The 571,256-nt window shown below is 42.1% G+C and overlaps 6 protein-coding genes and 1 pseudogene across 12 annotated transcripts in view; all 7 read right to left on the reverse strand.

Moving 5' to 3' along the window:
- Positions 1–2,912, reverse strand: part of REXO2 (RNA exonuclease 2) — a 9,912-nt gene extending 7,000 nt beyond the window's left edge. The window contains exons 1-2 of the mRNA XM_036744421.1: positions 2,692–2,912; positions 1,396–1,479 (exon numbers count right to left, since the gene is read on the reverse strand). Of these exons, the coding sequence (XP_036600316.1) occupies positions 1,396–1,479; positions 2,692–2,835 (228 nt within the window). The 5' untranslated portion in view covers positions 2,836–2,912. The remainder of the gene's footprint in view (positions 1–1,395; positions 1,480–2,691) is intronic.
- An 18,055-nt stretch (positions 2,913–20,967) lies between these two features.
- RBM7 (RNA binding motif protein 7) lies at positions 20,968–31,196 on the reverse strand. Of its 4 annotated transcripts, none has more exons than XM_036744750.1 (5): positions 30,996–31,196; positions 29,486–29,648; positions 28,165–28,267; positions 23,720–23,819; positions 20,968–22,487 (listed from the first exon to the last, which is right to left on the reverse strand). In XM_036744750.1, the coding sequence occupies exons 1-5, from the start codon at positions 31,089–31,091 to the stop codon at positions 22,119–22,121; spliced, it is 831 nt and encodes a 276-aa protein (XP_036600645.1). In that variant the 5' UTR covers positions 31,092–31,196; the 3' UTR covers positions 20,968–22,118. The 4 variants fall into 4 exon arrangements, with proteins under 4 accessions (XP_036600645.1, XP_036600646.1, XP_036600647.1 ...); XM_036744751.1 differs by lacking the exon at positions 30,996–31,196 and adding an exon at positions 30,477–30,610; XM_036744752.1 differs by lacking the exon at positions 30,996–31,196 and adding an exon at positions 29,965–29,998.
- A 77,458-nt stretch (positions 31,197–108,654) lies between these two features.
- On the reverse strand, positions 108,655–121,806 carry LOC118836750 (annotated as a pseudogene).
- Positions 121,807–130,908: 9,102 nt separating this feature from the next.
- On the reverse strand, positions 130,909–138,346 carry LOC118838397 (nicotinamide N-methyltransferase-like). 3 transcript variants are annotated; one of them, XM_036745682.1, is made up of 4 exons: positions 138,266–138,346; positions 136,098–136,364; positions 132,991–133,198; positions 130,909–131,548 (listed from the first exon to the last, which is right to left on the reverse strand). In XM_036745682.1, exons 2-4 carry the CDS (start codon positions 136,249–136,251, stop codon positions 131,104–131,106), a joined length of 807 nt encoding a protein of 268 aa, XP_036601577.1. In that variant the 5' UTR covers positions 136,252–136,364; positions 138,266–138,346; the 3' UTR covers positions 130,909–131,103. The 3 variants fall into 3 exon arrangements, with proteins under 3 accessions (XP_036601577.1, XP_036601579.1, XP_036601578.1); XM_036745684.1 differs by having other exon boundaries at positions 138,262–138,282; XM_036745683.1 differs by lacking the exon at positions 138,266–138,346 and adding an exon at positions 137,934–138,037.
- Positions 138,347–149,527: 11,181 nt separating this feature from the next.
- On the reverse strand, positions 149,528–155,438 carry LOC118840443 (nicotinamide N-methyltransferase-like). The gene is made up of 3 exons (XM_036747954.1): positions 155,282–155,438; positions 151,941–152,148; positions 149,528–149,982 (listed from the first exon to the last, which is right to left on the reverse strand). The coding sequence occupies exons 1-3, from the start codon at positions 155,436–155,438 to the stop codon at positions 149,544–149,546; spliced, it is 804 nt and encodes a 267-aa protein (XP_036603849.1). The 3' UTR covers positions 149,528–149,543.
- A 49,077-nt stretch (positions 155,439–204,515) lies between these two features.
- ZBTB16 (zinc finger and BTB domain containing 16) lies at positions 204,516–450,439 on the reverse strand. 2 transcript variants are annotated; one of them, XM_036743349.1, is made up of 7 exons: positions 450,188–450,439; positions 445,090–446,455; positions 333,637–333,734; positions 285,029–285,115; positions 223,059–223,229; positions 210,113–210,280; positions 204,516–205,824 (listed from the first exon to the last, which is right to left on the reverse strand). In XM_036743349.1, the coding sequence occupies exons 2-7, from the start codon at positions 446,358–446,360 to the stop codon at positions 205,595–205,597; spliced, it is 2,025 nt and encodes a 674-aa protein (XP_036599244.1). In that variant the 5' UTR covers positions 446,361–446,455; positions 450,188–450,439; the 3' UTR covers positions 204,516–205,594. The 2 variants fall into 2 exon arrangements, with proteins under 2 accessions (XP_036599244.1, XP_036599245.1); XM_036743350.1 differs by lacking the exon at positions 450,188–450,439 and adding an exon at positions 449,629–449,712.
- Positions 450,440–535,322: 84,883 nt separating this feature from the next.
- HTR3A (5-hydroxytryptamine receptor 3A) lies at positions 535,323–546,278 on the reverse strand. Its single transcript, XM_036746716.1, has 9 exons — positions 546,212–546,278; positions 543,094–543,260; positions 542,283–542,327; positions 540,656–540,765; positions 539,050–539,219; positions 537,877–538,037; positions 537,141–537,351; positions 536,776–537,012; positions 535,323–535,621 (listed from the first exon to the last, which is right to left on the reverse strand). The coding sequence occupies exons 1-9, from the start codon at positions 546,276–546,278 to the stop codon at positions 535,323–535,325; spliced, it is 1,467 nt and encodes a 488-aa protein (XP_036602611.1).
- Positions 546,279–571,256: the final 24,978 nt, after the last annotated feature.

The raw sequence follows: 571,256 nt of genomic DNA on the forward strand, positions 1-571,256 counted from the left end.
CTTGGATCAGTTCACAACTCCACCAACCATGCATTAGTGTCTCAGTTTTCCCAAATTCCCTCCAACAACTAACATTTTGCTTTTTGGTCATATTAAACTGTCAGTATCTACAAAGACAGTCCAAAGGAAGTTTTTCTTTAGCCAACATAAATAAATCCATAAAATAAGACCCAAAATAAAAGGTGATTAGATTATTCCTTAACTGTTTATTTCTGAAAAACTCTACATTACCATTTTGGAAATTATTAGAATGACAGATGAATAACCAAAACTCAAACAAATTTTTATGTTAAATGCAAGGACAGCCACGCTCTAGGTTTTATGGATAGAACTATGTCTCAAACTCTCAAGGTTCTTTCTTTTCTTTCAGTTTAAAAATAGGAAAGAATATACACTATTCACTGAACAGGTGGTAATATGTTATCTCTGTCATCCTTTTCCTCATCCTGGAGAAGCCAGTAACTACTCTTAAAAAACCTCAATTTGGAAATCTGGAATATAAATAGTTTAGTGAAAAGCAATGCCCTAAAAGTCAGAAGAGTCAAGTTCTTATGCCGGTTTTAAAGTTTTATCATTTTAAGACCACAGAACTATATTAATTAAGCCCACTTCTTTAGTGTTTCATATAAGACTCTCACTTCTTCCCTTTGCACATACGTACTTAATTCCTGTCCTAGAACTCTTCAAGATCAGGAAAGGTGCTGACATTATGAAAGTCAGATGAAGTTATTCAAGGTCAGGGAATTTTAACCACCTACGAATCACAGTGTCTTCTTATTAAGCGTTTCATGAGTAGCCGAAATGCAGTTAGCATGTTTTATTTGTTTTCTTTAATGTTCCAGTTAAGAGAAAGATTTGAAAACCCTAATTATATCAAATGTAATCCTACCTAGACACATACTAACTGTGTGACTATGGACAAGTCACTTCACCTTACTGAGCCTTAGTTCTTGATCTGTAAAATGGGCATGTAATACCTAATAGCTGTCATAGTTACTTCACAAGGTTGTTGTGAAGATCACATGAGATAATGTATATACAGCACTTTGCAAACCTTAAAGTACTATATAAGTTTTTTGGTTCTGGTGAAATTCTAAAACTTAGTAATTCAAGGGAGTAAGGGTGCAAAAATCTGAACTTCATCATGAGTGACCAAAACAAATGAAACAATTCAGTTGGATTATAGCAGGCTTTAAATATGGTATATGATGGAAAAAAATGAAGTAATGGAATTAGGTGATTTGGGTATCAAATCCAGGCTAAACAGTTCTGACACTTCAAATAAGTCTGAGTTTCATTGTCCTCCTCTATAAAATGAAAAGGCTGAACTAGCTGATCTCTTAGAGTTCCTTCCAGTTCTAAAGTTCTACAATATTAGGAAATGTCATCACCTACTTCAGCCAAAATGTTGAGGTCAGAGTCTGTTATGAGACAGGCCATCTCAATGATCTGGTCCTTCTCTATGTCCAATCCCGTCATCTGTAACAACAATATATACATATATACATATATATGTATGTGTGGAAAATTTGCCAAAGTATAAGTACATATGTAAAATATATGTAACAAGTTATACAAGACAGGCACATATCATATATACTACACCATCTAGGTCATACATCCAATATTTTATACAACTTGTCATATAAATATGTCGAGTATACTCAGTTGTGTGTGTGTACACACTTACCCATCCCTACACACATTCATGTTTTATACATGCATAATACTCTACCAAACAGAAACTGCTTTTTGTCTTGTTCTTTAACCTAAATTCATTTTATAGACCCTCAAAATCTATTTAATCTGTAGCCTACGACTAATTACTACTACATAGTAAGCTATACAACACATAAATATACGTTATATGCAGCACATCATCTAAGTTGTACCATATATGTTTTACAGAACTTATCGCATAAACACGCATGTATGTTTTATACTTGCATATTACCCTGCCAAACACAAACTACTTTTTGATCTGTTCTTTCACCTAAAATCATTCCACAAGACTCTCAAATCTGTTTAATTCGTAGCCTACAACTTATTATGACTCCATAACGTGTTATACAACACACGGGGATACACTACATAAACACCACATCACCTAGGGTTATATCACATACGATGTTTTATGTAACTTATCAGATAAATATTGTGTACACACACATATACACATTAATAAATACGCACAGGCATGTGTTTTATGTATGTATGTTACTCCACCAAATACAACCTGCTTTCGGGCCTGTTCTACCTAAATTCATTCCACAAAAGATCCTCAAATTTTTTAAATTTGTAGCCTACAAACGGGATTAGGCTGAAAACTCGCGTGGGAGACGTCCACGTGGAAGAGCTCAGACAGACCGCTAAAGGCCAGAATCGGGCAAGGAGCCAACACCCTCCACTCGCCAAGAAGTGACACCCCCTCCCCCCAACGCCCGCCTGCAAAGGCCTCGGGGAGGGGCCCACGCTCGGTGGCCGGCTCCCAGCCAGGCGGCCAGTCCGGCGGGACCCCACCCCACCGGGGAACAGACCTCGGCTCCCTCGGGCCACCCTTCCTCGGCCTCCGCCCCAGGCTGTCCTGCCGACCCCACCCCTCCCACCCTATCTGAGTTCCAGCCACAGCCCCACCCGAGACCCAGCCGCCACCCCGCGCGCGAACCCCGCCCTGCCCCGCGGCAGCCTCACCTCCAGGTCCACCCAGACCATCCTCTGCGCCATGCTCTCCCCCGCCGCCATGGCCGCTCCGTCTCGGAGGCCCCGCGCCCCGAGCCGCCCCCCGCTCCCAGCCAGATTTCGCAACAGCCCGAAGCTCAGGAAGCCACTTCGCATCAGCCGGCACTCAGCCACCACGGCCTCGGCTGCTGCCACCTCCTGCCGGCCGGCGCAGCCGTCGCGAAGCGTCGCAAAAGGGTGAGGAAGACGGCTGCGAGGTGAGGGAGGAAAAACCACAAGCCCCGGGATGCACTGCGCCCTTCTTGCGGCAGAACCCACGGGCTTGGTCTGAGGAGATGCTGGAACTTGTAGTCTCGCGAGGGCGGCGACGTCTCCCCCTCCAGCCACGTGTTTTCCTGAGGGAGTTGGACGTGGGTATTCCTCCTGGCCAAGTTATTCGCCTTCAAGTATGTTTCCTGTCCAAGTGCTGGCTAGATGCTGGTGTCCAAAAAGATGTCAAAAGAGCTTATTAGAGATCTGCTCTGCACTCGGGGCATCAAAGGGAACGCTAAATGCGTACATGAAAGTTTTCGGGTCTGACCAGCCCCTTTTCTTTTTTCCCCTCCAAATATACCACTGGTTTAGAGGATTATTTTCAAATATGTATGGGGCGGGGGTGGGGGGGAGGAGGGTGTTGTTCTGTTTCTAATGAGAAGGAAGCGGTATAGGGGATTTTGTGTTTTAGCCTTTGGTCAGTATACCTTGGACTAGTTAATAACTTCGGTTCTGAGTCTTTTTTGGAATTTACAAAGTACTTTCTTCAAAACATCTTGTCTCGTTATTACAAGTATTGTTACCATTTTACAGATAAGGAAAACGAGTGACAAAGAAGTGAAGTAATTGTCCCGATATCACACAGTTATTAAGTGTCTGAGCTGGGTTACTTTCAAGTCCATCAGCTGTTCTTTTATAGCCCAGCTGCCCTGGATTACAGCAGCTCAGGAGCTTCACAGGGCGGTTTGTTACTTCCCCAGATAAGAAAAGAATTTGAGGACACCCTCGTATAGTATTATTTTAAAGCTCTTCATCATCCTGCAAGCTCTTGTTCATAAATGCCTGTTACGTTCCTGGGGATACAAATGTAAAATGAACAAGTCTCTAAACTCAGGCAGTACATCCTACTTAGAGAATACAATATTTAAATTGATAATTAAGTTGCATTCACAACTAGGTGGAAGTCGAGCAGAAACTGGCTCCTAAAATGAAACTTGAAGCAAGTTAAGAATGAATTAGCAGTTCCTGTTTATCTAGGATAAGATGCTAAAAAGAAAGGAAAGGATCCTAGAGAGAGCTGAAAATGACCTTACAAATCCTCTAGTCCAATCGCCTGATTTTACCCGCAAGGAAACTTAAAAGTCTGTGGAGAGGTTCCTAAACTTTTTCCAACTTATCAACGGTCCTCCTAAAATGCAGAAACTAGAATGGAACACAATATTCCAGATGGTCTTTGCTTAAGGCAGAATACAGCCAAACTATCAACTCATTCCCCGTAGAGACTCTTTTAATGCAGGCTAAGAACTCATTGGAGTTATTTTTGTCTGCCCTATAACACTATTGGCTCATGCTGAGTCTGCAGTCCCCTAAAACCCTAATATCACCTCTGACAAATTTTTATCTAGCCATCTCACTCTCATCTTGTACATGTAAAGTTGATTTTTTAACCTAATTGTAAGGATTACATTTATTTCTATTAAATTTCATCTTATTACATTTGATCCAACACTCCATATAAGAATCTTTTTGGAGCCTGATTCTCAAGCCATCCATTCATTTACCCAAATTGTTGACCAAAATGTGATTGTGCAGGGCCAGAACAGAGACACTAGAAAACTTCCTCCAAGATGAAATCAGGTGAAACTTTAAAGACATATTAACCATTTCTCTCACGCGCTAAAATGGAAATACTGTCACCCTGTCTCCTGGCTCTTTCCCTACTGCCTACAAACATTCCCATGTTCCCCCATCTTCAAAAAAAAAAAAACAAAAAACCCTCATTCCATCCTTCCAGCCTCACTATCATCCTATATCTCTCCTGTCATTTGTGGCTAAACTCTTCACTTTCTCTCCTCTCACTCTCTTAACCCCTTACAATCTGGCTTCTGACCTCATTATTCCACTGAAACTGCTCTCTTAATTAAGTTACCAAACCCAGTGGCCTTTTCTCAGTCTCCATTCTCCTCAACCTCTCTGCAGCCTTTGACATTAATGATCATCCTTTCCTCTTTGATACTCTTTTTTTTTCTCTAGGTTTTTGGAATATCACTCTGTCCTTGTTCTCCTACCTCAGACCATTCCTCAGTTTCCTTTGCTAGATCTTGAGCTGGGTCACAACTTCTAACCATAGGTGTCCCACAGGATTCTGTCCTGAATCTTCTTGGAGCTTCATTTTTTGAAGCTATTATGAGGGCCTGTCAATTTCACCTTTGCAACATCTCTCCAATGATACTTTCTTCTCTCCTCTGACACTGCCACCACTCTGCTCATCGGTCCGTGCCTGGACTATTGTATCAGCATGCTGGTGGTCTGGCTGCCTCAAGTCTCTCCCCACTACATCATCCACTGAGCAGCCAGTGACTTTTCCTAAAGTGCAGGTCCAATTCCACTACTCAATAAACTTCAGTAACTCCCCATTGCCTCCAGGATCAAATTCAAAATACTCTAGTCTTCAAAGCCCTTTATAACCTAGCCTAACAGCATTCTTCAAATCCCAACTAAGATCCCATCTTCTATAGGGAGCTTTTCTCTACCCCTTTTATTTCTAGTGCCTTCCTTCTGTTGATTGTTTGTATATAGCTTGTTTCTACCTATTTGTTTGCTTGTCTCCCTCATTGGATTGTGAGCTCCTTGAGGTAGGCACTGTCTTTTGCCTCTTTTTGTATCTCTAGCACTTAATTACCTGGTACAAAGTAGACCTACAGATAAATCAACAAGCATTTATTAAGCACCTGCTAAGTACCAGGCACTGCAATAGGCACTGGGGATACAAAGAGTAAGTAAAACAAACCTTGATCTCAAGGAGCCTTTAAGTAACAAATTGATACACATTTGTTAATCATTTACTAGGTGCCAGGTACTATTCTAAGCCCCAGGGATACCAAGAAAATGGAAAAGTGGCCCTGCCTTTAAGGAATTTACATTGTAATGAAGGAGACAACATAGGTACACACATATTACATGTTATACATATATATGCATATATTATATGTGTTTATATTCACCTATATATGATTCAAAGTAGATTGCAAATAACCTTAGTGGGGAAGGCAACAGTGGCCCTATACACCAGATAACAACTCCTGCTGAAGAAGGTAAAACTTGAAATGAACTTAAAGGAAGTTAACAGTAATGTGGATTTCTGGCCTATGGGGGCCATTCCTTAGAAAATGTGCAGACATATCCTGCCTGTTCAAGGCTGCGTCATGGAAGCTTGGGTGGAACCACGTGTGGCCTTCTATGTCCTTGGGTACAGCTTTTTGACTGAGTCCAAGTTTTACAGAACAAATCCTTTTATTAATCCTTTTATTAATAACTAATTTTATTATTTTGTTCTATGAAGTTTGCATTCAGTCAAAGGGCTGTACTTGAGGACCCAGAGGGCCACATGTGGCCTCGAGGCTGCAGGTTCCCCAACCCTGGATTAGATAGTGTCCTGTTCCAAAGTAAAATGTGAAATGCATAGTGAGCAGCATTGTACAATTGCTATATGTTTTAACTGATCTCAAAAATATTAGCCTCCCAACTAATTGTAACTGTGTGTGGTCAAACAAGAGTTGGCAGACTTTTTCTGTAAAGGACCAGATAGTAAACATTTGAGGCTTTACAGTTGCAGAGGCATTTGAGGATATTATGTAGGTACTTATATAGAGAAACCAAATTTCCACAAATTTTTAACTGACAAAATTTTAAATATAACCATAATTAGTACAATTTTTTATAATACCGGTCTACTAATGAGAAGAATGAATTCTTTTGAGGGCGATAACATTTTATTTAGTTGGGGTTCAAAGTTAAGTGTTCCTTTTCATCAAAGTTAACAGCAAATGTTCATATGTTCATACTGATCTGTAATGAGATTTTACATATTTCATGTGTGAAAATGTCTTTTCACACAGATAGGTACTGCCAAATACAAATATCATAAGCACATGATTTTAACTAAACTGAAAAGCTAATAATCTTAAACAAGTTTTCTCTGGACACATTTACTTGACTGCTGCAATCAAACATGATTTAGTTAACTCACCACCACCTATGGCTTTCCTTGCTTGGCCAACAAATGAGACACTTAGAAACTTAGTTACAGCCTCATTTTCATTTTTTCTTTCCATCAAGAAATTTTGGTATGATGAGATATTCCAGTTTAAATTTTCTAATTTTTCCAACTGTTGTCCTGTGAATTAGGAAGATTGTAATGAGTGCTTAATCTAGTAACGTATATGAAACTTGTATTCTTTTAGCATAGCTGGAATGTCCTTCCATAATTAACACAATGCTTTGCCATCTAATTTGGTAACAAAATAATCTTCACTGTGCCTTAAAAGTGCAACATTCAAAGACTATTTTTCTCTTGTTTTGACGCAATAGGTATGCTGTAGTAATTTTTTTAAAAAATACATTCTACAGAAATACACATGGCACCAGCAACACAGAAGGCATGCACTTGAAAGGCTGTCACATTATAACTTCATCACTGCAGTTTGTAGTGTGCCAAGCAGCAGGGTGAACTGATGAGAGATATCTACATAAGGTCTATGTCACAACTTTTCAACTCTGCTGTTGTAGTGTGAAAGCAGTCTTAAATATGTGTAAACGAATGAGTGTGGATAGGTTCCAATACAACTTTATTTATGGACACAAATTTGAATTTCATATAACCTTCATTTGTCACAAAATATTATACTTCTTTTGATTTTTTTTTCTTCCAACCAATTTAAAATGTAAAAAAAAAAATTCTTAGTTCTCAGGTTGTACAAAAACAGAGGCAGATTTGGCTCATGGGGAGGTAGTTTACTGACCAATATTGTAGAAAAAAATGTGTTAACCCTAACCCCTCCTTCCATGCAGTATTCTTTTTCCTTAAAAGTCATTAAGACATTCTTCAGAACTTGGTTGGCTCAGGGCATTAAGGGTTCAGACTGTGAACATCACTTCCTCATCATTGCACTGCTAGGCAGCAGGGAAGTGCTGGAGGGTCTCCTTTTAGGCTGGAGGATCAGATAGGAGCTTCACTCAACTGAATGAACTCAAGGGATTATCAATAGCTGTCCTTATTGAATATTCTCTCCTCCTGCCAACTTCTCGGGTTAATGTAATCTTTTCTTAACTGTTGAATGACCTATGGGTGTGCCTCATTTTGTTTCAGGATTGAGCCTAAACTAAACTATGTTGTGTGCCTGAGTTGGACCCAGCACACTACACTATAGTTAGATGTTTCCTAGTGCTACTATAATTATGTTAATGTTCACTATGATTCTTCCTGTCTTTAGCATTTCTCTTTATAAGAATGAGTTACTGTCTCATAGGAGATCCATATTTGTACATTAGTTACCTTTTACTTGCCCTCTTTTAGGCAAGTAAACTTTTAAGCCATAACTTGGAAAGGGGTTGATTAACTGTAGGTGAGAGTCTAACCCTGGCACTTACCTCCCTGGCCTGTAAAACAATACATGTTTGCCTAAGGCAGAACTCCAGACAATGTGCTGTAACTTGCCCGTTTGGCTGGCTCACTGTTTCATAGGAAAAATTCCCAATATATAGTCTAATGATACTCTTCCCTTGACAATTGGTCCACTCTTTCAAGGCTGTTCTCATCCCCTGCACTAATCCATAAAGTTCAGACCCTTGCCTAGGAGGCTGAATTATGACTTATGAGCTTTTATAAACTTATTTTCCATATCCTCAGGTGTTAGTGGATCCTTCTAATTCAAATTCCTACAGAACAAGGGTTGTTAGCCAATAAGTGTGAGGATGGGGAGCCTAATCCTTTCATTAGAAATTAGGCAACGCCTAGAGAAGAGTCTGGTCCAAGACTGCATGTCTTCATGGGTACAGAACAGGGAGAGGTACAGATGGCTAGCCCCAGTACTCACAGCAGGGGTTCCTCTGTATTTGACATGAACTCTAAGAGGTGGAGGTGAGGAAGGAGAATATGAAGGACAGCCAAAACAAAAGTACAGAGGTGGAAGAGAGAGCATAGCTAATGAGGAACAGTAAGCAGGCAAATATGGAGAAGAGTGGTATGTAAGACTGTGAGAAAGATAGGAAGGGGCCAGGTTTTGAAGAGCTTTAAACATCAGAGACATTTATATGTGATCCTAGAGGGAATAGGGAGCCACTAAAATTTATCAAAGGGGATATATATGTGTGTGTGCATGTGTATACATACACATATGCACACACACAAAATGAATATAAGGTATACTTGTAAGGCAGTTAGGTGATAGAGTGCAGAGATTTCAAACACAAGACCTACCTGAACCAGATTAAATGCAATTTACCAAAATAAATTAAAACACAGACATTAATATATGGTTTCCTAAGTCAATATGCACCCACAGAAATCTGTAAGTATAGTTTTAGCCCTTATTTTTATTTGTGTTTTATGCTACTGGTCTAGTGGATGGAGTACTGGACCCGGAGTCAGCAAGACCCAAGTTCAAATTTGGCCTCAGACACTTATCCACTGTGACACTAGATAGACAAATTACTTAATCTGTCAGCCTCAGTTTTTTCATCTGTAAAATGGGGATAACGACAGCACCAACCTCACAAAGTTATTGCGAAGATAAAATGAGATAATATTTGTAAAATACTTTGCACAAATATTATCTCACTATAACAATTCTAGCTATTATAATTCTGAGAGCCAGAACCAGCAGCTGGGGTGGGAGGGATTAGGAAAGGTTTCTTGTAAAATGAGGCAGCTGAGCTGAGCTTTGAAAGGAAATACGGATGGCAATAGACAGATGGGAAAGGAAAGCATTTCAGGCATTGCAGAGGCGTGGAAAGAAATGGGACACATCCCTTGGAGAGAGAACCAGCAAGGAGGTCAGGAAGACTAGGATGTAGAGTTTGTGAAAGGGAGTAATATATGTGATGATTAGAAAGGTAAGATAAGACCAGACCGTGAAGAACTTTAAATGCCAGACAGAGGCATTTATATTTTATTCCAGTGGGGAATAGGAGCGACTGGTATTTATTGAGTGGGGGGGGGGGGCGGTGACATGGTGAGATCTGTGCTTAAGGAAAATTATTTTTTTGGAGGATGGATTATAGTGGGGGAGAGATTCGAGACAAGAAGACTAAATATGAGGCTACTGCAATAGTCTGGGCAGGTGGTGGTAACGACCTGAACAATGGCGGTGATTGGATGAGTAAAGGGGACATATGTGAGAAGTGTTGGGGGACAGAAAAATGACAAGATTAGGCAATTGGTTACGGGATGATGAATCCCAGTGACTACTAGTGCCTTCAACAATAATTGGGGAAGGTCAAAAGAGAGGGTAGGCTTGGGGTGGGGGTGGGGAGATAATTTCAATTTTGGACATTTTGAGTTTGAGATTTCCATGGGACATCCAGTTGGAAAAGTCCTCCCATAAGCTCAGGCAAGACTAAGAGTCATCTAGAGCTAGATATATAGATCTGGGAATCATTTGTATAGAGATGATAACTGAACCTGGAGCTAATGAGTACACTAAATGAGAGGGTATAGAGAGAAAAGAGAAGACAACCTAGACCACAGCCATGAGAGACACCCACAGTTAGTGGACATGGTATGGATGATGATCCACAAAGGAGACGGAAAGCTGGTCAGACAGACAGGAGAACCAGGAGAGTGTATGCAGAAAAAAAGGTCAGTGGTGTCAAAAAGAGGATTTAGAAGAAGCCATCAGATTTGATAATTAAGAAATCATTGGTAATATTGGAGAGAACAGTTTCAGTTGTCATAAGCTAGACTGCAGAGGGTATAGAAGACTGAGACAAAGTGGCAATAAATGAAATACAGGATGATATCTAGGTGGAAAATTGGATAAGACTTTGTGAGCGTTGTTTGGTTTTTTTTTTAAGGACTAAGGAAGCTTAAATGTGTTTGTAGGCAGTAAGAAAGAAAACAGTAGGTGAGGAGAGATTAAGGATTAAAGGAGGAGAGGTGAGAGTCGGAAAAGTCTGCTGGAGAAGACAGATCAAAGGTGATAATAGCTAACATTTATATAGCATTTTAAGGTTTACAAATCATGTTACATATATTATCTCATTTGACCCTCACAATAACCCTGAGGGTACCTATTGAGGGGTTGGCTTTGGTGAGAAAAAGGGTTTTCTTCAGCAGAGATAAAGAGGAAATGGTTGGGGATGATATCAAGGGGTGGTGAAATGTGGACGTAGGGTTCTGAGAAGAGGGAACAGGAAAGAACTCAGAGCCTTTGGCTTTCTTATATATAAAGTACACTTTTGAAAGGGTGGGAGGAGGGTTTGGAACAACCATTGTAATGAGATTAGGGAAAAGTAAAAAAGACTGCCTAGTGGCAAGGAGGGCCCAATTGAGATAAATTTATAGTGGACCCAGTCAGCTGGGCAGTGTACAAATTTAGTAGGAGCAAAGGAGGTAGAGAGAGTGAATAATCCAATGCTGGAGGCCACCAAGGCATGAGGGAATATACAAGGGACCAAAAGGATTTGAAGGTAGAAGAAATATGTGATGAAGAAGTCTAGAACTAAGGAAAGTTTATTATAAAGTAGGAATTCCAAAAGGCACACTGGAAGGGTGTGGGACAAGGAGTGGGACATTGTGGCATAGAATTGAAGTAGATGGGGATGCAAGGGCAGACTGCAAGGATCACAGAGGGGGTTTTGTTCCTTGCAGTCGGGAATTCAATATCACAGGGATTGGGCAGGCATTTGATAACCATTGGTGAATAAGTCCATATAAGAATTATAGGGGCTGGTAGGAAGTCACCTGAGACACGCAACTGAGTAGAATGTTCAAGGTCTCAGCATGGCTTTACAATTTTACTAAGCCAACTGCCTCCCTCTACATAGATTTAATACATATACACACACATATGTAACCCACAGCCAACAATTGTAGCTATGTACTCACATAGGCACAGTTCAGTCTTAAAAGGCTTATCAAGAACAAACACTTTCCAGGATTTGCAATGGGGAGGCATGTTCAACTATCGCCAATGAGGAACTTTGAAGAACAAAATAAATAAAAGACATCATCATCAAGGAATTACATTAGAGGAAAAGAAAATGAGATGATCATATGACAAGAGGGAGGGATGATCAGCGGGACAGCCAGAATGATCCTCTCAATGTCAGGAGAAAGCAAGGAAGGCCTCCAGGACATAGAGTGAAATCCCTGTAGTCAGCCAATGGAAAAGCATGGATGGGCTGCAATCTGCATCAGTGGAGGAAACACCCTAATCACTGAGAGATCATATCTAAGTACTGGGTGTAGTATCGTTTTGCCAGTTAGTAATATCTCAATTTAGTTTGCTTCCAGTGTATTCTGTTTGTGTCCCTAACAGCAAATGAGGCAACCAAAAATATTTTGAACATAAATATATTTATTATAAAATATACAATGACCCAAATCCATCAGAAAGGAACAACCTGACATTAATGAAGAAGTTCCTATCATGTGGATGAAGTTGATATTTCCTTGGTGAAAACCACATTAGTGTTGCTTTGGTGTGGTCCTCTGGCATTCCCTTGACAAGTCACTCAGCGTGTGTCCATTTTCCCCACACATCTCCATAGCCCCACCAGTGCCATAATCCCTGGGGAGCCTGCCTTAGCTCAGAAAACCTCAGGCATTTAGCCTCATACCCTGCTCCTACTCACCCTATCTCATAGATATTTCCCTCTAGCAGAGGCCATGACTTGCCTCCCTCTTCTTAGAAATCTTTGGGGAAAAGGAAGCTTCTCCAACTATTGCCACATCTGTGACAGCATTAAAATGTGCAGACTCCTTCTACCTCAGAGAAAATTATCTCAGTGAGAAGTCATCTTCTCTGCCAGATCTTGCTGGTGTGGGCAGAAATCATGCCCTCTGCCAATATACGGGGTAGTTATAAAATCCTTTAAATTTTAATAACTCGATGTGCACGTGACAGAATATTATACATGGTACATGAGAGATAGGTTCTTAAAAGTTTTTATGTATCAGTGTTGTTAATTTGGGGTTATTTCTTGTCACAAATCCAATTCATACGAGCAATTAAAGATCAGTTTGAAAAATATGTAACAAATTACAGCAGTTATAAAGGTCAAAAAACTATTGCTTTGAAATCTTATCATATAAACTTTTATATGCCATCTACAGTGTACTTCTTTTCCTGTGTATATCTGAAGTTATCAAAGTTTAAAGTTACAATAAGAACTTTATAACAACACTGCACATATATGTTTGCATGTCTGTGTCTATACAAACATATACACAATAAGGCTTCACTATAAAAACTGCACTCAAATACAATACCATTTACAAAAGAAAGAGAGAAAACTGCCCTCAAAGATCTCGCCATTTTGTTTTAAATTACCTGTTTGTTATTTTACAATAATTTTAGAAGATTTGCACATGCAATGTTTCCATACAACTGTGGAGGTCCCAGGACACACAGATCACCATTTTGAGGCAGTAAATTATGGTGTAATGTGTGTCCTGTTCTCCCTTTTCTCTTCCTTCCACATCTATTTATAGTCTCCATTTTTGCCTTGTACATAGCACTATAACATTCCATTGTATGAACATTTGACAATTTGTTCAGTCATTCCACCATCACTAGAAATCTGTTTCCAGTTCTCTAATATTACAAAGACACCACTGTACATATAATTATTTCATTTTAATAACATTTCGGGTAGGTGACACTAGATATTCTAGCGGATCCATAGTTAGATGAGTTCAAATGCTGCGTCAGACACTTACTAGCTGTATGACCCTGGGCAAGTTACTTAACCTCAGTCTGCTTCAGTTTCCTACTATGTAAAATGGCGATAATACCAACTTTGCAGGGTTGTTAGGAAGATCAACTGAGATACCGTAAATAAAGTGCTTTGCAAACATAAGTGTCATGTAAATGTTAGTGTCATTGCTAGTAAGTGTCTGAAGCAGGTCAATCATTTACCTGTCATTTATTTGTTGTTGCTGTTTAATCATTTTAGTTGTGTCCAACTCTTCATGACCCCATCTTGGGGTTTTCTTGACAAAAATACTGGATTAGTTTTCCATTTGCTTCTCCAGCTCATTTTACAGATGAAGAACTGAGGCAAACAGGGTTAAGTGACTGGCTCAGGGTCTAGAGAGGCTAGTACCTGTCTGAGGCTATATTTGAATTCATGAAGATGAATCTTCCTGCTTCCAAGCCCAGTGTTCTATCCACTGCCATTGTGCCATCTAGTGTCATTTATAGTCTTAGAAAACTGCCTGTGGTACTTGGAAAGATTAAGTATCATGCCCTTGGTCATACAACTAGCACTGGACTATGGCAGACTCTGAACTTTGGTCATCCTCACTTTTGACTAAGTCAGACCTTGGACCTCAGCATCCTTACTTCAAAGCCCACCTTCCGTTTGCTACTTCAGAATGCCTTGGAGAAACTATTTCATTGTTCCAAAAAAACAAACTTATTTCATTGTTTCTAATAAAAATTGGCCTTCTGTCAGTCAGGCTCCATTACTAATTGTCCTGCTTTGCTTCCTATAAAAAAAAAAGATAAGAGTACTTAACCTTGGAGAGCACTTCTCTTGATTATTAATCATCAGGGAATTAAGCCTAGAGATGTTTTTGACTTCCCTTACTCTAAGTCTCTGCTAGACCCAAAATAGCAATAAATGCAAATTCTAATAGGAAGATGATATGGAATAAAGCAATCAGACATAAACATATCAAGGAGTTTTTTCCTTAATGCTTTCCTTAGCCACATTTATGCTAAAGTAAAATGTTTCATAAGCACAAAAAAAGAGGTCCGACTTGGTACTCTCTTAACAAGTCATATAATTGCTTCTCCTGGAAGATTAGATAGACAGAAAGATAGATAAAGAAAGGTACAAAGAGACAGATACATATATAGATGGGCAGACAGGCAGAAGATAGAAAGGTAGTAGTCAGATTTGTTGTTTAGTCGTTTCTGTTGTGTCCAGCTCTTCATAACCCTATTTGGTGTGTTTTTGGCAAAGATACTAGAGTGATTTGCCATTTCCTTTTCCACCTCACTTTACAGATGAGGAAACTGGGGCAAACAAGGGTAAATGACTTGCCCAGAGTCACAAAACTAAGTGTCTTGAGGTTGGACTTGAACGAGGGTCTTCCCATCTCCAGGTCTGGTGTTCTATCCACTGCACCACTTAGATAGACCAACTTGCCCAAATGTTTCTGAACAGTTTCTGTTGTTTGATGAGCAGATTTTTTTTTTCTTTAGGGCTTCTTTTATTCATAGTTCTAATTTGTGAATTAGATGTGTTTGCTTAAAAGGTACCCCCGCCACCCCAGAGCCTCTCCACATCCAAGATAAGCTATAATCCAGCTTCTGCTTGAAGACCTCTTCTGATGAAGAATTCACATTCTGGGAAGGCAACCTATTCTTTGAGATAGCTATAACTAGGCAGTTCCCTCTGTAACTTGTGCCTATTGGTCCTAAATATTTGCCTTCTGGGGCCAAGTATAATTGGGCTATTTAGTCCCTCATCTACATGGAAACCTTGCAAATATTTGAGAACACTGACCTTCTCCCTCCTTTTTTTCTCCCGACTAAGACCCACTCCCCTCCAGTTCTTTCAGCTGAACTATGTATGGCTCACTTTCAGTTCTCTTACCTGTTACTTCTTTTCTCTTCCCCACAAAGCCTATATACATGCTACCACATAAATTGACCATGGTTACAAAATAAGCACCTGTGGCAGTATTCAAATTCAGATCTTATAACACCATAGGTTTGGAGCTGGAAGGGACCTGAGAGGTCATCAAGTGCAACTCCCTCATTTCACAGAGAAGGATACTGAGACTGAGAATTCAGCTGACTTGTGCTGTCCAAGGAGGTCTTCTTCTTAACTCCAAGTCCAACATTCTATCCCCTACACCATACTGCCTCTTAGATGCTGGATGATCTCTTGGATGGGAGAGATGAAAAGGAAAAAATCAAGAGAAGCTTACTACTGATGGGATTAGCTCAAATTAAAAGGAATTCAATGAAATGGCACTGTAATAAAAGTAACAATAAAACATTTCCCCCATAAAGTCATAGCCCTCTCCCACAAGGACCCACACCACCAGTGATAAGAGAGGACACCCGTAGGGAAATAACCTGACAGGACACACAGGTAGGGCACCCCTTGGGGCCCAGGCATGCCTGTGGAGGGGCACACACATAGAGAATTCATGACCAAGGCAAACGTGTGGTGATGTCATCTTGTTGCTCCCACTGGACCCGCTCCTCACCACAGCATGGTGTGTCATGGGTCAGGCAAACCTTTGGTGGACTCATCTCTGCTAGATAGATGCTTAGAAAGCTTCTTTCTGCAAGCAAGCTTCTAGGTTGCAGCTAGAGGCCTCAGATGATTCCCTAAAAGGAGTGGCCTCTGTCACCAGCTTTTTTGCCTGAGAGCATAGAGGTTTATTAGACTTTGGCTCTTTCAATGAGATAACCTGGTTGTGCTCATGCCAAACCGAATCACTCTAGCTCTGGGATTGGCCAACAATAGGTCCCAGACCAAGCCCCATCTGGTCACTGTTTGGGTTCAGATGACTCAGAGTGAATGTAAGTAGGAAGTTTCTAGTTTTGGCCAGAAACCCTGAGGGTGTTCCCCCCCACCCTCAGATTTTTTTTTTTTGACTAGGTAGAAGAGAGGCCATTCTTGTGTTTCATTTCTTACCTACCCTTAATCACTGAATGGGCATTGCCTCAGTCAAACAGAGACCAGGGAAAGACCTTATCATTAGAAATGCCAAGGTCTCCCACTGCATGTGGGGGCCATTTTCAGTCATCCTGATGTATTATCTTCCCAGTCACCAATGGAGTGGAACAAGGCTGTGTGCTTGCTCCCATGCTTTTAGCATGATGTTTTCAGTCATGTTGTCAAATGCTTTCAATGAGGGTGAACACAGCATCAAGGTCAGCTACCGTACTGATGGTAAATTCTTCAACTTGAAAAGGCTACAAGCCAAGACCAAAGTGGAGGGAGTGTTGGTGCATGACTATCTGTTTGCAAATGATTGTAATTCTCTGCTGCTTGTGCTAATTGTGGCTTAACAATTAACACCAAGAAAACACAGGTGCTCCATCGACCACCACCACACCATCCATACGTGGAACCAACAATTACAGCAAATGGAGAAGTTTTGAATGCTGTGGATAAGTTCGCTTACCTTGGTAGTGTACTTTCCAGGGATGTACATATTGATAATGAGTTTGATGCACACACTGCCAGAGCTAGCTCCTTGTTTGGGAGGCTCCAAAGGAAAGTATGAGAGAGAAGAGGTATTAGACTGATTACCAAATTGAAGGTCTGTAGAGCTACAGTGCTGACCTCATTGTTGTATGCCTGTGAAACCTGGACAGTGTACCAGTGCCATGCCAGGAAACTGAGTGGCTTCCATTTGAATCATCCTAGGAAGATTCTGAAGATCACCTGGCAGGATAAGGTACCAGACACTGAGGTCCTTACTCAAAATAAACTGCCAAGCATTCAAACTCTCCTTCAGAGAGCAAAACTCTGATGGGCTGGCCATGTTGTTCGAATGCAAAACACATGCTTGCCAAAGACTATTTTATGGAGAACTCACACAAGGCAAGCATTCACATGGTAGTCAGAAGAAGCAATACAAGGACACTCAAGGTCTCTTTCAAGAACTTTGGAATTGATTGTGTGACATGGGAGACATTGGCACAGGACTGCTCAGTATTCTGTTCCCACATCAGAGAAGTTGCTGCGCTCTATGAGTAAAGCAGAATTGAAACAGCTCAAAGGAAATGCAGGATGTGCAAGTTTAGAGTATCCACCCCAAATGTTCACACAGACTATTTGTGCCCGACCTGTGGTAGAGCATTCCAAGCTCATATCAGCCTGCTCAGCCAGACACACTGAATCTTGACTTAAGCATAGTGATGTCATTTTGGTCCTCTTTGAGAAAAAGCACAACCAACCAACCATATCTTGCCACTGGTCCCAGATGGCTCCAGAGGAGAAAGTAAGGCTGGTGACTTTGCCCAGCTCTCCCTCACTTAAATCCAATCCACTTGCAAAGCCATGGCATCACCTTCCTGATGCCATCGTCCTCTTCCAGAATGACAGACAAATAACAACAACCTCTAAGTATAGAAAAACCCAGTCATTTTATCCCTAGAAGGAAGGGAATCTGTCAGTTCCAAAGATTAGCTCTGTGTGGCTATTCTTTCTAGAAGCAAATTCTTACCTTCAGGGGCCAAGCTCTTTTGGAATACAGAACACCTAGTTAAGTAGAGTCCATGAACATTGCGTAGGTCTTCCTTCTTACTCATCTGAAGCAACTTATCTGCCTCAATTCTTTATCTGACATAGGGTTTTGAAGTCACCTTTTACTCCCATTGATTCCTGACAGCCAACATTCAACCCTTCAAAAATCACTTTAGGGGCACTTTCAAAAAACAGTCCAGGGATGCCTGAATCAGGGATCCTGTGGTTCTACCATTTAAATGAAAAAAAAAAAGAGGGAAAAACGAAAACCAAAAAATATAGAGCTACAGCAAGGCATCATCTTCCACATCAATTCTGGCTTCCCAATTTCTTCCCATATTATTAAGTATACATGACTGGCAACAAACCTAAGCTTGGAGTAGCTCTGTATTAGAGTATATAGCGATATTAGAAGTCCTAGTTCAACACATTTGAACCTCTACTATTACTTACTCCATGCAAAATGTTGGAAAGGAGCCTGGAGAAGGCTAGTGGCGGCAGTGATCAAACACCTATGGTACATGGAGTTCTATGCTAGATACTAAAAAAAGAGACCAAATTTTAAATACATACACTCCTTGCTTTCAGGAAGCTTAGCCTAGTAGATCCTCAAGAAGCTGTGATTTCAAAGATGTGAGAACAATCTCTCTCTAATACAGTAATGTCTCAGGGATTCATCCAAGGCTCAGAGAGGTTAGGTGACCTGCCCACAAGTCACATGTCAGAGCTGGATTTGAATCCAGGTCCAGCACTCCATACTCAGTGCTCTATCTACTATCATATAAAAAGCATCAGGCAAGTTGTAGGTGATAATACATTAAGAATTCCCTTTTTATATAGTGCTTTAACACATAATGTGCACTAGAAGTATATAAAATGAAGTCTGAAGGTCATTACTAACAGGAATGATCAAGGAACATTTCCATTTTACTTCCTTATTAGATGGAAAAAGATTGGGTGGTTCTGGTGTTCCTGTTAGAGAAGATAAAGAAGCTCAAAAATACTTTTTGATTATGAAAGGATTTGGTATTGAAAAAAAAATCTAAAGAGGCAGAGGAGAAAATCCTAAGCTGTAGACAGCTTCTGGCTTCCTGAATTTGTTCTCTGGTTCCCTCTGATTCCTTTCTTGTTCTACGGTAGCAGTTCCCAAAAGAAAGGAAGGGGAATAGAAAGGGGGGGCGGGGGAGAGGAGTGGCACAGCACACATTTCCAAGGACCAAAACTATTTTCAAAATAATACTAAACCATTTTAATTTATAATACAGTAAATATGGATAGATATAACCCATAGAAACAAAAACTCTTTGGGTGGTCCTCAATCACTTTTAAGAATATAAAGTGGCTTTAAAACCAAAGTTTGAAAACCACTACTGTATTGATGAGGGACTGTCTAGGGTGACTGGGGATTTCAGGAATAGGATGAGGGAAAGAGACCTTTGGTCCTGTGCTGTCTACATTTTTATCAATGACTTGGCATAGATGATACATACTTAGGGTACCTGCAGGGTTATGATCCAAAAGTATTTCAACAGGTTAAAACAGTATATGAATCTAAGATAAAATTCTATCAAGTTAAAGGTAAGATCTTACAATTGGTTTAAAAAAAATCAACTACCCAAATACGGAATAGTGTAGGATAGTGTAGAATGGTGGGTAAGCTCTATTTTTTGTGAGACTTACAGATTTTAGTGCACTACAGGATCAAAATGAGACATGATGTGGCAGTCAAAAAAAATTTTCATAGACTGCATAATTAAAGGCATAGACTACATAATTAAAGGCGTAAAATATTTATTAAGCACTACGTACCAGGCACTGTTTGATATGCTTAGGATACAAATACAAGCAAGCAAAGGTAGTCTTTGACCTCAAAGAGATTACATTTAATGGAGGAAGACAACTCATAAATGGAAGCTAGAAAGTAGAAAGGGTATGGGGGAGTGGAGAGGGTTGCTGAGAAGTAGCATGGAGGCCTGGTTCCTGGCAGGACAAAGGTGAAAACTCACCTGTCAGAGCTGGAAGACCCAGAGGCTAAATCCAACACTGCATTGGGAAGTGGGCAGCTGCTGAAGATGATGGCCAGGAAGTGGAATGGGGAGTGGCTCCAGGCCAAATAAAGCAAAAGCTCACCTATCAGAGCCATCAATTGGCATCGTGGAAAGAGCACTGGACTTGGAGTCAGGAGACCTGGGCTCAAATCCACACACCAAAAATTACTAGCTGTACCATTAGCAAGTCACTTAACTTCTGAGCCTTTCATCTGTAAAATGGGAATAATACCTATAGTTTTTATATACTATATACACATATATGTTTATACATATTGTTTATATGTGTATATGTGTGTGTGTGTATATATATATATATACACACCTACATGTATGTATATACACATTGTCCAAATTTTTCCATAATACAGATGACAATAGCTGACATACTAAGTTTACAAAGTGCTTTATATGATATGAAAATTTGGAAAAGTAAAATTACTTACACTTAAATTCCTAGTGTAGAAATGATCTTTTAATTAGTACACAGTGCTGGAATTATTAAGTAACATCTAAGTTTAAAAAAGTATGAGACATTTATTTCAGGGCATATCTGATAGACACTAAGTTAAAATTATTTTCTTTATAACTGCTATATGCAACTGAAATAAAGGGGCAGGCCTAATCCTTCATGTGCAACATCTTGAATTCAGTGGCAAGATGATGAAACTTTTTCCTGGCAAAGGTCTTATAACAAAAAACACATAGAAGAAATGGCTCAGTTCTTGTGTAAACAAAAATGGTCCAAACTTTTGGAGGAATCTGATTTTACAAAAAGTTTATTTTTTATATGTAAATAGAAACAACAGTATAATTCTGACACCTAAAAACTATTCATTGAACAAGATCTTAAAATATGATGAATTTTAAGACTACGCTCAAGTGCTTATCAAATAGACAAGCAAAGTACAGTTCCCATAACAAAAACAAAAAAACCTCTACATATCCACTGAGCACTTAAAAATATTTAAAATGAAAAAGTAGCAAAGTGACTCAGGCAGTGAAGACAGGGCTGAGAGACCCTTACCTCATATGAAAACTGTATTTCAATAAAATGTGTAACCACTTTGTCTCATGCACTGATAAAACTTTCTGGGGAAAAAAAGGAGGACATACATGAGTATCATTAGGGTCTTTTAAATGTTAAAAAACAAAACAAAATGAAATACCCTTGGAGAGTAATACTTCCTGAGTAATTTTTTAGCCATATCAAACATGATTTCATGAAAATTCTTAATTTTTAAAATAAATCTACTGATGTATGAATATAGTGTTAATTCAATGCAGGTAAACTCAAAGAAACTTTACAGAACTCATTTAAGTTCTATCAAAAGTTAAACCAATATGATTTATCCCTAAATTTTACAAGGATATTTGCTTGAATACTATTTTCAGTAAAATGGATCATTGAAAAGTAATATTTTCCAGTTTAATAACAAAATACAGATAGCCATTTTGGACTATCAACTTTGATGTATATTCTACCACACACACACCAAAATAGGATTTACTACCAAGACAACTGTGTTACACTACAAAAAGTTACAAATAATTAAAATATTTTCTTTATAATACAACCAAACTTTACAATCCACCCCTTTTCCTAAACTTACTACAATGATTAGGAGTTGTGGCACTTTGTTTTCTGCAAAAAATACCAAAAAAAAAAAAACCCAACCAAAAAACCTTTCCTCTTCATAAAACCCTGAGGTGAAAGGCTTTTAATATAATAAAACTGGAACCACTATTTTTTCTCTCCTGTATTATACTGCAGGTAAGTTAAAAAATTTTAAAAAGGAAATGTAACAACTTTCAGGGCTGTTTTCTACAGTTTTGCAAAGAAGTCATTTCCACGTCAACACAGCTAATAGGGTCTAATCTGACCCTTTTTTAAAAAGTTCATCTTAATACTCATTAGTGCCGAGATGGGCGCCATTTTCCATCCCTACTGTTTTCTCTTCTGCTATCATAGTCATGGCTCCAACCATCATGGATCCTATCTTCATAGTAGGAATCATCTCTGTTTGCTCTATAATGATGGTCAGATCCATGATCCCCATAACGCTGCTCACGGCTATAGAGCCTATCTGACTGATAGGGATGGGAGTTCTGTCTGGTTTTTCTCTGTGACATTGGTGTATCCTGGCACCACTGGGAGCTTGGAGAAAGGTTAAATGAATGACCATGCTGCTGCCCTGAGGGTGTAAAACCAGGCTGATCCAAGTGCTGAGGTACAAACTTCCCACTGAATGATCCCTGCTGCTGCCACAGAACGTTGTTCATCTGAGGGGACAAAAATTTTAAAAAGAGAAAAGATTAAATAAAAAAATTATATTAAAAGATCATATCACTCACCACAATGGAATAACAAAGCCTGCACAAAATATCTGCCAAAGTGGATTGTAGGTTATGGTCCTAATTGAAATAATCCATTTAATAACTGTCTGAGTGCCAGTTATGGTATTGACAAAAATAAAAGGATGACTAAGAAAGAACCTATCCAAAAAGACCTTATAAAGTCTCAAAGGGGAATTAAGACATGTATACCAGGGGGCAGCTAGGTGGCGCAGTGAGTAGAGCACCAGCCCTGGAGTCAGGAGGACCTGAGTTCAAATCCAGCCTCAGACACTTGACACATGTACTAGCTGTGTGACCTTGGGCAAGTCACTTAACCCCAATTGCCCTGCCAAAAAGCAAAAAAAAAAACAAACAAAAAAAGACACGTATACAAATATAATACAATACAAAATTGAGTAGTCTAAGTATAAAAAAATAGGTACAGAATAAAAAGATTACTTCTCATTGAGGACATCAAGGAAGTGGCATTGATTATATTTACATACATGTCTTAGACTGGGGACAGACCATAAAGGAGGCAATACCAAGACAAGGAGCTGAGACTATAAACTACAGGTAAAGAGACTATAAACTATGCTTTAATATGTCAATAATATGCAAGACGGATTGACTTTGTCATCAGTTATGATACTACTACAATATAGCAGGTGTAAGATAATAAAAGCCAAAATCAGAGGGTGGGAATGTAAAGGATGGAATGGATACAAGAACTATTTTGAAGGAAAAATTGACAGAATGTGATAAATGGTTAGATAAAGAAGGCAAGGCGCATGAAAGAAGAAAGGAGGAACCTAAGCTTTCAAACCTGGGTGACAGAGAATGGTTAATACTATTAAGAAAAATAGAAATATAAGAAGTGGTACAGAAGCCATAGTTACTATGAGTTATAGTTAATTATGTTAACAAATGGAAAATAAATGCAGTTCTGCTCTTGAACCCTAATATATGTGTATGTACATATGTATATCTATGCATGTGTATTGATGATTTGACTAAATGTCAAATGGAATTTTTGAAATCTAACTTAAAAAAGGCTTAAGAACTCTCCAACTTGAGAAAACACATGAATACAATAATTCATGCTACAACTTTTTGTGAACATTTAAACTACAACCAGTTTGTGGATTAACAAAATTCAGATTATAAAAATAGCTTACCACAGCCTGTCTTTGAAGGTTATCTGGAGATGAGAAAGACCTCTGTAGCATTTGTGCAGAATTATATCCAGATGTCAAGTTATCCATATTCCTTTCGTATCTACTCAAAAAAAGAATTCATCATTATATACAAAAGAACAATACACACAAGACTTTGATTCTTGAAGCCCTAACCCATTATTCCCAAGTTTCCTATATCAGGTGATCTGTGATCTCAATGTGATCTCCCACTAATGACACAGATTGTAATTTATCCATGCCTTTTCAGTTTGTGCAACTCCTATTTCTTCTCATAACAGGGAGAGAAGGGTATTGCCCACCATGCTTCAGGCCTTCCAGATTTCTTGACAGTGTGTTTACAACTGTATTATGGGCTGTCCACTGGTTGTCCCTCTTGCTACATGCAGTGTATAACTTAAATATATAAATTATCAATTCAAGAGCTAGGGTGGGTTAACAATTTAAACAGCTGATGTCACCAAACATATCAACCAACTTTCTAAAACATTCTTTTGAACCATCCAATAAAAATCAGAGGAAATAACTAAACTAGTGCATACTTACAAGGGTACATGGGACCTCTGACCTGCCAAGACCCCAATGTAGAGTGGAAACCGTTCATGTTATACTCATCTGCCATCACCAGCATGAATTATCCCAACCCACTGCTCCTCTGTTCAGTGTGAAACCCTATGGCTAACAAACTTTCACCATCTGTTACTTTCCCAATTGCCCACTGCCCAAAAGTAAACTATACCCCTACCCAATCCCCACCTCCCATTATCTAATTCCCAAACTCCCCAATCCTCACACCCATGGCCTAGTGCTGCTCAGCTCACTCCTTTCACTGTGCCCTCTAGAACTCCTGATCCAGAATTAGCAGACCTCTCTCCATTCTAGACCTCTTCCTTTCATGCTCTTCTGGAATTTGGAGATCTGGCTCCCTGTAGATGAACTACAACCCTATTCACCTTCTCTAGCAAATGGCTATACCTTCTTTCATATCACCTCTAGACATAGCTCTCTTAGGAGTCTGAATGTAACTTTGGTTCCTGCTGCCACTTCTAGACTATCCATTTGCCATCATCATTCAGCAACCTCTTTTCCTCTGAAGTTCACCCTACCCAATTCAGGTCCCAGTGGTTGTTCTCTGCAGAACCCTAAAGGTCATTCTCCCTCCTTACTTTAGGTTTAGTACCTGGCTCACAAATCTTCCTCTCTGTGCCAATTCTTACTTTTAAACTAAAGGAATTTCACATACATATTAATTTTCAATCAAATACCCTAACCTTCTAGTTCCTCAATGTCTTCAACTCCTCCCTTCCACCTCAAGTCTAATCCTTGTTCTCACCATTAGACCTACAAGTGTTTCACTTCAATATTAAAAAACTCTGAAATTCCTTTCTGATCACAACTGCCCACCTTCCTATCTCTCCCCATACCTTTTTACCCCTTCTGAACATATTCTGTGTCTTCACTAGGCTCTCTAATCCCTATGCCCTTCAATACTTTCTTTAGGCCACCATCCCTGATGACTTCACTTTACTCATTTGAAACACAGCCCCTTTGCCCCCTCTTGTCTAATCATCACTCATGCCTAGTCAACCCCAAACCTGAATTACTCCTGACACCTACCCTCTACCTTCCTACTCAGGAGCTGCCAAAATGAGCTCAAGGAAGTCAAGCAACCAAGCTTATCAGATCCACTACAAATTCATGTCACCTAATTTCAACTGGGCCCTCACTGCAGCAAGGCAATAGTTTCAATCCTCACTAACTGAATCTCTCTCATGCTCTTCTTAGAAGCTATTCTCTCTCTTCAGCATGGACTAGTAGAGATGGCATTGGACTTGGATCAGGAAGCTAAATCCCTCTTCAGACACTCACTAGCTGTAACCCTGCGACTTAACTGTTCTGTGACTCAATTTTCCCATCTATAAAATAAGGGTGGAGGTGGTGTGGTTTGGACTAGAAGCCCTGTCAGGTCCATCTCAGCTCTAAATTTAGCCTCTTCTTCCCCCAAAGCTCTCAGCAGAGGACCCTGCCTTATCCTCTGGTAGGCAGCTAGGTAGTACAGTGGATAGAGCGATGGACCATTGGTCCAGATCCCACTTCAATTACTAGCTGTGTGACACTGAGCAAGTCACTTGAGATCTGTCTGCTTCAGTTTCCTTGTCTATAAAATGAGCACCTACCACCCCAGGGTTGTTATGAAGATTAAGATGAGGTATCTGTAAAGCTTACACTGCTATATATACAATGCTAGAACATCACCACTATTAAGAATGGGCTTTCTCTACATCCCAAAATCCCTAGATCTGACTCCCCCCATTCTTATTTTTTATTCTGAATTTAAACACAAAAAAATAGCATTTTCATAAACAGAACACAAAATATTCTATAGAAAATGCTGAATCTCCATTTTGTACCAACTGCTTCCTTAAAAAAGTCTATCATTCCACACATTACTTTCAAAACAGTCCATCTGTTACTTCCTATGCACTTTTGGAAACATTTCGATATCCTTCTTTATCATTACAAATGTTACTCTCCCTCAATCTCCCAACCCCCATGTCCCCCAATAAAAACCTTTAAGAAAAAACCCTAATAATAAGCACAATCAAGCAAAACAAATAAGCATAGGCCAGCAAACCAATGATCTCTTAATTGCAAAATCTGAAGGTATGTTCTCAGTCCTTATACTTCAAACTCTGTAGCATTTAACACTGCTGACCCTCTCCTCTTTTAGATATTCTCTCTTCTCTGGATTTTTTGACACTGTTTTCCCTTGGTTTTCCTCCTGTCTGACCACTTCTTCTCCACCTCCTTTACTGGAACATCGTCCATCTCACACCTCTAAAATTCTGTCTTGGGCCCTTTTCTTTCTCTTCGCCCTCATACCTGGTATCCTCATCAGGTCCCATAGACTTATTATCTCTACACAGATGACTCCCAGATCCATAGATCAAGGCTTAGACTCCATATTGAACTTCAATCGCACACCACCAAATATCTATTGGATATTGCCAATTGGATATCTATAGGCACCTCAAACTCATCATGAATCATCATCTTTTTCCCCAAGCCTACCACCTCTTCCAAACTTCCCTATTTCTAGTAAGGAAAAACATTAATTAGTCTTCTAGTTCTAAGCTTTTTAGATATTTTTAACTTTGTAAAGTTACTTGATACAAGGAGTATAATTTGAGTTACTTGAAAAACTTTGTAACTTAAAAATAAATACCTGATTTGGTTTTATTATAGAATTAACCCAGGTTCACAATTTCAGCATTTTTCTTTATTCCTAACTCTACATATGCCATCAGCTGCCGAAACCTTGATTCTATTCCCCACCCTTCTCTCTATTCTTGTGAACCACTGTAGTTCAGATTCTTATCATCTCTTCTTGCATGGACCACTGTAATAGGCTATTTGGTCTCTCTACCTCAAACCTCTCCCTCCTCCAATTCATCCTCCACAGCTGTCACAATGATTTTTCTCAAATGTAGTTCAGAGGATGTCACTCACCCCTATGAGGTTTCCTATAGCCTCTAAAATAAAAGGTAAACTCCTTTTTTGGCAGTCATCATAACCTGGCCCCAACCTACATATCCTTAGTGTCCCTTCCTCTGCTTCATGCAGGAGCCAAACCTACTTCTTTGCTGTTCCTCCTACATAACCCTCTCTTTCTCTGGCCATGTGGGCTAACCATCTCCTGAATTCCTAGGCTGCCTTCATTCATTCTCTCCTTAGCTGTACCTCTTAAAATTTATTTTCATCCAGATTCAGCTTAAGTACCACCCTTCTACATGAAGCTTTTCCTGGTGCACCCCTAATTCCTAGGGTCTTCCCTCCCAAAGTTACCTCATATTTATATAAGCTTCTCAGAGACTTTCCCTTTTTTTCATATCCCCCACATAGTAGCTACATAACAAATGCTGGTTGACTGATACTTGTTGCAGTGTGATAATACACATAGAGTTTTGCAAACCTTAAGAAACTTTACAAATATAAGCTATTATTAGATTTTCAATCTTTATTACACTTACGCTTCAGTATAACACAATTTAATATAAAATTTAATTTGGCATAAAATATTTGATTCATATCATAGATGCCACCCAAGGATATTTAATTCCTTAAGTACCAAATAGATCTAATTATAAGGAAGCCTCACAGTATGGATTCCAAGAAAAATATTCTAATAAGTCCAATATTCCCTAAGATAAAACAATCATTTATTCCACAGACATTTACCTTCTATGTGTAAGAAACTATGCTAAGTAGTAAGGAAGATACTAAGATGAATAAGACCTAGCTACTACTATTACACTCTAACGTTAATCATGTGATGGCTACTGAAGAAGGTTCTTAAGGGGAAGGGGTGAAGGGCCAAAACAAAAAACAGAAAACCAATTTTATTAACCAGAACTGGTAGTTCTTACCTGCTAGAAGCTGAAGTGGACTGTGGTATGCTAGATGGACTTGCATTCCCAAGATTATGCTGGGAATATGATGAACTAACCTCCTGAGAAGCATGACTACTTCCTGAAGAAAACATATTTGAAATTTGTTTTTTTTTCAAGGTCATCCAACTTCAAAAAGTTAAGTTTGGTATAACCTTAATATCTCAGACACTAGAAATAACTTGCATTTCAATATTCTACTCTACTGTTTCATCAGAGTAAGAAATAGGTTAACCAAACAAAATGTTTACACATAACACTAATACCCAGTGGGTAAAGATGCAATCAAACTGCAACATTCCAATTGTCAAAGCAGACATAAGAGCAATTAGCTAAAAGTTATCCCTTACTAGCTCCAGCAATTATAATTTGTAAAAACAAGTTGCGGAAAGAAACAAAGCCCAGAAAGAGTAATTTCCTGAAGATGAGTCTTTCCTTACCAAAAAAAAAAAAAAAAAAGACATGCAACCACTTAAAAGTTAAGAGAACTTAAATAAAAATTCAGATTTCTTAATAAAAGAGGTATTCATGTTTTCCTACACCAGCTGGTAGAAAAAGTAGCATGCAAAATATCAACATGAGATCTGGGTGGCCTAAATGAGCAAATTACAAAGAAAAATGAACAACATGAAAAAGCAGTTCCAAGAGAAAAAGTTTAAAGCTTTGCATGGACTCAAGAATAAAAGGAAAAGAGTATACAAATCAATTTAGATATCATCGTCTTCACTGAAGCCATAGTCTAATGTCTTAGAATGGATTAGAAATGAACAAGGATAACTGAAAACTTTGCCATGAGTATGTTTCTTCATCCAAAAAAATGAGACTAGATGCTCTCTGATGCCCCTTCCAGTTCTAACTCTATGCAGAAATGATCTCAATGAGAGCTACAAAATGGAAAGGGTTCAAATAGAAGCAGGGAGCTATCTTATGTCTGGATTGAAGGAATTCTACATGCCTATATAATCTAAACTAGATGTGCAGAAGCTCATTATCACAGGATGGCCCCTCAAGACAAAACTATAGGGATGGATTATTAGAAATACCAGTCAAGGGTTGACTATTAAAGTCTTTTTGACACCACTTTGTTCATTTTCATTCTTAGCTTAAGAGAAATTCTACTCTTTAAGAACATTCTTAAAGAAAAGGACTAAACTGAGTTTTTAGGATTATAGATAATATTAATCATCTGTGATGTCACTGTCCCTCATTACTCAGGAATTCTAAACTTCACTACTGTAAAGTTGAGATGAATTTTTTTTAATTCTACCTAAAAATAGATTCTTTAAAATTCAACAGATACCTGATCTGAACTGAATTTTGATGGGCCTTCCAAAAAGTTTTATTCCATTAAGTAGATTCATTCCATAAGGAACAGATTCTTCATGTTTGAAATTCACAAATGCAAACTGCTTTGGTTTACCATCTTTATCCTTTGGAATTTTAACTTTTATTACAGGACCTGCCTGCAAATAAAAAAATAAAATAAAATAAAATAAAGTTAAAGTTAAATGAAGCAACTTCTGAAAAATGTTCTGTTTGTAAAGAACAAAAATAAAGCAAATTTTAAAAATGGAACAAATGCAAGTAATCACTTGTAGCAGGGCTTAAAAAATATATAGCACATGCATTTCAATTTAGGTGAGAACTCATGATTATTACTACAAAGAAACCTGTTTGGAGGGGCTCACAGAAGAGAACCAACAATGCATTATAGCTTACTCCATTGTGTTGCCAGTGGAAAATACAGTTTGCTTCGGGAGGAGTTTAAATATCCAGTACCTCAAAGCAGTATAGTGGAAAAACCGCTAGATTCGTAGTCAGAGGACCTGGATTCGAATCCCAGCTCTGCTGCTTACTACCTGTGTGACTTAACCTCTTACGTCACTTAACCTCTCCGGGCCTGTTTCCTCATCTGTAAAAATAAAGGTGTTGGCTTCTAAATACCTCCAATACCCCCTTCTTTAAGCTAAGGATCCTTGGAATGGAAAGCAAAATAATAAGTTTCCAGAGGAGGCAGTAAGTGATGTGATTTCAAAATAAAATTTCTACGCTTGTACCTCACAGTCCAAACACTATTAAAAGGCATCAGAACTGCCGAAGAGCATAGGCTGTGACTTCCCATCACTTTTTGTGGTTAAACCTGCATCTATGTGCCCTCCTTAAAACGGTGACAAAGCACCTTCCTCACAACCGCTCAGTTTTTTACCCCCATTTTACGGATGAGGAAACTAAGGTTAGGAGAACTGCCCACAATGGCAGGGCTTAATGAGCAACCGAGTTAAAATCCAAACCTAGGCCTCTCGGGACTTCACGTCCAGCGCTCTCTCCCCCACTCCACAACACGCCTCTTCCGAGGCGCAAGCTAACCAAGTGACAAGTGAAGCAGCTACCGAACGAGGAAACTTTTAACAAGTCGAATCTTTGTGGCTGACGGGCGGACAAAGATCAAAAAACCAGGGAGGGTAATGACCGGCAGGGGTGGACCTTTTCCGCCTGGATTAAAGTTCGTGATCCCTCCCTCTCGCTCCTTAAAACAGCGGCTCTCGGCCTAGCCTAGCCATGCCCCCGACACCTGGCACAATTTCCAGAAACTCCACTCTTCATCAGGAAGCAGCTCCCACCCCTTAGAAATCAAGCACGAGACTTCTTTTTCTGGCTCCAGGCCAAGACACCCCGACCCCCGGGTCAAAAGGCCTCCACTACGCACGCGCGAAGGCGGCGCCAGCCGAGACCGTAGAGCTGAGGCCTCCGCGGGCGAGGGGCGGGGTAAGCGAAAGAGCGGGGAAAGGGAGCTGATGCCAGCCCCTTACCTGGTGGAAAAGCTCGAAGAGCAGCTCCTCCGTCACTTTAATGTCGAGGTTGCCCACAAAGAGAGTCCGATCCGCTTCGGCGGTAGCGGCGCCCATCTCAGCAGCCGCAGGCCCCACTGCTAGGATAGAATCGCCGTCGCCGGATGGACTGCGCACGCCCGGAAAGTAGTTCCTCCGACTTTCCCCCTCCCGCTCCGACAAAGACCACACCCCCTGTCTGCGACTCACATCGACGTACGTCAGGATGCGAGTGCGCATGCTCCCTACTCGAACCTTTCCCTTACGGGAGATTCTCGAGGAACCGTCCCTTTTAACCATGGCAACGTGGTGGGTTACCTAGGCCAAGCGAAGCTGCCTGGAGCCGAGAGGCGGCGGGCGGCCGAGAGGGCGACGCAACGCGATCAAGCCCCCTTCCCGGGGAACACCGTGATTAGAAGATGGCCCTGCCCTTGCAGTTACAACCCCACAGCGCCCGAGGCGAAGGATGTGCGGCCAGCAATAAGTTCCACGGAGCCCCGGGACGAGGCGCGCGGCCTTCGGGGCAGGTGTCTGGGGATAACGTCCCCAGGCCCAGGCCCAAGAGGAACTGCCGCAAGGTCGACCCGCTGCGAGCTCCACGCGGGGGACGCAGAGTGGGCTCGGAGGGCAGCCCAGTGACCGAGCGCAGCCGAGCCCTACCCTTCCTTCAGAAAGGGAGCGGAGCTCAGGGAAAGGTGCCCGCCCAGCTCCTCAGGTTCGCACCTTACCCGCCTCGGTGGCCCTAATGTGAAGCAGCCGCTGCCCCCGCCACCGCCGCCGGAAGTGTGCTGCTGCTGCTGCAGCCGCAGCTGCCCGCGCGGCCCGGGGTCCCCTGCTGTCTGCCGCCCCGGGGCGCCCAGTGACGGGGTGTGAACAAGGCCTCCTCAAAAAGCTCTCTTGTGCAATGACTGCTTTGTTCTTAGGGCGATGCTTCGCTTGCTGCAAAAGAAACACAAATGAGCCCTCAAATTCCCAACATTAGGTTTTAGAACCCCCACCGGTGGGATCCACCCACTAACAGCAATAGCTTAGCTTTATGCTGCCCCCTAAGATTCGCCAAGTTCATCATCAGTTTGGTTCGCGTGATCAACCGATCGGCAAGCATCTATTAATCGTTTAGTGTTCAGTCAAATCAAGTAGATACTGATCAGAGGTCAGCAGCTATGCTTCATTTTGATAGGGAGATTTTTCAAAGGCGGGGAATGCCAGGGGAAAGCGAGTTCTTGAGGGTCCTACAAAGCAGGAAAGCCTTCAAATCCCCCTTGTGTGTGGACCTCGGGAAGTCCTTACTGATTCGGTTGCAATTTGTTTTATCTCAGCAACTAAGTGTAGGAGAGCTGGTGAAAGGTGTACCCATGTCAGCAAAGTCACAGATTCTCGATGTGGATAATTCACGTAAAGTATGTTTTGAGTGTTGAAGCAATGTGTCTGGGTTCAAATTCCAACCCTGCTACTTTTTGTCTTGGGGAAGTCACTTAAATTTTGGGTACCTTAGTTTCCTATCTGTAAATTGACATGGTTGACATAATTAGATTGAGGACTTTTAAAATCCCTTCTAGCTCTAAGATACTAAGAGCATAAAAAGAAGGGAATGGGATAAAAACCAAGATGAGTGAAGAAGGGAAGCAGAATGGGGGAAAAGATTTAGGTGAAAAGATTTTGGCAACACCGTGATAGAATCCAGTGCTTGGTTTGTTTTTTCCTCTCCCTCCACCTGCCACCAAGACTCAACTTCCTAGTTGTCTAGATCAAGAAAATAAATGGCAGAGCAAAAAGGAACCAACATCGAAAAAGTGCTAAAATATTCAAGTTTTCCTTTTGGAGGGCATTTGCCCTCCACATAAGCATAACAGGACATATATAAATAATGCTACTTGTACTCCTACTTTATTCTTCTCCCTCTTCTTGCCTTTCATCCAGACAGCTTAGTTTTCAAAAGAATATCTTGGATATTAGGAGTGCCTGTGGCCACATAGGATTGTAGGTCTTCAGTTGAATTCAACTCTCCATAAATGTAATGCAGATAATTCAGAATTCCATGAGACAAATCATGATTTAAAATACTATTTGAAAAAGAAAACTGAACCAATACTGAAAATAGTGCAAAATGACTTTGTAATGATTAGAGTGCAATGCTCATAGTGTATCTTAGCTTCAGTAAAACACATAGACAAAATCTCTTTGTACCCTATTTTTAGGTTATTTTCTTATAGACAAGATGGAGAAATGTGGACTGATTATTGTACAATTAGGTGGTTTTGTAGCATTTTTTAAAACCATAGGTTATTATTGATTGATGTCAGCACAGAAGGTCTTCACATATTACTATAGATCTGGCATGTTCTGTTCAATATTTGCATCAAACTTGGAGGAAGACAAAGTTTTAGGATCACAGTGTTGGAAAGTGACCTTAGAGGTAATCTAGTTCAATCTCCCACTCAGTGCAGGATATGTACGCCTGTATACAGACCTCTAATCCATATACTGATGGTGGACATCCATCCTTTGCTTGAACTTCCATAAGAGAGAACCCATTATCTCACTAATGAGCGCAATCAATTATTAAGACAGTTGTATTTGTTAGGAAATTCTTCATATTGAACTGAATCTATCTCCATATTATTTCTGTTACTTAACCCATTAATCCTAGTTTTGTCTTCTGAAGGATCAGACAATAACTTAAATCCCTCTTTAACATGGATACCTTTCTGATAACTGAAGACATTTATTCCCTCAATACATACACCAAGTTTTCTCTTTGCCAGGCTGAATATCCCCAATTCATTCAACATTTCCTCACAAGATATGGTTTTCATCTTCACCGTTTTAGGAATCCTCCGAAGGTGTTCCAGTTTGTTGACGTCTCTAAAATGAGGTTCCCAAAACAACAAAATGTTCCAGATACAATTTAACTAGTACAGACTACAATAGGAATATTACCCCTATTCTTCTGGATGCTCTGTTTCTATTATTCTCTTACAAGCTAAGATTATATTAGCTTTTTAGTAGCCACATCATACATTTGACACATGTTGATTCATCCCAAAGTTTTTTCATTTCCACTGCTATGTCTTCCCCATCTTGTACTTTAGCAACTGATTTTCAAACTCACGAAGTCACCTCATCAAAGAGGCAACAGGCTGTTAGGAGACTCATGCTCAAGCTTTCTAGTTGTAGCCCAGGCATTAGCTGCAGTCTTGGCAGGATCATCAGAATAATGGGGTTTAGACAGGACCCTAGTCTTCCCCAGACAGCTAGGCAGCACAGTGGATAGAGTGCTGGGCCTGCAGTCAGGAGGGCTAATCTTGAGTTCAAATCCAGCTTCAGATAGCTATTAAATGTGTGACCCTGGGCAAGTCATTTAACCCTCTTTGTCTCAGTTTCTTTATCTGTAAAATGAGCTAGACAAGGAAATGGCAAACCACCACAATATTATTTTTGCCAAGAAAACCCCAAATGGTTTCAGGAAGAGTCAGATGCCAAAAAGACAACTATCTTTACCAACCCCCTACAGGATACATATCTTCAAAATAACCTTAAATCCCACCTCGTCTGGGTTTGCCCTTCCCTCCAGCTATTTTCCCATTTGGATTACCTTCAACTACTATATATACCTACTTATTTACATGTAGCCTTCATTAAGGGCAGAACTTTTTTGCTTGTGTTTTTGTTCCCAACACTTAGCATGGTGCCTAGCACATATTAAATGCTTAATAAATAACATACAATTAGCTTCAGTAAGGCATTCAGGGTCTTCATGGTGTTACTTTGGTTTGAGCTCGGAGGAACACAATGAAACTGCTTGTAATCTATAGCTGAATTCAATATCATCTGCCATAAATGTCCTCTACACATTTCCTACAGCCTGAAGGTACAAAAATAATTTACATTTGAGTAGACAGTCCCACCCAATAAGTAGTTATTAAGCCCTGACTGTACAAGGCACTGTACTGTGTGCTAAGGGTATTGACAAGATAATTTAAGGAAGAAGAAAGTAAGAATACCTGAGTCTTCCAATAGACGATGACAGGAGCTGAGCTCAGGGGATTTGAAAAGGTGGAAGTCGGGAATATATTCCAGACATGGGGACCAGCCAGTTCAAAATCTTAGCTGTGGGACACAGAATGCTGAGTTCAGGGGCAAAGTAGGCCAACTTATTTGGAAAATAAGACTTTGTGAAGGGAAGTAATGTTCAGTGAGGTTGGAAAGGTAAGCCAGAATCAGGTTGTGAAGTGCGTTTAAACACCAAACAAGGGAAGCTGGAGGCAAAAGGCTCCTAGAAGGAATCAGAACATCCCTCATTTTCCACCTTCATTCAGTGTCCTCTAACCTATACACAGTGCCACCCCCCCACCAAACTGCTTATGTTGACAAAGTACTCTGTGCGCAACCTCATTTGATTCTCACAATAACTAACAGTCCTATATGGTGGGTAGCATAATTATTATCCCAGTTTTGTAAGTGAAGAAAGAGTGGGTAAAGTACTGGACTTAGGGTGAGGAAGACCTGAGTTGAAATCCTGTCTCAAACCCTAAGAAGCTGTGTGACCTTGGACAAGTCACTTAACCTTGGTAAACTGCTCTACAAATTAAGTATCTCGGAGAGTTACCTGGAATGAACAGTTACATATAACGGGAGAACTGAGAAGTTCATATACCTGGGCTAACAGTACACTCCAATTTGAGGAATGACTTTAAACCTTAAAAGATTCATTTGTGTGTTTCCACATAAAAGTAAATCTATTTTGGCTCCTTTCATGATCTGTTAGGACAGACTAGACTTTAATGTGTTTTTTTGTATGAGTCACCCTCTAAAACTTTTCTACCAAAGTAAAATTTGTGGTCATCTGACCCTGTGTTTTCAAGTCTCTTGTGCAGAAGATATGCATAGGGAAAACAGGAAATAGTTTTGATACTTTCTGAACCCACAAGTAACATTTCAATGGCTCTATATTTTCATATCATTGCTCAGTTATACCAACTTATAACACATTATTTTGAGGCCTTTGTTTCATAAAATGCACTTCATCCTTACACTGGTATCCATGGAGATGGATTCAAAAGATAATGTAAATCTCTTTAATCCTTCAGTCAGTTAATAAGGCTTCATAGTACAAACTGAGGACCTCATAATTAGGTGATGAATTTGGGAAACATATACAGCCAAACTGAGTTAGTTTTAGTGTCTACAAATCCTATTTGTTATCTGAGAAAACTTATATGAGAATTTTTGCCTGAGTTATCTGGCTGATTATACCTAGCCTTGAGTAGCATATCTCCCTCATAAATTATTATTCATAATCTCTTTCAAGATTGGCAAAGTGAACTGTGTTTTCACGTCTCCAGGAAAAGTTACGCTTTCTACATGGACACGTTGGATTATTTACAAAATAAGAGCATACTAGCAGTTTTGAAAATAGGATTGCTAGGATAAAACTATGAGTACACCTTTATTCTGTATATTATTCAGTTAGCTCCCTTTTCTATACTTCAGCTTTATTGTATGTCTTAAACGGTGGACCTCTGAGAGTTGGTTTGTGTTTGCACTGTTGCCCTTGATATGTTTGGTGGCAGTTCATCTAGCTTAAGCTGGCTCTTTTCTCAGTCTCAGCTCAAAGCAATAAGGCAGTTCTCTGATGTGGACACAGATTCTGTCCTGAAGCCATCCATTTTAATAAACCACAGGTCTGGCCCATTGAGCCCAGTTGTGAATGGCTGCCACAACGATCCCTCTGATTTTGGAACCATGGAGTTCATTTCCTTAATCACATGTGGGGGCCAAGACATGAAGCTACTTGGTATCTCTCAGAGTGCATACATTCTAATTTCAGAATTTAATAAAATGTAGCTGGCTTCCTGACAGAGTAAACAGAGCAGAATGCTGTATCTGGACTGGCTGCCAAGCCTGGTAGCCCAAGTTCACAATTCACTGCTTGGGTTATTGCTTTGCCAAATGCATGTCGGGTTCTTAGAGAAATAGTACTGGTTTGGGGATTTCACAATATTTGGAACCAAACCTCAGCACCCGTTAGTTTTTCTTCATGCTTGCGCAAGCACTCACGCGTGAACACACACACATACACACATCAGTTAAAGGGCAAAAGGTAGTTAACTGAATTAGTCTGCTTTCAACAAGAAAATATCTTCATGAGAATAACATTAATTGCACAAGGGATTGTGTCCTTACTCTCACCATTCCAGATAGTCTACAATGTGTTTTCTGAACAATACAAAACACCCAAGAAGCTCCACACAGCCCACTATTGCAGTTCTTTGGGGTTCTGATGATGAACCCAGACCTGAAATGTGAGTTAATTCTCATGACTCCCACCTACAGGACCTTCCATCCTATCCATCCTAACTCCTAAAGTTCCATTTTAACATGAAGATAATACTTGTAATATCTGCTGCATAGAACTGTTATGAAGAGAATAATACTCCCTGAAGCACTATGGACATGTAAGCAACTTGTTGATAACTAGGCTTCACACAGCAGTCAGAAAGCTTAGAATAAAAAGGCCAAGAGTCAGTGGGGAGATCTGCCCATTTCCCAGACTGTCTAAGAAAAAACAGAAATTCAAAACATCCATTATTGTTCATTCTCATTTTTCCTTTATTCTCTTGAAATTGTCTTTTAGCAATGTAATGTTGCAGAGGGGTTAGAGTTCTGAACTTGGAGTCAGAAAGATCAGAGTTTGAATCTTCTTCAGTTCCTGACTAGCTCTGTGGCTCTGAGCAAGTCGCAAGAGTTTCTAAACCTCAGTTTTCTCATCAGTAAAATGTAAATAATAGTACCTATCTCACAGGGTTGTTGTGAAGATCAAACAAGAATGTATATAAAGTGCTTTGCATTCCTCAAAGTGCTATTCAAATCTCAGCTAGTATTGACATTTTTCTCCATAGCTATCTTCAATGAGTTGAAAATGTTGACCTCATGAGTATTTCCATATCATTTATAGTGATCGTGATGTGATGGGGAGCTGGGCAATTAACAAGCCCTTGGAACCTGTGTAAATATTTCCTTCCTGATAGATTATACAGAACAACATGTATAATCTGTTGCCAATCCAACCCAGTGAAACTTTGGGAAAATGTTCTGGCAAAGGCTGCCTGAGGGGCTAGTGCTGTGTTTCAGAATCAGAAGAACTAATGATAGAGACTGAACTAAATATAAATACAACAGGATCAATTTCTTGATTCTTTTTGTGCTTTTCCTTCTGGGAGGTGAGCCTCTGGGTAGAGGAAGGGGCCCTACTCTTGCTGGCTGGGAATCAATAGTACCTGTGTTTCTTTGGTCTCCCATTTACTTATCTTAAGTGAATGAGTGTCTGGGACTTGCAGGGATGTGTTGGAGCCAGATCCAACTTTAAGAGCTGATTATTCAATTTTCATTGTGAGCTTAACTTGAGTGATTGTTCTGTTGATTGTCTAGAATTATGAAAGTGGTGGAAAAAATGTTGATAATGCAGATTAAATTTAAAAGTATATTTTGAGATCCATCAGAGATCCAGCAACTAGAGATGATGACAAAGTCTGCCGGTAGCCACAGTGGCTGAATCTGGTGAAGAGCCAGCCTTTGAGGAGTGACTTGCTTGACTTAATCCCACAGTGAACTTTGTGGGTGATGGGGTGATGGGACCTGGACCTCTAAAAGGAGAAGACCATGTCTTTAAAAGCAAACCAGCCCCTGAACTTTCCCATGCTGGTGGTTGGCCTGAGGCATCTGGCCAATCCCAGCCTACCTAGATACTCAATAATTCTTTTAATTGCCCTTTCACTGTGGTTCTCAAACCATTTAATTCCTTTCAATGCCAGCTAGACCCTTTCTTTGTTGCCCCTCGGCCACCCCAGGCTATTTGACCAAATCCTTATTCCCATTCATATTTTCTCACTGTCTCTTCTTGTATATAAATACAAACCTTACCCTGATTAAATTGCACAAATTCTTAGAATCTCACCCACTCTTATTGGCATCACAATAGGAGATTTACTAGGAATCTGCCCACCATGATGGTGTTACAATAAAACCTCCCGACTTTGACTGAAAGAAGGCTTGAATGGTTGAATTCTTTCAAGGCAGACTTATCCCATACCCTTACATTTTGGGGTTCCCAGCACCCCAAACCACAACAGTGGGGACTACTTTAAGAGAAAACTAAATCCTAGGGCCAATAGGCATCCACTCCACCACACATTCCCTACATGGGTGTTTCATTGCCTTCCCACTTCAGGTTTAAGCCCATTTCCCCCATGAACCAAGTATGTACAAAGAAAAGTGTGTTCCCCCAGGGTTGTTGTTTTTTGGTGGGGAGGGGAGTTGTGCTTCAGTCCTTTACTACCATCCCTTCTTAGTAAATATTCCTTTGTAAAATTTAATTTGTGCAATTCAATAGTGGGGAAAAGTTAAGTGGTTAATTGATATTGAGGGAAGTGTAGCAAATGGGGGCTTGTGTGATCAAACAGTATTAGAAACTTCAACCCTTCAAAGTTATCTCTATTACCACAAGGGGAAAAGTAGCTGCCTTCGAGTGACCCAGTCTTCCAGTTCAAATGAGAGTTTAGGACGGTGAGCTCAGAGGGAGTATTACAGTAATAAACATGAGGCTGAATGGAGTATCTATTAAATATGTTTTAGCATCATATAAATATTATCCAAATACTACAGTGAAGGATTAAATTCTAAGATAACAAGTAAATGTTTGGTAAGGAATTAAAAGGGACATGCATGGCTATCATGTTTCTCCAAAAGTCTTCTTAACCAGTCCTCATATGACATGGTCCATAGTCCTTTCGCTGTCCTAGTTGACATCCTCTGAGCAAACTCTAAGTTTTCAGTGTCCTTACAATGTGTCACCTTTCTTTCCCCTCCCCTTCCCTCTTCCCTCTCCTCCTTTTCCTTTCTCAGTCCATGCAGGGTATCATACCCTTACCTGTGGGTACTCTGCCCAAAGGAATGGAAATTTTGATCTCCAAAACCTCAAAAGATATCTTGTGGTTTACCAGCTAGATTACTTTCTTAAGGACCATGCCTTAAACCCAGTTCACTCTGCCTCTCTTTGGTTGGCCAACAATAAATAGGTCCCAGCCCAAGCCCCACTTAGTGGTTGCTGTTTGGGCCCTAATTGGCTCAGAGTAAGTGTAAATAGCAATTGTTTCTGTTTTGGCCAGAAATCCTAAGGGTCCTCCCCTCCCGGATTGATTTTTTTTTGACAGTCTCATTTCTTACCTAGCCTTAATCACTGAATGGGCTTTGCCTCAATCAAACTGAGACCTGGGAAAGACCTTAGCTTGAAAAGATCAAGGTCTTCCACTGCATCTAGGACCATCTCTAGTCATCCTGATTTATATATTGCCACTAGTCCCATATGGCTCTAGAGGAGAAAGTGAGCTGGTGACTTTGCATAGCCCCTCCTTCACTTAAACCCAATTCACTTTCAAGTCATAGCATTGTAGCAGCAATTTGGATTTGAAGATCTTTCCCACCCATTAATAGGCTATGTAAACTGCTTACGTCACAGGAAGCCTAAGGCACACGTGGCTGCTAATGACCGCCCTCGTGATGGTTAGAACTGAACAGGCTGACTTACCTTTACTGTGACTTTGTTTTGGGGAAGATCCCAGCACGGGGTCAGAGAGGTTTTGGGATGGAGAGGCTCCAGGCTGTTATATTGTGTGTGTGGAATGTTTTACTGCTGTGATAGTCTGGATAAATGGCTTGTGGGATATGGCTCTCTGGTGTCTGAATAAATGATTTACCTCTTCTACCTTCTATGTTGAGAGTCTCATATACTTTGCAATACATAACTACATAGGCATATTTACTATTATTATTGATGTTGTATTTGTTGCCTTACTAATACAGGCATCACCTTCCTAATGCCCTGGTCCTCTTCCTGAGCTAAGGATGAACAACAGCAATGTGTCCCCTGGAATTGAATATGGTCCTGTGGGTATGATCTGGCCAGCACAACACAGCACCTCCTTTTGGACAGTTTAGCCTAAAATTTCATTAGCTACTTTTGGTACCTAAATCTCACTATATATATTGGGTCTGCAGTCAGATAAAAACCTCTACTGGAAACTGGAGTAAACATTCTTTCTAATTAACTTGTTTTTAAAATATTTTAATATCTCAGTAAAATTGGGTTCCTTTGTAATCCTGTGTTATTTTATGCATTTAAAAACACTTTGAAATGAGGTCTGTAGTTTTCAGCGAAAGGATATGTGAAATTAAAAAAAATCCCCTGCTTTAAGCACAACTCATGCCCAAAGAGGGAAGCTACATGGCAAAGTGAATAGAACATTGAACCTGGAACTAGGAAGACTCATCTTCCTGAGTTTATATCTGACCTCAGACACTAGCTGTGTGACCCTGGGACAAGTCACTTAACCCTGTTTGCCTCAGTTCCTCATCTGTAAAATGAGCCGGAAGAGAAAATTGCAAATCTTTGCCAAGAAAACCCCAAATGGGTTCACAAGTAGTCAGATAGAATTGAACAACAGCAACATGGCCAATAAGGAACCATTTTGAACTTCCCATTTCCTAAAAACAAAGCCCCTAAACCCATCCATACTTTGACTTAGAACAGCTCAAAGCCAAGCTTGTATGAAAGTGAAAAACCAGAGAACCATTCGATATTTTTGGCTATATGGATGTACTTTTTTTTATTGACAGTAACTTCAAATTTGCAGCTAAGTTTCTTAAGTTACTATAGGTATAGTTTGGTAAATAACATAGACAAGTTGTAGTGAATTATCTCTGTTATAATTGTGTCAGCTGATGAGATTCAACTAAGTGAGACTCTCTCACTGCATCAAAGGAAAGAATAGGAGTACATATTCTTTATGTATCTTTATATTAACCGACATCACTGAATCATGAATCAGCAGGAACTTAGATTCTATCGTTGGTTCCACCCTTGGATGCTTTTCCCTACAAAACAAGCTGCACTGTATCATACATATTGTTTGCCCTTTTACAATTCTTAATAAGGCAGGAGCTACATCTGATTAGAAGTGACTCAATCAGAAGTTTTTCTTTCAGAAACAGACCAACTAGAAGTTGCCAGTTTGAAACAAGTTTTTATGAAATATTCAATAGGTTATTCATTTATTCTACAAATATTTGTTAAGCATATAGTGTATGCAAAGCACTGTGCTTGGGGCTAGAGGAGATACAAAATGATAAATCAGGAGGCGTTCCAATTCAATTCAAGATGGCTTAAAGAGATTATAATGTGGTAAATACATAAGAGGTATATAACAAAGTGCTATGAGAGTCTACCAGAATTTGGAGAGCTTACTTATGACAGAGAGGACTATTTTAGGGGACAGGTTACATTTGATCTGAGCCTCTTAGGATGGGTAAGATTTAGATGAGCATAATATGGCATATAGTGCAGGACAGCCTCCCAAGTTAAATCCCTTTGAAACTCTCTACCACAGCTCATGACCTATTTCTTTGGTCAAATGACTATACTTTGTCCTGGTCTATAGCCATATTCTTACGCAGATGCTTTTAGCTCCAAACTCTATCCTTTGCCTCTAACTAAGCCCCAGGTCACAACCTATTAACCCATTTTATTCAGGAGTTAAGAAGAAAGTTACACAAAGAATATGTAAGTACATAATTTTACATATACACGTATGTACATATGTGTACAGGTACTCATATTTTTATGTATTTGTAAGCATACATAAGATTGTCCATGAAGTAAAAAACAGGCTTAGTGTCTCATCAGGCTGCTATAAAGCTACACTGCTTTCCTTTGGCCTTCTTAGTCATTTCCTATTTTCTTATCAGGATCCCAAGCTCATGCCCTGGGTCTTATTCAAATGTCATTTCTCCCTTGCAAGTTGGTAATAGCTCCCTAGATTTAGAGTTTAGACCATTGCTCAGTTTGTACCAGTGCTTCACCCTCCTTCCAATTAGGAAGCCACTCTGAGAAAAACCTGAACCTAATGTTTCTCTATACCCACATGATCCTTAACTCAACCACTATTCTCAAATCCTTCCCTCATCCAGGGAATATCACTGAAAGAGGTTTACATAATTTAGTTTCTATAGATAAGAATAGCTTACCATCCAAATCACCTCCAAAGCCAGAAAAATGAGTATTCATATGATAGTGAGTAGACCGGTTTGACTTGAGTGTGGAATGAATAAGAATGTGTATGGAAGAGTAGGATGGAGGACTTGGGATTTTATAGTTTTGGAATATGGGAAAAACATAACCAGAGCTATGAATTAGGAAGTTCAGTCTGGCAGTCATTTTGTAGAATACACTGAAGGCAGAGATGGAAGGTGTAAGGACTTTTTATTTCTATAGTCCAGGACAGAAGAAATGAGACTTTGAGGCAGCACTGGGAATGGGAAGGAATGGATAGATGGGAGATATTAGAGATTCTGCCTGAACTTGATGACTAACTGTGTTAGAAAAAGAGAGGGAAGAATCAGAGGATTCATAGTCCGGGTGACTAAAAAAGTGATTGTGCCATTAAAAGAAAAGGATGAATTGCTTCCCAGTGTAATAGTGTCAAGGAACTCATTTGAAGGGACCCCTGGACATGACAAGAAGGAGAAATCTTGCTCATTAGGAAAGTCTGCTGGGTCTTCAGATTGAGGAGGTTGATTTAAAGATAGTTGGAAGCCTACAAAAAGGTATTAAGAAATTGGGGGAAAGGGATTATTGCTTCTAGAAGCAGGTAAAGGCTTGATAGATGATTGCTTATTTGCTATGAATTTGTATGTAGGTAGGAAGAGTTGTAGTTGAAAATTCAAGCACCAGATCTCAGTCAAAATTTAAGATCCCTGAAGAAAAATTTTGTAAGGATGTTTGTGTTGGATAACAATCTAGATGGTCAGATTAGGGGACAGATATGCCTCTTCCTAATGTTTGAGGGGAAGGAAGGGCACCCCCCCACACACATATGTATACAAATACCTTTACAAAATTTTTATATATATATATATATATATATATATATATATATATATATATATATACATACAACCTCTTGTAAACACCTTTCCAAATCCCTAGGATCTCCTCTCTGTAGCCTCGGTTCCCAGTTTTCACAGGGTCCAGTTCTTTTAGCCAATTCCTTTGCTAGGGAGGAATAAAATGGATCCTCCCACCCTGGGATATTCATCTCTTCCTCTGAAGTTCTTCTGCTTCTAAATAGAGATCTTATACCTAGCAATCCCATCCACGTCGTCGCCAGATGTATTAGGAAGGCAGAATTTATGATTTCAAAGAGAATCATATACATGTCTGAATGGTTCAGAACCACAGGATATAAGTAATTCCCTAAGTAGAAGGCAGAAGAATCAAAGCATTTATTCAAGTTCCAAAGTAGCAGACCCACGAACCAGCGTCCCCATTTTGATATCTTGGTCAAGGGCTTCCAGGCCCAATAAGTCCGCCTCACAAGAGTAGCCAGGAGGCCACAGAAAAACATGATGGCATTAAACCAAATCATGTTCATGCTTCCCCTCTCCGGTGAGAAGATTACCCACTGGCCTCAAGTCCTTGCTCAGCACTCCTCAGTCCACACGCGGGTCAGCTCTGCTACCGGCAGCTCCTGCTTCGGCTTTATCTTCAGCTTCAGCTGTAGCTGTCTCTGGCTCCAACAAAAAATCAATCTTCAAGCTGTCTTCTCTCCTCTTATAGAGTTTTGGATGTCATCAAGGGTCTTCTGCATAGGCTCTGGTGATTGGTTCTTGAGTTGGCCCCTCCCCTTAGGACCCTGGGAGGTTCACATCCATATAGATTAGGTTAACACCTAATGGGGCGTGGCTCTGGAGTTAGCACCTCCCCTTAGCCTGCCCCACCTTGGGCCCCACCACAGTTACCAATCCACACCCACATAGGTTCCACACCTAATGGGGGGTTTGGGCCTGGGGCTTAGCACCTAGTAAGGATTACTCAAAGAAAACAACCATTTTGCTTACCAATACACCTATATAGGTACTTATTGGTATAACATTGCTATGTCATACTTAATAGCAATCAGCTAATCAAAAAGCTTTATTAAGCACATGCTATATTAGACCCTGGTGCTAGACACTGGGGACAGAAAGATAAAGAAGTGCCTGTCCTGAAGGAATTTACATTTTAACTGGGGCTACATGCCTGTGTAGAAGTATAGAAAAGTGTATGCTAAACATCTGAAAATTTTTTAGGGGGAGACCCCCAGTATCTGGGGGTGGTGTTAGAAAAGACTTCCTGCAGAATGGGAATTCTTAATTTTTTTTTTGTCATGGATCCTACAACCCCTCTCAGAGAAAGGTTTTTAGATGCATAAGATAAAATACATAGATTACAAAGGAAATCAATTATACTGAGACATTTTTTAACTTCATGGAGCCCAAGTTAAGAACCCCTGCATAGAAAACAATGCTTGAATTGAAGAGACAGAGGTGAGAAGGGAACACATTTCAGGCATGGGGGACAGACCGCCTGTGCAAAGTCACAAAGCTAGGAGGAGGAATGCCATCTGGGAGAAATAACAAGAAGGCTGGGAAAATAGTTTGTGAAGGACTTTAAATGTCAAGCAGGAGCTTGTGTTTGATCCTAGAGATATTAGGGAGAGCAGGGGGGTGACATGGTAGCTGTGTGAAGGATGGATTAGAGTGGGGAGAAAGGTGAGGCAGAGAAGCCAATTAGGAGGTTATTGTAATAATCTGAGCAACAGGGAATGTGAGCATGAACTAGGGATGGTGGTTGTGTGAGCTGAGAGAAAGGGACAGATATCAGAGAAGTTATAAAGGTTGAGTTGACAGGACTTGGCAACTGATTGGAAATGTGAGGTGACAAGCTGAGAAAGACTGGGAGGTTGTAAACCTGGTTGACTGAAAAGATGGTTAAAGTCTCAAAAGAAAAAGTTCAGGGAGGAGCAGGTTCTGGGGGAAATATAATGAGTTCTGTTTCAGACATGAGGTTCATATGTTTGAGTTTGAGGTTCATATGGACCACCCAGGATAGTGTCCAGTAGGTAATTGATAACAGAGAATTGTAACTCAAGAGAGATGAGAGCTAGATCTATAAATCTGGGAGTCATTGGCACAGGGATCATAAATCTGTGGGAGCTGATGAGGACATCAAGAGAGGGTAGAAAGGGAAGAAAGGTAATCTTGGCCAGTGGAGCTTGAAACAGGACAATGAAGGCTCTAGAATAAAGACAAACTAAGGTCTTCCACTGAAACCCACTCTTTAGAGTTATAAGGTGTCACAATGGAGGCAAGTATCCTGGACCTGTGCATCCTCACCTTTTGTAGTAGGCTGATTAGAATCACGGTAGAACCTTCAGAAAAGCATGAAGAAGGCCAAGTTTGTGTCCAGCATTTGTGATACGGGGAATACCCTAGGAACTCAATGCCTATGTACCACCCAGAGCCCACACTGTGACACTCTGCCTGAGGTAATAATGCATTAATATGTTACCCCCTTTCATGAGCATTTGCCTTTTAAAAGATTGTTCGTGGAGACAGCAGTGAAGAAACATTTGATAAGGAGTGAGAATACCTGGGTTCTAGGCACAACTGTAAATATTCCCTTCTTCTACTTGAAGCTTTTCCCAATCCCTCTTAATTCTAGTGTCTTCCCTCTGTTGAATATTTCCTATTTATCTTGTATATAGCCTATACTTATGTAGTTGTTTGCATATTGTCTTTTCCATTAGATTATGAGCTCCTTGAGGTCAGGGATTGTCTTTTGCCTTTCTTTGTATCCCAGCACTTAGCACAGTTTCTGGCACTTAGTAGGTGCTTAATAAATGTTTATTGACTCTGTGACTGACTAGGACAAGTCACTTAACTTCTCTGGGCCTCACTTTCCTCATTGTAAAATGAGGGAATCGGTCTAAATCTGTACACTTTCTACCTCAATCCTCTTTTCCTATGAGCTCCAGTTTCTCCATCAATTAAATGAGAAGGTTGCATTTGATCTGCATGATTCTTTCTAGCTCAAAAAGTTTACAAGTAAAAATGAATCTCTGATAGTGAGAAATAGGGTAAGAGAAGTGGGGAGTGGTACTTTTTGCTAAATGGCCCCTGGAAATACCCCTAAAATCATAAGACCTACACAATTGTCTTCTCAATCTACTGGTCCTGGTCAAAGCAATAGTCTGTGTACACTTCAGGAGACACCCAGGGAAGCTTCATTCTTGTCCTGTCCTAATTATGTTACTGGGTACCCATCTGTACCAGGTAATTGCTTCCTAAAACATCTGTTTGCTGTCAGGTAGAGACAGTTAAATCTACTTACTACATTCTCAGGAATGTTGTGAAGATTTGTTAAATACTGTAATGTAATGGTGCAGTGAATTACTAGGAGAGAAACTCTATATAAATGCCTTATCTCCTTGTTGGAATATAGATGGTGTCTACGCTACACAGTGGAAAGTGAAGGTCTGACTGTTGCCTTTTTGAGGCAGTCAATGTCCTCAGTTCCAGCTGGATTGTTCTGACTCCAAATCTCCTTTGATACCCAATTCTTCATAACTGGCCATCCGTATTGATCATTCACTAGCTATGGCAATCATTTTCCTAGCCTTAAGGTGTTGGGAAAAACCCTGATTACAAATTAATTTTCATTGCACAAAAACTTAGGCCTGGAGTAGATTATGAGGAGTTATGGTGTATGCCAGTGGAATATCAGCCCTGCCCCCAACAGGTTTGGATCAGTCATACAATGTTCATGTACCTACCTCACAGGGCTGTTGTGAGGATCAAATGAAATCATATTTGTAAAGTGCCTAGCACACTGCCTGATGCATTGCCTTCCCCTCCCTTTCATGCAGAACCCCTCCCCCCAACCTTCTACCTCACCCCCATATACACACATAGAGAATTTCTGATTAGGGAACTAGCTATTGAAAAAAAAACATGTGTGCTACTGGTCTAAAGAGAGCCAGAAGGGATGTGATTAGGAAGTGGGCCAACATTTGATTTTTTATGATCCCCTTTATCAGGAGGCTTTCTTCTAGAAACAGACCAATCAAATTACCAGCTTGAAATTTTTTTTTAAGAAATATAAAATTGGAATATAAATGTTAATTCATTCAACAACAATTTATAAAGTGCCTACTGTTATGTGTAGCCTAAGGCAGTACCAGCATGGGCTGGTAATTAGAGAAGTCCCTGGTGTGGAGGCAGGATAGGGATGGAGTTGGCAATTTAAGCCTCAGTGGGGTACAAGAGACTGGGCTAGAGATGGGAGGAGACAAGAGAGCTTACATGAGTGAGATTTGAGGATTCTGAGAGCCTGACTGTTGTTTGTCAATTAGGCTAAGGAAGCTTGAAAAGATTAGGAGCCAAAATTCAGGGCATGAAGAGAAAAATTAATGCATCATAAGAAATGAAGATAATTCTCAGAAGCTTCGTACATTTTAGCATTGGCCTTAGAGTCAGGAAGACCTGAGTTCGAATTCTGTTGCACACACTGTATGACCATCAACAGGTCGTTTAATCTATCCTAGCCTCAATTTCATCATCTCTAAGATGGAGATAATGGTGTAGACTCACAAGGTTGTTGTTGGGATCAAAGAATATTATATATATATATATATATATATATATATATATATATGTACAAGTCCTGTGCAAACCTTAAAGTCCTATGCAGATGTTAATTATTCAAGAAGCATACAGACTCCTACCTGGATGATGGTTGTGCCCTAGTCCTCAGTGCAGCAGACGCCACTGCCTACTGAAGACTCAGTTCTATTGAGACTTCGATTAAACAGCCTGCTCATGACCACGCAGCTAATATGTGTCAGAGTGTGTGTATAGAAACATTAGAAAAAAGATATCCATATGCCATACACATACATACATAGATGTGTATAGGATTGGTATCTCTAATAGCTTCTAAAAGACAAATTTCATTATAAGGGTAGAAATGAAAAACACACTAATTCATTATCTCAAAGGTACAGCATTTATTTGGAAAAGGCATTTATAATAAGCATATGTAAACATATAGCAAGACATATATAATATATATACACCTCTATCTATATTAGACACATATACTTTAAATCCTAGATAAATGTCATATAGGTCTATATATATATATGTCCCTCTATAGATAAATGGAAGCCAGACATATAGAGGGACACATATACATGTATATATGTTGTTGTTGTTTGTTCTTCATTCTTGAAGAGGACCAATGACATCACAAGGTCTTGACTTGCCCCGAATTGGATTTAAGTGAGGCAGAGTGGCACGAAGTCGTCAGCCTCATTCTCCTTTCCGGAGTCACTGAAGTCCAGTGGCAGGACAAAAGTCAAGATATTTTGGAGATGGCCCGGGATGCAGCACACATATGTACGTGCATATATGACCCATCACAATCTATACATTTCTCTCCTTAGGCATTATTTGGTCATTCAGTCATATCTAACTCTTCATGACCCTATATAGAGTTTTCTTGGCAAAGACACTATAGTGGTTTTCCATTTCCTTCTCCAGTGGATTAAGGCAAACAGAGGTTAAGTGGCTTGCCCAGGGTCACACAGCTAGTGAATGTCTGAGGCCAGATTTCAACTCAGGTCTCCCTGACTCCAGGCCCAGCACTCTATCCACTGAGCCTTCTGACTGCCTCCTCTATAGACATATAGAGCTATATATACATATGACATTTATATAGGCTTTAAAGTTTGCAAACTACTCTATATACATTATCTCATTTGATCCTCACAACAACCCTGTGAAATAAGTACCATAGGTATTATTAGACCTATTTTACACATAAGAAAACTGAGATTCGAAACAATTAAGCCACTTGCCAAGAATCATACAGCCTTTGTGAGAGGTAGGATTTGAATCCAGGTCACCTTGACTGCAACACCCCTCCTCTATCCACTACATTGTGCTTCCTCATTTAATACACTATCTCACATTGGTCTCTAATCATTTCACTTGTTTGACTTATTTCTGAAACTCAATGAAGTGATCTGTAAGGGCATCTCTTACGCCTTAAATTTTTGTATCTTCCATAACACTTGGCACAGTGTCTGAGAACACACGAGGTGCTCAATAAATGTTAATTCACTCATTATTTTGGCTGCTGGCTGACCCTACAGTCTTGTAGACACAGAGACTTAGTGGTACTATAATTCTGCATTACCTACGACTAACTCTAATAGCTAGCATTTATGTAGTATTTTGCAAAGCCTTCTCTACTGCATGTGTTTTCTTATTTGGTCCCTGCAACAGTCGTGTGAGGGAGGTGCTATTATTAAATCCATTTTTTCAGATGAGGAAACAGATGACAGAGATCATGCGACTTGCCCAGGATCTCACAGCTAGTAAGTAGCTGAGGTAGGTTTGAAGTCAGGTCTTCCTGACTCCAGTTCCAGCTCTCTTACTGACTACACTACCCAGCTGCTAGTTTATATCCTGTCTATGTACTGGTGCCCTTGATCACTTGTTCAGGTGTTTTCTATTTGCTTTCTAGCAATGACTATTCCCCATGATCTCCATTCTCCATCTGCAGTGCTGCTTGGTTACAATTCCACTGAACGAACACTGAGCACCCTCTAGTGTCCTCTCCCCTCCCCTTTCCAGCTTTCTTTTGTGTGTGTTGTCCTCCCCATTAGATGCTAAGCTCCTTGAGGGCATGAATTGCCCTTTTCTTATTTGTATCCTAGTTTTTAGCATGTAGGGGGAGCTTAATAAATGCTTCTTGGATTGAATTGAATCTTCATGTTCCAAGTTTGCCAAACTGTACGTTTTATTCAGCTCCTTTCCTTCCTTCATCAGACCCTTTCAAAATGGTTTCTGAGGCCCACGACCAAAGCTTTATTCTTATCCTTTCCAACCCTTGTACCAGGTTCTCCCATGCTAGTTTCATTAATTGGAGGTTTGGCAGCACTTTTAAAAAAATCCTTTCAACCCACCAGTTCCTTATACTTAGAGGCAATTCTATCAAATGAATGAGAGCCCCAAGCATACTTGGTAAGCGAGGAACGAAACCACAACTATGCATTAGCTTTCTGAGGCAGTTCCTTGTACATGAAAAGGAAAGAGATAAGTATATGAGATTGACAAGGGAATGGAGCATTTCATTTTTTCATATCATTTTATAGCTGCAATATCCCATTTGATGGCCTCCAGTTTACCCAGGACCAACCTCCTGCAATGACACTAATGAAGAAATGTTGCCTTTTGTTCATTCTTTAACCAACTGTATTGTACTTTAATGGGACTGTAGCATTTCTTTCCTATTCATGCAGAGTTATGAGCAGTTGGGTCTCTAGGGTTCTTCTGATGTGTTCAGCACTCTTCAGAAATTGTTTCCCTTTAGGATTTGTCTGATTAGGTGGTAAGTACAGTTTCTGTCAAGAAATTCAATGTTCTGTATATTTCAAATTATGTGTAAAAACAGGAATTTTTTCCAGCTGGAAAAATGCCCAAGGGGAAGAACAAGAACTTTATTTTTTTATCACATTTCACAATTTTATAGAATATTCTGTTTTCATTTTAATTATTTCCTCATCATTCTCTTCAGTCGATTGCTTATTAAGGCAGCAAGAATTTATATCCATTTTGTTTAATCATTTGCGCATGGTTGAATTCTAAATAGCTTCTCATTCAAAAAGGAAGCAGTTCCACAGCTTGCCAGGCTGTCCACCGTGGCTTGATTTCCCCTGTGGCTCATTTAGTTTCTTCTACATTTTCTTCTCCGAGTCCCTTCAGATTTGCCCAGAAGTATGACATTTAATCCTGTGTAGGCTTTCTCCGACTCCACATTAAATGAGGGTTGGGTTTATGCTGCCAGAAATGGAAGGGCTGTGTGAGGTCCACAGTTTTCAATTCAGTCTGACCTCCCATCATGAAACACGACAGAGTCCTGGGCTTGGCCCAAACTGGCTGAGACATAACCTTAAATCACTAACAGATCAGGCCTGCTTCAGAATGGATGGGAGTGAGTGTCTGCTGGGGAATATCTCACCTTTGGGAAGCATTTTCTTTCTGAAGGGAAATAGACAGGTTTAGTTGTTAGCACACTTTAAATAAGTTCCCATTGCTCAGAAGTGTCAAATTAAAATAGAAATGGGTGTGGGTGTTTCAAATGAAGGTTTTCAAGTCATTTAAAATATACACAGCTACTCTAATGCAGAGGAAAGAAATACTAACCAAGTAGAGGATAATTTAATGAAATGCTTTATTTTGCAGAATAGTCCTGAAGCCATTGGGATCCTAATGCCTAAGCAGACTTACAGGCATTATAATTACCATAATTATTATTGCTATTACTATTATTATCTGTGAGTGATGGGTCGAATGAGGAGAATATCAAACAGCAGTTCAAAAATTGTGTAGATTCATTCCAATTCTCTGACCTATGGGTCTAGAATTGGGCTGTTATAAATCCTGTGAGCAAATCTATTTCTGTTCCATCTCTGTTCAAAAATCTTATTATGGTCTATCTAATTGTGGCCTTGGTTTGGGGGTTTGGGTTTTGCTTTTTTTTTTTGGAGTTTTGGGGACATTTGGGTGGGGAGGCAAGGAAAAGGCTTAACTTCTTAAGCAATTTGTGTCAGTGATCACCTGATAAAGCTGCAGGAAGCCTAGAGAGAAAGATTTCTTAATCTTATTGCATCTTGGACTCCTTTGTAGTCTGCTGAAACCAGTTGTCTATTTTCAGAATATTTTTTTTAAAATTAATATTTGAATGAAATGATAAATAAAGATGTCAATTTTTTCCTCATCCAAGTTCATAGATCCCCTGACTCCCTGGGGGTCCTTGGACCCAAAGTTAAGAAACCCTTCTAGAGAGATTAGTGAAGAAGTGTTATTACTGGATATGCTTAGGGTTCTCATTGAACAATGGAAAGGACACTGGTATGGGGATTAGAAGGTCTCTGTTCCAGTCCTGCCAGTGGCACTTACGACCTATATGACCTTGGACAAGTCACCCTACCTCTCTAGATGCCATTTCCTCAATTGTACAATGAGGAGGTTGATCTAGATGGTCTCTTAAGATTCCTTCTAGCTCTAACTCTATGATCCCACAATTGCTGCTAATATCAAGCCCCAGTCTCCAAAGATGAGGGACTGGGTATCAGGCTGAGCCTCTGACAAGAGAGGCCTTTAAGCAGTTGGCCTTCTCTCTGCTTTTCACCATCAGTTCCATATGGTTGTTCTCATTGACCTTCACCTGCAGGACTCAAGGTCATCATGACTGAGCATTCAGTCTTTTTCTAAACAAGAAGTATAGAAAAAAATCCTTGCCTGAGCCAAAGGTTGACAGTCCAATCCAGTAAACATTTATGAAGTGCCTACTATGTGCCAGGCACTATGCTAAACACTGGGGATACAATTAATACACAGAAAGACAGTCTGTGCCCTCAAGGAGCTTATAATCAAGTGAGGGGAGATAGTACACAAAAGAAGGCAGGAAAAGGGGGCAAGGGGGAGGAGAACAGGGAAGACCAGAAGCCAGCCTCCTGATCCCTGCTATACCTTTTTGACTTCTTCCTCAATTTCTAAAACTGTTGTTTGCTCTCACCCTTGACATCTCCTTTGAGCCTTCAGCCTTTCCTGAGTACCTGGTTCTGAACTGTCTCTGATCTTCATTACTTGCTCCCCTTTATTTCACCAGACACTCTAAGCTATTCTCTTGGTTCCTGATGCCTTTTTCTCATCTCCCCCCATCCCCCGTTCCCCCATGACCACCTGTCCTTACTCAGTGACATCAGCTTTAAGCTCAGGTATCTTATGCGTCCTCCATTCACATTCTATTGAAGCCTTTGTATCAGGTGTCAATGCCGAGTAGGACAAGTAGTAGGTAAAAGAAAATAATTCCCTCTTAATTCAAAAAGAATCACTCTAACAGTAACTAATATTTATATAGTGCTCACTGTGTGCCAGGCACTGTGATAAGCGCTTCACATTTGTAATCTCATTTGATCTTCACCACAGCCTGGAAGGTAGGTGTTGTTATGATTCCCGTTTAACAAAAGAGGAAACAAAAGCTAAATGACATGCCAGAGTTGTGTGGCTGAGAGTCTGAGGCCACATTTGAAGTCAAGTCTTCCTGACTCTGGGTTTGCACTCTATCCCCTGTACCACCTAGCTGTCTTTAAGGAACTGTCGATACAAAGGGCCATAACTAGGAAGTTTTGGCACCTGGGTCAAATTCAGTTGAGGGGTGGGAAGCAAGAAGGAAGTGTGGCAGAGCCCCTGAAACACCCTAAAACTGATGTGTGCTGCTAGAGCATCCCCCATACCACAACTACCTTGGCTAAGGGGAACAATTGGCATTTTGCCTCAGCTGGGTACAGTCATGCCAGTGCAGTACACCCAGGACTTGGCTATGGACCTTTTGGGAGGTAGCAGCCTGGGACTAGGGAAGGTTGGAGGAGACGGCCTGCATACTTCCTAGACACCCTTCTCTCCTGCCCCTCCGTATAGATAGGGGCATATCTAGGTGCTGATGTCGGACATCTGATAGGGCTCTCTTCTTGCCTATGACAGACTTTTGTGACCTTGCACCAACCACGCTGGTGTAACCACCCAGAAAAGCTGCATCCTCACATAGGCAGTCTGAGACAGAGCCTCAGTAAGATTCTGCTGATGTTGGTGGGTGTGGTGGTTTTAATCTCTCTACCAGCTTCCACCAGGGTCAGCTCTGCTCTTTCTAGTGCAAAGAGATGGACAGGTTAGAGAGAGTGTGCTAAACATCAATTAGATAAGTGAGAAGAGTAAAGGAGAAGCAAAAATCACCTGTGAGAGCTTTTCACTCCAAATTGCCCTGAAACATTAAAGCATCAGAGCCGGAATAAAGAACCATGCATCTTCTTCATCACCTTCTGGCTCTAAGAAAACATTCTGGTGAAGCTTATGTTCCATGTAGTTCCGAAAGATCGAAGAAACATTAGTTTGATAAAGGACAGTCAGTCACTCAGATGCTTGAAGACAGCTATCATGTTCACCCCCACCTTCCAAGGCTTCTTTTCTCCACACTCGACATCCCCAGTCACTTCATCCAATCTTAAGGCTCTATCATCCGGGTTGCCTGCCTCTGCCTATTCTCCAGCTAATCAATGTCCTTCCTAAAATTGCAGCTAGGTGGTACAATGGATAAAGCGCTGGGCTTTGACCTAGGAAGCTCTGAGTCCAGATTCTGTTTTGGACACATACTAACTGTTTGACCACAAGCAAGTAACTAAACCTCTTTCTGCCTTAGTTTCCTCAGTTGTAAAATGAAGAAAAAAAGAGCACCTGTCAGGGTTGTTTGAGGATCAAATGAGGTAACATTTGTAAAATGTTTTGTAAACCTTAAAGCACTGTATAAATGCTAGCTATTGCCACCATCATCTACTAAGGGCAGAACTCAATATTTCAGAAATAGTCCGACCAGAACAGATTATAATTGGGCTGCCACCTCGACAATCCCAGGCATTTTCATAACTCCTTAACCCACTCCTTTTATGAACTTTCCAGTTTCTATGAAAGTTCCACCATTCTTCCATTTATTCATTCAATAAACATTTATTAAGCACCTACTATGTGCCAGTCATTGTGCTAAGTGCTTGGGATAGAAAAAGAAGCAAAAGATAGTCCCTTCCCTCAAGGAGCTTACAGTCTACTGGGCCAGACAACTTGCAAACAAGTATATACAAAGCAAGCTATATACAGGATAGATAGGAAATAATTAACAAAAGAAAAGCACTGGAATTAAGAGAGGCTGTAAAAGATGAGATTTTAGTTGGGACTCAGAGAAAGCCAGGGAGTTGGTCATCTGAGTGGAGGAGGGAGAGCATTCCAGGGCAGCCAGAGAAAATTCCTAGAGCTGAGTGTAGAGTGTCTAGTTTGTGGCACAGCCAGGAGGCCAGTATCACTGGATCAAAGAGTACATGTTGGGGAGTAAGGTATTAGAAGACTAGAAAGGTAGGAAAGGACTAGGTTACAAAGGGCTTTGAATGCCAAACAGCATTGGATTTGTTCTTGGAGGCAATAGCAAGGCGCATACCACCTCGTTGTCATCCTTGATTCCTCAATCTCACTCATCAATTAGTTGATAAATCTTGTTTTTACCTCTCGGTCAATTATATCTGTCCCCTTCTCTCTACCTAAACAGCCTCCACTCTAGCCCCTGTTCCTTAGCCTGGAGAAGAGAAGGCCTACATTACCATTTGTTTGGTCTATGGCAGTAGTCTCCTAATTATACCCCCTTCCACACTTAGTTCTAGTCTCCACCCAGGTGCTAAAGGGATTTTCCTAAAAAGCACTTCTGACCATGCTGTTCCCCTACTGAATAAAACCTCATGGTTCCTTATTACCTCTAAGAATAAAATAAGCTGTACAATTAGACATTTAAAACCCTTCACAACCTAGCCCCAACCTGCATCTCTTCTCTCCATGTGCTTTAAGAGATAGTCACCCTGGACTTCTTACTGCTCCTTTTTCACTACTCCATTTCCCAATCTCCCATGCCTGGAATGCACTCCATCCTCACCTCTTTCTCCTAGAATCCCTTCCTTCAAGACTCAAAACTCATGTACTACCTTTGCAAAACATGAGTCTCTTACAGATCTCCTCCTCAACAACTAATGCCCTGCCACCTAAAATCATCTTGTAGCTATTTTATGTGTATCTTCTACACACACAAACACATAACAGACAGAGATTGTCCTTAAATTAATTCACCTAATAAAAAGGCTTTTTGTCTTCAACCTATCACTGACCTTTCCAAGGGGCTTTTCCCAGGATTCTACAAAAGACTCAAGAGAAAAATATTATTTTCTACAGAATATTTGGCTTTTAGAGAAACTAAAATAGAGACTTTATAAATATGCTTCCACAATATATACATATTTCTTCTGATAGGAAGGAAGCTCCTTGAAAATAGTTTTAGTTTTGTCTTTTTATCCCGTGTCCTAAACATAGTAGGTGCTTGATATACACTTACCGGTTGATTGACTTCTCTACCACACTGTTGGTCCATACTGAACACGTAGTCCTGTGAAATCCCAGATCTTTTTCAGAAGAACTATTGTCAGGCTATACTTTTCTGATCTTGTACTTTGGAAAGTTAAATTTTTGAACTTGTATAAAATTGTATATTTGTCCTTCTTGGAATTCATTTTATTAGATCCAATTCAACGTTCTAGCCTGTATAGGTCATTTTAAATAGTGATTCTCATCTAACATGTTAGCTATCCTGACCAGTTTTGTCTCCTCTACAAATATCCTAAGCATGTTATATGTTTCTTTAGATAAATCAATAATTAAAATGCTAATAGCCAAGCAAAGTTCCCTAGGATATCTCAGTGATTATTTCACCGGAGGCAGCTGAGTGGTACAGTGGATAGTGCTCTGGACCAGGAATCAGGAAGACTTAGAGACAAATTTACTGTGTGATCCTGGGTAAGTCACTTAACCTCTGTCTACCTTAGTTTCTGTAGAATAGGGACAATAATAACACCTACTTCCTAGAGCTGCTATAGAGAATAAAGTGAACTATTTTCAAAGAGCTTTGCAAACCTTAAAGCACCATATAAATGCTAGCTATCATTATGCTGCCTTCAAAGCTGACGTTGAACCCTTCATGACCACTCTTTGGGTCCAGTCATTTAGCTTGTTCCAGATCTGCTTAACTATTACTATTTTCCAGCCTATATCTCTTCATCTTTTCCATAAAATAGCATAACAGACTTCGTCAAGAGCTTTCCTAAAATCTAACTAAATTATATAGTTATAATTTGATAAACTCTAGATTTGGTTGCATATGTCTTTTGCTCAAAACCCCTCAAAAGTACCTAGTTTTAATCAAAGTAAAGTTCAGATTCCTTGATGTGGCATTTAGGGCCTTCTGCAATCTGACTTCTTCTTACCTTTTCAGCTCTACACTTTTCCTCTCCAAATATTCTACACTCTAGCTAAACAAGAATACCTATCATCCCCTGTATATGTCCAAGGCTTTCCTGTCTCTTCCATTCTCTATGGCTAAAATACCCTCTTTCCTTTATAGCTACCTGTTAAATCTATTTTCAGATCAACTCAAATACTACTTTCCCTCAGACATCCTCCCTTGATCCTTACATTCAGTAATTGTCTTTTCCCTTTACTTCGTATAACACTTTGCACCTGTCTTATGTACTTGTCACACTTTTTTTGTGTTGCAATTATTTGTGTACATGTCATACTATCGCACGGAATTTTAAGAGGCTCCACGAAGGAAAATATCAAAGATCATGTCTTAAATAAACCCTTTATATTCTCCTCCTTCCTCTTAGAGTACCTAGTCTAAAGCATTGCATACAACAGATGCTTAATAAATGCTTGTCGAATTTGTTCCACAAGGTCATAGGTGAGGACCACTAACTGACCTAGTAACAGCTTGCCAAAATCGCAGCTATGTAATATCTAGTAGAAAATCTACCGCCTCAGCCCTACACACTCTGGCCTTGCAAACCCAATCCTATGAAGTCATGGCAAACATCACACCTCCATCAGTTTTTGCAGTGGTGGAAAGGCACTTTCATTTTTCTTTGCCACCCACCGACTCCTCCCCTGGGGAGCAGAGTAGCTACAGAGAAAGTTTTGCATCCCCTCGGACACCTCTTCCCATGTGGAATTGGTCCCTAAGGACCCACTTTGACACTGTTCCCTTCAAACCACTCACTATAGCGTAGTAAATCTTTACTTGAACTGAACAGAGCTCAAAACAGATGCGACAAGAGAACAAAAAGAAGGTTTGGGGTTATTGTTTTTTCCTACCCCACTCTCCTGTAAAACATTGTACCTACAGTGCCAGCAAGGAGGAGATCCAGCCCATCAAATCCTTTGATAGACTTTATCAAGAGGGCAGATGAGGTTACCAGTAGTTTAGCAGTTCTGTCACTAATTAAAATTGAGTAGCACAAAGTTAGAAAGAGGTGAAATCTGGGCTACTTACATATGTGGCATTGAATCAACCATTTGGAGACAAATAATTTTCTTCATGGCCACAGGTTAACAAATCAATCAACCAAGAAGTAAATAGCATTTGGCTGTTAAGATAGATCAGCCATTCAGTGACCAATGGCCTGCTTGGCACTGGATCTTTATGACTGGAAATGAATTACATTAACTCAAAAGTTTATTTGGTTGAATTTACTTTTTGGTTTTACTTAGCCTGTAACTCAGAAGCCAAAGGCAAAAAAAAAATCTCCAGCATATAGGAGTTTTGGTGCAGTAATTGAGAGCCAGATATGTGAAAATCTATTTTATATCAACAATAAAAAAAATGTGAGATAACTGAAACCAACAGAAAATTCATTTGAGATTCTGCGTCTGATAGGAATTAAAATTAACCTCATTCCTTGACTATGAACCATAAAGTGGTTTGATTTTGATTGTCAAAATGTATCTATAGTTAGTCAATGTACAAAGGATTTTTATGGAAAAAAAGGATAGTTTCCATTTTTGTTTGGCTACATAAAGGGAAGATCTGGCCTTCATTTAACCTTAGTAGGCCATAGATATGTTGTCAGCCTATTCCTCATAGTAGAGAGGAGAGAAAAGACAACAAAACACAAGGAAACAAACACTGAGGTTCTGTAGATAGTGAGAGTGGTCCCATTTGTAATAACTACAAAGAGTATGACTCTTTCTACGCTAGTCTAGGGGATTCATTGCAAAACATTGAAGAACACACCTGAGCCAATGTAGAAAACACAACTTAAATATCAGAACGTGAACTTCACCTAGTTGGAGCAGTATTTCACAATCTGAGTTTTAGTACAGGGAGAGTCAGGGTTTGCTCCTGAGAGAAGCTGTTTGCTGTTTATTCCTAATGATAGTTAATGTATGAACAAATTGTCCTCCCAGGGCCATAACTGATATCATCAACGAATCTAGTACACAAACAAAGGCACTAATGAAGCACAGCAATGTGTCTCATTCCCTGGAAGAGCCTGCAGTGTGAGCAGAGAGGAGAGAGGAGGACATTGTGGCTAAATGAAGCTATTTCTAAGAGAGTAGATAAGATGAAAGGGCCCAAAAAAGAAACTGTTGAAAGCAACTACAATTTAAAATTAAATATGCCAGCAGGGAAATTTTCCCTTATTTCAGTGTCTACCCTGACAAAATCCACTAACTTGGGAATCTACTGCCTCTCTGATTTCAAGGGAAAAACATAAGAAAAGCTTACCAGGGTCCCCCCTGCCCCTAGTGATTGGCAAGTAATAAATTCAGTGAACCTGCTTGCTGTTTCTTTTTTTTCCTGTGAAGCCTCTGTTCACAGTGCTGATCCCACATGTCAGCTGGGTAAGTCATACTGTCCAACTGCCCCCATTTGGGTCATGGGAGGCTACTTTCTCAACAGTTCGTTTTGCCCAAAGACCATTCACCTTTTTAGAACTGCAGAAATAGAACTGCGCTGATTTTGTTTTTTGTTTTGTTTTTTTTTTAGTGTTCAGAACTAGATCTGTTCTACCATACCATGAGAAAATGACTGCCTGTGTTTACACAGAATGACAGAGAGAGCTGTTGACTGAAATCACAACAGATTACCTAAGGAGTCCCATTCTTTTAGTCTAGGGACACCGTAGCTAATTCACTAACAGCATCTAACAGCATACCTTTTCAATATATGAGATCTTCTTTACCTTGGCTGAATGCTTGTGTGCTGATTGACATCTATCTGTGTACTGAGGCAAAAAGAGAAGAAGGATGCCTTCTTTTCTTTCTCTTGAACCTTCTCCAACTGCCTTTGCCTATAGTGCCAAATTTATTTAACTAATGGCATTCATGAGTCTGGGATGAGGAAGGCAGAAAAGAAGGCTAAGAGCTAGAAAATGGTGGATTAAGAATATAAATGGCGGCTGTGTATACATGGCAATAAAGAAAATGCTAAAAAAAATTTTTTTAAAAAAAAATAACCAACCATGGGGTGGCTGAATAAGTTGATTCACTGACTGTCTTTAATAAGATTTTTTGATTTTGGTCAGAACCTAGGTTTGAATCCAGCTTCTTCTTATCACCCATGTACACTTGGATGTCATTTCATTTTTCTAAGCCCCAGCTTGCTTGTCTGTAACATGGGTTTATATTAGAAGGCCTCTAAGTCCCTTCCAGCTCTAAATCTATCTGTCATTCCTCCTGGTCCCACCTCTTCATTTTACATACAAAAAAAAACGGAGGCCCAGCGGGGAAATGACTTGTCCAGGGTAGTGCTGCTACAGAAATCAGTGCCAAGATCATAACTCAAGTGTCCCTCCTCAGTTCTCCCTCCTGATTTCTCCCTCTCCCTTCAAGTCACTCTCAAGTGCCACCTTCTTCAAGGAGCCTTACCGTACCGCTCCCCCCCCCAAAAAAAAGGAAAAGAAGACTTTCTTAGTCCTCCTTAATCTTAATGCCTTCCCTCTAAGACTACTTCCACTTTATCAAATATATATATGTGTGTGTGTATGCATACACACACATATGTCTTATTTGTACACAATTGTTCATTTATCCAGTATAGTTCTAGACAAAATGACGAAGAAGCTGCTGTTTGTTCTATTTGTGAGCCTTTTGTAAGCAATTTTGTTTTTGGATTTGTGTGTGTGTGTGTGTGTGTGTGTGTGTGTGCTTGTGTGTCCCTGGCACTTAGCACACTCAAGAAATACTTGTTGGCTGACTGACTAATGAAATCCCAGTTAAGAGCATTTAGGTGCTTCAAAAGTGGGTGTGCTTTAATTTACTCCTGTGGCCTGAGAAGGGAGTCTATTTAGGGCAGTTTCATATTGAATATTCCCTCTATTCCAGAGGGATTACAAACTTCTATACACACCGAGACTGTGCTTTGCAGTTGCAGAAGCTACAAACTCAGAAATAGAGATTTTCGGAGCTACCGGCTGAGAGTCAATGCTATAAACATGGCTAACGGAAATAAGGATGCTTAGCTCAGGTCAGACTAAGGCAGGGAGTCTTCACGTATTTGAAGAGCTGACATGTGTAATAGAGATTAGAACCATCCTGGATAACTCTGGCAGAAACAATTGGGATGAATGAGTGAAAATGAAAAGGAGGCAGATTTTTGCTAAACATAAGGTCAGACTCACCACCAACATGAAACACCCAAAAAGCTATTTGAGGGCAAGAAGTATTTCACTTTTACCTTCATATCTTTGTATTCATCCCTATCATCCGAAACAGTGACTTCCACATATCAGGCACTAAGGAAATATTTGTTGAATTGAAATGAAGTATAACATAGTGGATTCACTAGGATTCTACCTAAAATAAAGGTCCCATCATTTTTAAATTTTTTTAAAAATAAATTTATTTATTTTAAACTTTTTTTTAAATTTTGAGTTCCAAATTCTCTTCCTTCCTCTTCCCCTCCCCCAACCATTGAGAAGGCAAGAAATGTGATATTTATTATACATGAGAAATCATGCAAAATATATTTGCATATTAGCTATGTTGAAAAAAAGCAAGAAAAATAATGAAATTGAAAAAATATGCTTCAGTCTGCCCTCAGACTCCATCAGTGCTTTCTCTGGAGGTAGATAGCATTTTTTGTCATTAAATTCTTCAAAATTGTATTGGATAATTATATTGATTAGAATACCTAAATCATTCACAGCTGACCATCATACAACATCACTGTTGCTGTGCATAATATTCTCCTGGATCTATTCCTTTCACTTTATATCAGTTCATATAAGTTTTTTCAGGTTTTTCTGAAACCATCTTGCTCATTATTTCTTACAGCACAATGGTTTTCAATCACAATCATACACCACAACTTGTTCAGCCATTCCCCAATTGATGGACATTTCCTCAATTTCCAATTCTTTGCTACCACAGAAAGAACTACTACAAATATTCTTATACATGTAGGTTCTTTTCCCTTTTTTCTTGATGTCTTTGGGATACAGACCTAGTATTGCTGGGTCAGAGGGTATGCACAATTTTATGACCCTTTGGGCATAGTTCCAAATTGTTCTCCAGAGTGGTCGGACCCTTTCACAACTCTACTAAGTGCATTAGTGTCCCAATTTTCCCCCATCCTCTCTGACATTTCTCATTTTCCTTTTCTGTCATGTTAGCCAATCTGATAGGTGTGAGATGGTACCTCAGAGTTATTTTAATTTACATTTCTCTAATCAATAGTTATTTAGAGCATTTTTATATGATTATAGACAGCTTTGATTTCTTCATCTGAAAACTGCCTGTTCATAAAGGTCCCATCTTTTTGATACCAGCATTCTCCCTTGTTGTTAGGTGTTCCGTGATGTTTTTGTATGACTGTGAGCCAGGTTATTCTACAATCTTTGAAGAACTGAAGTAGAGAATCACCCAGGTTGAGGCAGTTGAGAGGCACATGGTGAATCAAAGCAGCCTGAAGCACATAACAAACAAGGAATTAATGCAGGAATAAAGTAAAGATGCCATCAAAATAATGTCTAACTGTGAGAGAGATGAGCTGCTTAGGTGGTAGGAGTGAGGGATGACTGAGGAAGACCCCACATGTCCTATCGGTCTCCTTTCAGTGTCAAGAGAAATCAAGGATGACCGCTAACGTACTGGGTGGGAACTCAGTGAAAATTTTATGGGAGAATATGCATGAGTACCACACTGAATGAGCAAGCAGGAATGGGTTGCAATTTGTATCCCTGAAGGGAACGGCCAAATGGATGTGTTCATAGACCTGAATTATTGAGAGCTACTCAACTTTGGAAGTATTCAAGCAAAGGCTAGATGGCCATCTCTCAGGAACATTGTAGCAGGTTTTCCTGCTTGAGGTGAGATGCTGACTTAGATAATTCCAATTCTCGGATTCTTTAATTCTAAGTTTCTGGTGTGACCACTTCCTCCATTCAGTGTTTGAAGATAATCTCACAGGAAGTTCTGAAGAATGCCTATCCAATTGAGGGTAGAGGATAGAGTTCTAATCTCACTGGGTCCATCTGGGTTTTGGAGAGCACTGGATGTGCTCTAGCATTCTAGATGGGATGTGAAAATGTGACTATCAAACATAGTTCTAGTCAAAATGAAGAAGAAGCTTGTTTGTCTTCTACGCTTCTCCCTTCTTATTCAGCCTCTGCTTCCTTCCTTTCAATGTCCAATGCTGAGGGGTATAGTAACCTGGTGCCCCCACCTCCCACCCCACAAAATGGTGCCTCTCTGTGCAACCATCAGACCATCTCAGACCGTTGTGCTCTGTCAGAATGCACCTGTTCTTCAAGGTCCATTTGTTGACAAAAACCAATTAGACAAAATAATTTATAATGTAGTAACTAATGGCTTACAACATCCTCATATGCTATTCCTTCCAGAGCACATTTGTATTTTAATTTAAAGGAGCATATCCAAATATGTAGTCAGGAGGCTTGAATTCTTATTCTCACTTTGCCACTTACTCATTGTGATCAAGGCATTTTCTCATTCTGGGACCTAGTTTCTTCTTTTATTAAAATGGGAGGGCTGGACTAATCAATGCAATTAATCAACAAGTTTTTATTAAGTACCTGCTATGCACCGACACTCTGCTTGGAGCTAGAGGGCCACACAAAATTTAGGTGAGCCATGGTCCCTACCCTCATGGAGCTTAAAGTCTAGTGGAAGAAAAGATAGATAACACATGTATTAAAAACTTACCATGTGCCTGGCACTCACTAATCACTGGAGATACAAATATAAGCAAGAGAGATAGTCCCTACCCTCAAGATACTTACATTCTAATGGGGAAAACACTATAATAAAGGAGATTAAGAAGGGGATGGAGCACAGTGTGGAAATGGTCAGGAAGTGGCTTAGAGTCCTGGTTCCAGGCAAGATAAAGTAAAATTTCACTTGTCAGATATGTTGGAACCAGGATTAGACTTCAAAGTTGAAATGAGAAGGAGGATAATGATGACCAGGGTGTAGACGACATGGGGCAGAGATAGCTGGGATAATAGACAGGTACAGATTGTAGAGAGCTTTGAGTGTCAGGCTAAGAACTTTAAACTTAGTAGGGAATAGGATATCATTGAAGGATTTTTAACAGAGGAGAGACATGATAAGATGTATAGAAAAGGAAGGCATTTTTGAAATGTATGAAGGGCTAGATCTAGCTAGATAGAATCTTAGGATCATAGTACAAGAGTTGGTAAGGGTTTTAGAGCCCATCCAGTCCAAACCCCTCATTGTCCAGTTTAGAAAACTGAAGCCCAGGGTGGTTAAGATCACCCAGATAGTAGGCATGAAAGGCAGGTGTGAATCCAGGTCCTCTGACCAGCATTCTTACTGAGGTTCTCTCCTTTGCAGCTGCAGTTGGAATAGAGACATGGGGAGAGAAGGGAAGAACATGGTGGTATCCAGCATCTGCATAGCTGATCTAATTGATTTTGTAGAAATGGGACACTAAATTGGTCAGGGTGGAGTGGGGGAAACATTTATGCCTTTACCTAAATGTAAAGTCAGTTGTTACATAAAGAAAAATCCTGCAACAATGAATTTGACTGAAGTTCAAACAAAGCAAAATTAATATGTAGGAAAACTTGGACTCTTCCAAATATATTCCTTCTCTGACTTTAGCTTTCAAAAAAAAAAAAAAAGAAACCTTTTAGAGCTTAGAAGAAAGTCCTTTGGAGTCATCTTGATAATCTTCATGCAAATAGACACTGCAGAGCCCTGAATGCCAAATCCTTAACAATGACAGTTCCGAAAGCACTTTCATGGGTTCTGTAGCCATGGTTCTCATTTCGAGATCTCATTTTAAAGACCACCATCCTACATCTCTATTTTGGCAGAATGAAGACAGTTCATACATGATGACTAAGCCATTAGAAGGACAGAAACAAAAACATGTTGGTAGAAAAGAGACAAGATAAGTGTTCATATTTCATTTTTCAGATGTGGGAATGCGGGAGAAAATGGTACTAACATCTTGAAAAACGCAAATGTTTTGGCATGACTGACATGAGATTTGACAACGGCTCTATCCCCAAAGAAAGCAGCCCTTGTGTTTACTTAAGAAAGGCTATTTTAGATGTAAGGAGGTGGGGGGAAGGGCTTAATACATCATGTATGACAGGAGAGAATTGTTTCTACTGTGACTTTGGGGATGTACTTGTGTTACAGGCAAGAAATTTAAGCTCAAGAAACAGCTATAGTTTTTCAGGGCAGACAGCTATCTTGGGCACCGGAGACTCATCCCTGGTGCTCTCCATTGTTCAATGGTTAGTTTAAGAAATGAACTGAGCTCCCCTCTACTTCCGCCTCCATTATTTCTAATAGGAAATACTCCCCAAAACCCTTTAATCCCATTACTTTTAACATTACATGCCTTCAGCACCTTCATCTACTTCATATCAGTAGGTAACTTTGTTATGCAGGTTTCTGTTGAAATTAGCCACTAATAAATGCATTCTAGCACATAAGTCAGGTCTATGTTAGGTCAATGGGATCATTTGTTCATTCTTTCAATATTCACTTATTCATTTTCTTTCATGTACAGAGCTCTAGGTAAGACAGAAATACAAAGACAACTAAAATTCGGTACCTGCTCTCATGGAGTTGACAATTTAGCAGGGAAGGTGTGATGCGTACCCAAATATATTAAAAACAATACAATAACTATTATACAGAATTAAATATGAAAAGAGCACAAGAGAAGTATTAAATATCATGTGAGGTTGGAGGATAACAAATTATTTTTGGGTTCTCTGAGAACCCTTCATGGAGGTAAGATTTCTGCTAGGACTTGAAAAAGGGGTAGGATCTCAAAAGATAGAAAAATGGGTGGTACTTGGGGATAGGATTGAGGAGGAAGGCAATTTAAGCACAAGAAATCATCTGGGCCAACAGTTTCATTTTTAAATTGTAAACATAATTTCCTTTATTAATGGTGGTAATCAAGGTAAAATTCCCGGTTGAAACATTTTGTTAACATTATGATTAAAGAAACCCAGAAGTGATTCAGGAACTAGGTGAAAAACATTGCAAACAATCGTGCCATTGTTTGGGTGGTCTGCAAAGGTCCCTTCCCTGATCCAGTTAAGGAAATAAAAGGTCTGTACCTATTGCTGATGGCTAATTAGATTGGCCAAGATCTTGTTGCTTAAATGTGGATATGGTTGTTTGCTGAGAAAAGGTCAGAGCCAGGGAAGCCTCTGTAGCTGAGGCAGGGAATTCCTATTGTCTGTCCTTTCTGGATGTTTGTCTGAATGGGATGTCTATGTGTTTTCCAGTGACAAATTGTGTTAAGTTTATATGTATTTACACCCAGACATCTTGTATGCTATTTCTGAGTTTGATGACTTCCCAGCAGCTGCCCTCCCCAATAAGGAGGTCAGTTTTCTAGCAAGGGCTAAGTCCATGATAAAGCCAATTATAGCCCAGGCCACATTGTTTTTGCTGTTCTAGAAGTCCGCCCAACACCCCAAGGACATTTTTGAAAGCTCCAGACACATTTTTCTTTGTATCCAGAAATCAATCAACCAAATGAACAACTAACAAAGATTTATCTTGTACGAACAAATAAGTAAATTTAGGACCCATAAAGAGACGCAAAAAAAAAATGTCTTTACTAATTGTTTTTCCCTGCTGTGAATATTGGCCAACTTTAAAATGATGTTTTTAATTCATTACACTATTCTATTGATGCTACATTGGGGAGATGAATGAGCTTGCTGGGAGATAAAATCTTGGACAAACCAGTTGAGTTATCCATCTTCCAGGTTCTAGGGCAAAGGTTTAAAGAAGTGAAACATGCCTCTAGCTTCCTTTATCTTTGCCCCTTTCCAATTCTGGAGTCTCTTCCTTGCTACCTCAGGTATCCATTGGTTTCCTGTTTGCCCTTCCCCCAGTCAAGCCTCATTCTCAGAGCCTTCATTTGTGTTCGGATATAACTGGTTGATAGCTTTAAATTGTTCCCCCTTCTAGGGGAGTTTCCATTTAATAGGGATCCAAGCTTAAGCCATAGGAATAAAACTGGCATGTCTGGCATCAACAAATAGGGAAAAGTAATTTTAGGTCTCCCTGTTTGCTTCCCATTTACTGGTGCTTCTTCCAAAGTCCATTAAGGAAGCATTTTCAAACATTTCAAACTTTCTAGAAAGTCTTTCTAGAGACTCTCTAGAAGAAGACTCCTTTTAGATAGTTGCTTCCTGTCACTAGAGGTTAGAGTAGAGATGGATGAAGATTTGTGGAAAACAATGTAGGGGACATTCCTGCATCGAATAGGGATGACCTTTGAAGACACTTTCTGCTCTGAAGTTTTTGGATTCTATGATTCTAATCTTCATTTCCTAGAGATTACATATTCCCTACTCAATGAAACCACTAGGTCACTTTACAGGACTCTTATTTATTCAGTGCCATACCAAGCCCAACTTCTGGGAAAAGTGGACAGCAGTATGGAAAAAAATTCTATTTAAAACAACACCTTCCACCTTTTACCAAAATAAGCTCCAAATGGATATGTGACCTAGATATAAAAGGTAACATAATAAACAAATTAGAGAAACGGGTTGAGGGGCGTGGAATAGCTATCAGATCTATAGATGGAAACAAAGTTCATGACCAAACAAGAGATAGAGAAGATCACTGAAGATAAAATTGATAATTTTAATTACATAAAATTTAAAACATTTTTACACAAATAAATCCAGTAATACTAAGATTAAAAGGGAAAAAAATAACTGGGAATTTTCTCTGATAAGTATCTCATTTCTAAGATATATAAGGAATGGATTCAAAACCCCTAAGAACCATTCCCTAATTGACAAATGAATGGTCTAAGGATATGACCAGGCAGTTCTCAAGGGAAGAAACCTAGACTAGCTATAGCCATTTTAAAAGTGTTCCAAAACACTAATAATCAGAGAAATGAAAATTAAAGCAATATCTGGATTCTATCTCATACCTATCAGATTGACAAAGAAGACAAAAAAAGAGCATTAAAATGTTGGAGGAGATGTGAGAAAACAGGCGTATGAATGTTGATGAAACTGCAAATAGGTAGAGTTGTGAATTGATCCAACCATTTTGAAGAGCAATTTGGAACTATGCCCAAAGGGCTATAAAAATGTACCACTTCTAGGTCTGTATCCCAAAGAGATCATACAAATGGGAAAAGAATCCACTTGTACAAAAATATAGCAGCTCTTTCTGTGGTGGCAAAGAACTGGAAATTGTGGGGATGCCCATCAATTGGGGAATGACTGAACAAGTTGTGGTATGTGAATGTAATGGAATATTATTTTGCTAGAAGAAATGAGGAGCAGGCAGACTTCAGAAAAACCTGGAAAGACCTATAATGCACTGATGCTAAGTGAGGGGAGCAGAACCAGGAGAACATTATACACAGTGACAGCCACATTGTACGATGACTAACTTTGATAGACTTGGCTCTTCTCAGCAATGCAAGGTTCTAAGACACCTCCAAAAGGCTCATGATGGAAAATCCTATCTGTATCCAGAAAAAGAATTACAGATTCTGAGTGCAGACCGAAACATTCTATTGCTTTCTCTCTTTTTTGTTTTGTTTTGTCTTGTTTTGTTTCTTCTTCCTCATGGTTCATTCCATTGGTTATAATTCTTCTTTGCAACATGGCTAATGTGAAAATATGTTTAATGTGAATGTCTATGTAGAGCCTATCTCAGATTGCATGCTATCTTGGGGACGGCGGAGAGGAAGGAAGAGGAAAATTTTGGAACTCAAAAGCTTGTGGAACTGAATCTTGTAAACTAAAAATAAATAAATAAAATTTTAAAAAGAAAAGAATTAAAAAAAGAAATGCTTAAAAGCACAATGTGCAACATATAGTAGATGTTTCATCAATGTTTATGTATTGATGCATATGAAACAGTAAAGATATTCCTATACTGGAAAAATAAAAAATTTTCATAGCATCACCAAATCTTAGAGGTAGAAGAGATTTTTCAAGATCAAGTCTGGGTCATTTAATATGTGAAAACCTGAGGTTCAGTTTCCCCTCACTTTCCTTTTCTCATATATGTTTGACCAGCATACCAAGCATTTTCTCATCTGCAATTTCATTTAATCCTCACAAAACACTGTGAAGTAGGCAGGGAAGATCACATTCTCATCCTTTTTTGTTTTTCAAATGGGGAGACTCAAGCATAGGGAAATAAAGCCCCCAGATAATAGTAGCTCCTCCTCTTAAATTCTTTCTACTAGGTCTCGTTCTTACTGCACTTTTTTTCCCCACCAACAAGGTTTTGTTGTTCTTTTGTTTTGTTTTTTAACATCAGAGAATATGTCAGCATTTGGGTATCTAGTCTTGAAAATGTATTTTCAAGGTGATAGCACATTCTTTGAGTATTTGAAAAAGCATTGTAAAGGAAAACTGACCCTACTGGGAGTTTCTGAGTCCTAAAAGAAAATAAGGCAAATCTCTGGTGTGCTAGCTAACCATCTCTGAGGCTTGGGAAGGAGTAAATAAATATTCCAGTCATCCTTTCTTGGAGAAGGTGTAGGGCCTCTGCTTCTGATTATTTTTTTCTCGCCTTGATGAAACTGAGAAGCCTAAGACAAAAGAGCAGCTAGTGTTCAAGTCATTGACTAATGCTGAGTATACATAGGGAGATACAATGTCCCACATCATCAACTTTAAATATTCTATTTTGTTTTATTTTCTGAATGAAATGGTATGGAACAGTGTAATGAGCAATAGAAATATGAAACCAAGAAGCAATTAAATCTCCACAGAAGCAAAATGAGAGCAAACAAAGGGTCTGCTTAAGTTAGCAAACCAGCTGACGCTTAGGTACGACGTTTCCAAAGTTCACATGCCTACTCTTTGGTTGCTATAAATTTTCACCTGCTGAGCAAACACTATTGAATCACTAGAAACTCATTTACCATTTTTTTTGATAGTAAAAGGTAGGTTTGTCAAAAGTCCTCTCCCCACTATTCAAATACTGTCAGTCTTTGTCTATTTGGCATACAGTTTAACATAAAGACTGAGTAGGTATAAAAGAGATCTGGAGGAAATCAACATTTTAAAAAGTGGCCCCAGTTTATAGAGCCATAACTAGGAATTTGTGTACATGGGGCAAAAATATTTAGAACGGTGGCAATGGTCACTCAAAGGGTAATCCAAATGGGAGGGGGAGTCAGCATCAGGAGAGGACAGCTTTGTGGAATACTCACTTTGGGCCATCCCCGCACCACACTCTCTTCTCCGTATGCTGAATCCCTCCAACCTACTTTGTAAGCACACAACCCCACCTTCTTCTAGGACCTGCTTCCCAACCCCCAACCTCCTTTGGTTGGAGATCATGCTTGGCCTTTGTATTTGGAATTAAGGAATACCCCTGCTCTCTTGAAAACCCTAGGACAAAGCCTTGGCACCCACATCCTAGGTATTTAACCAGATAGTCTAAAGAAATCTGAATAAACATCATTTTTCATTATATTGAATTTGTGTAGATAGAATAGGGTCCTGAAAGGGAGTAGTGCTGGTGCTGGTGACCAATTATCCTCCAAAAGAAATGACGTTACAGTGATTATGGCTCAGAACTTCAGAACACCTGATCAGCATTCCAAAAGAGTGTTCTCTTTGTCAGATTGCCTTGCAATGCACAACCCATAGACACAGTCATTTTCAAGAAGAGATAATTTACAGGAAATGATATCAAATTATGTTGCCACGTTTCCTTTTTTCCCCCTGTCACAAAAAGAATTTCCACTACTTTCCTCTTTCCTTACAAAGAATGCTTCCTAAATTAGTGTTTCTGTTGTGACCCTCAGCAGTAGCATGGTCAAGGGGAAAAGATGTCGGCATTGGGGTCAGAGGACCCGGCCTGCCATTCACACCTGTCTAACCTTGGGCAAGCCATTTCATGTTTCGGAGCCTCAGTTTCTTTATGTGGAAAAAAGATGGAATGTGACCTTGAGCTAGCCAGAAAAGCATGCTATTTACTTGGACAGAATTGCATTACGGTTTTTGTGAGAGGAGCAGAAGCAGATATAATTTAGGCAACAAGGACAAGTCTTTCCTTTCCTGATACTAGGACCTCAGCCTTTACAGTTTCCCAGTATTTGGGGTAGATTTCTGTGGTAGCTTCACAGGAGCTCTCTGTTTTGGGGTCTACATGACGGCTGCTCAAACTTCATGGTTAACAAAGAACTGCTGAGATTGAGGGCATCTAGACTATGTGCCTAGATTCCAGTAAGGACCTAGAAGTATATAATCCTCCTTTATCTCTATTTTTAAATGTACTTATTGTGTGCATAGAGTCATTAGTTATTATATTTTAAAACCAGATTCCCCATGCAATGAAGTTGTCTAGTAGATTGGCACGTTTGTTTTTGGAACCATATTTTCCCAAAAGTAAACAGTGTAGATATCATTGCTTTGTGCTCAATAAACATACATACCTGGTCTTAAAGGGAAAAAAAGAAAAAAATGAAGGGTTTAGGTAAAATAATGTCTGAGATGATCCTTTTAACCTCAAATCTAAGGTCTGAAGGGGTTTTCCATTCCAATAAGCCAGTGCCCTAAATGTCCCACTTTGTGGGATGTAATGTATCACACGATCAGATGTTGGAAGGGCTTAGAAAAAAAACTTAAAAACTTTACTATGTCCTGAAATATTTGTAGATGCAAATTTCATTGTAAAGAAAGCAGCAAAGCGCTGTGACTCTGAGCCATGACTAAAGCTCCAAAATACAATAACTATACCCAGTTGATAAATGGTCAAAGGATATGAACAGTCAGTTTTCTAAAGAAGAAATACAAGTTATCAATAGTCATATGAAAAAATGCTCCAAATCACTAATAGTTAGAGAAATGACAATGTAAGCAACTCTGAATTTCCACCTCACACCTGTCAGATTAACGGAGTTGCCCAAAAAAAAAGGAAAATGACAAATGGAAGAGGGACTGTGGGAAAACAGGCATATTAATGTACTGTTGGTAGACCTGCGAACTGCTCCGGCCATTCCCAAAAGCAATTTGAAACAATAACCAAAAGGTTTCTAAACCGACCATACTCTCTAACTCAGTGATACTGCTACTAGGTCTATACCCACAAAGAGATCAAAGAAAGAAGAAAAGGTCTTCTAAGTACAAAAATATTTATAGCAGCTCTTTGTGTAGTAGCAAAGAACTGGAAACCAAGGAGGTACCCATCAATTGGAGAATGGCTCAACAGATTACGGTATTATGAATTTAATGTAATGCTATTATACCATAAGAAATGACAATAGGAACTGTTTCAGAGAAAACTGAAAAGACTTGTATGAACTGATGACGAGTGAAGGGAGCAGAGCCAGGAGAACAATGTATATGATAACTTCATTGTAAAGACATATGATGGAAAAACTTGAGAACTCTAATTAATGCAATGATCAACCAGGATTCCAGAGGACTCATGATTAATATGCTAGACATATCCTGAAAGAATTGTAATGGACCCAGAGTGCAGATTGGGGGGGCAGGGGGAGGGAGGGAGGGAGAGAGAGAGAGAGAGAGAGAGAGAGAGAGAGAGAGAGAGAGAGAGAGTCAAAGCAAGAATTTGTTTTTCTTGGCTATGTGTATTTATTGAAAAGGGTTTTGTTTTCCTACCTTTTTCAAGTGGGGGAAGTGGTACAGAAGATAGATTTTTGTTAATTAAAAGATATAATTTAATTTTTAAAAATATAGTAACAACACACCAGTAAAAATGCTTTTTAATACTTGTATTAGGAGATAGGTCTCACACTTACCTTAAGGATTAATCTAGAGCAAGGTTCCTTAACCTTTGCATGTGTCATGGACTTAGGGGTATTCTGGATCCAAGATCTGATAGTCAAATTTTCAGTTTGAGAATTTACACCTGGGAAATTAGCAAACGCTACAAATAAGGGCTTGATTTATTGTTTTATTGATTGTCTAGATTTAAGAAATTGATGAAAAAATGTTAATAATGCAGGTGAAACTTAAAAAGTGTGTAGTGCTTCATGGAAAGTTAGTTTTTAAACATTTACCAGCACAATTCTGCATGGACCCCATTGGTAGACTAGTGAAGCTTCTAACACTTTCTCAGAATACTGATTTTTTTAATAATTGAAGGAAATTCTAAATTTTAGTTTGAGATTAGTAAATATGGATCCCCAACCTAGATGGATATATCAGACTAAAGTAGATAGATAGGTAGATAGACACACATATGTGTGTATACATATATATGTGTATACACACACACACATATCTATATATGTTGTGTTTGGATAAATGAGTTTTGTTGAATCAGATCCAAATCCTTATTATAATTCTGCTTTTAATGGGGCATCATTGTCATGGTTTTCCCAGCTTAAAGGATTTTGACCTGTCTAATGTGAAAGCCTATTCCTGATGGCTTCCACAGAAGGATCCAGCAGAGTTCAATTCAATTAAAGGTCATGGAGGTTTGAATTTCTGGGAATTTAGGAAATTATTTACTTTTCATGAGATTAGACATTTCTCAGAAGGTGTCCATCTGGAACTTGTTTCTTCAAGTGGGTCACAGTTTTCCCCTCAGGAATAAGACATGCTAATTGCCCAAGAGCTTAGGTATGCCATGTCTACACCTCAGAAGTGGGAGTTTTAACCTGATAGCATCAGAACATTCATGCAAATATAATTGCTGTTCAATTGTAAACTCTTTGAGGACTGACTGTGTCATCTTTGTGTGCTAGCTCCTAGTGTCTCTCTCATGTCACAGTGTTTATGAAAGATTTGTGGACATGAATTAATGATAAGAGACTCTTCCCCTAATATAGTGATTCACTTAAAGGAAAGGGAGGAAATGATAAAGAGTTTGCCTTCCTCCTAGCCACAGTAAGTACTATCGACATATGCTACCAGGCTAGCTTGACTTGGTAGGGGCATTAAATTTGTTCTGTAGAAGCATTGAGTGAAAGTTGCAAAGGTTATACGGGGGGAAAATCTTAACAATAAAAGTCATCTGAAAATGTGATGGGCTGCCTTGGGAAGTATAGTGGGCTCCCTTTTGTTAGAGCTTTGCCAGCAAAGCCTGGATGGCCACTTGGGTGAATGTTGGTGAGGGTGTTTTTTTAGGTACGGGTTGGACTAGATGACTCAGAGATTCCTTCCAGCTCTGAGACTGTGAATCTGTGACTTTGAGTGCAGAGCCCATCAAGGGACTGAAGGTGACAAGGAGAGGAATAGAAAGAGGAACAGTTATCAGAAAAGACCAGAAGAAAGGGATCAAAGAGGTCCAGGCAGAAAGGGCTAAGTCATTTTTTGAGAAGGCTAAGTTGAGAATAGAACCTGAGAGCAAAATTTCGTGGTAAGCATATAACAAAAATGCTGAGCAAATGGATGGGACAAAAGGTGAGGGGCTCTCAGTGGACAGTAAAGATTGCTGTAGTAAGCAGACTGTATAGTGTTGTGTAAGCATGTAAGGAGGACTGAACATGAGCACTTATAAGGGCTATAGATTCTCAGATTTAGAAGGAATTTAGAGGTCACTTAGTCCCACTCACTGACCTGTTCATGAATCCCCTTGACTACATTCCTGACAGGTAAGATTGCCCCATTTTTGCTTGAAAATCTCCACTAGTGAATGGAACAAAGAGAACCTAAATAATGTTGTCAGAGAGGGTTAAAGAACCCCTCATGAAGAGGGTTCATTTTGAGAAGGAAATTACTGTCTTGGCTCACTGTTCAAGTGGTTGTGCATTTAGAGTTGGATTTCATTCCCATTCTATGTGGGGGGATGGTGGGGAGTGTTGGGAAGTGGGGAGACACTGATTCTGGTAACTGGAATAGTAGAGAATTGCTGCATGAGGAAACCAACTGAGAGGACCTTACTTTATCCTCAACTTTCTCCAGGCTACCGATAAAGATTAAGCCTATTCCAAGTGACTTGGGCTTCTATTCTCTTGACCGTCTTAGTGATTATTTAAAGAAGTAATTTGTAGCCCCATGGGGTCTGACACCTTCTTGTCTGCCTTCCTGCACCCCAAACTTCCAACTTCAGAATCAGATTTCCTTCATCCAAGTCCCCACTACCTTCTGTTCTCAACTAAGGTTGGTTGTTATCTCGAAGAGGACCAAAATGACATCACTATGCTAAAATCAAGTTTCAGTGTGTCCAACTGTGCCTGCTCAGACTCATACGAACTCAGAAGGCTCTACCACCGATAGGGCACAAATAGTCCATGTGAATGTTTGAGGTGGATTCTCTAAATTTGCACATCTTGCCTTTCCTTTGAGCTGTTTCAATTCTGCCAACTAAAATAGCCTGTTTGTAGGAATAGATTTATTTACAAGGGTGAATTCATGAAAAGAATAATAGAATTTCAGAGCTAGAAGAGACGTCACAGGCCAATCAGTTCATCCTATAACCCCCCCCAAAATCCATTGTTCAGCTGTTTCAGTCATGTCTGATTCTTTGTAACCCTAATTTGGATTTTCCTGGTCATGGTTTGCCAATTCCTTCTCCAACTCGTTTTACAAAAGAGAAAACTGTGGCAAATGGGGTTAAGTGACTTGCCCAGGGTCACTCAGCTAGTAAATATCTGAAACTGAATTTGAACTCAGATCTTCCTGACTCCAGGCCCAGCATACTATCCACTGAGCCACCTAGCTGCCCTGAAAATCTCTTAAACATGCTCAATAAGTGATTGTTGACAAAGTGGTCAAGTGCTTGAAGGCCTCCAGTGAAGAGGAACCCACTACCTTCCCATTCCACTTTTGATTAGTTTAGTTTGTTGGGATTTTTCTTTCACCAACATCAAACCTAAATCTGCCTCTTTGAACCTTTTCCCCCTTTTGTTCTTCGTTCAGCCTTGTATGACCAAAGAGAACAAGTCTCATCTCACTTTCACAGGACAGCCTAATTCTCTGCTGAAGACACCTCTCGTGATTTGGGGTTAGGTCTAACTCAGGCTAATTCTTTGGTAGTTTAGGTTTGATATTGAGATGAAACTTCTGTATCTCATTGTATCATTGAGGAGATACGTACAGGTGCTTTAAATATTTTTAGGATCGGATTGCACAGTACGATGGACACACCCACACCAGATTAGAATCAATGTAACATTTATTCTGCACACAAGGACAACATATAGCAGTATTAAAAAATAGAAATAATAAGATAAATATAAAGTTTAACAGAGTAATAGAAATATTTACATACATCACCAAATCAGGGAAGCACCAACATCTGGGTTCAGCTCCCAGAGTCCTGGCTGGGAAAGAGTAAAGAAACTTTTCCATATTATATCCAGTTTCAAACAAAGAAGGAATTGGTGTGGCATGATTCAGCAACTGATAGGCTTGGCACCAGAGCCTACCTACGTGGCTCAGCTCAGGATGTGTTGCAACTGTGGACTGGGCCAGAATTCAAAGGAGCAAGATGTCCATAATTGTTATGCCAAAATGTCTATGTTCATAAGGACACAAGATTGATTCCATGTATTCCTAGAAGGGTGGCCAAACCCTTCCAGGAAGAGGAATTGGCCAGGTATAATCTGACCTTTTAGTCCTGGGAACACGGCCCCCATTCCAAGGAGAAAGGACAACATGTATAGTCACATAGGCCTATAAATGTACAAGGAAGATCTTTAATATTTCATTAACCCTTCAGTCATTCACAAGGAGACTTACTTAGCCATTGAAGGAGGAAGGATATTCCACAAAGATAAGTATCAAGGACTTAAGTTCATTCAGGTGAGCAGAGCTCCCCTGCCTCTAAGTCATCCACAGTTGTCCACAGGAAGCATCAGAGAGAGGCTGGATCTTGTCTGTTGTTTTGTACTCAGGTGATCAGGAACCCTGAGCCAATTAAATCTTGAGAACAGTTTCAATATCTTTTCAAGAAAAACTAGCCTGACTTTCATGAAAAGGAGGAGGGTTAGGATATTGCTCTTACCACATGATCCCTCTGAGTCTTCTCCAGATTAAGCATACTGTCGATTCATCCTCATTAGACTGAGTGTTCCTTGAGAGCACAGATTACTTTTTGCCTTTCTTTGTATCTCCAATCCCTGGTATACAGTACGTATTTAATAAATGGTAGTTGATTGACTGATATGGTATGAACACCAGACCCTTAACCAATCTGGTTGCCTGCCTTCTTCTAGAACAGAAGTCCTTAACCTGGAGTCCATAGACTCCTAAGGGTCTGTGGATATTACACTTTTATTTCAATTAAATTGATTTCTTTTTAATCCTGTGTATTTTATTTTATACATTTAAAATATTATTTTGAGAAGGGATCCATAGACTTCACCCAGCTGCCAGAGGGGTCCATGACCCCCCAAAATGATAAAAATCTCTACTCTAGATGCTCTCAACTTGTCAATTACCTTCTTAGATTGAGTAGTCCAGAACTTAGCAAAACTCTCTAGATTTGTTCTATTATCTACTTGTTCCTGAATACCGTCTCCTTTTAAATGCACCCTAAGGTTGCCCTTTCTGGATTGCTGTCTCACACTGTTGTCTTATATTGAACTTCAGGTATATTATTATAGATAACTTCAATGTTGTTTACAGTGGTGTTAATAATGTAATACTAGTAGTAGTAACTGTAACAACGATGTTACTTGCTGCTACTGTGGCTACTGTGGCACACAGGAGGGCTTCTAGTAGAGGTTCTTGGATCTGTTTTTCTAGGGAAAACAACTTTAAGGGGTTTATAATCTCACTTTAATTAAACATACATATATCATTCATTTAGTTCAGGAGGAAAAGTCAGCACCCTGAACTTCAGAGAAAACACAAACAGAAATTACAAGCAGAAATTATATGAATAGAGCAAAATAAAACAAATCAACAGACAGACTTCTGTCTGACCATAGCAATACACGCATAGTTACTAGAGAGAGAAGCACCAACATCTGTGTTTTCAAAGCCAGGGGGCTCCTTAATGGCTACCCAGAGTCTCATCTGGCCAAATCACACAAATGCTCTTCCAATGAGTGAGCCCCAAAGTAAAATGCTAACCTCTGAGTATACATATACATGCTTCTTCAGGGACAGAGGGCATCACAATTGTGCGACTCAAACCCATGTGACCTAGGCCTTCCTATGACGTAAATAGGTCATCAGAGATTTCCAATTCAATCAAAGACTCTTGATTGAAGCAAAGGCAAGATTCAAAGGCACTTGATTGCCTTAGTGCTGAGAAGCACTCCAAAACAAAAAACAGCAAAAAGTCCCATCCTGCTTTCCATTACAGTAACATATATAAATAATAAGAATATAATAAGAATAAGATTTGTTAGTCTTGAAGGCCTCCAGCAAAGAGGAACCCACTATCTTCCCCGAGTACCCACCACCTTCTCAGAGTTTTTCTCCCTATTCATAGGGCAGTGTGGTATGGTGACAAGAGAGTGCCAGCCTTAAAATCAGGCAGACCTGGGTTCCAGAACTCCTACCTCTGACATAAACTGACTGTGTAACCCTGCACAAGTAACTCAACCTCTCAGGTCTTTAAGCAATATTCTAACCTCCAGAGAAGGTGCTAACCTTTATTGGTGGATAGAATTCCCTCACCTGAGAGTTTCCTATAGCAATGAAATCACAGGTCTAATCCTTATCTCATTGGATCCTCAACAAACACTTAAGTACCAAGCATAAAGCTAAAAAAAAATGAGCCCCAGTCTTTAAAAAATTTATGCTCTAATATAATATGCTTATAAGAAGGGGTGTGCTGAAGCCAGCTTGTATTGGCTCACAAGAAATTTTCAGTGCGACCATTCATGCCTGGGAAATCTGCAAACGCTGCAAGCCAGGGCTTGATTTATTATTTTGTTTATTGTTTGAACTTAAGAGAAGGGGAGGGAGAAAATGTTAACTTTGGAAGATGAAGCTTAAAAATGTGTCCTGCTTTTTCAGAGAAAGTTGTTAAACATTTACCAGCACACTTCTTAGAAGTATTGTCGGTTTTGAACTCAAAAACTTGTGGAACTGAGTGTCACAAACTAAAAATAAAAAATAAATTAAAAAAGGGAAAATACAAGCAAACAAAAAAGAAGTATTATCAGTCTTATGAGAAACAGTGGGATTACTGAAAAGGAGATGCCTAAGGAGATGGTCACATTCAAAACAGTCCACCATCAAAGATCCCTTTTCTCATTTCCCTGCAGTCCCTTTCTCTTAATGTGAATGTAAAAGCCAAAAGTCACCTAGGAAAGAACCAATATTTTCACATGAGTAGGGAGAAAAACTTTGGGAAGGACATCAGCCTAAGTGATTCTGATTATAGTCAGCTCCACTTGGTTCTGCAGCTTGCTCAGAAGATTCCCAGGTCCTTCCTATTGATTTCAGGCATAATTTCCTCAATGTGGGCAGGTGGCTATAGACCTATAGCTATTGCCCTTGCCCAATTTCAAATATCTGTTTTTGGCTTTGGACTCCAACCAGGACCCTGTACTGAGTCCACTGGTTCATCTAAAACTCTATACCACAACCCTACCCAATCCAGGACAAGCAAGCTACCACCGACAAATTGAGCCTCAGTATTTTGCCCATATAATCCTCCATGAAAACTGACCAACTTTGACCAATAATAAAAGCAGTCTCATCACCCATTAAAGAATAATTCACTCCTTGTTGCTGTTCAGTCATGTCTGACTCTTTGTGACTCCGTGCGGAGTTTTGTTGGCAGAGATACTAGATTGGTTTGCCTTTTCCTTCTCCAGTTCATTTTACAGATGAGGAAACTGAGGCAAACAGGGTTAAGTGACTTGCCCAGGGTCAGAAAGCTAGTAAGTGTCTGAGGCTAGATTCAAGCTCAGGATGACGAGTCTTCCTGGCTCCAGGTCCAGCACCCTACCCACTGTGCCACCTAGCTGTCCCACTTCACCCATTATCTATCCACAAGTACTAGGGGATCCTTGAAAATTAGGGACCAGTAGGCTTACGTTGGGAAACAGTGGGTTTCTGTCTGAATTCAGTCGAAGGGTCAGAGAATCATCCTAAAAGGTTCTTCTCCCTTCGCAAGTGTGAGTCATGTTTGTTTTCTCAGAGTCAGGTCAAAGAATAATAGCTCTCTTTTGTGTAAGACTTCCAGGTTAACAAAGCACTTTTTTCATTACCACCTTGTGAGGTGAGGTAAATAATGTAAGCATTACTATGCCCATTTCACAGATGAGGAAAAAGAGGCACTGAAGTAGAATAACAAAAGGTGACTATGAACCAGGTAACACGGCCATAACTCAGTAAAATGCACTGACTATTTCTTGGATGACTGAGCGTTTTGTAAGACCCAAGCATCACTCTTTTAAGCATTAGCTATGATCGTTCGATCGCACCAAACATGCAAAAGATTGGGTTGGATAGTTCTCTGGAAGCAGGGGATTTGAAGCAGCACCAGACAGGACAGTGGAATGAATAGGCTTTATCCTAGCCCATGACACTGACTGGCTTTTACTGACTGCCTAGCTGTGCCTATGAAGTATATTACATCTGAAGAGCCCACCTAATTAGCATGCAAATGAAATTGAGCAAGAGCGAAAGCTAAGTGAACCAGGCAAGGCCATTGTCCCTCATCCTCCTGGTCCACACTCCTGCCTTTGCTAAGTAAATGTGTCACAACAACAACAAAATCAACCTTGGCTTTTGCTCCATATTCTGGGCATTTTAACAACCTGCTTGTTTCCCTACATATGCTAAGCCCTGACATTAGTCTGAACTTTAAAAACAAATGAACAATCAACATAATTAACATAAGGCACAGTTGTTGGGGTTTTTTTTTTTTTGCCTCTCATAAAAATAGAGAAAAGAATATGTAAAATTAATAAATTAGTGCCTTCTGATGAATGGAAAACTGCAGCTCCAGGTAATTGAGGTTTGGTTATATAATTGGTTTTGCTAATTTTCAATAAGTGTGAACATTAGCATTGCAAATATTTTGCTTTCAAGCTGTTCCCTTCTGTCTTTTACATAGGATAGTAAGATGCTGAGTACCCAGCCTGGAGCTGGAAATTCTTGGTTCAAATCCTGGTTTTGACAATTACTAGCTGTACAGCTCTGGCTAACTTCTCTGAGCTTTCCCCTCTGTAAAATGGGTGTTATGTGTTTTCTCTGTCTCTCTCACAGGGTTGTCCTGAGGAAAGCACTTGGCAAACTTGAAAACATCGTATAAATATTTCACTATTATTTAGTTGTTCTTCTTTCAGTCTGACATCTGCTGAAACTTGGTTGCTTTCAGAGTCTTTGTTTAGTCCCGTTGGGTTGTCTCTGATTTATATTTGCTCTTCCTGCTGTCAACACCCTTGATTTCTACCCAATCTAGAAGGAATTCCAAACGCCCCCGGCCTGTTAGCCGGAAGAAAGAGCTGATTGGGGCAGCACTGAGTCACTGAAGAGTCATTGTCGTTTGTTGGAAATATCCATTCTCTTAAGCAGGTCATAAATGGTTATTCTCCAAGAAATCTCCAGCAGCTTAAAAAAAAAAAAAAAGAATCCCATGTATTAGTTTGGAGTCGTCATGGCACAGCAGATTGAAGTCAGGAAGAACTGGATTCCAAGCCTGTTTCTAACACTTACTAGCTGTGTGACTATGGACAAATCATTGGACCTCTCTGAACCTCAGTGTTCTCATTTGTAAAATGGGAATGACAGTAACATATGGTTTTTACTTCAGAGGGAAGGGCTGAGGCTCAAATGGGTTAACTCTGATACAAAGTAATTTTCACATTTTAAATTATATTGTTATTTATATTATCAGTACCATGTTAAACACCTACTATGTTCCAAGTACTATGCCAAGTGTTAGAGATACAAATAAGAAAAGACAGTTCCCTCCCACCCCCTACCCCACCCTCAGGGAGCTTACTTTGCAATAGGAGGAGACAACACAGAAAAAAGGAAGCTGAAAAGGGGCGGGGCTGGAAAGGAGGGAACAGACATCAGGGGTTAAGGGCATCATATTCTTCTGAGTTCAAACCAAGCACAACTTGAGATGCAAAGCGGAGAGTTAATCGGAAAGTCTAGATGGTTGCCCCGTGTAAAAGAAAGCTCTGAGAGGAGTTAGTGCTCCACCCTCCAGCTCTCCAATCAGAGAGGAGAGGAGACTGAGGGCTGGGTTGGTGTGGAGTATCCAAAGCTGAGTTAAGGGGTGATTTCAGGTGATCTTGAAGTGGGGCATCCTGTTCCTTGGAATTGAAATTTAGTAGAGCTACATATGGGGAAAAGAGAATTAGTATTAATATGTCATTGTATGTCATGTTATATCGTATATTTTATGTTTATTAATATTATCATGTAATTATTAAATTATAATGACATAATTTTTATTTTGTGTGTGTGTGAGTATACCAGCTACAATGCTAGGTATATAGTAGCCGCTCAATAAATATTCGTCAGATTGAATTGACCGGAACAAAGTTGGCCATTTCCTAAAGATAATGTAGCAGCAATTGCTTTTCCTGGGTGGAAATGTGTAGTCCTCCCACTCACCCCCACCTCCACCCAGATGATTGCCACAGAATACTGCCATGAGGTAGCCTGTCCTAGATGGTCACATTCAAAACAGTCCACCATCAAAGATCCCTTTTCTCATTTCCCTGCAGTCCCTTTCTCTTAATGTGAATGTAAAAGCCAAAAGTCACCAGTATTTTCACAACTTAGTGTTTCCAAGTTTCTTTCATGAACATATAGCACAGCACACTGGTGCCCTCTAGCTCCAGATAGAGCAGAAAGAGCCACCAGGATGTTAATGACATAGAGTTTTGGGGCAATGGGATCAAACTCCAGTAGAAATGGGGGCCACTAAACCATACATAAGGATTTGGAAGGCTGCATATTGACTTAGAAAACCATATACTAACATTATCTATTTTCAACTGTATTTTTATTTGTTAAACATTTCCCCAAATACATACATTTAATTCATTCTGGAGGTACTCAGGAGTGTTGTAGGAGCAATGTATTCTGTAGGATGTGTTTGACATATCTGCTTTAAAATATGTAAACAAAGTGCTTTCCTTGCAAAAATCCTATTGGCAAATATTGCAAATTTTATTGATTCCATTTAACAGAGGGATTACTGATAGTGGCTATTGAGTCAGCCTTGAAGTCAGAATGATCTGTGTTCAAGTCTACCTCTGACATATACTGGCTGCGTGACCTTGGGCAAGTCACTTAACCCTGTTTGCCTCAGTTTTCTCATCTGTAAAATGAGCTGGAGAAGAAAATGGCAAACCACTTCAGTATCTTTGCCAAGCAAACTCCAAATAGGGTTGCAAAGAGTCAGACATGACCGAACAATAACAAAATCATCAGGCACCCATCTTTATTTGTATAGGAATTGCTACACCAAAATTAAAAATATGTCTTTTAATTAATAAATGAGGGATCTGAACAGATGAAGAAATTACAATGAATAATAACAATTATTATTGGGGGCAGCTGCAGCTGGGTGGCTCAGTGAATAGAGTGTTGGGTCTGGAGTCAGGAGGACCTCAGTTCAAATCTAAGTTCAGACACTTACTATGGCTGTATGACCCGGGCAAGTCACTTCACCCTGTTTGCCTCAGTTTCCTCATCTGTAAAATGAGCCGGAGAAGGAAATGGCAAACCACTGTAATATCTTTGCCAAGAAAACCCCAAACGGAGTCACAAAGAGCTAGACACTACTGAAGCGTCTCAATAACAATCACAATTAACAGATTAGGAAACTGAAGCCCTGAAATCCCCTACAATTATATCTAATTAAGTGTCTAACATAGGAGTTGAACCTGGGTCTCCTGACTACCAAACTAGTGTCCTTTCTACTATAACCTGTTGCTACAGAAGATGTATCCATTCTAAGATCTTGGATTAGAACTTGCCAGAGCACCAATCATGACCTAAGAAGAGAGAATTGTCTGGGACAGGGTCATAAGTCTGCCCTGCTGCTATTGTTCAATCATTTCCAGTGACATAAACTACTTAGGAAGCAATCAGAGACTGGGCAGGAGTTCACATATATCTGTGCAGAGTGTGAGTCTACAAAGCTCCCGGGTACATATGAGGGGTATTTTATCACACTATTATTAGGAACAGCAGCAATCAATAAATAAATGAATTACGTTGCATTTGTGCCCTGTAGTTTAAAGGGCTATAGCAAAAGTTGCAGACCTATTAGTTCTGTACAGAAATGTAATTCTGAGATACTTCACGGCTACCGGAAGAGATGTATTTCCTTTCAGCTAGCATTAAATACTGGCTAGCAGAGAGAGACGGGATAGTGTTGATAACAGGTTACAAGATTATTCTTTTCAGAAATCTGATTCTAGTGGATGTTTTCATAGTCCGGCCATGTCTAGGGGCCGCCCTACCCTGTGTGACTTGTTTGCCTGGGAAATAGTATCTCCTCCACCAGCCCATCTCTAATTCTTACTAAAAGTATTATTCGATCACTAAGGGCCTTTTTAGGGAGCTGCAGATTGGTCACATGAAAGGCAGCATGGCTTGTCTTGGTCTTAGAGTCTGGGCTCAAGTCATGCCTCATCAGTACCCTCTGATGGGAGGGCTGAAGGGCAAGGCAAAAAAAAAAAAAAAAACCTTTTCCCAATGCTTTCCTTTAAATAGGGGCCAGCAGCTCAGCCAACTCTTCATTTCCCTTCAGCTGCATTGCTTAATTTTGTCTCCACATGGGAGATCTCACCCTACTAATCCCTTTTCAGCTTCCTTTCGTGCATTGTTTCACACCATTTGATTGTCAATCTGCAGCAGGCAAAGACTCTCACTTTTTCTTGTTTGTATCTCCAGCAACTAACACATTGCCTGGCACATGATAGGTGCTTAATAAATGTTTATTGCATTGTATTGCTGTATGGGGATGATAATAGCACCTACCTCGGAGGATTATTGTGAGGATCAAATAAGATAATGTATTGAAACACTTTGCACACTTAAAATACTACAAAAAATAGTTATTAAAGTTCCATATTGTAGGTGCTTAATAAATGTTTATTGCATTGTATTGCTGTATTCTGACATACATTGCCTTCATGACCCTGGTCAAGTCATATAACCTCCTAGAGCAACTAGAAGCTCTCAGAGACTAGAAGGTGGAGAACAGATGCTGATCTGCATTTTTAGAAGGAATTGAGTAACTGAGAGTTCTCTGTGTCAATGAACTCAAGGGTCATTTGAAACAAACAAACACCCCTTGGTCACAGCATCATGCCGTACTGATAGGTGGAACTAGCTAACACACACACACACACACACACACACACACTCAGAGACTATTTTTATCTCATTCATTGATTTATTCCGTACATATTTATTAAATGCTTGTATTTGCAATCCTCTGCTGAGAGAGATACAAAGATAAATAAGGCATCATCTCTTCCCTCAAATAGCTTAAAAATCTAGCAAGGGAAATAAGCCTTCCCATAAATAACTCTGATACAAGGAAGAATGTAGCAAGTGTTCTGAGAGAGGTTTTATACTAGCTAGGTATTATGGGAGCTCAGAGAATAAAGACTATTTGGGCCAGGAAGGTTTCATTTCATAGCTCCTTACCACCTAGAGCAGAGAGAAGACCTGCCCCTCAGTCAGAGGGACACAGAACAGGTAAGGGAGGCTGAAGCTTTGGTGGGAAGGGAAGGAGGGGACCTTTATAGTGCAGGAGACTCTGAGCAAATAGGCAGCATCCTGAGGGCTTGCAGATGTTGGAAGGCTGGACCAGGAGGAATTTAACCATTGAGGTAGCAGTAGGGAAGCATGCATAAAGAAAAAGAGGCACCTGGGACAGACCTTATTGGTACTAGGACCCTATAGCAGCCTCAAGGCCTTAGGAAAACTGGGCTGGGCCTGAAAGAAAGGAGGTGATAAGGGGTTTACCTCCAAGAGGACATTAAAGAGTGAAGAAATTCTTTTATGAACTCAACAAGATTATAGTTGTAAAGACAAGCAACTCTAAAAGACTTAGAAATTCCTAATCAACACTGTGACTAACTAGAATTCCAAGGAACTCTTGATGAAACATACGATCTACTTCCTTCCTTCTTCACTTCCTTCCATCCCTCCTTCCCTCCTTTCTTCCTTTCTCCCTCCCTTTTTTCCTTTCTATCTTCCATTCCTCCTTTCTCCCTCCCTCCTTCTTTCTTTCCTCCCTCTCTTTTTTCTTTCCTATCTTCCTACCTGCCTCCCTCCCTCCCTCCCTCCCTTTCTTCCTCCCTTCCTCCCTTCCTCCCTACCTCCCTTCCTTCCTTCCATTCTTTCGTCATCATCTATAAAATGGGGATGCTAATAGCACCTACCTTGGAAGATTATTGTGAGGATCAAATAGGAAAATGTATTAAAGCACTTTGCACACTTAAAACTCTACATAAAACAGTTATTAAAATTCTGAAGTAATTGATTTTCACTGCCTTACTGAGGATCACACAGGTAGTAAATGGCAGAGCTAGGATTTGGATCCAAAACCTCTGACTCCAAATCCAGGCTCAGTCCACTCCACCAAATATCCAACAAAGGAAGAAGAAGGGGACCTTGCCCTTCACTAGAGTGTGCCCTGTGATCTGTAAAATAATTGATTCTTTGCTGATGTGCTGTTTGCTTAATTTAGGGGCAACAACTGAACTAAGTGTACTTGAATCTGAAAAGCCAGTGTCCTGCCATAATTACAATCGCATTTGCTGGGAGGCTGATGATTACTCTTAATTTGAGTATTTCATTTCGTGCCTGGAAGCAAGAGATTAAAAAGAACATTTTACCTTCCTGGGATAACATTTTTCTTCCAATTGTTATAATAGCTTAGTCTCTCTCTCAGCTGGTCTCCCTCCTTTCCTTTTTCCTACCCACCCTTCAAGCCTCAGTCCCAGCCCTTCCCAGTGAGGCCAGCCCACATCCCTCTCTCTCTCTTCTTCCATTCCTCAAGTTCTTCTGGCCCTAGTGATCTTTATTACACTTTTGCATTGAGTAGAGGGCATGGAGAGAGAGTGAGAGGAGAGAGAGAGAGGAAAGACAGACAGACAGAGGAGAGAGGAAGAGAGGGGAGAGAGAGAGACAGAGGAGAGAAAGAGGAGAGAGGGAAAGAGGACAGAGACAGAGACAGAGGAGAAAGGGAGAGAAAGAGAGACTGACAGAGAAAGAAAAAGAGACAGAGACAGAGGAGAGAGAGAGAGACAAGAGAAAGGGAAAAAGAGAAAGACAGAGAGACAGACAGGGAAAGAGAGAGAGAGAGAGAGAGAGAGAGAGAGAGAGAGAGAGAGAGAGAGAGAGAGAGAGAGAGAGAGAGAGAGAGAGACTCTTTTCAGGCTTATAGGATATCTAAATCTTAGTGGGGTCAACATGGCTGAGGGCAAAGACCTCCATTTTGCAAGTTGGGAATTTCATCGCCTGACTGGCAATGTCGTTTAGGTCCTTGTCTTCTCGTTGGAGGTGTGCCTTCACAGAGGAAGTTGTGAGAGAAGGAGAAGTTGGTGGGTGTTGTGATTTAAGGAGTGCTAAGAAGACAGTTCTGACTGATGGACAGGACACGTACTCCCCACATTGATCCTTCCTCTTCTGGATCTTACTGACCACACATTTAGGTGCTGGATTATATCTCCTCTGTTTCATTCTCTAATTCATGAACTACAGGGGGTACTAGAGTTGGGAAACAGGCCTAGCAACTTGCCTAGGGTCACCTCACCTAGGTGTAGTAACAACATTTACATAGCTTTAAGTTTACAAAGTGAAGTACTTTGTACATTTTATTTCATCTGAATGTTACAGCTCTGAGAGGTAGTTTTTGTTTTATATTCTTTTGTTTTTGCCCAGACTTGTGGTTTCACTGGCAGAAGGATCTCTCAATGGCAAAACCCCTTGATTTTTGACTGCAGGTGATAACCCACTTTGCAACTTACAGTCTGGCCTGTGGAATTAGTGTGACCATGCAACTACACTTCAGATATTGCTCATTTTACAGATAAAGAAACTGAGGCTCATAGATATTAAGTGACACATCCAGGGTCAAGAAGCCGCTAAGGATCAAAGGTAGAATTGGAACTCGGGTCTTCCTGACTTAAAATCCAGTATTCTTTCCACCAAGTGATGCTGACCTCATCAGCTATGTTATTGGTAGAACCATTTTTCCTGTCTTATCCTTATAGTCTTCATTCAATTTAATTTAACAAATATTTGCTGACACCATCCCAGGCATCAGGGGTTCTGAATAGTGAGCTTTCACCTTTTTTTGTGTGTGGAATGCGGCTTACTGTGGCCATTTCCTGGCCATCTTCGCAACAAGCTGCTCTCCAGTAACAGCTCTATTCCCTTCCAGCTCCCCTATATATGTTCCTTCCCCCCATTAGAATGTAAGCCCCTTGAGGGCAGGGACTGTACTTGTTTTTGTATCCCTAGCACCTAGTACATTGCCTGGAACATAATAAGCACTTAATACACACCCTCTCTCTCTCTCCCTCTCTCTCTCTTTCTGGGGGGAAAAATACGCAAAAAAAAATCCACAGTCACTGTTCTCAAGAAGCTTGTAGTCATATTTGTGACTTCATCTTCATGACCTGTTTGGGGGTTTTCTTGGCAAAGATACTGGAGTGGTTTGCCATTTCCTTCTCCAGCTCATTTTACAGATGAGGAAACTGAGGCAAACAGGGTTAAGTGACTTGCCCAGGGTCATGCAGCTAGTAAGTATCTGAGGCCAGATTTGAACTCAGGAAGATGAGTCTTCCCGACTCCAGGCCTAGCCCTTTATCACTGAGTTGCCTTCCAGATCTTAATCTATAATTCTAAGATTCCTTCCAATCGTCCTAGATTCTACAGTTCTTTTATGTCCTCAATAGCACCTCACCCCAGGCTTGGGCTTAGTCATGCCACAAACAGGTCCTCAGTAGGAAATGAGTTCATGCTGTTCTAAAAGGGTGAATGTTTTCAATGGGTTTGATTAGGAGCCCACAGGCTCCCTCTTCTGGTGTTCAGTGTGTTAGTGTGACCAAATAACTACACTTCAGGTATTGCTCATTTTACAGATAAAGAAACTGTAAAGTTTCTTTAGGAATTTGGGCACAAGAAAGTAAAGTATTTGAATATGGGCACAAGAAAAAAAGGGTTTGGGCTCAGTGTACATATAACCATTGTCGATAGAGAAGGAGGAGAAAGAAAAGCAGATCCAGCAAGGTTAAACGCTTACTATTTTTAAGGACAAGTTTGAGCTGCTGCCCTCACAGGAGAGTCAAGATTCTGATTTAAATTAACTGAAGAAGACCACTGAAATCCAAGATCCAGGGCAGTGCTGGATTTGGCAGAAGGCCTAAGTTGGAATTCTACCTCTGTTTACCTGCTCCCTGTGTGACCTTGGGCGAGACATTTACCTTCTTCAGTTTCTAGAAAATGAGGTTGTTGAATTAGATGACCACTCTGGTCTGTTACCTTCTAGCTCTAAATCTATGATTCTAAGTAAGAAACAGAGTCAGAGTCAATAAACATTTATTAAGCACCTAGTATGTGCCAGGCACTGTGCTAAGTTCTAGGGATACAAAGAAAGACACAACACAGTTCCTGCCCTTAAGGAACTTACAGTCTAATGTGGGAGACAACACACAAAAAGAAGCTGAAAAAGAGGGCAAAGAGCGGCAATATAGAAGCCAGGGTAGGAAACTATTTGAGGAGCTATGAGTTTATGAGTTGATTTCATCTTGCAGAATGATGAGTTTCTAGAGATGATGAAGTTTAGAAAATTAGCTGGGTAGGAAAAAATGAGAATTCCTTGGGTGCCATCCTTAAATAATGGAGAATCCAAGAGAAGGTCTCTCTAATGATCATCCTCCACCCTCTCCAATAGGAGGAGAAGAGAGACCTCAAGGGTCAGGGGGTGTTAGGGAGGTGTGAATTTATGAGTTGATTTCATCAACAGGATTGTAGAGGAAAGACTCACCCAGTGAGTCAGGTCTAGTATGCCTCATTGAAGGCTTCTTGACAGGAAAATGAGAACTTTCAGAGTAACACTGACTTTTTTCAGTCACTTTTAAGTGGCCTGAGGAGGGAATACCATACATACCCAATTGGGTATCTTACCCCACAGGAAAGAAGAGGGAAGAAGATAAAAAAAGGGGGTGATGATGGAGGGGAGGGCAGATGGGGGTGGGTAATCAAAAACAAACACTTTGGAAAGGGGACAGGGTCAAGGGAGAAAATTCAATAAAGGGGGATGGGTTGGGAAGGAGCAAAATATAGTTAGTCTTTCACAACATGAGTATTGTGGAAGGGTTCTACATAATGATACACATGTGGCCTATGTTGAATTGCTTGACTTCTTAGGGAGGGTGGGTGGGAAGGGAAGAGGGGAGAGAATTTGGAACTCAAAGTTTTAAAAACAGATGTTCAAAAACAAAAAAAAAAGTTTTTGCATGCAACTAGAAAATAAGATACACAGGCAATGGGGTATAGAAATTTATCTTGCCCTACAAGAAAGGAAGGGAAAAGGGGATGGGAGGGGAGTGGGGTGACAGAAGGGAGGGCTGACTGGGGAACAGGGCAACTAGAATATACATCATCTTGGAGGGGGGGAGGGTAGAAATGGGGAGAAAATTTGTAATTCAAACTCTTGTGAAAATCAATGCTGAAAACTAAATATGTTAAATAAATAAATTTTAAAAAAAAGAAAAAAAAGATGAAAAAAAAGAAAAAAAAGAAGTACCCTGGTATAGTGAAAAGAGTATTGGGCTTAGTCAAGAGCCATTAGTTCACATCCTGGTCCTGACAGTTAATAGCCATCTGATAATATGGTCTTCTTTGCAAAATGGGAGTGATGATAATACTTGTGCTATCAACCTCACGGAATTATTGTAAGGAAAGTGCTAAATAAAGTTGAGTTGTTAAGGCTGCAGGAGGGAATCAGATTTATAACCTGGCAGAATGAGGAAAGGCTGAAAATAGGGGGATAGGGTTGACTTGAGTCTATTCTCTGTCTAGCTAATTTGCTTGGGCTTCACTCTCCCAGAGCAAGTCCTGCTACATCTTCCCCTTAGGATTCTGTGAGTACCCTGGGGGTTTGAGGGTGTCTCTTCTCTACATGCCATTAGCTCAAAGTCCCCACTGATTAACCTAAGTTGTTAGGGGTTAGGAACTACCTAATGCCTCCTTCCCATTTAAGTATTTCACATCAATTAACTCTTATAAAGAGATATTTACTTTGAAAATAACCTAAGAACAAAAGTACATACACTTTGCCACCAGTGGGGCATAATGTTTCCTATCCCACCTCAAATGCAGCATTGCTATTGGATGAGTCTTTCAGCTATTACTGGGCTATCTCAAAGGTCAGTCCCAAAGGTAACCCCAAGGCATGTATACTAAGGTGGTTGCAACACTCAGAATGGGTTCATATCTCCTGGGTTGCCAAAGGCTCACTCTCTGGACCTTTTGAAACTCACAGAGTTGGAGCTTCCTTTACTTAAAATGCAAAAGAACAAAGGGCCAGACAAACAAAACTATAAACAATTTTCACAGGGCCACATGCTAGTCTCAGAGGAGAAAAAGCTCAAAGTCTCTCTCCATTCAGCATTTTCTCTCATAGGATGCCCTCAGTGAAAGTGTCAAACCAAGACAGAGCCAGAGAAAAATGGCTAAAGCTCTAGTTGCTAGTCCTTTCTGAATGTCTCTGAAGCAAATCAAAGAGACTCCTACTAATCGTGTAGTTAGCCAACTAGAACCAGCCACAGAATATCTGTGCCTCTTCAACATCTCCCCAAGGTGCTTCCATTACATATCTTCACAGACTCTCCCAGAAACAGGCTCTCCAGCTTCTCCCAAAAGGGGAATTTGTATCAGCTGAGCACACTGATGCACTCTAAAGCATAAGCCCATCCTATTACATGTGTTTTATGGAAATCTTTTATTAACTCTAAGAACAAGATGGTAGAAATTACCAGGGCAGAGCTGGTAGGCTCTTTAACCTATTTCATCAGTGTCATCATCATTTCTTAAGGGCATACTACATGCCAAACTCTGTGAGCACTAGGAATACAAAGAAAAGCAAAAGATAATCACATTCTAGTGGGAGAATCAACATGCAAACAAATATGTACGGGCCAAATATATACAATATAAATGTGAAGTCATTTCAGAGGGAAGGAACAAGCACGCAGGGAATACTACTGAAAATTAAAGAAAAAATGAACAAAATTGAAAACAAAAGCCATTGAACTGATAAAGAAAAGTAGGATCTATTTTTAAAAATCAATAAAATAGATGTCATTATCTAAACTGATTCAAAGAAAAAAGAGAAAAGACAAATTGTTAGTATTAAAAATGCAAAGGAATTCACAAGTGAAGAAGTAAAGGCTGCTCCTTGAAACTGTTTTACTCAACTATATGCCAAAAAGTAACATCTTAAATGACATAAATAAATATTTACGAAATATGAAATACTCAAATTAACAGAAGAAATAGAGAATTTAAACAACCCAATTTCAGAAGAAGGAATTGAACAGGCCATAAACGTACTTCCAAAGGAAAAAACTCTAGGACCAGTAGTACTCACAAATTAATCCCATCAAACTTCAAAGAATAATTAATTAAAATATTATATAAATTGTTTGAAAAAATAGCAAAAGAAAGGATCCCACCAAATTTCTTCTACAACACCAATATGGTCTCTTTCTTTCTTTCTTTCTTTCTTTCTTTCTTTCTTCTTTCTTTCTTTCTTTCTCTTCTTTCTTTCTTCTTCTTTCTTTCTTTCTTTCTTTCTTTCTTTCTTTCTTTTACCAATATGGTCTTGTTACATAAACTGGGGAGAATCAAAATTGAAAAAAGAAAACTATAGACCATTATTGATAATTACATACATGAAAAAATTTTAAATAAAATATTAGCAGAGTGACAAAAATAATATATTATAAAGTTTATACACTATGACCAGACTGGATTTATACCCCAAAATGCAGAATTGATTTAATAATTTTTTTTAAAAAGCTGTAAACTTTATTAACCATAGTAATAACAAAATCAACAAAAATAATATGATTACATTAGTAGAGGCAGAAAAAACTTTTTGACAAAACACAATGCCCATTTCTGTTAAAAACAAACAAACAGTAGACTAGGAGATGAGAACAAAATGTTGGCGTAGTAGAAAAAAATACAGTGATTTCCCTCAAAAAAAAATCTCTCCTCCAAACATATCTAGTAAACATGCCAGATAAAAATTCTGATTGGAAAACCCTAGAAAAACATTATAGTGAGTCATTTTTCTAGTCAAGATCAGCATAGGGAGACAGAGAAGTCTGGGTATGCTGGGGAAGTAGTCTGGCCAGGAGCATGTCTGAGGGGAGCATTCCAGTACTGGGAGGGGCCCAAGATCCATTATGAAGGGGGTTAAACCTGTGTAGGGTGCAAGTACCAAATGGTAGTTCTGTCACTGGCAGTTCTCTTTCTTTCCAGTTCTGAGTCATAGATAAAGGGTGAACAGAGGAGGAATCTTCTCCCAGGGGTGGTAGTCCAGAGGAATGAGTGAACTCACACTCTACCCTATGTTACAAGAGAGCAATAATTTCAGAAGCAAGCAACAGCATTGTGGCTCATCCCCTAGGAATAGACCAGGGTCTTAGTTCAAGCTTCCAGCCTAGTATGAAGCCTAAAGAGCAATGGCCAAGGCAGGAATCCTAAGCAAGGGGGAAGCCTACAATTCTGTCACTCTGAGCCAGCAGAGTTTCCCAGCTGCCTGATAGTGGTTGAATCCAAAAACAGTTGTTCAAATTCAAACCCAGGTCAGGATGTTGTAGAGCTCAGACCAAGAGAGCAATGATTATATTTGCCCTGGATCAGACCTCTTTGAGAGTACTGAAAGTTTTCAAGTTCCCACCCTGAGCTGTCCCTGACATCCTGGAATAACACAATGTTAAATAATCCAAGAAAGTAGCAACAGGACTAGCCCAAATATCCTCTCCAGAAGTGTACAGAGACTGGCCTTTTTCAGGATTCAGGATGTAAGATGGAAGAATGAGCAAACAGAAAAAGAATTCCACCATGAAGAGCTATTATGGTGACAGAGGCATAAATCTGGCATGCGCACACGCATGTGTGCGCACACACTCTCTCTCTCTCTCTCTCTCTCTCTCTCTCTCTCTCTCACACACACACACACACACACACACACCACAAATCCAGAGGAAAAGAATAACTCCAAAACATCTACAAGCATGTTCTCAGAAAAAAAAGCAACAGCTTGAACATATATTCAACCAGAATTTTTGGAAGAAATGAAGCAAATGTTAAAAATGTTTTTTTTATAAATGAAATGAGAGCACTACGGGAAAAAACACTGGAAAATAAATGAGAGTTATAGAAAAAAATCACTGGAAAGGAAGCTTGGCACAAGAGGCATAAAACCTTGACCAAGCAACAAACTCCCTGAAAATTAGAATGGACCAAATAGAAACAAATAAATCCATAAAGTATGAAATATTAAAATCAGAAGATTAAAAAAAGAAGAAAATGTAAGTTATCTCAAAGCAACTATGACTAACCTGGAAAACAGATTGAGTAGAGAAAATTTAAGAATCCTTGAACTATCTGAAAGCCATAAATAAAAAAAAAGCCTAGACATATTTCACGAAATCTAAAAATAAAACCTCTCAGATTTCTTAGAACCAGAGGGCAAAGTGAAAATAGAAATAATTCACTGGTTATTTCTTGAAAAAAATCCCAAAATGAAAACTCGCAGGAACAATTTAGCTAAAATCCAGAACTTCCACATCAAGGAAAAAATATTCTAAGAAGCCAGAAAGAAAGAATTCAAGTACTAACAGTCAAGATCACACACAATTTAGCAGTCACCACCATAAAGGAGTAGAGAACTTGGAATATGATCTTTCGGAAGGCAAAGGACGTAGGCTAACAGCCAAGAATAACTTACCCAGCAAAACTCAGTAAAATTCTATGGGGGTGCAGGGTGAGGGATGGATCTTTAATGAAATAGAGGGCTTCCATGCATTCCTGATGAAAAGACCAGACTGTACAAACACTTTAAAGTTCAAACACAGAAGTTAAGAGAAACATAAAGAGGTAAAGATGAACAAAAATGAGAGTGGACGAAACATAGATAAACAGCTTACATTCTAACTTGGAGAAATGATACATATGTCCCCTCTGAACCCAATTGTCAGGGGTCATAAAGGGAGTCTAATTAAACAGAAGGCATAGAAATAGTTCCGTTGTGATAATCATAAAAGAAGAATGGAAAGAGAGAGAAAGAGAAATACACAAGGGGGCGACCCTGTTGGAATTCACCATTCTTCTAGTCTACCTTCTAATATCTCCTCTAACACTGACTGTTCTCATCTTTTGTTTTCTTTCCCAATTTGGAAGGTATGAAGGGAAACCACAGGGTTGTTTTGATGGGCGTTTGTCTTATTTTTGGTCTCAGGGAGCATTCTTTCATGTGGTTGTTAATAATTTACATTTTTTCTTTTGATAACTGTATCAAATGAATAAAAAAAGCAGGATTTTAATAGGGCTATAAAATAATACAAAAACAAACATTTACAACATCAAAAGGGGTAAACAAGAAAACTACATTATGCTGAAAGTATTCATAGACAGCAAACCAGTATCGATACGCTCCAAATGCCTTAGCACCTAAATTCATAAAGGAAAAATTAACAGAACTGCAAGAAGACAGAAATAGTAATGTAATAATAGCAGGAGTTCTTTGACAGTTTCATTTTTTTCCCCTAATATTCCCCTATTGTTTACTTTTTTCCTCCTTCCTCTTTGATAGCAGTTCCCCCAGCGACTGGACCGCAAAACCATCTCAGCCTCTTCTCTCATTAGACAATTTATGGTTCACTAGTCTCAGTCTCTGCCCCAAGTGATTTCTGGAAGCACAGCACTGGCCCCAGCTGGGTGCTGGGCTCTTTCCCTCAGACTTTGTGGAGGGATACACATATCCTGGCCCAGTTTCCTCTCTTCCTCAGTTCTCTGGCTAAGCTCTGTTGCAGCCCAAGATGCTATCTTGCTGATGGCACATCCATCTGCCTTTTAAAAAGTTTTGTTAGCATTATGAGGAGAGAGGGGTAGGATTGGGCTCTGCTGCAAACCTGAAGGCCAACTTGTGCAGTCCTGCTGGGAGAACATGGCATACCATAGGGAAGGAATGCCTGTTCTGGGTTAGGAATTAACCTTCTCTGCTGTTAGTTCATCAAATTATTACCTCATTAGAGTTTTTGGTGTCAATTTTGAAAACAGATGGCATTCACTTATCTTTTGTACATAATTTCTATTTTTGAGATGTCTGAGAGGCTGTGAAATATGGCAGAAAATATGCCTTGTCCAGCTTCTTGTTGGCCATATAACCCTTTTCATGCATTTTATTTTACTTTTAAAATATATTTTTATGGATGTTTTCTGTTTCTTACATCACCATAGTATCTCATATGTCACTCCCTCTCACCTTACCCAAGAGCCATCACATATGACAAATAGTACTTTTTTCTAGAAACAAACAAAAAAGTCAGCACAACTGGTTGATAATACTGAGAAAAGTCTGTGAATATGTGCGATGTGTAACACCTATGAAACTACCAACTACACAAAGAGATAGGTTGGGAGTGTGTTCTTATGTCTCTTCATTCAAATCACATTTGATCTTTATAATTATGTTACATTTGCTTCCGAGTTTTTGGTATTTCATTGTTCTTTCAATTTACATTGTTATAGTTATTGCGTATATTGTTTTCTTGGCTCTGCTTACTTCACTTCACATTAGATCATGTAGATCTTTCCATGCTTCTCTGTATTCATCAAACATCATTCCTTATAGCACAGTAATATCCCATTACATTCATGTACCACAATTTGTTTAGGCATTCCTGAATCAATGGACAACTACTTTGTTTCCAATTCTTAGCTATCACAAAAAGTGCTGCTGTACATATTTTGGAGTATATGGGGATTTTTTTTTCCTTATTAGTAGCTTCCTTGCCCAGTAATGGAGAATCTGCTTCAAAGACTAAAATCTGGACATTTTTATTACTTTATTTGAATAATTCAAAATTGCTTTCCAAAATAGTTGTGCTATTTCACCACTCCACCAACAATGTATTAGTGTGTGTATATTCTCGCAACCTTTCATATTGACTGTTTCCAATTTTTGTCATTTCTGAAAATTTGTTGGGTGTGAAGTGAAACCTCAGAGTTGTTTTGATTTGCATTTCTCTTATCATTAGTGATTTGGAGCATTTTTTTAAAAAAATGTGGCTGTGAATATTTTGCAGTTCTTTCAAGAACTCATATTTTTTGACCACTTATCTATTGGTGAATGGCTATTAGTCTTATATATATTTATTAATTATTTAATATGTTGGATTTTTTGTTGTTATTTTAGTGATGTCTAATTTTCTTCATGACCCCTTTTTGGGGGGGAGAGGTTTCTTGCCAAAGATACTGGAGTGGTTTATCATTTTCTTCTCCAGCTAGTTTTACAGATGAGGAACTGAGCCAAACAGGGTGAAGTGACTTGCCCAGGGTCACACATCTAGTAAGTATCTGAGGCTGGATTTGAACTCATACCAAATTCTTATCAGAAAAATTTTATACAAAGATTTTTTTCCCCATTCAGCTACTTCCTGTCTTACTCTAGATGCATTAATGTTGTCTTATAGAAGCTTTTCAGTTTCAAGTAATCAAAGTTATCTATTTTACCTTTTGTAATTGCCTCTATCTCTTGTTTGGTCAAGGATACATTTCTTACCCATAGCTATGAGATGCATCATGATCTATTCCTCTTATAATTTTTTTAAAATAATATGATCTTAGATGGAGGCTGGAAAGCAGGGACCAGCGTGAGCTCCTTGCTGAGTCCCTCCAAAAACCTATAAAAAATGGCTCTGAACTAATTCTAGAACTGCAGAACCCACAAACCAGCAGAGGGAAGCAAGGCTCCAGCCCAGGGCAGCCTGGATGGTCTCTGGGTGAGGACTATCCCACACGGAGCTGGGAGCTGGGAGCTGGGAGCTGGGAGCTGGGAGCTGGGAGCGGAGCTGAGCAGAGCCCAGCATGAGTGGCGCGGACCAACCAGACCAGGAGCCGGGCGGAGTGTGCCCTAGCACCCTGAATCAGTGAGCTGCGGCAGTTACCAGACTTCTCAACCCACAAACACCAAAGACAGCGGAGAAGGTTAGTGGGAAAAGCTGCGGGAGTGGAAGGTGTTTGTGGTGCGGCCAGGTGGGGCAGGTACACCTGCAGTTGCCTCCGGCCCCAGGCCCACCTGGTGGGAGGAATTAAGTGGCAGATCAGAGCAGGAGTGCACAGTCTGCTGAAGATCTAAGCCCAGTCTGGGTTGGGGGTTCTTGGGGAAGGAGGAGTGCTGGGGTGGCAGAGCTGGCACATCCCCCCCAAACGTGGAACATAGAACTCTTTAGTCTACAAGCAGTCATACCCCACTGAAAAACTCAAGGGTCAAGTTAGTTGGTTGGGAATATGGCCAGGCAGCGAAAACACACCCGGATTCAGTCTCAGACTTTGGATTCTTTATTTGGTGATAAAGAAGACCAAAACATACAGACAGAAGAAGTTAACAAAGTCAAAGAGCCTACAACAGAAACCTCCAAGAAAAACATGAACTGGTCCCAGGCCATGGAAGAGCTCAAAAAGGATTTGGAAAAGCAAGTTAGAGAAGTAGAGGAAAAATTGGGAAGAGAAATGAGAAGGATGTGAGAAAACCACTGAAAAACAAGTCAATGACTTGCTAAAGGAGACCCAAAAAAATACTGAAAAATACACTGAAGAAAACAACACCTTAAAAAACAGACTAACTCAAATGACAAAAGAGCTCCAAAAAGCCAATGAGGAGAAGAATGCCTTGAAAGGCAGAATTAGCCAAATGGAAAAGGAGGTCCAAAAGACCACTGAAGAAAATACTACTTTAACAATTAGATTGGAGCAAGTGGAAGCTAGTGACTTTATGAGAAATCAAGATATTATAAAAGAGAACCAAAGGAATGAAAAAATGGAAGACAATGTGAAATATCTCCTTGGAAAAACCACTGACCTGGAAAATAGATCCAGGAGAGATAATTTAAAACTTATTGGACTCCCTGAAAGCCATGATCAAAAAAAGAGCCTAGATATCATCTTTCAAGAAATAATCAAGGAGAACTGCCCTGATATTCTAGAGCCACAGGGCAAAATAGAAATTGAAAGAATCCATCGATCGCCTCCTCAAATAGATCCCAAAAAGAAATCTCCTAGGAATATTGTCGCCAAATTCCAGAGCTCCCAGATCAAGGAGAAAATACACAGCCAGAAAGAAACAATTGGAGTATTGTGGAAACCCAATCAGAATAATCCAAGATCTGGCAGCTTCTACATTAAGAGATTGAAGGGCTTGGAATACGATATTCTGGAGGTCAATGGAGCTAGGATTAAAACCTAGAATCACCTACCCAGCAAAACTGAGTATCATGCTCCAAGGCAAAATATGGATTTTCAATAAAATAGAGGACTTTCAAGCTTTCTCAGTGAAAAGACCAGAACTGAATAGAAAACTTGACTTTCAAACACAAGAATCAAGAGAAGCATGAAAAGGTAGTCAAGAAAAAGAACAAGAAAAAGAAATTGCAAGGGACTTACTAAAGTTGAACTGTTTTGTTTACATTCCTACATGGAAAGATGACATGTATGATTCATGAGACCTCAGTATTAGGGTAGCTGAAGGGAATATGCATATATACATATGTGTATGTGTACACACACACACACACACACACACATATATATATATATATGAATGTGTATGTATGCATATATCTATGTGTGTGTGTATATGTGTGTGTATATATATATATATATATAGAGAGAGAGAGAGAGAGAGAGAGAGAGAGGTACACAGGGTGAGTTGAAGATGAAGGGAAGATATCTAAAAGAAATAAAATCAAATTAAGAGATGAGAGAGGAATATATATACATATATATATATAAAGAGAGAGAGAGGGAGAGAGGGAGATAGGGAGAGATGGAATGGGGTGAATTATCTCACATAAAGTTGGCAAGAGGAAGCAGTTCTGTGGGAGGAGGGGAGAGGGCAGGTGAGCGGGGAATGAGTGAATCTTACTCACATCAGATTTGGCCTGAGGAGGGAATACCATACATACCCAATTGGGTATCTTACCCCACAGGAAAGAAGAGGGAAGAAGATAAAAAGAAATAGGGGGGATGATGGAGGAGAGGGCAGATGGGGTGGGTAATCAAAAACAAACACTTTGGAAAGGGGACAGGGTCAAGGGAGAAAATTCAATAAAGGGGGATGGGTTGGGAAGGAGCAAAATATAGTTAGTCTTTCACAACATGAGTATTGTGGAAGGGTTCTACATAATGATACACATGTGGCCTATGTTGAATTGCTTGACTTCTTAGGGAGGGTGGGTGGGAAGGGAAGAGGGGAGAGAATTTGGAACTCAAAGTTTTAAAAACAGATGTTCAAAAACAAAAAAAAAGTTTTTGCATGCAACTAGAAAATAAGATACACAGGCAATGGGGTGTAGAAATTTATCTTGCCCTACAAGAAATGAAGGGAAAAGGGGATGGGAGGGGAGTGGGGTGACAGAAGGGAGGGCTGACTGGGGAACAGGGCAACCAGAATATATGTCATCTTGGAGTGGGGGAGGAGGGTAGAAATGGGGAGAAAATCTGTAATTCAAACTCCTGTGAAAATCAATGCTGAAAACTAAATATGTTAAATAAATAAATTTAAAGATCAAAAATAAATAAATATATAAGCCATTAAAAAAATAATATGATCTTTAATGTTAAGGTCACATATAAATTTAGAATGCTTATGGAGTGTGGTGTAAGATGTTAGTTTAAGTCTAATTTCTGCCAGACTACTTACCAGTTTTCCAAGTAGTTTTTATCAAAGAGGGAGTTTTTCCTTGGGTAACTTGTCTTTTCCATTTAATCAATTACTAGGTTATTAAAGCCCATTGTTTCTGAATCTCCCTTGTCTAGTCTGTTCCATTGCTCTCTATTTTTTTAACCAATACCAGATGGTTTTGATGACTGCTGCTTTATAATATAGTATAAAGTCTAGAAGTACTATTCCTCCTTCCTTATTACTTCTTTTCATCATTTTCATTGATACTCTAGGTCCTTTGTTTTTCCAAATGAATTTTGCTATTATTTTATCAAACTCTTGAAAAATACTCTTGGTAATTTGATTGGCATAGCATTGAAAGTATAAATTCATTTTTATAATATTGTCATTTTTATTATAGTGACACAGCCTAGTATGAGCATTGAATATTCTTCCAGCTATGTGGATTTTTCTTTAATTCTTTAAGGAATGCTTTGTAAGTGAATCTATAAAAGTCTTTTTGTGCTTTGGGAGATTGATCCCTAGATATTTTGTGCATTTTGTAATTATTTGGAATGGGATTTCCCTTTCTATGATTGCTTCTTGTGTTTTATTATTATTGCATAGTAATACTGTTGATTGTTAAAGATTTATTTTGTACCTGTGACTTTGCTGATGCTATTACTTTCAGTTATTATCAATTATTGTCTTTGCTGATTGCCTGGGATTTTCCAAGTAATCCATTGTATTATCCACAAGCTGGGATAGTTTTATTTCCTTTTAATTTTTCTTCTCTTCTATTATCTCATAGCTATTGCCAGTATTTCCATAATTATATCAAATAATAGGTAGGAGAATGGGCATCCTTGCTTCACACCTGTATTTATCAGGAAAGGTTCTAGTGTACCCTGATTGCATATGATGTTTTCTTTTGGCTTCAGATAGATGCTTTTTATGATATTAAAAAGGGTCCTTCTAGACCTATATTGTTTTTTGGAGGGGGGAAGGCAAGGCAATTGGGGTTAAGTGACTTGCCCAAGGTCACACAACTAGTAAGTGTGTCAAGTGTGTGAGGCTGGATCCAAACTCAGGTCCTCCTGACTCCAGGGACATTGTGACATCTAGCTGCCCCGAGGTTTTTGGGGTTTTTGTTGTTGTTGTTTTAGTGTAAATAGGTGTTATACTTTGTCAAAGGTTTTTTTCTGCATCTATTGAGATGATCATGAGATTTTGGATATTTTGGTTTTTAAATATGATTAAAAATTTGATAGCATTCTCTTGTCAATCCATCAGGTTCAGGTTTGGTTTTTTTTTAAGTAGTTCCTTTACAAGTAGATCTATTTCCTTTTACTAGGTCAAGTTATTTAAGATCTTTATCTGATATTCTGATGGATTCAGTATTTTTAAAGATATTCCTCTATTTCTTTTGTGTTCTCAGTGTTGTTAGCCCAATTTGTTCTTATTATTCTTTTTATTGCTTCTGTTTTTGTTGTGATTTCACCTTGCTGGTTTGCTATTTCATTGATTTGATTTTATGCTCTCTTCTTTTTAATCAGATTAGCTAAGGGCATATTGATTTTATTAGTCTGTGCAAAATACCACCTTTTAGTTTTATTTATTATTTCTAGGGATTTTTCTGCCTTCTGATTTATCTATTTCCTCTCTATTTTTAAACATCTTTTCTTCTGTGCTTATTTTAGGCTTATTTATTTGTGAATTCTATTATTTTTAATGTATATTCAATTCACTAACATTCTCTTTTTTATTTTGTCAATATATGATTATAAGGATATGATTTCCCCCCTGAGGACTGCTTTAGCTGCATTCTAGAAATTTTGGTATGTTGTTTCATCATTATAATTTTCTATGATTTGTTCTTTGGCCCACTCATTAGTTAAGATTTCATTGTTAAGTATACATTTAGGTCTGTATCTTTTGTTTGTGGTCCCTGAACCAATTTATATTCTTATTGTATTATGGTCTATAAAGGATTATATTTGTTTACAATATCTCTGTGCCCTGGTACATGGTAAATTTTTGTAGCAATTTCATGCAGTACAAAGAAATATGTATATTCTTTTGCTGTCCTATTTAAAAGATGCCATAAGGCTTTTAACTGTAGTTTCTCAAGAAATGTGTTCTATATTTTCGCCTTTGTTTATTTTTCTGTTAGACTTATCTAAAATTGATAGAAGGATATTGAAGTCTCCTGTCACTATTGTATTGCTTTCTCTTCTTGAGGCTCAGATGATTTTTCCTTTGTGACTTCGAATGCATTTGGATCATATAAGTTTATTACTGTTATCGGTTTGTTGTCTATGGTTCTTTCAGCATAATACAATTTCCTTGTTTATCCCTTATTATTTTTTGAATGTTTATTTTTGCTTTGTCTGATAGTATGATGACAACTCCTGCTTCTTTTTTTTATTCACCTGATACATAGTAAATTTTTTTCTTCATGCATTTTTAATGTTTACTTAACCTGTACAAGTTCCCCAGGGGATTGGATGGTAAATATCTGGAGGATTTGTGATATCCTAGCTCATACCAAAGGTTTATAACTTAGTAGAAAAGTCTTAGATAGTTGCCTGAGAGTTTACATGCTCTACCCAGAGCCACATAGTTAGTGTCAGAGGTAGGTTCTAAATCTGAGCGTTCCTCATAATCCTTTAGTCATGCTTTTTCTGCTGTCTTCATTATGGAGACAGTAAAAATGAGATAAAGTCCACAATAATTCAATTCAATTTAATAAACATTAATTGCCTTCTATGTGCCATGCACTGTGCTAAGGATTGGGTCAGTTACACAGTTTTTAATTCACTCCCTGAAACATCTCTAGTCACTGTTTACTTATGGCTTAGCTTGGTTGTTTGTTGGATTTCTCCAAAAAAGAAAAGTAAATCTCAGGAGTAGTGCAGTTGCTTGGGTTTCAAATTCTCTTCAAATGGACAATGTTCAGGAGGGTGCCCGCTATGAAGGGAAGGAGCCATGTCATTCATTCATTAGCAAGAAGTCTTTGGTTTCGTGCCTTCTAGCAGGCAGAAACTCAGATTACTCATACTCCTTCTTCAAGATTCCCTCCCATAGGAGTCCCAAAACTACAACTGCAGCTGATGTTGTGGGGCCTATTTATACCCCAGCCATATGTTCCGTGCCTTGGCCTGGTCTCACCTTTGACACTTCCATCTTAGGTGCAGAGAATGTTTAAAAAATATCAAAGCATTCAGACATGACATAGGACATGGCTTGATGGTTCAAGGGAGCAGGAGGAGTGACAACTCAAGGGAAGACCCTCTGCATTTCCAGACCTGCCCATCCACAAATGATGAGGAAGCTGCAGTGGTGCTTGTGAGGATGCAGCCTAAGAAACAGTTTGAGGGCAAGCATATTTAGGCTCTCTACTAGGCACAAAGAATGGTAAAAAGACAAGATGAAATAGTGGAGGCTGAACTGGGAGGCTACCTGGATATATCCACACAGACTATGTCCCTAGACTAAGTGAGTTACCACAAGAGGAGCTAACAGAGAGAAGTTCTTCATCTTCAGAAAGTTTGACTTCCCCTCTGAGGGCAGACTGTTGTTGGTTGGAGTTATATAAACCACTGGGATGAGTATGGGATTTTCAATCCTATCCCTCCTCAATAACAGGGTCGAGGTAATTGGGAAAAAAGCACCTCTATTAGTTAAACTGGTTCTAAGCCACTCCATCTGTAGCCAGAACCTTGTCACCATCAACATATCCCCAGATCACTCTCTCTGGTTTTTGCTGGGGTTGATTAGCTTTTCTCACCTATTGCAACAGCCAATTTTTGCCTCTAAGATTTGAGAGAAGGAACCGTTTGTAGCCAGAATGGACTTTGTTTTCTTTGAATGACTCAGCTTGCCTCGTTGAGCTTCCCTGGACGCTGGGGCTTGCTCTTCCGGGGCAGGACCAGAGCTTCCTGTGTGATGAGTCGTGGGGCTGGCTGAGGGGAGGTGTGTTAACATGGTCTATGCTAAGGGGAGGGGCCAAGTCAAGAACCAATCGGCCCTGGTCGTTCAGGCGGTGCTTGATGATGTCAAAAACTCTATAAGAGGGGAGAGGACAGCTTGAAGATCCTCCTTTCCTTTTCCGGTTGGAGCCAGAGACGCCTACAGCTGAAGCTGAGCTGCCGGTAGCAGAGCTGACTAAAGGCTAGTGGGTAATCTTCTTACTGTAGAGGGGAAGCATGTATATGATTTTGCCTTATACCATCTCGCTTCTCTGTGGCCTTTTGGTTACCCTTTTAAGGCGGACTTATTGGGCCTGGAAGCTTTTGATGAAAATATCAAAATGGGGACGCTGGTTTGTGAGCTTGTTATTGTGGAGTGTAAATACATGCTTTAGTTCTCCTGCCTTCTGCCTAGAGAATTCCTTATATCCTGCGGTTCCGGACCTTTTAGGCACATATGAGATTCTCTTTGAAATCATAAATTCTGCCTTCCTAATATACCGTTTCGTGTTTTTCTTAATTTCTCCTCCACCACTTGGTGTAGTGTTATGTACAGAGAGAGAATCTTATAAATGTTCAGTTTGCGGAATTCTGTCATTGTTAAATTCCTGCCTCTGTGTCTTTGTCCCTGCTTCTCCCCTCCAACACCTACAATGACCTCTTTGTTCCTTCTCACCAATTCTAAGTGCTCCAATCTATCCATCCTTTAAGGCACAGCTCAAGTTGGAACTCCTGCATGAAGTCAGTTAATGATCATTTATCTATGTGTCAGGCACCGCTTATTGCTAGGGATATAAACCAAAAGTCAAACAATCCTTGCCCTCAAGGAGTTAATATTCTAATGCTTGAGACAACATGCAGGGCAGCTAGGTGACACAGTGGGTAGAGCACTAGGCTTGAGATCAGGAAGGCTTCTCTTCCTAAGTTCAAATCTGGTCTCAGACACTTACTAGCTGTGTGACCCTGGGCAAGTCACTTAACGCTGTTTGCCTCAGTTTCCTCATCTTTAAAATGAGCTGGAGAAGGAAATGGCAAACCATTCCAGTATCTTTGCCAAAAAATAGAAAGAAACCAATGAGGTTATGGAGAGTCAGACACAACTGAAACAACCCAACAACAACAACAACAAAAAGAGAAAACCTATAAATATATAAAATTACCTTCAGGATCAAATGTAAAATTTTCTGTTTGCTCTATTTAACAGCACATGAATAAGAGAGAAGGAAGCAGATGGTGAGAGTAATCCAGGGTTGGGGCTTGCCAAAGCTTGAGCGACAATAGAACAAGAGGGTAAGGGATTAGAGAGTAGAAGATACTGTAGATCTTAACTGGTTCCTCATGGGGGCAAGACAAAGAAGAGAGGAGAAGATGGCCAGTGCAAGTGATGGTGTGGGTGAATATTGAATGGTGGAAGGATTGGGGGTCCCAATGAGTAGAAGAGCAGAGTTCTTTAAGGGTAGTAAGGCATTGGAAAAAATGGAACAATAAAAGGTTACCATTAGATAAAGGGATTTTGGAGTTAATGAACACAGCAGCAGAACATTTGTGGGTAGCAGTAAGATCCAAGACATGACCATCCTTATGTGTAGCTGAGGTAGAGTAGAGTAGGTTAGATCATGGTAGGTGAGGACATTGAGGAACTGGGAGGTGGGTCTTTGTATTCCTACTGCCTAGCACCATGCCAGTTGTGTATCTTTTTTGGTCTGGACTATGATTCATTGTGATAGGGACCTCCTGGTGAGGAAACTCCTTCTGCCAAGGAGATAAGTAATTGTTCTTCAAGCTATAATCTTAGAGAATTGTCTGGCAGATCTCAGAGGTTAAAAGAGTTGTCCAAGGTCAGACAGCCAGTGTGTGTCAGCTCATCCTTGACTTTGAGAGTGATTTCTATCCACTGCATTGTGGTACCTGTCACAGAGTAGGGGAAGGGGAAGGAATAAGTATATCTCGATAGATATAGATGTAGATATATATTCACACACACAAACATATACATACATATATATGTATGTACATATACATACATATATACACATGATATATGTATACACATATATACATATATGTGTGGATATACATACATGCATACGCATGTGTGTATATATGTGCGTGTATGTGTGTGTTTGTGTATGTGTGTGTCTGTGTGTATACATGTACACAAATACTGGGCTAAGTGCTTTACAAATTGATCCTCACAACAACCCTGGGAGCTAGGTGCTACTATTATCCTCCATTTTACAGTTGAGGAAACTGAGGAAGACATAGGTTAAGTGATTTACCCAGCCATACAACTAACAAATTCCTGAAGCTGGATTTGAACTCAGGGTTTCCTGACTCTAAGCCCAGTGCTTTATCCATTATACCACCTAGCTGCATCTAGTAGTTACTTATTAAATTCACATTGAATGAATAAGTGAATGAATGAATGAATGAAAGAGACATTTTCTATTTGTTTTATACGTTTCAGTCAGTTATTTCCTAAACTAGATTATAAGCTCTTTGGGAGTAGAGAAGATGGTTTCACAAATCTTTCAGTCTCACAGCATCTAGCAGCATTCTGAACACATAGTAGGTTCTCCAGGAATCCTTGTTAATTGACTGATTGAACATTATGTTTCTAACCCAAGACATACAGTATGGCCCTCAGCCACTGATCCACCTTTGTATTCAATCTTTTTTGGCAGGAACAGCAGTGAGAACCAAGGACTGGAGTCAGCTGGGTGAGGCAAGTGTATTACTTTAATAGAAATTGAGTGCTCACAGTATGCCATTCAGACAATTTATCCAGGCCCCATTACCCCAGAGGCAAGCAGCCCATACCTCACATCTTGCCATTTGGGAAGGACTTAGAAGAGGTTTTATCCACAGCCATAGAAAAACTGAGTTCTGACAAATTTAGCTTTGGTAAAAAGAAGAGTTTGATTAACCTTGAATGCCCATGGATTTATTTCGTTCCTCCCCACCAAGTAGAGAATCCCTTCCTTATCTTCGTAGGCTGGGGATTAGCAATGAGGGATGACCTCAGACAGTTCATTCAAGAAACCAGCTTTCTCTAAGGAAGCCTCAATTTCCTCCTGAGTAAAAAGGAGACTGGAGAGCCTCTGCTCACCAATCATGTAGTAGTCAAATTTAAGGGCATCAAGAAACACCAAGGATCCTCCAGATTTCAATGGGCTACTGAGGTTCTTCAGGGCCTGCTGGCAGGTGCAAAGGTCTTTATAAGCAACATTTAGGCAAAATGTGATGAGTAGGTGTAGCCAGAATGGACTTTGTTTTCTTTGAATGACTCAGCTCGCCTCGTTGAGCTTCCCTGGACGCTGGGGCTTGCTCTTCCAGGGCAGGACCAGAGCTTCCTGTGTGATGAGTCATGGCGCTGGCTGAGGGGAGGTGTGCTAACGTGGTCTACGCTGGGGGAGGGGCCAAGTCAAGAACCAATCGGCCCTGGTCGTTCAGGCAGCGCTTGATGATGTCAAAAACTCTATAAGAGGGGAGAGGACAGCTTGAAGATCCTCCTTTCCTTTTCCGGTTGGAGCCAGAGACGCCTACAGCCGAAGCTGAGCTGCCGGTAGCAGAGCTGACTAAAGGCTAGTGGGTAATCTTCTTACTGTAGAGGGGAAGCATGTATATGATTTTGCCTTATACCATCTCGCTTCTCTGTGGCCTCCTAGTTACTCTTGTGAGGCGGACTTATTGGGCCTGGAAGCTTTTGATGAAAATATCAAAATGGGGACGCTGGTTTGTGGGATTGTTACTGTGGAGTGTAAATACATGCTTTAGTTCTCCTGCCTTCTGCCTAGAGAATTCCTTATATCGTGCAGTTCCGGACCTTTTAGGCACATATGAGATTCTCTTTGAAATCATAAATTCTGCCTTCCTAATATATTTGGCGACAAGGATGGGATCGCTAGATATAAGATCTCTGTTCAGAAGCAGAAGAACTTCAGAGGAAGAGATGAATATCCCAGGGTGAGAGGATCCTTTTTATTCCTCCTTAGCAAAGGAATTGGCTAAAAAAGCCGGACCCTGTGAAAACTGGGAACCAAGGCTACGGAGAGGAGATCCTAAGGATTTGGAAAGGTGTTTACAAGAGGTTGGGATTCAGTCAGGGGCATCACTATCTAGGCAAAGCTGGATAGTGTTATCAGCCTACCGGCTAGTATATGAAAGATTGAAATTAAGTGAAAGAGATGGGGGCACTCCTACCCCACAGCAAGAAGAGGAATCTCAGATAGCAGGAGAACAAATTGCTGCTCAAGAACCCACTGACTCAGATGAGAACTTTTCTATTAATGTGGCTAGGAGCAACAGGAGGCCAAATAAGCCAAGAGTGCATCCCAACTCAGCCCAGACCAAGCCTGACTGCCTGCTTTGTCCTTGCCATGGTGGCAGGGGAAGCGAGTGGGGGGAAAATGAGACAGTGTTAGGGGCTGAGACAGAAAACACTACTAGGGTTCAGGACATCCCTCGCACAGAGAATGGGAGATGGTTAAATACTCAGACAAGCGTTCGTCCCGTAGAGAGGAGGAGGACAGAAACCAGAGGTGGCAATTTAGTTACGAGGGAATTTCAGGAAGATTTCTCACCACAAGAGGTCACAGATATTTTGAGTAGATTCAGCCAAAGAGTAGGAGAACCATTAATATCTTGGATGGTAAGGCTCAGTGATCAAGGGGCCGGTGGAATATTAGTAGATAAGAGGGACTGTATGAGATTCATAGGTATCAGCCACGATCCTCTAGTTCAGCAAGCTTTTAGGGAACATCATCAGCGAGGAGATGATGCTAGCAGGACTACTCTGTTGGCATTAGCTGCTGCGGGATGCAATAAGAGATATACTAATGATTCTATGTGGCCCACTGAGCACAGACCCTGGTATTCACTTAAAGATTGTATCATGAGACTAAAGGAGGAGGTAATGAAGACTGCTATTATGACAGGAACTGCAGACAAATATTACAATGATCCCATAGGAATCCCTCATAGGAATTTAATAATTAGGACAGTTCCCCCTGCTTATAAACAACTAATTTTGAATCTGTTACTTGGGGAAGTAGGGAGCCGTCTTACAAAGGTGATAAATAAGATTTTACAGTTACATGACTTAGGAGACTGGGGAAGGGACAGATCTCCTCGAGAGAGAAGGGTGAACAGCCAGCAAACTTGGCGCCAAAATGGAGTGACAAGAAAAGAAATGTTCACTGCTCTATTGAGAGCAGGGGTAGGTTTTGAAATGATAGATGGCATTCCAACCAATGAATTGTACAGGATGTACCGAGATAAAGGACTCGATAACAGGAGAGATAGGGAAATAAGAACTGCTCCTGCAAATGCTACAGATGGTGAATCTTTGTACCCAAGTGAATCACATGCCAGGGAATACTAGGAAACAGGCCAGGCCCCAGCCAAAATTAAGGAAATACGTAAGCTGGATTGCAGACCTCACATTAACTTGACCATATATTGGAAAAATGGGTCAAGTACAGTAACTAGGGCATTAATAGACACTGGGGCCGAGGCCACCCTTATCTATGGGAATCCAGACAAATTCAGCCATGGAACTCCTATTACCATCACAGGACTAGGAGGGACTGAAATATCAGCCAGACAAGTTAAATTGATGATGAAAATTGGACAGTTGCCCAAGAAAGAATATAGTGTGGTTATTGTGCCTATTCCTGAATACATCATTGGAATAGACATTTTGAAGGGTATGACCTTAAATTTACCTGAAGGGAAATACCAATTTGCTGTGAGGAAAATAGGCATTAATGCAGTCTTAGTGGGGAAAATCAAGATGGATCCAATCACTTTGCCCGAACCTTCTGAAGTAATTACTTTGAGGCAATATCGTGTGCCAGGTGGGCAAGATGAAATTGCCAACACTATAAGAGAATGTGTTGAGGCAGGAGTGTTAGTCCCTACAACTACTCAATGGAACAACCCTGTCTGGCCAGTCCGAAAGTCAGATGGGACATGGAGGATGACAGTAGATTATAGACAGCTGAACAAAGTGACTCCTCCCTTGTATGCTGCTGTTCCAGACACGGTTACTTTAATAGAATACAAAAACATGAAGGGACTTGGTATGCAGTTATTGATTTGGCCAATGCCTTCTTTACGATCCCAATAGACCCCAAGCAATGGAACCAGTTTGCTTTCACTTGGCAAGGCCGACAGTATACATTTACACGCCTGCCACAAGGATATATTCATAGCCCAACTATTTGCCACAGGATTGTAGCTGAGCATTTGGATGAATTAAAGCTGCCTGGTGTACAGCTTACACATTACATAGATGACATCATGATACAGGGAAAGAATATAAAAGAAGTGGAGGAGAGTTTAGCATTATTAACTGACCATATGAAAAGCAAAGGATGGGAAATCAACCCCGCAAAGGTTCAGGGGCCAGCTCAAACTGTAAAATTCTTGGGGATACAGTGGAAGAGAGGACTGAGAGAAATTCTCCCACAAGCTCGACAAGAAATTCAGGATTTTCCCACCCCTACTAATAAGAAAGAGGCCCAAAAGTTCATAGGGCTATTTGGTTATTGGAGACACCACATCCCACATTTGGGACAGGTTTTAAAACCCTTGTATAAAGTCACCAGAAAGAAATATGAATTCGATTGGGGCCTTGAACAAAGTAGAGCTTTTGAGGAAGCAAAGGCTGCTATACAATTAGCTCTGGACTTATGGCCTATGCAAAATGGGCCAGTGGAGTTACAAGTGACTGTACAAGATGACTATGCAAATTGGAGTCTGTGGCAAAAACAACAGAGCCGAAGTGTACCTTTAGGCTTTTGGTCAAGGAAACTGCCCTCATCTGGAGTGCAGTATACACCTTTTGAGAAGCAGCTGTTAGCTGCATATTGGGCTTTAGTAGAAACTGAGCAACTAACCCTGGGTCATGAAGTGATATTAAGGCCTGGAATTCCAATTATGACTTGGGTAATGAGTACCCCAGCTTCTCACAGAATTGGACATGCACAAGAGGCGAGCATAATCAAATGGAAGTGGTATATTCAGAATAGGTCCAGAGCAGGCAAAAGTGGAGTTTCTACTTTATATGAATCGGTGGCGAACATTGGCACTGAGAGAAATGAAAAACCCATTGAATCTAAGCAACAGATGGTGCCATCCTTAGTGAAATGGAATAATGGGTATGATGGACTAAGTGTAGAACAGAAGAAACACGCTTGGTTTACTGACGGGACAGCAAAATATTTAGGACAGAAGAGACATTGGAAAGCAGTAGCCTATAACCCCTGTACTAGGCGAACTCTGGAAAGTTCTGGGATAGGGGGAAGTAGCCAGTATGCTGAACTGATGGCAGTACATCAGGCCATCAGAATGGAGAAGGGAGGACAGTGTCATATATTTACTGATTCATGGGCGGTAGCTAATGGATTAGCTACTTGGATGCCTATATGGAGGAATCAGAATTGGGAGATTCATGGCAAACAAGTTTGGGGTAAAGAGTTATGGGAAAATATATGGGACATGTCTTTGGTTACGGATTTGTCAGTTTTTCATGTTGATGCTCACGCGACCCTGACCACACCAGAGCGTGAGTACAATGCACACGCGGATCGACTAGCAAAGATTGCCACTGAATGTATTGTCCCTACTCCAACTCCAACTGATGACTTAGCCTTAGCGAGATGGGTCCACCAGACCTCTGGCCATTTAGGGGTCCAGGCCACCCACCGATGGGCGCAGGATCGAGGTATCAGTATCTCTCATGCGTTGTTAAAACAAATAACAGAGGGGTGTTGTATATGCCAATTAGAAAAAGAACGAACTCTTCCTAGGATAGTAACTGGAGAAATAGCAAGGGGAAAAGTTCCAGCCCAAATTTGGCAGATAGATTATATTGGCCCACTACCCCAGGATAAAGGATGTAAATATGTATGTACGTGTGTTGACACCTATTCAGGTGTCCTAGTGGCTTGCCCTTATAAGGATGCAACTCAGAAAAACACCTGTAAAACCATAGATATTGTAAGTTTATACTATGGAACCCCAATGCAGATTCAAAGTGACAATGGGTCACATTTCAAGGGCAAAGAAGTGAAAAGATATTGTGTGTTGAATAATATAGAATGGATATATCATATTCCATATTACCCACAAGCATCTGGGCTGATTGAAAGAATGAATGGATTGTTGAAAGAACAGCTGAGAAAATTAAGCTCTAATAATTCATATCTACATTGGAAGGATAATTTGTCTATTGCCTTACGTAATTTGAATAATAGGCCCTTAGGGGGGAGTACACCTCTAGCCAGAATGATGACCCCAAATTTGCAGATTAGAGAACAGCAAACACGTGAGATCCAAAATATTGAATTTTGGACTGTGAGGAAAGATGTCCCCCTAACATGTCCAGGAACACCTGGTTCGGCAGGATATGATTTACATTGTATAGAGAATTTTAGGTTGAATAGGAAAGAGATAAGAAAAACCCCTACCGGAGTATGTATGAGAATCCCCAAGAATCATTTTGGACGGATATTACCTAAACCAGGATTAGCAGCTCACGGAGTACATGTATTGGCTGGAGTGATAGATTCGAATTATCAAAAAGAAATTGTTGTGACACTCCAGAATTTGGGTGAAAAACCTGTACAATTTGGTAGGAATGATAGGATAGTTCAAGTGATTATTATCCCCTGTGAAAAAATACCCTTTGTGAAAACTGACCCTCCTCCCAGAATAACTACTACAGGGGCAAAAGGGGCTTGCTCCATTGATAGAATAAAGTTGGGAGCTAAGGTATGGGTAAAACGGAAGCCAGATGATATTCCAAAGGCTGCAGAAGTCATAGCCCATGGGAAGAACAACACTGTAACAGTTGTCTATTCAGGGGAAGATAATTACCAAATCGTACCCCTGAACCATATATTTTACCGTGAATAGGGCTATAATATTAGATTCACGGACCCCACAGGTATGGCTGATGCTGGTAATTGACACAAGCCACTCAGAGGGAAGGTGACTTTGTGCGATTAACGGATAAAAGCTTGTACATCTGGGGAAAGTCTGGGAGGACAATCCTAGTCTATCTAGGATAGAATCCTCCTGGTTTCCCTTGTACATCTGGGGAAAGGCTGGGAGGACAATCCTAGTCTATCTAGGATGGGATCCTCCTGGTTTCCCTTGTACATCTGGGAAAGGCTGGGAGGACAATCCTGGTCTCCATCTAGGGTGGGATCTTCTTGGCTTAGTTTCCTCATTGTGTTCCATTTAAAAAGAAACATTTCCCATCTGAGTTTGGCTCTGATATTGGATCTCTGCATAACTGAAATTTCAACTAAACTGGAGATGATTTTATTTAAAGGATAATAGCCCATACTTGCCCACTCTTTTTGTTTTCTGTTTTAGTTAACCTTGTCGCTAGTTCTGTCTCCTGCAGGTTTAAGCACCCTGCAGTTTACGGTGACTGCCTAAGTACGTAGCATTCTTGGAATTCCTGCCAGCTCGCTAAAGAACTGAACTCTGGAATGGGACTCTTTGGGGCAGGGACACCTCTACATCCAATTTCAGCAAGAAGAAGCTATGGAAAATGAGACCTTCACCCATTACCCCAAGATTTTGAGTCCCAATTGTTTGAGGGGGGGAATGATGATAGTGTTCTGTGTACTTATTTTGTGTTATCCTTGCTATATTGTTTTATTGTTATGATATTATTGATCCTATGTAATGGATACAAAGATCTAGGGGTGGACATTTGAATTATTAATAATTATTTTGGGATGATTGATTGAAGAGATTATCTGGCTGGGATCTAGAGGTGGATCACATTTGAATCGTAAACCAATATTTGGGAATGTCACTGAATGATATGTTTTGCTTTATTGTGAATGATATATTTTAGTTTCCTGAATAATTGGATCACAGTGTTCTAGGATATATAATTTAATTTGAATTATGATTGGATTGTGCATCCTAGAACATTGTGAGGGGTGGAGTGTAGCCAGAATGGACTTTGTTTTCTTTGAATGACTCAGCTTGCCTCGTTGAGCTTCCCTGGACGCTGGGGCTTGCTCTTCCGGGGCAGGACCAGAGCTTCCTGTGTGATGAGTCGTGGGGCTGGCTGAGGGGAGGTGTGTTAACGTGGTCTACGCTGGGGGAGGGGCCAAGTCAAGAACCAATTGGCCCTGGTCATTCAGGCAGCGCTTGATGATGTCAAAAGCTCTATAAGAGGGGAGAGGACAGCTTGAAGATCCTCCTTTCCTTTTCCGGTTGGAGCCAGAGACGCCTACAGCTGAAGCTGAGCTGCTGGTAGCAGAGCTGACTAAAGGCTAGTGGGTAATCTTCTTACCGTAGAGGGGAAGCATGTATACGATTTTGCCTTATACCATCTCGCTTCTCTGTGACCTCCTAGTTACTCTTGTGAGGCGGACTTATTGGGCCTGGAAGCTTTTGATGAAAATATCAAAATGGGGACGCTGGTTTGTGGGATTGTTACTGTGGAGTGTAAATACATGCTTTAGTTCTCCTGCCTTCTGCCTAGAGAATTCCTTATATCCTGCGGTTCCGGACCTTTTAGGCACATATGAGATTCTCTTTGAAATCATAAATTCTGCCTTCCTAATATAGTAGGCAATCAGCCTGGGGGCAGAGAGATAGGGCCTAAAGGCTGACTATGGGTCCCATCACACTTCAGGACCTGCTTGACCTTCTGTCTCAACCTCTCCTCCACCCACTTCTCTCTGAAACAAGCAAAATGACAAATAGAACAAGGGGAGGAGACAGACCTTGTTGCCTTGATCACATAGATGTCTTTCTTTGTCTCTAGAAGTGGCAGTGCGCATTCAAAACACTGATTATTTGGGATACACCTACCTTGTAAAGGGGAAAGAACTGAGATTTTGGAGTGCACTTTTTATTAATAGGCTATAGTGGGAGAATCTATATTAGCTTTGTTATATTTTAATAAATCAGTTGGAATAGGCCACAAGGGGTTGTCAGTTACCTTGACTTTCTCCAAACTCACAATGGAAACATATAATTTTAAAAAGTCGAAAACATTTTCTGCTACAGGAATGTTTAAATTTGTCCAATTTTTCAAAATATGCAGATTGAGAATTGGCGGAATTATGTTTATTACCTGTGCAATTTAACCAGAAAATTTCACATATGTGTAAATTAAGCACAGTAAAATACATGTATGGATAAAAGTTGCTGGTCTTTATATATTTCTTTTTTAAATTTAGAATTATTTTCATTTTCAGTTCTAAATTCTCTCCCTCTCACCCACCTCTCCCCCACCCATTGAGAAAGCAAGAAATACTGTACCCATTATACATATGAAGTCATACAAAACATATTTCCACATTAGCCATGCTGAGAACATTTTTAAAAATCAAGAAAAATAAAAAGAAAAATATGCTTCAATTCTCATGTAGAGTTCATCAGTTCTCTCTCTGGAGGTAGATAGCATTTTTCATCATGAGTCCTTTTGAGTTGTGGTGGATTGTTATATTTACGAGAGTAGCTAAGTCTTTCATAGTTGATCATTGCTACAATATTGCTGTTACTGTGTACAATGCTCTTCTGGTTCTGCTCACTTCTTTTTGCATCAGTTCATTTAAGCCTTCCCAGGTTTTTATCTTTTCTTTCTTTTTGTTTTAATTTTTTAAATTTTATTTTAAATAATATTTTATTTTTCCCAATTACATGTAAAAACAATTTTAAGTTTTTTTTTTAAGTTTTGAGTTCCAAATTCTATTCCTTCTTTCCTCCCCTCACCCCTCCCTAAGACAGTAAGCAATCTATATAAGTTATGTGTGTGCAATCACGTAAAACATTTCCATGTTAGTCATTTTGTACAAGAAGACTTGAGAAAGGAAGGAAGGCAGGAAGGAAGGAAGTTTCGGAAGGAAGGAAGGAAGAAGGAAAAGAAAGAAAGAAAGGAAAGAAAGAAAGAAAGAAAGGAAGGAAGGAGGAAAGAAAGAAAGAAAGAAGAAGGAAGGAAGGAAGGGAAAAATAGCATGCTTCAGGCTGTATTCAGACAACATCAGTTCTTTCTCCGGAAGTGGATAGAATTTTTCACTGTGAGTCCTTTGGGATTGTCTTGGATCATTGTATTACTAAGAATAGCTAAGTTATTCATAGTTGATCATCACACAATGTTGCTGTTACTGTGTACAATGTTCTTCTCCCTTTACTTTGTATCAGTTCATGTAAGTCTTTTCAAGTTTTTCTGAAGTCTTCCTGCTTGTCATTTCTCATAGCACAATAAAATTCCATTACAATCATATAACACAGCTTGTTCAGCCATTCCCCATCTGATGGGCATTCCCTCAGTTTCTAATTCTTTGCCACCACAGAAAAAGCTGCTATAGTTTTGTATACATAGGTCTCTTTATATATTTCTTTCCACCGTACAGGCTCCCTCTCTTCTCTTGCTCTTAGCTAGCTTTCCTATTCTCTAGGAGCATCGTAAGAAGCTTACATTGAACTATAAAGGGGATGGGCATATTCTCCTTAATGTTCTTGCCAGATAGCAAGGGAAGCTCCTGCCCATTTCACTTGTCCTCTGCTCTAGTGAAGGCCTGTGTTAACATGAGCAATCAGGACACTGTCTACCCTACTGCTGGGATATTCAGCATCAGTCATATTCTAGCCCCAGAGGGCAAATACTAACATGGGAAAAGATCTTCTGAGTTTAAACTGGAATTCTTCCACAGAACTGTCCTGGGTCCTTCTATCTCCTGTCATCTTCTCCCTCCCACACTAAGCAGTTTTCCCCAGCTCTGCACTCAGGCATATTCCATACATACCCTGAAGGGGTTTCAGATATCTTTCTCTCTGGTCATACACTTGTCTCTCTGCATTAATCAGTCTCCTTTTTCTTTCATTTTTTCTACCTATCTCTCTGTGTGACCGCCTTTCTGGGCCTCTGGTTCTCTATCTTTCTCTGAATCTCTCTATGTCTCTGTGGGTATCTCTGATATCTCCATCTCTGTCTCTTTCTCTTTCTGTCTGTGTCTCTGTCTCTTTTTCTATCTCTGTCTCTCTTCCTAGCTTTTTTGACCATTATATTTGACTGAAGGATAATTTTTGCTTTGGGCAGATAAACTGACCTCTGGGAACCCCAGATATCTGGTAAGCAGGCAGAGGAACAATTACCTGTTCTCCTAGCTCACACACATACTTCAGGACAGCAGACCAGCTAAATGCTCCAGGCTCTTTAAGCTACCAGTTGAGGCCCTCCTGGTTCTGATCAGTGTTGTCAGTGGCCACAATCTCTCACAGGACTCACAGGCAGAGAGGAGCTGGTGGATGGTGCAACCAGTGCCAATGTCAATCAGGAGTGGCTGATGAGTAAAAAATATAAAAAATTCAACATTCTCCAATTAGTTTTCAAGAACAACTGATTGACATCAGGGAAGATGAAACTTTACTATCTGAATTTCAAGAAAAATCTTCACATAACTGGTAGATGGAATTGAAAAATGAATATAATTATTGAATAATCATAGCTAAGTAAAGCCAACCAGTCAAGGAGCACTTATTATGGGCCAAGCACTGTGCTATGGGTTAGCAAATACAAATGAAAAGATAGACTCTGCCCTCAAGGAGTTTACATTCTAATGGGGAAGGGTGGAGATAATACATAAAAGAAAGGTGAAAAGTAGGAAGAAGAAAGAAGTCTAGAGAGTCAGGACTGAGCTGGGAAAAGAGAGCAGTGAACAATGCTATCCAGGGCACTTCCTCAAAATGGATGCTCTGGAAGGAACCCACCAATATAAGTGGCATCATGCATTTCTTCCATTTAGATCTACCTCTCTTTATGAAGTATCCTTTTCAGCTATGACAGTCATTAAAACTAAATATTTTTTTAAATTTAAATTTTTTTATTTTTAGTTTACAACATTCAGTTCTTCATAATTTTGAGTTCCAGATTTTCTTCCCTCCCTCCCCGCCCTCCTTCCCCAAGATGGCATGGAATCCGATATATCTTCTACATATAACTTCGCGTTGAACTAATTTACACACTAGTCAAGTTGTGGAGAAGAATTATGACCAATGGAATGAATCATGACAAAGAAGAAACAGAACCAAAAAAAAAACCCCAAAAACAAAAACAAAAAAGAGGAAAAAAAAGGGGAAAAAAGTGTGAGCATAAAGTGAGCATAAAACTAAATATTGACATAAACCGAACTAAGATTTTTTGGATATGTAAGCCTTGACTCAAAAGGCCAATTATACAGGACTCTGGCATCATTGGTGTAGATTGAGTAAGCAATGCCATAAATCTGTGTGAGAGATGAGCCTAAGCTGATGAAAGCAGGAAAGAGGAAAGATCCTGAGCTCTTCTGGTTTTCAACTTTGACAGAGAAAATACTCAGTTTCAATCTCTCTTCAAGTCCATAAAGGGAGAAAGAGTGTGGGAAGAAGCTGACATGAGAGGAGCCAGCAGTCTCTGTCATTTCTCTATCCCTAACTTACTATACTGAAACTTAGGGGAATTTCTCTTCTCTCTCTCTCTCTCTCTCTCTCTCTCTCTCTCTCTCTCTCTCTCTCTCCCTCCCTCCCTCCCTCCCTCGCTCTCGCTCTCGCTCTGTCTGTCTGTCTCTCTCACTCTGTCTCTTTCTCTCTCTCATCTTGCTCTGTGTATTTTCTGGTATATGTGTATACTTTCTCTGACTTCTGTTTTGCTACTGACTTGGACAAATGGGTTTACTTGCTATTTGCATTCACTGAAGGGAGTCAAACCTTGGGGCCCCTCTTCCCCATTAAGAAATAGCAATTAGAAGTGTAGCTCAATTCTAGAAATTACATCCCCTAGACTAACAATATTTAAGAGAGCAGACAGATACAGTTCTAGCCCAGTACCTCCTCTCTGTAAGAAGAGCAATGTGACTAGACTCTGTCTCCAACATCCTGCTTTCCTTCCTGGAAGAAATCAAAGTATCCCTTGGAGAAGGGTGGGAGAGGAGATGCTTGAGATGTCTATTCTTGCTTCCCTGTGAGTCCCCTCTAGATAGAGCCCTTTGGACATACATAAGCTACTTGAGCAAAACAAAAATAATATTATTATGTCACATCCCATCTTACAAAAATAAAGAAGTGAAGGAGAAATAAAATATAACCAACTATTTAAAGACACAGTAAAGCAGATGTTCTCATCCACTGTTGGAAAAATTATTTGTTCTCCTTGGGTGAGAGACACTTGAAAGTTTGTCTAAAGAGTTATTTCAACCCTACTATCTTAGATCAAATGGACTTCTATAACAATTGTAAAAATTATTTGGCCACCTCATCTTCTTTCCTGCCCTTCAATGGGGAATGTATTCTCATTCCTTTAAAAAACCCTACCAGCTGCATGGCATATATTGTCCCAGAAACACCACTCCCTTTTCCTTTGTCTGATTTCCCTCTTCATTATTCCTACCTTCTCTGTAAAATACTTTACTCATCTGTCCTAAATTGCTACATAATGCTGCTAATTGGCTATGTACTCTAAATAGGCTTGAAAATCTATAGAAACTGAATCTGTACTCTAGAAATCTGAAGCTGCTACCAGCCCAAACAATCTTTCTCAGCATGTCAATAAATCTTATTCTTTTCATTTTGGCTACTCAAGTTATTTGACACCCCCAACCAGCAGATTGAGCCAATGGGAAAGATTTTCCCAGGCTCCCCAAGAGCCCAGGCTGAGAAATTCCCCATCAATTTGATGTCAAAAGTGGGATGACTGGGACACCCCAGAAAAGTGGCTGAGTTCCCTACTACCCAGAATAGCTAGAGTACACAAAGTAAGATTTTACCCAGTGAGCCTCCTATAGTGATTGGTTTTCCCCTCCCACTCTGAATGTGTAGTAAGAGTCATTTTTCCTTTAAATTTGTCCACAAAAAGCCAAACCAAAAACAGGTTGACCATTAGTAACTCAAAAAATGATATTTTTCTCTGGTTATAAATCATTTTTACCAGATAACTTTCTTTGCATCAGGATGCTTCTTAAATTCTAGAAACCATTAATCAAGACTTTGTCTAGTCCCTAAAGACACGGACTAGATACATGAGCCTGGTGTCTTGCTGGGCGGAACTCCTCATTCTCTGTTGATGCTCCATCTGATGTAAGGTCTTGCCCTGAATCTCTCATCCCTTGGCTGCTTCTTCCACCACCCTCCCCCATTAGGCAAAAACTCTCTTTCTTTAATTAGGTGGCTGGTCATATTGATTATGAGAGTGCACATGTTCTGCCAGTGTCAGACTTGAGTGAAAGAATACATCTGGGAGCCCAGAGGGGAGCCTGAGGTTAACCTCTCCCTTGTCTATGCAAATGTTTCAGAGTCTGATGGGAGACTGATGGATAGCTCTCTTCCTAGTTGGACACTATCTTAAAATCCCACTATTGTGTAGCCCCCGTGAATAGTCATTTCTGATTCAGTCTGTGTTAAGTTTAAATCAGGAAGACCACAGGCCTCTCATTTTGGGGTCAAAGCCCTAGTATAAATGAAAAAGATCTTTTCCCAATCCATTTTAAGCTGATTCTCAGCATAGACTAGGTCCTCTTAGTTATGATCATTATAAGATGGCCTCAAGTGGCACAGTGCATACGGCCTGAAGTTGGGAAGACCTGAGTTCAAATCCAGCCTCAGACATTTACTAGCTCTCTGACCCTGGGCAAGTCACTTAACCCTGTGTGTCTCAGTTTCCTCACATGTAAAATGAGCTAGAGAAGGAAATGACAAACCACTCTAGTATCTCTCCCAAGAAAACCCCAAATTGGGTCACAAAGAGTCAGACACAATGACTGAACAATAACAAAATGACCTTCCTGTCAAAGGCCTCAAAAATAATAGCTAAACAGAGTAAGAAAAATCCTTGGTACTCTACCGGCAAAAATGATTAAAATTTGTAAGCTGGCCAAGAAGACATCCTGAAGAATTTTCTTTTAAAGCACTTGATTTTTCTTTGAATATCTGTGAATTAAGGCAACTGTCTCTATTCATAAATTCATTCATAAATGCCTGTGGTACTCCCTGAAAAGGAAATTTAGAACTATAGTAAAAGTCTCTAGGGAAAGAAAGAGAGAAAGGTTGTGTTTTTATTTATTTGTTTTATGTTAAGTAGAGTATGTGCTACAAATGTTGTCTGTTTGTATTCTGGGTCCTGGTTAATCTAGCCATCTTTTTTTCCCCTGTGGTCTGATCAACTAAGAGGAAAAGGATGAAAAGAATGAGAACTTCTTTGCTCGAAGTTTCAAAACTTTCGAAGGATATAGTCTCATCTGTATGTTGTTAATTCTGGCCAAATTGGGAATGGAAAGAAAGACAGAGATGACACAGAGAGACAGAGATGGATGGATGGAGATAGACAGAGAGATAGAGGGGAGAGAGACAGACAGACAAATAGAGAGACAAGATAGAAGGAGATCCTTTTTCCGTTTGAGAAATTTATGGTATTAGAATTAAGGAGAGACTAATTTATAATTGAAGTGTAATCTATTTAGTATGAATCTCCAAATAATGATGAGATTTTAGTTTGAAGATTTTTATATATGCAAAATATCTTAGTGTTTTTTTGGAGTTGTAGTTCACTAGAATTGTTGAAAGTATAGAATTTAGATACCCATGTAAGACCCCTTTCTTGCTTTTTCTCTTCCCTTGAGAGGGAAAAATTTTACTGACTCAGCATTAAGGGAGTAAAGTGATTTTAACACTTGAGAAAGCTCAATCCTTAAACAGAACTGAAGCCAGTTTAAAAGTTCTGTACCAAGTACAAAAGCTCAAGGATATCAAGAGAATCAATGGAAGAGAAAAATGCGAAAGAAGGTGTTCTAGCCATACCAGATCTCAAACTATATTATAAAGTGGTAATTATCAAAATGATCTGATATTGGCTAAGAAACAGAGCGGTGAATCAGTGGCATACATTAGGTATAAATTACATTATAGTAATCTAGTATATGATAAATCCAAAGATCCAAGCTTTGGGAAAAAAAATTCATTATTTGACAAAAAACTTCTGGGAAAACTGGAAAACAGTATGGCAGAAACTAGGTATAGATCAACATCTCACACCATATACCAAGATAAAGTCAAAATGGGCACATGATTTACATGTAAAAGGCAATATCATAAGCAAATTAAGAGAGCATGGAATAGTTTATCTGTCAGGTTTATGGATAAGGGAAGAATTTAGGATTAAAGAAGATGTAGAGAGCATTACAAAATTTAAACAGATAACTTTGATTATATAAAATTTAAAAGATTTTGTGCAAACAAAACCAATGCAACCAAAATTATAAGGAAAGCAGAAAACTGGGGTAGAGGGATTTTGCAACAAGTATAAAGGCCTCATTTCTCACATACATAGAGAATGGAGTCAAATTTATGAAAGCTCAAGTCATTCCCCAATTTATAAATAGTCAAAGGCAATTTTCAGACAAATAAATCAAAGCTGTCTGTAGTCATATAAAAATGCTCTAAATTGACTATTGATCAGAGAAATGCAAATTAAAACAACTCTGAGGTACCACCTCATACTTATCAGATTGGCTAATATGACAAAAAAGGAAAATGTTGGATATTGGGGGAATGTGAAAAAATTGGGACACTAATGCATTGTTGGTAGAGTTGTGAAGTGATTCAATGGTTCTAGAGAGCAGTTGTGAACTATGGCCAGAGGACTATAAAACTGTGATCCAGTTTGATCTTTGTTTGATATAAAACTTTCATCCAGCAATCTACTGTTGGACTATATCCCAAAGACATCCCCAAAAGGGAAAAGGACCTCTTTGTACAAAAATATTTATAGCAGTTCTTTTTGTGGTGGCTAAAAATTAGAAATCAAAGGAAAGCCTATCAATTGGAGAATGGCTAAAAAGCTGTGGTATATGACTGTAATGGAATACTAATGTGCTATAAGAAATGACAAGAAAGAGGATTTCAGAAAAACCTGGAAAGACTTATATGAACTGGTGCATAGCGAAGTGAACAGAACCAGAAAAATGTTGTACGCAGTAACAGCAATATTGTTCAATGAAGACATGTGAATGACTTAGCTACTCTCAACAATGCAATGATCCAAGACAATCCCAAAGGACTAATGATGAAAAATGCTATTCACTTCCAAAGAAAGAACTGATATTAATTGAATACAGACTGAAGCATGCTATTTTTTCACTTTCATTTTTTTCTTTTATAGAAGTCTTCTTGTACAAAATGACTAATATGGAAATGTTTTACATAATTGCACATTTTTAACTTATATCTGATTGCTTACCATCTCAGGGACAGGGGAGGGGAAGGAGAGAGTAACAGAATTTGGAACTCAAAACTTCAAATAAAAATGTTAAAAAAAATTGGTGGAAAAGAGTTGTGTGCCCAGTGACTCCAAAAATGGATGGAAAAAAGGAAGAGGGGGTTGAGTTTGAAATTTATTTGGTACTTAAGACCACCTAGCACAGATATTGTTTTCTTAACTTTTTTCTCCAGCTTAGAAAAAAGAGGTATGTTTAAGTAAAAACAATAATAGTACTAATTTAGGAATAAACAGAATTTCATCAGGAAGGGCTTCAGTAAATGATTTATCAGAATTTAATTGCCTAGGTAAATTAGAAGCCAAGTCACCTAAAATGAATTAAAATAGACTATCTATTTGCAACTTCTTAAGTAAGAAACCAGATTGGAAGCATTTTACTTGACAAAATGAGAAACAGCCTGTATACCTTGAAATTTCAGTTCAGATCAGAAGAGAGCAACATTTTGTAATCAATTTGAGATGAATAAGAGCATTTTGCTATTTTGCAAAAGAGAGTCAATGAAGTAAAAGGAAATTAGTTCTAAAGATAGTTTGGGGTAAGATTTGGAAGCAGAGAGATAAAGGATTAAAAAAATAAAAGTATTAGAAAGAAAGTGGAATACTGAAGCAATATGTAAAGAGAAGTACAACACTGTGATCTGCAAGGCTCAGTTGGGGTTATCAGACACAAAAAGGAAAGAGGGAGAATTAAAAGAAATGAGAGATAGTTTACATTGACACAGTGAAGATTTGAAACTCAATTAAAAGACAATCAAAACTATATAAAGGTGCTCCCAAAAGTAGAAAAATATTTAACTGCAATTAATTTTGATTCCCTAACAGCAAGAAGGTAGAACTGGGGTTTTTTCGTCTAAATAGGGATAACCTGACATTTTTTAGAATTTCCTGTATGGGCCAAGAGGGAAGCATAGGATTTCAGAAAGTGTTGCAGAAAGTTTAATGAGGTTTTAGACCCAGTTGAGAACAATAAAAAAGCAGTAATTGATTTAAAAATGAAATTATTTCATCTTTATGTCATCCTTTTAAAGTTACTATTTTTGTGTGAATCATACACAGTTAGTACTATAGTACATGCGTGTCATTTGTAAATATGTAAATATATGCATATATGTAATTTATAAACATGTAAATATATATTTGAATTTCATGTCCAAAAATTTAAAAATATAGCATTGAGGTAGTACTTTAAGTTGCAAAGCTCTGTACAAATATTATCTCGTTTTATACTCACAAGAACCCTATGTGCTATGAAAGAAGGGTACAGCCACAAAAGTTCAGAGACCACTGATCTCAAGATCAATGACAATAGGTTCCAATACATTTTATAGAATGCACTGATGTAGGGAGATTCAGGTTATACGGGCAATGCTATTTGGAGAGTTTCTGGGAAAGGAAAGCAAGCTATGATTTAAGATGTGGAATGCATTCCAGGGCATTTGACAGTCTCTAATAGGGCCTTTGCTTCTGTAGAGAAAATGATATTACTACCAAAATAATGCATTATGGTGATATATTTGTTTTGTTTATAAGAAATCTCTCAGTTCTCTGCCTTACCTCTTTACTGGAGACTTCAAAGGATAAGGTTGTGTATAAAGAATGGTGTGTTAGTATCCTGACAAAATGCAGTAGAAGGCCATTTAAAACCAGCCTAGATTTATTTGAACTTAGAGCATCTCTGGAGCTATTCTCTTAAGCATAACTGTAACTAAGACAAAGCAATCAATCTTTGTCTAAGGGTATCAAAATTTAAAGAGATCTGACAACATTTGCAGTTTTGTATTTGTATTTGTATCTCAACCAAGGTACATGCGTAGTTGGCACGAATACATAGCTAAAATAAGAAAATACCATATGGTACACTTAGTCCTCCTGCTGTCATGTATCCCAGAGGAGTTCTGTCTTGGACTAGCTTCATTTTGTACCTCCTTTCCCTTGTGGCCTCCCTAGCTGTAGTCCCTTGGTATCTCAGAGTCTCCATTTCTTCCCTCCAGCCTCCCAAATAAATCAAGGGTGTCATATATGCTGCTTATTCTGGATACAAAAACTTTAAGTTAAATTCTTGCTCTGAAAGGATCAACAGGTGGGAGGGACACAGATCAGAGAAAAGCTGTGACAAATGCAAAGGAGTATTTTAATCACCCCATACTTCCAGTGCCTGTCCGTCTCCTACTTAATGCCAAACAGAGTCTCAGGGCTCAGGGAAGCCAGGGAGCTCAGTGTAGTTTCTATTTCAGTCTGAAGAGGCCAAGGAATATAACTGCTTGTTTTGGAATTGCTCATTATGTTATGTAGCTGGAAATTACTTAAAGAAAAGTTGATGGGTGAGGATAAAGGACTATACTTTGGAGAAAAATGTCTCAAAGTCTGTTCTGATATTATAAGTGGCCGTTTATGCATAAAGTTCATCAATTAAATGTTAGGATAAATCTGAAGAGCACACTTGACAGCTAAGTTCAAAAATGAATATGGCAGGGTAGGTTGATCAATCTGCCATATGGAAGAGGCTGGGCAGCTTGCTCCTAGAAAGGCATAATGTCATATAATGGGAGGCTTTTCTCACTGAGTTAAAACATTCACAGATATTCTGTAATTGGTTCAAGTTTGTTAACTATGGGGGTAAGAGGCAGATGCATAGGCAGAATTGGGGTGCATTCAAAAATCATTAGTCATCCTGGGCCAGACCTTTGGTCTGTTTTTGTTTGTTTTTTCCTGCCTGGCCAAGTTTTAGGGAGAGAGACAGTGATTTAAGGGCCTTGGGCCCTCCCTATCCTATCCAAAGCCAACATGTAGCCCGTGAACACAGACCTCTACTCTTTGCCTCTTCGCATACACAGTGATGGAGACTGGAAATGTCTATGATCTTGTCATTTCTGAAAGGTCAGGAAAGAGAATCACCAGCATCTGGAGGGTTGTAGTCCATGCATAGATTTGCCAGAAGTCAAATAGTGAGGAAAAGACTAAGGAATCAGCAAAGATACTCAATGAGATAATTAATAGCGTCAGCAAAGTTGCAGACTACGGTATGATCACTAATATTAAGGCCACATATCTGTTTAGAATTTATTGTGGAATATAGAGTAAGGGACTGATCTGAGTCTAATTTTTGTCAGATTGATTTTCAGTTTTTGCTACAATTTTTATTACATAAGGAGTGCTTTTCTGAGTAATTAATGTTTTCTATTTCATAAACACTGAGTTATTGAATTCCAGCACTTCTGATTCTCCCTCTTCTAGTCCGTCACTTTGATTTGCTTCCTTTATTCTTTTTTAAACAAATACAAAATGGTTTTGATGACAGCTGCTTTATAATACAGTTTGAGGTCTAGAAGTGCTATTCTCTCTTCATCCCTATTTTTTCAATATTTGCCTTTATACTCTGCTTTTTTGTTTCCTGAAATAGATTTGTTATTATTTTATCAAGTTCTATAAAAGCATCCCTTTGGTTATTTGATTGGCATAGCATTAAAACTATAAATTAACTTCGGTAGTATTGCCATTTTTATTATACTGGCATGGCTCAGCATTGACCACTAAATATTTCTCCAATTATTTAAATTATTCTTTATTTCTTTAAGGAGCATTTGAAATTGAATTCATACAAATATTGTATCTGATTTGATAGATTGATTGCCAAATAGTTTATGCAATTTGTAGTTATTTGGAATTGAGTTTACCTTTCTAGTATTTCCTTATGGGTTTTGTTATTATTATATAGAACTGCTATTGATTTTTCAGGGTTTATTTTGTAGCCTGAAATTTTGCTGATAATAATTATTTCATTTATTATCTTTGTGATTCCTTAGGATTTTCTAAGTAAAACATGATATCATCAGCAAATATGGATAGTTCTATCCCCTGTTTGCCTTTCTTTTAGCATTTAATTTCTTTCTCTTATCTTATTGTTATTGCTAGCATTTCCAGAACTGTATCGAATAACAGTGGGAAGTGTGGACATCCTTGCTTTACTCCTTTACTTTGTTGGGAAAGCTTCTATCAATCAAACAATCCATAAATATTTATTAAGTGCCTACTCTGTGCCAGGAACTGTGTTAAGCTCTAGGGATACAAAAAAAAGACAATCTCCACCCTCCAGGAGCTTACAATCCAATGAAAGAATATAACACATAAAAGGAAGCTGAAAAGCAGTAGGTGGGGAAAGGAGGATGAGAAGGCACCCAACTCAGAGGCATGGTGGAGAAATCCCAAAGTAGTGCAGCAAGGTGAGAAATGGGAAGTGGGAGTTGAGTTCTGTCTTTAAATGAAGGTTTGAAGTTCCTGCCCCACTCTCTGATCAGAGAGGCAGAAGGTAGTGGTAAGATGAGTTTCAAGGCTGATGAACTGATAGAGAGTGAGTTAAGCAGAGCCAGAAGAACAACTTGTACTATGTTATCAATCTTATGCACACACACACTCACACACACATGCCCTGTCTCAATCCCTTTCTGTTCCTAGTTCTCTGGCTGAGTTCTGTTGAAGCCCACGGTACTCACTCATTGCTGTCCCAGCTTGAACAAGCTTCTGCCTTTTGTTTTTCCTCAGGACTATCTGATAGATAGAAGTCATGAGGAGGAAGGAGAGGCAGAATTGAGTTCTGTTAAAAGCTCAATGTGTGGGCTTGTACAGCCCTGCTGCAGAAACATGGTGAGCTGAGGGGGAGATGGTGCTGAGTAAGCACATTAGGGATAAGAAATTAGCCTTCTTAGTTGTTTTTCAAATTATTAAGGTTCTTGGTGTCCTATCTAGGCTAAGGAAACAAGCAAAATTGTTTGATGTCTTGCATGTAAATCCTATCTTGGAGAGGTTTGAAATGTCCTGAGGATAGGAAAAAATGTCTTGTCTTCCATCTGATTGCTCATGTGACCCAGAACCCTCTTTGTGCATTTTAGTACTTGCTTAGGGTGAGTCTAGGACACTTCTTCAAAGGAGAGGAAGGCGAGTATACAAAGGATTTCTGCTGTCACAGCTCATACCAAAGGTCTGTAACTTAGTAGATAGGTCTTAGAGAGTCGTTTGAGAGTTTAAATGACATATTTAAAGGATCATATATTCAGAAAGTGGCGGAGATAGGTCCTGAATCCAGGTCCTTTTCATTCTAACCTTTAGTCACTCCTTCCTTACTATCTCCACTATGGAGATGATAAAAACAAAAAAAAGTCTTCAATGGTCAAGGTTAAACCGTTTTATGATTTCCTCCCTAAAACATCCTCAGTCACTGTTTCCTTGTGGTTTATCCTGTTAACTGGTTTGATTTTCAAAAAGAAAAGAAAAAAACAAATATTAGGAGCCATGTATTTGCTTAGGTTCCAATTTATCTTCTCATGGACAATGACCAGGAAAGTACCTCCTGTGAGTGGAAGGAACCAGGTCATTCATTAGTGGTCAACCACATTAGTCTGTGGTTTTATGTCTTCCAGCAGGCAGGAACTTAGGTTAACCCTACTCCTTCTTCAAGATCCCCTCCCATAGGAGTCCCTGAACCACAACCAGAGCTAATGTTATGGGATTAGATCAAGGCCACAGCCAATGAACCATCCACTCCATGTCTTGGTTGGTCCCAAATTTAAAGCTACCACATGAGCAAAGTGTACTAAAAGAAAAGGTGTGTCGAATGGTGGAGACGTTGGCATAGGACATTTGTGGGCGACGGTAAGATCAAAGATATGACCATCTCTGTGTGTAGGGGAGGCAGAGAAGAGTAAGTCATAGTAGGTGAATAGACTGAGAAACTGGGGAGTGTGTTTTCTGTATTTCCACAGCCTACCACAGTGTCTGACACCAGATTTGTTTCTTCTCTGGTCTGGACTATCATTCATTGTTACACAGAACTCCTAGTGAGGAGACTCCCTCTACCGAAGAGATTATTCTTTTCCTATCCTAAGACATACATTATGGCCCTCAGCCACCGATTCACCTTTCTATTCAATCTTTTTGGCAGAAGCAGCAGTGAGAACCAAGAACTGGAGCCAGCTGGGTGAAGCAAGTGTATTACTTTAATAGAAATTGAGTGATCACAGTATGCCATTCAGACAATTTATCCAGGCCCCATTACCCCGAGGACAGCCAATACCATGCCATTTGGGAAGAGGATAGAAAAGTTTTTACCAACAGCTGTAGAAAAACAGAAGTTTGACAAATTTAGCCTTGGTAAGGAAGAAGAGTGTGATTAACCTTGAATGCCCACTGATGTATTTAGCTTCCTCCCCACCAAGAAGAGAATCCCTTCGTTATCTGTGTAGGCCCTGGAGTAATGATGAGGGATGACCTCAGACTGCTCACTCGTGAAACCAGCTTTCTGCAAGGCAGCCTCAATTTCCTCCTGAGTGAGGGAGAGACAGGAGAACCTCTCATCACCAATTATGTAGAACTTGCTTTTAAGGACAGAAAGAAGCACCAAGAATCCCCCCGGTTTCAGTAGGCTACTGAGGTTCTTCAGGGCCTGCTGGTAGGTGGGAAGGTCTTTGCAGGCAGCTTCCAGACAGTATGTGGTGAGCAGGCAATCAGCCTGAGGAAGGGAAGCAGAGCCCAGAGGTTGACTTTGGGTCACATCACACTTCAGGACCTGCTTTACCCTCACTCTTAACTTTTCCTCTTTCTCAGCCCACTTCTCTCTGAAACAGACAAAATAATAAATATGACAATGGGTAGAGGAAGCTATCAGTGCCTTGATGACTTGGGTGTTTACTTTTTCTCAGACTTAATTAACAGTATGGATCCAAAATCTTGAAGATTTGGGAGTCCTCCCATTGTAAAGTAGAAAGAAGTGAGATCGTATCCAGGATTGTAAAGTACACTTGTAATGGGCCAGAGTGTGAGATCTCCACTAATTAGTTGTATCATATTTGAGTATGTCAGTTGGAATAGAATGCCAGTCAACATCAGTGATTCTGAATTTTTCTCAACTGGCTACAGAAAAATATGATTTTTAAAAATTAAAAAATATTTAAACCTGTACAGTTTTTCAAAATTGCAAATTTCTGAAATTACATGTTTATTTTCTTTGCAATTTAGCCAGGAAGGTTAACACACATGCAAATTAAATACGCTAAGAAATACACTTATCAATAAAAGGTAGTACTCTCTCACATACATACACGCATACACATACACACACACACACTCATTCATTTATTTATTCTCTTGCTGTACCTCAGGCTCCCTCTATTCTCTGTCTCTTAGCTAGCTTTCTTGTTCTCTAGAGGCATTGTAAGGAGCTTACATTGAACTATAAATGGAATGGGCATATTCTCCTCCAGATTCTTGACAGACAGCCAGGGAAGTTCCTAACCTTTCCACTTGTCATCTGCCATGAAGAGAACACTCCGGTGAAGGCTGACTTGTCTGTGTTATCATGGACAATCAGGACACTGTCTACCCTGCTGCTGGGACATTCAGCATCAGTCACCTTCTACCTGTATGCTCAGATGGCTAGCAGAGGCATCTAACCCCAGAGGGCAAATACTAATGTGGGAAAAGATGTTCTGAGTTTGGGCTGGAATTCTTCCACAGAACTGGCCTGGGTCCTTTTATCTCCTGTGCCCTTCTCCCTCCCACACTAAGCAGTTTTCCCCAGCTCTGCACTCATGCATATTCCATACCTTGAAAGGCTTTCAGATCTCTTTTTCTCTGGCCGTGTCCACGTCTCTCTCTATTAATCTGTCTCCCTTTTTTTTCTTTCCCTCTTTCTACTTTTCTCTCTGTGTGACTCCTTTTCTAGGCCTCTGGTTCTTCACGTTTCTCTGAATCTTTCAATGGATATCTATCTCTAATATCTCTTAACTTTCTCTGTCTCCTTGTCTCTCTGTATCTCTACCCCCAACCTGTGCCTGTCTCCATCTCTTTCTCTGTCTCTCTGTCTCTGTCTCTCTCTGTCTCTGTCTCTCTGTCTCTCTCTATCTATCTATCTATCTCTGTCTCTGTTTCATTGTCTTGCTGTAACTGATATTCTTTTGCTCTACTACACTTGGATCACCAAGGATAATTTTTGCTTTAGGCTGATATGCAGATCCCAAGGGACCCCAGAGATTTGGTAAGCAAATAGAGAAATACCTACCTGTCTCCTTCAAGCTCACACACATATTTCACCACAGGAGACCAGTCAAATGCCCCTGGCTCCTTCTTCAGCCACCGGATGAGCTCCTCCCGGTTCTGGTCAGTGTAGTCAGTGGCAACAATCTCTTTAAAGGACTCACAGGCAGAGAGAAGCTGGTAGATGGTGGGGCCAGTGCCAATGTCAATCAGGAGATCTCCTTTCACCTGGCCTGTCTCAGAGAAGAGGGCAAAAATGGGTGGTCAGGGATGAGATACAACAAGGAATAAAGGCTACTGGAACGTCCTTCATCATATGAATCTCTGAACCAAGGGCCCACTTGGGACTTTCATTGTGATAGTGTTGAATGTTATATATCTATTTTTATACATAGAGGGATATCTATAAGTTTATGCTGTTTATGACTCATTTTCAAATACATTTTTAAAATTCTTTGAACCCTACAATATCCCTGTGAGTTTCTCAGAACAAATCTTCTCTTCCTCATTTTACATGTAATAAAACTCAGTCCCAGATAGCAGTAAGTGTGTTAGATGGTAAAAAGAGCACTGAATGGGGAGTCAAAGAAAGTATTTTGCACCCCTGGCTCTGCTGTTTCTGGCATTTGACCTTCAATTGTACTTTTGCTGCAAAATCACTTAGAAAGCACATGGTTAGAAAACTCCAATTCAAAAAAATGTGTTTTCAGTAGGCACCTCAGATATATGACTCCTAAAAATAGCATACGTGCACACACACACACACATATTTGACAGTTTCTGTATCTATAAAATGGGGATACTGATAGCACTTGCATCATATTGTTGTTGTGAGGACCAAAAAAGGTAATTTATGTGAAGAATTTCACAAACCTTGAATCACTATGTAAATGCTATCTATTATTGCTAATAGCTTTTGCATATACCAAAAACCTCCTATTAATATTAAAAAAAATAATGAGGCATCTAGAAGATTCAGTGGATAGAGTGCTAGGCCTGGTGTCAGGAAGAACTGAGTTCAAATCTAGCCATGTGACCCTGGGCAAATCGTTTAACCTCTAATTTTCCTTGAAGCCAGCTATGTGGCTTAGTGGATAGAATGATGGGCCTGGAGTCAGGAAGACCGGAGTTTAAGGAGTTCAAATCTACCCTTAGACACTTACTAGCTGTGTGACCCTGGGCAAGTCACTTAACCCTGTTTGCCTTAATCCACTGGAGAAGGAAATGGCAAAGCACTCCAGTGTGTTTGCCAGGAAAATCACACAGACAGAATTAGTGTTCTATGGTCCATGGGGTTACCAAGAGTCAGACACAACTGAATGACAGAACCACAAAAGCTATTTAAAATATTTTGAATATCTGGATAAAGAATTGAATGTCTATTTGGCAGCAATATAATTTGACCTGAAATTCTCTATAGTGGACAAAAGGAAACCCTTCCTATCGCTAAAACTTCATCTATGATAAAAAGTCCATGGAATTAGGATTAAGTAAAGACCTTAGCTATCATCAAGGAAACTGAGGCTCAGAGAAAAATAATTTACCCAATGTCACCTGTAAGTAGTAATCAACAGAGGCAGACTTTGAGCCCAGGCTCACCTCCCGTCTCTCAGCTCTAAGGCAAACATGTTTCTGAGAGATTTGGGGGACTTGTTAGTGGGAGAAAAATTGCACACAAACCCTTAATCCACCTAGAATACTAAGTAGAGACAAGAAAGATGCCAGAGAATTACATTTGGAGAAGATAAATCAAAATAATAGCCTCTTAAGATCATATAACTCCTCTATAGACTTCACAGATTCAGGGACATTTATCTAATGAATACCCACAAGGTCCCTTGGAAAGAGGCACAGATATTAACATCCTTATTCCATGGAATGAGTCCATTTGACCCAGAGAGGTCAACTGACTTTCTCTAGGTCACAGAGCAAGTCAGTTTGGACTAAGGCCTGGAATTAAGAATTTAACTCTAGTAGATCCCAGATATCCCACAATGCTTCCTCAATGCTTCTTTCTTGGTGCTGATTATGTGGCAAAAGCCCTGGGAATTAAGCTGAGCAACAATATACATATGTGGGATCCAGAATACAGCCAGTTACAAAAAATTGAAAAGTTTTAGAAGTTAAATTTCCAGTATGTGCCATCCTGGAAAAATTTGATTTCACAACGTAGAAATGTAGAATGCATAACAAATGTAGAATCTGTTATACTTGTCACCTGGAAGGTGCCATCCCAGCTCAAGTATGTGATAATTCCTAGTATGGACAGCCCTTCCATGAGACCTGCTTATATAAGATGTTGAGAGGTCTGTGAACTTTTAACATCAGCTTTGGTGAATATCTATACTGCAGTAAGCCAATTATATTGAAAATATCTGGAAGGAAACCTTGAAACAAGGAATTGAAACGTTTCTTTGGCAAAAAAGAAGAAATTAAGAAAATAACCAGAAGGAAGTCTTCAAAGAAATACAAAGAAAAACTAAAATCAAAAGAAAAAATATGATTAAGCTGTAGTGATACACATCTGCCTTGGTCTCAACTGAGTGAGAACTGAGAAATAGCTTTGGCACTGAGGCGAGTGAGCATCTCATGTGTATAAGAAGGTGGAAGCTCACTGGATATACCTGGACTAGCACAATCTTGATTTAGTCCACAAAATGAGCTTGAAAAAAATACTCATTACTAGTTTTATTGGGGAACTTTTTTTGCTCTTTATGATAAAACATTCTTGAGGATGCCGACATTTGTGTCTTCTCACTGGGCTTTTCTATGGAAGAATAAATACATATTTAGTTGACAGTTATACTAATACTAAGCAAATTCTTATCTTCATGTATTTTTTAAAAATTTACTCAAAACTTTCTGAATAAAGATACTGGCTGTGGAAAACTTAGGGGGAAAAATATTTCCCTGATCACATTTACATGGATTGAAAGACAGGTTTTTGCCAAATAAGCGCTGTTACTCAATCTATATAGTGGCTTTTGTGTTTTTATTTCTAATACATAGCACAACATCTGGTACATAATAAACACTTACTAAACACTTATTTTCCTGACTTGATCATGTCAACTAGCTATTCCCTGGTGACTGGAACTCTGGAGGCCAAAGGATAAACCCTGACAAACTTACCCAAAGAGAATGTCTCTGACAGTTTTCTCAGATTATGCATCAGAACCTGTTTTTCTTGAGAAGGACTGGATCCAAAGGTATAATAATTTTGCAGGTAAGTTCGAGGACTGAAGCAATTCAGGTAGGCATCTTTTGTAGTGAAGTTGGATTCCATTGTGCCTCACCTTGGCCTTGTCCTCTCTCTGCTTCTCCTTCTGTCTATCCAGGGACAATCCAAGGATTTAACCACCCAATGGGTATTGCTTTGGCCCCTCAGTTCTGTCAATCCTAACAGGAAGCCAATTTAAAACAAGTTAAGATTTGTTTTAAGAGAGACCCAGGACCTGTTCTATCAAAGACACCTGTAACTAGGATGGCATTATTGGTGATTTGTCCAAGAGTAACAAAACTTAAAGAGTCCCAGCAGCACAACTGGAGTAAGAATCTAGTTAGTGAAGAAGAAATAAAATATAACAAACCATGCAAAGACACAGTAAAGCAGATGGTCTCATTCACTTTTGTAAAAACTATTTGTTGCCCTTGGATAAGAGATACCTGTAGATGCCTATCTCTTAATGATTATTTCAACTCTGCTTTCTTAGATTAAATAGATTTCTTTAACAATTGTAAAAATATCAGGTCATCTCCTCTTAGCTGATCTTAACAAGGAATATTTCTCTACCTGATAATAATGTGGACAGCCAGGTGGCAAATGTTTCCCCTAGACACTCTCTTCTTCCTCTATGTAGTCCCCCCTTCCCATATTCTTTTTCCTTCTTTGAAATATATTAGCCAACCAAAATCATAGAAAGACCATGCCAATGTCACACCAAAATGTCCTGTCAATGCCACGCCCATATGATGTGAATATCATGCTAATATCACACCAATATTAAAAATCACATTAATGACACATAAAACCCCACACCAATGTTACATGAACATAATGGTGATGCCATGCCAATATCATGTAAACATCATGCCAACACCATACCAATATTAAAACCATGCCAATGATATGCCAAGCACATCATGTAGATGTCATACCAATATAATGCAAACCCCATGGCAATGTCATGCCAATGTCACACGAACATCACACCATTGTCATGCAGCTTAGGGACCTACAGGTTATTTCTAGCTTTTTACTACTCCAGGTAAAGAAGTCGTAAAAACAAGCCATCAATACAAATTTTTTTTAAATTAAGCATTTATAAATACTTTTATACAGATAAAGTCTCTCCTACTGTTCGCTGCTTTCACTGTATTTTTTTTTTTGCTTGACTAAAGGATATTAACCACTTTTGTGATTCTGATTCTTACTCTCAGTTTGCTCTCAAAAAACTGCACAAGTCTTTGGTTCCACTAACAAGGAAATTAAGTGCCTGTTTTAGTTATAGCTCTGGAATTCAAAAGGATCTCAGAGGCCATCTAGTACAACCTCCTTATTTTGTAAATGAGGAAATTTCAGCCCAGGAAGGTTGTGACTTACCAGAGACATAAGACGTGTGTGAATCTTGAATTGTACCACTATCCTCAGCATTGAATTTTATTTTCTCTTTTTTTCTTTTTTTTCTATTTTTGCTGATTGATGAGTTTAAGGTTGCCTTGATTTTCAGCTCTTATTAGAAAATTTGAGCAGATCTTAATTTTTTTCTTGGTCACAGCTGCTGTGATATCATTTCAGTTTATATGCTTGTTAAACTACCACGTCAGCTTCTAATTATGCAAACTAATCACCAAGGAAGATTGGCAACGTGGATCATTCAAATCCACAGATAATCATCAAATCTTGTTTTAGCTTGCTTTTCTATATTCCCACCAAGTTACTTGCCCAATCTCTTGAAAAATACAAACCTGCTTGTTTGGTACCAGCCTTCCTTTTTGGTTGTCAGTATATTAGGAAGGCAGAATTTATGATTTCAAAGAGAATCTCATATGTGCCTAAAAGGTCCGGAACCGCAGGATATAAGGAATTCTCTAGGCAGAAGGCAGGAGAATTAAAGCATGTATTTAAACTCCACAGTAACAAGCCCACAAACCAGCGTCCCCATTTTGATATTTTCATCAAAAGCTTCCAGGTCCAATAAGTCCTCCTCACAAGGGTAACCAGGAGGCCACAGAGAAGTGAGATAGCATAAGGCAAAATTGTATACATGCTTCCCCTCTACGGTAAGAAGATTACCCACTGGACTCCAGTCAGCTCTGCTACCGGCAGCTCAGCTTCGGCTGTAGGCGTCTCTGGCTCCAACTGGAAAAGGAAAAGGAGATCTTCAAGCTGTCCTCTCCCCTCTTATAGAGTTTTTGACATCATCAAGCACCGCCTGAATGACCAGGGCCGATTGGTTCTTGACTTGGCCCCTCCCCCTAGCGTAGACCAGGTTAACACACCTCCCCTCAGCCAGACCCATGACCCATCACACAGGAAGTTCTCTGATTCCTGGCGTGGTCACTGGGCTTCCTGCCCTGGAAGAGCAAGCCCCAGTGTCCAGGGAAGCTCAATGAGGTAAGCTGAGTCATTCAAAGAAAACAAAGTCCATTCTGGTTACAGTCAGGCAGATATGATTCTAAATAATGAAAAAGCTAAGAGAAAAGTAGCAGTCTACAAATCATTTGTATTGGTGTGTGAAATGAAAGCATTTTAAAAGAGTAAACCCAAAGCTGGGTTAATTATTAATTTGGGCTTAGTTGATGGGGGGGGGGGTAGAAGGAAACTGTGGAATTGCTTTTTTTATTTTTCATTTAGACCTAGCTTTTCCAGCATCCTGTTTTTATTACTGAAAACCTTTGGAAATTAGCATGTATTATAACGAAGTTGATCAAAATGTCTAGTCTAATCTATTTTAAAGTAGTGATTTTTTACAACTACTGCACTGTGCCTGTTTTAAAGATTTGATGTATAACGCCTGTCTGTACCTGCTAACTGCCTTCAAAGCATCTGAGGAACTGACCTCAGAACGAGCATTTATGTTTAGAGAGAGTATGGGAGAGTGACAAGAAGAGTGAAATAAGACCCTGGAGACTTAGGCGCAAGGTGCAGTCCTGGCATTGCTAACTAGACAGTCCCTCTACCTTGCTGGGTCTCAGTTTCCTCATGCACAAAATGAAATGATTAGATTAGCATGAGAAGATAACTTAGGTCCCTTCTAAGTCTGAACTTTGGTATGCAAACGAGCCCAGATAGAGCAAAGCAGAAAGAGGGGACTTTCTGGAGCTCTGGTATGTGCCTCAGTGTCTTGACTAGGAGCCATGGTCTGAATGGAGCTTAAGTTCTGAATATAGATATTGTTAGGTCTTAGCTCACTCCACAAAACGTTTGTGCTTCTCGGCTCTTCTCAATGCCTAGGAGCGGTATTCTACTAAGTACTTGGCAGATGGAGAATTTACACCTTACGTCTATTTTAGACTGAGAAAGGGTCAATATTTTTTAGCTAACAAAGTGGGTTTCAGCTGAACTTTATAAAGGACGGATGTGTTATCTTTGTTCTGTATTTATTATCAAATGCCAAGTGGAGACTCTCTATGATGATCTTCTTCTGGTGTTGCATTTTAGGTTGGATATAATTCTGGATGTCTCACAGGTCATTTCAGCCAAGCTGCAAAGGGTATAAATATCTGTTTGGCAACAGACTATCAACCCAAATCAATACAGAAAAATTTTTCACTCATACTTTTGAAAAAAAGTCTTAATACTTTCAATTTTATACTATGATTATTTGCTGATATGTTACCCTATGCAGAATCTTCCCTCCTAACAAAGAAAAAACCCACAACCAACATAGCAGCAGCATCTGATAGTGTTGGAAATGTCATGTTCCTCTTCCTCCTCCCCACCCCCCATAACTAGAGGAAGAGCATGTATTTCATCAGTTGTTCTCTGGAACTCATATTGATCATTACCTTCAACCTGAATTCCTTTTGCTTCCAAAGTGTAGTCAATATAGACACTGTTTTTCTGCTTCTGTTTTCTCTCTGCATGAGTTCACAAAAGTCTTCCCGTTTTTCTAATACTTTTAAGTAGGGAGTTGTAGGGCATTGGGACATGGCAATCCTTGAGCAAGATCATGTTTACCATTTTTCTGTGATGTGCTGGTCAGATATTTAACAACTGGTTTTCCAAGGGGAAAAATGTATCCACAACATGCTTTTAATTTTAATCTTCATTATTAACACTTTTTTTCTTTCACTCTCTTAAGTCTACACAATCAACAAAACACTTATCCCTAACTCCTCAGGGGTAGCCTAGAACCATGAGAGGGAGATCTAGCCAGTCTCACTTTAGGAGAATGGTTCCATAGCCTCACTACACTTATGTGGGGTGGCGGGAGGGTCTAATTGACTTTTCCACAACTGCCACTCATTGCTTCTGGATACAGGGAAACTGAGGAACATTTCTCCAAGCAAGATAAGTTTATTAACAGTGACACATATAGCTGTTAATAAAGTGGGTCAGACTGGGCTCTCTCAGTCTAGCCAGTGACCTTGATAAGAAGGGAAAAACCCTGTTTACTGCACACAGGAAAGGAGGAGTTGTAGGTGGTTGCAGAATGTCACAATTGGCTACAGCTGGGAAAGTGGGTTGGCCTTCAGGTGTAGATGATCATGCTCCTCTATGACAGTAACAGAATGTTCTTAGCTTTTTTGGCTGTCATGTCCCACTTTTATTGAGTTTATCATAGTCACAGCTTTGTTGACTGGTTGACCAGCAGGCACAAAAAACCTTGATTTGGTCCTAGGCCAAAGAAGACACGTGTCATTTTCCTATATAAGAATGTAGGCAGTTTATCCTCATTTGGCACCTTATGGCTCTTTGCTCATATTTAAATTTCTTTTGACACCAGTGTTTCAGAGTTTCTACATAGTTCTGGTGTTTTCATCAGGAATGCTTGAAAATCCTCTATTACATTGAAATGAAAAGAAATTGGAATTCTTCCCCTCACATTACCCTCTAGACATAGTCACAACAGAGGCATGACGTAGTCATGACGAATCATGACAATGGAATGATGGCCATGGAAGATTGTGACATTGACATGACATAGTCACAACAGAACTGGGGCAGAGGAATAACAGAGCCATGGTGTGACATAACCATGATATTAGTTTGATATTGGCTTGATGTTTGCGTGACAGCGTGCTGTTTGTGAAATTGGTGTGATATTGGCAGGATGTTTAATATTGGTGTAATGTTGACATGACATTTGCGCGACAGTGTAATGTTTATATGATACTGGGATGACATTGGCCTGTAATTGGTGTGTTGATTGTGTGGCATTGGCATGTAATTGGCATACTGTTGGCATGGTGTTTGTGTGATGTTGGTGTAATGTTCAATATTGGTGTGATGTTAACATGTAATTGGCATGGTGTTTGTATGATGTTTGTGTATAATTGTCATGATATAGGCTGATGTTCAATATTGGCATATATTGGTGTGATGTTTGTGTGACATTGGTATGTAATTGGTAGGATGTTAGTGACTACCATTGTGTTTGTGTGGCATTGGTGTTCTTGGCATGACATTGGCATACAACTGGCACTCTGTTGGCATGCGATTGGCATAATGTTTAATTTTGGTATAATATTTGCATGACATTAACATGTAATTGGTATATTGGTATGAAACATTTGATATTGGTGTGTAATTGACATGATGTTCAATATTGGCACAGCATAGATATAATCAGTATGATGTTTGAGTGACATTGGCATGTAATTGTGACAGTACAACATTGGTGCACAACTGACATGACCATATGATGGTATGAGCATGATATTGGCCTGTTATTGACATGATGTTGGCCTTTAATTGGTGCATGTTTTTGGGACATCGTAATTTGGCATGATGCAAGTATCTAATTGCATTTTATTAGCTGATGTTTGATATTGTCATGTAATTAGTGTGACAATGGCTTTGTAATTGGCATAATGTTGCCATGTAATTGTGTATGATTGGTGTTGTGTTGACATGCAACTGGCATGGTGTTGGCATGACATTAGTGTGTAACTGGAATGATATGGGCAGAGAGTTTGCATGGTATTGGACTAGTGTTCAATAGTGTGTGACCCTGGGAAAGTCACTCTACTCTGTCATGTATCTGTCACACCTCTACCATGCCCCTGTCATGCTTTTGTCATAATCTGGCATGCCTCTGTTATACATTTTCACATACATGTCAGTCTTTGTCATGCCTGTGTCACCCTCCATGTGCATCTGTGCCCCATGTCCTGCCTATATCATGACTATGTCACACCTGTGTCATGCCACTTCAACTAACCTGTCATGCCATTGTCACAGCTGCTGGCCTGTGTCATGCCTCTGCCATGCATCTATTGGCCTATGTTGTGTTGTGCCTCCCTCACACTTACTTTTTGTAAGAATCAAATGAGATAACATGTAAAGTGCTTTGCAAGCCTTAAAGCACTAATATAAATGCTAGTTATTATCATCCTCATGGTGACCTTGAATGCTTGAAAGTTATGCAAATGGAGCAAAAGCTCTGACAGGTTCTACCGTGAAGGAAAGGCTTAGAATATGGTTCTGATGACAGACTACATCTGCTTTCTGAGGAACTGTCTAGTTAAGTACAAAGAGGTTCATATGCAGTAGGCTGACTCCTGTGTGATGAATTCTATAACCATGGCAACCAATGAAACAAAGAAAAATGCAGAATGGTCCACACTTCTGTGAATCACCCTTCACCTCTGTGGGGCTACTGGTTGAGTAGATTAAAAAAAAGCCCAGAGGAGGCTAAGAATCAAGCTATTTTCTGATTATTTATACACATTAATTTAGGTGCTTGTACTCTGAAAATGAAATCCTTGTCTAATAAACATAGTAGACATATTACCAGAGGAAGTGAATCATATCGACAATCTAGTATAAATGAAGCTAGAATATATAAGGAGGCAGTAGATAAATGCAAATTTTACTATCTAAGGTTTCTCCTTAGATAGTAAAATTAAGGAACTGGCAGAATTGGGCTCATCATTTGCAAAAAGAAATATCATTTTATGGGGCACTTGATCATCTCTTATTACAATAATCATGATGAAGGTAAGCAGGAAGACTGCCATGAAGAAAACAGCAGCTTATGCATCAACATCTGTTGCAGGGGATGACAAAGTAGCCAAATTCTCTATGTATAACTGGGACAAACAGTACAGACGAGCAATAAGTTCAGCTTAGAATTGAACAAGAAGAGGACAATAGACTGGATTGCCTTCAGGTTTGCCAATAGTATTTACTTATAATAGCTGCTATCTCTGTACCAGCTAGGACAGCTAGCCCCAGACTCATGAAGCTTTCTGCCCCATCCTTATTCTTGTGCCCAGCCAAACTTTGAAGCTCTTTTAGTGACCCCAAGCTTCCCGTGAATACAAGGTTTAAAAACTAACTTTCTGCTATTGTGGATATATGGTAGCAAGGTATGGGATACAGCTGCCTCTGGAGAATTAAAAATTACTATTACAGAGAGCACAATGAGCTATAAGGAGAGTGTAAACTTTGTTGTTCAGTAATTTCTCAGTCATGTCTGATTCTTGTAACCCCATTTGGGGTTTTCTTGGCAAAGATATTGGAATGGTTTGCCATTTCCTTCTCCGGCTCATTTTACAGATTAGGAAACTGAGGCAAACAAAGTTAAGTGACTTACCCAGGATCGCACAGCTAGTAAAGTCTGAGACCAGATTTTATCTCAGGAAAATGAGTCTTTCTGAGTCCAGGTATAAGCACGCTACAACAAATAGCCAATGAAAAAATCCAAAGAAGAAAAGAAGTAAGCAAATGTATGATAGGAAGAGAAGGTGGGCTGTTCACACAGCAAAAATAAAGGATGACAGATGAATAGCCATAGTGCTCTACTGGCACCTTCACACTGTCAGGAGAAAGGGAGGAAAGTCTCCAGTCTGTTGGGTAATAAATTTGGGGAAGGACATGGACATACCACATGAGATGGACAGGCACTGACAGATTTTGATCTGCATCATTAGAGGGAATTCCGGAGTCAATGAGGTCATTGATGCACTGGAGTTGAGGAAACTCCCTCCACTGATTTTAATCAGCAACTTTTCTCTAATTTATTATCTTAGAAAAGTGTCATGGGGGCACTGAAAAGTTAAGTGACTTATTCATAACTATTGTACTCATTCATGTGAAGGAAGCAGATCTCAAACTCAGGGCTTCAAGAGTCCAAGGCCTGTTTGCTATCCACTACACTACATTGCCTCTTAGCTCAAAAAACTCATTACCTAATTATTTCACGTGTCAGTAAGTCTCACCTCCCAATTAAACTATAAATCCATGAAGAACAGGGACCACTTTTTTATTAAGTAAACTTTGTTGATGTATTTTCTATCAATGGCATTACATATGTTTTACTATATATCCCTCTCTTTTCCCCAACTGGAGAGCAATCCCTTATAAGAATAAAAAGAGAAAAAAACATTTCAGCAAAACGAACCAAACCATTTTTAAAAATTCAACACGATATATAGTGTTACAGGCAGTTAGGTACACAGTGGATAGAGTGCCATGCCTCGAGTCAGGAAGATCTGAGTTCATATATCCAGCCTCAGAATCCCTTGTGACCCCGGACAAGTCACTTACCCTGTTTACCTCAGTTTCTACCTCTGTAAAATGAGCTGGTGAAGGAAATGGCAAACCACTCCAGTGTCTTTGCCAAGAAAACCCCAAATGGGGTCGCGAAGAGTCAGACACAACTGAAGTAACTGAATAATAACAATATAGTGTTCTAAACTCTCTGCAAAGAAGGGAGGTACTTTTTCATACTTCTTCTTTGGGACGAAACTTAATCATTATAACATCACAGCATTCAGTTTCAAGTGTTTTGTTGTTTTTATTCAAATTATGGTGATTGTATGTATTGTTTTCCTGGCACACAACTAAGTGATGCATCGGATAGATCACAGGACTTACAGTCATGAAAACCTGAATTTGAGTCCTGTCTCAGACACTAGCTGGGTGACCCTGGGAAAGTCATTTAAAATCTGTGTCTTAGTTTGCTTATCTATAAGATGGGCATAATAATACCTCTTAAGGTTTTTATAAAGTGCTTTGCAAACCTTAAAATGCTATATAAATGCTAGCTATTAATATTTTATTTCATTCATGTGTATATATATAACTTGCTTATATATCTCCAAACAATAGGCATTTCCTTTATTTCTAGTTCTTTTATGTATGTCAGGCAAAACCTCAGACTTGTTTTGATTTATATTTCTCTTATATTAGTGATTTTTCATATGGTTGATAATAGTTTGTAATCCTTCCTTTACAAACTGTTTGGTCATACACTTTGACCATTTATCTGTCGGCCAATGGCTCTTGATCTTATCTATTTCTCTTAGTTGCCTATATAGCTTGTATATCATATATCCATATGGCAGATAGCTTTTGATATCCTTATGTGTTGACACCAGGTTGTTGGTTTCTTCCAGTCAACTATTTCCCTTTTTCTCACTGCATTATTTTGTTCATATGAAGTTTTTCAATTTTGTGTAATCGCATTTATCCTATGAACCTTGGAGTCCCACTGATTTAGTTTCTGCCTCACTAGGTAGAAAAGTGCTACATTATTTGTCTTACTCCTGGAGTAACCTTGAGGGATAACCTCAACCTCTTCAGTGGTATAATCAGCCTTCTCCATGGCTGCTTGCATGGAAAGAGGAAGAAGCTGGAGCACCTTTGCTCCTCAACTATGGGAGCAGTTATTACTAATATGGAGGACAGCCCAGCAGCTATACTTAGGACAGGCTAAGCTTAACAGGCTCTCTCAGTCAGGGAGGGGTGAGTGGCTAGCAGCTAAAATAAATGGGAATGGTTACTGTTTTGAATCTACTATCTATTTTATGGATGTCACTTTTTAATTAACTTTGAGAATCAGTTGACAGGAATTACCAGGGCAATGTTGGCAACACTACTTTATTATATTAGGGGCAAACAACCCCTTAATAGTTCTGTCTTCTTTTTGCCAGAAGGACTCATTTATGGACCATAATCTTAAAGTTTTTCCTTAAGGCCAGGCTGTTGAACACTATGTCAGGGGAGGGACAGCTAAATATGTCAAGAATCTGTGAGTTCTTCAGTATGGGAACACCACCAGTATAGACTGCAGTCTATACCAAATAGCTAAGTCTTAGAGAATTGCCTGACACTTGGAGACTTGAGGTGATTTTCCCAGGTTCACACAACTAATGTCAGAAGCTGGATCAAAACCCACATCTTTCTGACCATGAGACCAGCACTCTGGTCCCTTTTCCATTCTGACTCACTTGTGAAGATGGTATTTAAAAAAAAAACCTGAAAATTCTCAGAATTAAACATTTTCAAATTTTACTTCCTGAAATATCCTTTGGTGTGGTTTGCTTTTGATTCAGCCTGTCTGTTTGATTTCCAGAAAAGAAAGCCAAAGACCAAGACTCATAAGTTCATTCGATTTCAATTTCCCTTCAAGCAGACAGTCCCTGGAGGCCATCTGCCATGAGGTGCCTGTGGCACAGGGCTCTGCATCCTTCAGCAGATAGAAATTCAGCTTAACCCCCCAATCTTACGGTCACTGCTCTGATGGCACTGCCTAAATCAGGCAATGCTAGTACTGAGATCTTCTGCTGTCTGTAGCTAGAGCCCAACCTTAGTTCTGGCACTGCACCCCTGAATTCTTCTCTCTGAGTTTTTTTGATGGGCTCATCTTTTCACAGAGGTGTTGGCATGCAGCTTTTTTATCCCCCCAAATCAGGTCAGCTCTATGGAATGCCCCGTAGTGCTGGGCTGATGGGAAGCAGTGAATGGCTTTTCTTTGTTGTTGTTCAGTCATGTCTGACTTTTTGTGACCTCATTTGGGGTTTTCTTGGCAAACATACTAGAGTGGTGTGCCATTTCCTTCTCTAGCTCATTTTACAGAGGAGAAAACTGATGCAAACAGGTTTAAGTGACTTGCCCAGGGTCACACAGCTAGTGTCTGGGGCCAGATTTGAACCTGTGAAAATGAGTCTTCCTGACTCCAGGCCTGGCACTCTATCTACTGCTCTACCTAGCTACCTTTGCCTTTTCTTAGGGCTCAGTAATTTTTGCCATTTACACAGGGGAGGATTCCTCCAAAAGATTCCCAGGAAGGTCCAGGTCAGAGAAAACGAAAAGCAAAGGGGAGCCATATTCAACTCACTTTTGGCCTGCTGCCTGAGTCCTCAGAGCCTCCTTCATAGCCCCTGCTTAAATGCTTCTAGGGGGAAACCACTAGCTCCTGAGGCAGCCCATTCCTCTTCTAAATAGCTCTCATTCTTAGGAAATATTTCCTAAATTTTCCTCAGCAAATTCTGCCTATTGCTCCTGATTTTTTTCTTTTGGGGCCAAACAGAAAAGGCCTCTTCTACATGACAGATCTTCAAATATCTAAAGGCAGCTATCATGTCTCCAATAAGTACTTGCTTTTCTAGGCTAAACATCCCCAGTCCCTTAAGTCAATCTTTACACAGCATAGACTTAAGGCCTTCCACCACTCTGATGAATTTCAGGATGAAATTCAGCTTATCGATGTCATTCCTAAATGCTGCTATCCAGGTCTGAATACAGTTTGACCAAGGAAGAGTTCAGTAAGATTATCACTTCCTTCCTCCTCTCTTGAAGTCGTTTAAGAACACATTAGTTTTTTTTTTAGTTACCATATAGTAGCATCAACTCATACTGGGCTTATAGTTCACCAAAACTCCCGTATCTTTTTTCAGACATATTACTGTCTAACCATGTCTCTCTCATCTTGCCCTTACAAGATTTTTTTTTAAACCCAAGAGTAAGACTTTACATTTATCCCTAATAGGTCTCATCTTATTAGATTCAGTCTGTCAAGATCCCTTTGGATTTGGACTGCCATCCTCTGTGGCTTAGCTATTCCTCCCAGCTTTGTGTAATATGCAAATTTGATGTCATCTTTCTTTTGTCCAGACATTCATAAAAACACAGCACAGGATTAAGCATAGCTCCCTCCAGTCCTTTACTGAGGACCTCCTACTAAGTTGACATTGAACCATTAATAACTAGTCTTTAATTCTAGCCCTCCAACCAGATCTGAACCTAACTGTGCTATCAGATAAATTAATATCTCTCCATTTTTTTTCCGCAAGAATAAGGTAAGAATAATGCTTAGCTAAAATCTACATAAATTTGATCTACAGGGTTTCCATGATGTACTAGCTTGGCTATCCTGTAAAAGAAGGAAATAAGCTTAGTCTAGTACAAGCTGTTCTTGATGAAGCCATGTTGACTCTTTCTGGTCATTGCTTGCTTTTCTTAAATGTTCATTAACCACTTCTCTAAACACCAGTTCTGGAATTTTTCCAGGAAGTTAGTTTGCAAATGCTATTCTCTTCCCCCTTTTTGAAAATTGTGACAATGTTTATCCTTCTGCAGTTCTGCAGTATGTCTCCCGTTCTCCAAAATCTCTGAAGAAGCATCACACTCATCAGCTCTTTAAGTGCCTAAGAATGTGGTCACTTGGGCCACATACTGAAACCTCCTCCTCGTTTCAGCAGTCTGACAATGTCATCCATTGGGGTTCACCACCTTCCCCACGAAGCTTTCGTCTTTCCTTCCGGGTAGAATCAGACTCTCCTTCATGAACTCACATCACTTTGTATTCCTCTTACACGTGTATCCTACTTTAAATTTCTGGCATAGTTATATATACGCATGTCTTATCACTCTTATACTTTCTTGGAGAAAAGGGATTGTTTACTATTTTTCTTCATATCTCCTCTAGCACCTGGAACGGTATCTTGTACATTAATAAATGTCTGTTGAAGAAATGAATTCTTGCCTCTCTGCTTTTGCTTTTGTTGTTCACGTCTATCCTTTAGAATGCTTTCCTTCCTCCCTACCACCACCTACTCAACCCTAACCATTCTTCAAGGCTCAACTCAAGACCCACTTCCCCCACAAAGGCTCCTTTTAAGGACCCACAGTACAAACATAGCAGTCTCTTCCAAGTCTCTACAGTAGGTATACTCAGTACCATAGTTCTGCACTCAAATTGTCCTCTCCTTGTTTCATGAGTGTCAGTCTTGGCTCCCCAACTGCGTGTCTTTGCTTTTATCCACTGCATCTACCGTCCTGCTGAACTTTTAGTAGGCCCTTAATTAATACCTGTTGATTCATTAATCAATTGATCTGTTCCCATCCCAGGACTTATTGCATGGTCCCCAGACACTGGCCCATCCCTTCTAGTCAGTGTTTTTGGCAGGAGCAGTGAGAACCAAGGACTGGAGGTAGTCATCTGAGTGAGGCAAGTAGAGATTACTTTAATATAAAGTGCTTACAATGTACCATCTGAAGAGTTTACCCAGTCCTCCTTTCCCCAAGGGCTGCTCATAACTCATCTCAGGCCACTTGGGAAGAAGATAGAAAGATGTTTACCAAGAACCACAGAAGAGCTGAGTTTTGATGCATGATTAACTTCATAATTCTACAGAATTATTGAGTTTCTGCCCCACGAGGTAGAAAAGCCCTTCATTCTCTGCTCTGTTCCTGGAGTAACTCTGGGGAATGATTTCAAACTCCTGAATTATGTAACCAGCCTTCACCACTGCATCCTCCACAGCCTCCTGGGTGAGGGAGAGACTGGAGAACCTCTGGTCACCAATCATGTAGTAGCTGCTCTTGAGGGCATCAATAAACACCAAGAATCCTCCGGGTTTCAGTAGGCTGCTGAGGTTCTTCAGGGCCTGCTGGTAGGTGGGGAGGTCTTTGCAGGCGGCATCCAGGCACAGTGCTGTGAGCAGGCAATCAGCCTGGGGCAGAGAGACAGGACCCAAAGGCTGGCTTTGGGTCACATCACACTTCAGGACCCTCTTGACCTTCTGTCTCAATCTCTCCTCCTTCTCAGCCCACTTCTCTCTGAAACACACAAAATGACAAGCATGCTCAAAGGAAGAGGCAGCTTGTGCTGCCTTGATCACATAAGTGCTGACTCTCTTTGCTTCAGACCCTGTTGACAAGACCATCCAGAATCCTAATTGTTTGGGAGTTACCTCCTTTGTGAAGGAGGGGGGAAATGATAGGAGAACATACCCAGGAGTCCTGAATAATAGCTAATAATCATAGTTTACATTTACATAGAGCTTACTGTGTGCCAGGCACTCTGAAGAACTTCACAATTATTATCTCATTTAATTCTGAGGTGTAGGTGTTTTTATGACTTGCTTCTTACAAATGAGGAAACTGAGGCAAAGAGAGGTCACGCAGCTAATAAGTGTCTGAGAGCAGATTTGAACTTGGGTCTTCTTGATTCCAGTCCCAGTGCTCTATCCTTTGCACCACCTGGCTGCTTCAATATACTTTGAATGCAAAGAAGAGTGCTATCTACACTGGCTGTTAAAGTATTCTATAGGAAGTAGATCAGAATGAGCTGTAGGGCAGTATCTACACTAGCTTGAAATATTTGGAGGGAATACATTGAAATGGGTGGGAACTGCACTAGCTTCATTAAAATGTTTTATAGGAAATGGATTGGAATCAGCTGCAAGGTGGTAGCATCTACCTTGAATTTCTCCTAGCTTACAAAATAATATGGTTTTACAAAATTGAAATGCTCCCTTCTTGTTGAAAATATTTTTTACTATAGATATTTTAATGTTTGTCTGTTTTTTTAAAAAAAATGCATATTAAAACTTTTTAAATTATGTATTTATCATTGGTATAATTTAACTGAAAAATTTCCATAAATGTAATTTAAGACAAAAATTTTTGACGCAAAATAATGTAATTTGGTACTTTTGTACTGATGCACACTAGGAAATGAATGTATCAATAAAAGCTACATCTCTGAATATTTTTCTTTCTATGTTCCTAGCCTCTCTCTTTTCTCTTTCCTCCCTTAGAATGCAAAGTCCTCTCACATAGGGAGGTATTTGTATACCTAAGACTTAGCATAGCACCTGACACAAAGCAGACAAAATAAATGCTTGGTGCTTTGTTGATTGATTGATTTCCCTTAGTCAGCATTCCTCTTCCCCAGCTCTGCTAGAAGAAGTTAACATTGTATTTTAAATGGGATGGGCATATTGTCCTCCATACTCTTGACAGACAGCCAGGGAAGTTCCTACCTTTTCCACTTGTCATCTGCCATGAAGAGAATCCTCCAATGAAGGCTGACTTATCTGTGTTAGCGTGGGCAATCAGGACACTGTCTACCCTGCTGCTGGGACATTCAGCATCAGTCACCTTCTAGCTGTATGTTCAGATGGCTAGCAGTGGCATCTAACCCCAGAGAGGGCAAATACTAATGTGGGAAAAGATATTCTGAATTTGGGCTGGAATTCTTCCACAGAACTGGCCTGGGTCCTTCTATTTCCTGTCCCCTTCTCCCTCCCACACTAAGCAGTTTTCCCCAGCTCTGCACTCATGCATATTCCATACCTTGAAAGGCTTTCAGATCTCTTTTTCTCTGGCCATGTCCATGTCTCTCTTCGTTAATTTGTCTCCCTTTTTTCTTTCTCTCTTTCTACTTGTCTCTATGCGTGACTCCTTTTCTAGGCCTCTGGTTCTCTACCTTCTGCCTTTCTCTGAATTTTTCTATATTTCTGTGGGTAGCTCTGATCCCTCTCTCTCTCTCCCTCTCTCTCTCTCTCTCTCTCTCTCTCTCTCTCCTCTCTTTCTCTCTCTCTCTCCCTCTCCCTCTCCCTCCCTCCTCCCCCCCCCCTCCTCTCTTTCTTTGTCATTCTCTGTCCCTATCTGTTTCTCTCTGACTTTTTCTTCCACTGTACTTGGACCCCCAAGGATAATTTTTGCCTCAGGGAGTTATGCTTACCCCCAAGTACCCCACAGATCTGGTAAATAGGTAGAGGAAAACCTACCTGTCCCCTTCCAGTTCACATACATATTTTACCACAGGAGACCAGTCAAATGCCTCTAGTTCCTTCTTTAGCCACCTGTTGAGCTCCTTGAGGTTCTGGTCAGTATAATCAGTGACCACAATTTCTTTAAAGGCCTCACAGGCAGAGAGGAGCTGGTAGATGGTGGGGCCAGTGCCAATGTCAATCAGGAGGTCTCCTTTCACCCTGCCTGTCCCAGAGAAGAGGGCAAAAATGGGTGGTTAGGGATGAGGTGCTATGAGGAATAAAGGCCATTTTATCACATGGATTTCTGAATCAGATGCCAACTTGTGATCTTCAATGTTATAGTGATAGAGGGATATGAGCTTATCCTGCCTATGACTCATTTTAAAAGGGAATCCAATTCAGTAAAGAATAAACTATATAAATAAAATGATAAATCATGTAAATGTTTATATAATTATATTACTGTTAATAGATTTGATCACAGTGAAGGTCATCATCTGGGACTCAAGTGATTCATTTCACTTGAAGTCAAAGCAAAATAAATCACTTGGGTCCCAAATGGTGACCTTCACTGAGATTAAAGCTAATTATTATATCTAATTATTGTGTATTATATAATAATGATATGAATATAAACATTTAAACAAGTCATAGATCCTTTTCACTAATATCTCACTTGATCCTTACAACCTGCCTATGAGGCTCTCAAAGTGGGTATACCCACTCTCCTTTTACAGATCAGAAAACCAAGGCTCAGAAGAGGTAGATGGTAGAGTAAAGAGCATGTTGTATTTTGAGTCAATGGATCTGATTTCCAGTCTTGGCCCTGCTATTGACTATCTGTATGACCTTGTGTTGACTATTCAACCTGTATGGTTCTCAGTATATAAATAGGGTACCTTCCAAATCTCAGTCCTCTGGCTTGCCCAGGGTCACCTGCATAAGAGATAGCAGAACTAAAATCTGAGTAGATCTGGCCAGGTTATATCCTGGTCAGCCTAACAAGCTGAAACCTTTGTTACAGCTTTGAGAGGCTAGGCCCCATAATTCCTTATTTTTCAATTATATTTTTATTTGTTTCATTAAATATTTCTCAATCAGATTTTTAAAATTTTAACATTCATTTTTTACTATTTTGAGTTCCAAATTCTATTCCTCCCTTCCACCCCTCCCCCACCCTTTGAGTAGGCAAGTAATAGGATACTAATTATACATGTGAAGTCATGCCAAACTAATTTCCATATTAGCCATGCTGCAAAAGAACACACACACACAAGCAAGAGAAATAAAGTTTAAAAAGTAGGTTTCAATCTGCACTCAGAGTTCATCAGTTCTTTCTCTGGAGGTGGATAGCATTTTTCATCATGGGTCCTTTGGAATTATCTTGGATCATTGTCTTGATCACCAGAATTCCTTTAGCAATACCAATCTGCTGCTATGACACTGCCTCTCCATGGTTAATACTTCAGGGACTAACATGGCAGAGGGGTTCTGCCACAGACTCTGTGCCACCTTATATCACATTTGGAACTACTTCCTAAATTACTTTGGCACATTGAATGTAGATGTCCCCCAATAACCCATTCCATCCTGTTTCCTGTAGCGAATGTTAACACAATTAGTACAGGCACTGCACATTCTGGTCTTGAGTGTATCCACATTTCATCTTCTCTCTTCTTCACAATATGGCCTACCCTTAAGCACTTAAAATTTGGGAACAGAGATAAGTGTAATACTGAGGAATGGTGGCTGAAAGAATTTCAAATCTACTCTTTTGAGTATTGTCTCCCTTCTCAACTCTGGTCTCTGTCCTGACTCAGTTTCCTTGGCTCTCTCCACTCTGCTTCTTTGGTCTGCTCATTTTTAAAAGCCCAGTTCCTAGATCTGCACTAGCCATGCCTCACTCAATCATGATCAATAAAGTATTAAAAGTCTAAGGGTGTTTGTTTACTTTAAGAAAACACGATCAAATCTCTCCTCTCCAATTTATCCTCCACATGGCTGCCACAGTGATTTTCCTAAAGCAAAGGCATGACCCTGTCATTCTCCTACTCAAAAAGTTCTAGCATCTCCCTACTGCCTCTAAGATCAAATACAACCTTCTTTATCTGGCTTTTAAAGCCTGTCACAATTTGACTCCAGCCTACCCCTCTAGACTCACTACATATCACCCTCATTCATGAACTTACCAGTCCAGTCAAAGTGGTTTACCTGATATCTTCACGTAGGATAATCTGTCCCCTTTATGTCCTTTCTACATACCTTGGGACAGGCTGTGTGCCGTATACCTAGCATTCATTTCTTCCTCATCTCTCTCTTTCAGAATCCCTACTTTCCTTCAAAATTCAGCTGACAATCTCCTACATAAAGCTTTTCATGATCCCCCAAATTGTTAGTGTCCCCCTTCAGTTATCTTATATTGCTTTTCAAGAGCTTAAATCCACTCAGAATAGAAAGGAAAAACAGAAATTGGAATTAAGATAGGAGAGAGATAAATCAAAATGCCCCTTCATATTGTGTAAGGTTTCCACAGAATATTGATTCGAGGGACATTTATCAAATGGATACTCATAAGGCCTTTTGGGGTTAGGCACCAGTTTTAAAATACTCGTCCCATAGGAGACCAAGAGGAGTGAGGAGATTTTCTCCAAGTCAGAGAGTAAATGAGGACTAGAGTGTGCTGAGAACAAGAATTTAAGAGTTTCTCTAGTCACATTCACATTGCCTAACAGATGCCATCAGTCTCTGCAGCTCAAAGCCTCTCTGAAACACAGGGGTCTTTAAGGAGTTTACAAAATCCTCTTTTTTTCCATGCACACAATCTCTCTCTCTCTCTCTCTCTCACCCTCCCTCCCTCTCTTCCTCCCTCTCCTCTTTGTCTCTCATTCTCTATCTTTGTCTCCCTTTCCCCCCTTTTGTCTCTGTTTTTCTCTCCTTCTTTGTCTCTGCTGTCTCTCTGTCTCTCTTTCCCTTCCTTCTCTGATTCTTCATCCTTTCCATTTCCCATTCTATACCATGTGATTCTGAACTTAATTATTATAAAATCACAGAATTTAGAGTTGGAAAGGACCGCAAAGTCCATCTAGTTGGAACCCTACCTCTCCAAGAATCCCCTTTAAAATATTTCCAAGAAGAGGTTATTCAATCTTGGCTTCATAAATTCCAGTGAGGAGGAACCCACTAAATTCTGAAGCAGGCCATTTCATTTTTGGACAGTCCTAATTGTTAGAATACTTAATGAAGCTGATCATATCAATCAGTGATCATTCTCTGGTCTCTATCACTATTTACTCTGGGGGTGGGGGAGGAGAGATGGGGAAGGGATAGAAGGTGAAGGGAGGAGAGTGGACATTTACCAGAAGAGAATGTCATGAAAAGTCTCCTGAGGATATGCATAAGAATTTGATTTTCTGCAGAGGGGCTGGGTCCAAAGGTGTAATACTTTTCCAGGTAAGTCTGAGGATTGAAGTGGCTCAGGTAGACATCTTTTGCAGTGAAGTTGGAGTCCATCATTGTGTCTCACCCTGGCACTGTAGTTCTGCTGCTTCTCCTCTGGCTGGTCCAGGGACACCTCAAGGAAAGCTGCCCGACAGGTGTTACCCTGGCCCCTCTGTCTCATCAGACCTCAGATGTAAAGAGTTAGTTAAACACTAACTGGGGGAAAGCGTTCTCATTTTTTTTACTCTGACAATGAGTTATAAAAGTCCTGAAACGCAGACGTGGAAGATGAGGAGGATATAGGAGAGGAAGGGGAGGGAGGGGGAAAGTGAGGGAGAGCTCACAATTCAAAATATACTGGCCAAGGGAATAAGAGGATTCACTCAGAGAAGGAGGGTTGTGTGTGGAAAAAAATGAAGAATTTAGTGAACTCCTCAAAGAGTGGAGATTTCTGAGAGACTTGGGCTACATTCCCCACCACAATTCCTCCTCCTCTTCCTATACTAACATTCCAGCACAGAGAATGTGGGAAAACTTGGATCAGAAATATGCATAGTGTTGAGAATTGTTGGCTGAAAAAGTTCCAAAGGAGGCCTAAGAGGCCTAGAAATGGAAGGAGCAGTTTCAAAGGTTTAGTGGAGGCTCCCTCCTAACTCTTGGCTCTCCATAACCTGGCCCCAGCTTACCTATCCAACTTTCCCCTCTGTTCAGCAGCCTCCCTTAGCCCAGCACGCCTTTCCTGCTCTAATCAACCAATTTAAATCGTACCAGTCTTTCAAGGCAGAATTCAAACTGCATCTTGCCATAAGATCTTTCCAGAATTTCCTCCCAAACTAGTCAAAAGAACATTGAATCTGGCATCAAAGGACCTGGGTTCCTGTTTCAGCTTTGTTACCGCGCAGTCTGCAAAATATAGGCGGAGGGAGGGGAATGGATTTGATGACCTAGTCTTGGGCCCTTCTAGCTCTTAATCCCCAATCTGGATTTTAAAGTCTGAACCCTACACTCCAGCACTCAGGGAGCCTGAAAGGAGCTCACAACTTGGTTGGAGAGGCGAGACAAATTAAAAGAAAAACTCTAAGAGATGAAACAAAAAAATGTAAGTGATACATTTAAAAAACAGCATCTTGAGATAAAATAATGTCATAAATGTTACTGATTCAGGGGGAATATTTAGCTCAAAGTCCCTTGAATTTAAGAACAGACATTATTTGCATCCTCATTGAATAGGTGACCTAGAGAGCTCACAGAAGTGATCTGTTCCTCAGGTCACAGAGCAAATGAATGTGGACTGAAGCCTAGTACTTAGAATTTTCATAGTCATACTCACATAAATGAAAAGAACAGAGGTTGCCAAATAGCTCTGTCAGTCTATCCATACTGAGATGGAACTGATCACATCAACCAGTCATCCCCCTGGCTCTTCCACCAAGTTTTCAGACATTTTCTGGGCACCATGGCTTAAACATTTTCTTTGTTTTCAACAGTGCCCAGAACAATGCTAAAAACATGTTAGGTGCTCAGCAAGTACTATTTTGATCTAAGTCAAGGGTCCTTAATTTGTTTTCTTGTATCATAGACACCCCCAAACACACACACACACACATACACACACCCCCAAACACACACACACACACACACACATACACACACTTTGCTTTGGCAGTCTAGTGGAGCATATGGACTTCTTCTCCAAATGTTTTTTTTTCTGGAAAATATTTATAATGGAAAGAAATGCTAAAACTTCAGTTAGAGGCTAGTGAAAATAAAAATGAATTCTTTTCTCACTCATCCACATAGATAGGCCACATGAAATCTATTCACGTAGGTCTACGGACTCCAGATTAAGATTTGTTGTTTAGTCTTTTTTCAACCATGTCCAACTCTTTGGAAACCCTTTTGGGGTTTTCTTGGAAGAGGCACTGGAGTGGTTTGCCATGTCCTTCTCCAGTTCATTTTACAGATGAGGAAACTGAGGCACACAGAGACAACTAAGGGTTAAGTTGCCCAAGGTCACACAGCTAGTAAGGGTCTGAGGCCAGATTTGAACTCAGGAAGATGAGTCTTCCTGATTCCAGGACTGGCACTCTATCCACTGCGCCATCAAGTTGCCCTTGGTGACACACTTTCCCCCTTAAACCTAGTTTATGCAAAATCTCACTGGGGCCTCTAAAGACTCTCCAGCTGACTTTTGCCTGTGTTTTCCTCAAGTTTCCAACAGTGAGGAGTGAGAGCTAAGAGTGGAAATGACAACTGGTCATTGCCTGCCTTTCTTATTATTCCTTTGCCTAAATTTGGGTTTTGCACGGTCAATAATATATCTGTGAATGCTACTACTGCCACGGGTCCTGGGGCTGATTTCCCGAGCCTCATCCACAACAACTCCACACTACACATAATCCTTCTTGACCCCACATGCCTCGATGTTACAACTTTCCAGCCTTCATAGTAAATTTATTTTTCTATGGGAATTCTGTATACCCCCACAAAGGTCTTTCGCTGATACCCCATCAGGACATAGAAGGGATTATTGAAGTCTATGCCTGAGAGACAGTGGCTAAAGTACTATATTTGGAGTCAGGAAAACCTGTGTTCAAATCCTTCCACTGACAATTACTAGCTGTTTGACTCTGGATAGTTCACTTAACCAGAAGCGCCCAGGTTATAAAGAGATTGAAATGTCAGCCAGAGGACTTTCTACTTGATTCTGTAGGTAATAGAGAACTACTGGAGTTTATTGGTGAACCATGCAGGGCACTGGGAATAAAAAGACCAAAAAGTTCTTACCCCCTACTGAAGAAAATAACAAGGACATACAGATGAATAGGCACAACCCACACAAAATAATACAAAGTGATTCTGGGAGGGAAGGCCCTAAGAAGAAAAGTGAACAAATGATTTGGAAAAATCCTGGCCGTCCACCCCGAAAAGGTGATTGAGAAACCACCCCTAACTACAAACCCAAATGCCTAAGTTCTCATCTTTATCAAATATCCGTGAGAATAATTTATGTACATATCAAGGGAATTCTTGATGAGAGTATGAGAAGATAAGAGACACACTTTCATCAGTAGCATTAGACAGTGGACCACATTCTTACATCTACACAACTGACTGAAAGGCTCAGAAAACACAAGATCTCACTATATTTGTTAATTATAAAAAATGTACTTGATTCTACAAAATGTACCTTCAACAAGGCATCGCCCATGAATATGTTAAGATGATAAGAATAATAGCCAGTTTTTACATTCTACGAAATGTAACTTGAACAAGGTAATACCAGTGCTTTAAGACAATAATAACTGGCATTTACATGACGCTTTAAGGTCTACGCAGCACTTCAAACGTTGTTGTTACTCAGTTGTTCCAATCACATCTGATTCTTCATGACCCCATTTGGGGTTTCCTTGGCAAAGATACTGGATTAGTTTACCATTTCCTTCTCCAGCTCAATTTACAGATGAGGAAACTGAGGCAAACAGGGTTAAGTGACTTGCCCAGGGTCACACAACTAGTAAGTGTCTGAGGCCAGATTCAAACTCATGAAGGTGAGTCTTCCTGATTCCAGGCTCAGTGTCCTATCCACTGCGTCACCTACCTGCCCTTTAGCTAGCACTTTAAATACAGTATCTTATTCGATCCTCAAAACAACTCTTTGATGTAGGTGCTGCTATTATTCATTTTACAGAAGAGGAAAGTGAAGGTGAGAGAAGCTAACTGACTTACCTGGGTCACATAGCTAGCAAGAGTCTGAGGTAGAATTTGAATTCAACTCTCCTTATTTGGAGTATAACACAGTAACCAGTACACCACTTCCCCCACTTGAGTTAGCGTGAGGTTGTTATGGCTCAAGAGTTACATGGTTCTGTTCCTATTCCTTACCTCAGCTCCAGTCTTTGAATTGTTTGTTCTACAGACTCAGTTAATCAGTCAAATAACATTGTTTAAAGTGCCTTTTTATGTGCCAGGAACTGTGTTAAGGGGTTGGGATACAAGGAAAGGCAAAAGACAGTCCCTGCCCTCAAACCCACAATCTAATGGAGGAGTCAACATATAAAAAGGAGTTGGAAAGCAATGGAAGTGTGTGTACCCAGGCACCAGAGCATGATGATGAAGCCCAGAGAAGCACAGCCAGGTGGGTAGTAATGAGATGGGTATGCCAGGCACCCTCCGGAAATGCACGTTCTGGGAGGAACTGTCTACCAGCACCCCTCTCCTCTAGAAGCAGGGAAGGGCCCCAGGGGCAGGGACTCCTGGGAAGGGATGAGTTTCAGTTTCTGAGCTGACCGTGATCTTTCAAGATGATGAGATTCCAGTGAAGCTCAGAATAGCCAGGTGAGAAGTGGTCTCCAGGTGGCCATAGAGGAAGTGTGGGGTAGTGAATAGAGTGATGGAAACAGCATCAGAAGACCCGAGTTTGGATTTCATTTTTTGGATTTTACTATTTATAAGTTGTTGGATCCTTGCCAAATTATTCTTATAAGATTCTCTGAAAGATGCGATAGCAGAGAACTTTGTCTCATGACTCTCCAATCGATATCAAGCGAAACTTAAAAAGCAGTTGTTGTTCAGTTGTGTCTGCGGACCGAATATTTATATTAATAATATTTGTAAATTGCTTAGCATAGTGACTGGCACCTGTTGTTGAGTCATTTTTCAATCATGTCTGACACTTCATGACTCCATTTAAGGTCTTCTTGGCAAAGACACTGGAGTGGTTTGCCATTTCTTCTCGAGCTCATTTGATACATGAGGAAACCAAGGCAAACAAGGTTAAGTGACTTGCCCAGGGTCATACGGCCAGTAACTATCTGAGGTCAGATTTGAACTCACAAGGATGAGTCTTCCTGACTCCAAGCCTGTCATTTTATCCACTGTACCACCCAGCTTATTTACCAAAGGTTATCAAAGATCACGTATGATTCAGTACCCAAATGGAAGCAGGATTCCCTATCGATGGAGGGCTGATTTTATCAAGCCATGACACTTTGTAGGATCTCCTAAAAGATATCCAAAGTCACCCAGAAGGGTACAACCTAACTGTCCACAAAGGAAAAGAAAATTAAATGAGGCATGCCTCTTTTCCAGACCACGCAATGCCATGTTATGTTATGGGATAGAAAAATAGTGTGATATTTTAGAAATAATACTTTTGGAGGCAGAGTCCTGGGTTTGAATCTGAATTCTCTGAGCCTCAATTTCCTCATCTGTGAAACAGTGGGCTAACTGTATATGTGTGTGTAAGGGAACATACCTGGAATCGGGGCTCAAGCTGTTCACATGAGAGTAGAGATACCAACCTCTTAGATAATCTCTAAGGGTGCTTCTAGCTTCAAATATATCCTCTTGTGATCCTACGATATGCGGTTATGTATAAAGCCTATGGAGCTAGTCCAGAGAGTTAGTGTTTGTGTATGTGAGTGTATGTGAGTGCATACATGTGTGTATGTGTATGTGTGTATACACATGTGTATGTATGTACATACACAGACACACACATGCCTTTATGTACTTGGGGGACTGGCGCTCTCTCCCTGAGCCAGCATGAATCTCAGAGCTCGTGGTACCAGTAATAATCCAGCATACCCAGTTGTTAGGAGTATATGCAGAGTACATGGATAATGTAATTCCTACCTGGACTTAAGAACATGAGTAGACATTCTGTAACTAGCTCTAGTCTGCTAGTCAATGATTAGCTATGACTGTGACAACTGAAAGTGTGCGTGTATGCAGAAGGTCTTAGTCAACCTTATCCCTCCTCTTGGCTCCATGCTTCCAGTTTGGTGGCATTCTGGTGAGCCAACATGTGGCCCATGAATAATGGGCATTCACTCTTTGCCTTTGTAGTTGTACTTTCATTTTAGGTGAAGGAGACTGGAGATGACTAGACCTTGAGAACTTTGAGAGGTCAAGAGAGCAACTCATCCAAAGGAGTTGAGTCCTTGCTGAGTATTGCAGCAAGTCCAGCTCTGATGTTCTGAGCAGCAAGGAGCAACTACTTAGACTCAGCCCAATGGTAGCTGAGATGAAGAGTGATCCAGCAGCAATGACCCCTTTAAATGTGAACATGGCGGGATCAATGCTGTGATGAAATCGTGTCATGTGTGAGCCTAGTCTTCCCCTGAGATTGAGGTGGTAGAAAGGAGAAAATGCCCCTGGATCACCTCTGGAAAATTATGTAGTGCTTTTAACGATTCCCCAAGCTTCTCTCTGAAACAGGGCCACCCCTTTTTTAACAATAGTCTTTGGATGGTGCTATATGTTAGTGAATTAAGGAATATTCCGATCTTTTAAGGAATCAGAATTGCCCATCATCCAAGGAGCAATGGAGACATGCAAGGCAGGCATAAATGGGCTGTAGCACATTACAGATGGTGATTCGCATTCTGCTGCAATGGCCGAAGAGATATAGATGAATAGAAAAGAAGGTAGGCTAGCCAGATGGCCAGAGTGAGGGACAGCTGATGGACAGCCTATGGGCTTCATTCGTATCCATACAATAACAAGGGAGCTAGAAGAAGGCTCCTGAGACAGGAGTTCCATAGTGTGAGGGTGTGAATAATGGCGATTGGCATCTCTTTGAGGAGTCCTCACATCGATGAGATTCCAAATCAAGTGAACCAAAGAAGTGTTTCTAACACCCAGACTCCTCGAGGGGAGGGGTCGTTTTTGCCTTTTCTTGTATCTCTAGTGCTTGGCATGATGCCTGGAACATTTTTGCTGTTCAGTCATTTTCAGTCACTTCTGACTCCTTATGACCCTATTTGGGCTGTCTTGGCAAAGATACTGGAGTGGTTTGCCATTTCCTTCTCCAGCTCAACTTACAGATGAGGAAACTGAAGCAAACAGGATTAAGTGGCTTGCCCAGGGTCACACAGCTAGTAAGTGTCTGAGGCTGGATTTGAACTCAGGTCCTCCTGACTCCGGGCTAGTGCCACCTTGCTGCCCCCATTCATTCATTGTTAAATGAACATCTTCTTTGCATCTCTAAGAAAGCTAAGTTTTATAATAAGCTACAGGACTTTACTATGAAAATAATAGATAACATTTACACAGCATTTTAAGGCTTGCAAAGCTCTTTCCATATAGAAATCTCATTTCATCTTCACAACAACCCTGTGAAATGATGCTATTATGGGTCTCATTTTATAGATGAACCAACTGAAACTAACAGAGGTTTAATGATTTGCCTATGGTCACAACTCACAAGTGTCAAAGGCAAAATTTAAACTCAGGTCTTCCTGACTCCAAGTCCAGAATTCTACCTACTTTACTTCGATTCAATCCAATGAACATTTATTAAGTGCCCACTATGTGCCAGGCACTGTGCTGAGCACAAATAAGAAAACACAAATGAGATACAAATAAGAAAAATAGAGCTCCTACCCTCAAGTTGCTCACAACACACAACACACAAAAAAGACAACACACAGGTATAGGCAACACACAAAGCTGGAAAGATTATACCACTTAGTTCCAGGCTTATCCTTTACAGATTTAAAACTACACATTTTCAGACTTTGAAGGACTTTAAAAAACCAATTTATAACTTAACTTAAATACTAATATAAAAGATTATAATACTTTTAGAAAAAAGTTTTACAACAACCAAAATATAACGAAACTAGGTATCTTTCTTAACATCATTCATCTTTGTCCTTTCCCTTTGTTTTTTCCCTAGTCTCTAGCTTACAAGTAGATATGAGGGCCTGTTCATTAATCTACTTTGTTTTATATTGAAAGTTCTTATGGTAACTTGTTACTCATGCTCAGATATAGATATTGAGGCCTAGGGAATCATTTTTTTGTGATACTCTCCTTTACAGCCCGTTTCTAAGGTAATTTTATTTGCACATAAGAATCCCTCTCACATTTTCCTTCTCTGACAAAAATGAAGCCTATAGAAATACAAAGCTTTCCTACTGGGGTATATAAGCCTCATGAGTCTCTCTAGTTAATCCTAGGAGACATTACTCCGTGATATTTCCTGACCCTTTCTTCCTGGCATTTGTCTTAAGGTTTATTTATCACCACTGGTTTTCTGATTTACCTTAAAAACCCTCTGAACAACTGGCTTCTTTATAGATTGGTTCAAAAATCTGGAAAAACACTGTGGCCCTTACTATGGAACAAAAGATTGCGGAAAGGATTTGAGTGGAAAAATCAAACTGGTCTAATTTCTAGATTTCTAGACTTATTTCACGTGACTCCCCCTTACACATTTCATCCAGATGCACCTGTTTGCTCTGATCTATATACCACATTCCATTTCCCAGCTCCGTGGCAGAGCACAAGATGTCCTCCATGCCTAAGATGTTTTCCTCCCTCATCTCCATCTCTCAGAATCCCTAGCACCCTTTAAGGCTCAACTCAAGTGGCAACTTCTACATGAGGTTTTCTCTGATCCCCCAACTTGTTAGTAATCCTTTCCTCCCCACAATAATTATTTTGCACATATCTACATATCTGTATACTTGTAGTTTCTCCCCTAGTAGAATATAAGCTCTTGGGGGCAGAGACTAAGTTTTTTGGTCTTCATATCCCAAGCACTTTGCATGCTTTCTAGTAAACAGTTGGTGTTTAATAAATGCTGGTTGAATCAAATAGAACTAAATTAAAAACAAACACAACTCAAATTTTCATAGGTTATATGATCCTTGAAGGCAATTGGTCTTTGCATTTCCCTTGACACCTAGCATACATAGCAAGGACTTAATAAATGTTTAATGAATGAATGAATGTAGAGATGAAGAAATGAGCCAAATAATGGCTGAATAAATGACCACCAAGTATACCAGAAATGTCTACAAATATTTTATAACATTAATTTTTAATTTTACCCATAATGGATTCTAATCAATGGAAATTGTGAGATCATAACCTAGCCCAAAACATTTATTCTAATCCATACTGATCAGAACAATAACATATAACTCGTCTTTTAGTGTTCAGTAAGAAGATGGAATAAAATGTTCGTCTGCCAGGCTCTACCAAATCTTTGATGCTGATCAGAGATGTGAATTTTGTTGCACACCTTTCAAATCTAACAGCAAAACCTAGATAAGATAACTTGGGGACTTTTCTGGGAAAAGAATCTCTTTATCATGTTAGCATTGGGTCAAGTACAGCTGGAAGGCAGGGTTGGCTAATAAAGACTAGCACCAAGAGTTAAGTTACTCCGATTGGGAGGGGAGATCTTGAGATGCAATCTAGACAAGAGTCATAGTGGAGAGATAATTAACTCTAGTGAAAAGTTCTGTCTGTCACTGGAAGCACAAAACAGTAGAAAAAATACTGGACTTAGAGACCAAAGCCTTCGATTCGAGTCTGAGCTCTGACAGAAACTAGCTATGAAGCCCTGAGCAGTCAGTTAATCTCTCAGCCTTAGTTTCTTTTTATGTAAAAATAGAAATAATAATATTTGCCTATGACTTATTACAGGGCTGTTGTGAGAGAAGTACTTTGTATGCCATAAAATGCTATGTAAATGTGAGTTATTATTAACTACGATTATAACTATGATTACTACTACTGAGTATCAGGAAAGGAAAAGACAAGAAATAGCTGTGGAAGAAACATGCCAGGCCAGCACCTGAAGATCAGGTAGACAAGGAGGGACAAGGCAGGGAGGGGCCTCCAAAGACAGGGCTCAGAGTAAGAGTAATATCGGGGGAACAATAATGGAAACCTATCCTGGGAGGGGCAATAGTTGTGCCTCTCTTCTGTCCTTAGATGTTCCGCTTGGTGTTGGTGGGCAAGGGATGGAGCTAGAGAAAGGCTCCAAGAGCAGGCCTTGGAGCTTACTGCAGTCTTGGCAGTTGATTGTAGCAGAGGTATTAAACTTACCTAAAATAGAAGATGAGATAATAATGCACGGAAGGCCCTTTTGTAAACCTTAAAGTGTTATTGGTATTATTAATTCTATGCCAACTTTTATTTGTTTGCCCTTTGTTTCTGAAGAGAACCAATGGCATCGTGGATGATGTCTTGAATTGTGCATGAGATGGATTTAAGTGAGGCAGAGTTGCACAGTCATCAGCCTCACCCTCTCTTCCAGAGTCCAGTGGCAAGACAAAATCAAGTTATTATAATGATTTTTAGGGTTTATTATTATTATTACTTGAAGATCTAGCATACTCCAACATCATACAGTAGGTCCAGTGGGTTATTCAGAACTTTCAATTAAAATGCTTTTATATGTGGATAAGCCAGTGGGCTCAGGGTGAGATTTCCAGGGTTTGGGTCAATCTATGTAATTTAAACAAAAAGACTGAGTCTCCTTATCTCACCCAGATTGGAAGTGCATGAAGTACTCACAGGCTAATCCCATTCTCATAAGGCAGGGGCTTTGACTTTGTCTATTTCAGCCCTGGGCTAGCTTGCCTCCCCTTGAGCAGTCCATTGCCCCTACACGCACACACACACCTCTCTCACACACACTCTCTCTCTCTCTCTCTCTCTCTCTCTCTCTCTCTCTCTCTCCCCTACTTTGTGAGGGCTTATTAATGCCCAACTTACTTGATCAGCTTAGCCCATTGCAGCACAGAATTCCTGAACTCAAGAGATCCACCAGTCTCAGCCCCATAGGTAGCAGAGATTATAGATAAACACCACCATATCTGGCTCAATCCTTGTTAATTGTCTGGGGTTACACCACCCTGTGACTTTAAAGTTTGATTGGCAAAAATACTTGCCTCTTTCAGTGGCAAGGGGATCACTCCTATGGATATGGATCATGGCTTCTCTGACACCTTGTAGTCTTTAAGAGGTACTATGGCCAAAAAATAAATTGCTCTGTGACCAACCTAATGATGACCCAATCTAAATAAGCTGATGCATGAACTACAGACATCCAGTCCATTAGCAGGCTTGTGCTTGAAGCATTTCCTGCTTGGAGGATCATGAATATAGTGCTGGAAGAGACTTTAAAGGTCGTTTAGTACAAACTAATCATTTTACAAAGAAACTCAGAAAGCTTATGACACTTGCAGTCTAGTAAATGTTAGGAACTCCTCAAAAGGTTTTCTAAATACATAAAATGAAATACATAGGATTACAAAGAAAAATAATTTTATTGACATAAAGATATAATTTTTTCCCTCTATGGACCCCCTGAAATCTATCCATATACTCCTTGGGACTCTAGGTTAAGAATTCCTGATGTGAGGAGATATCAAGTATTTGAAGGGCTGTTATATAGAACGATGGTATGAAACTCAAGTAGAATAGGGGCCACTAATCTGTATATAAAGATCCCTGGAGGCCACATACTGACTTAGTTTCAAAATGTAATAGTATCTATGTTTTATTAAGTATTTCCCAATTACATTTTAAACTGGTTCAAGCCACACTCAGGTGTGTTGTGTATCCAGATGTCTGTCAAACACCTCTGATACAGAAGATACACCAAGTGGTTCAGTTTGAACCCAGAATGAAGAACTAGGAACAATGGATGGAAGCTGTAGGAAAGCCTGTGGGTTTAAGATTAATGGAAGGGGAAATTTTCTAACAATTAGAACCCTACAGGATGGAGTTTGCTAGCTCAGGAGACAGTGAGGCTTTCAAGAGAAGGCTATGTTGTCACTTGCTGGACCTGTCATTCATGTCATGAATGTTGTTCAGGTACATTTGTCAGAAGTAGGACTTACACGTTGGTCTTCATAACTCTAAGACAGGCTCTTTATCCACTAGGACTGTCCATTGTCTTTCTTATCATCCCCATTTTGCAGATGAAAAAACTGATACTCAGAGAAGTTAATTGGCTCATCCAGGATCACACAGCTAATAAGAGTTAAAGCAGAACTCAAATCTGTTGTTTGATTTCTGTCACCCTGGTTGGCATTTGCCAACACCTCTGATTCTTGTCATGTCCCTTGGGAGGACCCAGTGAAGAACCATGGAAGGTCCAAGCTGGAGAATATCCTCAGGATTGGGAGCCAGAGCCACTTAAATAACTCCATCACCGAGGGTATTTAGAAACTATGAGAATATCCTTTTAGTAATGAATAATAAATAAGCAAAATCTGAACTAAAATGATAAATCATTAATCAAATTTAATGTGACCATGGAGGGCCTAATCTAAGTTCTAATTACTATGATGGGCCTATAAATTAGGAGTATAAATTATAAATCTAGGCCTTACGAGCCAGGGGGAGAGAGCTTTTTCTTGGGATCCAAGCTGTTCCATTACTGTGGATTATGAATACTGGCTTATGTGGAGGCAAGGGGGCAGTTATCTCACAGAGCAGCTCCACTCTTCAGCTTGATAAGGACTCCCATGCACTTCCAATCAGTGTAAACCCATAGAGGGCTGTCCTTCACAGCTTCGGGTCAGTCAGATAACAAGTATTTATTAAGCACCTACTATGTGCCCAGAACTGTGCTAAACTCTGGGAATAGGAAGAAAGACAAAAGAGAGTCCCTGTTCTCCAGGGAGCTTCCTATTGAATGAATACATTCACACCTACCTGGAACCATCACCCATACACATATACATTCAGTCTATCCAAATAGTTATTGGAAACCATTTGGTTTCCAAAATGCAAATTAAACAGTGAGTCCGGGCTGTAGGAGACAGAGTAGTGTGAAAGGATGATTTAAGAAGGAAGTGAGGAGGAAAAGGGCAAAAGGGCATCTTACTTGACTGAAATAATGAACATGGGTTAGAGAGGAGGGGAGATGGAGGGGTGGCAAGGTTGGAGGCCAGTGAAAAGAGGTTGAGATGCTACACCCCCACTATAGATTTACCGGACCAGAGCGCAAGCCAGTTTTCACAATCAAACAGTGAACCATTTCCCACCCCTCGGTCAACTTTGGCCAGGAACTCGTGGGCCCAAGGCAAAGCTGGGCACACTCAGCAGTTCTGCCTTGGCAGGTGACCAGCTTACCTCAGGGCAGCATACCCTTAGCTGACTCGGCACACTGGTCAGTTCAAGGAGCTTCCAAAATAGCTAACTTGCAAAAATCTAGGTGACTTCTATGAACAGTTGTGGTGATGAGTAATTAGGACTGTTTGGGAGCAGTTCACATTCTATCCAAGAGGGAGACCCTCAAAAGCCCCAGACCCACACCCCCTCCCAGAAGACCAGAGCTAAATTATATTCTAGTGGTCTTTCTAAACCTGTGGCAACACATACCTGACCCTTAGTCCGGAACCGTTGCCTGTCCCTGGCTTAATATCCCCCATGGGATAATAGACTCATAGATTTAGACCCCAAGGATTTTTAGAAATTACTTAATCTATGGGTTTTGAACAATTTTGTATCATGTTCCCCTCTGCCAACCTGAAGAAGCCTATGGACCCCTTCTAAGAATAAAATACATAGTATTACAAAGGAAGTCAATTATACCGAAAAGCAGATTTTTTAAAAAAAATTTATATACCACAGGTTAAAAGTCCTGATCGAATTAAAACCTGTAATAACCCAAGGTCACACAGCTACTAAGTGGCAGAACCTGACATCAAATCCAGGTACTCTAAATAGAAATTCGTTATTATGAGATGGGAGGGGAGGGGTGAGGATGGAGTGGGTAAGAGGCATGTGGATGTGCTTTGTAAAAGAGACAAGAAAGACGTTGTCCGTATTCGTTGTCCGTATTGTAAAATAACTCTCAGCTCCTCCACATTTATGGATGTGTCCATGTAGTGCCTGGCACATAATAGGCACCTGTACTAGCTCCCACTTGGCAGAGCCCTAGTCTGCATGAGGTTGAGGGTCAGGATTATAGATTCAGATGAGGAAACTGAGGCTGATAGAGGACAGTAGATTTTCTCCAAAATTTCACAGATAGTACGTGGCAAAACCGAGATCTGAACCCTGTTGCTCTGCCTTCCAAGCCTCATCTGTAAAATGAGAGAGTTGGACTGGATGACCCCTAAGTTCAGCTTCCTGGTCTAAATCTATTATCCTGAACCTCAGTCTCATGCAGACTAGGGCTCTGCCCTATGTGGGACTTTAAATATAACCCAATTACCAAGAGGAAGAATAGGAGACAAGGAGGCCAAGCCCTAGACTCGACTGCCCCCTTGTGTCAGGAGAGGGAAGGAACAGACAAAAGTTTGTAAAAGATAGGAACAGTTCAGAAAGTTCGTTACCTGTTTTGTTTTGTACCGGAATGTTAGGGTTGGAGAGGACCATAGAGGTCATCTTAGCCTTTTCCTTGTCGTGGACCTGTCTGGCAGGCTTATGAAGTTTATGGATCCCTCCTCACAATAATGGCTTTAAATGCATTTTAATATATAGGAAATTACAAAAGAGGAAGGGGGAAAACGGAGTGATTATTTATTAAGCGCTTACTATGTATGGGGATAGAACACTGGTAGAACACCGGTCCTGGAGCCAGGGAGACTCATCCTCGTGCGTTCAAAGCCAGCCTCAGACACTTACTAGCTGTGGGACTCTGGGCAAGTCACTCAACTCTATTTGCCTCAGTGTCCTCACCAAAAAAGGAGCTGGAGAAGGAAATGGCAAACCGTTCCAGTATCTTGGCCGAGAAAACCCCATATGGGGTCATGAAAAGTCAGACCCAACTGAAACTACTGAACAGCAACGAAAGGAGTCATAGACTTAGAATTAAATAGTATGAGAAAGACCATTAAGTCCAACCTCCTCATTTAAGAAATGATGAAACCCGGGCAGCTAGGTGGCGCAGTGAGTAGAGCACCAGCCCTGGAGTCAGGAGGACCTGAGTTCAAATGTGACCTCAAACACTTGACACACTTACTAGACCGGTGGCCTTGGGCAAGACACTTAACCCCAATTGCCTTGCCTTCCCCCGATGAAACTGAGCTCCCAAAGAGGTTAACATCCTTGTCCCCAAGGTCACAGAGGCACTAAGTGGCAGAATGAACTCGCATGGGAACCCAGGACCTCTGACCGCCAAATTTAATCCTCATTCCACAGTATGGTGCCTCCTCATTTCTAAATATGTGGTAATTGCAGGTGAAAAGGCCCTGTGAGCTTGGGGGGGGATCGGGAAAGTCCTCATGAGGAGATGGGGCCTCAGCTGAACTCTGAGGGAATTCACAATTCTAAGAGGCAGAAGGGACCCTGGAGCATCGACAACTGGTAATGACTTGATATTTCAAACCTCCCAGGAGCACGTGTGTTTGAACAGGAGTCACAGACACCTTTTGTTGTTGGTCGGTCATTCAGATGCGTTTAACTCTTCATGACCCTGTAGACCATAACATGTCAATGCTGGCAATGGGGCTTTCTTGGGAAAGATCCTGGAGTGGTTTGCCATTTCCTTCTCCAGCTCATTTTACAGATGAGGAAACTGAGGCAAACGGGGTTAAGTGACTCTCCCAGGGTCACACAGCTGGTAAGTGTCTGATTTGACCTCAGGTCTTCCTGACTCCAGGTCCTGTGCTCTATCCACTGAGCCACCTAGCTGCCACATTCATCTACCAACTCCCAAAGCAAAGCCACCACTGTATAGAAGGACGTAGTAAATTGGGCTGATCGCCCTAAGTCCTGTACTATATAGATTCTGGACTGCCGGCAGCTTAACGAGGGGATAAGCACAGGAATGAGCAGGACATGGAAGACTTTGAAGCAAGGGTGACAGTGCCAGTGTGTCTAGACCCAGGGGAACAGCCTGCAGTGAGGGCACGTCCTCTGTTCTGAGATCAGACTCAGGAGCAGCCAGCTATGGAGAAGGTAGTCGCCACAGCAGCTGGTCCTAGGAGGCCTCACACCCTCTGTTCCCTGCAAGGCAGGACGGGTGCCTCTCCTCCTGCCTCCCACATCCCTCAGGCTGTCATTTTGTGACATCTTTTCCCTCCAAGGCTGTTACTGATGGCCATTTCAACCTGATTTTACCTGTTCTTTAGCAGTTAAAATAGCCCTGTTCACAGTGGAATCCCACAGTTCGAAGGGAACTCCAGAGCTTTACCTAGTCCAGCCCCACCACCAACCCCCCACCTAAAGCCTAAATCCTGTCCATGACATTGCCTCTCCTTGGATATCTCTGGTGACCGGCGACTCAGCACCTTTTTGAGGAAACCCATTTCCTTGCTAGGAAGTTCTGACTGTTAGTTAATTGTATTGATCATACCCCAGAGGTCGTCTAGTCTAACACTTTTGTTTTTACAGTTGAGGTCCAGGGAAATTAAGAGTTTTGTTTCTAGAAAGGCGCTAATCTCTGGAGCCCAGAGGGGAGATACCCCCATAGGAAACCATAAAGATTCCACAAAGGCAGAAAAGAATGTCCTGGAGTTTAGTGCCACCTCTTGGTCCTGCATGAAATGGCTGTTGCTCCTTTTGGGGGGTTTTGGGGTAATCCTGATGAGTTGGGGTCCCTTGTACTGTTGCTCATAAGCTTCCCTCCAGTGTGCTCCCCAATGTCAGTCAACCAATTGACAATTTACAAAAGGGTGTTTAACGAGAAAACATAGAAAGAACAGTAGTTACATATTGCCAAACAGGGAGTACATGCCTCTTTTGCACACATACAAAGTCCCCGGTGGGAATAGCCTCAAACTTAAATGAGCTACACACATATGTAGGAAACACTTGAAGGGAAATCTGTTTCAGTATAGACATCCTTCAAATTGGTTCATTCTAGAATCAAGCAGAAATCCAATCTTTCTTTTCTAAGAGATCATGGGCAGGGTTAGGGGCAAGGGGAGGAGGAGAGCTGTTTTGGGGGCAGGAGATATGACAAAAACATGGTCCAGAGCAGCTTCCAAACAAAAATCTCCCAGAGTGATTTTATCACTTAGATAACTTTCCATGACCACCACCCCAGGGGAAAAGTGAGGAGGCTTCCTCTGCAAAGCCCGTGCCCCACAGGAGTGTTTCTCCATTCCTGCGATGCCCCCCTCCCCAAGTGTTTACTGCAGAACAACATCATAGGCCCCTAAAAGGTATAAATTGTATTATGCCATTCTTGAGGTGTCACCCTTCTTATTGTGGGCATCAGTGAGTCACAGATTACAAGGCAGCAAGCAAGGACCAAGAGAGAATAGGGGGTAGGGAGAAGAATGGGTGAGTCCCAGGTCAGGGCACAGTGTAGACAGGAGGATAAGAATCAGCTAGCATTTAAGGCCTTTCACAGTCTGGCTCCAACTTACCTTTCCAGCCATATGTGACAAACTTGATTGTCCAAGTTGTCTCTATAAACTTGCTCTTCCTCAATCTTGTCCCCTGCCAACTCTATGCATTGGTCCAATACTACCCTTTTGCTAGAGTAATGGGGGACTGACCAATGAGAGTCTAGAGGTGAAAATGACCAGGTTAAAACCTTATGAACTATGAAAAATTGGAAGAACCATCGGAAGTTGTCCAGCCATTAAAGCTACCAGCAGTCTACCAGATGTTGTAACAGAATCCACTGGAGATGATAGCAGTGTCCCTCACTAGAGGAAGTGCAAGATGGAGATGGAGGGATAGTTGTCAGAGCATTGGGGGCAGCTTCAGGGAGAAAGAGAGACAGAGACAGAGAGAGACACAGAAAGACAGAGAGAGACAGAGAGAGATAGAGACAGAGAAAAACATAGAGAGATACAGAGAGACAGAGGAGAGAGAGAGGAGACAGAGAGGGGAGAGAGGGGGGAGAGAGAGGAGAAACAAAGAGACAGAGAGAAAGAGAAGAGAGAGAGACACAGAGAGAGAGAGGGAGAGAGAAAGAGAGAGAGAGGAATGTGTGAGAGAGAAAGAGACAGAGAGACAGAGAGAAAGGGGAGAGACAGACAGACAGAAAGAGAGAGAGACACACAGAGGGGGACAGAGAGAGAGGGGAGAGACAGAGGAGAGAGAGAGGGGAGAGAGAGGAGAGAGGAGAAACAGAGAGACAGAGAGACAGAGACACACAGAGAGAGACAGAGAGAAACAGAGAGAGAGGGGGAGAGAGAGACAGAGAGACAGAGAAAGAAAGGAGAGAGAGGGGAGAGAGGAGAAACAGAGAGAGACAGAGAAAGAGGGGAGGGGGAGAGTGAGAGAGCAAGAGAGCGGGAGCGAGAGAGGAGTGAGAGAGAGAAGAGAGGAGTGAGAGAGAGAGAAAGAGAAGAGAGAGAGGAGTGAGAGAGAGAGAGAGATGGGGGAGAGACAGAGGGAGAGAGAGAGAGAGAGAGAGAGAGAGAGAGAGAGAGAGAGAGAGAGAGAGAGAGAGAGAGAGGGAGAGAGAAGAGAGACAGAGACAGAAACAGACAGAGAGAGAGGCAGAGAGATAGACAGAGACAGAAAGAGACAGAGAAGTCTTGGCTTTGGCCTCTAGAAAAGCATTGATCTCTGGAGCCCAGAAGAGAGCTATACATCTATGGATTTTCATGAGGACTCCACAAATGGAGAAAAGAATGCCCTGGAGATTTGAGGTGCCTCTTGGCCCTATGTTTTCTATAGGCATGCCTAATGACCTTTATAAAGTTTGAGTCCACTCTCACTAGAGACTTTGCAAATGTGTAAAGGAAGCATGTGCCCTCTGGTTCGGCAGGATTGCTTTGTAACTACTCTCCTTTCTATGCCTTCTCAGTAAATGCCCTCTTGTAAAAGCTAATTGATTTCAACCGGGTGGTTGATTTTGGGGAGCACGTTGGAGGGAGGCTTTTGAGCAACAGCATAAGAATCCTCACCTCATCAGTGTTATCTATAGAATGCTGAAAGAAGCCAACTGGGGAGCCAACTTCCGATGCTTTTGGGAGTTGGAAGCATAAATCCAGATCAGGGTACTACACTTGGCACACTTTTACATCTTTATCTGTTTCTAGACAGCTAGATAGTGTAGTAGTTAGAGTACTAGACCTGTAGTCAGAAAGTTCTGAGTTCAAATCCTACATGTACTAGTTGTGTGGTCCTCTTAGAACCTTAACCTCTGTCTGCCTCAGTTTCCTTACTTGTAAAATGGGGAAAATAATAGTTCCTACCTCCTAGGGATGTCATGAAGATAAAATGAGATAATATTTGTAAAGTGCTTCACAAACCTTGAATTGCTATATAAATACCAGCTATTCTTCCTTCAAGGCTCAGTTCAGGTACTCCCATGTTTTCCAGGAATCCTTCCCTGATTCCCCCAAACAAGGTAAAAGGAAGTTCCTTATATTTCTATAGCAGTTTGTCTAGATCTCTCCCTTGCCCTTGTCACAGTCTGCCTCGTATCATATTTATTTGTGTATATGTTTCAACCCAAAATATTTAAGTACTTACTACATAACAAGCAGTGCTAAGCACGGGGGGGGGGGGGGGGGGGGGAGTGGGGGGGGGGGGGGGGGGGGGGGGGGGTGGTACAAAGACAAAAATAGTCCCTGTTTGTAAGGAGCTCACATTCTAATGGAGGAGATAACATGCAAGATAAATAAAGAGTAGAAAGTAGTCTTAGAGGTTAAGACATGAGCAACTCAGGGAATCAAGAAAGGCCTCCTGCAGAAAGTGGGATTTGAGTTGTCTTGAAAAAAGTCAAGGACTCTAAGAAGCAGAGGTGAGCCACAAGTCCCTGGTTGGCAGGAACTGTATTGAGAGGCAGTATGATAAAGTAGAAAGGGCTCTGGACCTCTCATCACAGAGCTTGAGTTCAAGTCTCAGATCTGATGCTGTTAATATGGGTCAGTCACACTCTTTACTCTACAAACTCCGGTGGCTTCCTGTTGCCTCCAAGAGCAAATACAGTGTGCTCTGTTTGGCATTCAAAGCCCTTCTTAACCGAGCTTGCTCCAACCTTTCCCATCTTCTTGTGCCTTACTCCATAACAGGAACTCTTCAGTCCAGTGACCTTGACCTCCTGGATGTTCCATGAACAAGAAGCTCCATCTCTCAGCTCTAGGCATTCTCTCTGGCTGCCCCCATGCTTCAAACACTCTCCCCACTTCACTCTATTTACCTCCCTGACTTCCTTCATGTCCCAACTAAAATCCCATCTTCTACAGGAAGTCTTCCTCAACCCCTCTTAGTTCTCTCTGTTAAATATTTCCTATTTAACCTGTACATAGCTTGCTTTGTATATATTTGTTTGCATGCTGTCTGTCTCTCCCATTAGATTGTAATCTCCCTGAAGGCAGGGACTATCTCTTGCCTTTTTGTATCCCTAGCACTTAGCACAGTGTGTGGCATATAGTAGGCACTTAATAAATGTTTATTGATCGGTAGTTATCTAACCTCTTTGGGTCTGTTTCCTTGTCTATAAAATGAGGGTGATAACATATGTACTTTGTATCTCATAAGGAAAGTAAAAGCTTTGTAAACTTTAATTGTTATTACTTTTATCCTTTGTAACCCCAGGGCCTAGCACATATTAAGAAATGTTCGTTTAATCAAATTGGAAAATAAAAGCAGCCCCAAGAGTCATTTAATGCTTACCTTAGGGGTATTTTTGCATTTCAATAGAAGATGCCTTAACCCCAAAGGATAAACCTGAAATAATAGAGTTCTCAGCTCCATAGTGGAGGAGACAGTATTTTTTTTTTGGTGGTGGCAGGGGAGAGGTGAATCCCCATCTCCCCTTACAAAAAGACTTTAGAACCTCCAAGTTGGAAGGGACTTCAGTGGGTCAGCTAGTCCAACTAGACAACATCCCTAACAAGTGTTCATCCAGTCTCCACTTGAAGACATCCACATGCTGGATTTGTTCCTCCTGAAGTAGCACTTTCCACTTTTCAGCAGCATTACCTATTAGGAAGTTATGGGGTAAGGAAGTTTTTCCTTTATTGAGTCCAAATATGTCTATTTGCAATGTCTTCTCACAGCTCTTAGTTCTGTCTTAAACAGACAAGTCAATCCTACTTCCAGCTGACTGCCCCTTAAATACTCGAAGGCAGCTAACTTGTGCCCCCCTAAACCTTCTCTTCTCAAGGGTAAATTTCCCCAATTTCTTCTCAGAATCTTCATACAGCTGTCCAGCGCTGCCCACTTTTAAGGCCAGCCCTGGGGATTATGTAAATTTCAAATTGATAATGATGAATGAATTCAATTCTCCACCTGTTTGAAGAGTGTTCAAGGGGTTGTGAGGAGCAAAGATATCTAAATTAGGAGGCAATGGGTATTCCCTTGGGTTAGTGACCCCTTTATTATGAGCAGTCCCGAAGAGCTCAGCTATTCAACTCCACACTAGAGGAGAATCAACCTCTTTGTTCTGGCCTGATTTTTATTTCCTAGACAATTTGGGTCTTAACCCAGGGACATCCACCAAGCATGTTAAAATCATTTGTGACTAAGATAAACATTTCCTGCGTATATGGATCTCACTCAGAGTCATATCCAGGAACTTTTATAATAATAGGGTTCCATGTGCATACTCTATGACTCAGCAATGCTGCTACTACATCTATACCCCATAGAAAGAGGAAAGGGACCCACATGTATTTATAGCAGCTCTTTTTTTATGGCAGAAAAGAATTAGGAACTGAGGGGATGCCCATCATCAAAGAATTAGAAACTGGGGAATGGCTGAACAAGTTATGGTGCATGAATGTGATGGAATACTGTTGTGGTGTAAGAAATGATGAAGAGGATGGTTTCAGAAAAAGCTGGGAAGACTTGTACAAACTGATGCAAAGTGAAGTGAGCAGAATCAGGAGAAAAATTTCTAAGTAAAAGCAATATTGAAAAGATAATCAACTTTGAAAGACTTAGGAACTGACCAACACAACAACAACCAACCACAATTCCAAAGGATTAATGATAAAAATGTGGTTTGGACTGGATGGTTGGTTGCTGTTGTGCTCAAAGAGGATCAAAATGACCCTCAACACTATGTTGAGCTTCAAGATACAGTGTGTCTGACCGTGGCTGAAAAGACCAAGACAAGCTCGGAAGGCTCTACTACAGGTTGGGTACAAATAGTCCATATGAACATATGGAGTGCAGATGTCTCTAAATTTGTGCATTTCATGTTACTTTTGAGCCAGTTTAATTCTGCTTCACTCATAGAGCACAGCGCCTTCTTGGATGCAAGCATGCCATGTTGGGCCATCCTGTGCCAGTGTCTCCCATGTCCCACAATGGATTCCAAATTTCTTCAGAGAGAACTTGAGAGGTCTTTCTACTGCTTCTTCTGGCCTCCATGTGAGCACTTGCCTTGTGAGGGTTCTCAGTAAAATAGTCTTTTAGGCAAAAGTATGTTCAGCATTCAGACAACATTCAAACATTCAGCCCATCAGAGTTGTACTTTCTGCAGAAGAGTTTGAATGCTTGGCAGTTCAGCTTGAGAAAGACCTTGGTACTTTATCTGGCCAGGTGATCTTCAGAATCTTCCTAAGACAATTAAAATGGAAGTGATTCAGTTTCCTGTTATGGCGCTGGTAGACTGTCCAGGTTTCACAGGCATATAACAATGAGGTCAGCACAAGGCTCTGTAGACCTTCAGTTTGGTAGGCAGTCTAATACCTCTTTTCTCCTATACTTTCCTTTGGAGCCTCCCAAACACTGAGCTAGCTCTGGCAATGCATGTGTCAACTTCATTATCTAGTTGGACATCTCTGGAAAATATATGCCAAGGTAAGTCAACTTTTAGACACAGCATTCAAATCACTTTGTTGCATCTCAGCTTCAGAAGCTGCATTGAGTACACAATCATCTGTTAATAAAAAATGCACCAACTCTCCCTCCACTTTAGTCTTGGCTTGTAGCCTTTTCAAGATAAATAATTTACCATGACTGTGGTAGCTGACCTTGACGCCATTTTTGTCCTTGTTGAAAGTGTCCAACAACATCACTGAAAGCATCATGCTAAAAAGCACAGGTATGCTGCTTTGATCCATTGATGAGTGGGAAAGTGCAAAAGTGTGCAATCATGCTATAGTGAAACTGATATACAATATAGATGAACTTCTCCAGGCAACCAATTTCTGCCATAATTTTCCCCAAGCCCTCACAACTGACAGCATCACAGGCCTTGGTCAGATTGACAAATGTTGTATACAGACCTCTGTTCTGCTCCTGGCATTTCTCCAGGAGTTGGCAAGCAGCAAATACCATATTGACCATTCCTCAGCCCTTTCTGAAGCCACATTGGCTCTCAGGTAGATGACTATCTTCCAGGTAAAGGAGGACTCTGGCAAGAATCTTGCTGGCAATTACTAAGAGATCCCCCACATACACATACAGGACAATCTATTTTCCCTTTCCTTTATAGAGATGGACAATAGAGGCATCCTTGAACTCTTGGGGGGTAATATCCTCTTGCCATGTAACCTGGAAGGTTTCAGTCAGCTTTTATGTGAGCAGCAGACTCCCTGCCTTGTAAATCTCAGCTGGAATAGAATCAGCACCAGGTGCTTTGCCTCATGGCATTCAAAACCTCTTCTTCAGTTGGAAGTTTGTCTGGAGAGGGATTGACTTCAACCTGAGGTATACAGTCAATGGCTTCAGCATTGATTGATGGTATTCTATCAATAATACTATGGAAGCATTCAGCCCATCTCTCCAGGATTACGTCCTTTTCACTAATCAATGTGACTCCATCAGCACTGAGTAGTTGAGATGCACCAGAGGGCCTTTACCCCTAAATAGCCATAAATAAATAAATTAGGATATCATAAAAGTGCTTTGAATTGTTACTATCAGCATAAAACTTAATTTTATCTGCCTTCCTACTGAGCCAAGAATACTGTATGTCTCTAATCTTCATTTGCACTTTACTTTGAATGGAGTTAAATGCTGCCTTCTCAGAGATGGATGAACCATCCTGCTAGTAAGCCCTGTAGAGTTCTTGTTTTTCATTTAGCAGCTTCTGAATTTCTCTATAATTTTCATCAAAACAATATTGATGTTTGTGAGTGTTCTGGCCCAGATGAATAAATGTGATGCTATACACCAAGTCTCTGAAAGTTATTCATTCTTTTTTTGCTGCACTGCTGTCAATGGTGTGTTGGCTCAGATCTCCTTCCAAGTTAGCAATAAACTGTTCCCACTCAGAGAAGCACTCTAATCTGTTGCCATTAAGTCTTCTGGTAGTCATCCTGCCTTAGGGCCACCGCATTTGCTGAATGGGAATGTTTAGCTCAGAGAGGGTATAATCAGTCTAGCACTGCGCACCACACACCACCTTCATCATTCTCACATCCTGTTTGTCTCTTCTCCTTACAACGGTATATTATACTAAATGCCAATGGTTGCCATGAGGCTGTATCCACAAAGTTTTATTGCATTTATTGCATGGAAGACAGTGTTGGTGATGAGAAAGTGATGAGATGCCCAAGTCTTCAGTAGTAAGTGCTGTTCCAATTCCATTCCTTTGAAGGACTCTGTATTATGAAGGCAGAATTTATGATTTCAAAGAAAATCATATATATGTCTGAAAGGTTCGGAACCGCAGGATATAAGGAATTCTCTAGGTAGGAGGCAGAAGAATCAAAGCATGTGTAACATGTAACAAACCCACGTTTGTTAACAGACCCACAAACCAGCATCCCCATTTTGATATTTTGATCAAAAGCTTCCAGGCCCAATAAGTCCGCCTCACAAGAGTAATCAGGAGGCCACAGAGAAGCATGATGGTATAAAGCAAAATCATATACATGCTTCCCCTCTACAGTAAAAAGATTACCCACTGGCCTCAAGTCCTTGTTCAGCACTCCTCGATCCATACGTAGGTCAGCTCTGCTACCGGCAGCTCCTGCTTCAGCTTCAGCTGTAGCTGTCTCTGGCTCCAACGGAAGCTGTTTTTAACAGTCCGGCTAGCAGCTTCTGTGGGGGTGTAAGACCCACCCACAGCTTCTGCCGGTACACCAGGAAAGCACAGGTTCTTTCAATCTGCTTAACCAAGGGAAGCAAGGTGAAGGGGTTGACAAGCTTACTTTAATCCAACATAGGCCCTCCCTGGTGTGAGCCCTACCCCACCAAGCACCCAGCAAGGCTCAATGAGATAAACTGAGTCACTCAAAGAAAACAAAGGCCATTCTGCTTACAGACTCCCCGCCATGTCTGATAGTCTGTGCCTACTCCAAGAATTATAAGCTTGGACACATTGATGATGAGGGTCTCCAGGTCTTCATTAATTTTTTCTTTGACCTCATCAGGGTTCATCACTGTGGAAGGATACACACCGATGGTGGTGGTGAGGCACTGTCCTGCAAGTGGCAATTACATTGTCATATGTCTGTTGTTCACTCCTTTTGGTAGGCATACAAACATGTTGACTAGATTAGTTTTGATTGCAAAACCTATGCCAGGTTCACGACACTCCCCTTCACTGCAGACGCTCTAGAAAAAAGTGTATATCCAGCTCCAACTTCAGTAAGCTGGCCTCCATTTGCCAGCCTTGTTTCATTAAGGGCTGCTATTTGGTTGGGATACCCACTGAATTCTCTCAAAACAAGAGCTGTTTATCTTTCAGGTCTACTGGATTCTGTGGCAAGCAGGCCAGGGTTGGGTGAAACAGACAATTGTTAGGGTACCTTTTCTAGCCCCTTCCTCATGCCATGAGGTGAGCAGTGTAGTCTTTAAAAAAGGCTGCTCAGACACCCAGGGGGCTGCAAAATCCCACTACTACTTCAATCCAGTGAGAAAATGACTCCATGGGCTGGGTCACCTGTATGCAAGGTTGTGACTACAGCTCCCAATGTATCTGCACCTGCTGCTTCATCACTCTCCTATTGTCACAGGACTTTGATGCAGGTAAAAATGCTAAAATATTTTGACTCACACATAAATTAGATTTAAGCGAGGCAAAGTTGCACAAAGTTGCCCGCCTTACTTATTCTTCCAGAGTCATCAGAGTCCAGTGGCAAGACAAAAGTCAGGATGATTGGCTATGGCTCTGGATATAGTGGATGTCATTGGCATCTTTGATGTCTAACCAAGCTCTAAGCACTCTATAGTGCCTGCTTCAGCCACCTCCATGACCATTTGAATAAATTGTTCCCATCTGCCCATTTCACTAGGGAAAGTTTTCACATGTTTGGGGTAGACATCCCCCTAACTCAGACTAGTTTGAGACCTCTCAGTTCCTCTCATCTGGTTTAGCCTTTTGCTAAAATGGTTTATTGGGCTGTGGGTCGCTGTGCATGATACAGCTTCTTGGAGCCAGATTTAAGAGTTGGGTGAATCAGGTGGACACCAAAGGTGGATGAACAGCCTATAGACAGCTTGGCAGACCTCAAACCAGAGTTACTAGTTTTCCCTGAACACCCCATACACCCCACTGAGAACTAGCATCTGAAAGAATGTCATCTGAATAAATTTTTCTTGAAATAAAATTTTATTTATACCTTTTGTTTTTACATCAACCAAAATTTCCCCTGTATCCCACTCTCCCAGAGATCTGTGAATTTATGACAGTTTTTTTAATAAAAAGAGGAAAAAAGAAAAAAAAGTCAAATTAAAATGTTGAAAAATCAGACACTATCTACAGTATTCCACCTCTGTAGGCTCTCTCCCACCCAAAGGAATGGAGGTCTCTTCTCATATTTCTTCTTTGTATTTTTACACCATTCATCTTCAAATATTTTTTCCTGTTCATTCTTTTTTAAAATTTTTTAACATTTTTATTTAAAGTTTTGAGTTCCAAATTCTATCCCTCCCTCTCCTCTACCCTCCCTGAGACAGCAAGCAATCAGATATAGGTCATACATGTGCAATTATGTAAAACATTTCCATATTAGTCATTTTGTACAAGAAGACTCAAAGAAAAGAAAAAAAGAAAGAAAGAAAGTGAAAAATAGCATGTTTTAGTCTGTATTCAAGCAATATCAGTTCTTCCTCTGGAGGTGGAGAACATGCTTCATCATTAATCCTCTGGGATTGTCTTGGATCATCGTATTGCTGAGAATAGCTAAGTCATTCATAATTCTTCATTGAACAATATTGCTGTTACTATGTACAATGTTCTCTTGGTTCTGCTCATTTCAGTATGCATCAGTTAATGTGAGTCTTTCCAGGTTTTTCTGAAATCATCTTGCTTGTCATTTCCTATGGCACAATAATATTCCATCACAATCATATACTACAGCTTGTTTAGCCATTCCCCAATTGATGGGCATCCCCTTGATTTCTAATTCTTAGCCACCACAAAAAGAGCTGCTATAAATATTTTTGCACAAACAGGTCCTTTTCTATTTTTTTTGGATGTCTTTGGGATTCAGTTTTTTTTTTCCACTCATCAGTGTTCTTTCCACTTACATTATTGTCGTCACTGCTTATATTGCTTTCTTGGCTCTGCTTACTTCTCTTTATATCAGCTCACATAAGTGTTTCCATGCTTCTCTGACTTCATCATATTCCTCATTTCTTATAGCAAATTAATATTCCTTTATATTCAAAATGGTGGTGCAGTGGTTAGAAGACTGGGCCTGGAGTCGGGAAGATGCAAGTTCAAATCTGGCCTCAGACCCTTACTAGCTGTGTGACCCTGGGCAAATCACTCAGTCTCCATTTGCCTCAGTTTCCTCATCTGTAAAATAGAAATATTACCTTCCAGGGTTGTTGTGAGAATCAAATGAAATAATAATTGTAAAGCACTTACACAGCATTTGGCATATAGTAAATGCTATATGAATGTTAGCTATCATTTGTTATTATTATAATTATAATCTGCCTTTAAAGGCAAAGTCAGTTAGGGGAGGGAAGCCTCAGGAGAGGCTCTAGACTTCATCACACAAGGCAGAGACACAAAATCCTGTGAGGCTCTCCTGGGGAAGAGACCTAGGACAGGGATCACAAAACATGTCCAGGGTGAGCATCTTCAAATAAAATTTTAAAGAGAAATTCAGTTGGAGGGATGAGGGAGAGATCTTGAGGAGAGAGGATGGACCTCAAAATGCCAAGCCTCGGGTTTGGGGCTTGATTGTTGTCCTCCATGCTCAAAGAGGACCAAAATGACATCACTGTGTTGGGGTCAAGGTACAGTTTGTCTGATTATGGCTAATCAGACCAACATAAGCTTGGAAGGCTCTACAGCAGGTCAGGCACAAATAGTCCACATGACCATTTGGAGTGGAGATATTTCTCAATTTACTCATCTCACTTTTCTTTTAAGCTACTGCAATTCTGCTTCGCTCATAGAGCACATCACCTTCTTCGATGGAGGCACGCCATGCTGGGCAATCCTGTGCCAGTGTCTTGTCATGTCACACAACTGATTCAAAAGTTTTCCAGAGAGGCCTAGAGTGTCTTTGTACTGCTTCGTCTGACCTCCTCATGAGTACTTGCCTTGTCTGAGTTCTCTGTAAAATAGTCTTTTGGGCAAACATACATTTGGCATTCAAACAGCGTGGCCAGCAGAATGGAGGTCTGTACACAATGTTTGTAGACCTGACCAAGGCCTTCAATACTGTCAGTTGTGAGGGCTTGGGGAAAATTATGACAAAATTTGATTTCCTGGAGAAGCTCATCAGTATTGCACGTCAGTTTCAAGAGGGCATGCTTGCCCACGTTCCGGATAATGGACGGTGCTCTTGTGCTTTCCCAGTCACCAGTGGACTGAAGCAAGACTGTGTGCTTGCTCCCATGCTTTTTAACATGATGTTTTCAGCAATGTTGTCAGATGCCTTCAATGAGACAAAAACGGCATCAAGGTCAGCTACTGTGCTGACAGGTTGGAGGTGGGGTGATGATGGACACCTGAGCATGCCCACCAAGAGTGGAATTCCCAGAACATCACAAGGCTACTTGGGCCTAGGAAGAAGCTGATGGGAGTAAAAGGGGTAAGGGGAAGAATGCCATCTGGTTACTTCATTTAACCAAGAACTATTGCTAAACAAATGCTAAGTTCATTTGTTTCTAAGTACTGGGGCCCTCTAAATTTTGGTACTCTGAGACAAAGCTCCCATCTCCCTGTCTTCATTAAGCCTTTGCTTTGGATACTACCAGAGTATTCAGAAAGGGTTATCAGTCTCCTGGAGTCCTTAACTAGCCATTGATTAGAGGACAGAGTCTGTGAAGTCCCTCTGGTGGGTGGAGGAGATATTGGGAGAAAACTTGCTTCAGCAACCTAATTATTGAAAGGAGATAAAACCTGAGTCTATAAGTGGGAGTGGGCTGGGCTCTGGCATATTGGGTGAGCAGTTAACACAAGGGAATTAAATCCCTCTTTGGATTCCTCCAAAAGGCAGACTAAAAGGCAAGGTTCTATAGTCTAGGGGGTCAAGCTTTACAAGGAAAATGAACGAGTAAGGAGTAACAGAGTAGGACTGGTCATATTACCAGGGGATTTAGTCCTCAAAGGCTAAAAGAAACTCAAGGAAGATATAGTTTAACATATACTTTTACTTTACGGTAAAAGAAACTGAAGTGACTTGTTTAATGCTATAGAGATAGGAGACTATGCATTCGAATCCAGGTCTTCTGACTCTAAGTCCAGCGTTATTAAATAATTTCAACTCACATTAATATAGAACTTTTCCTCATACCATCACTGTAGAGTAGGCGTTATAAGCAATGCAATCCCCATTTTATTTTGTTCTGTCATTTCAGTCGTGTTCAACCCTTCATGACCCCATTTGGGGTTTTCTTGGCACAGATCCTAGAGTGCTTTGTCATTTCCTTCTCCAGCTCATTTTACAGATGAGGAAACTAAAGTAAAGAGGGTTAAGTGACTTGCCCAGGGTCACACAGCTATTAAGTGTCCGTGGCCAGATTTGAACTCAGGAAGACGACAGGCCCAACACTCTATCACCACCTAGGCACCACCTAGCTGCCACATGTCCCCACCCCTCACTCCCGTTTTATAGATGAGGAAATTGAGCTTCAGAATACATAATCCGGGATTAGTTTTTTCATATGCTCCTTCACATTATGCATTTATCACTCCTGGACTATTGCAATAGCCTGCTGGTTGGCTTCCCTTTCTCAAGTTTCTCCCTACTCCAGTCCATCTTCCACTAAGCTGTCAAACTGATCTTCCTAATGCACGGAGCTGACAATGTCACTCGCCACTCCCCACACCCCAGTCAAAAACATCAGTGGCTCCCTCTTACCTCTAGGAGCAAATTGACTTTCACAGTCCTTCAGAACCTGGCCTCTTTGTACCTTTCCAGTCTTCTTGACTCCCTTCTATGTACTCCATGATCTAGTGACACTGGCCTCTTTGTTGTTCCTCCAGGGTTACCCTCCCAACTTAAACTCACAGGCTGTGTCCTCTGGGGGACAAATATTCCAGATTCAGCTTACTTTGTAGGTCTGTACTCCTAAAACTATAGCTCATGAGCCTCCATCGGCTCATTGATTTTTAATAGCCAGAGAACACAATTAGCTCAAAGTAAAATATTCTACCAAGATGGCCCTGTAAGAAGAGAAGCTACAAAATAATTCCCCCATAGAGCTGGGTCCCACAGAAACACACATGGCATCACTGGGAAGAGTGGTAACAAACTCAGAATACACAAGTAGAAAGGCACACGTGTAGAGAACTCATATGGCCCAGACAACTTATATACCATGCACTTCATGACTGACTCTTCTCCTAATGTCCTCATGCAGCTCCACCTTCATGCAGCATCTTTTCCAGGTAGATCACTCAGCTGAGTTCCCTGGACCTGTTCCTCTTTGCCCTTCGATTCCAAAGGATGAGGGCTAGCTCTGTTGATTCACAAAACTCTTCCTGTTTTGTGCCTTAACGGGCTCCCGGAACGAACATGTGTGTTTTGCTTTTCAGAGTGGGTGGTGGTGGTGAAGGGCTAGCTGCCCTCGAATTAAATCAAGTTTAATCCAAAGAAGTTCTTCACACATTGAACAAGGTGTAAAGCTTATTTAAACTTCATTTAAGACCTGAACACCTCTTGGCTCTACTTCCTGCCCACTTATAGAAACCTCTATTCTAAGACCTGAGAGAGATGTAACGTTTAAATAAGACACAATCCCTACTTTTCTATTGCCCACAACCTAGAAGGGGGAAAGTGATATTTTTAAAAGTGTCACATGAGAGCAGTAGGTTGTTACCAATCTGGAGTAGAAGGGAGGTGGTCAGGGAAGGCTTCATGGAGAAGGTGGTATATGAGTTGGGTTTTAAAAGATGCATAGGAATTCAACAGGTGTGTGGATGGGAAGGAGAGAACATTCTAAAAATAGGGACCAATGTGAGCAAAGGTGTGAGGACAGGAATGTACTGGGTGTGTTTTGGGGAAAATAACCAAATGACAAGCAGAGCTAAAGAATACCTGGAACCAGAGTCTTCTTACAGCTGGTTTATCTTCCTTCTTTCCTACTGTTCTTCCATCCCCTCTTTCCAATGCCCAGTTTGGGGGAAACACTTGGAAATACAGCCAGGGGCAGTGAATAGAATATCATACTGGGCTCAGAGCCAGAAAACCTAGCTGTGTTCAAGTCTCTCCTCAGGCACTTGCTAGCTCTTGATCAAAGAGGAATGTACTATCCCTTTATAGGCTGTTGCTGAATTAAGTCCTTCTCAGAGTTCTGAAAGAAATAGTTTCTCCAACTTCCAATTGCTGTTGCTACTGTTCTGAGATAGTTGTTACTGTGTTGAATGTCACAAGCTATTGCATATGTGGGGAGATATGGACAACAAAACTATGTAGTATGATTGTGGGACAAATGTTATTTATCTGATGATAGTCTGAACCAAGAAACAGAAGAGAAGGGAGAGATGAGAGGATAGATTTCAGAACTGTATCAGCTAAGCTGGGAATGATGGATTCTATAGTTGTTTTCAGAAGTAAGCCTAGCTGAACAGGGGAACAGACAGGAAGCAAGAGAATCATAAAAGTCACTCAATAAATCAACTATATACATGCATTTAGTTTTGAAGTGGAGTATGTAATCTATAGAGAAGTTACATTCATCAAGGAATTTTGTGGACAGTTTCTGAGACTGAAAGAGGAGACCAAAGTGTAGAGCTATGACTTCCTCTGAGCACATGGGTTTTAGTCACCAAAGTCTAGAGTTATGGGTTACTCTAAGCATATGGATTTTAGTCTGACCAGAGTCTAGAGCTATGAGTTACTCTGAGCACATGGGTTTTAGTCACCAAAGTCTAGAGCTGCGGGTTACTCTGAGCACATGGGTTTTAGTCACCAGAGTCTAGAGCTTTGAGTTACTCTGAGAATATGGGTTTTACTCACGTCCCCACTTGGCAGGTTTCTGTAAATGTGTACCACTCTTCCTCACAGATATTGGGTACATTGGTGGGAGAATGTCATATAGGTTTCTGTGTGGATTGTGATGTGTTTATTACTTAAGCATTTGCTTTAATTTATAAATATCTGAAGTTATTATTACCTTTAGTTTATTATTAAATTATTATTTTGATATCTTTAAGTGTCATTGTGAGTACCTGGTTATATAAGTAGAAATGCATCAGTCCGGGCTGACCGACTAGAATTAAAAGTAGGAGAAGTGTATTTTCTCTCAACAGAGTTACCCTATGGAACTTGAGAGAATTTAAGGCGGTCCTTCTCTGGAAATTTATCTGCCACAGCGAGAGTTTAGAGTTTAGATCAAGCCAGCCCAGAGAATAAGGAGGTGTTCATATACCTATGTGAGAGGAGGTAGATCATCACCCCCACGCACATCATACTCCTCTTAATGGGCACGTCACTTAAGCTCTCTATACCTGTTTCCTCACCTATAAAATGGGGATAATTAAAACAACTACCTCAGAGCTGTTTTCAAGATCAATTTAGGTATAGTGGACTTGCATCATCCACACATTTAATTTACAATGCGTTTGGCAAAAGGTGGAGGAGAGAGAAGGAGTAGAGCTAGAGCCAGAGAGAATCGCAATTCTCAGAGATTCTGACCCTTCCACTGAAAGAGCAACACACTGGAGTAAGTTGGAGAAGAGAACAGTGAATAACCATCCTTAGATGTGAATCTCTTTCAAGAGTATTTACGCTTCCAACCACCAGTCTTCCGCCAGTTAATCCACGTTTTATTTATATGCCTTTTTTCTTCCTACAAGCCCTAGTTCCACTTCTGTCCTGATCAGTAGCTTAGTTAGGTTTGCGAAAAATGAAATGCACATTTAATTGTTTCCATAGCAACCATGTCAGTTCCATCTGCTCTCTGACATGGATTGTCTTCTTTTAAAGGGATCATCACCCCTTTCTGGCTATAACCATTTAAAGGCATTAGCCTATACTTTGTGGGCAATTTAAGGGATTTTCAGGAGTAATTTTCTATGTAGATATTAATTATTATTATTGTCCAAGGCTACCTGATGATCTTGAAGGATTCTTGTGCCCAATTCACTGTCTAAGAGAGGTTAAAAAAAGCCTTGTGGTGTCACAGTTGGTACAGCCTGACCAGGAGCCTGGGCATACAATGTATGATAGCAGCAGCTGACATTCACTGGTCAATCGGCTGCAAAAAGGCAGAAGAGAGTTGGAAAGGCGGGAATTGATGAAACACTTGTGAGGGCTGAGAGTTGTTTACTCACTCACTAGCTCCTTGGAATGATTTTACACAGGCAGTGAACAGACATACCTTTGACTTGTACATGTGCCTCAATCATCACTTCATCTCTTGCTATTTCCTTCTCAGAACTTATCACTTATTAGTTCCTCTTGTGCCCTTCTCCAATCCTCTAAACTCACCTCCTAGCTACCTACCATATTCTGGAACTGTTAGGACTTCATTATAATTTGGATCCAGATTGAGTTGAAATTCCTATCAAGGAAATGCTTCTCGTGTGACCTTGGGAAAGTCACTTTTGCCCTCTGGGCCTTGGCTTCAATCATGTGTAACATGGGGTCCCTTGCAGCTCTAAATCTATGATCCCATGACTAGATGATCTCTGAGGTCTCTTCCAGCACTAAATATGATCCCGTGATTCTAGGTTCTGGAATGTATCTAGCTACTGTAGCCTTGGTTTTAGACAAGAACAGGGCTAGAGACTCATTAGTCAAGGCAGTGGCTGGACTCCCTGAGCAAGCTGAGACATTCCTTGAGCCTGACACCCTATGAGCTTGCCAGGAGACCTTGAGACATTCAGAGTGAAGCCCTGTCCTTTTGGGGACTTAGATTTCTATAACATCCGCCCCTCTTGGAAGCCTCATTTAGTTAAAAGCAGGAAAGGAAATTTCTCCCCACCCATGTACTAGGGTCTATGCAGGGATGGGCAATGTGTGGCCTCAAGGCCACATGTGGCCCTCTAGGTCCTCAAGTGTGGCTCTTGGACGGAATCCAATGTGTTCTGTGAAGTTTGAGTTCAGTCAAAGGACCACACTTGAGGACCTAGAGGGCCACATGTGGCCACCCATTTCCCACCCCTGGTCTATGGGAATGGAAACATAAAAGGGACTTAGGTTTTCTCATCCTCATTCCAACCCGAAAGGACTGAAAAGGAAAGTATCATTTTTGAAAAGTTTTGTTCAGAGCCTTCAATTTTGCTACAAGTACAGTTATCCCTTCCCACATCGCAAGGGTTAGGGGGCACAGCACCCCAGGATCTGGAAAATCCACATAAAATTTTTTGGTCCTCTTCATATCAGAGAAGAGCCTAATTTCTTTTCTTTTTCTTTTATGGGGTGTTTATAGTACCTTATTGTAAAATTTGGATTGATATTATACAATATTTCTGAGTTTTAAAACTTTTTCTGTGTCATCTGCAGGCTTTCGCATGTTGTCTGCGGCTTCCACAAAATTAAAAAAAAATCCCATTTAACTTCTTACATTGACCCACAATGTATCAAAACCGTGTTGGGTAAAGTCACAATGCAGAAGGTATAACTGTACTTGGTTGGAACAGTTTCCTCTTGTTTATCCAAAGGCCTGAGGCTTCCCCAGGGAGTGTCTATAGTAAGGTGTGCCTCAGTATCCCCTTCATCAGGGTGTCTCTCATGTATCTGGGCTCCAGCCAGCTTCTCAGTGTTCTTCCCTCCCAAAATGGCACCCAGAATTGAGCAACATACTCCAGATGGAGTTGAGAAATTAGAGTCCTAAAGACAAGAGCCCAATACTTGAAGCAAATGTGACAATGTGGAGTGTCATCTTGAATAAGAAATCATCCCTGAGGCCCTAGAGGATTCTTTCCAGTACTGAAATATGCTAAACCTTCCACGGCTTCACGCTCTGCCTGATAGAACTCTAGTCCAATGAAGTTAATGCACAACCTCAGTCAGAATGGACCTCAGGTTATTTAGACTATTCTCTGCCTGACCAGGAATCCCCATTAAAACTTCCTTAGTCAGTGCTCATCCAGTCTTTGTTTCAAGGATTCCAGGGAAATACAGAACATTATCTCCAGTGGTAGCTCAGCCCACTTTCAAAGAGCCCTAATTGTTGGGAAGTCGTGGGGCTTTTGTTCTCCAAAACTTGACTAGTCAGTGGACTATCCAATCCTGAACTGACAGCAAGCAAGGGGTCCTCCAGGTCTGATCTATGGGTCAAGATTTTTCTGAACCAGATAGAAAAAAAGAGGGATGCATAAGCTGATGCTTCCAGGAGCTTCCAGGAGATGAGTACTGGAGCTTAAGTTTCCAGGATCCTAGTCCAAGGTTCACTCCACCCTGGGCCTTAGATTCGGTTCCTGCCAGTCTGGAGTGGACAAGAGATTTTAGGAGTTAGAGGGACACCATAAGTCGGTTCAGTTCTTAACTCTCCTTAGCAAACATAGTGAATCAACTTAAAGAGGAAATAGGACATTTATTTGCCTTATAACAGGACCCACCCAAAATAGAATGCTCAGTTAGCTGAACAAGACACTCAAAGTCTTATCTCTCTGCCATTCCACAGGCTGTTCCTCAGGCCAGGAACTCCATCATCCCTTATCTCTACCTCTTAGAATTCCTAGTCTCCTTCAAAGCATTTACCAATTCCGCCCAACTTTGCGGACAATATTGGTATGGGTATGGGTAGGCATGGATGCCTCATTGGAGGGATCTCTCACATTCATGGGATTAAAGAGCCATTTGAATATTGAGTATTGAGTAGGTGGCACAGTGGAAAGTCCAGAATCAGGAAGACCTGAGTTCAAATTTCACTTCAGACACTTCCTAGCTGTGGGATCCTGTACAAGTCACTTAACCTCTCTTGGCCTCAGTTTCCTCATCTGTAAGATGGGGGAAATAAAAGCATCTACTTTACAAGGGTTGTTACAAGAATCAAATAAAGTAACACATGCACAGCTCTTTGTAAACTATACAAGTACTATGCAAATTCTAGCTATTTTATATATGTATGTACACACACATAGCCTCCTCCAACATAATATAAACTCTTTGAAGGCACAGACTATTTTGCTTCTCTCACTGTAGCCCTAGTACCAGGCATGTAGCAGGGACTTAATAAGTCTTCATTGAGTTGATTAATACTATGGTATAGTACTAGACTGGATGTTAGTAGATCTAGGTTCTAGTGCTGACTTTACCACTGGTTAACCGTGTGATCTTGCATGACTCATATAATCACTCCGAGCTTTGATTTAATCATCCTTAAAATGAAACTAAAGGGCGCGATGTTCTATATGATCTCTCTTAGCTCTAACATCTTATGTTTTTAAATGAGAGGTTGAACCGGCAGTCGGTGTTTTCTTCATGAGTGCCTTGGGGATTGAGTTTCTGGCTTGAAGAGAAGAAAAAGAAAAAAGGGGGCAAAATGAGACACAGATGAGGACCTAGTTCAGTACTTCAGTGGATCTGCAATTTCATTAAGGGAGCAGGATATTTCCTATAATACAGATCAAAAGCCATGCATGCATGCCCACCCTTTGCAACTCTTACCTATATCTCTTGTAAATCCACTGCAGGAGGTCTACTCAATATGCTGAGGGATTTTCTCTAATTCTCTTGATATTATATCGATGTCAACACATTTTCTTTTCCTTTCCAGAGATCTTCTTTCTCCCCCATTCTTCCTTCGGCTTATTACAAGAACCCTGTGTTTCCCTTCAGCCATATCCTTTAGAAGCTAGGCTTCAAAGGCAGGTTCTTCACATATTAGACCATGGAGTTTTATGCACTAAGCCCTGAACCCTAAGCTCTACACCAGTAACTATGATTCCTTGGCATATTTCATTTGAAGCTCTGGCAAACGGTAGTGAGTCAAGACCTCCAGGTTTATGTTCCCACTAAGAGTCACTTACCCTCAATCTGGAGGAAAGCATATCCAAGCTGAATCAACAGTTGTGATCAATACATCTAGAAATATGGCGTTGGAGTAGCTGTACACAGCTAGAGATGTTTAATTGCATGTTTAGAGCTCCTAGGAGCTGTCCATGGCGCTGGAGTTTTAACTGTGCATTACTGCTTCTCGCCACCGAGTGACACTAGAAGCTCACACTAGGCTGAAAGAAATAAAGCCCATTACAGATGAAGATTTTTCTTAATGTTGGAAGATATATAGATACACGTATACATATATATCGAGAGACAGAGACAAAGACACAGAGACAGAGAGAGAGAGAGAGAAAGAGACAGAGAGAAGAGAGAGACAGAGAGAGACAGAGCTAGACAGAGACAGAGAAGGAGACAGAGAGACAGAGAGGCAATTCAGGATTGGGAAGATAATTAACAAGATCTCTTCTAAGGGATGGGACATCCTCCAGCCCCTAGAAGAAGTGAGTGATGAACCAGCATGAAAGATTAGTTCTGGGAGAAGTATTTAAAACTGTCACAGAGCTGTGGTCCACAAACATGTTATGTCCACTGCGCAGTTCTGTCTATCCGGAAGAAACCCTTAATGACTTTTGGAGAAGAGTCCTAGCAGCCTGGAGCACCTAAGATTCTTGCAGGTTCATTTTCATCCTAAACTGAAAATTGTCTGTCCAGTTCCTTTATCTCTTTAGTCATTTGTCTTCTGGCCCCTAGATGGCTCAATACTTAGGTCCAGAGTTTCACTGACTTGGGATAGCCACTTGTCCCAGAGCTCATACTCAGCCGCTTTCTATCTCCTTCCCAGCAGGGCAGACAATTCCCAGGGAAATAAGCAATAACAATACAAAACAAACAACAACAAAAGCAAAAATTATCTTTGTTGAGATGGTGATCTTCCTCTAGACTAAGGCTGACTAGGTTGAGAGATCCAGGATATCAGTGCAAGAGGAAGAAGCTAATGAGAGGAGGTGGTAAATGAAGACTTGGCTCAGAATTCCTTAGTTGGGCAGAGTTTTCCAACTTTCTCTTCAGTTGCCTGGTTCGCTACTGACTGATTTGTAGTTTCAATATACTGACACATTCATATGAGGTCTAATAAGTTAAAATAGCAAGTTTAAATGAAACACTTGGTTCAAAAAATAAACTTCATAAGTATAAAATGGAACTAGGCAACAATTTGCATGAAAAAGCTCTGGACTGCAAACCAAATATAAGTCCACAGAGTGCTATGGCAGCCAAACAACAGAAGAATGGAGATCTGCCCACTGTATTTTGCCCTAGTAAGAACCTAACTGGACTGTCATGTTTAGTTCTGTGAACTACATATTAGAAAGGAGCTGGAGAGTGTCTAGAGGAGGGAGACCAAGAAGGTGAAGAACTTCAGGTTAATGTCACATGTGTATCATTTTGAAGGAAATAGACCCATGATGAAGCATGCTATCCACCTCCAGAGAAAGAACTGATATTGTCTGAATACAGACTGAAACATGCTGCTTCCCCCCCTTCCTTCCTTCCCTGCTTTTTTGTTCAAGTCTTCTAATACAAAATGACTAATATAGAAATGTTTTACATGATTGCACATGTATAACCTATATTGGATTGTTTACCATCTCAGAGTGGGGGGAAGGGGATGGAGAAAGGGATAGAATTTGGAACTCAAAACTTTAAAAAAAAGGTTTAAAATAGTTTTAACATGTAAGTGGGGGAAAATAAAATATCATTTAAAAAATGAAGGAAACAGGTGTTTGCCTGAAGACAAGATGACTTGGGGGCACATGACACTTGAAGGGTTTCCAGTATTTGAGGGACCATCAGGTGCATGCATCACAGCATACTAGGTCCTCAAGAACTAGCTGGTAGCAAAGAAAATCTGGGTTCAAATTACTCCCTCTGATACATACTGACTGTGTGACCCTAGGCAAGTCATTTATCCGTAACTCCCCCAAGTGACTCTCAAAGACTTTAAGTTGCAAAGTAGGTGTTGATCTGCACTGGCAATTTCTGCATTGAGAGTTCCCCATATTAATGAAATCACAGGTCTAATCCAAAAAACAAAAACAAACAAAAAAAAAACAACCAAGGCATGAGAAAGAGAGATTAGACTCATTCTGCCTGGTCCTAAAGGGGATTGAGAGCAATAAGCGGAAGTTACAAAGAGGCACATTTGGAGATGAAGTAAGGGGAAATTTCCGAATAATCAGAGCTACCCCAAAGTGGAAATGGGAGACTCTACATCATTAGACGTCTGCAAGCAAAGGCTGAATGGCTATTTGTCAGGTAGGTTGTAGAAGGGATTCTTTTTTCACGGAGAGGTTAGACTGGATAGTTATTGGGGTCCCTTCTGACTGAAATTCTGAGATCCTGTGAATCTTGAAATCTAGAAGCCGACCTGGACCATGTTCTCCTCCTGTCCTTCTACCTCTCCACAAATGTTCTAAATGCCCCAGAAAACAAGGTGTTAAGGTATCCACCTTTCAGCAGATAGGCATTCATAGGCGACGATCCCACATTCTGGGTTAATTTCTGAGCATGAGGATGGGGATGAGGAAGAGATGGTGCTGGTTTACCTCCCGACGTTGGACAGTCCCCACTAGGTGGTGATAGTGCACTAGAGATGCTGGTTCTCAGAGCCTGGACTGTGCCCCGTCCCTGCCTGCCCAGGGCTTCCTAGCCTCTCGGTCATCTCTAGGCTCCAGTGCTCTGTAGATATGAGAATAATCAGGTTGCCCGTTTCTTTCCAGTCCTACTGAGGTAGGCATTGGACCGGTGGAAACTAGGGTCCCAAATAAAATCCTGCCTCCAGGAAGCCTTTCCCCCAACCCCTCTCAATTCTGGCATCTTCCCTCTGTCAATTATTTCCTATTTATCCTGTATATAGGTTGCTTTGTATGTATTTGTTTGCAAGTCATCTCCTCCATTTGATTATAAATTCCTTGAGGGCAAGGACTGACTTTTGACTCTTTTTGTATCCCCAGAGCTTAACTGAGTGTTTGGCGCATAGTAGGTGCTTCATAAATGTTTATTAATTATTCCCCAGGACCCAGTGTGTGTCCCTACAGTGTGCCACTCTAACCTGCAAGATCTTGCTGTCCTTGCAAGCTAGAGCCCCTACCTGCACCATTGGCCAGGTTCCAAATGCAAGGGGGAAGGGCTGAGTGGGCTTGATGAAAAAGCATGTCCTTTCAGAAGGTCTCCCTGGGGTCAACGACAGGGTTATGAGAGATGCTTGTCCAGGATGGAGCTGCAAAGAATACTACAAACCTCAGTTTGCCTTCATCGCAGTAGCTGTGATTTGAAAGGAGGCTAGGGGACATTGGCTGTGCATCAAGTCCCCCCCGAGCTGAAGGAGAGCATGAGGCAGAATGGGGGCAGTGGAGGGAGATGAGTATGAGAAACACAGGTTAGGCACAGCAAAGGACTTCTCTATGAAAGAGGAAGAAGCCACAGGAATGCAAAGCCTGTGGAGCCTGCCGAAGCCTAGGGCCATTTCCTTCTCTGTAGAGCGCTCTGAACGGGAGACAGAGCCTCGCTTGTTTGGGTTAAGGAGAGCCGGCCTCCCCCGCAGGCAAGGGGGTGGACCGAATGACCCCTTGAGGATGCAGAGAGGCCTAGGTGAGCCTGGCAGTCAACAGATCTCCCAACCCTGGCTTGTTTGGTTCAGAAAATGGAGGTAGATGGGCCCTGGAGGCCAAAGGGCAAACTCTCCAAGGACCAAGCCTCTTCCCTTCTGGGGATGGGAATGGGGTGCAGCGTTCAGTTGTGAGTCCTCTGAAAGAAGTACAGGCTTAACTATTAATGTAGTCGGTAAATAAATAAAGGAGGGCTTAAGCTTAGTGTACAGCAATCAGTTTAGAGCTACAGGATAATTAACACAGCGGGAGGCTGCAGTACTGTGGAGTCAGGTCTAAATGAGCGAGTTCACTTTCACTGAGGCAAACTTGTTCTACCCCCTGGGGAGCCAAAAATACAGCCAGAGGCGCCCACGATGGAGAGGAGAGCAAACTGGGGGGCTGGTCACCCACCTTGGGGCCCAGGGCCTCAGCCAGGCTGAGAGGGATGTGCGAGCGAGGGCAGGACCGATTGGGGGAGAGCAGAGGTACGAGCAGCCCACCCTGGCCATATATATGTAGTAGCAAGGCCTGTAAATGGACACCCATGCACGCACAGGAATCCTGGCAGCACTTCTGTAGGAGGGAGCCTCTGCACTCCGAGTAGAGTTGCACTACATAGTGTCTCTCTGGAGCAGGTGCTTTGTGTCCCCATATCAAATGTACATGCCCCTGCTTCCCGGGGAGGGGCCAATTTTAGGCCGTTCTTTTAGATGGAGGTCAGACAGTATTTAAGCTCTCAAAGATATCTATTCGCTTTTTAAAAATTCCTACCTTGGGGGATGTGAGGGTAGGAGGGGAAGTGTGTGAAATAGGGGTCAAGCCATTTAATCTCTCCCAGCCTGTTTTCACATCTTTACAGTGGAGGTGACAATGTCTAACGGTGGTACATGTCAAACATGTCTACAAATGAAGAAAGCACTTCCTTAACTTTATACATGTCAGTTAGAGGACATAGGAGAACTTGTCATTTTAATTATTATTACCGATCAAAAGAAGACTGAGTTTGGAGTAAGGACTTGTGGCTTTGGAGTCCCTCTCCACTTTACTGTTCTCCTCCTGTGTTATATGACCTGGAACGGGTCACTGTCCCTGGCTGGGCCTACCCTCTCCTCCTACCCACCTTCATCTCTTCCCATCTGTAATAAAATAAAATAAACCACCAGAGAAGAGGAACAATCCCTTCCCTTCCTGGGATGATCTCTCAGGTATTGTGAAAAGAAGGTGCTGCATACTGCTCCAGGGATGGAGAATATTATTAGGGTGTTTGTTGACACAATTCTGTATTTCTCAGTCATGAAGTTACAGGGAAGGTGTGTGTGTGTGTGTGCGCGCACATGTGTGTGATGCCTCTTCCCCCTAAATAACTGGGGAGAAAAATCCACCGGGCCAGGCTTGCTGCCCACTCTCTAGACCTGAGTTCAGAGACAGGGGCTGGGCCCTGTTGGGGAGAGTGTCCAGAATTGCCCTCCCTGCTCCCTACTCTCCCACCCCCAGTGAAGCGGGCAGTGAGTGGCCCTAGGCCGAGCCAGGCTGAGCTGTAGGGCTCAGCCCCATGTTGACCAGGCTTGGGGCCTGGCCTGCCCACAAGGAGGAGGGGTACAGCTGAGGCCGTCAGCACAGGGGGTGAGGGATTGAGTAAGGCAGGCCACAAAGTGTTCTCAGGCTCGCCAGGCCGGGGCCCCTTTCTCTCCATGAGATCATATCTGGGTCAAAGAGCATGTAAAGCTGGGAGACCCCAGCGGTCACACAAAGCCCATTCAGGCTGGCCCCTATTCACTCCCCTCCTCTCCCCCCGGCCCTGCATGGCCACCTTGGACCCCAGCGCAGCGCCTAAGCTCTGGCTTTGATGTGCTCCAACAGAAAACGGCGATTAAATGTTGTTTTAAAGAGGGAAAGCTCGCTGCCCTCCCATCTGTCAAGAGAAAGCTGAGGCAGGAGGGAGGGAGGCTGGGGGAGGGGCAGTGCCGGCCTGGAGGAGGATGTGTTTGTAACTGAGTGCGTATGCCTGTGGAGAACACAGGAGTGGCCCAGAGTGCGAGTGCATGTGTTTGGAGGCTGTGTTGGGGGGGTGGGGCAATGGAGGGGGTGTCGCTGCTTACAAAACTACCACATCTTTGATAGATATGATTTTTATTTCCCGAGGTGAGAGTAAAGCAGAGAAACTGAGAAACATCCGTGGAGAAAGGCACCAACAGAGGAATGTCAGATAGATTAAGAGGGGAAAAAAAAATACTGGAAAGGAGGTGGCCTAGCACAAGTGGGTAGGGAGAGCAGTCTGTCCCCTTCCTAGGCCTGAGCTTTCCCATCTGTGAAATGGGTCTCTGACCAAGTCTTCTTGAGGAAACATCTTCTGGCAAGACGATCATTCCAGCTGGCTCCTGGATCAGTTTCTTGAAGCTCAGAATAAAGTTTTCTTTGTGTATGGCACCCACACACCCTTTTTCCATCCCAAGAAAACAGAATTCAGGGGCTGTCTCAATTTAGATTACATCCTCAGTAACTAAGGGAGGTCAGAAAACCAGTAGCCTCCAGGTGATCTGGAACAACACTTTGGAGTTGGGGGGAGAAGATAAAGGTAGCATGTTAAACACTCCTTCCCTGCCCCAACCTAGATTTAGCAGTGAGCATTTGAGAAGTCCAGCAAAACAGAACCTGTATATAAAACTGTTTCTTATTACAAAGGTCAAATCATGTTGATGAGCCAGAACAGCAGGAGGATATAATGAAATCCTTCTGCAATAGATGGAAATCCTGGTCTCCAGAAATTGGGGATCATGGGTTGGTTCCACCCAACATTATCAACCCTTGGTCAACTACAGCCCGGGCCGTGGTCAGTGCCAATGTCAGCGCAAAGGAAACTGGGAGCCCAAAGAGTCTTGTTCTATGGAGGAAACTCAGAACAGGAGAGATGCCCATCTACCTGGCTTGCAGGAGAGTCATTTCTTCTGAGACAGCGGGTTAGGCGTATAATGTGGCTTTCAGGCAGGGCCCTCACAACATTGTTGCTGTTGACTGTCAGTCGTGTCTGACTTTCTGTGCCTCCCCTAACAACCTAGGATGAGGATGTAGTTGCCAGAGTGGATTAGGGAAGGGGGTGCACAGGATGTTTCTGCTAGCATGGAACAAGAGGATGGGAAAGGGAGGGAGACCTTAGGAATTAGTTTTGGCCTGAACCTTCTCCCCCCAGAAAGACAGGAAACCTTATCCATTGATCTTTCTGGAAATCTTTCATGTTGAGTAATGATGAGGCTAGGCTTGAGGTCCTGTTGCTTGATTTGCCCAGCCAAGGCGGCTATCATCCAAAGATCTTCCCTCCCCATCCCCCCACACCCTCAAATCCTCACTCACCCACAAACAGCCACACACTCCCAAAATTTATTTTCTATCTTTTGCATTCTGCTCAATAGTACCAGGGCTCAATAAAAATGGAAGCTTATTACTACCAGGTTTGCTACTAGGAAAAAAAAAAGAACTCAGAACTTCAAGACTATGTGAGAATTTGAAGATGAATTGGCTCAGGTCTCCCTTCCCACCCCGACTACAGCCCAGCTAGGAAGAGAGGCCCTCAGCTACAATCGGCAAGAAAGGACAATTTTTTTTTTAAAGGGAGAAAATTTTTTAAAAAGTGACAGCCCAGCCAGAGACAACTGAATTAACTTTATTCTTTTTTCTAACTGCAGATTCAAGGTATACAACTGAACATTTCTATTTTTCTTATGAGACTTATAAATAAAAATACAAAAAATGTTCACTACAAAAAAATCTACTGTTAGTAGGATGTAAAAAATATTCTCTTTGCTATAGAAGGCACAAACTTCACTTAGTGACACATGGAGAGAGAAAAAAACCTGCAGCAGTAAATTCATTTTTTTCTTTTTTCTTTTTTTTTCTCTTGTCAGAAACACTGAAGTTACAAAGAAACGCGTCAATCTACACGGAACGAAGGCAGATGCGGAAAGCTGCAACCCGGACCGCACAACTTCGAGCGAACTGCTTCTGTACTAGGACAGAGAGGGCTGGCAAGCAGGACTGACTTCGAAGGGAGAGGAGGGAGGGCAGGGAGGAGGGGGAAAAAAGGAGGGACAGGAGAGGGAGACAGAGGAAAGGAAGGAAGTGAAAGGGAAGAAGAGAGAGAAAGAGGGAGGGGGGAGAAAGACAGATTTGTACAAAAAAAAAAAGGAACCAGTAAAATTGAAGAAACAAAATTGGGCAACCTCCTAAAATTAGGCTAAGAGGAGGTGCTGAGGTAGACATTAACTAGAACGTCAATTAATTAAAAACACTATTTTGTAATACAGAGCGATCGGGACTGGCACTTGTGCTGTCGCGACGTAAGACAAGCCATGAAAACGAAAACGAAAACAACAAATGAAAACAAAACAAAAAACACCCAAACCAAAAGGCTTAGTTTTGCTTGGTCCAGCAGGGCGGCGGCCCTCAGTGCTATAATTTACATATATATTTATATTTATTTATATATATATATATATATATATGGATAGGATTCCACAGTGTTTTACCATGGATTCTTAACCTTAAAAAGATCATGCATAACACTATGTGAACAAACACTATGATAGACACCAAGAGGTTGGTACCCTGTCTGCACAGTGGGATGGCCCAGGGTGGCCTGGGAGGGAGGCAGTGTCATGCTAGCTGGCCTGTTAGCCATTCTCTTCCCGCCCCCTTCCCCCTCATCCCACCTTCCAGTTTCTCTTTCTATCCCCCTCTTCTGGCTCACTCAAGATTTCTTCACCACCACCATTCACACCAAAGCAGAGTTTGTCCGAGTGTTGTCGTTGTCTGTTGTTTTCCTGAAATGTCCGGATAAGTGCCTCCATTCTGCCACTGGGCACCCTGTGCCTGGAAGCTTCAGGGCAGTAGAAGGTCCAGGAGGGAGGAAGGAAAGGAGGAAGAACTAGGGAAGTGGGGAGACAAAAATGGATCAGGGAAAATAGACCCCAACATTCCCAACTGATCTGACACCTTTTCCCTCTGGGGCACAATTTGGTCTTTATTATTATTAATTAATATTATTATTTTTGTCCCAGATCACTCACATCCTTGTTCCTTTGGATCCTCCCACATCAGGGCTTCAGAACATGGTTCCAATCTTCCCAAGGATGGAGCTCAACAAAGGCCACCTCTCACTCCCCAAACAGGGAACAAGCCCATGGTCCTCCTCCCCTCTCCTGGGATATCCCTGCAGCTGGTTGTACCAATCAATGGATTCTAGAAAGGTACCATACACTTGTGAGGAATTGCAGCAGTTTTTTCTTTTCTTCTAAACATTGAAAAAAAAAAACTGTTCAGGCACAAAGATTAAACAAGCCTATGTTACATCCTTGGATTGTACTGAAATCAGGGAGTCCACAGTGCCCCCTGGTTACCCAACAACTATTTTCCACCTTTTTAATTTTTTTTAAACCACCACATCCTTGGCAACACAAAGCAGGAGGGGTTTGACTTGTTTATATCTCTCTCCATATATATAGATAGGTCTATATATACATATATATATAGATAGATATATTTTATATATGTCTATCCTATATGTACATAGGATATCAATGCTTCAAATGATTGAGGGAGCAAACAGGGAAGGCAGCACATAAATGTGAGGGGAATGCCACAAGTGATCGAGGAGGACCAAGAGAATCACAATCTGTGAGGTTAGAGGAAACTCTCACAACTTTTCTGGCTTTCCATCTGGAAGTTTCACTACAAAGGTGTAAGGCAGTAGCCAGCAGGGGCTGGCTGTTAGCAGTAGCAAAGCTGAAAGGAGTTGGGGAGGGAACGATGAGGAGAAAAGGGGCTGGGGGGAGGGGGAGGAGGAGAGAGAGAGAGAGAGAGAGAGAGAGAGAGAGAGAGAGAGAGAGAGAGAGAGAGAGAGGGGAAAGGGGGGGGAGGGAGGGAGAGAGAATGCTAGTTGGGAGAAAAGGAAAACAAAACTCTAAGACCCAACTGGAAAAAGAGATAAGTCTCTCTTTACCCTCCCAGCCCCAAATCCTTCTCCACTCCTACGTAATTCAAAGGTCCAGGCTTGTGTGTCCTTCTGGTTCTACAAACAGGTAGAAAGTTCAGAATGTTTTCAGACTGCTTATCCTACATTCTACCCCCAAAGCTAAGCAGGCTGTCGAAAATTCAGATCTTCTCTCTTTTTTAGGTTGTGGGATAATGGGAGAGGATGGGGGAGGGGGAGAGGAAAAAGTAGGTTTCACTGACCTCCCAACTCCAGTTGTGAGTGACCGGGCCTCTACAGGGTGGTGAGTACAGTGCCAGTCCTACACAGTTATGTTTGTGAAACACCACAGCTCACCCTGACCCCTTTCTGGCTAACCCCCCTGGATTTGCAGAGCCCTGGGGGCATCAGAGAGGCAGCTGGCTCTGATTTAGTACCATCCAATTCTGTAACACCAGATTACTACAATACTGAATGATTTCAAGACACAACTGCACACACAAAAAGCACCCACATTCAGCAGCACACACACACACACATTCGTTTTTGTTTTTGTTTTCTTTTTCCCCATTCACATTGCAAAAGGAAAGGGCAGGGTTCTGGAGAACTGACAAAGGAATTAACAAATATTACAAAAATATTACACTTTGTAAATATTAGCTCAACCCTCTCGGCTTTTATGAAGTGGGAAGGGGTGACCCGGGTTAGATGGGGAGGGTCTAGAGATACTGGGGGTGGGAGGGCAGAGAAGGAAAGTTGGCTAATCCTATGGAATAGTTTATTTCCCCACAAAACTGTGTTATCTTTCTTTAAAATCTTTGTTTCTGGGATTTGTATGACCAGGTGGCCAGTTAGTGCTTCCTCCTTCCCAGTGAGAGGGAAGGGGCCCAGGGTGAGGAACCTTTAGTGCATAATGAATTTTCTACTATCAGCCCCTCCCCAAAATGATACCACTCTCTTTTCACATTATAAACAAAACAACTGTCCTAGTCACATGTTTCAAGTTTAACTTAACTTCTTTTTTTCCTTTCCAAAGCACTAAGTCTTCACGATAACTGCAAAATAGCACCCTCCCTTGACCTCCACCCCCTGCCTCGACCACTGGTCTTCCTTATCATATGAGTACTCCTCCCCACCCTCCAAATCCTGTCCCCCTAGTTTTAAGGCCTTCAGATTTGGTGGACGAGGTTGAATGGGGTGGTTAGGAGGTATAAAGGCAGGGGATGGGGGGGTCACAGCAGCACCCCATCCCTCCAACTTCCCTTTTTTTCTTCATGATCCTCCCCGTCACATACAGCTTCCTTAAAAATCACTTTTTAAAACATAGATAAAATGCAGCCACAACTTTCCCAGAGAAAGACAAATACATACATACATACACACACACACACACACACACATACGCACACACCTGACACACAATCATTGCAAATAAAGCCTGAGATGAAACAGCAGCCCATCCCAAAGCAAACACAAATATTGCCAATGTGCTTTCAAAATTGGGGGAGGGGAGCAAAATGATGGGATGGGGAAGACGGGAAAAGGAACAGAAAGAACTGGACAAACAAACATAAGAGGTAGCTTTCAGGAAAAAAAAAAATCCCTCCCCCGACCAAAACCAAAACAGAACAAAATAAAACCCCCAAACAACAAAATCTTAGTCTCCTACCAGACTGGCCTAGGAAAAAAAAAATACCCATTTTGGTAATGATAATGCACACAAGGGGCAAGGGCCACAGAGCTACAATAATCCAAATAAGCCAGACATAGAAGCCTGAATGACTAGAAGTGGGATAGGTCAGCTTTTCATAAAGTAGTCTGGGGCCTGATTTAACTGGATGGACCTTGCAAATGGCCCAGTTTCACTACTGGGCAGCTCTTCCATACTCACAAAGGCCAGGCTGGTAGGGGACTTCTCTAAGCCTCTGGGGACTCCCACCTGAGTTCTCCCACTTTCCCCTGCACTAACAGGACTTTACTCTCCCATCCTGAGCACTGCATCCCTTGGCCCCTCCAGGGGCTGGGGGTGGGGGGAGGCAGGGGGGGGGATGAGTAGCAGGTGTTTTGGGGATGGAAGATCACAACCAAAGTCTGTAAAAACAATTACAACTTTACACAAGAAAAAGATCACCCCCTCCCCTTAAAAAAACCCAGTAACAACAAAAACAAATCCAGACATACATGGGGGGAAAGCTCATGAGGTCACAAAAAACTGAGGTAATTCAAGTACAATGTGCTAAACGCAGAGAGAAAGAGAATGGGGGGGTCATGAAAAGAAGCAAAATGCAACAACACTAAAGAGCCTCCTCCTCCTCTTCCTCTTCCATTCCTTGGCAGATTCAGGGGTGCAGCAAGTGGGGGAAGCAGGCCTGGGTCATATAAAGATGAGGCCCAGGGCTTACGGACCCCAGCATTGTCCTTCCTGGAGGATCTTGGGAACTGATCCCACATCTGACCGGGGAGCTGTTCCCCTGCCTTCCTGCAGACTCTAAGAGACCACAAAACCCACCCACCATCTTCCTCCTCCAGGTGTGGAGGCACACTAGGCTTGGGGGTACAATGGGCATGTCCTCTAAATATTTCCTTTAAGAAATCAGCCCCTTTCTGTATAGACTGTAAGCTCCTTGAAGACAGGGATTGTTCTTTTTTTTTTTTTTTAACCTTTGTCATACCTAGCGCCTGTCATGCATATAGTAGGTACTTAATATTTGTTCTTGAATTGAGTTGTGTGTACCTTCCCTTTAGTAAAAATGGACTGTGGAAGTTGTGTGTATGTGTGTTTTCACCTTTCTTTTTTTCAACTTTTAGGGACAATCCTACCCCTAGTGGGGCTAAATAAGGGTGGACTGCCATGCTGTTTCTTGCTCTTAGGGATAGCAGCATGGCAAAGGGAGTGGAGACAGGCTGAGCCACACATCAGAGAATGTTGTTCCTAAAGAAGAGTTGGATAGAGAGGGTGACATTTCACCTCTGGAAGGCTCAGTATGTAAGGGGGTGTCTAGAGACTTTGCGTCCTGGTACCTAGGGAAGGTAATGTGGGTGTGAAGGTAGAAGACAAGTTCATATCATGAACAGAGGACTACTAGATATAGGGAGAGGGAGATAAGAAAGTAGCCGAGAGGGAGAGAGGGAGAGAGAGAGAGAATGTGTGTGTGGTGGGGGAAAGGGGGCAGGACGTAGCCAACTAGCACTGTTATTCTATAGCAGATGACAAACTCTATCTCTACTATACCAACCAATCCCCTTACCCCCAACTCCAGATTTGAAGCCGACCACCCCTCAACCTCTGTCTGAGGAGAGTCAGGCAGTGGTTATGTGGAGAATCAATAAGTCTGCCTAGTTCTGGGCCAGATGTACCTTACCCCCACTTCCCTAAACTTGGCTCCTGGTCAGAGGAAGAAGGCTTCAAGGCAAGGATGACAGGGAGGGACACAAGAACACCATCAAAGCAGAATAAAACAAAGCCCCCCCACCAAATGAAAAACACTTAGACTGTCCCAGAGTGGGCCACACCTGTGACCTGGGGCACCTAGCCCCATGGTATGAGCCTCGAGAGAGAATCTTGTATAGATACCCAAGGTCAAACATAGTTATCAATCCAGTCCGTGTGTGTGTGTGTGTGTGTGTGTGTGTGTGTGTGTGTGTGTGTGTGTGTGTGTGTGTGAGCAGTCCTTCGATGATATCATCTCTCTCTCACTTCTTCTGCTTCCTCCTCTTCCTACTCCCCTGGAGCCCCTTTCACACGTAACACAGATAGAGGTAAGTCTTCTCAATCCTCCAGTCGGGTGGGATCTCCTCAGGCTTATGGCCCTTCATATGCTTCTGCATGGACGAGAGGCTGGGGCAGTACTCGGTGCAAATGGTACACTGGTATGGGGAGGCGCCATTGTGTGTTCTCAGGTGTTTAATCATGGCGGAGTAGTCCCGGGAACGCTGGTGACAGAGCTTACACTCAAAGGGCTTCTCACCTGGGAAGGTACAGAAGGCAGGGGGAAAAGTGGAAAAGGGAGATGGATCAGATGCTCCAAGAGACTCTGTACTCTCTGTCCCTATACTCCACTTACAGTTTCCCAGAAGCCTCTCTCCATAGAAGAGGTGCTTTCTCTTCTCTCCTCTTCCACTGAAGGGAAGGGGAATCAAGAAAGGGACCAGTGAGGCCCTTTATATAAAAGAAGGTAAGGATCTAGGGGTCCCATTCCCTAGATTACAGTACTTCCCAGGCCAAAACTTGAGGTGGAGTAGGATTGAGGAAGGGGATACTCCACAGGATGATGGAATGGAGGGGTGGGAGAATGATAAGGGTGAAGGTCATGGCTATTCAATTTGTTCAGACCCCTGGCAGATCTTCCAGGTTTGCTCTGGAGTTTTTTTTTGAAGTCAAAGAGACCCTGACACTCAGTGTGTTCAGGAGACAAAGAGGATGGGGACCTGCCTACACAATGTTAAGCCCTATCCCAGATTTCCCTATTTTTTCCCTCTGCTACAGCCCCCTGGAGCTGAGCTGAGGATCAGAGGGAAACTTGCTTCAATACAGTAATTAACTGGCCAGCCATCTGGATATTGATACTCACTCTGTGCAGAGGACCCACAAATAATGAAGTAATGAACAGCCAAAGTGATCTAACTATCGATCTGCTATTTACAATAGTTACCACCAATGCATCTAATGATCTGCCAGCCCCAGCCACATCGTGAGCAAAGGACTGTGGGAGCTTTGGGACTCCAGTGGGCATCAACAGCGAGGATTTCCTACCATCCACTCCAAGTATCAGGAGGCTCTGTACGGTCAGAGTTCCACCCGAATATCAGAAGGAGCAATGAGCTGTGGACATGGTCTCCTTCTCCCTTTCTGGCTCTTTCCATAGACAGACTCCCTTAAGCCAGCAGGACTGTCCAGGACTGAAAATCCCACCCCCTGCCTCTAGACAAGTCCGCTCTCCCCGTTCCAGTGACAGACAAAAGGTCTCTCCAGTTCAAAAGGAGGAGATGACAAAGACTTTCTAGCTTACCAGGTTGTAATGTTTCTTATCTCTGGAAGGAAGAATGAAAAAAAAAAAAGATATACATATACACATACATACACATATATGCATATATATAAACACACATACATACAATATCATACAATGTATAATGATATAATATATTGTCTAGTACACGTAATAGGATATATGATGTAATAGTACACATATGTTATATGTATATGTGTATATATAACATGTATGTGTGCATGTGTATGAAAACTCCACCTCTCTCCAATCTTCCTGATGAAATTTGGACTACTTGGTTCCTCCAAAGTAAAAGCTGCTGACCCTCCTGTACAAAACAAGTGTCATTTTTATCTCAATACGTCCTGACCTCAACCTAACTTTTAACTTAGTCAAACTCAATCCATCCTGACCCCTAACCTCAAGCTCACCACCAAACTTGTATTCAGTTCAGCCTTAACTCATTTTAACCATCCACTGTATTAAACCTACCCTGCCCACTCCACTTTTCCTGCATCTCTTCCAAGAGGCCCCTCTCCTGCCAAGATCTACCCACCCGTTCCACTGTGCTCTCAGGAAGGCCTGCTCCTTACGTAAAAAACTTGCTTTCATCTTAACCTTTTTCCTTTACCACTGCTTCCATCTTCTTGCACTTGCTGAGACCTCACTCCCTCCTGATGACATGGTACTACTGGTCAAACTTTCTCCAACTTGTGCTGCCGCCTTCAATCTGCCCCTCCCAACTCACTGGCTGTCAGGGGAGTCAGAATACTCCTTGTCCCATTCCCCTGCCCCCACTTTCTAGACTCTCCCTCTACCACCATCACTCAGCAACTTCTTTCTCTGAGATTCATTCACTTCCTATTTATCATCCAATCAAGACTCTAGGAGATATTATCTACAGACCCCCAGGACACTCTCCTTTCTTCCTCAATGAGTTCAGTAACTACCTCAGTCTTTCTCTGTTCCCCAATCCCTGTCTTCAAACTAAGGGACTTAGATAGATAGATAGATAAATAGACAGACAGATGGATGGATACACTCCCCTTTTCCTTAATTTACTCAATTCCTATGATGTACTTTTCCATCCCACCTCAGTTACACACAGAGGTGATCCCATCCTTGCTCTTGCTATCACCCCTACGTCTTCCACTTCCATGTTCACGAACTTCGAAATTCCTTTATCTGATCATAATTTTTGTTCCTTCCATCTTTTCCTCTGCTTATATCCCCTAACCCTGTTCTTCATCCTCTCATTGACTTTCTATTTCTCTCCCTCTAAGTTATTTCCCAGGCCGTCACACTTGCAATGGCTACACTTTCTTCCCTTCCCCATCCTGATCACTCAAAGACCAGTTCACTTCTGGTCTGTCTTCTAGTCAAAAGTCCCTTCATCTCATTGTGTTGGTAAGCAAAATGGGCTCTTAGCACTTAGTTGGCTTTTGTTTCCTTTGAGTAATTCAGTGTATTTCATTGAGCCTTACTAGGTGCTAAGCCCCAGGCCCAAACCCCTATTAGGTGTAAAACCTATGTGGGTATGACTTGGTAACCAAGGTGGGGCCCCAGGTGGGGCTAACTAAGGGAGGGCCTAGTTTACACATAAGTTTGAGTGATAGGTTTGGGACATCAGAGGCTCTTAGACCACATGGGTTTAAGTTGCCTCTTTGTGACGATTTTAGGTCACGTGGGTGAGTCGCATGTGTGACTCACCCTTGACCCTGAAAAAGATATAAAACCAGGGGTTGGCTTTCTCTTCTTTGGAGCTCTTACCCACAGTAGTGGTGGCACGAGTGACTCTGGGCCAGCCCTTGTTCTGAGCTCCCGGGGTGAACCTAGATGTTGGTAACTATGAATTGTATTGGGTCTGTCTGTTTGTAATTTGTTTAAGGCTCTCACTTGAGGAGACTCCCGGGCAGCTGTAGCTAAGGAGCCCTCCAGCTCGTAAACCCGGATGCTGAGACTTTGTTAAACTCTGGTAACTATGTATTGGGATTTGAATCAGACAAGGTCTGTCTGTCGATGTTTGTACTTTGTATTTTGCTCTGAAGTTCAGCGTGCTGGTCTTTTCCCCTGAACTAAGCGAATGATATTTGTATGCTGAATTAAGGTAAGCCTGTCAAGCCCTTAATGTAGCTTTCCTTAGTTAAGCAGATCAAAAGAACCTGTGCTTTTGCAGCATGCTGGCAGAGTTCTTGTTGTTGGGCTTGGGTTGGTCTTACACCCCCACAACAGCTGCTAGCCAGATTGTTGAGACACTCATCACCTATTTTACCTTACTAAGTGCCCAGCTTCAGATTATACCCATCATCTACTGCCTTTGCTCTGATGCACGGATTGCCAAGGGAAGCTGGAGAAAGTCAACTAAATTGACTGGTCCACTACAAATTTGTGTTACATCATCTCAGATGGGTCTTCACTGTAGCAAGGCAATACTTTTTTTGAGTTTATAGTTCAGATTCAATGACTTCTGGGCAATTTCACACTATCCCATTCACTGTTCTAGATGGTCAGAAGAAGTATTCAAGGCAAGGGTGACTGGGAAGAACACTATATACTTTCAAAGAAAAATAAAATTAATCCCGCAAAGGAAAATCACTCCAACTCTCATGTAGTAGGGAGAAGAGCTAGGCCACATCTTCGACCCAGTGTACTTAGCTCCAGAGACTTTCCAGATCTTTTTATCCCTCCCTCAAGCCTCACGTGTATGCCTCTCCTCCACCCTCCCAGCTGAAAAAATTGAGGCAGTTGGCTGAGATCTCCCTCTTCTATCCTCCTACTCATTACGTATCACTCAGATGCTTTCGGCCACTATCTCCTCCTCCAACTCTGTCTTACATCCTCTGAGATACAGTGACACCAGCCTCCTTGATATTCCTTGTACAGGACATTCCATCTCTCAAAACATGCATTTTCACGGGCTATATCCCATGTCTGGAACTCTCTCTCCTTATCTCTCTACCTCGTGGCTTCCTTCAAGACTCAGTTAAATCCTACCTTCTGCAGGAAGCTTTTCCGGGACCTCCTTATTCTCAGTGTCTCCAATTTACCCTGTATATCTTGTTTGTACATCGATGTTTGAGTCTTGTCTCCCCCACTAATATGTGCACTGCTTGAAGGCAGGGTCTGTGTCAGTCTGTAATTTCAATCACAAGACCCTTTACCTAGCCTCAAGCTGTCGAGTATCTATTTCCACCCACTCATTACCCCCTGCCCCAAACTTGGGGCCCCAGCCTCCCCATCTCCCCCTCAGCTGGATGACCCTCAGTACCTGTATGGACCCTGTAGTGGGTCTCCAGCTGGTGCTTGAGGCTGAACTTCTTTCCACAGCCGTTGCACTCGTAGGGCTTTTCCCCCGTGTGGATACGCTTATGGCTCTTGAGCGTGCTCTCATCTCGGAAACAGCTGCCACAGAATTCGCATTCATATGGGTGGTCACCTGTAGGGGCACAAAGGATGGTTGTTGTTCATTTGTTTCAATCATGTCCAACTCTTTGGGACCCTGTTTGGCATTTTCTTGGCAAAGATTTTGGAGTGGTTTGCCATTTCCTTCTCGGGCTCATTTTACAGATGAGGAAACTGAGGCAAACAGAGTTAAGTGACTTGCCCAAGGTCTCACAGCTAGTGAGTATATGAGGCCGGATTTGAACTCAGGTCTTCCTGACTTCAGGCTCTATCCACTGCACCACCCGGCTGCCCTACAACAACACAAACAACAACTCTCTGTCCTGATTCTTTTAGGACAATAGAGACTGTGGAAGAGGGAAGAGGGAGAGCAGAAGAAATAGGTTAGTTTATCATCTCCACTGACCCAGCATACTCGAGGTGCCACCTCTGCTCACATGGGCACAGCTCCTGCTCGCTCTCTGGGACATGCCCATGAACACTCTACTTGCACTTTACTGTAGAGGATACACTTTAAAAACGAGACAGGTTCAAAGGGTGACCAGAATAGAGGCCTTTAGAGAGGAGCAGCTCCGGTGCCCAAGGATGACACATATGATGATGATGATGGTATTTTATGCCCATGTTACCTCTGTGATAAAATATTATAATAACACTTCTGTAGCACTTTAAAATTTGTAAAGCACTTGCCTAGAGGCAGCATATTACTCCCCACTTTACAAATGAGGAAACAGAGGTTCATGGAGACTAAGTGACTTGCCTGTATTAATAAAGCAGGAGCTGAGATTTGAATCCAGACCTTGTGACTCCACATCGGTGCATCTCTGCTCTATTAGACTCTCTCTCCTTGTGCCCTCTGTCCTATTAGCTAGGTGACTCAATGAATAAGGTGGAATGAGGCAGACCTGAGTTCAAATTCTGCCTCTTACTTCCTAGCAAGTTGCTTAACCCTGTTTGCCTCAGTTTCCTCATCTGTAAAATGGCCATAACAACGGCATCGCCCTTCCAGAAGTGTTGTGAGACTCAAAGGAGATAAAATCCGTAAAGCACTCTGTAAACAGACAGAAAGTACTATATAAATGCTGGTATTAACTAATTTATCTACTCTCCTGAGCCAACAAGCTAGAAAGCGGAGGTTATGAGTTCAGGGCGAGGCTTCTTCAGCCTCTTACTGCCCTCAACCTCATGAGAAATCTCCTTACAGTCCACAAGGAAGACTTCAAATGCCTTGGCTCATGATGGAAAGTTCTCCACAATTTGGCTGCAATCTAGTTTTCCAGACTTAATACGAATCATTTTTTAACACGGTCTACATTTTGGCCCACTAAGCTGTTCCCCAAACTCAACATTTCATTCCTTGTCTCCACATATTTGCGCCCTCCCCCCAATCACTGACAGGTGCTCCTTGCTCACCTCCACCTCTCAGAACCCTTAGCTTCTTTCTAGTCTTATCTAAGATTCAGCCTCCCATAGCAGCCCATGACTGCCCCAGGTAATATTTTCTCTCTCCCCAAATTATCTGGTATACAGTATAATCTCTCAGAAGAATGGAAGATCTTGAGGGCAGGGGTTATTTCATTTTTGGTTTTGAATTCCTATAGTACCTTACATATAACAGGTGCTTAAAAATGTCTGTCCAATTAGAGCCTCCCCCTACCCAAATCCCGCCAGTGCGCTTCTCATCCCCAATAGCACCTGACCCTCTTTAGCACCCTAGAGCAGGTCTCGGGCCTAACAAACTTGGTATTTCGTTCCAGCAGCGGGATCCTCTCAGGATAAAAGGTAAGAATTCCAGCTACTCACTTATTACGGGAGTGAAGGAGCGGACAATAAAGATAGATTGATCATCCCAGACTTTGTTCATGAATATTTAAATATCGCTGATTCGTCTTGTCACTGTAATTACAATTTCTCTGGGCTGCATCTCCAACAACCACAGTTTATGGTAAAGAATGGCCCTCTGTATTTCACTTGTCCCTCTGCAGATGTGCGGGGCTGCCAACCGTGTAATGTCCTCTGCATTTCATACATTTTCTTCAGCTGCTGAAGGTTTAAGTCATCCACAATGACCTACGTTTTTTCATTATTCCCATGTCAAACTGCACTCGTGCCTGGGCATAAATTGTCCTCCTTGTTATAGACTCACATGCCTGTGCCTTCACTTCCTCTTTAAAATGATATTTTACTCTCTTTCTTTCTCAAATGTCTCCCCCCGCCCCATCCCCACCACCTCGGGCCTCTAACCAAACCTCCCCCCTCCCAAATTAGGGCTTCCATGTTCACATAAATCCTCATCCCTCTGATGACTCCAAAGGGTTTTTAAAGCTCTGTGGGGAGTGGATACTGAAGCTTGCTCATTCACGTACTGTCTTTGGTTTGTGGGAGATGTCACGCAAATAGCCCTGAGAACCTGGAGAAGAGGAAAAGGACTCTAAGGGAAGTTGGAAGAGCAGAGAGATCCTTCCCACTGCCCTCTTTGACCCTGGCCAGGTAGCAATTGATGGGAAGGTCCTGGGAAATAAATGGCTACCAAATGATTCCTTCAAACATAGATTTGAGCACTGACCAAGGCCTAGGCTTGAGCTTCTTAACCATTTTGTATGTCATGGACTCCTCCAATAGTTTTATGAAATCTATGGATGGATCCATTTTCAGAATTATGTTTTTCTTAATTAAAGTAATTGAAGGAATTGCTAAATTTCAGTTAGAGGTTAATGAAAAGAAAGATGTAAATTTCCCCCATCTAAGCTCATGGAGTCTTGAAATCTGTCTGTGGGATCCAGGTTAAGAACCCTTGACCTAGACAGTGACACCCCCCCCCCCCACACACACACACCTTAACTCCTTGCCTTGCTAGGGCCAGACTGGTAACAAGAACCCTTGACTCAGTCTTTGGCACTAACCAGATGTATATGTATGTATACGTATGAGTCTAAAGGCCCTGTGGGTCCTTCTGTATGTACCCATGTCTCATTGCCTCTCTCTGTCTGCCAGTGTGGCTGGCTGTATACGTATGTTGCCGTCTCAAATCTAACTCAAATCTTCCACGAATCTCCAACCATTAGAGGTTTAATCAAGGATTCAGTATCCTCATTAAGATATAAATAAATAAATTAAATAAGGACCATGAAGAATCCCAATCAGGCCAGTAATTAAAAGTCATCGGGGGCCACTCAGCAAGGACCTGCCAACTCTCATATTTTTCCTCTGGAGGCCATGATAGTTTAAAAAGAAGGAGGGGGTGGTGTTAAGTCTGAGTTGTATATCTGTTTGGATTTTAGTGAATTTAATTTTGAATTAGATCACATATTAAATGACTTTAAATATCGAATCTCCAGCCTAAGGCAAGAAAAAGAAGGCGATTGCGAGAGGGGCACATGGAGTGGGGGGAGACACAGGAGAAGGGTGGGAGAGAGGCAGAGAGAAAAGGTGGGTTATGGAGGAGGATAGATAGAGAGATTTCAAGGCACCAAGAGCACCTGGCCTGAAATCCTCTCCCCAAGAGTTAATCATGTCCGAGTCTCCATAATGTACACAAAACTGGCTGCAGAACTAAAAATCCAATTTGTGGTATGTTGATTAACTCTGTAGCCTTCTTAATGAGCTTGACATTAAGTGCAGGACAAACGAGACTAATTAGAGCCCCCTCTGGCCTGCACAGTGCACCTGTGACCCCCTGCTCTTAGATCTCGTTACCTGATGGTTTCACTAGCAGGGTCAATCCCAGTCCCCATCCTCCCTGCCCCCACCCCTTTCATTTCCCTGGCCCTTCCCTTCCACCCCCTTCCTTCTGCACAGCTGAGAGTTTATTATATGATGAGCCGTGTGAATCAGGGATCCATCAATGCCAAGAGCTCGGCTGGACTAACCTACCAAACACAGCTGCGGACGCTAAACACACAGCCACAGCAGCAAATGGGCCGGGAACAACAGAATATTAATGAGGCATTGTGCATGTGCGTGTGCGAGAGTGTGTGTGTGTGTATATATAAGTACATCCATACAAATGTGTTCATAATTGTGTATTTGTTTACCTGTGTGTACTTTTTGGGGGGGGGGGGGACTGCCTTTTTAAAGGCAGAGAAAGACATCAAGACTTTTTTTTTGAGATCCCTTCATCCAGGAAAGTTTCTTAGTGCAGGTGAGTTGAAGGCTTTTTCTTTCCCAAACCTTTGTCTGGCAATAGCCTAGGGCCTCACACTGAATGTGCCCAAATTGCAGAACGGGAAATGTGAAAACTGAAGCCATAACACAGAAATCCAAGACTTGCCAGTCAACAACCGACCCCAGGGTATGAAGCCTCTGCATGTGTGGAAGGGGCACAGCCTGGGATGTGGTTATCTGTCCTCTTGCACCTCTGGTTGTGTCTGAACACAGGCAGATGGGAAACCAATCCCAAGCCCCGACAACATCTGTGTCAGGCGCTGCTCTGTGCTCACAAGTAAGTGAAGGGAGAGCAGGCTGTTTCTAGTCTCTTTGTATACACTAACACCCCATGCCAAAGATTCCTTCTTGCCACCCAGGATGCTTTAGAGGACTAGGCACTGATGGGGTACCCTTATGTAATCATGAGAAGAGCTGCATGCCCATAGAGAGTCTGCGCTCACAGCCCTGGGTCTCTACTTCTGCTTCTGACCCTAGCCCACACTGCTTGATCCCAGGCATACAAATCTATTGAACCAGCCTTATGCTCTGATCTCTGCAGATGCGAGAGGAAGCTGAGTGTGACATCTCAAGCATTCCCCAGAGCTGAAGCTAAGGTGGTGGCAAAGGCTAAGGAGTGAAAATGACGGCTTCCCACAGTCATCCAGAACTTGGCATGCTTGCGAATAGCCCCTATCACCTATCTCCTATGACATCCCATGGCTGTCTTTACTATACAAACTTTACGACCACTCCCCACTGGCCCTCCCATCCCTATGTTCAAATGAACATTCTGATGATTGGTACTTTTCTTCACTCTCCAAGCCCCCTTCTGAGGACAGGACTTGGTGATTTAATTGGTAAACGGAATTACCATCGAGGAAACTCCTTCTACTATTCAACTCAGGGTTGAGAATTGCCAGGGAGCACTGAGTTAAAGCAGTTTCCTTGGGGTCGCAATCCTTTATGCATCAGAGGCAAGACTCAAACCCCTATCTTCCTGACTCCGAGGTATGAAACCATGCTGTTCCTCCCCTGCTGGAAGGCTAGCACACTCCTACCTCCTACTCCCCAATTTCTATGATTCAGAGGTGTCACCTTCTGCAGTGACATGCACTTGTCCTGTGATTTCTCTGTCTGTCATCTTTCTCCAGCTCAGTCTGATTCCCCTCCCGACGTTATCATTCTTTTGTTGTTGTTGTTGAGTTGTTTTAATCGTGTCTGATTCTTTGTGATTCCTTTTGGGGTCTTCTTGGCAGGGATACTGGAGTGTCTTTTCATTTCCTTCTCCAGCTCATTTTTCAGATGAGGAAACTGAGGCAGAGCTAAGCAACTTGCCCAGGGTCACACAGCTACTAAGTGTCTGAGGCCAGATTTGGACTCGCAAAGAGGAATCTTGCTGACCCTAGGCCTGGAACTCTTATCCATTGACCAGCTAGCCATCCCATTCCAAGCCAACTAGACTTAAGCTAATAGGATCATAGATTTGGAGCGGGAAGGGACCTTTCAGGGTATGTAGTACAACCCTATCGTTTAAATAACTTGCTTAAGGCCACACAGGCAAAAAGTGGCAGAGCCAGGACGAGTTCCGGTCCTTTGATGCCAATCCAGTACCACGCAGCCTCTCACACACTGTCTCCTACCTCCATGGATTCACATGTACGACAGTGCATCTCTGCTTTTTTATATGCCCCTCATCTTCCCTTCACCACTCAGCTCAGACGCCATCCCCTCCACAGAATCACCCCTGATCCCCCACCCTCCCTTCAGTCACTAGCATTTTCTCAATTTTCTTCAAATAGTTACTTACTGTGGACAAGTGATTTTATCCCACCCAGTAGAAAGGGAGCACTGTGGGTGGGTGAAGACCGTTTCACCTTTGTCTCCCTATTCTCAGCACCTACTGAGGTGTCTTACCCATAGTAAGCACTTCATATATGTCTGTTGAATTAAACTGAATGAGCAGAGCTGAGCCTAGGAGCAGGAGAAAGAAACTCAGAGCTGCCACAAATAGGAAGCATCTATTCTCCACTCCTGTCCTATCCAGTGGGCAGTCTCTTGAGAGGCTGAGAGGCAGTTAGCACAACACGCCTCCTTTCACACATATACCCACAGGCACAGACTTATCTCTCTCCTTCCTCTCTTTCTTAGCCAGCCCCCAACCCCAGGTACTAGAGACAGACACACAAAGCTACAAAGTTTGTCTCTCCTTCATACATACATCCACATTATACACACATTCAATAGATGCCGGTCACATCGGTAAGATCATATATATCTAGACAGAGAAACAGAATCAGAACCACAGAATCTCATCGCTGGAAGAGACCTCAGAGGCTCTCTAGTCTCAGCTGTGCCTCTACAACATAGCCAAAAGATAAGTGCTCATTCAGCCTCTGATGAGGGAGAACCCAGTGCCTCCTGAGGGATCCCATTTTGCTGTTGTTAGAATGGGCTCTGTTAGAAATTAGAGAGAGGGCACTTGGTCTCCCCTCCCATAGATACCCATAGACTCAAACCTCTTTCTCCTTCTCTCTTTCTCTCTTTCTTTTTCTCTCTCCCTGTCAGCATGACTATTCTCTGGTTCTATCTAGTCTACCATTTCTTCCTGACAGTAGGTTCAAATCTGCCATCTACCAACTTCCATCTGTTGTTCCTAGTTTGGCCCCTGCAGATCAAGCCTATTTCCTCTTTCACTTTACAATCCTTCAAATACTTAAAAGACAGCTAACAAAACATCCATACATCTTCTTTCCTTCAGGTGAAACATCCCCAGTTCCTTCAAGTGATTCTAAGATGGCATAATGCCAAGACCCTTTGTCACCTTGGTTGTCTTCTCTGCGTTCTCTGTTGCTTATCAGTCATCCTTAAAATGCAGCCCAGAATGGGATACAGTTCACAAGTTAGGGTCTGATTATGGCAGAGTACAGCAGGACCATCACCTCCTTATTCATGGACACTAGGCTTCTCTTAATACAGTTTAAAATCGTTAGCTTTCTTGGGTTCCATATCACACTAATGACTCATACTGAACTTTCACTCGGCTAAAATCCTCTTTTTTTCAAATGAACTCTTATCTAGGCATGCCTTCCTCAACTTGTAGCTGTGATTTATTTTTGAAACCAAGTCTAATACTTTGCCTTTATCCCTATTAAATTTCATCTTATTAGATCCAGTTCAGTGTCCTAGTCTATTAAGGCTTTTGTAGACCCTGAATCTGCCATTCAGTGTGTTAGTTATCCCTTACAGCTTTGTATCATGTGCAAAGTTGTCAAGCAGGCTTCCTGGGTTACTACACTGAAGACTTCCTTCTAAACTGATCATGAGATAATTAATGACTACTTTTTGGTTCTTCGTATTAAACCAATTCCAAATCCATCTATGTTTGAGCCCACATCCCTCCATTTTCCTACAACACTAGCTTGAGAGACTTTGTTGAAAGTTTTCCTAATGATTTATGTGACCTATATCTACTGCATTGTCCAGATCTCCTGATCTAGTAATCCTATCAAAAAAGGAAATGAGGTTAGTCTGGCACGATGAAACAATACTGGTTCTCTGGGGCCACTTTGTCTTTTTCAAGATGTTTAGCAATAACCCCTTTAACAATACCTTCTAGCTTCCGGTCAAGATTTGAAGTCGAGCCCTCTAGCCTAAAGTCTAAAGACTCTATTCCCTCTCCCTGCCCCTCAATCTTTTTAAGGAGACATGTGCTTTTCTCCAAGCCTATGCTACCTGTGCTCCAATTCAAATTGGAATTGATTGTGTGACATAGAAGATGCTGGCAAAGGACCACCCACCATGGTGTGCCTGTGCTCTACGGAAGGCACTGTGCTCTATGAAGAAAGGAGAATTGCGGCAGCTCAAAAGAAATGTGAGACGTGCAAATTTAGATACATCTCCAACCCAAATGTTCACATGGACTATTCGTGCCTGACCTGTGGCAGAGCCTTCTAAGCTCAAACTGGTTTGATCTGCCACAGTAACTTGACAGTGATGTCATTTTGGTCCTCTTAGAGAACGAAGCAACCACCACCAGCTACCTGTGCTTGTTCAACACAATTTTTTCAAAGATAATTAACAGGCTCAGTCATCACATCTAGTTCTTTGATTACTCGAGGATAATCAGTTATTCTATTCCTTCTCTGATCTCCTTTCTCCCAATATGGTTATAAAATCCCTTCTTTAGCTTTCCTCACCAGCCTCAGTTCATTCTTGGCTTTAGCAATCCTGATAACTATCCTTACAAAAATGTGCAATGCTTTTGTATTTATCTTTTGTTACCTGTCCTGACTTCCATTTCCTCTATGAGTCTGAGTCTGTTAAAAATCTATGTTGGCTGACAGGCTCCCTTTGTATTCAAATTGGTCTCTGTAGACAACTCCCCTTTTTTCTTCCACATAAAAATTGGTTACTTTTGTGCTGACAAATATTTTGTTCCTGAGAGTCCCTTCTTCTAGGCTGGGATTCCATGCAGATTTTAGGAACTACCACAGTGTCACCCTGCAGACCACAGGATCGACCCAACTCTTTGTCTAAATCCTTTGAAACTCTGCTTTCCCAAATGATGAAGTGGTCATTTCCCCAGTGATTTCTTATCATTTCTGCTTCAGCAATAAGTTTCTTCTGGGTGAAAATAAGATACAGAACAAACTTTTCCTTTGTTCGATACTGTATTTCAAAAGGACAGAATTCTCATCAAGGAAGTCAAGAAATCATTAGTTGCTCTGAGAGGAGGGGTGGAGGGGAGAGAGAGAGAGAGAGAGAGAGAGAGAGAGAGAGAGAGAGAGAGAGAGAGAGAGAGAGAGAGAGAAGGAGGAAGGGAAGGACAGGGGGGGAAGGAGAGAGGCAGAGACTGGCTATTCCCAAATAACTGAAATCATCGAAGTCAATCATGCCTCTATGTCAGGAATATGATTTATTTCCTAAACTCAGTATTTCCTCTTTCTGTCCCAGTGGTCTGCAGTACACACCTACAACATTTTCACTTCTGTTTCTGCCTCTATTGATCCTCTACCATGCTTCCCTCCAGTTCCTGAATTTCTTCATGAGATATCTCTTCTTAACAATGTTATTCCATCTCCTTTTGCCTATTCTGTTTGATTTGAATAAAGGATACTTTTCCAGAATTATATTTCACTCATGGGTCCCATCCCACCAAATCTACTACCTTGGAGATCCAATTCGTCTCTTTCTCATTCTGTTATTCATACTCTGTGGCTTCACATATAGATAGCTGAGCTAATGGGTCTCAGTGATGGCTCCTTTCTTAGATTTTTGTCTCCTGTGAATTTCTGGGCATCTCAAAGATAATATTTTTCTTACAGTGTAACTATTGACAACTTAAATGATATATTTTTTTTACAACGTAACTGCTGGCATGTAGCTCAGTGGATATTCTATACACAGGCAGTTTATTTCTCCCCTTTTCCTCTTCAGTTTAAAGCACTTTTGATTAGATTTGCAGGACTCCAAGCAGTCAGGTTAGGTAAACTCCATCTCTCACCTGAAGCCTGTCATCGCTATATTTTAAGTCGTGGTCTAGAAAGTAAAATCCTCTCCTCAGACTCATTTTCATCTATAGCTATTTACTTCCAAAATCTGCATTTCCCCTTCTAAGTTCCTTGCCTTTGCTTGGTAGCAGGGATGAAAACATCACCTATGTCCCTATGGTCTACAGTTTCTTGTACAAGACTTTGTAATCTTTAAAAATGTTTTCTAATCAACTGTGAATGATTTAGCTATTCTCAACAATACAATGATCTGAGACAATTCTGAAATGACTTATGATGAAAAATGCTATCCATCTCCAGGGAATGAACTGATGGATTCTGAATGCTGATTGAAGCGTACTTTTTCTTTACTTTATTTTTCTTGTTTTTTTTTGTCTGTGTTTCTTCACAACATGACTAACATGGAAATATGTTTTGCATGACTGCAAATGTATAACCTATATCAAACTGCTTGCTTTCTCAATTGGGGAGGGGGAGGGAAAGGAGAGAATTTGGAACTCAAAACTTTTAAAAAACAAATGTTAAAAAAATTGTTTTTACATGGAATTGGGGGAAAATATTAAATTTTTTAAAATGCTTTCTAGATTTCTTCTGGCAGGATTATTTGTGCCCATGTGAATCACAAGATATGTGTAGTAGTTAGTCATCTGGCTTAATAAATCTTGGAAGGTTCTCTGTGCCATCTTGAATACAAGTCCCAGGAAAATAGCAGACCTCTCAATTTTTGTCATACAGAGAAAAAACTGACCAAGACATAGAGACACACACATAGACAAATATACACCGAGTCAGACGAGGTGACACGTGCACCTGTACTGCCTCAAAACCATAAAGGTACAGGGGCCCCTATACAAGATAGACACGTTCATCTGTTGCTAAATTTATTGATCCTCTTTGAAGACGAAGAATGAACGAGAGCTAAATTCAAAAAGATGTTAATATTATATTTTTTTACTTGAGAATGAGAAAGGAAGAAAAAGGACTACCTTTGATTAACTCCTTAATTTAAATGACATAGGGAGAAAGAAAAATAAAACTAATGCTGTTTAGGTTCCCTGAAGAAACCCCTTGGGCTAATCTGATCCTGTTTCTACTCCTCTAACCTTCCTATAGGCTACTTACCCCGAACTTCACTGACTCATGCACCTGTCCCACCTTGCTACCCTTCCTTGTATTTACTGCACTCACGTGACTGTGTTTACAGCAGAGAAATTTTTATTCCTCAGTGTTTAAAGGTACAACCTCACACTCACTCTAAACCACTGTACTTAGGAGGATCATAGTTTCTTTTGTTAATACAAGTATATTTACAATGTGCATTTACACACACACACACACACACACACACACACACACACACACACACACCCCTTCCTTCTTTTCCCAACAGTTAAACAGGAGTAATTGCAAAAGATCCAACTTCACAGGGTGGGAGATGTGTGTATTGTGTACTGAGTATGTGTGTATTGAGCCAAACTGTCTAAGGAAAGCAGGAGGGAAATGGGGCAGGGTAAGGATGAAGCACAAACTCTGTCTCCTCTTTCTAGTATATACAAGCCCTTACCTGACGCAGCAGGCCCAGGGCAAGGTAAGAAGGGAAAATCACAGACAGATCAAGAAAGGCTATATAAAGCTGCCCCTTCCTCTCACTTTGGCACTTTTCCCCTTTCTTATTAGAAAACAATGTAGTAGAGTAGAAAGAGCCCTAAGTTTGGAGTTATGGGACCCCTCCTCTGCATTATATGTGTAAGTCACTTCCCCTGCACATTCTTTATCTATAAAATGAGGGGGATGACCTTGATGACTTCTAAGGGCCCTTCCAACTCTAGAACCGTGGTGCTATGGGAATTTTCAAACATGCCACTTTTGAAAGCACCTTCTTATGAAGTCCTGGACAGGGCGAGGGAACAAAGAAGGTGCAAATCCCCTCTTTCTTTGTTGCTCCTCTCATGCTCCCCAAGTGTTTCAAACTTCCCAGTCATTTCCAAACCATGCTGCCGTATGCATATTCTTTTTAGTTCCTCCCCTATGCTATCGTCCCCCCATTAGAAATGTGAGCTCCTTGAGGCAGTCTTCTTGTTCTTCTGGTTGTATTTCCACAGCTTAGCACTATGCCTGACACATGGTCTAAGTGCTTAAGAAGTAGGGGATTTTTTTGTTCGCTGATTGACTCACTCATTCACTCATCTTGTGCGAAGGACAATCTTCCCACAGTAAACACCTACCACTTGTAACATTATTGGCTGGTTTGCTTCTTCTACCTAAATTTTTAAGTCTCCACAAGAGCTACAATGGACTGGGACGGTGGCATCAGACTCAAATGGAAGTGGGCCCTTCCGACGGGTTGCAGATTGACTTGGAAACACACAAGGTCACATTACCTAAGGCTTACTGAGCTTTTATTTATTTTGTTAAATATTTCCCAATTATATTTTAATTTGCTTTAGGTAGCACTCAGGAGTTTTGCTGCTGAGTCTCTTCCCTCCAGACTGGGACATCTAGACAAATCACATACCCATCGTCCTCTGCAAAATGGGGATAATACACCAATAATACCTTCTTGCTGCTGTTTAGTCGTTTTCAATCATGTCTAACTCTTCGTGATCCCTTCTGGGTCTTTCTTGGCAACGATACTGGAGGGGTTTGCCATTTCCTTCTCCAGCTCATTTTACAGAAGAGCAAAATAAGGCAAATCAGGCTAAGTGATTTGTCCAGGGTCACATAGCAAGAAAGTGTCTGAAGACCAGATTTGAACTCAGATATTCCAGACTCCAGTTCTAGCACTTTATCCATTGAACCACCTAGCTGCCCCTTATTATTGAAAAGACTTTCAGAAAACTAGGGTCACTGGTCCTTATGGGAAAGTTAAGCCCCGCTCTCTCTTTCCACTCTCAGAAGAAGATCCTACAGCATTAGAAAAAATCATTTTTGATGCTACCAAAAGCATAAAATGACTCAATAAAAGATGTGGTCCTAGAACACAGTTCTCCTGATGCTCATTTCCCTTAGGCACTCCATGCAAAACCATACTGTCCTACCACCTGACTCCCCACGGTGAAGGCTCCCTGGAGTACTGGCACACAATAAGAATTGTTAGCCTAGGCCTCCCGAGCAAGGAAGGCTCTTATTCCCAAGTCCCGGCCCTCTTGGGCTTACCTGTATGTGAGCGAAGGTGGCGCTTGAGAGCCGTGTGGCTGGGGAAGGTGCGGTTGCACTCGCTGCAGATGTAGCTTCGGACACCTGCGTGGACCTCCATGTGTTGCTGGAGCGCGCTCTGAGTCTGGAAGCGTTTTCCGCACAGTAGACAGAAGACGGCCATGTCAGTGCCTGCATAAGAGAAGGAGAAAGCAGGAGGTCAGCCAACCCATCCATGCATGTGTGGATGGCCCCCACACCCTGCCGACACAGGGCAGACAGATAAGAACCCTCTCCCTCATGTTATGGTGAGATAAAGTGAGGCATGGGGCAGCTATGGATAGAGCACCAGACTTGAGTCAGGAAGATCTGAGTTCAAATCCAGCCTCAGACACTTACTAGCTGTGTGACCCTGGGCAAGTCGCTTAACCCTGCTTGCCTCAGTTTCCTCATCTGTAAAATGAGCTGGAAAAGGAAATGGCAAACCACTGCAGTATCTATGCCAAGAAAACCCCAAATGGGGTCACAGAGAGTCGGACACAACGGAACAACTGAACAACAACCACCTCTCCTCCCTCCCCAGAGGAATATAAACTCCTTGAAGTCAGGCACTATTTTTTTTTTAACACTATGCTCTTTCAATGCTGATTCCTTCCCAGGTCCATGCCTTTCGTGAGGTATGCTGATCAGGGAGGCCTAGGACCAGTGGCCACAGTTTGGAGCAAAAGTAGAAAGATGTTATTAAGGCCATGGTTTCTAAGACTCTCCCTAGGAATATCTGGCACTCAGCGGATGTTTTTTGTGGCTACAGCAGCTAATGTCTTTAGAATGGTATCTAAGAGGTCCCAGGCCCTCTTCCCAAATCATAACTCACAGCTCCTACAATTCTGGATCCATTTTTCCTATGGGCATTCATACACATTTATCCACCTGCACAATTTATCCTATAAAGGCTCTGGGCAGCTCTGTGCTTTGCTACTACCCATTCCCTATACATAATCAAAAAATGAACTGAGGCCCAGTGTAGTCTAACCAAGCCAAATTACAGAGAACATCTGAAAAGGGAGAGGCCTCCCGCTGCTTCCTTGGCTGCTGGACTTACTGAACCACAGGATGAAAAACCTCAGATTTAAAGTCCCCCATCTTTCACAATTCTCTGTTTCCAAAGTCCCAGGCCTGGTATCTTTTTATACCACCAATGACATCAAGTGGGAGATAGCTCCCTTCTCTTAATTTCTGTCTTATTCTGGACTGATTGAGCTCAAAAAGGAACAGTAAGAAGGCTAGCCCCTCAAGGAATGAGAGACCATGCTGGGGAGTGCCATCAAACAAAGATACAGGAATAGTGACTGTCTGAGGCTTAGCTAAGTTGCTGGCCCTGGTTTTGGTATGACACTGCAGGGCCCCTCCTCTGGCAGCCAGTCCTAAATCCTGGGGACACTGGGAATCTCACAATTTCTGGGGGAGGATCAGAAAAAATAAGAGGGACATAAACCCAGAAGTACTCAAAATGAGAATCAAAATCTGTGGTGCTGAAAGAGAAGAAAAGAGGGAAATGCTGATGGGAACCAGCACCACCATTCCCAGCTAGGCCATTCCACATGCCTAGAACATAACTCCTTCCTAGCTTCTGCCTTATCTAGTCCTTCTCGTCCTTTCCAATGAGGCTCAAGAACCATGGAGCCTTTCCAGATCTCCTCTAACTTTGCTGGTATGCTCCTGACCAAACTACCTTGTGTTCAGCTACTATGTGTGTATGTGCAGTATATAAAGATACATGTGTGTAGGTGTACAATCTATCAAATGTGTAATTTGTATTTCTTTACTTTATATTTATGCTCTCTACATTGAAATGGGAATTTGTTGTCTCCCTCATTTAAGCGACTTGGATTCAGAAAGACCTGAGTTCGAATGTGACCTCAGACGCTATATGATGCTGGGCAGGTCACTTAAACTCTGTTTGCCTTGGTTTCCTCATCTGTAAATGAAGATTATAATAGCATCCACCTGCCAGATCAGATGAAATAATAATTGTATGTTGCTTAGAAAATGCCTGATGCATTGTAACTGTGGAGAGCTTATGATGATGGTGGTGGTGGTGATGGTGGTGATGATGATGCTAAATTAAGTCTGAGGTAACCCAATGTTCACAGAAGGCACCACAGAGAAGGTAGCATTTAAAAGATAGATGGCAGTGAGACAGGTCAAGGCATTCCAGGGACAGAGAACGTTGTTAACAAAGGCACGGAAATGAGGGCATTTAATACAAACACATGGAGAAGAGAAGTATCCAGTTTGGCTGGAAGACTGAGTAACGGAAGAGAATACTGAAGGATCTATGATCTCATCAATAGGGGTATTTCTGCCAATACAGGCCAACACAGGACTGCACATTTGCTGAGACCACCACCATGAAGCAAGAGGCAGTTAGCATGGCAGAACAGAATCAGACTGTAGAGGGCCTTGAATGCCAGGCAGAGGGCTCTACTCTATAAACAAAAAAGAGGTTCTAGCAGAAAAAATTTAGGATTGAATTGATGCCTAAGAAAGATCATTCTCCGCAGTGGCAGGAAGGATGTATTTGAAGTGGGAGAAAGTAAAGACTAGGAGATTTATTAAGAGACATCTACAGTGGTCCAGATGGATGGTAAAGAGGGACTGTACTAGTGCAGTGGCGATAGGAATAGAGAAAAGGGGAGAAAGGCAACAGGAGGAGTAGAGGTACAACCAGTAGGATGTGATGCCTCATTGGACATGAGGGGTGAAGGACAGCAGAGAGTCAAAGAGAATGCAAAAATCTGGGGACACTGAACGGTCACTATTTTATAGAAATCATGAAATCGACATGAGGGATACGTTTTGAGGGAAAAAGGGTAAACTCAGTTTTGGATACTCCGAGGCGGTGTTGAGACATCCAAGTGAAAATGTCCTTCAGGAGACAGAGATCTGGAGCCAAGGAGAAGTCAGGGTTGGGGATGCAGATCCACTGTCCAAAGATAACAGCTGACGTCACAGAGGGAATGATATTACCAAAGGTAAAGATGGAGAGAGATGGAGAGAGAGAGCGAGAGCGAGTCTGTGTGTGAAGTGGGCTAAGGACAGAGTCTTAGAGAACACTCACATTAAGGGGTCAGGAAGAACCAGCGGAGTACGGTAGGACTGAACCCAAAGACTGGTAGACCATCCCATAGGAAAGAGTGGTCAAGATCATGAAAAGGTACAAAGAGGTCGTCAAGAATAAGAACTGAAGAAAGAGGTCACTGAATTGAGTGATTAGGCTGTCCCTTGCGACCTCTAAGAGAAGAGGTTCAATGGAATGGTAGAAGCCCAATCACAATCGGTAGAGGAGACAATGGATAAGAGTAAAAGGAGGCAGCAAAGAAACCAGAACCAACCCCACTGGCACTCTTATCAACGTTATCCCCTTCTCATGCTCAAGGTCCCATACATTCTGTGACAGATTTTCTTCTCTTCTCTAATAACTAATGGGCTTTAGTATTGGCTTTAGTACTGGACAAAGTACTGGACTTTGAGTTTATATAGTGACTCCTGGGGCAGCTAGGTGGTGCAGTGGTCAGAGAATCAGGACTGGAATCAAGAAGACTCATTGTCCTGAGTTCAAATCTGGCCTCAGACTCTGGCTAGCTGTGTGACCCTGGGCAAGTCACTTAATTCTGTTTGCCTCAGTTTGCCTCTTCTGACAAATGAGCTAGAGAGAGTATGGCAAACTACTCCAATACCTCTGCCAAGAAAACCTCAAATGGGGTCAGGAAGAGTCAAACATGACTGAAAACAACTGACCAACAACAACAAAAGTGAGTCCCACCTGGAGACTTGCAGGCCCTCTAGCTCCAGCAACATCTCTGGGAGAAAATGAAGGTCACTGGTTTTATTCCATCCAGAGTGAAGAGAAAGGCACCCTCCCCCCACCCCACCCCACCCCCAGCCAAAAGCCCGTTGAAGACAGAAATCATTTCACTCCTGGCACACAGTAGGCACTTAATAAATGCTTACTGATTGACTGGTCTGCTGAAAAAGGGAGGTGCAAGGACCATCAGCCACTCCTATCATCAACAAGTTTCAATAACAAAACTTATCAGCAATTCTTTCTAAAGGTATGGGAGTAGCATGGGAGAGGAGAAGGGAATAAGCATATATTAAGCACTTACTATGTACGAAGCTCTGTGTTAAGCACAATTATTATCTCAACTGACCGTCACAAAAACCCTGTGAGACGGGTGCAATTACTGTCCCCATTTTACAGCTGAGGAAACCGAGAAAGAGGTTGAGTGACTCATGTAGGATCACACGGCTAGTAAATATCTGAGACCAGATCTGAACACAGGTCCTCCTGCCTCCAGGTCCGGTGCTTTGTCCATCAAACCATCACGGTCCTCAAGCTGCCTGGCTGCCTGCAGGTGAGTCTGTAGGCACGGTATCACCACTACCTCCCCTTAAAAAGGCCCCTAAGTCAAAACCAGAAGCTCAAACAATCAGTGGTGGAGGAACATTTTCAAAGATCATTTATTTATGCCATATAACCTCCATCAGATCGCTTGCTGTCTTGGGGGAGGGAAAAAGAAATTTGGAACTCAAAATTTTATAAAAACGAATGTTGAAAACCATTTTTACATGTAATTGGAAAAAATAAAATATTAAGGGAAACATTAAAAAAAAAACACATGGACCTTAAAAAAAAAAAGATCACTTGGGCCAAAGAAGACCAAATGTCCATGTACCTACAGCCTTGAAATACAATGCATTCGGAGGTGTTTTTTCCTGAAAGGATCCATGATTCGGTGATTACTCTGGGTATGTCACAACAAAGGAATATCACAGAGAGAAGGGATCTGGTGATCATCTAGTCAAGATCTCTTATCTTGCAGAGGGAGAAACTGAGGCCCTCAGTTTCCGTTACAGCTCAACCCAGGAAACCACTGTAGCAAGCCAGGCCTAGTGTGTAAGGCAACAAGTAGCCCGAGTCCTTTGTCATCTGCAGAACTCCGTTCCCTTGGCCTAAGGCTTTCAAAGTCACCCTTCCTGGGGCCTCTTGATGAACAGCTTGTCTGGAGAGCCCATTTTTTCCCACTCCACTCACCCCCACCCCAGCTGATCAATCCTTTGCTACAGCTCAGCTCTGTAGACAGGTTACAAAACCTACAAATGCTCGTTTGTTGCAGAAAAAAAAAAAACCCTGCACTGCTCACCACACATTCCCTAACACTCTTCATTCCCACCCCGTCTCTGCCTCTTTTAGCCACGTCTTTTTCTTGCCCTTCTCTTTCTTACTTGGTTCAGAGGTAGGATGGTATAATGCTGGATCTGAGTAAAAGGACTGGAGTTTAAAATCCCAGCTTGACTATTTACCACTTGTATGTCTCTGGGCAAGTCACTGAACCTGGCTGGGCTTTAGTGTCTCTCTGAGAGGAGGGGAAGGGGGAGAAAATAAGCTGAGCTGTAAAGTTCTTTATAGTTTTTTTAAATTTTTAATTATTTTATTTTTAATTTATGGAATAAAACAAGCATTTCCATAACACAGCATAATAAAAAGATGATTGCACACAAAACTGAAAATCTATCATGTACAACTTGCTATTCCTTTTAAATATATAAAAAGTTATCATGTAAATTTCTTTTTTTCTTTTTTCTTCCTCCCCCACCCTAAAGATGACTACCATTAGACACAAATATGTATGTGTCTATGCGTGTGGACACATGTAAAATCATTCTATACATACTTCTACTTATCATTTTTTTTCTCTAGATGCAGATAGCATCTTCCCTCATATGTCCTTCGTAGTTAATTTGGGTATTTATAATAGTCACAATTACTCAGTCACTCAAAATCATTTAGTCACTTATTGTTCTTAAAACAATATTGCACTTACTGTATGCAGCATTCTCTTGATTCTGCTCATTTCAATCTTCGTTATTTCATGCCAGTCTATCCATGTTTTTCTAAGATCATTGAGCTCACCATTTCTTATAGCACAGCAGTATTCCATCACAATCATACGTTACAACTTCAAACCTTACAGATTTGAATTCTATTCGATTCCACAGTACACACACACACACACACACACACACACACACACATGCTCGCGCTCGCACACACGTGCACACGCGCGCGCACACACACACACACACACACTCTTAACCTGGGCAACAAACACTCTAAGACTCTCCCCTACCCAATGAATAGGCTAACAGGCTTGATAAAGCAGAGTGGAGAGACAGGGAAAGAAGAGACAGCTGTCTCCACTCCCGTTCTTTCTACCCATTTGCCCATGAGACAATAAAAAGAGTAAAATCATTTTAAAATACAGAAGTAGGGGGTGGGGGCGGGGTGGAAAAGAAAAGCTACCAGTGGATGCAAGTTAAAAATCAAGAGAATAGACTTGAGTTATTAAACAATTTGTTGTAGTTTCTGCCTAGCTGATTGTTCCGCATCTATGATGAGTCAGGGCAGATCGTATTAAGCTGGGAGATTAAGCAAATAAATGCTGGCTTTTTGGAAACACATTAAAATGTGGGACTACGGAAATAAAATTATCTAGAAAATTGTATTAGCAATTCATTAGTTTCAGTAGATGTGCAGAGGGGCTAGCAGAATTCTGATGGTCTTGGGAAAACATGCCATGCATACTTTTCCCTTCTTCCCCACTACCCCCAAATCTCTGGATCCACCTAGTGCCTCAACAAAGGGGACTGAGAAATATCAGGCCCATTTCATAGGTGGAGAAACTGAGGTTCGAAAGCCTGGACCGAGACCACCAGAGGGAGCTGTTGTCACAGCCAGATTGGATTTCTGACTACTCTCAACTTTCCATATGTGAAGGGCCCCTTCCCTCTAAGAGACCTGCTCCTAGAAAGCATCTTGAAGCTGGGAGAGCAAAGGCAAACCATCCCACCTTTGTGGGTCCGTATCTTCTCTTGCATAACAAGGATACCAAACCTTGAAAAGTCCTTCTTCCCTTCTAGTTCCAAAGTCCCCAAATATCTAATCTTTATACAGAGCCTATTATATGGCCTGGCACTGTGCTAAGCTCCTTAATATTATCTCATTCGATCCCCTCGACAACCCTGTGAGGTGGGGGCCATTATCTTACATATGAAGAAACTGAGGCAGAGGTTAAGGGTCACACAACTAGCAAACTTGAACTCGACTTTTCCTGATTCTGGCACCCATTGGTCTATCTACTAGTTGCTTATGATTCCTAAGAATAGCTAGCATTCATAGGGTATTTGGTTTGCAAAGAATTTCATATACACTTTTAAGCTTCAAGTTCCATAGTTTAAACTTAAAACTGCTCTAAGACTTTCGGGACACCCTGCATGTATCACCTTATTCTGTCAATCTACCGAAAGCACTTATTAAGTATTTGCTACGTGTCAGGCACCGGGCTAGTTTCAAAAATGAAACAATCCCTGTCCTCAAGAAGGGAGCAGTCTTTCCAGAGAAGGTGACAGACACATGTGCAAAATGCATACAGAAAAAATACAAGGTCATTTCAGGGGGGAGGCTGGAGAAGAAGGGCAGTTGGGCTTTGGAGGCAGGTGGGAGGTCTTAGAGGGAGAGATGAGGAAGGAGGGGATGTTAGGTTTGGGGGACAGCCTACGGAATTCGTGGAGATGGGAGATAGCCAGAGGGCTACGGACAGCTGGGTGGCACAGTGGGACCAGCAGTCGGGAAGACCTGAGTTCAAATCTAGCCCCAGACGCTCACTAGCTTTGTGACCCTGGGCCAGTCACTTTACCTATCTGCCTCAGTTTATTATGCATAACATGGGTGCTATAAACAGCACCACCTACATCCTAGGGCTGTTGTGACGATCAAATGAGATAATACTTGTAAAGCAACCTTGCAAACATTAAACAGCTATATAAACACTTACATATTATTACACTGATTGGACCCCTGAGGTAGTGAAGGGGACTGGTTTGTAACAAGGCAGGAAATCTAGGTTGGAGCCAGGTTGTAAAGGGCTCTGCATGTCAAACAGAGGAGTCTGGTCCTAGAGGTAACAGGGAGCCCCCGGATGTTCAGTGAAGTGGGGAGTGACATGTATTTTGGAATGTGATTCTGACTAGGGTGGGGATGTTATTTTGGTGAGACGGGTGACTTCAGGGAGTGAGACTCATCAGGAAGCCCTTGCAATAGTCAAGGTAAGGGTTAGGAGGGTCTAAACTAGGGTGGCAGCTGTGCAAGTAGGGAGAAGGGGACATATGAGAGAGACGCCGAGGAGGTGTGAACAATAACATCCTTACCCTCACAGGAGGTAGATACCAAGATATTATCATCCCCATTATAGAGAAGAGGAAAACTGAGGTATAAAGAGGTTAATTCACTTGCCCTGTTCACACAGTGTTGGCTCTGAACGGGCCCCGTGCCTTGATGGGAGCTTTGAGTGGGCCAGAGACTATGGAAGGGGGCAGCAGGCGGGAGTGAGTGTGTCTGAGGAGGGGGCACAAAGAAGGATTCCGAGAAATGTGGGTAGGGCCAGTGACAATGTTTACAGCCCCCAGGATGACCTGAGCCCGTTGGCACAGCAGCTTCCAGTGTTTAAAAGGCTCTCAGATCTGATCTGTTTGACCGCAGAAAGTAGAATGAGAAGTAATCAGTCAAAGTTTCAGAAATGCAGATTCAACATTGGTAGAAGGAAGGAAAAACCTACTAATAAGGAGGAGCATGTAAAAATGGAAATAAGCGACCCTTCCTTAAAAGGTAATGAGATCCCCATCACCAGAGGTCCTTCAGGAGAGGGTGGATGACTTCTTCCCAGCATGCATCTCTACGCTTTGTACTGGCTGTCCCCCACTGCCTGCAGCAACTCGCTTCTCTTTAGAATTCCTAGGTTCCTTCCAACCTCAAATCAGTTCCCACTGAAAGCCCTTCCTCTCCCCCTCCCCCTACACTATTCGCTCCCCCACCCAATTACCCCCAAATAATTTGCAATGTACTTATACACTGTCCTGGTCTCTGATAAGTGCCTGGAAGGCAAGGCCTATTTACTTTTTATCTTTGAACTCCCAACACTTAGCACAGTGCCTGGAATACAGAAGGTGTTTAATAAACACTTGCTGATTGATTGGAAAGACACTAATGGGTAGAGGGTTAGATCTGGAGTTGAGAAGACCTGAGTCAGATCCCTCTTCTGACTCACTTACTAACTGCGTGACCAATCATTTAACCTTTCTGGAACTCAGTTTCCTCATCTATACAATGGACCTTAGAACAACTGCAGTGCCTGTCTTACAGGACTGCCATGAGGCTCAGTGAGTTGATGCATGGAAAACCTACCTTTCAACTCTGAGATACTATGATTCTGTGACTAAAACAGTAACAAAAGTGGCGATAGCAGCATCCATTCATGGAGTTCTTGAGAGTTTGCTCAGGGTTTTCCTCTACAACAAGCCTGCAGGGCAGGAGGGAGCCCTCCTCTCCAGGTAGCCAGGGCCTTGACTGAGCCAAGACATAGCTCCACCAGCTTGGGCTCCCAGGCCTGCAGGATTCACTTACACAGACACATTCCTATTTAAAACAAGTTTAATTTTAGCAGGGACGAGAGGGAGGGGCAGCCAGGGTGTGTTTTGGGGGTGGAGGGGGAGTGACACACAAATGGGGGTGTTTACTTCACCCAGGTGATGACTGGATCTCAAGTGATGAGACACAAAAACCCTCATGTTTACACCTGCGCCATTTCCATACCAATTAGCTTTTTAATAGAAAAGAAGGGAGCAGGATCCGAGTGGTACGCAGCTGGAGAAGACGCTCAGGTGCTACACCTTCTCTGAGCAAGGCTCTTATTATCTCCTGGTAGAAGCATTTCCTTAATCAAAAGAGCAGAGGGATCTAAATATACTTGAGCTTTTTTTGGTAAGTGGGTTGTGATTGCTTTCTGTAGATGCGTGTTGACGCATGGAATACTGCTTTCTACACCCCACTCCCTCTGCCTTAGGGTCAAGAAGAATGACCTCTCCAGCCAGAACTGCTCACCCCAATGGTCCAAGGCCTGGAGATGAGGGGGTAGATGGACTGCTCAGAGGCACGCTTCCATCTGCCTTCTCTGCCTCTGAGGCCTGCTCCCTCCCAAGGTGCCTTGAGCAGCCATAACCACCACCCCACTATTAGCCCATCAGACAGAGCTTCTCCTCCCTGCCATTTTCCATAGTTGTTGCTCTAGAATGCAGTAAAGCTGCATCATTTGATGGAGTGGGGAGAGGGAAAAAGAAAGAGAAGGAAATGAAGAGAGATAGAGAGGAAGAAAGAGAAGAGAGAGGAGAAAGAGAGGAAGAAAGGAAGGGGAAAGAGAGAGGAGATGGAGAGAGAAAGAGAGGGAGAGGAAACAGAAAAGGAGAGGAGAGGAAGGAGGCGAGGCTATACAGGGCTGACTCACAGCAAGGGAACTATAAAGCTCTGTCTGAATCCTAAGAGGATGCGGGGAGAAGGCAAAAGAAAAAAAAAAGAAAAGAAAAGCCATTTCTCCCTTCTCACCAATTCCTTTGATTCTATCTGCTTTCACATGCATCAGAGGGCTAGGGAGAGTGGTTGGGAGGGGCACCAATGGAATTCTAACCCAATGCCAGGGACCACCACCAACTCTCTCAAAATAACTGATGTCAGTAAATGAGACCATCATTCCCACAATTTTCTTTTTACCTTTGGTCTCTCTCAGGGCACAGGCAATGCAGACTAGGAAAATATTTTTGGTAGGGCAATTAAGATCAAAATTATCTGCTATTTGGGTAACTTTAACCTTGTAGCCTGGATAGTGAGCAAGCTAAAGAGATCAGCACCAAGCTCCCTTGTCAATTCTGATTTCATCGATTCTAGTCTCTTATGGTCCTCTTTTCCAAGTTTTTTTCTTTTCTGATAAGCCTGAAAGTCTTCCCAGAACACTACAGCTACATCATTTTCAATTATAACGAGGAAGAGAAGAGATGCTTTTATTATTGTTTTTGTTATAATTATTTTAATAGTGGAAGAAGGAAAGGAGATAATTAAAATTTATCTTAAACTAAGCAATTACATAAAATTATATAAAAATTATATTAAAAAAACTTTCATGGTCTTGGGGTTTGTGACAGCAGCCTCTCAGCAGCTGAGCAAAGTAGAACAGATCTGGCTTCTGGAAAACCATGCATTTGTTTAGCAGGGAGCGGCAGACACAAGTGCATTTCATTACTCGGCACCTCCAGCTACAGTAAACAAATTTGTCAGCTCACTAGCTCATTAAGGTGTGCCTTGGACATGGGGGATTTATTGAGGCTCACACAATAAAAGTAACATGAATGGATTTACTAATTTTGTCAATCACTCCAACAAATAGATAGAAGAGAGAAGGAAAAGAGAGGAAACAGAAGGGAGAGAGAAACAGAGACAGACAGAAAGAGACAGAGAGACAGAGACAGAGGGAGAGAGAGGCAGAAAGCTGACTCTGGTTTCAAGGACAGAGAAACAACAAAATGAAGGGGGAGAAAGGAAAGCCTAATAAAAACTAGACCTGAACTATACCGTCAAGTTACGCACAACGCTGACTTTCACGGAATCATGGAATGCTGGACTTGGAGGACACTTTATAAGTTATTTAGGTCAATGTTCTCATTTTGCAGTTGAGGGAACCAAGGCCCAAATAATGAAGACTTGCCCAAGGTCCTATTGGGTTAGTAATGGATCCAGGATTAGACCTTGGACCTGCAGAGGGTAGCCTTTATCCTTTACACATCCCAGACTTGTAAACATATCCAGTCTCACTCACCTGATTATCAAGTCTGTCACTTATGACCTGTCTCAGTTTCCTCATCTGTAAAATGGGGTTGGGGGTGGACCGGATGGCTTTCTGAGGTCCTTTTGAGCTCTAAACCTTTGGTTCTTTATGAAGATTTCACAGAGGATCTGGCAGTGGAGGTGCTTTGGGAAGGACATGTGCGTCCAGGTGAGATCTGAGTGCCCCCAGACAGCCGAGAATTCACCAGGCTATTCGTCCTCATTATCACATTGAGATAGAACTAATGAAGGAGAGGCTTTCACATTTCATCAGCTGAGGAAGCCCCCTTCATCAAGTTACAAGGAGACCATCGCTGTCCACTCATCAACCACATAAAGACACCTAAAGAAAAAAAATCCTTTTCTCTAGGCTTTCCTGTCCTATCCCTGGGACAAAACTCTGCACCACAAGGGGGAGAGGGGGGTGGAGAAAGAGAAAGGGAGCAGGGGTGTCTATGTATATGGGGCTGGGGGGTGGGAGGCGAGGGTGTAAAGTAAATCCGGAGAAGTATGCAGCCCTCTGGTCTGTAACTTTCAAAATGACAGCAGGATTGGGGCAAAGGTCACTGGGTCCGAGGCCTTAAGCACCTCAGCCAGCTGTGTCTGTGAAGCCTGCAGCCGGCAGGATGCCTGCCTATATAAATCAGCAATAAGCAGCGCCCGCTGGGGGTGAGGACAATGGCCTCTCCCGGGGGTGGGAGGCAGGACAATGCCGCCAGGCCAGTGCTCAGGCCTGGAACAAATGCGCCCTGGCACCACAGGGCCCCCATTTGTGAAACTAATTGGCCCTCGATTGAAAAATTGGACTAACTTCAACAGCCCTGAGTGGCAGTAAGGAGCTGCCTTCAGTAGCTTCGCTGGGACCAACCCAGGGGTACTGAGGCCTGATCCCTAAGGAAGCTGAATCCAGAGGCACCACTGGGGCATCAGTGAAGGGAGACACCTCCACGGTGAGACCAGGGAGGGTGATAAGTATGGAGGAGGAGCTCCAAGAAACCCTGGGAGTGTGAGTGCCTGCCTAGATTTTCCCATCCAGGCCAAAGAAAAAGGAGATTTCCCTACATGGAAGTAGGCCTGGAACTTTACTTCCACTAAAGGCTTGTAAATAAAATCTTAAAATAAGTTGGCTATCATCACGGGGCATCTTACTTGTACCCAAGTTTCCCTCAATGTTTTCTTTAATAAATGAATGAGATGATATTTGTAAAGCATCATGCCTGGCACATAGTAGGCCTTTAATAAATGTTTATTCCCTCCCACTCTCCCGCCTTTAAACTATATAGTAAAGAGAGGGTGACATCACAAGCAATCATATAAACAATATAAAACAATCCTGAGGAAGCATACCATCTCCTATCTGAATTCAGCAAACCTTGCAGATAAGAACAAAGGATTTACTAGCCTGTGTCTGTAATGTGTAACTAGCCTAACACTGCAGGTTCCTCTACCTGCATAGCACAAAGAATGAAATTGATTCAACCTATGTTGATTGCTCCTTCCTGTTCTACTGTGGATTGTTACCGACCCAAAGCACTGATGGGCTTGTATCTGTCTGCAAGGCAGTATCATTATGTCAATGTTTGGGCTGAGATCATTCAGCTATATATAGCACTAATGTAGCTCCAGAGTCCCTGGATTCAGTACTTCTAGAGATGTTGAGAGTGAAATCCAAGTGAAGTATGAAAAGAATAAGACATTAATTAGGCCTAGATGTTATCTGAGACTCTGATCCCCTGACCTTTACATTATAGATTATGAAAACTAGAAAAGTTGGGGCAGAGAGGTACTGACAGGTGAGAATTGATCATCCTTATTTTTACAACATATTTATTAAACCATTTTTCCTACAGGGTCTGACCTTGTAGAGAGAGAAAAAAAATCATTTGTTTTTCATGGGGACAAAGTTTTTCTGATATGATAGATAGTGAAGGGAGTTGCTTTGTGAGATCCTTCGGTGCCTGTCCCCTTATAGGACCCTAACCTGCCTGCTTAAGACCCCCTAGAACTGACCAGGCCCGTGAAGTGGGGACTCCAGAAGTGGCCAGTTCTATGAGTCTGCTTAGATTAAATGAAGGGCCACCAAAGGGGAAGAGATTCTTTCTACCAGGGCCCTTCAGAAACCTGGTGATGAAGAAAACCATAAGTTTTTCTTCATCTTTCTAAATCTTCATTTTTCTAAAATGAAAGGGTTAGTCTTTCAAGGTAAACCCTTCCCTTCCAGAAATGTGGAAGCTCCAAATGGGTACAAGAACTCAGTTTCTTCATTTATAAAATGGAGGGATTCTCTAAAGGGTTCTAATGGAGATGATCTCTAAGATCCTTTCTCAGTTCTAGCATTTTATGATTTGCTACAGAAGCCATTTCTTCCAGAACCAGGCATCCCCAAGGAGTCTACCACAGGGAAGGGGCCAATGAGAACACAATTAGTATTTCTTTTTTAAAAATTTCACTTGGTTTAAAATTTAAGACTTTTAAATACTTTGGGCTTGATGGATTATTTAATTGAGAGAGACTGAGACAGAAAGAGTGACAGAGAGACAAGCAGTCAGAGAGAAAGGAGAAAAAGACATGAGATCAAAAGAGAGACTGATCAACAGACAAACTGCCATCCAACAGAGAAAGACAGAGAGACAGACAGACAGACAGACAAAGACAGAGAAAAGAAACTAGGAGGGTGGGAGATGGAGAAGGAAGAGTGAGAGACAGAAAGAGAAATCCAAAATAAAATGGAAATGGTGATTGTTTCAGAGCCACTTAAATATCTGACAATGCTGGGCACTGAAAAGAAAAATCACCCTCAGATAAATAAACAAAACAAAAAAAGAGAGAAGGATGTATTCATTTTGCTGACATTTTAATGGTCCCTCTCCTTTTTTCCCCTAGAAGATGATTACAAATTAAGCAGCATTTAAATGCTTTTTTACTGTCAACAATTAAAAGGGGAGAACATGGGACTGACAGTGTGGTGGCCATTCATTCCCACGGTAACCAGGCTATCAGAGACACCAAGAGGCTTTCCCGTACTGTACTGCACACAATGGTCCCCAAAGAAAAAAAGTGTGTATACCATTAATTTTGCAGGACATTCAAAAGCAAATTAAAATATAAAAAGCACCCGACACAAAGACAGATATCGAAGAATGAGGGCAGAATAGGTCAAGCCTGGACAGTTACAGTCTGAGCAGAGCCCTGGTACACCTTTATCACTAGCTGCTTCTTCTCTCTCTCTCTCTCTCTCTCTCTCTCTCTCTCTCTCTCTCTCTCTCTCTCTCTCTCTCTCTCTCTCTCTCTTTTAATATATTTATTTTTGTGAAAGGGGAGAAGAGGGAGGGAGATGTGAGGGGAGGGAAGGACAGAAGTTGTTTTTCTAGAGCCAAAGGAATAAGCAATTAATATAGACGGAGAACATCAGGCCAGCAGACCTTGGGATTGACAGAGGGAGCCAGGCCAACAGGACAATCTTCCTTCTCTGCCTCAAATTGCCCCAGCCCTCCCATGTCAAGCTCCCTCGGTGACTCTTTCACAATGCTGAAGGCATTCTCTGGGATTATCCAGTCTCAGCCCTTCATTTTACAGATGAGGACCTGGAGTTCCAAGTGGGATGGAAGGATAGATTTACTTTTATTTTGACAAGGACCCTCCCTCCTCTAACTGCCTACCCCTCCTCCTCTTCTGCCCTTCCCCCACCTTCCCTGAAGGATGATTTTCCAAACTTCTCCTCTCTAAACCTAGGGTGGACCAGGTCAGGTTGAGTTCTCTAGGCCATAGATACATTAGTTCTTGTTTAATAAATTCAATTGAGTTTTGGAGAACCTGTTTTGCCCTCACTGGAGGCACTGCTAACACCTTTGATGGCAGAGATGGAAAATAAAAATTGCCCTTCTCCCCCTTCCCCCGCAAGATCAGGGGAAAGAGAAGGTAGAAAAGAAAAAAGGTTGGGGTGGGGGGTAGAGGGAAGGACCATGACATGCAACTTCCAATTTCCTTCCCAATTCTTCAGACAGGGAGAGGGAAAGCGATAGAAGCAAGCCGGCTAATAGGCAGCGGGTGAGAGGCTGGATTTAAAAGCAGCCGGGTACATTTCTGTCCCGTAAAGTTTAATATGCAGGAGGGACGCCAGAGAAATAAAAGAGACACGTCCCCTTTAAAAGGAAATATAATTTACAGTGTGCAGCCAGGCGGCCCATAGTTTCAATCTCGTTTACTATAGAGAAAACTCTGCTAGCTGTTCTCTATCCCACAAATCCGATTTAATCAGACAAGCCAGCCAGCGTGGCTTGGAGTAAAAACGGATAATTAGTAAACAGAGAACTACTCCAGTGCTTCATTGGCATTCGAGTTGGGCTACTGTGTCGCATTTAAAATGCAGTCTGATGAAGTTTACAAAATCAAACCATTTGTTACTCCTATTGAAGAGGCTTCAGGCCACTTGCAATTAAATTGGAATTAGTGCTCAGAATGAGACACAGCAAATTCATACTAAAAAGGGATCTGACTTTGAGACGTTTGACTTCACTTCAGCAGTTGTGTGTGTGCGTGTGTGTGTGTGTGTGTGACAGACAGAGAAACAGAGAGTGGGGGGCCAATGTTACTGAAATATTTCTTGCTCACCCCAACACTACAAGGCTTCAGCAAGTGTGCTCCCTTTCTCTCCTACCCTTCTGGGGACCCTGGAGGGCACACCCTCCTTACTAACTGCCTTGAGACCTGGGCAGGCTGGTTTCATGGGAGGGAGGGAGCGAGGGAAGGGACAGCTGATGCTGGGGATCCAGGCCCTCACTCTCTCACAATGAGTATCAGATACTGTACTGGGAAGACTGTATCTGTTCACAAAGGGCCATATGGTCCCCTTCTGTACCGAGGCTCTGAGACTACACGGAGGAGGGGCTCTTTGCCAGAAGGCACACTTCCTAGGGGCACTGGCCCCACCCACCTTCAGAGAGCAGAGCAGGCAGGGAATTAGGCTCACAGAATCACAGAATGTGAGAGTTGGAAGGGTACCAAGAGATTATCGGGCCCAACACCTTTATTTCACAGGAGAGGAAAACAGGAAATGGAAAATGACCAACCCAAGTTCCCTTGGCTAGAGGATGCTGGCCTTCACGGCTCCTAGCTAGATCATACCTGTCTCTCTTCTCAAAACAAGTAGTCACCCTTATACAGCGCCTTTTACCCAAGTAAAAGGGTGTGGTGAGCTCTGCCCTCAAGCCACCTGTCCCCATTCCCCAGATTTCATGGCTTCTCTGAATTTAGCATAAGACTGGGCAATGAGGCTCCAGGAAGCCCTCTCTCACCACCGGCAAGCAGACACTGCTTGTCTTTCCCTCAAGCTCTTCCCCATTTCTTTTAGGCTATACAGTACTTCATTCTGCACCTAGCAGCCTGCCTTTGTAGGAGAGACTGGAGAAGTAGCTTTGCTGCATCTTGCAGAGGCTCCCAGCTGGTGGACTGGGGCTGGACCCTGCTCTGTTCCCCGGGTGGACCACGGCTGGTACCATTTAGATTTGAACCCATCTCTTCCATGGAGGGAGGAGATTAGGGGTGCCTCTGTGCCTGCTCCCAAGCCAGAGAGAGAAGAAAGGGGGGTGGGGAGAAAGAGGAGGCAAGACATTAAATTTATAGGCTTCTGAGGAGCAACAGAAGCCCCAAGGAAAGGAGCATTTTATGTGTTGTGAGGCAGCCTGTAATGGGTTTCAAGGCTGGGGGGAGCGGAAAAGCAGGGGTTAGAGATAGGGAGGAACCTTTTGTTATTCAGGGAAAAAGGGGAGAAAAGCAGCAGGTGAGGATGTGTGAAGGATTTGCTGTGGTCCAGGAAAAGGACATGGGCCATTCATATCATTTCACCATCAATCCCACAAACCACAAAGCTAGCAATTCCTGTCCATCCATCTATGCTCCTCCCAAACAAACATTCTTCCTTCACTGTCAAATCCTTTCTCTGGAAAACAGGACAGAGGCTCTGAACCTGAAGGCTCAAGTCTTAGCGCTTAACCGGATGTATGCACCTGGTATTTCTCTGGCTCAGAGCGCTGGTGGGTCCTCACTAGCATCCTGCCCCCCCCCCACTTCTCCCCCCGCCCCCGCCAAACCCTCACCTCAATTTCATCCCATGATACCTATGAAGGAAGAACTGGGGAGAAATCCCAACCTAAGCTCAAAGGGAAATGTGGAGTTAATTGTCACTCAGGGGTCTGGGGCTCTTTTCTCCTTGTATTGTTTTATTGTCTAGGGATGTCACTTCTCGAACACATGACATGCCATGTGTGGGAATCCTGGGAGACAGAAAGGGAGCAGACACAAGAAGATTGTGTATACTCAGATCAACAGACTAGGAATAGGGGGACGTGGTTTCTAGCTTTAGGTCTGCTAACATCATCTGTATGACTCTGGGTAGGTCACTGAACCTCACTGGCCTCAGTTTCCCCATCTGCATGACGTATAGTGGATTTGGAGCCAGACTTGGAGTCAGAAAGAGCTAGGTTTAAATCCCACATCAGACACTCATAGCAGCATGACCCTAGGCAAGTCACTTCTCTACAACTCAATTTCTTGGTATATCTTGGGGAGGGGTAGACTTGGTGGCCTCTACAGTCCCTTCTAGCCCCATGCTCACAGAGCTCCAACCTCTATGATCCTAAAAGGACAGTATTTTAGCCATCATTCATTCTCTCTTCTCCAGGACAGAATGGCTGCTGTCTGGTGCAGTACTGTACACAAAAATTTGTGTGCACATTTACCTGTATCTAAGCATCAGTGTCCGCATGAATGCTGATTCATGTGCTCTTAGCCAAAATTATGGCTTCTACCTTCAGAAGCTCCTACGAGCTGAGACTCTGTTGATCTAATTTCTTTTTGTTTTTGTTGTTTTTGTTTGGTTGTGTCAGACTCTCCCTGACCCCATTTGGGGCTTTCTTGGCAGAGATACTGGAGTGGTTTGCCATTTCTTTCTCTAGCTCATTTTACACAGTTGAGGAAACTGAGGCAAACAGGGTTAAGTGACTTGCCCAAGGTCACACAGCTAGTAAGTATCTGTAGCCACATTTGAACTTAGGCAGATGAGTCTTCCTGACTCCTGGCCATGCACTCTATCCACTAGCTGTCTTATTCTAATTTCTTAGTATCCCCAGAATAGGACTGGGCATCTATCTATTGATAAAGGAGTCACTACTATTGACAGAGGATCCCAAATTCTAGGAGTTTTGGGTGGAGGGGATGCCATATGGTTGGTTATTCAGATCACTCATGCCTGGCACTGTGGACCTCTGCTCTAATGAAAATCACTGATATTTCACTTCTCTAGCCTCACTTTCTCCATCTGTAAATTGGAGGGGTGGTACCATTAGGGTTAGAAGGGCCCTTAAAGATTATCTAGGGTCTAGAGATCCTAAACTTTTCTTGTGCCAGGGACCCCTTTGGGGGTCTGATGAAGCCTAAAGACCCTCAGAATGATGTTTTTTAAATGCAAAATAAAAAACATAAGATTACAAATGAAACCAATTATGTTAAAATGCAATTATCAAATATTTTTTTAAAAAATTCACGTTCACAGATCCCAGGTTAAGAGCCCCTAACTTCTCTTTGGCACTTCCCTCTCAATCATCTTTTATATCCAATAAAATTACCAACTCCCATTAATTTCACTTCCACATCATCCCTCACATTAGTCCCTCCTCTCCATTCCCTCTGCCATCACTGGTCAAAGTTCTCATTCCCAGTAGCCTGGACTATTGCCATTGTCTTGTAGGTGCCCCTCCCTTCCATCCTTTATGGAGATTCCAAGATAATCTTAGCCTTACAAACTAATCTAACCCTGTCATGCCTCTGCTCAAAAGTCCCCAATGATTCCTTACTAAAGTAAGGAATAAAACTTTAAATTCTTCTTGCTGGAGTTCAAGGCCTTCCACAATCTGGTACCACCTGACCATTCCAACTCCTTTCCATACTGCTCCTTCCATGCTCCTGACTCTACATCTTTGCTCACGGTCCCTTATACTGCTAGAATGACTGCTGAATACAAATCTACCCCTTAAAACTCAATTCAAACGCTACCTCCTTCACGAAGCTTTCCTCGATTCCCCCAAGCAAGAAACAGTTCTCTGTGGATTTCTCATTTTCATTTATCATATAATGTTGTAGATTTTGGCGGTGATCAGCATTTATACCCTATCTTCCTACTTGACCATAACCACAGTGTTTTAACTATATTATAGATCTCCTCCAGTGATATATAGGGAGGTGCTTAATAAATGTGAAGTGCTGAATTAATTTTACAGATAAGGAATCCTAAGCATACAGAGGTAAACTGACTTTCCTGAAAGTCACAAGGCTAATTATTTCCTAACTCCTGGGCCTGTCTTCTTTCCACTATACCAGAAAAGAGTGAAGTCCAGGAGATCCAACTAGCCAGTTGAAGGAATAATGGCCGTATCAAATGTGGATGATGATTAGATCTGACCATAACACCTGACATTCATAAAGCACTTTGCAGCCATTATCTCATTGGATCATTACTAGTACCCTGTGATAAGGGTTTTATTATTCCCATTTTATAAATAAAGAAACCGGGGCTCGGAGCAATTAAGCACTGGTCCATAGTCCCACAGCTTCTAAATTCAGACTTTCAACCAAAGGCCTTCTTAAATTACTTCCAGAGTGATCCTTCCACTTCCCTAAGCTGCCTCCCCATAGATCTGGGTCTGCTTTCCCTAAATATTACTTGACCCAGGTGCTGGCATCTCTCATTCTTAGCCCCTCCTTAGATCAGAGCAGACTTAAAGCAAAGCATTCCCCCTGCAACCATTCTACTTCAAGACCATATCAAATTTTGATTGATACAATGCAATAATTTTTTAACCGCTCTTCCTGCCTCCACTTTGAACATGACCCTCAATCACCCGAGTCCTTTCTATACACCTTGCTTTGGGGGTAATGAATTTTCCATTATTGTAGGACTTCGAAGAAAAGCTAGACATAAACTTGGCAAGTTCAGTCAATCAACAAGCATTTGTTAAGTGCCTACTGTGTGCTGTGCACCGTTGGTGTAATTCTTCCAACAGCAGGAGTTGAACTATAAGACCTCTCAGATCCTTTCTGAGCTGATACTTCAATAATCCTATTATTGAAGGACAAAGTAGAAATACATGCGTATAAATCTAATTTGGTCACAACTTTTCAGGAACACATGCGTTGATCTTTGAGCCTACACGTAGATTTTTTTAATCATACATATATATATTTTAAGATAATAGCTATACGTCAATGAATCTGTGACCTCACTGATACGGTACTACCTCCAGCGGCACAGTTCACAACTGATCCACTATCTCACCTTTTTCAATTCTTGCTTATGTCCTTCCACACAACTCCCATTGATAATCTACCCAGTGTACGGAGAAGCCTCTTATCTTGGTCTTGTAACAATCCATGGATCAAATGAAATACTAGTTATAAAACACTTTCACAATGCTTGCCACACAGTAAGTGCTTAATTAATGCTAATTCCTTTCCCTCCCCCACACCCCTCCTATGGGTAACAGTACAACTTTTCATCTGTCCACCTGGTATGCTTGGCTTTCTCTACATGGCTGTTTGACTTTATTTTCTGACCATACATTGCTGAAGTGCTATCTCTCACTGTCCTCTACTATACTCTAACACGTCCTTATAGCATGAAGGCGACTCTGGACCCTCAAGGGCTACGTCAGCAGAACGTAAACTTTGCCAGGCTGTTCCTAGAGTCTTCCGACCAAGGTGGCTGCAGGATGACTAGTTTTGTTGGCCTCAGCAACTCTTAAGATCATTGATTAAGTTAGAAAAATGACATCATCTGCATTGGTGGAGGAAGTACCCAATTGACAAATGTTCGGATCCTTCAAATATTCCTTTCGAATGTTTCCTGTGAGTAAATAATAAATTGCTACTTCCTTATACTTAATATGGCTCTGCCTGTTCATCTGAAGATGACACTGCTGACTTAATAAAGCTACAGAGGCTCCTCGGTAAGATCCATGAAAAGGAGTTTGGCCCAACATGCCAAATAGAAAAAAAAAAGGTAGATAAAGAAAAGCTACTGCCCAGACCATGAAGTAAGGTCAAATGGACAATCGGTCCATCAGAACATATTATATTACATATTGCATACATAAAGCACACATACATTATGCCTGCATGCATGTTATTGATCGCACATGTATGTGAATAGCTCCAATCATGTAGCTCCACTACTCAGAAACCTTAAAATGGTTCTCTGTCACTGTTAATAGGGATATAAATCCCTACTACATATAAATTCTGAACTCAAGGCTTTTTATCATCTGGTTCCAACCAATTGTTTCCAATCTTATTTCACACTATTTTCCCTCCTTTTAACATTCCGGTCAAACTAAACTACTCATTGTTTTCTCAAAGACATCCTGTTCTTTTCTACCTCTCTTGTACCTTAGACTCACACTGTTCCCTAATCTATCAATTCTCACTCATTCTACTGAAATCTAACCCGTCTCCCAAAATGTAGGTCAAATACTACTCACAACCTTCCTTGATCCTCCCAGTAAAAAATTTAGCTTTACCCCACAATGCATTCCTATGGGATCTATGTCTCTTGTAGACTTAGGTTATGTTTCATATTATATTTATACACATGGAAGAGCAGCCTGATGGTGCAGTGGGTAGAGTGCTAGCCTGAAGTCAAGAAGACTCATCTTCCTGAGTTCAAATCTGACTTCAGATATTTGCTAGCAGGGCGACCTTGGCAAGTCACTTAACTCTGATTACCTCAGTTTTCTCATCTGTAAAATGAGCCATAAAAGAAAATGACAAACCTATCGCTGCCAAGAAAACCCCAAATGGGATCACGGAGAGTCAGAAACAACTAAAAATGAATGAAAAACAAATGTACATGTCACCTCCCCTATACTAGACCATAAGCATTTGAAGGACAGGACGTCTTCTTTCACTTTGCTTTCCTCACAGCACCTAGCAGAGTGCACACGAGATAGTAAGTATTACATAAACTCCATTGTTGTTTCGGGTGTGAATGAAAGATCCAATGACTACAATAGAGAGCTTCTACTGGTAGGTACTTTCCCCAGTGATGCTCCCAGCTCTCCCGCCCAGGCCTAGGTAGAGACTATTCTTGTGGTGTGCTCTCTGGGTGTCTGAGTCCAATTTGTTACTCCTGGGATTCGATTTCCATGACAGATCTAAAACCCCTAAAATAGAGCCACTAATGGAAATGCCAAAAAATGTGTCACTAACATACATATAAATCGTAACCTCCAATACCATCCTGCTGACGAAATAAAGATTGATTTTTTTTTAAAGCAGCACAGTCTCCTTTTTTGACTCTTCCTGAGTCTAAGTAAGCAGAACCCATTCCTCAAGGTGGGGGAAAAGATTCTCCCAGACTTAGCAAAGTCTAGGCAAGGAGGAGGAGTGGGCTGTGCCTGAGTCTATCCTTGTGGGTCACTTTCTAGGCCTCAAGAACCACCCCGCCCCCTCACATTATCAAGCAGATTCTGTAATCATTTTATATCCTCTCTTTAAAATGTAAGCTCCTTGAGGGCTGGGATTATTTTTTAAATTTCATCTTCCCATCTCCTTGGCCTTTAGCTTTTTGGCTAAGGGTAAAACCACATAACTTGGAGCTCTTATCTACCTAGCCAAAGGAGTACAGGCCCCACTTTTATCTACTCTACCTTTCTGCCTTTTTAAATCAGAACATCTTTTTCATTCATTTCATCAAAAAATATTCACTGAGGGCTTCCAAAGCCTTTCATAACCTAGCCCCTCCCCCCATCCCGCTTCTTCATCCTCTTAAACCGTTCTCTTTGCCAAGTATTCTTAGATCCTTCTGGCTATTCCACAAACAAGACTATCTCCCTGCTCCCAACATTTTCTCTGGCTGTCCCTTGTGCATGGAATGTTCTCCCTTCCTCACTTCTCCCTCCTGGCTCCCCTAACTTCCTCAAAGTTCCAGCTAAAATCCCCTCTTCTACACTAGGAAGCCTTTCCCAACCCCTCTTAATTCTAGTGCTTTCCCTCTGTTAATTATTTCCAATTTATCCTGTATATAACTTGTTTGTACCTATTTATTTGCTTATTGACTCCCCCATAAGACTGAGCTCTTTGTGGTCAGGGACTGACTTTTGCGTCTCTGACTCCTAACACCGTGCCTGACCCAGAGTTGTTGTTGTTCAGTCATTTTTAATTGTGTCTGACTCTTTGTGATCCCATTTGGGGTCTTCTTGGCAAAGACACTAGAGTGGTTTGCCATTTCCTTCTCTAGTTCATTTTACAGATGAGGAAACTGGGGCAAACAGGGTTAAGTGACTTGCCCAGGGTCACACAGCTGACCCATATAGTAGGTGCTTCATAAACGTTTATTAATTGATTGATTGATTACCACAGGTGGAGTCCTATGTTAGGCGTTTGGGATAATACCAAGTTTAAATAAGATATGATCCCTGTCCTCATGAAGTTTAAAATCTAATTAGGGGGATAAGACCAAAACATCTATCAGAAATATTACATGATAAGTACACTATATGAGGTCTGAGGGGTGAAGCTCATTATCAACGGGCAGGGGAGTGTCGAGGAGAAGCATTCGGATTGGGCTTTAGTGGGCAAAGAGGAGATCAGAGGCCACATGAGACCAAGGGCACAGCGTCGACAAAAGCATGAAGACAGGAAAGTGAGGGCCTATTTGGAGGGTTTGAAAGCCGTCCACTTTGGAGTATAAAGTACCCAGAGAATAGTAAGAATGAAACCAGAAAGGGTGGCACACCCCCAGATTGTGGAAGATTTCTGAAAGCCAGGGTAAGGGGTTTTACCTTGATTCGGAATGCTACGTGGATGAATCTATAATAATCTTCTTCCTATCTCTTCAGCCTCAGACACAGAGGTTACTAATTCTTGTGTGGGCCTTCTTTCTGATTTTTGGTAAGAGCTCTTTGTAAAACAGAAAGTAGTACGGGAATGTGAGGAGTTGTTGGTGGTAGTAGCACTAGTAGTAACAACAGAATTGCTAACATTAGAACTGCTGACATTAAAAATGATAATTGCTTACATGTGCCTCAAGGCTTCCAAAGTGCCATAATATGTGACCTCATTTGATCCTCGCATTAATCCTGTGAAGTAGGTGGCTTTTATCATCTCTGTTTGACAGATGAGGAAACTGAGGCCCAGAGAAGTTAAAAGCCTTACTCAGGTTCTATAGCTAGGAAGTTTTCAAGGTGACATTTGAACCCAGGTCCACTTGATCAACTATGCCATGTTGCCTCCCTAAAATGCTGGTTTCTCCCAGGACCCAGTGAACACTGGTGTGGAGGATTTGGGGTAGAATATATTAACAGGGATGGGTTCAGGATCCCATTTGAACCAGGAAACTCAGTGGAATTCTGGGATTCAGTGGGAAGAGAATTAATGAGATTAGTCCCTCCAGATGCGTCAACCCTGTCACTGAGTGTATTAACTCCAGTCTGCCATCATTTCCCAAGAACAGAGCTAAGTGGAAAGAGGAAATAACACGCATGTACTCGGGGAGTTTTTTTGCAGATAGTATGAAAGCCAGCTCTCCGGAGGAAGGAAAGTGTAGGGGGAATTGTGGTTTTCCTCTTTGAAGGATACAGGAGAAAAATCACCATTTTTTATAATGTGCCCCTCCATCAGCACCGCCCTAAACTTCAATCTTTCACATTTCCCCCTCAAAACACCCATTCTTCTTCTCTTCTGTATCCCTCTCTCTGTGTCACTCACTTGGGCTTCTTTTGCCTTGAAACAATGACCCTTTAGAAAGACGACTGCCATTTCCTATTAATTCCAGAACAGCCCCCAAATGCTAAAAATCCCAACTCTTCTAAAAGAGGATACTGTGCTCTGAAGGACCTCAGACCAGACAACACCTGAGATGCATCCACAAGAGGCTGATGCTAAGGTTGAAGAGAAACTAGACAACCCTCCTATCACCAACCTAGGACATCTACATTGGTCAACCTTAGGTTTAGGGCAATTTAGGTCTTCCAAGCTGGCCAAAGGAAAGAGAAAGGAACGCATGTATTTATGTGGCACCAAATTGTACTTGAGGGCAAAAGAACTGGGTTTGAATCCCAGGTTTTCCACATACTATTTATACTTCTTCATATTAATATAAGAGTTTAAAATTGTCATAGAATCACAGATTTAAGGAAGGAAGAATCCCTATAGGCCATTCAGAGCAGTGGTATCAAATTCAAATAGAAATGGGATCCTCTTAAACCACACATAAGGATCCCTGTGGACTGCATATTGACTTAGAAAACCACATATTAACATTATCTATTTTTTTCCTGTATTTTTATTTTGTTAAATGTTTCTTAATTACATTTTAATCTGGTTTACGCTACACTCCAGAGTACTGTGGTCCACTCTGGCTTTGTGTTATCGTTTTACAGATGAGAAAAGTGAGGCTCAAAGAGGCTAATAATTTGCCCAGGATCACACAGCTGTTGTCAAGGGCAGGATCTGAACTGAGATTTTCCTCCTAACCCTGACGCTACATCCACTATACCACAATACCCCTAAACTTGTAAAGAGGTTAACACACAGTATCTTGTTCAAGAGCCACAATAACCCTGTGAAGGAGGTAAAAGAAGACTACCGGTCTGCCCCAGCTAGCCCACAGGATTGTTGGGAGGATCAAATGAGATTCCAGGTCAGTAGCTTGTGAACTGCGGAGAGCATTATTATCCCCATTTTACAGAAGAGGAAATTTGAGCCGAGGGAGATTAGGAAGCAACTTGCTCACAATTACACAGTTTTAGAGGTAGGACCTGAACCCAGGGTTTCCTGAATCTAGATTCCATATTCCATCCTCTGTGCCAAGCTACAGCTCTATTAGCTTCATAACCCTGGACAAGTTGTAAGATTAAAAGATTCAGAGCTAGGGAAGACCTCACTGAGACTGATCATTAGGTCCGACTTCCATATTTTACAAATGAGGAAACTGAGGCCCACTGAAATTAAGTGACTTGCCCAAAGGCACTGAAGTGGTAAGTAGAACAGTCAAGATCTGAACCCAGTTTCCCTGACAGCAACTGCCGTGCTTTTCCCCCTAGACCAAAATGTCTCTCTTTTACATCTCTTGTCTCAATTTCTGCATGTACAAAATGAAGATAAGACTTCCAACCTACCCTGCCTACTCCCAGAGGGTTACTAAGAAGATCCTATGTCAGAAAAGTGGCTTGTAAACTGTAAATTGCTGTATACAAATTGGGGGAGAGGGGGTTAGTCTCACTGCAGGCTCCAGCTTCACCCGGGGCTGCTGGACTGGGAGGCCGCCAGAGTCTTCCCTCACTGCGCCGCTGTCATTTATTTAATATACACTTAATTTTGCACAAAGCAACTTATTTAATGTCTGAACGAGCAGGAACACAGCTCGATTCCCTGAAGGAGCTCAGGGAGAGGAGCCAAGATGAAGACCCCAACGATACAATTGACTCGAGGTGGGGATCAGCAGTCATCCACAGCCTGCTTGGAAAGGCTGCCTCCGGAGCCGAGGACATGGCGTTCATATTAATTAACATCTTCATAGAAGGAAAATTCTCTCCGGGGAGTGTCTGTTTGATTATTCTTATTTACTCAGTGATATTCCAGCTCAGTTATTTCCCAACCCTTCTCCCCGCCCCCCACCCCTGCTCTGGCTTCCTCCTCATTTCAACTTTAAGCTACAAACCACCACCCCCCTCCCAAATGAATTCTTTCCCAATAAATAAATAATTTTAAAAGCTTAGATGTTTTTGGCTACTGCCCAGTAGATGAGAGAGGGCAAGGTCGAGATTCCTAATTTCTGGGACAGACTGTTCCTAAATGCTGGATTGATGGCTTTAAACCCCACCCTAGACCAAGAATCACAGGATTTAGAAGGGACCATGTGGTCAAACCATGTCATTTTGCAGATGAGGAAACTGAGGCCCAAAGGGGATTGAGATATCTATAAATCGCCTGACACATGAGCTGTCATCATTATTATTACTAATATTATTACAATTACGTGACTCACCTAAGGGGCAGCTAGGTGGCACTGGGCTTGGAATCGGGAAGACTCATTTTCCTGGGTTCAAATCCGGTCTCAGACACTTACTAGCAGTGTAACCCTGGGCAAGTCACTTAACCCTGTTTGCCTTAGTTTCCTCATCTGTAAAATGAGCTGGAGAAGGAAATGGCCAACCATTCTAGTATCTCTGCCAAGAAAATCCCAAATGGGGTCACAAAGAGTCATATAAGACTGAAAACAACTGAACAACCACAACCCAAGGTTACCTAAATAGTAAATAGCAGAGCCAGGATTTGAATTCAGGTCCTCTGACTCGAAATCCAGCAGTTTTAAGGCTAACTCTTTTCTCCAGTACTTTTAGGAATAAGGAAGGTCCCATCTGTACAACTGGGCCAAGTTATGACTAGAGTCAGAGGAGTGGACAAGATGGGGTGAGGCAGGGTATAAGATCAGAGATTTAGAGCTGAAAGAAATGTTAGAGGTTATCTAATCCAACCCATTCATTTTACAGATGGGGAAACTGAGGCCCAGTGTAGTTAAGTGACAAGGCCATATATCACCATACGGCAAGGCTAGGATTTGAACCCAGGTCCTCTGAGTCTAGACCCAATGTTCTTTCTGCTGTATTTTCGGTACCTGTCGGTATCTTCACCCCTCTTCCTCTCTTTTTAGAGGTGGGCAGGTTGCACAGTGGATAGAACAGAGGACCTGGTATCAGGAAGACACAAGTTTAAATCCAGCCTCAGTCATTTACTAGGTGTGTCCCTGGGCAAGTCACTTAACCCTGGTTTGCCTCAGTTTCCTCATGTGTAAAATGATATAATTTTATATATAACATAACATATTGTTACATTATGATACATAATATATATAATAACAGAACATATTATATTGTTATGTTATGATAACAACAGTACCTACCTCACACGGTTGTTGTGAGGATTAAATGGGGTAATATTCATAAAGTGCTCAACACAGCACTTGGCATGTAGTAGTCTGTATAAATGCTTATGCCCTCCTTCCTTCCCCACACTGGTTATAGAGCTAGGGGGCCACGTGAAAAACACCTGTTGGAACAGGCATGTGTTTGTGAAGAGAGTGATGGAGATGAATAGGGCAGTGATGAATGCTGGGAGCCTACCCCTTTCCCCATGTAGCATGGTTTGAATTGGGTGTGGGGGAGGGGTCAGACTAACACATATAGGGTGATTCCCTTCCTTTTGCTCTCAGAGTACATCCCTCCCCCCCCTTCTCCACCTCCCCTCCCTAAATGTTTGTTTTTTAAAAGCACACTCACACAAATCACCTCTCATAGCATCCACTCTGGGGCTGTAAATAATTCAGGGATAAGGGACTAGGTTCCGTCATTATTGGATAGCAAGGAAGCAAGCAGTTGAACAAACTTTCTTGTACTGGGAAGTCTGCCTCCGCCTGAACTGATTTATTCCAAGGACCATCTGGACCCAGAGAACAATGTGCTCTCCTATCTGAATGACCGGCCGTATTAGTCATACCCTCTTAACTCGACCCCTTCGTCCCTAATCTTCACACTCTCCCTCATTCTCTTTGACTGGGGCCAAGTCTCTGGCTCCCTTTTCTCACCTCTCCCCAGGCTGGAGAAATTCAGCTGAGACAAAGGAGCCTGCCTGCTTGCTTGTGGGTCCAGCAGTCAAACTCCGACAGGCTACATAAAAAGTGACCTGTGTGTCCTCTCCAGGCTCCCAGCCCCCCAACTCCTTCTCCCTCCTGGACGGCCTTACCATCAGACTCTCCACACCTGCTCTTCAGCCCCCTCCGCTCTACCGGCCCATTTGGCTAGAGGTTAATAACAACCAGAACGTGGTACTCCCTGACACTCACCTTTCTCGAGCACCATCTCCTTAGCCAGCCCCCACTCCACTGGGATCATTCCTTTCCAAGTACCTGTTCAGTTTCCTCCACATTCAATACAGCTGATGCTTCGCACCTCTGCATTTGCTTCTATTTGCTCTGAGCTCGTTCACTAGTTCTCATGTACGGATATCTTCTCACCACAAGTAGGATATCAGTTCCCCAAAGGCAAGGAGCCAACCATCCCTTCGCTGATCTGATTTTTTTAAACCCATTACACCTAGCACAGTTCTGGGCAGGCAGGAGATGTTCCACCATGCCTTTCACATAACAGGTGCTCAATAAATGTTTACAGAATTGAATCAGCATTTGCCGAATGAATATATTAATGGATTCACCACAGAATCACTGACTTTTCAGGCTATAAAAGGACCTAAGAAGTCATCTTCATAAACCAATGATGAAGAATGCGACCCACCCCCCTGACAGAGAGGGGTCTAATATGTAGAATGAGACACATATTTTTAGACATGGGAATTTGTGTTGCTTGCTTGCTTATCTGTTAAAGAGTTTTGTCTTTTCTTTTTTTTTTTAATGTGGCAGGGTGGGAGGGAAAATAAATTCTTGCTAATTTAAAAAAAATTCAAATCATCTCATCCCTTAGCATCCTAACTAGATGTCACCCAAAAGAGATGGTGGTCCTCATTTTCTGATAGGTTAGGGGAAATGATCCAGTCTGCTTAGTTATCCTGGGCTTAATCCTCAGAGTCAAAAGGATGTTTGTTCCTTCTTATGCTCTATCTCAGAACGGAAAGTGGTTGTATAAGTTTGTAAATTAGGTGTCTCCATGTTTAGCCAGGAAGGGGAGAAAAAAGAACAGTTCTAGTTCACAGAGAGACCTAAGTGCTTTCTTTGCACCCATCACCTTCTGCCTTTTGCCTCGCTGCCCGGAGTTAAACAATTTTAACGCACCTGCCCCGAGAACCCCCACTATGCTGCTCTGATTTTATGTCTTGCCAGTCCTATGCCAAGGGAGAATAGATGGTGATGAGGGGGGATGGGGGAGAGAAACTCAGGAAGACAATTAGCAGGGGTGGGTTTATGGCAACAGGCAGCAAACTCATTCATTTCATGTTTTGCAGAATATAAAAGCACTGAAACATTTTAATTTTAAATTCTTATCATTGAATTTACTGCTTTTCTCTCGCAATGATTTGTGTTGCTTTTTAATTTTTACAGTCTCTACAGAAGCCAGATGCTACCGCCTAAGGACAAAATAATAAAAACCTACTGCAGTCATGAGTTACAGAACCAAAAAGAAACAAGCAGTTGACAGAAGTTAATATCTCAATTTAACAGTGCTGCTTTGCTAATGATCCTTTGATATGTGTTTATTTAGAAAGGTCTGATCTTGACCTTGAAGGCAAACTCAACCACAAAGTCTTTATGAGAAAAGAAAAAGACTTTATTTATAGATTGGCTTTGTGTCAATCACTGTGGCAGCTGGGCCCAAAGTGCCAAGTCACCAGGGGGGTCACTCTCAAATAAAGTGTTAATTTAGGGATCAGTGTGGGGAGACGGAAAAAGAAGGAGGAGGGTTCAGGGAATTACATTCCAAATCAGGACAGGGCCTGTGGGCCAGATTCTCCAATTGCCTTTTCCATCAGATGGGGGCTTCTGGCTTGCACTCTCCAGAGTCCGCTGGACTACTGAGCGTGAGATGGAGCCTAGGGCAGATGAGGCTCAGCAGGGAGGCATGCATCCAAAGGGAGGCTACGGAGAGCTGGGTGAGCACTGAGAGGCATGGGCTAGATGCCCAGAGCACGGAGGGGCACCTAGGCAGCATCTAGGCCTTCTTTTTTCAGAAGCCTTAAAGAAAAGCATGGCTGATAATTCATAAAATAACAGAATGTTGGCTGGGCACAGCGGTACAAGCCTATAATCAATCTCAGCTACCAGGGAGGGCTGAGGGTAGTGGCTCGCTTGAGCTCCAGAGTTCTGAGTTGCAGTGGGCTATGCCGGTTGGATATCTGCACTAAGCTCGGCATTAATATAAGCTCCCCAGCCCCTGGCAGGGGGAGAAGGCAGTGGAGAGAGGATTCCCGGTTACCAAGGAGGGGCAAACTAGCCCAGGAGCAGGCCAAAGCTCCCATGCCAATCAGACCGGGTCCAAATCCATGAGTGGCCTCTTTGTACTCCATAAGAGAGTAACAACAACAGAATGGTAGGGCTAAAAAAGAACTGAGAAATCATCTAGCTCAACCCATCCCCCCACCATTTTATAGATAAGAAAGCTGATTGGCCAAGGCCACATTGCTTGAAAGTGGGACGGCTGGAACTTGAACCCAGCTCTTCTTCTAGCTCCAGAACCAGGGTTTCTTCCACTACAGCATAGTTCAGAGCTTAAAAGAAGATCTACTTAAAGGCACTGGAATTAATGGCTCGATCCATGGTTAACTTTGTACTCATACATCAAGCTCATTGGTATCTATTTGCCAACTAATTTGGGAAAAGACATGGGGGGAGAGCATTAGGATCACAGCATACGTGCGTATGTACAACAATCCTGAGGTCTTGGTTCTTCTGAAAGTAAAATGGTGAAGGGGACTGCACTATCAATTGGAAATAAAGGAAGGGGAGAGTGAGTCACCAAATCTCAGAGCTAGAATGTACATCTCAGGGGTCATTTAGTCCAACTGGTACCCGAACGGTGATCTCCACCACAAATTTCCTGACCAGAGGCCACTCAGCCTACATTTGAAGACATTCCAAAATGGGGACGTATCTCCTGAAGCAGGTGAATCCGTATCTGGATGGTTCTAATTATAAGGAAATTCTTCTTTACACCAAGCCGCAATTTGTCTCTCTGTAGAGAGAGCAGAATTCACCTTCCATTGTACAGTATTCTAAATTCATGCCCTCCACCCCAAGTCTAGCCATATACAGGTCAAACAATCTAGGCTCCTTCAATCTTCTTATGGAAGGGGTTTCTGTTTTGCTTGCCATCCTGATTTCCCTCCTCTGAATGCTATATTTAACAGGCTCCAAGTAGGGTTCCCAAGCAAGTGTTCTTTCTTTCTCCAGCTCACACTTAGGTCCTCCCAAAGCCAAAGAAAAATGGTGAAATTAGGGAGAAGAGTGAGCTCTCTGGCCTCCTAACTCCCAGCAAACTTTCACCTATGGGGGTATGCGGTGGTCTCAAACTCAAATAGAAATGATCCCTGCAGGCAAGCATATTGACTTAGAAAGCCACAAATTAACATTATGTATATTGTTAAACATTTCCCAATTATATTTTAATCTGATTCAGGAGTTTTAGGGGCCAGCCTGTAAATCTGACCCTTCTGAGGTAAGTGATCATAGATTTAAGAGCTGAAGAGGATCTCAAAGGCCATCTAGTCCAAGGCCTTCACTTTATGGATGAGGAAACTGAGTCCCAAAGAGGATAATTTGCCCAAAGTCACAAAAGTGGTGAGGTGCAGAGTTAGGATTCAAACTTGGGTCCCAAATAGGAGAGATAAGGCCAAGGCCATTTGCTCACATGCTCAGGGACAGCCCCAGTACCACCTCTCTAGAGAGAGAATGAACACAGGGGTACATGCCAAGAGCTAGACCATTCTAGGGAGTCAAGTTCTGGGTGAATTGGATGGGGGAAAAACATTTATTTTCATTCACTGCTAACTGAAATTTGTAACTTCTTTCAATTACAATTTAAAAAAAACCACCACCATATTATTCTGACAGGATTCATAGGCTTCATCAGCCTACCAAAAGAGTTCATGACACTAAAAAGGGTTAATAACTCCTGTTCTCCGGCATGGATATTCTTAGGCAAATGCTGCCAGGTGTTTCTTGGTCTAAAAGGAAATGAAATCCTTAAATAGTTTAGAAAGCACAACTGGTCAAGATAACAGCTACAAATCTGATCTTGCAACTCATCTCAGTGGATGCTCATGGGGCATATGGCCTCTCTCCCACCTGTTACATTTAAAAACTTCCATGCATGTGGACCACGCATGTTCAGAGTCGGACATGACTGAAAATGACTGAACGATAACAAAATGTATGTTGTCCAGGGCCTTTCTACCCTGCCCCCGCTCCCTTTGGAGCTTTCCTAAGCTAAAGAAAAATGGGAGGGTAATGAAGAGGACCTCGGTCTAAGGTCCACTGACTCCTACTCAATTTCAACTCATATGAGGGATCGTATTTGTTCAATCCATTCGACAAACAAAAATACCTACTATGTTTCAGGTACTGTTCCTAGCACTGGGAAAACGAAGATAAAAATGTGATAGCTTTAGCTCCTCCAGGGAGCTGGCTGGGTCATTTTTATAGCTTCTGGACATTTCATGATGGGAGGGACTGCTTTCTCTCCTAGTATTGCATGCTATTCCAAGACCACTCAAAGTAAACGCTGTGACTTGCTTGCAAAGGGGAGGGCGTAAGGGATTATGTACAATAGCATGCTAAGGTGAAAGATGAAATTGCTCTGGAGATAAGAAAACCCCTGGTTCAAATACCACCTCTTAGCAAATCAAGTCACTCCAGTTTCTTGGACCTTATCCTTGGCTGTAAAATAAGGGGGTTGAGCTAGATGGTCTGTGGGGTTCCTTCCAGACCTTATATGATGCCATGACCTTACACTCTACTAGGGCAAAACATGTAACAGAGAAGTGAATAAAACATATATACTATGTGATTCTGGTATGGGGCTGGGATGGGGAGGTGGTTTGTATGGACAGCAGAGGCATCAATCTTTGTTTATAAACTGAAACCAGTATCCCAGTCGGCTTCTCCTTCCTTCTCCCTTTCCCAAAAGCATCCTTCTATATTTCCCCATAGCTCTGCCTGGGCCCCCTACCCAGAGAGGGAGAAAGGGGAGAGCGAGAGCAGAGTGCCCATAATTCTGTTCTGTTCACAACTCAGCAACCCGAAAATGTAGCTCTAAGAGACACTGCTCTGTTCTCACCCGAGATAAAGCAGCTAGGGGAGGTGGTAACCAATCTAAACCACAACCTTAATCTCCACCTTTTATCAGCTCTCAGGTCTAGACTCCGGCTTAGCAAAGTGTGTCTCCACTCGACCTACCACCTATTTCCTGGCCCTCTGGCTTTGTTCCCAAGGCTTTCCCCTCTACCAGGAAGCCTCATGCTTGCTTCTGTGTCCGGCCAGATGACCCACAATCTTTGCCAACTAACGCAATGGACAAAGAATGACAGAATCCTTAGACTTGGAAGTGGTGTAGGTCCCCACACAATAATATTTCTCAAACTACACAAATAGTGGCTAACTTGTCTTCAAGAACAACAACCATAAAAAACAGAGACAGAGGAGAAGGACTATGCAGTTTCTCTCAATTTTGTAGAATCTGCCTAGGCTAGGTCCATGAATAAGGAAAACTACAAATAATTTTCAGACTTTTTTGATGTGTTGAATGATTTTTACTGATTCCCCCACCCCAACCTCTTTTTCTTTAAAAATTCTTTGTTATGAAGGACGGTTCCATAGGAGGGAAGAGGAAAGATAACTGGGAGAAATTTCTGTGATGTAAAAATTACAGATCGACATTTACTTCCTCCCTTAAAAAAGCCTCTCCCAGTCTAAATCCCCCATTCTGCCTTTAATCTCATTTCCTCTTGCTTCATATAATTCATTCATTCAGAATACATCTATGAAGTCCATATTATGCCCTACAGAATGCTTCACTATCTTCAAGATTCCACTCAACTACTACCTGCTACATCAAACCTTTCCTGGTCCCAGCTAATAATTCAATCTCCTCTCTACCTACCTTGTATTTATTCTGTGTATATTTATTCTGCATAATCTGTATATTATACATGAGCAGGCTGTCTCTTCCAATAGTACATAAGTTCCCTGGGAAAACGAACTGTTTCATTCCAGGAAGGTTGTATCCCCAACATCCACTTGGTGCCTATCACACAGTAGGTGCTTAATAAATGCTTGCAGATTGCTGGATTGCAATAAAAATGTCTACATGGTAAGGTTGTGTGTGTGTGTGTGTGTGTGTGTGTGTGTGTGTGTGTGTGTGTGTGTCTAAGACAAAACCTTAGGTAAATGGGCATCAAGTTTTCTCAGTGAGTTGGGGTAAAATAAAATTCAAAGGAAATGCCTTCCTCTGTCCCATATGAGAGACTCCAAATATACACAGCTGGAAACATCTGGGTGAAATCACAACTCACAAACAGATCAAGGTTACGATGAAAGACTTGACTGCACTTTCCTTGTCATAACTTCTTCCAAATTCCCAAACTCTGCAAAAGTCAGCTCCCCAGATAAGCTCTGTAAGGCCCTGGGCCCACAGACCTGGGATAACCCCCAAACCTCTGGCACCGAGCCCAGTCAACAAGAGGAAAAAGTGAATAGCCTAACCTCAGGACTGATCAGGCGGAGAACACAGTACTGAATTTTAACCAAGTTATTATTATTTTTTTAAAATCTGTCCCATCCCAGGCTGAATTTATGCGTCTTTTGCATAGGACAATTGCTGGTTATCAGGTAAAGTCATAAAAGATCATTCGTAAAATTAGAATCACCACTTGTTTTTTATAGCTCTCATTAGAGGGCATAAAAGGCAATTCTTTTCGGTATTTTGGTGCTTAAAATATAAATTAAATTAACAGGATGCTGTTAACCCCAGAGATCCAGAATCACTTAAAGCAGAGGGGTAACTCCATACTAATCATACCAAGCTCAACCTGGAACTTAAGGCTTTCCAAAAACTTTCCAATGACTAGTCCCACCTAACGTCCACAGTCTTACTCACTCCCCACGGCTGTGAAAAACACACGACCGGCAGGCATTCCCTGTTTCAGCCTGAGCTCTGAAGCCTCGGGCACATCACAAATTTTAGGGGGTCTCAGTTTCTTCACAAGACAAACTAGGTAGATGACCCAAAGGAGTTCTTCCATCCAGTTTTAACAGTCTCTGGGTTCTCTACTAAAAAAAGTCCCAACCTTTCCTCTGTAGAAAAAAATGTTCTATAGGTACAAATGTGTATGTGGGGGGTGGGGAGAGGGAGATGCGGGGGGGGGGGGAGGAGAGAGAGGGAGGGAGAGGGAGAGAGAGGGAAGGGGAGAGGGGAGAGAGAGGGGGGGAGGGAAGGGAGGAAATGGGGAGGGAGAGGGAGAGAGAGAGAAAAGAAGCTTTTTGAGGTGGCAAAAAAACCAGAAACTAAGGGATGTTCATAAACTGAAGAAGGGTTGAATAAGTCATGAGGGGGTTAATGGAATATTATTATGCTTTAAGAAATGAGGAAACAGATGATTTCAAAAAGATGTGGCAATTATATTTGATCTGATGCAGAGAAAAGGGGGCAGAACTAGCAGAATTTATACTGCCACATCAATATAAAAATGAACAATTTTGAAGACTTATAAAAACTGAGGAAAAGTGAAATGAACAGAACCAAGAGAATAACTTATACAACAACGACGACATGGCAAAAGCAAACAGCTTGGAAAGTTGTAAAAACTAGGACCAATACAATAACCATCTGTGATTTCAGGGGGCTTAGTATCATCCACCTCTTGACAGAAAGGTGAGAGATTGAGGGTGCCAAATGAGGCATGTTTTTTAAAAAAATATATAGTCGTTGAGAGAATTTCTTTCTGCTTGACTATGCAAATTTGTTACAAGAATTTTTTTTCTTTTCTTATAACATGGTGGGAGGCAGAGAAAATTTCTGCTAATGAAAAAGAAAGCTTAAAGAACAGAGGTAGGGGCTGCTAACAGTTGTGAAATGTTGCATGCACTTTCAGATGAGGTGAGTTTTACTTAGTTACAAGAGATGATTAAAGAGTATAGGTGAATCTGTAGATTTTAGAATGTAAAAACAAAACCTCGATAAACTTTTTTTTTAAAACAGGGGAACAGCTCACTCCACTCTCTTCCTACCCATGTGCGCTTGGAATTAGACAGCTCAATGGAACTTAGTTGAGGAAAACCTTAAAGATGTCGGAGAGTAGGTGACGGATAAAAACAACAAAACCTTTACACTAGGAGTTGTGTGTTGTCTTTTTTTTCTTTTTAAAGGCACTCCCAGTATCTCAGGACATTAAAGTGACTGTTAAGTAAGGTAAGTTAAACCTTCTCAAGATGAATTTTCCTGCTACTTTTAATTAAAAGTTCTTTAGAATTAAAAGGACACTATTCAGAAAAGCCTGGAAAAAAATTTCATTGACACTCACCCCCACTCCCCTCCCCTTTTTCCCAAGGAAAAGAAAAAGCTATTTTGTGTGCGGCTCACCCGGACCACACTGTACAAAGGGAGGTGGATTGGCGGCAAGACACATGAGATGACCCTTTGACCCCAAACCGCTGACAAGTCCTCAATGGCATAAATACCAGATAATCAATCACAAGCCAGGAGGGCGAGTCCCCCTGCCCTTGCCCAGTATTGGAGTTTATGAGAGATACACTGTAAATAGACACTGGTTTCTTAAGAGGCCCCCTCGGCATTCCAGGGGCAAGCTATAATCCTGAACCGGGTATGGCCAGATCCTTGACCATCTAGATTTACAGCTTTCATCACCAGCTTATAAAGGGCTTTTCCCTCCCAATTCCCCACTGCAACCTGGGCTCACTGATAGGTTCTCCACTCACTTACTGATTCCTCTGTAGAGAAACAGACCCAAACCAAAGAGAGAGAGCCCTAGGAATGAACAGGAAAGAAGGTTCCAAATAAAGAAGGGGAAAGGAGCCAATGGAGGCAATGGACATCCCGTGGCTGTGAGTGTATAGGGAGGAGAGGCAAGATGGGACTAGAGCATAATCCAAGGTCCACAACTCCCAGAGGTGGTCAGTTTAACCTAGGTTGGGGGAAGCCTTATTGAGCCTGGGAATTTAAGGGTCTAGCTTCTAATGTCAACATTGCCATCAATAGCTGTGTGACCTTCCACAAGTCATTCAACTTTTCTGAGCCTCTTTCCTCCCTTGTAGGAGGAAGGAGGTTGACTAGATGGTCACCGAGGTTGTGCCAGTTAATCTTGGCTCTGCTCCCAATTAGCTGTGTGATTTAGGACAAATGACTCTGCCTCTCTGGTCCTCTGTTTCTTCATCTGTAAGGAGGGGTGAGACCAGCTATATGTCCCCAGTGGTCTTTTCCAAGTTTAAGGGGCTCTGATTTTGTGAAGGCGATGGTTAGAACAGCAGGCACTTTTTATCACGCCAAGGCGGGTACCATGCTTCAGGTGCCAGCTTCTGCATGAAGCCTTTCCTGCTCCCTCCAGCTACTAGTGACCTCCCCCACCAAGATGACTTTATATTTATATTGTATTGTGTTGCCTCCTCCAACAGAACGTAATCTCCCTGCGAGTAGAGATTGATCTTTCTTTGCATTTGTATCCCTAGTGGTGGCACACAGTAGGTCCTTTTAAAGTACTTGTTAATGGATAAGTATACACAAATAAGGCAGAAATGCAGATATCCTTTTCTATGAGCACACAGAGCCATTAAAAGTCCCAATAAAAAGGAAACAAAATAAAATACCTGCCCATACCGGAGTCATATTTTTGCAACAACTGAGAGATGGGTAAGTCTGGAAGCTTGTTGTTGCCACCCAGTCATTTTCAGTTGTGCCTGACTCTCTGTGACTCCATTCGGGATTTTCCTGGCAAAGACAATGGAGTGGTTTGCCATTTCCTTCTCCAGCTTATTTTACAGATGAGGAAACTGAGGCAAAGAGGGTTAAGCGACTTGCCCAGGGTCACGCAGCTGATGTCTGAGGACAGAATTGAACTCAGGAAGATAAGCTTTCCTGACTCTAAGCCTGGCAATCTGTCCACTGCATCACCTAGCTGCCCTTAGAAGTTTAGAAAATCTTAAATATCAAACATACCCAAAACCATAAGAAAATGGTCATGTACACTGTATATGATCTGTGAGATTCTCATTTCTGTCTCTTAACCCAAGACTCAGAAGCCTGGCCAAGTCCACACTTAGAATGTCTCTAAAATAAATCTTGACACTTTCTCCAAACAATTTTGCCAAGATTCAAAACTAGTCCAATAAATGAGAGTGGGTGAGAGGGGGAGGGGGAAGAGAGAGCTTCTTGGTAACTAAATTTGATAATGCTTTTGTGTTGGGGTCAGAGGTTAAATATGGCCACACTAATCCGCTTTGCCCAGTATTAAAGCACAAGGGAGATTTTTCTGTAGCTTAGCAAGAGGGCTTTTCTCATCGCTGAAGAAATAGTATTTACTCAGGAAAATTGAATGTGAACGTGGGCCGCTGGAGACCCAGGCCTGCGCTCGTTTGGTCAGCACACCTCAGTTCCTGGCAGCTGGCTGTGGGCACTTTATTGTTAAGTCTGAAGGGCAGGGAATGCACAGTAGCACTTAAAAAAAATTTTTTTCAAGAGCTAACCTTCTCCCATCCCTTTTTCCCTTCATCTAAAACTGAAACGTGTTGGTTTTTTATTTTTTTAAAAGAATAGTAGCTCTGGCCAGGCAATGTTATACTAGGAGGGAAGAGAAAAAGGAACTTAGGTAACTTAGCTATCAGTGAACACAAAACATTAATCATACGCACAGCGACCCCATAGGAGTGAGGAAGGCAAAGAAAGTCTCCCAATCTCTTACTCAAGGAAGCATTTCAGACATACAGGAACCTCAGAAGCACACAGAGTCTTCAGAGGGGTCTATCACTCTGGAGAGGGAGTGCCCTGAACTGGGAGTAAATTATTCCTAAGAAGGAGATAGGAAAGGGGTAAGAGCTCTTCCTGTACAGAATGTCTACACCTGTCCCCACTTTAGCAGGCAAGAGTTGGATTTTTTCATCTTCCCAGGTAGGCTACTCTTTGCTCATCTCTACCTTAGTACCATTTGAGAAAAAGTTAAACACCCCAAATTAGAGAGGGGAGCCACTGAGCAAAGCTGAGTTGCTTGCAAGGGCTGATGGTCCAAATGTCAACAATCGGCCAGCTTGCCTCTGCCTGGGGGTCAGAGGGCAGGCAGGGAAACAATAGGCTTTCTCCCAGCGGCTGGGTCCAAAGAGAGGCCCCTCTAGGCTCCCCGGAATGCAAAGGCTTCTGCCCATGGCTAGCTGGAAGTTCCTGTTCTGTCTCCCCACATACCTCCAAAAATCCTGGATACCAGTGACTTCTCATTTTGGGGAAGGAAAAAAAAAAAGAAGGAAGGGGAATAAGGATAGTAAGAGCTCCTATTTATACAGGCTAAAAGTGTTTTACATACATTATCTCATCTGAGCTTCACGACCCCCAGAGGTGGGTGCTTTTATTTTATTTTTTTCATTTTACACATGACGAGTCTCAGGAACATTAAGTGACTTGCCCACGATCACACAGCTAACTGTTGTAATGATAATAAAGATAATAATAATTGATGATAATATTAAGTCTCGTATGATATCCGCTGAACCAAACAGGAAGAAGATAACACACACAAATTTATGTATGTTTACTTAGATACAGATTATAAGGGGCTACTACAGAAGGGACAGAGTCTGTCTGTCATGTAGACAAGATAAAGAGTGAGCTTAAGCAGCAGCAGAACACACTAAGGAATGCAATGATTTAATTCAATTAAATTAACACTGAGTTTAGGGGAAGCTGGCGGCAAGGTGTGCCAGGGCTTGAAGTCAGGAAGATCTGAGTTCAAACTCTCTCTCAGACACTTACTGACCCTGGTTGCCTCAGTTTCCCCATCCATAAAATGGGGATATAATAGTGCCTACCTCCCAGGATTGTCATGAGATCAAGTGAGATAATAACTGTAAAGTGTCTAGCACAGTACCAGGCACACAGATGATATAAAATGAGGGGGTCAGGTTGCGAAGGGCTTTAAAGGACAAACAGAGAAGTTTCTACTTTATCCTAGGGGTGAAGGAGAGTTGCTGGAGTTTCCTGGGTAGGGGAGTGAAGTGGTCACATCTCCATTTAGGGATAATCATTTTAGCATCTGTGTGGAGGACAGACTGGGCTAACTACTGAGGAAGGAACACCAACTGAGAGGCAGCTGCAGTAGCCCAGGTGAAAAGTGATAAGGGGGCCATTGGTTCCACCTATGTGAATAGAAAGCAGATAGCAAATAAAGATCTTCTGGAGGTAGAAAGGACAAGATTCGGCGACTGATCAGACATGGGAGATTGGGGAGTTGAAGATACTTCCGGCAATGCCAACCTGGAAGAATGGAAGGATGGTGGTATGTGCTGGAAAGATGGTGGTACCATTAGCAGAAACAGGGAAGGGTGCAAGAGAGGTGGGTTTGGGGGCAAGGAGGGGTGTTTAAGATAGTGAGTTCTGTCTTGGACATAATGAGTTTCCTATATTCCTATATATTATATTTCCTATATAATGTCCGATAGGTAGCTGTGCCCTGGGAGTTAGAGTTCAGAAAAGACTATGGCTAGATACAAAGATCTGGGACCTTTCTACACAGAGTTAACGATTAAACCCATGGGAAGTCATGAGGTCACCAAATGACAGAATGGAGAGAGAAGAGAGCCCAGAGCACGGTCTGGAAAGGATGCCAAGCTCACTGAATCTGCAGCTCTACTGGACAAACACCCACGTGGTCCCCACTGTAGGACAGTCAGTCCACCAGAAAGGCTGGAGGAGCTGGGGGCCAGGAAGTTGGCTGTTGCCCTTGAAGGACAGGCTTAGGGGCTTCATCCATCCATGTGATCAGATTGAGAAGAAATGGAAGAAGAGGCATATGGCCTCATCTTCCCCAACAATCCTCAAACCACTTCAAACTCAAAAGCACTTGCCACCTGCTCCCTCAGAACAATCCGAGTGTTTTCCCCCGGGGGAATAGAGCCAGTGTTAACCTGGCCTCCTGAGCCCAGTGGGCCCAGTTCTGATGCAAAGTTTCCCTTTTCAATTCCTGTAACTAAAATGAATATGGAAAAGATAATTACCTTTAAAACATACTTAATACTTGGGCACATTATCTCTATCTCCAGAAAAAGAATGCTATCTGATGGGATCTTCCCCATAAGCTTAATCAAATTGCTATCTTAAAACTCTCTGGAGTCCTGTGAAACAGTAATAGAAAATTGGCGGCAGAGGCTGGAAGCATTTTATATTTGTTTGGTTGTGGGGAACATGCATCCTATCTGACAACGGGCACTGGAAGACAAAGTCATTTCCAATCTGAAATGGATCTTCACATGTGGGGGAGGGGGTGCAGGGAAAGGAGTATATTAGGTCTGACCCAAACCTATAGACTTTATGCTCCACGTAACTTCTTCTGCTCTTGAGAAAAGGAAATTCCAAAGCATTCAAACAAAAGCAACAACACAAACAAAAGCCACCCAAATCCTTTTCTTACTTCTTCCCAGACTCACCTTTACCACGGAGTCTTTCTTGGTTCTGCAAGTCACAACTTAAGCCAAGTAGATGCTTCCTCCACCTTTAATCAACTTTAAGTTTCAATTAGGACACTTTACATAGTCATCTCCATCCGGCCTGATCCCAGGGAAGGCCCTGACTGTCCAAATTAATACAGTTCACCTTCTCTGCTATTATTCGCCCAAATACTATTCAAGAGATAGGTGGTTGATGGGGAGGGATGAAGCATTTAAGGGAGTGAATGAATGTGGGGGCTGGGCATCCCTTCACCTCAAACAGAAGCCCACCTGGCATAACCCTAGTTAAGAGCTGCCTGCTCCTGCCCAGTTGGCCCTGCTTATCTTGTTGACAGAACCCATAGTTAAGTGACAATGAGATGAGTCTCAAATTGGCTTTATTCATACAGTCTTTAGACTTGGGGTTCTTAACCTTTTCTGTGGCATAGACACAGACACCCCCTTTTGACAATAATGTTTTTAAATGCCTCCAAAAAAATACATGGGATTACAAAGGAAACCAATTATACTGAAATATAGTTGTCAAAATATTTTTTAACTAATTCCTGGACTGCAGGTTTAAGAACCCCTGGGAGACAACGGCCAGGAGGGGAGGGGGTATCCATGCACATACAAAGAAGTGTATGTAGTACTATGCTTGTATGAAGGCAAACTGAGATGAAAGAACCACGACAGAATTCCAGACACAGAAAAGATCTCAGTGGTCATATATCCCAACTTCCATCCAAAGAATAATCTCTACAGTGAGGAACTCACTCCGCTGAGCTGGCATGGTCACTCAGAACCATCTCCCTGACTCTGAGGAAAAGTGGCCCTTTCTGAATCTAGGTGAAGGTTGACTGAGCTCTTAAAGATCTCTGAGGAAGTCTATCCTATAACCTCCCTGTCAGTTGCTCTTACTAGTGTCCCCAGAACCTAAGAGTCTGCAAATTCTCGTTAATAACACTATTTCAGCCCCTGGAAATTTACATTTATTTCCTCTTCATGAGTGATCAGCAGGAATGAGGGCAACTGGTCCCCACACTCTTTTCCTCCCTCACTCTAGAATTGAGTGGCAGGTATGGTACCATGGCACCTTTGCACCAGTGGGTTTCTTGTTTTCTTCCACAGCTACCCATCAAGCCAAAAGGGGGGACAGTGACCCAGAAGGCAGAAGACCTCTGCCTCTAAGGTGTACAAAAGAGAAGTATGGGCCTGAAATTTGGGGTATTGATGCCTAAAGTGAGAATACTCAAAGTGTCAGATTGATGCGGAGAGATCCATGGGAATTCCCACTGACTGGGCAATGGGGTGTTTGGGGCGCATTTAGGGTTATGTTGACTGGTTGAGAGCTCCTATATATTTCCATTCATGAAACAGCAGTTTTCAAACAATCAAAAATATGATAAAATACACCATCAGAAGCATAATGAGCAGAAGTCCATCATTTTGCAGAATTTCAGAGGTATCAATTCTCATGATCTGTTTCTGGGATGGTGGATTATTTTACCTTAGCCAGAAGTAGCAGCCAGAAGTCTCTTACAGGGCAGTTCCAAACCATGCAGACCTCTAGGTCTTTCTTCCCACCCCTTCTAGCTCCATCTTCATGTGCTATCTTCCTCCATTAAAATGTAAGTTCCTTGAGGGAACTGTTTGGCTTGCATGTATTTGTATCCCCAGAACTTAGCACAGTGCCTGGAACATCCTGTCATTTTAGTCACATCCAACTCTTTGTGACCTTATTTAGTTTTCTCAGCAAAGATACTGGAGTGGTTTGCAATTTCCTTCTCCCGCTCATTAGGCAGATGAGGAAACTGAGGCAAACAGGGTTAAATGACTTGCCTAGGGTCACTAAGTAATAAGTGTCTGAGGCCACATTTGAACTCAGATCTTCCTGATTTCAGGCCCATTGCTCCAACCACTGCACCACTTAGCTGCCTAGCACATAGAAAGCACTTAATCAATGCTTTTTCATTCATTCATTCATGAATGAATGAATGATCCAGTCCTGTAAGTGTAGAAGATAATAGGAGACTGTGCTGAATCAATGCTGGCTTACAGCATCTCCTGAAAGTTGCTTTTTAAAACAAATCCCTGATGTCAGCTTGTTTACTTATAATTTGTCTATTTTCTTATAACAACCTAGAATGTGCCAAAACAGGAGGAAACACTTTCAGAATTTTCCAGTTGTTTGAGTTTTAGATAAAGGGAACTTAACTGTTCTTCCTTCCACATTCATCTTCACACACTCATTCTGTCTCCAAGGCATCCCCCAAGTACCTCCAACCACTCCTTCTCCCATGTGCCAAGCTTAGGACCCCTCTGTGGGTCTCAACAACCCAACTTAGACTTTAAGCTGGGGATCTGCACTGCTATGTATGAAATATTTAAGCTGCTTTTCTAAATAAATACATTATTTAGCCTACAGTCTATAAAATATTTACATTGTTTGTTGTTGTTCCCCCCCATCCCGAATATGCATTATTTACAGTACAGTCCGGGAAATGTTAACCCCATGATATTGCAATTATTCATGATTTCCATTCCCCTGGATCACAGGGCTACATGTCCATTGCTCCCACAGAGCAGCCCCTGATGAAGATGGAGAAAAATCAGGCCCTTCATTCACTACTGAGTCTAAGTCAAGCAAAGAGAAAGATCTGTGGTGAATAGGAGTCTAGCTTGTGGGTGGCTCGGGGGGGCCAGGTATATGGTAAGCTAAGATCAGAGTCACAGAGTCAGAACTAGAAGCTACCTTAGAAGCCTACCTCCTCGTTTCACATATGAGAAACTGAGGTCTAGAAGGTTAAGTGACTTGTCCAAAATCTCACAGATATTCAATATCAGAGCTGAGCCAGGGACCCCATTTCTGGAATGACCTTCCTTCTCATCTTTGCCCCCCAAAATATTTTGCTTCCTTCAAGGCTCAACTTAACCATCCTATCCCCATTGAAGCATTCTCTGACCTCCTCAACTGTTCCTGTTCACTCTCTCCTCAAATTGCTATCTGCTCGTCTGCGTATGTGTTCTACTACTCAGTAGAAATGAGAAATAGAACACCCTGTTATTGTAGAAGATAAGCATTTATATTAAATTTATAAATCAATAGGCATTTATTAAGTGTTTACTATGTGCCAGACACTGGGGATAGAAAGAAAAGGTTAAAAAAAAAACCAATTCCTGTCCTCAAGGATTTCACCCGCTTAATATGGGAGACAACATGTGCAATATGTGAATGATTGATTACATCCAAGATATACATACGTACATGTATACACACACATATACACATATATATATATATATATATATATGTATATCTGTAGAGAGGGGGAAGAGAGAGAGGGAGAGAAGGAGGGAGGGAGGGAAGGAGAGGAGGAGGGAGGGGGAAAGAGAGAGGGAGGGAGGGGGAAAGAGAGAGGGAGGGAGGGAGGGAGAAAAGGAGAGGGAGGGGGAGAGGGAGAGGGAGGGGGAGAGGGAGAGGGAGAGGGAGAGGGAGAGGGAGAGGGAGAGGGAGAGGGAGAGGGAGAGGGAGAGGGAGAGAGAGAGAGAAGGTAATCTCCAAGACAGGAAGGGGAACAGGGCAAGGCTTGCTGCAGAAGACGGGGTCTGAGCTGAGTTGCTCAGGAAGCTCTGAAGTAGGGGCGAAGAGGGAGAGCAGTTGAGGCATGGGGGAAAGCCCTTGTAAAAGCAGAGAGAGGCCGTGGAGCACTATGTTCCAGGAAGAGCAAGGAAGCCAGTGTGGCTGGGTTGCAGAGGCCACGGAGAGCCGGTAAACCTAAGACCAAGATGGCAGGAAGGGGCCAGGTTATGAAGAGCTCCAAAAGCCAGAGCAGTTTATTTTTAATTCTCTAGGTCACAGACTTGGAGCCACAGGTCTTTATTCGAAAGGGGGGTGATATGGTAAAAGTTGCTCTTTAGAAAAATTACTTTGGCAGCTGAAGCGAAGAATGAAGTAGGGATGAGACCCTCAAGGCAGGGAGACCCAGTAGACAGACGTCTACAGACGTCTCCCCTCGGTGAGGGGAGAGGACAGAACATAAAGGAGACACGTTACACAGGTGATAGAGAAGCCTCTTGAGAGCAGGGATGGTTTTAGTTTTGTCTCTATATTCTCAGCAATTTGCATAGCTCCTCACATATAGTAAAGGTTGGTTGATAAATGCTTGGTGAATAAATTGGTGAATTTGTTTGCTGAAGCTCCCCAGAAAGACAGCCAAGACTTGGGCAGAATGAGGTGGGAAGGGTCCTAATTGTGAGATGATGACGTTTAGGGTCTCCCACTCTCCCCTAAGCTCCCCCTGCCTCTAGAGAGGTTCCTGAGTCCTCCCCTAGCCTGGAGTCTTGTGACCCTCCATGTCTGTCTAATTAAAATCTTCCTTGCTGACCATTTCCCCTCTCTCGGTGGAGAAAGATTGCTTCAACCTCTGTGCAATGTCACATCACAAGCCCAGGGCAGTTCTTGATTTCGTGACCTCTTTATTGGACATTTGATCACTCTGAGGGTTGTAAACTGAGTCATCTGTGTGAGAATTTACACTCCTCTTATTCTTCTCTCCTCTTCTCCCTCCCCTCCTCTGATCACTAGCCCAATGATTTAGCAATAGAAGGGACCTTTCTATGTAATCTAGCCTAATCCCTTTGATTTACAGATGAGGAAGCCCAGAGAACGTAAATGAATTGCTTAAGGCCACCCAGGTAATAAATGGCCCAGTCAGAATTTGAACCCAGGTCTTTTGGTTCTAAATCCAGCACCCTCTCAAGCCTCATCTTAAAATGTCCTGCAAATTTCTGTTTCAAACAAAAACAAAAAAATTTAAATGACAGGCCTAGACTAGGGTCATATGGTTAGTAGATGATCTCTAGGGTCTGTCCCAACTTGAATGTGCTGCAGTAGGTCTGGCTCTGCCACCTTTGTGACCGAAGAAGCAGGTGATATCAAGGATTTCCTTATCAACACAAGGAGAGAGAGTGTGTGTGTGTGTGTGTGTGTGTGTGTGTGTGTGTGTGTGTGTCCTTTACTCAAGGAGTGAACAGCAGAGTTTTAGGACTAGCAGCCCAGCCTTCCGCACCTGGCTTCTTACCCCAAGGAAACAGTCTCCCCTAGGTTATCTTCATCTGCTCATTACTGCTCCAGAGGAGTATGGCATCTTCTGGCCTTGGGAAGGGCTGGGGATGCTTCAGCAGCCCATGTCTCCCTGAGAGAGATACCACAGGTCAAACGTTGAAGGGGTTAAATCAGCTGCCTCTTCTCTTCAGGTTGCTGAAGTGGGGACAGAGAAAGAGGGTGTGTGTGTGTGTGTGTGTGTGTGTGTGTGTGTGTGTGCATTTTTTTTCCTTCCCTTTCCGGTACCTCTACTTACCCTGGTACTGTTTTGAATCTCTAAAATAATGTGACAAGTTAATGATGGTACAATTATCTAAATGTTTAACAGACATGTTATCTAAGTGAGTCGGATTGAGATTCCATCCCGCTGACAATAAACATCAATGGCGGAGCAGAAAGCGATAGGCAAATTATAACAAACCCTGCAATTTCAACGCTATTAAATTTGGAGGAATAACAGCCTTGAGGCCTGTAAACTCTGAATAAAATAGGCCCTTGTGTTTGTCCAACTATTAAATCAAAATGCTACCAACATCCTAGAAAAAACAAGGCGATTTATGGCTTTTCAAGTTTCAGTTACACATTGGTTTTTATTAACTCCTTTCTTGTCATCAAGGGCAGCGGTGGTAGGTGTTACTGTGGGGGGCAGGGGGAAGCAGGTAGAGTGAGGGGATGAGGAGGAAGACGAGGTAAAGAATTGGGGGGCAGATGGACCAGTAGCTGGGGACTGATGAATCCCAGCTGAGGGGATGGGAGAATGGAAAAGAAAGGAGAAAATAGGAGTCAGGATGGTAGTTGGGGATCAGGGAGAAGGAGAGAGAAAGCAGATGGGGTGGGAGTTGTCAGATGGAATGAAGAAGATAAGGGAGGTGGGACACCAGAGCCTGGAGACTGGGCGGCAGCTGAGAATGGGGATCACGGGAATGGAGATGGGGTAGTGCTGTGAAAAGAAGAGATACGGGAAAGACAGGCATGGTGAGTTCAGGGGACAGCAATTAAGGCAGTTTGATCACAACGTAAAGTGGATGAAGTGGAATAAAGTGAACTGAGTCTGGAAAGGTGGGCTGGAGCCAGATTACAAAGGACAGTCAATGCCATGCCCAAGAGTTGTAGTTTGTCTCAGGTGCAAAAGGCAGCATTGGAAGACTTCTGAGTAAAGGAGTAGCATGGTCAGGCAACTAATCAACAAGCACTAATGAAAAACCTACTGTGTGCCAGGCAAAAAGATAGAAATGAAAGAGTCCCTGCCCTCAAGGAGTGTATATTCTATCAGGCAAAACAATATGTAAAAGCATAAGAATATAAAAAATATGTGCAAAGTAAATATGAGTCAATGAGGAGGGCACAGTAGCTAGGTGGGGGTCCGGAAAAGACTCGTACAGGAGGCAATATAAACTGAGCTTTGAAGAAACCTAAGTCTCCTAGGGTAGGTAACTAGCACAGGGGATAGAGTACCAGGGCAGGAGTCAGGAGGACATGGCCTCAGACACTTACTAGCTGTGTGACCCTGGACAAGTCACTTAATCCTGTTAGCCTCAGTTTCCTCTTCTGTAAAAATGAACTGGAGAAGGAAATGGCAAACCACTCCAGTATCTTTACCAAGAAAATACTAAAAAAGGGGTCACAGAGTCGAGCACAGCTGAAAATGACTAAACAACAAGGTTCCTAAGAGAGGTCAAAGTAGACGAGCACTGAGAAAATAACCTCAGGTTTAGCACTTAAGAAAACTCTGATGATGTTGGAGATTTAGGGGCAGCGGGATAGTCAGAAGCCTGCCTACTCCACCCTTGGGAAGAGAGAGGGAGGCAAGGGTCTGGAAGTAGCCAGTATTAGCTGGCTCTTTCTAGAAGTTTAGCTGTGAATGGGAGAAGAGATGGAGGCCTGACAGCTTGAGGGAATGCCTGGGTCAAATGAAGGCCTTTAGTGGTGGGAGTAAAATGAGATGAGGAGGCGGCTCCCAGAAAAGATGAGAAGAGAGAAGATCAAGGGTCCTCTCCCCTAAAGACTACAAAAAGGAAGAGGGAAAGAAAATTCATCCTCCTCTGCAAGGCCTCTGAGAGCAGCAGGACCTACAGATTATAGAGATGGATTTTAAGCAGGGGAAATGGAGTTCACGGTGTACGGCTTCTATTTTGTTAGAAAACTAGAAGGTGAAGTTTTCTGTTGAGAGACAGGAGGTAGGATGTAGTCTAGGGCAGGGGTGGGGCACCTGTGGCCTTCCAGGTCCTTGGGTGCAGCCTTTTGACTGCATCCAGTTTTATTAAGGGGATTTGTTCTATGAAGCTTAGATTGAGTCAAAGGGCTGCACTTGAGAACCTAGAGCGTTTTGAGGTCCCAGGTTCCCCAACCCTAGTCTAAGGTCTTGAGAAAATAAGGCTTTGAATAGCTGCTTCAAATCTTGTGATAGAACATAGATCATCAATCAGGGGAAAAATTATTCTACACATTCTAGGAATTCTAATCCGAATTATTCTAGGAATTCTATGTAGAAGTGAAGGCCCAAGTGAGACTAATATAAGTTTACAGTGAGGCAATCAACAGCATAAAGAAGGCAGATGGTGGGAGTAACTCCACCAGCTCCTTCATCCTGTTTCTTGCTCTAGGAGGTCCTACCCTCATTCTCTGAGACCCCAAAAAGGATCAAGGAGGGTAGCGGCGACAAGAATAAATACTTACCTTTTTGCTCTGCGGTGAGCAGAAAGGATCACCACCATGCCCGTGACCATGCCCACCCTCCATCCTCATCAACCTTCACATGTTTGGGGAGCTACAAAAATGAAAATGCCCGTCAATCACTGCCCTCAGTGTTAGGGATTGTTTTAGAACACTATCTGCAGTCGCTTCAAGACAAGAGTCTAACACAGGACAGCTACTCTTCGTGTCATCGCTTTAGGTCTCTGTAAAACGGAAAAGGCAGTATAGTGGATCGAGCATCAGACTTGGGAGTCAGGAATACCTGAGACTGAATCACATTTACAAGAACTACATCTCTCTGGGCAGGTCTGATAAGGGACTTCTTCTGGCCTCACTTTTCTCATCTGTAAAATGCAGAGGTTGGCCTTGAGGACCTCAAATGTCCCTAAATCTACAATCTTTTGATCCTATCTCCAGGTAGAGAGGGGAAGGCTGGACACCAAAGACCTCAAGAACAAAAATCATGAATAAAGTAGTAGAAACCTAGGCTTTGCCTACAAACTAAGAATGAACGTGAAGGAACCTCAAAGATCTTAGTCCAAAAATCCTCATTTTATAAATTTGGAAACTGAGGCAGAAACAAGTCGCTGAGCTGATGCTAGATTCATTACTTTGGACTTTAAAGAGATCTCAGAAATCATCAAATTCAACTGTCTCATCTTATAGATAAGAAAAGAGCTTGCTTAGATTATGCAGTGGCAAAGCCAAGACTAGACTCAAACACTGTCACAGCTCAAAGGGGCCTCAGGAGATTGCTCATTCTAGGCCACCCTTTACTGTACAAATGAAACTATAGACTAAAGAAGTTAATGACTTGACCAAGGTCACAAAGCCAGTGGCAAGTCAGGGCAGGGGCTAGAACCTAGGTTTCCCAAGTTCCATCCCTGCGTTCTTCTCACTAAGCCTTACTGCCTAGATGCATCTGGGTATCCATTCTGAATTTCTTCTAAACCCATATAAGTTTGTGACAACAAACATTAACGAGTTTCTCTTACAGGCAAGCCAACTGTGAAGTTTAATCCCCTTTCTCTCCCAATCCTCCCCACCTTCAAGCCAATTAAGATACCTTCCCAAGCACCCTCCACAAGGGGACAATGAGAGGCTTGGGATCTCTGAAATCAGACTAAAAAGTATGGAAGCTAGAAATTTAGTTTTGGAAGGGAAGCGGAGAAGGGGAGCAGGGGAGCAGGGGAGCAGGGAGGGGGCTCCTAATGGAGAAAGGTGACTCGCCCTGCAGAGCAGGTAACAGCTGCGCTGACCCTCCCCAGTCCTCAACAAGCGGCCCCAACAGAGCTGCAAAACATGTGCTAGGAAAATAAAACTCTATATTAGGCTTCAAACATGCCTTTATAGTAACAGCATGAAATTAGGTCAGGAGTAAAGCTATGCTAGTGAATCGACTGTACAAATATCAGCACATGATTCTGTTTCCCAAGAGTCTATGACGTTTTGCAACATTTCTCCATCTCAAGCTTTCTCATGTTAAATTCCTTGGCACATCAAGAGAAATCCTAGACAAATCACCTCTGATATTTATAAAAAGCCAAAGGCTATTATGTTTTAAATGGCCAGGTCACTTCAACCTATACAGAATTCTTCTGTCTAGGCTACTGGTCTACCTGCTGCCCCTTCTTTCATAGCCCTCTCCACTCTATTACATTCCTTGGACAGGCCCTCCAAGATACTTTACTTTTCTTGTACAATTTTAAGAAGGTTAAGTTATTTCCTCTCTCCCTACTCCTACCCCCTCTAGGATCAGTCACCAGACAGCCAACTCTGGGAAGATGAGCCAAAACAGTTGCTGAGTTTCCTATTGCTGTAGGACCCAGGCCAGCTCAGCTGAACACCCTGCAACCACTCTTCAGTGCCCAATTCATCCTTCTCTGCAAGGCCTCTGAGAGCAGCAGGACCTACAGGCAGTCCTCTGGGTGCACCAGGCACTGTCCTGCAGCCGATGATCCTCTCTGAAAAACTCTGTCTCCTGCTTCCCCTCTCTCCTATCCCCACCCCACCACCACCACTACCACCCTCCTAAAGAAGAAGGAAAAAAAGCACAAGGACTTCATTTTTCCATCCTGAAGTTCACATCCAAAGACTTTTTCGGAGGCCTTTTTCAAGCATCATTAACATGTCTAAAGTGTGAGGAGGGGCAACACGGCAGGCAGCCGGTAGGGAGGCTGTGGGTACCGTTGTTAACACTTCACTCCTTCAGAGGAGAATGAATGCACCACTGTGGTGTGCATGTGCTGGGGGTGGGGGAAGAGCTGGGGCCATACCAGTATGCCCAGTCCACCCATCGAATCCTTCCAGCCTCCGCTAGGACTGAAGAGAGAGGGATGGGAGGAGGGGTGGCTCTTGGCCTCTGGTGTGCTGCTGCAGAACAGAGTAAGCCATAACGCTGTCACCATTTCTGGACAAGGATCTATCCAATATAAGGGAGATAAGAACCTTAATTTAGTTGAATGACTCCCTCTATCTAGGCCAAGCCCTCTCATTTTACAGAAGAGGAAGGAAGCAGTTTAGGTCCCAGTAAGAGAGCTCTGATCCAAGAGACAGAACTCCAGGATTCTGGTTCTAGATCTCTTAATGGCTTCCAAATAGAATGTGAACAAGCCAATTCTTCTCTCTGGGCCCAGTCTGCAAAATGGAGACTCAAACCAAGAAGCCCAAGTCTAAGAAGAATCCTGTTGGATGTATAATAAACTTATTTCCTGGGGCAGCTAGGTGGTGCAGTGAGTAGAGCACTGGCCCTGGAGTCAGGAGGACCTGAGTTCAAATTCGACCTCAAACACTTAACACACTTACAAGCTGTGTGACCTTGGGCAAGTCACTTAGCCCCAATTGCCCTGCCTTTGCCCCTCCAAAATAAACAAACAAACAAACAAACTTCTTGCCCCATCAGAAAAAGCTGGTTTGTTCTGATACGGGTGGAGGAGCAGAAGGAAGAAAAGGAGGCATGAGACTAAGCTAGCATATTAACTGCCCAGGAGTGTGTAATGGCTGTCTGTGTCTGCAGGTGAACCCCTAGGCTACGGTAATCTGAATGAGCCCTCTGTAATTTATCATCAATCTGCACGTTCCTATGGTCTAGGGCAGACCTGGATCATTCAAACGCAGGTCTAGAGATCATGGTTGGACCTGGCCACTCTTGGGCCCTAGTCCACCTCTGAATAGCCTGGACATACATTAACCTCATAACTCCTCCCACAGAGCCTTTAGTCCTGGAGATGACATAATGCTTGGACTTAAATCCTTCCAGGTCACTCCAGTCTGGGCTTCAATCACAAGGCTGAGAGAAATGACATTTGTCAGGATACCAGTGTTGGTTTTAGAACGCTCATCAATCACTCAATTAACAAGCATTCATTAAGTGCCTATAAAGTCAGGCGCATACCAGGGACTAGGGATGCTAAGACAAAGATGGAAATAGTCCCTACCTTGAAAAACTTACTTTCCCTCCCCCACAAAGAGGGGAAATGACATGTACACACATAAGTAAATTAAAAATATTTACAAATTCATATAAATTTGGAGAAGAGAAGAGGCACTAGTAGTTGGGGTGAGAATAGCAAAGGGCCTGGCTTTGCTTTCCTTTGTATGCCTGGCACACAGTAAGTGCTTAATAAAAAGCCGACTGTCTTAAGTTGGGCTGAAAGCTGATGGAGACACCTCAGTCTCCTGTCCTCTAGCAGCAGGGCAGGTGAGCTGAACCCCTGGCAGGAAACTATCCATTCCTCAGCTCACCAGGGTCCACTCCTGATGCTTAACTGAAAAGCCCGGGCCTGATGCTTGAGGCACAGACACAAAACCTGATTAACTTCAACCCTGCTGAAGCACCCATCTTCTCTGTCTCCTGAGCCCAGGTTGGCTCCAGAGGTTGGCAAGAGAACAGCTCCTCTCTGGGGCGTCCTCAGACATTCTGGGCCCTGGGCTTTCAAATACATAAACCAACCCTACTCTCAGAGATTTTTTTTCAAGGTCATCAGTGATATTCAGAGAGCCTTGTTTTTTCTTGTTTTGCATTTCTTCATTCTGTCTCGGCCCTCCCACAGTGTATGTGGCACCTCTCCCCAATGCCCCCACCCCAGGGCCTTATTTGGCCCATACCCATAAGAAGGCACATTCGGAACATTTGAATGGTAAGAGGGCACAGTCTCCACAGGGACTCTGCTTTGAGAACCCCCTGCTGCAGCAACCCCAATAACTGGAAGAAAAAGTAGCAGCTGGGCATTCCACTTGTGATTTATTCCCTTAAGCTCCCAGGGAGTGTGTGTGTGGTGGGGGTAGGGTTTGCTTACCCTCTTGGTGGGGAATGTGGGTCCCACTGAAAGTCTAAAATTCAATCCTTTAATGAAGCACTGGGGAGCCTGGGTCTCACCCTCTGACCCCAGGTCTGTGGGATCAGTATTACCGTTCTAGTAAGTCCACACCCCAAATATGTCTTTTAAACCATCCCATTCCTTCCCACTCCCCACAACTGACAAGATCATCTGACGCAGGGTTAGACTCCTTAACCTGGAGTCTGTACCACCTCAAAAAATACCTTGACAGCTGTATTTCAGCTTAATTGTTTTTGTTCCTTTGTAATCCTATGTATTTTATTTTATGTAATTAAAAACCTCATTCTGCGAGGGGGTCCACAGGTTTTCCCAGAGGGACCCAAAGGGGTCCATGACAGAAAAGGTTAAGAACCCCTGCTCTCGAGGCCCTCTTCCAATCCTATCTCTCCCATATAGATCAAGAGAAGGAGGAGGGAAAGCAGCAATGAAGGGAGGGAAGAAAGCAGGAAGACAAGAAAGAAGGAAGCATTTCTTGAGTGCCTTCTATGTGCTAGGCACTAAATTGTTTATTCAAAAAAGCAACAACCATATATTATCTCATCTGATTCTTACAACAACCCTGGGAGATAGGTATTATTATTATATTATCTCCATTTTATAGTTGAGGAAACTGAGGCAGAGGTTAAGTGACTTGCCTAATGTCACACAGCTAGCAAGTATGTGAGTCTGAATCTGAACCTAGGTCTTCCTGACTCCAAGCCCAGTGCTCCCCCTACATACTTTCCAGATAGAAGGGTGGAGATTGTCTCTCCTATCTGGAAAGAGTTCCAGGAAAAAAAATATCCCATGCCCAGCTTCTAAAAGTAGCTTTCCTTCATATGCCAAGATTGTCCCCTCATCCCCAAGATTGACCCACCTCAAAATCAACAGCTGAGTGGTCTGTTCTATAGGCCACTATGTTCTATATGTTTCTCTAGGCCAAAAATGATAGCCAAAGGGGTCTTACAGGCCCCTCTAGACGTCTTCCAAAATGCAATAGTTCCCTCCTTCCTCCCCGTGGTCAGGCTGAGTACTATCTCCCCTCCCCCCTCAACCGTCAGGGTGTCTCTCCTGCCCTCTAATTAATGCCACCCGATCTGCTCTGTTGTCCAGGGGCCTGATTCTCTTGCCTGGGTCCCAAATGGCAACATACAGTGGTTCGAACAACATTATGATTTGTAAAACCAACTCCTAATTAGTTTGACTTTGAATAAAGGGGGTAATTATTTTAAAATTTATTAACTGCTGCCTGGCCAGAGAAGTTTCCAGATCAAATGACATAGAGAAGCTATTTCTGTTCAGTGATGCAGCAATTTATATTACTGATCGGTCATTAAAACCTCTGGCACACAACCAGTTATGTTTCCTGAGCCAAGATAGTGTCCATGTGTCAAATTTCAAGCTCAGGGTATAAATTAAGCCATTAATGGTATTTATCAGTTTATCAGGACTAAAAGAACTACTTACTAATTTAAGACACTCCTGATATAGAACACAAGGATTGTGCTGGGAAGGGGGGCAGGGAGGGAGGAAGGGGGTGTGCGTGGTTTTCTTTTTTCCTTCTCAGTTTTTTTTTACTGAACAGTGCAAAAAAAAATTCTGATGTGTAAATGAAGTACATACTTCTGAGGGAGCTGCATAGCTGTTAATCCCTCGCCGCTCTGCAACACAAACATTTGGGAAGCGGCAATGTTTCGCAATATGTATTTGTCATAATAGAAAAGGTGTAAAATGATCTCTGTTTATCTCCTCAAAGTCTTTGCTGTACCAAAACAGAAAACCCGAGTGCAGCAACAAAACCCAAATGCAGCCCAACAATAAACAGCCTCGGAGAGCGCCAGCCTGCAGCCTGGGGACTGGCCTGGCTCACACTTACCTGGCTCGCCAGAGCTGCTGAGAATTCATGAGACAGTGGGGGGTGGGGCAGAGAGGGGAGACGCTGAACTCTGTTCGCCTGGCTATACCAAAACCGGAGACGCTTTTCACTTGGACGTGTCTCAGTCTCAACGGTGCATGTGATAAACCATAATGACCCATCACAGGCACGGATGCTTGTCAGGCCTGCTAACTAATCATGATAATAGCTAACATTTATTCGGCACTTATTATGTGACAGGCACTGTGCTAAGTATTTTTTAAACAAATATTATCTCATCTGATCCTGACAGCAACCCTAGGAGGTAGATGGTGTTACTATTATCCCGATTTTACAGGTCAGGAAACTGAGGCAAACATTGGTTACACGACTTGAGCAGCTAGGAGACGTCTGAGGTCAAATGTGAACTCAAGTCTTCCTGATTCCTGGCCTGGTGCTCTATCCATCTTCCCTCCTAGCTACTAACCTAATCTGATCGTACTGTGCAATAGGCCTCCCAGCATTTGCCTGGTTCAAATGAATAAACTCCCACAGAGAAGAAATACTTAAAAAAGGGTAAGAATTTGTTAGTTACATGGGACACACACGGCACACAGCAGGTGTTTTATAAAGGTGTGTCTGAAGGGCTATCAGAAAAAAAAATTTTCTTGGGGTGGGAGGGTGGAAAAAAAATGACCTTTAGACAGACCCCCTCCATGACCAACTCGGTAGGCTTTGCTAGCTATTCCACAGACTGCAGAGAAGCCAATGTTCTCACGGGGACCCAGGAGATCATCAAATCCAATCCCCCAGTCTGATAAAACTGGGATCCAAATTAGGGACGATTTGTCAAAAGTCATGACACTAATGAGGAGCAGCGCTGCGACTAGAAATCAGATGTGACTGTAATACCTGCACTCCAGCACAAAGGTGTCAAGCTCAGGGCTCACGCTGACTTAGAAAACAACAAATTACCTTGTGTTCTGTTTTGGTTTCGCTTGTTGCTATTCAGTCGCTTTTCGGTCACGTTTGACTCTTCGTGACCCCATTTAGGATTTTCTTGGCAAAGATACGGGAGGGTTTTGCCATTTCCTTCTCCAGCTCATTTTACAGACGAGGAAACTGAGGCAAACAGGGACAGGGTTCAGTGACCTGCCCAGGATCACACTGCTAGTAAGCGTCTGAAGCTGGATTTTAATTCAAGTCTTCCTGTTTCCAGGCTGGACATTCTATCCACTGTGCCATCTAGCAGCGCCCATTTATTTGTTAAACATTTCCAAACTGTATTTTAATCTGATTTGGCTGGTGCCTTCAGGAGCTTGGCCTTTAACACCTCTGTTCTAATATGCCATTTATTCATTTAAGTGCCCATGACATATAAGGTACGGTGCCTAACACTAGCTACGGATATAAAGACAAAACCAAACAGTCCTTACCTTCAAGGAGTTTACAATCTACTGGGAGAATACATATAGTATATACACACACGAAGGAAAATATACAAAGTAACTTGAGGAGAGAGAGAACCAGGGGTACACTGGTAAATGTTTAACAACCAGCTCTCCAGAGGGGAAAATGATGCATTATACACTTTTAAGTTGAATCTGTATTATTAACATTTTCTCCACCACTTTCTTAAGTCTAGATCATCAACAAATCAAGCCCTGATTTGTAGCATATGCTGATTTTCAAAGTGTAAACGCTCACACTGAAAATTTAACAATCTGCTCTTGAGCTGGTTCAGCTGGCTCCAGCATATGCCTGAAGAGATCACTGACAATTGTTGGGGAGGGAGGTCAAAGAAGGTGTCCTGGAAAAGAAAGGACTCGAGCTAAGTCTTAAAGGAAGCTAACGATCCTGGTAGACAGCGAGTATGCCATCCCAGGCACGGGAAACATCCTTCGGAGGGGTACGAAGGTCAAAGACAGACCCTTGCATGTTGAGGAAAGCTAGCAGTGTAGTCTGTCTGGAGAACAGGATACACAATAAGGCTGGAAAAAGAAGCAAGAGCTGGATTACGGAGGGCCTGCGAGGCTGGTCTGAGAAGGCTGTATTTTATCTAAGGCCCTGAACAAGCGCTCACTCGTGTTAGGTAGGGTGACACCCGTGCCTCCCAAGGATGATTCTGGCAGAGGACTGGATCAACAAATAAATCAGCAAACAATCGACAAATAGCTATTAAGTGCCTGCTATGTCCTAGGCACTGTGCTAAGGGCTCAGACACAGAAAAAAAGAACGAAAACAATCGCTACTCTACAGAAGACCGCAGAGGGAAAAACCTGAAAGCGGGAAGACCAACCTGGGGGCTATTAAAATCATTTGGACCAGAATCTACATGGCCTGTAGATTGTATCCCAAATGGGTATGATCCAGATTAAATTGTAATTGGCAAATGTTTTATTTAGCAAAATAAAAATGGAATAAAACAAATAATATTAGATTTTAAAACTAAGTCAATATGCCACCCATGGAAATCCTTTTGTATGGATTAGTGGCCTTATTTCTATTTGAGTTCAGCAGAGGACTGCTTTACTAGCCTTATAAATCTTTTGTTGTTCAGTCATTTCATTTGGGATTTTCTCGGCAGAGATACTGGAGTGCTTTACCATCTCCTTCTCCAGCTTTTTTTTACAGATGAGGAAAAGGAGGCAAACAGGGTCAAGTGACTTGCCCAGGGTCACATAGCTAGTAAGTGTTCGAGGCCTAATTTGAACTCAGGTCTTCCTGACTTTAGGCCCAGCACTCTATCCACGGAGCCACCAAGCTGTCCCTATAAATTCTCTAAAATCTGCGTACTACTGATACGTATATCCCTCAGTCTATGGCTATGTAGTCATGAAATAGCCTAACTGTCCTCTTCCCTCCCTCCCCCAAGTTTTAAACAACAATACCAGAAAAACAGCTGACGTCATCATCATATTTTATAATTAGAAAATGCTTTACAGACGTCTCGGTGAGGTAAGTAGCCCAAGCATTATCCCCATTTTCTAGACGAGGAAAGGTTATATAGTCTATGAATGACAAAATCAGGTGTGCCAATTTTCTACCGTATCACACACCCTCTCACAGACCGCTCACCCTCTTGGAGCTTCATATTTCCTTTCGAATGCACCAAATTAAGCCCACTTGGTTAAATGGGGCTCACAGTTCAGTAGGCTGGCTTCCCTATGGGAAGGGCATGGGTTTTTTTCTCACTCACATGTATTTCAAACAGTGACCCGGCTGCCTGGAGCCCCAGCAGGGATGCCTGGTGTTAATGACCCTGGCCAATCAGCTTCCTCCTCCCATGCAGCCTCAGCTCCCTCTTCTAGAGAGTGGTGCCCGTGCTGGGAAAGCAGCGTGGCTACAAAAGCTCTTCCCTCCCAAACGGCAGACAATGAGGCACGTAAGGCCTGTGGGAGGCACTAGACTAAAAAACTGGGTAGCATTAGAGCAAGTGGTCATTTTCTCCCTTTTGATTCAAAAGCCCTCTTGCTTACAACGTAGGGTAAGGACTATTTTATCCCCACTGCCTAGCGCACAGTAGGCCTTACGAATGCTTCTCAAATGATCGATTTTAGGTCTTGATCCATTTCATTCATTCCCAAGACTTGCTCTACAATATTGTGTGTAGTCTTAAGAGGGTTCAAAGGTTGAGACAAATTCAGAGATGAGCGATCCCTAATAGGGCAAGCACAGGAAGTTAGGTACAGTGAGCTTATATAATGTCACTGAAAGAATGTTAGATATGGAAGGGGGCAGCTAGATGGCTCAGTGAATACAGCACCAGCCTTGGAGTAAGGAGGATCTGAGTTCAAATCCGGTCTCGGACACTTGACAATTACTAGCTGTGTGACCTTGGGCAAGTCACTTAACCCCAACTGCCCTGCTTTTCCCCCTCCAAAAAAAATGTTAGATACGGAATGAGAGGACCTGAGTTCAAGTTCTAGATCTGTGATTTCTTATCTTTGTGACCAGACGGCAACTCATTCAACTACTTTGAAACTCAGCGTCCTCATCTGTAAAGTGAGGAGATGGATGATCTCTGTGTGAGGTAAATAAAATGTGAAGACTTCACAGGTAAGATGTGTGTGTGTGTGTGTGTGTGTGTGTGTGTGTGTGTGTGTATGTGTATACATATATATATGTATAGGTATATGTATATACTAAGAAATGTTTAAAAATCAAGAAATAGGGAAGTGGAAAAATTCTGAGGCTGTGTGAGTCTGATGGCTCAGCCTCTGGGAAAGTTTACCCTGAAACTTTTTGTTCTTTCTTCTGGTTCTGGTTTAAAGACTTGCTCAGTAAGGACAGGGTCACTGTGACCTGCTTTCCTTTACTGTAAAAGTACTGTAGAAGAATGGAGAGGGTCTCCCCCCTCCCCTTATCCTATTCTCCTTTAGATTTATAGATGTCACCTCATTTGTAATCATTAACTAAGGGAATGGGAATTGGAGTTTCTGTGCCTCAATTTCCCGGTTCTTTGTCTAGCTTTCATGATTGTAAGCTCACCTCTCAGCCAATGGTGAGAAGGGTCAGAGATGGGCAGGAATTCTCTTGTGTTAGGTATAATTATTGGTGCTTTGCCTCTTGTAAAGCGCCTCCTTTGCTGGTTCTGCTCTGTGCTAGCACAGGACGCCCAATTATCGAGAACTGAGTAAAATTTATTTCTGTTCCCACCCTGAGATGGCTCCTTATTAACTTATAATTGGCGCGGGTCTTTCATCCCACACATCTCTAAGGTTTTTCCAGTTCTAACTCAATGATCCCTATAATCTCTACCTTTCCGAAGTCTTCGCCATGTAAAATACCTCCCGTGTGCTTCCAGAGAAGGTCTCTGGTGGCCCTGTCAGAATCAGAACACTAGGCTGGACAGAACATGACCTGGCATGGTTGTTAAAAAGGCAAGTCAAGAATATTCCCAAGATGCCAATGGGTAAACTGAGGCAAAGTCAAGGTCACAAGCAGGGGAAGTCAAAACACACTCATCCCCTACTCTCTGAAATCACATTTGTTCAACTGGATCCATTAAGATCAATCAGTCCCATCCCTGTGGAAATGTGGAGGCGCCAACTCACCTGTGTGTGTTTGTCTGTGTGTCTCCAGCGCATCCTCCTTGGAGAACTGGGCACCACACTGATCGCAGACGAAGGCTTTGGCACCAGCTGCAAAGAAAGGGAAAGTGAATTACAGCAACAGCCACATACCATCAGGAACTCCAGTGCCCTGGGTTAGGGTCAGAAGGAGGAGTATGGAATGAGAGGGGACCTGCTGACCTCTTCTGCTGGGGCTACTGAAGGTAGGGTACCTATATCCTGGAGGAACTAAGGAACCAATCTCTCCCTTAAATTCTCATGGTGCTCCATTTTTAATTCTCACTCATGTCTTTATCACAAAGAACCTCAGAATTACGGTTGTTTTGTTTTTTATTTTTAGTTTTTTAAATCACTGTTACAGTACGTAGAGCTCTGGACCCCAAAGTCAGAAAGACCCACATTCAAATTCAGCCTCAGTCATATACTACCTGAGTGACCCTGGGTGAGTCATCTGGCCTGTCTGCTTTAGTTTTCTCATTTGTAAAATGTGGCTAAAAATGAGATAATATTTATAAAGTGTTTTGTAAACTTTAGAGCACTATACAAATGCAAATTATCATCGTTATCACTGTTATCTAACCACTGAAGGTCGGAGCTGAAAAAAAATTTCAAGGATCATTTAGTCCAACCCCTTTGTTTTTTAGATAAGGAGGGCAGGTGAAATTAAGTGTCTTGCTGAAAAAGTCACACAGTCAGGCAGTGGCGAAGTTGAGAAAAGAAGCCAGATTTTATAACTTAGTTCAGTGTTGTTTACCATTGTACTTTAACATCTGAGTGTGTTCTCATCGAGGCCTTACTAAGATTTTTCAGCAATCTTTCTAAAGATTACTAAAGATCTAAAATTGCTCTAAATCTTTCAGTACAGTAAACATAATAAGCGCTTAACAATTATTTATTGAATGAGTGAGTGCATGAACACAGACCACAGAAACAGGCTGCCCACTGCCTCTAATGTTTTGACAGCCTTAATAAGGACTGGTTGTTTACGTAGGTCTAAGATGCCTATTTCTCTGGAGGGATCTGGGGACCTATCTGCATCTTAACCTTTCACCCAGAATAACAAGAGTCATACCCAGATGGGTAATCAAGAAAGAAGCAGAGCTTCAAGGCCCTTTAGTAGGGGGACAAGGACTATTTTATCCCCACTGCCTAGCACACAGTAGGCCTTATAAATGCTTCTTGAACAATCGATTTTAGACCTTGATCCATTTCATTCATTCCCAAGACCTGCCCTACAATATTGTGCGTAGTCTTAAGAGGGTTCAAAGGTCTAGACAAACAGCAGAGAAGAAACAGCCCAGGCTCACTACCCTCCAACCCAAATATCCTCAGATTATAACTTCTGGGGAATGAGGAACTACTTCCAGAACGACATCAGGCAACGACATTATCACATAAATGCAAAAAGCAATGAATGTTCTCTGAGCTATTTGGTTAACCACTGTTAAGCCTGTAACCGACGACCATATATGTCATCTGTCAAAACCTGGTGTTTCTTCCTGCAAACGTCTCCCAGATTCATTCTCTTCTTTTCTATATCTACAGCCCCTCTACTGGTTCCTGGGCTCTCATCACATCTAAGTCACTCCAGCTGCCTCCCAGGAGGCCTCCCTGCCTCCAGTCTGTCTTCTTTAAGATCCTAGCTAGACAATGAATTGCCTGATGAATATTCCTTAAATAATGCTTTTTTCATGTCCCTTCCCAGATCAAGAACCTTACCATGGCTTCCCAACACATAAGGTCCAAACTCTTCTGCTGGACTTTCAAATTCTTCCATAATCTAGTCCCACCTGGTTGCCCAATTTCAGTTTACCTTATTCCTCAACAGACCCCTCAACCCAAGACAGGCCTGGTCTTAGGGAAACATGGGATTTTAGAACCAAAAGGGATGATGTCAGTGATCACCCCACTGCTGAATATGAATGCTTTCTACAAAACTCCTGAAAAGCGGTCACTCAGCCTCCCTCTACCTCCTGAGGCAGACCAATCAACTTTTGGAAAACTCTACCTTTCAGAAGGTTTTCCTCCCATCAAAACCTAAGTCTATCTCTCTGCAGTTTCTGCCTATTCTTCCTTACTTCTGATTTCATACAAAAGAAGACCAATTCCAATCTCTGCACCATAATATAGGCTTCCAAATACTTGAAGACCACCAACATGTTCCCCCTCGGTCTTATCTTTTCTAGGCTTAAAAAACAGAGGGTCACAGAATTATAGATTTCCTAGCCCGGAAGAGACCTTAGATGTCATCGGGTCCAGCCACTGAGTTTCATTTTACAGATGCGGAAACCAAGGTCCAGAGATGTTAGGTAAATTGCCTAAAGTTGCACATTAAATAATTAATTCATAAAACCTTTATTATCTGCCTAGGAGAAGAGAAATATACTAGGTATTGGGGGAAATTCAAAGGCATCTTCCCTCAAGGGAAAGACAGAACGAAAGGTTGGCAAACTAGACAGCCTCTTAATATACAACAAGAAACTATAAATGAACATGTTTTTGAAGACAGAAAATTACATTCTTCATGGCATACAGGTATTCATTTTGAGATCAGCCACACTGTACGTGAAGGTATAGGCTATGATGGTTAGCATGCCATGAAGAAGCAATTTTCAAATGCAGGGACATATAATTTTCAAAGCTTACTCAGTGCATAGGCTTTGCCTCAAGGACCGTACAAACTAATAGTAAAGAGAAGATATGTCCCCAAATTGAACATGGTACCAAGATACCAATAAGATGACATTCATAGGAGAGAGACTACTTTTGGCTAGGGTGGGAGAACAGGAATAATTTCAATAGGCAAACATTAAAGGGCATTCTAGACACAGGGCAGAAATAAAGGTGGTGAGAAGGATGGGGCATACCTGGAGAATGCGGAATAGGCCAATTTGGCTGAAGCATAGACCAGGTAAGGGGTCAATGATGTGAGATAAGGCTAGAACCACAGCTGGGCTGGATTGTACTTAAATGCCAGGATCAGGAATCTGGATTCAATGGGTCTTTCTTTTCAAATGGTCTTCCCACCACAGTATGCTGTCTCTCCTCACTCCTCACCCCAACCCCTCCCCCTGTACAGCTTGCTCATTACTGTTAGCTTATTTTGGGTCCTGGTATCACCCTAATTCAAAGGCCACCTCTGCCAACCTAAGTCACAGACACTTTTCAAAGCCCAATTCAATCCCACCTTTCATAAATCCTTCTCCATGAACTCCCGTCCATCATTAGCTCTCCTCTGATCACCTATTACATTCTTAGTCAGTAATATAGTTCAACACTTAAGTGTTCTTGATGCTTCAACAGAGCATTAATAAGCTCTTACTGTGTACCAGGCACTATGCTCAGCACTGAGAATACCCATATAAGCATACAAGCCGTACCTGCCCTCAAGGAGATTACATTCTAATGAGAGAAGACAGAATGTTAAGGGGCTCTGGAAGGGAGGGAATATGAGGTTGCATGGAAAGAACATGGCAAGACGAGATGAAAGCTTACTGATCAGAGCCAGGAGACCCAGGGGTGGAGTTCAGGGACTAAGGCAAACAAGTCTCTAGAGAACTATGTAAAAATGCTCTTAGTAAGATGGGAGCAGCAACTGTTGAGAGGCCTTGAAGATCAGGCTGGATGAGGCATTTTGATTTGATAAAATAGAGAGCTACTGCATGTTCCAATGAGCCAGTCCACTTGCCTGGTCTATAAGCTCCTTGAGGCAATAGGGTTAAATGCTTAATAAATGTGTTTTACAAAACTGTTTTACAAAAAAAAAAAACATAACCAATTTTTCTACTATTTTGCCACTATTAATAAAAGATTTTATTTCAACCTTGTTCTTTGGTTATTTTTCAGTTGTATCCAACTCTTTGGAATCCCATTAGGGGTTTTCTTGGCAAAGATGTTGGAGTAGTTGGCCATTTCCTTCTCCATCAAGTCCTGTATATTCCGGCTTCATAACATCTCTCACTTTGGCCTCCTCCCTTCTCCACTGCAACTACTTAATCGTAGTCCCTCACTGCCATCCACACTGCCACAACCTCCTAACAAAGCCTGTCCACCTCCAGTCTCTGCCCATTCCTATCAGTCACATGGCCAACAGATTCACAGAACCCATTAAGTCACTACTCTGTTTGATAATCAATCGTCTAACCAAACCAACCGATCGTTGTCTCCCATGGACTCCCGGCATTTTCCCATCTCTGGACCTTTGTCCAATGCCGTGCCCTGTGGCTGGAACGGTCTTCCTCCACCTCTTTATCTGCTAAATTTCATCAGCCCTTTAAGACCCAATTCAAATATCACCTCCTTGAAGTCAGGAACACTCATCTTCCTTAGTTCAAATCCAGCCTCAGACACTTACTAGCTGTGTGACCCTAGAGAAGTCACTCAACCCTGTTTGCCTCAGTTTCTTCCTCTGCAAAACGAGCTGAAGAAGGAAATGCCAAACTACTCCATTATCTTTGCAAAAAAAAAAAAACCCAAACTCCCATGGGGTCACCAAGAGTCGGATATTACTGAACCACAAGTATTTATGTGGTGGTTTAAGGTCTGAAAGGAGATAAAGAGTCATCACTCTCACGGAGCTTAAACTCCAGCAGGTAAGATAAACCCTACCTACACAAAGTAACTCTAAGTTAGAAAATTGTGGAGTGAACAGAAGAGGTCGGAGTATTCAGAGAGATTCACAGAAAGAAAAATACTCCTAGTTAAGGGGACCAAGGAAAGTATCACGAAGGAGGCAGCGCCTAACCCAAACACTGAAGGAGCAAAACGATGTCAACTGGCAGAAAAGATGGAAGGCAGAAGCCGTTCTTGGCATGGAGTATGGCATGTATAAAAGTACAGAGATCTGAGAAGGAGGGACAAGATTAAATCCAATTCGGCCAATACCATTTAAGTACCTACTATCAGCAAGGCAAAATGGCAGACGTTGGGATACAAAGATAAAAACAACAGTCCCTGTCCTCAAGATGCTTACAATCTAACAAGAGGTTGAAGACATATACAGCAATAAATATACTACAAGACAGAACATGGTAAGTACAAAGGAGAGGTCCATAGTCGTATAAGATTGGAGGTAACAGAATGTAAATACCTTGAGGGTGGGCGCTATGTCATCGCCCATAGCAGCCACCAAATAAGGGACCCATATCAGGTGCTCAATAAATGTTTACTGAACTGAATAGAAACTAGCTTCAACTACAACACCGAGGGGTTTAGGTAAGATAAGGTAAAGATTCCCGAGCGTAAAAGTCTGCTAAGATACCGGGCTGGTCACCCCAGAAAACCTGCACATCTCCCTTTTGGAATTTTAAAAATAAGGATGCTTCTGGGGTGGTTTAGGCTCATTTCTGCTTGGAGGCAGGTGGATAAACCATATGCAAAGCTATATGTAAGTTGCTATATGTAGGGCATTGGGGTAATAAAGATAAAAATCATTATCTTTAATTATCAAAGTCCCTTCTGAATCTAGGGACTCAGTGCTTGCTGTGGAAAGCTCTTGGTGTCAACAATCAGAGAAAAGCCAAGAAACTTTCCACAGAATGGGAGACGCCAAAGCAGCTCCAATTCATGCTTATGTACAGAACCAGGCCAGGGCTATTTTTCATCAGTTTACAATAGAAATCCCAAAGTGACCCAATAAGTGGGGCTGCTTAGCACAGAAAAAAATCAGGGCTGGCCTTTGAGAGAAGCTGGATGAAATGACTGCTGTACTACGGAAAGAAGGTCTCCCCAGTCTCATTAGCTGTCAGTGACTTTCAACAGATTGGGAATGGAGTGGATTTTAACAATACTCCTTTCTTCAGTTCTCAGAGTTCTCACCATGCCCTTTAGAAAGATGGCAGGGTGGGAAGGAGGGTGGCAGAGAAGCTGAGGAGTGGGCCACCTGATCAGATAACATCCACCACAGCTCAAGCCCTAAAAACTGAATGACAGGAACCAACATTACAGGATGCATCACAGATATATGGAGGGGCAATGGTAAGGGAGTGAGTTCTTAGAAAATATATCCATCGTCGTAGGCGGTAGTAGCTTCTAGCTGAAATGCCACAGGGAGAGAGAGAATGAGAAAGGAAGGAAATAAAGGCCAGGATGTGCACTACTAGACAAGCTGGACGATGATAAAAATAGAAGAGCATAGATACACTCTCAGAGAGGTTGGGGTTCAACCTGCACCTGACGGCATTTGGTTGACTTAAAGTTCTCCCTGCCACACCTAACTTGATTCAGACAAGAAATATGGATGGGTGTGTGAAAGTGTCACCTGCCTAACTCAATGTTTCTGAGACCCTAACCTCACCCCCTCGGCCATATCATGGATGCCACAGATCTCAGCTGGTTCCTGGGCCCCCCCCCCCGCCCATTCACCGGGTTTCTGCATTTCTTGTCCTCCCCACCCACCCCCAAATGAAGACTCCAGCAGGAGCTTTGCTGTAGACTCCTGCGTGTGGTGGGGGGGAGGGAAGGGGGTTTATGGTTTCCTCTCTCCCAGTCCAGGGTCAACCAAAAAGCAAGAGGGGGTGATCAGAAACAAAAGGAGCCGAAAAGCCAGAGATGGAGTTCCATCCTCTCTCAGAAAGGATCTATTCGCCTTTAAATTGTCTTCTTAACGGCTGGCTCAGAGGCAGAAATATTTGGCAGCCCTGAAATTAAAAGTGATAAATTTTCTCGCCAAGCTTTGATCGATAATAGAGGTCTCATCTGTTAATCAATAAGACAGTCTCTGCCTGTTTACTGTGCATATGTTGTTCACTGCTGCCTTCAGTATGATGTCAGGTTTGCATTCAAAACAACTCAAGTGTGTATAAACCACATGGCTATTCCCAAAATGCATTACGGTGACATCATTCAGCTGCTAATACATTTATAAAACATCAATGGGGAAAGGAGGGAGGGAGGGAAGGAGGGAGGTTCTGACAGCTGAACAGAATTGTACATATGGACATAGAGACAGCTTCCCGGCTCGCCCCCCCCCACCACCACCAACCTCACCCCTTGCAGGGCTCTCATACTCCCACCCTGGGGCAGGCAGAGATCCAAGGACATAGCTCAGGGATAGCTATGTCGATGTCCTTCCCATCCCACCAAGGGACATAAGCAAAATGCTGGGGAGGGGCAGAGGGAAACTCTCTCCAACTATCATTCCCCAACTGTAACTTCAATCATAAGCCTGCCTTTCTCAGCCCTTAGGCCACAAGAGATCTGTTTTTCCTGTGGCCGTAGCAGACAGGGTGGGGTGGAATGAACAGGAAGATGGACTTGTATCAAAGACTCTAAATGACAGGAAGGTTCCAACCTAGGTAGTATAGCAAAGGAAGTAATACTTGTAAAAGGGCTTTAGTACAATGCCTGATACAGTGCAGGTGCTTAATAAATGCTTATTCCATTCCCTTCCCTTTCCCTTTCCTCCCTTCCTTTCCATCTCTTTCCTTCTCTTCTTTTCCCTTTCCTTCTCTTCCCTTCCCTTCCCAGGATGGGCAAAGGGTATGGACAGTGTGTGCCTGTGCAGCCAGGGAGTTCTGCTAAATTATCACCCCTTTCTAAAGCATACTCCTTCTCTTTCTCTCAGAGTGGGCTGGATGCACCTTCTTCTCCAGAGCTGTTTCCTTTTCCTTCTCAGAGATCTCCTCCCTACCAAGGCACTAAATTTTATCTGTGGAAAAGGTTACTTCCATTTGTCTTGGCAAACACTCTTGCCAGCACTTGTCAATCCCAATATGATAAACCAGTGGCCCTGGGGATGTCACAGTCAGACTAGCAATACCAACACCTGGCCAGCTCTATCAGATGACGGGGCAGCTACCTACTAGAAGCCATCATTACAGAAATTGGGAGAAAGAAAATTACCACCTTATCTGAGTAGAAATGGCTATTCTTTGGAGAGCTATGCAGAACTGCTGGATATGAACCAGAAGGAACCTCAACCTTTGCTAGAAGACCCCCAAGGAGGCAGCCCACTGCACTTTCGGACATCTCTGATTATTAGTTCTCGAACATTCTGTAACTTCTTATTCTTCCTCCATCCACCTCCTGGGACCAGGTGGAACAAGCTAAATTTCTCTTCCAAAGAAGAGCCCTTCAGATCTCTGAAGACAGTCATGAGGTGCTCGTTAAACATTCCCTAGTATTTCAAATGATCTTCATATGGCAGTCTTGAGGTTTTATCATCCCAGCTGACCTTTTCCGGAAGCTCTACAGATTATCAATGCCCCTCAAGAAAAAAAAAAAAGATGAAATTGCTATCTAGCAACACTTCACCCATACTGCACACTAGTCATTCTCACACTAGAATTCTTCCTTTGCAGATTTCGAAGGAAAGGAAAGACATTTATCTTTCCAGAACAATTTAAACATGGAACAGCCAAGATTTATGAACGTCTCTGTCAGTCTCTAGATTCTACTCCATAGAGTCAGAAGGTTCCTCGCAGGTATTCTAGTCTAATCCCTACCCAGGGCATGAATGCCATCAGTCTACAACATCTGTCATACCTCCAGTGTTGGTGAAGTCATCATTAACAACAGCAACCCAACAACTACCACCACCACCACAACAGTAATAAGAGAAAGTTCCTGAAATCAGCCTATTGTACTATTCTCTAATTGTAAATTAAAGCTTCCTAATTTTGAATTAAAATGTGCCTGTCTATAATTTTCCATTCATTGCTCTTAGGTTTTCCTTCTGGGGTCAAGTAGAACAAACCTAATCCCAACTTATCATAAAAGCCCTGACTGTTATCATGCCCCACTATATATACATATACAGATGCTATACATACATATATGCATATACATGTATAAGAAAAATATATTTTGCCAGATTAAATATTGCCATTTCCTTATACAAAGACCAAAGAAAAGGAAACCAGGATGGCTAACTCATATGAAATAAATAGGCCAGTTGTACCCTCTTTTAAGCAAATCATATATCCAAAAATGTGAATTTCCTCATATCATGCAAAGGGTAGGATTTACCTTCCTTAAAAAGCATTCTTTATGGGACAAAAATCACTTCAGGAATCCTCTTTGTATACTTGAAAGGTGTTCCAAATAATTAATATAATCAATTCATTTAGCAAGTTCTGTGTACTAGGTAGTTTCTGAGACCCCTTCCAACTTTGGGTTTATGATCTCACATTAGTTCCACAGACTCCACCCAGCTGTTGTACAAAGTGAGGTACACCAGAAAATCCCTTTCTATACCTCCCCCAACGTGAGCAGTGGTGTTGCAAACTAAGAAGACAACCACAGGAACAAAGTATACATGGGAGTCGCTCCTCAACCCTCTTCTTCCTTCAGGAATGACCCAAATACCTAGACAGGTTCATTCAGCCAATTAGCCAGGGATAAGGAAGACAACACCTTCTGACCAACCGGCCCCTAGGGGGTGTCAGAGCCTCTCATTCTTCCAGTTCAGGGCCTTCCATTGCCCTTTAAAAAAATGGCCTGGTCCTTGGCTAGAACCCAAGACAGTTTCTAAAGTGTGGTAAGGGAGAGGAAATTGGGAACTGGGGCTATCTCCTTCTTCCCTGAACTAAACAAGGTTCTCTCGTTAGTTCACCTCCCCAGCCCTTCCCTGATATAGCTAGCAATCACTCATCAAGCATTTAATGTTCCTTTCCATGTGACCCTGGAAACTCTGACTCTAGAGGTGAGGACACGGGGCCCATCCTGGCTCCATCACTGACTGGCTGCAGGATCCCATGCCAATCACCGCTGGCCTGCATTTTAATGTCCATGCTGATAAAAACAGACGGAAGGTTCCCCACCTCTCCCTATCGAACAAGGACACCGCATAGCTGAATGAGAACATGGAAGTTTCCTTTCCCTAAAACAAGGAGGTTGAATTAAATGATCTCTGCAAGGTGTTTCCCATCCCCCTACAGTGATCTGATTCTGAAATCTGATCTCATGGATGCATGGTGCTGGAATACACCCTCTCTCTCACACCCTGTCCCTGATCTATCAATCTATACACCTCAGTGGAGAGGATGAATGGAGGAGACAGGATGAGACTGTTAGATAAGAAGGGCTGGATGTGAGGTCAGAAAGACGTGGATTCAAATTCTGCCTGTAATGTTTAATCGATGTGTGACCCTAGGCATTCCCCTAACTTTGGTGGGGGTGGGAGGGGGCTCAGTCTTCCCCATTCGTAAAACAAGAGGCTCTGACCTAGATCTAACCAAACTCTAAATCTATGATCCTGTGATCTGAAGTCATTTAGTGCTGCTCCTCAGTTCTCTCATCCATATAATGGACATAATTCGACTATAGTGCCTGTCTTACAGAACTATTCAGAGACACAAATGAGATAATACATGTAATTAAAAGCTTTGGAAACTTTAAAGCGTCAGTTCTGCGAGCAACCTTCTAAAAACAAACATCTACATAAACGCAATGGATTATGATGATTAAGAAACTGAAATCCATTGGAAGCAGAGCTGGTGATAGCAACGGGAAGACCTCTCCGCTCCTTCCCTGATCCCCCCGGCCACTGCCAACACCCAAGAAGAACCGGCCTCCCCCAGCTGGACCAGGTGTGCAAACAAGTCAGTTTACCCGGATGGGCTTCAATGATTTCACCTCTAAAGTAAGAACGTTAAGGGCTCAGCTAGCTCAAAAGCTGTAGTTAGTCATTTTCTACCTGTCTTCCTCATTCAGGAACAAGGAGGGGCAAAGTGACAGGGAGACATGTCGAGGGTACAGGGGTGCCTGATGATCAGCTAGGGGGAGGCAGCACCTCAGAAACAATTCAGACAAAAGCTAAAGAAGTGAATAAAGTCACCCCCCCAAAAAAAATCCACCAAAACACTGGGGAAAAAAAGTCTGACCTTTGTTAGCATCTAACGCTGGGTTATAGTGAGTGTGTGTGTGTGTGTTTTTAATTCCTTGAGATTTTAAAATAAACATCTTGAATGTTCTGATGAGATCTGCATGCCTGCTTACATAAGGAAGTACAGCGTGTACCAAAACAGCAGACCCAAAAAAAGCATGAGCTCTCAGAACAATGAGTACAGACACGGGGCATTTTACAACAGGCCACGGTGTACAGTTTTATTTACAGTACCTCTTATCAGACAGAGAACAGTACGCTGCCTGCCAATTTCAAAGGCCAGCACTGCGTGTTCTTTCACTCAAGTAGATATGTGCTACAGGAGAGGAGAGGGGACAGGAGGGGAGGAGAGAAGAGGAGAAGAGAGGGAAAGGGAAGGGAGAAGAGAGAGAAAGGGAGAGGAGAAGAGAGGGGATGGGAGTAGAGGAGAGGGAAAGAAGAACAGAAGGGAGGGGAGGAGAAGAGAAGGAAAGGGAGAGGAAAAGAGAGAGGACAGGAAGGGAGGGAAGGAGAGGAGGAAGTACAGGAAGGGAAGGAAGAGGAGAGGGAAAAGGAAAGGGGAAGGGAAGGAACAGGAGAGGAGGGGAGGAGAGGAGAGAGGACAGGAAGGGAGGAGAGAAGAGGGAAGACAGATGGGGAAGAGAGGTGAGAAAGGGAGAGGAAATAAGAGGAGAAGAGAAGAGGAGAGAGAAAGGAGAGGGAGAAGAGAGGGAGATGTCCATTCGGAGGCTTGCCTGGTTGGTCTCCCTCCTTCCTTCTCTCTTCCTCTGTGTCTATCTGTTTGTCTGTGTCTCTCTATATATCCCTCTTTCTCTGTAATATCTACATCCACAGAGAAGGGGGAAAGAGCAAAGTTAGGAGGAGGGCATGAAGAGGTTATAGTTAAGACAAGAGGTGAACTGACTGAATATGTGTATGGTACAAAGTTAATCTTTACTCACAAATCACACAGAGGGCAGAATGGATAGCTCCAAGTCTGTGCTTTATTGTAGCAGGCATAGGTAAATGGGGAGGGATTTGCTGGAGAGAGTATTCATGATTCTGCCCTGGACAGCAGTTAAGTCCAGAGGGCCAAGAGTTACTGAGAAAGTCCCAGCCCTGGAACTGGGACAGGGGAGCCGTCAGGGGCTCGAACCGCATCATCTAGACGCTCTGCTTAGGAGCTCAGTTCCCCCACGATCGATCTGGAAAAAGGCTGAGGACCCGCTGTCTGGCAGAATGTCAGCTGTGTTGCAAAGGGGGCCTTGGAATGGGTTCACAGGAGGCTCTGAGGCGTCTGTGTTTATGAGAGCCGGTTCCTTGTCCCTGCCTCATAAAGGTCACGCTGAGCCAGGCTCATTGGCCCTGGCAGGGTGGGCTCAGTTTTTCCACTTGGTGGGATTCTGCAGAGTCATCGCTGCCCTTAGCCCTGACAGCAGGGTATACCCTCCTTCTGCACGCTCCTTTCTTCTTTGCTATAGGGCGGAATGGGGGAGGGGAAACCTGCTCCCCAGCTCTCAGCTTCCAGCAGGGCAGCTCAAGAGACACAACTACAGGTTGGGAAAAGCTGCCTGCTGGAGCATGTGTATATCACAGACACAAACATACACACCCAACATGACTACTCCTCCACTGTCAACACACAAGACCCACATGACCAATAAAAGAACTCAACAGTCACACAATTAAAATTCTCCCACACAATATAAGTACAATATTACACCCTACCAGTGCAGAACTAATAAACACACACTGGGGGGAAGGAAGGAAGGAAAGTGTTCACTTTTAATGGCACTTCAAACAGACTGAGAAAGGTGGGGTGGGGTAAAGATTAATTTACAAGGCAGAATCCTAGAATCTGAGAGACAGAAAAGACCTCAGTGTCGTCAAATCCAACCTATAGGAACCCCCACTATAACATACCAACAAATAATAGGGCAACATCTACGTGGAGCAGAGGAAACCCATCTCCTCTACTTTTAAGCCACCCTAATGGTTGGGAAGTCCCCCCCAACCCCACCCCCCAGATAGCAAACCTAAACTGGGGTCTTTACTCAATGCTTCTGGTCCTGCCCTCTGGGGCCAAACAGGACAAATCTAATCTCTCCTACACAAGACAGTCCTTCAAGTATTTGGGGATGACCATCATGCCCACTTGAGTTTTCTCCAGGCTAAATATGCCCAATTCCTTCAACCCAAGTCCTAGAGACAGCTATGTGGTTAGATGTCTAGGGCTCTAGGCCCTGTTTTTGTTGTGTTTGGCCATTTGTGCATTACCAGTTGAGGCCATGGGTTTTATTTCTGGCTCCTCTCTCGGATTTCCTATGAATCTCAGTATCTTGATTTATATTCTTCATTCTTTGTACCTATTCTCTCTGGTATCTAACTTAGGGCACATCTTCCTCTTCAGCCTCAAACCAAACTCCTGTTTCACTAATTCCCCCCACCTATTAATCCACTCTATCAACTTGCTTTATTCTCTAAACATTCCTTTCTTCTGACTTTCCTTGCTTCATCTTGCGAACTACCTTCTCCTTTTCCTTCTTGAGTTTACTCTTTCAAGTTCTATTCCTTAATCGTCTTGGATCGTTCTAAATTATCCTCAATCCCACTCTTCCTTCTACTCAGAAGTGAAATGTGGCCTGGAGATTTCAAACTTTTCCTTCAAATTTTCCTCAATTTCTCTCAAATTTCTCCTCCCCAAATTTAACTTCTGATCTGCTTCACTAATTCAAACCCTTCCAAGGTACATCCATTTCTTTCTTCATTTTTTCTTTTTCTTTCTTTTTTAAATTTCTTTCTTCATATTTGGCTCAGGCCTTTCTCTCTTTCTCCTGTTTCTTCTCCCACAGAATCCAGAAGCAGAAAATGATCCCAACTACTCTATGTCGAATAAAGATCTCATATACACCCCAACAATTAATAAGCAGTTATTATCAAGTACTTACTATAGGCCAGGCACTGTTCTAGGCACTAGGATACACAAAAGTCTCTGCTCTTAAAGAGCTCGGATTCCTTCAGAAGACAACATATAACATGTATATACATACATACATGTATGGATATTCATGTGAATGTACATGCTTGGAACTCCTTTCCGTCTACCTCACACGTCCCTAACTTCCTGAGGCAGGGCAGGATACTATTAATCCTCCCCTGAATATCTCTGAATTCAACAAACTGACTAGGGAGAGAAAAATGACCACTCTTCATTGGAGACACAATTAAGTCACAATTATTCACAGCTAATTTTCAGTCCCATGCTGTCAAGTCTCTGTTATCCAGTCAGTGAGTGATCAGGAAATGCTAACTCATCTCGGGGCAAATTATTTCAAACAAAATGCAATTAGGAAGGTAAACTCTATAGCCAAGAGAAGGGAAAAAGCAACATATACAGTACATTCCAAAGCCAAACAAACGATTTTTGAATTATCCATTCCTCTTCCCCTCTTCTCTAGCTTGAATAACTAATGCTTGACCAAAATCGGCACAACCCTCTCTCACCTCATTTATTTCATTCACATTTCAAATGAATAAATTCAACAAACATTTATTCAGTAGCCGTTATGTAGGAGAAGCAGTGTGGAAGGAGGAGACAAAGTGATATCAAATTTCAAATGACGATAAAAATACAAATTATAAGGCCATGAGGGACTGCAATAACATATAACCATTTTTTCTCTCCTTTGGTGGGGAGGGAAGAATAGGCCAGGAAGATATTTCTAGGCAACACAAATCCCATCAGCCTGGGTGGAAAGAGGAACTATCATGCAGGAGAATGAATGAAATGACCTCAGAAGATGAAAACAGACTCTTAAGCACCTATCCATTCAAAAGCTGCTCCAAGTAAACAGATAACATGGCAGACAGAGGACAGAGAGCCGGGTCTGAATCCAAGCTCTGTCACTAACTTGATAGGGATAACCCTGGAAAAATTATTTTATCTCTCAAGGCCTCAGTTTCATCATCAGTAAAATAAGGGGCTAAACCCAGATTGATTTTCATGATCTTCTCGTTCAAAGTCTAAGGAAAGGCTGTTTGGTACTCTTCGAGCGGATGGAGAGCGAAGTGGAGACTTTTAAAACCACAAGAAAACGCACAAATGCAACAAGGAAAGCCAAGGCCAGGGCCTTATTTTGTTCAAGGACTGAGAAAGCTGGAGTTTGAGCAACTCCTAGGCAATAGTGGATAATCAAAAGGTAGGAACAGATAATTTTCTGAAGGCGAAACAAATTGTTAGTAATGACTTGGAAAAATACTCGGTCTCAATAATGAAATGAAAATCAAAACAATATTAACTTGTCAACTCAGACCAATCAAACTGGCAAAAATAACCAAAAGCAAAGAAACTCAATGCTAGCAGGGTTGCATAGAAATGGGTCTAGTCATTCATTGTTGGGGGAACTGCAATCTTGGGGAAAATGTCCTTGGAAAGCAATAACCAAAAGGAGCTATATAATCAAAGTTCTTTATGGAAGCACTACCTAGAATTGCAAAAACCTGGCAGTAACTTAAATATTCAAGAACAGGGGAATTGCTGGAATACCATAACTAAGACTGACAAGCATGAGGAATAAAAAGAGAAAAGCCTTTTATTAAGTAACGCAAAGGAAAAAAAAAGGTACATACTATGACCATTTGAAGGGAAAAATAAAGAATGGAGACTTACAGAGCAAGACTAAACATACTGTTATGAAATTAATTTGCTTAAATGCACATCATATAGTTGAAAACATTTTTAATATATAGGGATGCTTAATACTATAGTGATGTCATGTTACTTTATATATTATACACTGTATATTATATATAGTTATACTGATGCTTAATATTAAGCTTGTAGTAAAATCTTTTTTTTTTCTTAAAGAAAATAGAATTTGGATCCCTCATCTCATCCAAGAGATGCCATCAAAGTAGAAAACATCTTATTCCATGTAGAAAGTAAAATGCACTGGAAATTTTAGGCTCTTTAAAGGATCAAAAGCTAGAACCAATTGAACTGATAATGGGTAAGGCCTTGGTATTTAAGCATGGCAGAGTAAGGGTATTTTATATCAATGTTGAGAAAATTTTAAGAATATAGGTTTAGGTAAAAAGACTTGCTTTCTGCAAAGTACATTTTCCTTAGACTCACAAAAAAAGATTTGCTTTCTGCAAAGGACATTTTCCTTAGACTCACAAGAGTTGAGTGAGGAAAACTGAAGGGGATTTCCACCCATAATCCTGTGAAACTACCAAATTGTGTAACAAGGTCCCTAGCAGGCAAACTATAATCTTTGACCCTGTGCCCTGAAAGAGGGTTGGCAAAAGGGTTGTCTCTGGTGAAAGACAAGATGAAAATAGCGGAGGAGGTTGTGGGACATCTAATATGTCTAAAAGCCCTGGCTTCCCGACCTCTTCTTCCCACTGAACCCCAATTCTATCAAATGACCTGGTGAATTCCACTAATTCTTCATATTTACATCGTCCCTTTATTTCAAAGCACTTTCAATATCAAGATAATCAAAGACATTCAACCTAAATTTTGGAGAAATTCTTAAATTTTCCAGCCACAGAAACTGAAATAGAAAATAGGAGGCACTAATCACGCTATTTAGCCCTCCGGGCTCTGCCTACAGCAGGAGTCCCCATCAGTGAGTAAAGATCTAACAGGCGATCTCGGACTATGGACCAAGCTAATCCACGTCAAGCCTGGATTCCAGTTATAACCTCCTGACCAGTCTCCCTGCTGTTAGTCTCTACCTTCCCAAATCCATCCTTCACAGTTGTCAAAGTAATCTTCCTAATACACACCTGTGACTGTATCATCTTCCCAGTCCAAAAACCATCAGTGCTACCCCACCCCCTGATGAATAAAATGCAAATTCTTCAACCTAGCCTTTAGCACCTTACAATTTGGCTCAACCTACCTTTCTGGACTTATCACACGTTACTCCCTTTCATATCAAACAAACCAGACTGTCCACGTCTCTTCCTGCCCTTCCCTTTGACCAGGTCTTTTGTGTACGTCCACTTTGCCTGCAATGGACTCCTCTTCACCCCCAACTCCATCTCTGTTTACTGAAATCTTCCCCTTCCTTCAAATGCCATCTCTTCCACAGAGCCTTCTCTGATTTCCCCAGTTATACATCTCTCCTTTCTTCAATTTCTCATAACGCGCTCTTACTTGGAATCTCTCTTAGGCACTTTTATTAACTATTATGTTGTATTGTATTGTGTTATGTTACATCTTCTAGCATCTTCTACAGGAAGCCTTTCCCAACCCTTCTTAATTCTAGTGTCCTCTATCTTTTACTTATTGATTGTATATATTTGTTCATATGTTGCCTCCTACTTTAGAGTGTAAGTTCCTTGAGGGCAGGGACTTGTCTTTTGCCTCTTTTTGTATCCCTGGTGCTTAGGACAGTATCTGGCATAAAGTAGGAGATAAATAAATGTTTACTGACTGACTTGTAGAACAATAATATCTGCTTTAGCCTCAGCCTCCCCAATAGAAATTCCCTGAGGGAAGCAGCTAAGTCTTTTTCATAACTGTATTCACTTGCACAAAGCAGGAACTTAATGTTTGCTGAACTGAATTAATCTCAGAGCCTTAAGTGGAAGATCTATCTCTCTTTGTCTCTGTCTATGTCTGTTTCTGTCTCTCTCTCTCTCTTTGTCTCTGTCTCCTTACCACAGTTGGCAGGGAAATTTCTTCAGTTGCAATGCCCCACTCCCCAACGTGTTCAGGCAGTTTACTGTTAACATCTCTTTTTCCTATTTCCTTCTCCTTGATCCCTGCCCAACCTATACTGTCCCACTCAAAGCTTTGGAGAAAGAAAAGTAGCACAAAACCACTAGGAACCCAAATCATAGCGCAAGCTATCCCTAATATCTTTGAGGCTGCCTTTCTACAGTTTATCAGGGGTCTGGAAAGGATGTGGACACCAGGGTATTCTCATGACTGATGCAGAATGGAAATCCCTCCCATTTCCTACTTCCCCACCAATCAACATACCCTTACATCTTGTATACTCTCGAGTCAGATACAGGACCTTTATGAATACCACCTAGATTCCCTTTTGCCTCACTCCTCTTACCTCCTCTCCAAAAAAAAGTGATGTTGAGCCAGAAGAAGAAAAAATTTATAGCGGACGTGACTGCTAGCCTCAAGTATATGAAGGGATGTCATGTGAAAAAAAAAAGGGGGGTTGTTCTGCATGGTCCCAGAGGACAAACCTAGAGCCGTTGACACGTAGGTTGTAGCCCGATGTAAGGAAGGGAAAAAAAATTTCCTATTAATTAGAGCTAACCAAGATTAGAATGGGTTGTTCCAAGAGGTAGTGAGGCCCCAGCACTAGGGATTTCTTAGGAAAGCTACAGAGGAAATTCCTTGCGAGGTTAACAGGTTGAACTAGATGACTCTTGAGTCTCTTACAGCTGTGAGGTTCTATGATTAATTTTTCTTCCATTTTGGGGTTTTTTTGTTTCTTGATAGAAAATAAACACCAAATGTCACCAAGAAATCACGGCTGAATCAAAGAACAGAAAACTATGCAGAGCTCCAAAGGCTGGTAACCGACACAACCACTGTACATCTCCTGACAGGAGCAGGTTGATGTCACCTGCTCCATTCTCTTGATTTCAGGAAGAGGTATGCTCTTTTTCCCTAACCCCAACAAATGGGAGTATCTCTTGCTCCAAAAATTTCTCTAGGAAATTCTCTTGGAGGGCTCTATAGCCCATCTAGTTCCCAGTTTATGGAGTCTTCAGACAAAGGCATACCCAGAATGCAGAAATGCTAGCCCAAGTGGGGCCCTAGAATTCTCACCATTGAAGCTGGAGGTTGGTTGTCCTGAACTATGGTTAATGCTTGGGAGCTATGGGTTGAACCCTATCCTGTAGCCTAACTGCTAATCATACACTCCACATAGGACAGCAGGTGGTGCTGGGAGGAACGCCACCCAACTGTGATGGAGTTGGTCAAACAGAAGATTAAAACACAAAGGAGTCAAATAGTAAGAACAGAATTGCACAGTCAAGGCCAGAGTGCCTTAAGGCAACACACTCATTAGTGATCAGACAACTCTCATAGGCAGTTCAGATCCCATATTCAACATTTATTGTTGTTCAATTGTGTTTCAGCTGTGTTTGACTCTTTGGGATCTGATTTTGGGGCTTTCTTAGCAAAGATACTAGAGGGGTTTGACATTTCCTTCTCTAACCTCATGCTATAGATGAGGAAACTGAGGCAGAGTTGAGTGACTTGCCCAGGGTCACAAAGCTAGTAAGTGTCTGAGGCCAGATTTGAACTCATGAAAATGAGTCTTCTTGGTTCCAAACCCAGTGTTCTATGAGGACCTGCTATGTTACTTTTAACAGACAGCATTACCTGTCTAGGCCCCTCTGTGATATGGAGGACGGAGAAAAGAAAAATATCTCCTCTCTTCTGGGGCTATAAAGTGGATATGGGTTCAGAAACATGTAAAGTTTATTTGGGCTTCAACAGAGGGAACAACGCTACTAAAATTCAAGTTGGTCATTACAGTAAAACCCCAAATTAACCTGAAACAGCTAGATGTCACAGTGGATAAAGCGCTGAACTTGGAGCCAGGAAGACTCATCTTCACGTGTTCAAATCTGACCTTGGACATTTTCACTAGCTGTGTGACCCTGGGCAAGTCACTTAACCCTCTTTGCCTCAGTTCCCTCATCTATAATATGAGCTAGAGAAGGAAATGGCAAACTATTGTAGCATCTCTGCTAAGAAAACCCCAAAATGGAGTCACGAAGAGTAGGACAGGACTGAAACGACACAACAATGTATTTATCTTGGTCTTTTTTTCCTGATAAATTTTTAAAAAATATTTATTATTTCATTTTTAGTAAAGAGAGGCAAATATAAAAAAACTACAAATTTTTTTGGTAAAATTAGGATTACTAATATTTACTTATGTCATCAAGCATTTATGGAGGGACTTCTATGTGCCATACACTGTGGGAAAACCAAGAAAGGCAAGAATAAAACCAATTTCCAGGGTCTTGAGCTCATAATTCATCTAGCTCAAAACTCATCTATCCACAGAACTTGTGCCCTCTAGTAACAGCCAGTCTTGGGAATCATGACTCACCTGACAGAACAGCAGAATCGTTGGTCAAAGCAAGGTACAATTTTAAAAGGGGGGGAAATGAATTGATTCATTTTTGAGAGATATTTTAAGGATTAAAAATTAGAGGGAAAGGGAAAAGGGAGGTCCTTAACTCTCAATTAACCAGAAAACATCGTTTACTATCATGGCACCCAAGGCTGAGCATCTGTCAACATGTAATCTACCACAACATGGTGACACAGTGGGAAGGAAAAGCTTTGGAATCCGCTGATCTGGGAGACCTTATTAGCTGTGTGACCCTGACTGAGTCACATCACTTTGTGGGGATTCTATTTCTTCATGTGTGGACAAAATACTCTCTAGGGCTCCTTTCAGATTGAAATCCTTTGACCTCATGGGAACTAGCGGAGTTGGGAATCATAGAGTCATTGATTTAGAATTAAAAGACATCTTAGAAGTCAGCTTGTTGCAACTCCTGCATGTGAGGTAAAGCTATTTGCCCGGTTACTTGGGCAGCTATGTGGCACAGTGCATAGAACATTGGGCCCAGAGTCAGGAAAACCCTAAGCTCAAATTTGGCCTCAGACATTTACTAGCTGTGTGACCTTGGGCAAGTCATTTACCCCTATTTGTCTCTATTTCCTCAACTGTCAAATGAGCTGCAAAAGGAGGTGTCTTTGCTGAGAAAATCCCAAATGAGGTCACAAAGAGTCGGACGTGACTAAAAAAACTGATTGAACTAGAACAAATACTTGCCCAGGGCTACAGAGATAGTGGTAGATGCAGGATTTGAACCCAGGTCCTCCTGATTTCCAATCCAATACCCTTTCTAGATTCTCTGATCATCTCTCTTATTCAAGGTACTAGCATATTAATAAATGATAGTTAACATTTACATAGGGCTTTAAATTTTTCAAAGTAGTTTCCACATTTTGTTTCATTTTATTCTTGCAACAACCCTGTGATAGATGCAAATAAGGAAACAGAGGGTCACACATCATTAAGTATCCAAGGCAGGACTCAGATCTTCTGGACTTTTTAGTCCCTCACTCTCTTTTCTGTTATGCCACCTCAGCACCAAGACAAACCAAGGCTCTGCCTATGTGACCATTTCTATACAGCCTACAACAGCCTATCCCTACCCATCAGACCAAAAGTCTTCCCAGGCTGGAGCTGTGAAATAAATAGCCCTCTGACCCATCAGTCAGCACTCCCAACCACTTCAAATTCATTTCAAAAGGAAGAAACCAGGTATGTGTGTATCTGTGTAGGACTGTGGTGGGGGGGGCGGTAATAGGGGGAAGAGGGGAGGACTTCTTCCAAGGAGGATGAAATAAGAAGGGGCCTGATCACTGGACTATATCTCCAATAAAATATCCTCTAACCTAATTGACAGACAGCTCCATGTACCACCTCTCCCTCCCTCCCTCCTTTTCTCTCTCTTCTCCCCTCCCACCCCCAGCTCAATGGCACCTCAAGGCTCCCAGTCCCTCTGGGACTGCCAGGGTTTTCAGAAAACAAGAGCATTTCTATTTTTAGCCCCTCTCCACCTAATAATACTCCCCAATACCCATTCAGTTTAATCACTTTATTGAGGACTGAGCGCTTCTGATGTTAGGAAGTAGTAAAATGTTCTAACTGGTTAAAAATGACACTCATTGGCTTTTGCCTTTGGTGTTTCTGAAACCTTAATTGTGGCTCTGGCTGTGGGGCTTAAAGAACCTTACGGGGGTTTCTGAGCCATGCTTTCTTACCCCCTGCACCATAATTGAGGTGTTATATTACAAGTACGGCACTGACACTTTCAGACTCAAAATTCGGAAACCTTAAGACTCTGCACTTACAGAACAAAAAGATCACCCAGCAGACTGAACACCCCTTTCTAGCGCTCATTCCCCAGCTCCCCACCCCGCCCCCCAGCCCTAAATCTTTCATTTTTTATTTTTTTTTCCAGCTCACCCCAGGCATGCAGTCTGTCAGAGAACTGTTTCTTTGCGTTATGGCTACAGCATTATTAAAGTATATCTGACAACTAAAATGACATTCAAATTGCAGCTTGGAAACAGAAAGGTTTGTTTGGTATAATTAGAGGACCTGAGAATTTGGTGTGTATAGAAAATACGCTGTTGGTAACTCTTCTCCCATATAAACCTCTCAGAATGTTGGTTCTAAGCCTATCAAATGGGCATTTGCAAACAGGCCTTCCTCAGAGGAACGGGGGGAGCGGAAGGGCCAGCCGACTTCTTGGGGAGTCCTGCCCAAATACCCAAAGGGTAGTCAGCCTCCCAGGGCACACAGGTATAGGCCAGAAATTAAAATCAAGTGCTGCTTTTTAATGCGACTTTACACAAAGGCATATATGTTTAACATGTAAACACTTCCACTCTTCAGGACATATTTTGTTATTGTTCGGTCATGTCTGACTCTTTGTGATCCGTTTTGGGGTTTTCTTGCCAAAGATATTAGAGTAGTTTGACATTTCTTCCTCTAATTCATTTTATAGATGAGGAAACTGAGGCAAACAGGATTAAGTGACTTTCCCAGGGTCACACAGCTAGTAAGTGTCTGAGGCCGGATTTGAATGCATGAGGATGAATCTTCCTGACTCCAGGCCTGGCACTCTATCTACTGCACCATCCAGCTACCTTAAAGCACATACGTATTTATTTTATGGGACAGTACAGAGTCATGGAAAAGAGAATTAGACTTAGAGGTCAGCAGAAACCCGAGTTCAAATTTGACCCCTGATACTTACTAGGTGGACAGCTTAGCACAAACCACTCTAGGCCTCAATATCCTTGGGGTTGTTGACTGGCATCTTGGATTAGTGTAAACAATTACATTAGTGTAGAAATTCCCTTCACCAACGCAAATCGGCATCTGTTCTGCAGCTGAGAGCTGCCTGAGGTTTGCATCAGTCAAGAGATTTGCCCAGAGACACCACGTTAGGATGTGTCAGAGGCCTCAACTAAACCCTAGTTTTCTCTGAGGCCAGCTCTCCGTCGCATCCATGTCTTTATGTACTGGATGACTACCTAGTGGGATGCTGTGACCCTTGAAGGAGACATACGTAAAATGCTTTGGAAACTTAAAAGCATAACTATCCACGTCTGCTGCCTGCACCAGAGATGGGGAGGCACCGAGCCGTGCTAACATGAGGGAGGAGACTATTTTCAAGTACAACCAGGAGCAATGTTCAAGCGTTGGTCAGGATGCAGAAATAACAGGTCCCAAACTGTGTCCACTGTCCCCCATGCAGCGTGAGAAATTTAGGTTAGCTTTCTGGAAAACTGACCAGCGGTGCAAGGTGAGTTAAGACTTGTAACAGTGATGGCGGAAGGCAATAAAATCTCCTTCCCAGGTAATCTCTGAACATAAGATAAGATTTAATTGCACTTAGTTCAATAATTCAATTTCACAAGAATTTATTAAGTGACTACTCTGTGCCCTGAACAGTTAGGTGGAGAAGTGGACAGATACAGCACTTGGGCCACAAGTCAGGAAGACCTGAATTCAAATCTAGCTTCAGACATTTACTATGTGTCTGAATGGGCAAGGCACTTAACCTATCTGCCTCAGTTGCCTCTGAAAAATGGGGATAATGATAGCACCTACTTCCCAAGGTTACTGTGAGGATCAAATGAGATAATTCTAAAAGGCGCAGCACAGTGCATGGCACGTATTAAATACTATATAAACATTAGCTAGTGTTATATAAAGACAAAAATGAAAGTCCTCACCTTCTACTGCATCTATATCTGAAGATCACAGCACCATGGATGGAGAGCTGCGAGGGTACTCAGAGGCCACCGAGTCCAACCCCCTCATTTTAACAACGAGAAAATTGAGGACCAAGGATATTAAGTAAATTATCCAAGGGCTCCCTTGTTTTTGTTGTTGTTGAGTTGTCTCAGTCAAGTCTGACTCAAATGACCCCATTTGGGGTTTTGCACACAGGTAGTAAGGATCAGAGATAGGATTTGAACCCAAGTCCTCAGACTCCAGAGCTGGTGTTTTCTTTTGCCCCACTGAACCATATCTGCCTTCCTCTTTTAAATATATGGCTTACATCAACCCAAGACCTATCCTTTCCAGACTAAGAGATCTTTGACTGTGAAACTAGAAAATCTGTCCACATGAACTCTTCCTATACTACCGATCTGCCTTTAGCTAATTCCCTTTTTTCTCCCTCCATCATTTATTCCTTCTACCTCTCTCACTCTTTTTTTAACCTTCCCTCTCTCCTTCCATCTCCTTTTCTGCTTTCATCCTTCCCTTCTTTTTCCTCCATTCCAATCCTCTCTCCTCCGTTCCTTCCTCCCTCTTCTTTCCTCTCCTTTCTTCCTTCCTTCTACCTCTTTTTCCACTCTCACTGATTTTTTCCTCCATCCCAATCCTCTCTCCTCTACTCCTTCTCTCTTCTTTTTCCTTTCCTTTTCTTCCCTCCTCCCACCTTCCTTCTACCTCCTTTTCTACTTTCACTCCTCTCTTTTTTCCTCCATGCCAGTCTTCTCCTCCATTCCTTCTTCCTTCTTTCCTCTCTTTTTCCTTTCTTTCTTTCCACCTTCCTTCTACTTCCTTTTCTACTTTCACCCCTCTCTTCTTTTTTCCTCCATCCCAATCCTCTCTCCTCTACTCCTTCCCTCTCTTTTTCCTTTCCTTTCTTTCTCCCTCTCTCCCTCCTTTCCTTATATAGGTCCTTGCAGCACCTTCATAAACTCACTCCCTACTCTTTGGAAGGCAGCAGACAAGAAATGCCTCATTGACTTCCCAAGCTAATTTCACAATTTAACCAAACACTGAATTCCTGAATCTACTCAGCCAACCCTGTGATAAACTTTTATAATGGGGGGGGTGCTGCAAATAGGGGGACAACAGAACTAGAAGGTCGGATCCATGTGGGGAGTGGCCAGAGAAATAAAGCGGGAGATGAAGGGAACACAGGCCATGATGACTTAAGAAAATAAAAAGACAATACTTTTAAAAAATTCTCCATGCACTCTCCCAGTGCTGGCCTTCAAGGCAGCAAGGCAGGAGGTGGGAAGGCCTGCCATGCAACCAGACCAAAGTGCCCTGGATGACAATGTGTCTTCCTGTCACTCCAGGGGCCTGATAGCCTATATCGGGAAGCACAGTTACACGCTGTCCTTCACAGGGTATGAGTCAATGCAGCTGGGCTGTGTGCCAGAGTCAGAGAGGGGGACATGTGGAGGACAAGTTCACTTCTGCCTAACCCTGGTGGCCCCTCCAAAGGGTACTCAAAGCTCCTGGCCAATCCACCAAGCCCAGAGTGTAGGTAGAACAGAGTGAAAACAATGCCATGTCCTGACCCTACCAAAAGTCAAGGTCAGATTAGGTTCACTGTTAGAGGAGGTATTTTTAAGGTTTTGTCATAGAGGCTCTCACAGTCTGCAGGATACTCAGAGATCGATGGAGACAATGATTCCCAGGAATCATTTCATTCATCCATTCTCTACTGGGGCCCGTACTCCAAACAGCAAAGACAAATAGGACAGTGGAGGGGGGGGAGACGGCGGGGGGGGGGGGGGAGATGTAGGACAGAGATAGGAAGGATGTCTCACCTGTTCTTATTGGTCCCCAAGTGTGTATGTTGTATGTATACATCATGCCCTGGTGATTTATCAGCATCTCAAGGTATTTCCTCTTTAGGGTTTTAGCCTCTTTGGTGGTAAGAAAACACTGAGACCCAGCACTAGCAAGCAGTGCCAGTCACCAAGGACTATACTACCTTCTGAGTCTCCTCCCTGTCCCCTGCCCCAATCAGAACCTACTCCCCCCTCCCACTTCCTCCTCTTCCTACGTTTCAGGGAATGGGGCTCTGCTTTTCTTCCCAAAGTAGAATTCAAAACCTCTTAGCAACCCCTACCTCGGTCCCCAGGATGAAGACAATTCCAAGTTGGAGTCCCAGAGACTCTACTGATCTGGTTTCGTGTTAACCAAAATGACTTCGAGGGAAATTCAAGCACATCAAAGTTTCTGGGAATTCTCTCCTTAGCCTGAGTTACCTTGTTACTGAAAACGACTGTGGCCTTCTATAATTACTCCAACAAAATGCAGCCGCCAATGAACTCACTGTGCTCAATTAGTTTATAATAGTCAGAGGTATAACTACAAAGGTTTAATCCAACTACCCCAGAAGACCGCTTAATCCCAACTATCTAATGAAAAGTTTAGAACTCCCTCCTCCCCCCAACCTCTTCTTTGCAAGTAGAGTTCTAATTAGTGCAGCTAAGGGGAGGGCAGGGGGGTTGAGAAAGGGAGGGGAGCTGGGATAGGGTATAGGATTATGCTAGGAGAAATCCAGACAGAAGGCTTCTTCATTGGGACACTGAGTGGGAGACCTCCTGGCTGGACAGATGCCCCCCGGACAGGCCCGATCTCCCAAACCATCTTATGGCCAAAAATCCCAGGATGGGGGGCTTTTAGATTTTCTTACACTGCTCTAGGAGAAAGACCCAGGTCTTGGAGTGCCGTGATTTAGACTGAGATGACTGGGATCACCAAGGATGAGCTAATCACCTGAAACCTCCTCTTCATGCTGAGTGACTCAGCTTTGGATCCTCAACACCTTCTCAACAACCTTGGACTCTTCTCCCCTCTGACTGGAGGGCCTGGGGCTGGAGCACTGAACACTCCCAAAGCCTTCCTTTATAGGGATCCAGACTTTCTGTGGAACTCTCCATTTCCGTCCGCAGCTCTGCTTGGTTTGGACTCCAGGCAAGATCATGCCCCCGCACTGAGTACTCCCTGGTCCCCTTCCCTCTTTCCAGCTTCCTTTGGTGTGTTGTCCCCCATTAGACTGTAAGCTCCTTGAAGGCAGGGACTTTTTTTTTTTATTTGTATCCTCAGCACTTACCACAGTGCCTGGCACCCAGTAAGCGTTTAATAAATGTTTATTTAGCTGAACTGAATTGAACCCCATTGTGAAATTCCTCTTCATCTCTAGGGATGATGCCATTCATGTCTAGATGCCATTCATGGTCCCACTAGGTTTTGGAGTCTCTAAGCCTCTGCTGTGGAAGCTTTGTCTAGCTCAAGGAGGGAAGAACTGAGATGGTTGAGGCTTTCTTGCTGTAGTTAACCTGTTTCTTGCTCACTGGAGTTACCAACTCTTGCTTTTGAAAAGATAAATCCATTCCCTGGGGCATTCCATCCTGTCCTGTCTCTCCTTCCATTCAGTTCCTAGCCAGGGACATCTATCTGTCCTAGATCAGTTCAATTCAGTAAGTATGCATGAATTGCCTACTGTATGCTAGGTATTGGTGAGATACAATAAAGACCTTCAAAAAGAAAGAAACAGTCCGTGCCTTCATTAGCCATTAGATGTCTGGCTGGGGGGACCAAACATCTCAACATCAGTACTAGGGGGACAAGTCATCAAAATCCTAACCATCCCTCAAGGTACAACTCAAATTTCACCCCTCCTGTAAAGCTTTTCCTTACCACCCAGCTCACAGTGATCTTTCACTTCTCTGACCTCAGGGAGCATTTATTATCTGTATCACTAATTTGACATTTAATATGTCCCCAAGGAAGAAAATAGAATGAAATACATTTGAAAAATTGAACCATTACTCAACCACCCCAACCCACCCCTCAACACAACAAACCCCGCTTTTTAACATAGATGTCCTCCTGTTGATGCTGTATGGCTGCCAATCCTGGAACAGCATCACGTCTAAGGAATCAAAGTTTCAAGTGGCCCAATGAAGAGACGCCCGATGAGATCCAGTAGGTTGCATCATGCTTCCAACTGCTGAATGACCTACTTGCCAGAAGGGACACAGGGGATAGCAGCAAAGTGACAAAGAATGAATCCTAGAGTCCCAGATCTAGAGCTGAAGGGACCTCACAAAAGCTGTCTAGTCCAAGCCTTTCAACTTACAGATGAGGAAACTGAGTTCTAGGGAGCTGAAATGATTTACCCAAGGTCACACAGGTAGTAAGGACAGAGGCAGGATCCTGAGCCCAGGTTTTTTGATTCCACAGCTGGTGCCCTTTCCATTCTTCCAAGCAAGCTATGAAACAAGCTGGCCATGCCATGAGAACAAAGGATAACAGGCGAACAGTCGAAGTGTTTCTCTGGCTTCTGTCTCTATAACAGGCAGAACGCAGACTTCTCTAACCTTTTTGGATGTCATGAACCCCCTTTGGCAGTCCAATCAAGCCTATGGCTCCCTTCTCAGAATCACATTTTTAATGAATAAAATAGAATAAAATAAACAAGTTCATTAAGCTGAAACATGGCTATGAAGAAACATATATATATATATACATATATATATACATACATACATACATATATATATATTTTAATTCACAGGCCTCAGGTTATGAACTCCTGTACTGGAAGATGGCTCTATCACATTGGCTAGACCCAATGGAAAGACCTGTCAACAGTCATGAACAAGACACACATTAGAAGAGAAAACATGGATGAATTGGCTGCAATTTGCATTAGTGGAGCAAATACCCATGTCGCTAAGCTCACAGCCACATTAAAGTAGTGAGGCACAGACTGCTGTTCATTTTACTTTTTCCCATTTGTCTCATGTCTTCAATTAGACTGCAAACTCCTTGAAGGTAAGAAACATCTCACATGGCAGGTCTTGGAGCCAGGAAGATTCAAGGTCAAGTCCTGTTTCAGACACTTAAATGGCTGTGTTACTCTGGGCAAATCATCTGACTCCTCTCAGCCTCAATTTCCTCACCTTTAAAATAGGGATAATAACTTTTTTCCCCTTCATAGTATTTTTCCCAATTTCACGTAAAGATAGTTTTCAACATTCATTTTTATAAGATTTTGAGTTCCAAATTTTTTCTCCCTCCTTCCCTTTCCTTCCCCCTCCCCAAGATAGCCAGAAATCTGATATGGATTATAAATGTACAATCACGAATAACAACCTTTTAGAGTTGTTGTGAGGAGAGAAAGCTCTCTGTAAATCTTAAAGGGCTATGTAAATGCTAGCTGTTATCATCATCATTATTATTGTCTGTGTCCTCCACAGCATCTTACACAAAGAAATTATTCAGCGTTTATTAACAAATTGATAATTCCTCCCAACACAGGGCAGCACAGTAAAGCAACTCACCTGTTTATACAGCGCTTAAGGAGTATTAGCTCCCATTTTACAGGTGAGCAAACAAAGACTCTCAAGAGGTTGACCACAATCACACAGTTCATAAAGAAGTATCTAAGGCAGGATTCAAGCCTGGGCCTCCTAACCTTGCTTCTCATCTCCTATCCTCTGTACTACACTAGCAGAGAACACAGCTGAGGCTTCAAGGAAGCCCAAGCTTCCCTGCTTTGCTGCCCACCTGGTAAATGAGTGACTCATCCTGGGGGAGCATTTCTCAGTGATGGACTCATCAGAATGATGTGGAAGAAAAGAGAAAGAGATCTATGTCAAGTCTACTGCCAAGTGGCGCAGCTGTCCTGGGCAGAGCTGGTTCTGTACTTCAGAAGGCCCCACTATCAACAAACCAACCCCACCTTCCCCACCAGCAGCTTGAGGAAGTCCCTGTCCCCTACCTTTCTTGGAAGGTGTAGGCATGACAAGATGCTCCCACCACGACCACTTTATAACAGCACTAAGAATCCCATACCAAGGGCAAAATCCCCCCACTGAGTTGGCCTCCCAAGAGTAGCCACCACAGATGTTTTTGGACAAGGAAAGAGACCACAGAATCATAGAACATTAGAGCAGAAGAAGAATTCAGAGATCATCTAGGCCTATTTACTATCTGGTTAACCTGGGGACAGCTAGGTGGCACGGTGAATAGAGTGCTGGGCCTGGAGTCAGGAAGACTCTTCCTGAGTTCAAATCCAACCTCAGACACTTAGGAGCTATGTGACCCTGGGCAAGTCACTTCACCCCATTTGCCGCAGTTTCCTCATCTGTAAAATGAGCTGAAAAAGTAATGGCAAACCAGCACAGAATCTTTGCCAAGAAAACCCCAAATGGGGTCATAAAGAGTTGGAAACACCTGAACAATAACAAAACCTGGGGCAAGTTGCTTCAGTCTTTTTGGCTTCAATTTCTTCCTATGTAAACTGAGGCAGTCAGACAAGATTGACCTCTGAGGTCTCTTCCAGACTGAAATCAATGATCTTAGTCCAACTCACTCACTTTACAGATGAGGAGACGACGGTCCAGAATAAAGTGACTGGCCTAAAATAAAAGGAATTAAGTAACAGAGTCACAATTCGAACCCAGGTCCTCTGACTCCAACTCTACCACTGTTTTTATTGCACGTGCAAGCAAGGGCTTTCCTTGAAAGTATGGTACAGAAAATTATTGGAGAAGAGGGTAAGAATAGTCCCTCAACAGTGGGTCCTTCAGCATCACTCCCAGCCTGTCCTATCATGCACCAGTTCCCCAGAGGGATAGGGGAGAAGTAATACCTACAGTGGCCTCCACGACCAAGCACATGCTCCTCTGGCAGAGCCAGGGGAAGCCTAATAATCCTCACACCTGCTCCTGGTAGCACAAAGCAGCAGCCAATTACTGCCCTGTTATCCTCAAGGGCACAGAATTCACCACCCCCAGGCCTCTGGGGCGTGGCAATCCCTCTAAACATGACAAAGTTAACATTCAGAACTGGGTATCAGGCAAGGAAAGATATACCCTTTCTCCCCCTTTCATTCTAACCCCCTTCTTGTCCTTCTCACCCAGACAATAGACTCCTAGAGCCAAGAGATGACAATTCAGATTTTTAAAACAGCAAACACGAGCGCTACAGAGCATTTCAGTCAAGCCCTCTCATTTTACAGAGTGAGGAAACTGAGACCTAGACAAGGGAAGGGCCATGCCCACTATAATTCATTCAATCCCCCTGCCTCCATGCAAAGGCTGGATATGTTTGTCTGGGCAGGAGAAGATATAAGGCTTAATCTGCTTATTTTAAAAGGAAAGAGATGAAGGAAGAAATCACTTGTCTGGCATCGCTATTAGCACATAGGATGGGCAACACCTTTTAAAAACAAGATGCAGGTTAGATCCTCTTCTGGCAATTTCTAAAACTCATACTTTCCAAGAGCTAGAGCATTAACCAATACTGTAAAAATCCTACAGATTAAACAACAACAACAAAACCCAACTATTTGGCTATGGCCCAGATGATGAAAAAAATCTTGATGTTCAAATGAAGGGTACTTGCCTGAGGCAAGAAGGGTTGAGAGAAGGAGAAGAGAGGAGAGAAAAAAGGGAAGAGGAGAAGAGAGGAGGGAAGGGGGGAAGGAGAGGAGACAAGAGGGAGAAAAGAGAGGAGAAGAGAGGAAGAGAGAGAAGAGATGAGAGGGAGGGAGAGAGGAAGGAAGGAAAGAAGAAGTGGGGGGAGATGAAAGCTCATGCCCCACAAATATGGATCGGGGGACAAAAAACCAAGTGGCAAAAGGGATTTATGCATTGTAGCTGCTTTACTACCTAATTAATTCAGTAATTTCAAAAACAATTTTATTTATGTTCCATTTACCACATCAAAAGTGCAAAAAAAAACCCACTGATGCTAAAATAATACCTCAAGGCATCTATTTTTAATCAGTTTAAAAAAAAAAGAGGTTTAAAAAAAACACCACCCAGCCCTGGTTTCTATACAATCTCTCTCGGGCAGACCACCAACCCTCGGAGAGAGAGAGAAAACAGCCAAGCCCTCTGTGAGAGCCTTCCTGGCTGCTGAAAACGGAGCTTGTCAAAAAAAACAAATCCATAATGGCCCGAGGCTCCTCTCCAATCTATTTTCTGCTCAGCTGGTTTTAAATGAAGTTATTATGAGTCATTAAAACACCCGCAAGCCAGTGGAAGTCAGCCAATTACAATTTTAAATTTAGCCTGTTCTCTGCCCCATTCTCTTGTTTTCTTCCTGGGCCCACAGAACGCTGCGGCTGTTATTTTTTTCCTTCTCTTCCTTCCTTCACCCAAAGTGGATGAGACAGTTATGAAAACGCATAGTACTGCAAAGGAACTCAGAACCATTCATATAAAACTCAAATTATTTAAAACAACCCCCCCCACTACCACCAAAAAAAAAATGTAAACTCATATCCCTGCAAAACTAGCTTATTCTCTACACCCACCGGAAACTTCCAAAAGCTCCAGTTTCTGAGTCTTGACTGGGGTCATAGGCCTGCTTCCGAAAGGAGAACATTCTTCAATGGAGTCTTGGGAAACACACACACACACACACACACACACAAATTGTGAAAGCAGAATCAGGGAAGGGGACACAGAGGAACTTTATATTAGTGAGAAATAACAAAGATGAAATCCAAAGGTGAAGCCAGCTTTCTCAATCAAGCTTGAATGTCATTCTAAGTCACCAGGTAGAATGAGCTAGTTTTGCTTTTAAAACTGAATGGTAAAGGATCTGTATGGAGCCATTAGAGCAAAAGAAATAATTTTGAGTATTTCATGGAAACTCTTGTTGCCCAGCACACAGTAGGTATTCAGAAACATTTATTGATGATTCTGATTTCCGGAAACATAAGAGTAGCCCTTTCACAATTTTAGCACAATGCTCAGCAACCTACAGGCTTCACTGGATCCTTCTTCCTTTAGTAGAGTGGTATCTGATCCCACCAAACACAAGATGGTCAATTCTCTGGGATCATCCATTCCTTAGCCTGATATATATACATTTCCTCTGGTTCCCTGCCTCCATCATTTTCAAACACTCCCTCCTCTACTGCCAATCTCACCCCACCAACATATTCCATATCCTAGGCCCCTTTCCTGCCCCATCAGGCTCACAATTATAGTCTTAGGTTATGGGCTCAGTAACTATGGGCCTAGGGTAAATGACGGGTAAATCCAGAGGAGAGGCGAAGGTCAGATAATCAGTTAATAAGCACCTACTATGTGCCAGGCATTGTTCTAAGTCTCAGGGATACAGAGAAAAGTGGATGATAGTCTCTGCCCTTGAGAAACTTAAAATCTAACAGAGGCAGAAACGTGCAAATAATCATATACAAACAAACTATAAACAGACTAATGTCATGGAGGAAAGTCAGGAGGAGGAGGACAGATTGATTAAAATGATGTGCCTACGGCTTGGTGTATAATACGAGGCTGCTCTAAGTAATCAATGCATTAGAGCCTCTCTGTTCCTTATACATGGTGTTACATCTCCCACCTCTTTGTCTTTGCACTCCCAGTCTCCTCTGCCATGGCTGGAATGCACTCCTTCATCTCAAATCCACAGACTCCCTCTTTACCTTAAGACACAAGTCAAGTACCATCTCTCCCATGAAGCCCTTCCTGCTTCCCTCAACAACCAGTAACTTCACTATCAAACTATCTTGCATCTGACTACTTTTTAATTTTTCTTTGTATATCATTCTGTATATAATTCTGTATGTCCTTGATGTCTCCCCCGCTAGAATGTGAGTTCTTTGCAAGTCTGGATTGTTTCATTTAATGTATTTGTAGCCCCAGTGCCTAACACAGTGCTTGGCACATAGTAGATGCTTCTTCAAAAATGCTTTTTTTAATGATCAGTAGGGCCCAGCCCAACCCAACCATCCAGTCTCTTCTGGCAGTATCCCCTCTTTCTATACTCAAGGAAGCTTCAGTGTCCTCTTGAAAGGGCCTAGAGCATAAGTAAGACTTAGAGGTATTGAGTGCCATTTATTATCAGGAGAGAGAGAGAGAGAGAGAGATGAACAACCTCCCTGGATCTTTGTGGGATCCAAACCTGAGGCTGGAGAATGCCATTATCTTATGAAGTAAATAACACCTCAGCTGAGAAGCGGTGACCTCTCACCACCTACCTCCCATCCTCACCCTCCAACATGTCCCACAGTGCAGAGTCATCAAGAGTTCCTCACACACAAAGGCCCCAGCCTTCAGCTCCTAGGCGTCTCAGACACAGAGACACCTGTACAGAAACACATGCCAATTTAGGCAGCAAGGTCCAAGAAGGATCTTGTGGAACCTGAAGGCACCTACCTTCAGGAAGGCATCACCTTCAGCTGAAGCGCATATAAAAGTCCCAAATATATCCCAGAAAACAATGACCCAGGCAGGGTAAACTCCCACAGTGGACCCTGAAATCCTGGCCACAAAGGCCCACTGACTTCAAAGCTGTCAAGGAGGACTCTTCACAGAAGATGGTCCTTGGCTCAGGACTTTCCCCAGAGTTACCTGACCAAGAAGGACTCCCTCCTCCTTCCTGGCCACCAGACACGCACACTCTCACTCTCTCACTACACGTGTGTACATATGTGTGTGTGTGTGTGTGTGTGTGTGTATAAGAAAATAAATTTTTGGGACAGAATAGGCAAGATGAAGATAGAGTGAAACAGTCTAAGACAGAGACACTGGGACATGTGGAAGAAAGGAAAGAGAGAGAGAGAGAGAGACATATACAAAAAGACCAAGAGTAATGCAGGGAAGTCAGGGACAAAAATGGAGAAATAAAGGAAATGAAAGGCAGAAAAAGACTGGGAACAAAGGAAAAAGAACAAAGAGCGAGCAAGAGAAAGAGGTGCCATCAGCAGTATGCCAAGAATGAGAGGACCTCAAAGGGGATCCCCAAAAGAATTACTCTATAAAAGATACATAGGTGGCATAGTGCCTATCCTCCCACACTTATCTCCTATGTGTCTATAGATACCAGTCTAACCCATTGGAGGGTTCTGGCCATAGACAAACAGCCTCATGGTGGATGAGCCAGAGTAAGATCAGTGGCCTGAAGAAAGTGGTTGGACTCCTTTTTGTCAGGTTCAGGCCTAGGAGTCCTTGGAAGGCAATGATATAGGACATTAAGTGAAGGGGGAAAGTGTTGAGGATTCCTAATCCACCCCATGGGCCGTCTGTTCCACACCACTACCCATCACCCACCCAGACCTGCATAAAAACAGCAATCAGCAAGGAGCCTGAATCAAGGGAGGTAAATAAATAGATAAATAAAATGTCAGAGCGTTCACCTATCTAAGGCAGGAGCAACATTCCTATCATAATCGGAACTTCATCAGCCAGCTGAACAAATCATATGCCATCATGGAGAAGGAACGTGAAGAGAAGGAGGAAAGAGAGAGGGAAAAAGGAAATTACCCTATTTTGGGATTGAAAAATCAGAGAGAGAGAGAGAGAGAGAGAGAGAGAGAGAGACAGAGTGAGAGAGAGTGAGAGAGAGAGGGGGGGGGGAGTTATTAACATAATTTCCACTTTCTTTCCTCCACCCTTAAAGTAATGTTCTATCTGACAGCCTCCTCTCCAAGGGGGGAAAAATGACAAACCGAATCCAAAATTCAACAGCCTGTGTTCTGTTCGGAGAGCACACAGTGTACTGTACAGCCCATAAAACTCCAAACAGCCTCCAGACACTGCTGCAATCGTCCTCCATCAAAACACTTTGTCTTGCATACAAAAATAAGATACAGCTCTGAACGGAATACCAAATCAGCCCATTACAGTACAGGGAGGCTGCTACTTAGCAACGAGGGGGCTTTAAAGCCGCGATGCTCTACAGGAAGCAAAATCTGTCGAGCCTGTTGGGCAAATGATAAACATTAGCAGTATTAAAAAACACAAAAGCCATGTAAATGGATAGGACATAATGTGGAAACAAATTTATAGAATAAACCAGGGTAGGGGGATGGGAGGAGTGGGTGCAATGAGCTGCCCAACCCTTGTTAGGGCACCATATGGAGTGACAGACATGTGTCTTTTTTTCGGGGAGAGTCATGAACCCCCTTTTTCGCACTAGGGTCGGAGGTGGGAGGGAAGGAAAAAAAACCAACAGAAACATTGTTTAAATACAATGAACTTTCCAAACTGCCTCTGTCCTGCCTGCCTGATGTGAAAGCTACAAGAAATAGGATCTAGGACCCCCATCACACAGATTTAGCAGCATTAAGGTAGGCAGATGTGCACAAGATTTATCAGCTCCCAGGCGGGTGGTGTTGCAATGGGACCCAGCATCACAGCTAGTGCCTGAGCTGCACACAGAGCCTGACACCTTCAGGAACAAAAACCTAGACCAAAAAAAAATTTATAAATAAACTAAAAACAAAACCTACCCCATCCAGGCTGAGGTGGAGGGGGGGTATATTTCATCAGGTAAAGGGGAAAAATACTCTGGCTGTGAATCAGCAGCAGGGTTTAGGATACCAGCCAAAACAGGAGCTAAAAAGCAAAACCATATTCTTCTGGTCTCAGCTTAGGCTCTTGAGGCAGAGAGAAGTGCGGGGTGGGGGGGGTGGGAGGGGGATGATCAGAGGGAGGAAAAACAACAACCACCACCCCCCCAAAAAGAAATGTATTTTTCATCAGCCAGTGTATAATTTATAAACAGCATTAAACAGTTTTTGTTTTCTTTTTTTTCCTCTCTCCTGTGTATGAGGCTTGGACAGCAGTCAAGCCTGCATTAATTTCTGCTTTGGGTACAGCGTGTTCTTGGATGCACATCTGCAAGCGATCATAAACTCTCTGGAATGCTGGCAGAACATCCAGACCTGCCGGCAGGCCAGTGACGACATCACTCGGGGAAAAAATTCGGGATGCTGGCCAAATTTAGAGGAGAGAAAAAACAGAAAGGGGGGGGGAGGAAGTGTGCTCCAGAAAGCTCGTGGAGAGAGGGATGCATCTCTCTGCTCTCCTTTCTTTTTCCACATTGTATCCACTATGGACAAATAAAATGAAAAGGGGGGGAGGGTGGCTCCCCAGGTCACCCCTCCCCGGCTTCCCAACCTCCCCTTAGACCTCATGACATTCTGAAGGATTTTAAGCAAAAAGGAGGTGAGGAGGCGAGTATTAAGTTTCTCCTCCTCTGCTTATCTCCTGGTTTTGCCCTGGTGGCAGAAATAGGAAAGGCAGAGAAAAAAGTTTACATTCATTAAAGAGGGTAGAGAGTGAATGAATTAGCTACTGGTTTCAGATCTCGGCTTGATAACCCTCAATCTCTTACTCTTAGTAGATATCTGATCTGCAAAAGGAGAAAGAGGAAGCTTTAGGGTCAGAATACCGCGCCCAAAATTGGCCACCTCTAGAGCTGAGCATGTCCAATTCTCTCTTGATTTTATTTGTTGGCCAGTTTTTGGTTCATTCTTCATTTGGGGTATTGAGAAGATGCCCTATCCCTCCTTCCCCCTTCTCTGCCCTTGTAGCCTGTCCCATGGACAGAGGGGAAGAAGGACCCCTCAACAAAACCTCTACTACTGGAACTATGCAAGAGACGGAGACACAGAGAGACAGAGAAAGGGAAACATGAAGAGACACACAGAAACAGAGACTCAGACACTATCATGGCAACACAGTAACAAGAAGAATGATCCTTGGAACCTCATCAACTCCTGTTGTCTCTCCTGTCCAGTCACACACGGCAGAAACATGACAACTACGAGATAAAAACTATAATATTCCCTCTACTTTTAATGGCACAACAGCCAAGTTTTGTTGTCTCAAGATGGCTACCAAAGTCAATTCCCTGCGGACATAAAAAATGAGACTCTAAATCCCTATGCTGGACTCTGAAAATAAAATAATGTAAAAATGGGGCTTTCTTTCCCAGGGCTTTGGGTTGGGTCTGATATAAGAGGCAATTTCTCACTAGCTCAAGGTGTCTGCTTGGGCAGACAGTGCCTATGTGAATTGGGGATGAGAAGACATCTCATCCATGGTACAGGATATTGGCCACTCTGGGGACATCCCAGTCACAAGGGCCAACAGGAAGTATCCAACAGAGACCGAGTTACTAAAGTTCTAAAGTCCCAATTCCTCTATATCAAATCATTTATTCTACTCTCAATATGATATCACTTCCCTCTTTAAAAACTTGGCAAAACTCTCTATTACCTATAGAAAAAAGTCCAAACTTCTTGATTTGGCAACCAAATCCCTTCATAATTTGGCCTTGGCCTACCTTTCCAACAATGTCCCTCATAAAAGTCCACTACTCTAACCTTAAATTCTAACACACTGGACTTCACTTGGGCCCAGAAAACATCCTTTGAGGTTGCCTATCTGCATGCCCTTACTTATAATGTTCCTTCTCATATGTGATGCCTTGTCCAATCTTTCCCTGTAAAAGTCCTATCCAAATTTCTTCCGTGAAAATTCTTCCATGGAGGTTTTTCCAATTTCTCCATGATCTTTCCCTCCTCTGGCCACACAATACAATGAAGGGAGAGTGCTAGATTTGGAATCAGAGAACTTAAGTTCAAATCTCAGCTTTCTAACTTATGATCTGAGGAAGTTCTTTGTGCTACTCTTACGGCATTTAATTACAAAACAACTCAGCATGTGATATTTAAAAAGAGCATGTTTTTATCTTCCCCTACTAAATTATTAACTTGTTGAGGGCTACAGCCTTGGTTTATTCATCTCGGCATGACTACAGTACTTAGTTCAACGATCTACGCTGAAAGCACTGTAAGCCCAATCTACCTTTTCCCAGCCCAACGATGCATAAGTCAGTCCCTTGCACAAAACCCTCTGATGTAGCCAAAAATTCTCAGAACATGCTGAACAAGGAATTGCTGAATGAATGAATGAATGAATGAATAACATACTCAGAGTAAAAGAAAGTCACCCTCCCCAGCAGCGCCCCCCCCAAATACTATGCAAATGCCAAATAGGATAGGCCATCAAGAATATGGAGGAGACAATTCTAGGCTCTTCTAAACCTGTAGAGAATGCCACCAGCATGGCATGCCGGGGTGTGGAAAATTCAGTATTGGAGGGGAATCATCTACTAGCAAGAGTTTCAGAATCAGTTTGAGTCTGACTAAGCTCTGGGCTCCCCATGAACATCCTAGAATTAGTAATAATCCTTTGAAACAGTGAAAAGGAAAAGTAGGTCTCTGAATATTTCTCACCTCATTCCCCCACCCACCTCCCCATGGGAAACTTCGGATCAATACTCATTTGGGATATATTTTTCTCCCGCTTGTCTAGTAATTTAGAAGTCAGATCTAGAGACCCAGTGCCTCAGATTTATTTTTTCAGTAAAGGACAGTTTTGGGATATAACTGAGATCTTGACATCCTCGTCCTTAATTTAGGAAGCTGAAACCCAGGGGTGCAGAGGTGCATCCCCCACCCATCCATGGTGGTGAGGGAAGGCCTCTAAGTGTGGCACTGACATTCTCAGCTGAGCGCCGATTTTTAGCTTTCCTAGTTGTGATCTTACTCTTGTCCCCACCCTGGCCTTGTCTCTTTGTCCCTGACCTAAAGAAATCTGAGAACTGAAGGCTAGGTCAGATCAATCTCATTAGTTAATGGGTTAATTTGTTGTTTGTTAACTTAAACTTGTTATCATCAGGTATATCTCATAAACACTTGATTAGTTAACTTTTTGGAACCAAAATGAAAACTTCAATTACACTAAATGTTCACTACTATCATTTAAAGGAAAGAAAAGGGGGAGGGAGAGAGGCAAGGGAGGGGGGGAGAGAGGCGGGGGAGGTGGGGAGAGAGACAGAGAGACAGACACAGAGACAGACAGACAGAGAGAGAGAAAGAGAGAAAGAGAGAGAGAGAGAGAGAGACAGAGAGAGAGAGAGAGAGAGAGAGAGAGAGAGAGAGAGAGAGAGAGAGAGAGAGAACATGTCTCTAGGCCTCCTACCGGGCAAACTTCTAATTAAACAAATTGTCAATTTCAACACAATGAAAACTGATTTAGGAGAGTAAATTTAATATTCTAGTCACTGAAAATAAGACCTCACATTGCCGATCTCATACAAGCTGATTTCATCTGATGGGGGAAGGAAGAGAAGATGAGGAGAGGGGGGGGGGGGGAGAAAGAGAGAGAAGGAAAAGACAAGTCAGAGGGTCTTATGCCTTTCATAAATAACACTGCCCTGGAATTCACTGTGGTCTGTTTTCAAGTATCAGAGCAACCCTCTTCTTGCCTCCTCCTTCACCCCACCCCTGCCAGATTAGAAAAAAAAATTAATCTTGTATGATGACAAACTTGGCTCAGCATTCACTGTACATACTGTACCCACAAGCCTGGCGTTCAGCCAGGGCTGGCACTGTGCCAAAACTACAATAACAAACAGAGGCAGGGCTCGCCAAAAAGGAGGGGAGGGGCAGGAGGGAAGGAATGGGGGAAGGGAAAGAGCTGACATGCAAACATGATACACTAGGAGCTCCAAGGAACAGAGACAATATTGTACCAGGGCAGTGCCCAGGATGGGCTCGGGAGCAACATTTTTTTGGAGGGGAAAGGGCACTCACTCCAGCTCAGGGGCAGCATCAGACTACCATTATGGGCAAATCCTCTATTACTTCCCTATCCCCAATACAAAACCCCCACAGCCCTGAAAATTGCAATATTGCTCTATGACTCTGTTTCCACTGCTGGAAAATGGGTAGGTTCATGCCAGGTGTTCCTCCCTTGTCCGTTCATGCTGATACTATGAACACCCGGCCCTAAGCTGAATGACTGCCTTGTGTGAAGCCATCTCTTGCTGAAATAAATAAATTTAGCAGAATGAAAACATGTTCTATCACCAAAAAACGTAAGCTTTGATTCCACATTTTAGAAAGCTCTGGCATTAAATATCGAGGGAAGGAGTGAGAGCAAGTAAAATCCAATTTCTGCTGCTAAAATCTGGGATTAAGCATTGTTGGTGGAGTTGTGAATTGATCCAACCATTCTGGAGGGCAATTAGGAACTATGCCTAAAGGGCAATCAAACTGCGCATACCTTTGGATCCAGCAACACCACCACTAGGTCTGTATCCCAAAGAGACAAAAAAAGGGGAAAGGATCTACTTGTACAAAAATATAGCAGCCCTTTTGGTGGTGACAAAATACTGGAAACTGAGGGGATGCTCAGCAATTGTGGAATGGCTGAACAAAGTGTGGTATATGAATATAATGGGATAATATTGTGCTATAAGAAATGACGAGCAGGCTGACTTTAGAAAAAAACTGGAAAGACTTGCATGAACTGATGCTGAGTGAAGTGAGCAGAACCAGGAGAGCATTGTAAACAGTAATGGCAACACTGTGAGAAGATCAACTACGACTGATTTAACTCTTCTCAGCAATACAATGATCCAAGACAATTCCAACAGACTCGTGATAGAAAATGCTAAACACAACGCAGAGAAAGAACCATGCAGTCTGAATGCAGCTTGAAGCATACAATTTTTACTTTTTTTGTTTTTTGTGGGTTTCTCCTTTTGTTGTTTCTTTTTTCACAACATGACTGATGTGGAAATACATTTACATGATTGCACATGTATATAATCTATATCAGATTGCTTGCCATCTTGGGGAGGGGTGGGAAGGAGGGAGTGAAAAAATTTGAAATTCAAAATCCTATAAAAATGAATGTTGAAAATTATCTTTACATGTAATTGGAAAAAATAAAATATTATTTACCAAAAAATAAAATAAAATCTGAGATTAACCATTACTGACTATCCCTATTCTCTAAGCATCAACTCTCAACGTAAACTTGGATTGGCAGCACATTTAAAAATGAGTTTGGCTGTTTCATAAAAGAAGGCCAGATCCAAAGTTTGTCACACATAAGTTTTCTTAGGTTTGCCAGCCTTGAGATATAAATTTTATCTTCAAAACTTTACGTGTAATTAGGAAATAATTAACAAAATAAAAAAAATATATATATATTTTAAAAGACTATCAATAAGAGGGAGGAGAAATCAGAGTAAAATCACTAAGACCCACAGTAAATTCAATGTTATCTGCAATCATGTGAACTGGAACCCAAACCTGTGCAGTTGCTTTCTATGATCTCATCTCCAGGTTACTTTACGTTCTTTCTAAATCCTCCAAAGTGGAGAATCTGATGATACGCTATCACTAATGTGTTAAATGGGGCTGGCAGGATAAGATGGGCCAACAGGCTCCAGCTTACTATTAATGAGTTATTCGGGAATGGCCTAAACTGAGAATTTCAAAAAAAAAACCCCAAACTTAGAATGAAAGAATCTCAGAGTTGGAAGAGGCTTGTCCCATATACTTGTCCCATACGTATATGCATTTAGAGTACAAGTTCCTTGCATGACATCCTGACAAGGAGTCATCTCATCTCTACTTAAAGCCCTCTAATGATGGGGAATTCATTACCTTTGGAGTTGAACTCTATTTTTTTTTGGAGAATTCCAATTATTAGCAAATTTCTCTTTGTATGGAATTAAAATGGACCTCTGTGTTGCTTCCATCCATTGATCTTCCTTCTGCTCACTGAGGCCAAGTAGAATTAATCGAACAAATTCCTTTCTTCTACATGATGACCCCTCAAATGTTTGAAAACTGAGATTCTGGACCTCTTAAAGTGATATTCCAATGGCATGGATTGATTTCTAATCCTCTCACTATTGTGCTGGTCATCTTCTGAACAAACAACATGATATAAAGGAAAGGGCAATGGACTGGGGGCCAGAAGATAACGAGTTCCAAACTTAGCTCTACCACTCACTACCTATGCGACACTGGGCAGCTAATTTAACCTCATGGGCCTCAGCTTCCTCATCTGTAAACAAAGAGGATGGCCTTGGTTACCTCTAAGGCCCCTGACAGCTTCATAGAATATATAATTCCATATGGAGAAGGACTATTAGAAAGATGATAAGAGCGCTCAGATCTATTGCACTGCTCCACAGTTCCTCCATGACCTTCTGAAATAGTGGCAGACAGAACTGAATCTTGTATGCCAGCTACAGTCTGACCAAGAAAGAAAACAGCGGAACTACTGAGAATCTCCCATTATGAACATTGCATATTTATATTAATGAAGCCCAAGGCCACAGGCTTCTCATGTCTACCACATCACATCAAACACTTTGTCAATCAAAAGCTCCAGGTCTTTTTCATATCAATAATAAGAGATATGTGCACAACATGTTTGAGTTTTGCAAAACACTGTACATACGTGATCTCATTAGAGCCTCAAAGCAACCCCATGAGGCAAGCACTGCAGGTAGCAGTATTATGGCCATTATATAGATGAGGAAACTAAGGCTAGCTGAGGTTATTCAGCTAGCACCTAAGGCTAGTGTGTCCTGACTAAAAATCTCCTTTATATACTATACTGACATCTATCCTTAGACACTTATGCTATAACTACACATTTGCATATGTGTGTGCACATATACATAATACATATATACTTAATTACCTCTTGATACATATATATACACACTTTTATATATATGTATACACAGACACACATACTTGATAGGTATTATACCCCACACACACATATATGTATATACTTCTATTAGCTGTTCAGCCCTGGCCAAGTCACTTAACCATTGTCTGCCTTGGTTGACCTATCTGCAAAACGGGGTTTTATAAAAACAGCACCATCCTTCCAGAGTTGTTTTAGAGATCAAATGAGATAACAATTGTAAAGGACTTCAGAAATTTTAAAGTACTATATAAATGCTAGCTACTACCATCATCATCATCATGACTGTTAGCTAGCACGGTTCAGTTCAAATATTGGCCTTTAAATCTGCCATTGTTAAATCTCCTCTTAGGAAATCTGGTCTCTTTTCTAGCCTGTTTAGATTCTTTTAAGATCACGATTCCACTGCTGAACTTATTAGCTATCTTTCACAGCTTCATATAATCTGAAAAGTTGATAAATATGGCATTTTATAAGACATTTGATAAGAATGCCTGCATCCGAATCTTTGATAAAAAATATTCAATAAAAAGGGAAAGGATAAAACCCTGGGGTACTCATTCCCCTACAGACCTCCTCTGTTGACAACGATCCACTAATAAAAACTCGGTCTCCTAGGTATTAATCCACTTACTTGTATTATCATCTAAGACACCCTTCTCTATCTTCTTTCATAAAGGTATCATGAAAGACTATCAAATGCCTCACTGAAATTCAGCTACAGATTTCTATGGCATTCCTTTAATCCTCCAGTTTTATTTTTTATTTTCCTTTTAGACAGAGTTGTAAGTCACACCAGACTAACCCAACAAACTCATTGTGGCTCACTGGGAACACCATTTTCCCTTTCTAAGTGTTCACAAACCACCCCTTTAATAATCCATTTTAGAATTTTTTTCCCCTAGGAATTGAAGTCAAGTTCACTGGCATATAGAGTTAAAGTATCTATCTTCCTGCCTTCTTTGAAAATCAGGGCATTTTGCTCCTAGGGTACTCTGCATGATTCCTCAAAGATTAATAACACTGGTTCACCAATTACATCTGTACCTTTTTTCCAGTACCTAGAGATGTTTGAGTCACCTGAGCTAGGAGACTTGAACTCATTAATGGTAGCTAAGAGCTCTCTTACGAGCTTTTCACTTTATCCTGGGTTTCAATTCTCTCAACTCTTCTCTGTTCTACCCTCTCTAGTTTGAAGATCTTTCCCATTTTCTCCTTGAGAGGGAAGACAGAAGCTAAAATATGAGATTCTATTTTTAGATTCTCAGATGCTACCTCCTTCATGAAGTTTTCTTTCTCTGACCCATCCCTCCACCTCCCCTGTATGTGGAAGCAACTCTTCCCTCCACAAATTTCCCACTGCAACTGGTTTGTCTTCTTTTCACTTATGACATCCTCCCTTTTAGCAGAGTTAACTATGTACCTTTCCATAATCTCCCCCTCTACTCTCTAGATTGTAAAATCTTTATTTTATAATACAAAATCTGTATCGCCTACTTATATTTGTGTCTTTAGAGTTTTCACATAGTAGGTACTTGAGAGACATTTCCTGAATTAAACTGCTTTTGTTCTGTCCTTCTGTTACCATTACTACATCCATCCCAACCGGTTTGACAAGCATGGCACAGTGGATAGATGAACAGCCTTGGATTCAGGAGACTGGGGTTTAAGAGCTGCCTCTGATATAAAGGCTATGTAACCCGGGGCAAGTCACCTCAAGCAACTCTAGGACTATTGTAGACCACTAACCCTGCTTTCACCCTGGCCATCACCCCCAGGAAGCAACCACTAGGGAGAGGCATTGTGGCTACAGCTTCTACAGGTGCTAATGACCCTGCCTCCTACACCCCAGAAAAGAAAGTTCAACACCAAAGTCTTTGGCATTGTGTCCAAAGGTTCAAAATCAGAAACATAAGATTTTATCAGTAGAAAGGACTTTAAGGGCACAGTTCCATCTGCTTTGCCACAGTACCCTGAGAGCCACAGGACACTTCCATCCCACTCCTGAATCCTGCTATTGTCTCCCCCATTAGAATGTGAACTACTTGAGAGAAGGAGCCAGCTCCATTTTTCCATTTGTACCCTTAGCATGGAGCATAGTGCTTTGTACCTAGTAAGTGCTTAGTCAATGCTTTTTTCCTTCATTCATTCACTAGTATAGGGAATGTCCTCACCAACTATTCCACACTGATGAATGGTCCAGCACAACAAACATCTTCACCTTGTCACCAACAAAGTTTTTTTTTAATTAATCTTAGAGGTTCATGACTCTCTTTTCTATCAGTCCTTGGTTACTTGCATTTACTTTAATCCTTTGAATGGGCTGCTAGGTGGTGCTATGGATAGAGTGCTGGGCCTAGAGTCAGGAAGACTCATCTTCCTGAGTTCAAATCTGGTCTCAGACACTAGCTATATACTAGCCTAGGCAAGTCACTTAACCCTGCTTGCCTCAGTTTCCTCATCTGCAAAATAAGCTGGAGAAGGAAACAGCTAAACCATTCTGGTATCTTTGCTAAGAAAACCCCAAAAGGGGTCATGGCTGACAAACAACAACAATCTTTGTTGTACCAACAAAAGATAACCTTTTAAAATTATCTATAAAATGAGGTGTTGGACTAGATGATTTCTAAGGTTCCTTCTAGCCTTAAATCCTATGGTCCTACGAAATCTGAACTCTTCAGAGAACCCCCTGTGTGGCTGTACCAATCCTTTTTCAGTAACGCTCCCTTTTCATTCACTTTTTACTTCCTAATCAGAATTCTTCTCTTGAGAGTCTTCCCTGTAAGCTGATTTTCCTTCTAAAATCTCTAATCATAGGACCGTATCTCTTTCCTCTGAACTTTCTGCATCTTTCTAAAGCCAAGGCCCATCCTAGGGTTCCCCTCTTTACCTGCTATGAACTCTAAAATAGAACCTTCTCCTGAGGTTCCTCTTATTTCCACCACATCCAATCTTCCTTGTTGGTCAGAATCAGGTCTGGAATGGTGGCTCCCTAAGCAACTCCCCTCAACCTTCTGAAAGACCAAATTATCAAGACGTCAGAAACATATTAGTTACTTTATTTCTTTAAACAAAATCTGAAGCCTCCTAGCGGATGTTCATATAGCTGAAAAACAGCATGAAGCTTCCATGTCCATTTGGCCATTTATGTCAAGCACACGTTATTAATAGTTTCCAACTGGCCAGGTAGTGCAAACTCCTATCACATCATACTTTCTATTTCTCCTGCTATTTTCTGACCCTTGACCAGACAATTTTCCACCATGCTTTCTTCTCTCAGGTTAAAGAATTTCTAAACAAGTGGATTCTTTTTTAAACGTACAGTATTATATCAGTACATTGTCTGATCTGTTGTGTTTTTTTAAATAAGGAATATACTTTAGACTGACCTATTGATTTCCCTATTACCTCTTTCAGTCGACCAATGTCCATGTCCAGTACTCAACGTCCAGTACTCTACTACAAATCACAGGCATGGTAGAAGGAATGGACGGAGACAAAGACACTGAAGAAATGGAATTTCCCCTCCTAACTTGGACCTTGTCTTTTCTGATTTTAACACCATGCCTCAGTTTCCATCTCATCCTGGATTTTCCCCCTAGGAGCTAAGGGGCCTAGAACCTACTCATCCATCTGCTATGCCAGCTTCCTTTTCCTACTCTCCAAGGGTCTCCATTTTTAATTTTGCTTTTATTGACATAGAAAACTTCCAGGTAATGAAACTCCCTCTACCGGGGGGTTAAGAGGTGACGCTTCTTCTGCAACCTACAGTCTTAGAGAACATAGCCTCGACCACAGAGATAAGAAGTAACTTTGCCCAGGGTCCCACAGTTGGTATGTGTCAGAGGCAGGACATGATTCGTGGTCTTCCTGGCTCCAAAACCATCTCTCTGTCTGAAAAGTACTTTGTAAATTGTAAATAGCTATACAAGTATGAAATACTGCTATGGCAAAAAAAGAGTCTGGGACAGCCAGTGGAAGGCCTTGAAGTAGAAGTTAAGCTGTTTTATCTACTAACCACAGAGCCCCATCAGCTCCTTAGTGGGGTAAGAACACTGAAAATGGTGTTTGGAGAATTCAATTCAACCAACATTTATTAAGCACTACTTGCGAGTATACACAAGGTACTGTGCTAGTTGTGATCAATGCCCTCAAGGAGCTTACCATCCTAGTGGAAGATAAGACAGGAATGATAATCATGTGGGTTGTAGATGTGGTCCTTCTTGGACCTGGAGTCTGGAAGACCCAACCTCAAATCCAACCTCAGACACTTAGTAGCTGTGTGACCCTGGACATATCACTTGGTCTGCCTGCCTCAGTTTCCTGATCTGTACAACGGGGATAACAAAAGCACTAACCTCCCAGGGTTGTCACGAATACCAAACGAGCTAATACTTATAAAGTGCTTTGCAAACCTTCAAGCACTGAAACATCAGTTGTTATTATTATTGCTACGTAACTTAAAATATAAGCACACAGAAAAAGCCAAAGTAAGGCGCAAGAGATCACTTCCAGCTGGGAGAATCAGGGAAGGCTTTACAAAAGAAGATGATTTTAACAAGTGTGGACAGACTAGCGAAAAAAAAGCATCACTCTGTGGTTGTTTCAGCAAAGGAATAAGGACGTGCACTGGAGAGGCAGGGGCAGAGAGATCCACAAAGCATTACGGAGAAAAAAAATGGCAGGTTTTATTAATGGACTAGATGTGGAAGCAAAAGAGAAAAATAAAAGATTTCAGCATTATAAACCTGGATTGGGTGAGGAGAAAACAATGTGTAATGCAGGGGAACCAAGGAAAGATGAATTCAGTTTACTGTGTAAATTCTCATTCTACCAGGGGAAAATGTATTCCTACTAGAAAATGAATATCTATCTGCTTCTTCTTCTCTCTTTTCCTCCTGGTACAGAACAACCCTCTTTCCAAATACCTGAACAAACAACACAGCCAAGATGAGGCCTGTGTTGCCCATGACTGAAAGCAAACAAAATTAACTTGTAAAAGGCAGCACCGTCAGTAGTTTAATGTTCAACTTTTCTCTATCTATTTAATGAAAGGCCTCCATAAAACCTGAACCAAATAGCCAGATTCATTAGAGAGCAAAGACCTAATTCTTTAACTGTTTTTCTAATGAAACTGCAGTATACCCCTACAAGGTATGGCAAGGCAGAGCCCAAGGCATCTGCAGGCCCACAGGGAGGAGAAGTGAACTGGCAGAGGGTGCCCTTTGTCAAGCACAAGGAGGGAGAATGTCATTAGGTGTCTGCCCGGTAACTTGGCATGGTCAGGAAGAGGCATGGGGTTCCTTTGTTCTCCCTAAAAAAAGACCCACAGAGTGCCACAATCCACCCTGGCATCTCACACAGAAGATTCCGTACTGACAAGAACTAAGATTCTAATGAGACAAACTGGACTGATGGAATCCCAGACTGGGAATCAGGAAAAGTAGTAGTTCTGGTCTAAGGACCTATATGTACCCAGACCAGGGCTGGGAAATAGGAAGAAGAGTAGATGGACCATGTGGCTGACTACATAGCCCAAGACGGACCAACTGAGGCATCCCCACCTACCTGAATGAGCCAGTAAGTGCATTCTCAGTCGTAAACTATCTAGGAACCGCTTCCCACACAGCTCACACCCGTACGTCTTCATCCCGCTGTGAAGCTTCCTGTAAGGGAAACACGGACATAGATTAGTGCTGGTTCACTTAAGAAAAAGGTGAAGGCCATGCCCAAGACTCCCCTCCCCACTCCTCTTCATCATGAGTCACAACTGGTGGTCCAATAGTTTTGGGAATAACAGGAAATGAAGAAGACCTTAGGTTCTGGTGGAAATAAGGCCAGATAGGGTCCCCAAATCATAGAAGTAATCCTGACTAGGGCAAACGACAGAGAGAATAGGGCTAACCCATGGATACCTATGAAGCCAAGTGAGAAAAAAAGTATTTCAGTTTAGGGGGAAAAATGGAAATGAGCCCAGGACAGACAGACAGACAGAAAGACAGATGGCCTTGAGCCCTCTTGCAAACCAGAAGCTAAGACTGCTTATCTGGAGACACTGAAATGCTCCTTTATCTGTGCATTGTCCAAAGTTTCAATAGTAACACTTCCTGCTCTACACCCCTCCCTTCCCTTTACCTTGTGGCAGATTTTAAACCCTGAGAGAAGGAGGTATAAGAGTGAAGCATAATAAGTGACAGCAGCCCTATACCTTTACAAAATACTTTTATTTACCTTCCTGAAAACACTTTTTTTCATCTATTACAATGGAAAGAATGCTTGATTTGCCATCAGGAAACCCAGGTTGAAATCCCAGCTCGGCTACCTGTATGACCTTGGGCAAGTGACTGGACTTCTTTGGGCCAGTTTTCTCAACTATTAAATAAGGGGGTTGAATGAGATGACCTTTGAGGTCCCTTCTTGATTCTAAATCTAGGATGCTGAAGACTCACTATCTCATTTTACCTTCGCAACAGTCCTATGAGGCTGGCATGTTCCCTGTCTTTTACAGAGAGAGGCACTGAGGCACAAAGGGGATCATGAGACTAAATAGGAACAACACCGTGTTTACATACGCTGGTGCTGTGTTAGAACTTTGTCAATTGTAAACAGCTACGCAAATGGGCAATATTATTACAGAAAAAGAAATCTGAATAGCTGAAAGAAGTCGTGTGTATCTATCTATATGTGTGTGTGTGTGTATATGTATATGTATATATGTATGTTAACATCATGAGGCCACTATTCACTCTTTACTAAGCAAAGTAAGGAATGCTGAAGAGAGCAAAAATCTACAACAGTCTCTGGCTACACATCTACAGTGGCAGAGAGAAGAAAAGAACTCAGGTCTCTTGCTTCTCTCAGCCATAGGCTCCTTCCCACACAACCGCATCGCTCCACCAAAAGTCAGCATTGTGAGAGCTAATGGGAAACAGGCTGGGGAATAGCCATGTTGCCAACAGGGAGTTAGGAAGAAGGGCCAAGAAGTGTAGGCTTGTTCAGACTCTGGAACCACAGGCTAGAAGGCTCACAGAAGCCAATGTGGACCATCTGGCCCAAGAACACTGATTTCCCTCCCACTAGTCCAGTCCTCCTGTTCTCAGGCCCTTCTGTGCTATTGTAGGATCTCCTCTTGAGCCCTGTATCATTCAGCCTTGTGTGGGGGCTTCTACTGGAGCCCCTGCTCCCAAAGAAATAGGGTTGGAGCTAGAAGCCTGAATAAAGAGCCCCCCCCCCCAAAAAACAGACAAGTTTTCTTGAAAGACAATCAGCTTTTGTAATCAGAAAGCTGATGAGGTCTGGGGGCTGTTATGCTGTGGCCCACAAAACAAGGTGGAGGTACAAGGACAGCTGGTTCTGAGAGGACCTAACATTTATTGTTGCTGGGATAGTTTTTAAGGGAAGGGGCAAAGGAGACTACATGGTCAGGAGGCCAAGTTCTATACAGATCAAATCAGCTTCAATATGCCCAACTGAAAAGCAACACCCAACTGACCTTGGTGCTACCACTTCCTTCTCATATCCTGTAACTGAAAGTCAGCACCATGTCAAAGCCATGTGGACCTCAAGGTAAATAAAGGCCTTCTGGGCTTCCCAGTCTAGGGGCAACTCTAACCCTGAAAAAAGGATACAGTACCTGGGGATCATGAACACATGACTGTAATCTCATACTATTCTGTTCACAGAACTCTTTCCCAATCATACTGTTTTCTTTTGTTCACTTGGACTCTCTGCTCTCCCCTGCCAAAGGCAAATGATTTCCCAATCATAAACGCATGTGTGTGCACATGCCCCCCCCACCCCACACACACAATCAGAGAGGCTTTGCAAAGCCATATCTAATATCCAACCCCTGTTGATACAGCTAAATTGAGAAATATCTGTGGGTCAGAACATTTTAATTGAATGTTCTTGACTTGGATGATTTCATAAGGCTCAGGGATAGGTCCCCTCATCTTTTTTAAAGGTAGAATAAGTTTTCAAACTCTTCTTTCCCCTCACACAGGAATAGGTGCTGAGCGGGAGCTACTACCATGATTTGTGCTGCATCAGCTACATTCTCCCTTTTAGTTTACATTTTACATTCTCCTCTTTAGTTGAGTTTCTCCTAAATGATACATCATAGATGCACCCAAAAGGCCCAAGTGGGTGATCAATGAACCAAGTGTCCCCAGGCAGGCAGCAAATCTTGGAGTGGAATGAGGTGGAAAGACACCCTAGGGAGAGTGGACCCAGACGGATGGCAACCCAGACCAGAAGAGAGATGGGATCAGTTAGGAGGACCATAGCGGGAAGAGGGGGACAGGGAATGTAAGGGAAGGACTTCACATTGCTCACTCTTCTCCCCACCCTCTTACCCCCGGATGTCAGGCTCTTAAACTACACTAAGATTTTTGGGACACCCAGTATACAGCATTTCCAATGATAACCATATGTTGAATTCTAAGCACTCCATTTTGGGGAGGATTTTTAAAAGCTGGAGAGCATCAAGGTGGGCAGTGATGATGATGGTGAAAGACTTCAAATGTCATACCACAGGGTTTGGTTGAATTTTCAGCCAGATGAGATTTGGGTAGGAGGTCTTCACCTTTTTTTGATTTATGGACCTCTCTGGCCCATGAGTCTGGTGAAGCCCATAAACCCCTCCCTTCTCAGAATGCTTTTAAATACATGAAATACTTTGGATTATAAAGGGAAACAATTATTTTTGAAATTGTTATCTATCTATCTGTCTCAAGTTCACAGACTCCAAGTTAAGAACCCCTGAGTCTTGCAGGGGCCATGATAACTGCCTTCAAAAACCATCATGTCCAACAGAAATCAGACATGTTCTAACTGACCCCCAGAGAAACGAATCAAAAGTAACAGGTGAAAATTGCAAAAAGGCAAATTCAGGATTGATATGTGGGGGATTTTTTTTGGCAATTAAGAGGTATCGCAAAGAAGAGGTGGCTGCCCTGTAAGGTGGTAGGCTACACATCCCTGGAGGCTTTCAAGCAAAAGCCAGATGGACATGTGCTGGGTGTAGTGTGAAGGGCATGCTTGCTGGACTAGACCAGGGGTGGGGAACCTGCCGCCTTGAGGCCACATGTGGCCCTCTAGGTCCTCAAGTACAGCTCTTTGACTGAATCCAAACTTCACAGAACAAATCCCCTTAATAAAAAGATTTGTTCTGTAAAACTTGGACTCAATCAAAAGGCCGCACCCAAGGACCTAGAAGGCCACGAGACCACAGGTTCTCCACCCCTAGACTAAGATGGTCTCTGGTCATCTCTGAGTTTCTGGGAAGTATGAGGAAGTCAAGCTGGCTGGAACACACCAGATAGAGCCTAGGTGAAATTCCAGAATCCCAAGAGCATGATAGCTCCTCCAACCTCCAACCATGATTACATCAGTGTCCTCCCTTACCCACTTGGGTTTCCATCCGTTACTTAGCTCTCCCTTTTATTTACCCAACAGAACAGCAGGAAAGTTTTCTAAGGCACCATCAGCTTTTTCCCTCCACCCCTCTTCCTTTAACAAACATTAAAACTGGAATAAGGCATTTATGAACACTTAGATGCAGTTGATGGAGCACTGCTGGACCTATGGTCAGGAAGACCTGAGTTCAAACCCTGCCTCAGATACTTCTGAACTGAGGGATCCTGGGCAAGTCCCCTAACCTCTGTATGCATCAGTTTACAAATGAGGATAATAACACCATCTGCCTCTCAGGTTTGTTGTGAGGACCAAATGAGGTTAACATTTATAAAGTTCTTTGCAAACCTTAAAACATTATATAAATGCTAGCTGATACTATTACCACCAATATCACCACCACCACGTGACCAGGGCTACAGATTTGACATCATACATGGTACTCGCCCACTGGAGGTCTTGAGTATTATGTAACACATGCAACTTAACATCACAAAACACATGGTTATGTGCCATGAAATGAGCAGAAATTTCTGGCATTAAAAAAATGTCCCCTTTTTAAAAAAGACACTAAAAAATATGTATGTTGCATCCTCAGAAGTTTGCCTTGCCTATCTCCAGTTCCTGATGCATTTCCTAGAATTTGGAGAAGTAGATGCCTGAACCTGCCAGGTGGTCAAACCAAAGATATGCCCCCTTTGGGGTGAAAACTTCATCCTGGATCCTGGCTGCTTGACATTCAGACAGACACAAAAACCATAACCTCCCCCTCACATGACAGAAGAACAAAGGTCCCCATCCCTCACTTAGGAAGCCTGAGCCAGGTGGGAGGAGAGTTGGATGGTTAGAGGGAAAAGTGGTTTTTCTGAGAGTTTAGGGTTAGAATCCCCCTTTCTAATTAACTTTTGGACATGAGTAAAATGGTTTGCAAGACCACAGGCTCTCCCCAACCCATAAAAGAAGGAGAACCTAGATTTGGCAAAACGGTGGAAGTTGTGGGGTACAATCTACCAACTAAGTGATGTGAACTCATATGGACTGCCTGGCACACATCTCCATGAGATGGACTCACGATCTTAAAAAAAAATCAGCCCACACCTTAAAAATTCAGGCTGTAGAAAGCAATTTAAGTAAAAGTGGAAAAAATACATTCACAGCCTCCTTTCTGCCCTTTCATCCACACTTCCCAGTTCCCATTCTGTGCTCTCACAAGCCTGGAGGTTCCCCAGGCCTCTGATGTCATTCTGTGGCTACGGTATGATGTGGAGAAGGGCTAGCTGGGCAGGTTGCAGACATTTCCACACTCTTTTGTAAAGCTGACCCTGGAAGATATGTTCTCATGCTCTCCTTTTATCTCAAAGGAAGCCACACTGATGAAGAGGGCTTTGAAGCTAACCCAGTTCTAGCATGGAACATTCATCTACACAGTTGCATTTATGGGGGCTTCCCCCAGATCTCACCCCACCTCCACACACCTCACACCACTACTGCTAATGCCCCTCTGACTTCTGCCACTATCAGGGTTGGTGTCCCACCACAGAAACCATGTTTGGACTATTTAGCAGATGTGACTAAGTAGAACCAAAGGTCAAAATGAGCATCTCCTCTCGGAAGACCCAATATTCTTCTCTTCCCTTTTCACAACATAAATGAAAATTAAATATGATAGTTTTTTTTTCAGGGGGGAGTTATTTTTAGGAAGGGCCTAAAAGCAAGCCAAGAGCCCCAACTTTACACTCAGAACCAGTTCCCTTGAGGGTCCAACTAACTAGAATTATAGAGATCTGTCCTGACCTAGCCCCTAACCCATTCTTTACTGTGCAATTTCTCGATGGCACCAGCAAGATACATGGCCCATACTTGTACAGAATATAGATAACTATTCAATTTAATACATGTTCGACCAATTTTTGTGAAGATACACAGCCTATTTCTATACACACGTGTGCTTATCTGTGTCAATTTTGTCCATTTAATACACTGAGTGGCTTGAGGGGCAATTCTGTGTCTCTCTCCCTTATTCAGTACCACAATGGCACAGGCATTATGCTGTTGGTGACACTCTGCTACTTAAGGGGCCACAGTTACTCAGCCCCTTTATTCAAGCAATACTCCAGCCTTGCTGGAAATGTCCAACTGGGTGGCCCCGTTCTGACAGCCACTTTAGTTCACATAAGGGAAGCCGAGGTAGGTTTCATAAATGGATGAGGTCAGAGTTATAGATACAACCCTCTTTCTCTGAAAGGGCTGCTTAAAGGGAAAAGGCCTATCTTTGAATCACTGACAAGGCACATTCCTGCCATGCATCCCACAGTTGGTGGTGGTAGGAGGGCAAGAGATATACACGTACACACACACAAGGCTCAATGCCCGATTCCCTCTGTTTTGGGGGGCAGACTGCAGCTGTTCTCTGAGTGGCATTCCCTACATTTATTTACTCTACACTATAACAACACATTTTTCACGTGGTGTTGTTGAACCAGGGAGACTATGCGTCATTAATTCATTTAACAAACATTTATTAAATACTCAGATAAGGCAGCCATGATAGGCTTTGAGGAAAGGAAAAAACTACTAAATGAAACAGTCCCTGCCCTCAAAGAACTTACAGTCTAGTGGGAGATCAAACATAAGCAACAATTAAAACAACTCATAGTTGTACCACAGATATATAGACATTTATCTATCTATATATATATATACACACACATAAATGTACATTATCTAAACTATGCTTATCAGAAGAGATAATGTATATAATGTGCTTTGAAACTTTAAAGTGTTATATGAATATTACTTATTATTTACTGTTATTGATAGCTTTTTTTTACTATTATTTATTAACTATATTATTTATTATTTACTACTAAAGCACATTATTATTACTGTGCTTTAAGCTTTACATAGTACTTTTCTCATGCAAAACAGAATTGTAAGTATTTTGCATGTGAGGAAACAGAGTTAGAAAGATTAGGTCATAGCATCATAAATCTTAAACAAGAAGAGACAGCAGGAGCCAACTAATCCAACCCCTCTTATTTGAAAAATTTGAAGACTGATTTTCTAATTCACCTCCCTTTCACATGACAAACATTAGGGACAGGATTTGAACCTAGTTCTCTCTTGGCTCCTAAAGTCTAATGTTCTTTCCACCTTACAGCCCTGTCTACAAAATAGGTACTTGGTGAATTCAGACAGACCAGGGAGACAGAGATGAGACCCAGGGGTTATGCCAAAGGAAAGGGTCTGGGTTGGAAGCTTTTCAGAAAGAAAAGCACTAAATCTGAATATGACATACAAGAAGGCCCACAAGAACATAACTAACACTTAAGGTAGCTGTAGTGGATAGGGAGAGGGGCAAAAAAAAATGAGGAATAGTCTGAGGTAATCCAATTCTCACACCAGCAATAATATAGAAACTAAATTATATGCATAACACTAGGATCTAGAAGGGCAGCTGGGCTAAGGGTTCAAAGAGTAGAAATTAAGAGGGGAAAGTGATTCAGGCCGATTAGAAAGGAATATGATGTTGTCCAACAGCATCCTTGGGCTTCTAGCTTCTCTCTGTCTCCACTCATCTATCAAGAGACAACACCATTATCGATAGTATCTTCACATTCCTCTTGATCAATTTCCCATTGCATTGGGTTGAAAGACTTTGCACAATGAGACTTTCTGCCAAAGCACAGCAGATCTGGGAACTGAGAGCTGTGATTTGGGAAGTACAGAAGTAAGCAGAAGCAGGCTTGGAATACAAAAGGAGAAAAAGTAGGAAGAAGGTATAAAGGTGATGGACTTCACTCAACTCTGATCAGACCACAATTTAAGTTCTTTGTTCAGTGCTAGGGGCCATGTTTTAGGAAAGAAACTGATAAGCCACAGCAGGTCCACTAGAAGTCAACCAAAATGACCACTGCTATGCAAGAATGTGCTGAATGAATTAGGGATGTTTATGGAGAAGAAGCAACTTGGGGGGGTCATGATCTAATACCTTTCCAATACTTAAAGGCCTGCCGTGTGGAAGAGGCGTTAAGACAACTCTGTTTGACTCCAAAGAGCAGAAATAGGACCTCTGAGTGAAAATAAAAGGGAAGCAGATTTCAGCTTAATATAAGGAAGAACTTTCTAAAATTTAAGGTGATCCAAAAATAGAATGGGCTTTCCTCAAAGGGGAGTAAGGTCTTTAAATGGAGGCTAAAAAAAAAATCAGTGAAGATCATAGAGTCAGACTTAGAACTAAAGTGAAGTCTGAAGTTTACCTAGTCCAACACCCTGATTTTACAGCTGAGGAAAACTCTCATATCTTGTTGAGGGTCACACAGCTAGTTAAATGTCCAAGTCAGGATCTGAACCCAGGTCTTCCTGGTTCCAAGGTCAGTACTCTATCCCCTCCATAATACAATATTGTTGACGAGATTCATGCTTCCACCATGAGATCCCTTCTAATACTCAGATCCTATGATTATATAAGACTCCACTTTTTCCTACCACCCTCCAATTAGGAAAACCAACTGGTGTCATTGTGCACCACCAATAACATAAGGCTTTCCTCATTCCCAATATGTTCCTCTTCTGATCAAAAGCCAACACTGCCCAGTCCAGACCTCTCAGCAGTCTTAGGAGGCTCCCTGTATGCATACCCACCAGTACTTGGGATTTTCCATTTTCTAGCTTATCATTAGCTGACCCATCACATATATGCATAGTGTATATACAGTAGCACTCGGAACTAAGGACCAAAGCCTAGTCTTTAAGAGTCAAGGCAGACAGAAAAGGGGCAGGAGATCTTGTGAGCATGACACTAGAAGCCCTGAATTCTAGTCGCGGTTCTAGCTAGTTGACCTTGGGGAAGTCAATTCCCAACTCTGGGCTTCAATTTATTCAATTCAATAAGCATTTATTAAATGCCTACCATGTGTCAGGTAACATGCTAAACTCTATTCATCTGCAACATGGTGGGAGGGGCTTTGACTCAATGTTCTCTAAAGCTCCTGCTAGCTCTGAAAGTCTGTGCCAATGAATGCACAATTTATAGCAAATGCCTGAGTGAGAGGCAGAAAGGTGTGGAACTGTTCAGCCAAGTAACACTGAGGCGCTAAATTGTCTCCTGCATCAAACCAGGGTAAGGTCTTTACAAGGCCCTTCTGAACACAGCCAGTCTGGGAAACACATTCAATAAATTCAAACTCCCAAGCACTCTGGGGCCAGGGGCCTTCCTCACTGCTCAAAGGGAGGTAGGTGGGAAAAGAGGCATCATTTCACAAAGACTCACTCTCTTTCCCTAAATTTCTTCAGGTCAAAAAAAAAAGGCCATTTACCTAGACTTGAAAATCACCAGAAAGCTCAAATATCCAGATTTTGGGGGTCACATTTAGCAATCTAAATACAATGAGATTCGTAACAAGCAAACTGGCTATATTACATTAGATTTATTTTAAAAAAAACCCATCTCTCAAGGTTATATACCAGAGTCCATAGAGTGGCAACCTGGGAGCAGGGGAAGAATGTTGCCGCTGCAAGTCAGGACACCCCAATTCTAGCCCCCTCGCTAGCTGGCTATATTACTCTGGGCAAATCGCCTTAACAGTTGCTGCACCTATAAAATGAGAGGGTTATAATCCAATGATCTTGAAAGTTCTTTTCGCTCTCTGATCTTGTGATTGCAATGCCTTATACAGAAGATTTCTGAATATAACCATCTAAAAGAGCCGTTCTTTATGAAAGGGGGAGGGTCCAGAAAAGCCTGAGCCTCAAGTTGGAGGAGGCAGAGCATGGGATGAAGAAGGAAGGGCTACAGCCCCAATGTCCTTTCCCAAGTCCAGTAACCCAATAAGAATGGAATCATTTAAGGTGACTTTATCACACCTCCCCATGGTACTTCCTAGTAAACAAGTATGAGATGAGTGTCTCACATTTGTCAGTCATGGAATCCTGGGCTGGAGAGACCATTAATCTGACCCAGTGTGGCAGGTGTCATGTTTGGAGGCTGGCCAGTCCAAGGTCAAAAGGGAGCACCTATTTGCTACTTCAGACTATAAGTTCTTGGTGGATAGGGATCCTACCTCTCTACCTTATTGACTGGCAAAATGTTCCGGATAGCATCTCCATGTTCTTGTTCTTTTATTCTTACAGTGGTTACTCAAAAAACAGCTGTTGATGGTACACCTCCCCTAGAATACCAATTACCCCAAGACACAAGAGAAGTCAGGGAAAGGCTGTTTTCAGAATCAAGGGTACCACTTGGGACTAGCCAGACACCAAGAGTTTGAGAAATGGGACCCCCAGGAATAAAGAAAGACTAGCTCATGAGTCTAAGACCTCCCTTCACAAGGAAAATTAGCCCTCTCCCCCACCCCTTTTAATGTCGGCACTGACTAGAGATTAGACAGAGTCATTTGACAAGCTGCGAATGCTTAGCTGGTATTACCACAAATTACCCTTCTAGCAATAGAGTTCGCTGCTCCCCGACTAGTCAATATTAATAAACATTACCGAATGCTTTTACAACACAATTTATTTTTTAATACAGCGCTTTATGTATGCCATAAAGTAAATATACCAATAAAAGCCACGAATTTCAAACAACAGATTAAAAAAGAAAAATAACCAAGAAAAGGAAGATGCCCTGTGGAATACTTATTAACCCCTTCCATGCTGCAGGTTATAGCATTCAAAGAGTGGGTAGTAAGACCCTGAGATAACCAGTATTGCTGTAGCTTGTGACACGCATTTTTCTGGGGTGATGGTTTGCTGGGGGTGAGGGTAGTGGTTAAAGGGAAGGAGATTGTAGTGTTGGGTGGTGGAATACAGGTGTGAAATTTACAGCCATTATCAGATGGAGTTGATTTTGATTAACAGGCTTTCTTTGTCGTAGGGGAGGGTTCAATGAGGAGGGAGGCATATGGAGAAATGGTGTCAAAAACAAACACCATTAATAACACCCTTAAAAATAAAAATAAAAGGAAAGGATTAGGAATGACAAAGGAGCCATGTATTCTGGAGAGTGAATCAGAAGATGGCATGATGAATGTGGTAGAAAGTATACCGGGCTGGAAGCCAAGAGACCTGGTTCCATTAAGCAGCCCTGTGATCTTGGTCAACTTTATCCCTCCCTGGGCCTCAGGTTTTTTTACTCTGAAAAAAAGAAAGATCAGACCCTGCTCAAAACACTTCGAAGAATAACTCCAGCAGGGCCTTGAAAATATTTTCCCCACAGCAACCTCTATGACACAGGGAGCCCAAGTGTTACTGCCATTCTACAGATGAAGAAACTGACCCTTATGAGGGTAAAAGACCTGCCCCCAGCGTCACAGCTGCAAGAGCCTGAAGCCGGTTTGCAAAATCAAAAGGATGCTGGCCAACAGGAACATTAAGAGTTGGGTGGGGTGGCAAGAAATTAATTCGAAAGCCTTAGGCTCTTTCACTCTTATTAACTCACCTTTACCCAGAGAAAGAAAGGAACCTGCATCCCCACCCGCTTGGTGTGGGGGGAAACCAAACGTGGGCTGAGCTGTACTGTGGCTGTCTCATTCCTACTAACTCTGCGGAAGGATAATAGCTGGAAGCAGCCATAACCACAATCAGAGTACGGTACTTTCAGATAAGTCCAGAAAGTGTGAAAAAAAAACCGACCAAGTCAGAGCTGACAAAGGGCTAAGTTCATCTATCTACCCACAGGCAACCACTCCTGGAGAGATATTCACAGTAGCCCCCCACCCCCACCCCCAGGATTGGTGCCTTGAGGCCCTTATGTAACCAGCCCATTGTTTTAAAATGATCAAGTTCTCCTAAGTCATTTATTTGAAATATCTCTATCAACAAATTTCACCAAGAACAAAAGTTTTTCATTTGTGTGGCTGGCTATAGGACGATCTTATCACAAGCAATCTTATACAGTCTCTTTCAACAAGGTCTTAGAGCGCTTATCTTCAAGGCTCCTGCTAGCCAAATATGATTGAAATGTTCTATTTATGCTCACTGGATTAAGGAGATGTTGCAAAACTGCACAAAACCCTGGCAGATGTAAGCAAGGTATTACAGGCTGGGCAGTTAAGATCTGAGGGGAAGAGATCAATAAACACTTTTGTAGTTTTGTGTGGGTATTTTTTTTTAAAGAAACCTGAAAAGTTCTGCTTTTATAAAACGTGAAGGAAAAACCATCAGCAAAGTACATAAAGATGTATAGCCTCTCACTGCTACTGTTCCTCTCTGATCAGGGGCTCCCATTACCTGTGCTCAATTATGTCAATTCGATGATTAAAAAAAAAATCCAAATATTTTCTCCAAGTCCTGGAAGGCCTTAGATGAATGGGAATCAAACTATGGGGAGATGTCAAATGATGAACAGATTTCCCCCCCCTCCCAAATCAAGACTACAAGGATGCTTTTCTTAGGGATACCTGCTGAGAATAATATCAATTCCCAAAAGCTTACCAAAAAACTGTTTCCTCTACTCTGATTCCACCCACCATTCTAAGCACTTCAGCCTGTATCCTGAAGAAAATCATATCTTCCCCTTATCCCATCTGGACCCTCTATGGCCAAAAATGTCCCGGCGTTCTTCTTCTCTACTAGTGTCAGGCTTCTTCTCGTTTCAACATAATTCTATATCTCTATCTACTTATACATGGTTTAAAAAAACTTAATGAAGTAGGAAGTTTAGGGTATAGAAATCAATTTACATGTCTGCTTAAATGGAGGATTTAATCAAAAAGCTCTTTTAAAAATATTTATTCCAACTCTTGTTGATGAAAAAATCTTCCATTCGATTCAACAATGTACAGTCTTCCAATGTACACAGTCTTTTACTAGATAGAACGACAAAAAACAAAACAGTCCCAGTCTTCAAGTAACTTTTATTCTACTAGAGAATGATTTCAGGGCTTTACAAGGCTTTAGGGCCACCATTCTGAACATCAATTGTAATAAGCAAGCTTTGCCTGGAGAAGAGCCAAAAGAATCTTCTTGCAACTTCGAGAAGAAAGAGAATTTGTAGGAAGTTCTGCATGTGCCCAGGTGATAATTCCTTCCTACCCAACTAAATCCCAAATACCATCTCATTTTCTCATCCTTAACCCCTCTCTCAAGTTGGGTGGGGGGTATTTTAAACAGAATCTTTAAAAACCATTTCAAAATCCTGGTTACTGGAGATTTTACCAGTATAATGATCATAATAGCATTTCACACTTGGATCAAACTCTTTTCTCTTCTGAGATTTCATTAAATCCTCACCATAATCCCATCAAGGAGGTAGGACAGGGACTGTCCCCATTCTACCTGCAGACATTTAAATAGTGCCCTGAAATGGTTAAATGACTTTCCTAAGGTCACACAAGTAATTAAACTAGAATCCAAATATCATAGCTCCTAAACCAGGGCTCTTTCCCCTGGACCACATTGAGTTGGCAAACCTGTAGCTCTATTAGAGGGGAAGCCATGAGTCTGTAATATAGCACCTGGGACTCCGAGTTAAAGAAGATATTTCTGCTGAGCTCACCTTATGTCACTGACCCTGGCTAAGGAAAGGGTGCTGGAGATCATCTTTTAAGAGGGAAGAGGCTCAGTGTCTCAGAATTCCATCTAGTACTATAGTGCCTGATATCTGAGCTCCCACTGTGAACTCTAAGTTTGTAAGGAAATCAGGTAACCTCCCTGGATCTCTATGAGTTGGTAGGGGGAGGGGCTGAAGTAGAAGAAAAGGAGGGAAGGGAGGTGTCAAATGATGACGGAAAAAGGCTTTTCAGTTCCACCGTCTATCTTCACTATGTTGGAATGTTTATTCTGTAGACAGACTCCCCAGCTTGGAGGGGCCCTGTGTTTCCAGGAGGCAGGACCTTAGGAGGAAAAGACCAACAGCCCCCAGCCCCCTGCCCCCTTCGAATGATGATGATGTTGATAAGAAATAAAATAGTTCTTATCACACCTTAGTCTACAAAAGTTATCCATGTACATCAGGCAATCTGATCCTCACAACAACCTGGTGAGGTACGTGGTACATGTATTATTAGCCTCATTTTACAGATAAAGAAATTGAGCCTCAGAGGAATAAAACCACTTACCTAAGATCATAAAAATCGCATCCAAGGTGGTATGTGAACCTGGGTCTCTCCTGACTCTGAATCCAGCCTTCTCTCCACTGACTTCCCTCCATCTATCCTCCTTAACTAGCCCACTTCCTCTATGTTGGCTCACACCCAAGAAGCTGTGCTTTAGAGGAAACTTTGAAACCTCTGGTTGTAAAGGACCTTGAGGGATCACCTTATCCATTCCTTAAGCCTTCTAGCAAGGCCCACCAAACACTGTCAATTGGACATGAATCATTCCTGCTTTTAAAGGCCAAAATGGAGGAGAACCCTCTGTTTCACTCGATAATCCAATGTAATTAATCTACAGGAGGTGTTCTTAACGTCAGGTCATAAATATATGTTTGTCCCTTCCATGTACAAAGCACTGTACTCATGAAATGAAACAAAAATGCAAAAATTTCAAAACATCCCTAGTCCTCAAGCAACTTAAATTCAACTACAAGGGGATTCAGAATCTCTCTCTCTTTTTCTCTCTCTGCAAACAATATGGTGATATATTTGGAAAATCTCAAAGACTCAATTACAAAGTTATTTGAAACAATTAATAATTTTAGAAAAGTAGCAATATATAAAATAAATCCACATAAATCATCAGCATTCCTATATATGAACTTGTTTTTAGAAATATTTTGGTAAAGATATTTCAACATAATGGCTTTTTCTCTGTAACTGTATGTATTTTATGTCATGCTTTTACAAAACTGAGGGGTCCACTGGCTTCACCAAAGGAGTCTGTGACAAACACATGCATAAATATGTATAAATATGTATATATTTGTGTGTGTGTGATATATATGAATGTATATGGGTGTATTTGTATGTATCCATGTATGTGTGTACGTATGCATACAAACACATACATGTTTAACCTAAATTCCTCAGTCTTAGATTCTAGAGAGAGGGGAAAATCCAAGTACGAAGTGGAGAAAAGGGGAGGAAAAAACTGTAATGATGGGCCAGAGAAAGTGTGTGCCACCTTCTGATGTCATTTCACAAACCCTTTGCAACATAACTGAAAAACATCCTCAGACATCAGACACCCCGTGCCTGGGTGTGGCATTAGCTCAGTGGGCAAATACTTCCTTGCAATCCACAGAAGAAATAGTTTTACTAAGCTCTCTTGACTTCTCCAAAGAAAAGATATGTGCCTGTGTGTGTGACTCCCCAAAAACTTAATAACAATAAACAAGCCCCAAAGAGGACGAGGGATAATAGGTTTCCCATGATCCTAATAGGTTCTAAGCCAAGAGAAAAAGGTCCCCAGCTGTCCTTAGAAACTTGTTAGAAGGGAAAAGATTTCCCTAAGCAGGTTTTAGGAAAGATGCACTAACAGAGCTCCCCAAACTTTTTTTTCTTGTCTTTTTTTTTCTTTTAAGGGCACAGTCTTGTTCCTCTCTGCACAGGCCCCTGGTAAAGAACAAACAAACAAAAGCTGGGGCTGAGCGAGGCCCCTCTCAAGCTGCGGGTAATTAAAAAGGCCTATAAATGCCCCCGCAAAAAGCACTTCAAAGAGACAGTAATTCCAGCAATGGCCAGTCAAGACGGTGTGGTGTAAAAATTATGAGTTTTCCCGACGGGGTGCTGTGTGTGAAAAGGACAGGGGCTGGTGGCCAAGGGAGGGTGAACCACACAGAGGGGCTTTACAATTTGTGTCCGTGCCCAATGCGTGCGAGTGCGTGAGAGTCGGAGACATACACAGAAAGAAGAATGAGCAAGGGTTATGGTTCTCTGTGCACACTCACTTTTATCAACGTGGAGGTGGAAGGAACACGTGGGCACAGGGATAAAAGGAAAAATTAAATAAAAGCGACAAATATGCTTTCTCTCCCCCTGCTGGGCTTGACTTTTCATGGGGAGAACCAGGCAACTTCATAGCCTCCAGTGCCCCCAACTTTTTGACTGGCACTGAGGAAGGCACGGAAAGCACTGGGAATGCTCAGCTGGCTAGCACAATGCAGGAGGAGGCAGCTGTATTAGCTTACCACACAGTACATTGTGATATACAAATAGGAGCCAGAACGTCCTGTATGTCCATTTATGTTACTGTTCATGTCAAATAAAACATTCTTAAGCTTCCTTTTGGCTGAATTTGCTAGGTCCTCTGTGGGGTACACCTGTGCCTGGTTTTGTGTTTTTAAACACTGTTACATTATATGCTGCACATGAATATTTCAAGCATTAATTGGTATAGTTACTCCAACCCACTTCCCCATATAATACAAAATGCCTACAACTCATGATGGGGCTAACAAATAATACAGGAATGAATCTTGAAGTCTGTACATAAGCTGTTTCCACAGAGGTGCACTGGAATTTTCAATTCACATTGTATATACCAGCACATTAAATGCACAGTTTGTAACATTCACATCGCCATAATACCACACAAGGTAACACTCAGTATAAATATGTGATGGTACGTTTGAAAGAAATTGAGACCTGAAAATAAGATGCTTTTTTTTCCTGTGATATCACAGTACAGCTGATTTTCAGAGACCCTAGAGCTCAGAACTAGGTAAAGGTGAACCAGTATTCATTCCTCCAGTGCATAAAGCAAGGCACCTCTGTTCATGTGGCTGGCCCTGGGTGCAGGATCATGTGTATACCACTCCATTCTGAGAAGCCCAGACTCCATTGCTTCCTGACCCTGCGCTGGTCAATCATTCATTTGGCCCATAATGAATCCCCTAGCCCAGGTTGAGGGGCAGCAAAGGCAAGTCTATGCTCCCCAAACCGTAAGAGAAACAAACATGTTAGCCAGCAGCTTAATTTCTCCATAAACAGAAACCTGCTCTGCTCAGTTTACAGCCCCACTCACTAACTCCTCCCTGACACTGCTGGCTTTAAGCCCACACATAAAAATGTCCTTTACTATTTTTATTTAATGAGCTTTCATTTTCCTCCCCCTCTTCTTAAATGAGAAAGGAAAGCCCACCTCTTAATGTGTGTGTGTGGTGGGGGTGGAGGGAGTAGCCCAATGGAATCTTTTTAAAATGTATCATAACTTCATGAGATGCTCACTTCCACTACCCCACTTCCCCAATTTGCTTCAACACACACACACACACACACACACACACACACACACACACACACACACACACACACACACACACACCCCAACGTTCAAAATAAGATGTATGGATTTTGGACATTTGATTACTTTTAAGTATATATTTTTCCCTCAAATAGACTGAATACGATGGTTAGGAAATTTGACAGAAAACTATTGTGAGCCATTTATTGCCTTAATGCGCACCTTTGTCCAACAGGCAGTTTTGACAACAGCGATAAATTCCAAATTTATGTCAACAGAGCATATGTTGAACACCTCATTTCTGAGCTAAAGCAGCATGCTGCCCTATAAATCACCGTTCTGTTTGAAATGAAAGTAGATTACAGGCCTGTGTTATTGAGCAGTTAGAACCGTAGTCATATAAATCAGAACTTTTAACTCTAGGCGATCCGTTGTGCAATTAACTAAAGGGTACTTTGTCATTTCAAGGCTTGCGCACAGACTTGGCAGGGCACAGAGCTACTGGGGAAAGGCGGGGGTTGAGAGAAGGAAAAAAGTTATTTGGCAACTAGCTGGGTCTGTGCTGCAGAATCTCCCCCTCCCTACTCCACACACAAACACACACACACACACACACACCCCTCAATACCTGTTGAGCCAGCACATTGGCAGAAAGCAGAGACACTAATGAATACCTGCCACAGAACCTAAATGCCTTTCTTCTTCATTCAACAAGTTTTTACTGGGTACCTATTTATTTCTCACTGTGCTGGGTACTGCAGGGGTACTGACCTCCAGGAGCCCAGATCAATGGGCAGAAGAGGCAGTAGGAGAAGGCAAGATACAAATACAGAAAAACAGCAGATATAAGGTCAGGCAACATAAGATGCCATGCTAACATGCCGGGAATGCTCCATGAGGGCAGCAAGAGGAGTGAACAGACCAGAAAGATCAACATGATTATGTTATGTCCTTATTTTTGTCTTTCCATTGCTAACAACTAGCACAATGCTTGGCACAGAGTGGGCCCTCAATAAATGATCGCCAAAATCAATTGATTCACAAGCAAAACCAAAGGCAAGAATGAATATAGGCCGTTCACACGTTAACAAAACAGCTAAAGTCAAAGACCCACAGAGTCAGCTAAGGAAACATAATTTCTGATAGGTAGAGAATGGCTAATGGCATGAATAATATGTTGAGGGGTTTAGCTGGACTTCAGTCAAAAGTCTTTATCAAGCAACTTACTGTGTGCAGAGCTCTGTGCTCAGGGCTAGAAGAGACACAGAAGCTTAGGTAGGATATACTCCCTGTCCTCACGGAGTTTTCACTTAATCCTCTGTGCAACAAGAAGCTACTTTTAAAACCCTACCGCCAAAGTGTGGAAAGACACTTGGGTTTGGGTTAGCGTTAGGGTTAGGGACAAGTCTATGGGGATAAGGGCATTTTCAAGAGCAAAAGCCAGGTCAAACCACCAAAACAAACTGTAAACATAGCCCTCTTACTCAAAACATCAGTAAGACGCATCTGCTATTCTCACTTCCCAAAGTATAAAGTAACAAGCCTTCTCAAGCCCTTGTCTGGCAGAGGTCCTTGGCTCAGTGGGTCGATGCAGGTTGCACTAGCAGGAACTCAAGAAGCGGCTGTATCTCCTACCTTGTTGCCACTGCCATCTAATTAAACAAGCCATCTCCTGCTCATCAGGATGCAGCCTGAAGCAAGAAGGCACCACAAGGCAAGCTGTAGAGTTCGCCTCCCTGAAGCCTGTGACGATGATACAGAAGGGTCAGGAACCAAGAGGCTCAGCTTCCCTTTCTCCTTCGCCAGAGTCTCAGGCCCCGAGGCAATTTCCAAGTCCAAAGACAAAATGAGGCTACCGGCGGTGCTCTCCCTGAGAATCAACTAACCAATCAAGTCACAACTGAACACCTACTAAGCATCCAGCACCGTGCTAGGCACCAGGAGGCAAGCTCCAGCGGTGAGCGCTCTAGGAGTTTAGAATCTCAGCTGCTTTGGGGACAGACAAGACACGTACCATGAAAGAGAGAGCAGTGTGTGATCAGGTGCTAAATCCTACAGAGCTCAAAGAGGCGCTGGATCAATAGAGGTTAGGGTCAAAGTACTCAGCGAAGGCACTCCACTCACCCAGGTGGGAAATGGGCTGGGTCTTAAAGAACAATTCAAGACAACTAATATTTATTAAGCACTCTGCTAGGCAGGATGGATACAACTATGAAAAACGCACAGGCCTGCCCCCAAGGAGCTTAAAATCTAACCAGAAGGATATATGCCACAAACATGAATACGCGTGCTACGGAGTGTAATAAGGGCAAAGGAGAGATCCAAAGCACTGGAAGAAAATCTGAGGAGGAAAAAATTGATATTCCACTTGGGGAGGGGAGGTCAGGGCTGGTTTCAAGGAAGCGGCACTTGAGGCAGGCCTTTATTTTCACTAATTGAAATTTAGTATTTCTTTCATTTATGGATGTAGGTAATAATATAGGGAGGTCAAGAGATTTCACCAGACTGCCAAGGAGGTCCAGGACACACACAAAAAAAAGTTATGAAAATCTAGTTTAAAACAACTAGTCTGTCTGCCTTTAGAAAGCTTTACCTTTCCTGTCCCCAACTTGTGGCTCTTTACAAGATCTAACCAAAGAAAGTCGACCAATTGGTCCTATTCGCCAGAGACAATCCACAAAAAGAAAATATAGATTCCTCTCAGGAGGTAGGATTTTCTAATCAATAAGTCTCCACTAGTGCGATTTCTAATAATCATTATCTTGCTTCTAAGTAGACATGAGTAGGCCAGTAGGAATACCAGAAAGTGCCCCCTTCAAGACCTCTTGGCTATATGCACATGCCGCATCCCACCATCTGGCTGAGCAAATTGCTGATCTCCACGAAAAAGGAATCTCTTATAGATATCAGCCTAATATCTGAAAGGGGGGGGCAGATAAAGTATCCAAGTTTCATTTTAAAAATCATTAAGGAGCTATTATAGTAAAATGATGCTTCCAATTTCCAAATAAAGCAGAAACAATCACATTGAACAAATGGCCAGAGATGGCTAATGAAGGTGTTATCAAGGAGAGGGAAAGAGGGAAACACAATAAAAATTATCACTTAGGGGAAAAAAGATTAAAGCAAAAGAACCACACTCAGCCCTTTCCCAGTTCAGGATCTCATCCCATCTCTGTTGGAATAAAAGTCTATCTGCAAAATGAGCTTTTTTTCCCTTTTTTTTTTAAAGGTTGGTAATTAGGAAGCATCCAAATCTATGAGAGGTCCTATGTGCAGTGTAAAGAGCAGTGGGTTTGGAGGGAGACCTAGATCCATATCGTGAGTCTGCCAGCCACTGTCTGAGTGGACAACCCCTTTCTATACCTCAATTTTGTCTACTATAAAATGAAAGTTTGGAGCTGAGAGCTCAGTATGAGTCAACTCTGATAGATCAGCCAAAAAAAAAAATTCATGTGATCTTGGGATGCATTAAGTAGGCATAGCATACAAGAATAAGGAACTGGAAAACACTGGGGCAAGTCATTTAACCTCTGTTTGCCTTAATCTACTGGAGGAGGAAATGGCAAAGCACTCTAGTACCTTTGCCAAGAAAACTCCATGGACAGCATTGACATGCTATGGTCCATAGAGTCAAGAGTCAAACATAACCAAACAGGGGACTCTGCCTTGGTCAGATCACCTCTGGAATGATTTGCTCAGTCCTAGGCATCACATTTTAAGCATGACATTGATCTCCAAAAAAAAAAAAAAGAATGACATTGATAAGCTGGGGAGCATTAAAAGGAAGGCAATCAGAACGGTGAAGGGCTTCAAGTCCGTACCGTAAGAGGATTGGCTGAAGGAACTGACAATGTTTAACCTGAAGAAGACTTGGGGGAGTGGGGATTGGAAGGGAGGGAAGAAGACATGATACTCGCCTTCAAATATGTTAAATATGGAATACAGAAGAGGGATAAGGTAGAATTAGGACTAATGGATAAAAGTTACAAAGAGGAAAATTTAGGCTTAGGTTTAAATAAAAGACATTCCTAAAAAGTTAGGACTATCCAAAAGTGAAATTGTAAAACTGGGCTGCCTTAGTAGATAATGGACCCTCCTTCGTTAGAGGTCTTCAGGTAAAGGTCAGATGGTGAGCGTGGTTCTCATCATCCCATGGTCCCTGCTTTCATATCTACAATCGAGATTCCATCTCACAGATTCACTGTCCTGGGAGAGAATGAGGGTTTAGCTGATGTCAATCTTTGCATTTTACAGAAAACAAATGTGAAATCCAGGGAATTCTAAGTGACTTTGCCTAAAATCACAAAGAGTAGTAGCAGAATTATTCATTCAAATCCAACTAATAAATGCCCTCCCTACCAAATTCCCCTGTAGTTGATTACTTCTCCTTCCTTTGTCTATATTTTCTTTAGACAATATAAACTTATACATGTACTCCCTTTCTCCTCTATGGTAAGGCAAGCCCCTTGAAAGTAGGGACTGATTCATTTGTTTATAACCCCAGTACCTAGCATAGCATCTAGCATGGAGAAGTAATTATTTTTAACTGATTGACTGAAACACTAATTGAGTCCATGTGTCCGGTCATGTATTAGTCTCTGCAGAAGATACAAATGGAATAGAACATAAAGTCCCGTTTATCCAGATGCTTGGTCTAGCCACACATACAAACACAAAGTAAAGATCCAAGAGTTAGATGACAATCCGGGGTTTTGTTTTCCTTTGTTTTTGGTCTGGATCTATGAGTTCATCAGTGTGGGGAGCTCCCAAGGAACTGGGCCTACCAATGAAAATCAGCACCTGCTCTATGACCTTCACAGAGGACAAACCACACAGCCAGGCTGTGCCATCAAAGATGAGACCCATCCCACCAGGGACCAGCACACTATCCACTGTACCATGCTGCCTCTCATGGGTTGAGATGATAAAGCAACAATGGAAGAAAGATGTCACGAATGCTAAGAGAGTGGGACCGGCAGTCCTGACACCATGCTCAGTGTTATAATCAGTTAAAAATACTGCCTTCTCCATAAAAGATTTACCACCCTCAGGGGACTCTCCCTACCCGATCCCGACTTCGTCACATATGGCTTCCTCCCACCACTCTGGCACTCTTCCCCTCTGCCTCCATTTCAGGGTCCTCAAATCTCTCTTGTTCTAGGATCCTAGCAATACAAAGGACTTTGTGGGGCTGGGGCATGACTCTGGTCATGACATGTCACCTGACCACCTGCAAAATAGCACCCTCTCCCAAAAGAACATACCACACCTCCCCCAAGACTAAAACCCAGAAATGGCCAAAGGAATCTTCAGCATCCTACCTTCCCATAACACTGGCTCTGGTCAATCAGTCCTAGAAACCTGGACATCTGAGGCAGGCATGCCTGCTGTTCCCATGATGACAACGCCAAATCAACTCATCCTGGGGTCCTCAAGGAGTCAGTTACTCTCTGCCCTCTTCTACTATCCCCAGCAAGAAAACATCACATGCCTAAGCCAGTATTTCAGCTCCTGCCAACCCATATGAGAAACCATGTGGCATGTCTCACCATGCCAATGTGGGGTGATGTGAAAAGCTAGGTAATAACCCTCCCCCAATCACCTCTCCAACTGTTAGGGGAAGAGAAAGAACTTAACTGAGGGGGAGTCCTAAGAATGTCTCATCTTCATCCCTCCCAAGTGCTCTAACTTTCTCTTGGTATGGCTACCACAATGACCTTTCCAAAGGAGCTTGTTCTTGTTCTTCCTGCCCAAAAAGAAGAGATGTGGCTGGTTTTAATAGAATAAACTTAATAGAGTGGGCAGGAATTCATCCTGTCCTTCCAGGAGACACAATCTAATTTGTACACTAATTGTCACACTGGAAGCCTCCAGGACTCACTCTGTAAGTGGGCTAGAAGGATTTGGAGGAGTTGCCAACCTAGAAATCCTCAGGTCTAGTCAAATAAATGCTTAATTGCCATGTAAACATTCAAATTATGTCACTTCTGCACTCCTAGCAAGTGACTAGCTGAGTCCCCTCTCAGGGCAGGCAGAAAAGATGGAATACATCTAATACTGGAATCCCTGCCTCAGTCGCTATTCCCCTTTCTCCCCCATCCTCAAGAGAAAAGGAAAGTTGGTAGAGAAGAAGCCTGTGGTGGAGAAAGCAGGTGGCTTCCTTAACTGGCCTGCTACTACAGCTTCAATCAGAATGACATATCTGATACTTTGGCAAGGGTGGGGGGATAACTGGAAATGGAAGAATGAGCCAACTCCAGCCTCAGTGAAATCCCATGCTCCTGGCCCACGTGTTCATTAGTACATCTTTTCTGCTGGAGTATGTGGATACCATTGGTCCTCTCCATATCTATAAAGAATTATCTACTCAAGAATTCTCTGGCTGGGGCAAATTTCAGAAAAACCTGGAAAGACTTGCATGAACCGATACTGAATGAAGTGAACAGAACCAGGAGAACACTGTACACAGCAACACTGTGCAATGACTGACTTTGTTAGACTTAGCTCTTCTCAGGAATGCAATGATCTAAGACAATTCCGATTCATGATGGAAAATGCCACCCACATCCAGAAAAAGAACTACGGAGTCTGAATGCAGATCGAAGCAGAATATTTTCTTTTTTTGTTTGTTTTTTCTTTCTCATGGTTTTTCCCTTATGTTCTGATTCTTCTTTCACAACATGACTAATATGGAAATATGTTTAATATGATCACACATGTGTAGGCTATACCAAATTGCATGCCGTCTTGGGGAGGGGGATCTGGAGCGTGGGTAGAAAAAAATTAGAACTTAAAATTTTACAAAAGCGAATGCTGAAGACTAAGAATAAATAAGTAAATAATTTTTAAAAATAAAGTAAAAACCCATCTTCCATAGGAAGCCTTTCTCTAACCCTCTTAATTTTATGGCTTTCCCTCTGTTAATTATTTATCCTGTCTATAGCTTGCTTTGTATATATTTGTTTAAATGAGGTCTCTCCCATTAAATTGTAAGCTCCTTGAGGACAGGGGTATCTTTTGCCTCTTTTTGAATCCCCAATGATTGGTGCAGTGCCTGGAACACACTACGTGACTAATAAATGTTTATTGATTAACTGATTGATTTAAAAAAAAAGAATCCTCTGTCTGGAAGCAATCCTCAGGGAGCATCTTGTCCATACCCTACCTCCAAGGGGAACATTCCTACAACATCCTGACCACATAATAATCAAGTCTATATTTAAAGAATTCCAGAAAAGTGACCTAATGCAATCTGGGGCAACAGGTGGTGAGGGTCTAGTACAGGGGTGGGGATGAAAGTAATAAGGGCAATGGAGGGGTAAAAGCCCTGAGAAAAGGGCTGAGTAAATAATCATTAGGAACTAACCAAAATGACCTTAAAGGGTCCGCAACTGCCTTATCTATCTTACAAGGTCATTCTGACAACCAAGTGAGATAACCAGATGTGAAAGTACTTCAAAAAGTATAAAATAACATTCAAATAAGGCATTACCCCAAAGATGACACAGCCGACTTACCTGGAAAGTTACACCTCCAGGACATGGATGCTAACCACTGGGGGTCTGGGCTGTCAGAAGACAATGAGGGTTGACCTACCAACCTACCGTGCTCCTCCTGATTCAGCACCAGGATGACACTGAGGGCTAAGTGATATCAAGAGTCTCTCTCTCTCTCTCTCTCTCTCTCTATCTATCTATCTATCTATCTTCCAGCCTATTTCTGCTTCTCAGTTCCAGTGTTCTGATTGGAAACAGTCTCACCTTACCCACTATTCCAGGCAAATCTCAGCTTTGCTTCCCTTCCCTCTCTACTCTCAGTCATCCTTCGGACAGCCTCATCATCAGTCTTGCTGACCCTCTTCCCATAACCCCTTAACCCTTCTCCACTTCCCTTTCCTTTCCAGTTCTGGAATCATAATCAAATCAACTAACTCTGAGACTGTTCCTGGAAGGGACGCATTAATCATCTCCTCTCTGTCCCCACTCGCCAAGTCTGAAACTTCCCAAAATGTGTTAGCTTCTCCATTAGACTGTAAGTTCCTTCAGGGCAGGTCCTGTCATTGCTGTATTTGTATTTGGAAGCACAGAGCTTGGAAAGAATATTTTTCATTCTTTCATTCAGTCAGGCTGTCACTGAGACAGACATTTCACCTTAATAGCTCTGTGACTCAAATGTCTTCTGGGAGCTAAATTCATTATGCCTAACAATTGACACACCCTAACCTCAGTGCTTAGTATGTAGTAAGTGGTTAATAAAAGCTTGTTGCCATCCTGGATGCCATATGGCTCAAGGTTGGGGGGAGAAAACAGAGAGAGTATTTGAGTACACAACAAAGATGCCACAAGGGTCAAGGCTCACAGATCTGAAACTGGAAGGGACCTCAGAGGCCCTATATACAAATCCCTCATTTTACATACAAGGAAACTAAAACCTAGAAAAGTTAAGTGACTTGCCCCAGGTCAACAGGTAATAAGTGTCAGAGGTGAGATTTTTTAATCTAGGTCCTTTAACATCAGAGCTGATATTCTGTGATAATATGTTATATTTAAGGTCAATATCTGCATCCCTTCTTTGGAAAGGAGAGGGGGCCATCTACTATATGATAACCACATCCTGCCATGAGATGCCATTTTCACAACTACTTTGGTCATCCTCCAAAAGTCCCCCTCCAGATAAAGAACAAATGACCTTAGCAGAGCCTGTCTTAGGGTTTCTCTGGCTTTAGTCATGATACCTACAAGTCAATGTTACTTTTAAACCACTTTCACAGAGCTGTCAAATCGATATTCTTAAAGCACAGGTCTGACCATGTCAGTCCCCTACATAAGAAGTTTCAGTGGTTACCTTTCCTCTCTAGGAAAAAACACAATCTCTTCTGTTGGATACTTAAGCCCTTAACAGTATGGCCCTAGGTGACATTTCCTGGCTGATTATACATTATTCCCATCTACATAGTCTAAATCTTGACCAAACTCCATACAAGACATTTCATCTTCTGCCTTTGTGGGTTTGTATGTGTCCTCTCCATGTATGGAATTCATTCCCTCTCCCACTTCAATTCTTGAAATCCCAACTCCATTCATGATTTGGCTTGAGTGAGACCTTCTTCAAGAGGCCTTCCTTGAGATACTTAGTCGGTTGTGAACATGTTACATATGCCAGTAGAACGTAAGCTCTTTGAAAGCAGGGACCATCTTGATTTTGTCTTTGTATCCATAGTGCATTGCTTGGATATAGCAAGCACTTAATAAATGCTTGTTCACTGATTGATTGATTGATTGATTAAAACAATTAAGACCCACAAAAAGGGTGGAGGGCTGACAAGTCATCTTTCCCCTCTAGGCTTCAGTTTCCCCATCCAGAAAATGAGGAAGTTGGGCTAAATGAATCTATGATTTCTTCTAACTCTTACAACTCAACAGAGCCACAAGGATAATTAGCATCATACTTATCAACTCAAATTTCATTCTGTCCAAATCTAGGGCTGCTTCCAAAGAGGCCACAGAGAAAGGAATCCAAAGCTTCCCTTGAGTTGTCCACTATCCATCTCCCTCTCACGGTCATTTCAACATACTGTCCCCAGCTTCCTCTCTCTCAGCCTCCAAAACTCATGAAGTGACTACCAACACCACTCCCAGCTGTCTAAAGAAGAATTAGGGGCAGCAGGATAAATAGGAAATGAGGGATGCAAAAGAAAGGGCAGTATTCTGAACTAGCTGGTTTAGAAGAAGATCAGAGACCTTGGTCTTTCTGGAGCCAAGGGATGGGCCAAAATGAACTCCAAAGATTGCTCCTAATTCAATTCAATCCAAAGCAACAGATATTTACTAAAAACTTAAACATAAATATGGCACAAATCTTGTTCTTAAGGAATGTAGAGTCTTCCTTGGAGGGAAGAACATAAATAGCTAAGATACAACATAAGAGAAATTGAAATAACCATGCAAAGTGCTATTAGAAATTTAAAGAGAAATCAACTACTTTCACCTGAATGAATGGAAGGACAGGGAAGGCATCACAGAGGAGGTGACATCTCAGATAAATATTTAAGAAAGGTATTTCCAAAGATGGAGTGGGAAGGGAAAATCCATCCTAAAAATGGAGATCACATTAGCAAGTCTGAGTAAAGACAATGACATGGGAGAGGGCAGGATGAGAATGGTGGATGGACATAGCGGGAATATAAAGGGAATAATGGAGAACAGTAAGGCCAGAAAGGCATTGCCAAAATCAAGCAGCGATGTATTTGGCATTGAGAAGCACTGATGGTTTTTTAATTGAGATTCCATGGTCAAAGTGATCCCTGAGGAAGACTACTCAGATGGCAGTATGAGGAAGGATGGTTTGGAGAGGCAAAAGGATGGAAGCAAGAAGATCCATCATGCTTCCTAACAATGAGAGGGGCAAGAAGAGATAGACTGTAGTAGAAGACAACACACAAGGATTTACACCTCCAACCCTAGGCTTCCCCAGAGCTGGAGCATCTTATTCCTACTCCAACTCCCATGTCTGGGAGCCAAGGCTTCATTCAGTTCTCACCTTTTGTTTGAAAGAGAGAAACTGCCCAATCTTCCCAAAGGGGCTGCTTGGATCACACCCTAATAGGATAGAGAGTTCTTTGAGAAAAGGCAAGGATCTCCAGATCTCTTCAAACTTAAGAATGTTTTCCCCATTTACTGCCTGGAACCTCTTACCAGATCAGTTTTCCCCTCCTCTTTTGAAAAAGAGGAACAAGAGGAGTTTGTACTATTCACTGGGCATGGATCATATATTCCTTTATGTTATTATTTCTATTTTCATGCATGCATGCCATTTCCTCACCTAGACTAGACACAGCTTTAGTGTAGAGTCTTTCACTAGTGCTTCTCTACCCATTACTAGGAACCGAGAATATGTGCTCAATGTGTCCTGACTGGCTGATCCTGAATCAATGATCTTGTTTGTGGACCATCTGGGACCTGTGATTCTTCCTCTTCCCTTTGGTCTTCCTTCTTTTGCTCGTTTTCCCTGGACACCAGATCATTAGCACCTTCGCTCACCCTTGAAAGGTAGATGAAGAAAGGAAAAAGGAAAATCCAATCTGTCAAAAGCTATTATGATCAGCAGAACAGGTGGGAGATAGAGTTTAATCAGAGAGACTCAAATTCAATTTTTAGATCGTTTATGTGTTTTAATACCTTCTAAATATCCCTAGGTTGTCCCTCCCACCCATCCCCATTAGCCCTGAATGATTGAGAACTGGCTACAACTCATTCTTGCTGTCATGCTGACCCTAACATTCCGCATTCAGAAACACCTCAACTGTGTGGTCGATCCTAAGGCTAGAAAGCTGCACTCCATTTCTCCCTGTGAGCCATCAATCTGGCGTGCCCATGTTTATTAAAAATAAGTTTCCTGAACTCCATCCATCACCCCTGCAGCCAAAAGGTGAAATCAGATTCAAAGCCTAAGATGCTAGCAATTTCTTCCAATTTCCCCTGCTTTTGCTGCCATTCAATTTGAAGACCCAAAAGCAGAAAGGTGGAAGGGGAGGAGGGGAAGGGGAAAGAAAAAAAACAAGCTGACCCAGAACATGACTCTAGTGTGAAAATATACAGCTCTGCTTGGCTGTAATGCAATCTGGAGTTGAGAGATCAAAACCAAAGCTGCCGGAGGTTTGCAAATCACTTTTCTCCCCATACCTATTTTGGCAGCCAACATAAACAGTGAGAGTAAAGCAGACAGTAGATACAGTCAAACTGGGCTCCAAGAGTCTTAACAAATTAGATGTAAAACACTGGATTCAGATCATGTTAAGCATCTCCCACGGATCCTCTCCCACTACAAAATGCTATGGCACTCCCTGGAATCGGTGTCAAGGAACCATTGACTTCACCACCGCCATCACCCATCCACCCCTCCCTGCCCTGTACCCTGGAATCAACATGCTCCATTCCACCCTGGGAGTGCTGGAGTCCTGGTATAAAGATTTAGGCCACTTAACCCATGCTCTACAGGTGAAATAAATATTTTACCAGCACTGTAGAAGCCTCTAGGGAAGGCCACATGTGCTAATATAACTGGTACGGGATGTTGTTTGACACAATAATCCAGCCTTAAAACAGGTCTGCGGTTGTGGCTGTCATTAACAGCACCGGGACAGAGATTAAAATGGAATTCTGGGGAATGGAAGGCAAGAATCTGGCTGGGCACTGGTGCCAATATAGAAGAATCCTGTTTTTAGGCAAAGAAGTAGATTTTAATGGTGGAGACACACTAGCTCCTCATCTTGCCCAAAATGAGAAGGGCATGATCCATTTGGGCTCCCCTTTTCCCTCTCCTTCCACCCCATCCCCCCTAACCCCACAGCACATCTCCGTCACCTGCCTCTACAGAAATGTTATATTACTAAGTGGGCAACAGTAGGAAGGAGGCAGAGAGAAGTCTAACTCTCAAACAAAGAAAATACTATGATCACATTCAGGAAAATGATTTGGTTTCTAGGGGATAGGGCAGGGGGAGGGTGGTAATTAGTGAAAATGAGAGAGGAGGCTCATCCACACAAGTTCTTGAGTAAGAATAGGGTAAAAGCCGGTCTTAAGGGTAGAAAGATGCAAGAATTAGGCTGCAATTTTCTAATAGCCCTTAACAGCCAAGATAGAGTTAGGAATCATTGTTACAGGAAGAGAGAAGAAAAAAATTCTTTAAGTGACTCTATAGTATATACTCTGTCAGGGGTTCTTAAGCTTGTTTGTGTCATAGACTCCTGAGGTAATCTGGGGAAGTTTATAGACCCATGTTAGAATTTTTAAATAAATGAAATAAAATACACAGGACTCCAAAAGAAACCAATTATATTGGAATGTAATTATCAAAAAAAAATTAAAGCAAATTCAAAGACACCCCCCCTCAACCAGGTTAAGAATTTCTGATCTTATCACCTCTTTCACTCTAAGTTACAGAGTAGGTGCTGACCCCCACTGATAGAGGGAGTTTCTTCACCTCGGAATGGTCTCTATCAATTAAATCATAGGTCCAATCCCTATCATTATCCAAATATTACACCTAACACACATAGGAACTTACTCAATATTATAAAAAATAAGCATCATGAATTTTCTGTTTGATTTCTAGACGTGTAGAGCTTGCAAAAACAACCATCTTCTTGAAGAATGTAACTACATAAATAAACTTGGTCCAGGGACCTAGGAATGAAAAAAAAATACCTGGTATTTTTTAAGCCAAAAAAATCTGAATAAAAATGGAAAAAAGCAACTTGTTCCCTGCCACTTGGTCTCCTTCTTTTGGATGTTTGTGCTACCAGATTCAAGAGGGGCCATTATGATGATGCTAAGAGACTGAGAAGGGATAGGGAAGATCTTGTAGCTGGTGAAATCCAAGAAGAATCCAAGTTCTTCTCTTTCACCTATATATTCAAGATAACTGTTTTAAGGCCAAGAATTCATACTTAAGATGCAAATCTACCAACCAGGAGGGTAGAGGCCAAACTGATGTAAGTAGATACAGAGGTTGACCATAGGGAGAAAAGAATGAAGTTGATTAAAAGAGAATTTTAAAATTCTATTAAAAAGCAAGAGACGCTCCAGAAAGGTAAGCAACCTACCAACGTATAACATTCTGCTCTGCCATCACACCCATTGGATCCATTTGGATCATCATTCAAATTCATACCCCATGAAAGAGAAAAACCTGCTAGGGTTCTGAATGGTAACACCCACAGCCCTGCAGGATTCAAGAGGATGACAAAAGACATATGGAAATCTTATCCCCAAGGATGCAGAACAATGGCTAATACATGCTAAGTACCTAAGATCCAGTGGTGGGAAGTCCAGGTGAACATCTTACATTTGCAGCTCTCTCCTTTTTCCCTTCCACCACTACTACCCAAGAGCACAAAGGCCCTCATCAGTGGTAAGGTGGTCATAAGGAAGAGCTGGTTAAGATTACAAGGTGCTAAAGAGGAAGTCATCACATCCTTCAACTATGGCTAAAGGGCTATAGTAGCATCATGCCAGAGAAAGGAAAAATTGTCTAGTTCAGGGTGCTAACTGAGCTCCATAGTTTCCATTTCCACCACCGTAGTCTTTATATAGAATAACCATTAAAAAAGAAACCCAAATAATCCCACAGAGATCATGTCTCTACAGGTTTAAAAAAGGGAGGGAGAAGTAGAACAGATAGATGGGACAGGCACTGATTTTGATTTTGGTGAGATCTGGAAGGTTACCAGCCCCATGAGTAGCTACACTATAAAAAGAAAGAGTCAGACACTAAGTATTTCCTTTCCTATAAAATATTCATTGCAGCATGGGAGAGCCAAGAAGCCCAAACCTCAAGCATTTCTAACTTTGCACTGGAGTAATAACAGAGTTTTATAGGAACCTTCTGATTTTATTTATACCAGGCTATAAATACATTGTTCCATCCTAGTTCCAGGAGGAAAGGCACGTCTCACCCCTTTACAAGCCATACAGTATACAGGAAGACCCCAGGTACACTCTCAGCATAGTTTTGAATTTTGCTTGAAAAGAAACAACTTCTTAGATAACAGTTCTTCAAAAGACACTCTGGATCCTTTGCTTAACAACACATCAGAGGATCTCAAAATAATTATCGGCTATAAATAATGTTCAACAGTAGGGTAAGGTCCAACATTAGCCAGAGAGTTACCTTTTATTGTATGCCCAATGTAAATTAAAAGCACTAGAACACATACACTTGAGAGCCTTTTAATTATGTGACTATCTTTCTGTAATGACTTGAGTCAATTAAACTTTTCAGAATTGAGGGTGTGGGGTGATTTTCTTGGTTTCACTTTAAATGACATAGCATCTTTATGATGAAGTTTGAACATTAGCTGGCTAATGTTGGACATGACCCCATTACTCAACACTACTGATAACTACAAACATATTGGAATATTAAGCAGCATACTCTACAGTAACATATCTGTATAATATTAGAAAGAATATGCAATGACTACAAAACATAGCCTAGACATTTTATAATTGAAATTTCAAATGCTAGCTTGTTTTGTTATTGTGTGCTTCTTTCTCAAGTCAAATACCAAAAAGCAAAAAAACATTTAAAAAACCACTTAGTTGCGCTCCAGATAAAATATATTTTTACTGAATATACCTGTGTATCATTATGTATTTATACTGTCATCTGCAGATATGTCTCTATATGAAGAGAGGAAACAGAGAATGAAAGAGTCATATGCAAAGGCACGCCCACTTACAGAGAAACATCCTTATCACAAAACATTCATGTAGGTCCTGCCCAAGTGCAAATAATCATTTAGGACCTTTCCAAACCGACTGAAGTATAAACCTATTTAGAAAGAACACAAAAGTTGAATTCTCTGAGAGTCAACCAGATATTAAATTCACGAAATAACGTCCAAGCTTGCAGAATTGAGTTTTTGGTGACAACAAAAGAGAATGGTATGTGAACTAGTTCCCATCCATGTAGGTTTCTACTTAGCTCAAGTCACATCAAATAGTTTTAATAGCTTTTGAATAGCCTTTATCTCTAATTTAGGCATGGACTAGCTGTGAAATTTGCAGAAGTATGACCAACTCCTTATTGGCATTTTTCCACAACTGGTCCATTCTCAATAAAAATTCAATTAATCAAAACCTTCATTTACGCATTTTTCCCCAGCTTTCAACTTTAAGGACAATGAAGTATCTGACAATAAAACAAGCTAAGCACAGAAATTTCATTTTTAAAAAATATTCCTCCCCCAAAACCCCACCCTCCTGGTATTAGGATTTAAAGCTAAAATGGATCTCATTTAATGCAACACCCTCATTTTACAAATGGGGAAACAGAACCCTAGATAAATTAGGTCAAACTAAGAGTACATAGCAAAGCCAGGATCTGAACCCACACCATCTTGCTCCAAATCTAGATTTTTTTTCCACCTATCTTCCACATCTCCTGACTGCTCTTAATTCTATTGCCTTCCCTCTGTTAATTATCTCCTATCTGTCCTAACTAGCTTGTTCATATCTGTTTGCTTACTGTGTCTCCTATTAGGTTATGAGCTCCTCCAGGGCAGGGACCATATTTGGCTTTCTTAGCAAAGTGCCTGGAACACAATAGGCACTTAATAAATGCTGACTGACACTGAGTTTCCTGCCAAGAAGGACTGGGGTTCAAATGTCAAAACTGACATTTATTTTTTCACACTTATTTGTTATATTAGCTTAAAGAGTCATTTCATCTCAGAGCCTCAGTTTGCTAATACGGAGGTGTCTAAACAGGTTTATACTTCAGCTTGTTTGGAAAGGTCCTAAATGATTATTTGCACTTGGGGAGGACCTATATGACTGTTTTGTGATAAGGATGTTTCTCTGTAAATGGGCATGCCTTTGCATATGACTCTTTCATTCTCTGCTTCCTCTCTTCATACAGAGCCATCATTTTGACACCTGTGGATGACAGTATAAGCTAGGTAGGGTGCCGCCTGTACAATCTCAGACCCTTATTTTCCTAATATGCAAAACAGGCAGGATGATACTTGCGCAAGGAGCCTTTTTCAGGCAGCTTGCAGTGAAGTGGATACAGCATAGGGCCTGGAGTTAAAAGACCCGAGTTCAAACCTGGCTTCAGACACTTGCTAGCTAGCTGTGTGATACTGGAAAAGTCACTTAGCCTCTCTTTGCCTCAGTTTCCTCATCTGTAAGATGGAGATAATACTGCCACCTATCTCACAGGGTTATTATAATGACCAAATAAGGTAATAATTATAAAGCACTTAGCACAGTGCCTGGCACCTAGTGAACACTATATAGGATTAATGTTATTAGGATCACAATTTATTATTATTATTATTATTATTATTATAATTCCAAGACTTGTGAGGAGGTGCTTGGCAAACCTTAAAGCACCATACAAAAGTAATCTATTATTGTTACACAGCAGTGGCCTCCAGGGTATGCCCCAGGGTCGGTACTCATTCAACACACCCTCCTATTCAATCCATATATCTACAGGGCTGTGAAATCATAAGTGAGGCTCTAAATATTTGTCTTCCCGAACTGCCTGATCTTGAATCATCAAGGAGATATTCAATTAAGAACCCTAAAGTAAGGAAAGTACATGGCCCCATTTCAAAAAGAAGCTTGACAAATGTTAAAACCACAATGATTTTCCAGTTAAGCTTCAGTTAAGAAGAAAATTCAACGAACAATTGCTTTTTCCTAAACATTCCAGTTAACGGAGGTTATTCTCCCAGAAATATATCTGGATACATACCCGGAATCACCAAGAGTTACTTGTACCTCACATCATAAAATGATTTTGCCAGCTGGCTCACTGGATCGAATACTGACTCAAAAGTATCTATTTATTTAGGAGGCTTTGGGAGAAAGAATTGGGAAAACAATTGCAGAGCAGAGAAAATGAAGTTTTGATCACCTCAGTGGATACTGTCCTTTCAGGAGCCCAGTTCCTGCTAGTAAAACCAATGCCAGTCAAGGAGTTGTTTCTTAGCCTGTCACATGTACCACTCATATACTCCCATGAATGCTTAAACAGAAAGAAACTGCAGCACAGGCTCCAACGTGCCTGTACATAGGGAAATGCTCCCACAATGACAAATGCTCCCCAAAGCCCACCTTTAAACCCTCCAGCTATAGCAGTGGTCCTAACATCAGAAATGCTACATCTCTTAACAATTATCCTAACAGAGAATTGGATGACTGTCTCGGGGGACAGAGGGAAGAACCAATATGTGAGAAAGGTCATGTATGTATATGGAAACATACATGTGGCCCCTCAGTGTCTCGGACTGCTCTGGTCCTGGGCATGGATTTGGTGAATTTATAGAGATCTCTCCACTGAACTGGGATGAGTTTCTATGTACGTTGGCTGCTCCAAACCTTCATGACTATAAAAGAACATTTTTCCCAGGCCTGAGTACTCCCTCAGAGAAACTACCTGGCTCTTTCCTATACATGGTCCGAAAATCTGAGACTGGCATGCAAAGCAAGAGGAATCTCTCCTCCATGCAAGAAGAAACTTTTCAAAAGAGAAGGGCGGGAGGCTGGGGGGAGGAAAACACCAAACAAAACCAACAAAATCCTGTTCTTCCCCAGGCATCCTGCCTCTCCCTAGGACTATCATTAAGAGATACTTGATTTCCACACACACCTTGCTTGCCCAAGGAAATCAATATGAAAATCAATTCATCTACTGATATATTTTATCAAGATACATGTGGCAATGCCACATCTCATTTACAGTGCGGCTCTCATGGACGCCAAGGTCATTGGATAGAAATCAGGTTACAGGAGGAAGGAGGCTAAAAAACACACATTCTGTTCTGGCTGCAAATAGAAAAGTGAATGAAATAGGAACAGAGATAGAAAAAGGAGCCTGGGGATGCAGCAATCACTGTATGTAGGAGCCTCGTTATTGGTCCAGCTTGCCACCTTGTTTAAATGTGAAATAGTTGGTAGATTTAGAATCGCAAGTATTTCTCTCCTGACCAAAGCCCAAGAAAAATGGTTTCACTAAGCTCCCAAGGCCAGCAGAATGTAAAAACATTTCTGAGCAGGGAAGGGAAGAGGGGAGGGGGTGGAAATAAATAAACAAAAAGGAAGGGAATGGGAAACAGCCAGCAAGGGCAGAAAGAATAGGGCAAAGGGGAGAAAAGAAAAAGAATGAAACAGAAAAGCCAAGGAGAGAAGGAGTAGAGAGAAAAAAGGAAAAAGAGAAAAGAAGAAAATGAGAGAGAGAGAGAGAGAGAGAAAGCAAAGAGGATCGTGGCACACGCCCTTAGCAGGAAAATTATGATATCTCCGTGGCTGCAAAGGGGCATATTTTTAGTAAATTCGAAAGTGATTTGCTACACACGGCTACATCAAACTCAGAGGGCTCTTTGACGGCTCCGGTGGCTGTGCTGTGGATCAAATGTACTTGGTAATTGCAGAGTCACTGCTACCCTCTCACCTCTAAACAGAGCAGATTAAAATAGCATGAACAGCTATAATAATAGGTTTGGGATTCAGCTTTTTACAGCCAGAAAATGCTTATGGAAATAAGGATTTTGCTGACTATTTTCAAAGTGAAGAGAGGGAGAGAAAAGTAGCCACTAGAGCTGAATAGCAAACTGTATCTGGTGACTAATGAGGCCTGGTCCACACAGTGCCTCCACAGCTTTACATTTAAGGCTAAAAATAAATACTGCCAAACAAATTTTCCAGCACCTGAATGCACACAGCAATGTACCCATTCTACTCTCACCAAGACACCCAAGTCCATAGCTGGAAAAGACCCAATTCATCATCTCCCTCTGGCCTCTAGGGTTGGAGTACACTCTTTGGAGGTAGGGGGTCTTTTCTCCTGACCTCAACTCCATAATACAGTTCAGCTTTCCTCATAGTCTTAGAGACCCTGGGCTCTTCCCATCCTCCAGTGTTACAGACACGGATAGGATGTCTTATCAAGTTAACAGGCTCCGTTGTTCACCAGTTGAGTATTTTTTTTAAATGACTAGTTTCCCAAACCAGGTGGCACTTGTCTATAAGGGTCCAGGCAACAGTTTTTCCAAAGACAAATGCTGTGGTCTCCAAATCTAACCCCTTATGCCCCCGTAGAGAGCAACCTGAAGGCCAGAACCCTAGTCCATTTCCACTGCCCTGGACAAGCACAGAAACAGAATTGGTCACGCCATCAATACTACGGTAGCTAAGATATTTATTGCTGCAGTGGAGAAGGATCCAAGTTGCCAACTATCCCTGCCTTAGCCGGGGGGAATCTCATAGTTTTGAGGTATTAATCACAACGTATGTGAGCCACCATGATAAAGAACAACATAGAACAGACTCAAAAGAGACCGGCTACACTGACCAAGATGTCTGCCTCGCTCATGTGGCACCACTGACACATGGGATGCCAATAGTATCTTCTTGCCTAGGAAATGAACTGGAGGTTCCAAGAAAGAGAGCCTGAGAAAAGATATGGCAGCAGAAGATAGAATGTTACAGACAGAGGACGTCAAAGAGGCTGAATTGACCTAAGTCATATGATACAGCAGAACACAAGATCTTGCCTTTTTCCTCTCCTTTCCAAGAGCTCTTTCCATCCAACTCCAACAGCTCTTTTGCTTTACGTCTCTACAAGAATAGCAGGGTGGGAGGTAAGAAGCCAAAGAGGGGGAGAGAGGAGTACTACAGTGGGTCTTCTCCCTTTTGTGTCATAGACCCCTTTGAAGATTTGGTGAAGCCCTTCTTGGACTAATGTTTTTAAGTGTACAAAATAAAATACACAGGATTACAAGGAAATCATTTACACTGACATACAGTCATCAAAAAAAATTTAAAAACAAGTTGCAAGACCTCTTGCTCTGATTTCTTGACAGTGTCTAGTCTTGGGGTCCATGACAATAAATAGTTAAGAACTCGTGTATTAAGCTCTCCTACTTCCTTCTACCAGGAGACCCTGAATGCCAATCATAAGGTATATCCTTCACTCAAGCAACTTCAGTTAAGAAAATACCTAAACCTGGCAAGACAAGCAATCACTCCCATTTTTATAAGTCACCATAGAACAAGATTTTACAACCACCCTTAGGGAGTGGCAATGCCTCAGAGTCCTCTCTGACAGCAAATTCTCGTTCATTTCTCACCTAAAATTTTTTCCCCTCTCATTTTGATGCATTTTCTTTACTGCCCTCAAGAAGACGAACATGGTCACCACTCTGAAAAATGCTTTAAGGCTTTCTGAAGGCAAACACTAAGATCTTTCTCCCCCAGCCCCTGCAACCCAGTAATCTTGTCTTCTCTAGACTACATGGTCCTAGTGCCTTCGCTGCATACTTTCCCAGAGGCTTCTCATGCCCCACTGAAAAGACGGTTGGCCCCAGCTGAAACACACAGAATCTGCCCAACTGCAGGTGTCTTCACAGATAGAAGAGCCTTAGCCTCAAGGTCCAGCCTCATGGTTCCTCCAACAAAGCTAAGCCCTTTGTCAATGGGTAAGCCACAATGAAAGAGAAGAGAAGGTTGGGGAAAGAAGATGTTTCAGGCTTGTGCTTCGCCTTTGGATAGTTCAACATGGCGCTGCAGACCCACCTGGAAGACGAGACTGAGATGGTACCAGTCAACAGCATTTTATCTAGCCAACCTGGAATGGATGTTTGGGGATGAGAGATTAACAACATCCAATAAACTAATCTTGTTCTTTGTGCTCTCTCGTGGAAAAAGAGATGTTTGTGGGGTGATAAAAACCAAACCCAAACCAAACCCAACACTTAGTAGGGAAATAAAAAGGCTTGAATTAGCAGTAAACAGAAGAAAAAGTGTGAATCCCACTGCCAACCCTGAAGCCAGCCAGATCTGTCTGGCTCTTGCCAGCATAGGTTTGTATCCTACAGGGAGAATGGAATTAGGCAAACAGCTCAGTCAATTGCAAGAGGGTACCTCCTCGCCCACTTTTCTGGACCTTTCTAGATTCACAGCCACCTCCAGAAAGGAAATGGATGTATTATGGTGAAAACCTTTGGGAGAGGAAAAAAGGTTTCATTTAGAAAAGAAGGACAAGAAGGAAAGGCTAAAGGAGTTGGAAGTTATAGTTCTACGGTGCCTGGGGTCTGAAGTCATGAGGTGGGGGACAGAGACAGGTGTTAATAACAGCCTTTATCTCTACAGAAGATTTTAAAATGGTAATCAGCTATCCATCTTGGCTGTTTTCTATAAAGACAGAATAAAAGAAAAGGGGCTTAAACTGAAGTGGGACAAATTGAGCTTAGGTTTATGTGCTCAATAAACAATTAATAAGCACCTACTATGTGCAATACACTGCACTGGTGAGGGGCTACGCTAACAAAGATAAATAAGATGGAACAGAACATGGCCCTGGAACTTAAGTAGTCTAAAAATCTAAGCTCTCTCCTTCCTTCCTCTTCCCTACTCCTCATTCCATGATGGCCAGGTGGCAAAGTGAACAAAACAGGACTTAGAGTCAAGAAGATCTGAGTTCAAATCCTGCCTCAAGCACTTGCTAGCTGTACAACCTTGAGCAAGTCACTCGAGTGCTCAACCTCACTTCCCTCATTTGTAAAAATAAGTATAATAACCACACCTACCTCCTGGGGTCTTTGACACAGCTGGATGATATATGCAAAGTGCTTCACAAACTTTACAGCACTACACAAATGATAACATTAATCTTATTATTCATCCATTTATTCATCTGTGAAAATATTTATTAAAGTGTTATATGCAGAGCAGTGTTCTAGGCAGCCAGTATGCAAAAATATCCAAATGATAGTCCTTACCTTCAAAGGACTTAGACTATTTTTCTCAATCAACAGTCAACAAGTATTAATTAAGTGCCTACTACATACCAGGCACTGTGATAAGCACTGGGGATACAGAGAAAGGCAAAAATACAATCCTTGCATTTAAGGACCTGCTCCCCATCAGTCCATGTGCTTCCTCTTTAAAACTCAGCTCAAAATTCACTTCCTGAAGGAAGCTTTACCCAAATGACCCAATCCCACTTTTTCTAGCCTAGCATTCTATCAGACAGTTTGAACCATATTCACAGGTGTGGGCAGGGAATTCCCTTTTCTTTACTCTCCTGGATCCATCGTTACTTCCAAAAAGCAAGCAGATGCCCTACCCCAACTGGATGGCAAACTCCCTGATGACAAGTGTTGGGCTGTTTCTTTGCTATACTCTTCTCCACTCCCTCTAGGTGACTTCCGCAAGGTTGATAGGTGTGCCCAAGTGAAGCTATCAAGTCTCCTCTCCCATAAACTTTAAAGGAATGAAAAGATTCTCATCAGTCCAAGTTGCATGAGGAGTCTCCTGGGAATCAAAGCTGAGGTTTCACAGTTGTGAAGACAACACTCTGATTTGTCCAAGGCCAAAGATGCAAGTGATAGACTCTACGTGCTACATTCCATTCAGGGGTTAATGCATTCAATCTCCCATCATCTCTTGCCTAAATACGATCATTAATCTCAGTACTTAAACTCCACTCTGGGGGATTCCAGAACACCTTTGCTCTGGCCCTTGCTAAGAGGTACAGGAGAAGGAAGAGAGGGAGATGTACAGAGATGGGAGACACTCCCCGACAATAGGAGTAAATTTGATATCTTTGTTGAGGACTATTGCTTTTTCAATCATCATAAGCATTAATTAAGTGCCTACTACATACCAGGCACTGCGATATGCACTGGAGATACAAAGAAAGACAAAAACACAGTTCTGGCTTTCAAGGATCCCCTCCCCATCAGCCTGGCCTAAAGCAGCCACCCAAAACCCATCTCCTTCCTGCATTCCCTGGGCAGTAGTGACACTGATGTATTAAAAAATAAAGGAGGCTGTTTGCTTCCATGAGTTACCCTGACCCTGTGGGGATGTGCCTAGCATAACACTTGTTTTGACTAGTAAATTGAGCAAACATGACACGGATGTCCTAGGTGTCAGAAAGAGAATGAACAGGACTCCTCTCTCTCCTCTGTTTCGCCCCCCACCCAAAGCATTTCTCCAAAGCAAAGTGACCTTAAAAGCAGAATACATCTGCTGGAGCCATGATGAGATTATTCATATGTTTTGATTCCTAATTCAGAAATAATAAGTGGTTCATGGGTTCCAAGTTTAAAAATATATTCATCATCTGGTCTCCTTAGCAGCATGTATTCCATTGAAGCGGCAGTACATGCCACAAACCAGGCTACAGCATGGGGCTGGTGCACATTTATTCATTTAGCCATAGGTGTCAGGATTGCAGGAACCCACCCCACCTCCTTTTATTTTATTAAAACCCCTATTTTAAGCTCAACTAGACAAAGTATCTTTATGCCTCTGGAACACAGAGCTCAGAGACTATCAAAACAAAAATCCAACTTCTCCTTTAAAAGAGAGACGGAATTTAGATAGAGAGAAATGACAGGAGAGGATGGATAGAGAAAAAAATGGCTGTCAACCCTCGAAGTTTGAACCCCATGTTTACGACTACATATTGACTACTCTCCAGTCAGGCAGATTGCTATAATACCAGGTTCAAGTAAATAAGAAATAACCCAGGCCAATCCCAAAGTCCATATACTCCAGGAAAACTTATCTGACAAGAGACAAGGTATTGTGTTATACCAGAAAAAGGAACGACTTGGGAGTCTGAGGACCTGAGTTCAAATTCCACCTGTAACACTTAGTGACCTGTGTGTCTTTGGACAAGTCACTTATGTTCCACAGGCCTCCGTTTTCTCATCTGTAAAATGAGTAGTTTGAACTGGATGGCCCTTCCAGGTCTAGAGCTGTCATTTAGTGATTTACCCAGCTGGCCAAAGCATTTCTCATGGAGAGCATGTAGCTGTGCACTGATTATGTGCAGAATTCTGCAGCCCGCCATCTTGGTGGTGAGTTTTCCTGCCTCATCTGATATTTCAACCCAAATTTATTAAGTGGTGCCAATTAGTGTAACGTTAGATGACATGGTATTCAATAAATACTTATTGATTCAATGGCCCTCAAGGAACTTCCATTTCAAAGAAGACTAGGATCTTTGAGAGGCTGTACAACATTTTCTCCATATTGTCATTCAACAAATATTTATCAACCAATTGCTATGCACAAAGCAACACCCTGGACACTGGAGAGATAAAAGCTTAATACGCCTTGTTCCCAGGGAACTTATCTCATGGAGGCCAGGGGGGATGGGGGCGGGGTAGCACAGACATCCGTCACTAGGATAATCATGGAGGGAAGGTAAGTTCAAAGGAGAGGTCCAGAGCGAGCAAGGATAAGGAATGGGGCAGACCTAGGACTTCATCAAGGGAAAAAAGGCATTTATAAAGTGCCTACTATGTGCCAGATACTAAACTAAGCGCTTTACAATTATTATCTCATTTGATTCTCGCAAATAACCCTGGGAGGTAGGGTTGTTATTATTGTTAATATTAATATTATTAATATTAATATTATTGTCCTGACTTTACAATTGAGGAAATCGCAGCAGACATACGTTAAGTGACTTGCAGTGCCATAAAACTAGTGTAAAGTGTCTGTGGCAGAATTTGAACTCAGATCTTCCTGGGGGCTAGAGCTTTATCTGCCTATACATCAGTACAGGGAACTCCCTCTATCAACGCAAATCTTTCCAACTAGTAATCTAAGAGAACTCCCTAGTGGAGTGAGAGGTTGAAAGAACTGCCCAGGGTCATATGGACAGAATGTGTCAGAAGGACTTGAACCCACGTCTTCTTGGCTTTCAAACTAGCTCTATCCACTAGGTCAGAATGCCTCTTTTCCAGGCCAAGTATTGTGCAAAATTAGAGGGGTGTAAGGGTAAGGTTGTAGAGGACAGAAGGAAGACGGGGCAACAGGGAGAGCGCAGCATCCACCTCATCTTCTTAGAATTGGGATCCGTGGCATTTCTCAGAGGCCAGCTGGCATTGTTACCACCAAAACTCCCCGGGAACTGACACCTCTGGTGACACAGTGGATAGCGCATCTGGCCTGGAGTCAGGAGGACTTGGGTTCAAATCCAGGCTGTGTAACCCTGGGCAAGTCACTAACCTATTTGCCTCAGTTTCCTGCAGGATCAAATGTGGTAATATTTGTAAAGTATTTAAGCACAATGTCTAGCACACAGTAAACTCTACATTAATGTTAGCTATTATTATTATATTATCCGGGTCAGTCTGAGACATTACTGGGGGTCTCTGTATTCAGGGAGGGGTGTAATGGACTTTGGAGATATAATGGTGGAAAAACCATTGGCCCTGGGAGTCAGAGGCCCTGGAGAGAAAGTCTCGGTTCTGCCAGTTTTTAGCCGTGCAACTTTGGGCAAACGATCTGACTTTCAGTCTCTGAACCTCGGTTTCCTTCGTTATAAAATGTGGATGATAATATCTGCACCACCTGAAATCCCTGTGTAAGCTGCAATGCGCTATACATATGTGAGCTGTTACACTAATGACTGGATAGTGGGTACAAAGATGGGTAGGATAACAAAAAGGACCTGGCTTTAAATGCCAGGTCTGGTACTTTCTACCCAAACACTCTGGAGCAAGTCACTTAATTAATCTGGATCTAAATTTCCTCATGCATAAAATGAGGGGATGGAAGAAAGACTGGACCAACTGATCTCTAAGATCTCTTTCTAGCTCAAAATACTCTGATCTAAGAGGAAACTGATGAAAATAAGAGTGAATGAAGTCAGAGAAAAGCTTTCTTTCAAAAATTAGTTTTAGAAGAAAAAAGCTTGTTACTCATAAAAACCCTTGTTACTGGTGACAACCCTCCGAATAAGATCGGGGCGGGGAACTCTCACTGAAATAGCACAAGGAGCTACACAAAACTAAAGAGGCCCATTGTCCAAGTGGCTCCAAAATCCCGTGTGGTCCCTGGGTCACGCAAGGGAAGCCCTGGAACGTCCATCCAACCGACTGGGCCTGGAGTCAAAAAGACCTGAGTTCAAATTCTGTCTCTGACACTTGCTAGTTTTGTAATCCTGGGCAAGTCAACGTAACCTGTCTGCCTCAGTTTCTTCAATGGGGGATAAAACAGGGATAATAATAGCACCTGCTGCTTCGAGGACCAAATGGGAACAGCGTAAAGCCCTTAGCACACCACCTAGCACACAGTAGGTAACTGATGTTTCCTTCCTTCCTAACTAAATACAATGTCTCCATTCCTATTCCTTTCCACTTCATTTATAACTTTACTCATCAGGCTGATGGGGGCCTCACGAGACCTCCTAGTCTATCCCCCTGCCTCCAGAAAGCACTACAGAGAGGCCCTTCTCTTTCTTGGAAATCTCCCAAGAAGTCTCTGCAGCCTTTCTTCTGAGAAGTAGCTCCTCTGAAGTGAGAGCCTTTCATGTCCGAATGAGATACATTGACACTTTCAAGAAGCAACTGATAACCTGCAGTGCCTGGCACGTTTGTGGTTCAGTTGTGTTCTACTCTTCATGGCCCCATGGGGTTTGTCCGTGAGATTTTCTTGGCAAGGATACTGGAGTAGTTTGCTATTTCTTTCTCCACTGTGTCCCTATTTTACAGACGAGGAACTGAGGGAAACAGAGGTTAAGTGACTTGTCCAGGGTCACACAGCTGGTATGTATCTGAGGCTGCATTTGAAATCGGATCTTCCTGATTCCACCTCACCATCTAGCTGCCCCCCTGGCACATAGTATGCACTTAATGAATGACTACTAACTTGACTTCGTGTCCTTCTACTATATGCAAAGTTGCCAGGTGGGGAAAGGGAATAGATTGGTTCTGTGTCATTCCAGAAGACAGAACTAGCCCCAACGGGCAGAAGTCACAATGAGGCAGATTTCAATTAAATATGTGGAAGATCTTGCTAACAAAGCCATCCAACAATGAACCACGGTACCTTGTTAAGTAGTGAGCTCCCCTTCACTGACAGTGTGTTGGGGAGAGGAGGAAGAAGAGGAGGAGTGATGGTGGTGGTGGTGGTGGCGGCAGTAGTAGCAGCATTAGTGACGGTGGTGGTAGTGGTAGTAGTAATAGTGATAGTGGTGGAGAAGGAAGTCGTATAGCAGAAGGACGAATATGAAAAGAAGGAGTAAAGTAGGAGCAGATAAAGGAAAAGAAAGGAAGAGGGAGAAGAAGAAAAGGAGGAGAGGAAGAGAAGGAGAGTTAGTAAAAGGAGGAGGAGAGTAGAAAGAGGAAGAAGAGAACTGTCTGTCAAGTATCAATGGAGGTAATATATGTAAACCACTTTGAAAACTTGAAAGCGCTATAAAAATATTAGTCAGTATTTGGGTGGGTGGGAAATCAGGGTTCAGAGACTTGGCCAGGGTCACACAGCTAGTAAATATCTGAGGTCATATTTGAACTCAGGTCCTCCTGACTCCAGGGCCAGTGCTCAACCCACAACACCAACTAGCTGTCCCATTACTGATGAGGGTGGCAGTGGTGACTGATGACGATGATGATGACGACAGAGTAGGAAGGTTTTCCTACATTTGTCAGGACAAACAAAATGAGGTTCCTCACGAATCTAAGACTTTATAATCGGTCTTCCTATTCCCACAGTTTTGATACTAGGTATCATTTCTATATGTGACCAGGGATACTTCATCCTGCCTCTCCCTCCCCTACCCCACGTATTCTTCCATCCCACCAGCTCACTTTCTGAATGAATTCTGTCTCTAGCTTCTTAAGCCACTGGCGGGATGTGTGCCTTCCTTCTAGGTCATTCTGGGTTCTGCACATCACAGAAACACATGCCTCTTCTCATCAGTAAAGAGACATTCCTAACCCATCAGTGATGATTATTTTCTTTGATCATCTGCTCTACACTCCCAGGTCGATAATGAAATATGCACCAAGCTACTGTCCCATATTTCTTCCTTTGTAGGTTTCCTCAGGTGGATCAGGAATGGGGGAAAAGCTGAATGGAGATTTTGGGGGGTGAAGTACTCTGGGAGCCAAAGGACCCGAGTTCTAGATCTGGCTCTGCCTTTAATTGACTTTGGGAAAGTCACTTTGTTCTTGTAGGATGTGAAGTAGACCCCTAAAAGCCCTTATAGTTCTCAGATCCTGTGAAATACATTTAAAAATTTGTTAAAATATATTTTTTAAATTTCTTCCCTCTCCAACCAAAAAAATTATAAATCTTCATGTATTTTCCTTCAGATCCTGTGGATGTTATAAAGTAATCAAATATGCAATAGATTCAACAAACTAATTTCAGGCCCACACCTGGGGTCCTGTGATAATGTCAGTTGTGAATATACAGTGCAAGGATTAAAATTTCATAGAGTCATGATTTCATCAGTCACTAAACTACAAAGGATTAATTAGCAGCCAGGGAAGAGCTCCTGGCTTGAAAATCCAGACTTAAGGAAAATATCTATCTCTGCTCTCCAGATGCCAGCACACATATGAATAAAGTACTTTGATAAAAACACTTCTTTTCATTATTCAGGGAACTCCAAAAATACTGTTTTCTGTCACTGGAATTAAGACACGTCTAGTATTGGTGTGTTCTAAAATGCTATCGGGAATCTAAGGATGCAATTGAATTAGCACATCTGTATTAAAATAAAATTGGAAGAAAAAATGGGAAGTAGATAAGAGAAGAGCAGTCTCCTACAGAGCCTGCCCCACCACCCCTCCCTCATCAATCCCTCTCTCCTGGAGGTTCCAAGAGTATAAGGCTAAAAAACATGAAATTCTACACCCTTCCCCCACATACGCAGGCATATTCTTGTTAGAAAGTGAGTGGAGAGGTGCAAGGGAGACAATCTGCTGGACTAGTTAGAGAGTACTCCAGACATAGCTGAGTGTTCACAGGCCAGGGCGGGGGGATAATCTACGGGACTGAGGATGTTAACAGGGAGGAGTGGAAGAATACACATAGCTGGCCTGCACAAAGTCTGAAACGGACAAAAATTAATTAAGTCGGTTTCCTATCCCTACCACCTACAAATTTTAATGACAGTACCTGTTATAGATATAAGAACTAAAGATTTCAAATTGAACAAAGGTGGTCAGCTTGCATGGGTGGGTCAGGTGGTGGTGGTAGTGATAGTAGATGGTGGTGATGGTGGTGGTGGTGGTGGTAGGGGAGGAGAAGGAAGAAGAGAAGCTGACATTTAAATGATGCTTTTTATTCCCCAGGTACCATGCTAAGTGCTTTATAATTATTATCTTATTTGATCCTCACACCAGCCCCAGACGGCAGGTGCTACTATTATCCCAATTTCACAGATAAAGAAACTGAGGCTGGGAGGAATTTTCGCTAGGTCACACAGCTACTAAGTGTCTGAGACTACATCTGAATTCAGGTCTTCCTGACTCCAAGTCCAACATGCTACTCACCATGTCAACATAGCTTTCTCATCATCATCATTATGATAATAATAGTACAGAGACATGGTGGCAGAAAAGGGGGAAGAGGATGTAAAGTATCACACCTTTTTCCATCATTTAGAAACGTTAAATGTAGGCATTCTAAATGAAAGATCTTTAATCAACGACAAACAAAATCAATATACTTTTGGAAAAACTGAATCCCACAAACACTGACCCTCTCACGATAATCAAATCCAAAAAAGAAAAGGAAATTGAAGCTAACTTAAAGCATGACTTACAGGTTCTTAGAAGGGCAAAGAAGTTGGCGCCATCACGTACCCAAAGGCAATAAATAAGAAATCATCCTTTCATGCGACACCTGGTCTTTCAGTAGTTTCAGTACATGACAAATAAATGAAAGGAGAACCATAAAGACAACTCAAATTCATTATTATACGGCACCATTTGCTGTGGGAGATGAAACAGAGAAATTATTCGAAAAACTGAACCTACTCCTCCCAAATGCATATACTTTAATACTCACCAGTACTAAGGCACCCTTTCTTCCTTGCCTCTCCTCCCTACCTCCCACCCCAGTCCCAGATCTCCCAGAACCTATTCAGGCTGTTTTACTACTCACCTATTTGGATGAGATGGAAGTCACCAACTTTATTCCCTCTTGTGATGAGGAGGACCATGAGACCTTATCATATATCCCACCGCTACATCCTAAACCACTTTAGGACTTAGCATCATCTGACCTACTTTACACCCATCAGATACCTTGACACTCATCTCACCTACTGATATAACCCAGAGACCCCCCTGTACCCTGCCATGCACCCCACTGCCATACCCTTAGCACTTTGGGGATTTTCTATTGATCCTACAACTGAATTTACATTTATATGCCAACTCCCCAAATTAGAGTGTAAGCTCCTTGAGAGCAGGGACTGTCTAATGTTCTATTTGTATCCCCAAGGCTCATTAGCACAGTGTTGGACATAGTAAGTGCTTAATAAATGCTTCATTCATTTAATGAGAAGGTATGTATAGGGGAGAAGACAGAGTATGTAGGAAAACAGGGTTCAGAAGAAATGAAAGAGGGTTCTAGGACTATTCAGAAGCCTCATATCTATGTATCATAAATACTGTCCTCCAAAACAAAATTGAAAGGTAAGCACCAGACATCATCCCATCCAGAAATAAAGCTGATCATATTTTAATAGACAGAAAATAGCTAATCATATCAGAATCATCTGTCTGTAGTCAGACCACTGACTGTTTAAAACAAAGGTCAAAATAAACATCAAATAAGAAGAAAGAATAATGATAAGATACTGCACAGAACTGTAGGTATTTCAATCTAACCTATTCAGATAAGCCACTGAATCTAAAGGAAAAAAAAGAAAATGGAAAAAGGCAAAAAATATCAACATTGGTTAATACCATTTCCTTCTAAATTTTAGCCAATATAATATACCACATTGAGTAGGGCAAATGATCCCAGAAATCACCTTACCCATCAAATATCTGATCTCCTTGTCAAGCAAAGATGGAAGCCAAGAGCAATTCCATTCTAGAATACAATCGTCATTTGTACAATACTACAAAATTAAAGGAATCGTAGTATTACAATCTAAAGGACCCTATAGGGGCCATCTAATCCCATCTGCTTAATGATAGAAAATTATGAATAGTAAGTGCTGTCTCATAAAATAGCAAAAACCAGTGGAGGTGAAAACTGGATCAGGTTTACAGAAAGCATGGCTGGAAACTCATCTGAACCATATCATCCCAAGAACACTCGCTGATGAAGCTAGCAGGGCAACAACAAACAGAAAAAGAACATGGAGCAGATCAGCTGATAGTTCTAGAAAGATCTGTATTCATGATCAATGACATTGGAACCACCATATTTAGATGACCCTACGCCATTCCACTGTTTGCTGTATGAAGATATAGAACCTGCACCAAAGAAGATGAAATTGGGGGAAATATCCGGACCAGATCAGATACACAAGTATGCCGGGCACAACATAAGCTTGACAGTTCTATAAACTGTCTCCGAGAAAGAAAGATGCCAACAGAATGAGGGGGAAATCACAGATTATATCACCACTCAAGAAGACAGCGATAACTACCAACTCATATGCCTACTTTCTCATTTTTATCAAATCTTTATAGAGTGGTCTACATGCACTGAGGGAATGCTTCATGAAATGATGCAAAGGGAAGAGGGAGGCTTGGGCAAACTATTTTCTACAGCAGGCCCCATCTTCGGTGTTATACAACAGATCTGAAAGGCACAAAGGATACAGGGTCTTGCTCTGTTGACTCTCCCCCCGCCCCCCGCTTAGAAACAAAAACAAAACAAAGCAAAAACCACTTGACTCCATGAAGCAAAACAGAGAGTCCTAAAAACCTCTCTCCTAACAAGGAGACACTTCTGCATAGGCTAAGATGAACAAGATTTCTTGCTAAATATGATAATACAGATAACATTACCAAACAAACCTCTGATGACTGATATCTAGAGAAATACAAAATGGGAATATGTATGGCTACCATGAGTGACACCAGTGTCATGAGGGCTGCTGTGAAGAGAGTCCAAGTGAAAGAAGGATTCCCTACAGACATTAATGTCCCCCTTGTACCAAATGTTACTATCATATTCTGACTGTATCAAGTCCCAGAATATTACAAGACCTTCTAAATGACTTCCATGATTACTCAAGAGATTAACTTAAAAATCGATACAAAAAAATCTACATGGATGAAAAATGCCTTTTGTCTAGATTATAACATAAAATTCTAGTCCAATAGTATGCGTATGTGTGTGTATACACGGATATATATATGCATACATGTGTGAGGGCAACTACGTGGCACAGTGAATAGAGCGCTGGGCCTGAAACCAGGAAGACTCATCTTTGGGAGTTCAAATTTGGCCTGAGAAGATTTCGAGCAAGTCACTTAATCTTGTCTGCCTCAGTTTCCTCATCTGTAAAATAAGCTGGAGAAGGAAATGGCAAACCACTCCAGTATCTTTGCCTAGAAAACCCCAAATGGAGTCACAAGTGACTGAACAATGTATGTGTTTATGTGTGTACGGGTGTATGTATGTATGTGTGTCTATTTATATACATGTGTCTGTATTATGGCAGTCAAAGAGGCAATGCAGAAGGACCTTGACGATGCTCAGAATTGAAAGAAAACAGGCTGGAATCTTATGATTGGTTAAAGGAGGAGGGGGAAGGTGTACCACTCAGTAGTAGCACTAAGTCCTGCAGGGGTACCTTAATAAAATGTGAAAACAAACAAAAAGCTTTAGAAAGGTTTATAACACACTAAGGAGGCCCTTTGTTGAGGATCTATTGGAGAAGATGTTCAAGAATCCACAAGGACAAGATGGCAGGGATGAGTGGATGGGGTGCAATTTGCTTCCATGAAAAAACTACCCGGATTGATGAAGTCACCCATCTATGGGAGTATCTGATCTTCCCAACAACCCTGGGATGTGGGTACTACGATTTACAGTCTTAGAGAGTTTCCTAGGTAGCATCCTAAGAGTTTGAGTAACTTGCTGAAGGTTAATGTAGCCAGTACAAGAACTCAGATCTCCTGACTCTGAGGCCAACTCTCCCACTTCCTCTTACAGGTATCACACTGGGCAGATGAAGAAACTGAGGTTTACAGAGGGTAAGTGAGACATCTAGTAAGTGTCAGAGGCAAAATACAAACTCAAGTATTTCCTGATTCCAAGGCTAGTACCATTTTTTTAGGAGAGGTGGGGAAGCTGGGGGAAAGTGTTATAGAGCCATCTCTACTGGGCAAGGGAAAAGAAGACAATGCTGCAACTGAGTCTGGGGAGAGGGGGCCTAGCTAGAGAAATAAGCAACAGAAAACAGGAAAGTACTGAAAATGAGACCATGTGAGTTTTCCCTCTCTCCCCATCCAATGTCCTCAGGGTTAGGGAAGAAAGGGGATGTACTGGTCAGTGAAAGAACTAGATAAGAGATTTGGGATGGTGTGGGAGAGGGGAGATCAAGAAGAGTTCTTAAGCCCCATATTGGGCTGGGCAGTGAGGACAGAGCAGGCTGGCAAGGAAGACTCCGGCAAGAAAGCCCATAAGATATCACACCCTAGTGGACATCTAAATCAGTCCATCTTTATTCATTAAGTACCTACATGTGCAGACACAAACAGCTTTTCCATATAAGGTTTACGATCCCTCCCTCCATGCCCCCCACCCACCTTGCCACCACTGGTACCATCCAACACAACCCCACCCCCAATATCCACACACACACCTCACACCAAAGAGCTCACCAAAAAAGAATGGTTGGCAATGCCAGCCAGTGTCTCTCTGATCTCCTCCATCTGTCTAGTCACCAGCCGGGCATATCCATTTCTTGCTGCCTTAAGCCCCCCCCCACCCCACTCTCTTGGTCCAGTTCATCTGCAGCTTTCCCTTCTTTGGCCTCAACCAGCTCTTCCAATGTTGATTCAACACACAACACAACACACCCCTCATGAGATTCCTTTCCCAGAATAGGCAGGCTTGACTGACTGGGGTCATCTAGGTGGCCTGGTTAACTCTTCTATTGTTCCCCCACACCAGATCTCGGGCTCTCAGACAAGCCTTTAGAGTCTGAATAGCTCAGCTCTCCCCAGACCAGGGGAAGGGATTTGAGATCTAAGTGGTTTAAGAGTCTCCGTACATCCATCCTACTACCTGAGCAGCTAGCTCTCTGACCGGACCGGCTCTCTGCCTGTCAAAGCACCAGCCTGATACAGAGGCCATCTCCAATTCCCCGGCATTCTTAAGAAAGTAGCTGGGAAACCTCCTGTCATAACAAGCGTCATCTCAGTGCTCAGAAGCCTGAGCATGAACTGGCTCTATGGACAGGAAGCCAAAGCAGAGGGAGGACAAAGCATGCGGAAGTCAGAAGCACATTTTCATTCCTTCAGTTGGAGGTAGCCAATAAAGGGTTCCAAGATCCATTAATAAAAGCTCCGGAGAAATAAAAAGTTTCTCTCTCTCCCTTTCTCTCTGCTATCTTCATGACCCTAGAGACTCAAATAACATTTTCAACATGAATTAATATCAGGAATATCTTTCCCATGAAGCTCAAAAGACTACATAGTCAGAAATATGAAGTCAGGAAGAGCTGAGTTCAAATTCTACCTCCAAGAGTGACTAGCTATATGACTACAGTGAGTCAGTCAACTAACATTTATTAAGTGCCTACTATGTGCCAGGAACTGTACTAAGCACTAGGTATACAAATACAGGCAAAAGACAGTCCCTGATCTCCAGAATCTCACAGTCTAAAAGGGGAGACAACACGTAAACAATAAATGTGAAAACAAGACACAGAGGATAAATGGGCGGGGTGGGGGGGGGAAGAGTTACAGAGCGAAGGCACTAAAACTAAGAACGGAAAAAGGCTTCAAGAAGCCAGGAAGTGGTCATGAGGAAGGAGAGCATGCCAGGCACGAGGGCCTATAGGCAACTCATTTAATCTCCAAATCTGTAGTATCTACCTCACAGATTTGTTGTAAATCTCAAATGGGATAGTTTGCAAAATGAGAGAATTTTGCAAATTTTAAAGTGCTATATAAATTATATTATTAGCATTCCCTTAAGTTAATTAGGCTAACAGCACCCTAAAACGTGTCAAAAATTGGGGGTCAGGCAGGAAAAGTAGGGGGTGACCACACTTTGGCTATAAGAAAAGAACTTTTGGAGAGCAAGTAGAGAGACGCAAATCCCCAAAACGTTGGGTTTGTGATCCAGTTCATGAGCTGGGTGTTCATCACGCACAGACATCTCTACCTGGATCCCTAGAATGCTGGATTCGTGAGCTGGGTGTTCATCACGGACAGAAATCTCCACCCAGACGTCTCCACTTAGATGTCCCTTAAACATCTCAAACTCAAAATGTTCAAAATGGAATTCATTTTCTTTCCCAATCCTACTCCTTTTTCTAATCTGTCAAGGGTAACTACCATCCTTCCAGTCACTCAGGCTTGAAAAGAGTCATCCGTAACTCTTCGGTCTTTCTCCTCCTCCAATCAGTTGCTAAGTTCTTCAAGGTTTACCTCCACAATCCCCTTCACATCAGCCGCCCTAGTTCAAGCCTTCATTAGCTCATCTGGTATCTCTAACCGATCATCCAGTCTCTAGTCTTTCTACTTTCCAACCCATCCCCATACACCCATGAAACTCGTATTTCTCAACAACAGGTCTTCCCACGTTACTGCCCTAATCAAGAAGCTTCGATGGCTTCCCATTAGCTCTCGAGTACCAGGATTAGGTCTACGGGCTGTATCATTTTTGGCTTCCAGTCCCCAGTGTGCATAGCGCAAGCTCAATAAATGACACATGAATTACCGTATCACTGATATGGTAAAGCAGCAGAGCAGGTGGGGACAAGGTAGGCTGGTGCGGAATGAATTAAACGAGGTCAAGGGAGTTCCTCCGGCAGAGACCTACCTAAAAATGAGAAGCTCATCTACCCAGGAAGAAGCACCCCACCCCAACAAAGGCCTCCAAATCGCCATTATCCGTCAAAATGGGTAAGATTTACATCTCAGAATGAATAGGAAGACCAGAAAAAACTGAGAAGACTAGCTACACAGCTTCAGGTCCATGATTGCCTTGACATTCATTAACCCTGAATACTCCTGGTCCATTCTCATAGCTAGTATTTGGCGGTACTTGAATCCAAAGCTTCCTGCTTCTGAGGATGGCTCTCTATCCAATAATACCACACTGCTTCCCAGACCTTTTATTAAATAAGCAAAATATTTATTAAATAAACAAAAGATAAAATCATAGGTTCAAAGATGTAGCGTCGGAAGAGCCACATAGGCCATCTGGTCTAACTCCTTCATTTTTACAGACAAGGAAACTGAGGCCCAAGAAGTCTAAGTGACTTGACCAAGGTCACACAAATAGCATACTTTATTGAGCTTCCCAGTTCCCACCTTCTATAAATCTTGGAGACGAAAAGAAAAGATCTTGGACAATGAACAGAAGAAAAGACCACCTTTATACATACACAGCCACCACGTTATTTCTTCTTTTTAAAAATATTTTGACAGCTTTGGTTTTTTTATCATCTTCATCTCCCCACATAGCCCTCTCCTCTCCCTCAACCAGAGAGCCCACCCTTATAAGAATAAGGAGAAAAAAGAAACAATTCAGCAAATCTATCAACTAAGTCCCATTATCCATTTTCTTTTAAACTATATTTCATTTTCCTTTTTTAAAAAATAATTTTATTGATACCTTTTGTTTTCATATCATCTACATTTCCCAAAGTATCCAATCCTCACACCCCTCCCAAAGAATCACCCATATAGCTAGGAATATGAATGGGACCATAAAAAAGTTCAGCCAAACTAACCAACCCATCTGGTCCCACTATCTATATTTGGTGGTTTGGTTTTCATGCTGGGGTGGGGATGAGGAGGTGAAGGTAGGGACCAATAACATCTGATCCTCCTAATACAAAATGATAGAATGGGAGCTGGGGCCCACGGAAGCCAACGTGTGTACAAAGGCATGCTGAGTGGGAGCCAGTAGGCAGTCACTCCACCTTTCTGCAGAACAAGTGGGCATCCTCTTGCCTCTTTCACTCTCTTTTTCTCCTCCTCCCACCTTCTCCGGGAAGATAAATTAGCAGGCTGTCAGCAGTGGACAGCCAAAGCAGTTGTGTTTCTGTAAAGGGGCAGTGGAAGTGTCTTTGATTAATGAAACCTTAATACGCGGCTGTTAGACAACCTCTCTTCAGCAGATCGGAAGGAAGACAGATCCCTTCAGACAGCTTTTAAAAGGAAGGGAAGAAAATCCTGGCCCACACCAAACACCCTGCAGAACCTGCCTAGGGATCCACTGGAAAGAAAAGTACAAGAAGGAGATCACTGCTCCATCTGTAACGTGTGTGTGTGTGTGTGTGTGTGTGTGTGTGTGTGTGTATCCCTTCTCTTCTCTCAAAGTTGCACATGAGGACTGCTTGGCCGGAAGAGCAAGCAGAAACAATGTGACCACTCAGTTCCTCTTTAGAAGAATAATTTGGGTCTGATGCCTGCTCACTAAAAGCAACACCTGCCAACGTGCTAAGAGTCCTCTTGAAGACCCAACAATAGACATCAAAGCCAGAGTTTGGAGGTTGAGATAACAAGGGGGGGGAGGGCATAAAAGGTAGTTGGGGGGGGGCTAGAAACAACACCAACAAAAAGTCCTGCTCACCTTTCACCTCTAGGGAAGCTAAAGACCTCCCCCCACACACACATTTTAAACTCAAGGCACCCCAGCCCCATCCTGGTCACATTAAGCAAATAAAATAAATGGCTCATTTCCCTAGAAGGTCTTTCTCAGAGAAAGGAAGAACAGACTTTAGATGTTCTGTCCAATGCCAGGTGAGAATCCAAAAGATAAATGCTCTGGAGGTTGTCCTCCAAAGAAAAAAGAAAGGGATTTATGTCACTGGGATTTTTATGTCCAAGCCTATAAAATCCATCAGCATAGGATGATCTGCCTGACCTCTGATACAATCAGCTGGAGGATGGAAAATTCCAAGGGATCCATTAACTTACATTCCTAACTTCTGTCCCATGCCCTGAAATGTAACATATGTGCTACCCCTTGCAAGAACTTTGACCAGAGTTGAAACAAACTCTTCCACAAATAAACACTAGAGCTCAACACCTCCCAGCCCCCACCCCCACCCCGGGTTCTTAGCGGTCAAACTGTGGCCATCAGAAGGGCCCTCCCTGGCTGGAGAACAGCTGTGGGTGTATTGACTGGAAAGGGCCCTGAGTTTGGCATCAGAAAAGCTAAATTCTAGTACCTGCTTGGCCATCCCACAACATGGTATAAGTACTTTGAAAACTCTCAGCCTTGGGCATGTGGCTCAGGTGAAGGAGGAATTCAGGGATTGGGAACAAGTTATTGTACTCCCTTGGGCCTCAGTTTCCTCATGTGTAAAATGAAGAGATTGGTCTTAGTGACCTCTAAAGTACTGCCCAGTGCTATGTTCTGTAGAAAGCAGGGTCTCATGACTCAGCGTCAGAGTGGGATTTAATTCTTTGATCCTAATCTAAATTATGGGGGATAATATAACCCTTGTATTACCTACCACCTCATAGGGTTACTATGGGGATTGTGAGACAACCTATGTGAAGTGCTTTACAACCATGAAGTGCTATATAAATGCCAGATATTATTCTCCCTCTACTTCTCCTTTGTCTGCTGTCCCAGCCTCCTCCAGTCCCTTAAACGTGGGCATTACCCAAAGGCTCCACCTTTGGTGAGGGCAGCTAGATGGTGCAGTGAATAGAGTGTTGGGCCTGAAGTCAGGAAGACTCATCTTTGTGAGTTCAAATCTAGCCTCAGACTCTCACTAGCTGTGTGACCCTGGGCAAGTTACTTAACCCTGTTTGCCTCAGTTACCTCATCTGTAAAATGAGCTGGAGAAGGAAATGGCCAACCATTCAAGTATCTTTGCCAAGAAAACCCCAAATGGGGTCATGGAGAGTCTGACACAACCGGAAAACTACTGAACAACACAACAACCTTTGATCCTCTTCTCTTTTCTCTATATTCATTCCCTCTGAAAGTTCATCTATTGCCATGGGTTCAATTATCACCTTGATGGCAATGACACCCAATTCTAGACTTTCATCCCCAACTTCTACCCAATTTAATACTTCCAAATGTCTACCGGATATTTCTAACTACATGTCCTGCCAGCATGTCAAACTCAACATATCTAAAACTAAACCCAACCTCTTCTGCCCCCAAATCACCCTTTTGCCCTAATCTAGTTTTGTGATGGTGCTGCCATACTTCACGCGATCCAAGCTCAAAACCTTAGAATCATTTTATGAAATGGAGCTATCAGTCAACTGCCAAGTCATATACATTCTAGCTCCACGGTGTCTCTTATACATGGCCCTCCTTTCCATTACAACCACTCTATTTCACACCCTAGTCACCTTCCCACCAAACACTGATTATAGCCTCCTAAACTGGTCCTGCTTCCAGTCTCTCTCTTCTCAAATCCACCCTTTTGACCAATGGCCAAGGTCATCTTTCCAACGCACCCTTCTCATCATATTGCTTGTTTTTCAAAAACCCACAGCGCAAGCCAACTGGACTATTACAACAACCCGCTGGTTGGTCTCTTTGCCTCAAGTCTCTCCCACTGCAAGCTGTCCTCCACTTAGCTGTCAAACTGATTTTTCCTCTGACCATGTCACATACCACCCCCATTCAGTGGCTCCCTATTGCCTCCAAAATCAAATATAAACACCTCTCTTAGGGGTTTAAAGCTCTTCATAACCTGGCCCATTCTCACCTTTGCAGTCTCCTTACATTTAACTCCCTTCCATGTATTCTGGGATACAGTGATGGGGGCCTCCTTTCTGCTCCTCATACAAGACACTATGTCTCCTAACTCATCTCCACCTCCTGGCTTCCCTGGCTTCTTTTTTTTAATGGCAAACATTTATAAGATGCTTTAAGGTTTGAAAAGCCCTTTTATATATGTTATTCCATTTGAATCTCATAACAGCCTGTGAGGAAGGTACTACAAGTTCCCTGGCTTCTTTTAAGTCTCAGCTGAAGTCCCCTCATTTACAAGAACCTGTTCCAAGCCCTCCTTAATCTTACTGCCTTCCTTTTAAGACTACACCCAATTTTTCCTGTATGTATCTTACATGTAAGTTGCTTTCATGTTGTCTCCCCAATTGTATTGCAGGAAGATCTGTTTTTGCATTTGTCTTGTATCTCTTGTACTTAATGCAGTGGCTGGCACATATTAGGAACTTAATAAATGCCAGCTGACTGACTGGTGGTTTCCTATTGCCCACCAAAAATAATAGAAATTTGGTCTGCCATTGAAGACCTTTCACAATCTTGTTTTAATCTTCCTTTCCAACCTGGAAAGGTGGTAGGGACATGACATGGCACAATGACAAGGAATGGTGAGGCACAGTGAAAGGACCCCTAGATTTGGAGTCAGAAGACCTAGGTGTGCTGCAGAATGGAGTCTAATTCAAATGGAAAGTGGGACTTAGAAAACCACGAATTAACATTATCTGTGTTGTACTGTATTTTAATTTATTTTGTCACGCATTTCCCAATTACATCTTAATCTGTTTTGTGCTGTACCTGGGAGTTATGCCTGCTGCTTGGGGCCAGTGGGCAGAGAGTTTACCACCTCTGGAGAGGGCAATCAGATTAGTTGCTGCAGTTGAAGGTTGGAGCTGGAATTGGCAGCCCAGCCTTTAACCCTGTAGAAGTGAGGAGGAAGTCAAGCTGGGGAGGGGGATACTAGGGCAACAGTGCAGAAAGGCAGAGGATGCTTTCTCTTGGGGAAGAGGCTACCTACCCTCCCCTCCATCCCATGGTCAAGTCCTAGAGCATGGCCCTCAGCACTTTTGCCCCTAGCTGTAGTGGCATAGTACCCAAAGATATCCAAATACCTTGATGTGGAAAAACAGCCTATTTTATATTTCTACGTTTCTCATTTAAAACTTTTTCAAACCTTCCGAACTCCATTTTCAAAAAGGCAACCAAAAAAGCCCTGGTGAACCCCCAAGTTCACAGAGCTCCCTCTTCACCTGCTTTTTCTCTGCAGAAATAAAATCCGGCAAATGGGAACAACAGAAGAATCCTTTCTTCATGAAAATAGCATTGCAAGAGTCAAAGGAATTGGGGGATGGGGATGGGCCAAAAGGGGAGGGGGGGGCAACAGCTTCCCACAGTAGCCAATGAAAACATTGGAGATAAATAAATTAGGCTCTCTGGCATCTGTGTGGCCGGGGGAAAAACTAGACTCCAAATTAAATACTCTAGGAAATCCCTGTGATACAAAGTAAGGGCATAGGAATAAGGAAGAGAGAGAACCAAGGGCTGAAATGCTGTCAAAACAGAGGTGTCAAAATAGCTTGTGTAAAATAACCCCCCCGGGGATTTTCAATACTTCATGGTACACGGTGGTCTCTGTATCTCATTCATAATGTTTGGCTTGGCTCTGGTTCCAAACCACAAAAACATCTGTACAAAAGGAAGCAACTGATTTTGGTGAAATCATTCTGGAAACTTTTAACATATTTAGAGAGTAATTTCATGAAAAGACAATACAGTTAATGTTACTCACTGGAAGAACACTGTGCTTAGCGGAGCTGGCCAGTTCCTTTCACTTCCATACCAACAAGGAAAGAGAAGAGGAGGAGGGGGTTGGAGAGTGGGTGGGGGTGGGGGTGGGGAAGAGAAAAACAATTTCAGGAGCACAGGCAATTATATAGGTTGGCTTTAATTTTGAAACTGGTGCTTAAATACCAATGGTATTGCCTTTAGCTCTCTGGAAACTACAGTGTAATTAGGTTCACTCAACTTAACTTAAAACATGTCCAGTCATTAAAATTTTTCATGATCTAGCCAAGTTATTACACATACACACACATATCCACAAATCCAGACCTCTGGCCAAAAGTACATAGCGTCCCCCCGAAACAGCAAAAACATAGAATCGCTTTCCAGAACAGTATCCCTGTTTCATGACCTTCCTTAAAGATAATGTTCTCACGATTAATTAATTTATGAATAGTTTTTCCCCCCAACACGCACAACAGGTTCCATGCAAATTCTTGAGCTTTTAAATTATACTGTTAATGAAGGCAAATAAAGGCAGTTAAAAGGCAATTTGCTCAATTGGTGTTAATATTTAAGCACAGCATGTGTAAAAACAAGATCACAGAATTCAGTTTTTTACCAAGAAAACTTTAACCCAACTTCATTTCTAAGAGATCAGACCTGTTACCAAGAATTTTTAGTATATATGTATATACGTATACATATACCCTTTAGCATCAGGTAATGAGGCTTTTTATTAAGTAAATATTTCACATGAACCTCATCAGTTTCTATCACTTAGAAATTCTAATCTATAAAATCAAATCAGCTTAATCATGTTTAGATTAGATTCTGGCATCCTGAAGGCAAACTAAATTGTTTACATCTTCTCTTCTTTCCTCAACCCACTCCTGCTCCAGGTTTAACAGACCTCTGGTGTAAAGAGGATCCTATCATCATTCTATTCTTGTGTTCTCTCTTCCCTGGATGCCTGAACCTGCTTCCCCGAGACTGCATTAGTAAAGCCTACATATCCCCAGTTCTAGCACCTCAGCAAATCCTTTTAAACCAGCCTTGCAGAAAAGCACTGACACTTAACCAGACTACTCTAACCTGTGACTTGCCCTTCCCCCGAATGTAAAATAAGGGTCCTTTTCTTTCAACCTGTGGCCCACCGTTCCCAGATCTGGATCCATGGACTAGTCACAAGTTTAATTTCATCGCCATCCATTTTGTTTGAGGTGAAACGCTTCACTCCGGAACCCCTGGAAGAGACTACCTTCTTAAGGGAATTTCGCTGGGGTGAGGGAAGGGAGAAGATGATGGAGAGAGAGGAGCAAAGCTGGCACTAATTCTGCCTCTAACTCTGAGGCTGGTTTCTCCTCATCCTCTTGAACCATTTTCTTGCTTTCTCCAAGTTTCTACATTTTTTTGAAACATAGGACTTCCAAGCATCCTTACCTGGGTATAATGAAATGGTTCTAATATTTTCCCACTGGAAAGGCCCTCCAAAAGTCACCTTGTTCATCTCCAACTCCTGACAGCTCACACATTCTTACAGATTTCTAGGCATGGAGACCTCCAAGGCAGCGAAACGGACAGAGCACACTAGACTTGGAGTCAGGAAGACCTACTAAGTTCAAATCCTGACTGGAACACTTACATCAAATGAAATAGTAATACATGTCAAGTTCTTTGCAAACCTTCAAGTTCTGTATAACTGGTAGTTGTTATTTCAATGCCCTACTCCAAATGCTTATTAATTAAACTCAATTAACATATTTTTCCTAAACATCTCACACTGAATACTGGGAACCACACATCCCTAAGGGCCTGGTCAGCACATAAGTACATACATACCCTTGCAAGTTAACTCCCTACCACAATGCTGACTCTGTCTTCCTTTGCAATACCACTGAGAATCCATTTGGGGAGGTTACCTTCAGACACCCCCTCCCCAAGACACACACATTTCCCTGTCACCCCATACTCAAACCATTTATATTCGATTAAGGGGAATGGCCAGCAGAAAGGATGTTTACATTAGGCTCATTTCCAGGCCATAACCCATCCTGAGGGAACACATTCCTGATCAGAGCAATGGCAAAAGGTATGCAAAACATCTGGACCTGCCAAGACTATGTGGGGGGAGGGGAGAGAGGGGAAAGGCTGTCTTTTTCCTCTCTTCTCCCCCCACATCGACCTCTCCCGTTCCCCACTCCATCAAACTCTAAGACTTCCCCAAGCAGTGAAGGAAGAAGCAGCATAGGATTTGCCTTCGAAGAGGCAAACAAGGAACATGGTGGACACTGTCCAGGGTAAACTTACAGGGCAAAGTCAGCAAGCAACAAAATATACAGGGATACTCTCTCCCCTAGATCTCCTCCTCTATCCCCCCTAGAATGACCCGCATCTTATATGGAACCAGATTCCCAAGTCAAGCAGGGAAGACTGGGCCAACTCAGAGGTTGGATATCACCAAACATCTAGCACAAGGGCCACCCAGATGTAAATTTTTTTGGGGTACCTCTTTCTGACACAAGCTGGAACAGACTAACTTCATCCTAGGTAGTACATGCTCATGCGGGAAAACCCCTCCTATATATTTTCTTGGGCCCCACAAGCTCCATCCAACTCGATCATTGTTCACTCACATCAAAACTGCCATCTGGTACAAACAGGCAGTTTCAGGGGAAGAAATTAAAGCTGTCTATAGTCATATGAAAAAATGCTTAAATCACTATTGATTACAGAATTGCAAATCAAAACAACTCTGAGGTACATCACACCTATCAGACTGGCTAACCGTAAGACAGGAAAATTACAAATGCTGGAGAAGATGTGGGGAAATTGGAACACTAAATGCATTGTTGGTGGAGTTGTGAACTGATCCAACCATTCTAGAGAGCAATTTGGAACTATGCCCTATAAACATGTGCATACTCTTTGACCCAGCAATACCATTTCCAGGACTGTATCCCAAAGAGATCATAAAAGTGGGAAAAGGACCCACATGAACAAAAATGTTTATAGCAGCTCTTTTTTGTGGTGGACAAGAACTAGAAATTAAGGGGATATCCATCAATTGGGCAATGGTTGAACAAATTGTGGTATATGGATGTTATGGAATAAGAAATGATAAGCAGGCAGACTTCAGAAAATCCTGGAAAGACTTCTATGAACTGATGCTGAGTGAAGTGAACAGAACCAGGAGAACACTGTACACAGTAACAGCCACAGTGTGCGATGACTGACTTTGATAGATTTAGGATCGAAGACAATTCCAAAAGACTCCTGATGGAAAATGCCATCCACATCCAAACAAAGGAATATGGAGTCTGAATACAGATGGAAGCACACTATTTGCTCTCTTTTTTTTGTTTTTTCTTTCTCACAGTTCCTCCCATGCTTTCTAATTCTTCTACACAACATGAATAATGTGAAAATATGTTTAATAAGAATGTATATGTAGAACCTATATTGAATTGCATGCTATCTTGGGGGGGAAGGAGGGAGGCAGAGAAAATTTAAAATTTATGGAAGTGAATGTTGAAAACTAAAAATAAATAAAATTATTTTGGAAAAAAAATTGCCATCCAGCTCATACACAGTGAAAACAAAATAAGTTGAGAGGCCATCATTACACAGAGGAAAGACACCATAGTTAGGAGAAATGAGTTCTGCTTTATGTCAGAGTGCCCCTGCCTTGCCCATAACTGCTGTGACTGACCCATCCCAGCTCCAAAAGAATAGATCAAAGTAAAGTCAGGAGCTTTGCTGCTTGCTTCAATGGTACTAGTTCTGATTCTTGCACATATAATCTTCTTTGATCCATACCAGCAACCCTAGGAGGTCAATGCTATTACAACACCCATTCTACACATAAGGACAAGGGACTTCCCCAGGCATCACTCAGCTGGTAAGTGTCCCAAGCATTAAGGTCTTCCCAGCTCCAGTCCCAGAGCCCTATCCACTGGACTACCTCACTGCCTTTGAAATGCAGGCAAACTAAACTAAAAGCAGGAATATGGTCCTTACAGGCTGGGAATCATGCTACAAGACCCCCATATGAGAAAAACGCTAGACTAGAGGCCCAAGGTTTAGCCCAGATTCTTCCTCTAACTAGCTATGGGACTTTGGGCTCATCACTTCAGGACAAAGGAGGCTAAACCGCCTAATATCTCTGAGATTGCTTGTAGCTCTACTGTTGGCATTCTGTTAACTATTTTAAAGCCAGCCTCCCAGAGAATAAGTAAGGCTACTCTCCTAGTGCGGCTTCTGCCATGTTGAATAAAGGTGCCACGGTCCTCTCAAAACTCCCCACCCCTAAATCAACTACTGTCTTCCTGATATGTTAAACACAAGAGAGCGACAGAACAGAATTCAAAGTCTTCAAGAAATATCACCCACATACACCAAAGTAATTAGAGCAGGACTTTTTGTAGCAGAAAAGAACTGGTAACAAAGTAGAAGCCCATTAAATGGGCAATACCCTCTAAACAAACTGTGGGACATGAAGATAATGGAATATTGCTGCGCTGTAAGAAATAATGAACAAGATGGATAGAGCAAAGCAGGTGAAAATTTAGATAACCTGATGCAAAATTATGTAGGCAGAACCAGGAAGGAAATATACATAATGATTTACAACCATGTAAATGTAAAGAAAAGTAACAACTAAACAATTAAAACCTAATGCTATGAAATTATGATGACGGGGCTTGGCCTCAAAGATGACACAGAATGTTAAAAATTGTTTTTACGTGTAACTGGGGAAAATAAAATATTATTAAAAAATAAAATTGAGTAAGCTTGACACTGTTAAAAAAAAAAGGTGGTGACACAGGAGAATGTACCTTGCTCTTCACCCAGATTTTTTGCAGAACTGGGGAACTGTTGGCATGGAATATTTTATGTAATGTCGGACTTTCTTTAACATCTTGATTAATTTTTGCTCAAGTTTTCTTAAAATTCTTTATGATAAAGGATGGCTCTTCAGGAAGAGGAAGGAAGAGGGATACATTGAGGCATACAGGTATTGTAAAACAGCAACAAAAGAATCAACAAAAAATAGTTTTAATTCAAAAAACCCTTTATTATACAGGATGGTTCCTTGAGAAGAAGAGGAGGGAGAAAGCATACAAGAGGTGATGTAACGAGGTAAAAACAAAAATATGTCAATAATTTTTTTAAATTAAAAATCTAAACAGGACTTTAAAGGAATAAAGATTGTAGGCTGTTATTTTATATATATAAACATATGTGTGTGTGTGTGTGTGTGTGTGTGTGTGTGTGTGTGTGTGTGTATAACAAATAGTACTGTTGAAACCTACGAGCCAGCCTAGGGAAAGCAAATGACATCTTAGAAAGAAAGTCTTTGATAAAAAATAAGATCTTACAGATGTTTTATCTGCTAAGAATAAATTCTATATAAATGGAAAAGAGATGCTCTCCCCAAGTCCAGTCAAAGACTAAAGTCCAGTCTCTGGTCTTTCATCTCTAACTTCCTCAGGGCCTTATAAATTAAATCCCATCATACTCTGTTACAACTTCAACCACTAAAGACAATTCTTCCCTTTGCATTTTCTACTAAGCGTGCAGCACTGAGACTGTAGTGGTCAAAATTCAAGCCCCTCCTTATTCCCCACCCCCCCCTTCACACTTTGGGCTTATTTGAAAATTAAAGAAAAGATGCCTAAGATGTTCGAGATGATGACAACTCTTGCTCCTGAGCTCTGAGACCCAGAAGCAGCTTTCTAATGGTTGGAAATATTTTGTACACTCGGCTGCTCTCCGTGTTCGCCTTTGTCAGGGCCTGGGGTCTCAGAGCTAAAGCTGGCACCAAAAGACCATCTGTGGCTGCCGACTTACATAGAGAAGTTTAAATAGCTCAATGAATGAACCTAAGAATTAATGAATGATAAAACCGTATGGTCCCCATCAGCCTCTCTCCCTCACATGCTGCATTCAAACCCTTCCAGCCGTCTTGCCTTCTACAATGAGCTTTCTAAACTACAAATAAAATAAAATAAATAAAATAAAACGGGGGCTCTTGTACAGGGAAAAGAAAGGATACCCCTCCCAGACAGACTTTTAAAAAAAGGCAAACTAGACCCAAAGTTTTCTCCACAATCTGCTGTCCCAGGTTAACTTAAAAAGATGTTTCTCCACACAGCAGAAAAATAAAGTTTGTGTGCCACATATCCCTGATCCAAAGGCATCTTTCCTGAGCTTTCTTTTAAAACAAACAAAGCAAAAACCACTGTTCCCTGGGAATCATTTAATTTCTTTTACATTTTAGGAGATCAGAAGTCTTCAAGATAACCATGGGTATAAATTTTCAGCTACCTAGAAAGGAAGTATTCTCTCCTGCATATGTACAGGTAATAACATATACATACACTCGACACACTCTACTAGTGTTAGTATCAAAATAAAATCTGTGCTACTTACTCAAACATCTATCACAAGAAAGCCTTTTAATATCTCTCCACCCCTACCCACCCAGCTGCTTCTTATAGGGGGGGGGTGTTTAAAGGGCTTCTGGAAAAAGGGGGGGAAAGATGCTCTCTCCAACAGGATTTCAGAACAGAAAATGATGTTGAGTATGGCCAAAGGATTGGTTTTTTTTTGGAGAAGAGAAGGGATCTGGATGGCACTTTCTTCCCTATATATTTTGACTCCAACATCGTACTCACCAAGAATGAAGTGTGTACCCAGCTTAAGAAGAGACAAGTATGCGGGACCCTAAGCAGTCACCCGTTCACCAGATCTCTGATCTAGGGCAATTCAACTGTTCTTTCCCTAGTATCAGCAGCAAAAACAAAATGGGCATGAGCTGCCAGACAAGGGACTGAGGGCAGACTAAAGAGGGGCTTCTTTTGGAGGAGACTTAGAAATAGTGTAATGAAAAGATGCAGTCCTGCTCAAGCATCTACAGCAAGGAGACTGCCGCCCAGACAAGAAGCTCCAAGGCAGAGAACCAGAGCAAAAAAGGTCTACTGGAGGGCTTTGCCATTTCCTTCTCATCTTACAGATGAGGAACTGAGGCAAACAGGGTTAAGTGACTTGTCCAGGGTCACACAGCTAAGTAAGTGTCTGAGGCTCATCTTCCTGAGTCCAGGCCCAGCACTCTATCCACTGCACCACCCAGCTGCCCCTTGCTCCCTTTAGAGGATCCAACTATCTACAGCAAGTAGATCCCTGGGCTGGCAAGAAGCTCAAGTGCCTCCAATGTCGCTGACTAAATAACAAGCATAGTTAGCATTTATATAGGGCCTTTAGGAGGCTGCTGGGCAGCTCAGTGGATACAGTGCTGGGCCTGCAGTCAAGAAGATCTGAGTTCAAATTTGACCTTACACACTTAGCTGTATGACCCTGGGTAAGTCATTTAACCTTTATTTGCCTGAATCCATAGATGAGGAAATGATAAACCATTTCAGCACCTTTGCCAAGAAAACCCCACAGACAGTAAGACCCATGAGGTCACAAAGAGTCAGACATGACTAAGTGACTGAACAACAATTTGGGTAGTACCTGTTTGCTCATTTTATCCTCATGACAAACATGGGAGGTGGGTGTGCCCCATTTTACAGGTGAGGAAACTGAGGCAGAGAGAGGTTAAGTATGCATCCAGGGGTCATACCCCTTGTGAATGACTGAAACAGGATTTGAACTCAGGTCTTCTCTAGTCAATAGGTGAACCAGAAGGAGAAAGGACTCTTTTGCTAATCTCTCCTCCAAGAAATGAACAGAGAACTTAAACAATAACAATTTACTTTTCTCTCCATTGTGCCCTTTTTTAACAGTAAAAGGTAGGGGAGTTGAAAGGGGGCTGAAGTCTGCATGAGACAGAACCAGCAAAGAAGAAAGAAGGGGAAAAAAAACCTTTCCCTAGTAACTGAGAAGCTGACCAGACAGGCCTCTATTACACTTGAAAGCGTTTGCATCTCAGTAATTACATAAACAGTAAGACAGGGGTGAAGGATTTAAGTTCCTTTCTTTTTTAATACAAACTTGACTTCCTTTTGTTTTAAGCACTCCCCACCCCCTTATCTTCCAGGTCCACTTGGCAAAGATAAAACTTTCAGCAAGTCTCTTAATCTCTAGGTTTCCCCATCTATAAAATGAAGCGGCTAAGCTAGAGGATCTAGGAAGTCTGCCCTGGGTGTGAATTCTACACAAACAATCAGATAAGCCTTTTAAGAGTCTTAGTGTAAGAGACCAGGAAGAAGGGTGCCAATATCACAAAATGCATCCATAGATAGAATGAGCAGTCAAGTAGTTGAGCTGCATGGGGATTTGGGGGGGCGGGGGGAGAGAAGAGGGGTCATTTGTTGGGAAGAGGCTGGAAGGTAAAGAGGCAATCAAGGCATGGGACATGAAGGCATGACCAAGGTTTTCTTCCTGCCATTTTAGAAGAAATTCAGAGTTTGGTGTTGGGGGTTCTTGGTCTTTTGTTTTTTCCACAAAGACCTATCTAGTGATGATAAGAGTTCAAGAGAGTTGGGGAAGGGAGGTCCACTGAAGAAGATTCTGGTCAAGGAATGGTAGAGAACCTAACCAGAGAAAGTGAGGACACAAGTGGCTGTGGAGAAATTAGCAGTCAATGAATGGATCTCCCTTCTCCCTAAAGGGCAAAACAACGTTCAGAAAGTGGAGCTGAGAGGTCTGCAGGCTTTCAGTCCAGACTGAATGCTTATAGTCTTTCTCTTTCCTTGAAGCAAAGGGGTGGCTGACTGTGGGGGAGGGGAGAAGAGGGAAGCCCAGGCTGGCTTTCCTTCTCTCCAACAATCCTCTGCTGTTAAAGGTTAATGCTGACTAGGGTGGGGGGTAGGAGGAGTGAGGGGGTAGAAAAACATTATGCAATATTAGAATGCTACTTTTATTTTAAAAGCTATCATGTGTAAAGCATTAGTGTTTCTGAAATTGCATTCTTGAGTTAATTAAATGGACAATCTTTTATACATAAAAGTGAAAGAAAGCAATTAAACGCTAAATGAAGAAAAACTGCTTTCTCCTGGTGATGTGGGCTACCCCAATCCCTCTGTATTAACTTCCAGCAAAGACAAGGATCTCCACAAGCAGTACTGTCCAAATGTCTCTTTTACTGCACCCTCGGTGATGGTTTGAACAGTATCTGTCTGCCTGTTAAGCTTACCTATGAGACTGTTAACATAACAGAAGGGAATGGGGGGGACGATTGGAAAAACGGGGGTGGCCTTTACTTGGGCTGAGTTTATAAACAAATAAGAGAAGTCATCAGAGAGAGGCCAGATTTGGCTTCAGAATAAAACAAAAGTCAGACAAATACCTCCCCCCACCCAAAAAAAAAACACCCAACAAATCTCACTCATCAAGGAGGCTACCGCCAAAAACAGACTGAATTTGGAGCCACAAGCACTGAGGCCAGCCTCAGTTCACCTTTTATGCATGAATCGGGGAAATGTTTGAACTGCGACAAGAGAAATAGGTTACGTATTATACGGGAAGGATTTCCCGGGTGTGCTTCTGGCCAGCCTCAAAAGCACAGAAAGATTCAGTGCCCAAAACTTGAGACGGAAGGAGGAAAGAAGAGAGAGAGACAGAGAGAGAGAAAAGAGAGACAGACAGACAGAAACAGAGATGTAGATTGAAAGAGACAGAGTGAAAGAGAAAAGAAAGAAAAAAACCATGAGAAATATGCTAGTAGTATCTAATAGTGGTATGGAATCTTTCTCCGTACCCAACATGGTACTAATGGCCCCTTATAGGAACATCAGCACCTAGCAAATGTGCTTTGCACAGTGTAAGAGCATAATAAATGCTGATTTTATTGAACTGACTTGCAAAGGGAGTAAGTAGGGTATGATTTCCTTTCCTCTCCTGACTAGGGAAAACAAAGCCCACCACCTCACACCTATGCAAATACAGGTCGGAGCCCATTTCTCGAAGGAGAAAGAAAGAGAAAGAAATTCTAGGTTGATGTCACCTTCCTCTTCCATAGAGTCAAAAAGAAGAAAGACCCCAATCCCTCTCAACCTGTAGCAATGCTTATTTTCTCCTGGATTCCAACCCCCATAATGATCTCTACAATCTAAAGTACTTCTCTCTAAAAATACATAAACATAGAGCTATCCTTTTCTTTTTAAAGGGAGGGTGGAACTGAGATGCATTAGTGCGGGTCCAGGTCTCCAGACTCCCAGATAAGCACTATCTCCCAATCAAAGCTGTTTTCCTGGTACCTATATTCCTAGTTTCTCAGGCTCTTCAATGAATCAGGGCAGTGATTCCCCAAGATAATTCATAGAACACATTATAAGCTATAACAAAATGGTGTGTGAAAAGAATGCTTGATCTGGAGTCAGAGGACCTGGGTTCTACTACTACTTGACCAAGGACTTGAGTGGAAGAGAGCTGGTTAAAATTATTTCCTTTGGGTCCTGGCTGCCAAATCCAGCAAAATCTCCATGGATAAGCCTCCTATGGAATATTGGATAAGTCACTTCCATCCTCGTCCTCTGTTTCTTCATCTGGAAAATGAGGGGACTGGACTAAATGATGTTTAAGGTCTCCTCCATTACTATGATCATTAAAATGGACACAATCCACCCTTTCCACCCAACTCACAAAAGCCCTAATTTCATAAGCAGCCCTCAGAAACCTGAGAAAGTACATAGTGATGCCATTCCTATGGCTCACTGATCCCCTCCTTGGCTGGTAAGCTATGTCTACTGGCTGGCACACACTGAAAATTTATTTCTGAGGCAACTTTAACTCATTGTCTGAGTTCTACACTCTCTCTCTCTCTCTCTCTCTCTCTCTCTCTCTCTCTCTCTCTCTCTCTCTCTTTTGATCTTCGTGACCATGGGCTAGACAAGAAAATGGTACACAGCCATCTTTTCATTACCCATAAATAACCCTAGAGCGGACTGTCCTAACTAACATAGAGGCCTCAAACTATGTAGCCCACAACACTGCTGAGTGTGGCCGAATGAGATTAAAATGTAATTGGGAAATATTTAACAAATAAATAAAAATACAATAATATGTAATAATAATATATTATAAAACTTAAGTCAACACGCAGCTGGCAGGGAACCATTCTCATGTATGGCCAACATTTCTATTTCAATTTGACACTGCGGGTCTAGTAGACTGAGAGATGGCTCAGGGAACGTAAAGGTAGTCAGAGAAACCCTATCCTGATGAAATCGCAGGTTAGATTTAAAACAAAAAAAGGATAGTCCAAATGCTTCATTTTAGCAAATGGTTTTCAATCTCCTCTCCTGCCAAACCTTTCTGAAAACCACTTGCAAAGGTCATTAGTTTGACTCAAAGGCCTGCCCACTCTGGTGGTGCAGAAGGTAAGCAACGAATTGACCAAAAGTTGGCTAAGGAGGGAAGGAAAAGGTTGAAAAGCCTGGATAACCTAAAAGATAACTTCCGCCCCCAAGTAACAGAGAGAGTTGCACAAATTTCCTCTCCAATCCAACTCCCACAGAGTATGGTAATGGATAGGAATCGAGTGAACAACTGGATTTCACCACTCCCTGCTACCCACAACCACCCCCACACCATTGCCATCTTGTAGAAGACCAGTTTTTCTTTCCCTCAGACTCTGGGCTGGGCCCCCTGCTCATAAAAGGAATTCAGGATGGGTTAAACGTTACCTCTATCTCCAACCCACATCTTCCTAAACCATCTGATAAGCACTAGAGAAAACATCCTGTGTGCAGAAGTTGGGGGGGGTGGCAGAGAAGGGGGTGTGTAAACGACAACAGGGACCACAAGGAGTTAATCCCCTGAGAGGTCTGGGCCCCCCTCTTTGGAGAAAGCAAAGAGAGGTTAAAAAAGGTAACAATGGGTGTTGCATTTGATTACCAAAACAAATGAGTAAAGACTTCTATACCCTAAAGATAAAAATCAACCACCCCCAAACTTTGCCTTGGTCCTTTAAGAGGAACACACAAGAAACGAAAAAAAAGTGCATTTAAAGCAGAATATTCGGCAGACTTGCTGCTGCAGTCCACTTTGCTCTGTGACCATTATGGAGATAAATAAAGCATATCTAAGTAAATGGGGGGGGGGGGCGGAGAGGACATACCTCTGAACTCCAAGCACTGATTTGATTACCTCTCTTCACAGCCTCGTTTCTGGTGACCAAGTCCTTCCCACATCATGTACTCTACAGTGGCAGAGGGATAGATAAGATGACCTTTCCAGGTACCTCCAGCTGCCCACATTTCAGCCTCAGCAATCATAGTGCCATGGTACCAACGTGGAGTAATTATCGATGCAATGGGCTTCAGTTTTCCTGAGCTACACTTTTCAGGGGTACTGATGTAGCAAGGTTCACTTTCAAATGAGATCTTTTAATGTTCTCAGCAGTAGAGAGGAGCAGGAATTGGAGAGTGTGGGGCAGAGGAGGCCACCCAGGGAGATTTTACTGAGTTTGGCATCTAGGACCCAAAGGGAATGATATTAACCAACTCTCTTCTACCAAGCCGCTTGGTCAGGAATAGCAGGAAGGAATATCAACGATCAGAGAACCCAAAGACGTGGAGAAGTGGGATAGGGAGCAAACTGAAGAGACCCCAAAACACTAGGCCCCAAACCTCAGAGCTCAGCCTTTTCCTTCTTCTTTTTATTTATTCTTTTTTCTTGGCCTTTCTTCTTCAACTTGCCCATGGAATTCTCCATAGGCTCAACAGAAATTCTAATTGACAGTCTATCTGTAAACAGTTGGCCAACAAGTATTATATTAAAGACTGAAAATAGAAAGAGAAGTCAAAAACAAACAAGCAAACCTAGCCCCTGCCCTCAGGGGACTTATAGTCTAATGCAAGAAATTATGTTCGATGACAGAAATTGGCTATCATCAATGGAGGGAAAGCACTAGAATTAAGGGGGAACAGGAAAGGCTTCCTGTAGAAGGCGGGATTTTAGTTGGGACTTAAAAGGAAGTCAGGGAAGCCAGGAAGCAGAGATGAAGAAAGAGTGAATTCCAGGCATGAAGGAAGAGTCCATGAAAATGTCTGGAGAGAAGAGAGGGAGTGTCTTGTTCATGAAAAAGCCAGGAGGCCAGTGTGAAGGGGTAGAAGATATGTGTTGGGGAGTAAGGTATAAGAAGACTGGAAAGGTAGGACTGGGCCAGATTATGAAGGGCTGTCAATGCCAAACAGAGCATTTTATATTTGATCCTGGAGACAACAGGGAACCCCTGGAATTTACTGAAGGGAGGAAGTGACACAATCAGAACTGGGCTTTAGGAAGATCGCTCTGACAACTCAGTGGAAGATGGAATGGAGTGGAACAGACAAGTGGAGGATACTAACTGGTGGACTATTGCAATAGTCCAGGTCCAAGGGATGAGGGCCTGCAACCAGGTGGCAGCAGTGTCAGAGGTGGAAAGGAAAGGACTTGGCAACAGACTGGATTCGAGGGAGGGGGAAGGTGCTGAAAAGAGTCGAAGAGCTAAGGATTACACCTAGGCTGCAAGCCTGAATGACTGGGAGACTGGTGCTACCTCCTAGGTGTTTAAGGCAGGTAGGACAGGAACTCAGTCATCTTTGACTGGAGACTTAACCATAAATTTAGGACCTAGCGAATTAATTCACCTACCCCTAAAAATTACTCTAAGAAACCCTCCCTTTTAGAGAATTTGTTTTGAAGTTAGATTCTCATCCTCTCTCTCTCTCTGTCTCCCTTTCTTCGCCCCCCCCTCTCCCCGCGCCCCCCCACCCCCTCTCCCTCATTTCAGTTCTGCTGAAGGCAGGTCTCTGAGACCTGCAAACAAAGACAAACCAACCACGCCTGGTTTGGTCAGCACTAGCAACAACAGCTCAGCCAAGACCCACAACAGAGTTGCACCGAGACCACCAAACCAGGAAGGGGAGGTCCCAGCTGCCTCAGGCAAAAAGGGAAGGAAAGGGTTTAATATCATACTGACAAAAATCCCTGCTTGTGGAGAGCAGGCCTTCTAATCCCTCCCCCTTTGCCCCAACATCACCCCCATACCTTTACTCACTGAACAAACTAGGACAAATCCACAAACATTTATTAAGCAGCAACAATCTATATGGGGTATTAATACAAAGCAGGAAAATGCATGGGCCCAAGTAAGGAGCTCACAAACTGGTTAGAATCTAGGACATATTCTAGAAGAAATCTGGCATTTATAGAAAATTCAGTATTTATATATAGAATTCAGCACTTGTAGGAAATTCAGCTCTGAGGTACTTCTATTCTCCCTCTTCAGGCTCCTGACACTCCCTACCAACATGGGTACCTTTAGTAAGCCGGGTGAGCATGAGAAAGGGCTTGCACAGCCTTACCTAGCATTTTTGGAGATCCTGGCACAAGGGCCCAGTGGATTCAATGAGATGCCAATCTCCATCACAAGCCACTCAAGGGACCCTGTGCCAGATCAGAGGTGTCTATGGGGGTACCACCCCAAAGAATCTCAACAGGAACCAAGACCAATTGACCCTTCCAAGTTTTCAGAAGGTAATAAATAAATACCTGACCTTCAGCAGTGGAGAGGCAAGGCAGCTTACTATGATTGACCCCACTACAATTAGCTCCTAATTACCCAAGTAATACCCTAGTAATAGGTCAACAATTTCATAAAGCTGGGGCACTCACTTGCCACATTTCACAAACAGATTGGTCAGAAAGGTCAGAGTCACTTCAGTTTGAAGAACTGTTCTACGATAAAAAATCTCCCTGAGAACTGGAAGGATATCAGGGGGTCTTGTTTGACTTTCCCCTTTTTCATCCATGCCTGGGTTCAAAGCAAAGAGTTGAAGGACAAAAAAAGACAGAGACCAAACTTCCAATATCCCACATTTCTCTGTGTCCTTAAATCAGGGAGTGATTTTATTAGGAAATGGAGTAAAATAAATCTTTTCTTTAATTCAACAGACAAGTGACTATTATATCCAAGACCCTGGGCTGAACATACAAAAACAAAAACGGCATGGTTTCTGCCCTCAAAGAGTCTACACTCTAATATGGGGAGGAAAATAACTAAACACATAAGCAAAAATAAAACCTATTCTAATTAAGAACAAAATAATTTCAGGGTGTTTCTCTTGCTCAATTCAGACCAGATCTAGGCAAATCAAATAGGTAACCCAAGGCAATTATCAATATTTCCTTCTCCAGTTTCCTTCTCTCTTTTACCCACTCCCCCCCAAAAAAGAAATCTAATTTATAGTGTACTATGGGGGCGGGAGGAAATATTTTAGCTTGAATGGCTGAAGCATTCCATGTCTCAGATAACTGCTAAGCCTCTAGTTCAGCATTAACTACACATCTAGCCACAAGTCCTTTGAATACAGGCTGAAACCTAAGAGTGGAAAGATCACTCGATATGAAAGATTTGAAGGTGACCTGGGTTGGAGTCTTAATTCTGATGCTTACTAACTGTGTAATGTTGGGCTAGTCAACCAACCTCTCAGCTAGTTTCCTCACCTGTGAAATGGGCATAAACCCTACTTCCCTCACAGGTCTGTTGTGAGGAAAGTGTTCTGTGAGTCTCAAAGCACTATACAAACGCTCTGTTGTTTTGTTTTTATTACCAATCATTTCCTCGATGGGCCTTCATCATTCCGTGTAAGGGTCACACTTTATTCTCTGTTCAGGCCCTCCCTCCTAATCCCTTGGAAAACAGAAATCGAGGAGGCAGTTTGCCGCAGGGGCAATGCGGGTTAAAAACAAACAAATGAACCAAAAAAAAAAAAAAACCAGGCCTCAGATTACTTCATTGTCCTTAAGAGATCATCTCCATTAGTCCCAGGGCACCTCTTAGTACATATAAAAGCTCAAACTTACTCTGAACTTCTGTAACATACAGATCTTGCCTACCTTTGTTTTTAAAAACTTTGGTCAACATTGAAAACAGAACAAAAATATAAGAGTTGCAAAATAATAGGTAAAACCCATTTGAAAGCCACCGGATGGAAGTGGGTACATGACGCCAATCACGTAATTTTTCCTAGAAGCATTGGGTGGGGGGCAGATGAACACAAGGTACTACATCAGAAGACCTGGATACAAATATACGTGTACACATGCACAATTAAAATGGGCATGTGCCCATTGATGGGGCACTCACTCTATGAGGGGATCTGCTCAAAACCACTTCATTCTAACAGAAAATAGTGCCAGCCCTCCTCTCCATCATGGACACTGAGTCCCTTCTCACCTTCTGATGTTGAATTTGCCTGCTTGTCTCACTTTTCCCCACACTGCAAACCAGTGGGTGGAAATTTTTTTTTACTGATTTGAGTTGTCACTTGCATGGCCTTAAGAACCACTGACTCACCAGCACCCTGGTCACAAGACAGCAGTATCTTCCATTAGATAAAATAAAACCCCCCGAGTTGTGGCTTGGGCTTTACTTATGTATACCTGCAGACACGATTCTTGTTAACCTTTTAGGTTTTTTTTTGTTTTTAATTGTAAAACTTGGGTCCAGACTGAATGGAGGGAGGTGGGAAGAGCAGACAGTGAGAGGTCCAATCCTAAAACAAATGAGTTCAGAGAGAAGACCAAGCAATATAAAATGGCACTCCCTTTCTCACTGGGTCCCATTTAATGCCCTTCGTTTAAGTGGTTACATAAATAAACACATAAGATGTGGCTATAATAGACGGGAGTGTGTAATATCACCCACCCTACCCCCAGCTCCCAAGGGAGAAATGTCAGGGATGTGAGACACTAGTGTTCAAAAGTATAATTCCATACTTAGAAAAACTAAAATCAATATCTGCTGTAGCCCCCCCCTCTCTCTCCCTCTGGAAGATTATGACTCTGTTTTAGGAGGACACATGCTTCTGAAATGCAGCCTTAACAAATAGAACATTGCTCAACTGTTCTGGAGGTAGGTGTCATAAACAAGCAGCCACATGGCAAACATATTGATTTCCCGGCCCTTATCTCACAGCAACCAGTGCTCAGTTACCAGGCTCCTTTAATATGTAATTTACTGCAGGAGAAGAGAACAGTGCTGAAGATGTCTGAAATATTTACTGGAGAATTCAACAGGGACACCAACTTCATACAGGTGGCACCAGGCGATGAATTTTCAAGCCCCTGAGAGGAATGCCTGACTTCTGGATGCTAATGGTCATTACCATTTGCAAACTGTTGGAAGAAGCCAGCTTTCCCCCTCTGCCTATGCTTGACAGTATCAGAGATTTCAGAGCTGGGAAGGAGCCCAGATTATCCAACTCACTCCTTTTTTAAATGCTGTGGAAACCCAGAGACTTGGCCAAGGTCATGCAGGCAGCGAGAAGTCGAGCTGGGATTTGAACCTAAGCCTCCCACCCCACATACGCTTCAAATCCAACAGGTTTTCCACTCTTCCATTAATTTTCTACAACTAAGAAAACTCCGTTTATACTAAGAAAATTCCATTCTTTCCTCCTAATCTCTCCAGATCACCTTCATTTAAATGCAGATACTTCATTTCTGTCAAAATAACCTATGGAAATTACCTTCATCTCTTTCTTGAATTAAGCCCACCCCACCCCCCTTCACTCAACTCCACAATCACACCTGACTCCAAGATAAAAATAAAGGAGAGAAGGAGGTTGGCATTTCAAAGGTTGCCTGTTTTTGCTGAACTTGTGAGAATGTCAAGGGTGGGGAGAGAAATAGAGAAGTCAAACTATATGTGTGTGTATATGTTTGTGTACGTGTGTGTATATATACGTATGTAGGTATATATACACATACATACACGCGTGTGTGTATATATACATATGTGTTATGCATACATGTATACACACATGGGTATGTGTGTGTCTGAGAGAGAAGAGATATATAGATATAGATATGGAGATATAGATATGGAGATATAGATATAGATATAGTCTGACTCTGCTCTTTATCTCCCCACTCCTGACATTCTTCACAAGTTCTGCAAAACGGGCAATCTTTGGAAAAAATACATATATAAATATGTATATATACACACATATATACGTACACACATACACACACACATACACATATATCTCTCAATCTGGAACCCACTTAAAAAAACCACATAACGCTAATTAAAAGTAATCAACGTAGAGTTACATTAAGTGGAAAAGAAACTCTGTTTGTACAAGTGTTAAAAGTTCTAAGTTTAAAATCAGAAGCTGAGAAATGCCAAAGTGAAGCTTTCTCAAATCAGTGTGAACTTGCCCACATCGCATGCACTATATATATATATGTGTGTGTGTATATGTATGTATATGTATATATGTGTGTGTACATAGACATATATAGATATAGATATCTCACATACATACCTTAAAATGCTACCAATTAAGTCCACAGAAGCACATGTATGAGGCTACTGTCATAGTGCTGCCAATAAAAGGGGGTAGGGGGACTTTCCATTTGTAGAACTTTTCTCTTCCATCTGAGATTTTAATCTCCCACAGGTCAAAGTTTTCATTTTATTATTTCCTAAGGAGCTTTTAGTCCAGAGCTTAAAAAAAAAGTGGTAGAGAAAAAGGGAAGGAAAGAGCAATACCTATACCTTGACACATGTAAGACACTTATAAAAAGGAAAAGTCTGCTCAACTTCCCTCCCTCCCTCCATTTCCAAGGTAAGAGAATATGGGTATGGAAAACTGCATATGCCATTAGACCGCCAGTTTATTGGTTAGGCAAAGTTATTTTCTCTTTTTACACCTTTATTACAAGGACTAACTTGCAGGGTGGGGTAAGGAGGGATACATTCAGAAATGTCTTTGGTTCGTAAATCACATTTGTCAATTTAAAAAAAGTTTTTTGAATTAAAAGAACAAGCTTCTAGCCAGTCACACTACATTTTGGGTTACATCTGCGAATAGTGGAAACATAACCAGCTTTTCTTTTAATGCTCAGAAATCTTATGAACTTGGATTTAATCTCTTTTCTCATTGAAACCTCCCCACGTGCCAAATTCATAGATATTTTTAATTACATAAATGCACAAAAAATCAAATAATGCTTCATTTTCCTCAGACTTCTCTCTCTGAGAAGAGGTCAACTATAGAAAGTCACAGGGTAAAAAACAGGAAAGAGGAAAGATATTATGGGAATTGGAGGGACTCAATGAAGTAATCAGGCCATCTGAAAAGGTTGACATCTAATAAAAGGCTTGCCAGGTCATTGAGCCATCTACAGCTAAAGGATGCAAAATTGGCATCTGAAGTTCTTAAACTTGTGAAGTACGAGATTTTTTTTTTAAACCCAATTTTCGAATTATATTTCAAGCTCTTTCAGCTTAACAACCAGTGCCTGCGGTGAAAATTGAAAACACCACTTTGGTTTCTTTAAGGAGTCATCATTCCAATTCTGCTGCCCGGCTGGTCATCTTGCCTGTACTGTATTCATCCAGTACCAAAAAGGAAATGCACAGTAATGCATTTGGTCAGGTTAGGAAAATGAAGCCCACAAATGCCCAGGGCAGAGTTACAAGACTGCTTGTTCACCATTCTTGATGCCTCCTTCCTGATGCTAAAACCCCTCCCCTAAAGCCGAGGGTTCACTTGAGTTCAACCTCTGAAGCATGCTCTAATAAAAGGATTTGTAGGGTACCAGAAATGTGGCTGAGCAGTTTAATGGAAAAAATTTACACGCTGTAACTGTACAACACCTTTAGGAGACAACAGTGAGAGGGGGAGAGTTGGCATTCCTCTGCTCAGCACTGCTGGGAACATGGTGGCATTTTAGGACAAGTAAACACACCTCCAGCTATGTTGTCCAGCTCTCAGATCTCTGAAAGAGCCAATAACTTAAAAAGCTTAGATCATTTTAAAAATCCCTTGTTTTTACTAAATGGGTGCATATCTTAAAATTGGGCATTTTTTAATCCTCTAACAGAATGGAAGTAATAGATGATCTAGCTCTCCAAATTTTAATGAAAATCTCAACCACATCTACTCTCAGGTATCTGAAACCTGGCAGCAGACTTCAGAAGCTCAGCTGCAGATAAAGAACAGAGACAAGAAAAGAGGCAACCTTAGATATTTTGCAGTTTTAATATGAAAGTGTCCCTGAGTTGCTCAAATCATTAAGAATTTACATTTTCACAGGATGAACTTTTTTAAAAGATCTTTTCTTTTTATTTTTTTATACAGTGACTTAAGTAGATCTTTTGGAATTTACAAGATAAATACTGGTAATTTGATTCTTATCTTCTCTAAATCCAATTCTAAGCCAATTCTGTGTAAAGGACACTAATTATAGCCTACAGGGAGAGAAAGGGTAACCTATCAGGGAGAACGCACTTGAAATGTTTAAAAGGCTATGGGACACTTAAAAGTTAAATAGATTTCAAATCTATTGGAGTAAGAATAATAATTAGTTAAAAGGGAATTATTCTCCAAACCCCTTCTACTTACCATGGGCATTTGACAATACTGCCAACACAGTATGGTTGCCAACAACCAAATATGCTCAGGCCAAGGGTATTTTGAGTTCATTCTCCCCTGCTTTAAGAGCCTGGTTGCCTCTTTAAGAAGACCCATTTAGGTGCATGAGACTAAGAAAAGAAAGGGGAGTCAGAATCAGATACTCTTGGCAAAGAGCAGAGTTCTGCCTTGTTAATAGGTCCTTCCTTCCTCAACCCTAACCATATGAGAAGATAGGAGATTAGATGCCTCGGAGACCTTTCAGAAGGAGCTTTCCAAATCAAACCTCAAGGTTTGGGGGTTACCACAGGGTACATGCATATATTTATTTTCTACTCTTATCTCTCAGTTCTTTTCACAATTCTCACCCCAAAGCTTCTCCCTTTTTCTCTTTTCTTCAAGATATTTGTAAGAAAAGATTCATCCTAAAATACTCAAATAGATCTCCATTTTTATAGACCATCCACATCTCCATGAGATGACCACCCTAAACACCCTTCAGGAAGGCTTAGGGGAAGCAACCACCACTGCGTTTCCCTGGCAACCATACAGAGACTTCCCAGACTGGCAGAATTTCTCTAGACATCATGCTCCCTCCTCTCATCTCCAAGTAGGGATGCTTTGAACCCAGCAATAAAGACTTGCCTACTCTCTTCATTAAAACTTCCATAGAAGAAGTTCCTACAATCTTCCTCATTCAGTCTTGAATATTCCCTCAGTGTAGAGAAGCTTGAGTTTATTTCTTCCTCTATCCTCAGGGGACATGGGGAACAGGTGCTCATCAGCCTACATATAAAATGTCAAATAAAAAGCAGACCAGGTCACTCCTCAGAATTCTCTGTCCCAGGCTGAATACCCAGAATTCCCTTGGGTTTTACTTTAAAAACTGAAGGGTTTGCCAACACAAGCCATCCATGAAACAGGAAAAGACAAAAGCATGGGACTGTAAAGACCATAACAAGTCAGGAAGGACCACAAGGACTTCAGAGCAAGGGTGGGGCATTAGGACAACACCTCCAAATGTTCTATTCTAACTCTACATGGGATTATTAATATTGCTTAACCCCATGACTCTCCAAGCAGCAAGAATGTAATACTGTCCACAGCCTTCACCAAGTAAGGTAACGTTTAGGGGTATACATGGAATTGTGTGACTTGGGGAGTAGAGAGTTACCCTCAGAGTTAGGAAAACCTGGAGTTCAAGTCACACCTTTGACATGTACTAGGGGTCTGACTGTGAGAAAATCACTTAACCCTCTCGGCATTCTTGGCAATTCTCTAAGACTACTGTTGGAGAAAAGGTACCAACCTGCCATCAGTAGAAAGAGTTCCCTAGATCAGTGGTCCTCAAAATGTGTTCTCTTGACCTTTGGAGATCCTGGAGACTCTTTCAGGTGGCCTTTGAGGTCAAAATTATTTTCATAATAATACTAGGACATTACTTACCTTTTAAAATATACTTCCCCTTTCCAACTACATATCTGTGTGAGGCCTGACTTTTTTAATATCCTTGAACCAAAACAATATATTGAAATAGATTGAATGTAGAAACAGATGTGAGAATACAGCTGTGTTCTATTAAGTCAGATATTAAAGAGATTTGTAAAATTTTGTTTTGGAAAATATTATTTTCATAAAATGTTGTATATGCTAATAACCATGTGATCATTTAAAATATCAATAACAAACAATTTTAGAATATTTAAACTTTTTGCCTGTTGTTAATTTTTAATTTGGTAAAAAAAATCAATAAATAAAACCCACATGAAGAAAAGCTCTTTGGGGTCCTCCATAATTTTTAAGTGTCTTAAGAACCAAAAGTTTAAGAACTGACACCTTATACCAATGAAATCACAAATCAATTTCCTTTCCATTTATTTTCCCCAGTAGCTCCTGGTCCCATAATCCAAGATTTAAGACAAACAGGCTCCCAAGGCCATACACTTCGTGCGTCACTAGTTTTAGATTTACTTTTTCCCTTTATTGAAAAATCCAAAGCTATTTCAAAGAGGAAAAGTAAAGCAAGCCTTTCTGGATAAGACTACCAAGGACAGGGCTCAAAATGGGTCAAAACTAAGAGAATTGTTGACTGATACTCTTTATATGAGGGTACACACCCGCATACACACATACACAGACACACACACACACACACACACACACACACACACACACAACTGTTTCTCGAAAATACAGTGTGGTTTCACCTAGAGCAGACCTCAATCCCTGAATAAGGCATCAGCTCATTCAGACACAGAAAATGCCACAGTCCCTAACGTGTGATCCTCCCAATGAATCACAGACTAGGACCACAGATTTAGGACTAGAAGAAGGACATCTCATCCAGCCTTGATACTTTAGAGATGAGGACAGGAAAGGCCAGAGAAATGACCTGCTCTAGGTTACATAATCGAGCAGGGGTTCAAGGAAGAAAAATAAGGTTATCTAAGATCAATCTTGTAGAGTATTACCTTAGAGAAATCAAACTGTAAGGAAATTAGAACATTAACTAAAACAGAAATCTGCCTCACTTCATCAGTCCAGTCCTTTGTCAGTCTAGGACTGCTTTTGGCAACTGGGAATTTAATCACTGGGACATAAGAAAAGAAAGCTGATGATCGAGTATAAGACCAGACAATTTTCTTGAGTTATTTCTCAACTAGCTATTTAGTAAGCATGAGATATAACAGAAGGACTGCCCAAGTGTTGCTCTGGCATCCAATTAACAGTAAAAACAACTAATAAAAGCTCTTCAGGAGTGGGGTAGATTCTCTGTGGTAGAACTCCATAAGGACATAAAAAAGAATCCCACGGAATGAGAAGGAATGGGTGGGTTATGAACTCTAGTGACAGGGGGCATGTTCACTTTGATGCAAACCTAAATTCAAGTATTTCAAGAATATTCTCGAGGTCCCAGGCTGCTTCTTATCCCTTCTGAGGTCTTTTACCTTCTGACTGTTTTGATGATCGTAAGCTACATTCTGTGAAAGGAGCCAAGGAAGGGAGAAATGGTCGAACCAAACCAATCTGGTGTACTTCCTGCGGACAGCTCTGGTAGCAAGTCTGTTAGAGGTCAAAATGAATGAGAGCCAAATCAAGAGACCAAAATAAGGTCTGGAATTCCCAGTGGACAGGAGTTGACTTGATTCTGATATTTCATGTCTTCCTCCCTAACCTTGGCTCAGTAGATTAGCTGCACATTAGAAAAATACATTAAAAAAGGGATAAGAATTTGTCTCCCAGCATATTAATAGGAACCACCATGCTGACCCACACACTCTAGACCATAAATCAGTTCTAAGGAGAAGATGGGAGGTGTCTAAACACACGCATACATGCACACACACACACACACACACACAAAACCTTTCCAAGGCCCCCTTGCACTCTCGCCCCCTTTTCTCCCTAGAGCAGGGCTACCATTGACAATAAGCCCCTTCAGTCCACTGTGGTGCCCCCACCTTTTGTAGCAGGCCTGGGGAAGGCCTGAATGCACAAACACAGTACCCTTTCACCGTGGCCTCTCGGGGCTCCTGTTTCACTCGGGCCATGAAAGAGAGTACTGTAAATAAAAGAGGCCTGTTTGACCTGCCCATTGTGGCCCCCCAGACCTTTGCATCCACTCTACTGTAACAGAGCCGTTCCCCCAACAAAGCACTCACTGAGGCCTCTCCTCAGCATCGAAGGGCAGCATCCACGAAGACAGAACCAGGAGAAGGAAAAAAAAGATGGTGGGCTTGTACTGGGTTTGGGGGAACAACTATAGCATCATAGTGAAGGAGGGAGGTGGGGGACATCCTGCAGGAAGCAGATACACTGACTTTCAAGTGGTCTCTTGTTTAGCTGTTCCTAGCTAAAATGATCCCTGCTGTCCGCAACCGGCTTTTTTGTTCTTTCCTTCATCTTGTTGTGATGAAAAGCACACACATGAAGATGGAAGAGTGGCGCAGTGGGGCAAGGATTCTCTCCCCCCCCCACACACACACACAAAACACATATATAAAATACAGGGTCTCCCAAAAGTTTTAGTGCAATTTTAACCTTTAACAGCCTATGACTGCACTAAAACATTTGGGACTCTCTCTCTCTCTCCATATATATGTATGTATGTATATGCATATGTATATAAAATGCATTGTAAATTTACAAAATATATATACATTTATACGTGAATGTGTGCACATATAATATATACATTTATACACATATACACACATATACACAAACATATAGACCCTGATTTACAAAGAACTTTACCTACATCACCTCACTGATCTTCGCAGCAACCCAGGGAGCGTCAGGAAGGTAGTACAGGTGCCCCCCACTTTACAAAAAGAGAAAAAGAAGCCAAAATAACTTGCTGAGAGAACACAGCTCCTAAGTTACCTGCACAGCTGGGATGCTGACCCAAAGTCTTCTGACTCCAAGACCAATGTTCTTCTCGTCGCATGGCAGGGCTGCCTCCCTGATTAAAGCCTCAACGAGGGAACAAATGGATTTAGTCTCTGCTTGGGTAGATCCATCATTATCTCCTAGACCCCAAAGAATAGGACCAAAGGCCAATAGATTCAGAGCTGAAAGGTATCTTCAGACATCATCCAGTGCCAACATTTGAACCCAAGATCTCTCTCTCTTTCTCTCTATTTCTCTCTCTCTCTTTCTCTGTCTGTCTGTCTCCTCCCTGCCCCCCCTTTCTATCCTCGTCACATCGAGGTTGGGATTCATGAAGCCATCATTTCTCAAACTGCACATCATAAAAGCTAGTGTATTATTCAGAATGAAAAAGGGTTCCATAACCTGATCCTAGCCAAATCTGGTCTACGACACAGAGGTGGCGCTTAAAACCCAGACAAATCCAGTTTGACCATGAGGCCAACTGCACAGATATGAGAGCAAATCTTAGTAGACTTTCTTCATTCCACTCTGGGCATAAGAGGGATATTTGCACTGTGCAATGTAGGCCCCTTCTCCCTTCACATTACAACTCAGTCTCCATTTACTTCATACCACATGCCCATCTCTTCCCTAACCGCACCCCCTCACCAGGTCTCATCCTCCCATCTTCATCATACACACCAGCATCATCTTCCTTCATTTTGTGTCCTAATTCTCCCAGTCTTTCCTCACACTTCTACTGTCCTGTCCCACATTAACTGCCCTTACCCATACTTCTTCAAGTTCAGTATAAGGCGTGTGCGCCCTATCAATATATTCCTAACTTAAAATTATTTTATGGTCAAATTATACCCTACTTTATACTCTTTGCTACCAACCCTAAAGATGATTAGCCCCACTCAACTCAGGTCAGGGAGCTAATTCAAAGAAGGAAGTCAGGCCAGAGACCTCATCAGAATTCCTAGTTCCTAAGAGTCTTTCCTTTCCTCCCCCACAAAAAAGAAATAACAAACGTTTCTCGTTCCCCAGCAATCTCTCAGAAGGATGAACCTATAAGATTGGTGAGGTAAGAGGTAAATATTTGTTTGGTTTAACATAAACATTCCCTCTCATTCTTTTTAAGGAAAGGAAGGAGGAAAAGGAGGGGATATGTAATCATGTTCAGAGACACAACCCCACCCCACATCAGCATTTATGGAACGCATCTGATACAAGCTTATTCCCTCCCACCCTCCAGGTACACACCAGTTAACTAGCCTTGAGGAAGCAGTGGTGGGCCTCAGCATTGTATGTCTAAGGAGAAGATAACATTAATCTCAGAGCAATTATACAGACTCCCTCACCATACACTCCCACCACTCAACATCCGCCCCATATTAAGGGATGCTGAGCACGCACACGCACACATAACTGGAAGAACGAAAATAAAGAAAAAAATTTAAAAATTAAACAAATTCGATCTTAAGTGACACTGAAGACATTATTTCAGAAAGTTACAGGAATCAAATGTCCTGAAAACACAAGGATGGGAGAGGCCTGAGTAAATCCTACCTATGGGGAATCTGAACTCTTCTGTCTGAATCACCAACGTACCACCTACGCTACCAAGGGTCAGCTGACCAAGCAAACGTCTCAGAGAGTCCAAAATATCAGGAAAGCATTTCTCTCTTGACTCTCCCTGCCTGATTAAAGCCTCAACGAGGGAACAAATGGATTTAGTCTCTGCTTGGGTAGATCCATCATTATCTCCTAGACCCCAAAGAATAGGACCAAAGGCCAATAGATTCAGAGCTGAAAGGTATCTTCAGACATCATCCAGTGCCAACATTTGAACCCAAGATCTCTCTCTCTTTCTCTCTATTTCTCTCTCTCTCTTTCTCTGTCTGTCTGTCTCCTCCCTGCCCCCCCTTTCTATCCATCTGGCAGAGATCTGAACCCAAGTCCAAACCCAGCCCTATCCACTAATGATGTCCACCTCCCTGAAGCCAGGATGAACTTCTAGTCTCACCCCATTCACTGACATCCATCTCAGCCAGGTCAAGGAGAAAGCAACCCCAGTAATCTCAGGACTTTAAACGTGAGTTTGGGGTGGTGAGAAGTCAGTGTTACACAGGAAGGAATAAACAGTAGCAAACAAAGCAAGGAAGCCAGTTTTCTAGGGCACAGGAGACCAGGGTCTTAGTTGCTCTGTCTATCAAGTAATATTAAGTCCTAGCTATGTGAACCTGTGCAAAGTATAATCTCACTGTGTGGTCTCATCCGTAAAATGAAGATAATACTCTCTTTGCAAGAGGTAGCTAGGTGGGTGCAGCGAACAGAGTGAGGCCTGGAGTAAGGAAGACCTGCGTTTAAATGTGACCTCAGACACTTATTAGTTGTATGCAATATCACTGGCCTTAAAGTCAGATGATTTAGATCTAAGTCACAGTTCTAATACCACCTGTACAAATCTGGGGGCAGGTCACTTAACCTCTGCCAACTCTCAGTTTCCTTATCTAAAAAATGGAGACGTTAATACTTACCACACCGCTACTTACTTTCCAGGGTTTGCTGTAAGGAAATCACTTTGGAAATCCTAAAGTGGTCAATGACATGAGAGTTATGGTTAGAAGGAGAAGCAGCAGGCATTATATATAGAAGTCTGGTACGGGAACCAGGAAGTCCTGGGTGGAACTATGGGAAAGGGACTTAACCTCTCAGTATCTCTTGACATCCCTCAAAGTCACAAACGACCTGTTAATCTGTATTGGTGGAGGTAATTTCCATTGCTGGAGTTCCTTATACTGATGAACTTACAGGTCCAGACCAAAAAACAAATTTGATACTAGCAAAGCTACAAGGAGCCATAGGGAGAGGAAAAAGTCAATGTGGATTAAAAGCAAATTAAAACTGGGATAATTGTAAAATTAAAATTGGAATCATTATAAAATTATATTAAAATTATAAGACAGTATAATTTTTAAAAAATCACACAGGGCTTAGAAGCAGACAGACAGGTTTAACATATCTACCTCTTCCTAGGCATCCCTGCAGGGTCTTGTCTCACCAAAGCTCAAAAGAAAAACCAAATCTTTTTTCACCTTGCAACCCCCAAATACAGAAAATACTTTTTCCAGCCAACAGAAAAAACATCAAATTCTCTACAAGAATTCTCTAGGTAATTCTGGGTACAACCAGATGATTCTCTACCTGGTCACCGTAGCCCCATCTAACCCTCTTCTCCCTACCCCAAAGTCCAACACAGCTTTTAATTTTAGGTCTGGGAACCACATGCTTACACAGCAGTAGGGCCTTCTCATTTCTACCTATACAATCTTAGACAAGCCACTTCCCCCTCCCTGGACCTCAGTCCTTTCATCTGTAATATGGAAAGATAAAAGTAGGTCTCTAAAATCCTTTGCAGTTCCAAACATATTTTCTACTTTGGCCAAAGTTCAAGAGGATACTTCTAAGCAGACTTAGTGAAGAACTTAGACCTTCCTAGTGCTGCTCTGGTTAGGATACAAAGACCATCTGTGTGGCCCAGACCAAAAAAGAAATAGAACTCAGAAGCTACCGTGAAAAATTTGATACTGGTCATGAAATAGACAAAGGATCAGTTTCCTTCTCTGAAGGTCCGCATGTGATAAGGTCCCTCAAATTCAAGACAGAGCCCCCTACAAAGACACCAAGAAACATCAAATTTCTGACACCCGGATTTCCCTTTTATTTTTCTCATTTGCTTTTTTCTTTTCTTTTTCTCAATCACATGTAAAAAAAATTTTATCAATCATTTTTTAAAAGTTTGAGCTTCAAATTCTCTCTCTCTCTCCCCTTCCCTTCCCCCATTGGTAAGGCAAGCAATTGACATAGATTACATATAAAAAATCATGCCAGAATTTTCTGTATTAGCCATGTTGCAAAAGAAAACAGACAAAAGAAAAAGAAAAAAGTATGCTTTGACCTGCATTCAGACTCTACCAGTTCTTTCTCTGGAGGTGGATAGAATTTTTCATCTTAAGTCCTCTAGAACTGACTTGGATCACTGTCTTGATCAGAGTAGCTAAGTCATTCACAGTTGCTCATTGTACAATATTGCTGTTACGTATACAATGCTCTCCTGTTCCACTTACTTCACTTTGCATCAGTTCATACACGTCTTCCCAGGTTTTTCTGAAGCCATCTTGCTCATCATTTCTTATAGTGCAACAGTATTCCATCATAATCATATATCACAACTTGTTCAGCCATTCCCCAACTGATGGGCATCCCCTCAACTTCCAAATCTTTGCCACCACAAAAAGAGCTGCTATAAATATTTTTGTACACATAGGTTCCTTTTCCTCTGATCTCTTTGGGGTACACACCTAGTAGTGGTATTTCTGGGTTTTATGTTTGGGCCTAGTCCCAAATTGCTCTCCAGAATAGTTAGGACCCATTCATAACCCGACCAATAATGCATTAATGCTAGACATGCCTTCTTATATAAGGTTCTCCCCTATCCCTATCCCCATTAGTGTTTCATTGGGTTTTCTTCCTTAAGAAATATCTCTGACATACTGCTCTCTACCACAGCAAAATTATCAAGAGAAGGAGATAGCTACATTCCACCACCTCTCAGTGGGGTGGATGACAGACTGAGCCCATGAAAGCTGAGGTGGGAAAGGAAAAAGTCCTGAGTTCAAAGTCACAAGACCTGGTTGGAATTGCAGCTTTGCCACTTAATGCCCTACATGCACTTGGACAGTCTTCTCATTTGTAAAATGAAGGGGTTGGCTTAGATGGCCTCTGAGGGCCCTTCCTCATTGTAGACACTTTGTCCTTGTCCCTCCTTGGTCCGCAAACAGACTCATACGTGGGCTCAGGAAGCTTACAGTCAATAACATGCCCAAGATGATACAGATAACAAGCATCAGAGATGTGACTGAGACCCAGAAGGTAAAGAGGGGCTCTGGTGCATTGATATCTGACCCCACCCACCCCCAATAAAAAACTGTGATCTCCTGTGACCTTCTGACCTCATCCCTACACACAGACTGCTGTCAATCTTTGATTACTTCCCTGACCAATCACTCCATATTTAGAACACCACAACCCAGAGAATGAGAATAAACATATTCAACAAACATTTATTAAGTACCTACTGTATGCAGAGCATTTGTTAGGTACTGGAGGAGATAGGGAGGTTGCATGGCATAGAAAGGATCTTTCTCTGAGGCTCTGTTTTTTTTTTTTCATCTGTAAAAGGATGGATTTGGACCAATGATCTTTCAAGACCCTTTCTAGGACAAAGAGTCTCTGATTCTAGATTAAAAGAGTTTCTGCCTTCATGGAGCTTATATTCAGTCAGGTCCTCCTCAGCTTCAAAAAAAATTACACCAGACAGTCTTGAGAAATAGGTCTGTCTGAAGCCAAGTCTAGGAGAAGGTGGATTTTTAATCAGTCCAGCATTTTTTGCGTACCTGATACACAGCCAACACTTGGTTAGACACGGTGGGAAAAGGAGGAAAATATAAGATAGAATCCTCAATTCTTAAAGCATTTATGATATCACTGGAGAGATAAACATGGGAAAAGTTAAACAAGACAGTCTATGTGGCATGCAGCGATGTGTGGTTCTGACTAAGTTCTGTAGTGGTTCAGAAAACAGAATTTTGAGAGCTTGGAGTAATCAGTGATAGCAGAATGTAAGAGATGAGACAGGGGGTGAGCCCTGAAGGGAAACTGTGTCAAATAAGAGAAAAAACTCAAATTTTTAGTAAGCCGAATGAACTTATCTCAGATGGGCCTTGCCCTAAATTTATTTCCAAAGGGATGAAATTATCCCTATGGAAGGGAGAAAATGGAGACGTGAGCTAAGGCAAAGGACTGCAGATTTAGAGCTGGAAGAAATCTTACAGGTCATCTCGTCCAGCTCCCTCATTTTACAGATATAGTCCAGAAGGACAAAGTAAGTCACCCATGGCCACACAAAGTAGTAAACAGCAGCGCTAAAACCAAATCCAGCATTCTTTCCATGGCATCTCACGAGTTCTATGGCCCACCACACTAGTATTCACCACAGGGCTCCACTGGATTGTAAGCTTCTTGTGGGCAGGGGCTGTCTTTATCTTTTTTGTATCCCAAGTGCTTACTTAGCACAGTGTCTGGCACATAACAGGTGCTTAGTAAATGTTGATTAAATTGGATAAATAGCTCTAGACATAACCTAGTACTTGAAATACATCATGGGTTAGGGCTGATAAGGATGGAGGGATGGCAATGAGGACCATGGAAAAACAAGAAGCTTTCTACAAACTCTCTGATGACAAGGGTGGGACATCAGGAACCCATCTTTCAGGTGTGTGCTGAGGTTGCTACATATTCAGTCCAATCTTCTGTACATCCTACAACTACAGGACTGTCCAATCATAACCAATCTTCAAAATGATAACCTGAGATACCTCAAGAGGCCTCAGCCATCAGAGAAAGACTCGGGTTCTCTATGTCATCCTCAATAATAATTATTCCCATTTACTTTATAAAGACCACAAAGAGATTTACACACACTATCTTGTTTAAGTCCCACAATGGCCTCTAGAAGGGAGATGAATGCTATGAGGATGTCCATTTTACAGATGAGGAAACTGAGGCTCACAAATGGTTAAGAGACCCCTGTTGTTGTTGGTCATTCATGTCTGCCTATTTGTGACCCCATTTGGGGCTTTCTTGGCAAAGATATTGGAGTGGTTTGCTATGTCCCTCTCCAGCTCATTTTATAGACAGGGTTAAGTGACTTGCCCAGGGTCACACAGCTAGTAAATGTCTGGGGCCAGATTTGAACTCAGGAAGATGGGTGTTCCTAACTCCAGGCCCAAAACTCTTATCCACTGAGGTACCTAGCTGCCCATCAGAGACTTCTCCAAGGTCACAAAGCTGGTAAATTAACATTAGAGGTGGGATTTGAACTCAGGTCTTCCAAACTTCAAGTCGAGGATTCCCTCTATTCTGCCACACTGCCTCTCTCCTTGCTGAGGTAAGAAGGTGAACAGATATATTTGAAAAAAGATTTTCAACCAGAAGGACTAAAATAAAGTTTTAAGGGTGGTGGTTATGGTGTCTAATTTTCTATTAACCAGGAAAAAAATCATCATAGTCCATATCCCAAATATTCTGGTTAACTGAAGTTTGCACTGTGAACACAGAAAGCAACATTTCCAGCAGGATCCTTTAAAGGAATGCCTTCTCCCAAGGATCCAACAGAAGAGATGATCGCCAGCCACTTGGAAAAGTACATTTGATTCGGCCTGGGACACACCAAAGCTACTCAATCCTGCCCACGTGAGACTCTTTCCCCCACTGACCTGCCTCTCCCGGAGGAACACTTCTATCACCCACTATTCCCAAATGACCTGAGAATCACGCTTCTAAGGAACAGATCTCTAAATTAGTCCAAAAGACATTCTTTCTCGGCTGCTCTTACCCCTCTAAATAATGTATTTCCCAGCCCTAATTAATGCAAGAAAAGGGGATGATATACATTTCTCTGTTGCTTTAAGTTACAGCTGGTTAGACACTTTGAGGGAAGAGCAGCCTCTAGCTAAAGGGTCAGATAAGCTAAAATCAATATAAGCCACTGCTTCAGAATCCTTTAAATTACCACCCTCCCTACCCCAACCATCCCAGAGCGTGGCTGCTAGAGAAAGAACCCATGAATACAGCTACTCCCGGGGTTTGGTGATGCCAGTCTGGAAGTGTAATGCCAAAACAAGCCAAAGGCAGGAACATAAAAGTCTCCCTTCTTCCATTCACAATATCCAGAGTCCTGCCTAATATCACCCCCCCCCAAAAGAAAGGACCTATGCCCTGAAGATCCTGGAAAGGGGGAAGGGAACATGGAGCATGGAAGGCAACCTGTAGCTATGCTAACCCTATGTGAGGAGAAAATGAGAGGCTAGGAGATCTAATAATATCAAGACCCAGGGTTTTACTCTGAAGGAACCTTTTTAAGATACTAGCAGGTGGAGAATGGCACTTTAAGGAGATGTCAGCTAGGATATCAGGAAAATCAAGTTAGCGTTTTCCCAAGGTTAAAGGTCAGGAGGCTCCTAAAATCAGCTTCTCCTCACTGGTCTCTAGGATCCAATGAGGTTTTAATGACAATTGCTGGAATCATCAACACCATCAATGGAGTTTTATTTCTCAGGTCTCAGTTTTGTATTTTTTCCTCCTTTAAATACAGAGGAGATGCTGAGCAAGATTCTTTCTCCTTTAAAAAGAAAAAGAAAGAAAGAAAAAAACCACCCCCTAGGCCAGGCCAGCCTGATGTCTGCACTGTGGGCGGCCTGCACGAGTTTCCTTTATCCAACCACAAAAAGTCATCAGTGGAACGAGTGAGGGGCTGGGAGCAGCGATTCCAAACCGTGTTTACAGGCAAGTAACCAGGGGTAAGCTGAGCTGGTTCCTCCGTTGAGGTTAGCAGTTAACAAGGGGGCCAGGAGCCACTCTGGCAAACAGACAATGCCCCCTCATTACACAAGCCGGGGGCCTTATCTCTCCTGTGCGATTGTCGGTTTGCATGTATTGCGTAGTTCTACAACCACAGCCAATACCCAAGGGCAGATAGCTGTCTCGGGGTTTGCTATCTAGGAGGCAGGAGGGGAGACCAGGACGGTTAGGCTGAATCCAGACCACTTGGGTTTCTATTAAAAGACAGTAAAAGAAACGGGTAACAGCCCAACTACTCTGCTTCAAAGTCTAGCTTCCTTCGATCCCGACTGCTGAAACCCACTGCCCCATCTCCCTGGGCCCTTTGGGGTAGAATGACAGAGGCCACCAGTGATATTAATTCTATCCCTCCTCTGTCACATGTTGGCTTTGTGACTCTGGGTAAGTCATTCCATCTCCCTAGGACTTAGTTCCCTAAACTCTGAAATAAGGGAGATAGACAAAAAATGATATTTAAACTCTCTCCCAATTTGAAATCTTATAATCTAGGGAGATTATAGAGAAGGGAAGGATCTCTCTCAAGCAATGATTTTCTTCTGAAGAGCATATCCTTTTCAGGCTGCCTTGTTAGAGGCAGTATAATGTCGCCAGATGATTTAGGTTTGAATCATAATTCTGATAAGTACTATCTGTGTAAATTTGAAGGCTAATCACTTAATCTCTGTGAATGTCAGTCTCCTGATCTGAAAAAATGGAGACATTAATACTTATTACACCCTACTTTACAGGGGTGCTGTAAGGAAATCATGGTGGAAATTTTAAGCGCTAAATACATGTGAGATATTAATAGGAAGAAGAGCACATATAGAATATATAAAGCTGATACATGCTAGAAGACCTAAGTACAAATTCTGCCTTTATTCCACACAAGCTCCGGCACTATGGGCTAAGGACTTGAGATCTCAGTGTTCCAGACAAGTCTCTAAGGCCGAGTTACAAATGAGTTGTACCAATCCATACCAGCGGAGGTAATTTCCACAGCAGAAGTTCCCTATATTGAGAAACTCATGGGTCCAGATTGGGGGCAGGGGGAGAACTGATTCTAAAGAAAATATACGGGGCCATAGGGTTAGGTATGTCTAATGAGAAGAGCCCATTTGGATTAAAGACAAATGAAAATTATTCGAGTATGGTTAAAAAAATTAACATGGGCCTTAGAGTCACACAGACCTGACACATGAGTAGAATATCCACCACTTGTTATGTGTACGACCTTGGGCAAACAATTTAACTTCTCCCAGCCCCAACTTCTTCATCTGTAAATTGGGGATAATAACACTTGCATTCCTTACCTTTCAGAACTGTTATAAAGAGCAAATGAAATCATAACTATAATAATATATAGATATCATAATGATATAAAGTGCTCCAATACTATAAACACCATATACATGTAAGCTGATTACTAACAGTAAACCTTCCTAATACAGTGTTCCTTTCACCTGACATTCCAATGGGATATGCTGAGAGCGTTCTCCCTCCCACTCCCAAAACACAGAAATTCTTACAAGTTGATTTCAGCCACCTGACTGATAAGACCCTTAAGAATGTAGTCCTTATGGTGGTGATCCAGGGTACTGAGAGCACAAGGGTAAAGGGAAATTTAAGGAGAGCCCAGAGCAGACGCCTCACAATCTGCTCATCTGGACTTCCCCAAAGTCTCTAGAAACTCATCTTCCTACAAGCTCAAATCAAATCGAAATCACACCTCTTCAGCACCCCCTGCCCCTTGGGTCCCTCCCTCTTTCTGCTGGATGGAGAGGGTAAAGGGTAGGCATCAAAGAGCTCCTCCCAGATCTTTTATTTAAGGAGGGGGCCAAGGGCAGGCACCTTATCCTTTCCCACCAGGCTATAGGGGTACCCTCCCTGCTCTCTGCTCTCTTTTGTAAATTGTCTTCCTCTGTTAGATTGTGAGCTCCTTGAGGGGCAGAATGCCTTTAGCCTTTCTTTGTATTCCCAGAGTTTAGGACAGTGCCTGGCACACAGTAGAACTTAAAAGATGTTTACTGACTGACAGGCATAACAGCTGCATGAGTTAGGGAAGGTGGCAATCCCCCAATCTTCTATCACCATGCCCCAACACACATGTATATATGCGACACATATAAATAACACGTTATAGAAATAAACACACAGAACTAGAGACTGAAAATCCGCTGATATACCTACCGAGGAGTGGTCACCATGGTTTGACAATCAATGAAGAATTTGGTTCTGACTTAAAATAAACCAAAGGCAAGAGGGAGACAACTACACTGAATTGTCAATGCACATTTCACTTCATGTTTAAATTTGATTTTTTCCCCCTAATAGTCACTGCTCACAGATTTAGTTTGGGAATGCTCAAATTAGCACAACCTGTCCTTAAATACTGTATAAAACACACAGTAAGCATTTTGCTTTCTTTTATGTCATCAATGGTTTCAATGGGGATGATTCATCCTTCCTCTTTAACACTCCATTCTAATATGGTTTACTATAAATAATGCAGAGAGAGTGAGAGAAACACACACACACACACACACACTCTGCAGTGTGCCAGGCCCCTGCAAATACAGGTGCTCATGAAGCACCCTCCTTCTACTGTACTTTCTGGCCAAGCCTGACACTGCCCAACCTGATGAAAAATTAAAAAGCTATTCTATTCTGTACTGTCCAGGTACTTCAAGAGAGAGGTTAGCTGGAGTTTGGGCCCGAAACATCTGGAAAACTGAACCCATACATACCGAGGATGCAATACTAGTGACAGACTCTTCACATAATCAGAAAATTTAACTAATGCTCATCACCCACAGGGACACACAGACCCTAAAACTAAACCACTCAGTGCAGAAACATAGGAAAGAGGAATGAGAGACTATAGGTTTGGGCTGCCATAGGCCGTCTTCCTTGGTGATTTTTAGACTCCTGGCCCCAAAAAGGAATTCTGGTAAGTTCCCTTGGTCTTACTCTGGTATCTTTCTTCAAGACCACAAGTAAAGGTAATGTGGCACAAGAGAAAGACCACTGGATTTGGAGGCAGAAGACCTTAGTTTAAAATCCAGGCTCTGTCACTTACTACTAGTATGACTTTAGTTAAATCACAACTCCTCTGATCTTCAGTTCACTCATCTACAAAAAGACAGAGTTGGACTAGCTGACCTCTAAGCAACAATAAATCTGATCCTAGAGCAGGGGTCCTACTGAACCTGAGGTCTATGAACTTGTTTGTAATAAAATTTTGATAAAGGTTGGTTCTTGTTCGGTCGTTTTCAGTCGTGTAGGACTAACTCTTCATGACCCCATTTGGGGTTTTCTTGAAAAAATACTGGAGTGGTTTGCCATTTCTTCTTCAGCTCATTTTACAGATGAGGAACTAAGGCAAAAAGCGTTAAGTGACTTACCTAGAGTCAAGCAAGTAAATGTCTGAGGCCAGATTTGAACTCAGGAAGAGGAGTCTTCCTGACTCCAGACCTGGGACTTTAAAATATCATTCTGAAAAAAAAATTCCTTAAGTTTCACCAGATTGCTCCAAGGGTCTGAGACCCACCCAAAAGAGAACTCTTGTTCTAAAGAGATGAGGATTCCTTCTGCCTTTTCTTTATTTTCTGATGAAAGTCTCAATATCTCTATGTCTGATGACACTCCTGTTTTCCCTTCATTGGACTGCTGGACAGATCTTACAAACTTCTTTGGGGATAATCTCCAGAGCCATTTTACCAGCGACATGTATGAGTCACGAGAACATGGGACCAAAGCCATCACCAACCAGCTTGATCACCCACCTTATCCACCAGACTGAAGTTGCTTCTAGCTTCTAGCTGTTTCTAAGAATCCAAGCCTTTCTCTAGAACATGAAGATTTCCCTCTACCAAGAATAATCAAAAGAACGTGCCAAGGGCTCTGAGAGAAGTTTCAGAAGAATTTCCAAAATGTCTAGAGAAAAAGAATAAAGATAGTTTTCCAAGACAAAACTAATTTAGATGCATAAGTTTCATTAGTGTGCTTCTTTCTTATTGTTTATATCATATTATTTATATTACGTATTATATTATTGTGTTTGTTATATATTCTTATTTATTTTTATTTCACTTTTGTGCTTCTTTTTATTGTTCGTCACAAGTCCAAATCACACTACTCATGCTTTAATCTCACCTGTTTCATAGGTCCCTTGGATTTAGAACTGAATGAGAACTTAGAGATAGATCATCTAGGCCAGCTCCTTCATATTACAAACAAAAGAAACTGAGGCCTAGAGGGAGGATGTGGCTTGTCTGAAAGTTACACTGCTAGTAGGCATGTTGGTTGTCATCACATCGCTTCCAGTGCCCTCCTCTGAACATTCTATTACCACCCCAAGAACAAAAAGTTACTGTGATTTTATTTCTAATTTTTATTTTTTCAACTAGTCATGGTATTTTAAGATACATTTTTCTATGTAGTTTTAGGAGAAAAAGGCCACTCTCCATTCCCCTCCCCCCCCCCACAACGTATCTCTCTAAACTGCCCCCTACCAAACAATGGGCAATAGGACCCTTCCTCTCCCTCTCCACCCCTCCCCCCTCCCCTTTCCTAGCTCTGTTTGGTTATCTCCAGCATCTCTGGAAACTCGGACTTTGTGCTGTTTTTCTTTACTCCTCAGCAAGACTATCCCAAGTAGATGCCCTCGGCTCTAAATAGCACCCCAGCTAATCTGCAAACACCACAAGGACATTAAAACAAGGCTATCAGCTGGGTCTCTAACTTTAACAGCCAGCCCAAACTCCTTTGTTTGAGTCTCAGACAGCTCATTGACCAGATGATGGGTTGGGTTTTTTTTTTCTTCTCACCCAGCTCTTTCTAGAATCCAGATCTCTGCTTGGCCCAAACCCCAAAAGAATAAAGGGTCCATCTATTAAAAGTTTCAGATACCCCCATTCTCAGTAAACCACAAGTGAACCACTTGTAGACATGTTGGGGGAGAAAGGAGGGAGGAAAGGGCTGAGAGAGAAGGTGGATGCTAAAGAAGAGACCACTGGGCCCCTTTCTCGTACTATCACTGGCTCAGATGAAATACCCTTGGAGCTTTTGCATGTCTATGTGAGAGGCTAGAAGCAGAGGAAGCTGATAAACCATGTGATAAACACAACTGCTGTTTTTACAAGATACCTGTTTTCTCCCATCAGGTGCTTCACACATCTCTACGCCAATCTGAAAGAGGGTCCATCAGTCTCCCCACCTGGCCCCCTCCTCCCTAACACACTACTCCTCACCCTCGCCAACAGTTTATCTTTACATATTGGAGAAACTAGCTTTTATCAAGTCATCTCCTCCTCCTGGATTGTTAAACAGACCGCAGGGGTTATCAGAGGAGCTGATATAGGGAGATAAACAGCAACCTCTTATGCAAATAGGAGTTAAGAATGTGTGGCTGGCCACAAGTCAGAAACTGAATTTAGGAGAGCATGAATTTTAACACGTTTTCTAAACCCAAACCCGAAAACCTGTGAGATCTTGGAGAGGTTTCTGCGGGGTTTGTTCTTCTTTTTTTTGGTGGGAAGAGGGGCAGGTAGGTTTGATCTCACCTGTGAATCTCTTATCTATCCTGTCTGACCCATACCTAGGCTCTTCTTTTCTCTACCCTACCCCACCCCCCACACAGAGTCACCACATTTTCCCAGCACTTTGAGTCTCTCAATGTCCTTTGTCCACTGTTCAGGACTTGTTTTGAGAAAGAGGGAGATTAGGGCTGTTCTCCTCCAAGGGGGTGGGGTGGGATGGGGGGGAGGGAAGTCTCTGAGGGAAAAGCCAAGAGTTCTGGGCTCTCAGACACAATTGCAGGATCAGGAATTTAGCACCCTCCTGGACTACAAAGGCGCAAAGAAGCACCCACCACGACCTCAAATGGGCTTGGAGCCTGGGTGGCACTTTCCTGAACTCTTCTTATTATCTTAAGGGCAGATGGCATGTGAAGAACAAGGGATAACTGGTCCTAAATGCCAAACGAAAGCTACCGTGTCTGCCTCCAACACCAGGCCATGGGTGAGGAGGGGGAAAATTGTGAGCAGAATGACAGAATCCAGGGCTGCCCAGAATGAAAGACTGAATGGAATAGGCTAATTTACACAGGAAGTAAGCACTTACCAGGCCCTTCATCCCAACACACAAAACCCTCTGCCATATCTGGAAGCAATTACATCCAGTTAACATGATCTGCTTGCCACTAAAATTAACTGCAAACAGAAATATTTTTCACTTTTGCAATAGGAGATGCCAAGGTTTGCCCTATTCTCTGCCCCCTACCCCCTGGATCTGGCTCCTGGAGAATATTTAGCAGCTACTCAGCTTCAAAATAAATAAATAAATAAACAAATAAATAAATAAATAAAACCTCTTGAAGCTGTCAAGACACACACAAAAAAGAAAAATAGTAGATAATTATGGGGGGGGGAGGTGGCAATGGAACACATTGTGCTAAGAAATTAAGGAAAAGGCCCATGCTTACTGGAGCTAAATGAGTCTTTATCACCCACGAGTACAGTCCTGATTTTCTAAAGGGAGCTAAGTAAAGAGAAAAATATTCTTAAAACTATTCAATGTAGCATCACCTCTAGACTCCCCAGAATATTCTCAGGCACCATTTTCTCCCTTCCCCTAACTCTAGGGTTCGGGGTAGGGTGGGAGAGAAAGGAACCAACACACAGACATTAATTCACCTTAATTTAGGAAAACGTTTGGGGAGGCCATTACTTAACTTCTGGTCAGACATTCGTGGCCCCAATTCCAAGAGACCTTCAAACTACTGGTGTCCTCTAAGGCGGAAAGAACCCCTTTTAAAGTGAGGACTTGCTGGTTTTCTCATATACGACGAAGCAATGGCTAACAAGAGGTGATAAGCACCTTCATGACATGCCTTAGTACTTGGAAACTAGCCATACTCACTTTCTGTGAGATCTCACAAGTGAGAGTCTGAGGAAGATTTGTACTGCTGACCCTCCTTTCCCCTTCTCATTTTCTGCCATTTTCCCCTTCACAAGTATATTTTATTTTTATTTTTCCATGAACGGGCCCCTGACACAACAGACAAAATGCCCCCCACCCACACCTGAGAAGCAGTTGAGTTCCTCTTAAATTCTTCCAGGACAGGCCATCTCCCATAACCCTCCTCAGTTTCCAAGTAATTCAGGGTTCAAGAGCGGGCTGCAATTCACGGTTTTGTCAGCAGGGGCCTGCAGAACAGCGGCATTTACTGCAACTGTCAGAGAACTCAGAAACATCTCCTCACTGCCCCCCTCAAAAAAAAAACAAGCAAGTTACCTCAAAAAAAATGAGGTCAAACATTGCTTGCTGTTCTCTGCAGAATCAGGTCAAGAAACAGTTCATCTCCCAGAGGAAGAAGGCAGTGGCAAATAAGGAAAGAAAGGAAAGAAAAAGATTTTGCTTAGAAAAAGTCAACTTTAAAATGGGGGGGGGGGCACAACACTATCTCATCTTGATTCAGTAGCCTAGGTATGGAAATGGTTAAGTCCTTCTTACTTTGAATAAATCAAAAATTCAAGGCTGTAGCATACCACAGTGATTCCCTCTTTACATATGACAAGAAACAGAGTGGACCTAAAATCCCAAGCATCCTGAGCAGGGTCTCCCCCCAGCCCGCACAGGTTACACCGCCAGGGTCAGGGCCGTGGACCTTTAGCGGCAACATTCATTTCCTGAACAGGACAAGTCCTCTGGACTATAAAACTAATAGGAACTTCCTCGCATGGCAAACTCAGGCGGACAGGGCTACTTGTCACTGGCCACGCAGGAGGAGAATGCTGGTTCCCATTAGTGGGTTATGATGCCAGGTGCTACTAATAAGGTCCATCAGCCAGAAACAAGAGCCTGCGAAGTTGTCCTTCTAGCTCTGGAAGTAATCACAACTCTGGGCTTGGCTGGGGGGAGAACATTTCTCTGGAAGGAGGGGGCCCGAGGGAAGAGTAGGCTGAACCACAATAGATGCTACACCAGCATCTAAATTGCCAAGTGGCTTACAATTTTTAAAATGCATATAAATTTAAAACAACACTGCATGTCCCCCCAGCTACCGTAAGAGGCTCCCCAAATTAACATTAATGATGTTTCATTGGAACACTCAGGGCTTGATAGATCACATAGAGGGCTCTAATGGTCCGCTGCATCTGTTTCTCACTATGGCATGGAGACCTGTGCCAGTGGATCTAATGGCATTCCTAACACACCATTCAGTTCACCCATTCAGAGACAAATACAGGAGAAGGTGGCAAGCAGGCTTCCTCCTCCCAACTCACTCAAAAGCAACACACCCTAGGCAACTCTTCCGTTAAAAGCCACAGCCACACTGGGGATATCAGTGGAAAGAGGTGGCCCAAGTGGGAAGCATGCTTTGTTTGGAAGTTCTGGTGCTGCTATTCTGAATGCCAGATATAGGTGTATTTATTGTTTTGGGGAGTGTTTAAACAAGACATTCTGCCCAATCCAGCCCAAGATTTATTCCTGGTCAAAGCATCCACTGCTGGAAATTCCAACAACTCCCCTCAGTTCTCTTTCAGGGTCTCAGGAAGTGCTTTCTCATGTCTAACTTGAATCCCTCTGGTTGGAATTCAAAGCAGAATCTATTCTGATTGAGAAAACTGAAGTCCTCTAGGACTTCATGGAGATTCTTCACCAACGGTCGATTTCAAGGGGTTTCATGAACTCAGATGGTGAAAAAAATACATCTTTATTTTCACTAACCTTTGGTTTTTCTTTGTAATCCTACATATTTTATTTTATGTATTTAAAATATTTTTCTAAGAAGTGGTCCATAAGTGAAAGTTGGCCTGGGGCATTAGCTATGAATCTGTTGTGTTTGCTAAGCATTTCCCAGAACTATAAAGTTCCAGCCCCAGTCCAAACACAAGTTTCTGTGGTTTAAAAACAAAATAAAACAAAACAAAAAAGAGGTACCCACTCACCTCCTCCCTGTTGCCCTGATAAAGGACACACTGGGGCAAAACCCAACCATGAGTTTTTCAGGCTAAGTTACACAACAGGAGCTTAAGGGTTTTAAGGAGAAACAAGCTGAGGGGAATTTCTGGGTATGCTGCCTTGAAATATACTACATAAACATTTTAATATTTGAAACTTATAGCATCTCTCCTTCCCTCTCTCTCTCTCTCTTTCCCTCTCTCTCCCGCCTCTCTCCATCTTTCTCTCCCCCCCCATGTTTCTCTTTCTTCTTCTCTCTCTCCCCTCTTTCCTTCTTTCCTCTTCTGTCTTTGTCTTTCCCTTTCTCTTCTCCCTCCCTCTCCTTCCCGGTCGTCTGTGTCTCTTTGCTTCTCTCACACAAACACATATACACACACACACTGTAGAACTATATCCTCAGGCATGCCTCTGGTTGAGCCGACCCATCTCCCATAGGACCACCCAAACCATGGACAGCCCCACCCAGCTACAAGCATAGGACTTGCTCAACCAGGCCTTTTTGCCAGTGCTCTAAAATCAAGCATCTCTAACCTTTCCTCACAATAGGTAAGGATTATTTTCTGGCTCTTCATGACAGGGAAAGTGAGACTCAGTGACATGAACATTCACCTCTAGATGACCAAGTTGGCTACTCAGTCCCTAGGGTCAAACTCTTTGACAGGGAGAGCATCAGCCAGCAGTGAGCCCTCCTCATCCAAGACCTAACAATCATTCACGCTAATTCTGTCTTCCTCAGTGATTCAGTCTGGGATGTAAAAGCCAAAAGTCAAGTTTTCTTAGACTTGGGGGTTAGGAGAATGAGGATGAAGGGGGACGGTTAGTACTCCTCTAGTATTCTCCCAAGCATAGCCACTGTATGTGACACTCATGTCTGCCTCAGTTTATTTATCGATTGTGCAGGTGCAGTCACATGTTCACAGAGCACCAGTCAGTTGGACAATCAGTTGACTGTCTAACAGTCAGTAAGATAGTCAGACAATCTGGAGGGGATAAGGGAGTGGTGTCAATGGAGAGACAGATGCCTGGATAATTTTAAACCAGACTTGGAACAATGCTCCCAGGTCAACGGGACAAAGTGTACGCTGGATGACACTGAATCAGCTTCTCAGGAAAGATGGAGGTGTTCACTGTATGTATTAGTCCTAAATCCGCAGCCCAGAGGACAGCTGCTTTAAGATGGCATTAACCTCCTCTCTGATTTGGGAGAACAACCTCCAGACAGGGAATGAATGATTCATACACACCCTCTCTGACTTCTCTCAGGATCACAGATTTAGAGTCGGCGTGGATCTTAGAGGTCATCTTGTTTTATAGGTGAGGAAACTAAGCCCCAGAGAGATTAACTGTGACTTGTCCAAGGGCACACAGAACATAAGGAAGAGTCAAAATTTGAACCAAGGTCTTCTGCCTCCAAAGACACTATGCCTGGCTGCCTTCTCTTCTGCCACACCAATTTCCCTTCGTGTAATCCTGAGTTTGGGAAAACAAGAGACTCTTACCGCACAAATTCCCCATCTATCTGCAATATAGGTTTGTCTCAGTTTATAAAATTCCAATATATAAAAACCTAAATTTACAAGAGATCAGTCAAAAGGAAATTATTTCCATTTTTTTAAATATTCTTTACCTTAAGGATTTGCCACAAAATATGTTTATGAAGCTACCTTGGCCCAGTTTAAATGGGATACAATATATAAAAAAATTCAATTTATGAAAAAAATGTGTATACGATGAAGGACACCTGGATTCGTTTACAAGGCATTCAAGACTTGCACCTTTAATTTTCATTGGTCTTGTTTTAAAGGTCGTTAATAAAACAGCCACACACACACACACACACACAAAATGAAAGTGATTGGAAATGTTTTCCTCCAATCTTCACAAGAAGTCAAGGAGCTGTGAATGGAATTTGATTTAACAGTTTGGGATAATCACTATTTTAAAGATTCATAAATAGTTTTCCTAGAAAAAGCAAGAGAAAAAGTGTTGCTGAATGATAGCTTTTTTTTTCTTCTTCAGCAATTAGCAGTCACATCCAATGGCTGCAGCAAATTAAAACGGGGTTCCTCGCTGAGCCGAAAAGCAACTTTCATAAAGTAAGCAAAAATAAGTCATCTATCTATGAGAGTTTCCCGTAATCTCCAAAGTTGAGTAAAAATGATAGCAGGTAAATATCAGCCTATCTAACCTCCTGCATGGGCATGCCGCTAACTGGCACACTGGATGGAGTGTAGGGTCTGGAGTCAGGAAGACTCCTTTTCTTGAGTTCAAATTTGGCTTCAGATGCTTACTGTGTGACCCTGGGCAAGTCACTTAACCCTGTTTGTCTCAGTTTGCTCATCTGTAGAATGAGCTGGAGAGGGACATGGCAAATTATTCTAGTATCCCTTGCCAAGAAAACCCCAAATGGGGTCCTCCCTTGGATGGGTTGCCTGCCTGAACAGGCAATCATTAAAAGGACCAAAACTAAATCACACCAAAAAAAAAGAGATGAAGGAGGGACAAATGATATTCTAATCCAACTGTCTTCAAGCTACTGGGTTAAGTACTAGGCATACAAAGAAAAAATGAAAAAAAGTCTTTTTTCTCAAGGCCATTACATCCTATGGGGGCAATGTAACGTATAACAGATAAATAATACATACGATAATTTGGGGAATTAAAGAACACTAATGACTATCCAGGATTGCTAGAGGCTTCTCATAGGAGGCGGCTAATGAGCCGAGCCTTGAAGGATGCCACATAAATTTGTGAAAGACTGAGCCACATATGAGAGAAGTTGAGGTCTAGCCACCCAACCTTTAACGCGATTTTTGGTAGAGACAAGAAACTGATATCCACAGAAAAAATCTCTGGTGCTTCTATAACATGGCCTTCGCTATAGTTTCCTCACCCAGATCCTTTTCTTTTGAACACTGAGTCTTCCCATTTGGCCTGGGCTTGTAGCTTCTCACAGGGCCAATCCCAATGCTGATAGGTGGCCTTGGTAACACCCCACTTCCAGGGGCTCACCATACTAATTCTGGATTTAGTACAAACATCTGATCGGCTTTAGCTCAGAACTCCTGAACTCAAGCAATCCACCAACCTTCATCCTCCTCCAGGAGCAAGATTTACAGAAATGCACCCACATGACCAGCCCCAAATCTCTTGCAAACTGATGAACCTAATGTCCACAGAAGGAACGAGATAAGTAACAAGTTTGGGATCACCCCCGTGAGATCCCAGAGAAAGGCAGTGTGTTGAAATGGAAAAAGCACTGATCTAATAGTCAAAAAACCTGGGGGTGCCAGATCTCTCCCTCAGAGCAACCCTGTGCGGAAGGTAGGACAAGTATCATTTGATCTTATAAGTGAGGTTCATATTGACTTAGATCTAGAAGGAACCTTAGAAATGGTCATCTTTTTCAACCTCCTCATTTACAGAGAAAGAAACTGAAGCCCAAAAGGATTTGGTGCAATGGTGGAGGTGGCGACTGGGGGAGAATCAGTGAAGGGGAGGGGGAGATAAATCTGTTAAGCAACTGTCCATGTGTCACAGGGATGCTAAATGGCAAACTTAGGATTCAAACCCTGGTCCTCTGACTCCATGTCCCCTCCACTATACCAATGGGGTTGCATGACTAGCTATCTATGTGACTCTGGACAAGTAATTTCCCTTTTCTGGGTCTCAGTATCCTGATCCATAAAATTAAAGGGATGAACTAAAACTGTCAAACTGAATAGGTTTCAAATAGGTGTCAAACTGAAATAGGAACAGGGCCATTCAACCATACATAAGAATCCCTGCAAGCTGCACATTGACTTAGAAAACCACAAATTGACATCATCTATGTTTTGTTGTATTTTTATTTATTTTGTTAAATATTTCCCAAGTACACTTTAATCTGGTTCTGGCTACATGCCACTGGGCTGCGTGTCTAACACCTCTGGACTAAAAGATATTTAACAAACCTAAAAGAACAAAAAATCCAGACATCTATATATACTTGTATGAGGGACAACTCAAGGCACAGAATCTCGTTGTACTGGACAGACTTGTGACAGAACTATGAACATCTTATCTACTGAAGAGCTAGATAAGATGTCTCATTTTGAGATGTTCTTTCTGCATGAAATGGGGGTGGGGATTATATGACTTAGCCTGAGCAAAATGACTGAAGTGATGCCTCAGAACACACAGCAGTCCTGAGTCGGCTCTTACCTGACATTCTCCCTTAAAAGTTGTCCGCCCTACTGCATCCAAAGAAATAGAAACCAATCTCCAGAAGTCTGCAAAGTTTCATACAAACTACCTTTTGCACCCACATACCATTCTCACCCATCACACTAGCTCCAGAACAAGTTGCAGAAAAACTTGTTGGTTCAATTACCTAACAGACAAATCTCCCCTTCCTTACTAATTCCACCCCAACCATCACCAAGATAAAGCTTAACTGCCAGGTGACTTTCCCACACCAACATTATACTGGCTTTCTCAAGCCCCTGTAGCCTGTATTACAACCAGTTATATTGATCAAACACAGTCAACTCTGCAACCTCCTGACACCAAATTCTCCAGTTTCTTGGTCTGTATGACAGCTGTTGTTGCTTTTTGCGGGGGGGGGGGGGGGGGGAGAACATTTCTTTTATCATTTAAGTTTCCTAGGGCAAAGAGCCTGTTATTCCTGGGTCCTGAGAGATGAGCTAGAGGGTAAGAATCTCCACCTATGCATTCAGTCACTGTTTCTGAACAGCTAGGGTCACATGGCCCAAAGTACCTCCAAAATGAAACAGTTCCCTTTCTCTTCTTTGTTATTTTAGACAGCATCTCCCCAAATGCTCGTTAGTGCCATGAGAAGCTGGGACTGTACGGGAGATGGTGGCCTACCCACCACTCACAGTCAGTCAATCCCTTCTCATCTAAAGATTTTTAATCTGGGGTCGGCAAGCCCCAATGCCTTCACGGATAGATTTCAAGGGGTGGTTGGTCTATGGACTTGGATGGAAAAAATTATATTTTTATTTTAATATAACTGGCTTCCTTTGTAATCCTATGCATTTTAGGAATTTAAAAATATTTATTCTGTGACACATAAAAAAGAACCCCTGACCTAGACTATTAGAACAGTGTCCTGACTACTCTTCCTGCCTCCACCCTCTCTCCTCCCCAGTCTAAACTTCACCCAGCTGCCAAAATATTCTCCCCTGTACTACCATGATCCCATCATTACAACCCTGCTTAGGAACCTTCCGTGGATCAACACATCCAAAACTCATAATCTTCTCCCCCTATCCCCAAAACCCACCCCACCCTATTCCTTTGAGAGTACCATCATCCTTAGGGTCAAGCAGGTTTGAAACCTTGTATCCCTCTCACTCACCATCCATAGCCAATCATCTGCCAGATCTCATCCACTCTGCCTCCCCATCTCCTGCATCTATCTATCCTCACCTCTCCACTCATTCAGCCACCACCCAAGTTCAAGCCCTTATCACCTTTCCCCAGACTCTGCCATAGGCATCTTACTGGTCTCCCTGTCTTCAGTCTCTCTTCTCTCCAACCTATTCTCCATACAACTGTCAAAGCGATATTTTTAAAGCACAGGTCTCCACCATTTCACCATCCTGATGTAGAAGCTTCAGCTGGCTCCCTATTGCCAATCACTGGAATCCAAGGCAAACTTCTGTATGACATTCAAAGCCCTTCAACTTACCGTTATCACTTTATTACATATTACTCACCTTCATGCGTTCTTTGGTCCAGCCAAGCTAGCTTTCTTCCTCACATACAACACCCCATGTCCCATCTCCCTAACTTTGTACAGGCTGTCCCCGCGTGCAAAGCTTATGCTCCACCTTCTTTATGAAGTCTTTCTTGAATCCCTCCTCTTTCCAGCTAATAGTGGTGTCCCCCCCCAAAAAAATTACTCTTTCTTTATTGTTGTGAATTTTGTATATGCTTATGTGTATACATGTCTCCATGGACAAAATGTAAGGTCCTTGAGGGCAAGGACTATTTCATTTCTGTTTATATATCTCCAATGCCTGGCATATAATAGTCACTTTAAAATGTTTTATTTACTGGATCCCACTGCCTACCAAAATAAAATAGAAACTTCCCATCCTAACATTCTAGAGCCCCCACCATACCTTTCCAGCCATCTCATGCTATACCCTTTTACATATTCCACACCCTAGCTAAACTCATAACCCTGGGCTTCCCCTGGACTCTGCCCCTCAGAATGAGGCCTGAACTGCCCACCACCTCCCAATTCTTCCTCCTAGTTAAAAAGACCTTCCACACTGCCAGGAACTCCACAGGTGGCCACTGATGGGATTCCATGAAGGAAATGCAGGGGAAAGGTGAGGCAGCTGACTGGAATAGGCCTTGATCGCTGCCCCATCCATTGACATCTAGAGAATTCTGTTCTGTCCTGCACTTCGGGGAGAGGAAGCATGACAGGCTGAAGCACAAACAGCAGAGTTGTCAAGCAGGATGGGGAAGCAACTAGAAAACCAGGCCACGTGAAGAATGGCTGAAGGAAGTGGGGACACTTAGCCTGGAGAAGAGAGGACCCAACTGCCATCTTCAGCAGGGGAGGGGCTGTAGGAAGAGGGATGAAATGTGTTGACCTTTGTTCTAGAACCAGAGGCAATGAGAAGTGGGAGGTCATCCAATTTTGGGTCCATGTAAGGAAGACCTTCCAGAAAAGGAGAGCTATCCCCCAAGAGGCTGCTTTGGAAGGTAGTGAACCTTGCCCAAGCGTCTGAACACAGGACTCCCTGTTGGAAATGGCATGTGGAAGATAACTGCCTTATATGAGAAACCGGGAAACTGGAGTGCTCAGATAACTCTCTGATTGTGTATCACCCATCTTCTAATCCTGGATCTTTCACTTCTATTTGGCTCATTCCTTATACCCGTTCAAGCAGCCTAGGATGGACTCCTCCCCTCTGAAGACATTCTTTACCTTCAAGGGTCAACTTAGTTGCCACCTCCTCCATAAAACCTTTCCTGAGCGCCCAAAGGATCTCTCCCTCCTCAAATTTCTTATAGCCTAGATCCTTCTCCACTGGACTTAGCACATTCTCACCATTACAATCCAAATAAACTTTCCCTGTAGCACCCCACCCACCCTTTTAGACTGCAGGCTGTATGAAAGCAGGGAACACGTCTTGTCAATTTTTGGATCCTCAGTGCCTAGTGGGTACCTTACATCTCAACAAACATTTACTGAATTGAATGCCATGTCCTCCCATGGGGAGCGCTTATCATCAGAGAGGAAGTGGAAGGGCAGAACCTGGGGTCACTGCACCAGTGTTTAAATCACAGACCTACTTCTTATTACCCATGTGACCCTGGGCAAGAAACTGAATATCCCTGGTTCTCAGTTTCCTCATCCGTAAAATAAAGGGTTTGGACCAGATGACCTCTAGAGGACCTTCTAACTTTAGACATCATGCCTGCCATGGTCAACACAAAGTATGACTGTGGCTCCCAGTAGTGATCCATTCCCTACTTTGGGTAAGAGAGAATTTTTTAGCATCCATCACCAGCAAGCAGAGGTCCAAAGATTCTCCACCATATTGCACATACATAATATGTAGTAACATGCAACAGGACAATCCATATGAGCACCCAACTAAGTCACTAGCAAGCTTTAGTCCACACAAGGGAGAAGTCAAGGAAACCTGACATAAACCAAAATGGAAAGACAAAAAGGGATAGCTTCCAATGGGGAGACACAGCAAACAGGTAGATTTTGGCTCGATATAAGGAAAACCCTTTCTAACAATTACAGCTATCCCAAAGATGGGATGAGCTAGCTGGGTAGGGAATGAGTTCTCCCTCCCTGTCTGGGTTCCCTTCTCCTTTATCTTCAAACAAAGGCTAGATGCCTACCTGTTGGGTATATCAGAGAGGAGATTCCCATAGAGACACTAATTGAACTAGCTGATCAATGATGTCCCTTCCAGGACTGAGATTCCATGACTCTGACTCTTAACTCTCATTTCTGGGGACACAGAAAAAAGGGGTACCAGAGCAGCAAGCACCAAGGGCATTCATTCCGTTCAGTTCTACAGGAGGACTCCACAGGGTGCAAGTTGGACTGCAGTTTGGGGAGAGCAGCCTCCTAGAGTCAGTGCACCATTAATTGCTCTGTTTACAGTACAAAAAAAAGGAAACTGAGACCTCAAAAGCTGAAAAACTGTTTCCACCATGCCTTCATTTTCCATGGCATGAAACGTTAAATGTGAATATTCAGGAAAAGATGACGAAGTTGTCTGGTAGAGTTGGAAGGGGGTCATCTTCTGGAAAGTTTGAGAAAAAAAAATCTTTTCTGAGTGATATATGTGCCAAAAAGACACACCTTAGTGCTGGTTGTTGTTTGCACCCACCGGAAAGAGTTGCTACATTTAACCTGAACATTGCATTTTCCATGTCTTACTTGGTGGGTCTCAGGCCTACCCATTAGGTAATACCAGAACAGATTCCGGCTAGGCTGAGATTAGATCAGGTGCGGTACACAGTCCTGGGGTGAGAAGGGTGGAGACAATTCCGATCCACCCCCACACCGGACACGCAGAGCCGCAATGACACTCTACGCTAAAAATCTGTCTGAACAGCACTGGTTTTCTAAGCAATTTTTCATGCCTGTGCTAGAGACTGGGATGGAGAGGGTAGAGCAACAAGAGGTGGGGACACTACCACCAAAGCCCTAGAAAAAGAAAAAGAATGAAGGCAAGGGTTTGGAGAAAATTCAACGACACCTTTAAAATAAAGGAAAACTACATTTCTCAAACCTCATGAGATTAATCTAGAGTCCTGAGAATAAAATTATGTATATCCTGATTAAGGAAAGGTAAAAACTAACACATTATTCATCACATCTGTATTTACTCATCACATCTGTATTTATTCATCACCTGTTGACGAAAAGGCTCAAAACCTCTTTGAAGACATGATCTCCTTTCAAGGACAAGTGGTTTGCCCATCATAAATAGAGGCCCAGAGAAAGAAGCGTCATATTATGCAACATGAATCCAGAACACAGCTCTCTAGACTGTCAGGCCCAGTTTTATCAATTCCACCCAGCAGAACATCTGTTCCTCTCCACCTAGCCCTAAAAGGTTCAATGGGAGAGGTCCACAAGCTGAGCTGGAACTAAGGAAGGGGTTCAGAACTTGACGGTGAGCCACCAAAAAAGGGTGTGACTAAAAAAACTTGTTTTCAACAACCTAACCTATACTGACTGCTCTCGCCTCTAGCTACCACTGACTGAGAACCAGAGAATCTGAAACTGAATTATACATACATACCAAATCTAAAAGGCATCTAGGTGGTGCAGTGGATAGAGGGCCAGGCCTGAAATCAGGAACGGTCATCTTGGCAAGTACAAATCTGGCTTTAGATACTTACTAGATATGTGACTCCCCTAACCTTGTTTGCTTCAGTTTTCTCATCAGTAACATGAGCTGGAGAAGGAAATGGCAAACCCCTCCAGTATCTTTGCCAAGAAAACTCCACATGGAGTCATGAAGAGTCAGACCCACCACCACCACCACCAAAGCTAAGCAGGGACCACCATCCCTGCCGACCATCAATATCCAAATGAAACGAAAGCTGACCACAGCCATAATGTAAGAATAACCAGAGGCCCAAACACAAAAGAAGAGTGAAACTAGGGAGAAAGGAGATGACCAGAACTATTTCTCCTCTAATTCTAGGTACGTAGGTGCATGGAATGCTGGTCTTGGAGTCAGGAAAACCCAAGTTCAAATCTCCCTCCACTACTTACTAGCTGGGTGACACTCAGCGAATACATCACTTGGGCTCTCAGCCTCAGTTTCCACATCTGTAAAAATGGGGCACACCTACCACACATGCTTGTTGAGTGAGCAAATTAGCTAACATGTATAAAGCACTAGGTCAACTTTAGAGCCCTGTATGTGTATGTATATGTATATATATACATACATACATACACACACACACACACACACACACACACACACACACGCATGCGTATAATTTTGTTGTTGCTCAGTCCTTTTCAGTCATATCTGACTCTTGGTGACCCCATTTGGGGTCTTCTTGGCAAAGATTCTAGAGTGGTTTGACATTTCCTTCTCCAGCTCTTGTACACCTGAGGAAACTGAGGCAAACAGGGTTCAGTGTCTGAGACCAGATTTGAACTCAAGATGATGAGTCTTCCTGACTCCAGGCCCAGTACTCTCTATATGCTAGCTATGATTATCTAGTCTCTGCTAGGTGTGTGTCCCCCTCACTCCAGGCTAAGAAGCTGAACTGGTCCTTACGGGGCCAGAAGGTATGCTAGAAGAGGAGAAAGCGTGTAAGCCTACCTGTGCTGCTCCACAGCGTCATTGTCTGGAAGTTCAGTCCCACAGACGCTGCACTGCTCCCCCATGGCCCGGTTCTCAGTCTTCATGCCCACAGCCAACTCGCCCAGTTTGCTAAAGAGCTCCCTCTGGATGAAGCCCTGGGGTAACAGCCCACCGTAGGTGCTAAAGTCCATGGAGACAGCCAGGGCCGCTGGCTGCATGTGCAGGGTCGAGGTCATGGAGGACGGCATGCTCATCACTGAGTCCGCCTTGTGATTGGGAAGAGTGGAATAGATGCCCAGGTGTTTCTCTGCCGAGGCAATGGAGTGCTCGGGCCGACCAGGGGGACCTTGGCTGGCTTCAGCAGGGAGCACCGGCTGCTCTGTACTCTCCTCCCGTCCATAGTGCAGCTCCCGGGCGCTGGTGATAACACTGCTCCTGGTGGGGGTCCCAGGCCCGTCCTTGCTCCTCTCCTCAGCCTTGTCCCCACCCCCACCTGAGGTGCTGGACTCGGCTGCCCCGGGGCTGTCCTGACCAGGCACTTCATCCACCTGCATCATCTCGGTCTTTACCTCTGCCACCCCAGGGTGCCGCCCAACACTGGCTAAGCTGGACTCATCGGGTACCCCTGGTGGCTGCAGGGCTCCCTGGAGGAGAGACTGCCCAATGCTCATCAAGCTATCCACAGCAGCCTTGGTGGGACTCATGGCTGCCAGGCCAAAAGAAGTGGACACAGAAGGGTTCTGCTCTACCACTGCTCCGGGGAGATGCTGCCCGGCCACACTGGTATATCCGCTGTCCTCGATGGAATGCTTTGAGATAAAAATATTCTTGAGATACCTTGCCTTACGGTCCTCTTCCTCCTCAGCACCACCATCTGCCATGGTGGTCTCTGTGTCGTTGTCGTCGGAGGCCTGGATGGTCTCCAGGATCTTCAGACACTGTTCTTCCAGGTACTCAATCTCCAAGATCTCTGCTGCATAGAGCAGGTCATCCAGGTCCTCAGCCTTGGCTTGAAGGGTGGCTGTGTAGGCATACTCCAGGATCTGCTGGAAGGTCTTTGGCGACAGGAAGTCCAAGGTGTAGTGCTGGCTGTTCCGGTGAAAAAGGATCTCAAACATCTTGCTGGTACAGGCCAGGACTGTCCGGTGAGCATGGAACTCTTGACTGTCCACCATGATGACCACATCACACAGGGTCCCTGCCAACCGCATCTGGTTGGCTTTGCACAGCAGCCCCGTGGGGTGGCTGGGGTTCTGCAACTGGATCATGCCCATCTTTGTCAGATCCATGGCACTGTCCGGGGCTTAGGCATGAGGCTGTCTTTCCTTCTGGTGTCTGTGTGGTAGGGCAGGGTGGCCTTGCAGGGTCAGCTATATAGAAAGGCCTGAGGGAAGAGAAAAAAGAACAATAAAGGGAGAGGGAACAGAGAAATTAATCTGTAGCCCCTAAAAAGGAATTCTGAAATAAAGTTTCCTGAGCAAGAAAATCTTAGCACATAGTAGGTGCTTAATGAATCTTGACTGACTGGAGTCTGGAAACACAAGGGGATTTGGATTTGCAAGGGCTTGGTTTTTTTTTTCCTTTTTTTTTTCCTTTCGAAAACCTGCTTTAAAAAGCCCAAAGTTGGTGGGAAGGAAGAGAAGGTTCTTTTGCCTTCACTCCTTTTCCACCCGTAAGCAGGTTTACTCAAATTATCGCACCAACAGCTACATAAGCAGTCAAAATCAATTTAAATTCTATAGCTTTGGGGGGAGAGGGTCTTTTAAAATGTTTTGATTTAGGGGAGTGGCATTAGCTTCCACAGTCATACCCAGAGATGATATTACTCATACACGAATCCTGAAAAATAAGCATTTAGTCCCTCCTTTTATTCAGCACAGATAACCACATAGGAGCTAAGATTTTCCTCCCCAGCTCCTGTAGGGGAAGCCCTCCAGGTTCCAAGACAGACTAAAGTCTCATCCTCCCATTCTTCAGTGCGGCAGCCGCAGGAGCAAAGTCCATGATAGCTAAGGGCAGGACCCTACAAGAGGCCAACCTATGAATGGCTACTGCTCTCCTCCCTACATCCCTATCATGATCAGCCAGCTAGCGTCCAGCTCTGCCCCCAATGGACATCCTTTAATTCTGAATTCCTGCCTCCTCCCTCACCCCTGGGCTAACCCTCACCATCTTTGAAGCAGCTAGATGTCATAGCAGTATAGAATTCTGGACTTGGTTGGGGTCAGTAAGGTATGAATTTGAATCCAGCTTCAGACAGAAGCTGTGTGACCCAGAACCATTTAATTATTTATTTTCTCCTGGCCTCATCTTCCTCATCCTTAAAGCTAATAATAGCACCTACTTCCCAGGGTTGTTTCAAGGACCAAATGAGATAACAATTGCAAAGGGCCTGGCACAGAGTAAGTGCTACATACCTGTTAGCTATTATTATTATTCAGTCCCTGGCAGGAACATTGGAGGAAGCCAGAACAGGGAGATATGGTTTATTTAGCATAGGATACTAGGAATACACTCTGTAGCTGTATGCATGTGCAAAACACGTAGTAGAGATGCCTACAGAATAATAACCACTCACATTTATGCACCTCTTTATAAATTGCTTTACGTACATCAATAGGCAAGGCAGGTACAGTTATCCCCACTTTTCAGATAAGGAAACTGGGCCTCAAAGAGGTTAGGTGACTTGAATTCGACTCAATTCAATACGAACATTTATTATGCCCCTCCTACATACAAGGCACAGGGATTTAAAAAAAAAAGATATGATATGGATATGCCTGTGGAAGATAATGCCAAAGTCAAACAGCAGAAGACAGAGCATTGTGTGTGTATACAATACCATAGATCTATGATAGCAGAGTGTGAAAGGAAGTGTATGGATAGGTCACATAAACAGAATGTGATCAGAATGAGGTATCGGTTGTATGGCCAAGAGGGAGTTTCTAAAGTACATATGCAGTATCCTGTGACCCAGAATGTCTAACCTGGGATAAAGTTTGTTCCATGGGACAAGGTTTAGAAATTTGGGCACTGGTTATGATGAGGAAATAATCCATGACCTAGAGGTACTGTAAATACATCTACCACTGAAGCAAAACTAAAAAAAAAGGAGATGAGAGATAAGGACCACTCAGGGTCATTAGCAGAGCACCTCGTTTCCCAGATTCACTTAAGTGGCAGTGGGAATACTGAAAAGCAGAGTCTCTTGCCCCCTCACACCCAGCTGCTGGCAATAACTGACCGAACTGGAGAGAAGCAAGGAGGAAGGACACTCCCCTCACACACATACTCAGAAAAATCTCCTAAGGCCCCAAGGAAATTGAACCCAAGGAGGGGGTTGGGAGTGGTAAATCTGTCCAGCAAGACTGAAAGGGTTAATAAGTCAGCTATTCCTTTTTAAGGTACCTCTTTGGCCCTTACCCAGGTGGAAGGGGTGGAGGAAGCTTAAAGTATAATGTAAAGCTCCCAACTGAAAAAGGAGATGGGGTTTCCCAGTTGACTCAGGGGTTCAAAGGAGGAGGGAGTCACTTGGTGGCTCAGTTTCCCAATCTCTCTCCTCCTAACAGACCCATTCTCTAAAAGAGAGAAAACAAAACAGAGTACCCCGATGCCTGGTCTCCCACCTACAATTCTGCACCCCAAACTGGCTTTAGAACTTAACATTGGGGACTGGAGGGAGCTGATAAGGTTAACACCCGACTGAGGGAAAGAGCAGCAGGATCAATCTCATACGACCCCCAAGTTTGACCCCAAGAAAGAACCCCATGGAGGGCTAAGAAGTGATATTAGGAAACTTGGGGAATCAACTTTTCTCGGGGAGCTGGAAACCATAACGAAGAAGGCAGGGCAAGAGAAAAGCGAAAGACTCGAGGTAGGGAAATTGAGTCCTGGCCGACTGGACACCGAAGCTCCAGCCATCTGAGGGAAAGGGGAGGGAGAAGGACGGAAGATGAAAAGAAAAACACAAGAGCCACCCTCCCCCTGAAAATCCAACAAGGGGTCTGCAGTCATCATCTCCCCGCCCCCCTGCAGTGAAATGGGTGGGTGGGAGTGGGATAAAGGATGATTAGAGGAGACTAGAAACCCCAGTATCTAACCAAACGAGTGTCTGCAACAAACATACGCAGCCGGAGAGCCGGCGTGTCGGGTAAGTGTGAGAGTGCGTGTCTTTATGTGACTGTGATCATTAAAGTGCCTGCGTCTGTGTGTGAATCCGAGTGTCTGAGCGTGAGAGAATAGCCGGGTGCCTGTCTGGCTGCCAGTCAGCGTACGAGTGTGAGTGTCTTGTGTGAGTGAGCGTGCCTGTGCGTGAGTGTGAAACAAGGCATCCCAAATGCATCAGGTGCAGCGCCGCCGGCACAGCCCGCCCTGCGGCCGGCGGAGAGCGCACGGAGTGCTCGGGCTCCGCGGCCAGTCCCGGCGGGAGGACTGGAGGAAAGAAACGGGCTCCCGGGGGAAAGGGACACACACACGCACGCAGACCCCGGTCACTCCACGCCACCACCCCCACCCCACCCCCAAAATCAAGTCACGGCAAGAAAAATAAATGCTTACGTTCTCTTCTTCCTCCCCAAAGAAACAAAACCGAAACGCGTCCTAATCCTCACTCCCCTCCCAGTCCTCACACGCCCAGTCCCGGGCTCCAGATCCTGGCTGCCCAGCCGGCCAGTAAATAAACACGCGAATAAATAGCCACAATCCTATTTCGCTCCCGCGCACCCGTCCGCATACATATGAGCCCTGACCGGTTCCCGGCTCGCCGCCTTCCCCCTGACCGTACAAAGCCTCCCCATCGCCCAGCCGCCCGCCCGACCCCGCATCTTACACCCGGACCCCGTCCTGCAAGGGAGGGGTCGGCAGGGGGGAGGCAGCTGCGCCCGAGCTGACAGCCGGGGCTCTCCCCTTATTCCCCCTCGGCAGCGGCGGCGGCGGCGGCTGCAACAACAGCAACACCAGCAGCTTCAGCCGGGGAGAAAGGCAGAGAAAATGAGGCGAAGCCGATGGGCCAGAGTGGCCGCAGCGAGCGCGCTCCCCCCGGACCTCTCCAGCCCCCCGTGCGCCCGGGCGCGCGGCGCCGGCTAGACCGTGCGCCCCTCCCCGGCCCCCCACTCACCGCTGCCGAGCCGTGCGCTCTGGGGTGGGTGTGCGTGCCCGTGGGGGTGTGTGTGTGTCTGTGTCTGGGAGGGGTGTTGTGGTGGAACTGTTGCTCTCGGTATTACGGCGGCGGCGGCGGCATAGCCCGGCAGTTCGCAGTACCCGCTCTCATCGCCCTTAACTCCTCTCTGCTGCGAGGTTAGCAAATCACCACCGGCTGCGGCGCCTCCGCCGCGTCCCACGTCAACGCCGAGCCCCCTCCCCTGCGAGGCCCCGGCGCCTCTCCATCTTTAGTGCTGGCGGCCGAGCGCGGCTCCCTGCCCACAGCTGCCCCCCTTCCTCCCTCCCTCGCCCCCCCTCCCCTCCCGGGCTCAGCCCTCCCACCCCCTGCGCTGGCCAAGCCGGGCGCTCCTCCGCCGTCCCCTCCCCTCCCCGCTGCTCTCCCGGCTCCGGGCTTCGCCTGACATCTAGCTGCTGCTGGGGCGGCAGCGCGAGCCGCTCGGCTTGCCTGGGGAAGAGGGGACCTGGAGCACGGTTTGGGGACCGTGGGGGTCCTCGGAAGAGGGAAGAAGAGAAGGAAGCCACGGCGACGCCGTCCTGCTTTGGACACCCCCTTTCGGTTTTTGCTTTTTATTTTATAGCGTCCCACTCCCCACCACCCGCCCTTCTAGGCTCGAAGTTTTCTCCCAGTTTGTGTACGCGCCCCAGTTAAGAGTGTGCCTGACCCTTTCCCCCTCAGTTGAGAGTATCAAGCATAATTTCCCCCAACCTTGCACCCCCAGTTTGTTTCTAACCAGTTTGTAGGGTGTTCCTTCCCCCCTCACCCCGCCTCGCTCCCCTGCTCTCCCTGCGATGCTCCGGGGTTGTAAAGCCGTCTTCCAGAGCAGATTTTTCTGACTTGGGTGGGCTGTGGGAGGGGAGCAGGTGGAGATCTCCGAATAGGGGAGGGGGGGCCCGAGGTTCACGAAACGCCTTGCCCCATTTTCCGACCCCGATCCTGTGAGGAGCGGGAGGAGTTCAGGGCCAGAAGGAAACTTCTTACTCTGCAGCGGCGTCCCCCAGGGTCTCTAGCTCGGGGGATATGGTTTCTAGACTTCCTCCCCCCCATCCTCCCCGACCCAACTGTCCGAGCTGCGCAAAGTGCTCGAGACGATACTGACGAGGGACCCACAAAAGTCGGCCGCATTTCCCCAGATGGCGCCCTAGTTCCTTAGGGGGCAAGTTGAGACCAGAACCCAGGATTGGGCAGACAATAGAGGTAAATCTATGGCCGCATTACACCCCTCAATCTCTGGCCTCTCCTTCCTAGTAAGTACCCTTTGGGTAACCTGGAGAGAGAGAGACTTTGCCGAGGGCCAAGAAGGGGGAGCGGCTTCTGGGGTCTCCTGCTTGGGCTGCCGACAGTAAACATGGAGGAGCAAGTGGTGGGAACTGGCATCCCCCAATATGCTGGAGCGGGGAAGGGGAGTGCATTGCTGCCCCGAGGAACCCGGGCATCCCAGACCTAAAGGTTAAAGGGGTGCTAGCAAGGTGAGGCACTCTGGCTCACGGCCGTATGCACCTTGGACCAGGTTTCGCGCGATGAGCGCCTCCCCACGATCTGTTGTGGACACGCGTGAGAATGGAGCCGGGTCATGGATTTTTTTTTTTTTTTACCCAGGATGCATACATACACAGAGATGTACACATTCGTGGTCTCTGAACCCGGTACATCGAGCCCAGGGATCTTGCCCCCCACTCTTTAGGGAGACAAAATGGAACAGAGGAAGAAAATCAAGGGAGAAAGATAAAAATCCGGAGCCTAAACACATACCCCACTCCTCCAGACCCCGAGTTCTTTTTAACCCTGATATTTGCTGGTATCTGGACCCTCGTGGGCTTCTTCAAGGTCAGGAGCCCCGAAGCAGACCCGAATTGCCCTCATTCCGGTCTTCTGCTTGAATCTACATATCATAAGACTAATACTAACACATTTTTATACAGCTTTAAGGTCTACCAGACACTTTCAGCATAGTCCGAAATTAGAAAATCCGGGTAAAAAAAAAAATCCCATCCTTTCTCCTCTTACAAGGACGGCAAAGAAGTGAGGCTTTCTAAATAAGCATTGGGAAGTGATCAGATGGAAGAAAAGGCTCAATTAGGGAGTTGAAAATTAAATTGCCCTAGACTGTTGGTCGAATGGAATTGTCTGTCATTCTTTATGCTGCATTACAGTAATACAGGTAATATCAAATTATATCGTTAATAATAGCAGTGTATTAATGTTAATACCAGTTCATAATTCATTGTACGGCCAACTAATAAAAACGTGTCCCTTCATTCTGGCAAAAGTTGGTGGTTTGGGGGAATGGAGAGTTTGGGTAAACGGAGGAAGGGTTTAACTGGAGAGCTAATAACACGATGTTGGGTGAGAAGGCGGGGAAAAAGAAGAGGGAGAAATGCACCTTCGCTAACAGGGTGGATTTCATTGACTGCAACCACAAAAAAACAAGACACCTGCCCCATCCCCCTTAAAAAAAAAAAAAACTTGTTGAATTCACTGATAGTGCCTAGCTGCAATTGGAAATAAGTATCTAGATGTCCCCATTCACTCAACCACCTTTTAAGAGCAGAGCAGCCTGAAAAACACATAATTAACCCCAGATCTTAATCTCCCATTAATCCTCAAATCAGCAAAGGAGAGAATCACTAGAAACAATAGACAAGTGAGAACAATCTCACCCCCATTTCTTTTCCATTCCCCCACCTCCTCCCCAAATTCACTTTATGTGAAAAATCTCCCTTGCTTCATAAACTCTGCCCTTTAAAAAGCCTAGTCCTTGTTAGTAAGTGTTAAAGAGAGATTAATGCCTGAATTTAAGAGGTAGAGAAGGTAACAAAAAGGGAGAAGCAAGAGAGCCTGTGGGCAAGGTGCCAGCTTTGGGCTGGAAGGCAGCATTTCCACTTAGCACTGAAGGCTGACTGCATAGCAGTTTGATAAGGTTTATTGGGCCCAGATAAAGCAGCAATTCCTCCACCAGAGTCTCTACCATTTACAGCTAGAGCTGTGTCCTTGGGTCCCAGGGATGCTCATGACAGTCCCCAGTTCAGAGATTCGGTGTGGCAGCATCTCAAAACAAAAAGGATGGAACTTTGTTAATATCAAACTATCTTCTTTATTTAATGATGCAGTATTTGTAAGATAGTTGACCTTTCCTTGAATATGAGTAATAAAGGAAGCTTGAATCATCTCTTTAGGTCCTTAAAAATGGAAGCAATGTGGGAAGGTACAGTGTGAAAGTCATTGGAAAGACAGAAATTACAATCCCATCTCTTAAAGGTGTGACCTTGGACAAGTCACAATATTGGACTTGGAGCAAAAGGACCGGACCTGGGTTCAAATTCTGCTTCTGTCACTGTTACTTAACCTCTCCAGGGCTCAGTTTCTTCATCTGTAAAATAAGGGAATTGGCTCAGATGACCTCAGAAGTCACAAGACCACAGATTTTGAGACAGAAGGGACCTCAGAGTCTATCCCCTCATTTTTTCAGATGAGGAAACAGGCCCAAGGAGGTTTAAGTGACTTGCCCAAAGTCATAAAAGTAGTACCCACCAAAGGCAGGATTTGAACCCAGCTCCTTTTGTTCCAAATCCAGTGTTCTTTTCTCTTCCATCCACAAATAAATGCTCTCAAGTCACCTCCTGTTTCTGGGTCTCAGTTTCCCCATTTGTAAAATGAAGGTGTTGGACTAAATAATCTCAAAGGCATCTTTCAGCTCTAAGTCCTCTGTTCCTAGGAGAGATTGCCAACTACCAGGCATAGATTAGGTAAGGTCATGCCTAGAGGCAGAGGAATAGATGAAATGAACTTTCTTCAGTCATAAGTTAACCTTTTTTCCCATTTGCTTTTCCTTGAAACACACATTTAAAGGGCTGTGACTTAGCTTGCCACTCCTGGGGCTGTTGAGCAGATGGATGCGAGAGGCAGCTGGGCAAAGCAGATAAAGAGCACCAGGCCTGGCGTTCTCCTGAGTTTAAATCTGGCCCCAGACATTCACTAGCTGTGTGACCCTGGACAAGTCACTGAACCCTGTTTGCCTCAGTTTCCCCATCTGTAAAATGATCTGGAGAAGGAAATGGCCAACCACCGCCCAGTATCTTTGCCAAGAAAACCCCGAATGAGAACAAGAAAAAAACGTAAAAGGTAATTATAACTCAATTATAGATATAGTGCTTTCTGAATCACATTGTCCTGATCAAGCCCAAGAGGTGGATAAACAGGGTGTGATTTTTCTCTCTTTACATATGAGAAAACTGAGAAAGTTATGTTTAATAGGGCCAAGTCCAGCGCACCATGTTGCTTCTGAGACCAAGAGAGTTCAGAAATGGTAAGCAGAAGGGCTGGAAGTAAACGCATCGAAAATAAGTTTTTGCTCTGGTCCCCGTAGGCCAGACCAACACATATACAGCCAAATAAAAGGGCAGAATGGTTCTTAATGGAGGTAGCCCACATAGAAACCTCGCTGAACCATTCAAGACCCAGACCCTAGGTGAAATGGTGAATACAGTGTTCCACTTGGAGTCAGAAAGATTCAAGTTTAAATCCCATCTCTTGTATACTAACTAGATCATACCAGGTGAGTCTGTGCCACTCTTTGATTTTCACTTTTAAAATGAGGCCTCTGTGGCCTCTAGTATCCCTTCCAGTTCCACATCTATGAAACTATGATCTCTCCATTTCTTAGATGATTCAAGCAAAAGGAGGAAAGGAATTTTAAATTAAAATAAGACTCTAATGAACCATCATGCTTGGGAAGTAGTGAATTACATGGCTATGACAGTGAATTACATTTTCTGGTAAATTGAGGGTTAAATACTACAACCCTTTCTGTTTCAAGCCTTCTCGTTGAATGACTCAGTAAAAAAAATCAGTTCTTTTTTTCCTGCCTTAGTAATTAGAGCACATCTTTTTTTTTCTTTTAAATAGTATTTTTTCCCATTATATGCAAAGACAATTTTTAATATTCATTTTTAATAAAATTATGAGTTCCAAATTTTCTCCCTCCCTCCCACTTTTCCCTCCTTCCTCTGAGGTAAGCAATTTGATATAGGTATTATGTAAAGCACATCTTTTTATAAAAAGCTACATTTCATTTTCAGAAACTTTGAAATTGGAAAGTGTACAACCAAATCCAAGAGTAATAAAGGGGAAGGTATGCTTCTGCTGCTCCCATTCCCCTATTTTCTGGGAATCCTAGCAAAGTGAAATGTGTGGGATGAAAGACCCTCACCAATTAAAAGTTAATGAGGAGCCAAGTCAGGGTGGGAACAAAAATAAATTTTATTCAGTTCTCGAGAATTGGGCGTCCTGTGCTAGCACAGAGCAGAACCAGCGAAGGAAGCGCTTTACAAGAGGCAAAGCACCAAAAATTATACCTAACACAAGAGAATTCCCACCCATCTCTGACCCTTGTCACCATTGGCTGAGAGGTGAGCTTACAATCTAAGCATGAAAGCTAGACAAAGAACCGGGAAATTGAGGCACAGAAACTCCAATTCCCATTCCCTTAGTTAATGATTACAACTAAGGTGACATCTATAAATCTAAAGAAGGAGAATAGGATAAGGGGAGCGGGGAGACCTCCATTCTTTTACAGTACTGTTACAGTAAAGGAAAGCAGGTCACAGTGACCCTATTCTTACTGAGCAAATCTTTAAACCAGAACCAGAAGAAAGAACAAAAAGTTTCAAGGTAAACTTTCCCAGAAGCTGAGCCATCAGACTCACACAGCCTCGGAATTTTTCTTACTTCCCTATTCCCCTATTCCTTGATTTTTAAATATTCCTTAGTGTATATATATCTATATATACAGATATATATATATATATATATATATATACACACACATATCTTCTCTGTTTAGTATTCACATTTTATTTACCTCACACAGAAAGAAAAGGGCATGAATGCAAGGAGGAACTAGCAAATAGCTGGAACCCTTCTATACTGGAAAAGGCTTTAGCATCCACAGGTTAGCTTAGTGACTCCTCTGTTTTTCTCACTAGTGCTCTCTGAGGGCAGGGACTGCATCTAATTCAGCTTTATAGCTTTCATCACCTAGCACTGTTCTTTGCATATAGTAGGTACTCAATAAATTTTAAAATTGAATGATGTAGGATCTTGCAGGCCCCCTTTGGTGATTATTGTGAATAACAATGTGGAAAGTGTAGGTCATTGAGATAAATGGAATTTTTTTTGTCCCCCAGATTTAAAATTTTAAGTTTCTCTTTGTGAAAACAACAACTAAGTTTATGCCTTTATTTTGTTTAGTTACCAATTTGTCTTGTCCTCTTAAAAATGATGAATGTGGAAGGGAGAAAAAAATGTTTTGTTTTTTTTTACAGGTTTGGAATAAATGGTTTCCAGATAATCAAAATTTTACTGTATTTGGATAAGTGAGGTAGAAAACTTTCTTTTTTCCTTGCTTGAATAATACAGATACTTGCTCCTCATCTTCACTACATTTTCAGCATTTTGCCTGGAAAGACCTGGCAACAGTAGATGTTACAAACTTTGGTTTCTTCTGTTCAGAGTGTTAAATGCCCCCAGTATCTCCACTGCACCAGTCACTTTGAGTGAGGAGGGGGTCAGAGGGCACATAAGGGAATATTATTATCTCTTCTCAGCTTCTGAGACCCTGGGTCATTGTGACCCCCTAGATCCTAGTGATTGAAGAAGAGACGAGTTTTTCTTTTCCTTTCTTCCCTGGCATATTGCAAATGGTGTTGGGACCTAATGTTGTCAACTCAAATAGCAAATCTGAGTTGTTATTAGTGCAAAGATGCCCTGAGGGGGTAGGCAGTGTGGATGAAATCTGCAGAGAGTGTTATAGGCAAGTGTGTTTATAATTATAATGGGATTTAATGTACACTGGGACCAGATGATAGCAGCCATTTAAAAAGAAAAGCCTAATGAGAGAGGTCCCTTAATGACAGGCAGCAGGGCTCAGGTTATTAGAGAAGCATCGTGGTGTTGCACTGGATGGTACAAACCACGTGCCAGGTTTCATGGGGTTCAGAACTCAGCATCAGGGTGAGACACTATAGCCTTATCTGTCAGCAAGTGGGCATCTATTTTTTTTTCCCCGTACAGGGGGGGATTTAAATGTAGATAAGAACATTTCAAATCTAGTTCTTCCTTCTGGTCCCTTCTCTCCCTCAGGCCTCCCCATATTGCTGGGTGATGTGGGTGTTTGGGGAAATCTGCTTTGTTCTCCAGAAGAAGAAAAAAAAGATAGCAAGGCTCAATTTCAAAACTAAAATTTTGTAGCTACCGAGGGGTGCGTTCTCAGTGTAGTGTGCATGAAATGAAGCTGCATGACTCCCATTACTGGTAATGGGAGTCCCACAGCTAAATCCCCGGGCACCATGCTGAAAATTAACCCCCAAGTCCTCATTGGAAACCGGGGCTTTAAAAAAGCACTTCAGTATTTGGAGGAGGAAAAAAAAGAGCCCAATACTTACTTGAGCTGTTTAACTTTAAATAGTCGTCTGTTTAACTTTGAAGTTGTTTAACTTTCCAGAGTTGAGTTCATGGAGGCTGTTTTACTGGGGGAATCTTAGAGCTAGGAACAAAGTCAAGGGGCTGCCTGCAGTCTGAAGGGCCCTGTAGGTGCCAATCTTCTCCAGGAGGGCTGGGGGTGGTTCTCTCAGTCAGGTATTTAATGGTCCTGTTCATGGGTTCCTGGTTTATTCAGGCACTTGGTGGAGATTATTTTGATGGTGAGCTGTCTAAACTGTGTAGAGGTCCAAGTTACCTTATTCCAAAGAGATCATCCAACAGCTTCCCAAAGTCCTGAGTAGAGTCTTCCCCCTTGCTGAAATTGAGAAGAGAAATGAGTAATTTCAGTTTGAGTGCTAACTCTGACCCTGACTAGCTGTGTGACATTGGCCAAGTCAGTTAACTTCTCTGAGCCTCAGTTTACCTGTTTATAGAATTATTTTTTTATTTTTCTTGGGTTTTTTGTTGTTAGCTTTCATTTTTATTTGGTTTTTGTGGTTAACTTTTGTTGTTTTTCGCAATATGGATAATGTAAAAATATGTTTTGCATAACTTCATATATGTAATGGTATCACATTTCTTGCCTTCTCAATGGATAAGGGAAGGAGAGTATTTAGAACTGAAGATTGAGTAACTGGCCCAGGATCATACAGCTAAGACCTATCAGAGGCAGCTCATGGACACAGGTCTTTGTAACTCCAAGGCCTGCTCCCAATCCAACATGCCATGTTGCTGCTTGATACTCAATAATTCTAGATTACTACTTTAGAAGTACCAGCTATTTAGAGGTTATCAGAAGTTCTACTTCTCTAGGTAAAGATTTTTTAAGCCTCCTTTTTGGCATTACACTAAATACTTTGATTGAACTCTGACCACCCTTCCAATAGGTCCTGGTCTTTCTTAGGTACTAGTACTGGGACTTGGGGCAGCTACTTGGCACAGTGGATAGAGAACTGGGCTCGGAACCAGGAAGACTCATCTTCCTGAGTTCAAATCCAGCCTCAGACACTAGCTGTGTGACCCTGGGCAAGTCACTGAACCCTGTTTGCCTCAGTTTCCTCATCTATAAAATGAGCTGGAGAAGGAAATGGCAAACCACTCCAGTATCTTTGCAAAGAAAACCCCCCAAATAGAGTCACAAAGTCAGACACAACTGAAACAACTCAACAGCTATAACTGGAACTTTAATATGAAGGTTCCCTGCCACTCTTTGCTTCCAGCCTTCACCCTTCACCATATTCCCTAATCAGCTGCAAGGCCAACAGAATATAATCAGGTAGTCCCATGCTTGGGAAAACCAAGACTATTCACTTGGGTGCAGAAAAAGTTGGATGAAAACAACCTCCATAAAAATTTACAGTGAGATAAGCCCCAAAGTCACTAGTCTTTTGGGAATCCATGCTACTAGAGAGTGCTAGCCCCAAGTTGCCTGGTTCTCTTCCTCAGAAGGACATAGGCCCCCTGGAATAAGCTGGCCCTCTGAGTTCTTGGTAAAGAAGGCCTATGCTAATCAGGCCCCAGAGCTGTGGCATATTTTTTTCTGAGGTCAGATTGCCCCTCTTACAAGGTCAAACAGTGCCTGGAAGAAAACAAGCTAAGTTCATTCCTCATGGCTTAGCATTCTTCCTTTCCCCTTATTTCCATGATTATAACATTTCTTTAGATACCTGGTTAAGCATATTCATTGAGAAGAGACTGTTACTTCTTTGGGGCCTTAGTAATGTGGCTCATGGAAAAGGCACCAAAAACCATTATTTAATAATCAAGGAGTCAGCAGGGGATGGTGAGCCTCTTATGGCCAAGAACTTCATTTATTCATGAGTTATATGTAGTGCCTGTGTGTGAGGTAGTGAGAAAACAAAATGTGAAAACTTTGAAAGGAATATATATGTATAAATATATTAGAAATGTTTAAAAATCAAGAAATAGGGAAGTGGAAAAATTCTGAGGTTGTGAGAGTCTGATTACTCAGCCTCTGGGAAAGTTTCTTTTTTTTCTGCTGAAACTTTTTGTTCTTTCTTCTGGTTCTGGTTTAAAGATTTACTAAGTAAGAATAGGGTCACTGTGACCTGCTTTCCTTTACTGTAAATGTACTGTAAAAGAATGGAGAGGGTCTCCCCCTCCCCTTATCTTATTCTCCTTCTTTAGATTTATAGATGTCACCTCAGTTGTAATCATTAACTAAGGGAGTGGGAATTGGAGTTTCTGTGCCTTGATTTCCCGGTTCTTTGTCTAGTTTTTCGAGCTCAGATTGTAAGCCTGCCTCCCAGCCAATGGTGAGAAGGGTCAGAGGTGGGCAGGAATTCTCTTGTGTTAGGTATAATTATTGGTGCTTTGTCCTTGTGCTTTTGCCTCCCTTGCTAGCTCTGTTCTGGCAGAAGACGGCCTATTCTTGCAAGAATCGAATAAAATTTTATTTCTGTTCTCACCTTGAGATGGCTCCTTATTGGAAAATAATTTTTATTATTTGGTGAGGGTCTAATACCCCACACACCTGTGACTACAAAAAATAAAAATAAATTAAAAGCTTCCACCCAATAATTATCCATTCATAAGGAGATTAGGGAGATATAACCACTTCTTGAAAATACTGCCTTGGAGGAACCCTTAAGAGTATGGGAAGTGAAGATGAAAATGTAACTTCATCTGGCTACTTAGGAAGTCCTGAAACCAAGCCAGGGCTATTGACAAATCTGGTACAGCAAGTGTGTCTTTCCTTCCACAGTCTCCTTCACACTCCAGGATCTGGGTCAGGTCACTGTGAAAAGGCAGGCTGGTCCCCTCCTGCTACTGACTTCTCTGGGAAGTGTCTGCCTAGAAACCTTTAGTGGGGGCCTCAATGGTTGCTCCAGAGCAAGGTTAGGGAAGAATGGCTTAGAGATAGAGGGGGAAAAGAAGTGGTAATAGACAATGTGGCCTAATGGATAGAGTCAGAAAAACCTGGGTTCAACTCCCTAATTTGATATATACTGGCTGTGTAACTCTGGGTAATTAACTTACCCTCTCAATGCCCCAGATCAGTAGTCTCCAAAGTGGGGGCAATAGACCCTCAGGTGGCCAAGGAATGATGTCAGTGGGCACATGATCAACTAATTAGAGGTAGGAAGATGGTTCACATTTGACCTTCCCCTCAGTAACAAATTGAGGGTTTGCTCCAGCCCAACAACACTGCCCTTCACTTATTACCACTCGGGCAAGCCAGCCAACAGCCTCTCAAGGTAATCATAACCTAAGAGGTCCCAAAGCAGGTAAAATTCACACAGCCATCGCTCAAGTTCAGGCCCTCATCACCTACAGACTCCTCTCTCCGATCCATTCTCCACAAAACTACCATATTGATATTCTTAAAGCACGATTCTGATTATATAATTGCTCTACTCAATAAATTCCAGTGGTTCCACATTGACTCTAAAGTCAATCAGTATTTCATCTTAAGTTTCTATTTTTGTGTCATTTTTATTGTACATAATTATTAGTATAATAGTGTTATGTACTTTATAAATCATTAAACATACATATGTTAGGGAGGTAAACTTTAGGGGTGCATGCTCAACAAAGTTTTGAAACCGCTGCTCCAAATGACTCAGACAATTAGTCACAGAGCAAGTACTAACCTCCATTGGTAGAAGTGATTCCTCACCGAAAGGTCCCTACACCAATAAAATCACAAGTCACATTAAAAGAAAAAAGAAAAAAAAAGAAGAATGCCCTGTTTTTACCAATATCAAAACATTTATTTGTGCAAAAGTTGGTCGTGTAGTTTCTTCGTGGGAGGCCAATGCTACCTTACTTTGTCTCCATTTTTCTATGGCTCATTTATTTACTTCAGAGAGAGGGGCACTTGGTGAGAAGAGCTTAGAGGGGTTGATGTTAATTTTCACCTTGGAGCATGACGTGTTTATTAGAGAACATGCATGCTAAATGCAGCCAGCCTGGTTTCCTCATGTTAAATAGCAGTCATGCCCAAGTGGCTCTCCATGTACCATTACTCCAAGTGATTGAACCAATTTCTCCCTCTGCCATGAGTTTGAGTTGTAAACCTCTCAACCAGACAGGGAGGCAATGATGTGCTGCCTCTTGTGATTATTATTAAACTTTAAGATTAAGCACATAAACCCAGGAACAGGGGAGAAGTTGGGGGAAGAGTCAGGCACATATGGCAGACTCCTCTTGACCCCTCTTGGTACAATTCTGCATCCTTGCTCCTGGAGAAAGCGGGCACATTCATATTTAATTAGACCTTGTTAAGCATTTCCATTTCACTTGCAAGTTATCTGTCATGTACAGATTCTTAGGCTATTGTGTTGACTCTCTGGATCTCACCTAGAGTGAGGGAAACCACCAAAGGAAGAATGTTTTGGGCTGAGTTATCATACAACAACAGAATATTACATCCAAAAGGGAACTTCTCAGTCTTTTAATCCACCCTGGTCATTTTACAAACAAGGGAACTGGAGCTCAGAAAGTTTAGCTAGCTATCTGTGTGACTCACCCAAGTGGCAAATCCAGGATAAGAATCCAGGTCTCTTTCTACCTACCCCTTTAAGTGCTGTTGACCAGTGATGTCAAATAGAAAGGAGGTGGTCTCAAATAGAAAGGTCCAGGGGTCTCAAATAGAAAGGAGGCCATGAAATTGTATATAAGGATCCCTGAAGGATGTATATTAAAAGGATATATATTAAAGGATATATATTAAAAGACCACGTATTGACATTATACTCTATTGTATTTATTTCTTTTTAAATATTATTTCTTTTAAATATTTAAATTTAAATATTACTTAATTTAAATATTTTATTTTAATTTAAATATTTAATATTTAAAATTTTTAATGTAATTTAAATATTCCCCAATTACACTTTGATCTGCTATAAACTCCTCTAGGAGTACAAATTACAGGGAAGATGCTGGATTATATTGTAGAGAGATTTCTTTACTCTGGGTGGGGTTCCAAGAAATCACAAGTATAGTCCCTGTCTATATTTTGTTTTACTCAACTATTGAGGGAGAGCTGGATTGGCACAATAGCCATAAAAAAACAAATATCATACAAGCAAATATTATACAACCTTATAAGTCCCATAATACCACTGGAATTTCTAAGTTCTGAAAAGAAGCCCAAAGAGGATCCTCTCCCTATTATATTAATGTCTGCATTTGAGGTCTATCATGAGACTCATTCTTTTGAGCCAATGTAAAAGTGTGTGTGTGTATGTGTGTGTGTGTGTGTGTGTGTGTGTGTGATGTTAACTTTTAGGTGGGGTTTTTAAGGAATCACAGTTCTTCCTGGAGATAAAACCACTTAGAAAATGTGATACAGGAAATATAGTAACTAAAAAGTTCCCTGCAGGGGAAATTAACAGAACTGGAGGTTCTAGACATGGCCTTCCTTTTACTTTTAAAATGTTTTATTGATGCTCTTTTTTTTTAAGCAACGCTGTTACTTCCTAATGATTCTCCTATTCCAATAGAACCTTCCCTATTAACAAATAAGTACAGGCAAGCAAAATATGTTGTTCATGTTTGAAAATGCATGCCTATTCTGCACCAATAGTCTACTACTTCTCTGTCAAGAGGTGGAATCTTTATAGCATCACCAATCCTTTGAAATTGTCTTTGATTACTGAATTGGTTAAATTACTGTGATCACCATTTATATTGTTTTTCTGGTTCATACTTTGTTCTGCAGTAGTTCATAGAATTCTCCCAGACTCCTTCTATACTCTCTTTACCACCATCACTCAGCATCCTATCCCTCTTTGAGGTTCACATTATCAAAATTTATCTCCCAATCCAGATCCTGATGGCTGTTATCTATCAGTCCCCAGATCATTCTCCTTATGTCCTCAATGAGTTCAGTCTTTCTTTCTACCCCAATTCCAATTCTCATACTAGGAGACTTCAATATATATAATGATGCTACCTTAACTTTCCAGGTCCTCAATATACTTAGTTCCTGTGACCTTCTCTCTACCTCATCTACACATGAAAATGGTTCTAGCCTTGATTTTGCTATCATCCACAGATGTTCCACCTCTATGTTTAAAAAAAACCTCTGAAATTAATTTATCTGATTAGAATCTTTTTTTCATTCCATCATTCTCTCTATGCTTTATAACCACTAACCTTATTTTTGGTCCTCACTGAGACCTCTATTTCCTCCACCCTTCAAGTATTTCCCAGGCCATCATTCTCCCTGCACTCACTTCCTTTCCCTATCTCAACCCCATCGTGAACTGACTCAACTCTACATTCTCCTCTAGTCTCCATCCCTTTTCCCCTTTGCCTCAAGCATGCCTTACTAAAATCCCACTCCTAGATTATTCCCACCATCTACTGTTTTTATTGCTATTCCTTTGTTACTGAATGAAGCTGGAAGATATCATGAAATTTTGGACTGGGTTCACTACAAATTTTATTTTATCTAATCTCATCTGAGATCTCATTACAGCAAGGTATTCATTCTTGTAAGGATGGGGTCAATTGAGTATGTCAGTCAAATCACCTCCACCCCACCCAAAATAAGTGATTAAAATGCTATATATTCTGATGCCTTAGATGAGTCTAAATGCATCTAGATTGCATCAAAGCAATCAGAGGCATTCCACCTAAATGACTCTAATCAGCCATTGGATGAACTGGAGTGAAGGAGCAGAGGTAAGCTTTGGGGGAAATGTTTGGTACCAAATGTTCTTACCATTCCACCTTAGTAAATACCCCTTTCTAAAAGCTAATTGGATAATTAAACAACTGATAATCGAGAAGGGAAACACACCCTTTTGGAGGTATGAGTTGTATAAAACCAGAAAAAAAAATCCCCAACCCCTTAGATCTATTCCCTAGAATACTGAAGGGATGTCCTAGCTGAGCTCTGGGCACCTGACTCATCAGTTCAAGTGGGAGTTGGGGTTGTCACCTCAGAGCATGTACTCACCTCCTCCCTATTCGAGTCACTATTTCTCATTCTTCACAGTGGAAGTTCCATGCTTTCTCATCTTCGCTCATGTATCCTATTATCCACCCTCTCAGCTGAGGACCTTGCTTCATATTTCACAGAAAAAAACCAGACCATTTTCTGAGAAGTCTCCCTTCTCTTGGCCTCATCACACATATCTCAGACTCCATTATATTCTTCACTCCTGTCTCAGATGAAGAGATGGATCTTCGTCTTGCCTAGGTCAACCCCTCTACATGTTCCCTGGATCCCAACCCCTACCATCTTCTCCGGATCATTGCCCCTACTATCTTTCCCCCTCCTCTCTCTTATCTTCAGTCTATCCAGTCTGTTCAGTCTATTACTTATGGCTCCTTCTCTGTTGTCTGCAAAATGCCCACATCTCCCCCATATTTAAAATGCACTTGATCCTACCATCCCTGGTAGCTATTGTCCTATATTTCTCCTCCCCTTTGTGCTAAACTTCTTTTAAAAAAAAACAATTATCTGTACTCCATGCCTCCACTTCCTCTCCTCTGGCACTGTTCTAAGCCCTTTATCATCTAGTTTCTAACCTCATCATTCACCTGAAACTGCTTTGTACAAAGTTGCCAGTGATCTCTTAATTTCCCAATGTAATGACCTTTATTTCCCATCATCACCCTTCTTGACCTCCCTGTAGCTTTTCACAGTGCTGACCACCCTCTCTTCCTGGCTACTCTCTTCTCTCTGGGTTTTTGTGATACCTCTCATCTGTGTCACCACATCATCTCAGTCTCCTTTGTTGATTCCCATGTCACGTCCACTCACTTTGGGTGTTTCCCAAGGCTCTGTCCTGAGCCCTCTTCTCTTTTCATTCTAGACCATCTCACTTGATGATCTCACCAGCTCTCATGGGTTCAATTATCATCTCTTTGTAGATGATTCCTAGATCCATCTATCTCTCTATCCCCCATCCACACACATACATTCACTCATACATACACATATTAGTCACATATATTTATAGAGCTTTAGGCTTTACCCTGAGTAGATGTCCCATAAAGTTCTCTAAATCAACAAGTCCAAAACAGAACTCATCTTTCCTTCTTCCCAACTTCCCCATATCTCCACTTCATGTCTCTTCACTTACTGTACCCCATACCTGGAATGCTGTCCCTCCTCATTTCTGCCTTCTGGCTTCCTGCAAGACTCAAATCCCACCTTCTTCAAGAGGTCTTCCTCAATGCCCCTTACTAGTGGATTCTCCCCAAGATTACCTTCCCTTTACACTATGTGTGTGTGTGTGTGTGTGTGTGTGTATGCGTGTGTGTGTGTGGCTTATATGTACAATTTTGTGTATGTTGCCTCAGCATTAGAACGTTAGCTAGCTCCTTGACGTCAGGGACTCTATTTTTGTTGTACCCCCAACACTTGGCACAGAATCTTGCATATTGTAAGTAAACAAAGTATTCGGAAGGAAGTAGGGTTAAGAGAGCAAGAATAATCCTTTATCTTTCTTTGTATCTTTAGTGCTTAGCACAGTACCTTGCACAGAGTAAGTCCTTAATAAGTGTTCTATTTGTCTCTTATCTCTTTATCAATCTTATCTCACTATCTTATTTCTATATTTCATCTATCACCTCTTATTTAGTTATCTAGCACCTAATTTATCTATCTAATCTACCATCATCTATATATCTTATCTATATACCATCTAGCTTACCTATCATCTATCATTTATCTGTATTATCTAAACTCTCTTTCTCTTTTCCATATCATTTTACTTTTTTTTTTCTTAAGAAGGAGGAGGCTTTATCCTTGTTGATTAATCTCTAATTGGCATGGCTAGCAGTTCTGATTGTGCGTAGGCAGCTTGTTTTGCATTTCCTCACAGGCTTAGGTTTTCTCTCTACAAACTTGCCTGCCAGATTTCAGAAGGAAGAAAATAAGAACGGTCTCAGCATCATTTGTATTTATTAATGATAACAGCTTGCATTTTTATAACACTTTCAATTACATTATCTCATTTGATCCTCAAAAGAAGATAGAAAGACAGAGTAGTAAAGCTCTATCATCCCAGAATAGTGAATAGATGATATAGTTGGACTTGAAGTCAATCAATAAACACCGATTAAGCTCTTTCTATGTGCCGGGCACTGTGCTAAGTGCTGGGGATACCATGAAAGGAAAATGACAGTCCCTTCTCTCAAGGAGCTCGCAATCTGATGGGGGAGACAACATGAAAATAACTATGAAGAAACTGTAGACAGGGGTTCATGAAAGACTTCCTGTCGAAGGTAGGGTTTTATCTGGGACTTGAAATAATGCAGGGAAGCCAGGAATTAGAGATGAGGAAGGAGAGAATTCCTAGCATGGGGAACTACCAGTGAAAATGCCCATTGTCAAGAGATGGAGTATCTTGTTCAAAGAACCACAAGGAGAACAGTATCACTAGATCAGAGAACTTGGAGAGGGAAAGAAGGAGGGGTGTAAGGCATAAGAAGACAGAAGAGATTAGGGGGCATGTTATGAGAGGCTTTGAACACCCAACATGAGATTTTACATTTCATCTTGGAGGTGAGAGGGAGCCACTGGAGTCTATTGAATAGGGAGAGATTGAGTGTGAATTTGTTGAGTAGGAGTTCCATGGTCAGACTTGCATTTTAGGAAAAATAACTTAGATAGTTGAGTGGAGGGAGGACAACCTGGAGTGGGGAGAGACACATGAGACAGGGAGACCAAAGGGTCTGCACCAGGGTGGTGACAGTTTCAGAGAAGAAAAGGAGGCATATAAGAAAGATATTATGAAGGTAAAATCAATGGGACCTGGCAACAAATTGGATATGAGGGTGAGAAAGAATAAGGATTCTATGAACCAGGAAGGCTTGCGTTCAATTCTTGCCTCTGATACTTGCTAATTATAACATTTAAGCTCTCTGAACCTCAGCTTCCCCTTCTGCAAAATAGTGATAATAATATCTGGAGTGCCTTCTTCACAGTGGTATGGTGAGGCTCTATCTAATAACATAAAGTACTCTGAAAAATTTAAAGCACTGTGGAAATGTCTATTATTAGTATTATTATTATTTTATAGCTAAGGAAACAAATTCAGAGAGGTCAAATGACTTATCATCCAATTTGTAAGTGGCACAAAATTGTAGATAAGTTAAGCTGGGACTCAAACCCAGGTCTTTTGACTCTCAAATCCATTGTTCTTTCTGTCATATACTAGCTTCCTCTCTTTTCTTTCTTTCTTTTTTTTAGCTTCCTCTCTTTTCTTTTCCTTCTTTTTTTTTTTTTTCAATTACATACTCAGGTGTTTGGGTGCTGTGTACAGCAAAACTGAAAGACATGATAGTTGCCCTCAAAAACCCTTATAGCCTCAAAGACAAGATTGGCAAGAGGTGGTGATGGGTTTTGTCAGGGCAGAAACTGATTTCTTTTTTGTCTTTTTATCCCCAGAGATTTCCACAAAGGAAGTGCTTAATAATACTTGAATTGAATTTCACAAATATAAGAAAGTTGGGTAGAGGTAGCTCATGAACACACACACACACACACACACACACACACGCCTTCTTACAGGCCTAGGAAAACGGGGGGGGGGGGGGAACCTTGGAGAAATATCAAGGGAATGTAGACTTCATGACAAATGGCTCCACCCTGTTGGCCCAACTCCCACCACCACTACCATGGAATTTCCTTGTAGTTTTACCACTTGGATGTAAGACACTGAACAAGGTCAACTAAGCAGCTGGATGTGTAATTATTACAATTTCGGTGACCCCGTTGAATTTTTCCTATTCCTTTTTGAGGACCCTGACTTTCAAGTGATGTCTTTTACTTATCATTAATAACAACAGATACTAATGTCATAGGTTACAGATGAGGAACCTGAAGCCCAGAGTTTAAGTCCTTGCCTTTGTCCAAGGTCAGACCAGTAAGAACGAGTAGAGTTGGGATTCTAACCACTACACCACACCCCTGAACATAAGGCATTTGCTTCTTTATTCATTCATTCATTCATTCATTCAAACAACAAATATTAAGTTGAAAATTTTTTGAGTTTAATACATATCAATTGAGCAATCCCTGTGTACATAACATGTATTTAGGACACAAAAAATGAAGCTCTTAAGAGTAAATGGGATGTCTTTGTGATTGGGGGGGTTGGAGGTATGGTATTAATTTATTGATATTAATGGGAAAATGGTATTAATCTTAATATGTATATGTCATTATAATATATGTATTTATTATATTATGTATTATATACATGTGTATCATATATCATATATACATACATGTATGTGTATATATAATATATGTGTATATAATATATACATATTATATAATAGAATTACATATTATATAATATATGTATATTCTATATAATATTATATATACATATACATAATATAATATGTATATGTATATTATAATAATCTTAATGGGAATTAATGGGAAAATGGTATTAATCTTAACATAGGTTCTGTGTTGGGCTTCACTCTATTTGGAGAAAAAGGAGGCAGTAGCATTTGGCAGGGAGACAGTCGGTAGTTTTCTGGGAACATTTGGCTAGAAAAGTATCCCCCAGTTAGGCAGTGATGGCTAGTCCTGAAATCTGCCCTCATCACCAACCAGTTTGACCATAAGTGACAAACTCTGGGCTACATCAATTTCCAAAGACCAGATGTTTGCAACAGCAATGGAACATGGCTGAGGAAGCCAAGAATCACTCCTTCATGAACCCCTCTTCTTAGTCAGGTTTGATGGGAAGTAGGAAGAGGGCACTGGGGTTGTGGGAAAGGTGACTGCCCGTAATTCAGCCAGCAACAATTTTCCCAGGTGAGTAGTGAAGATCCTCAGTTAATTTCCCTCATTCCCCTGGTTGTTCCTCAGAGAACAGTGGGCTGTCCAAAGAGGTTTGTGTGTTGATCAAGTTTTTACATTTATTTTCTAAGTAAGAGTTGTTAGGCACATGTTTAGATAGGTGTGACTATAAGCACCTTCCCTAAATCCTACTCAGATACCTCTCTCTGGGGGTGGTAGGGTGGGATTGATGGAGTGGGAGGGGGAGAAGGAGTCGGGCATTTGGGTTCTTGCTGAGGCTATGCCCTCAAAAAGCAAACTCTGGCATATTTCTCCAAGCTGCTGAGGCTTGAGGATGGGCTAGACAGTAAGTCTGTATGTCTGTAGTCCAAGGACCAGCCTCACTCAGGTTTTTAAAATGTATTTTTACATGCATTTATAATCCATCCCTCCCATCACAAACATGTACAGTCCAGCAAAACAGATTTCCACATTGACCATGCCCCCAAATGTATGTCTCTCTTTGTGTTGTAAGGTCATTCTTTTTCTTTCTTTGGCATGAAAAGAGTAGTATGCTTCATCATTAGTTCTCTGGTCAAGTGGTTTGTCTTTGTACTAATCAGAGTTCTCACATTTTTCTCCATAATGTTGTCATTTAAATTAATCTATTTCTGATCACTTCTCTTTACATCAGTTCCTCTGAAACTGTAACATTTCATTATATTCACATATCATAATTTGTTTAGACATTTCCTGAGAGGACTGTTCCTATTTTCTGGTTATGGGCTTCTAAAAAAATTCACTAGATGCTCATCACCCATTTGGCTTTGGGGTAGTTTAGCCACAATCACTCTTTTAGACAATATTAATATCCTTTTTTTTGACATTGCCTGAATTTCCTCTTGTAAAGAAATTCATGATCCTGTGTGATAGGTGATTATTAGCCCAATTTTGCAAATGAGCAAACTGAGACTCAGAGAAATTATTTGTCCAGGAAAATCAAACAGCTAGGGAGTGTTTGAAGCAGGATTTGGACACAAGTCTCTCTGACTCTATGTCCAGTACTCTGTCCAGTTTGCGACCACACTGTCTGGGTGATATTTGATCCTGTCCTCTGCTTTCTGAAAGAAGCAGACAGGTTGATTAATTATATTTGACTGCAGTGAATTTTGTTTTTAATTTTAAAAAGTCTACTGCCTCTGATAAAATAAAAAAGAACAGTAAATCAGAAATGAAGATGAATTTGGTAAGGATGTAGGAAGGGCTAGTGGACACCTTGCAAAATTCACAGCAGATGTTGATCACTACTGTTTCTTAGAGGTGCTCAGAGGCAGATACATTGGCATGTTCTCATTATAGGGGGAGGGTGTAGATCTGGGCATGTATATGCATGTGTAATCCCATGAGTTATAGGGGAGAAAATCATTAGATTTCTTCATCATAGCTTTGATTGTTCCTATGAGAGAAGCTGAGCCTTGGTAGGTGGCTGTTACCCACATACTCTGTGGGGTTGACTAGAGTCGGCAACATGGGCCTTGATATGGTAAACTGTTTTTGCTGATGATTGCTTGTTGTGGTTCAGGGAGGAGGGGAAACAAAACATCCATGTTCTTGGATCTCCATGATGGGAGAAAGAGGTCTGGCACCAAAGGACGGTTTTCAGAGAGGGGCCAAATTGTCACCTAAAACAATATAAGTACAGAGGGGGATGATGGAAAAATCCATGTCTGACCACAGGTATAGAAATTTCCCTTTGACATTAGTTCCCAAAAAAAAGTCTTAAGTATGAAAAAGGAAGAATATGGTTAAAAATAGCAACAAGGTTAAAGTCCTTTCAGCAGCGAATATAGTACTTTTCTTCCTTTGCTCATTTTTATACAAAGTCTTTGCCTCAGGTCATTGAGACCTAAGGAAAAGACCCAACTAATCAATGACTCTGGAGTTGAGAGATGACTATATATCTGTCTCAGGACCTGTCATGTAGAGAAGTAGGTTGCTAATTTCTCTACATTACCTTACTTTCCCAGATACAGCAATAATCCAAATATCTGTGATTCCATGGTTGGGAAGACTCCTTACACTGAAATAGATTCCAATCCTATAGTCTTTGAAAGTTGCTGTAGCCAAAATATTTATTAAATATGGCCAAACTGGCTTTGAACCTCTCAGTCTGGTCTTTGGACAACAGGCATAGAACCTACCTGGCCAGACTTAAAGCCTTTCTAGACCTACCAGAATTTGTGCTTCACTGGCAGAGCTTTCCAGAATCCAGTGTCACCTCCAAGATGAGCCCCACTCTCTGTCTCTGCCTAGAAAGGGACTACAGCTCCTGCCCTTGGGGCCCTTGCATTCTTGACTGGGGAGAGTTCTCCGTATCTGAGGCCAGATGCAGTACCCTGCTTTCCAGCCATCTTCATGCCATGCCTCTCTCCTCTCCCCTTCTTCCTATATCTCTGGGAACAGTCATCACATTAGCACTGCCATTTCTGGAAAGTACATGTTATTAATTGTCTCATGGCTCCACTCACCATCCCTGTGACTCCTTGGACCAAAACACCCTTCTCTGGCCACCATTTCCCTATATGTGTTGGATTTTATCCTGATAGATTGTAAGCACCTTGAGGGCAGGAACCATTTCCCTTTTTCCTTTGTATCTCCAGCATAGTACCCTTAGCATAGTAAGGGCTTGTTAAGCCTTTTTTAACTGAGATGTCATGAATATTTATAGCAATAACATTTATGTAGGATTTTAAGGTTTACAAAGGCCTTTCCCAAGACAATCCTATGACATTATAATTATTATTATCATAACTCTGAATAATAATAATTATCATAACTCTAACGATGAAGAAACTGAGTCACTAAGAGATAATTTGCTTAGCTAGTAAGGGTCAAAACAAGGTCTCCTGATGCCAAATCCAGTATTCTTTCTAGCATACAGTGACTTTTCACCAAGAATGTTCCACTAAAAGAGAAGAAGTGATTGAAGTTTATTATATCTTATCTACTGTCCCTCCCCAAGGAAAGCAAACTGAGTGTCGTAGAAAAGGGCAGATTCCGGAAGATGGATTGATGGACTTGGGGAAGCTTTTTGCAAGATCATTGTCCTTTCCCTTCTCGGATGAAAAAAATTAACGTAGGGTAGGGTCTAGCCCCACTATTTGCCAGTCAGTGCAGTGGGATACTCTAATAGGTTTCAAAGCCTAGCTTTTCGTCACCAGTTTGTAATCAGGAAAGTAGAAGGAAGAAAGGTTGATAACCTTGGTGGAGGGAGGAACAAACAACAGCTGGGATAATCTGCTTGTGTATTTGCTGAGGAACAGAAAGCGTAGATGGAAAGATAGCTGGGTCATTTAGTAGCTTATGAATGGGATGGGAAACACACTCATAATGCGTCTTGGCAAGTTTACACAGAGTAATGGATTTGGAGACAGGAAGAATTTCATACATAACAATAACATGTATGTATACATATGTGTGTGATTATATGAAACACAAACTATATGTATAACTACATGTTAATTATATATCTACACACTCACAAACACCTCTGTAATGATAACTATATACTATATGTATAAACTACATATAAAATAACTATATATACGCATATCAAACTATACACACATTTGCCTTTATAACGTAACTCTGTTTCCATAGCTATGTGACTACAGGCAAATCCTTTAACTTTTCTGAGTTTCAGTTCTCTCGTCTGAAAAATGGGAAAATCATGCCTCAAGTATCTACTGCGCATGTTTGTTGGGAGTCAATGGATACGAAGTGCTTTACACATTTTAATAATAATAATACCTGGCATTTATACAGCACTGTAAGAGTTACAGAAGGCTTTACAAATATTATCTCAGTCTATCTTCACAACAGTCCTGGGAGGCAGACACTATTACTATCCTCATTTTAAAGTTGAAGAAACTAAGGCAGGCGGAGATTCAGTGACCTGCCCGAGGTCACGCTAGCTAGCAAGCGTTTGAGACTAGATTTGAACACAGATTTTGCTGACTTGTAGGCCCAGCGCTCTATCCTTTGTACCATCAGTCTGCTTTTAAAGCACTATAGAGATACCAACAATTAGTTATTATTACAATACTGTTATTGTTATACAATATTGTTATTATGACAATACACTACCTGTCTATATCACAAAAATCTTTCTTCGCAACAACTCTGTGAGAATGTAAAAGAAAGAGTCTGGGAGCCACCGGCCCTAGCTGCTGCTCACAAATGACGCCCCTGTTTGGGAGTCTGGTGAGATATACGTTAACCAAAGCTAATAAACGAGGGCTGGGAGGCTGCATCTAAGGGTTTATAGTGAGACAGAGCTCAGGCTTCTGACAGCCCAGCTGGCCTGGGCCTCCCCAGGTTACCTCGATAAATTCTCACACAAAAGGAGAAATTTACTTCCGGTCGACTCAGTTTGGATAGTGCAAACTTTATAGCATAGCTAAGTGTGAACCCAGCCTTTGAACTGTCTTGTTTATATTTTCCTGGAACAATGTAGGTCTGGGCTGGTGGTCATGAAATAAAATCAGTCTCCCGAACAGCCCTGTGACCTCCCCACCAGCAAAAGACCTATTTTTAGACTTTGCCCTTTGGCATTAGGCCTCATCTGCTAGCAGTCATAAAAGATTTAGGGATGTGTAACTAGCTAGTAGTTATAATATGTAGGGTCTCTGAATCCTACCCTAGCCCCTTGTTCTCCTTGCCAATTCTTAACTTACTTTCCTGCCTTCTTGTTATTATCAACCCTCCACATTTTCTCTTTCCTTCACTTATGATTTCTCTGCCTTTTTCATCTAACGCTAGCACTATGTAGAAAACTGGCTTAAGTGTCTAACTGGACCCCGGATAGAAGATCCTGGTACCCATGATGAAAGATTGGAACGGTAGCTCCAATAATCAAATGTCCATTTAGCTGTTCTCTGTGTCTTTGGGTCTGGGTGAGGGAAAGATGGAACTCGATATCCCCAGAAAAACCAGACAATCCAGTAAAGGTACAGGCTAGTATGAAATCATCGGAACATTTTCACTAAGTCCTCCTAAGGACTCAATATTTCACACAATGCAAAAGGCACTGGATTTAGAGTCAAGACTTGGGTTCCAGTCCCAGTTTTGAGAGCACAAGATTCAGAGTCAGGAAACCCCAAATTTGAATATTGCCTCAGACACTTACTAGCTGTATGATCCTGGGCTAGTCACTTATAACCTCTGTCTGCCTTAGCTCCCTCATCTGTAAAATGATGGGTTTGGATTAGATGAGCTTCCTTCCTGGAACCACCCTGGGCTCTTATTGGCAAGCCTTACCTTACCGAGATCCAGGACTCCATCTCACTTCCCAGCCATCTGGCCTCCATGCTGCCATGAGTATACCCTTCTTTTCCAGCTTCCCTTTATGTACTGTCTATCCTTCCAACTCCCTTCCCCCCAACCCCATTAGAATGTAAGGTCTCCTTGTATGTTTATCCCCAGAGTTTAGTATAGGGCCTGGAAAACAGTAAGTGCATAATAAATCATCTACCTATCTACATATCTACCTATCCATCATCTATCTCTACCTCTCCATCTTTCATCTATCTATCTATATATCCTATCAGTCTATCTATCTATCTGTCTGTCTATCTATCCATCTGTCTATGTGTCTGTGTATCTACATGTCTGTCTGTCTCTATCTAAATCTGTCTGTCTATCTTTCTATCTGTATCTGTTTATCTGTATTTATCTCTCTATCTGTCCATCTTTCAGCATTAGATTCTATAAAGCAATAAATAAGCAATGAAGGTCATTATCAATCCTATCTTATAGACATGGAAATGGAGAGATCAAAAAGTCAAGTGACTTCAATGGTTACATGGAGGAGCTCATTACAGACTCCTGGCAACTCTTCAAATAAGTGAAGGAACCTTGAGTTACTTCACCTCCATCATGTGGCCTCTGGGATAGACACGTCGGCCCTGGCTCTAGGTTACACACACTAGCACTGGATCGATCCCTGTTCCTGGCTTCAGTTTGGGAATTAGTGCTGGTGCTGCTGTTGGGGAGGGGATGAGTTGGAAGAATTTGTTTCTCATATTTTTCTTTATCTCCTCCTTCCTCTGCCTTGCTCTGGTGAGTTTACGCAGACATCCGTGGTTTGGGTGACTATTTGGCAGAGTTCCTTTGTGGAAAGAGCAGAGGAAATGGGGAACCACGCACTCACCAGGCCTTGTCCTCCTGAAGGAGGGCGTGGAGGGAGGGACTGAGCAGTAGGTTGGTGTGAAGCAGATGGGCAACTTATGAGTTCAAACTCTAGGTCGTTTAGCTCCTCACCTTCCCTGGCCCTATTGCTCCACAAACTGCCCTCAGCCCTCCCCTGGCCAGGCCAAGACAAAGAGCTTTCTCTGAGTATTCTGTGAGTCAGGATACTCTCTGCAGAAACAACTGCTCTGTGTTTTGCATCAACCCTGGGAGCTCCTACTCACCAGAGCACAATGACCACTGGAGTCTTTGTGGGAAGCAAAGCATATTAGCACCAACAACAACTGGGAAGGCACATGAGTGGCAGGAGAGGCCAAACCAGTGATGATCAGAGAGCCACAAACCAGGCAGGGTAGAGTGGGCGAAGGGAAAACAGGTTACTTCACCAAAACTAGTAAAGAATAGCAACACAGAGCTGGCCATTCTGGGAGAATGGCCAAGAGGATTGAAGTCACCCTATAGCTTCCCTACTCCATCAACTCCAGTGGCCTCCTATTGCCTTGAGGATAAAATATCATCTGTTTAGCTTTTAAAGCCCTTCACAACCTTTCACCAATCTATCTTTCCAAGCTCATTGGACATTTTTTCCTCTTCCTGTTGTCTGCCATCCAGTCAAAGTTGCTTTCTTTCTCTGTTCTTACACATGACACACCATGTGCCATCTCTTTACCTTTCCTCTGGCCATCCCCCACTCCTGGGATGCATTCCCTCATTACCTCCTCCTTATAGAGTCTTTCTCTTCCTTTAAGATGCAGCTGAAAAATCATCTTCTGCATGAAGCCTCTCCTGACCTCCTCAATTGCTAGTACCCCCTCTCCCAAACCACTTTGTACTTACTTAACTACTGGGTATATTTTTGTATATAGTCTCTTTATATTTCTGCTGTATATATTTTTATATGTACTTGCTCTCTCCCCTATCAGAGTGTAAGCTCGTTGAGATCTTAGAAGGATTTTTTCATTCTTGTATTTAGATCTCTAGCACCCAGCATTTATATCCCAAGCCCAGCACAGAATAGGTGCTTAATGTAAGTTGATGGACTGACCATGTCATATTACCATTGTCCCATCTCCTTCAGCCTCAACACAATTGTGGTCACTCACATACTAGGCTTTTTATTGTTGAATAAATGACTTGCCTGGCCAGGGCTGAAGCCAAGCCTGGGAAGACCTAGCAAGTACCCAGCTAAAAATATTTCTAATTCCTAATATGTCAAAATATTTAGACCATTCTAAACCAACCATGTAGAGTAGGGCCTTGGGATAGAAAAGCATGGGGTCTGGGAGAATGTTTACTCATGTTGACACTAGGATCATAAGATCATTGTTCTAAGCGACAGCCATCTAGACCAACCTTATCATTTTATAGATGCGGAAACTCATCTTTGGGAGGTTAAGGCTTGCTCAAGGTGGAACAAGTAAGCAAGCATCAGAGACAGGACTTGAGCCCGAGGCTCCTTCCATTATCGGAAGAAGCTTTTCAGATCGACTAGTTGAACCACTTTATATTACAAAAGAAGAAACTAAAGTCCATAGAAATCATATGCCTTGTCTGGGATCACACAGAAAGGTTGTGAGTGCAGATCATGGACTAGAATTCAAATCCTCTGAGTCCCAGCCCAGGGCACTTACCTTTACAACATGATATCAGTTGAAAATCAAACTAGATACAGATGACTGTACAGAATTAGCCTCTTCTCATTTCCGAGTCCATAATTCAGAGGATATCTAAGGTCCCTTCTAGCTCAGAATTCAGCTTGTCTTGATGTCATTCTTCTGCCTATAAATGAAGGGCTGAGCTCTCTGTCCACTTTCCTTTATTCACCTGAACCTTAGGCCAAGAGCTGTGGCCTGAGTTATAGATTCATTAGCCCAAGCAAAGGGACTTTCTGCTGCTTGGTTCCTTTCCAGGGAAAACAACAGTGAGTTAGGATAAACAGTTCCTGGGAACAAAACATTAGCATCTCCCGTGGAAGGAAGAAAATGATACCCATCTCTATGTTGGGGTTCAATATTTATTGAGGCCCTATTCAGGACACCATCTGCATGAAAACATAGCTAGCCAAATATCACTGTGGTTAGTTCGGTGGCGGGGGGAGAGGAGGGTGCTGCCTCTTCTGGAAAGGACACTGGTAAGTAAGTCAAGTTTATGACTAAAAGATAAAATAGAGTTGCTTTTCTAAGTCTTAGAGGCCTTGATCCCATCTGGTGGCCACCCCCTCCCCACCTTCTCTTGCACGACCCCAGCTATTGACCATGTTAGCCCAGAACAAAGACTCCAACTCCACTGAATGGGCTTGAAGGAGCGTCCTGGAAGCCTCCAAGAGCACTGCCATTTTTTCCAACCCCTACTGACCTCTAGTGGCCTCAAGGTGGAACCGACCTCCCTTAGGATCTCCCCTGGGGCCCTACAGCAAGAATCCTTTTACTAAAATGATGTGTGACTGACTATGTGAGTATATCTGAACTTGTGTGTGGATAAGTGTGTGTCTGAGTGGCCTGCTTGTTCATGAGTGTGTGTTAGAAGTGTGTGTTTGTGAGTGTATGGATTGGATGTGGCCGAGTGTGCGCAATGTATGCTTAAGGATGCGCCTTTGAAGTGTGGACGTTGTGAACATTCATTGTGTGTGGGTTGTGTGTAAATTATATTCTCAGAGGAGATCGAGGGACAGTTCTGCTCATTCTCCTTTCAGAATTTCAGAGAAGGGAGTTCAATCAGGCAATAAACGTTTATTAAGCTCTTACTATTTGCCTGGTATCCTGTCTCCTGGGCTCACCTCAGTCTTCTCTGGATCATAGAAAAGCAATCTCCATTCCCATGAAAAAATCCTAGGTTATCCATCAGCCCTGGTAGGGAGAGGAGAAGGGAATAAAAATTCATATAGCCTGGATAGCCAAGCACTATGCTAAGCCCTTTTTATAAATACCACCTCACTTGATTCTTAGAACAATATTATCTCATTTCATTCTCTACCCCCATTTTACAGCTGAGGAAACCTAGGCAGACAAAGGTAAAGTGTCTTGCCCAGAGTCGCAAATTTGAAGGTCAAATTTGAACTCAGGTCTTTCTGATTCCAGGTCCAGCACCCTACCCAGAGTACCACTGAGCTGCCTTAGTAATGACCGTAGGAATTGTAGTCACAACTTAAGGGGGAGATCATGAGGGTAGCACTTTCTACAGCCAGGCAGGTTTTCCGTTCTTCAGCACAGGTTAGGCCAGTTCTTCATTAAAGAGTTGGAAGGGAAAAGAGTCAGAGCCAGTACAGTTAAATTAATTTCCAGCAGCTACATATGATTAAAACCATCCACTTCTCCTCATCTCCTGTCTATGTGTAATGTTCCTGAAAATGATCTCACTGGCATGTGTTTCGGTTCCGTTTTTCTTCCTTAGAACTGTCTCTTTCTATAAGTTCACTGCTAATTGGTGTGCCTACCCCCGGAAATCCTTTCCATCAGCCTGGGCAGTGAGCACAGACCTGCGTCGGCCATCTCACATTGGTCCTGCCTGGCAGCTGCCTTCCTGTGCAGGAGGTGGATACAGGCACAGGGTAGGAACTCTCAGGGTTAACAGTCAGTAATTACAGAAGGCTCCCACTGGGCAAGGTAGAACCTTGCTGGAACTTCCGACCGAACTTACTTTGTTCTGGTCTGGAGCAGTGAGTAAAGGCAGCAGGAAACGTACTCTCAAACCTTATAACATGTGGATTTTAGGAGCCTTAAGGGAACATCTAGTTCAACCCTCTTAGTTTACAGGTGAGGAAACCGAGGCCCAGAGATGTGACATTACTTGCCCAAGATCACATTAGGGTAATGGGGGGTCTGTGTACACAGACCCCACTCAGCTCACTTGACTGATAAAACTGCTGCATGTGGAGGGATGCCATCTGGGGGACTCTGCATTTTTGCCATGCTCTTGTTATACTGGTACATAGCAGAGCTGGGCATTAAACCTAGAACTTCAGTCTCTAAATCTATGACTCAGACCATACTTCCTCCCCCCACCATCCTTCTCCGCCATATACTTATGTGGATACATTGGCACACGATCAGAATTCTACCCCCACATCTCCTTCTGTATAAAAGTCCTCCTCATCACTGTCTTTAAGAGACATCAGTTGGAAACTCCAAGCCCTACTCCTGTCTTCCACAAAGGGCACCCCCAAACACTCCACCTGAGTGGGTCATCAGTGGTCTTGCTAGTAGAGGCAGAGGAAAAAGGAAACAGGGTCAGCAATGAGATAGAAGGTGACCAAGGGTCCAGGAGAAAGGAAGCCTAGCTCCTCTTGGTGCCCTGAAATTGAAGCTGTTTTTCAGCTTCCTGCCCTGTATCTTTGGCAACAGCCTCTTTGGAATAGGATGGCCAATTTAGCAGAGGCCCTCATCTGTGCAAACGGGCTTTCACTGGGGCTGCTGCATTGAGACACCTGGGTACCCCAGGGCAGCTTTTCCCTGATGTCCCATTCTGTTGTTTTTCCTTTTACCCAAAGTGCTTGGCCTGGCGATTTGAAAGTAACAGGATCTGATCTGCATTGGTTTGCACTGAATTCAGATAGCATTTCTTTAATGTCCAAAGACAGTCCCTATTGGTTTCCTCCTAGTACCCTTTCTGAGTGTTGAAGATGGGCTATCCATCAAGAACTTATCTTCATCCTTACCTCCCCACCCCCTGCCCCTGCCAGGGGGTTTGGAAATGGTAGTAGTGGTGGGAAATGGTGGAGAGGTGGTTTGGGACACAGGAAGATACCACAAGCTGTGCTCTGTGCCCACAATCTCCACTTTATGAGAGAGAAGGAAATTCTTAGGGTCTGCTCAACCTCACCCAACACTCCTCCCCGTTTCTAATCATAATAATCAGGATCTAAGAGCTCAAGACAAACGATTCCTCGTGGGTTTTGAGGACTAGGGGAGCCAGGGAAGGACCACTTCTGGAGATAACCAGTGGAATAAAATGAATGTAAGATAATAAGCAAATTTCAGGGGCTTCAAGAGACTGGCGTCACTACTGCCTAAGCAGTCCCTATGTCTCTGAGGAGGGTTTATTACGGCCAAGGAAGTATAATGTACCTGATGTAAGGAAAACTGGACTACAGTCCCAGCTATATCACCAATGCATTGTGTGACATTATACAAGTCATATCACTTCTTTGGTCCTCAGTTCCCTCATTTATAAAATAAAGGAATTAGACAAAATGCTTCCTAAGGCCCCTTTTAGATCTAACAGGTTAAGTCTAAGAAAGATTCTGTGTTCCCCTCCATGCACCTGGTATTTAATAGTCAACAAATATTTATTAAGCCATTACTATGTGCCAAGCACTGTGCAAGGCATTAGGAATAAAAAGGCAAAAATATTCTCCACCCCCCCACCCCAAGGACCTTATAATGAACTAGAGACCTCCACCAAAGATCCCTTTATTTTGCATTCTAACAAAAGATAAAAGGAGTCTCATTCAAAATTTTTCTTGTGGCCCCCAAATTTAAGTAGACCTTATGTGACATGACAGCCAGATTGAAAAAGACAGTGGATGGGCTGAACTAGACCCTCCCCCCGACCCAAATGCAAAGCTGTTGTTCAGTCATCTCCCTTACTGATCCCTCCTTACTTCTAAATTCTCCCCTATCCCCTGCCCATGATAGGGGACTAAAAGAAACCAGCACTGTTTGTCACAACATTTCCATGGATGTAGGAATAACTTCCTAATTCTTGGTGAAAATACATGAGAAAGTAAAGAGAGGAAGAGAAAACAGGGAAAGAGAACATGGAGGCCAAGATATCATGGGGGGCTGGCCAAGAGGATATTCAGGGTGGAAAGACGGAAGGCAAGCCCTCAGCAAAGAAACACATGAAGCCTAGGACAATCATCAGCATTGCTTTCCCACTGTCTGCAGTGCAGGCCTCAGGCCCTCCCAGGTGGGTATCATTGACTTCGTGCCAAGGAAGCGGAAAGAGAAGGCAAAAGAGCCCCAAAACAGAGAGGAGAAGATGAGTAAGAGGCCCAGCTGATGCAAATATTGACATAACCATTACCAGGGCGAATAAAACTCCCATTTGTGTTATGCAAGTGCTATGTTCTTTGAATACTTCTGTCTTGAGGAATTCTTTATTTCGCCATAGAAGAAAAATGTTTTCATATTCTCTCCCGCCGCTCAGACCCAGAACCCAGCGAGGCCCTGTGCCCTTGAGAGCCATAATATTATTTGTTAACATTTTTATGATGCCAAATGGTCTGTGTGAGAATGGGCGCCATTCTTTAGCTGGGAAACCATATGGCACGGCGAGTAATAAATAAGGTATTGTGATAGTTAATGAACCTAATTGCCAGCAAAGGCTTTAATACAAAGACTGTGCTGCTGAGAATTTAGCACTACATTAGAGATGCAGCAGAGCTCCCCTGACTTCTGAGGCTTAATTTAAGTTCTATATTGCAAACTCTAGAAAATAATTCCAAACCCTCCTGCTGGAAAAGCAACCTGCTGGTAGACTGTGATTATACCGAATTACTAAAATCGCAATCAATTTTATACACACAGTTAACCCTTAGTAGGAAAGGCTCCCGGAGAGGTGAGGGGATCAGATCTGGTGGAAACTCAAACTCAACCTGTGGCTCTGGGTAGGGCAAAGCATTTGGGCCTGAAAAGAGGTATATACCAAACAGATCTTCATCTAGGTTGGCACAAAGGGGAGATTGGGCCGTGGACCACGAGATTACAGATTTAGAGCTGGAAGCAAATTTAGAGGTGAGCTAGTCCAATCCCCTTAGCTTACAGATGAGGAAACTGAGGTTAAGTGACTAAGAAGTTAAATGACTGAGGAAACTGGGTGTCACAATGGATAGAGAGCTGGGTCTAGAGTCAGCAAGACCTAAGCTCAAATCTGGCCTGAGATGCTTATTAGCTGTGGCAAGTCACTTAACCACTGTTTGCCTCCGTTTCCTCACCTGTAATAGGATAATAATAGCACTACCTTAAGGGATTATTGTGAGGATCAAATAAGATAAGATTTATGAAGTGCTTAGAATAATGCCGGGCACATAGTAGGTGCCCTATAGATGCTTATTTGCTTCCTTCCTTGTTCAAGGTCACATAGGTAATGAATGACAGAGCTGGGATTTGAACCAAAGGTTCCCTACTAAATCTAGTGTTCTCCCCCTTATTATGGAAAGAGCAGGATCCTGCCTAGAGCCTGCTTGGGCTCTCTCCGTTCAAACAAGACTCCACTAGAGCAACAGCCTAAAGACAAAATGCTGGGCCTTGCTCAAGCCTCACCTCAACTAGCATCCCACCACCCCAAGAAGGAGCAAAAGCTGAACAGTTGTCACTTTTATTCCATAAGTCAAGGTTATTAACTAGAGAAGATCAAATCGTGGCAGCCAAATAACCTTGCACAGTGTAAAATGTAAATGCTGAACAGCTGGTGTCAAACTTTCAGTGGTGTTGGATTGAAAAGGGTCCCTGTGTGGGAGGGATGCTTTGTAGGGAAGAGGGTAAGGTGGGAAGGGCATTGAGATTGTGAGCAATTAAAAAGCTTCTAGAGGACGGGGTTCTTTACCTACTTGCCTTTTAGAGGGGCTCAGGAGAATCAATCAATATTAAGCACCTACTATGTGCCAGGAACTATGCTAAAGACTGTGATACAAAAAGAGGTAAAAGACAGTTCCTGCCTTCAAACAGCTTACAATCTAATGGGGGAGACAACATGCAAACAAATAAATACAAGGTAAGCTCTATACAGGATAAATAGGAAATAATTAACAGAGGGAAGGTACTAGAATTAAGAGAGATTAGACGGGATTTTTTGGGGATTTAAAAGGAAGACATAGAGGTCAACAGACAAGAATTGGGGAAGGAGAGCATTCCAGATATGGGGAGAAGTCCTTACAGAGGGTGCCCCGGTTGGGGTGTGTGTGTGTGTGTGTGTGTGTGTGTGTGTGTGTGTGTGTGTAAATGGGGAGAGTAGTCTGGACTGGATAATTTCTAAAGTCCTTTCAGGCTCCGATAATTCTGTGTCTGTCCTGGGAGGTGGATTCCCTTGTACTGAAGGCTCTGCTCCTTTCCAGACACTCTTCTTCCCACAATGATGATCCCAAGAAAGAATAGATTCACAGCCCCCATGAGCTAGGTAGCTCTCAGAGCTCCTCTTTTCCAGGGATCAATCAATAGAGAGTTATTTATTTTGCTGTGACCTTCTCCAAAACCCTTAAGTTTTCTGAATCTCAGTTTTCTCATCTGTAAAATAGAAATAACAGTACTTGTACTGCCTAGCTCATGGTGCTGTTGGCTTAGAAGCTATAAAATTTTATTTGTGTATGTGTATATATATACACACACAAACATACATAGACATTCGAGCTATCATTATTACTTAATCACCTGTTACGTGCTGTACGCTGAGCTAGGCACTGTGCAGATTATAGGACAAGTATAAGGTATAGTCTGTGTCCTGCAGAAGCTTACCATATCCCCACAAAACACGAAGGCATTCTGCTAGGCAAATTGATCGTACTTAATTAAATTCAATGAGAGTTTGTTAAACAACTATGAACCAGACGTGGTTCCAGAAGCTGGGGATACAAGGTGAAAAAGAAATAGTCCTTGCCCCCAAGGAGATTACATTCCAAGGGTATGAACAAAATTATAAAGGAAGTTTTCCATCTATTGTTTTAAGGGCTTTCCTCAGCTCCTGGGGCCTCTTCACCCTGAAACAACCATCTACCATGTTGTTTGTCCCCTTTCTCCCACCGTTGAGTTCCTTTGCGGCAGGGGGCTCCCTTTTGGGGATAGATGCAGGCTGGTGAGGAGTCATTTCCTTTCTGGCTGACATTCTGTGTCTGTGGAATTCACCAGCGTGGATGGGGTGTCATCCTCTCCACCCGTCTCATCCTGCTCTTCAGCCCATTTTCCCTTTAGAAGGTAAGCTCCTTGAGGATGGTGAATGCCTTCCTTTGTGCTTTTGTCTTCTCAGTGTCCAGCACAGAGCCTGGCACATAGCAAGTGCTTACTATGTGTTGTTCAGTCATGTCTGACTCTCTGACCCCATTTGGGGTTTTCCTGGCAAAGACACTAGAGTGATCTGCCATTTCCTTCTCCAGCTCACTTTACAGAGGCAAACAGGGTTAAGTGACTTGCCCAGGGTCATTCAACTACTATTAAGTGTATGAGACCAGATTTGACCTCAGGAAGAAATACGATTCTTCCTGATTTCAAAACCCAGTGTTCTATCTACTTCAACACCTAGCTTTGTGATTAATATATTCTTGTCGCCTGTTGACTGCCTGCATTTAGAAGCATGTGTTTTCCAACAAGTAATATGATTATCCTCTATCTTTCACATCTGTGGACTAAAGGGAGGCTCCAAGGACATGGACTTGACAGTGTTTTCTATGTTAGTTTAGTTAGAATTATAATATTTATTCGGGATCATAAGAGCTTGGACTGGAAGGGATGTTACAGCATATCTTAGAAGTCTAACCACCTCAATTTTCAGATGAGGAAACTGAGGTCCTTGGAGAGGTGAAGTACAAGGAAGCAGCCCCAGGAATTGAACCCAGATCCTCCAGATCATATTTTTCACTAATTCATACTGGTCTTCTCTGCGCCTGATTTCAATGCACGATGTTTAGCTGTGCTTAGATGAGTATCCAAATTAGACTTTGGAAAGATTTCAGTTTAGAACAGGAAGCATCTGACTGACCCCATCTTCCTCTGATCCCTCTTTTGTGAGTCCTATCTGCTCAGATGTACTGAACACTACAGTAAAATTGCAGTATACTTCCTCCTCTAGGGCTTCCTCCTCCACAGCCTAGCCAAGTACCTTATCACATACCCCCAAAAAACTGTCCTAGAGGGACTTCCATCCTGAGGTTCTGCTTTCCTGATTGGTGACTCCATCTCCTGAAACACTATTTTAGGACAGCCCCAGTCACCATACTTCACGTCACTTCACTCCCCACTCTCTTTCCACCTGCTCTACAATCTTTCCAACCAACCACCTTACTGCTGCTATTATGTTTCCTTAGGCTCTCCAGGTCTGGAACTAACATCCATGGTCAAATCAACATCCATTGTTCCTGGATGGGTCGTGTCAACCTATTTCCCCATGGTTCTACTCATATTACTGTAATTTTGTGACCAAAGTGCCACTCAGAGGGTGTCATTCCCTTATGTGTGTTGTCTCTGCCATTAGAATCTAAGCCCCAAGAGTACAATCTTTGCCTTTGTATTTGTATCCACAGTGTCTATGATACTGCTTGTAATATATTTTTAAATGAATTTTTTCATTCATTTATGGTAATTTGTGCTCTAATAATTAGCTATAGCAATAATTTTTAGGACATAATACACTAATAGTATAGTATATTGACTATAAGCATAATATGTTAATAACATATAATAGTAATTAAGCAGCTAAGTGGTACAGTGGATAGAGTCCTGGGCCTGGAGTAAGGAAGACCTGAGTTAAATCCAACCTCAGTTACTAGCTGTATAACCCTGGGCAGTCACTTAACCTGTCTGCCTCAGTTGCCTCATCTGTAAAAAGGGAATAATCATAACCACCTCCCAGGGCTGTTGTGAGAGTCAAACAAGGTAATATTTGTAAAGTGCTTTGCAAACTTTAAAGAGCTATATAAATGCTAAATTGTGCTTAGATAAAAGTTATTTTGCAAGTGTTCTTGAATCTCTTTTCCAGCTAAACATTTTGATTGCAGAGACTGTCTTCTACTTCCTTTTTTAAAAAATCTCTTCTCCAATTCCCCCACCCCCAGACCACCTGTACCTTCTTAGAACAAAGCTCTTTACCTAAAGAAGGCTGCTTACTGAATGTTGTTGACTGTATGAAATTTCCATCTCTGTTCCCAACTTGGTCGTAAGCATTTGGGGGAGAGGGAGGGGGCATAACCAGAAGGCCCCAACATATCAATTTTATAGACTGGGAAACTGATTCCTAGAGAAAGGAAAGTATAGCAGAATTAGAAAAGTTCTCCCAGTACCCTGAACAGAATCATCTCAATCTCTGCTCATCCATGCTGTCTCTCCCTACAAGACCTAGCAAGGGGATGGGTAAGGTGGGTTCTGGTAAGTGTCACTGATCAGGGACTGCCTTCCAGCATCCCTGACCCAAAGCCCCTCAAACCTCTTCAGTTCCTCCCTGCTTCACTTTTTACAGTCAGGAACTGAAAGGTCATGCTTTAGAGGAAAAAAGACGCTTTGAAGGAGACATTTCAGCTCCCTCCCTATAATTACCCTGGAGGTGGAAAAGTGGAGACTTTGACAGACCCTAGGAAGAACCCCTTGACACTCGCAGTGAAGATAGCCAAAATTAGACAAGATGATTGTGCTAAAATGGTATTGTCATCAGCTCCATTTTTATCTTCTTGAACCCATTTCCAAGACATGGAACACTGCAGCAGACAAAGAATCGGAGATGAAGATGATGGAAAGGAAAATGGAGAGGAGCATGTGGAGAGCGAGTGGGCTGCAACACATTAAAAGCTTGGAATTACCCTGGAGAACTGGTACAAGGGAATGCCGTTAGATAAATGTATGCATGGATTTAAAAAGGGGAGGGAGGGCTGGTTCTATAGCAAGAACAAAGGAAAACTGATGGGCAGCCTCTTCTAATATTGTCCTCATAATGACAGGGGAATGCAGTATTGACCCTGGTACATTGGGTAGACCCCCCTGTGGAAGGTTTATGGGAAGACATGGACAGGACAGGACCTGAAATGCATGGTTGTAGATACTACCCACATGAGTGAGATCACAGATCCATTGGAACTTTGGGACCTTTTCCCTATCTTCAAACCCTCCTTCAGGCAGCCAATGCTCTTCAGCTGACTCCCTCCTCTTCACAAAACAAAAACTTGATCTCTGGAAAGGCTCTGATAGAAGTCTTTTACGCCTTACCATGAAATTTAAATCAACTATTTCCCTTAAGGGAGCTGTGTTTTAAGCTTTTTATCCTGCTATATAATGAAAGGCTTTGTACCTCCTTCTTTCCCAACTCTACAATCCCCCCCAATTTTTTAGCTTTATAGAGCCGATTGGCTAGAGGGGTTTTCTGAAAAATAGGCAGCCTCTTCAGCACCCCAAAATCACTTCCTGTGAGCAAGAACATGCTGATAAATGTTTAACAACTGGCTCTATGGGAAAATAAATGCAGTACACGTTTTTTAATTTAATCTGCATTATCAAAGTTTTCTCCATTATTAAGACTAGACAATCAACAAAACAACAAATCGAGCCCTGATTTGTGACATTTATTGATTTCTAAGGTATAAATGGTCAAGCTGAAAAATTTAACAAATGACTCTTGGGAGCCTATATGAGCTGGTTCTAAGTATACTCCTTGTCTATAAGCCACCATCTTGTATGCCTATATCTAAAGTTCACCCTTTTTCATGGCATCAGAACTTTGATTCCATGGAGAATTCAGGACTAAGGGACACTTTTCAATGGATGGGGATAGATTCAGTCAAGATGGATGCATTACCATTGGATGTGCCCTACACATACACAAGTGTAGCAGCAGGAGCTAAGAACCAGTATAGGACTTTGAGAGGACAAGCTTGTTTGTTGAGTGGTAAAGTATGGGATTTGAATTCCTTGAAGGCCAGGAACCCATCTTATCTTAAGTGAATATCGAGGGACTGCTAGGAGCTGGGACCTTGAAGCCCCTCAGGAAATGGCTGTTGGCAGCCTATGGAATAATAACTTCCAGAGGAGTCTGACTGTGAGAAGGGGAAGCGTCAGCACCAGAAGCTAGTAGGGCAACTCTGATACAAGCCACGTCACTTTGGGCAAGTTCCCTTAGCCTCTCTGAGGCTGCTTCCTAATCCCTAATAGGGATACAAATATTTCCTAGAGTCATCTGGTGATACAGTCACCAGTGTTAGACCTGGAGTTAGGAAGACGTTCAAAGCTGGCCTCAGACTCTTACTCACTGCATGATCCTAGACAAGTCACTTAACTCCTGTCTGCTCATTTTCCTCAACTAGAAAATGGAGATAGTAACATCTCCCTTTATACCTGGGTTATGCCGATATGATCTGGGTTAGCTCTTGAGGTGGATTGTTGGGAGCCTCAAAGGAGATCATATCTGCAAAGCACTTAGCACAGTGCCTGGCACATAGTAGGTGCTTAATAAACACTTGTTTCCCTACCTACTTCACTATACGAATGTGAGTTACTGCAATCTATATCTAATTTACCATCCCCAGAGTACAGAGTTGAGGTAACTTGGCAACAGTAGGATGGTTCCTCTTCGCTCTTAGCACTGGATCTGTTGGCAAGGTTGCCCACCATGGTGTAACTTTGCTACTTTGGGTCGTAGAATTACACATTTTTATTGACTCTAACCTCCTTATTCTTAAGGTGAAGAAATGGAGAATATGAGACCAGAGCTTTAAGCCATCAGTCTGATTCTGTTGCAGGTGATGTACAGGAAAGAACTGTGGACTTGAAACAAAAACAAGAGTTATTAAAATAACATATTTATGTGATACTATAAGGTTTACAAAGCAAAATAATTTTATATAGTTCTTTCATTCTACAAGTATGGAAACTGAGGCCCAGAAAAAGTTAAGTGACTTGCCTATGGTGGCACAATTATAAAATTTAATTATAATAATAGTAGCTAACTATGTGCCGGGCACTGTGCTAAGCACTTTATAATTATTAGCTTATTTGATCCTCACAACGACCATGGGGGGTAGTACCTATTTTTATCCCCATTTTACAGATAAGGAAACTAAGGCAAACAGAGGTTTAAATGACTTGCCCAGGTTTGCCTACTGTCTGGGGTCAGATTTGAATGTAAGTCTTTTTTTTCTTTTCTTTCTTTTTTTTTAGTTTTCAACATTCACTTTTATAAGATTTTGAGTTCCAATTTTTTTCTTCCTCCCTTCCTTCCCTCCCTGCTTCTCAAGACATCAAGCAATCTAATATAAGCTATACATGTACAATCATATTAAACATATTTCCACATTTGTCATGTTGTAAAAGGAGAATCAGAACAAAAGGAAAAAACCATGAGAAAGAAAAACAAATAAAAAATAAAATAGTATGCTTCAGTCTGCATTCAGACTCCATAGTTCTTTCTCTGGGTATGAATAGCATTTTCCATCATGAGTCTTTTGGAATTGTCTTGGATCATTGTATTGCTGAGAAGAGCTAAGTCAATCATAGTTGATCATCACACATTGCTGCTGTTGCTGTGTACAATGTTCTCCTGGTTCTGCTCACTTCACTCAGCATCAGTGCATATATGTCTTTCCAGGTTTTTCTGAAATCTACCTGCTCATCATTTCTTATAGCACAATGGTATTCCATTACATTCATATACTACAACTTGAATACAGGTCTTCTTGACTCTAGGCCGGATGCTCTATCTACTATGCCACCTACCTATTCAAAATAAATTGCATCAATATGACCCAAGCAGAACCTTCAAGGTGATTCTATGCAGCAGACTCATAGGGAAGGATGATGGATTTACTTCCTACAGACATGTATCTGTCTTGGATGGGTTAACTGTAGACCTGCCTTGAGACAGCGATTGGGATCGCATTACCTTCAGAACCCTAGGCTCTCAGATTAGAAAAAGGCCTTAGAGATCACCAGGTCCAACCCTCTCATTTTACAGGTGAGGAAAATGAGTCTCAGGGAGGTGCTTTGTTATGTAACACTAGTTGTGAGTATTGATGTGAATGTCATGGTTGGATGGCTGCTACTCAGTTCTTTCTGTTATTTCCTTTCTGCAATAATAATAAAAATAATAATACTTAGCATTTATTAAATACCTACTATGCATTGGGCACTATGCTAAACGTTTTATAAATGTTATCTCATTTTATCCTCACAACCTCCCTCAGAGGTAGGTGCTATTGGTCAGATCTGAACTTGGGTCTTCTTGAATCCAGACCCAGCACTCTATCTACTATACCACCTACCTTGTAGAATAGACACAGAGCTAAATCTTTCCCAGGATTTTTCTATCTCCTCCTTGAGGGGTAGGAGAGTTCTCTTGGTCATCATTGCCCTCAACTTCTTATTCTCTATCCCTCTGGAGACTTAATCAACTATACCTACTTATGGCAATTAGCTTGATTTTTAGCTTAGGAGCAATCTAGTGGTCCCTCCGTACAGATGGTTGTGTCCTACTCTGCTATTTTATGGGGTTTGTTATATCAGACTAGAGTTAATAGCACAATCACAATATCTCTGAGCCCCCAATTGGGAAAAAAGCCTAACACTCAGGTAGAGGTTTGGCTATCTGTTTTAATTTAAATTTATGTTTTTCTCTATCTGGTCCATGGCCTCTTTATAGTTGAGGCATATGCCTTGATAGGAAACTTTTAGGTAAAAAATTGAGCAGAATATATCACAACATCCATTATTGGAAAGGTACAGGGATAAGTTAGGGAAAGAGCAGACCATTTTGTCTGTTTACCTTAGTCTTTGAAGAGATGGGCACAGCTCATAGCCTCAGGCAGAATCTTTTGCTAGGAGATATCTATAGGAGGCTCATGGCCTCCTTTTACCTTTTTCTTTAAACTATTGTCCATATGCTGCTAATTTTTCTTCCTCCTCCGGTGTTCATCTTCCCATCATCCCACCATCTCCCCATAGCTTCTGATGCTTAGCTCTTGAAATCCCCACTTCTTCCTCTCATTTCATGTCTCAAAGACATGTGTGTGTTCCCTCTTTAAGAATTCTCAGGCATGATTTAAGTCTCACTTCTGGCTTAGAGATTGTGATAGTACCAAATTACCCTTAGGACTAAGAGGAGACTGCTTGTCCCCCTGAGTCATAAATCCCAGGACACCAGTCAGTTTTCAAATCCTCGTTATTAACAGAAATAGAAAATCAGGGACAGATTTAAAAGGAAAAAAAACACCTAGACCCCAGATTTCTTGGTTTCCAAATAAGTGTTCTTTTCATCACATCATCCTGCTTCACCCTGCATTTCCAGGATTCTAAGAAGAGGAAAAAGGAAAAAGAATCCATTGCACCACCCAGCTGCCTCCAAGAGACCGTAAAACTCTTAGGATGTAAAGTTTTGCATCCCCACCCAAGTTAGGTAGAAAAAGGAGAAATAAAGTAGAAAGAGCAATGTATTTAGAATACCAAGGTTCAAATATTGTCTCTGTTGTTTTCTGGTTCTGTGACCTTAGGAAATTCACTTCTCTCAATTTCCTAACCTACAAAGTGAAGGTATTGGACAAGATGATATCTTAGGCATCTTCCAATTCTAACATTCTGTGATTTCATTCATTGGAGTCAGATCAGGAAGGCTGAGAAGTAGGGAAATGGCAAATTGTAGATGTAAACAGAGGGATGGGAGAGAAGCAGAGAATTAACCAGCCTTATTGAGCATCTACTGGGTGGAGCATTTTCTTTGTCCCTGGGTGGAGGCTAGGTAGGACAGGGACAAAGGAAAATACAAAAGAAATATGGCAGGCCCCATTCTTCTACATTGACTGGATGGCTGGATGAGATGACCTCTGAGATATCTCCATTTCCAAGATTCTTGAGAAAATGGTCATTTGTTTAAACAATTATGAAGGAGTATCAAGACATCTATATTAATATAGTATAAACTAGGCACGTAGGGTAAAGGAGAAATCAGAAATTGGAAGAGTAGTATGTGGTAGGAAAAAGAACCCTCCTCTTTCTCCTCCTTCTCTCCCTCTCCTTCCTTCCAAGGAAAGTGAAATAGGTAACCTGGGTTCTCCTCCTGGTCTCCTACAAAATACCTGTGTAAGGTAAATCAGGGAAGGCTTCCTGGAGAAGAGTACAAGTCAAGTTAATATATATTTACCAAGTACCTTACCATGTGCCTAAACCTGTAATATAAGAGCATATACTATATGTATATGTATGTATATGGACCATGTAAATATGGTCCCTGCCCTTGCAGATAAGATATTAATGTCTAACTGGGAGGAGAAAATTTACATAAAATACCTAGAGGATAAAACAAGTCATTAAAACACTAAGTGCTAATGTTTTTCAGAGTCTGTGTTCTCTAGCTATTATTTTCTCCAAGGAGAAAATAGAAGGAATTTACACTATTAGGGAAGAGAGATGGAGTCAGGAGATTGAGGATGGAGTTAGGGAATGAAAGGCATGTTAGGAAAGCTGCTTTTCCAAGGCCAAAGACTGCTTTGACTCTCAGATCAGCTTGAACTTGGAATCTAAGCAGCCCACGCTGCCTCTCCAGGCAGAAGGTGGTGGGTGCCCGGTGGGGACTCAAAGCAGTGTCAGATTAGACAAGCGTCATGATCAAGAGTCACAGAGTGTAGATTTAATACTGTACATAAATACACTTTACAATCATTGGGAAGGCTTTCTGCTCAGAGGAGACCATTGGAATATTTTATAGTGATGCAGATCAAGTGAAAAGACAGAGAATAAATAAAGGGGAAGATAATTATTTGATGGAGTTCTTTTAGGATATGCCACAGCAGGGAATACTTACGAAGAATACATATTACTGGAGAGATACAGCCATTCAAGCATCAAACTAACCTATAAATTGTCAGAAGCGAAAATTGGAGGAAAGGAATTGAAGAGATTTGGGCGCCCATCATCCCATTAGCGCTGGGTTCCACGCTCCACCTTGCTTGGAGCTCTGTGAGCCCAGCACAGCACAGCCCCACAGAAGGGAGACGCCGCCTAATAAATGTCTTCGGAAAATTACGACTGTACCACTACAGTAAAAAGATGGCGCCGTTTATCTCGCCGCCATCTGCACAGGCTCATTTGTTGCTCCCGAGGCAGCCTGCCCGCACCCAGTAAGTTTGCATCTCCCCACACTTAGAGTGTTTTCTTTGCAAGGATGTTCCTGATGCCTGTCTCAATGTGGCTTCCCCTTCTTGCTCCTGAGCATAGGAAGGAAGAGGAGGAGAGAGCTGTGACTTTATCCCTCACATTCTGGGAGCTACCCACTGACCAAGAAGACCTGGACCCCAGGAATAGGGGGGCCCTTTGGGCAAAGGTGGACTCTTTCTGGGTCAGGTAGAAAGGAGCTGGGGCAGGGGATGAGTAAGGAGAAGACAAAGACAGGGACAAGGAAAGGAAGATAGAGACACACAAAGATGGAGCAGAGATACAGAGTGACTGAGAGGCAGGGAGAGAAGAAGTCATAATAAAGCAAAAATCCAGAGACACATGGAAGGTGAGACTGAGACAATAAGAAAGCAACAAATGGAGAGAGTTTTCTTGAAGAAGTTGAAGTCTCTTGGAAAAGACCTACCAATCAGATGAGTGGGCATCTTGGGCTGGAGGCATCTACTCACATTTTTCCTTATATCCTAGACCCAAAGTCTCAACAACGGAAGCGTAGATCCATATAACCAACCAGCACACTGACTCATAGTCCTTTTGGTTTTTTCCAATGTCTAATGTCTCAAAATCACATTGCCCTAATCTACTTGAAAGGACTTCTCTAGGGAGCCAATATCAATTGATTCTTCTGAACCTAGGTCTCCTGTATAACCTATGGGTGAAAGCCCATAGATTCAGACAGCCTTTGGCATTGATCCTCCTCTCTCTTGTTTTTCCTTTTGTCTGAGCACCCCTTCTTTATCTCTTTTGCTGGATCATCACCCATATTCTGCTGCCTAGCTGTGGATGTACCCCAAGTCACTGTCCCCAGCCCTCTTCTTTCTCTATAATCTCTTTTATAGCCTCATCAGCACACTTTAATGATCATCTCCCTGCTGATAACTCTCAGATGCAAATTACTTAATCTTTGTAGGCCTCAGGGTCATCATCTATAAAATGAAGGGGTTGTATTAAATATCCTCCAAGGTCTCTTCTAGTTCTCAATCTATGTTCCTATCCATCTAGTCCTAGCCTCTCCCCTGAGTTCTATTCTTTCATCACCAACTCCTTATTGGACATTTCAAAATGGATGTCCTGTAGGCCTCTCAAACTCAATTTGTCCTTAGGAAAAGGATGATATCTACTGCTCTACAAATTTAGCAATTTCCCATGCGGGAAACACTGGCCAAGACAGGAAGCTCTCCACAATTAAAGCTTGCTCAGAGGAAGTGGGGAAAGAGGGTTGAGGTTATCCTCAAATGCTAGGGCTCAAATGCATACCCTCATGATCAACAGGTTGAGTCCAATTTTAAGTGTACCTTTTCAGAAGAGGTATAAGCTCAAACTTGTTTGGACACCCCATTTCTTGAACCCTTGCCTGACCTTTTTCCTCCGTGGCTTGTTTCTTTGCCTTGTTTTTTGTGACCTCCTATGAGTTGCTCTGATAATGAACTTTGTTATCTCAAATGATATTCCTTCTTGTTCCTGGTCCCTCAGTGACTGAAGATATCAGCGCATCCTGCCCACGCCAGGCTGACCTTTCAGCATTGAAGTCATAGTAAGGCCCCACCACAGTATATTGCTAGGGAAAGAGTATGGTAATTGTGCTAGATACTTGGTGCACAAAGATGGAAAATGCCCTCAGAGGGCTTGCAATCACATAGAAAGAGTGAGACATGTACACAAGTAATAAAATATGACAGTGTACCATGTCTTTGGGCTCACTCAATTTTTACTCTTACTTGCAGGTTGGGTGGCCGTAGAGACAACTAACTATGTCTTTGCAGACTTTTAAGTGTAACAGAGATTTGCTAACGTTTTCCAGATCTGCTACTCGAGAGCCCCACCAGTATGCTTCCAATGGATTTGAAAGCCAGACAATTAGCTTTTAGAAAGGATATTTACTAAGCAGGTGTTGTGCTTATAGCAACAATTCCCCAAATAAAGGGCACATTTTCCATATATACATATATGCATATATACATGCATATACACACACACGTATACACACACACGTATGGTTTCTGGAAAGAGTGAGCTCAAACTTATAGTAAAATGGTAATGAGGCACACATATAGTAAACCTATGTGGCAAAGGTAACTAGAACTCCTTTTCTACCAGCATGGAATCCCCACAAGTTTCTCCAGGGATAGGCCCTGAAGGCTTATAAGCTTGTAGAATCCTGAAGCTGCCTTTCTTCTCTCTGTATGTCTGCTTTGTCCTAGGTGTGGACCTTCCCAATGCCGAGGCTGTTGCCACCCACTGTAGCTACTAACACTCAATAATGAGACCTCCAGGTCTTCTGGCCTTTCCAAGTTTACAAGCTGGTAACTTGATCAGTTCCATCTCTGGAAGCCTTTTCTTGGGAAATGTTCTATTTGTCTTAGTCATGTCTCTCCCTGCATCCAACTGGAGGCATTGTCTCCTACTAGTCCAGTCACTCAGGGACATGTGATCAACGGGGAAGGAAAAGGAGAGGGAAACATTCTTTCTTGTCCCCAAGAGTATTTCCCTCTCAGGGGCTTGAAACCCTCAGTTTGCAAATTTGGATTTCTCTACTACTCAACTGACTAGCTCTGGCTCTGAACTAGCTTTACGCTCTTGCGTGCACACACACACACACACACACACACACATGCACACACACACGTATGTATGTATGTATATATAAACACATATATAAGTGTATATATCCCAAGATTGTCTTCTTTTAACAACCTCAAAATATTTTCTCCCTTTATCCAATAATCCAAAGCCCTATGATCCTTTTAAATTGATTAAGAACTTATTCAAACCTAGTTTACTTAGGTTGATTGATTGATTCAAATGATTCAAATGACTGAGCCTTCTATGATTAATTGGGGTAGAAATGGACATCTACCCCTGTATCAGAATGCAATTAAATGCATAAAAGAAATCAAAGAATATTCTAAGTGATTACATAGAGGTGGATCACTCCTATCTGGGTGGAACAAGGAAGGCTTCATGAAGAAGTTTAGATTTGGGCTTGGCCAATGGATCTTCTTTTGACATAACAGGGTGGTTGGCCACAGGATAAAGCTAGACTCATACTGGCAATCATGTACAGTTTTCCTTTCCACATCATGACTGTCTCCATCACAGTTTCAACATAACTCAGGTCAGTATGAGAAATTAAATGGGAATTTGAGGAGAGTTTTGTAGAAGACACAGATGACATTCAAAGGCCAACAGACAGCACAGAAAAATACTTAACCCAAATTTTACAATAAGGTACCATAAATACCCCATGAAAGAAAAAGAAAAAAAATTCAGACTTCTCAAGTACTAAGGCAGGGCCAAAAAATTTTACACACATTTTCTGGACTTCAGGGGCACCATGCCCCTAACCCCCATGATGTAGAAGGGATAATTGTACTTCTTTGTTTTATAGATTAGGACTCAGAGGCCCAGAGGTATGGAATGATTTGGCCAAGGGCATCCTGTAGGATAATGATAAAGCTGGACTTGGAGTTTAGGTCCATTACTGCTTCTTCTGTCCCATACTGACTCTCTTAGCCACCCATTGTTAGTTAATTTTTCAAGAATGGCCTAGAATCTCCTGTAGATTTAAGATCATGGAAAATTAGGTGTAGAGCTGCAATGTAAAGGGCCTCAGAGTACATCTTGTCCCACTCCCTCATTTGACTGATGCCCAAGAAGATTATATAACTTACTTAAGGACAATTCAGTAGTGAGCCTCAGAGATGGGATTGGTCTGCTCTCCTAAGATAGTCAGTGGAAGCAGTGCAGGGAAAGGTCACTAGCCTGAGAATGCAGAGACTTGGGTGCTAGCCCTGGCTAGCTAGGTGACCTTGGGCAAGGCCCTTCATCTCTCTGGACCTCGTTTCCTTGTCATCTTTAGAATGAGGGGAGTTGGTTTAGATATCACTAAGGTCCCTTCCAACTCCAACATGCTATGATGATGCAGAAATAGAAGCAGAGCCAGTCTGGCGAGCTGAGCCAGTCTCCATGGCTATTCTAGGCATATTTTAGAATAAAATTCTGTGGGAGTGGTATTGCGGGATAGTGGAAAATATACTGGCTTTGGAGTTGGAGGACCTGGGGTTGAATTCGGGGTGTGCTACTTATTTACTTTCCTCTGAGCCTCAGTTTCCTCATCTGTAAATGATAGAGTTGAACTAGATCATCTCTAAGGATATTTCCAGTTCTAAATCCTATGAATACAACAATTTTGTCCTCTGTAAATCGGTTTTAATTTATAGCTTTAATTTATGTCTTTCCAATGGGTGCTAATAAAATCCTTTTGAAAAAGCCTAACAAAAAGGGCTAACCTTTGTTTTAAGAGGGACAGAAAGGGCTCCCTACATGTGTAGCTCACTACCATTTTGTATCTAGACATGGGCTGGTAGCTGCAGCCAATAAATGAAGAAGAGTCTGCCTTCATCAAAGAAAGTTTTGGGGTGCTATCCAGTAACGAATACAATAGAAACTGAAGGAAACTCCAGATGGGGCTGGGGCTAGAGTATGACTTCCAGACCTAATCACATTTATGCATATCTATAACTAGGGGTCTCATTCTGCTTTGTCTCCATAGCCTGGGAGCCAGCAAGCCTTGGGACCTGGAGGAATGTTTGTCACACAACAACTTCATTAACTTCTCTCCTCCTGGGCTCGTCAAATAAGAAGGGAAGGCATCCCCTTGGTGAAGAGTGATGATGGGAAATTCTTGGCCCTGCCTGGAGCTCACAATGGCCCCTTCTCAGACCTGCTCAGAGACCTTATAAAAATTGCCCATGGCCAATTGAGAGATGGGGCTCCCTCAATTACAAGGTTTCGTTTAATTGCTTGTTGAATAAGAGCCCTTTCTGCAGTTCTCTTTGTTTCATTATAGGCTCAAACCTACCATTTGTCCCCTCCTGACTGCTTGTTTTTTACCTTGGGGTAGCTGGGCAGTCCCTGGTGTCTCCCATAGTAGCCCATGGGAGGAGGGAGAGCATGGTGCCAGAAAAAAGAAAATGTCACCAGATATCAGGGCAAATCAGCCCTCTCTCCCCAAGTACTGAGAAACCAGGGAGTCCAGGCTAGCCAGGAAAGCTGAGCCTGCTGTATGACTGCCTGTTCCTAGAAGGCCTAGCTCCTTACCCTTTTCCTTTATGTTCAGATTGTTATGCCCAGCTCTCTAGGGCATTTAGGTATTATGCTTTCTGAAGGCAGCGAGCTAACAAAATGAATACTCAAAGACCCTCTGAACCCCAGGACCATTGCCTTAGAACTATGCTCCATCTGGTTGGGACTAACGGTTGACTTGGAGTCAGGGAACAAAGTCCTGTTTTGCCACTTCCAGTGTTCTTTACCCTCTGAGTCTCAACTTCCTCAGCCTCAAAATAGGAGGAGGAATAACACTGGCATTCTTGACCTCATGTGGTTGTTACGAGGGTCAGGTGTGACCATACAAGGTGTTCTGTAAAGCACAATGTAAATGAGTTATTATTGTAATTATTTCATTGAGAAACTGTGATTTCATTAGTCTAGGGAACTCCCTGGCAAGGAAACTCCTTCTGACAATGTTGATCTGCAACTGCTTGGCCATTTTGAATCTTAGAGAGCCACCAGCATCAGGGAGAGGTTAAGTGCCTTGTGCAGGGTCACACTACTGATATGTAGGAATCAGAGGCAAGAACTGATACCAGGTCTCTTGATTCCAAGTCTTGGGTTTATTCTTTTCTTTAAAAAACTTATTTTATTTTCAATTCGGGGAACAAAACAAGCATTTCCATAAGACAGTACAATAAAAAAGATGAAACTGCAAATCTACCTTGTACAACTTGCTATTCCCTCCAAACAAAGTCATCATGTAAATTTCTTTTTTCCCTCTTTTTTCTTCATTCCCGCCCGCCCTAGAGAGATGGCTACCATTAGACACAAATCGGTGTATACACACACACACACACACACACGCACACACACACACATATGTGTATATATATGTACATGTGTGTGTATATATATACACAGATAAACACACATATATATATACATACATATATGTGTATATATATGTATATGTAAAGTTGTTCTATACATCTACTTCTCAGTTCTTTCTCTGGATACAGATAGTGTCTCTCTTCATAACGTCCTTTATTTTTCATTTATGTAATTAATAATAGTCAAAATGACTTAGTTGCTCAGAATCATTCTTAAAACAATATTGCTGTTACTGTATACAATCTTCTCTTGGTTCTTGATCAAAGTCTATTCTACTAGAGATGAACTGAGAATAGCACTGCGGGTATAATCCTGATGCTCAGAGGCACCTTGAGTGATTCTGATAAAGTTCAGATAGAAATTGTCCAGGGATACGTCACTATCTTATGATAAGTCATTTATTTTTTAATATTCTACAAATCAGCACATAAGTAGATAAATAACTGTTTTCTCTAATTGAATAAAGTATTAGGATGGAAGCTTATCCTCTATAGACCCTCTGAGAGCATTCCTTATAGCTCCAGAAGCAGGCAGGAAGATAGGGATGATGAGCACTTCATACTGTTCCCTCATGATTTTAGTCTCTGCTAGGTTTATTATTATTATTGTAATTATTATTATTATAGTACCACCCCTAACTTAGAAAAGCATGTTCAATGGCAGAAAATAAGGCTATTACAAGTTACTTATCAGAGGACTATGGGATTTCATTGGCAAATCTGACTAATTAGCTGTGAGACCTTGGGCAGGCCAATTTACCTTTATGGGACTCAGTTACCTCATCTCTAAAATGAGAGGTCGGACTAGATGCATTTCTAAAGTCGTATTCAGTTTTGATAGTCTCTGATCTTAGCCTTGGCCCTCCCAGAGACCCTGTAGATAGTTTGCAGGTAGCTCTGGTCTTTTCCCAATCAGATGGAGAGATGTTTGGTGGTAGGGTCCACTTAGATTTCACAGAGCACTTTGTTTTGCATCTCTCTAGTGCACTTACCATGTAATATGCATTATGTTACCTGCATTTGTGTCTCATCTTCCTTCCTACTGTAAGCTGATGAAGACTACTTCTTACCTAAACTTTGAATCTCTCCCAGTGTTTTGTGCAGTGCCCTGCAAATGGATAAATTTATAGAAAGTAATTAATAAAATGGATCAATATAATTAATAAAAATGTTAAGTGAATGAACAAGCAGAGATCAAAAAGGGAGCAAGGATGCTGAAACAATTACTCCTTAGTCTTTCCAAGTTTCTAGACTGAGTCCAACTCCCATAACTACCTTCAAGCTCCCTATGAATGGGACAATATGAGTGATGTGAAGCAGCTTTTAACTTTTCCATCAAAAAAAGGACAGGAAGGAATTGTGATAAATTACAGCCATATATGTTAACCAGAGAAGTTTGAAAATCTCCTAAGGCCCTCAAGGAGCTCTTTAAAAAATTCTTTTTTATTAATTTAATTTTTATTTTATTTTTTCTCAATTACACGTAAACAAAAATTTTTAACATTTGTTTTTTAAATTTTTTAGTCCCAAATTCTCTCCCTCCATCCTTCCCTTCCTTCTCTTCAACTTGAGGAGGCAAGCAATTTGATATAGGTTATACATGTGTAGTCATGCAAAACATTCCGTATGAGCCATGTTGCCCGCCCCTCCAAAACCAACACAGGCCAAAAATAACCCAAGAACAATAAAGAAAGTAAAAACAAAAATATGCTTCAATCTGCGTTCATATGTCATCACTTCTTTCTCTGGAGACATGTAACACTTTTATCATAAGTCCTTCAGAATTGTTTTGGACCATAGCATTGCTGAAAATAGCTAAGTCATTCAAGTTGATCATTGTTATTGTGTACAATGTTCTCCTGGTTCTGTTCATTTCACTTTGCATCAGTTCATATAAGTCTTTATAGGTTTTTCTGAAAGTATCCTGCTCATCATTTCTCATAGCACAATAATATTTCATCACAATCATATACTACAACTTGTTCGGCCATTCCCAAACTGATGGGCATCTCCTCAATTTCCAGTTCTTTGCCACCACAAAAAGAGTTGCCATAAATGTTTTTGTACATATAGGTTCTTTTCCTTTTTCTTTTGGTCTCTTTGGGGTAGAGGGCTTAGTATTGCTGGGTTGAAGCTGGGTTGAAGCACATGCACAGTTTTATAGCCCTTTTGGGCATAGTTCCAAGTTGTTCTCCAGAATGGTTGGATCTATTCATAATTCCACTGGCAGTGCATTCGTGTCCCTATTTTTCTACATCCCCTCTAACATTTGCCATTTTTCCTTTTCTATCATGTTAGCCAATCTGATAGGCATGAGGTGGTACCTCAGAGTTGTTTTAATTCACATTTCTCTGATCAATGGTGATTTTGAGCATTTTTTCATATAACTATAAATTGCTTTGATTACTTCTGTAAACTCTCTGTTCATATCCTTTGACCATTTATCAATTATCTCTATTTCTCTTTGGTCATAAATTCTTCCCTTATCCATAAATCTGACAAGTAAAATATTCCATGTTTCTCTCATTTGCTTATAATATCACCCTACATGTCTAAATCATGCACTCATTTTACCTTATCTAGATATAAAGTAATGGTTCTTAACCTTTTTTTGTGAAATGGACCCATTTGGTACTCTGGTGAAGCCTGTGGAGCTCTTCTCAGAATAATGTTTTAAAATGCATAAGATAAATACATAGGATTGCAATGGAAACTAATGGTTAGTGAAAATAAAAATGTAATTTTTTTCCCATCTAAGTTCACAGACCCCTTGGAATCTATCTATGGACCCCTAGAATACCTGTCCTAAAAAGATGATGAATAAACAAATTTTTAAAAAGTAGACAGCTATATTCCTAGGATGTTTTTAGTGTATCCTAGCTCTATTAGTTATGACCTGTGAAACCTGGGGGAAGATACTTCATCTTTCTTTGTCTCAGTTCCTCAGCTATAAAGTGTAAAATGAACAATTTGAAATAGATACTCTCTAATGTTTCCTTAAATTTCCAAATCTGTGATTCTATGATCTAGTTTTGGAAGTGGGAGAACTGATTGGGCAATTTCTTGAGGCCCTGACAAACCCTGGGATTCCAGGGTTCTGTGGTCTTCATTGAACCTGGAATGCTGTTGTGTTCTGAAGTTGGAGAAGATATATCTTCTCTTTGAATGGGTCATGTCAAGTTTCATTTCTTTCTCTTTTTATCCCTTCTATAACAAGGAACCTGTGCTAGACTTATTCCCATAGAGGTTACACTGCTGCCTTTAGAAAAGTTAAGCAAAACTCCACCCTTATCCAAGCCCGGGGCAATACTTTTCTCCATCTCCTTCTCCAAAGGGTGTGCCCGGTTTGTCAACTCCCAGGGCTCTCAGCCAATCCGTAGTCAAATCTCCCTCCCCTAAGTAGTACAAAGCATCACAGGGATGTTCTTCAGGAAACCACATCTAGGCTTGATGGTAATAAAGCAACAAACAAGTTCCTTGTCCTCTAAGAGTCTACCACTCATCTGGCCATACTCCCTCAGAAAACACTCCCTTACCCCTCAGCAGAAGCAGTTTCAAGTTTGGGACATGACACCCCGACCTCTCTCCATCTCCAGTCAGGACTGAACAGGAGGGAATAGACTGAAACTGTATCAGAATGTGATGAAGTTAAACACTATGAAGAACTTCCCAAGACTACACAAGATTTTAAGTCACGTAAAGGTAGTAACTGTATGTTCTTTGTATGTACTTTGTATTCTCTCTTCTCCGTGTCTGCACATAGCAGGTGTTCAATAAATAACTTAATGAAAATGATGATGATTGTTAAGAATAAAGTGATGAGGAGTCCAACTCATACCTAAACAGTCTCCTTAACAAGCAGTCATCTAGGCTTGGTTTGAAGCCCTCAAGTGAGGAGGAACTCACTACCTCCTGAGCCTGCTCCACTTTCGGTAGCTCTAATTATTAGGAAGTTTGTCCATACATCAATGTCAGCTTTTAGTTCTACCCTCTGCGTGCAAGAAGAACAAGTCTAATCATTCTTCCATGTGTATCACCTTCCAATACTTGAAGATATCCCACGTGCAAGTCAAATTCCCCAGAATGAATTGCATAGGACAATCATATGTCCATAGGATGCCGAGGGGACTGGAGGTTATGCCATAAAAGTTTGAAGAGACTGAGATGTTTAGCATAGAGACAAGAGGCTGGGAAATGATATTTGATGGGATGTCATGTAGAAGAGGTTTCAATCTTGTTCTGTTTAGCACCATAGGGCAGAGCTAGGAGCAAGATGAGACAGTTAAAGGAAGTTTCAGCTTTTTATAAGAACTCCGCAATAGCCAGAGCTGTCCACTAATGGGTGGGGATGTCTCAGGAGGTGGCAGGTTTCCCATTAGCTGATGATAGATAATCATTTATTGGAGCTGCTTTATGAAGGGAAATTCTATTGAGAGATGGGCAGAACTAAATGACCTCTGAGGTTCCTCCCAACCTTAAGATTCTTTTATTCTACTTGTCTTTGCACAGCTCCTATGCCCTATGCCCAATCATAGGGACAAATACTTGGGAGAGAGTGTGAAGGAAGGGAGCAAATGTCACCGAACACTACTGGACCTGGAGAAATGATGAAAAGGAGTTTCAGAGAAACCCAGGAAGACTTCCATGAACTGACACAGAGGCAAGTGGGCAGAATGAAGTGAACAACTTATACGATAACAATAGCAGTGTAAAGACAAACAACTTTGAGAGATCTCAGGACTCTGATCGTTGCAATAACCGACCACCACCTCAGAGGACTAGTGATAAAGCATCTCATCCACAGAGGGGTGCTGGATTCAAGACGCACAATGAGACACCTATTTTTGGATGTAGCAGATGTGTGGATTTGTTTTTGTTTGATTATACTTATTTCTTATAAAGATTGTGTTGTTTTTTTTTCATTTGGGGCTGGAGTTTTGGGGGAGACGGAAATTTTCAATAGTGTTATTCAGAAAAAAAGAAAAGGTCACTGGAGCTTTTTAAAATGCATAGGTGAGAAGAGACAAATGTTCAAAAGGAAACACACAAACCTGCAGAACAGCTTTGAAAGTAACATTTAATTTTTAATATAATTAAAAACCAGACTTTATGCAATGGAGATTTGGGGTTTCACATATACCCTTTTTCAGTTCTACTTTGTAGATGTAAAATTCTTTTTTGTTTTCATTAAATGAGAATTTAAAAAAAATAAAGCAACTGATTTCAAGCGTTTCAAAATCACTGAACCAAAAAGTCATGGAACATTAGAAATGGAAGGGACAATAGAGATAAATTAGTCCAATCCCCTAATTCGACAAATGAAGAAACTGAAGCCTAGAGAAGTGAAGTACTTGTCTAAGGCCTCACAGCTCTGTAGTGGGAGAGCAAGGTTGTAACCCATGTCTCCTGATTCCACACCCCACAACGGGTTACTACATTTTGCCAATTTTAAATGATGTAATCAATCTGCCTACATCCTGGGGCCGTGGCAGCAAGAAAGGAGGGGCAAAGCCTGCCCATGAGCTGAAAGGCTTTCTCAAGGGCAAAGCCCCTGGGAAGGTAGGGGTAAGGGATGACCTGGAATGCACTTGACTTCAACACAAGGAAGAAGTGGGGCTGAGCCTTAGTCCCAGCCCTGGATTCATCAGTCCCCTGGGAATTATTTTAATGAGATGTTTTATGAGAGAGGTTTCCAAACCAGCGCTGGGGTGGAGTTGGGAGGGAGGAAGGGAGAGTATTGTGAAGACAAACAGCAAAAGGGTAGGGAGAGGTTCAGCTAGTAGGGAGCTCCTCTGGCTGGGAGGATTTAAATTGCTGGTCTATTTGCTAACAAAGACATTTCATTTGCCACAGGGAGTCAGTGGGGGAGACACTGGAAAGGTTCTTTGAATGGGTCATGTCAAGTTTCATTTCTTTCTCTTTTTATCCCTTTGGGGATTCTATAACGAGGCAGCCCTTGGGCCCTGAAGCAGGTATTTATGTCATTCCTGTGGTTGATGTGCTCGAGGTGTGTACCTCCTGGTTAGTTGGACCCTGGAGGCTGGGGAGCCCAGCTGCTCCCACATACGCCTCCACGTTCTTGTCTCCATGTTCTTGCCATCGGCAGCTGACTTTGACCTTTGTGGCTCCCAAAATAGAAATCAGGGATAGAAAATGCTATAATAAACCTTCCTCCCAGACACATACTGACATGCTGGCTCCTTGGGGTCTCACATTGGAAGGGATGTCTATCTGGCTGGGCCAGTGAAGTGCAGGTCTATCCCAGAGGGCAGGGAGACAGTTAGAATGACCCTTGGGGCCCTGTAAGTTATCGAGAATGGGGATGCTGTGTCCTAGGATTATAAGAGCAAGAAGGAAGGTCAGGGAATTACCTAGTAAAACACTCTCATTTTTTTTAAAAAAGCTGAGACCCAGAGTGGTTGTGACTTTCCCAAGGTCACACAGATAATATGTAGCAGAGTTAGGATTTGAATTTTGTTCCTTTGATCCCCCATCCCCAAGTCCAGTGCCATTTCTATTATAGCAATATCTTTCACCAAACCTTTCTGCACATAAAGGGGGGACATCTCTCCCAGCTTTGTAGCACATTCTATGTTCCCTTCTTGGCTTTCTCTTCTCTCCTCTAATCCTTAATAAGAGTCCAGCTACATGGTCCCTGTCCAACATGGACACTGGATCAGTTGAGCAAGGTTAGAATCTTTCCCTGGAGACTGCTTTATTTTCTCCCTGAGCTACAATAGAAACTGAAGGAAAAACTTTCATCCCACCTTATGTACCTGGGTATAGACCCAAGTTATCTTGGGTACAGTGGGGAAGGGACAGCATTTATAAAGGGTGAAATTGTAATGAGCCAGAGGCTAACTGTTAGGAAAGAGAGCAATGTGGGCTTTGACTTCTCTCTTGACCACATAAAAGAACTACAGAGCGGGAAGTGGGAATTAAATCAAGGTGACCACAGAGATGAAGCACAAGAATGTCAAAGAAAAGCACAGGGCTTAGAACAAGGAATCAGATGGACTGATAGCAGTCAAGACATTTCCTATAGGACTCAAGCCTAGGAGATGGGAGGAAGAGAGGGTATAAGTTAAAAGCTTTGTGGGTATGGGATCTTGAGAATTCTATTTGGAAGTGACCTATGTCACTTTCTGTTATTACAGGATCGTATAGTACTTTAAACTCATAACTGGGGAGGTGAGGTTCAGAGGTATAATTTCATTGGTATGGGGAATCCCCAAGATGAAGGCTGTTCACTAGTGCAACTCATTGGTAACTTAGAGTTTTTGAGAGTTACTTGAGAGGTTAGGTGACTTGCTCATGGTCACGCAGTTAGTATGTATCAGACACAACTTGAACCCATATTTAAGGTCAGTCTTCTAGCAGCTTCTCTCTTAGGAATTTACACATTCTAATTTTTATTAAGGCAGCCAGATGGCACAGCAGATAGATTGTGGAGCCTGGGGTCAGGAAGACTCATCTTCCTGAGTTTAAATCCAGCCTCAGATATTTACTAGCTGTGTGCACCTGGGCGAGTCACTTAACCCTGTTTTTCTCTGTTTCCTCATCTGTCAAATGAGATGGAGAAGGAAATGGCAAACCACTCCAGTATCTTTGCCAAGAAAATCTCAAATGGAGTCACAAAGAGTCAGACATGACTGAAATGACAGAACAAACCTAACTTCCTCATTACATGGGGCAGCTAGATGGCAGAATGCTGGGCCTGGAGTCAGGAAGACCTAGTTCAAATCCAGCCTCAGACACTTAGTCTCAGACACCTTGGGCAAGTCACTTAACCTCCATTTGCCTTAATCCGAGGGAGAAGGAAATGACAGTATCCTTGCTGAGAAAACCCCATGGACAGTATAGTCCACAGGGTCTTGAAGAGTCAGACACGATCGGACAATAAATTTTTTTTACATTATTTGTGTACATATCTCATCCTTCTCTACTAGACAGCAAGTTCTTTGGGAGAAAGAACTATTTAAGACTTTCCTGACCACCAGAAATGTCCCGAAGTGGTTGGTAATGGGCTGCTTTGTTTGGTAGTGAGTTCCTCAGTTGGGCAGTATTTAACCAGAGTCTGGTGATCATTTCTCAGTGATGCTGTCAAGGAGATCTGTGTATCAAGCAATCCAAGCCAAAAGCAGCGATTATGTGTCTATTATAGGCAAGGTGCTATGCTAGGTGGTTGGGATAGGAAAACAAAACAAGGCTTAGTAAGTAGATAGAAAATGACATCGAGGTGAAGATGGTGACCAGGAGAATCAGGGTTCTTTCAACAGAAAGGGTTTGACCAAATCTAATCCTGAGCCTCTATTAGCCAGGTACAATAGAAAGAGCTCTGATGTGGAGCCTCAGGAGCAGAGTACAAAACCATCTCTGCTGCTTAGTACTTGCTGATCTGCGGCAAGTTACTTTATCTTTTATTTGTCACAAGGATTGTGTTTTTCTTCTCTTTTGATTTGGGGTTGGTGTTTTGGGGAGGAGAATGAAATTACTGCTCATGTTATTTAGGAAAAAAAGATGAAAAGAAAGGGAGAAGAAGGAAACTATTGATAATGTTATTTAGGAAAAAAGATGAAAAGAAAGGGGTCTTCAATGAAAGCATTTTTTTAAATGCACAGAGAACAGAAAGATGTTCAGAAGGAAACAAATGAACACACAGAATAGGCCTCCGTTTCCTCATCTGTAAAATGAGGGGAGTTGGTGGAGGAGGTTAATGACAGAAAAAATACCCATATGTTCAAAAATATTCATTGTGGCATCATTCACAATAACAAAAATCTAGGAACGAACATGTGTCTGATGTTTTGAGATTAGCTAAAAAATGGAGATCTATGAAAATAAGGAATGATGAACTCAAAGAATTCAGAAAAAGATGGAGTGACTTATATGAAATAGTGCAGAATGAAGCCAAAAAGAACAAGGTACATAGTTACTACAGTAAAGTAAATAAAGACAACACTACAAGGCAACGATACTTAAGTTAAATATAACAGGGAAAATATTTTTAAAGTTAAAGCACATATATTTTCTGTTAATTGGTAAGCTATGAAAGTAGAAAGTGACATTTACTATTAGTTACAATTATTCTGGAGGCAGCTAAGTGGCTCAGTGGATAGTTTTGGGCCTGAAGTCAAGACCTGAATTCAAATTTGGCTTCAAACACTTACTAGCTGTGTGACCCTGGGCAAGTCACGTAACTTCTGTTTGCCTTAATCCACTAGAAAAGGAAATAGCAAAGCACTCCAGTATCTTTGCCAAGAAAATCCCATGGACAATGTTGGTATGCTCTGGTCCATAGGATCATGAAGACTTAGACAGGACTAAATGAATAGCACCAAAAACAGTTGTTCTATTAAGTGGTTTTGCTTCATTATACATTTGTGTTGGGTGTGGTGGCACATCCTGTAAGGGTTGATGCTGGGAAGGCTGAGGCTGGCAGATCTCTCAAGTTCTGGAGTTCTGAGCTGTAGCACGGCTAAAGCTGAGCAGGTTTCTGAACTAAGTCTAGCACCAATGAGCCCCCAGGGATGGAAGGCCACCAGGCTGCCTAAGGAGGGAGAAACCAGCGGATGTCAGAAAAATGAAACAGATTAAAGTTTCTTTTGCCAATCAGTATTGGACTCAGGCCCTTGAGTGGGTGCCACACTTGCAGCCTGGGTGAGATAGGGAGATCTAGTTTCAAAACAAAAACAAAGACAAAACAAAACTATACATTTGGAGAATATACTTCATAGAAAAGAGATTGTTTGGAGTTTTTTTTTTGGAAATATCTGTTGTGTTAAAATCAAAGCTATATATATATGTATATATACACATATTCACGTGTGCACACACATTACACACACAAATACACCAATGTGTATTGTACACATGCATATGTGTATGTGTGTATGTATACATGCATACATTTACATATAGCTAAGTCCTTATTAGCATGAATAATGAATCATGTTAAGTGGTCACATTATTCAAATTCTTACCACCTTTCCATTTGGTTGGAAACAGTGACCATATTTTACATAGTTATAACTTTGAATAGTATGAATTTGAATATATAGGCCACTCCACAGGATTCATTATTCACACTAATTGGGACTTAGTTGGTTGAATGTGTATATTGCATGTGTATATGTGAGGGTGTGGGTATGGGTGTATGCATACACACCTACACACATACTTGTATGTATATATATATATGTGTATGTGCACATTTGGATATGTACAAATATATACACACATACATAAGTGCACACATGTATTTGCGAACATGCATATGTATATATACAAAAGAACATATACATATGTGTGTTTATGTATAGGTGGGACTGTGGTTCAGTGGAAAGAATGCTGGATCTGGAGTCAGAGGGCTTAGGAGAACATCTGGGCTTTGTTACTTACTGCCCATGCATCTTAGGGCAAGTCACTTAGTCTTTCTGGGCCTCAGTTTCTTCATTTGAAAAGGAGAGAATTGGATTAGATGACATCTAAAGTCTTTTGTAGTTCTGTGCTCCTAGATAATTCTACAGTCATGCCTACCTCTAAATCCTATGACTAAATGGCTTCCATGAGATGGAGCAAAAAAAAAAATCACCCACACTGAGATAACTGTCCCCTAAACGGGAGCCCATTGCCCTTTGGACTGGTCCCTCCCAATCTGGGAGCTGTTGGAGATTTTCCTTCATCCCCCTAGCAGTGCCATCCTTGTGTGGGACCCGTGCCAGAGGCTCCCTCTTTCAGCATCCGTGTGGGTAGCTTCCTGCATTTGGAGCGCCCACGGCTGTCCTCTGACTCAGATATAGTGGTAAGAGGACAGATGCATGGGCCAGGCTGTGAGAAAGCAGAGTAGGCAGGTCTGAGATGGTGAGGTGGGAGAGAGGTTTGGAGAATGAGAGAGCTGGGATGGACCTCAGGGGCCACTGAACCTAACACCCTCATTTTACAAAAGAGGAAAATGAGAGTCACAAGGTGAAGTCACACGAGTCGGCAAGGACCAAAACCCAAAGCTCCAGACTCCTGGTCTAGTATTTTTTCCAGTTTGTCCATCCACAGAGACTTCAAGCCTGACCTTCAACATCTGATGAAAGGCCATGGAATCATAGAAGTCCTGAGGCTGAAGGTATCTCATGAGGTCATCTACTTCAGTTCCCTGACTCCAGGGAAGAGCACTTTTAGGGGCTCCCCATGTGGAAAATTGGGAAGAGAGTTGTCAACTTCCCAGTTCCCATTCTATAGCTGATGCACTTGCAGACATGAGGTTCTTAAAATGTGCTCCTCAAAGATTTCTAAGTGGTTCATGACCTGGAAATATAAGTGTTTAGGGATAGGGACAAGACCTGTGATCTCACTGATATAGGAACTCTCTAGTGGGAAACTTTCTCTTCCAATTCTAGTTGGCCCCTTCTCAGCAATTTATAGTTTTAGAGAGTTGCCTGAGAAATTAAGTGACTTGTCCAAGGTCACACAGTATGTGTCCGAGGTGGGACACCAACCTTGGTTCCCCTGGTTTCAAGGCTGTCACTCTGTCTTCTATATTATGCTGCCTTTCAGATGAGTGTATACAGTATATAACTAATCAATCAATCGGTATTATTTATTAAGCACCATTTGTTAAGGTGTCAGGAACTGTTTCAGGTGCTAGAAATATAAATACAAAAATAGAAAGCATATAACAATATATGTACATTTATTATATATATATATAGGTGTATATATGTAATATATGCAATATATAAACATACATGCAAACATCAAACAATAGGCATGCACCTTTGTTTCTGAAATGGATTAGTAATTTACTTTAAATATATTTATAATAAATCATATATTTAATATAAATGAATGTGCTGAAGTAAAAAGATCACTGGACTTGAAGTCAGAAGACCTGGGTTCAAATTCTGGCTCTTCTATTTATTAGCCATATGGTCTTGGGCAAGTTGCCACTTCTCTCTGAGTTTCAGAAAAGCCTTGTAAAATGTGTTGTCTCATGATTGTTAAATGTAGCTGTCCTTGATGCTGGGGAAGCTGAGATTTGTGGATCACTTTGGCTCAGGAATTCTGGGGTGCTTCTTGATTGTGCTACTTACATCCTGTATGATTTTAGGCAAGTTCCTGATCAGCTGTCCAACACTGTCTTGCACCACTGTGGGAAGACAATATGGGCAGCAGGCCACCAGGCTGCCAAAGGAGAAGTGAAATGTCCAAGGTCAGAAATGGAGCAAGTCAAAGCTCTCAGGCTGGTCAGTGGTAGAATCTGCTCCTTGAGCGATCCCCAAACTTTCAGCCTGGGTGAGCAAGATGGGAAGACCTAGCCTCAAAAAATAAAATAAAATTAAGATAGAACATGTACTCCTTATTTCACTGGGTAGTTGGGAGGAAGAAAAACACTTTGTAAATGTTAGGCCATTATATGAATGTGAGCTAGTAGTAGTAGTAGCAGTAGTAGTAGTGGTGGTGGTGGTGGTAGTAGTAGTAGTCTATTAAAGGCTAAGATCAAGTATAGCCTCATTAGTGTACCATAAAAATGTAATTCAATTAACATTCGTTGGGCAATATCTGTGTGTCCATGTCTGTGCTGGGTCACATACCAGGTCACAGGAGCATAAACTTTGGGCTAGAAGGCACATCAGAGCTCATCTAGGCCAGCCCTCTCATTTTATAGATGAGGACTTGAGACTGAGAGAAGTAAAGGGACTTGCCCAGAATCACACAGGAGGTAAGCAGCACAGTCAAGATTTGAATTCAGGTCCTCTGACCCCAAATCCAGAACACTTTCTAGTGTACTGTGCTGAGGAACAACAAAATATTGGTGCTTCATTTACCAAGTGTAACAGAACTAATAATAACTAATCCAAATGAATATTGTCCTTTTCAAAGTCATCACTTTGGGAGTCTATATTCAAACACTGATTAGAACACACTTGACATACTTTCCGTTTGGAAACTGCTTTCGGAGCCTGAGTCACATTCTCAGTGGAATGAAATTAAAGTGATTTATTAAGTGCTTACTATGTTCTAGGCACTGCTCTAATACTGAGAATACAGATACAAAATGAGACAGTCTCTTTCCTCGAGGAGCTTATGTTCTAATTAACAGAAGAAGACAACAGATGTAGGGGAGCAGTGGCCAGAGGAAAAAGTTATTGGTCAAGGCTCTAGGAGGGCGTAGAGCTATAGGGTAGTGAATTGTCCATTCCAGTAGCAATGGTGGTATTGAATGAGGGAATTTTTATTTTTTGTGAGTAAATGTTATTTTGGAAATCAACCACTAGGGCTAAGTCTGGTGCATAAGACAACATGGTAAATAGGGGGAAGCTGGGGAATGTGATCTTTGATCCAAACCCATGAAGGAATGAGACTTTTTCTGTATATCTGGGAAACTGTATTGGAAAGATGTTCCCAAAGAAAAGTCCCAAAAGTGGTTTGAGCCATGTCCACATTATGGGAAGAACTTTAGCGAGTCCAGTTCATTCTTTCAATCACTGAACAGGTATTTGTTAAGCACCGACCATACCAGTCATTCAGTAAGCATTTATGAAGCGCCTACTATGTGTCAGGCATAATGCGAAGTGCTGAGGATACAAATACAGGTAAAAGAAAGCCATGTGGAACTTAGAATCACAGTCTAATAGGAGAGAGAACATGCAGACAATTACATACAAACGAGATAGATGCAGGGTGAATTGGAGATCATCCATGAGGAAAGGCTTGAGCATTAAGGGAAATTAGGAGAGGCTTTTCCTAGAAGATGGAATTTTAGCTGGGACTTGAAGGAAGCTGGAGGCAGAGATGAGGGGGGTGCCAGGCACTGTGCTTGGTGCTAGAGATAGCAAGATAGAAATAAAACTATTGCTGTCTTCAAAGAGCTCAGGTTCTACTGGGTAAACAATGTGTAGACAGGACTATCAATACAAAATATATACGAAGTTAATCCATGGTCATTTTGGGGAGAGGGCATACCCAGTTGGGCATTCCTGAAAGGCCTCCTATCAGGAGGGGCAGTTGAGATGAGCCTTGAAGAAACACAGGATTTTTTAGAGGAGGAGCTTGAAGGGGACAAGCAGGATAGAGCCAGGCCTATGAAAAACAGCAAAGGTGAATGAAAAATCTCATTCTTTTTCTTCCTTAAACTGCTTTTCTTAGCTCACCTGAAGGCTGGGCCCGGTTTTTTTGGTGCCTAGATGCTTTGGGGATGAGAACAAGGATGCCTCTAAGCCAGGGCAGTGTGGGGGTAGAGCTGCCCAGGCCAGCCTCTTTGCAGAGAGGTGTGGCCAATATGCCTTCCTGGGAGTGCTGCCCTGTACCCCAGTAAGATTAAAGGTTCTGCAGCACAGGATGTTATCACCTGACTGTGCTGGGGGGAGGGGTGGGAAGGTATTTACATCAGCCAACACTGACAAACAAGTGTCTCAGACTTGGGTGCTAGATGAATAAAACATGACATGTATATATATACGGCAATCTCAATGGGTGGCTAGGTGGTGCAGTGGTTAGAACACTGGTCCTGGGGTCGGGAGGACCTGATTTCAACTCTGGCCTCAAACGTTTAATAGCCATGTGATCCTGGGCAAGTCACTTCACCATGTTTGCCTCAGTTTCCTCATCTGTAAGATGAGCCGGAGAAGGCTATGACAGTCCACTTCAGCATCCTTGCCAAGAAATTCCCAAATAGGGTCACAAAGAGTTGGACATAATCGAAAGGAATGAACAACAGCAAACAGCAATCTCCACACACGTATACACTTACATATGCACACGCACTTCTTAAATACTTTGAATGAGCCATAATCTTACCAATATGGGTTCTCCTCCCACTGGTGCAGCTGACAGCTCCTGTGCACCATAGTAGACTGTCTTTGTGAGTCGCTATGTCCAAAAACATTCATCATCAGGTGATGAGCCAACCCCAAATTAGCCAGGCTGCTCTTCACATGACAAAATTAATCTGTCTCTAAGTCTGTTCTCAGCGCCCTTCTGGTTTGATAGGAACCTGCCAGGGCTGGGGGTCCAGTGGCAGAGCTTTCATGAAGAGCTGAGCTAAGAGAGGCAGTTAGTCCAGGCTATCACTGTGCTTTTTCTGGACCAGATCTATGGTTTCAGTGGTTTAGGAGACTTCTGATGAGGGAATTTTTAGAGTCAAGGCAGACAGACAGCTCACAGCTTTGGATAGTTGCAGAAGTGGGGTGGGGGGGTGGTACTTAAGGATTAAGTGATTTGTCCAGAGTCACCCAGCCAGTATGTATTAGAGGCAAAACTCGAACCCAGGTTCTCTGAACTTCAAGGCCGACTCCATGCAGTAAACTCTCTAGGGTGGAAGGTCCTTTCGCTTACGCACACTGTCAACTCCTCTGTAACTTAGAGTCTTAAAGCGCTTCCTGGAGTATTGAGAAGTTAAGTAACTTTCCTAAGGTCACACAGCTAGGAAGTGACTAATAATAGCTAGCGTTTATATAGTACGTACTATGGCCAGGCGCTTTATAACTATTATCTCATTGAAACAGCACACCAATTCTGGGAGGAGGGTGATAAATATTGTCTCCATTTTTCAGCTGAGGAAACTGAGGAATCCAGAGGTTAAGTAAATGTCTGAGGTCAGATTTGAACTCAGGTATTCCTGACTCCAGGCCCAGTGCTCCATCTACTGCACTGCCTAGCTACTTCAGTGCCTTTATCCACTACCACATGATGCCTTGTTAGTATGAATGTACGTATGTATGTTCACTTCTATACTTGCAGGGTAAATCAGACTTTTACAATTGGAAAGGGTCTTGGAAATTGTCTGTCCTCTGGACCTCATGGTATGGTGCGGTACCTATGAAATAATGTAGCTACAATGCCTGACATAAATAAGTGCTGACATCCATACGATCCAGGCCAATTCAATTCCACAAACATTTCTCAAAGCACTGTGCTAGGCCCTGGGGGATAGGAAGGTGAGCAGGACACACCCTTGTCTTTAAGAAATTTACAATGATTACCTTGTCTGATCCTGCCACCTGAGGAAACTGAGACCCAGAGAAGTTAAGTAAATGCCTGGCCTGGGATGACCCAGCTTGTCAGTGGCAGAGCCTGGACAAGCACAGAGACAAGGCAGAGTGGGGTATAATGGACAGAGCTGAATGCTAGACCCGGAGTCAGGAGAAACCAGGATTTCGAATCCCAATGCCAACATCTGCCAGATGTAGAACCGTAGGTGAGTCACTTAATCTCACTAGGCCTCAGTTTTCTTGTCTGTAAAATGGAAGCAATGTTACCTATAATAATTGTCTGTAAAATAAGGACAATAATACCTCAGGTAATATTGTGTACGTGAAGCACTTTGTAAACCTTAAACTGCTATTCAAAGGCTAATTTCTGTTATGACAACCTAGGCCTTCTAGCTCTATCTGTACCATCTATATAGCTATAGTCATGCATCTATTCATATGTGCATATCTATTTATCAGTCTGTACATACTGGCATATATACCTCTATCTCCCTACGTGTAGTCATCATATTTATAGCTGTCCACCTCCATACACATATATGCAACTATGCAGTTATGCCTACCTACGCACACATGTATATATTCTCAGTCTCTATCTTTATCTCTACCCACCTACACATTTTTATTTTTCATTTTGAAAAATCCTGTATACGCATATATAATGACTACATTTTACCTACGTAGATATCATCAGATCTACTGAATCCATAAAAATATGTGCCTCTATGTCAATCAAGCTATATATGTCTTTCTAGCCAACTGTAAACATGTACATATATATATATACATATAAACATACATTTCTACATCTGTGTGTTCTATATGTATGCTGGTATATTTATTTAAAAAATTTTTTCCCAATGAACAAAAAACATTTTCTTTCCTTTCTATACCCCCACCCTTTTGTGCCCCACGGAAAAAAAAAAAAGAAAAACCCTTGCAACAAACACAAAGAGTCAAGTAAAACAAATTTCCACATTGGCCATGTCCAAAAGAGACATGTCTCCTTCTACATCCTGAGACCCTCATCTTTCTGTCGGGAAGAAGATAGAATACTTCATTGCTGGTCCTCTGGAATTGTAGCTGGTCATTGCATTGGTCGGAGTATTGAGCTTTTCAAAGTTGTTTGTCTTTACAAAATGGTTGTTATTGTATAGATTGTTCTCCTTCTTTCACTTCGCATCAGTTCAGACGGGTCTTCCCAGCAAGGCGATTTCTCTGGGATTGTCCCTTTCATAATTTCACGATAGTATTCCATTACATTTATATCCCATGATTTGTTTAGTTATTCCCCAGCTGATGGGCACCCTTGAGTTTACATTTCTTTGCTACCACAAGAAGGACTGCTATATACATTTTTTAGCAATGTGAGTCTCTTTTTTTTCCTTTGTCTTTTTGGGGCATAGGCCTAGAAGTGGTATTGCTGGAGTAAAGAGTATGCACAGTCTAGTAACTTTTTTGCCTATATTTTTCTGAATATAAAGGAAGAGTCTCACCTACTTATCCATTTTTCTGCATGACCCATGATATCAACTGCAGGTTTATTCCATGGCTCCACATGTGTTTCTTTGCTGGCATGTCCCTCTCTGGCTGGCAGATCTGAAAAGGCAGTGTACAGGTACCAATACTGAGCTGGGCTTCAACTTTGCCCCCTGGTGCCTTGTTTAGGGTGGTTCCCAAAGCTGCAAGTGAGTCTGTAAATGCAATTGGCTAATTAGGGATTGCTCTCTGGGAGAGTTACCAGACACCTGGATGGGCACTGCTGAACCATTCTGCCTTTTAGATGCTCAGCATGTGGCCCTCAGGGCTGCTGGGACACAGGGGAGTCCTCTCCATTGGCATTCCTTATCCCTGAAAGTCCCTGGCCTTCCACCTGCCAGAGTTTGTTCTCCAGCCATCTGAGTGGAGGGCAAGGAGGCTAGAGAGAGGTCAAGTCACAGGAGGATGGGAGGGATGCTGTGAATCACTTTGTACTCTGAGGCAGAGTTACATTAATGAAATCACTCTGAGCTCCTGTGGCCCAAGCACAATACTGTACAGATGAAAGTCTTATTTATGTGGAAGATATATCTGCAGAGGGAGCAGTAAACTGCAGAGCAAAGTATGAAGGTTTGCAGCAAATGCTGTAAAGTTTTATATTCCTGAAAACTAGGGATAAAAGATATAACCATTTAAAGCAAAGTGGATAAAAAGGGGCTTCCACACGATTGTAAAACAGCCTTATAATAGTTAATTGCTACTTTCTTATTACAGCAGAGACAGATTCAAACAAAAATATCCGTTAAAGTACCCACCACTGGAAAGCAAAAGAGAGCAGATGAAGGAGAGGACAGGAGGGAGAGGCTTCACTGAAGAGACGGCTCAGGATGAAGCTTCTAAATGTTCCTGGTGACGTGAGCTGCTTTCATTCCTACAGGCAGTGACTCTGGGGAGCAGGCTCTAACTGTCCCCCAGGGAGGCCTCAGGAACCAGTCCTTGTTCCCAGGAGCATCTCTGCCTTCTAACTAACTAGCTGCGTGCCTCTATGAAGGAATGAGATGTCTGGGTAGCTTTGGAAGTAGGGTTTTTTTAACACCAACGGGAGATTGCATTTTTTTGAATTAAGAATTCATATTCTGGATTGCATCTTAATCTGCAACTAAATGAGGGAGAGTGAGGGAAGGAATGGTGAGATTCAGTCCAAAGCAGCAAACATTTATAACATTTATGAAGTATCTACTATGGTCAAGGTCCAGTGAGAGACGGGAAGAAAAAAATTGGAGTGAGACTAGGAGACAATCAGTGATTTTGTGAGAATGTGTGGGTGAAGTACCAAGTCCCGACTAGGTATCACTGAACAATAATGATTGGATAAAAATTCAGGAGAGAGAGAGAGAGAGAGAGAGAGAGAGAGAGAGAGAGAGAGAGAGAGAGAGAGAGAGAGAGGAGATGAGAGAGGAGAAGAGGAGAGGGGAGGAGGAAAGAAGAGAGGAAGAGGGGGGAAGAGAGAGAGAGAGAGAGAGAGAGAGAGAGAGAGAGAGAGAGAAGAGATGGGGAGGAGGAAAAGAAGAAGGAAGAGAGAAAGAGAGAGAGCAGAGAGGGAGAGAGAGAGAGAGAGAGAGAGAGGACCCATAGACCAAAGCCCAGAGAACTGGAAGGTAGCAGAGCAAACCCAGCCCACATACAGCCTGTGGGAGGACAAAAATGAAGTGAAATTCCATTATATTTAAGTAATTGGGTAAACCGGCCTGTCATGGCCATTCTTTGGAGACTGGGCAGATATTTCATGCCTGCTTTCAATTGACCATGTGGAAGCTTGGAAGAGGGAAGCCTATTCTGTCCATGCATGATGAGGATCTTGTACTGTGTGATAGTGAAGAGTCTCCTAATTGGTCCCTGAGCCAGAATAGCTGATAAGAGTGAATGACCTACAAAAAGAGCATCCTTCCCCTCTACCTGTCATCTCTTGAGATCCAGCTGAGAATCATGTAGAAAACATGTATCAAAATATTCATAGAAGCACATTTTGTGGTAAGGGAAAAAAAAGCAAAATGGATGTTCATTGATTGGGGAATGACTGAATAAATTGTGGTATGCAGATATTCCACTGTATATTAGTGTACCCTAAGAAACAATGCATATGGGAAATTCATGGAACCATGGCAAGACTTGTGTGAACTGATGTATCCCAAAGTAAGGAGAACAATGATTGGAATATTATAAATGAAAACAATTCTAGAAAACAGGCAAACAGATTAGTTGCAATGACTGGATAATGAAAATACCTTTCTCTTCTCAGTTAAAAGGTAAAGAGAGGGAAGTAGCATTTAATAAGCACCTACTACATGCCAGGCACTGTGCTAAGGACTTCATAAATGTTATCTCCTTCAATCCTCACAACAGCCCTGTGAGGTCAGTCCTATTATGATCTTCATTTTACGGTTGAGGAAAATGAGGCAAAAAGTGGTTAAGTGACCTGCCCAATGTCATACCGCTAGTAAGTGTCTGAGGCTAGATTTGAACTCTACGTTTCTGATTGCAGGCAGTGACTTAATCTAATGTGTCACCTACCTGCCATCATGTGTGTGAAATGTTGAGTTATTACGAGGTACATTTGTTTTATTGGTTAATTTTGTGTAACTGTTTTTTCTTTTCTTCTTTTTTGGGGGGAGCTGTCCACTCTGAGGTCACTGGCCTTCTTCCTCCTTCTTGCTCTACTGTTAGGGTCCTTCTGGTCATTAGTATACTACATCTCTCAATCTGAGTTTACCTTCCCCACGTAAAGTCCTACCCACACCCCCTCCCTCTGCTTCTAAGCCCCAGGGAATCTTGTGGGAGACAAGGCATGCATTTTTTCTCTGTTAGAAGTGCAATTGCCTATTTGTTGTTTTCCTTTCTTTCAGGAAGAACAATTGGGTTTCTTTTCCACAGAGAGGACTGCTGAAAAATAGGTGCTTTAAGGAAATAGTTTGACTCTTCAGTCCTTCCAGGATATCAACTTCCAGCCCTGTCTCACTAACTTTAAAATCCAGCAGAGGGTCATGCCTGGCTCAGCCACCACAGCATCCCAACCCAACTGTTAGACGGACAGTTGAGGACATTTAGTTTGACATAAAGAATTGCAATCTCTCAGAGTTAGAAGAAGACCCCCCCGCCAAAGGACCATTCATTCAACTCATATCTGGCCAGAAATCAACTCTATTTACAGCCTCCCAGACAACTGGTCATCCAGTCTTCACTTGAAGATCTCTAGTCATGGAGAACTTCTTGCCTACTCAGGCAGCACATCCCACTTTGGGGCAGTTCTAATCATTAAGACTTTATATTAAAACCCAAATCTGACTCATTCTTCAGCCTTAAAGGCCCACTAGATTCAGGCTCCAACTTACCTCTCCAGTCTCATCTTATACTCCTCCCTTTCACTTTCTCTACATTCCAGCCCATCTGGACCACTAGCTGCTGTTCTGGGAACTTGACGTTCTATCTCCCACTTCAGAGTGTCACACAAGCTGCCGAGATGGATTGTCTTTGTCTGCCGTCCATCCCTAATCCTCTCCAACTTTCAGAATCCACCTCTCCCTTCAAGGCTCAGCTCAAGCACCATCCCTCTCTGTATAGCCTCTCCTGGTCCCCTCCTCCAGTAGTGATCTCTCCCCTTTCTCTTAAATTTTCTTAAATCCTTTTGTCTGATGTCTTCCATTCCTCCTTCACTGCCTACCTTGTATTATGCTTATCTGTTTATGTAAAGTAATAAGATTATTATCTTATTGAGAGCTGGGAAGGGATCTCAGAGGCTATCTTGTCTAATCTTTTCATTTTATAGATAAAGTACTTGCACAAAGTCATGTAGCAGAGCTTTGATGCTGCCATCCCTCCCAACTTCAACCCTCCAGTAATATTGATCAATGAACTTTCATTAAGCACCTGTTATGTGCCAGGCACTGTGCTAAGTGCTGGGGATACAAAAAAAGGCAAAAGATAGTCCTTCCTCGCAAGGAACTCACCTTCTGATAAGGGGATGACATTCAAACAACAGGAAAAACTGAAAATAATCAACAGAATTAAGAGAGGTGGGGAAAGGTTTCTTGAAGAAGGTGGGATTTTAGCTGGGGGAAGGAAGCCAAGGAAGTAAGGAGGCAGGGATGAGGAGGGAGAGAATCCCAGGTATGGGGGACAGCCAGGGAAAATACCAAGTCAGGAGATAGAGTATCTTGTTCAATGAACAACAAAGTGTCCCTGGATGGCAAATTATGTGGGAGTGAGTGGGTGGACTTTTTCTTTCTTTTTGTCTTTTCCCAAGAAACTTTCTTTTTGTCTATTCCTAAGAAACTTTTGCTGTGCCCGGCACATAGTAGGTTGGTTGAATTGTTTTTTGCATTCTGTGCATTGAAGACTTAGAGTCATTGGTCCTTAAAAGAGCAGTGTCACCCCATCCCCTACACACACACACACACACACACACACACACACACACACACACACTTTTCTTTATCTTTTCTTAAAGTTTTTTTCTATTCTTTTTTATTTAGTATTTTATTTTCCCCCAGTTACGTGTAAAAACAACTTTTAACATTCATTTTTTAAAGTTTGAGTTCCAAATTCTCTCCCTTCCCCCCCCACCCCTGTCATTGAGAAGGCAAACAATTAGATGTAGGCTATATGTGTGTAGTCATGCAAAACACTTCTGTAATAGTCATGTTGTAAAAGAAAACTAGACAAAAAAAAACTCAAGAAAAATAAAGTAAAAAATGTATGCTTCAATCTGCATGCAGACACCGTCATTTCTTTCTCTGGGGATGGATAGCTTTTCTCATCCTAAGTCCTTCAGAGTTGTCTCGGATCGTTGTATCGCTGGGAATAGCTAAGTCATTCACAGCTGATCATCTTACAATGTTGCTGTTACTTTGTACACAGTACATTTCACTTTGCATCAGCCCATGCAGATCTTTCCAGGTTTCTCTGAGAGCATCCTGCTCATCGTTTCTTATATTACAACAGTATTCCATCATAATCACATAGCACAGTTTGTTCAGCTATTCCCCACTGATGGGTATTTCCTCAATTTCTAATTCTTTGCCCTCAGAAAAGAGCTGCTATAAACATTTTTGTACATACAGGTCCTTTTCCTTTTTGCTTTTATCTCTTTTGAGATACAGACCTAGTAGTGGTATTGTTAGCTTAAAGGGTATACATGGTTTTATAACCCTTGGGCATAATTCCAAATTGCTCTACAGAATGGTTGAATCAGTTCACAATTCCACCAACAATGTATTAATGTCTCATTTTTCCCACATTCCCTCCAACATTTATCATTTACCTTTGTGCTCCTACTACCCAATGTACTAGGTATGAGGTCACATCTCAGAATTGTTTTAATTTGCATTTCTCTAATCAATAGTGAGTTAGAGCATTTCTTTGTATGGCTATAGATAGCCTCAATTACCCCATCAGAAAACTGATCATATCCCTCAATCATCCATCAATTGGGGAAAAGCTCTCACCTTTACAAATGTGACTCAGTTCTCTACATACTTGAGAAATGAGGCCTTTATCAGAGAAACTTCCTTCAACGTTTTTTTGCAAGTATTTCCCCCATTTATTCTATTCTCTCTCTCTTTTCACCCTGTCCCTCCTCAAAAGTGTTTTGCTTCTAACTACTCCTCCCCCAATCTGCCCTCCTTTCTCTTGTCCCCTTCCCCCACTACTTTCCTTTAGGGTAAGATAGATTTCTATATCCAATTGAATGTGTATGTTATTCACTCTTTGAGCCAGTTTCTTAAAGAATTTTAAGAGGCTCTTCATCCTTTCCACCCACCCCCAACTCTGGAGGAGGGCAAGGGCCATCCAGGAGGCCTTGGAATGAGGAGCTGACCTCAGAGATGCCTCTCTGCCTGAAAATTCAAAGATAGATTCACAGAAGCTTCTCCTAACTGGCCCTTTGCCTATGGAATGCAGTTTCCTGCTCCCAAATCAGCCAATCCTTCTTCCTGGGCATGGGGGGAGGGGAAAGGGGAAAAAGAAGGGGCCCTGTGAATAATGAAACAAATGTAACTCTCTCAAGGACATGCGGTGTTTGACCTGTGACCTGACAGGAAATCCTTCTGACCTCGGAGGCAAAACCCTGGGGACTCAGGGGAGGAAAATCATTACCCCCACAATGGACAAAGGGGCCAGTGCCGGGGCCTCTCCTCTCCCATGGGGACCTCCCCTCCGGGGCCCACTCAGCCTGTCAGTCTCCTACAGGGAAAAGTAGAGTCCTCCCAGCTCTGGGTTGGGGGTGCCGGGGACCCCAGCTTCTGGGGAATGATGTGCTGTTTTGGCTTTGCAGCTGATTTCAGAGAAGGGAAAAAGCCAGGGTCCCTGTCCTGTGTTCCATTTCTTTAGGACATCTCTGCTAAATGGGTGCTTCTGAATTAATCAGTAAATGAATCCCAGAAGCAGAAGTTCTAGAGATGAAATAATAACAATATTAATGATAGCATTAATAAAGTGGGGCAGCTAGGTGGATAGAATGCTGGATCTGCAGTCAGGAAGCTTCATCTTCCTGAGTTCAAATCCAGCCTCAGATACTTACTAGCAGTGTGACCCTGGGCAAGTCACTTAACACTGTTTGCCTCAGTTTCCTCATCTGTAAAATGAGGTGGAGAAAGAAATTGCAAATCCACTCCAGCATTTTTGCCAAGAAAACCCCAAATAAAGAGTCAATACCTGACTGAAAAATGGCACATTTATAAAGTGCTTCAAAGTTTGTGAAGTATTTTGTAATACTATCTCATTTTTTCTTCACAACAATCCTGGGAGGTGGGTGCTATCATTTATAACTGTTTTATAGATGAGGAAACTGAGGTAGACAGAAGTTAAGTGACTCACCCAGGGTCACACAGGTAAGGTAGCAAGTGTCTGAAGCCAGATTTTCACTCAGGTCTTCCCAACTCAGGGTCCTGGTCTCTTTGAGGATAACATTAGGGTTGTTGTGAGGATAAAATGAAATACTATTTCTAAAGTGCTTCCCATACTTTAAGGTGCTGTATAAATGTTAGCAATGATGATGATTATCCACTGTTCCACCTAGTGGCCAGGAAGGGACCTTAAAAGTCATTTCATTTTACAGATTAGGACAGTGAAGCCCAGAGAAATTAAGACTTTCTTGAATTCATACAAATAATAAGTGACAGAGTGGGATTTGAACTCGGGTCCTCTGGCTCCTTGTTGTAGGAGTAGGGGAGATGGCTGAAGAAAGAATTCTAGACTTGGAATCTGGAGACCTGAGTATGAATCCCAGGTCAGATGCCTACTAGCTATGTGACCACTTTTGTTGTTGCTGAGTCATTTCTGTTATATCTGACTCTTTGTAACCCCCTTTTGGGGTTTTCTTGGCAAAGATACTGGAGCGGTTTGCCATTTCCATCTCCAGCTCATTTTACAGATAAAGAAACTGAGGCAAACAGGGTGAAGTGACTTGCCCAGGGTCCCACAGCTAGGAAGTGTCTGAGGCCCCATTTGACGTCAGGAAGAGAAGTCTTCCTAATTCTAAGCCCAGTGCTCAATCCGCTGTGACAGCCCCTCAGTCAATAGTAAATAGCCCCTTAACTATAAAACAAGAAATACTGTTGTTTTGTTCCAACCAAGTGGTGGTTGTGGAGAAAGTGCCTTGATAGTATTATTCCTTGTTTTCTCACTTAAAATATACCTATCATCCAAGCTCTTTAAAGAGTGTCTTGAATATAGGAATTATATTGGTTTTTATCCATGTAACAGCTTTGGGTATTATGCCCAAAGTCCCTGAGCAGATGCCCAGTAAGAACTTTGGCAATAGGTACTGTCCTGGTCATCAAGGACAGAAACAGCTAATAGCTGTGTAGACTTGATGCCCCATGACCAAATCAAACAGAGCAGTGAATTCTTGGCTGAAGAGTAGAGAAAAAACCCTGAACTTTATCAATTTTGCAAAGTACTTTACACATATTAGCTCATTTGAGCCTCACAAAAACTCCAAGAAGTAGGTGCTACATGTATTATTATCCCCATTTCATATACGAGGAAACTGAGACTCACAGAGGTTGGCTGGCTCCACTCATAGAGGGCAGAGACAGGACTTAAATAGAGATTTCTTCTGATCCCAGGTCCTGCACTCTCTTCAGCAGTACACTGCCTTGTGGATAGTTTATGCTGAGAAACATACAAAGTGTAGAACTTGCCCCCTCCCGTTTTCAAGTCAAATCAAGTCAACAAGCATTTATTAAGCACCTACTATATGCCAAGCATTGTGCTAAGCTCCTAGGGATACAAGGAAAGGTAAAAGAAAGTCTCTGCTCACAAGGAGCTCATAGTTTAATAAAGGAGACAGCACAGAAACAGATATGTACAAAAAACCCACAGGATAAATTAGAGGTAATCAACAGAAGAAAGGAAGTGAAATTAAGATTAATTAATTGTTAAGTGAATTAAATCCTGCCTTCTCTTAGAAGGAAGGATTTTAGTTGAGATCTGAAGCAATCCAGGGAAGCCAGGAGACAAAGATGAAGAAGGAGAGAATTCCAGGCATGGAAGACAGCCACTGGAAATGCTCAAGGTCAGGAGATGGAATGTCTTGTGTTGGAAACAGCAAGGAAGCCAGTATTACTGGGGAGCAGTAAGGTGTTAGAAGACTAGAAAGGTAGGAAGGAGCTGAGATACAAGGATTTTAAAGGGCAAACAGAGGATTTTCTATTTGATCCTGGAGGTAATGGAGCTACTGGAGTTTATTGGCTAGGTGGAGAAACATGGTCAGACCTGTGCTTTAGGAAGATCAATTTGACAGCTGTGGGGAGGATAGACTGGAGTGAGGGGAGACACAATTAAGTGTCACTTGAATGATGGAGAAAAGATTCCTTGGAGAAATTAATCCTTGGGCTGATGGGGTCATCCAGAGGTCATCTTGTCCATCTTCCTGCCTCTAAGCTGCGTCGTATGGTCTTCAGCTCAGAAAGATCATAGGGACTATAGATTTAAAGATGGAAGAGACCTTTGATATCTAATTTAACCCCTTTATTTTACTGGTAGAGAAATAGGTCCAGAGAGTTGAAATCACTTACAGGTAGCCCAGTCATCCAGCAAGTCACCTAGGTAGCATGTAGCACATGTGGAAACCAGGTCCTCTGACTTAAAACCCAATGTTCTTTGTACGATACCAGACTGCCTCTGGAGCAGGAGTGGGAGAGAGATGTCATTTCTAAAAAGATCTCCAGAAAAAGTGGTTGCACAGCATCCCTCAGTAACCTGTCCCATACGACACATTTCTCAATCCCCAGAAGTTGCTTCTGGCATCTTCCCGTTCAGGGAGAGGGATTTATCTGAATTAGCCAACAGATGCTGCCACCCACCAGTTCCAGGTTGTGTTCTATGTTCCTGGGATTCAGTGCCCATCTCAACCCTCCACAGTTAAAATATAGCTAAATATTCATGCCAGAGGAGGTACAGTTGAATTAGCATCATAAAAGAATTGCTTATGTTTAAATTAGTAAACTATAGGTTCACTCCTGCTGCCCATGGGGCTGGACTCAGATCTAGAATTATTTAGACTTGTCCAGAATATTCCAACCCAGACACCAGGATGTATGGGAAAATAGAAACTAAGATATTATATTTTAAGGCAGGAATTCTTAACCTGGTATCTTTAACCTTTTTTTAAAAAAAAATTTTTTTGATAACTGTATTTTGATATAATGATTTTCCTTTGTAATCCTATATATTTTATTTTAAAACACTATTCTTAGAAGGTGCTCTTAATCCTCACCAGACAACCAAAGAGGTCCAGACACAAAAAAAGATTAAGAACCTTATGTTCTAAGGTGACTTTCCCTCTTCTGTCCCATCCTACTGGGCCAAAGAATGGGCTGGTTTCTCCCATGTGTTTCTATATCCTTCCTCCACAGTCTTATTTTCCCACTCTTAACTGAAGGCTCTAGGGAGGCCTGACTGGGCCCCTTCCGCTTTTGTCTCTGGACTGTCTCTAGACTCAATAGCAGGTGTGTGTGTTGGGGGGCAGGGAGTAAGGATAGAGGGGGAAATATATCCCGTGGAGTGATGTGAAAATCCTTAGAAAAGTTAGAATAGCGTCCTGCACAGTAGATGTGAAGGAATGAAAGGCTTGTGTGATATGGGACAGTAAGGTGCAGGCCTTCAACAGAAGGGAGGGATTCAATTCCACAATTAAATTCCATTTCTTTTAGGGCATTTATTCAGGGCCTGTTACAGGCCAGGCACTCTACTAGTCACTAGGTTTAAAAAAAAAGACAAAAATGAAAACAGATCTTGTCCTCAGGGAGTTTACATTCTCCAGGGTGAAACAATTATATAGGTGGGTAAATTTCAAATGAATACAAGGTAATCACAAAATAATTTCAGGGGAACAAGAGAAATGATAGTAACTGGTGGGAAATCAGAAAAGACCCCACATAAGACGTCACATAAGTTTAACTTTGAATGGATTCTAAGGGTAGAGGTGAGGAGGTAGAGCATTCCAGGCACGAGGGACTGACTGCCTTTGCAAAGTGATGGAGAGTTTAGAGTTCAAAGGGTCTTTAGAGTTAGCCAGTTCAGCTCCCTGATTTTGCTGGTGAGGAATGAGTGTGAGGACTGGTCCAAAATCACACAGAGTAAGTAGCAAAAGGAGGGATAGGATGGAGGTATGCCTACTCCAAATCCACCTATGCCAGGATACTTCTTCAAAGGGTTGCATCGGAGTGAGTGTGAGTGTGTCGGGAGATCAAGGGGGTGCAAGAACCAGATCTCAGGGCTCTTGGGCAAGTGTGGAAAGAGTCTTAACAGGAGAGTTGATTCCTTAAGTTTTCTGCTTGAGTTAACTCAGGATTTTCATCTGAGCTACAAGCAATGGGACTAATCCTTCTGCATACACCTAGATACTTTTCTAGGGACATATCCATCATGATGTACCCCTGGCCAGCCAGGGATAGTCATGTTCTTATGGTAATTGGTTTCAATGGAAGAGCATTGAACCCACCCCAGGGAAGAAGCGGCTTAGTTAGGGCTCCTCCAGAGAACTCCTGGGTTCTGCTGCCACCTGGTGGACGTGATAGAGAAGGACAATGTTCAGGCTTCTACCCAGGAACAGAACACATCCTGCCCTACAGCTGACTTTCCATCAAGAGCATCACTCCAAGTGAATTCAAGCCATTTAAAAGTTAATGACAATGACATCCCACACCAACATAATTGCACACAAAATTAAAGGTTGAATTCATTTACTCTGGTTGTATTACTTGGATATATCTTAATTTGCTGATAATGAATTCACTTTGGTTATGTAGATAGTAAAAGGATATAAAGGATAGGAGCAGCTCAAGACTGGGCACCTCTGAGTTGCCAGGCTATGAGTCTCAAAGCTCTGATCTTTGGAAAGATAGGACCCACTCCTGAGTTATCCCTAGTAGGAGTTCAGTGGGTCTGCGGATACGTGTGTATGCTGACACACATTCATATATGAACACATGGTTGGGTGGCTACAAACACCGGAAGATGAAAGTTGCCAGAGAGTAGAGAAGTGGGATGCCTGAGTTTGGGGAAAGCTGAATGAGAAGGGAACTTGTTAGTCCTTTCTGGGCTGGGGTACACCATTCCCCTTCCTCTTAAATAAGAGTGGTAGTGATAGGCCAAATTTCCTCTATTCTGTTCTCTGAGCCAGCCCAGTCTTTTGGTTTCTATTACTGATTCTCTAGGGTACTTGGTGATTAGGAGAAGCCCAGAGTGGGTGTTTTGGAGCAGCTAGGGGGACGGTGGAGAGATAGAGCACTAGGCCTCAAGTCAGGAAGACCAGAGCTCAAATCTAGCCTCAGATCCTCCCTAGCGCTGTAATTCTAGGCAAGTCACTTAACCTCAGTTTCCTAATCTTTAAAATGGGATAATAATAGCACTCACCTCCCAGGGTTGTTGTGAGGATCAAGTGCCATCATATTTGTGAAGTGTTTAGCACAATGTCCTGGCACACAGTAATCGCTATAGGAATGTTAGCTAGCATCACATCATAAAGCTTTTTGATCCTCACCATTTTGTTGGGGGTGGGGAGCAGAGGCAGAGAAGGGACAAAGAATTTGGCACATGAATCATTGGACCAGAAGTATGCTGGCAAATGTTTAACAACCGACTCTCTGAAATGGGCTGGTTTTTAAAAGTTTAATCTGAATTATTAAACTTCCTCCATCATTTTCTTAAGTCTAGACAATTAATAAAACAATAAACCAAGACCTGATTTGTAATCTTTGTGGATTTACTTGGGAGGTGTAAATGTTTACACTAAAAATTTAACAACCAGCTTGTAAGGCAGTAGGAGCTGGCTTCAGCACACCTCTGAAGCTGGAGCAGTTTTCACCTACTGAGAGGATATGGAAAGAGATGAAAACCCTCTCAGAAAGTACTGGAATGCTCTCCCACTTCCATGGCTGGGTTTTTCTGCTCCCTTTAGAGTCATTCTTTACCTTGTGGTTTTACAAATCTTAAGGCTTTACGTACAAGTGCATATGTATGCTGCTGCTGCTGCTGGTGCTGCTGCTTTATTTCAGCTGCTGTTGTCGGTGCTACCCCTACTACTGTTTCTGCTCTTGCTGCTGCTGCTGTTATTAAAGGCATGCTCTTACAGTGCCCCAGTTGCCCCAGGGAATTGGCTAAAATGATAAACTGCAGATGAGCTGCCAATCTCTATCAGTGAAGGGAGTTTCTGAAGCGGAAGTTCCCTACCCTGGTGAAATCACAGATTCAGATGAAAACATCCGAATCCTCTCAGTCATTAGAATTACTCTGAAGTGTCCGAGGCTTCGCACAAAGCTGCCCCTCTTGGACTTAGTGTGACAGGGATCTTGCCTTAAAGAATTTTAGAGAAAAAACATCTGTACAGCCTCTAACATTCTTCCTCTAATCTGTATCACTCTCAGGAAGTCTTTCATATTATCTAACATAGCTCTTATTTATTACCGGTGAAATTCATTTCCAAGGCAGATCTATATCCATAGATTGTCCCCTTCTCTGGGAGGGTAGGTGACTTGAGTAATTTCAGAGGAAATCTGGTCTCAGTGCTTCCATCCAAGTGGGGTAATGATAGCTGAAAAATGTGCTTTCAGGTTTGCAAAGTGCTTTATAAACATAATCTCAGTTGTTCTGCTGCAACAGGTTTGTGAAGTAGGTGATAACTCCATTTTACAGATTAGGGAGCTAAGATTCAAAGAGGTTAAGCAACTTGACTGTGACATCAAGGCTAGTAAGTGGTAGAGAAAGGATTCAAATTCAGGTCTCCCCAGACTCTAAATTCAGTGCCCTCTATCCATAATTCTATCTAGACTCTGTAATCATGAAAATCAGTCCTGGCCAATCTCAGGTCTGGCTGTGAGCCCTTCAATCAGGGTTTGAAGTTAGAAAAAATATAAACAACCAACTCTTAACCACTCATCGAGCAGCTGGTTATTAAATACATGCTGTTTAATGTGTTTTCTTTAAGACAATTTTCTCTCTGATTGGTCAGGGTATACAGGAAAGGGGTTGGGGTTTGGGGGTTTGGGGAGTGAACTAATTGGTTTGTGTTAGATCAGGAAAATTTTAGCAGAACTTAGCCTGGCTATGCCAGCCTTCATCCCTTTCTCTACCCCAGCCCCCACCCACTCCCTTCCAATCAGGAGAAAAGCAAGCTATCTCCACTCCTCCCCCCTCAATGCCCCCCAATACACACTCAGCACTCTCCCCAGCACTCTGGAGGAGAGAAATAAAGTGATTAGCATGGGGCATTGTCCCGGGATAATGGGCCCCAGCTGTGGCATGAAAGGAGAAACAAAGCGCCTGGTGCTCTGCTCCCATTATCCCCTTGTTAAATCTCTGTTATTAGATTAGATTCAAAATGTATTGATTCTGTTGTTGGGTAGAAGGAAGAGGGAGAAGAATTCAGCTTGTGAAAGCTGGCCCACACTTCTCCAGGAGCTCTCCATCCTCTGTCTGTCTCCACCCCCATCTCTTAGACTTCCAAATCCTTGGAGAAAGAGAAAATAACCAGCCAGGACTTTGAGTACAACTCCTCACCCCAGAGGTAGGTTGTCCCGGGGTAGCCTCAAAGTTTCAGCTAGAAACTGCTAGTGGAGACTCCTGGGCTCTTCTGGTACCCAAATTCTAGGCACAAAGACAGGCTCAAGGGTGCTCCTGAATGATGTCTAGCTTTCCTAGCTTTAGGGGATATGACGAATTCAGAGACGGCTCAGCAGGGACCCAAGTGGATTCAGCAATGGTTATTGTCAGAATGACCAACAAGATACCTTTACTTTTGGGTGACAATGAAAGGTTTGAGAGTTTAACCAGGTGAAAAGATTAATGAGGCCATAGAAGTGAAGGTTTGGGAGAAGAGTAAGAACTTTAAAAGGAGGTTGGCAAGGAAGAGACTAAAATAATTCAAATGTTGGAAAAAAGGCTTTTAGAGATCATCTAGTTCATGAATCCCCTCGTTTTGTAAATGAGGAAATGGAAATACAAGGAGGTGAAGTGACTTTCTGATAGATGGGGAAACTGAGACCTACAGAGATTAAGTGATTATAGTTATAACCACTTAACCAAAGTTATAGTTAATAAACAGCACAGCCAAGATTCTGGATCCAAATCTAATGTTACTTCTGCTGGCTCTCCAACTGCTTATATATTGATTCTAGTGCTTTTCCATCTTTAGTAAGGACTTGAGAGAGGGAAGTGACTGAAATAGCAGCAGGACAGAAGAAGCAGGCCCTAGGGAGGAAAAGCTGGTCCCCAGGAGGGAAGATCCCTTTTCCCTCCTTCCTTAGCTCCTAACCAGGTCGGAGGTCCCCTTGGAAAAAAGGCAAGACAAGTATGGGAAGGCAGGATTAGGAAAGCAGAAGGAATTTCCTTCTCTCTGGACCTCAGTTTCCCCTCCTGGGACAGCGTACTCAGAAACTAGATCAATGAGCTGATTGGTCATGGCTGGTGGAGCAGGAGATGTTACATGCAAGGGCTCATTCAAAAAGGTGGTTAATTGGCCACCATAGTGCTCGGCTCTGTCGCCCCATTAATTGTGAGTGAGGGTTTAAGGATGGAGGGGAAGATGGGGAATCAATGAGTTGATTGAGTGTCTTACTAACTCTCTGTCTGGACACCTTGTCGATAGCCACCTACTTACTGGCTAGTGGTGCGTTAACAGAATGAGACTGTCCATATGCTCATCCTGTTAGCCAGGGACATAAATGGGTGTGTGTGAAGTCTGCCCAGTGGAATATTGACCAGAGCAAGGCTTATCACTTTGGGGGCAACCTTTAGTTCCCCCTGATGCCTGTAACCAGGTTCCAGAGTTTCTAGTTCATGAGCCATGGGGGCACACATGGGAAGGGCTGTGTTGCTTGAGCCCATGTATCACTCTCATCCCTGTGGGAGTCATCACTGTTTCTTCCAGGTACTTGTCCCCAAAGAAAAAAGAAACCACACTCAGGAATCCTAAGGGGTCAGGGTGGAGCCAAGATGGCGGCTGGAAAGCAGGGACTAGCGTAAGCTCCTCTCCAGCCCCTCCAAAAACCTATAAAAATGGCTCTGAATCAATTCTAGAACTGCAGAACCCAGAAAATAGCAGAGGGAAGCAGGGCTCCAGCCCAGGACAGCCTGGATGGTCTCTGGGTGAGGTCTATCTTGCACAGAGCTGGGAGCGCAGGGGAGCAGAGTGGAGCAGAGCCCAGTGTGCACGGACCAACCAGACCAGGAGCCGGGCGGAGTGTGCCCTAGCACCCTGAATCAGTGAGCTAAAGCAGTTACCAGACTTCTTAACCCACAAACACCAAAGACAACAGAGAAGGTTAGTGGGAAAAGCTGCGGGAGTAGAAGGAGTTTGCGGTTTGGCCACTGCCCCAGGGGGCAGCGGAAGTGGGGCAGCTACAGAACTACAGCTGCAGTTACTTCGGGCCCCAGGCCGACCTGGTGGGAGGAATTAGGTGGCGGATCAGAGCAGGAGTGCAGAGCCTGCTGAAGATCTAAGTCCAGTCCGGGTTTGGGGTTCTTGGGGAAGGAGGAGTGCTGGTGTGGCAAAGCTGGCGCATCCCCCCAGGCATGGAACATAGTTCTCTTAACTCTACAAGCAGTCATACCCCACTGAAAAAATCAAGGGTCAAGTTAGTTGGCTGGGAATATGGCCAGGCAGCGAAAAGGAATCCTAAGGGGTTTAAGTGAAAAGTCATAACTAATCCTTCAAAGAAGATAGTTTCAGTGGGCATGTGGGAAGTGAGGATTCAGTCCACGATTAATTGTGTGGCCTTATACAAGCCATTTAGCTTTTCCTCTTCTCTGTAAAACAGGGATAATATTACTTGCATCATCTACCTCACGGGGGCATTTCAAAGATCTTATAGAATATTGTATAACTGCAAATTGTTGTTTTCCTGAATTGAATGTAGCTGGAGATATTATTAAAACTTAGGGATGGTGTAAAGAGATAGTAGAAGACATGCATTGATGTGGCTTTTGGGAAGGGAAACATTTATTAAACACCAACTATATACCTGCCACTGTGCTAAGCACTTGGTGAATATTATTTCATTTGCTCCTCACATCAACCCTAGGAAGTAAGTGCTAATTTTATCTGCATTTTACAGTTGAGGAAATTGAGGCAGATAGAGATTAAGTGATTTGCCCAGGGTCATACACTAGTGTCTGTGTCTAGTTTTTGAACTCAGGTCTTCCTGACTCCAGGCTCAGTGCTCTGTGCAACATCTGCTCTGTGGATCCTCTACTCTGCAACCTTCCAGTGTCTAGAGCAACTCTTCCATCCCACCCACTCTCCTCAACCACCATCAATGCCTCTATGTCCTGGAAGAGAGGAATGAGGTAGAATTTCAAGGTTTCCTATTGGGACAGACTCAACAAGAGAAACAGAGACAGGTGTCAATTCACCAATCTTAGGCTTTGCCAGTTGGTTGTAGTTAGTACAAGTGGGTAATGTTTAGGTTTTTCCTGACTTAAGCTATCACACCTTGGAAGTAGCCTTTAAAAAGTTTGAATGTGCATCAGATTTTATGGGTCAGATTAAAGACCAAGTCAACCCAAGCCTACCTCTAGACGGCTCTCTAAGGAGCTGGGAAATGGAAAGCTTTCTACTTAACTTCCTACACAATCTTTCCCCGTTTTCCAAACAGCAGCCCTGTGGTGCTATCCATGGTGCTGATGTCTGATCCTATTCCTAGTTTTGGAAGATTTTGTGAAGACCACACTGGCTGTGAGTGGTGGCATCTTACAGATTGAAACAGGACTGGGTGGAAGATCATTTATAGCAGCCCATAATTCCAATGGAAATCAAAATTCTGGTTTTCCTCTGCCCCAGAAACTTGCCAGGGAACTCTATTTAATACAAGTCATAAAACAGAGCCCAGCACCTCTCCCTCCAGCAGTGAAAGTTCACGGACATGATATTTTACCAATAACCTTACTCCTTATCACACAAAACTACTATATGGTCCGCTCCCAATTCCCTGAGGCCAACAGAGAGGCCTAGATGATTGAATACCCCAGATAATCCCCAAACCTCATTTCAGCTAGTAACTCTAAAGCCACTCAGCTTTTCACCAGAGCAGCTGAAAAAGAGTCAAATGGACAGTTTGCACTTTATTTCCTTTTATTTCCCTTCTCCCATCTGATGAAGGCATTTATGTTCAGTGAAATGGCCACAAGGTGAGAAGGAAGAGAGAACAGGAGCCTGGATAATCCATACACTGGATCACACTAGCCCTTAGATAATAGGGAACTGGTGGTATCTTGGGTTGTAAGCTTCTTGAGGCAGGTACTGGGTTTTATTTGATTTTTGTATTTCTAGTGCTTAGCACAATGCCTTCTTCAGAGGATAGAAATCATAGAATATTAAAGGTGAAAGGGACTAGAGGGACCATCTAATTCAAATTCTTTGTTTTACAGACATGGAAATTGAAGCTCAGAGAAGTTAAATGATTTACTCAATGTTTTCTTTTATACTGCAGGTCAAATCATGGCTCACATTTATATAGGAAATAATATGTAGTAGTCTCTTAGTATAACATAGAAAGCTTAGGTGTTCCACTTGTTAGCCTATAACAGTATTAGTTATAATGACATTGTAGCATAGTAACCTTGTGCTGAATGAGGTCATAACCTAGGGATCCCCAAATGGCAGAGCCTGCCTTGATTGATTTCAAGATAACAATTACCATGGTCCACTTTTCAATTAGGTGATGAACAAATTTATGTTGTCTAAGTCTTCCAAAGAAATCCCACCCTGAATAACTGAGGAAGCTGAGAATGGAAATGTATTTATGTTCAACATGTCCTGGAGTCTGTTGGACTCAGGAATAACCCTCCTTCTCCTATCTCCACTTTCCATCCTAGGTCTGGCTCAACTCATGCATACTGCCAGATGGACCACAGAGTCCCCAGTGTAATGCTATAGGCCAGCACTGCCAGCAAGTAGATTCTGAACAGCAGCACATCCAGCACCGAGCCCACCCGTAGCCAGTCCCGGGCAATGTCCCGGCACTTATCCTGCTTCTCCAGGAAATGCCGGATGGTTGCCAACTCCTGAAGTAGCCCATGTACTACCACAGAATTCTCCTGGGGTGGTGGGGAAGGGTTTTCCCTCTCTGATGTACTCTTCTCCAAGTCCTGAAGCCCTCCCAACCTGCTGCAGTGGTTCATTGTGGCTGAAAAAGGGATAGAGAATTGGAGTTGGAGGAAGAACAGGGCAAAATGGCCTGAGGACTATACCAAATCTTTACATTTGTATATTATTTGTATAGTATTTTGTATTTTTCAAAATGCTTTCATATACATCATCTCACTTGATCCTCACAATAATCCTGTTAAGTGATCTGGCGGGCATTATTAGTCCTATAAGGAAATCTAACCTCAAAAAGGTTAGATTTATGCAAATTCACATAGCTAATTAATGATATAGCTATAAGTAGGACCCAGATTTTCTGATTCTTCATCCAGTGCCTCCTCAGCTTCACCACCTGAGACTGAAGCACCTACAGGAAGGCTGTTTATCAGCAGGGGAAGAGAAAAACTAGGTGTGAAGGCAGCAGGACTAATTTACAGTTATATGATGAGGGAGAATTCAAGCTGGCCAAAATCTTGCTTCATTGACATAAATTTCCAACCCAGAAAGAGGTGAGGAGTCAGAAAACCCAAGTTTCTGTCTTAGTCACGCTAATCATTGTATGATCTTGGGCAAGGCATAGATCCTCTCTTAGTCTCACTTTCTTCATCATTTAAGTAGGGACACATCTGCTCCCCTTATCTCTCAGAATTTTGGAACTCAAGGGAAGATCTTGGATCTCTTTGAGGTAAGGTGGTTCTAGAAAAGACAGCTTCTTATCATCATTGTAAAAGTGCTCAGGCTATGGCTTACTTGTCAATGACAGTCCCTAGTTCTAATGGATATTTATGAAAATTCCTTTGGCCAAAACAGTAGAATGGTCTGACAGAATGACCATACCCAATGAGACTTCAAGTCCTTTTGTGCCTAATTCTATGGGGTGTTCCCCACATCTCTATAACCTGGATATGTGGGGGTTTCCAGCAAAGGACAGAGGACCCACATATATGCCCTCAGCCTGCAGTCTGTCTCTTCGTCATTAATATGAGGTAATAGTGGGCCAAAAATCCAACTCTGAAGCCTTGCTATGGACTCCTTGGTATGTTAGGACCCTCCAGAGGCATCCTATTCTGTTTTCTGTCTCTGGATAGTACTAGCTCTGACTCAGACAAAAAAGATGTGTTCTTTCTTGTATAAATCAGAATAAGGATATGAGGGGAGAGATTCTGAGCTTTACAGAGAATTACAATTCCTTACCTGAGCACGTGTCATTCTCAGTGGGATGGGAGGGGACTGTGGGTCTTTCGAGGGCTGAGGAACTATGATATGGCTGATCCTGGAGGCAAAGAAGAACTGCAGCTCGATCAAGCACCAGATGCCGAAGCCAGGCAGGCACAGGAGGCTGGAATTCTTGCCTGTGCACCAACCGTACGATGAGGATGGTCTCAGTCAGGCTGATCACCAGCAGGGCCATGCACACCACAAAATAGACACCTGGGCAACCCCCAGGAGGTTTGGGGTGGGGAAGAGAAGAAATACATGAGGTCATGGGCAGTCATCTCTGCTAGACTGAGCCCTTTCTCTCCTCCCCTTTCCCACCAATAACAAGGAGTGGGTCATACCAATGAGTGGGGTGCCAATAGCTGTGGCTGGAAGCGTATCAGACACGATGATAAGGAAGACAGAGTAGCCCAGGAGGAGAGTGATCTTGAAGGAGACCCTTTCACCACTGTCTGGGGGCAGGTAGAAGCCTACGATGTCCATGACCATGAGGAAAATGCTGGGCAGCAGTAGGCTGACAGTGTAGAAAAGGGGACGCCGACGGATGACCACCTGGAAGCAAAGAAGGGTGTCTGGGGGAAGCCAGGGATGGACAAGGTCCTGGACTTATAGAACCTGACCCTCATTCCCTAGGACTACCTAACAGATTTCACAGAAAGGAAAATGGGTAGATTGCATATTCTGTGGGCATAGACCAGTTGCTATTTGCAAGACTTCATTAGAATTTGGTGATGGACATGGAAGAACAGCAGAGAATCAATCAGAAAGAGTTGTTAAATCCTTTTTGGAAGCTCACCCAGCAAAAAAGTGTTTTGGTCAAGCCATTCTCTCTTTCTGCCTCCTCATCTACTGGGACATTTCTGCCAACTTCTTTGAATTTTTTGAGGCTGTCTAGAGAGCTTTATTACACTCCTGGGGAGTGGTCATACCTTATCTGAAACTTAAACTAATGTTTGCCCCCTTGGTATTTTCCTGAAGCACTGAAGTTGTCAAGAGGGGTCTCTTCCCTCTGGGATTCCCCCCCCCCCGGGGTGTATTGTGCCAGCACATTGCCCACCCAACCTTTGTTCTACTCACATAGAACTTCATCTCTGCATAGCTGTTACTGGTTTCAACACTAAACTCCTGAAACTGGGTTAGCACATGCAGAAGTTCCCATTCTCCCTGGTTCATGAAGACGCTCTTATCAAGCTTCACCATTTCTGGTAACCGCCACAGGGTAATGTTGATGTCCCGGACTTAGCAGGAATAAGAAAAGGAGGGAGAAAGGAGGTTGGCTGGATAAAGGAGGATGATGGTGAGGAGGTCTTTGTTCATCCGCCCAACTTCTCTTAAGACATAATCCATAATACTTTTCATCACAACCAGTCATAAGCTAGAATTGAGGTGCTTAGGTTTAAATCCAACTATCAATCAACAAACATTTATGCACTACTATGTGCCACTGTGTTTTCTTTATGCTTTTAAATACTGAACAAAGTCTCATTACCTTGGTCCCTTATTTGGAGAGGGTAACTCCAACAAGAACAAAAGAAGGAGAAGCACACTTTAGTTAAATACAAACCTCCAAGGCCAAAGACTCTCTGCTTCCTTATCTTTGCCTCCTAGATTCCCCGGCTTCCTTCAAATCTCAGCTAAAGTCCTATGTTTTGGAAGTGACCTTTTCTGATCTTTAATGTTAATGCCTTGCCTATATTGAATATCTCCAATTTATCCTGTTTATGCCTTGTTTGTCCGGTTGTTTCTAGTGGCCTCCCCGATTAGACTGTGAGTGCCTTGAAGGCGGGGACTGTCTCTTACCTTTCTTCGTATCCCCAGAATTTAGCATAGTGCCTGGCACAAAGTAGGAGCTTAATAAATGTTAGCTGACTGGCTAACTGACTTTGGGCGAACTGTGCTATATATGCTTAATCCAGGGGACAAATTAACCTTATGGTCAGGTATCAGGTACCAATCCATGAGAGTTTATGTTAGTGATCTCCCTCCCCCACCTCCAGTCTCCTCTTTCAGTACTTTACAGAAAGGAAAATAACAAAGTCAACATTCTTCACTACTAGAAAGATACCTAGTATTGGGCAATACACCTTTCTGCAAGGCAGGTTTAGAAATCTGAAAGAGGTTCAGTCTATCATGATAGTATTATTTGGGTATTTCAAAGAGGACAAATAGATCCCTGGGTCTTCTCTCTGTGATTTCTGTAGGACCAGGCCGCCTTGGCCCTTGGCCTCAGTCTAGCCCCTCCACACTCACTTGTGTGAAGCCAACTGGTGAAAGTCAGTGAGCAGTTTTGCACATCGAAGGGAAAGTTGTAGATGTCCAGGCTGCAGGCAGTCACTACCTGGATGGGCTTGTAGTTCTGGACCTCTCCCTGGTGCCGAACGTACACATATGGGATGTTTGGGGATTTTCCGACATCCACACTGCCCAGAAAAGAAGAGTTAGTGTTTGAAAGGGAGAAATTACTCCAGAGACAACCTGGAATATCTACTCTGATGACTTTCAGTGAGTATGGAAAGGGATCTGGGAAGTGGTGGGTTAATTAGAGAGATCCTGGCTGGCCCATTTCCCCACCTCTTATCTACACTCTTGGTGGTCTTTCTGTCATTTCCAGGGCAATCAAAGACATTGTCCCTAAATGTTCTACCATTACTAATTACAGGCCAATCTGGACAAGCAAAATGCCTCACTGCCCACAGTGACCCTCCAGTCCTTGGATTACTTTATAGGGGACACGGCCCTATAAGGTGAGTCCTCAGCTGCTCATTCCCAGTGGCTTCCACCCTAGCCCCACAGTGATTCAGATCCTAGCATTTACTGTCACCAGCTTCATGGCCAGAGGGCAGTGTATGTAAGTGGGGATGTCCAGGACATCCAAATCTAATCCTAACACCAGCTCTGCCCAGGCTCCTTAGGGCTTCCACTTCCCCCTCCTGGGAAATGGGAAAAATTAACCCTAGAAGAGAACTAGAGAAATCAGTGATCAAAAAATAAAAAAGAGCTAAGAAAGCCCCACTCCTACCATCAGGAAAAGATCAGTATTGTTCTAGACTGCCCATTATTCCCCTTGGGAATAAAAAGGAAGGATGAGAAGCTTGGACTTTTTAACCCTCCACATCCAGCTCTATACTACTAGATGTCCAGAGAGAAAAGTTGGAAAAGATACTCAGGGACATTGCCTCATCCTCTGAGGAATGGGAGGAGGAGCAGGATGTCTCTCCTGGAGGAAAGCCTTCCAATGAAAAACAAAACAAAATAAAACAAAATACCATTCTGTGTTTCGCATCTCCATCAGAGTTGTTTTTTCTAGAAGTCCAGGCAGCCACTCCCAAGGCAGCCTGGATTAAGATGATCACGTTGAGAACTCAGAATGGGGCTGCACAGCTGGCTGACTGTGTTTGTCTTACCCGAAGAAAGTGCTGGAGTGATTTGAAAAGCCCAATGGGCCAGCACTTGGTACAATATTTCTGCCCCACCCAGGTACCTGAAATTCTACATTTACAGAATCACTCCTTTGGGTTAAAACTCTCCCCAACTCCTATCCTCTTAAAACACTGATACTTTTAGAAAAGAAAACATTCACTGATATATCTAAAGGAAACTATTTTTCTCTCTGCCAAGAAGGTCCCTAGGCCTAAATTGGGTATAGAGTATCTGGAGTAGGTGGATTGGGGTGGGAAGAATGAGTCGAAAGATGGAATAATTGCTACAAAAAGGTAGGTAGGGCTACGGAAGACCAACATTAATTATATAACAAATTGGAATGGCAGCCGTTAGGATCTAGAGCCAAAGTCAGTAGAAACTAGTGTCCTCTTCTGTTCCCAGTCCCCATACACAAGCCCTTGGGGCCAAGACTTACAATTCATTGATAAGGATGTCTGGGACCCAGATACAGTCAATGGGGATGGACAGCTGGGTGATGTTGTCAAAATCTTCAGGATTCCATTTGAGAAACTCATCAATCCAGAACTAAGGGAGTGGGGAGAAAGTTGGTGAGAGACAATCACTGGTAGCCCTTGCTACCACAATAAGGATATGCTTAGCACCCTGTTAGGGGACATTATTACTCTTCCTCATGCCTTCCCGTTGACCTAGAAGAACGATTAGCTACAAAGGGATAGAGCTCTCCTCCTTGGAAATATGTACACAAGGGTGGCAGAAAAAGTACTGGTTTTCCCTCAAATTATTAAAAAATAAATGAACCACTGCCAGCTGTTCCCTATGCCACCTTCAACTCCATCCATAACACAGCCTTAACTGACAATATTTGAATCTTTCTAGCAAATAACTCGCTCTGTCATGTGGGATAGACAAATATCCCTAGGGACACAAATGGGAGTCTTTGGTCCTTGTAGACATGGTCTTGGTGTCCCAGAGGGAGAGAAGCTGGAGACTAAATGTTCTGGAGTCATCCTCTCCTTGGGGAACATTTCTCCTGTGCCAGACCACAGTCTTCTTTATACAGTCCATGTCCTTTCTATACTACCTTCTGACACCCAGAGGGCTCCTGGAAGGGAAAATGACTGAGGCAATTAAGACCTTAGCCAAGGGTGTGTGTGTGTGTGTGTATGTGTGTGTGTGCGCACGCTTCCTCTCAGAGCCAAAAAGGTCCTTTGGTCAAAATTGGGTACCGAGTATCTGGGGCCAGGGGGGAGGGGAAAGAATGAGTTGAAAGATGTCACCTCTAACACCCTGAAAGACACATTCAAAAAGCTTGTTCAGTGATCAGAACCAGGGCTGTAACTATACATGCCAACCCACATATAAGCACTAAACTGGAGAAATTGGAAAATTGAGCCATGAAATCCATCACAGAATTGGTAATATCAGAGCGGAGAATCTCAGTCAAATAAGATAGTCTGATGTGTCTTCTAACTAATTAAGATCTTGTGAGTCATTGGATTGAGAACTGTAATGAAATGTAGAGATCATCTGGTCTAATCTTCAGATTTTTCAGATGAGGAATGTCAGGTTCAGAGAAGTTTTCACCTGCCCAAGGACACACAGCTATTAACGAGCAGATCTTCAGACCCCATGTCCAGCGCCCTTTTCACTGAATCTTGTTGCCTCTTTACACGGTGCCCAGGAGTGGCTCAGGAGTATGTCATTTTGGATCCCATTTTGTCCTTACTTTAACAATAATCACACCTCTGATTAGAAGATGTGATTCTGCAACCCCCATGAAGAAACAGATAAATGCCAACTAAGCCCACCAATCTAGGATCAGACCCAGGGATATTCATACAACCAATTTAGTCAATGTGTTATGTAGGGAGTGAACTGGGAAACAGCCAGGGATTTGAGGACTATGTAGATGAAATAATCTTACTCCAATAAATCTGGCTAGAAGCACCCCTTCCCCTATGTTCCTGTCTTCCTAAACATGTAGGACTCTTGAGGAAAGTGGAGGAAAGGAACATCATTGGGAAACAGAGTCCCCATTCTCAGGGAGGGAGGGAGGGTGAGTGAGGGGCTGGACTGCTCACCTGCCTGTACCAGATGTAAGTAGTCAGCACTTGGTTCTTTTCATCCTGTGAGACAAAGGGGAGACAAGAGACAAGTACAGATTAACAAAGAGTGCCCCCTATCCCAGCTAGGACTGAGGTGCTAACTGTCTACAGATGTTCCCTCCATGTACAAACCCCAGGGAAAGAGCTATGCTCTACCAGAAAGACCCCACTTCTAGGAGAGGTGGAAGGTTAAGGGTCTCAGGGGAGTGGATGTCTTGCCCCATGTAGACTACATTCTATCTGGGGACAGTTTGGAAGGGGACTGCCCTTCACTAGGGTAACTAAAGAGAGATGATTTCTGTGTGCCTGTTGGAGAGTAGAGAAGGGGCTATGGAAGGCTGTTCTTCTGCCTCTCCTCTGCCCAGACACCCTCCTTCCACAAATAAACACACATGCATGTGCACACATGTGCAGACACACATGCACATACACCACTGCATCTTTGCACATTATTACTATAGTTTTTCTGTCTGCCATTACACAGCACTGTACCCCAACTCCAGCTAATTGTAGCCTTCACTGTGTAGCACTGTAACCTACCTATTCATTTCCACTGACCCTCTACTGTCCAACATCATAGCCCTTCCTCTGCCCTGACCATGGGCATTTGAATACTGTGCAGCTGTCTGGTATAAACATTGGCTCAGAGACTCAGTTGCATTTTCCACCCCCTGCTCCCCGGCCCCAGTGCTTCTGTCAGGTCTCTCTGGTCCTCTTCTCTTCCCAGAAGGGTGAGGCCCTCTGCTCAGGACTATGTTTAGGGGGCAGGGTAGAGATAGATAATTACCACACTGAGGATAGCATAGATCATGACATCAATGGACACAGTGGTTGGCTTCCTCCAGTCCCGAACAGGCCGGACGCTCTTCTTGTAGTGGGTCAGGAGGTGGTCAGACAGTTGCAGCAGAGCTGGCTTGTTGTTGTTGGCTGCTTTGGTGCCTTGCTTCCTCCTGGCTAGAAAGATGTTCAGGGCACAGTAACAAGCTAGACGTTTACCTAACATGGTTTACCTAACACGTTTTCTAACATGGTACAGACCCACTGCCAGCCCTACTTACTTTGACTTTAAAGGTTTCTGACTCCACAGTTCTAACCCTACTCCCATAAAATCCTATTCACTAGAATTATTCCTTTGAATTAAAATATCCTATTTCCAGAAGGCTCTGGCTAAAATGCAAATATACTTTGTGGGAAGGATAAATCATTAATCTGTTATCAGAGCAGTAGGGGAAAGTTAATACAAGTCAGATAAGTTGTGAAAGGGGAACGGATCAAGGAATAAAAAGTTTTGCATTACAGGGCCTTGATTAAGATGGGTAAGTTGGAAATAGCTCTACATAGGTGACCTTGGAGACTTAAGGGACAGCATGAAGGCAGTAGGTACCTTTCAGTGGAGCTAGTAAGGGCTAGCAGAGAAGGCTGCGGTGGGAAAGACACCAGGGGCTGTCTGCTTCATAAATATGGCCTAGGAAGGTATAGAAGGTATGGAACTTAGGAAGGTATGGAACCTATGGAAGGTAAATTTCAGTGTCTGGGGTAGCTCTGTTGCACACTCCCCAAACCTTGGCCAGATCCATGGTGGAATCAAGGTAAGTAGGTTTTCTAAAAAAACTGTTCTCTTCTTAGATTGTAAACCCCTCAATTTCTCTTCTGGGAAATAGGGAGAGGTCATATTGTGGGATTCTAACAAGGATGAATGAAAGGCTTTATAGAGTGTTTTGATATCCTGGATTCCCGCCCCCCCCCCCCCCACCGCCCTGCCCCAACAATTGTTACTAGTGAATAGGCTTCAGGGGAGTGTTATAGAGAAGGCAGGATCTTCTAAACCTCCAGTAGGTTCTCTTATATGGGGTGCAAAAAAACTCCAACAATTAAGTCCAATGCTTTACAATAGTAGATTGTGGTTTAACTAGTATATGAAATAATTCTCCAAGTCACTAATAATATGAGAAATGAACATTTAAGTCTCACTTCCTGGGAATTTTTCCCTGCCTCTTCTCCACACCCTCAACCAAGCCTATAGCAGTCTCCTTTGACCTTTTCATTTGCAGCCCAAATAGGTCTAGTGTCTAGTAAATCAAAACAACTCTCAGGTTTTTACCCCACACCCAGCAAACTGGGCAAAGGATGGGAATAGTCAGTGTTGGAAGTGTACAGGCAGGTACACTAATGCGCTACTGCTACAGAAGTGAATTTGTCCAATCATTCTGGAAATTAATTTGGAATTATGCTATAAAGAAATGACTGAAATGCTAATACGTTTTGCTCCCACTGCTAGGCATATACCTTAAGGAAGTCGATGGTTTGTTTTTTTTTTTTTAAAAAGGTCCTTGGAGCATTTATAGCAGCACTCTTTGTAATATTAAAGTGGATGGCCATTGATTTAGAAATAGTTAAATAACTTGTGATAATGTAATGAACATAATGGAATACTACTGCACTGTAGGAAATGGTGAATACGGAAAAGTATGGCATGAAATATGAACTGTTGCAAAATAAAATAAACAGAATCAGGGAGACAATATATATGACTACAACAAAGTAAATCGAAATAACAAAACAATTGAAACTGAATTCTGGGGAAATGTAGTGACCAAGTATGGCTCCAATGAAGAGATGAGAAGGCACCTCTCTCCTTTGCACGGTGGAGGACCACGGGTGTGGAACACTACATATAATGTCAAATTTGGCTGATGTGTTGGTTAGTTTTGCTGAACTTTTTCTTTCTTTTTAAAAATTTCTTGTTATAAAGAATGGCTCTCCAGGAGGCAAGGGTTACTGGCAACTATAGTTGACATAAAAACATGGGATGTCAATAACAATTCTTAAGAATTTTAAAAGAAATGTTATACTATGGCCCAGTGAGGCACAGGGCACACCCTGCATATTAAGTTTTACCACACTGAACTTTCCCTCTTACTGTGATTAGCCAGTGTTCTCCAACAGGCTTTGCTTTAGGAAACAATTTGTGAAGCCCGGAGGAAGTAGAAAGGGAGAATGGGATTCTCCCTCTCCTTCCCCCCCCCCCCCCCAGGGATTATTCTTTGCCTCTCTCTGCCCCGATGGATTTTCAGACTGACTCAGGAGGAGGAGAAGGGGAAAGAGACTTGAAACTAGGGCCTCCATCGTCTTAGATAAAAACTAGGCAGAGTCCACCAGTCTCTCTAGGCAAATATGTCAGAAAGAGAGAACTGCTTTCTCATCAAATACTAATAAAAGGATAACTTATTTACATAATGCTTTCCAGTTTAAAAGGCAAAACAAATAGATTAATAACCACAATCATCACGTTTCTCATTCCCCACCCCCACCCCAATGTTTCTGCAAATGACTAACAGAGGGGAAGAAAATAATATTCATAACCCTTTGACGTCTGCTAGGTACTCAACTGACACGTAATTAGCCAAATCCCAAGACTGAGTGGAAGAACGGGGTAGGATGGGGGAACACGTAGGGAGAACGTTCATCTCATTTAAACATCCCATCCCCAGCTTCAACTTTCCAAACTTTCTAGCTCCGGGAATGGAAAGCCCAAAGTTGCACTTCTCCACCCGGCGAGATTGTGTGTGTGTTAGCCTGTATGACTCTCTTTCCAAATGTAAAGGTCACTCTTCCCAGCCCGGCCCGCCCCTTTTTCCTCCCCTGGACCTGGACTAGGGCATCCACCTGTCATCCTTCGTCTCGGCCTCTGCATTCTACGCTTTCCACCTTCCTTCCCCTCCCCACCCCACCGCACCCTGCAAAGCACCAGCCTTTTAACCTAGAGGACTTATCCAAGTCCCTGCTCTCGCTACAGTCTCCTGGCCAAGAGAGCAGCGGAGTGAATGCGGGGGCATCTCGCAGTGGTTTCCCTCCAAGAGCCGACTCTGCGCCAGCCTACAGAACTTTCCCACGAGTCCCCTTACCTTCACATGGCCCCAGGAAAATCAGTAGCAGCAGGGCAAGGAGCACCTGCCGGAGGGACAATAGCATGGCCGCGGTTCTGCTGGGGCGTCTTTTCTCTTTGTGTCCCTTCAGGGCAAGCCTTCCCCCCAATCCGCCCCCAAATCTTGTCCCAGACCCGCCCCCTGGCTGTCTTCGTTGGGTGCCCACTTCCCACCCCGCTGCCCACCAGACCCCACCGTCCTGCACTCTCCTCCTCTCCTCTCTCCTTAGAAACTCTAGGGAAGGCTCCGCAAGTTGTAGCAGCCGTGCGCTTCCCAGCCATCGGGGTTGAGAAGCCACTCGGTTAATCGTGCATCAGGTTTCAGGGCTGGAAAGGGAGGGAAAGGGAAGGGAGGAGAAGAGAGGGGAAGGAGCGGAAGGAGAAGAGGGGAGGGGAGCCCACCCCGGCTGATGTCATGCAACGGAAGCTTCAGAACTCAGTCCCCAGACAGCTGGCCTGCCTCTCTTTCCCCAGAGTAGAGTGGGGGGTAAAGGCGGGGCGGGCGAGAAGTAGGAAAGGTAGTAAGGGGAGGAGGCTGCCGAGTCTTCCCAGGGAAGGGGTCTGTGCACGGGACCTTTGGCTCCAAGTTGCCGCCTTCCCCATTATATTTCTCTACGCGTAACCTAAGAGTAAAGGTTGCACTGTCTCCTGGGAAACCTTTGGACCAAGTTTGAGGAGATGTAATAGTGGGCCCTGCCTTGGCCTACTATGGCCCTGTTAGCTCCACTAGGGGTTCCTCATGCAGAGAGGCACAGTGGAAACAGGAAGGCTCTACGCCTGTCTTTATAACATCACTTCTCTTAGTGAAAACCTTCTTTTCCTCTAAGTTTTAAGAAAAAAGAAAACCCAACTGTGACTCTTAACTACAGAAGCAAAATGGGTATGAGTTTTCATTTCATATGTAGGTTTACTCAATAAGTGTATGCCTAACGAACTAGATGTAAATAATAATAATAATAATGATAAGTAGCATTTATTTAGCATTTTTAAAGTTCGCAAAACACTTTGCATATATTATCTCATTTGCTCCTGTTAATTCCTGGAGAGCTGGGAATTCATCAATGCACCAAATGACTCTTCATGCTTCCCCCCCATTTACCATATGTATAAATCTAAATATACTATAATATATGGGGCAATGTACTCTTGTAATTATCCATGGGAAATATTCATAGAATTCAATTCTATTCTGCAAATATGAATCAAAATACCTAAAATATGCAGAGTGCCATAGACCTTTAGAACTGGAGAGAATGAATAGCAGAGAGAATGTGGTCCAAACAGGGCCTAACCTGTTGAACTGAACTGATTGAGATTCATCTCACCTCCATTTTTGGTCACTTTCCACCTGGCTTGTGCCCCTTGAAATCTGTTTCAAAAACTGTGCATGGCTTTGTGCTTATACATACATACATACATATTATATGTAGGCATGTATGTGTGTATACATGCAATCTATATATAACACACACTTTTAATATTAGAATTAACCAGGACTTGGCCGTTACCTGTTGGGTACATATACTTACCCACACAAAACTTTTTGTAGCTATTTTGGTCCTTAAGGAGATTTGATGGACTCTATGACCTCTCAGGTCCATTTAAATTCTGCTATTCTGTTACTGTTGCGACTTGCTAGCTGTATTCAGTTTCTTAATCTGTTTAATGAGGAGGTTGGGTTAGATTAACTCTAGAGTTCCTTGAACTTCTAACACCCTCACCCCCATCACTACCCCCCAAGCAGCTCTTTTCGTGTTTCCACTAATGCTTCAGTACCTTATTCATTTAGATCATATAGTATGTCTTCCTCTCGGCCTCTATCTCAACACACAATGAAAAAGTTCCGCAGAACCCAGAAGCTAGTTCGAAGAAAAGCTAAGTGCACTTGGGCCTGGAGGCCTTAGCGTGAGAGGGAATAGGGTAAGGGAAAGGCAGAAGGAGAAAAAGAATGGGGAAAATGAAAGGAAGAGAAGAAAAGGGAGAAAGGAAAGACAGGAAGGAGGTAGAGAATGAATGAAGAGGGCTGAGAGAGTTCCATTTCAGAGTAGGATTTGAATAGAGTTTTTCCATCCTTTCACATTTGCCTCAGGTGAGCTGGCTCTTTTTTTCTGAGGTGTAGAAAGCAAAAACCAGGCACTGCTTTAGGATCTATCAGACAAGCCTTGGCTGAGATTGGAAGGATTCACACCCCTGGGGTCCAAGGTCCTTCTTTTTTTTAATGCCGAGAATCCTAGAATCCCATAGCATTCCCCAATTGTATTAGGAGAAGGTAAGTAGATTGCTGCCTTGCTGCCCATACATTAGAGAATTAGGCTGTTTGGGTAACTAGATTAGAAGGAGCCAGGCAGGGTTCCTATTCCCTGTTCCCAGATTCATTGCTTGTGTGACTCTCGGATGGTACAGCAATCAAGTTTTCCCCAAAGAAATTTCTTATTAATGGGATTGATGGCACAACAGATAGGGAGAAATTGGAGCCCTGGGCGGTTGTGTGGTGTAAATTGCCTCAGATGAAACCATGGAGTCACTTTCGCCCCTTTTAAACAAGATAAGAATTAGTGAGGGGGGCCCCTGATGAACTCCCCTTGGCTGATGGGGAAAGGGGGAAGGAAGAGCCCTGGCTAATTTGATTCCTAGCCTCTGCCAGCAGACGCTGAGTCTCCTCCTGGGGAGCTCAGGCAGACACTTAGATAGCTGAGATTGAGTTTAGATAATGAAAAGTGGAGAGACAATAGCACCTCTGGCCTAGCCTGGGGACCTGGCTCCAGAGCTCTCCTTCTGCCGCTGTACCATCAGGCTCTGAGGCCCCTTGTGGAGAACTGACAACATTTGTTTGGAGCTCTTTAACTTTCCAAAGTGTTTTCGTACCTATGATCTCATTTTAGGGTCCCTGTTTTACAGGTGAGGAAACTGTCCTAGAGTTTCAGTAACTTGCCTAAAGAAGGATTCTCCTGACTCTTAAATGCCAACCCTAGGAATGACCACTTATTTATCCTACCCGCCTCCCCAGGTGCCAGGGTATGGCAAAAATAATGGCCCTGGGGCCATCTATAGTTTGAAGAAGGGTCATAGACTTGATTATTCCAAGGTAGGGGTTAACAGTGGATATAGGAGATGGTGAGGTCCTGTGACCCACAGAATCCTTCTCAAGTGGATTCTCAAGTGAATTCCACCAAACATTTAAAGAACAATTAGTTCTTTTACTCAAGACAGCTCAAACACCACCTGAAACCCAGTCCTGATCTCTCCGATGCTAGTGTCCTTCCTTCCAAACCACCTGACATTTAACCACTTTGTATTTATTCTCTCTACATTTATTCTGTATATACTTATTTATGCATTTTTTTGTTTTTCCAATTAGAATGCAAGATCCTTATAAGGAGGGATTGTTTCATTGGTGCATAGTAGATATTTAATAAATATTTGTTGAATATGTTTGTGGACGTGGCCAGTGTGAGAATTTATTTTGCTTGACTATGTGTATTTATTATGAGCATTTCATTTTTTATTTTTTTTCTAATAGGAAAGAGAGGTGAGCAGTGGAGAAAATAAAATTTTGTTAATTAAAAAAACAAATGTTTGTTGATTGGTGGATTGATGAAATTGATTTCATCTCTCTTTTCTTCTCCCAGCAGGCCTGATGACCTTCCAATATCCTGAAATGCCAAGAGATGGAGGATGGAGATGGGATAGAATTTCTGGCCTATTTTGAAAGATATCCAGGAATGAGATGTTCCAGTTTCCTGGGTGTGTCCTATCCTGAGAAGATGAAGGTTTTCTTCACCCTATTCCTATGGAACTTCATCCTCTGCTCCCAAGTTTCTATTCTTCTGTCCCAGGCTGGTAGCTGCTGCTCTACCAGATACCACCTGGCTAGCTATAGCTTGATCACACATGCAACAACCATTGCCTCCAGTTCCTGGCTCAGCTGAAATCCTTGATTATATCTTCCCCAAGGAAAGAGGACATGCCACCATGTTCCTTCAGCTTAAACTCCCTTGACTTCAGCCAACCCTTAAAGAAGGCAGAAACTTTTACCTGGGACCAGCAAAAACTCTTCTGTTCTGGCTCTCCTGTCTTGTTGCCTTCAAAGCTGTGGCTAGAAGCCTCTCATTTCTGCAGCTGCAGATCCTCATCCCAGTCACCAAGCTCTTTAGAATAAAAAGAGGGTCCTCTTTTGGCCTCTATTCCTTAAGGGAGTTGAGCTAGATGACCTCTTAGGTCCCTTCCTGCTTTAGAATATTACTCTACAAACCTAGGAAAGGTCATTTATATTCATTGCCTATACTTCCTTACTTCCTTTTCAGTGTTCAATTCCTACCTATCTGTCTTCTGATCTCTTTACTCTACAGAAACTGCTCTTTTGATACCAATGATACCTTAATTGCTAATTCCAAAAGTCTTTTCCCAGTCTTCACCCTCCTTGACGTCTTGGTAGCATTTGACACTGTTGTCTACCACCTTTTCCTTGATAGTATTTCTTCCCTGGGTTTTCATGACATTGCTTTTTCCTGGTTCTCCTGTTTGACTTCTCCTAAGTCTCCTTTGCTTGATGATCACCTACCTCCCACCCTCCTGTCAATCACTCCATCAACTAATCAGCATATCAACTATGTGCCAACCTCAATGTCAACTTCTGGGCACACAAGTACAAAGAATGCTAAGTGTGAATATATCCTGGAACTCTGAACTGAGCCCTCTTCTATGGATACTCTCTCTTGGGAATCTCATATCAGTTCCCCATGAATTTAACAACTGTCCTCCTGCAAATGATTCCCAGATCTATATATTCAGCCATATTCTCTTTATTTATTTATTTGTTTATTTATTCATTCTCACTTCATGAACTAACCATTTGGGATATTTACATGGCCAAAACAGAACTCGTTATTTTTCCCCTAAACACTTCCCTTTTTTCTGTCTTCCTTCTTTCTGTGGAGAGGGGACACTACATGCTGCTGGTCACCCAGGTGTGGGACCTCAGAGTTATTTGTCCAATCAGTTGCCTTCTTGTTCAGTCTACTTCCACAATATCTCTTGCATCAGTCACCACCTTTCCTCTAACTCTGTTAGCACCCTAGATCAGACCCTCGTCACTGATTGCCTAGAGTTCTGTAATCATCTCTTAGTTGGCCTCCCTGCATCTCATCTCTCCCCTCTCTAATCTTTTGTCTATACAGTCATCAAGAGGATATACCTAAGGTACAGGTCTTGCCACGTCCCTCCTCTATTCAAATAACTCCAATGGCTAGGATAAAATACAAAGTTTTTCTGTTTGGCATTTAAAGTCCTTCACAATCTGGTTTCAACCTATATTTCCAGACTTATTTGACATTATTCCCCCCACATTTAAGCCAGACTGACCTATTTGCAGTTCTCTACCAAAATATGCTATATCCTATTTCTTTTACTTTGCATAGGCTATCCTGCATACCTGGAATGTGCTTCTTTTCCCCCTCCATCTCTTGCTTTATTCAAATGCTACCTCCTACATGAGAGGCCCTTCCTGATTATCCTAGTTGCTAGTGCTGCATTCCCATAAAAATTATTCTGTATTTACTTTATGTACGTAACACACACATATATTGTGTTGACTCTATCTCATCTATCTATCTCTTATCTATCTAATCTGTCTATCCATCCATCCATCTATCTATCCATTTATCTATCTATCCATCCATCCATCCATCATCTATCTATCTATCCATCCATCCATCCATCCATATTGTTCTTTTTGTGGTAGCAAAGAATTAGAAACAAAACAGGGGCCCATTAGTTGGAGAATAAAGTATGGTATACAAAAGTAATGATATTCCATGTAGTAAGAATTGAGGAATTCAACATGGGAAGAGATGTATGGAGTGCTACTCAATGGATTTTTTTTGACCTGGACCTGTTATTCCATATAAACAGGGAACCCCTAGTGAAGAAACTCTTTTCACTGGTAGAGAATAATAACTGTTCTGTAAGTCAGACTCCTGAAAGTGGGGCTGGAAGGGACCTCAGAGGCCATTTCGTTCAAACCTCTCATTGTATACATATATATATAATATGCATATATATGTATGTGTATATATATATATATACATATATATATATATATATATATTTTAGGAAGCTCATGACTATGGATGCTGAGGGACTTGCCCCAGGTGATACAGGTAGTAGGCATCCCAAGTAGAACTTGAACCCAGGTCCTTTGAGTCCAGAGCCAGTATTCTTTCTACCATACCAAAAAGTTGCCAGGTCCATTGAGGGGTTAAAGGCTCACACAGACAACACAAGCCAGAAGGCAGGCCTTGACCAGCCCCACCTCCAAAACCAAAACAAAATTTCCTGATTCTAAGATGGGCTTTCTATCTACTACACCTCAATGCCTCTCAGATCATAGTACACAGGACCAAAAGAACAGTAAGGGCATTGTTGTTGTGTTTCAGTCATGTCCAAACCTTTGAGACCCTTTGCTTGGCAGAGATTTGGGAGTGGTTTGCCATTTCCTTCTCCAGAACATTTTACAGCTGAGGAAACTGAGGCAAACAGGGTTAAATGACTTGCCCGGGGTAACACAGCTAGTAAGTGTCTGAGGCCAGATTTGAACTCAGGAAGATGTGTCTAGGCTGGGCCCTCTAGCCACTGTGCCACCTACCTGCTCAAACACAGTGGCTATGACACTGTAAATGAGATGATCACTAAAGGGAAGACGAACTCAAAGGAGGTACTATTTATTATAAAGCACTCTGCAAATGCTAGGTATTATTATGATATACCTTTCTCTTCTCAGCAGAGAGGTACAGTACTACTAAGGCAAACTGTTGTCTATGTGGTGAGGTGATGACTGTTTTTGTTTGGCTGTTGTCCTTTGTTTCAAAAGAGAGTTCAATTTTAAGAGAGTAGGGTATGTACAGATATGGCTATTATTTTTTAAAAAGGCATCAATAAAACCTCTTAAGAGTTTGAACATAGTCCACATGTTTTCTCCATTGCACATATTTTTAGACTTTTTCACTGTATTGATTAGTTATGCTGATTTTTTTCCTCTTTGTTTTCTTTTTCTTTTTTTGTCTTAAAAATACAATTTATTCTATGGGATGGTTCTCTGGGAGGTGGAGGGGAAGGAATACTGGGGAAAATTTTGATGAGGAAAAAACCCCAAAACGTATCAATAAAAGCTAATTTTTAAAAAAGAATTTAAAATATAACGATTTTGTATGTACCATTCCAGAATTCAGGTGGTTCATCTATTATTCCTCACTCTCATTACATGACTGGCTAGTCATGTATGCATTGATGATTTCTATCATAATGCTTCTCCTGTGTGAGGCCTTCTGAGTCACATTTATTAGGTGCAGCCAAAATTATTCCTTCTCTTCTCCCCTTTAAATTTTTTTTATTATTGAGCAGATATTTATCAATGGGAAGCATTCATTTTAATGGACCACTCATATTTTTGCATTTAACTTTAATAAAAAAAACTCACAGTTTGAACAAGCTGTCCAAATTTCTTTTTATTTATTTATTTTATTATTAATTTATGGAATAAAACAAGCATTTCCATAACATAATGTAATAATAAAAAAGATGATTGCACATGAAACTGCAAATCTATTATGTATGACTTGCTATTCCTTTTGAATATATAATAAAGTTATCATGTAAATTTTTTTTCTTTCCTCTTCCCTCTTCCCTAAAGATGGCTACCATTAGGCATAAACATGGATATGTAAACACTTTTTTATAAATTAAAAGCTTGATAAAAATATGAGAAATTGATGGTAAATTTGCTCCTGTGATTTTGGCTAGGATAGGGGCTGGGCCCCCAAATCATGCTGTTATCTCCTTTACAGACTTTCTAAAATGAGGCATAAGGAGGGTCCATATGCAGGATAAAAGAGAACACCACTGTCTGTGACTGGTCCTGTCCCTGAGCAGGGTCTCTACTCCTCTGCAGGATGTATAAACACAGTCCATAAACTGATGCCCCATTTTCTTTTCAGTAGAATGCTAGTCATTTCCCCACCTCCAGCCCTAAATATAGAAAGTTTGTTTTACTGCACAATGACATAATGGAATTTAGCAGGCTATATGGCAGGCTACTTAGTAATTGCATTTCTGGGAACATTTGGCCTCCCTGGACTCCCATAACCTAGAGAGATGAGATGCTTTGGGACTCAGAGCCCTGAAATCCAAGATGGAGATGGGAAGAGAAAGGGATGTCAACCTTGCTCCTACCAGCAGGAGGCAGTGGGGCTTCATGGTGGAAGCACATGCTTGGGTGGGTCTAGGGGATGCCAAGGCTATTTTCTATAACTTCTGCCTCCTGGGCCCACATGTGTACCCCATTCTGGGCTTACCCCTCCAACAAATGAAGGGGGGGGATAACTATAGATTTCTAGTCAAAATGTCAGGTGGCTGTGGTCCCATTTATATCTACCAGTCCGTTAGCAAGTATCTCATTATAGAACTGTAATGTTAATAATTCAAGTTTGTGGGAAGACAAATGTCACGTTGATGTGTACATTATTGCGACGTGGCGTCTCCAGTCTGTAGTAACTTCCTGAGCTTCTCTATTGCCCCCACTGTACCCTCTTCACTAGGAGGTGGGAATTATTCTGTCACCTCTAGAGTATAGAGTATCATAGGATCTAAGCTATCATATTATTCTTTCAAACCAGCAGCAATTATTTGGATAACAGTCACTGTACTCCCTTTATTTGGGACAAAAAGGAACCATTAGAACAGGAATTCTTAACCTTTTTTTGTGCCATGGACCCCTTTGGAAGTCTGGTGAAGATTATAGACCTCTTCTCAGAATAATGGTTTTAAATGCACAAAATAAAATTCATAGGATTACAAAGGAAACCAGTTATATTGAAATACAGTCAGCAAACTACTAAAAAAGCCCCAACTTAGGTCATTTACCCTGCCTTAACACATGATGGAAAATGCTATCCACATTCAACTGATGAAATCTGAATGCAGATCAAAGCATAATATTTTCGCTTTCTTCTGTCATAACATGACTAATATAGAAATAAGTTTTATATGTTTACCCATATATAACCTATATCAAATTGCTTAACTTCTTAGGGAGGGGGAGGGAGAGAATTTGAAACTCAAAATTTTATAAGAAATGAATGTTAAAAATGGTTTTTACCTGTAGTTGGAAAAAACAAAATACTATCAATTGGGAAGAAGAACCCCTGCTTTAGAGGTCATCATATCTATCCCTTTGTCTTTATGTAGGCAATACACAGCTCATCCCAGGAAATGGGGATCTAATTTGTACCCATAGCGCTCTAGAGGAGATTCTATAAGCAACTGACCTCACGCAGAACTTAGAGTCAGAACTTTAGAGGTCAAAAGGGACCTTATAAACCATATAGTCCAGACCTGTCGTTTTACAGAGGGGAAAATTTACAGAAAAGAAAATAAATTCAATAACTTTCCTAAGATTATAAGTCTTGTTGAAAAAGCAGTATTATGTGGTGAAAAGAACATCAGGATTGGAACCAGATTTAGGCTTGTTACCTGGGACAAATCATCCAGCTTTTCTGAGTCACAGTTTCCTCTTCTGTAAAATGGGTAATATTTGCACCATTTGTTGTGAGCAAAGCACTTTGCAAACCTCAAAGCCCTCTATAAAAATTACTATTGTTAACAATAGAGTTAGAGATGAAATTCAGGACGGCTGATTCCCAGTCCAGTCGTCTTAGAATACATCACACTCCTTACCCTTCTTGGAAAGAATGGCAAAACCTGTGTGGACCTTGCCCACTATCTGCAGTGGTCACATTTAGCTTATCTCTCAGGTCACTTTCAGCTCTAAATTAATTAATCAGCTCTAAATTAATTAAGTCAATTAATCAATCAATAGGAATTTATTAAGCACCTACTGTTTGTTAAGGAGGGTGGCTAGGTGGCATAGTGGATAGAATGCCTGGCCTGGAGTCAAGAAGAGTCATCTTCCTGAGTTCAAATCTGGTCTCAGACACTTACTAGCTGTGAGACCCTGGGTTAAGCTGCTTAACCCTGTTTGCCTCAGTTTCCTCATCTGTAAAATGAACTGGAGAAGGAAATGGCAAACCATTCCAGTATCTCTGCCAAGCAAACCCCAAATGGGGTCACAAAAAGTTGGACACAAGTGAAGAATGACTGAATAACAATGTGTTAGACACTATGCTAGGCTTAGAAATACAAAGATAATCTTAAGATGCAACTTAATTTTTATTTAGAAACTTCTCTGCACTGTCTATGCTCCCAGTGATCTGACATCTCCTGAACTTGGAGCTCTCCTACTCAGCTCCTGAGTGGTTCTTATATCCTGTAAGATCTTTGCTGTCATGATGGTTTGACCTGTATACTTGGGCACCCATACTTTTGCATTGCACACTTAGCTTACATTTAGGTTTTAAGTTGGGACATTTAATTAGCAATGAAAGGATAAAGTTTATGACACACACGCATACTCACATACACAATATAAAAAAAATCCAAGTACTCCAAGTTAATCAATCAGTCAAACCTGATTGGCTCTGGAATTACACAGTAAGTTACAAAAATATGGATAGCCTTTGATCCAGTGATTCCAAAGGAAGATATTGACAACAAAAAATAACGTTATTTGTACAAAAATAGTCTTGGCAAAACCACTGATGATAGCAAAAAATTGGAAAGAAGGGAAAAGAGGTTGCTAAGTGACAGTGGAAGCAGCCCTGAAATGCAAGAAATATGCCTCCTTCTTCTCACCTGGTGTCAGAATAGGGATCATAGGAAAGGGTGTATGTGCTCTAGAGAGGGTAATCAAGGAAACTGGGAAGAGCTAGATTTCCTTGGATGCAAGAAGGTGGAATTAACAAATGAGGAGGATGTCTGACAAAGGAAAGTTTGTCTATGATAGTCTGTCATCAAGTGTTTATTAAGTGGGGCAGCTGAGTGATACAGGGGATAGAGCAGTGTTCCTGGAGACAGGAGACCTGAGTTCAAATCCAGCCTCAAATACTTATTAGTTGTGTGACCCTGGGTAAGTCACTTAACCTTTGTTTGCCTTGGCTTCTTTATTTGTGAAATGGGGACAATAGTAGCACCTACCTCCTGGGGTTGTTGTGAGGATAAGTTGAGATAATAACTGTGAAATGCATAGCACAGTGCCTGATACATAGTCAGCACTCTGTAAATATTAGTTATTGTCATTATTAATGCTTATCATGTGTTGGGATCCTCTACTAAGAGCTGGGAACACAAAGGCAAAACACGCTCCTTTGCCCTCAAGAAGCTTACATTCTACTGGGGTAGACAGAATGTAAATAACTCGTGAAAGACATATACAAATCAACGAAAGGTAATTCAGAAGAGAAGGCATTAGCAGTTGGGGAGGACCTCTGCAGAAGGGATGTGAGCTGAGTCTTGAATGAACCTAGGGAAACTAAGAGGTACAGGTGAGGCAGGAGAGAATCCAGGCAAGGGAGACAGCAGTTGCAGAAATGAGAGCTGGCCATGAACAGCAAGTAGTCTAGTGCAGCTGCATTGTAGGGAGCATGGAGGGGAGGAGAGTACAGGAAGAAGTTGCAGAGGGCACAGCAGAAGGAGAGGGCAGAGCAGGATCAAGATTCCAGTAACGTAAGGCTAGAGTGGATGAGGATGAGGAATCGGGCTGTGGTAGCAGGAAAAGGGAATTTTTGCTTAGACAACATGCAAATCTGAATCACAGGGATTCAGAAAGAAGGAGAAGAGAGTTGGCTAACCATAGTGCAATAGATTTTCTCAACCCACCTTCATACCTGCCCTATCAACCCCACCCTACACCCATCCTCCCCATTCACCCAAATTTGCCCCCCTCCCGAATTCCTAGTTATGGTGCTAAACATTACTGTATGGGCACTTACACTATAAGCTCTGAACAGCTTTTTTTTCTTTCTTGTCTTATGTCACTTCTACTAACTTTGTACCCTGATGCATTGTCATGATGTGGAGGTGACTGTGTTTTCAAAGGCCATTCCAGTAGAGAGGGAGGGCCTGCTATTGAAATGATTGTCTATTGCTCAATGACCAGTTTAATTAAATTCAGAAAGGTAGGACAAGCTCTGGTAGGACAAGATTCTTCCAAGATAGAAAGGTTCTGAGCATGGGCTTGGCCCTTACTTGTCTTCTTTACCTGCCCTACTGTCTTTCTAGTGATTCCCATCCCCAACATATGCCACATTCATATCTTCCCTTGTTCATGCTGCTTCTCTAGCCTCAAATGCATTTCTTTCAGCTCTCAACCGATATAAATCCTACCCAGCCTTCAAAGCCTTCTCTGACCATTCCAGCCTACACTGTTCCGGTCTTTCTCTGAATTCCTATCACATGGTACTATAGCCCAAGCCAATAGGTTAGCACTTAATTATCCTCAATTTCAGGCATGTTTGTTTTGTCTCCCTTCATAATTTGCAAGCTATGTAAGGTCATGGCCTGCGTCTGTGCTTCTTCTGTATCATCAACAGTAAGTAGCATAGGGAACATAGTACACACATGTGATTTATTACATGGCCCTCCTCTACCCTCGTCACATAGCCAGGGGGAGGGAAGTCAAGGAGCTGTATTAGGAGAAAGCTCTAATTGGATCCAAGTATCCCTTCTGTTGTTCAGTCATTTTCAGTCGTGTCTAACTCTTCATGACCTGCCCCCCTCTAAAACCAAAATAAAACCTCCCGATTATAAAACTGCTTTCTATCTACTATACCACAATGCCCCTCAGATCATAGTAAGCAGAACCAAAAGAACAATATACACAATGGCTTTGTTGTTGCTGTTGTTCAGTCGTTTCAGTTATGTCTAACTCTTCCTGACCCCATTTGGGGTTTTCTCAGCAAAGATGCTGGAGTGATTTGCTATTTTCTGCTCCAGCTCATTTTATAGCTGAAGAAACTGAGACAAACAGGGTTAAGTGACGTGCCCAGGGTCACACAGCTAGTAAGTGCCTGAGGCCAGATTTGAATTCAGGAAGATGAGTCTTCCTGACTCCAGGCTTGGCACTCTATCCACTGTGCCTCCTAGCTGCCCTAAGTATATTTGCCCTTCCTTGAAACAAAGGCTTGTTTTTAACACCAATATTCTTCCAGAGCTGTTGTATAGGTGCAAGTCATGGAACAGGCTCCAAAGGGTTATGTAGAGATAGATGGCAGATGTGAGTAGGTATACCCTATTAAAGAAGCACATTACAAAGAAGGAATTAGGCAAAAGAAGTGGCATAAAGAATATTAGCACAGAATTAAGATGGGCTGGTCGTGCTGAGAATGAGAGATAACCAATGGATGGAACGAGTACCCAGTTAGGTTCTTTGTGATGTCAATAGAATTTGAGGAAGACTCTATGGCCCACTGTGTGAAGTTTTCTGGCAAACTTATTCAAGAATAAGAACAAGAGTCATTTAACATGGGCAGGCATGGATGGATTCCAATCTGTATCACGGAAGGGAGTACCAATCTCTATGAGAGCCCAGAGCCATCAGGGTATTGAAGTGTTTGTTGAATGAATGAAGCAGATTTTACTGAGGTTCCCCTCTGAAGCAGTACTCATGGCTATGAAGTATCCTCAAATCCAGGGCCTCCACTTACAATAAGTATCTTGCAGCTCAGTCCAGAATTTTCCTTGCCATCCAGCTTGTTTCTGGTAGCTGGGCAGCTGCTCTATCCCCCAGGTTTTATATCCTACCCTGTTGCACCCAGTTCTGTTCCTCAATGTCAAGGAGACCCAGACCACTGAGCTCCTTGTCCTTATAGAGAATACAAAAGAGAGTTCGGAGTAGGGGAGGACCTGCTTGATGGAACCCCTAATGAGACCATCGAGCACCTTGCCCTCATAGAGACTGCAAAGGAGATCTGGGAGCAAGGGAGGAGAACCTTGAGATAAAACCCCCCAGTTTACTTACTGGAATCTTGTTGAAGGTTGAGTTCTTCTCCTTGAATGAAGCTCAGCCTCCTGGAAAGAGAATGCTGGATCAAGTGCTCCATATGCCTTTTCCAAAATGACCCCTCCTGATTTTCCTAGAGTTCTGTTTCAAGCAGCTCTAATTAGTCCCAAATGGAGAATCTGCCAAGAGCTATACAACACTTAGCAGATTTGCTAATGTAGTCACATTTGTACACTCGCTGCCAGAGTCAATAGTAGTCCTGGGAAATTCCCCTCCTCCTCCTTCTCCCCTGGGTTAGTGAAGTCATGGCAAAGCCAAAGGCAGAGTCTATGGCCAAGAATTCTCAAGCTCTCCTAAATAATTGTAGTAACAATACCATAGCTCTAGGGCTTTAAGGTTTGCAAAGCACTTTACAAATACTATTTTATTTGATCCTCGCAACAATCCTTGGATGTAGATGCCATTTTACAGATGAGGAAATTGAGGCATAGAAAGATATAAGTGACTTGTCCAAGGTCACACAACTAGTAAATGTCTGAGGCCTTCTTGAACTCAGATCTTTCTGACTTCAGGTACAGTACTCTGTCTTTAAAAAAAATTCTATTTAATTTTATTTTCAGCTTCAAAGTCTCTCTCTCTCTCTCCTACCTCCCTTCCCCTCTACTCACTGAGAAAGTAATAAAAATAAAATCCATATAGTCAGGTAAAACAATTCCCTGAAGTGGCTATGTCCACCAAAAATGGCTCAATTTACACTCTGAGACTATCACCTCTTTATCTGGAGGTGGGTAGCGTGTTTCATCATGAGTCCTCTGGAATTGTTATTGGTTATTGTGTTGATCAGAGTTCCTAAGTCGTCCATAGTTAAGTATTTTTTTATTCTATAAGTTGTTCTCTTGGTTCTGTTTACTTTACTTTGTATCAGTTCACACAACTCTATTAAGGTTTCTCTGAAAACCATCCCTTTCACACCATTTCTTACAGTGTAATTGTATTCTATCACATAGGGGTGTATGGGATATTCAGGGAGGACTAGCGCCTCTAGTGTGAGGGCTTGCCAAGCTCTTTTCAGGGCCGCTCACCCAATTTTGGTGTCCACATTCACCCAACTCTCACCTGTGGCTTTAAGAAACTCTAGCACTTACAGTGACCACACTCAGTAAAGTCATATTGGCAGACAGGCTAAATCAGGTTGAGGGTAACCAAGAGGCCTCAAGCCCATCAATGAGCTAGGGGCAATGTCTAACCCAGCTGTGTGAAGACTTCCCCCAGCAGAATGGGCAGATGAGAACAATTTGTTCCAATGGCTATGAAGGTGGGTGAAGCAGGAGTTGTAGAGTGCTTAGAGCTTGGTCAGATGTTGAAGGCACCAAGGTCATCCATTGTATCCTGGGCCATCATTAGTCATCCTGACTTTTGTCTTGCCACTGGACTTTGATGACTCAGGAAGAGAGAGTGAGGCTGATGACTTTATGCAACTCTGCTTCCCTTAAATCCATGAGTCAAGACATTACCTACGATGTCATCGGTCCTCTTCCAAACAAAGGACAAAAGAAACATTCTACCACATACACATACAAAACGTGTTCTACTATTCCCTAATTGATGAGCACTTTATGAATTTCCATTTCTTTGCCACCACAGAAAATCTGCTATAAATATTTGTGTGTACATGGGTACAGGACTGAGGTATAGAAGTAGTGTTGGTATCACCATCCAACATCATTTAGCTGCCTCTAGTCCTCTTAGCAACCTCCCTTAGTACCACATTTGGGGCAGCTAGGTGGCACAGTGAGTAGAGCACCTGCCCTGGAGTCAGGAGGACCTGAGTTCAAATCCAGCCTCAGACATTGACACACTTACTAGCTGTGTGACCTTGGTCCAGTCACTTAGCCCCAATTGCTTTACCTTCTCTCCTCCAAAAAATTTTTTTTTAAAAAGAAAATTCCTTAATCAATTCATTGACCTCAGATATATGTTCCATATTTATATGATTGTTTAGGAGCCTTGATCCCCTGCCCAAGGTAAGAACAGTTCCTTAAATTTGATGGGATGCATTCCAAGCTAATACAAAGGGGATTCCCTAGGGTATAGACCACAGCTCCTCCCTTCCCCATCCTCCACCTGGAAAAAGTGCAGAAGGGGCAGGTTCCTTACAGGTTACAAATTGAGAGAAGAGTGTTTTCTCTACGTCCTTTATTTTTCAGGGAGATGCTGCTAGGCATGTAATCATTCATCTAGCCTCGGCAGTTATGGAAAGAGAGCAATAGGGATTTCATCATTGTCATCATCATCACCATCGTCAAATTAGCATTTATACGGTGACTGCTATGTTCCAGGTGGTATTCTAAGCACTTTACAAATACTGTATCATTTGATCCTGACCACAACCCAGAGAGGTAGGTGTGATGATTGTTCCTATTTCACAGTTGGGAAAACTGAGGCAAACGGTAGTTAAGTGACTCACAGAAGGAGTGAGACTCACATAGTTATTGAGTATCTGAGGTCACATTTGAACTCAGGACTTCCTGATCCCAGGTCGGGCACTCTATCCATCGTGCCAGCTAGCTGTCTCCATAGTCCCCACCTAGTCACTCTCTCATAATCATTGCATAAATCAGTATATTCTCTTTAGTGATCAGGCCACTATGTCCACCCAACCCCAAATCTGATCTCTGACATCTGTCTTCTCTTAGGTGGATAATCCTACTCCCTTTCCTCAACTGTCTCAGAGTATCACAGCTGAAAGAGGACTCAAAAATCCTCTAGCCTAGCCCCATAATTTTACAGATGAAGAAACTGAGACTTAGAGAAGTTAAGTGAATTGTCCAAGATTACACAGTTGCCAGGATTAAGATTAGATTCCTCTCTCAAAACTTCTTTGTCTGAGGCTGTTCCTGCATCCCATCAGGCTCCCTCTCTCCCTGGACAAGGGAGAGGTCATGGATATTAGAGCTAGAGCTAGAGGTAGGGTTCCATCCCTAATGGAACCAGCAGGGGGATGGGAAGACTTCAGATGGAAAGGGTGACAATAGGAAAGGCAGCGTGCATGCATGCATGCACATGCACACACACACACACACACACACACACACACACACACACACGCACACACGCACGCACAGTACTGGATTGGAAAGAACAATGGATGAAAGGTTGGGAGAGCCAGCTTCTACTCTGAAGTCTACAGGACCACTAACTACTTACTATGTGACTCTGACCAAGTCATTTCCCATTAAAGGGCTTGAGTTTATTAATCTGTAAAATGAGTGTGTTAACCAAGACCCGGTGTTCTTAACTGGGGGTCCATAGATTCCTTGGGGGTCTGTGGATAGTTTTCAGGGGGAGAATTTGGATGAGAAAAATAGCATTTTTATTTTCATTAACCTCTAAATGAAATTTTCCTTCAATTATTGAAAAACATTATTTTGAGAAGAGAAGTTCATAGGCTCCATCAGTTTGCCAAATGAGTCCTTGACCTAAAAATGATTTAAGACCCCTGATGTAGATGATGCCTAAACCCTCTTCCAGAATTTGCTTTCTTCAATTCAAGCCAGTTTTCGCCATTCTGGTACCTGTCTACACATATCTGTTTCAGAGCCAGGAGCCAGATGGCTTATAGGGGTACTCACACCCTGCTTCTGAAGCATCTTTCATTCCTCAGTGACAGACATGACAAAAGATATGTGAGATGCACAAATTTAGAGACATCTCCACCCCAAATGTTGACATGGGCTATTTGTGCCCGACCTGTGGTAGAGCCTTCTGAGCTCATACTGGTCTGATCAACCAGTCTGACACACTGTCCCTTGACCCCAACAAAGTGAGGTCATTTTGGTCCTCTTTGAGAATGAAGTACAACCTACCTACAAACATGGGATATTCTTACCCTAGTCAGCATCCTGATGGGGCTCAGAAAGGTCAGAGCAGGTACTAGTAGCTAAGTGAGCAACATGGTGAATAAGAAGGAAGGAGGTAAGAGTTAATGGTCCTTTGAAGAAGGTGAGATGGGCAGGGTGACTGGAGGGACTGTGAGAAGATTTAAGGCCACTGCTAAGTCCTAGATGGAATTTTGTGCATTGCAGTCTCTGGAATTCTCTCTTGTTGATATGGAGACAGTTCCCCCCATAAAACCTAATGGGTTTTTGAGCAATCCAGGATGAGATCAGGCACATGGCTGGAACTTTTTCTAAAGGGGCTGACAAGCAGAAGTAAGGGGAGTGAGCCAGTCAGAAGAGCAGACATGCAGAGACTCTCAGACTGCTCCTCCCCAGCTTGGTAGAGTGAGGGCCCCAGCCTTGGTCAGAAGTTGGCTCACTGCTCAGAGTCTTGAGGGAACAAGGACAAGCTAGAGTTGGTGATAACTGCATGATTGGGTCTAGAGTTCAGGATACCTGGGTTCTATTCCCAGCTCATCCACTTACCCCTTTCCTCTGTGAAAGGGGGATGGATTTTTCCAGCTCCCCAGATGGATCATGTCTGTTGAGTGCTTTTGGCTTTAGGGAGAGTGGAAGTATTGGGTGAAAAAAAAGGAGATGTGATTATTGTTGGAGGGAAGTCACAAATGCTGGCAATAGCAGTGAGAAGGGAGGAATCCATCAAATCCTTATTTGAAGAGGAGAAGCAGAATATATTTCTAGACATCATGATGAAAAGCATCATGGAGAGGTCAGGGCAGGTGCCCTGGGGAATGGAGTGGCGAGGAGAACTGGTTACCCAGTCAGCAGCATTCAGAGAACAGGCTACGTCTTGAACAGAAGTGCTCAGGAGGGTGCAAGATGAAGATGCCGTCTTTATCCTTTCCTCCCTCTCCCCTTGCATGGGGTATTGAATCTCTGTCATCTGCCCACAGCTTGTAATTGAGTCTCCCAGCTGCAGTGACTGTTTGACTCTTCAATTGTCGTGGATAGAGATTATGGAGGGGGAGAGAGTGATTGTCAGGTGCCTGGCAGGGCTCGGGCTTTGTTGCCAACAACGAAGGCAGGATACGACAAAACAGGCCGTCCTCACCCTTCCCCCATCTCCTTAACCCCAAAGTCATTTAACCACCTATTTATTAGATCACTTAACATCAGTATTTATTCTCTCCTTCCCTGAGAGCTGAGGCCCAAAGAAATCCAGATTCTTGAGCACCAGTAATGACAATAGACACATCAATGATATTAATGTTAATAACAGCAGCTAGTGTTTGTGGTGTGCTTTAAGGTTTACAAATCCCATCTCATTTTGTCCTCATAATGCACTGATTTCATCGTCCCTTTGCACCAATCAGTTGTGGGGAAATGGAGAGATAACACCCATGACTATGAGTTTATTAATTTTCTCTTTCAACAAACATTTTGATTAATACTTACAATTTTCCATGCATTGTGTATCTACTCCAGGGTAGATACAAAAAAGAAATGCCAGGTTCCTGCCCTTAGGGAGCTTACCGTCCAGCAAGGAAGGGAAGGCACATACACAAAATAGAATAGAATATAAATAAAAATAGAATTGCATATGAGAGAGGTCAGTCAGTCAATAAACATTTATTAAATGCCTACTGTGTACTGGGCATTGTGCAACAGTTCCTGCCCTCAAGGAGCTCACAGTCTAATGAAACTGAAAACAAAATGCTCTGAGAGTTTGGGAGGAGGAGGCTCAGCAGAGCTGGGTGTTGCTCATGCAGCATGATAATCCATAGGGGAGCTGTCTGCCTCAACATCTCCCCTGACTGTCCGGCAATTAGTCTATCCAATCCAAAGAATCCTATACAGTAGGTAGTGATAGGGACTGGACTTGTCATTGCATTTGTAGCTGGAGAAGCTCCTTTTAGCCTGTGCGGCTTGGCCTCTCTACAGTTTATGGTCTTAGAAAACCATCTGACTTCTGGTGCTAAGATGGTGGAGTGAGGAAGAAACCCTCTGAAGCCCTCCCAAATTCTTCTCCAAACAACTAGGAAACTGCCTCAGAATTGGTCTGGGAGCAGGGAAGCAGCTTATCAGCACAGCAGGAAAGGTCTGTCTCACTGGGGTGGGAGGAGAGTGAGGTCTGAGAGCAGCAGCAGCAGCAGTCAGCCAGCCTCACAGCAGGGGGCCTGCAGCAAGGCTCCAAGCCTGGGGCAATCTACCAACAAGACCCCACCCTTCTGCAAACCAGAAGCCCCCTAGGCAAGTGAGCAAGGCCCTCCCCCAGTGACCTCACCCTGAGTACAAGCCATCAGCCATGCCAGACCCCACTTCTGACCAATAGTAAAGCCGCACTGCTGGGGCCTGCCAGCAGAGAGACACTGTTTCCACAGTAACCCAGCAGCAGAATCCCATCCCTTGGGCAGATCAGCAACAAGATCCCTCCTCCAGGGCCAGTCACCAGAAAAACTCTGTTACCATAGCAACTCAGCAGCAAGGTTCCCCCCCCCCCCCCACTCTGGAGCAGGCCAGCAGCTAAACCTCACACCTAGGAGGCCCCACATTCCAGTATAAACCAGAAGGGAAGCCTATCCTCCAGAGAAAGTGAGCACCTCAGCCCTGAAGTCCAGTGAAAGTCAGCAGTAAGACCCTGACCCCCAGCATAAAAAGTTTGGGACATTATAGGACTAGAGTCCAACTTTCACATGAAGATATCAAGTCACAAAAAAGGCAGATCGAAAAGTTTTTGTATAAAAAAAAAGGCCAATGCAACAAAGATTAGGAGGGAAGCAAAAAATTGGGAGAAAATCTTTACAACTAGTGTCTCTAAAATATACAGGGAACTGAGCCAAATTTATAGGAATACAAATCATTCCCCAATTGAGAAATGGTCAAAGGATATGAATAGGCAGTTTTCAGAGGAAGAAATTAAAGATATCTATAGGCATATGAAAAAATGCTCTAAATCACTACTGATTAGAGAAATGAAAATCAAAACAACTCTTAGGTACCACATCTCTCCTGTCAGCTTGGCTAAAATGACAAAACTGGGAAATGATAAATGCTGAAGAAGATGTGGAAAATTGGTGCACTGTTACAATGCTGGTGGAGTTGTGAACTGGTCCAACCACTCTGGAGAGCAATTTGGAACTATGCCCAAAGGACTATAAAAATGTTCACACCCTTTGACCCAGCAATACCACTTCTAGGGTTGTATCCCAAAGAGATCACACAAGTGGGAAAAGGGCCCATATGTACAAAAATATTTATAGCAGCTCTTTTTGTAGTAGGAAAGAATTGGAAATCGAAGGGGGAATGGCCCATCAGTTGGGGAATGGCTGAACAAGTTGTGGTATATGAATGCAATGGAATACTGTTGTGCTATAAGAAATGGGGAAGATACGGACTTCATAATAACCTGGAAAAACCTACATGATATAATGCTGAGTGAGCAGAGCAGAACTAGGAGAACTTCATACACAACTACAGATATATGGATTCTGTGATGACTAACCTTGATAGACCTCGCTCTTCTCAGCAATATAGGGTTCAAAGACAACTCCAAAGGACTCATGAGGGAGAGAGCTATCTACATCCAGAGAAAGAACTATGGAGACTGAATGCAGATTGAGGCAAACTGTTTGCTCTCCTTTTTATTTTCTTTTGTATTTTTTCTCTCTTTTGTTTTTGTTTTTGTTTCTTCTTTCTCATAATTCATTCCATTGGTAATAATTCTTTACCACTTGACTGTTGTGTAAATAAGTTCAATGTGAAGTTATATGTATAAGATATATCGGATTCCATGCCATCTTGGGGAGTGGGAGAGGGGGGAAGAAAATCTGGAACTCAAAATCATGCAGAACTGAGTGTTGTAAACTAAAAATAAAAAATCTTAACAATAAAAAAGTAAAAAAAGGCAGAAAAAAGAGCAAAAAAAAACTAACTAAAAAGAGCTTAACTATAGAAAGTTACTATGGCGATGGGGAGGATCAAAGCATAATCTTAGAAGAGGACAATAGTGCCAAAATGGCTACATGTGAAGTCTCAAAGAAAAATTTAATTTGGTCTTAGGCCCCAAAAGAATTCCTGGAGCAGCTTAAAAAAGATTTCATAAAGCGAATTAGAGAAGTAGAAGAAAAATTGGGAAAAGAAATGAGAGTAATGTAAGAAAAAAGAGTCAATAGCATGGGGAAAGATATACAAAAACTTGCTAAGGAAAATATCTCCCTAAAAAATAGAATTGGCCAGATGGAAAAGGGAGTACAAAAGTTCACTGAAGAAAATAAGTCCTTAAAATTAGAATTGAACAAGCAGAAGCTAATGACTCTATGAGACATCAAGATATGATAAAATAAAATCAGAAAAGTAAAAAAAAATTGAAGAAAATGGGAAATTTCTCATTGGAAAAACAGCTGACCTAGAAAATAGATACAGGAGAAATAATATAAGAATTATTGGACTACCTGAAAGCCATGATAAAAAAAAAGCCTGGACAACATATTTCTAGAAATTATCAAAGAAAACTGCCCTGAGATATTAGAACCAGGGGACAAAATAGAAATTGAAAGAATCCACTGATCATAGCCTGAAAGAGATCCCAAAATGAAAACTCCCAAGAATATCATAGCCAAATTCCAGAGCTCACAGATCAAGGAGAAAGTATTGAAAGCCACCAAAAAGAAACAATTCAAATATCATGGAATGATAATCAGGATTACACAGGATTTAGCAGCTTTCACATTAAAGAACTGGAGGGCTTCAAATATGATATACCAGAAGGCAAAGGAGTTATGATTACAACCAAGAATCACCTACTCAGCAAAATTGAATATAATCTCTTTGGGGGAAAATGGACATTTAACAAAATGGAGGACTTTCAAGCATTTCTAATCAAAATATCAGAGCTGAATAAAAAAATTTGGCCTCCAAATATAAGACTTGAGGAAAACATTAAAAAGTAGAAGAGAAACAAGAAAGAGAAAACATAAGAAATTCAATAAGGTTAAACTGTTTATATTTGTATATGGCAAGATAATATTGTAACTCTTAACAACTTTATTATTATAAGGAGACTTCGATGGGATGATACAAAAAAAACCCAGAATAAAGAAGTGAGAAAGAAAATTGCGTTGGAAGAAGGACAGGGAGATTGAATGGGAGTAAATTATCCCACATAAAAGAGGCATGAAAGAGCTATTATAATTGAGGGAAAGATGGGGACTGGGTAGGCAGAGTTTAAACCTCAGTCTCTTCAAAATTGGCTTAATGAGGGAATACTGTACACATTCAGTTAGATATGGAATCTCTCTTACCCTATAAGGAAGTAAAAAATAGATGGGGGTAATAGAAAGTGGGGAGTGATAAAAGGGAGGAGTATATCAGGGAAGGCAGTGATCAGATATAAAATACTTGTGAGGAGGGAAAGAGTGGAGAGTGCGAGAGAGGGAGATAATCAGGCAAAAATAGCATGGAGGGAAAATATACAGTTAGTTTTCATAACTATAAATGTGAATGGGATGAACCCATCTATAAAATGAAAATAGATAGCAGAATGGATTAAAAACCAGAATCCTCCCATATGTTGTTTATAAGAAACACACTTGAAGTAGAGAGATACACATAGGGTAAAGGTAAAAGACTGGAGCAGAATTTATTATGCTTCAGCTGAAGCAAAGAAAGCACGAGTAGCAATCCTGATCTCAGACAAAGCAAAAGCAAAAATAGATCTAATTAAACGAGATAAAGAAGGAAACTATATCTTGTTGAAAAAGTACCATAGACAATGAAGTCATATCAATACTAAACATGTATCCACCAAGGGGTATAGTATTTAAATTTTGAAGAAGTTGAATGAGTAACAGGAGGAAATAGATAATAAAATCAAACTAGTGGGGGAAATTGACCATGTATTAGGACACAAATGCAGAGAAGTAGAAATAGTAAATGCATCCTTTTCAGATCATAATGCAGTAAAAATTACATTCAATAATGGATAGTGGAAAGAGAGATTAAAAATTAAATGGAAATTAAATAATCAAATCCTAAAAAACAAGTGGGTCAAAGAACAAACCATGGAAATGACAATTTCATTAAAGAAAATGGCAACAATGAGTCAACATACCAAAATTTATGGGATGCAATCAAAGTAGTACTAAGGGGAATATTTATATCTCTAATTGATTGCATCAATAAAATAGAGAAAAAGCAGATCAATGAATTGGGCATATGACTAAAAAACTAGAAAAAGAACAAATTAAAAAATCCTCAATTAAATACCAAATTAAAAATCCTGAAAACCAAAGAAGAGATTAATAAAATTGAAAATAAAAAATCCATTGAACTAATAGCTGGTTTTATGAAAAAATTCAGTAAAGTAAATGAACCATTGGTCAATTTGATTAAAAAAAGAAAAGAAGAAAACCAAATTACTAGTATCAAAAATGAAAGGGGTAAATTCACCACCTGTGAAGAGGAAATTAAGACATTTGTCAGGAACCATTTTGCCCTATATGCCTATTTGCCCTCTATGCCAATAATTTTGGCCATCTAAATGAAATGGATGAATATAATACTTAAATAACTCAGTCTTAGAAAAAGATATTGAACAGGCCATAAATGAACTTCCTAAGAAAAAATCCCCAGGACCAGATGGGTTCTCAAATGAATTCTACTGAACATCGAAAGAACAATTAAAATGCTACATAAACTGTTTGGAAAAATAGGCAAAGACAGAGTCCTACCAAATTCCTCTTATGACACAAATATGGTGCTGATACCCAAACCAGAAAAAGTCAAAACAGAGAAAGAAAATTATAGACCAATTTCCCTAATGCATATTGATGCAAAATTTTAAAGAAAGTACTAGCAAAGAGATTATAGCAACATATCACAAGGATGATACACTATGACCAGGTGAGATTTATACTGGGAATGCAGGCCTGGTTCAATGTTAAGAAAACTATTAGCATAATTGAACATATCAATAACAAAACCAACAGAAATCATATGATTATGTCATTAGATGCAGAAAAAGCCTTTGACACAATACAACACCTATTCCTATTAAAAACACTAGAAAGCATAGGAATAAATGGAGCTTACCTTAAAATGATAAGTAATATTTATCTAAAACCATCAGCAAGCATTGTCTATAATGGCAATAAGCTAGAAGCCTTAATAACATAATCAGGGGTGAAACAAAGATGCCCATTATCACCTCTATTATTTAATATTGTACTAGAAATGTTAGC

The sequence above is a fragment of the Trichosurus vulpecula genome, chromosome 2, assembly GCF_011100635.1.
Source record: "Trichosurus vulpecula isolate mTriVul1 chromosome 2, mTriVul1.pri, whole genome shotgun sequence".
Taxonomy (NCBI): domain Eukaryota; kingdom Metazoa; phylum Chordata; class Mammalia; order Diprotodontia; family Phalangeridae; genus Trichosurus; species Trichosurus vulpecula.

Excerpts from the sequence above, each read along its gene's own strand:
- ZBTB16 (XM_036743349.1), bottom strand. The coding sequence starts at position 446,360 with ATGGATCTGACAAAGATGGGCATGATCCAGTTGCAGAACCCCAGCCAC. Across the intron at positions 285,116-333,636 it reads GCACTTACTGGCTCATTCAG|CTGGTGCCAAAGCCTTCGTC; the intron begins GTAGGTGGGGAT and ends CTTTCTTTGCAG. Across the intron at positions 210,281-223,058 it reads CCACCTTCGCTCACATACAG|GTGACCACCCATATGAATGC; the intron begins GTAAGCCCAAGA and ends GTGCCCCTACAG.
- LOC118838397 (XM_036745682.1), bottom strand. The coding sequence starts at position 136,251 with ATGGAATCCAACTTCACTACAAAAGATGCCTACCTGAATTGCTTCAGT. Across the intron at positions 133,199-136,097 it reads GTCAGAGACATTCTCTTTGG|GCCAGGTGAAAGGAGATCTC; the intron begins GTAAGTTTGTCA and ends TCTCTGAGACAG. Across the intron at positions 131,549-132,990 it reads TGTGAGCTTGAAGGAGACAG|AGAGAAGTGGGCTGAGAAAG; the intron begins GTAGGTATTTCT and ends TGTCTGTTTCAG.
- LOC118840443 (XM_036747954.1), bottom strand. The coding sequence starts at position 155,438 with ATGATGGACTCCAACTTCACTGCAAAAGATGTCTACCTGAGCCACTTC. Across the intron at positions 152,149-155,281 it reads TTTCATGACATTCTCTTCTG|GCAGGGTGAAAGGAGACCTC; the intron begins GTAAATGTCCAC and ends TCTCTGGGACAG. Across the intron at positions 149,983-151,940 it reads TGTGAACTGGAAGGGGACAG|AGAGAAGTGGGCTGAGAAGG; the intron begins GTAGGTTTTCCT and ends TGTGTGTTTCAG.
- HTR3A (XM_036746716.1), bottom strand. The coding sequence starts at position 546,278 with ATGCTATTGTCCCTCCGGCAGGTGCTCCTTGCCCTGCTGCTACTGATT. Across the intron at positions 543,261-546,211 it reads TTTCCTGGGGCCATGTGAAG|CCAGGAGGAAGCAAGGCACC; the intron begins GTAAGGGGACTC and ends ACATCTTTCTAG. Across the intron at positions 540,766-542,282 it reads CTTACATCTGGTACAGGCAG|TTCTGGATTGATGAGTTTCT; the intron begins GTGAGCAGTCCA and ends CCACTCCCTTAG.
- RBM7 (XM_036744750.1), bottom strand. The coding sequence starts at position 31,091 with ATGGGCGCCGCTACCGCCGAAGCGGATCGGACTCTCTTTGTGGGCAAC. Across the intron at positions 29,649-30,995 it reads TCTTCGAGCTTTTCCACCAG|GCAGGTCCTGTAATAAAAGT; the intron begins GTAAGGGGCTGG and ends TTTTATTTGCAG. Across the intron at positions 23,820-28,164 it reads TCCACTTCAGCTTCTAGCAG|ATACGAAAGGAATATGGATA; the intron begins GTAAGAACTACC and ends TTTTTTGAGTAG.